The 495767-nt window shown below is 41.6% G+C and overlaps 2 protein-coding genes, 1 non-coding gene and 1 pseudogene across 10 annotated transcripts; 3 read left to right on the plus strand and 1 right to left on the minus strand.

Moving 5' to 3' along the window:
- The first annotated feature begins 102160 nt into the window (after positions 1–102160).
- On the plus strand, positions 102161–102541 carry LOC122490937 (annotated as a pseudogene).
- Positions 102542–106374: 3833 nt separating this feature from the next.
- LOC122490938 (atherin-like) lies at positions 106375–204277 on the minus strand. Its single transcript, XM_043593271.1, has 7 exons — positions 204203–204277; positions 200214–200300; positions 138779–138903; positions 118193–118500; positions 116998–117508; positions 112208–112402; positions 106375–106554 (listed from the first exon to the last, which is right to left on the minus strand). The coding sequence occupies exons 1-7, from the start codon at positions 204275–204277 to the stop codon at positions 106533–106535; spliced, it is 1323 nt and encodes a 440-aa protein (XP_043449206.1). The 3' UTR covers positions 106375–106532.
- Positions 117374–396886, plus strand: LOC122491270 (amyloid beta precursor protein). Of its 8 annotated transcripts, XM_043593800.1 has the most exons (18): positions 117374–117475; positions 180906–181073; positions 204349–204478; positions 236115–236227; positions 238654–238847; positions 274457–274659; positions 289719–289886; positions 292169–292225; positions 305995–306128; positions 313385–313459; positions 314127–314285; positions 331523–331651; positions 332534–332633; positions 367953–368174; positions 376316–376369; positions 383068–383168; positions 386612–386758; positions 395664–396886. In XM_043593800.1, the coding sequence occupies exons 1-18, from the start codon at positions 117419–117421 to the stop codon at positions 395763–395765; spliced, it is 2313 nt and encodes a 770-aa protein (XP_043449735.1). In that variant the 5' UTR covers positions 117374–117418; the 3' UTR covers positions 395766–396886. The 8 variants fall into 8 exon arrangements, with proteins under 8 accessions (XP_043449735.1, XP_043449736.1, XP_043449737.1 ...); XM_043593801.1 differs by lacking the exon at positions 376316–376369; XM_043593802.1 differs by lacking the exon at positions 292169–292225.
- On the plus strand, positions 343419–343521 carry LOC122492488. Its single transcript, XR_006299668.1, has one exon. It is a non-coding gene; the product is annotated as a U6 spliceosomal RNA (small nuclear RNA).
- Positions 396887–495767: the final 98881 nt, after the last annotated feature.

A 495767-nucleotide genomic window follows, 5' to 3' on the forward strand; every position in this document is an offset into this window, starting at 1 on the left:
GACTCATCTTGTTACTTATTTAAAATGCAGTGGTTATTACATTGTAAGAAACAACTTTGGCTTTCATGAACAGTGTAAGTAATTATCTCAAACCAAATATCCTTAACTACTCTTTTGTCCTCTCAAACTTGAGAAGAGAATTTTAATTTGCTAAATAGCTGTACAGAAATGGAGAATGGCCTTTTATTGTTGTGCAAAAGACAAGCTTCTATGAAAACTGCTAAGAAGCATTTTCCTGCAATAGGATATTATGAGGTGCAAACTTAAAAAGGCTTTTCTATCACCAAGATTGAAACCGGGCAGATTCTGCCGCATATACCACATCTGCATTAAGAGGCAGATTTTCCGAACTGGTGACTATTGGGAGCATTTTAGATGATAGCACAAGATACTCATTGATTATTTTGCAAATGAAAATTTTAGTCCCCTTGACAATTTTGGTGGTGTTTTGGAAGATGGCCTTTAAAATGGAAAGTGCAAGGCAAATAGCAAACCAGATTCAAGACCATAAAGGAAATTAGCAGAAGCTGAAGGCTACACATTTTAGAGTAGCCAGTAGCTGGGTCCTATCATGGATGCATCTTCCTCAAGACATGCTGGGATTCCAAATGGTCTGGCAAGATCAGGAAAGATGCCAGAAACTAGCCTACCTGAGTTAGGAGAGACCACTTGGTTGCAGATGCAAGCTAGGGGAGAATAGTTAATGGTAGAGCAAAGTGTGCTTAAATCTCAGGCACACCCAAACTCAAAGACTATGTTAACTATTTGCTAGTTGTATGACTAGTAAATAATCTATTCTGACATCTTAAGACTTAGTTTTCTTATCTGAAAAAGGATTGAAGTACTGTCTACCTTATAGAGTTATGATTGATATTTAGTAAAAACTAAATAAATGGTATTACCATTATTATTGTTTATTATTGCATAAATAGTTGATAAAGTAAGACTCAATTAGTTGTTAGTATTTAATTAGCATGTGAGCATTGTACAATGGTGTGCAAACAGCAAGTTTCTGGAAGGCGGTGCCGTTTGTTACCATGTAAGTGGTAGGTCTGGTCACTCTTCGATGTAAGTGTAAGACCTCAGTCAATCCTTGGTAGTACTGGGGACCTTGGTATTTAATGAGAGATATGCCTTAGAATTTAATAAAAATACACCTTTTCTTTTTCCTTTTTTCTGAAGTAGCTCTCTACTGATTCTGGCGCTTAACCTAAGGTGAGAGCCTCCACCACAAGGAGAGAAATTTGTTAAGAGTTAAGCAGTATATCCAGTCAGCACCATGCAGACTAAGATATAAGGAAGCTGGAACATATATTCAGAAGTCAGTCAATGGAAGACAAAATATGCAGATTTGGCAAACTCAACAGGGATTTGAGAAAATCTCATCTCTACAGACTTGTCAGTCTTAAGAGTCTTAGCCCAGACCCACTGGCTTAGGAAAATTCCTCATGCTGATGGGGCCATGGCCTTTATTCTATTACAGGACTTGTTTAGGATTATCAAGAGGGTCAGCCTCTGCTGGAGACAGGTTGCTATGGGTTGATTTGCACCCCTCCAAATTCATATAATTAAGCCCTGACCCCGCTACCTCATAATATAACTGTATTTAAAGATAGAGCCTTTAAAGATTAATTAAGTTAAGATGAGGTCCTTAGGGTGGCTCCAATTCAATCTGACTGGTGTCCTTATAAGAAGAGGAATTTGGATACAGACATGAGCAGAGGGAAGATGATGTAAAGATACAGGGAGAGGATAGCCATCTACAGGTCAAGGAGAGAGGCATGGAACAGATTCTTCCCTCACGGCCCTCGGAAGAAGCCAAACTTGCAGACGCTGTGAACAAACGTCTGGCCTCCAGAACTGTGAAAAAGTAATTTCTCTATTTAAGCCACCCAGCTTGTGGTATTTTGTTTTGGCAGCCCTAACAAACTAAGCCAGGCCTTCATGGGCTCAGGAGGTTCTCTGACAGGCAGAAAGAATGGAAGTGTTTCTACTCAGTTCACGAGTTCTGGCCAGAAATAAAAAATTGGGACCAAAAGAGACAAATTAGTTCAAAAAGTGGAAATTTAAGGGAAAAAATGGGCAGAACAACAGTTTCAGTTTGCCAAGGGCTGTTGGGCAGGCTTCTTCCCAACCCTCCTGTGAGGTGTCTTTGAGCCCTCACCAAGCACCTGGTATTATTTGGGCACCGTTAACCAGAAAATTTCAGCAATCCCCATACGATTAAGACTAAGCAAAAATTGCTTCTTAACACTTACCTGCCTTCTTAAGTAAGAGACACTAGGACCTAAATAGATAAGCTCTGAACAATGGCAAGGTATTCCTGATGTGTATGTGTGTTTTTTTTCCCCCTTGAGAAAAAAAGATGACTGAGTTTGCCCATGGTTTTCTTGTTGTCATCTTTTCATCTGTCTTCACTTAATCTGATAATGCAAATCACCCACACACATACCTCCTATCCCCATGCTTTAATAAAACCAACGTTTTGCACCAAAGATGCCTCAAGAACTATTTCTGGTCCATCAGCTCCAAACCCCAACACTTCAAACCACGTCAGTAGCTGTCTGAGAAAAACTACCAAGAGAGTGAGCTAGAGAATAATAGTGGGAGAGTAGCTATTTCATAGGATAGTCTGTAAAGACCTCTCTGATGAGATGGCATTTCTTTCAAACTTGACAATTGGACTGTAATCATGGCAAATTCTGTTCCATGGTTAGAAGAGCATTTTTGCTATAAGGTACAGTGTGAAAATGACAAATTTCTTCAACCAAACCAAAGTTACATGCCTCATATCCTTCTAAAAGCACGAAGATCCCCTGGACACTAAAAAGTTCATGTAAAAAGAAGATAAATGATTAGACTCTGGTGCACAGTCTTCTAGCCTTATGAAATTCCAAACTCACTGTAAATAGCTTACAGAAATACTCAGTTCATTGGGTTCAGTGCTTGGCAAGGCAGCACACGGCACTTAATCCCAGCCAAAGCACTACCTGTACATTCCAGTCCACACGAGAAATAAATTTCAGCATTCAATTATCAGCTCTAGTCACAGTGAATAGAAAAAAGGGAAAGATGTACTTTGCCAGCATGAGAATAACCCGAGTCTCAAGCAGGTTAGCTGCTTTAGTAAGTTTTCATAAAGTACTACATGGTTCAGCCAATGGTATAGCCAAATGTATATAATATATACAGTGATTTCTAAGTTTTCAATGACTGTAATTTGCTTGATTTTGGGAATTTTCCTTTATTAAACAAGCGAGAGGTGTTTATCCAGGAAAGATCACAAGATGCAGAAAAGCAACAACAACAACAAAAAAAAAAAGGTAAGAAAAAAAAATGACTGCAGTGGCAGATCAAAGGTAGTAATGGCCCCGGTTTGTCACTCCTTCCTGTATCTACAAACTTAGTCTGTAGCTCTATAGTGCTTTCCCATTCTGTGCTAGGTCATTTGACTTGCTTTAGGCCAATGAGATTATGACAAGTGTGATGCAAGCAAGGGCAAAAAAGGCACTTGCATGATTGAACTCACTTGCTCAGACTCTCTGCCACTATGATACGAAGGACATGCCCATGCTAGCCCTCTTGTGCCAGGAAGAGGAGAGACACAAGGACCAGAGCTGAGTTGCCCCAGTTATCCTAGTCAAAGTCATCCTAGAAGACACTTACACTTGTAAGAGATCCTAGCCAAGATCAGCAGAGCCATCTACCCAACCTACAGCTGACGGTAAACTCAAGATAAGCCCAGTCCAGGCCTGATCAGCTGAACCCTGCTGATTCAGAAGCTGAAAAAGCACCTGCCACTGTATCCCACTGAGACTGTAACAAACTTTATTAGGGAGAATTGTTGTGATAATCAATTTCTGATATGCTGACCACCCTGAAACAGAATAATGTAACATTGCTCTAACTTTACTTTAGTTTTTTGATCAATTTATGGACTTTTTAAAGGTTAAAGATAACTACCTTCATCAGCATAGAGCACTGTGTGTTCTAGTTTCCAGGATTTAATCATCACATTGGGGTAGAAGAGATATTAGCAGAGAAAAATCCAACTGTAGTTCTGACAGTAAAGTTTACTAGGGTAAAATAAGCAATTTCTGATTTGCCATTCAGGCAATCAGCAAAGAAAATCACGGGGAGTTGGGGAGAGTAGACTGTATCATCAAGTCAGGAGAGTAAAATTAGCTAGATGTACAGAGTGAACCTGAAAATAGGGTTGGGTTGGAGGAAGGTAGTCCAAATGGAAGTGACACTTAGGGCTCTTGCCAGGCAAGCAATTAGAGGCAACTGAGGTAAACAAAAGAACTTATTGGAAAGACTCTGGGTAGCTCACAGAATCAAAAAAGAAGACAACACAGCAAGCTTAAATAATATAGGAAAAGGGTACCCTTAGAAAGCTCAGTAATACTAACATGTCTCTTCTGGATGCTTCCTCTAGAACAAGTCAGTTTTAACCACCTTTAGCTTAAGTTGTTATTTTGCTCAGAATCAAAAACCTGGCAAAGATTACCCAAATGGTCTCAGGTTATATATGCCCCTCCCCCACTCAGTGAGCAGGGGAAGGGGAGATAGACACTGTGATTGACAGTGTTAAAAAGGATTAAAAAAAACCACAAAAAACAAAATGGAGTCATTTGCTTCAATGTCCCCCCACCCCATGACAGCAAACCAAGACTTAATTACAGTTTCAATCTACCCCAGGAATGTAACCTTTTAATGGTCAATCTGAATTTTGGTTGAATTTTATTGTTTAACAACAGCTACACCAGATTCATGGAATGAGTAGGAGGAATAGCCATAAACCAAGGGAAAAGTGTTTCAGGACAGGCAAGAGGAATGAATGCCTCCTAGAAACCAGAAGAGCAAGTGCAAATGTTCTAGTTTATATGAGACAATAAGGGGGAATAATCTACCTACTTTGGATTGGTCCCTGGTAGAGAAGGGAAATGGTCTATTTGCATCAAAAGACAGATGTCCCCCAGAAAGGTCTCACCATCTAAGTGAGGGCTGGTCTTCTATTGCCCTAAAGGAGTTTAGCATCTGGGAGATGTCCTTGCCATGAAATTATGATTGCTTCCCAGCATGGCTCCCAATGGCTCAGAGAGTACTGGAAAACAATCCTGTAAAAATAGCTACTCCAACACATATAGATCTGAGACAAAAGGCAGTGGGGGCCATATGACTGACTAGGACAGGTAGAAATGAATCTGACTATAATTCCTAAGCAGAAATTCTGTATACCCCATTTTCTTTTTCTAAACAAGGTAGACTAAAGTATAACATGAAAAAAGGTAAATTTTAGGGCTTCAGTTGGGAAAATTTTTACCTCTCACATGTGCTAAATTGATCCTTGTGTTGTGCAAATTTCTCCTGCCAAATTTATCCTACAGTGATCCAACAGGGATAGGTGATCAGCTAAACCCCCCTTCCACATTTGCAGGGCTCGGGGCAAGAGTATAAATGGGGGCTCATATTCCGTCTGTCTAGAGATATAAAAAGATTTAAACTAAGTGTGAAATAACATAGGTTCTACTCTTCTACCTTGACAAATACTCCTGCAAAACAACCTGGGAAGTCAGGTTCAAATTTAGAATTCTCTGGCCATTTGGGGTGCTGGGCCAGAATACAGTGTATGAAGAACCTGCCCCAAGCCTCTGGCCTGAGGCATGCTCCAATTTTCTTCCTACCACAGCTCCATCCCACACCTCAAAAGCCTTCATGAACACACATGTAGAAATCCCAGCTCACCATCAATGCCCCATATCCGACAATCAGCCTTCCATTGGCCACACTGGGGAGCAGGGGTATATGCGCTAGGGCAGTTGTCTCCTCTTATGATGACAGTCCCAGTAAAGGGTCTGTTAAAGTGAGCCCTGTGTTGTAACACCAAGATTTCCCCTCAGTGAAATACAGGGGGTTGCCTCATTTTACGGGAGTGCAGTGGGCAGATACTTTTTAGTTTATCAGCCCCTTTAGGATTACTTCAACTGCGGAAGGTTGCAACACCAAGGCCATGCTCATTCTAGGCACAATCCACATTCAGTGACTGATTGATGTGCCCTCCCTGGGCCTTTCACACAACTGATCGCTTTCTCCTCTTTCTTTCTATCTCATTCTGCTTTCTTTACTTCGTATCGTATCTCCTAGTTTTTTTCTCTTACCATTCTATACTCTCCATCTCAGTCTTGTTTGACTACCCCTTCTTATCTCCCTATAATCCTAACTTCAGAATGTCCCTGATACTTACCTGTTTGGGGCTGAACTGTATCCCTGTAAAATCTGTATGCTAAAGAAGCCCTAATCCCCAGTACTTTAGAATGTGACTGTTTTGGGAGTTAGGGTCTTTGAAGAGGTGGTTAAGGTAAATGAGGTCATAGGGAAAGAGACTACCAGAGGGGCACACGCAGTGAGAAAAGGCCACCTGAGGACACAGAGAGCAGGTGCCATCTATATGCCAAAGAGAGAGGCCTCAGTAGAAACCACTACTGTGGGCACTCTGATCTCGGACCTCCAGCCTCCATAGCTATGAAAAATAAAATTCTTTTTCAGCCACCCGGTCTGTGGTATTTTGTTATGACAACCCTAGCAGACTAATATTCCATATTTGGATCCCTTCTCTTTTCTATCCACACATATTCCCTTGGAAATCTCATCCAAGAAGTTTCAAAATGTCATCTATATACTAGTAACTCCCTAATTTATACCTCCAGCTCTGGCCTTTCTTAAATCCAAACTCATATCTGCAACCACCTACTTTCCTTGAATTCCCCAAGGGGTGTAATAAATAGGTTTATTTAATATGCAGTTTATTTAATATTGATATTTAGTATGTAGAAAGTTGGGCTCTGAATAGGCCTCCTCAAACCTTCCCTTCTCTCACCCACTTCCCCAAACCACAATTCTTCCAGTTTCTCAGCTCAAACACCTTGGGACTGTCCATGATTCCTAACCTCTCTCACATCCCATGTCCTATCCATCCATCAGCAAATTCTATAAAGTTCAGCTTTGGAATATATTCAGAATCAAACACATCTCACCACCTCGACTGCTAAGACTCAAGTCCAAGCCACAGTCATCTTTCTCCTGGATTCCTGCAATAACCTCCTACCTGGTCTCTGCTTCTACCTTTGTCATCCTAAGAACTATTCTTAGTACAGTGGCCAGAATAATTTTTTATCCATGAGATTCTTCTGCTCGAAACTCTCCAGTAGTTTCCTATCAAACGCAAAGCAAACAGCAAAGACCTTCAAGCTCCTATGTGCTCTAACATCTTGTTAGCTCCCTAACCATTCTCCTCTTCTGTCACCTTGCAGCACCACACTGGTCTTCCCCATACTTCTGCATGCTCCAGACAGGCTCCCACCATGGGGCCCGTGTATTTGCTGTCTTCTCAGATGGAATATTTTTCTTACAAATAGTGACATGGTTCACTCCCTCACCTTCTTCAGATCTTTATTCAAATGAGAACTTCTCAATAAGGTCACCCCTGTCCATACTGTCTGAAATTACAACCCCAGACATCTCGTATCTCCCTTACTTTTTTCTCTTTGGTACTTATGAACTTCAGTATCTTATTTATTGTGTTCATTTTCTGCCTGTTGCACTAGAATGTAGCTCCCTGATGGCCAGAATTTGAGGCTGTGTCCCCATCCCTCACAACAAGGTACCTGGCACCTGGTCAGCACTCAATACATAATGGCCGCGTTAGTTAAGTGAATGTTCTACAGTGGGAGGGGAAGAGCTCAGCACTGCTGGAGAAGAAGAAGATAGTGTCTTCATTTAGGGTTCCCCCAGAGGAGAGCCCAGACTAAGGACTTGGTTACAGTTGGTTTATTAGGAAGCTAATTTTAAGAAACAGGAGTGACGGAGTAAAGAGAGTCCGAACACTGAAGAAGGAAGGCCATACTATGTTGCATTATTAGAATCTCTGCTCTTGGCAGAAAGAGTGGGATTCTGCCAGAAATCCTGAGAAGCACAAATGGAATGCCTCCCAGAATTGATCACCTGAAGGATGGGCGACTGGAACATTTTTTCACTGATTCCCATCTCCTTTCAGTTCAGGGCTCCCCCTGATGCGAATCCCCCACCCCATTCATGTACCTTTGGGCTATCCAACGCCAGCTAGCTAGAAGACTCATGTGTTGGAGAAGGCCCTGGGGCAGACTGCAGACAGCAGCAAGCACTTGTAGCAAGGTTCTGGCAGGGAGAGAAGAGTCTGACCTTTCAAGATCTATCTACCACAGCTGGGGTTGAAATCAGATGAGAATCGAGTAAATGCAACACAGACATCAAGGGCCTCTGTTTCAAATGAGGACAAGCATAAGGAATGTTAATATTTGTGACTATCACTGAATGAAGATTTCTCATTTTGCCATAATGGCTTCACAACAATAATACTCCCAAATATTCTATTCATACAGCACTTTCACACATATTTGTGTCTCCAAGTTTCTCCATGAAACAACTATTATCATTATTTCTCAAGACTAACAAAAGGAAGGGAAGAATGATATTTCCTATAAAGCTACTAATGTAGCAATCAGAGATTAAAAGATAAAGATTTAAATTAAAACAATGAGAGTTTTGCCAAGCAAATTGGCAGAGTTGTTCTTAGCATCATATTCCCCAGCGTCAATGAGAATACAATGAAATGGCACCCTTCTATGTGAAGAAGGGAAAACTCACACATCTCTTCCAGAGAAGAAGTTGAAAAAATGAACCAAACATCATTTAAAAACAGTCATTCATTGCAAATTGGTGAAGCCACTCTGGAGGACAGTATGAAGGTTCCTCAAAAAACGAAATATAGAACTACCCTACAATCCCACAATTGCATTACTAGGTATTTACTCAAAGGATACAAAATTACAGATTCAAAGGGGGACATGCACACCAATGTCTATAGCAGCATTATCAACAATAGCCAAACTGTGGAGAGAACCCAAATGTCCATCGATTGATGAATGGATAGAGAAGATGTAGTAGATAGAGACAGAGACAGAGATAGAGATAGAGATAGAGATAGAGAAATAGAGAGATGTATAGATAATATAGTGGAATTTACTCAGCCATCAAAAAGAATTAAATCTTGCCATTTGCAATGATGTGGATGGAACTAGTGTATTATGCCAAGTGAAATACATCAGTCAGAGAAAGACAAATACCATGTGATTCACTCATATGTGGAATTTAAAAACAAAACAGATGAATATTTGGGAAGGGGATGGGAGAAGAGGAGACAGGGAAACAAACCATAAGAGACTCTTAACAATAGAGAACAAACTGAGGGTTAATGGAGGGAGGTGGGTGGTGGATGGGCTAGAAGGGTGATGGGTACTAAGGAGGGCACTTGTGATGAGCACTGGGTGTTGTATGTAAGTGAGAAATCACTGAATTCTATTCCTGAAACCAATATTGCACTGCAATAAACAAAATATAAAAATAAACAAAAAATAAGATTCACCATCTGTTTTCTAATATATATACACATATATATACATATATATGTGTATATATATGTATATATATGTGTATATATATTAGAAAACAGATGGTGAATCTTATTTTTTGTTTATTTTCTTACATTTGGTCACAATACTTTATTTTATATGTATTTTATATGTACATATGTATACTTCATTTTACTATATATAAATATATATATATTTTACTATATATACTTTATTTTATATTTTTTTATATGTATATATTTATATATGTGTATATATATATACACACATATATATACATAATCATTCATGACCCTTGACCCAGTGATTCCCTCAAAAGTAAGTAGAAAATGTATATATAAAAATATTAGTGTAGTCTAATTTTTAATAATAAATAGTTAGAAACTACTGAAATGCCCAAAAACAGGATAGTAAAAAAAATATATGGTGTATTCATATGTTCTTATCCTTTGGATACTTTAAAATTCATATTTTTTGAAGAATACTCTAATTTAGGTGCCAAAGCATCTTTTAAAACTATTATGCGCCATACTATAAATTTGGTTTAAGTATAACCATATACACATATACACATATGCTATACACAAATATGGTAATCTGTATATTTATATATGTGCTAATATAGCTAATAGAAAAAAGCATGAGAAGAAAGTAAAAAAAAATATTAGTAGTGGGTAATTCTGAGTAGTTAGTTATCTGAGTAGTCAATAATTCAAAGTACCTTTTATTTTGTTTGTGTACTGTTCAGTTTTTAAATTTTCAGACATAAATCGAGAAGTAATTGTTTCAATGTGTAAGAAAATCAGTAACAGCTTTCTTTATTTAAGGAAAGAGGATTGCTAAGTATTCCAAAGATAAATAAAATATCAAATAATCCATATTCCTTTCATTTGTACCCCTTACATTTTTAATAAGCTGTTTATGCTGTATTTGGAAAGATGAATGACTAGCCTTCCTTTGTGCAAACTAGAATTTTAAATAAATCAATATTAAGGAGGTAAAGAGATCTACTGAGTTCTTCTGGGAGAAGAAAAAACTGTAGATTACATCGATTGTGAAAATTCTTCAGAGGAAATGAAAAACAAGGCAGCAAACTTTGTATTTCCTACAGATTCTTGCCTCCAGCTATGATATAGTTATCCAAGCTTCGTAGCTTGGGCAAGATCACAAAGGAGTCTGTCTGCAAAACGCCTCTACCGGTCAGGCAGGGTCACTGAATTACAGGATAGGAGCCAGCCTGAAGCAAAATTTGGAAACCAACAAATTTTGTCTTCTGCACTGTAGGTGCCACACACACGTGCACAAACCTATCCTTGTTTGGAGTCCTTCCTTCCACTCTGTGGCTGTAAAGCCCCCCGTCCGGTATCTGGGCACACTGTCACACTCACCCAGTTGTCAGAATTGGCCCATCATAGTTCATGCTGCCTTCTCAGTAATAGCTCAACCCATGTGACTTCTGCCACTCTTCCCCTTGTCTGTCCCCAGTTTCCAACCAGTCTGGGGAATCACTTTGTCCTTTAAAACAAATTTAAAGAGTTGACTATGAAAATTGGTTATGGGGTTTCCTTCTTCAGGCAGCAGACTCAGATTAACAAGGGCCTTCCAGAGGTCATGAGTAGGTCAGAAGTATGGTGACAGCCATGAGGACAGGGCAACAGGTACTGGTGTTTGACCAGTAGTGGAAATACTCTGGGGCAGGCAAGCCTTTTGAGTCACCCATATCAACAGCCAGCCATTCTGACTTGTAGTGCAAAGCCCTGTTCAACGGAGTAAATGTTAGTTAACTATAAGAATAATTAAGCAGCATTTCGCTGGAATTTTGGGGGGCAGTAAAAAGGGAAGGGGAGGTAAGAAATGGCATGGAAGCCTAGAATCTGAGATGATGGGAATACCCAAAGCACTGCATGGAAACAGAAGGTCAACTCAACAGGCCATCCGCTGACTCTTTCCATTACACCATGTCTACAGTAAAGTTGGAGACTCACACAGTCTCATGTGCCCAATGGTCCTCACTGGGAGCAACTAAGTGAGGAAAAGGATCAGAATCCTCAAAATGACTAAACGAGCCATTTTCTGAACTTCTTCAGCAAAATAAGGGTCTCTGAGACAAAAAAAAGAAAGAAAAAGAAAAACTGACTGCTCCCTGGGAGCCCTACATGCTACTCAGTCTCTTGATCTTCTACCCCCAGTGAGAATGGGCTCTAGTCGGTTTCACAGGATCCTCCAAGGCATAAGACAGGTGAGCTACAGATGCTAAGTTGAAATATGAAACATCAGTGCCATCCCATAATCTCACAACATGGCCAAGATAATGGGTTCCCATCAGATCAGGTATTTCCTACAAAAGCCTACTGAATAAAAGCTATCAGGTCATGGTTTTCTTTCCTCCTCACCATTTCACTTAGGTCTTTCAGGACCAGAAGGTCTACCAGGATGTACCCGAGCAAATGTCGCCCAGAAACAGTGAACCCAGGGCAAGCTGATTAATTCTTTTTGTCAAGGATACTTTAGATCATTTGAAAGTAAGAGGGGTCATTATGTTGCATTTTCTTGTTCACAGTGAAGCTACAGGACACAATCGCTCAACCTGCCTACTTGCTGTCTGGTTCAAACAAACAGCATCACCTAGTAGCACATCAATATTTTTAACTCTTTCCTAGTCGGCTGCCTTTTCCTTCTCTCCCCTCTCCCATCAACTCAAAATTTATCATTTTCTTGAATCTCTCAACCCAAATACCACCCCCTTCAACTCCCCAGTGACTCACTGGCACATAAGTAACAAGTGTTTACGCATGTGTATCTCTACTTCTCCAAAATGCCTTCCTTGTTATATCAAAGACATGACCTTTGAGCTTGGCATTTAGGGAACATTCAGTATTACTTGTTGAATAAAGGAAAGGTCCCCTCCCCCTGTCAGCGGCTTTGCACTTCCCCTGGAATTCTTTTCCCACAGCTTTCTGGATGTCTAGCACTGTCTCATCCCGAGGTCTTTGACTCAACTGTAACTTTTTATTGGTATTTCTTTTCTCTAAAGAAGCCCTCGGCCCCAGTCACTCTCTTAGGCATCGTATTATTGATTTTCTTCATAGCAAAGGTCACAATCTGTATTTATCTTATTTCTTTTTTTTTTTTAATTTTTTTAACGTTTATTTATTTTTGAGACAGAGAGAGACAGAGCATGAGCAGGGGAGGGTCAGAGAGAGAGGGAGACACAGAGTCCGAAGCAGGCTCCAGGCTCTGAGCGGTCAGCACAGAGCCCGACGCGGGGCTCAAACTCACGGACCGTGAGATCACGACCTGAGCCGAAGTTGGACGCTTAACCGACTGAGCCACCCAGGCGCCCCATGTATTTATCTTATTTCTTTCTGTTCTTTTTCAGTAATGTCTGTCTTATGAATTATCTGAGAGCAGGAACCTTGCAAGTGCTATTTACAGCTTCCTCCTTAACACCTAGAACATAGAAGGCATCAGATTTTTGTTGAAAGGATGATTACCAGGTCTGGGTTGACAGCAGTTTTGTATTAGGACTTTCTGCCCAAGACATAAACTGAGAAATACCGACATCCAGCCAGTAGTTTCTCCGTGTGAATGTTTTTGCCTACATGCTAGGTCTGCACTTACTTGTTAGGCCTGTGAGCTGTGACACTTGATACAACAACATAAATCTTACTAGCCTATCTGTGCAAATGGCTCTACACAGGGAACCATGGCAAACCCATCAGCCGAGGTCCAAATTCATGTTGGACGTGTTTACCAGCCAAGTGGTACACAGCTGAAAAGAATGCTGAAGATTTTCCTTTTAGACACATATAATTCCAAGGAGGCTTTGGTTTATTTTGTTCTCATATATCCATCCTTTTTTTTTTTTTTTTTGGCAGGGGTTAGGGGGAGCAGAGAGGATTTGGTTCTTCCATCAAAAATGTCTGTAAGTCTTAAATTTAAATGTATTTAATCTTGTTCTAAACTTCCACAAGAGCAGTAATGTTTTTAGGAATGAAAGTTATATCTATCTACATGTCAGGATTACTTACCACACTAAGTATTTGAATAAATTTGCCTGTAAATCTCTGCATGTACACAGAGGAGCCTTAAGAAATCTAGAAAAGTGCACCAATATTTTTCTTTTTGGAAACTTTATCTTATTCTAAGTGCTTTGATGCTTTCTTTCTTTCTTTTTTTTTTTTTCCAACGTTTATTTATTTTTGGGACAGAGAGAGACAGAGCATGAACGGGGGAGGGGCAGAGAGAGAGGGAGACACAGAATCGGAAACAGGCTCCAGGCTCTGAGCCACCAGCCCAGAGCCCGACGCGGGGCTCGAACTCACGGACCGCGAGATCGTGACCTGGCTGAAGTCGGACACTTAACCGACTGCGCCACCCAGGCGCCCCGCTTTGATGCTTTCTAATAATGGCAAATCTTATTTTAATGACACAACCCTCCAGATAACGTCATCATGAAAACTGACATTTTTAAAATTCTCTTTAGGACAAAGTTATGGCTTTGGAACATATGTTCATTTCCCTTAAGAATATAACATATCCACGGGCACCTGGGTGGCTCAATTGGTTAAGTGTCTGACTTCGGCTCAGGTCATTATCTCACGGTTTGTGAGTTGGAGCCCCACATCAGGCTCACTGCTGACAGTGCGGAGCCTGCTTGGAATTCTTGCCTGCTTGTGAGTCTCTCTCTCTCTCTCTCTCTCTCTCTCTCTCTCTCTCTCTCTCCTTCTATCTCTCTCTGTCTCTGTCTCTCTGTCTCTCTGTCTCAGCCCCTCCCCTGCTCAAGCACACTCTCTCTCTCTCTCTCAAAAATAAACATAAAAAAAGAGAATATAACACTTCTTGATAAAGAGAACATTTTTTTCCCATGAAAGTATCTTCCTACTTCTATTTTGTATATACTTATTGAACAGCCCATTTTAATTTTCTGTCAAAAGCTAATGTGGAAAACATATTTTGTTGTGGCCAAACAATTTTATTTCATTTGTCTTATTTTAATTTTTGTATGCAAATGTCACAAAGCCAGTCAGTCAGGAGAAGTAAATTTGTGAGTGTTTCTATATAAACCATTATCTGCTTAAAAGTAAAAAGCAAAAACAAAAAGTAAAAAGCAAATTATTTGCGGGGAGATGAAAAGCCAAGAAATCTAATATCAAATACGACTTTATGTATAATTGGTCAATAAACCTTCTAAACCAAGTAGGCATTTTTTATCAACCTATTTTGTCAATTAAATCCACTATTCTTTTTTTTTTTAATTTTTTTTTTCAACGTTTATTTATTTTTGGGACAGAGAGAGACAGAGCATGAACGGGGGAGGGGCAGAGAGAGAGGGAGACACAGAATCGGAAACAGGTTCCAGGCTCTGAGCCATCAGCCCAGAGCCCGACGAGGGGCTCGAACTCCCGGACCGCGAGATCGTGACCTGGCTGAAGTCGGACGCTTAACCGACTGCGCCACCCAGGCGCCCCTAAATCCACTATTCTTATCAAAACCAGTTTATACGTCTACTCACCAGTGAGAGACAGACCATCAGTGATAAAGTCTCTCAACCACCCTTATTGCTACATTGCAGCCTTCCCAATAAAGCAAAGGCTCCCTAGCCTGGCATCCAGGGTCCTCAAGATAAAACACGTGGGTCCTTTTCCCCTCACTCTTCCCCGCACTGTATTTTCTAGGCACAATGGACTATTCTCCATCGTCAGATCACTGGCACGAACACTCTGACTTCTGTGCCTTTCTGCATTATGTTTCAGGCTTTATAATTCCCAACTATCCAGCCCAGACAAACAATTAATTCCTCTGTGTCCCCATACAACTTGATATATCTACTTATCAAATTAATTGTTCACAGGTCTGCCTCCCCATCTCCCACCTCCCCAGCTCCTCTGGAATAGCAATCACGTCGTATTAGTTTTTGTATTCCTAGTAACAGATCATCATGCTAGCATATTCTGAACAGTGAAGCACTCAAAAGTTGTCTGAACTTTGTTAAATTAATTGTTTAAATCTGCATTACTGTTTCTGCTTTGGTCTGATTTTGCCAACTATTGCCAAAGAAAGTTACAACTAATAAAAATACTAACTGTTAATTCTCGGAAGACTTAAATAATGGTCAAAGAAAACTATAGAATTTATATTGCTATGTATTTAAAAAAAAATCCTGCGTGCCTGGGTGGCTCAGTCAGTTAAGCGGCTGGCTTCGGCTCAGGCCATGATCTCACAGCTTGTGGGTTCAAGCCCCGCGTCAGGCTCTGTGCTAAGAGCTTGGAGCCTGGAACCTGCTTCAGATTCTGTGTCTCCCTCTCTCTGCACCTCTCACACTCACACTCTATCTCTCTCTCTCAAAAAATAAACAAACACTAAAAAAAAATTTTTAAAGCCTTCCTTATTGACTGACTGTTATGTCATTTTATCCGGGTGAATTGATCAATTGAATATCTTCCACGTTCTCTTTAAAACAGAGGAGACATTATGTGCATTATTCTAAGAACTAGGGGGAAATATCAAAATCCCTTACTCCTTACTAATTCTTACTAATTTAAATAATTCATATTATGTGATTAATTCCCTGAACCAGGAGTACACTAGGAAATTAAGTGAAGATGAGTGTGTTTGCTGAAAGACCTGATGAAAACATTAAAAAGGATAAATTTACACCAAGAAATTATGCATCTATTATTAGCAATCTATGATTCATATCAGAGCAAAATCATAGATCACATTAGCTGTCTCTGTCAATCTTCTAACATAAATTACATTTCTACCTCTGTTCAAAATGAAAATTTTGTCTCCCCAGTACAAACAGAAAATTGCGTAAAATCTAGCTCTTTTTGCTATAGTCAGATCTATTTATATGGAGAGGAGTGATTTTTGTTTATGGCCATACCTTCATGTTCAATTTCACTGGAATATAAAGACACTGTGGAAACACTGGGGCTCAGGGCTTTGCAGTGGCACAGAAAGTGAGGCTCTCTTAGGCCAGGCGACTGTCTTTGCCGCCAGTGTAGTTATAATGACAGATCACTCTCTCTAGGACTACCATTGCTATGTGTCTTCCAGGATTAATACATTTACTGGACAGCCAAAATGTTAAATCTTCTATTTTTTGTACGTATGGCTGTATACTAAGATTTATTTTTCTAAACGTCTATTAAAAGAGTAAGTCGAATGACTCTACCAACCTCTAAAAACTCTCCGACTGTGACACTGTGTACATCCCTAAATTAAAGACAATCTTTAAAATCCCAACAATATAGGAATGAAATAATTTAAGGTATAGTTAGCAGAAGAATGGGTAGGAAGTTAAAACTAAAGTTTGGATGATGGAAAAAATTCTATATCAGAAATCTTACTAAATCATTACTATTTAAGACGAAAACAAAACTTCAAATCATTCTACATGCTGCAGAGGAATTAGCTATATATTTTTTGTCAATATCAAGAAAGGGACAGAGATTCTGTGAAGGATGGAAGAAAAACTCACATCTGTGGGAGTGTTTTCTCCAAAAGATTTATCTATTCAACATTTTGATTCCTCATTAATACATCCCACATCCTGTATTGAAAGAATAAGATTTTCAAATTATTTGAAGAATGGAGCAGCTAATAGATTTCCATTTTTCCACTGCAGAATAAGAAAAGTAAATTTTCTCTAATGGGATACCAGCAGGACTGGTTTTGATTTTCAGAACATTGCTCAGCCATAAAAAAGAATGAAATCTTGCCATTTGCAATGATGTGGATGGCGCTGGAGAGTATTATGCTAAGCAAAATAAGTCAGAGAAAGACAAATACTATATGATTTCACTCATGTGGAATTTAAGAAACAAAACAAAGGAGCAAAGAGAAAAAGGAGAGAGAAAGACACAAGCCAAGAAACAGACTCTTAACTACAGAGAACAAACTGATGGTTACCAGAAGGGAGGTGAGTAGGGGGATGGATAAAATAGGTGATGGGGATTAAGGAGGGCACTTGTTGTGATGAGCACTGGGTGTTATATGAAAGTGTTGAATTACTAGATTTTATACCTGAAACCTATTACACTGTGTGTTAACTAACTAGAATTTAAATTTAAAAATTTTTAATAAAAATTTTAAAAGTAAATAAATAAAAACTTTAAAAACTAAAAAAAATTGCAATAGTCAATCATTTGATTAGCTTAACCTTCTTTTGGACCAGTTTTTATAGGAAACAACATTCGAGAAGAATGGTAAAGAAATAAGGCATGAAAGAATAAAGTAACAATTTTTATTGTTAGCGTATAGTAGTTCTTAAACTCTCAAAAACACGGAAAATAGCATAAGAAAAATCTACTTTAGAGAGAGGTCATAATGATATGCAGAATGTTAGCAAATTGGATCCTGCTCATTTAAGACTATAACCTTGTGGCCTTTCTCAGAAGCAGAATTCAGCACCTGATGGTTGTTTCATATTATCTGTACATACATCAATGTGTAAAGACATCAAAGTGAAATCTGAAAATAAATAGCAAAGCATAATACATCAATGTCTGACAGGATTTTTTCCCCATTATAGAAACTATACAATATCTGTAACCTATTTAGTGAGTTACTTTGGGCAAAAATTACAGAGATGTGCATATACATACACACACTGACACTCACACACACACACACACACACACACACACACACACACCACCCTTCTTTTTAATAATTGTTTTATATTCTAGGGGCGGCTGGATGGCTCAGTTGGTAAGAGCATGCAACTCTTGATCTCAGGGGGTCGTGAGTTGTGTGTAGAGATTACTTAAAAATAAAATCTCTTTAAAAATTTAAAACTTAAAAAAATAAATTTGTTTTCTATTCTAAAGTTTCTCAAGATCATGATACTATACAATGCTACTGCCCTCTCCTCTGGAGACTAGATAATAAGTCAGTTCATAGTGTGGATTTGGAAGTCAAAATACTCAAGTTTAAATCCCAACTCTTCCATTCAATATGTATGAACTTGGGAAATTTACTTAATGTCTCTATTTCTCAGTTTTCTCATATGTAAAATGAGGATTTTATCTATTCCTTATGGTTGTAAAGAAGTAGATTTTGAAATATGAAAACAATAGCCTATAAATATGAATATTGTAATAAAAGTAACCCCTTTAGTTCCTACTCTGAAATACTGTTCGAAATTTAAAAGTAAACAACATTTTCATTAATGATGTGAAAAAGCCGCAATTGGTTTATTTTCTTTTTCCAGATATGACTTATAATTATTATCACAAATGATGAGTTTTCTGTAAGGAAGCTTTGATTTGTTACTTATTTTCAATGTTCAATGTTAGCTAATTCATTCATTTAATTACTTATTTAGAGGGGAAAAAATCCCAGCAAATAACATTTAAATATGTTCAATATTAATAAATCTCTACTATCCACACACCAATCAAATTATTTTAAAACGTAATTTGTTTCTAAAATAGCTACACTGTAATTACTGAACTTCAGGCTAAAATATGTTATCATTCCTTCATAACTTATCAGTCATTCATATGTTGGATAATGTCTTCCTAAGGCATAAGAAGAATTATAGGATCGATCTGGATTACATAGTTAACCAATACTCCAGTTTTGTTTTGTTTGTGAAGTCAATCATTTTAAGATATGGTGATAAGTTGTCTAAATTCCATTTGAAGTAGAAAATAATTGGTTCTAAGTAGACTTTGAAAGGTCAAATATATATATTGCAGTCCCTAGACAACCACTATGTAAACTATATAAATATAATTGAAACTGGAAATCAACAACAGGTAGAAAGCTGGAAATTTTATAAGCATGTGCAAATTAAGCCAACACACTCTTAAAAAACCAATGACAGTGTGCCCAGATACCGGACAGGGCAGCTTTACAGGCACAGAGTGGATAACACATGTCACCAGGATTTGTGGAACACATCTAAGGCTGTGTTAGAAGGTAATTTATAGAAATAAATGCTTACGTAGATAACCCTAGCTTTAAAAAGTCCCAATATACAAAAATTTCCTTTACCATAGTTTAAATAAATAATCTCAGCCCCCAATAACACTGTTCAAATTTTAATTACTACAATATATTTACTATGAGTAATTGCATGACGTGAAAACTCCATAAATCACTACATAAATAACGGATGCACATCATGATAGGTGACCAATCAACTACTTCTTCCAAAGTGTGTCAATGATTGGTCACCGTACATCAGTTATTCAGTTCATGCACTTACAGCAGAAAGTATAATTGTGTTGTCTCCTTGTCTCCCAGTGATAAACCCATCTGGCATTTTTTAAAATGTACAATCAAAATAGAAAACTGGCCAACAAAGATGAATGTGTAACAAAAAATAAAGTAAAATTTGAATCCAACATAAATGGGATTATAGAGGAAATAGCTGGCCATGGAAATGTTGACCATGCTGCCATTCAAAAGGCTCTAAATATGCAGCCACATGAATTCAGTAAAGGTGAGTGTGTTAACAGAAATGAGGACAGTGGTAGTGAAAACAGGAGAAAGATGCCTCAGAAGAGATGACAATGACAAAACTTCACATTAAAGGAACAACTGGAAATACTTTACAATATTTGAGGTACAAAGGATAAACTGTTGGAAACCAATCAAAACTTAGAAAGCAATAAGACAAACTGCCAAAGCACAGATAAGATGCTTGTTCTCACTGTAAATTATACAATGAGAAGCTCACAGTACTTCTATTGCATTTTTATAAACAAAAGACTTCAATTCTCAAAATTCATAATGTCTTAAATTGTGGCCTATTAAATAAGTATTAATTTCACTGTTTTTTTTTATTTGCCAACCATTCATATCCACAGGAAGACATATTCTAATGTATTTACAAAAAAAATGTTAACAGTCACGGAAAAATCAAAAATGTTCCTATTGATTATTAAGATTACTTTGAACAGTTTGACCTTACACGGTCATTTTTATAGTGCAGCACTACCAGGCAAAGAAAGGACCACTTGTATTAGAAAAAAAGGAAAGTCATAACCCAATAATATAAGCTCCCACCTTAAATTACAAAAGGGAAAGCAAACAAAACCAAAGCAAGTATAGGAAAGAAATAATAAAAATGAAGGCAGAAACTAATGAAACGGGAAATAAAAGAAGGAAAAAATGATAAAGTCAAAAGCTCATTTCTTAGATCAATAAAATTGATAAACCTCTAGTAAGTCTCACAAAGAAAAAAAGAAAGAAATTACCAATATAAGAAATGAAGGAGAATATGTCATTACAGACCTTACTGACATGAAAGGAATCCTAAGATTTTTTTTTATTTTTTTAATTATTTTTTTTTTCAACGTTTATTTATTTTTGGGACAGAGAGAGACAGAGCATGAACGGGGGAGGGGCAGAGAGAGAGGGAGACACAGAATCGGAAACAGGCTCCAGGCTCTGAGCCATCAGCCCAGAGCCCGACGCGGGGCTCGAACTCACGGAGTGCGAGATCGTGACCTGGCTGAAGTCGGACGCTTAACCGACTGCGCCACCCAGGCGCCCCAGGAATCCTAAGATTATACTGCAAACAGCTCAGTGCACATAAATGAGACAACTTAGGTGAAATAAAACAATTCCTCAAAAATGTATGCAAAATGAAAAAGACCCTTGAATAGTCCTATACCTCTTCAATTTAATTTCTGGTCAAAACCCTTCTGAGAATGAAATATACAAGTATAGATGACTTCACTAGTGAATTCTATCAAACGTTTCAAGAAGGAATAACATCAGTTTAACACAGTCTCTTCCAGAAAAGAGGAAAGAAGGGGATATACCTCCTGATACATTTTATGAGGGCAGTATTACCCCAGTATCAAAACCAAAGTGGGTAGGAAAAGAAAACGACAGACCACTATCTCTCATGAAGTAGACACAAAAAGATCCCCACCAAAACAACAGCAAAACAAATCCAGGAATATATAAAACTAATACACCCTGACCAATTGGAGTTTGCCCCAGGAAAGCAAGGCTGGTTCAACATTTAAAAATCAATCAATGCAATCTATCATGTTAACTGTTAACACAGCTTAAAGGAAAAACAAAACAAAACAAAAACAAAAAACAAAACAAAACAAAAAAACCACGATCATATTAGCTGATGCAAAAGAATATTTGACAAAATTCGATATTAACTCATGATAAAAAAAAAACCCTCAGGAAACTAGGAATAGAATGAAATATCCACAATATGATAAAGGGCATTGATGGATAACCTACACCCATATAATACTTAATGGTGAAAGACTGAATGCTTTTATCCCAAGAACAGGAACAAAACTAGGCTGTCCACTCTCGTCACTCCTATTTAATAGTATACTGGAAGTCCTAATCAGAACAATAAGGGGTGTGGGGAGTGGGCAGTCAAATAGATCATAAGGAAAAAAATAAAATTGTCTCTACTCACAGAAAACATGATTTTCCATGCAGATAATCTCAAGGAATCTATGAAAAAAAAAAGTCAATGTACAAAATTCAATAATATATTCCCATCTACTAATAAAAAATGATAAGCAATAAAAAATGATTTCTTAATATACACATAATAACTGCAAAAAAATATAAAATCTATGTTCATTGATACATGCAATACAGCAAAAATACTAACTCTGCCCCAGTGAATCTACAGATAAAACACAGTTGCAATCAAATCTCCAGCAGGATTTTTGTTTTATAGATATGGACTAGCTGATTCCAAAATTCACATAGATGAGCAAAGCCAAAGTATTTTGAAAAAGAATAACAAATTGGAAGAATCACAATTGTTAGGCCAACAATAAAAATATACTACAGTGTCAGTGGAAAGATAAACATACACACAGTTCAATGAAACAGAATGGAGTTTAGAAACAGACCTCCACAGGGGCGCCTGGGTGGCTCAGTCGGTTGAGCGACCAGCTTCGGCTCAGGTCATGATCTCGCAGTTCATGAGTTTGAGCCCCACATCATGCTCTGCGCTGACAGCTCAGAGCCTGGAGCCTGCTTTGGATTCTGTGTCTCCCTCTCTCTCTCCCCATCCCCCACTCATGCTCTGTCTCTCTCTGTCTCTCAAAAATGAATAAACGTTAAAAAACATTAAAAAAAAAGAAAGAAATAGACCTCCACATATATGGCCAATTGATTGTCTTTGATTATCTCCTTCCCCCCGCACCAAATCCTCTGTGTTCTACCTATCTATCCCTTCCTCCTCATAACCCCTGGCAACCACCGATATTTTTACTGTCTCCACAGTTTTGCTTTTTTGAAGAATGGCATATAATTGGACTCATACAGTAGGCAGCCTTTTCAGATTGGCTACTTTCATTTAGTAATATGCATTTAAGGTCCATCCATGTCTTTTTGGCTTGATAGATCATTTCTTTTCAGCACTGAGTAACTGTCCATTTTTTAGATGTACCACAGTTTATGTTTCCACTCACCTACTGGACATACTGATTGCTCCCATGTTCCACCAATTATAAATAAAGCTGCTATAAACATCTGTATACATGTATTTATATGGACATAATGTTTTCAAGCCCTGCGGGTAAATACTAAGGAACGTAGCTGTTAGATTGTATGGTAAGAGTATGTTTAGTTTTTATAAGAAACTGTCAAATTCCTTCCAAAGTGTCTGGACCGTTTCACATTCTCACCAGCCATGAATGAGAGTTCTTGTTGCTCGGTTTCTATACCAGTGCTGCTGTCAGTGTTTAGGAATTTGGTGTTTACTGATACCACATTGCGGTTTCAATTTGCAATTCACTAATGACACATGATATTAAGCATCTTTTCATATGCTTATTTGCCATCTGTACATCTTCTTGGGTAAGGTATCTGTTCAAGTCCTCTTTTGTTGTTGTTAAATTCAAGTTAGTTAACATACAGTGTAGTATCGGTTTCATGAGCAGAACCCAGTGAGTGATTGCTTACAATACAACACCCAGTGCTCATCCAAACAAGTGCCCTCCTTAATGCCCATCACCCATTTAGCCCATCCTCCCACCCACCTCCCCCCAGCAACCTTCAGTTTGTTCTCTGTATTTAAGAGTCTCTTATGGTTTGCCTCCCTCTCTGTTTTTATCTTATTTTTCCTTCCCTTCCCCAATGATCATCTGTTGTGCTTCTTAAATTTCAAATATGAGTGAAATCATATGATACTTGTCTTTCTCTGACTTATTTCACCTAGCATAATACACTCTAGTTCCATCCATGTTGTTGCAAATGTCAAGATTTCATTTTTTTGATTGCCAAGTAATATTCCATGGTATATAAATACTACATCTGCTTTATCCATTTGTCAGCTGATGAACATTTAAGCTCTTCCCATAGTTTGGCTATTGTTGATAGTGCTGCTATAAACATTGGGGCCTTGAGCCCCTTCAAATCAACATTTTTGTATCCTTTGGATAAATAGGTATTGCAATTGCTGGGATGTAACATAGTTCTATTTTCAATTTTTTGACAAACCTCCATACTGTTCTCTAGAAGAGCTGCACCAGTTTGCATTCCCACCAACAGTGCAAAAGTGTTCCCCTTTCTCCACATCCTCTCCAACATCTGTTATCTCCTGAATTGTTCATTTTAGCCACTCTGACTGGTGTGAGGTGGTACCTCGTTATGGTTTTGATTTGTATTTCCCTGATGATGAGTGATATTGAGCATCTTTTCATGTGGCTGTTAGCCATCTGGATGTCTTCTTTGGAAAAGTGTCTATTCATGTCTTCTGCCCATTGCTTCACTTCATGCAGTATTTATTTTTGGGGTGCTGAGTTTGATAAGTTCTTTATGGATTTGGGGTACTAACTCCTTATCCGATCTGTGATTTGCAAATATCTTCTCCCATTCCGTTAGTTGCCTTTTAGTTTTCTTGATTTTTCCTTGTTTAGGTCTTATAACGATTTTTTTAAGCTTATTTATTTTTGAGAGAGAGAGAGAGATAGAGCACGAGCAGGGAGGGGCAGAGAGAGAGAGAGGGAGACACTGAATCTGAAGCAGGCCCTAGGCTGTGAGCTCTCAGCACAGAGCCCGACGTGGGGCTCGAACCCACAAACTGTGAGATCATGATCTGAGCCAAAGTCAGATGCCCAACCAACTGAGTCGCCCAGGTGCCCCTCTTTTAACTATTTTTTTGAAATTATTCATTATTTAAATGCTAGTTTTAAGAGTTCTTTGTATAGTTTGTATACCAGTCTTTTATCAGATATATATTTTGCAAACATTTTCTTCTAGGCTAGGGCTTGCTTTCTCATTCCCTTGAGCTAACAGGTTTTTACAAAAGGGCAAAGGTAATTAAATAGGGAAAATATAGTATTTTCCACAAATGGTTAGGACAACTGAACATACATAAGCGAAACAAAACAAAACACAACAAAAAACAAACAATAACCTCATTCAAATATTAACTCAGAATTGATCATGGATGTGCATATAAATATAAAACTAAACCTTTTCAAATAATAGGAGAAAATCTTCATTTCTTCAATAAGGAAAAAATTCTTAGATATTATACCAAAAGCATGATCCCTACAAAAGAAATTATAAATGAGACTTCACCAAAGTTAAAATGTTTCCCTTTTAAAAGACACTGTTAAGACGGGGTGCCTGGGTGGCTCAGTTGGTTGAGCGTCCAACTTTGGCTCAGGTCATGGTCTCACAGTTCGTGGGTTCAAGCCCCACGTTCGGCTCTGTGCTAACAAACAGCTCAGAGCCTGGAGACTGCTTCGGATTCTTTCTGTCTCTCTCTCTCTCTCTCTCTCTCTCTCCCCCTCCCCTACTCATGCTCTGCCTCTCTCTGTGTCTCTCAAAAACAGATAAATGTTAAAAAAAATTTTTTTTAAAGACACTGTTCAGAGAATGAAAACATAAGCTATAGACCAGAAGAAGTTATTTGCAAGTCACATATCTGGCAAGGATTTGAATTTAGAATATATAAAAAAACCCTCTAAACTCACCAGTAAGGAAACAATCCAATTAAAAAATAGACAAAATGTTAAAAAAAAATAGCCAAAACATTTCACCAAAGAGGATATACAGATGGCTAGTAAGCACGTGCAAAGATGCTCAACAATGCTTATTAGCCACTAGGGAGATGCAAATTGAAACCACTAGAAGATATCACCCCAAACCTATTAGAATGGCTAAAATAAACAATACTGACAATACTAAGTGCTAACAAGGACATAGAACATCTGTAATTCTTACATATTGTTGGTGATAATGCAAAATAGTAAAGCCGCTCTAAAAAATAGCTTGGCAGTTTCTAATAAAGTTACATATACTTACCATATCATCATTATGATCCAGCAATCCCATTCTTGAGAATTTACCCCCAGAGAAATAAAAATGTACGTTCATACAAAAATCCTCGCATGAAGATTTATAGCAGTTCTATTGGTAATCAAACAATCCAAATGCCCTTTAATAGGTAATGAAAAACAAACTGTGATACATTCATAAATGCAGTGCCACCCAGCAGTAAAAAGGATTGAGCTATTTATATATCAAACAACTTGGATGAATCTCAAAGGCACTATGCCTAGCGAAAGAAGTCAGTCTCAAGTTTACATACTGTACGATTCTATTTACATGACGTTCTTTAAGAAACAAAACTACAGTGACAGAAAACAGAACAGTATTTGCCAAGGATTGGGAGGAGGGGAGGGAGGGAAGGGTATGACTTTGCTCAAAGGGAAACCAAGAGGAAGTTTTTTTAGAGTGGTGAAATTGTCTCATCCTGATTATGGTGTGATCATACAAATTCATTCATGTGTTAACGGGTATAGAACTGTGCACCTAAAATAGTCAACTTTATGTTAATTTTAAATTTAAAAATTTTTTAAAGTTAATTCTTAGAAAAAGCCATGTTGGGTGAACTCATTTTAAGATGATTTTATCTTGAGATGCTTCTTTGAATAATTATGTTTATATCTTTTATATCCCTATACATTTCTTTTCCAATTTTATCATAAACTATCTCTTCTGCCTCTTTGTTTTTCCTGCTATTAGAACTTGCAGCATCATTCATTCTTGAGATACTGTAGAACTCTTTGTCCTTATATTTTAAAGAAAGCAGATATATGGCACCAGGACAGCATTCTTCAACTTTTATGACCATGGGAATCTGATAAGATGTGTGTCAAAAAAGATTTCTTATCTTCCCCCTCAGAAGTCATTTAGGTGATCTAGATTAGGTCCTTCAAAATCACCACGTGATATGAATGCGGGTGTTCCAGTGACTGCTCTTGCAAAAGCACTGCACTAGAGGCATATAAAATTAAAAAAATAAGAACTCCTTTAGTCTGTTGAGAGTCTCTCCATAAAATGACTCATTGAGCCTGGAAATTGGTAGAAGACAACATCCGTCCGACGAACGTCAGTTCTTATTGTAATCTAGAAGGTACTCATAGATTTGCCTATGAGGGTATAGGCTTCATGGCCAGTATTTGAGTAATGTTCCGGCTACTTGCTGGAGATTGAATTTTTGAGTGCGGTACATTAAGACTGTTACTCTGATAGAAACATCTCCTACAACTTTTACAAACAATGGATCAAGTTTTTTCTCACCAGAAAAATATAATCACAAATTGTACTTTCTCCAAAGATTTAACCACAAGTTAACAGATGTGCATAGCACTATGTGAAAAAACAAAGCAACAACTGTTAGCAGTGTATTTGTTTACATATTTAAATGATACCTTGAGCCTTATAAAATGAATATATTTGTGTGTGCATGTGTGTATCAGTATACATATACATATATATACATGCAATATATATGTATGTACATACATGCATATACATACACTTTTATGTATATATAAGTGTTGTTGATAACAATTCCAGTATTAAGTACATTGAGCTAATTGCTTTGTATTCATTTTCTTGTTTCAACTTGAAAGGAACATATTATACTGTCACTTTACAGATGATAAAATCAAGGGCCAATTTAAAAAAATGATTACTATCCTATTTAATTACGTCAATTTTCTTGTTTTGATATTATACTACTACAGTATAGGAAGCTCGGTGATGGGTTCAAGGGATTATAGAATCCCTTAATTATAAGCAGATTATAGAATCTACTTTTGCAACTTCTGATAAGTCTGCAATGGTTTCAAAATAAAGAGTTAAGGGGCGCCTGGGTGGCTCAGTCGGTTAGGCATCTGACTTTGGCTCAGGTCATGATCTCGTGGTCTGTGAGTTCGAGGCCAGCGTCAGGGTCTGTGCTGATAGCTGAGAGCCTGGAGCCTGTTTCAGATTCTGTGCCTCCCTCTCTCTCTGACCCTCCCCCGTTCATGCTGTCTCTCCCTGCCTCAAAAATAAATAAACGTTAAAAAAAAATTTTTTTTAAATAAAGAGTTAAAATAAACTTGGCTGCATCCAAATATTTGAAGGCTTTCCAAAGCTAAAATAGGAAAATATGAAGAACTTGTCTTATCCTTCCATGATCCTCTCCGTATCTCAAACTAAAACTTAGAGACAGCTTTAGAAGAGAAAAGAAGTCTCATATGAATGTCAGGGGAGGAGAAGGGCAGGGGCAGGGGATAGCAGACTGAATACCAGTAAGAGTCCTTGGCCTTGGTATTATTGAGTCTTTGGATCTCTTTGGATGATTTCATTTGCGAGTAATAGAGGATCCAACACAAACTCACTTAAAAAGTAATGCACTGGCTTATGCAGTCTAGAGGACATTAAAACTTTCTGATATGGTTTGTTAAGGACTCCAGACTATTTCTCTGTAATCCACTGAGCTCTGCCCATCCTGATGCATCAGCTTTATCTTGAGACTGGCTTTCCTCATAAGAGCAAAATATTTGTAGCAGTTCTAGGCCTCATATCAAGACATCACACCATCCAGGCGAGATGACGTTTCCTCTCCCAATTTCTGAATAAATGCCACGGCCTATGTCATGTGACACTCCTGAATTAATTATTGTGACCAGGGAGATGGGATCGCACTACAGGCCAGGTCAATTAGAATACACTTTGGAAGCTGGAGATCATATCAATTACCTAAATAGTTCAAAAAGATAAGGAATTTAAACAGAAATGTGTACTGATTTATTCTTGTTTCACTTAATAAATATGGCTGCAGCAATAGTGCTCATCCTACTTTTGCCTAAAATGTGATCTTTACATCACTCCCATCAAGTTGTAGTGCCCATGTCACCCTTTCTTTGCAGCTTGTTGGATCCAACCTTGTGACTGTCTTATCCAAGAGTATGGCAGAAGTGAGTTAACGTGACTTTCAAGGCTAAGTCACAAATGCCATCCATTTCAGCCTTGATCTCTTGGGGTTTCAGGTCTTGACATCTACCTGCCATGCTGTCAGGAAGCCCAAGCTTCCTTTCCAACCTAAGCAAAGGTATCCCTTCAACACAGAAAACCTGAAGGCCACAATTCCATCAGGATCTCCCTTAGACACTTTCCTAATACTGGCTGCTTTTCTTATGGACCCATTAAAACAATAGTGAGTGATTAATTACTTGAACATTTATTCATTCACACACATCATCTCCCACTAGAATTCAATTCCAGGAGGACATCAATTGAGTCTGTCTCATTCTCGTCACCCTCGCAGCTAAGGCGCCCATATTGTGGGCAGTCAACAAATGGCAACTGAATTCAAAAAGAAAGAAAACTGCCAAGCAACTGGTAATACCTCCCTTCAGGTATCTGACCATAAGGATGAGGTAAAGCTCTTTCTGGTGATTTGGAAGCCTCCAGAAGGACCATGGCTATTGTACTAAAGATTAAATGCTCATAAAGCTTATATCTAAAGAAGCTGGGCACTCAATACTCATTTGCACCCAAAATTAGTTATCTGGCACCACAACCCTCTTTGTTGGCAGGAGGATCTTCCCTCCGAAGCCCTCTCAGAAAGCTCTGGAGTCTTCATCAGGATGTGTCACGTGCTGGTGGAATGGATCAAGTCTTTGGTCCAAGGACATCTCCGTTTTCCTTTCTTTATCAAAACCATGATAGTGCCACACAGATGCTAGTTAGTCATAGGCGGTGGCACTATTGGTATTTTGGACCAAATCATTTTTCATATGGTGGGGAGGGGGGGACTGCCCTAAGTATTGTGATATGTACAGCACCATCCCTGGCCTCCACCCACCAGACAGAGATGGTACTAAAGTTGGAGAAGCAACAATAGCATCCACTGCAGACAAACTCACATTTCAAGAACAGCAGCTGTGCCTGCCTAACAACCATTTGGATAGTATTAACCAGAGAGATCTGTTACTTCATTCAAATAACAGATCCATTCAATGACATATGCAGGGTGAAGGATGCTTTTTGCCCAATTGGCCAGCAAGCCATTTTCTTTTTAATAATTAGAGAATTGAATCATTATTTCATTACATTCACAAGATGCCTTGATAGAATGGGTATCCAAACATTGGTTAAATTTTGAGTGTGATTCAGACTGTGTTTACATAGGTCTGGTGTGTTTCAAGGATTTTACTGTCAATTTAAAGAAATCAATCAATTAAAGCAACCAAATAACTTACTCCTTTTAAGAGGATTCATCAATAACCAAGGGCTAACACAATTACACTTTGTGTGCACAAGGTAAATTCAACCAGTTGAAAAGGTGGGGAGACTTGGAGAGTAGGCAAGTATTTTCTTTCCTCTGCAAGTTAACATATAACTGATTTATTACTCCGTCCTCCTCTGCTCTCAAATTCACTTGTAATTTTATCAGATCAACTGGGTGTCCTGGCACCATAAAGCTTCAATATATATTCAAGCTGTTTGCCCAGTAAATTAACTGCAATATTATAGAAGCATTTTTCATATGCAAATGTGCACTCTGAAGTGTACCCAACTGAACACCACCAGCAGTTTCCTCTAAAACTTGAAAATCAACTCTTAAAATTTATCTTCTTTAACCATCTGGTCATGATGCTAAATGACTTAGTAGAAAAACTGTTTCACATTTTTACTGGCTTGCGAGAGGGTAAATTTTTGTTCTCAATATTTTCTATGAGTCTTGCGTTCAAAGGGACAAGTAGAAAGACACGGACATTAGTATAAATTTCTGTAAAGCTCAGATACCTACTGTGAGTATATTGTACAGTATTTTTGATCTTCTAGAATTGTTCTTTTCCAAAGAATCCCATTTAATGTGTTACTGTTATTCTCTTCTAGCCACACAGTTCTTTTTTAAACAGTGGTTTTATACATACAAAGAGATCTTTTCTTTGTTTTTTTTAATCTTCTGATCCTGATGAATTCATGGTCATCCCCCTCTTTAATTATACTGTGCCATTCTCAACCTGACTTTCTTTTGCCCATTAGGTGCAAATGTTCATGCACATGCACTGAGTGGCTTTTATTTTTAAAACTCAATATACACATTATTTCTCCCAGGATTTCTGGATCAGGATATTTTTAATAATCAGATAATCTTCACAGATTTGCAAAAAGAAATTTTGCTCCTTTGTTTCTCTCAAGATCTGGACATCAGGGAGAGCTTTGAGACTTCCTAGACCAGAAAACAAGAGTGCAAGACATTTTTACTTATAGAAAAGGGAGTATGTCAACTGAGCAAATGTGAGAAGAAATATCCAAACGTAAGATTTTAGAAATTTCAAAACCACATCTTTATCTTTTTCTCTCTGACCTAAATACAGTCCTTTTCTAAATTATAATTTTTAAAAACGCAAAGCTAATTTCCTGAATCAACATAATATTCTGCAGCAGAAAAGATTAGGAACAGGCCTTCAAGAAGGCAATTTTCACCACCACAGCTATTTCCTTTAGCCATTTCCTCTTCTTTCTGCAAATATCCTTGAGAGAACTACAATACAAATTGTCTTGAAATGCAAATATATTGATTTCCAGTTAACGCCTTTTCTTCCTTATGTAACTTAATCTTTAACCAGAAAAGAAACGAGAAAGAAAAAAAGAAAAAAAAGAAGAAGAAAAGTAAAAGGGCACCTGGGTGGCTCAGTTAGTTAAGCGTCTGACTCTTGATTTTGGTTCAGGCCGTGACCTCAATCGTGAGATGGAGCCCGTGCATGGGCTCTGTGCTGGGTGTGAAACCCCTTTGAGATTCATTCTCTCGCTCCCTCTCTCCTCCTCCTCCCTCTGCCCCTCCCCCACTTGCACATGCTCTCTCTCTTCCTCTCAAAGTAAATAAATAATAATAATAAAGGAAACCACTGTTTTGCAATGATAGGTTTGTCTTATATTCTCGGGGAGAGATACAACAAGCAATTTAGTAATTACATGACCAGAGAAGTTTTCATGCTTTTTCTTCCACTGAAATAACTAACTAACCCGAAGACGGCAAACTTCACGGTTCTGCTGCCATGAATTCAGCCCAGGAGAAACTCCTTTGCAGCTGCTGGTCACAAGGCGGAAAGACCTCTCTGGCCATCTGTATTCTGCACACACATCATCCAACCTGAATTGCACTGGAGCGGGCCAGCACCCCACTCCACCCTGCCCGAGCACTACAATGACTTCACACTGACTTGTTTTCAGACCCTAAACTCTGCTCCAGTTTCTATTCATAACCTCTTCTCTTGTTTCCCTCCATTAGTAAGAAGGAGAACATTACCGTGCAAATCTCATGGAGTCGCTATAAAGGTTAAATGAGATTATACATCAAAGATGTATGACACATAAGCTTTACTTGAAAATAAATTCCTGGGGTGCCTGGGTGACTCAGTCGGTTAAGCACCTGACTCTGGCTCAGGTCATGATCTCATGGTTCGGGGGTTTGAGCCCTGTGTTGGGCTCTGTGCTGACAAATCAGAGCCTGGAGCCTGCTTCGGACTCTGTGTCTATCCTCTCTGTCTATCCCTTCCCCACTAGTGCTCTGTCTCTTTCTCTCTCTCTCTCCCTCAAAAATAAACATTAAAAATATATATCTAAAAAAAAGAAAGGAAATTCCCAATCTCACCTTTTTTCATCAAAGATCTAGAAAAAGGTTGTTTTTCCTTGACGCCTTTTCCTGACCCATATGGAGAGAGTTGAGGAAAACCTTCAAATGTCAACTCTTCACATCATTCGAATATATGGACTCATTAATAATCAAACACCATTTGGTTTTCCATACAGCAAAAGGCATACCTCCAGCACCAAAAAATGGCGTGATAGTTTAATAAAGAGAAAGTTGGTTCTCTCTTAAATTTTTCTTCAAAAAAACACAATGGAATATTATAACAGGAAACATCTACAAAGCATTTACTCTCTGCCATGCACGCATATTGGTCATTTATTAATACTAGGGTCTTATTATTAAACCTACTTTAGAGAGGAGAAAATGAAATGACAGAGAACTTCATTTTCCCAGGGGCACCAAGCAAACAAATAGTAGAGCTGTGCTCGAGACCACATAGGATCTATGCTTTTAAATCTCCCCATGTGTGAGGTTTTATAATCACACCATTCTGATGTCATTAATGCTTAGCATTTGGTTCCTACAAGATGTGAACCAGTCCTTTCCTAAGAGGTATCTGTGCATCCCCTCTTGAGATGGCAAGAATCAATTTTCTATCCAGAGGTAAAAGTACATTTACCACACATCTGTACAGCTCTACCCGCTAACAGTTTGGCCTTGAGCAGGACAAAGGACCTTGAAAATAAACAGCTTTGATGACTTAAACCGTTTTCATGTTTATTAACAAAAATCATTCACAATGTGTTCCTTTTCCTCTTACATTCACAATTAAGTATGCGAATTGCTGCAAATCTGCGGAAACTCGAAGCATCTAACACAGAAACTTCTGAAAATGGGGCAAACCTAACATTTCACAGCCATGTAATTAATCATTATTACCTGGTGATGAGAATAGTATGACAGATCATGGGCTTGATTCTGATGGGTTTTAAATCACAATTTATTTCCTCAAAGTAAAACTTCTTCAATCATTTACCTTCGATAACCTAGGTTCTATGGCGATCACGGTATGTGCCTCAGGGATGCAAAAAATCTTCTGCGGTGGATGCTGTGATGTGCCCCCCCTCAGAACTGAAACATTTATGCTGTTCGTGTCTAAAGGGAGTCATTTCACAGAAAGCTCTGCCCCCTCCTCTGGCTCAGCCCATATACAAAGATGACTAATACCAGGACGTAAGGCCCTGGTCCCTTTGTCTCCAGTTGGTCACTCTAGGGCCATCTCAGTTCCACAATACCCCACAGGATCAGTCCATTCTCCCAGAGGTGTTGATGTCAATCCCCAATAAACTTTCTGCCACACACCTGTTTTAGAGTCTCTTCTGGGGTCTCGATCTGCAACAATTGTTTAACAAAAGAAGTCTGCACATCTTCTGGGGCAAATACTTCCTACCTTCTGCAGATGATCCTGGCCGTGTCCTCTGCTTTTACATGATAAACAATATTTGTATTCTGGGATACACTGTTCCTTCTGGCAAGGACATTTTCTCAGGTCAACATAATTACGAAAATGGTGTCAGCCAAGGGCTGTCACGGCAGGACTTTATTGTAAACTTAAGGCACAAGTTAATCCCATAATGTCATCTAAGAAATCCTTAAAATTTAAAGTTCAAACAGTACACTCTACAAAATAGGCAGGAATAACGTTACTCGACCATTGACTCCACCTGTGAACTTCAAATCTCTTAACAGAGACCAACAGTAAAAATGAAAAGTATTATTTCAATGGGCAAAATTTTATAAACCATTCATTTCAGGTAAGATGGGGAGAATATTTTTCTGCAAAATGCTGCTTTTCGCCCAATTTTTCAGGAGTATGCATTTCACCTCTTCGGAGTTCTCCATTTTGTTTGCTCCACATGGAGAAGATTTCATTGTTAACAAATGGAGAAAAACGACATAAAAACAAGGTGTACTCCATCACAGGAAGCTGTTTACAATTACCAACAAATACCAGAGTGTCTTCTTTACATATCAATCTTGTCCAGCTTTTTTCTCAACAAAAATAGAATTTCATAAATGGGGAAGAAAAAGTTCTGTTAGAGTACATCTTTAAAACAGGCAAAATAAAAATAGCATCTCACTAAGAGCAAAACACTGTTTTTACAAAACCACTTTCGATTTACAGCACCCCTTGGCAACTAGAAGATCTTAAATGAACCTAAACAATTTTCGAAAGGATTGAAAACTTGACCATTAGGGGGCGCCAGGGTGGCTCAGTCAGTTGAGCGTCCGATTTTGGCTCAGGTTACGATCTCATGGTGCATGGGTTCGAGCCCCGTGTCCAGCTCTGTGCTCAGAGCCTGGAGCCTGCTTCGGAGTCTGTGTCTCCCTCTCTCTCTCTGCCCCTCCCCCGCTCATGCTCTGTCTCTGTCTCTCAAAAATAAATAAATGTTAAAAAAAATTTTTTTAATCTGACCATAAGACTAAGATTCACAAGTTATTATCGTATTCACCAGCCTAGTTTCTTACAATTTGTAGCTTTTCGTTCAGTGATTATCTTTTATTGATTTAGCATTATTTCTTTATTTAGAGAGATCTTTATACTATCTCTATATTTCTTACAGTTTTATCTCTGGCTCAAAAAGATAAGGGATTTAAACAGAAATGTGTACTGATTTATTCTTGTTTCACTTAATAGCAGACTGCATTTTCCAAATATGGCTGCAGCAATAGTGCTCATCCTACTTTTGCTTAAAATGTGATCTTTACAGGGGCGCCTGGGTGGCTCAGTCGGTTGAGCGGCCGACTTCGGCTCAGGTCATGATCTCACGGTCCTCAAGCCCCGAGTCGGACTCTGTGCTGACAGCTCAGAGCCTGGAGCCTATTTCAGATTCTGTGTCTCCCTCTCTCTGACCCTCCCCCATTCATGCTCTGTCTCTCTCTGTCTCAAAAATAAATAAACATTAAAAAAAATTAAAATGTGATCTTTACATCACTCCCATCAAGTTGTAGTGCCCATGTCACCCTTTCTTTGCAGCTTGTTGGATCCAACCTTGTGACTGTCTTACCCAAGAGTATGGCAGAAGTGAGTTAACGTGACTTTCAAGGCTAAGTCACAAATGCCATCCATTTCAGCCTTGATCTCTTGGGGTTTCAGGTCTTGACATCTACCTGCCATGCTGTCAGGAAGCCCAAGCTTCCTTTCCAACCTAAGCAAAGGTATCCCTTCAACACAGAAAACCTGAAGGCCACAATTCCATCAGGATCTCCCTTAGACACTTTCCTAATACTGGCTGCTTTTCTTATAGACCCATTAAAACAATAGTGAGTGATTAATTACTTGAACATTTATTCATTCACACACATCATCTCCCACTAGAATTCAATTCCAGGAGGACATCAACTGAGTCTGTCTCATTCTCGTCACCCTTGCAGCTAAGGCGCCCATATTATGGGCAGTCAACAAATGGCAACTGAATTCAAGAAGAAATAAAACTGCCAAGCAACTGGTAATATCTCCCTTCAGGTATCTGACCATAAGGATGAGGTAAAGCTCTTTCTGGTGATTTGAAAGCCTCCAGAAGGACCATGGCTATTGTACTAAAGATTAAATGTTCATAAAGCTTATATCTAAAGAAGCTGGGCACTCAGTACTCATTTGCACCCAAAATTACTTATCTGGCACCACAACCCTCTTTGTTGGCAAGAGGATCTTCCCTCTGAAGTCGCCTCAGAAAGCTCTGCGATCCCCATCAGGGTGTGTCCCATGTGCTGGTGGAATGGATCATGTCATTTGCTCAGAGAGACCTCTGTGTCCTGCTTTCTTTACCAAAACCACAATAGTGATACAGTCAGAGATGTGAATTAGTCACAGATGTTAGCACTATTGACATATTGGACCAGATGACACCTTGTTTTGTAGGGGAGGAGGGCACTGTTCTGAGCATGTCGGGACGTATAGCAACATTCCTGGTTCCCACCCATCAGATGACAGTAGTAACGTCTCCCCCATCCCCACCACACACACCCCACTGAATTGTAAGCACTAAAAATGTCTCTGAACATTGCAAGGTACCCTCTGTCAGGAAAAACTGCCAGTATTTGAGAAGCAGGGCCACAGAGAAAACACAGAAAAGTTGCTGCCAGCATAGCAACATACTTCTAGATATATTTCTGCAGGCAAAGGAAACAAAAGCAAAAATAAACGATTTGGGCTGGAGCAAAATAAAAAGCTTTTTGCACGATGAAGAGAATCATCAATAAAACAAAAAGGCAACCTACTGAATGTGAAAAGATACTTGCATGCGATAGGTCCATGAAGGGGTTAACATACAAAATATATAAAGCACTTCTACAATTCAACACTAAAAAAAAAATGAACAATCTAGTTAAAAAATGGGCAGAGGACCTGAAGAGACATTTTTCCAGAGAAGACACACAGATGGTCAACAGACCCATGAAAAGATGATCATCGTGTCATCACTAATCATCAGGGAAATGAAGATAAAACCACAATGAGGGGCGCCTGGGTGGCTCAGTCGGTTAGGCGTCCGACTTCAGCTCAGGTCATGATCTCACAGTTCTTGAGTTTGAGCCCTGCTTTGGGCTCTGTGCTGACAACTCAGAGCCTGGAGCCTGTTTCAGATTCTGTGTCTCCCTCTCTCTCTCTGCCCCTCCCCCACTCACAGTCTGTCTGCCTCCATCTCTCAAAAACAAATAAACGCTAAAAAAAAAAATTAAAAAACACACACACAATGAGATATCACCTATACTTGTGAGAATGGCTAAAATAAAAAATAGAATAAACAACGAGCGTTGGTACCAAGGTGGAGAAAAAGGAACTTTCATGCCCTGTTGGTGGGAATGTAAACTGATGCAGCCACTGTGGAAAACAGTACGGAGGTTCCTCAAAAAATTAAAAATAGAAATACCATATGATCCAGTAATTCCACTACTAGATATTTGCCCCCCAAATGAAAATACTAATTCAAAAAGATATATGCATTCCTATGTTTATTGCAGCATTATTTACAATAGCCAAGTTATGGAAACAACCTAAGTGTCTATTGACAGACAAATGGATAAGGAAGATACGGTGTGTGTGTGTGTGTGTGTGTGTGTGTGTGTGTGTGTGTGTATCACATATACCTTTTTATAATGTATATATTATATATATAGGAATATTACACAACCATAAAAAAGAGGAGATCTTGTAATTTGCAGCAACATGGACGGACCCAGAGGGTATTATGCTAAGCAAAGTAAGTCAGACTGAGAAAGCCAAATACCATATGATTTCACTCACATGTGCAATCAAAAATGAAACAAAACAAATGAATACACAAACAAAAAGGAGAATCAGACCTATAAATACAGAAAACAAACTGAATGCTGCCAGAGGCAAGGGGGATGCGTGGGTCGGCAAAACGCATGAAGAGAAGCGGGAGATACAGGCCTCCAGGTGTGGAATGGATAAATCATGGGCATGAAGGGCACAGTAGAGTCTAAGCCAATGATACTGTAATCCTGCTGGAGGATGACAGATGGTAGCCATATTTGTGGTGAGCATAGTATGACAAATAGAGAAGCCGAATCACTGTGTGTCCGCCTGAGACTAATGTGATGTGTGTCAACTACTCTAAAAAATCTAGGAAAGGCAGGCAGGCAGGCAGGCAAGAAGGAGGAAAGGAAGGAAGAAAGGAAAGAAAAGCTTCCAGGCAGCCTAAAGAAGCCTCAAGTTTCTGCCTAAGGGGCACAGTGCGATCTGTGTTGATCTCAAGGGTGTCATACCCACAGTGTGGCTGGTGGTCGCTCCAGCTTCCCCTCTATAGCCAGTTCCAGGAGGGTCTGGCGTGAGGATACATTGTCTCATTTTGTTCCAGACAAGTGCATGCGCCTACTGAGCCTCAACAGGTGAGCGCTCCTCACCGACCTCTACGGCTACACTTTGCAATAAAAGCCACAAAACAATGCCTTCATACATTCGATACCTTGCAGAGGTCTTAGACAAAGAACTCCTGTATACCTATTCTGTCTTTTATTGTAATCCCTCATCACAGGGTCTGGTAATAACACCACATGCCCATCCAAAGTGCAAGCGATAGACACTGGGACACTCAGGACCCCCACTACCCTCTCAAAGGACTCCTTCAGGACTCAGCACATACCCAAATATATAGGAATCTGCAGACGAGCATGGCCTAGACTCAGACTGCTGCCTTTACCATAACTGTGCATGAAATAAGTAATGCTCATAGCGGGAAAGAGCAATAAGTAATCCTATTTCTATTCCCCAAACTAGCTAGAAAATATTAGCTAAAAACTATTAGCTAACATTTACTTTGTAACAATGATGCTCACTTACAGGGATACCAGGCAAGTAAGTGTCATGAAATGAATAGCTCTCCACATTTCTTAAAGTAGCCAGGCTTTTCCAGTGGTCATATTCCAAATGAGATTCCCTCAAACACAGTTGCACATTTCAATACATTAAAATTGATAGTGTCTCCCAAGTCCCAGACAGTAGAAATGCAATAACTCTTACGGCTTTCTGCTTTCCTGCTGGTCTGTTTATAGAGGAGGCAGGCTGCTTACAAATTATTGAAACAGGAAAGCCAGATAATGATGTGTTTTGAGAACAGCCTCAGAAACATTGCTCACGCTCATTCCCTCTTGTGTTTCAGAGCTGTCTATATTATCCGGCCGCAAGGGCTCTAGTTTAATGGGAGTGATGCACTGTGGCCCAGCACCCACACAGCTCTCTTTACAAAGCAGGGGTCCCTGTACAGAGCATACAGACCCTCCCAGCAAACACGTGCTGGCCACTGTCTGTGATTTTAAACCTTGTGTTTGCAAATATTCTCACCTAGGATTGAAAAAATAGAATGGAGAGATTTTGTCTTCCTTGTCAATAGTATCCAATGGCTTGGAGGTGGATTTAGGGACATTGTTCAAGACTGAATGAATCACCCACCACTTCTTGGTTCATTTGCTATGTGGAATTTTTGAAAATTATTTTACGTTGTTTAGAAGTTCAGAGAAATCTTTACCTATGATGAAGTGATCTAACAGTGGAAGTCTTTTTTTTTTTCTTGTAACTAGAATACTGAGAGTGAGATCTGAGGTCATATTCCCCTACAGTGAAATATGTATATGTGCTGTTTTTATTGCATCCATAAACAAGAAGTTTCTAGAATCTCAAATAGTCTAGGACATGAATATTCAGGTTATTTATGATGAAACAGAACTCATCACTCACATAGATGTCAATGACTCTCACCTACCTGCCCTGTATAATAGGGGACCTGTCAATGAAGCACTTAGGATGCACAGTACATGCTTCAGAGGGTCAGGAAGCTGAGCAGGGCAAAACTCCAAGCAAGAAGAGCATCCCGTACCTTCCCAAAGGGGACACGTGAATAAGGAATCACAGGACACCAGCCAATAGTATTTAACAGTTGCCTGTACTATAAACAGTATCAGGCTCATCAGCTTTGAGTGGTAAAAGAATGTTCCTCCATTTTAGGCAATTATTTCGGTCAGCCTTTTAAAATCTCAATCCAACGAGGGGCACGTGGGTGCACAGTCAGTTAAGTGCTCGACTTCGGCTCAGGTCATGATCTCACGGCTAGTGAGTTCGAGCCTCGCACAAGGCTCTGTGCTGATGGTGTGGAGCCTGCTTGGGATTCTGTCTCTCCTTCTCTCTGCCCCCTCCCCTGTTTGTTCTCTCTCTCTCCCTCTCTCACAATAAATTTAAAAATATTTAAAAAATTTTAAATATCAATCCAATGAGAAAACTATTTCAAGCAGTAGTGTTCTTTGGTTCCCTAAAAAAAGTTAACAGTTTACGAGAGACCGTGACCTTAGCATAATTTGGAAGGGAAGACAATAATAATAAATAATAAACTGCATCAGCAACCTGAAGAGCAGATCCCAAGCCTACTCAACTAGAGGTTTCATTTGGGACAAAGCTTAACAGCTTTTCTGTCTTATTTATTAGACTTTCTACATGCTTGATGCTTGATATTCATTTTTGCTTCAAGACTCTAGGGCAAGAATTGCTACCATTTTCCACTTAGACTCTTCCCTGAGAACCAAAGCAGGTAAGCCTCATTAGGAATATAAGCGAGGGAAAATGTAATGCAGAAGTCATGGTATTTGAAATCACCAACCCATGCTTGGGGTAGCATTTGGGATAGATTTCTGAGCTCTTCTGCTTCTGTTTATGTTGTCAGCTAACTGCAGAAAAGTAAATGTGGTGGAACAAATGAAGTAAAAATGGCAGAGAAAGAAAATTAAATAAGCATATTCTGAAATACTATGAGAAACAACAGGAGCTATGCCAAATAATGAGCATAAACAAAACGTGAAACTAAATGCAGCTAAAACTGTCAAGACTCTCAATATTTACTTAAATGCCCAATTTTACCATTGCTGTGACCACTGTTGGAATGCCTTTGTTGCTACCTTGGAAAGATCTAGTCTGAGAACTGAAAAATGACATTCAGGAGAAGAAAATGTGTTCAAATTCCGGTATTTGGATGTGTCTATTCTAGTTCATTGTATACCTTCCCAACAGGGCGTTGTTGTCTAGACTTCCATTTGGCTATGATGCCATGGTGCTCTGTCCAGATCCTTTTTTGGGGGTGAAGGCACCCATCTCCCAGTTGCTGAGGGCTCACAGCTGCATCTCACACTGGGAATTGCCACTGCCTTGTCTAAGGCTACACTCCCGGGGACGGTGGTCCCACGGCTAGTGACTGGTTGCTATGGCCAAGCACCCTGTCCTCAACTTGAATGACCATCCCAACTCTAGAACCTCTCTTGGGATCAGCTGAAGCCTCTTTTGTAACTCTATTGGAGGTCAGCTGCTCAGTGTTCTCAATCCTATCACCGATTCCTAACCAGTGAATCTACCAAAGCCACTCCCCTAAAACTTTCTTCTTCTGCTTACAACTTCTTATCTCAGAATCTCTTTCCAAGGAACCTAAGCTAAGTGAGTTGATGCCAGGAGTGGTTCCAGAAACAAGACGCTGACGTGGGATTTGGGAACCAGATCGCCTACCAGTGGGCTGGCAATGAGGAAGCCACCAATAATGCAAGTGGGGTATGGAGAACATTTGGCACGCTATGGCAGTGCAACTGTTCAAACGTTCACTAGTGGTACCATGAATGTGATACCCATGGAAGGGGAAGCACTAGCTAAGGCATGAATCTAGTGTTTAAGAGATATGAGGAAGAGAGGAGAGGAAAGAATGTTAGATCCAGGGGGAAAAGAGAGGAATGTGAAATTGGAACAGGGAGAGCTTATTAACATGGGCCATTCTCAGAATACAGATTTAATACTATGGCAAGAACCTTGGAAAATGATGCTTATTCACTATTAGGATGGCTCTTGGAAGCTTAGACAAAGCAGTAGCCTAAACTAAGTGAAGTAGAAATGCCAAAACCAGTATAATAGTGGATGGCATGAGGAATCAAAAGGCTCAGAAAGGTAGGCATGATTAAGTGGCTATACTTCATAAAGTCTACTATCTTCTGCAAGAAGATACACGGAACACTCCCTTTGCTGACGCACTGGTGAGAAGGGCACCAGTACCACTGAGGAGGTTGCTAGTGGCTGTCCTCTGAAGAGCAGGACCAGGCTTGGCAACATAATGTTCAAAGCCCAACGCAAAATGAAAACGTGGAGTCCCTTGTTAAAAAAGAATTGCAGGACTGCAACAGCAGAGCACTAAACAAAGTATGGGACCCTTCTAAGCGTAGGGCTCTGTGCAAATGCACAGGTCGCATGTCCATGAAGCCAGTTATAAATAGGGCTAATGGTAAAACGTATGGTTACAGAACTGGGCTCCCTCATGATTAAGGAAATGCTGGGATCCTGCCAAAATAGAAACCAAGGGCCAGCATATGCTCCCAGAAGCAAGTGAGCACAAGTATCACAATAAGAAGCAAGGTTGGAATAGCTTTCACACAGCTTTGGAGATGCTCAATAGAAGACCGTGTTTCTAGAGGCAAAATACACGGGCAGTAAATGAGAGTAGTCCTTAACTTACATAAACAAGATGATCAGGAAGCTGACAGCGGCCACCTCAATAAAAATTGAGTACCACTTGCCCAATTTTCAGACATAAGCCTGTTCTCAGACCCAGAGCCCAATAACTAAATGAGAGATCAGTTCCTTTGAAGAAAGATTCTGACACATCACAGTAGATATATTCAGTAGTAAGCTCCCAAGTCCTTCAGCAAAGGGGCCCCAATGCCATTTACTTAACTAACCATGTGCTGAGGACAAAGGAATGCCCAGACCTTTCAAGAATTGAAAGAATCTAAATTAGCACTCATACCCAGGTATCCAAAGCATCACCACGGTCCGCCCATGTTGGGGCACAGAGAAACCAGTAATAAATGGAGTCCTAACTTAGGGCCATGCCACAGTTAAGCTATTGGACCCATGAACCTATCCAGTGGTCATTTCTTCCAGACTTCAACTACATCATTGGAATAGACAGACTTGGCAGTTGAAAAAAGTGCTAATTTTGATTCCTTGATATTGGTTCCTTAATATGGTAGCATAAGAGCTTCATAATGAAGAAAGCCAAGTTCTTCCTTGACCAAGACAGTAAATCAAAACAAAAATGCTTGGAGGGAGGGGAAGGCAGGGTCACCTCGACAAAGGAGAGCAGACATAGTGGTTTCCATGATTTCCCAACGTAATCACCAGTCAGATCCCTCAAAAACCAAATGGATCATAGTGGAGGACAATGGACTGCTACCGAGTTAACAAAGCATTAGCCCGATTACAGCTGCTGTGCTAGATAGGGTAGCTTTGCAATGACGGGTTTACACAGCTTCTAGCATAAGGAAGGATAACATTAATCTGGCAATTCTGCATTCTTTTCTATTCCTGTCATAAAGAACATCAGAGGCATTTTTCATGCACATAGAACAGAACATACATCTATGTTTTTAGCCCAGGGCTACATTAACTCTCTTACTCTTGTCATAATATGGTCTGAAGGCACCTGGACCATCTTTTTACAGAATATCACATTGGTCCACTATATTAATGACATTATATCAATCAAATCAGATGAACAGAACATGGCACATACAACTGAGCCCTTATTAAGACATGTGTATACCAGAACATGGGATATAAACACTATAGAGTCTCAGGAGGCCACCACATCAATGACATTTGAAGTCCAACAGTCCAGTAGCCTGGAGTTCACCAGAACATCTCTAAACTTAGGGGCAAATTAGTGCATGGTGAAGCTCCTCAGACAGAAGCACATTGCTTTAACAAGGCTTTTCATATTCTAGAGGCAATACATTTCCCCACTTGGGAATACTATTTTGACCCATTTGGCAGGTGATGAGGAAGGCTGGTGGTTTTGAGAGAAGCCAAGAGCAGATCCAGTCTGTGGTTCACACAGTCCTGTCTCTTAGGCCATACGACTTGGCGGACCCTAAGGACCTAGAGGTATATGTGGTGGGAAGAGACACCATGTGGAATTTAGGGCAAGTCCCAACAGAAGAATCAAAATGTAGGCCTCGAGGGTTTCTACAGAAAGTCTATAGCAAACAACTACATGCTATACATTCAAAAGGCAGCTTCCAGCATGTTATTGGGCCCTTACCCAGCTAATCATGTGGCTGGACCATTAACAGCTGACAGGTATACTATGTTAACAGGCTGGGCAGAGCCAGCAGCAGCAGTCCACTATAAAATGGAAATAGTAAATCCTGGATTAGATGTAAAATTAGCCAGAGAACACAAGTAAGCTGCCTAATCAGATGCCCTAGACTCCCATATAATTCACCTCCCTTCCAACTCATACCTTTGACCACATGGAGGAGTTGTTTAGGACCAGTTGACCAGGGAGGAAAAAGGCCAGGTGGAAATGGAGTCCTAACTTAGGGCCAGGTCACAGTTAAGCTATTGGACCCATGAACCTGTCCAGTGGTCATTTCTTCCAGACTCCAACTACATCATTGGAATAGACACACTTGGCAGTTGAAAAAAGTGCTAATTTTGATTCCTTGATATTGGTTCCTTAATATGGTAGCATAAGAGCTTCATAATGAAGAAAGCCAAGTTCTTCCTTGACCAAGATAGTAAATTTTCTTAGGTAGGTCAACTCAGTAGTAGCTCCAGGCTTTACGCTGTTTGCTATGACCTCACTCAATCCTCAGGGCTACACTGAAAACTTCATAAGGCCAGAAAGTTTGTCTATCTGGTTCACCATTTAATCACCAAGGCCCAGTACAGTGGTTACCTGGTAGGTATTCTATCCATGAATATTTATTGACCCCATAATACATACCACGTCCTGCGTGGGTGCTAGGAACACAGCAGTAAACACAACAGAATTTACCGAACCTTAGTAGATTCAATAAATACTTGTTGAAGAACGAAAGAACCACTCTTTATCATCCAAGGTCCTGCCAGGAATCAGAATCCAATCAAAATGGCTAAAAATTCTTTCTCATGATATGGTCAGAGACCAGAAAGAGTGGGAAGGCTTTACCACCCCTCGGTTTAAAGGCACCAAAGGGGAGGGTGGCATTAGGGAATTTGATTTGAAAATATGAAGCTAGAACCATCCAGAAGCTACAGTTGAGGGACCCACACATTGCATGAAATATGGCCCAGAGCAGAAAGAGAGCCTAGAAGAAATACCTGAGCTCTCTCTCCTCCTTCACCCTCATATCTCCACCAGTGTCTCTCTTTGGCAACAACTGGAAGGCAACTAACTGGAAAGGAAGGCCTGGTGATGTCACCCCCAGGGATCTGCTGCCACAGGCTCAATGAGAGCAGAGAAGATGAAATAACGGATGGGGGGTAGGGGCAAAAGGACAAATGGAGAAAACAGAATACAGACTTTGAGAGAACTATCTTTTCCCAATTTAACAGATGAGAAAACTGAGACTGAGACTGATCCCACAAGTAAAATTATAATAGAGACAGAATTCAAACCCAGGACAAGTAATTCCAAAATCACTCCTTTTAATCAACACCTTATCTTGTCTCTAGGCATTCTGATTTCTGGAGAAGTTGAATGTGCATAGATTTCATAAATTATATTTCTATTCCCACACGCATCTATAAATTAGAGTCTCGGTAAATGGTGCCCAATAAGGTAACAGAATCCTAATGAGAGAGCCTGGAAATTTGACCATAGAAAATCATGTGATAGGCAATTCATTTCAAAGGAGAGTGTGCACCATGTCTAGGGGTTGCTGACCTTTACCAAAGACAGTCCTTGGCATATCGGACCTACTGATATGATGGCATGAAGTAACAATGGAAAGGGTCATACCTTCTGCCCCTCCTCTGTGCATCCGGATTGTGTACTCCTTAGTAGGGGTACCAGAAAACTTCCCTGAAGATATGCAACACGGTGGCTTTAAGTGAATCCATTTCCAGATCCTCGACTTCCATATGTAACCTTCGAAAATAAATTTGCCTGATGACATGCCTGCAGGTTTCTCATTCTTTACCACCTCTCATCTCATAATCACTATTCTCCCACTTTACAAAAGAAAGGCCTACCTCTCACTCATCCGGAGACCTTCCATGGTACCCTGCCCCATAGTTTACTAGCCTCCCCGGCACCAAACACAAGAACATACTGGAGAACCCATTGTCCTTGAGCGCCAGTCCTTTAAGCACAAATTAAGAAATACTCGAGGCAAAGCTCCCTAGTGAAGCTACCTGGCTAACTAGTTTTCTGCATCCAATTAGTTAATCGTCCTAGAATGCGTATTCCAAAATGAGGCTGTCACATATTAACAAATTTATGTGAATGAAAACATTGCACCTGACTCTTTTCTGATGGGAAGTAAGCGATCTGACTGAATGACTTGACAATAAGCATCGGCTTTGTGAACGAGAAGGCTTGGCAACAAGCACCATACACAGGATGAGCCAAGTCCACAACTTCAGTTTTGATAAAAATATATTAAAAACTCACATGCAATATACAATGCGGTGAAAACTACGTTGTTTTGTAACTAATTAAACTTATACCATGTGGACTTAAAAATGTGGGGGCACATACCTTTTTAAAATTCTTTTAGGGAGCACGTGAGCGAAACAGTTGGACGATACTATTCTAGATCCTATAGTAGGATACATTTTAGACCAGGAAGGGATATGGTTATTTGGTGCAACTTTCTTTATAGAGAAGCAAATAAACACAGAAATTAAAGGGCCTGCAACCAGTTGATGACAGAACTGGAGTTAGAACCTGAATCTCCTGGTCCCCGAGGCATGTTTCTACTTGATTCACTTCGCTCCGAGAACCCTGCCCTCTCTCCCACACCCCGCCAGTCCATCAAAAAGCCCTTAATGCAGAAAGTAGACATAAGTTAAATAAATGAACCATTCTCTTTAGAGCAGAAATGCCAAAGGAGGCAGGATCTACATGGCTGCTTATCTTTAATGGACCTTAGCTATGACACCAATGGGACTAAGTGGGGTGAAATCCTTGGAGTCGGAAAGGTTAACGTGAGCCACAAAAATGTCTTGATTGGGTTACTTCACGGTCCCAGACCAGTCATGGAACTGAAAGATCAATTTCACCCCAGCCTCACACAGTGACCACCTCTGTCTTCTGAAATGTGTGTTCCTTGAACACACCCAGCTCCTCTCACTGTACCTCCAGACTCCGGCCTGACCCTTGGTAGCTTCCCAAGATGTCTCCCTTTCAGATTTAATTAGCATGGCGCTCTAGGGGAGCCCCTCACAGAGGTACAGTGGCCCGTGTCTAGAGCACATGTGATCATGATTTTGCCTCACAGGCAAAGAAATTATATCCCCTGCTGATCCAGTCATAACTTCCCTATGACACAGTTCATGTTCTCTGCTTTATTTATCTGCTTTTTCCCCCCTATTCTACAGAATTTCTATTTTTCTATTCAGCTTAACTGAAGATGTTTACCTGCTTTGGGCTCAGAGGAATGAAAGCATATAAATTATGTCTGGGAGCAGGTGAAGGAAGGCATGGGAGTTTGTAAGATTCCACTGGTTTTCATTTGCAATGATTAGTTGTGCTAACTAGACTAAAATCGAACACTATATGTTAATAGCAAAAGAATCATCCATGTTAATTGGGCATACAATTACAGTGGAACATTTAATAAGCAAAAAACTAGGGCCAAGCGGGCTCAGAATAAAAATCATTAAGAGAAGTTCAGTGACTATTGATTTTGAATGGTTGGCATTAATTTATGAGCAATCAATACTCTTTTAATTGGAATTTTGCTGTCTCTGGGTACATACATAGCACAGTCTATTAAGGCAAATGATAAGTCCCCTTTGTTTTAGAGCTTATGACAGGGAATTAGAGATGAGATCTTGGAATGGGGCCTTTATTTCACTCACCAGTATCATTTACCTATGAAATAAAATCAAAGAAGCAGTTCTATTTACACCAGAGACTCCGAATCTAAAGAGGCACTCTCCTCCTCTGTATATATAAATAATGCTGCTGCCCACCCCCGCCCCGCCTCCTTACTATCCACTATTTCAGAGAAAGCAAGGCCATGTACTTTAGAGATGGAATTTTTTTTTTCTGCTTGAGAGATTAGATACTAGAAAAATCTATAGAACAGAGTGAGAGCTCCAGGTTTCGTTCGGATGCCATCACTTATCCCATGCACGACTTTTCTGAGCTTCAGTTGCAGCCTATAAAATAAGGATAATAATATTTACTTCCTCAAAAAAGTGGTAAGGATTGAATGGCAGAAGAATTCTACAATGTAAGTCAGTATGATGACCTTGGCAAGTGAACTCTCCTGGGTGAATATTTCAATTGCCAGTCTTAAATACTCACCCACTCTACGAAACAGAAAAGTCTCAAGATTCTAGGAGACCAGGTAGGTCCACAGACAGTATATCATAATCATTTCCATATTACATTTTCCTGCCTCCCCTACACCTTCAAAACTCACGTCGTTCCACAGGCCATTCCCAGAAAAAGCCAACTACCCTCTGAGCTGAGTTGAATAATATCAAACCATGTTCCAGTTTCAGACAAAGTGAAAACGGGGACTACCGCCCTCAAATCAAGGGAGGGGAGCGAGGGCAGATGCTGGAGGGGCTTGCTGTCTGTCTGGCCTGATTCTAAGCAAATCAGTCCTGAGTGTTTTTCTAAACATCATCTCTCACCTCTCAAGACTAACGTTCAACGGAGAAATATGTGAAGACGAAAGCCCCTTAAAAGGATAAGTTGCAGCAAAATCCTGAAAGCCTTGAAAATGAGGGAGAAAACTGCCAGAAGAGGAAACTAGGAGGGTGTTATGCCCAAATGCATCATCTGTTCTGACAGGCAAATTTCACGAGGAGCCAAACCTTGACAATTCTCCTCCCCTGTTTTTTAAAAATTGCTTCCCTGGCAACCTCTTACCAAGCTACAGCAGTCACACCACATTGCAGGTGCACACTCTCCTTTCATCCCCCTCTCCGTGAGACTGATGCATTCGGGAGAACGGTGCAGATGGAGAGTGAAGGGGTGGGCAGTAGATGGAGGTCTGTGCCCATCTCCACTGTCCCCCAGGACTGTGAGTCCCAGGTTTTGGGGTGAGATAGCACATTTTCCCTTTGTGCACAGCTCTTGTAATTTACAAATTTCCCATGTCTAAAATGCTACGGAAGGGTAGTGAGTTAGATTATTTGCTTGGGGGCGTTTGTTTTATTTCCTTGATAGCAAGTAGGATAGCAAAACAATGCCAATTCACTATAGGGTGTTGACATATTTTATAAACATCATAGAAGAGCCAGCAACATAATGACCAAATCTCGCACAGTGAGAGTTTTGTATATTTAAATTGTAGTAGCGGAAGGGAATAAAAAGGAAGGTTGAAAATAAATGAACAAAAACTACAAGCGTTGCTGAGATGATTGCATGAGATGTGAAGCGTGCGCGCATGCACACACACACACACTCAGGAACGCATACACATATGCACACACGCACACATACACACATACATGCACGCACACACGCAAATCTAAGCTTAGCAAACATTAGACTAGCATTTTAAAGAGGGGACCCTGTCCTTAAAATCTACTATTTTAGCAAATGAAGAGATACAGCTCTGAGATATTTTAATAAATATTTACTTAATATGGCTATCCAAAATCCAGAGGTTAAAGCAATAGGAAGTTTGCCTTTGGCATGGCTGAAATGCTACAGGCAGATGCTAATTCCATTTTCCTGTACATTTGCAGCAATAACAGGAGATATACCTCTCCACTGACCTACGTGTTTCTGCTTTAAGCTTTAAACCATCTCTACCGTCCTGACCCAGCGGTGATTGGGAAGTTGAACCAGAATATCCCACAGAAATATATCAGTCTTTGAGCTTTTTAAGGACTTTGCAATATTTGTCTCAAATGGTAACTCCTTTCTTAAAAGGACAAAAGCTAGATTGATGTGTTTTCCCAATAAATTGAAGTAAGTTTTATCTTCCAGTCCAAATCCCAACTCCTCTCCCCAGTACAGCTCCCTTCGTCAAAAAACATTTATTTACCATTCTAGAACGAGATGGTGACAAGGCAGGCTCCTGAATTCCCCTCCTCCCACACACGCACCAAATGTGCAGCTATACACTGAGCAATTCCCTCCCCTGGAGAGAAATTCAGAAACTGAGTGACTCCCACATATGGGACTACCGGGGAAAGGCTGAGAAACCTCGCCATGAGTAACACCCCCAGCACAATGACACACAGTTGGGAGGGAACCCCCAAATACCAGCTTCTCCCTGAGGAGAAAGGGGTTTGGATCGCCATCTAGCTCCCCAACTTTGAAGACTTCCGCCAGACAGAGGGCCCCAAATCACTTGCCTCTGAGAGGCAGCAGGACTTTCACTCAGGAGTCCCAAGGCGCCGTGGCCAACAAAGCAGCAGCTGTTAACGGACAGAGAGCAGGCGAAGCGCGCATCTCCCAGTCTTTCCCTCCAAGGGTCTGACTGTGTACTTCACGATCGCTGTGGAAGAGTCCAGTTTCTAACCAGCACGCATCTAGGAGATCCTCCCCAGAGCCCGCGGCGAGCAGAGGAGGTGAGCACTCCCCAGCCACCCGGCTCTGGTTCCTTCCTCCAACAAGGAAACTCCGGCGTCTCCCTGGAAGGACCTTGTCCACGTAGCTAGTGCTCCGACTCTGACTGCAGCCACTTGACCTGGCTCCGAGAGCCAACAGACCTTGCACTGAATCCCACAGGACTACAACAAACAAAGAAGCAGCTTTGAAACCCCTGTGGGAGCCCCCCAAGCCCCTGCAACCACACTCCTGGGGCTCAGCACAGAGGCAACAGGCAGCCCGGCCCGGCTCCCAGTTTCTCCCAGGAAGGAGACTGAGTGCAGAGGGTCCCAGCTGCTGCCCCGGGGCCCAGCTTCCAATCAGCCTGAATCATCAGGGAAAAGCAAATCAATACCACAATAAGATACCACCTCACACCTATTAGCACTTTTATGACTGAAAAGGTCAGAGTTAACAAGTGCCAGCCAGGCTGTGAAGGAGAGCCTCTTGGCGCTGTTGGTGGGAATGTAAATTGGGACACCTACCCTGGAAAGCAGTATGGTGGTTCCTTGAGAAACTAAAAATAGTTGGAGCCACTAAAAGCAGAAATGGCAATTTTTTACGCATAAATATGCACACAGTTACGCACAGAGCCACGGCTGGGTAGAGGTGGGTACTGACCCAACGAAGTCACCATTTGCTTTCAGGAAGAAATAGTGGACCCGTCCTTGGGTGGGGCTGGCCAGCGGGTCAAGGAGATCACAGAGAAACAACTGAATAATCCTGGCACTCTCCACCGCCTGGTGGGATCCAATCCCTTGAAAAACATTTTGGTCAAAAGTCTGTTCAAATTTCGCAACATGAGGCGACGACATTTAACTTCTAGGAACAGCCTAAGTTAACGATCCAAATATGGGGAAGCTTCTTATAGGTGTCTATCACTACATTATTAAAATGAGTCAAGTAAGTAGTCTATATCTGGCTGGAATCATGGTTACTTGGATGTAAGCACTTATCTAAACTCATTAAATTATTCACTTAGACTCTGTACATTTCACTGTAACTTTTATCTCAAAAAAACCACAATAAATGTGTATAAATAAAATTTCCTTTTTAAAAATAAAATAACCAAATAGCAATTGACCCAAATGGCCCTACACAGGGAAATACTACCCTTGGAGGATCCATTTGATTGTATCTTACATTATTTAAGTATGGATTTAATCACGAATATTTCTAATAATATAAGAAACACGTAGTAAGATGTTAATTGAAAAGTAAATACAAAACGCTATAGAGAATGCAATCACAAGAATGTTAAAATATGCGTAAGGAGAAGACTAAAAGTGAATGTATCTAAACATTAATAGCAATTGTCATAATGGAATTATGAATGATTCTTTCATTCCTTCTATTTTTCTGTATTTTCTGCAGGTTATACAAGGAGCTTCATTAAAGCCTGAAAAAAAAATTTTTATTTTTTTAAATAGTGAATAAAGTGCTGCTCCCAGTCACTCCCTGCCCACTCTCCACTCAGTTCGTGAGCAAATTTAGCAGGGCTGGATGACACTATCCCTGATCAGGAATAAGAATTAATCAAAAAGGATCTAACGTGAAGTCTGTGCATAAATAAAATCTAACACCCCCTTCAAAAAGGAAATAAGTTGGCAACACTGGAGACAAGGTTTACCAGCTGAGCAGCAAAGTATGGGGTTTCTAGAAGTGATAAAGCAATAGCAAATAGATTGGCAACATATTCCAAAAGAGGAACCCCTCTCAGTAGACAAATAAAACAACCCAAAAGGTGCTCTTTCCCAGAGGAACTCCAGAAGAATGCCACAGTCAGAGGCAGTGGATGCAGGAAGGAGCATGTCACAGTGTTTCAGGTCATCAACTGAAGAGTGGCGCAGATAAGACAGCCACTCCCCATTCCTCTGCCCCCCTACTGCATTTGTCCCCAGATGAGAGTTATGAGACCCCTTCTAACAACTCTGACATAAGAGACTACTAGGGTGGCTACTGAGAAAGAAAGAGTTTCTGTCTGCCAGGAGGTACTGGGAGCCTCGTCCCCAAAAGTCAAGTCTCATTTTTTTTTTTAATTTTTTTTTTTTAACGTTTATTTATTTTTGGGACAGAGAGAGACAGAGCATGAACGGGGGAGGGGCAGAGAGAGAGAGGGAGACACAGAATCGGAAACAGGCTCCAGGCTCCGAGCCATCAGCCCAGAGCCTGACGCGGGGCTCGAACTCACGGACCGCGAGATCGGGACCTGGCTGAAGTCGGACGCTTAACCGACTGCGCCACCCAGGCACCCCGAAGTCTCATTTTTACTTTAGCCACACATTGGTCCTCTTTTCCTACAGACTCACCAAGGTGACTAGTTTGCATCAACTGCCAGACAAATTTGAGAAAATACACTCCAAAAGCAATGAACTGTTCGATCTAGAATCGCAAGCACAAAAGCAAACAAGAAACACTAAGTATTTAAGGAATTTAACACCATAAAAGAGACACTCTGAATTTAATAAATACCTATGATAGGAAAAAAAATTTTTTTTAACTGAAAAAACCTTTAAAATATTAGAAGAGGGGCGCCTGGGTGGCTCAGTCAGTTAAGCGTCCCACTTCAGCTCCAGTCATGATCTCACAGCCTGTGGGTTCGAGCCCCACATCGGGTTCAGTGCTGACAGCTCAGAGCCTGGAGCCTGCTTCAGATTCTGTGTCTCCCTCTCTCTGCCCCTCCCCTGCTCACACTCTGTCTCTCTCACAAATAAATAAACATTAAAAAAATTAATAAAAAAAAAAAGAATTAGAAGAAATAATTGTAAATATTGGAAAGAAAAAGACAAAACTATATTATCTAACAACATGAATGTCCACCTAGGACACACAGTCTACTAATAAACTTTTAGAACAGAGAAATTAGCTAGATGGACACAAGATCAACATATAAGAATTAATGGTTATTTTTTTATACCTGAAATAACTAAATAGCATGTATTTAAGAGCAAAGAAAGTAACATACACATAATTAAGTCTAATAAGAGACGCACACTTGGGGAGTCTGGGTGGCTCAGTAGATTAAGCACCTTACTTTGGCTCAGGCCATGATCTCAGTTTATGAGTTCAAGCCCCACGTCGGGCACTCTGCTGACGGCTCAGAGCCTGGAGCCTACTTCTGATTCTACATCTCTTTCCCTCTCTCTGCCACTCCCCTGCTTGCACTCTGTCTCTATAGTTCTCTCAAAAATAAATAAACATTAATTTTTTTTAAATAAGAGATGCATATTTATGAGGAATTTTGTAAAATTTTACTGAAGAAAGTAAAAGAAGTTGTAAAGTAATAGAAAGGCAAACTATGTTTCTAGATGGAAAGATCCCAGTATTGAAAGGTATCAGATCTCTCTAAATTATATATAAATTTGATATAATTCTTAATCAACATCTTAATGAAATGAAATGAAATACGATAAAATGAAATAAATAGTACAATTTCGCAAAGAATAATGAGGAGGGACTTTCTGGACCATTCTAAATTTTAAAAAGAGTGTTTCACTGTTCCAAGAATCGATAAATAGATCAATATGAAAAGATAAAGCATGTGATATTTCAAATCAGGAGAGAAAAGACCAACAATTCAATAAATGATTTGGAATAACAGGATAGCTATTTATAGACAGATCAAAAACTAAGCTCAATAAAACATTAAAGGTATTAAAAATTACATAAATATTGGGAAAAATACAGGAGGACTTGATGTCTTAAAGTGGAGAATACTTTCATGAGCAAAGACACAAAATCCATAAAGTGAAAACATTTTAAAAATTTAAATACTTTGAATAATGTAAAAATTCACCTAAAGGAGAAAAATCACAATGGCCTCAGATTTCAGCACCAAAAAAACTGGGAGCCAAGAAGTTTAGAAATAGCCCTCCTTGGAGAAAACTGCTTGATAATAAATTCCCATCAAACAAGTGCTGTAATCAAAAGAACTGAGAAAGAAAGAATTAATGGCATAAAAGTATTTGTAATTTGCACTAAACTGATTAGAATATAGAAGGCTAAAAATTATGCAAATGTATAAACACTGAAGTGTATAAGTAAGCATATAGCTAAGAAAAAATGGGCAAGGCAGGGAAATGGGGTCAGGAGAAAAGTACAAATATGTCCATTTCTTAATCTTTCATATCAGGAGTTAAAAGATATTATTTATTCCTGATATTCCACGTTTCCTTCTGATATTCCCCTTCTGTTTGAAGTGGTTCCTTTAGCAATTCTTTAGCAGTAATGTAAGGTTGGTTTAACATTAAGAAAAAAAAAATGTGAGTCACCATATATTAACAGACCAAAAAAGAGTGATGACATAAACATCTCAATACATGCAAGAGAAAAGTATTCTACACACTTCAACGCCCAATCGTGATAGAAACACGGCAAACTGGAAATAAAACAGGATCTCCTCAATCCAAAAAAAAAGGGGGGGCATCTATAGGAAACCTGGAAATGGAAAACTACTGAATATTGCTGAAAGGAATTTACAAAGACTAGAGAAATGGAGAAATGTACTGTGTTCATCAACCCAAAAAATACAACATTGTTAAAATAAGGTATCGATTCTCCTCAAATTGATCTATAGATTTGACACCATTTCAAAATGTGTTTTGTGTAGAAATTACAGGGGCGCCTGGGTGGCACAGTCGGTTAAGCATCCGACTTCAGCCAGGTCACGATCTCGCGGTCCTGGAGTTCCAGCCCCGCATCAGGCTCTGGGCTGATGGCTCAGAGCCTGGAGCCTGTTTCCGATTCTGTGTCTCCCTCTGTCTCTCTGCCCCTCCCCCGTTCATGCTCTGTCTCTCTCTGTCCCCAAAATAAATAAACGTTGAAAAAAAAATTTAAATTAAAAAAAAAACTAAACATTAAAAAAAAAAAGAGATAAAAACATAAACCATAAAAGCAAAATAATAAAGTGGGCTTCAAAAATTAAAAAGCTTGTTCTTCAAAAGATACTGTTAAGAAAATAAAAAGGTAAGTCATAAACTGGGATAAAATATTTTCTAAGCATAGTAGTTGACAAAGTGGAGAATATATAAAGGACTCAGGACACCATAAGACAAACAATCCAATTAAAAAATTGGGGAAATTTTTTTAAAAGACACTTCATCAAACAAAATAGGTAAATATAAGTGAGCATATACGAAGATGCTCAGTATCATTAGTCATTAGGGAAATGCACAGTGTTAAAACCACACTGATAAGCCACAAACACTCACAAGAATTAAAAAAAACAAACAAACAAACTAATTTACGATACAAAATGCTGGTGGCGCAGCTGGCTGACTCACCTGTTGGGGGCAGAAATGTAAAATGGTCCAGCCTTGTGACCAACAGTTTAGCAGCTTCCTTTAAAGTAAAATACACTCTTACCGAGCATCTCAGCAATCCCACTCTAAGTATTTCCCCAAGAGAAATGTTAACATATGCCCAAAGACATGCATTTGAATGTTCATAGCCACTTTTTTCATTAACAGCCAGAAATTTGCAAATATCCATCAACTAGTGAATATAAACAAATTGTTATATATCCATATAATGGAGTACCAAATGGAGAAGGCCAGACACAAAAAGATTGCATAGTGTATGGCTCCATTTATACTAAACTCTAGAAAGGGCAAAATTACAATGACAAAAAGCCATTTAGTGGTTGCCAAGGGCCACGCATAGGAAGAAACAAGAAAAAAGCCAGAAGGGAACTTTCCGGAGGAGCTCTACATCATGATTGCGGTGGTTATTCACAACAGCGATATAAACTAAGTTTTTACGTAATTATACAAAAATACAACTTATAAAGTAGTTTTATGTAACTACACAGAAAACAACTGTATACATTTGTTAAAACTCAGAATTGCCAACTTAAAATTGTCAAATTCTGTTGTTTATATATTTACTTCATTCACAGCAATACTTTTTAAAGCAGGAAGTTAGAAAGAAGGTCATATGGAAGTAAGTCATACAGAGAAAGACAGATAGCATATGTTTTCACTCTTAGGTGGATCCTGAGAAACTTAACAGAAGACCATGGGGGAGGGGAAGAAAAAAAAAAGGTTAGAGAGGGAGGGAGCCAAACCATAAAAGACTCTTAAAAACTGAGAACAATCTGAGGGTTGATGGGGGGTGGGAGGGAGGGGAGGGTGGGTGATGGGTATTGAGGAGGGCACCTTTTGGGATGAGCATTGGGTGTTGTATGGAAACCAATTCGACAATAAATTTCATATTAAAAATAAAGAAAAAGAAAGAAGGTCATATTCTACAATAAAATCCATTCCATAATAAAAGTCTAATCTCATAGATAGGATGCTTTATATTCTTTGTAGATGATTATTGTGAACTTGAAAACCCCCCATAGAAATCCTCCAAAGACTGGCAGAATAGTAAAACAAACAAACAAACAAACAAACAAAAACAAATAAAAACCTGTAACAGGAAAACATCACCTTTAAAAATTCACAAATATACAAATTGATGGCTGGGGGGTGGGGGAGGGTCAGAGGATGGGCATAATGGGTGAAGGGGAGTGGGAGACACAGGCTTTCAGTCATGGAATGAGTAAGTCATGGGGATAAAAGGTATAGCATAGGGAATATCGTGGATGATACTGTAATAACATTGTATGGTAAACGAGGGTAGCTACACTTAAGGTGAGCTCAGCATAACGTATAGACTTGTCCAATCACTATGTTGTACACCTGAAACTATTGTAACATTGTGAGTCAACTATACCTCAATAAAAAAAAATTTAATTCACAAATATATAAAATACATCTTCAACACCTATGAAGAAAGTTTCAAGACACTCCTGAGAAAAAAAGAAAAAAGAAACAACAGGTAACTGTAAAGGCATACTCAGCTCTTGGTTAGTAAAATTTTGTACTGAAAGTCTTTTTTCTCCCCTAAATTGAACTATAAATTAGTTACAATCTGAATCAGTAGAATAGACTCTAGAAATGGTCCCAAATATACATTCTCATTTTGAATATGACTAATAGGTTACTTCAAGTCATTGGGGAAAAGACAAAGTATTTAATAAATGATACTGGAATAATTTTCAAGCTTCTGGAAAATATGTTTACATGTATATCTCATTCCTTTTATGTACAATAAATCCTATTTACCTCAAACATTTAATATACTAAAAATAAAACCATAAAGTTTGGAATAAAATATGAGCTTTTTTTTAATTACCCTACAGTTGTGAAGAATTATCTAAGCCTACATAAAATTCAAAATTCAGAAAGATAAAAACTAATAAATTTGACTACATAAAACTTGTCACTATCTGCAATACAAAAATTTACTGTAATTAAATTCAAATGATAAATTACAAACAGAGTAAAAACAAATTGGCAACACACATGACAAAGGGCTAATTTCCTTAAAATTAAAATTGCTCTTATAAGTTAATAAAGAGACAGCTAACCAAATAGAAAATATGGCAAAGAACATAAAGAAGGAATCAGAGAAAAGAAGTGCAAGTGGCCTATAAAATGAAAAGATGCTCAACCTCACTTATAATTTAAAAAATTAATATCAGATAGGAATGAGGTGGGGCTCCTGGATGGCTCGGTGTGTTGGGCATCGACTTTTGATTTTGGCTCAGGTCATGATCGCATGTTTGGTGAGACCAAGCCTCGCATCCGGCTCTGAGCTGACAGCTTGGAGCCTGCTTCGGATTTTCTCTCTCTCTCTCTCTCTCTCTCTCTCTCTCAATCCCTCTCTATCTCTATTTCTCTCTCAAAAATAAATACTAAACTTCAAAAAAAAAAGAGAAAAAAATAGGAATAAGGTGCCATTTTTCAGATAGACAAGAAGCCAAATTTTGGTTATTATCTGGCCATGGCCACTGTAGCATCCTAATGTGGTAAGAAATAGGACACAGAGCTTTGTAACTGTGGAGCAGCAGAGTTTGCCTTTTAGGAGAATAATTGCTCACTGAGTGCCAGTTTGGCTCCTACCTTATTCAAATGGTAGGAGGTACAGAGAATATGTAACCCTGGACACCTTCAAACTTGAACCAGAGAATTCCAGTTTCAACTCCAAGATCCATAGAAGAGGCACGGGGGTGGGGGTGGGGGGGGAACTGTGTCCTCATTTTGATCAAACTCTACTGTGCCGGTTCTCAAACTTTGGCGAGTATCAGAATCCCCTGGAGGACTTGATAAAACACAGATTTCTGGGCCCTGCCATGAGAATTTATAAATCAGGAAGTCTAGGGTGAGACCTGAGAACTTGCAGTTGTAACAATGTAACACACTTTGAGAACCTCCATTCAGGGACCACCCCACGCCCTGCTTGTTTGCTGTTTCAGCGGCAAACTGAAATTAAAGCAACATTGATTGGAGTCTCATTGCCAATCTTCAATGAGAAGATTGTGGTTTGGCCAAGCTTACCATTTGGTAAAGATGGATAATAAAATCCTTTCCCACAGTGCTAGTGAGAGAACAAACATATGCAGTCCTTCTAAATTTGGCAATATTTCTCAAAATTCACATGCATATATCTTTGGCCCAGGAATTCCATTTGTAGGTATTTATTCTGCATATATGCTCCTCCCAAAATGCACAAAGATTATGTGTACAAAGAAAGATGTTTGGTGTAGCATATTGGTAAAAGCTGAAAACCAGATGCAAATGTCAATTAGGAATTGTTGAAATAAATTAGGATACATCTTAAGGGAATTCTTTGCAGCCATTAGAATGAATGTGGTACATTCATTGTACTGAAATGAAAATATGCCCACAGTGTATAATTACGTGCAAAAGACAAACTGCAAAATAGTACATGAGTGTGATCCATTTTTGTCAAAATTAGAAAGCTACAACATATATAAGATATGACAAATGGTATGAATAATATGATATATATAATGATTGATATATATGCACAGTATACGCATGTGTGTATATAAGCAAGGTTTCTGAAAAGCCCCTTATAAACTTAGCCTAGAGAAAGGGGGCTAGAGTCTCAAAGACAGTGATACTGTCTGGCTAAGGGGAAAACATATATGACATTGAAAGATGTTAACTTTGGGGCACCCGAGTGCCTCAGCCGATTAAGCGTCTGACTTTGGCTCAGGTCATGATCTCACAGTTCATGGGTTCAAGCCCCGTGTCCAGCTCTGTGCTGACAGCTCAGAGCCTGGAGCCTGCTTCAGATTCTGTTTCTCCCTCTCTTTGCCCCTCCCCTGCTCGCACTCTGTCTCTCTCTCTCTCTCTCTCTCAAAAATAAACATTAAAAAAAAAAAGGAAGATATTAACTTTAAAATGTTCCTTCTTGAATTATTTTATAACAAGCACATATACCCTGTTTAATTTATTTAAAACCCATTTTTTTTAAGTCAATGAAAGAGCAAGAACTTAACACCTCCAGTGCCTTGGTGTTAATTTTTATCTATTGGTCACAGATGTCTTGCCAGGACCTCTATTGGGGAACTCTATTAATCACTGTGTATAACTGAAATTAATAAAACAATGCCTCAGGAAAGATGTTAAAATGAGATAGGAAACAAACAAGGTACAAGCCACAAACAGATAGGGAAACAGTAGGCCTGTACTGCTCTCACGCCCTGTCCTTTGCCCTCATTTTAATTTACTCTCCAAATGACTTGAAGAAAATTTAGCATCATTATATGATTGAAAATGTAAACGTTTATATTAAGTATCCAATTTCTGGGGCACCTACGTGGCTCAGTTGGTTAAGCGTCTGACCTCAGCTCTAGTCATGATCTCACGGCTCTTGGGTTCAAGCTCTGCATAGGGCTTTGTGTTCAAAGCTTAGAATTTGGAGCCCGCTTCTTTGTCTCTCTCTCTCTCTCTCTCTCTCTCTCTCTCTCTCTCTCTCTCTGCCCCTCCCCTCCTCAGGCTCTGTCTCTCTTTCTCTTTCAAAAATATATAAACATTAACAACAATTTAAGTATCTGAAGTTTCTCTGTTGACTCAATAGTGCTTTGGTATGACCCCTGCCTACTTCACGTGGCCCCCATTTCTATGAGTTCTGGGAATGTGACAATAATGACAGCATATGATACCAGTACATGATGACAATATATATGCCAGGATGTGCTAAAATACACAGGACCTAAATCCTCCGTGGCAAGGGTGTCCCTGAAATTAGCATTACTTAGGAGAGTAACAGGAAATTACCAACTTGTAAGAGAAATTAATTAATTCTGTTGCGGGCCTGACATTCAAGACTTGCAGGCAGCTAGGTCAAGCTGGCATTTCAATATGCAAACCTACTGCTCTAAGGTATAAGGCCAGCTCTCAGGGGAGAGAGAGCAGGGCCAGAGGTACAATCCAATCTTAAACTTCTCCTTAGAGTCATGAAAGCTTAAGCCATGATATAAATATTTATATGTTCTGGATTTTTTTTTTAAATCTGAAAAGCCATTAGGGAGCAATATCCCACATTATTTCCCAACCTGAAAGAATAAAATAAGACTCAGAATTCCAATGAATCACACATTTTCTCATTTCCCCAAAATCATATGGAGAGGCCCCATTGCAATCTCTTGGTTACTCCATAAAGAGGCACCGGCACTTTCCATAAAGCTGGTATCATTTGGTAGAAAATTGTCTAATAGTGGATCATTGACATCAAGACAGACCCCAAATTTTATGTATCAAATAATACAAACTAAGAAGTTTCTTTCCTCCTGGAACCAGCTGTCCTTTTTCCTTGGCAGGCCAGGAACATCATGTGTTACAGGTCATATGTCAAGTGCCAATGAACATAATGTTTTGGTATGTTCCTGATTGATTTCGGTCACTCATTGATTATCTTTCTCTACTCAAGCCACCTTAATTGTTTTCTTTTTTTTTAAATTTTTTTTTTTTCAACGTTTATTTATTTTTGGGACAGAGAGAGACAGAGCATGAACGGGGGAGGGGCAGAGAGAGAGGGAGACACAGTATCGGAAACAGGCTCCAGGCTCCGAGCCGTCAGCCCAGAGCCCGACGCGGGGCTCGAACTCCCGGACCGCGAGATCGTGACCTGGCTGAAGTCGGACGCTTAACCGACTGCGCCACCCAGGCGCCCCTTAATTGTTTTCTTTATTTGCCTTAAGATCGGCTCAAAATCCTCTAACTTTTCTATTTTTTACATTGATCCAAGGTGTTAATTGGATTATAGCACTGTCATTTGGGATGTGTGATATCATCGCATCCTTGTAATTGTGTAAAGGGAACTAGGGTAGAATTGGGAAAGCCACAGAAAAGCAGTTGAACTACAAAAGAAAAAAAAAAAGCATGGGGAATCAGAGACTTAAGCAATGCAATAAGACTTTGTAACTAATAATACCACTTAAATCTTTGTGTTCCTGGTTTTACTTTATGCAGCTCAAAGCTCTTCACAGCAATTATTACAGGAATCACCCAAACATTCTTGCACATCAGCAGGCAGAAGTTACTATAATAGTCACAAAATGAGTTGGAAAAACTGTACCGCAGAAAAGTTAAGTGATTTACCAAATATGACAAAATGAGTCAGAATGACAACAGAAAATAGGTCTCAATGACACTGATCTGGTCAATGGTCCTAGCTGAATAAGCACCTCTCTGTTTTAACATTCTTCCGTAACAGAGACTAGCAAAGGATTTAATCATCTCCCTGTTGACTGTTGTTTGTTGGTTCTCTTTTGTTTCTCCTGAGTTTTACTCCACAATAATGGAAATGATGCTTGTAATACTTGAACAGCACCATATGCGACAGAGTCTTTTACATTCACGATATCCTCTAATTAAGCAAGCCCACCTCTGCCTTCTGCATTTCTTCCCTCAATCCTTGACTCAAGCTAACTTGGAGTTGTCAAAAGATACCACGTATGAAATACAGAAGGGAGAATGAGATTTCTCTTATCCACTATTTCCATTGAAGATAATCAAGATGTCCCTGTCATCTTGTGTTGCTTTATTTAACAAACATTTGTTAGGCACCGACCTGTGTCAGGCAATGCAAAGTGTGGAGGATATGAAGATAATTAAGATAGTCCTTACATGAAGGAGCTTGTGGTCCAAACATGGGAATAATTCACAAACACAATACGGCAGGTGCCTCCGTTGAGGTATGAATAAAATGTTCATGGAATATCAGTGAGAAAGCAACAAGTTCTGGGGGAATCAGAGGAAGCTACTGTGCGGAATTATCTTAATTTGCATCCTCCTCCCCATATCCTCTCTCCACCTGCTCTGCACCCCAGGGAGCTAACTGTTGCAGACTGTACTACCGTGTTTCCTTGCTTGCCTCCTAGGTTTTGGTGGGTTGGTCAATGGACACTCCCAGCAGGAGAGCCGAGGACACGCAGAAATAGGTTGGGTGCTTATTTTCCCAGATCCTTCCCTACCCTTTTACAGTTTGGCCCTGACTATATTCCTCTATCAAAGGCCAGCAGCCCTATTCTAAAATCGCAAGTCATTCTGGGTCACTGTTGCCTTGTTTGCTTCCTCAGGCCCAGGGGTGGTAAGCTGGCATTCTCACTAGCCTCAGAGACCTCCACTGTCTTTGTATCACCCTAACCCTTTGTAAATAATTTCTCCATTAAGTCTTTTCAGCAGGAGAGTGACCAAATGAGTTTAGAGGAGGGAGTTGTTCAGGAAGAATCTAGAGCAGGGGTCCTAATTCGAAAGCTGCTGGGATCTTGCATTCATGCTTGAGGGCAGTGGTAGCACAGAGTGGAAAGGAGATAACGGACCTGCAACGTAATTTTGGAGGCTGAATTGCCAGGCCAGGCAACTAACTGGACAGTGAGGAAAGTGAGTCAAGGTGAAGACAATTTTCAGACTTTGAGAAAAATACACGTTCCTTAAAAAATTGTTTTAAACTTTGCGGTGCCACATGTGATACATTTTTAATTAAAGATAATTTGGCAATAATGCTGCTGTTTATTAAGCGTCCTGCTCTTGCATTTGGCATGAAATCAATACTCAACTTCAAGAGCGCTTGCACAGCAAACCAGCAACCTGAGCACACGTGTCCATCTTGGGTGCACTCCCCCCACTACTGCACACGCATGTAACCCACAGGGCCTCCCACGGAGGATGTGCAGCCATGCAAAGCCATGTAGGAGAGCAGAGAAGATCACATGCTCTTGGAGCCCGCTCGCTCGTCTCATGTACAGTAAAGTCAGTATCTTTTGACAGTTTGGACACTGAAATTATCCCTCAGTCTAAATATACTGGGATGGGGCCCAGTCAGTTAGGTGTCCGACTCTTGATTTCGGCTCAGGTCATGATCTCATTCACGGTTCGTGAGTTCAAGCCCCACATCGGGCTCTGTGCTGACAGTGCGGAGCCTGCTTGGGTTTCTCTCTCTCCCCCTCTCTCTCTCTGACCCTCTTCAGCTCACGCTCTCTCTCTAAATAAATACGATTTAAACAAACAAACAAACAAACTGGGATGTCGATAAGAGCATGCCACATTCTAGCATTCATCTGAATGGCAGTAAACCTAGTGTTATTATGCCTGAGTGAGGTAAGTCAGACGGTGAAAAAGACAAATATATGATCTCATATGTGGAATCTAAGAAAACAAACTCGAGCAGCTGGGTGGCTCAGTCGGTTGAGTGTCCAACTTCAGCTCAGGTCATGATCTCATGGTTCCGTGAGTTCAAGCCCCACATCAGACTCTCTGCTGTCAGTGTGTAACCTGCTTTGGATCCTCTGTCTCCCCCTCTCTCTGCCCCTTCCCCTCTCACACACGTGCACTCACTCGCTCTCTCAAAAATGAGCATTAAAAAATAAATAAATAAATAAATTTAAGAAAAAAAATAAAAAATAAGTAAAAAAGCAGACTCACAGAAACAAAGGTTAGATTTGTAGGCAGGGGCGTGGATACTGGGTGAAGGGGGTCAAAAAGTACAAACTTTTAGTTATAACATAAATAAGGTCCGGGGACTAACATGATATCTATAATTAACAATAGTGTATCATATATTTGGAAGTTACTAAGATAGCAGATCCTAAAAGTTCTCATCACAGGGAAGAAAATGTAACTATGTGTGTTGATGAATGTTAACTAAAGTTATTGTGATCATTTCACAACACATGCATACATCAAATCATTATGTTGTAGACCTTAAATGACTACGATGTTATTTGTCAAGTGTATCTCAATAAAACAGGGGGAAACACTCGTGTTATTGTTGCTTTCTTTCTAGGGCTCTGCTGTTGTCAGGGGAGGTCATCGAGAGGACGTGACCACTGGGTGACCCACTAGATGAACCCAGGCACTCAGAGGCTCCTCATACCCCCTGCCCTGTCCTTGGAATGTACATTCTGCCCACTGTTCCCACAGTGGGAGCCATTTCAAGGACACAGCCTCGAGAGAGTAATGTGTTATTGAGACCATCTGGACGGTATATAGGTGACTGAACTTCATTAAGGCTGCCATATAAACTCTTAAAGATTCTGGCAGGCGGGTGCAGAGATCTCCTCATCTTGCAGATGTCCAGAACAAGTCACATCAGTAAGTTTCCTTGCTTATTAAACCTGCTACCCACCAACCTCTTTCTTCGGTCTTCGCTTACCCTCTGCATATGGGGGCCAGTTTCAATTTCACATGGAAAGTTCCCAAGGGTGAAGACCAGCAGCTGCCCACCCACACTTCAAATTTCCATTAATTTTAAAAGCACAAAGTGAAAACAAAGACTTCTTTCATTTTATCATCAGACGACTTCCACATGGTTGAAATTCCTAGGGAAATTCTTGTAAAATATATACCTATAAATGAGTATAGACCTGGGTGAAGGTGAAATCCCAGAGGTCGTAAAAAATACATTATTCTTACTGGAATATTAATAATCAGATATTATGACCACACTGTCAATGCATTCTAATTTTCTCAAAGATAGAAACTGAACCTTAACAACTATTCATACTCAAATAAAAACAGAGGCTCAAATGACCTTAATATTTCTTCCACTTATGAAATCAGAAAACTTTGTTAGGTCTTTATAAGAAAATCTTTTTCTTCAAATAAAATCACATCAAGTCCAAGGAAGCAGCAACTTTTCTGGAGGTACTCTGGCACAATGAAACATGTGACATGTGCATGGAAAAAAATGTGCAAAAACGTATGTACAGGGATATTGATGATGGTACTGGTAATGGCTAAAAACCGCATGCAGGAATATTCAAAAATAGAGAATTGGTTTAGTACATCTCCTTGCACAACAAGGGATAACTCTTTTGTACATGTATAACACAGGGTCACTGGGGCAGTCTACTCTCTTCTCAAGGTGAACGTCTTTCTGGAGTTCTTGGTGGTCTTTCTCCTCTGCAGCGCTTGATCATTGCAAAGGTTTCCTTAACACTGAATTTTGAAAAGAAAGATTAGTGTCTCTTCCAGAAGGCACTGGGGCTTCTTATGCAAATTATCTTCCATCACTACTTGCATACAAAGAGGAAGGGCAGAAATGAAAAGTGACACAGCCCTTTCGAAGTGGCTCAAATTGAAAGCATGTGTTTATGTCTTCTGTTCTCCCTCAAAATACTGCTAAAATGATGATTTAAAAAAAATTCACCTGCAAAAATAAGAGGAGGAAAGGAAATAACAGCAGGCAAGCTCAGATGCCAAAAAGCAGACAGCAAAGCTGTAACTGAGAAAGAGAAAAATAGGTTGCAACCACAGGTCAGGAGTCAGAAGGACATCTGCCTTCTTAACAGAAACACTGGACACAAGAAGACAATAAAGTAATGCCTCCAAAACCCTGAGGAAAATGACTTCCAACTGGGAGCTCTATATTAAGCTACACTCTTATTAGAATATGAAAGTAAAATAAAGATTTTCCCAGACATGTAAAATTTCAAAAAATGTTTATTCCCAATATAGCTTTTCCTCAGGAAACAACCAGATAAGTGTTCCCCCAAACAAGAGAATTTACCAAGACAGCAAAATCCAGACACCTTGGGGTCCATTTAGGACAAGCTACAAAATGTACAGGGCCCAGTGAAAAATGAAAAGAGTCTTCACAATGTTTGAAGACTTTCAAGATGGCGACGGCAAAGCACTAACCCAAACGCAGAGCCTTTCGAAGTGTAATTGTGCAGGACGCAGAAGTTACGAAACTGGTCTTGGGTCCGCTCCAGAAGAGGGAAGAGAGAATTCTCAGAATGATGACGAAGAAAGACCCCAGGACAGTAGCTGTGCAAGTCCAGACAATCACCAGTCCACACTGGAGCCAGAATGTGAAGTACATCGAGATGGATATCTTCAGGGGCACCCGGGTGGCTCAGTTGGTTAAGTGGCCGACTTCAGCTCAGGTCATGATCTCATGGTTCGGGAGTTTGAGCCCCACATAAGGCTCTGCACTGTCAGTGCGGAGGCTGCTTGGGATTCTCTCTCTCCCCCTCTCTCTCTCTGCCCCTCCCCCACGTGTGTGTGTGTGTGTGTGTGTGTGTGTGTGTGTATGTGTGTGTGCATGCTCTCTCTCTCTCTCTCAAAATAAATAAATAAACTTAAAGAAAAAAAGATGGATATCTTCAAGGAGAAGAATGAAATACAGAGATTACTCAATGCATTTTAATGGACTGAGAGGGCATTTCCACTTCTTGGGGAAAGTATATGAAAGAATTAGTGGTGGGCACAGTTAAAGCAACATTCCAGACAAATCAATTAGTGGTCAGTGTCAATATTTTATGACAAACTTGCTCTTACAGAGCAAAACCACTGTGCTCTAGAAACTGTGAAGACAGATAAGCAAGAAACTGACCTGCAAGCAGTTACATAGTTTTGGGATGTGCACATGTGAATCAAAGCCAGTCTTGGTACTACAGTAGGACTTTTCTAGGAATTCAAGATGGACAGTGGCGTTGTGGCCCCACATTGAACAAGTACAAAGGCATGACAGAGCACGAACAATTCTGAACAAGCCTAGACAAACAACCCTCTTCATTGAGGATGAGTGCCAGAATGGGGAAATGTTCTAGATTTCTCTCTCACTGTCCCCCGCAAAGTTCCATTCAAAGACAGATGTGCTAGAAATATATGCTAGTAAACAGATTTTATTTGGGATCCTGTTTGGACCTGTAAAACAAGCACATTTTGTTTTGTGTATATTGATTCCAGTGTATCGGTTTTAATTTATTTGCTGTAATTAAACTTGTGTAATTATTGCAAGAAAATTCAATGAAAACAGGCTCAGACATTTCTTTTACAGCAGTGCTCCATGTTGCTCTGGTTTCTTGGGATTCTCTTGTGGCTTGATGTTAGGAATCCACGGTCAAAGTCATATGCTCCCCAAATGCAAGGGGAGAGAGTAAGAGTCAGGTACCCTTACAGAACAGAATTATTTTTCCTTTGAAATTACATTTATTACTGTTCTTATAAAACATGCTGATATTTTGAAAGTTCAAACAGTAAAGAAAATCTCAAGGGAGAAACAAAAAGGTAATCCCAAGCCCTACCCCTTTAGAGGTAAGCACTTTTACCAGTTATCCTGTTGGTCGTCTCCTTATGTATACAAACACAAAGAGAAAAAGGTGAACACTTTCACACAAATGATAAAATGGCATTTTACTCTGTGATCCACTTTGTTCACTCAGGGATAGAGTAGTCCCCCGCCCCGCCACCCCTCACTCCCCCCAACCTTTCTTATGGTTTTGCTTCCCGGGGTATCAGTGACCTGTGGTCAACCAAGGTCAGGAAGCAGATGATCCTCCTGAACTTATGGTCAGGTCAACAGTAGCCTAACACTACATCACAGGGCCTACATCACTCGCCTCACTTCAACGCATCATGTGGGCATTTATCATCTCACATCATCACAAGCAGAAGGGTAGGTACAGTACAATAAGATATTTTGAGAGATCCCATTCATATAACTTTTATTATATTCTAACTGTTCTATTTTATTATTAATTATTATTGTTAATCTCTTACTGTGCCTAATTTATAAATCAAACTTTATCACATGTATGAATGCATGGGGAAAGCATAGTATATATAGGGTTCAGTACTGTCTGTGATTGCAGGCATCCACTGGGGGTCTTGGAACATATACGTGGATAATGGGGGACTACTGTATACCATGGGTAGTCTATGTGTCAAAATATTTCCATATCATCATTTAAAAAAATTTTTTTTACATTTATTTATTTCTTGAGAAACACAGAGAGACAGAGCACAAGTCGGGGAGGGGCAGAGAGAGAAGGAGACAAAGAATCTGAAGCAGGCTCCAGGCTCTGAGCTGTCAGCACAGAGCCTGATGCGGGGCTGGAATTCATAAACCGTGAGATCATGACCTGAGCTGAAGTCGGACACTTAACTGACTGAGCCACCCAGGTGTCCCCATATCATCATTTTTAATAGCTTCATAGCATACCAACTTATGTATACAATAATTTAAAAAAACCTTTCCAATTATTCTTTACTGTGGAAAAATTAAAGCTGCCATCACTTGAGCACATATCATCTCCTACTTCTGTAATTATCTCATTGAGTTAAATTCGTATAAGTGAGTTTGTTGGCTCAAAAGAACAACTTGCCAAACTGTCTTCCAGAGTTTTTTTTTAATCAATTTACACTTCCACTAACAGCCTAAGAATATACAAATGACCAAGAAGCACATGAAAAGATATTCAACATCATTAGCCATCAGGGAAATGCAAATCAAAACCACAATGAGATATCACTTTGCACACACTAGTATGGCTATAATCAAAATGACAGACAATAACAAGTATTGCTGAGGCCATGAAGAAGCTGGACCCCTCAGACACCACTGCTGGCAATGTAAATTGGTGCAGCCACTTTGTAAAGCAGTCTGGCAGTTCTCCAAACAGAGTCCTCAAAGGACCCAGCAATTCCACTCCTAGGTATGTACCCAAAAGAATTGAAATCAGGGACACAACAAATATCTGCATGGTAATGTTCATTGCAGCATTATTCACAAGAGCCAGAAAGTGGAAACAACCCAAGCAGTCATCAACAGGTGAGTCAATAAACAAAATGTGATCTATCCATTCAATGGAATATTCTTAATATTCATAAAAAGGAACAAAGCTCTGATATATGCTGCAACACAGACCATCCTTGAAAACCTTGATAAGTGAAACAAGCCAAACACAAAAGGGCAATTATTGTGGATTCCACTTACATGAAATATCTAGAGTAGGCAAATTCATAGAGACAGAAGGGTGATTAGGGAGGCTCAGGAGAAGGGAGATGGGGTGCTACTGCTTACTGGTTACAGTTTCCATTCGGGGTGATGAAAACACTGGAAATAGTGGTGATGGCTACACAACATTGTTAGTGTAATTAATGCCACTGACTTGTGCATTTAAGAATAGTTAAAATGGCAAATTTCATGTTATATATATTTTACCCAATTAAAAAGGTGCAAAAAAAAGTTCTTAAGTTTAAAAAAAAAAAGATAGGAATGAAGCAGATACATGCTACAATATGGATAAACCTTGAAAACATTTTGCTAAGTAAAATACGCTAGTCACAAAATACAGCATATTGTTTGATTCTATATAAAATGTCCAGAACTGGCAGATGTATAGAGACGGGAAGTAAATTAGTAGTTGCTTAGGTCTGGATGGTGGGGGTCTAGTGGGAGTGAAGGGAGGAGTAAGTACTATAGGATATGGGGTTTTTATGAGGGAGAGTGAAAATGTTCTAAAATTAATCATGGTGATAGTGTACAACTCTGTGAATATACTAAAAAAAGCCACTGAAATATACGCCATAAATATACGAATTATATGGTATGTTGATTATATCTCAAGAAAGCTGTTATTTTTTTTTAAGTAGGCTCCATGCCCAGCATGGAACCCAACAAAAGGCTTGAACTCATGACCTGAACTGAGATCAAGAGTTGGACGTTTAACTGACTGAGCTACCCAGGCACCCCACGTTATTTTTTTAATTGTATATTTTTTTGGTGATGAGTTGGACCATCTTTTCACATTCGTTGCACATTTGTGTTTATTCTGTTGTAAATGACTTGTTCATCTTCTTTGCTCTGTTTTGTTTTTGTTTTTAATAATGCAAAAACTCATTTGGAGTCTACACTGACAAGTATTTTGTAAGTACACTATGTTCTTGAAGTTGGTGCAAAATATTACAGATGGCATGCCTCCAGCCAATGACAACGCCAGTTCTAGAAGCTGACAGGCTAACAGGTTGAATTAATTTTATCTGTAACAGAGTGAACACAGCATGGAAGAGTAACACAAAGAGAAGACTCCTTGATTCTTGGGTGCCATAACAGGTGCTTTGCAAATATGCTCTCATAGAATCCATCACGCCCATTTACAAAGAAGAGAGGCCAACTTCCTCAAGGTCACACAGCCAGCTGTTGCAAGTGGAATTGGAACCTGGTTCTCTCTGCCCCCAAAGTGCTACTCCACCTTAAGTGCCCTCTGAAGAGTGCTGATCGCATATGCATGACCAACAATAATAGGAAGCTATGATGATGCCCTTTGTGCCTTCCGAGCTCCAGACACTTATGACTGGAATGATGCTGAGAAGGCACTGGCATTATGAAGTTGAAGCTGTCCGAATATACATTTTCTTCATTGCTCCCAGGGAGGCCATGAGGAGAAATTTATCAACAGAAACATAAATTCTTCAAGGTTCCTCAAACGTCCCTGTGAGGAATTATGAGCCACTCTGGGTCATAAGAATTGCATTTGGACATCTCTGATCAGCCAAAGTCCTGATTCAGAATGGCACAGTAATAGGTCAGATGTCACAGAGACCCGGAAATGACAAAATCACAAAAAAAATGATAGACAGCCATTGAAGGAGCTCACAAATACCATATTTGGGAAATTTGGAGATTCCGTAGGATTATATTACCCCTCTGTGTAATTACGGATGGTGTCATGCAAGGATCAAGTTTTTAATTTGAAAAAGACCTTAGAGTTTATCTACTCAAACCTTGAACTTTACAGATGCAGTAACTGCGATCCTAAGATTTTAATGAACTACTTAGAAAAATCTCAGCGAGGGAAGACAGAACAATTTCTGCTGACTCCAAACTCCAAACTCCTGGATTTGTTGTCCTTCCTCCTCACTCTGAAAAACCTCCCAAGTCGCTTTTCAATGGTAAAACCTCAGTCTGAGAATTTAATATTTTTCAGCTGTCTATGCCGCATTGGGGGTTGTTCAACTCTAACTCCCGTTAGCCATGAAGACTGGGAGAGAATATAATTCTCAGCACTGCTCATGTTTTCAAGTCACATGTCCTCAGGTTGCTAAAAATTTCTGGTCTGTGAAACATGAAATGAAATGCCAGGATGCTATTTTTGATTGACAACGGAAGCAAGGGAGCAAATTTATAACCATTGGCAAAATCTTACGATGACAGTGAGAAATTGCTAGTGATGAGCTATGTTATCGCATAGCATTGATGAAGGTTCTACCCTTCCTGTTGATTGAGGTTATTTCCCTCTAGCCTCCAATTTCTAATAAACTAGACATTTAATTTTATCTTTAAATTAATTATAAATGTAATGGTTTCATAAGTATGATTTAGTGAGGAAGGGTGAAAAGAACCACACTTGGGAAGAAAATGCATACTATTTTTTTTCCAATTTTTCATTTTACTTATGTTTTCCTTCACTTGGAATTTGTTTTAACATCATTTAATTTTTTTATTTTTTAAAGATTTTTTTAATGTTTATTTTTGAGACAGAGAGAGAGAGAGTGTGTGTGTGTATGTGTGAGTGGAGGAGGGGCAGATAGAGGGGATACAGAGGGTCTGAAGTAGGTTCTGTGCCGACAGCAGAGAGCTCAATGCAGGGCTTGAACTCACAAACTGTGAGATCATGACCTGAGCCTAAGTCTCATGCTTAACCAACTGAGCCACCCAGGTGCCCCAATTTAAGTTTTTTGAAGTATACCCCTGCTTAAAACCTCCAACTAGTTTATTTCTTAAAACGTTTATTTTGAGAGAGAGAGCGCGTGAGTGGGCAACGGGCAGAGAGAGAGAGGGAGAGACAGAATCCCAACTAGGCTCCGTGCTGTAAGCGCAGAGCCCAATGTGGGGCTTGATTCCACAAAGTGTGAGATCACGACCTGAGCTGAAAGCAAGAATTGGATGCCAGACTGAGTCACCCAGGTGCCCCAGTGTAATTTAATTTTTAAAAATACTTCTGTAACTGGGAATGCTCAGAAAAAGCATACAAATGAATGTTTCAAGTAGAGAATATATTACAGAGAACAACACCTAGCTCAGTAACTGTAAATGTCTTTTGATCCTTATGTATATTCTAGGACAATAGAATGAGCTGCTCTAAAGGTAGAAAGCGTTCATTTAGTTAAAAAAAAATACTTCATGTATTTTGGTCATCAGCCAGTCCAGTACCACAGCAGTAGGCAACTTAAGACAAGCACACTTGAAAAATAGGGAAGGTACACAAAATATCAAGTCTGTGGCACATGTACATAGCAATACAGAATTTTACTCCACTCTTTGACTAATGAACATAATGGTCAGACTTAAAAATAAATACTTCATATGCAGTATCTAACAAATTTATGTTTAATATATGTTTATGTAATATATATTATTAAATAATATATGCTTACATTTAATGTATATTAAATAAGTATTTGAGAATGGAATATGATTGGAATCCTTGGGAAAATTCAAAATTTAATTCTGTATGTACACAGATAGGCATACCTATCCTGAATTAAATATATATTATTTAAAATGTAACTATAAATCAATATAAAATGTAACTACACATATATCAAACAAATATACATGTATATTTGACATACGTATATAGTCACACACACCTATGTATATACATATACATATCTATATATACATATTTGTTTGATATATATGTCTGAATTTTTTTTTTCTTCCACTTAATTAACTGGTCATTTGTTTTCACCATCACGTAGTTACAAATACAAACAAGAATCTGCACTTAGCCGGCAAAGAACCTGAAGTTATCATCTTTTAATTTTAACTCCTCTTTTATTGTCCCTCATTTTCTAAGGGATTAGACTCCTTCCGGACGTCAGTGTCTTTATGTTGGTTTTTTCCAAGTTGATTTTGTTTTACTCTTTTAGTTCACGCCATTGTTTGCTGACATAGTAAAATGTGATTTACAGCACAATAACCAGCCGACTGGAGAACATATTAAGTGGAAACTGGGAATGCAAGCAGTAAAGGATGTCAGGATCCACTAAAAATAGAAGGTTCCATACTTTCAGTTTAGTCATCTTTGGTTGGTATAAAAATCTCTGACTTCAGCTCATTGTGAGTTTGTTTTTTGGGTGATTTTGTTTCTTTTTCTCTTTCTTTTCTTTCTTTCTTTCTTTCTTTCTTTCTTTCTTTCTTTCTTTCTTTCAAAGCATAACAGAATGAACAAGTCAATGTGAAAATTCCTTTTTAAAAACTGGGATACTTTTTTAGCCCATCAAATTTCAGTATACATGGTTAATAACCACTTCAAATTGCTATGCCAGGAGAAACTTTTACCTAATTGCCTGCCAAGGCTCATAAAGCACCCCTGTGTCATTGGCAATTCATTGGTCTATTGATGTCATAACTCACACTGATATTTTCTGGCTCTCATTTTTCACTCATACTGATGCTCACTTCCTTTGATAATTTTTACATCCAGTAGTTCCAAAACTCAGGGCTATGCCTTGACTATAAAATTTTCAGAAGGTTGTATTACACTTTCTTTTACGTGGATTTTCTCTTTCCCTACGATACGTGCACACGCACGCACACGCACACACACACGTGCGTGCACGTCAATGCATGCACGCACACACACACTTTAAATGTCTGAATACATTCTCCTCCAAGTGGAATTTTTTTCATTAGACTCAAACATTTTATTTTCATATTGATCTACAGGTCCTTTTAAAGCTGTTCCAAAGTCCCTCTTTATGTGACATAATAGTGATCAAACCACTTTACCTCAGAATGCCAGAATTTCATAAGATCACAGCTAACGAGTTACTTTCCAGCAAGGTGTCATGGGGATCAGTTCCTAGAACTGAATCGCACGTCAGTTCTTTCCACAGGGCACATCTTCTCTGTTGGTGTAGAGTGCCCTGCATGGCCAGCACTGGGCAAAGGGAAAGAGCTCCTATCAGGACATCTCTGTCATTTTCCCCTAGATGACTGTAAGGTGTGAAGAAAGAATGTTCACACCTGCCAATTCTGCCAAACTTCTTGCTTTCATGCCGCACACCAATTAGTTTCACGTTCTCTGGAGGAAGGTGAGAGTGTGAAAAGCTGTCTTTTGGCGCTAACATAACTGCCCTCTACAACCTCAGAAGAGGATAGCAGTCACCTTCACTAGTGGGATGGAGGAAAGTTTGAGGTGCGATGGGAAATCGTTCCTCTAAGGAGAAAAGTTTTCTTGGACGTGTCAATACATTGTCAGCTCAGTGAACATGGCGACCCATGTCCAAGCGAGCCAAACTCCTCATTCCCTCAACTCCACTTCCTGAGCTATTTAAAGACCCAAGCAAAGGGTGGAAATGTGGCCAATGAGGGCTGTGTAACGCCCAGATGGGCAGGTTAAATGCAACAAAGAAATGAGTCATTGTACAAAGATTGGTCCATTTCATAGAGCTGTAGGGGTGCCACACGCCTCACAATTCTGAATGAAAAATGTACATTTGGATCATTTTCCAGAAAGGGGCGAAAGCATTACACAGCAGTTGTATGTACCTTTGACACTAATTAGTTCACATTTTTTTTAAAACCATACAAGCTTACAATGGTAAGCTCCTGAAGTTATTGCCTGTGTCCACCTCACAGATCTTGAGGTAACTTAATAGAGCCATCTGAATGACTAAATAGCAATCAAGGAACCATTTGCAAAATGATTTTCTCCATCAAAGATTGTCTCACTGACCTCCTCAGGTGAACCAGCTACTCCCCAGGTTTGGTACTACTCTGTCACATTTTTTTTTAGTGCTAGGACTTTCCTTTTTCTAGTTCTTGCTTCATTAAAGGCCACACCCTGAAAATCTCAAAAGAAATATGCTGTCAAGTCAGCGCTCGGCATTCCTTAGATGATGTTGTGATGTTGTGATTTATAGGAAGAAATATACATCGAGTCTTTGTCCCACTTCCGGCACAGAGCTCCTAAAACTCTCAGAGTTTCCTAAATGTGTCTCTTGTTATGTCGATGAGATGACTTACAGAAAGCACAAAAGGATGAAGGCTGTTTGTCAAGGGAACCAACCCAGCAATTACAGGGTTGGAACTTTCAGCCCCACCCCTCTAAACTCTGGGGAGGAGAGGAGGCTGAAGATTGACTTATTGCCAACAGTCGATGACTTAATCAGTCAAGTTTATGTAATGAGCCTCCATAAAACCTCAAAAGGATGACACCGGGAAATCTTCTAAGTTGGTGAATGACACATGGAGATTCGGAGAGTGTGGTGGATGTGGAGAAACCATGGATGGGGTTGGGTATGGGATCTCTATGCCCCTACACGGTACTTTGCCCTATCCATCTCTTCCATCTGGTTGTTCCTGCATTATATATTTTTATAAGAAACTGTAACCCGGTAAGTAAAACGATTCTGAGTTCTGTGAGCCACTGCAGCAAAATCAAACCTGTAGCTGATCAGTCAGTTGGACTTTCAACTAGCCTCTTAAGTGAGGAAAGGGAGAGGGTCTTGTAGGACTGAGCCCTCAACCTGTGGAATCAGAAACATCTCCAGGTAGATAATGTCAGAGTTGAGTTGAATTACAGGACACTCAGCTGGTGCAGGAGACTTGCTTGGTGGTTTGGGGGTAACCCAAATACACATACACCTTGGAATTGGGCAGAGTTGGAGATGTGCCTTGAGGGGAGAAGAACCCGAGACCTGAAAGCTGTGAGCTTTCCTGTGTAGGGACGTGAGTAGTGGAGGATGGCTGTAAGGGGAAAAAGAAAACATCGGTGGGCGTAGAAACAATCTGTGATGAAGGGCTAATCGTTCCTCCAATTTGTATTTAAAAATAAAAACAAAAGAAAGGAAGATCTTGCAAGCCCAAAGCACACACAGAATAAGCCCACTGATTCCACACTTGGATATCACGCAATGTCAAGTTGCTATCGAGTTCTCTTGACGTTCACTCTCAATCCCTGACCCAGGACCTGAGAAGCAATTCACAGGTGTCGACCTCACCTCACCAACGAAACCCGCAGCCATTGCACGTGGGCCTGCTGGTGCGTTAGGTCTGGCAGAGTTTTAGGATCTGAGTTGCCAGTGTTTTTCCAGGCTGTGGCCCCAAGAGAGCAACCCCTTTGCTCTGGGTTGCTCTATTTCAGCCCTCCGGAGAGTCCTGGAATGCTGATTCTCAGGCTCCCTCAATCTCTGCCAACCTTCTTCTCATTCATCTAGAGATCTCTATGGTCCTGAGGCCTGGGGTTGTGTTCTCACCTCGGAGCTAGTGCAGTTTCCCAAAACATGTGCTTTCTATGTTAACAGCTGGTTTTACAGCTTGGAGAAGCTTAACTGCTTTCTTTATGCTTTTGGAAATGATGAAATGACCATTTTAGGTGGAATAGGTGGATGGATTCCATGATCTTAATTTCTCTCTCTCCTCTTACGGCTTAGATGTATTCCAGCACTTGTTCCCCAGCCCGCTTTGACCCTCCTGCTCAATGTGGGGGTTCGGTCTGAGAAATGCAACCTATCCACAGCTCATTTGAAGAGCTCAGGAGATTTACATGTGCCAGGCATATCAATGCTTCCTTTACCGGTCCAAATCTAATTTCGCTCCTAACGGCAGGATGCTAACTCTTGCCACCTGCGATCGTGGCACAAAAATTTGACATCAAAAACCCTCCCCACGCATTCAGGAATGCTGTCATATATAAAGACAGGAGAGTTGTTCTCTCACACCCCTTCAGGAAAGCAGATACAAGATTTATGGATGTTCGGTGGCATTTTTCCTGACTCCTGGTGACTGTCTGCACAGAAACAGGGAAGATTTATTTTCTGACTGGCCCTCATATGTGCAAGCTCAGTCATCTGCAACCCAGCTAATTAGAAAGGTCAGTGGTACCTTTTGAGCAAAGCACAGAAAGAGACTGGAGCCAAACTGCAAATGTACATATTACTGATGACGGTGCCACACTGAAGCAGCGGAAGGACTAAGAATAATGCTCACGCCTCCTGGAGAACCTTCGCGAGACATTTTTTTAAGGCAAAGGAGTGAATGCTACTGCTTGGAGAGGTCACTGTCAGCAGGCTTTGTGCAAAATTCATAACAGAATGTGGTCAGTCCCGTGCTTCATTGTTCCTGTGGAAGGCGATGGCTGCATTATGACGAAAGGGCAATTATAAGGATAAGAAAGAAAAGATGAAGTATGAAATAGTCCAAGTTCAATAACAGACTGTAGCCGAGCATACAGAAACTACAAAGTGCCACCTGACTCTTTCCTCTAGTGCAAAAAAGGGCATCGTATTTCCTGGGCATTTGGTATGTTCCAGACATTGGGTTAAGGTGATTTTCTATATTACAGAAGTAATATACTTTTGTCCCCTTTTTATAGTTGAAAAGCAGAGATTCAGAGAAGTTAAATAATATGTTCAAGGTCATACAACCAGCAAGGGGAAAAGCTGGGACCAATGTCTGAATCCAAAGCTTATTCTCGACGTACCAATTATCAGTGCAAAGCAGATGGGTGAAATGTCTTTGATATCAGATCACTGTATACATCATTGCTACTTCAATTCTACTTTGCTATCAAAATTAAATAAGTGTGAATTAATATTACATTAGATTATAATAAAAGCACTAGGACAGTGCATAGCCTGTGTCTGTTAAATAATGCAACTTAGAAATAATATATGAAACTTAAATATATAGTATATAAGTACACAGGCACAAATCCATTAATCCTTCTATATTATCCAAACAGATGTTATCAAAAGAGCTGCACAACATTTTATTCTATTAGATTACATTCCGATGTAAGAACTGTAAGTACACTCAGAACCTCAACACATTTATTTATCTGAAAGAACTTGATGAAAAAAAAAAACGCAACTTCTCTAGAACACCTCAGGACTTAACGTCTCAGGAAATTATGCCACCCGTGGAGGTTGGAATATTTTATGAAGCCCTCTGCTACTGATGTGACTATTATTTTATTTATAATAGGAAGTTCTACCAAAAATATCCTAGTCCATTTGAGCTGCAAGTTCAAAGTACTATCTTCATTCCCAAGTGATGGGTTTGACATGTCTCCAGGGATAAGTATCTGCCTTAGGTATGAACACGACCCTTGTAAGAACCTATGTTTGTGAATATGCAGATTCTTAGACCTTACCCCATAGAACTTTCATTCCAATAGGCCTCAGGTAGGGCGCAGGAATCTGCATTTCAACATACATCAGTTTCTACCACAGGTGGTCTAATGCCTATTGATTGAAGATCACTAGACTAGAAGATCCTTCCCTCTGGTTTGGAATTAGTCCCTTAAATTCTTGCTTATATTCACAGTAGAGCTACCACAGGCTTTCGAAATGAAATTTTCCCAGCTTCTCAAATTGCTGGAGTATTGCTTAAACTGAACCAAGTCTCGATGTGATAAATCCCAAGGACATACCTGCAGGAGATTGGCCTTTACAAGCAGCAGAACTGCTGAAGTCCTGTTCAGATAAGAAGTTGCTTCCTTTTATTTGTTCTCCTTCCTACCTTAGGCTGTTCTAAAAATAAAGCTGTGAACTAGAAGAATTTGGTTCTTATATCTTACTTCCTCTGCCTTCACCACTTCTAACTTCAATATCCAAACCACAAATTGGTAATTAAGCTTCTTGTCTACTCAGGATCTTCAACTGGGGCATCCAACCAAAGCAGTCTGGCCCTCCTTCCCATGCTCTGGATGTCTCTCTATTTCCTCCACCAACACGTATTTCATCCATTTCCCATCTGGTCAGGATCCTAGCATCAGAACAGTGACAAACTTTCATATAACACATTAAAATAAACTAACAGACTAATATTTTATTTAGGAACCAAACTAGCGTGAAAAGAGGAAGATTTTGTGTTGGGTCGAACACATTGCAAAAGGAAGTTGATAAAGTTAGAATAGTGGCATCAGGTGATGTGGAAAGGCAAAGACATTCCTTGCTCCACTTTTCTGCTGGAGAAAATAAATACCTACTTCATCAGTAATCCACAACCTTTGCTGACAATTCAACAAGGTCATGGAAAGACGTAGCCAGCTAATGGGACATGGAATTCAATACGACAAAAACTGGACCCTAAATATGCTTTAATTTTGGGGCGCCTGGGTGGCTCAGTCAGTAGAGCTTCAGACTTCGGCTCAGGTCATGATCTCGTGGCTTGTGAGTTCAAGCCCTGCCTCGGGCTCTGTGCTGACAGCTCAAAGCCTGGAGCCTGTTTCGGATTCTGTGCCCCTCTCTCACTCTGCTCCTCCCCAGCTCATGCTCTGTCTTTCCCTCTCTCAAGAATAAATGAAACATATAAAAAATATATATATGCCTTAATATCTTAAAGGGAAATTCAAGATAATTTATTAGAATACAAAATATAATCAAAATCAAAGAGAAGGGGCACCTGGGTGGCTCAGTTGGTTAAGTGTCCAACTCTTGATTTTAGCTCAGGTCATAATCTCACAGTTCCTGGGATCGAGCCCCTTATCAGGCTCTGTGCTGACAGTGTGGAATCTGCTTAGGATTCTCTCTTTCTCTCCCTCTCTCTCTCTTTGCCCCTGCCCCGCTCATGCTTGCTCCCTCTTTATCTCTCAAAATAAATAAATAAACATTAAAAAAAAAAAAACAAAGATAAGGACGTGTACCAACAACCTGCTTGATTAAACATGAGGTTCCATGGCAATGTACAAAATCACAGTTCCAACCTGAGACCAAGTACTATAGCATTAGGACAGACCCAACAGTCAAGTAAAATTCTCAAGAGACAAAGAAGGAAACCAATGCTCCCATAAAGCTCTAAAAAGGAAGCAGACTCAGTATATTTTAGATCATCTTTGATGACCTCACAGTATCCACCATGATTAACACTTAAACATATCACGAAATATGAAATAGGCAGGGAAGATTCCATAATGTGTTGATTTTTTTGCAGCATTAGAATCATTCAAACTTTGGCTCTGTCCTTGGATCCAGACATATCTAGGAGCCTTTGGCTTCTTAGTAATAAATAATTTAGCCGTAACTTTCAAACTTCATGATTATAATTAACACTTAAGCCTTGATAGATGCTAATGGGTTACTTTTTTTAGGTAGCATGTTATTTTAATAGGGGCTTTTTATACACAAGGCCTTATAAATTCCAAGGAATGACTCTTAGAGATAGAAACTTCAGGCACTATGATAAGATAGGAGGAAAGACTTCAGGGAGGGAGGTAAGTGGGCTTGTAACCTCTAAAATAATTCTACATTGTCACCCATGTTCCCCAAAGTATAGGGGAAAAAAAACAACCTTGCTTTATTACAGGGCTTACCACATGGTACAAAATCACGTGTAGCATAAAATAATGTGCAGTGCATAAATATGGTTCCTATTGAAAAAGACTTCCATCAAGAGATAAAACATAATTCCAGCTCAAATGGGTAGAATTCTTAGTATCAGAAATATGTTCAGGACAATTCATTTTGCTTTGCTGTGAAAGTCTCTCCTCTGGGCTGAACCATAGATTTCTTAAAAAAAAAACAACTTTTTTTAATGTTTATTATTTTATTTTTGAGAGGAGACAGAGTATGAGTGGGGGAGGGGTAGAGAGAGAAGGAGACAGAATCTGAAGCAGGCTCCAGGCCCTGAGCTGTCAGCACAGAGCCCAACGTGGGGCTCAAATGCACAAACTTCAAGATCATGACCTGAGCTGAAGTCTGATGATTAGCCGACTGAGCCACCCAGGTGTCCCTGAACCATAGATTTCTGAAGAGACCTTGGTGGGCTTTGGAGAGTAGGAGAAGAAACACAGGGAGTCCTCTGCAGAACCTCACTTCCAGATGAGGTGAGCTCCCGGGAAGCTAGTATGTCAGGATCGTATATTGTGTACATGTGAGCATACAGTGGGGGCTCAAAACGGACACAATGATAGTAATAACAGTCCTAGGTGCCACTGACTATTTCCTTAGCACAAACCACTGCGCTCAGCTCTGCACTGTGTCCGTGCAGCAGAGCTCGACATTTCTCTCACGCCTGGGCAATGATCATAATGATCCATGTCTCTAAGGCCACAGTGAAGATGAAACGAGATGGCCAGTTGCAACACATGACAACAAGTGTCACACAATTCTTAAGTGAGTGTGATCCGAAGTCAAATGTTTTTCTCTTCTCTGCATACCTCTCAGTAAATGAGTTGGCCCTGCCCATATACAGAGAAGCCTTTAGAATCACAAACAACTAAAATTCTAACACTTGTTAAGGGAGGCCTATTTGCAAGCTGATTGAGTTTCTGACAAATAAAATTGGCAGAATTATTAAACATGTTTTAGAGACTTGTAAGAAATTTTACTGCAGTAGAGTAGGAGGATGATTGAAGAACCAGTGCCCCAGCTATTTATCTGCAGGACAGAGACCAAGGGATTAATTCCCCAACCCATTCCCGGTGTCCCAAACGATACTGACCTGGTGGTGGACATCTTGCCCTCGCTTCACAGGTAGTATTTCAGTTCAAGGTCAGTTTCTCAGAGAAAAGCAAAGCACTGACCTCATTCCAGACTAAGTCAGACTCTTCTGTTACACTCTCTCATAGCATTTTGTATTTCCTTTCTTAGCACCTAGCATAACCGATAAATAACATTTATTTGTGTGATTCTTTGATTAATGTCTGCCCCCTCTCACGTATAAGCTGGTTAGGGTGGAAATCGTGACCGCTGAACTCATCATCGTATCAACTCAGAGCCTAGCGCAAGGTCTGGTACATGGAAGGAGTTAAATAAATATTTGGTGCTTTGATGAGGAGTGAAAACTTGAAGCCAAATCCTCTAACACCAAAGCCAGGGTTCATTTTATTACCAAAGAAATGGCTCCACCTAAGAATTACCTGGGCAGCCCAGAAAGTACAGATTCCCAGGCCTTGTTCTGACCCTGTAGAATCAGAAACTGGAAGAATTTGTATTTTCAAAGTGCACCCCGTTCGTGGACCAGCTGTATGAACCGCTGCACTCCACATACATATGCATCAGCTATAATCCAAAACAATGTGTTTATAAATAGAGAATCTAGAATTTTCACTGCCTACTCTCTGCTCCATGCTGAAAGAGTCCTCCAATCTGTCTCCTATTATTCCAAGAAAATGAACAAGTATCAAAAGCAGCTCCTATGTCTTCACATAGAACATGCACTGTGTAATTCTTTGCATTAAGTAGAATTCCATACATTTTTTAAAAAGATGAAACTTTGCATCATACTGCTCAATGGAAAAAGTCAGTCTGAAAATGCTACATATTATATGGTTCCACCTATATAGTTGCAAAAGGTGAAACTATAGAGACAGAAAAATGACTTCTGGCTTCCAGGAGCAGGTGCAGGCAGTGGTCGTGATAGATGGAGCACAGGCGACTTTTAGGGTGGTAAACTTGTTCTGTTTGAAACTATAACAACAGATACATGACATCCCCCATTTATCAAAACCCAGAGAACTATACACACACACAGTGAACCCTGATAGAAACTGCGGAGTATTGGTAATAATAATGTATCAATATTGGCTCATTAATTATAACAAGGGAGCCACACTAATGCCAGATGTTTAATATAGGAAATAAGAAGGAAATGGGAGAGTGGCAGATACATGGAACTCTATATACTATCTGCTCAATTATTCCGTAAATCTAAAACTGCATTTTTTTAAAGCCTGAAAAATCAAAATGCACCAAAAAAAAAAAAAAAAAGTGACACGGAGTGGAGGATGCCAGCAATCATTACCTTCACATTTATTGCTATTCACTCTGTGGGGAGCACCAAACTAAGCATTTTCAAACACCGTATTTAACCTGACGACACTCCTCTAGGGCAGCTGCTATCAATTTCATCAGATGCACTTAAGGGTTCAGAGAACTGACAGTGAGTGCAGGGAAGCCTTTGCCCAAAGCAAAGTGCCAGCCAGTGTTCCTAGGTTTCAAACTCGGGTCCCAGCCTTGCCCAGAGCCTGCATGTATACCCACTGTCCCAACCCACTGAGATGTATTGCTTTTGCCCACATACAAAATAAGTGGGTTATTGCAAAGTTTAATCAGTAACTATAGGCCAACATGATTAGAATATTGTAATGCGGAACCGGATGAAAAGATTCTCACAATCAGGCAATGCCTATTGATAAACCAGGGATACCCAAGGAGTAAAAAACAAACAGTGCCCTCCAGGAGCACGGGATGGTAAAAAGGCACATGGTACGTTCAGCACAGAATCATGTGTCCAATAAACCAATCCTGGGACACTGATGTATGGACTTAAATGACAATATTTTGCTTTAAAACTGGACTCTTTCTTTTATTTAAAAAACGTTTTTAATGTTCATTTATTTTTGAGAGAGAGAGAGAGAGAGAGAGAGTGTGTGTGTGTGAGCAGAGGAGGGGCAGAGAGAGAGAGGGAGACACAGAATCCAAAACAGGCTCCAGGCTCTGAGCTGTCAGCACACAGCTGGACGGAGGGCTTGAACCCACGGACTGCGAGATCATGACCTGAGCCGAAGTCAGTCACTTAACAGAGTGAGGTGTCCCTAGACTATTTTTTAACAACAACAACAACAACAACAGAAAGTCCATAAGAGGGGTGCACCTAGGTGGCTCAGTCAGTTAAGCATTTTTAAACATTAAAAAAAAATGTTTAAAAGAAAAAAAAAAGAAAGTCCATAAGAAAGAGACGCACCGAGAACTATCACAACTACAAGAAACTTAGGGGCCATATCTGCCTAATGCGATGGGTGAATGTCATATGGATCTTTTTAAATTTTTTATAGTTTTTTTTAATGTTTATTTTGAGAGAGAGGGACAGAAACAGAGACAGCAGGGGCAGGGGGGCAGAGAGAGAGAATCCCAAGCAGGCTCTGCACTGTCAGCACAGAGCCTGATGTGGGGCCTGATCCCACAAACCATGAGACCATGATCTGAGCCAAAACCAAGAGTCAGACGCTTAACCAACTGAGCCACCCAGGCGCCCCATGTCTCATATGGATCTTTATTCAAACACACTGACTATGGCGAATAAACTTTGAACACAGACTGAACATTATATGATACTAAGGAGTTAAGTTTTAGATGTAGCAATTTTATTAAAATTAGGTTTTTTTTTTAATTTTTTTTTTTTTAATTTTTTTTTTCAACGTTTATTTATTTTTGGGACAGAGAGAGACAGAGCATGAACGGGGGAGGGGCAGAGAGAGAGGGAAACACAGAATCAGAAACAGGCTCCAGGCTCCGAGCCATCAGCCCAGAGCCCGACGCGGGGCTCGAACTCACGGACCGCGAGATCGTGACCTGGCTGAAGTCGGATGCTTAACCGACCGCGCCACCCAGGCGCCCCAAATTAGGTTTTTTTTTAAAAGATCAAAACTATTAAAGATAAACCCAATAGAGATTTGCTTCAAAACCATTTGAGGAGGAATGGAGTGTGGGTATAGGTCAAATAAAATAGACTGCGAACTGATAATTGTATAATTGTTGGAGCGGAGTGATGGGAACATGGGGTTCATTGGTACTATTCTCTCTCCTTTTGAATATATTTGAAATTTTCCATCATGATAGGGTTTTTTAAAATTTCTTATCCACCATTAGTTCTATTGCTTATTCAACCGTGTCCATTGTCTTCATTCAATAAATACAGATATGAGTATTCATGATAAAAATAATAATTGAAATTAAAACATAACAGTACCCTATTTAAGTATTTTTACTCAGATTGTAACTCCTGCCCTGTCGCTTCTGTTAACCTTTCTCGGAAACAGCCCACGTCGATCTTCATGGCTTCTGTTGTCCTCTGTCCTCTCATTACTCGTTTCTTTCAAGCACTTATGGCCAGAAAAGGACATCCAGGGCAGAAAGAAAAAGTCCAACGGGCGCTGTTACCTGTTGGTGTTTTCCAGTCAAGTAGGGGCCAGAATAAGCTCGGGGATGTTGGCAGCTGCTCTGAATACAGGCAACAGGTCTCCTTCACCGTGGGCATCACCCACTGCCACAGACACCCATCCTTGGGCCTGGGGGATCCAGCGCATCTGAAAAGAGTCTGTATCACCCCCCCTGAGTTTGGATTAGTTCTTCACTCTTGAGATACCCAAGAAGTATGAATCCAAGGACTCTGAGTGATTCATCGGAGATACATAAAGAAAAATGAGGTTCTATCTCCTTCCCAAACAGAGCAGGAAAAGCTCTTGGCTAGCCACAGACATTGGGGGTCCCCACCCCCCAATGTTGGGCAGGCTGGTGCCAAACAAAAGGAAACAGTGAATATGCCATTTCCCCAGCAACAAAAGTATAAGTCAAAGTCATGAAGCACCTTCCTGAAATTCAACTTCAGAGGCTGGTACGTTATTTTGTTGCAGAAATTTCTTGACAGCAATGTCCTAGGTCTGCCCAGACCTAGATGACCATAGCACTCTGGACCCCACAGGCCTCCTTGGATAAAAAAAAATTGGTTTTGTGTTATATATAATGTGTATTAATAAATATGCAGCACATTCTGTCTCCAGAGGTGGCAAGAGGTGAATGCTCTTACCTGTTACCCTCTTCTCCCTAAGGAGTCCCTTATTTGGAAGAAGAAAAATTCTGCAGACAAGTTAAATGAACATTTCAACTTTAGGTGATTCACTCAGCCAGTTGTTAGGGTGTTCTTTAAAACTCTTGTCATTTTATTTGTGCAGTTTTGACTTCTGGTATTCAAAATATTCTAAGTGCCTGCATTCGTATGCCTTTCTACAAGTTTCCAAAGGTGTCTGGGGAATTTCACTAAGCCCAGTGATTTAAAATTCTAAAGGTCAGGAAGTGTATCACTGAGTACTTAAACAATGACCCTGCAATAGTACAAAAGTGAAATACTGATTATGGAAATTGACAAGTGCATATTATCTACCATGTTGCAAAATATTGAACTGAATTCCAGGAGGGGGTGGGGGTTCTAGTCCTGGCCTGTCCACTCACAAACTCTGTGATATTAGGTAAATTATCACAGTCCCATGAGCCTCTATAAACTAAGGGGCAAATTAGATGGGTGTTGATGGTCATCGAAGATGTCAGATTCAGTGAAATACTTATTACTCTAATGACCCTTCAATTTACAATGATTTGTTTTTTCTCTGGGATGGTAAGAATTTGAAACATGATAATAAGCCTCCAAGAGACTGCCTCAAACCAGAGTTCTGATAACGCTACTGCACCTATTGGTAGCTTTATCTGAAAACTGGCCATTTGCAAACTCCATTCCTGAGGGTAGGTCCATCTGGAACACCAAATTACAGATCAGACATGACTTAATGAATTTAGGATCAGAACGTCCGACATTGTGTTTTTAAAAACCTGCTTCTTTCAAACTGAAATAGCTTGTTAAACTTCAGCCATTACAGAAATACATCAATTTAGATACTCAACATCAATCATGAGAATCACAGTGTTCTCTGCTCTGATGAATTCTAGAGAAAAGCCTTTAATGCTCATTTTCCACTTCATTTGGCCTCATGACCCTACAACTACGACATTACCTCACCTCTATTATAAATAATTCGATAATGACTTTTGTTACACTCTCTGTTTCCTCTTCCTTCCAGCAGGCACTTGGAGAGCCTTGGCTATATCCCTTGACCCATCATATTTCAACACAACTATGAAGGACAATTCCATGCAAGTGACCAGTGTAGGGGAGCAGAATTTACCACCCCAAAATATGTCTCTTTGGCATAAAGATTATTTTAGGGTGGCTATTTTTATTCCAGTTTGTTTGTTTGTTTGTTTAGAGCATGAGCAGGGGAGGGGCAGAGAGAGAGGAAAAGAGAGAATCCCAAGCAGGCTCTGCACTGTCAGCACAAGGCCTAATACAGGCGCAGTCTCACGAATGGTGAGATCATGACCTGAGCCCAAATCAAGAGTCTGATTCTTATAGATCTACCCTATGACCCAGCAATGGCACTGCTAGGAATTTACCCAAGGGATACAGGAGTGCTGGTGCATAGGGGCACTTGTACCCCAATGTTTATAGCAGCCCTTTCAACAATAGCCAAATTATGGAAAGAGCCCAAATGTCCATCAACTGATGAATGGATAAAGAAATTGTGGTTTATATAGATAATGGAATACTACATGGCAATGAGAAAGAATGAAATATGGCCCTTTGCAGCAACGTGGATGGAACTGGAGGGTGTTATGCTAAGTGAAATAAGTCATACAGAGAAAGACAAATACCATATGTTTTCACTCTTATGTGGACAAACTTAACAGAAGACCATGGGGGAGGGGAAGGAAAAATAAAAAGTTAGAGAGGGAGAAAGCCAAACCATAAGAGACTTTTAAAAACTAAGAATAAACTGAGGGTTGATGGGGGGTGGAAGGGAGGGGAGGGTGGGTGATGGGCATTGAGGAGGGCACCTGTTGGGATGAGCACTGGGTGTTGTATGGAAACCAATTTGACAATAAATTTCATATTAAAAAAAAAGAGTCAGATTTTTATGGACTGAGCCATCCCCAGGGTGCCCCAAGGTTAGCTACTTTTAAGAAACTGAAAAGAAGTTCTGAAAACCAAGTAGAAGTTAGCCTTTTGTAAGAGACATTTACATTTATAAATGTGGGGGTGTCTCCTTCATTATACCAGGAAGAGAAGGATGACTCTTCATCTCTAGAAACTGTTATCAATAAAAAAGCATGGAATTTAAATCTTCATTACAGCCTTAACTCTTGTTTATTGTATTCGTTGTGTAATCTACCATAACTGACTTAGAATCAGCTGTTCAATTCATTTTGAATAAATCTTAACACTACCCCTTACATTAACATGCTTAAGACTTACCACTTAGAGATGATTTGGGGTACGAAAGGCATACCATCCTTGAAATTAAACCTGCTTTTACAAGGTAAAGACTTTTTGAATTAACACTTGTGAAACTTTTTGGAATTTACAGTAACTACCTAAACATTAAAAGAGCAAATATATTTGCATTCATTAAGTCCAAAAACAAACTTACATTTGCAAATTTGCATTTTACAAAACCAAAATTCTGTCAACAGTTTTTTTTTTAATTTTTTTTTTAACGTTTATTTTATTTTTGAGACAGAGAGAGACAGAGCATGAACAGGGGAGGGGCCGAGAGAGGAAGACACAGAATCTGAAACGGGCTCCAGGCCCTGAGCTGTCAGCACACAGCCCAACGCGGGGCTCGAACAAAGGGACCATGAGATCATGACCTGAGCCGAAGTCGGTTGTTTAACTGACTGAGCCACCCAGGTGCCCCTGTCAACAGTTCTTAAGGTAATTTTATTTACATTATTAGTTCACTTTCATTTGGATTTTTTCTTAGTGAATTGTTTAAATAAATGATTTTTTTTTACAAAATACTAATAGTGCCCTACATCTGCACAGCACTTTCAAGTATTGAAATGATTTGACTTTATTTATTTTAACTGAGGCTCAAAAAAAACTTTGTGAGATAATGATAAGGCCCTATTTTACAAATGAGGAAACTGAGGCCACACTGCTAGTAAGTAACTGTGTCCATATTCAAATCTAGGTCTCCCCGTTTGACACAAGAAGATATCCAGATGGCTAACAGACACATGAAAAGATACTCAACACCACTCGTTATCAGGGAAATACAAATCAAAACCACAATGAGATATCACCTCACACCTGTCAAAATGGCTAAAACTAACAACAGGAAACAACGGGTGTTGGCAAGGAGGCAGAGAAAAGAAAACCTTACATGGCTGGCAGGAATGCAAACTGGTGCAGCCACTGTGGAAAACAGTACGGGGTTACGCAAAAAGGTGAAAATAGAACTACCCTGGGGTGCTTCAGTGGCTCAGTTGGTTGAGCATCCGACTTTGGCTCAGGTCATGATCTCATGGTTCACGGGTTCGAGCCTCGTGTTGGGCTCTGTGCTGACAGCTCAGAGCCTAGAGCCGGTTTTGTATTCTCCGTCTCCCTCTCTCTTTGCCCCTCCCCCACTCACTCTTTTTCTCTCTCTCTCTCAAAAATAAATAAACATTTAAAAAAAGATAGAACTACCCTAGGATCCAAAAGTTGCACTTCTGGGTACTTATTCAAAGGATACAAAAATACTGATTTGAGACAATATATGCACCCTGATGTTTATAGCAGCATCATCAACAACAGCCAAATTACGGAAAGAGTCCAGATGTCCCTCAACTGATGAATGGATAATGAAGAGGTGATATGTATACACAATGGAATATTGCTCAGGCATTAAAAAAGAATGAAGTCTTGCCATTTGCAATGACATGGATGGAGCTAAAAAGTATTCTGCTAAGTGAAATACATCAGTCAGGCAATGACAAATACCATATGATTTCACTCATATGTGGAATTCAAGAAACTTAAGAGATGAACATGGGGGAAAGAAAGACAGGGAGGCAAACCAGAAAACAGAGTCTTAACTACAGAGAACAAATTGGGGCTTGCTGGAGGGGAGGTTGGTGGGGGGATGGGTTAAGTGGGGGATGAGTATTAAGGAACGCTCGTTGATGAGCACTGGGTATTGTAAGTGATGAATCATGAAATCCTACACCTGAAACTAAAAACAAAAGCAAAAACAAAAACAAAACAAAACAAAAACAAACCTAGGTCTCCCAGCTCCAACTAGAATATTAAGCCATTCCTCCGTTAAGTATTAACATTTCCTTGAAGAATGCCTTAAAAATCACCTCAAGTATTCTGGGTGCCTGAGTGGCTCTGTCGGTTGAGCTTCCAACTTCGGCTCAGGTCATTATCTCACAACTCTGTGAGTTCAAGCCCTGCATGGAGCTCTGCGCTGACGGCTCAGAGCCTGGAGCCTGCTTTGGATTCTGTTGTCTCCCTCTCTCTCTGTCCCTAACCCACTTGCATTGTCTGTCTCTCTCAAAAATAAACATTTAAAAAAATCACCTCAATTATTCCACAGAGTGAAATAGAAGCACTTTTTAGCAGTGGCATTCAATAAAAAGTCAAAAAGTGGTCTCTCCTTCATGGAATGAAAAACAGAAATAAGAAGCCATAGCAGTTCATCAAGAAGAGACATCGGTCACCTCCCAGGTATCCAGAAAGATGGTTTCATTGAGCCTGCAAGGCAACTGCAGCAAGCTGATAAAACACAAGGGCTTTAAGAAACTCCTTTTGATTTGTTAAATCAATGGTCCATCAAGTCAAAAATCTCTCTAAAGTAGAATTTGCCATGATAGACTGTAACAATTGTGTGAGTTCTGTTCAGGCTTATTTCATTCATGGCATTCTGCATGTAGCCAATAGACTAGAGCAAATCTTAAAGGCATGTTGACGCTCACAAAAGAAGTAACTATTGATCAGTGACATGACCTGGTGAGGTGTTAATGCTGGAGTCCTAGGCAAACGCCTCCTGTGGTTCCTTCTGAGAAATTCCACCACCACCAGCTTCCGTGTGATGGTAACTTTGCTATGCTCCCGTCTTACTCGCTGTTTTATTATATTTTGCAATTATATTTTGAGGAAGCCAATGCCCATCTCTCATATGAAATGTGTTTGGTACTCCGTGACTTAGCAAAGTAATAAACGAGTTAAAATGGCTTAATACCAGGAAAATATTAAGAGTGTTAACTCTGATGATATCGAAAGGTCAGTCCCTCACAATCACAAACTCTAGGACCATTCCTAAGCAGCAAAAAAATATATAAAAATAAAAATAAAAATAAAAAAGGAACCATCACAAAAAAAGACTGAAGGAGGGAAAATGGGCCCTAAAACTCCATCTGTTTGAAACTGTATTGGTGACTCACCTCTACCCCCTTGAAACCATTGATCAAGGCTCTTTCTTCCATGGTGGTGCAAGTCATTTGCCAGCAAAGCATATTCTTCATCCCACACTGTTTTCATAAACTAATAGCAAACAAAGAAACAAAAAAAAAACCTCACAAAAACAAACAAAAAAACCCCCTCCTTTTCCAGAAATACACCATCCTTCTCTTCACAATATACTAAATAATAATAATAATAATAATAATAATAATACATTAAATTATTTATTTTAGAAATTTGGCACTTAATAAATCTAACGACTGGTGGTTCCCTTTCCATTTGGTTCTTTCCTGGAGAATTTAATCATGAACCCAATAAATTAGGGCACAGCAAAATAGGCAAACAGGCCAGCAGGGGTGGGGGCATGGGGAGCTGAATGGCTCAGCTCAGGGTACCGCAAACAGAAGGCAGTGAGGACATCTGTCCAGGAAGGCTATCCAGGGTGGGGTGCAAAGCCTAGAAGAGCAAGGACAGCCTGGTGCAGGGCAAAGAGTAGCTGGGGCAATGGAAGTGTGGTTACATACAGGGGTGTGACCAAATAAGCAAATATATTCCGTATAACTGGAGCTGGGTTTCTCACTGTCAGAGAAGAAAGATACAAATATTGAAATGGAAAAAAAAATAGAAAGAACTCAATGGTGATAAGTTGAAATTGAAGGCACTGGTATGAACTTACGGATTTCAATCTATCTGTTAGATAAAGTAAGAAACTGGGGCATCTGAGTGGCTCAGTCAGTTAAGCCTCTAATGGCTCTGGTCATGATCTCACGGCTCATGAGTTCAAGCCCCACACAGGGCTCTGCGTTGGGCTCTCTGCTGTCAGCACAGAGCCTGCTTTGGATCCTCTGTCTCCCTCTCTCTCTGCCCCTCACCCCTCTCCTGCTTGTGCATGCACACACACACTCTCTTTCTCTCTTAAAAAAAAATGGGGGCGCCTGGGTGGCTGAGTCAGTTAAGTGTCCGACTTTGGCTCAGGTCATGATCTCATAGTTCTTGAGTTTGAGCCCCACATCGGGTTCTGTGCTGACAGTTCAGAACCTGGAGCCTACTGTGGATTCTGTGTCTCCCTCTCTCTCTGCCCCTCCCCACTCACACTGTCTCTCTCTCCCTCTCTCTGAAAAATAAACACACACACAAATTTTTTTAATAAAACTAAAAATTAAAAAAAAATTAAAAAGAAACAAATATATCTGTGCACATATGTTTACTTTCATATACTCTTTAGTTTTACCCTCTGAGATAGTCTGGAAGAAGTGATGCCCCAATAGCAATGAGCACATTTACCATCCAAACCTTGGCTTCTAAATATTCTCACTAGAAGGAACAAGATTCCTTAGAAAAATGACGAATACTAGGATGGGACAGGAAAAGTATAAGATGAGACTAGAATGTTTTATTATTCTGGAAAGTAAAGAAATGCTCAAAGAATAATGGAGACACATCAGAAGAATATAGAAACAATCAAAGTGGCTCCCACAACAATTTTAGCATCAAAAGAAATACAGTAGTAGATTTTAGTCCATTAAATATAACAGCAGACCATGAGTCTATAAAAACATAAACAAATAAGTGAATAACTCAAAATCTGAAGAGGAATGAAATGCTTACACTGTTTTAAAGTACCTCCCCATGAAATACTTACTAGCTACAAAGAGTGAGTAACTGTACTGTGAATAAACCTGCAGAAACCACTTTAACCTAGTCATCAAAGTGCACATCAACAGTAATTGGACAGCTCGAAATCCTGCACCTCTGCCGAGATGCGATGAAAAGAAAGCAGCATCACTTTTATAATATTCTTGCCAAAGATGTATTAATTTAATCACAAGGTAAAACTAGACATATCCAAATTGAAGGACATTCCACAAAATAACTGGTCCTTAAGCTTTAAAGATGTTCAATTTATGAGATTTAAGGAGACTGAAGACTTTCTTAAACCTACAGAGTCTAAAGAGACAGCGCAGTTAAATACGTGCATTATTCTAAACTGGATCTTTCTACTAAGATGGGCATTATTGAAATAACTGGGGAAACTTGAATGGGATGGAGGAATGGATGATAGTAATATGGCAATGTTAATTTCCTGATTTTGATGGTTCTCTGGTAAAGTGTCTTTGTTTGTTGGCTATGGAGGTATTCTGGGGTCATGGGGTATGATGTTGACAGCTTGCTTCCAAATGGATTTGGGGGTCCAAAATTCTTTGTACCTGCTAAGAAGATATATTCTTCATTGGGAGTGATAAAAAGCTTGCTAATTTTGGGCTATTTCTGTGTTTGTCTTCTGATATGCACACCTGAGGACCAACCCGAGTAATATGAATCATATTAAAAATTCAAGCTATTTAGAGGATACCAATGAATCAGTAAATAATAGTAGAAATGTATGGACTGAGGAAGCAGTAAATGGAATCTATAAAATGTAACATACTTTTGCTACTTCAAGATTAAATTATTTTGTTTATTAAGGCTTTTCTTAGAAATTATCTACTTTGAAATTAATTTTCTTCGAAATTAACAAATGAGGGGCACCTGGGTGGCTCAGTTAGTTAAACATCTGACTTCGGCTCAGGTCATGATCTCATGGTTTGCAGATTTGAGCTCAGCTTCGGGGTCTCTGCTGTCAGCATGGAGCCCACTTCAGATCCTCTGTCCCCCTCTCTCCCTGCCCCTCCTCTGCTTGTGAGCTCTCTCTCTCTCTCTCTCTCTCTCTCTCAAATAAACGAACATTAAAAAAAAGAAATTAACAAATGAACTATGAATCAGGTTATAACTATTTGAATTCTGAATGTTTCTTAAGGTATGTAATTTATGCCCATTGTTTCATTATGCGAATTATTTGCAGAATATAAGCTTTTAACAATGCGGTAAAATGAATAGAAGGTTGATAAGTAATATAATTATTCCTCATTAGTTAATTTTCTCAGAGATTGAATATTGAAAAAAAAGAATTCTTGGTCACATCAGATAAAATATTGCTTTTCTTTTCAATTAGGTATCCACTCTTCTGTAGAGAATCTACTTGATCCAAATGGATTTTTAAAAATCCAACAGCCCATAGATCTGAGTAGGAGGCATACTCCTGAGCATTAAGTTGACACAGGCACAATCACACTGGTAAGAGTCTAGTGATAATGATAATTTATATAAAGAATTTGTTTATACACTAATATAAGGCGCAGCAGTGTAAGACTTATTCTCAGACGGTGTGGTTTTATAAAAAGAAAGACACTTAATGGAAATTCAAAGTGGTTCCCCAAGTCCAAGTTTCATTTACATACTTCTATTTAAAAATTAAGATAAAAATCCTTATATCATTAAGAGAAAAATAACACTCGTCCATTAACAGATGAAAGAACCATCATAAATAATTTTCTTTAAAGTACTTGAGAAATTTATTCCCATCGATTTATCTCAAAATGTGGTCAAAATATTCACCAAAATGTAACAAGCTATATTAGCACACTGGACCAAACCCCTGTTCTATAGGAGGTTAACTTTCAGCTACTTATTCAGAATTCCAAATGCTGTACTCAGCAAAACTCACACACTATTAAAACATTGAACTTACTAAGATAAAATCCTCAAAGTTGTGACAAATCAGATGTCATGAAAGATATTCACAAATACTAGTTGCTATGATTACTGAACTATAGATGGGTTAAGGACTGAATAGAATAAATAAATCAAGACATCAAAATCTAATGCGTGATACAGGATGGACTGACTAATCTCTTAAACATGGGAGTTCTTGTGTCCAAAGTCTTGAAGAACTTTACAGCATGAATGCTAACCTTTAGCATCAAACTCCCAATGATATAAGTAGCATTTTCATTTTTTCAGGAAAAAACAATTAAGACACATAATATTTAAAGACAAATACTCATACATTAAATCATCATAACTACAGGATTATTTAGGGGAGGGGTAAAGGCAATAGATCCAATTTTCCCTGTGACAATTCTGGAATATAAATTAACAGAGGAGTTTAAGGCAATCGGGAAAGGCTTAGACATTGTTAAATATTTGAAAGCCCTAGGAAACCACAAAAATGTAGACAGAGCCTATAAATTCCAGAAATCATTTGCAAAAAGGATGGAAGTCAGACCAGGAATGATTACAGCAGCACATTTGGCTTGGGAGCTCATTTCTGCCTTTTCATGTCTGTAACCACAGCAACAAGCATGGGACCCCAGAACAGAAGAGGTGCTCCTTAAATATGGGTTGAATAAATAAATGAATGAGCCTCAATCTCAAATCTGTTGTCTTTTTCTTTAGAAAAATCAGGACAGAACTTCTCATCCAGTGTCTGACTCAGCAACTGGCATTTCCCCTTCTGCTCATTCCCAAGTTTTGTGCTTTTCTGGACTTACATAAACTCCTCTGGACAGATGGGAGTCCAGAGACATGACAATATTACAGACAGATGTGAGTTTTATCCCTTGATCATTTAGGGTAAAATATGATTGTTCCAATTTCATTGCCCTTTGAGAACCCAATTTAAAACTTCTGTAATCTTTGTCCTCTCCAAACCAACAGTCAACACTTAATAAAGTGCATTAAAGATTCTGTTTTTACATGATTCATAATGCTAATGAATTCATCAATCCATTATTACACTTCTTTCTGTAAATGTCAAACAGGATGTAGCTGACAGGGTCATGATCATTAAATGTAAGTTCATAGATGTACACACTTGTTCTTGATGGGAGTCATCTATGGACAACTTTTGGCTTTCTGTGCTTCAATTACTTGAATGTCAATCATTGTATATAATATTCACATTACTCTGTCACTATATGTCAAACTTTCCAAACATCTATGCATATTTTTATAAATTTAGATGGATATCCCTTAATACTTTGTAAAGTTCCTTTTTCCAAAAATGGTTTCTATTGCTTTATTTTAATTTTTTTTTTCAACGTTTATTTATTTTTGGGACAGCGAGAGACAGAGCATGAACGGGGGAGGGGCAGAGAGAGAGGGAGACACAGAATCGGAAACAGGCTCCAGGCTCCGAGCCATCAGCCCAGAGCCCGACGCGGGGCTCGAACTCACGGACCGCGAGATCGTGACCTGGCTAAAGTCGGATGCTTAACCGACTGCGCCACCCAGGCGCCCCTTAATTTTTTTTTTTATATTTACCCTCATTTGAAACTAATGAGTGTTTTTACATAGAGTCTCAGATGGGGTTTCTTGAGGTGGGCCCGAGATAAAGATCCTTACACAAGTGATTTATGGAGGGAGTGTTTCAGAACAAACTTGTACAGATGTGAAGGAAGCAGGATAAGGTGGGAATGAAGCAAAGCAAAGATGTAGTTACAGCTGAAGTCTAGGCTCAGCTTGATCCTACCGGGAGTTTGGAAACAAGAGTAACACACAAAAATTTTCCCACCCTGAGGCAAATGGGCAAGTTGGGCAGCTGTAGCCATTAACAGCTCACACAACAGCAGGGCAGAGGGAATGGAGGGAGGCCTCCCAGTGGGTTTCTTTCTGATATTTAATTTCCCAAAAGAAAATAGAACTTCCTATGGATTGATGGTCTACTTTCATTGTCTTAGTAATATACATATAAATCATGTTTTCTATATGTAAAACATTTTCTGTAAAATAATAAAACTGAAGTAACTTGGTAACCCACCACTGGACAACTAAAGACTGATGAGGCAGATGAAAATAAAATGCGTAAGTGGTGCTTGTACTAAAACCTTAAATTCCAAACAGCCTTATCCTAGGCATTCAGTTCTGGAAATCACATTCCATGAACAACAGCCACCATGGAAATTTCAGATTATGCAACTTTAAAATTTTGAGGTCACAAATGGTGGTAATTCTGTGACTCGAAAGTGAATAGCAGCTTTACCAGCAATGATGGAAATTTCACTCTCACCAGGGTAAGGTCTTCCTTTATTAATCACAATGCACCCACGTCAGCAATGGCTCTTCTGAAGAAGTACTGTAAAGGAGAGTGTACTACTAAATGATCCTAGAGCAACTTGAGAACATAGGTATTAGTTACTTAATTAAACCTTTCCTCCAACATCATAGTGTACCTTTAATTTGTTCTTTCTATGCCCTTTACATTTAGTGTCTTGCAGGTTCCATCATGTTCCATGCCATTCAGTATTTGTTCCTCTTTCATGGAGATAACTATTAAAGAAGGAAGACAACCTCTCAGACGGATCAAGTGGATGGAAGAATCAGAAATCTTTCCCTCTTGTGCTTATGTACACTTACGACTGAGCCCATTATTTGGGGACAGTTCTGTTTGGGCATCAAACTACTCCTGGTCTTCCTTATAGCTTTATCAATATGGGGTGATGGATAAAAGCAGAGGCTCTGGAGGTAGGCACATGTCAAACTTAAAGAGCTGCTGTGGCTCTTTCTATTCTCTTTGCTTGTGTATGGAGGTGCTGAGCTAGAGACAGTAAATGAAGATAAAAAAATAAAGCTGTATAGGTTTCGAAAAGGGAGAGGGGAACTAAATGACCACTGCTAGCATACATCTAAGAATAAAATGTGATGCAGTCCTTACAGAGTTTCCTATATGATCTTTTTTTTTAAGTTTACCCATTTATTTATTTAGAGAAACAAATGAGAAAAGGGGATGGGGGAGAGAACCAGCAGGGGAGGGGCAGAGAGCGAGGGGGACAGAGGATCTGAAGCTGGCTCTGTGCTGATAGCAGAGAGCCCAACACGGGACTGGAACTCGAGAACTGTGAGATCATGACCTGAGCTGAAGTTGGACACTTAACCAACTGAGCACCAACAGGTGCCCTCCTCCTATATGATCTTAAAGACATAGAAATATCCAAATTTTACAGGAGAAGGTAGCCACCACTTTATCTATGAAGAAATGAGTACTGAGTACTATGGGACAGCTACATAGCTTACAATCATCTACAATCCACAATCTGCCGAGATGCCTCAAGTGTTCCAAAACAACTATTAGGGGAGGATTTGAAGTCACATAAAAGGTGTGCCCTTTTCATGACTCATGAAGGGTGGAGCTGGAGAAGGATAAGAGCAGACTTGAAATTGGGGTTTGGAAATTTTCTTCTGTAGGCGGTTGGCATCAGTGGGGCACCAAGCCAGGTTCCAAATTCATCTGCTTCCTTGTTTCAGAGTCCTTTACTTCAATCTGTTTAATCTGGAATCCAATCTATGACATATCTCCTCGATTCTATATAGTTTTATCTGTCCAAGCCTTGGCTATATTTGGGACAATATTAGAAAGTTCATTAGGACTTTAATTTTGTTTTAGCCATTCATGGGTCACTTTAGAAAGGAGATATCCATAAAGTGTATTTCCCACTCAACATTTGATAACAAATGAGGCACAGAGAGGTTAATGGCTTGTCTGATACCACACAGCTATTTAGTGGGGAGTTGTAAATCACTGCATAATCTTTGTTCTCTTAACGATTAATTCCTACCGGCAGGCCACACATTAAGCAATTATATTTTCCCTCTGAAGATTCTTTGTTCCAGAAGCACGCTATAATCCAGCAATACCGAATTATTCATACCATATTTCTTTCTTCTGCATCTGCTTATACCAATTTCTCTTCCTGGAAAGTTCCCTAAACTATCTCTATATCCATGTTCTACATCTCTATATTTCAGTAAGCCTTCTGCAGTAACCCCAAGATGGATTATGGACATTTCACCAGTACCATATGGTATTATAACAACCTATTTATGTGTATTTCTCTCCAATAAGAAGTGCATGTCTTAAATATCTTTATATCCATCAGGTCTAGTACAGTGATTGACAGAGGTAGGTGTTTAATAAATTTGTATTGAGTGAATGAATGAGCACAATAATGAATACAAATATGAGTGCATAAATAAGCAGTGAAAGAAGCTTCTATGAGAGGGGCGCCTGTGTGGCTCAGTTGGTTAAGTATCTGACTCTGTTTCAGCTCAGGTCATGATCTCACAATTTGTGAATTCAAGCCCCACACTGGGCTCTATGCTAACAATGAGGAACCTACCTGGGATTCTCTCTCTCCCTTCCTTCCTGCCCAACCCTCCGTCCGTCTGTCCCTCCCTCTCTCTCTCTCTCTCTCTTTCTCAAAATAAAAAAATAAACTTTTTTTTTGAGATGCTATTTTTTATTTTTTATTATTATTTTTTTTTCAATATATGAAATTTATTGTCAAATTGGTTTCCATAAATACCCAGTGCTCATCCCAAAAGCTGCCCTCCTCAATACTCATCACCCACCCTCCCTTCCCTCCGACCCCCCATCAACCCTCAGTTTGTTCTCAGTTTTTAAATAAATAAACTTTTAAAAAAATAAAAGAAGAAGCTTCTATGAGAGGTTATAGAGGTATTTATAATAGGAGCTGAGAAATGATGACAGTTTATTTCTTATTTCTTAAATAACCAAGAAAGATGCAGGTTAAGTGCTATTTTTGCTTTCCTGTATAATGGAGTCTACAACTATGTTTGCTGCAGAAAAAAGTAGTTACCCTACTGTCAGGTTCTGTCTAGATCCTGAAGAGCCTGGAACCCAAAGTGCCCACCAAACCTGCTGAGGAGCAGGAACATTACTTGATAAGCAGAAGTTGCTCACAGGGAAGTATTTTAGGGAGATAAGAGTAGAATCACTAACTCTTTCCCGTCCCAAGGACAGGAGCACAAAGGAAGGCTGCAATCCAGCAATTCCACCCTGAGATACAGATGCAACAGAAATAAAAACATACATCCACACAAAAACTGGTACACAAATGATATTGCAGCATTATTCATAATGACAAAAGGGGAGAAGACAACCCAAATGTCCACCAACTGACAAACGGATAAACAAGATGTAGGAATCTATACAATAGAATTATTTGGCCATAAAAAGGAATGAAGTACTGGAACATTCTACCGCATGGATGAACCTCGAAAACATTATGCTAAGTGAAAGAAGCCAGTTACAAAAGACCACATATTACATGATGCCATTCACATGAGATGTCCAGAACAGGGAAATCTACAAAGATAGAGTGTAGGTTAGCAGCTGCTTGTGGCTGGTGGGGGTGGAAGGTGATAGGTAAAGAATATGAGGGCTTTTTTAAAAAAAATTTTTTTTAACATTTATTTATTTTTGAGAGAGACAGAGACAGAGCGTGAGCAGGGGACGGGCAGAAAGAGAAGGAGACACAGAATCTGAAGCAGGCTCCAGGCTCTGAGCTGTCAGCACAGAGCCTGACACGGGGCTCAAACTCACGAACTGCAAGATCATAACCTGAGCTGAAGTCGGACACCCAACCGATGGAGCCATGCAGGCGCCCCAAGGACATGAGGGCTTTTTAAGGTTATTTATTTATTTAATTTTTTTTTCAACGTTTATTTATTTTTGGGACAGAGAGAGACAGAGCATGAACGGGGGAGGGGCAGAGAGAGAGGGAGACACAGAATCGGAACCAGGCCCCAGGCTCTGAGCTGTTAGCACAGAGCCCGACGCGGGGCTCGAACCCACGGACCGCGAGATCGTGACCTGGCTGAAGTCGGACGCTTAACCGACTGCGCCACCCAGGCGCCCCTATTTATTTATTTTTGAGAGAGAGAGACTGTGAGTGAGGGAGGGGCAGAGAGACAGGGAGACAGAGAGAATTGAGGGTTGTTTTTTTTTTTTTAAGAGATGACGAAAATGTACTAAAATTGGGGCAACGATTGCACGTATCTGTGATATACTAATAACCATTAAAGTGAACACTTTAATTTTTTAATCATTTTTAGAGACAGAGAGAGAGTGTGTATACAAGCAGGAGAGAGGAGTAGAGCGAGAGAGTGAGAGAGAATCTTAAGCAGGCAACACAGAGCCTGATGTGGGACTTGATCCCACAACCCTGGGATCATGACCTGAGCTGAAAGCAAGTCGGACACTCAACAGACTAAGCCACTCAGGTGCCCCTAAAGTGTACACTTTAAGTTGTGAATTGTATTGTGTGTAAATAATGCCTCAATGAAGCTGTTAAAAAGTGACAAAGAAAAAGAGAGAGAGAAGAGAGAGACAGGTTGAAAACATCTCAGACTATAGGCTGTCATCAGAATCCTCCCAGCATGTTAACAAGATTCATTTCAGGTATTTGCTAAAGATGTCCCAGTCTCTTACCCTCATTTCTACCTTGCACATTTCCAAGGCCCCAACCACAGCTCACTAACGCTCAGCCTGTTTTTAGCCAACTATCACATCATGAACTCTTCTTTTGTGTGTGTGTGTGTGTGTGTGTGTGTGTGTGTGTGCGCGCGTGTATGATAACCAGCTGAACCAGATAAAAAGTCCTTGTCTGTGCCACATCCACAGTTTCAATACCAAAGCACCATTTATTGAATGCCCATCGTGTGCCCAGCACTCGGCATCTGTCATCACTAAGCCTCATAACAACCCCAGGAGGTAGGCTGCATTACTTCATTTCACAGAGGAAGATGTGAGACCAAGCCTCGCTAATTGCATGGTACCACTATGTGGGAACTGACAAACCCAGGTTGAAGATGTGTGTGATTCGCAGTATCTGTGCTCTATTTACAATTCGTGTCCTCAAAGTCTAGAATGGAACAGAAATAAAACTAGCCCAAGAGAGGTAATAAAGAAGGAGAGTATGGAACAGCTGATAAAGACAAATAACCTGATTGGTGTTCCAGAGTGGAACAGTGATATGAGGATTCTGGTTTACAATCCTGCCCTAATGGCCTGGACAATGACAAAGAGTTCTCCTGGGTCTGTGCCTACTCAACCTGTCTGCTTGGTGAGAGAGCCTTTAAATCTTGTTCTAGCTGAGCAAGCAATAGCATACTCTCAAGTCAGTTTCTTTTGTAAAAGAGCTATGCTTTTGCTCCTAATTCTAGTCGTCAGTCCTATTCCAGCAGGACTCGGTGCATCTTAAAGGCACATGAACTTTCCTGTGTAAAAACGTCAGACTGCGGGAGTGGAGTGGTCGCCAGAGATGCCCGACGGTCTGTTCTGAGGAGCGGCCAGCAGCACAATGGAGGGCACGAGGGACCACTGACACCTGAGACAGACTACAGATCAGCACGTACCAGAGGTGGAAATCCAAGTCAAACACAGAAGGACAGCCTCACTGAGCAACCGAGAGTGTCAGTGTGCCCAAGGCGATCTCAGCCGCAGCAAGTACCTGTGGTGGAGACAGGCATTCTTCGCTGAGACACCAAGAGGTGGTTACAGCAATCCGGGCAGCCGATGTCCCAGTGACAGACCAGCTGACAATGTGCCAATGTATTTGATTCAGCTAATGTAATAAAAATATTATCCATGAAACATAAGTAAATAAAATATCAGATTGCTTTTATGTCTTACACCATCAACTGCGGTATGTAGACATCAGAGGCACCACTGAAGTTTGACTCGTTAATCTACGTCCTGTTATTTTTACGTGAGGATGTCTGAGGGTGCTGTTTTTCTGCTACTTCTCACGCTCCTTTCTCCTCTTCCTTGGTGCACTTTTATCTAGACATCATCCTCCATCCACCCCCCTTTGGCCATTTTGAAAGCACATTGGCCAGTCTCTTGTCATGTGGTCCTTCATGAAATGCAAACTCCTTCTTGCTTGTAATATTTTAGAATACTAAATTCAGGTCCAATAAATCAAACCCGGCTTTGCTACCATCAAATGGCGGGTGGTTGTTCATTTTCCCGTTTTCCTTTCTCCCCTGAGGTCAGTAACTTCAACTATCAGAAAATAAGAAAAGACTCCCTCCACATAAAGGAGAGTAAGCATGCAGACCAAAAGATTAAAAGGCTGGGGTAAGGACACACAGAAGAGGAAGCAGGGATCTCTGGAAGCTTAAGCTGGCACAGACTTACTGGGAAATGCCTGCCAGACTAACCTTTATTAGATAAGTGTGGCTGGCGTGGCACTTTTGGACTTTAACAGAGCGTATGACTAAGACTCTCGTGACACTTTTATGGACAAGCTATATTGGATTAGATAAGAACCTAATTGGATATAGCCATACCTGGCTGGACAGTCCTAATAAAAATATTATAACTGATGGGTACTTAGTAGCTTTGTCCTCACGAATTTACATAAAGATGTCCAAGGCAAGCATAGCAAATTCAGAGTGACTGCAAAGAATATTGCACGTTAAGTATGACTTTAAAATGATTTCGGTAGAGTGGATAGTAACGCAATGTTATCAAAATAATTTTTAATTGGTTATGTTCCATATGTCAAGTTAACAAAGGATAAGTCACATATATATTTGTATATATATACACACATATATACATAAAAGATTGAATATATTACAGTATTACAGTACGTTTGTATTCTGGAAAAAATGTCCTATAAGAAATCGTGCAACATTTACATCCTCATCATGACCACTTGGACCCATAGTGTCCACTGTGGTGCCCACCAGCTACATGTGGCCAGTGAGCACTTGAAATGTGTGTGCTCTAAATTGAGATGTGCTGTGAGCATAATATCCACAACAAACTTCGAAGACAAAGTGTAAAAAAGGATGTCAAATATCTCATTAATAATTTTTATACGGGGGGGGGGGGGTGCCTGGGGCACTCAGTCAGTTAAGCATCCGACTCTTGATTTCACTCAGGTCATGATCTCGCAGTTCATGGTATTGAGTCCTGTGTCGGGCTCTGTGCTGACAGAATGGAGCCTGCTTGGGATTCTCTCTCTCTCTCTCTCTCTCTCTCTCTCTCTCTCTCTCTCTCTCCCCAGCTCACTTGTACCCACACCAAAAAAAACTTATTTTTTATACTGATTACATGTTGAAATGATAATATTTCACATATATTAAGTAACAGAAAATATGTTACTAAAATTAAGTTCACTTGTTCCTTTTTCTTTTTAATATGGCTACAGAAAAGTTTGTAGTTCTCTATGTAGTTTGCATTATATTTCTACTGCCTGCACAAATTTAGGCCAGCATGGCGAATTTCATTGTGTTCTTTTCCTGGTTTGTATTAGTCACCCAAAAAGCCCTAGATTCCTAGCACATCCCTCACCCTTCATCAGCCTTGAATATCCCCCAATCCAAACACCCTCCACAAATCCTGAATCTCTTTCATTGTGCCTTGTGGAACCAACGGCCCATCGTTAGCCCGTTAGCCAAATTCCCCTAATCCTCGCCTCTTCTTTGCACATTTCCTTCCCCTTCTTACTCTAATTCAGTGGTTCTAAAACACATCTGTGCATTAGAATCATGTTGGGAATTTTAAATGAATCAATGCCCGGGACTCATTTTCAGAATGTTCAATCAGAACCTTTGCCATGGGGATAAAGCTTCTGAATGTTTTAAGAGCTCACCCAAGTGGTTCTAATGCGCAGCTGGGATTGAGAACTACCCATTAAACCAGTGTCAACCTCCCACCTACTCCAACCCCACGTCTGTACTGGTGACCATGGCTGGAGAAAAACACACAGCATGCTGACTAGTCTCCGTAGCCTACCCTAACGTGGATTTAAAGCTGTCCAGCACTCCTACAATGTTTCCTTTGTCCATGCACTATCTTTTATCTGCTAGAGAAATATCCTTTTCCCCCATCCTCACTCTCAGCCCATGACCTTGCTGCCTAGTTAGGCGAAAACATGGAAGAATTACTAACAACCTTCCACAAGATCCCTCCACTGCATCTAGCCTCCGTCCATATATATTCTGCCTTTCCCCATTACTATAGCTCAGGCTGTCCAACAGAACTTTCTGTGATAATAAGAATGTTCTAGGCTGGCGCTGTCCAGTAATGTAATCACTGGCCACTAAGGGGATCTGGCAACCAAAGCCTATAGGCCACAGTTCAGAAAATCAGATATTTAGGTGTGAGAAGAGAAGAGGCACCTAAAGGAATGCTGGAGAAGTGTTTTAAAACTTCTGAAGGGGTGTCCTGTGGATGAAAGTGGAGTCACTCTTTGCATTTAGCTTTACTCTGCGTGGCAGAAATTGGACTAAAAACTGGAAGAGAAGGTAAATTGTAATTAATTAATTTATTATTTATGTATAATTAATATGCGGCCTTCTGGTTTCAGGCGTATAACATAATGATTCAACATTTGTATACATTTCTCAGTGCTCATCACGATAAATGTACTCTTAATCCCCTTTACCTTTTTTCATCCATCCCCCTACCCACCTCCCCTCTGGCAACCATCAATTTGTTGTCTGTATTTAAGAGTCTGGTTTTTTTGTTTGTCTCTTTTCTTTGTTTTGTTTCTTAAATTCCACACAGGAGTGAAATCATAGGGTATTTGACTTTCTCTGATTTATTTCACTTAGCATTATGCCCCCTAAGGCCATCCCTGTTGTCACAAATGGCAAGATCTCATCCTTTTTTATGGCTGAGTCATATTCTATCATATATAGGTATAGACGATATATTTATCCACTCATCTGTGGCTGGACACGTGAGTTGTTTTCATATCTTGGCTTTTGCAAATAAATGCTGCAATAAATAGAAGGGTGCGTCTATCTTTTTGAATTAGCGTTGACATTTTCTTTACGTAAATATACAGTAGTAGAATTACTGGATCATATGGTATTCTATTTTTAGTTTTTTGAAGAATCCCACCAAAGTGCATGAGGCTTCCTTTTTTTCTACCTCCTCCCCAACACTTAATGTGTCTTTTTTATTTTGGCCATTCTGATAGGTGGGAGGTGATATCTCATTGTGGTTTTGATCTGCTCATTTCCTTGATTAGTGATGTTGAGCATCTTTTCATGTGTCTGTTGGTCATTTGTATGTCTTCTTGGAAAAACTGCCTATTCAGGTCCTCTGCCCATTTTTAATTGGATTATTTGTAGTAATCCGATTATTTGGATATTAACGCCTTATTGGATATATCATCTGCAAATATCTTCTCTCGTTCTTCAGGTGGCTTGTCATCTTGTTGGTGGTTTCCTTCACTGTGGAAAGGTTTTTTATTTTGGTGTAATCCCAATAGCTGAGTTGTGCTTTTGTTTCCCTTGCCTGAGGAGACATATCTAGAAAAATGTTTCTACTGCCAATGTCAAAAAAATTATAGCCTGTGTTTTCTTCCAGGATTTATACGATTTCAAGTCTCACATTTAGGTCTTTAATCCATTTTGAGTTTATTTTTGTGTGTGGTGTATAATAAAGTGGTCCAGTTTCATTCTTTTGCATGTAGCTTCCCGTTTTCCCAGCTCCATTTGTTGAAGAGACTGTCTTTTCCCCGTTGTATATTCTTGCCTCTTTTTTCACAGAAAAGGTAACTTTTAACTTGATTTAACAACAAAAACATCCTAGTGAAGTTTTTATGTTTCCTGAAGACAGCTCCTAATAACATAATAAGAAAGCAGAAACCAAATAATTGTCTCAAGAATACTGCAGGTGGGAGACCTCCATTCGTTGGAGGATCAAACAGGTGATTTCCACGTTGGGCTGCAACTCCCAAGTTTTTATTGTTTTTCATTTTTACGTTATTTATTTTTTTTAATGTTTATTTATTTTTGAGAGAGACAGAGACAAAGCATGAGCAGGAGAGGGGCAGAGAGAGAGAGGGAGACACAGAATCCAAAGCAGGCTCCAGGCTTTGAGCTGTCAGCACAGAGCCCAAGGCGGGGCTCAAACTCACTAGCCATGAGATCATGACCTGAACCAAAGTTGGATGCTCAACTGACTGAGCCACCAAGGCGTCCTTATTGTTTTCTATTTTTTAAGTTTATTTATTTATTTTTGAGAGAGAGAGAGAGTCAGGGAGAGAGGGAGAGAGAGAGGATCCCAAACAAGCTCTGCACTGTAGCACAGAGCCTGATGCAGGGCTTGAACTTACAGACCATGAGATCATGACGTGAGCCAACCAAAAGTTGGACGCTTAACCGACTGAGCCACCCAGATGCCCCAGCAACTCCCAAGTTTTTAGAAAGATAAACCAAGCTTAGATGAGGAAAAATACCATGACTTTATAAAGTATGGTTGGCCTCCGTGCCTCGCTGCTTTCATGACTCAGGTCTGGCGAGATGGCCAGACGAGAGGAAATGAGAATGAGAAGTCAGGGGCACCAGGGCCAAGCTTTGCCCCTAAGGAGTCAGAGGACCGGATGCAAGTTACCCCACTTCTCTGGGGTGCCAATAAGCCCTCAACAGAGGAAGGCTCGGCCTGGATGAGCCCTACGTCCACTTCAGCTCTAAACACTATAATTCTGTGTTCTTTTTCAACTTATAGGCACTGAAAAAGGGCTGGAGATGAATGGGTGAAGCGGTCACAGGATAGTACAAGATGAGGGAGGGGGCACCTGGCATGCTCAGAGTAAAGGAAAACCAGGCTAAATCAGATTCTTCCTTCCCAGATAAATGAAAGATAAGGTTCCTCAGGGCCAGCTGGCCAACATCTTCCCTTCAAGTGTGTGGAAGATGAGAGAGCGCCAAGCTTGAAAAATCAGGATGAAATTGCTACTTATATACAGAACTGCTTCTCAATCCCAAGGGATGAATAAAGCCCAAGGTTGTGCTGTTGTGGTTCATGGAGACTAAAGCGTACACTGAGTGATCATCACTGAAGACTGATTTCAAAAAAACGTAAGCCTAGGAGCAAATGCACCTCACTGTGCATGCTGGAGCTCCTTTGTCTCGACTGAAAAAATCTCTCATGGATGTTGTCTAGGTGTTAAATTATGGAGACTAATGAGACAGTATTAAGAACTTGAGTTACTCCAGCTGTTCCTAATATATCGGTCTACATTCTTCTATTTAAAAAAAAAAAAAAGTTTATTTTGAGAGAGAGGAAAAGCAGAGAAGGGGCAGAGACAGAGGAAGACAGAAAACTCCAAGTAGGTCCCGCGCGGTCAGCACAGAGACCGATGCAGTGCTTCATCTCACCAACCTGGAGATCATGACCTGAACCCACATCAAGAGTCAGACGCTAAAACCGACTAAACCACCCAGGCGCCCCTACCTTCTTCTAGATATAACCTGCGTACAGCTTTTGGACTTGTTTAGACATTTGGGTGGAAAAGCACCAAACAATGTTGATAGGATCTGAGTAAAAAAAAGTATTTCCCAGTATCACCCAGATAGCTGATACCAAAACGCTCCAATGGAGTTTAAGCAAACCTATGACTTGCTTCCTTCCTTAGGCCAAAATTAGTACTAAAAACTTGACATTTTCTAAGATTTAGGTCAGGGTTGAGGCCAGGGCTCTAGAATCCTCTGAAAACCAAGACTCGTGTCTTCACCGTTTCCTCTGTTTATTTCCATCTCATTTTATTCTTCCTCTGTGAAAGGAACTGACCTGCCTTGTTCCCCTTTTGATTTAGTCAGTATCTCTTACCAGGCTTCACAGACTCACCAGAACAAGGTGGTTATCTGGACCCTTGGCTCTGTGAAGTTTAGATAACAGAATCAATTTTTACCAGATAGTTGGAAAACAGAAATGACAACATTCCTTTCCAGACTGGGCTCCCTAAACCTTTTCATGATTTTTCTTTTCGGTACAATAATGAGGGCTGACGGGGCCTCTTGACACCATTAGCAGTAAATGAATTTTTCAATAAAGACTAACGGAGAAAAAGTATGGGAATTTGGATTTTTTTTTTTTTTTTGACCCAGAGAGCTATATCTCCTTGTGTCTTTACTTTCCATGTATACTCTATGGGAAATTTCAGCAAAAGCTTCTTAAAATTAATCCAATAGCTGTCTCCTTCAATTCTCTTTCCTGAAAGTCTTCACTCATCTATGGAGAGGTCCTGGCCACTTCTTAAGGGCTCCTATCCAGGAAGATTAAAGGCAGCGCAGTGAACTCAGGTTTCATCCTGAGGCATATCTTTGTAAACTTAGCAATACTTCCTTCTTTTCACATGAGGAAATTTAAAGCGAAGCAGGCTCAAATGTGAATTGGATTCTGTCCTATTTCTCCCCCAAACTGGGAAGACACTGGTCATATACTCGCACATTCGTATTATAAATATTCAAAGGCTCTAATCCGGTCTCCTCCATATAACACACATTTTAACTCCTACTTTAAATTTCCAGAATGCTTTTTTTTTTTTTTTGGCATCTCTTATGCCCTACTTTACAATGTCTGTCAGCCTAGTATTTCTACTTTCTTCTTTTATTAATCTATCTTCAAGGTCATGTGTGGAAACACCTTTCAGTGGAAAGAACCCATCCACTTTGACAAAAACGTACACTATAAACCTTCATTACTGCAAGGATGTTAAAAAAAAAGTCCAAAAAAAAATGCCTTCAAAGCAGAGTTCCCTAAAATTTGCTTGGGGCAACACTGGTCCCAGAAGTTGATGCAGTAAACAAAAACAAAAACAGGGGAGCGAGGGGGATGTTGTACAAAGAGCTACAAAATTCAAAAAGCAATAAAATTCCAATTGCACAGCAGCATTTTGAAGGGTGGTAGACATTCTAAAGTAAAAATATATATTTAATTTTGTGTAATTAAATATTTCTCAAACTTCTTTAATTATGGAACTATTTTCACGTACGTATTTAACACTTAGTAACATACTGCTGTACTAGGGTTCCACGGTACACAGTTTGGAAATTGTGCTAAAAGACGTTACTCTTCTATTTTTCAAGAATTATTATTCTAGCTCATTCATGTATTGGAAAATAACCTTGAGATATAAATATAACTCACTTCTTCTTCTTACTGTATTCACAGGAGTATTTATGGTTCATCTCCCAAATACCAAATCTCCGAGTGACTATTTGGCTGTTACAAGTAAACACAAAACATCTCTGCTTTTTTGTAATATTATGGTAACTTCATCTGAACAGTTCTTGGCTCATGTGCTGGGGACAGGCCATCAGTCATCACAGACAATTGCCACACTCACATGGCCAATATTCATCTCTCATTTGCCACTCTTCAGTCTTCATATACCATATTCAAGTCACTGCCTATCGTATGTACTTCTGATACCTACCTCCAAACAAACTAAAAGTCATTATTTATTATTTCCCTCACTAAAAAAAAAAATGTAATTAATGGTGTCCAGGTGAGACAGAACAGAGTACAAATCCTTCCTCCTCTTTGAGGGAGGGAGGGAGGGAGGAAGGGAGGGAGAGAGAGAGAGAGAGAGAGAGAGAGAGAGCAAGCGAGCAGGCACAAGGGAGGTAGGGACAGAGAGAGAGAGAGAGAGAAAGAGAGAGAGAGAGAGGGAGAGAGAGAATCCCAAGCAGGCTCTGTGCTAAAAGTGCACAGAGCCTGATGTGGGGCTTGAACCCACAAACTGTGAGACCATGACCTGAGCTGAAACCAAGAGCCAGACGTTTAACCAACTGAGCCACCCAGGTGTCTCTGACCCTTTCTGGTTCTGTTAACCTCTGTCACCTCCTCGTCTGTGACATGGGAGGTTAACCCAACACAACTCACAAGTATTCAGTGAGATCCTGCATGTAAATTCCTCAGCCTGGCACACAATAATCCTTTGTTCTTATTAGTAATGAAGTGTCCTACAATGATTTTTCACAAACTTTTTACAGATTTCATCCATGGTCATCCCTGAAACTTCTGGCAATTCTCCCTATTTTTCCCAATCGATTCCAACTTTTTCACCCTCCAAATTTCCCTACACCTTGCCCACTGACAAACCTTTTTCTAGAAATAATGAGAAAATGCCAGACTGATTAGGAACCTGTAGTGAGCAGTATTAGCTCACTGCTGCCCATTCCAGCTGACCTAAATTCCTCGCTCCTCAAACATTAACATGTTCCCCCCACACCTCAGTCCCAATTACCAGCCCCATCATGAACCTTCTAGATGCATTTACATGGTTCTTCCTTAGAATATCCTCCCTCTCACCCCCTTTTCTTTTCTTTTTATTGTTAGTATCAAATCCCCTGCAAAAAAACCCTCTTCCTGATGTCCCTGATTAACCCTTTCCTTTTTTTAAGTTTATTTGTCTGAGAGACAGAGAGCATGAATGGGGGAGGGGCAGAGAGAGAGAGAGGGAGAGAGAGAATCACAAGCAGGCTCCACACTGTCAGCAAGGACCCCGATGTGGGGTTCGAACGCATGAACTGCGAGATCAACCTGGGCCCAAATCAAGAATGGGACTCTTAACCAACTGAACCATCCAGGCGCCCCCGATCAACCCTTTCAAGGGCTATAGATTTATGACTCTAATTTTCTTCTGACACATTCATATATATATACACACACAGACGTTATACCAAGTTGTACTTACTGATGTTAAGTTTCCCACTCTAGTATGCCTGTTATTTTTTTTAAGTTGAGATGTAATCGACATATAACAACGTATTAGTGTTAAGTGTACAACCTGAGGATATATGTATATATTGTGAAACTGATTACCACGGTAAGTTTAGTTAACATCCCTCACTACCATAATTACAACATTTTTTCCCCTTGTGATGAGAACTTTTAACATAGACACTCTTAGCCACTTTCAAGTATACAATACAGTGTTGTTAACTAGAATCACCATTCGCTTTGTCTTTTTCCTCCCAGATAGTTTTCTCACATAAACATAAAGTTTTTTAAGCGGAGTGAATGTATCAGGTTTTCCTCCTTCCCACAATGGAAGCGTAAAAATACTTGATTGATCCATCAATGCTAAACACTTTCATTCTCAGTAGTTATATATACTTTAATGGGAACAAAAATCCCATGGGACATTTGGGGGCTACAGCAAAGTAAGGTGTTTGTTTCAGGACAAAAGCTGTATATGGAGTGCTTGTGAAGTTGTCATTTATTTGTTGGTTGGTTTGAGTGTTCTGTCATTCAGGATGTTGTTTATTGACCAAAGGTGTTCATGAATACTTAAAGCATATCTGCCTGGAATCTTCCCAATCATTTTAGGGTTAGGTAACACTTCTCTGGCAATAGCCTTTGCTAGGATTTTGAAAGTTGAGTTACTTATCAAAGATTCTAGAGCTTCTCTGTCCTTAAGGAGGCGAACGTAAAGGGCAATCTCTAAGTATGATTCGTGTGGAGACAAAGAGGTCTTCAATACCTTGCAGCAGAACATCCCTCAGCTTCAAAGTCTGTCACCTGTAGGGGCTGGCAATGGCCCCAGGCCACCGCGAGCTGTGGTTTCTGGCAGGTACTCTGGGAAGTTATTCCTCTTCCCCTCCATTCTGCAGGAGGCAGCCTGTCCTGTGAAATCCTCTCAGCACCTCTGCCAAGCAGCCTTTCCAAGCCTTTCCATCTGCAAACCAAGATGCATATCTTTCACATACCTGCCATGTGCCCTTGGGAGGGGTCAAAGTTTTGCCTAATTCTTAGCATATCCCGTAGTCCTACAGCTCTGTCCCTTTCTCCCCCACTCAAGAAAGCATATTGGAATACAAACGAATAGGCTGATAAAAGAGTCACCTTGAATCTGCTCTCATTTATGTGTTTTAAAAAAGTAAATCACTCACGAATTTGGGATGTTTATCGGCAGAGCATTACTCAGGGATCCACCTAAGTAGCCCTGGCCTGACAGTTACTGTGCCAACTGACCATCCCTGGCAAGGTCGATGCAAGGTCAAATTAAGACTATCCTTGTCACTAAATGACAGCTAATGTAAATTCCTGTTCTTTCAAGAAAAGAGAACTGCTTTCTATTATAAAGCAGGCACTGTGTTAAGCGCCTTCTGAGTTCGGCACCACACCACCTGACAAGGGGGGATTTTCAGTAATGGAGGCTCTGGTAGCTTCAGTTACTATTTTCAGTAACAATACATAGTAGTCAAGATTTCTCAAAGCCCGAGTCCTTTTCCACCATCACTTATTGCTGCCCAATTAAAATTCTCTGAAGAAATAAATTGGTGTAATTTTCATCCAGTCTCCATTAAGCCTTCCTGCTACTGGATTGATTTTACGCTTCTTACCTCCACCCAAGAGCTAATTTTAAAAGTATTGTATGGGGCGCCTGGGTGGCTCAGTTGGCTAAAGCATCCAACTCTTGATTTGGGCTCCTGTCATGATCTCCCGGTTCATGAGTTTAGGCCCCATGCTGGGCTCTGCACTGACGGTGCGGAGCCTGTTTGGGATTCTCTCTCTCTCTCTCTCTCTCTCTCTCTCTCAAAATAAATACAAAAACTAAAAAAAAAAAAGTATTGTATTGGTTGAAGATATATGAACACTTCATGGATGCCATAGTGAAGTAAAGGCCCATGAATGAATCGTAACTGAAGAAAAACGGCAAGTGAAATGTCTCACCCTCTGTCTTCGTGCAGGCCTATTAGATATGTGGAGTTAAATGTAGGTATGCTAAATGGTAATTATCCACTTAAGATTTTCTTTACATCTATTCGTTAGAAAGAAGAAAAAAAAATCTCACTATGAATGAAAGCTGCACTCATCATTGGGAGAAAACATTTTATGGTGAAAAGTTTCAATGCTATTTACAGTTTAGACTTCTGTAGATATTGAAGACTGCGGTCAAGTCAAGGCAATAATAATGTCCTTTTGTCTTTGGGAAGGTAGAAAAAGATGAGTGAGAATACAATTCAAGACCTCCTTCTGGTTTACAAAAAGGAATCAGCATGAGGTTTCAGAAGGGAAGACAAGTTAACAGGCATGTGAAACTCTCAAATACGTCACAGTGCCATCACAGAAGAAACCAACCCTGCCGACAGCTTGATCATGGCCTATTAGATTCCAGAATCATGAGAGACCAAATTTCTGTTGTTAAGCCACCCACGCTGGGCTACTTTATCATGGCAGCCGTATGAAACGAACACAGCACCCAACTTCCAGCTTCTCTGGAGCTTGCTTTCGGTGATATTTGCAGGGCGCAGATAACACCTTAAACGCACAACGGCAACACTATTCACGAAATACATTTGGGAGGTTTGGTAGTGAACGTGACCAGTGTGAATCCACAAAGTCAAAGGCCACGCTAGCCTGCAGACTGAGGCGGCAGCCGACTACTCCACGCTGCAGTGCTCACCGCACTCCCAGAGCACTAGGAAAAGACGGGGACAACCAGCACATGCTCAGAGGACAATGGCCAGAGGATGGGAGGCACCAGAACCCATGCAGTTTGCACAACTGTTCAAAGAAGCGCTTCGGTTACTCTGTGAAGAGAGGACACTGGAGGCAGAAGCGGCGCGAAAACAGTTGGCAAATACGTGAAGCTCTGTGGTGTGGAAAAGACTAGTTTGGCCCGGATATGGGGGTACAGAAAGGACAGCTAAGTGGAGGTTAAAGGAGATGAATGTGAGAGATGCCTGGCTGGCTCAGTCGGTTAAGCACCTGACGTCAGCTCAGGTTGTGATCTCTCAGTCGGTGAGTTCGAGCCCCGTGTCAGGCTCTGTGCTGACAGCTCAGAGCCCGGAGCCTGCTTCAGATTCTGTGTCTCCCTCTCTCTCTCTCTCTCTCTGCCCCCCCCCCCAACCCCCTCACATTCTGTCTCTGTCTCTCAAAAATGAATAAATGTTAAAAAAAATTTTTTTAAGGAAAGCAATGTGGCCCCTCCCCCACGCCCACTCACACTGTCTATGTCTCTCAAAAATGAATAAATGTTAAAAAAAATGTTAAGGAAAGGAATGTGGGCTTTATCTTTAACTTTTTTTTTTTAAGTTTATTTACTTTGAGAGAGAGAGGAGAGAGAACAAGCTGGGGAGGAGGCAGAGAGAGTGAGACAGAGAGAGAATCTCAAGCAGGCTCCATAATGTCAGCATGGTGCATGGAACTCAATGTGGGGCTCAAACTCACGGAACTGTGAGATCATGACCATAGCCAAGACCTAGAATGGGATGCTTAAACCACTGAGCCACCCAGGTGCCCCCAAGGAATGTGTGCTTCAAATGGGGCAAGAACTTTCTAGTAACTAGAACAGCCCAAAGACAGAATGCATGCCTGAAGAGCAAGTGAACCTCTCCCAAGCCGAGGCATTTAAGCCTCAGAATGGTGTTGCAGACTTTCCTGCCAATGGGTGGTCAGTCCCTTCCACAGCTCTCCCGTGTTCTTGTGGCTAGGGATGTTCTTGTATTTCCTGCTCAGGGGATCCAGAAGGCATGTCGGGGCAGGAAATGACATTAAATGCAGAACAGAGAGAGTTGCTGGAAAGTAAAAGCCATCAGGATCTCTGAGTAGTGATAGAACAGGGGAAAATGTAAAGAAAGTCCATCATTCTGACACAGTCAGGACCTCACCCTCTTTCCCAGGGGAACATCTTGTCCAAGGGATGGGTGAGTGGGGTGAATTTCAACAGGGGAAAGAGCAAATACTAAACCTGAGAACTTTTTATTTTTACAGATTATAACCCCACCTCTGTATTTTTGAATCTGTGCTTAATAACATCCTGTATTCCTAAAAAATTGCTTCCTCCTCTCTAGGACTGGCTTCATGGGCACGTGATCTGCACGACCCGGGGCCTGGTGATTGGTTTAATGTTCTGCTGTCGCCGCCTTAAAATATTTCATTTTGGAACAAAGGGTCCCACCTTTTCGTTTTGCAGTGCACTCTGCACAATTTCTAACTGGCCCTGTTCCCTCTCCATCTCGGAGTGACGCTCCTTTTTGCATTCAGAGGCTTTCAACTGTTCATACCAACCTAGGGAGAACAGGGAATTGGGGTGGTGGGTAAACGCGTGTTATTTGCTCTCAGGATTTGCTTAGGCAGCTCCCGAACTTATCACTGGGAATAACAGCAAGGGCCTCGCTGGCTTTTGTAGGTAGCATAGAATATAGAGCATGTAAACAAATATTGCACTATAACAAGTATTTGCTACTATTTGCTGGAGACCTTCCAAGAACAGGGGGCAAAGGAATCCAGGGGTCAGACTGGAGGCCTGGAAGGGGGAATGGTGGAAGACAACATTCGGGGGAGCGGACAGCTGAATGCTGACTTCTCAGGAAGGAAGCCAGCATCCTCCAGGCTGAGCCTTGATCCCAGGGGCCAGAGTCTGTGGCTTGCTTCCCTCCCACTCAGCACCACAGTGGACCGTGGCTTAGCGACTTCTGCTCCTTCAGGTCAAGAGCAGGGAATACGGCTGGGCAGTTCTAGACCATTCTAGCCCAGCTCAACACTAACCGGGAATTGGACGGCTTGTGTCTAATCTAGGAGACCGTGGCTTCCCAGCAGGTTCATTTCTGTCATCTAGGGCAGACACAATGGAGAACAAGGACAGAGTTTGAGGTCAGGAGTTCTCAGTCATGGGGGTCTAATAGGAATCCTCTCTCCAAATCCTTTCCCGCTGACCTTTCACTTCACCCTGGTCTCAGATGGATGTGACAACCCCCCCCCCCCAAAACAGCAACAAAAAACCCTGCTGGTTGTTCCCTTCCCCAAACAAAAACCAAAAACACCCAACAAATAAGCAAAACTTTTTTCTTAAACCCTTCCTTCAAGGAGAAGTAAATAGGTCGCCCCCTCGTTCACCAGGTCCAGGGCCTTTCTCCTTTGGTTTGTTCTAAAGATAGATATGCCAGGTTGCTCCCGGCTGCTTTTGACGGGAAAATATATATATATATATATATATATATATATATATATATATATATGTATATTAAGCTTTTACTCTCTCAACAAGCAAAGAAATTCCTGTTTCCTTTCAGCTTGTCCGGTTCCTGGTCTCTTCCAGAAACGCCTCCCCCCCTCCCCCCCCCCCCCCCCCCCCCCCCCCCCCCGCAAACCAAGACAAAAAAAAAAAACAAAAAAACCCCAACCAAATGCGGATAAAAACACACCCCAGCAGCAGCCCTTTATACGACATCCCTGAGAGGCCTGCGGGGTCGGATGAGTCAAGCTCACGGGGACGAGCGGCGAGCGCTCCCGACTTTTCTGGAGCCCGAACGTCCTACGACTCACCTTTCCCTGATCCTGCACCGGTCCTCTCCCGGCCCCAGACTCTCGCTCCGGCTCGCGGAGGCCCCGGGGGCCGGCGGCCGGCGGCCGGGGCGGGGCGCGCAGGAGCGGAGGCCGCCGCACCTGTGGGCGCCGGGGGCGCGGGCCCCTCCCGGCCCGAGCGCGCGCAGCTCCCCGGCGGCTCCGCTAGGGGTCCCTCTCGGGTGCCGAACGGGGCGGGCTGGATCAGCTGACTCGCCGGGCTCCGAGCCCAGCCGCCGCGCTCCAGCTCCGTCAGTTTCCTCGGCAGCGGCTGGAGAGAGCAGCCGGAGCGGCGCGGGCGCGGGGGCCATCGGAGACGGCGGCGGCGACGGCACCGGCGGAGCCAGGGCGCGGCGGATCCCACTCGCACAGCAGCGCGCTCGGTGCCCCGCGCAGGGTCGCGATGCTGCCTGCTTTGGCACTGGTCCTACTGGCCGCCTGGACGGCTCGGGCGTTGGAGGTGGGTGCCGCGCCTCGGAATTGGGGGTGGGGGCTGCGGTGGGAATCCCATGCCCCTAAATCTTTAATCCGAAGAAGCCGGGGGCAGTCCAGGGAACCCCTCTTCCCCTCCACGTCCCACGCCCCCGCTTGCGGGTGCCCTGCGCATCCGCGCCTCCGGCCCAGCCCTGGCCCGGGAACGCGCGCTCCGGCCGGCGGAGAGGGAGCTCGCGAGGCGTCGGGCTCCCGGGGTCCGCGGCGGTTGTGGGAGAGGAGGGGTGGAGGCGATCCTGAGCTCTGACCCTGACTCAGTCCCTGCCTCGCGGGCGGGGGCTGGGGGAGAGGCGAGAGACTTCCAGATGGGGGGTGGGGGGGAAGGGGGACGGAGCACGTGGGGAAAACCGAAAACGCAGCGTCCCTGGATCCCGTCCTCGGCTCCTGATCGGTGCCCTTCCTTCTTTCCGGCCCTGGGGAGGAGGAGCCGGGACAGCTCGGGAAGCAGCCCCCCTTTCCCTTTGCCTTTTCTGCCCCGTTTCACCTTCTCTTCTTATCCCCAGCACCTCTTCCCTGCCCGACCTCTCGCTCCTTCCCTTTGGCGGCCGCTCGCCGCGGCCGCCTCAGTGCGACCCCAGGAGGGTCGCGCACCACCTTCCCTAGGCAAACTTTGTACATTCTGCGTCTCCCTTTTGTGTAAGTTGAGAGAGATGGGAGGGGTCGAAGACCCACGGCCACCTCGCACCTTCCCCAAAGCCTGGACGGCCCTGGCGTTCGCTCCGCACCTTCAGCTCCTTCCGGAGAGGGAGAAGGTTCCCGGGAACAAAAGCCGCGACACCCCGCCCTCGCCAGCCCGGGGCGCGGTGGCTGAGCCAGCCGCCTGGGTCTGTGCGCCACCGAGGCTCCCGCCCGACTCCCTTCCCGGAGCTGCGCGTCTGTCCCAGAGGGGGCTGGGGCGCTGCTGGGGCCGCTTTGGCGGAGCCTCGGGGGGCCCTCCACGGCCACTCCTCGTCACCTCCGGGGCTTGCTAATTCTGTGTCGGGCTGGAAAGTCCTTGGGGAGAAATTCGCGGACAGTGGGGTGTGCGTCTGATTAGGGCAGTGGCGGGCGGAGGGGAGGCGCGAGCTCTTCTCCCCTCCAGTGCATCAAAGGAGGCGTTTGTCTGATTAAGGCGCGGTCTCTTCCCTGGCAGCGCTGGGCAGTCTGGTTTAGTCCCCCTGGGGGCGCGGGCTGCCGGGGAGGGTCCTCAGGGTCTTTTTTTTAGGGTGCAGATAAAAGGATTGAATTGAGTGAAGATTAAGACGGAGAAGATGGCGCCTCTGCAGTGCAGCAAAGAAAAGCTGTGTGGAGGCTGCAGCCTGGTGAAATCCACCCACCACTAGGTGTATAACAAGTCTTCCCCATTCATCCAACTCTCGAACATTCAGCTAACGCCTGTGCAAAATGACTATTTTTCTTTTTACCTAAGGATGCTAAGAAGTTGTTTGCGTGACAGGAGGGGCAGACGAGCTTGTATGTCTCATCGTTTGGGTTCCCTTTTGGTATCTTAGCACTTGGCAGTCTCTCCCAATTTTTCCATTTTTTTTTTCCTCCTTTTCCCCTACCTCATGGTAATTTTCCAAAAAAAGCAATTCCCAGACCAGTGTTTTTCTGTAATTACCCTGAGGCTATGCAGATTACCACACCACTATGGTTTTTGAGTTCCAAATTTACAAGGTCATTGAACTTTTCCCCCTTCTTTTACCTGTAAGTGGCTCAGAAATCATCTTAGGGCTGGTTAAGACTGATTTAAGAAGTGAAGAATTTGGTTTTCCGTATTTTTTAAAAACTGCATTTAATTAAGGGGATTCTTGTTTCCTCCAATTACTTGCATTTACTCCTACAAGTGTTGCTGTTATCTTCCCGATTGTCTTTCCACACGCTAAAAAAACAGAAATTAAGTAATTAAAAGCATATCATAACCTGTACATTTGGAGTTTTTGCCCAAATGTGAATATTTAACTTTTTTGAGCACTGTTTTTTTTTGTTTTTTTTTTTTTTCCTGTATAAAAAGAGGCAGCATTTAGGCAAATATGAGTCAGGTTTATTTTATTTTTTTGGCCTGTTTGCATTTCTTTGCTCTTTCTGCCATTCTTTTCGACATTTTTACTTGTTACTGCCACTTCTTTCGAATAGTGGAGGTGAAATTCACAGTCCATTTTGCAAAGCATTGGTGGAAGGGTAGGCAATTCACTCTAATGAGGTTTGAGGAGGGTTAATTCAGCTATATCTATGTCCACTGAAAGATGTAATTATGAGTTGAGTGTTTTTTGTAGGCCTTAGAAAATAGGTCTACTGCAGGTGGCTCTAAAAAAAGAAGTGAATAAGGGCAATGTTAATGGGGCCTCGACTTTTGGGGTTATTACCTGAGTCGATGAATTTGCCTGGTGTATTGACAGAGTATAAAATTAAAAGGCTCTAACATTTATTTGTTTAAATAATAGTGCTTCTTACATTTTAGTTTACCCTGTTGAGGGGTTTAATCTAAATGGGAGGTTAACCTAAAAACAATTACTTGTTTTGATAATGGTGGTAATTCACAGATTATGGATACCTAGTCATACTGACTAGTCCTGCCTTAGGAGTAGAGATCTATACACAGAATCGTGAAGCCCAGATTTGATCGTGATCTTTAAGGAGTCACCGTTTCTTGCTAATCAATGGGAAATCATGATAACTGGCAGGGCACAAAAGCTTCTCTCTTGTCACCTAACCAGAAGAGGTGCCTGATGGCATTTGGGAAGCTATTAGTACTGCGGAGAAGTATTCAGATAGAATAATGATCCCTGGTCCTGATGGGGGAAGTGAAAAGGAACATGCAACTGAACAGATCTCAAGGTTAAGTTAGGAATGACTGATGGAAAAAAAATACAAAAGAAATAATGTGGCCCATTGAATAGTGGTTTAAAGGAAAAGAGATTATGTTTGTGGATGAGGCTTTCTCCTTGTTGCTAGAGGATCCCTATTGTTATGCTACTGTTAATGGCATACTGGAGACTTCTATAGAGATATTTATAAGAAGATGAAGGGTGTCAGTCATTCCAGAAATAAGCATAGCTATTATATGCCTTTCATGTAGCCACTAAACTGTCACCAAAGAAATGCAATAAAATTCAGTAGAAATGTGCATTTTGTTTCTGCAAATTTGATCTAGGTGGGGACATGTATTACCTTAAGAGACTTACAAAGCATCTTTAATATATATTCCTTATTCCCAGCTTCATTATGTTAATTACAAATGCAAAGGTAAACCTTATAAATGTATTTTAGATGTAAAGCCCTGGGTGGAAGGTTTAATTTGACTGTATTTGCCTCATTACCACCCACCCGCATTCCCCTGCTCACCCAAAGTTTGCAGACTAAATAAGACAGGCACAGGATTGTTAAAGGAATTAGAAAGTGTTGAATACCAGGAGGAAAGGACAGATTAAGTGGTTTACTGAATAAAAGCCTTACAGTGTAAACATCTATATTTGAGGAATAAAGAACAATGAGATGAGATAATCCTAGAGAATTTCCTGGTAGGAAAATTCCAGCCAGTATTGTACCCCAGGTCTGGGGAAGGGAGTTTAAGTCTTAGCATTTACAGCATTTGTTTACATGCCTCTCCCAACCTTCTCCCTCCCAGAGACAGAGGGACACACACACACACACACACACACACACTACCCCTGAGGTGAGGGTGGAGCCAATGTAGGGTTTGATTTTCCTAAACACTGCATCTATTCATTTGGGACAGTTGTATTGATTCTCTTCTTGGGCCAAACACAGTCCACAGCTCTGAAAACGTTGTGAGCAATGCAGTCTTTTCCTTCATGAAGCTTCCAGTCTAGTGGGGAGGACAGACCATAAATCACTATAAATAAATGTTCATGAACTGAGACAGATGCCGAGACAAAGCAGGGGGCAGGGTACAATCTGGCGAAGAGTAGGGGCTTCGGAATAAGGGGTTGAGGGGCGTGAGGGAAGGGGCTGCAAGTAAGATCTCAGCGCTCTGCTGCAGTATCTTCAGTGGGACCTTCACTAAGGAAGTGAGTACATGACGAAAAAAGTGATTCGCTGGGCCACTGGGAGGCGGGTGGGAAAATACAATATTAAATGTCTGTTTTGGTTTTTGCTGGTGGTTTCTACTTCTCCGCGTTCTACATCGTTGTGAAATGGTTTCCTTTTCGTAGTGGGGTCCCAGATACAAGTGTACGGGGTGGGGGGTGATGCCACATACGACCTCCTGCAAATCTCTGGAAATACTGTCACCCTGTGTCTCAGAGCCAGTATGCAGATACACCCTCGTAAGGGGCTGGAAGGAGCCGGAGGGGTGGCAGGCAGAGGAAGTTAAGGAATGAGCATCCCCCCTGATTGAGTAGCAAGTTTAATCAAAATGTCTATTTCTTAATTTGTTGTTGTTAATAAAAAAATACGCCCGGGGCACCTGGGTGGCTCAGTCGGTTGAGCGTCCGACTTCGGCTCAGGTCATGACCTCACGGTCTGTGAGTTCGAGCCCCGCGTTGCGCTCTGTGCTGACAGCTCAGAGCCTGGAGCCTGCTTTGGATTCTGTGTCTCCCTCTCTCTCTTCCCCTCCCCTGCTCATGCTCTGTCTCTCTCTGTCTCAAAAATAAATAAAAACATTAAAAAAAAAAATACGGTCAACAGTACCTAAACCCTCAAACTGAATTTGCAGATGAAAACCATGGTGAAGAGGAAAATGTTACATAACCATTTCTTCAGTGTCCTAGGGATAGCTTAAGAAATAACCGTGTCTGTGAGGGCACGAGTGTTTTTTCTTTGAAAACAGTGTTTTGTGAGTTTTCCCTCTTGAGAGTAAATCCTGATTAATAGATAGGCATCCCTCTTTAGAAGTCCCCCAGAAACTGGGTTAGAATGACTGGTCAAGAAATAAAGCACAGTACTAATAGCCTACTCTTGTAGCCTTACCGATAGCATAGTTCGTTAGCACGTAGTTTGTATATGAATTATGTACAAATATATAGTTTGTATATGTATTATGTACGGATTCTTAACAAAAGAGGAAGCTAGAGAAAAGATGTCAGTAGGCAAATCCTAAGGAAGAGAAAGTACATTAATAGGACTGTATTGTATTTAACAGAAAAGGTCTGCGTGTAAGTGGACCCTGGTTCAAACCCTTGTTCAAGAATCAACTAATTCGTTACCAAAAAAAAAAAACAAACTCCAACATGTTCATCAGTTAATAGGTTTATGAAAATGTGATGCTTAATAGATTAGTTTGCCGACTCTTCAAAGTAGGATGGATACAGAGGACTCCCGTTCATATGTATGAAATGTTAGCTGCAGTAAGGAGCTTAGATTTAGTTGGGCCACATTTCTGAAGAAACCTACAATACAGATTTAGCTTGAACTATGTTAGGATTATAGTATTTTATGAAAGAAGGTAGTGCTGCTTGAAATGGGGAAGACGAGAGAGGTATTGAAAAGCCTGCCTCTGTGGTAAGGAGTGGAATTGTCCCCGCATTTGTAATGGTAATTGCGGTACCCATGTGATGTTAGGCAACACCTGATTATTGAGATTGTCACATGTTCAGGGAAGCTAACATCTCACACTGATGCCCAGCCCGGACTAGAGCCGGATTGCCTGGGCTTACATCCTGGCTCTGTCCCTTGTGAGCTATTGACTGTGGGCTAGCTCCGGACCTCATTTTTTCCTTTGTCAAATGGGGACGTATATAGAAAAACATATATGTGTAAAATGCTTGCTTGGAACGGGATATGAGTTAATATATACAGTATGATGTGGCACTTTATAAGAGCTGTGTGTTAGTTACTGCTGTATGTGATGATGATATAAAATGGTATATTTAAATCACACAGAGTTGAAGGGTACAAAGGCAAGACAAAACTCCTATATGATGTTTTACTTATATATTGAGTAATGCACTTAACTGACCAGCTAAGATTATTGCAGGAAATGGGCAGTCCTCTAAAAAACAAATGAATTTTATTTAAAGGATGACATACCACAGATAACATTTGCAGAATACATGTTTTAAAATTTCATTTACTAAATGTGCATATTTTGTATTTCAGTTGGCTTTTTTAGAAAACATTAAAATATATTGTGTTCATTGAAAAATGTTAAACAGTACAGAAATGTGTAAAGCAGCATAAGCAGTTTTTGCACAAATGGACAGACCGATTTTAAATGTATGCATATGGGCGGCCTGCCACATTTGTCTAATATTGAGCGAATTTGTATACTGGCTTGATTATTAACTCGCTATTAGTTGACTATCAGCTGTATGCAAGGAGCTGTGAAAAAGCTTGGTGTAGTTTTTAGCAAAATCTCTTCTAAAAAAAAATGACTAAACAGGTTTTGCCAATCAAGGCCAAAATGGAAGGTTTCAAATGCCAGCAAAAGATTTTTGGTCTTAAAATGAAAGTGTGAAACGAGCTTCACCAGCATGTACAAGGAAACCGAAAAGCAGACTGCTTGAGGGTGCAGCATTTCTATAAGAACTAGGTTTTAAAATAAAACGAATTAGTTATGGGGCGCCTCGGTGGCTCAGTCGGTTGAGCGACCGACTTCGGCTCAGGTCATGATCTTGCAGTTTGTGAGTTCGAGCCCCGCATCGGGCTCTGTGCTGGTGGCTCAGAGCCTGGAGCCTGCTTCGGATTCTGTGTCTCCTTCTCTCTGCCCTGTCTCCGCTCATGATCTGTCTCTCTCTGTCTCTCAAAATTGAATAAACATTGACAAAAAAAATAACGAATTAGTTATCAGTCAGGTGATGAGTATAATGGTCTGCTTAATTAAAAGCAGACTCTTTAAGAATCAGCGTATTTTGTTTATTATATAATACGAGGTTTCAGTCTCAATTTCAAAATTAGGCTAAGGATATTTGAGAGTACACAGAACTGGTGTTATTGAAGTTCAGGAGCGATTAACACATTGGAGAATGAATAAGCAAAGTCCCAAGGAATCTGTGGGTTTTTGTTAACACCACTTTTGTATTTATCCTTGTCCTACTCAATCAAAAAAAAAGTGGGTTCAAGTAAGAGAATGTATCCATGTTTGAAATAAACCTGCTCAGAGTAGATCCAGTGAGTAGCGAATGAGATGGGTCCACAGCCACATGTAAAGGTCAGTGAGGAGGGACAAGGAATACGCAAGACAAGCGTTTCAGAAAAGGGAAAATAACAATCAGAGTATTATGTACATGAATGGATTCTAGAATTCTTTTTTTTTTTTTTTTTTTTTTTAATTTTTTTTTTTTTCAACGTTTATTTATTTTTGGGACAGAGAGAGACAGAGCATGAACGGGGGAGGGGCAGAGAGAGAGGGAGACACAGAATCGGAAACAGGCTCCAGGCTCTGAGCCATCAGCCCAGAGCCTGACGCGGGGCTCGAACTCACGGACCGCGAGATCGTGACCTGGCTGAAGTCGGATGCTTAACCGACTGCGCCACCCAGGCGCCCCTGGATTCTAGAATTCTTAAGGTCTTATCGGTGATGGACCCCAAATGGTGTTTGTATCTTTCAATTTCCAGATGGTCCTTGTCTATTTTTTCTTCCCAAGTGCAGACGATTTTTAGCTGAGAAATTTGATTGAGCGAGAAAAGTCCATGTTGTAACCAAGGAGGGGTTTATTTTGTTGATGTGAAATTGTTTTTGGCCTAATTCTTTCTTTGAGAATCTAACAGTTTGTCCTATGCTCTCAATTTGCTTCCACACAAACCACATCCTGTCTTCATTGAAGGATGTAAGGAAGTCTCCTAGATGATAGAGACTGATAAATTACTCTTCGGCCTTAAAGGATACTTCGTGAGAGTAAGAGATCTGGTATATCAAGAAAAGGCAGTTGTATTAAGTGAAGAAATGGGTGATTACTCTTGTGGCTTGGTTAAACTTCAAACCTTTAATGACTAATATATTTTGGCCATAGATGGAGAAATTTTGCAGGAAGAAACACAGGAGATTTAATCCCACCCTTGAGGTATATATGTGTACCTTAGACCTGACCCCTTACCCCCAGCTACCACAAACTCATTTGTTCAGTTTTCCATGTCTGCATGTGCTTAATTACAATCAAATTAATGAGGCAACATAAATTTAAGTTTTAATCAAAAATAAAATAGTATTGTCTGTCAGGGCTTGATTAGTCCAAAAAGGAACTTAAAAAAAATTTTTTTTAACGTTTATTTATTTTGAGGTGGGGGAGAGAGGGAGAGAATGAGTGGGAGAGGAGAAGACAGAGAGGAAGACACAGAATCCGAAGCAGTTTCCAGGCTCTACCACAGAGCCCGATGCGGGGCTTGAACTCACAAACCGTGAAATCATGACCTGAGCCGAAGTCGGACCCTTAACCGACTGAGCCACCCAGGCGCCCCCAGAAAGGAACTTTTTATATCTGCCCTTACTGTTGGGGGAATTTTCATAAGCGTAATTATTGTTTTTATCAATAACACTACTCAGTTATTTTATAATGGAATTAATAGAGACACGTGATAAAGATAGACATAATGCTGTCTTAACCATATTTATTGGAAGTATCCTCATTTTTTTAAAGCTTATTTATTTTATTTTATTTTGAGAGAGATAGAGACAGTGTGAGTGGGGAAGGGCAGAGAGAAGGAGAGAGAATCCCAAGCAGGCTCTGCGATTTCAGTTTGGAGCCTGATGTGGGGCTTGACCTCGTGAAACTGAGATCATGACCTGAGCTGAAACCAAGAGTTGGACATTCAACCAGCTGAGCCACCCAGGTGCCCCAGAAGTGTCCTCATTTACTTTGAAGGTTGAACCTTTAAAACTGATGCAGATTTTTGAAATCATAGCTTAACTTTCAGACACTCAAATTAGAACCTATCATGCAAATTGATATTGGAAAGCAAATCTTTCCCTTATTGGTGCTCTTACAATTGCTTATTATGGTTTGTTTAAAACAAATGCAGTTTTGTCAATGCAGCATATTAGTTTGAAAATGTAAGTGATGAGTCTTAAGAAACTCCCATAGAAACTTGCAAATATGGGGTGCCTGGGTGGCCCAGTGGGTTGAGTATCCGACTCTTGATTTCAGCTCAGGTCATGATCCCAGGGTCATGGGATCAAGCCCAGCGTGCGGCTGATCGTAGAACCTGGTTGAGATTCTCTCGCTCTCTCTGCCCCTCTTGCCCCCTCACCTGCATATGCATGGGTGCTCGCTCGCTCTCTCTCAAAAATAAATAAATAAATAAATAAATAAATAAATAAATAAATAGAAATTTGCAAACATGCAAACTAATCATCCTAAGAATAATATAGTCACAGACACTTACCTATTAAATCTATTAGCAATTCAAAATTAAAATTAAATTTTTATAAGAAAGTTAATAGCTTTTTTTACATAGAGGAACAGATTTTTTTTTTTTAATTTTTTTTTTCAACATTTATTTATTTTTGGGACTGAGAGAGACAGAGCATGAACGGGGTAGGGGCAGAGAGAGAGGGAGACACAGAATCAGAAACAAGCTCCAGGCTCTGAGCCATCAGCCCAGAGCCTGACGCGGGGCTCGAACTCACGGACCGCGAGATCATGACCTGGCTGAAGTCGGACGCTTAACCGACTGCGCCACCCAGGCGCCCCGAGGAACAGATTTTTAAGGGCACACCATGCAAAAGAAAATTCACTCTTTCATATAACAAATATTTCTGAGTCCCCTGCCCTCAAGGGAGCTTACAATATAGTGAGGGGCAGACAAAATACACAGGATGTAGTAGACTTGGAAAAATTAAGTTGGGTAAGGGATATAAGGGAATGCTATGTGGAAGTCTCGTGTGGATGTAATCTTTTATGGGGTATTATCGGGAAAGGTCTCTGATCTTGTCACTATCCAAATGTAAAGTTAGCTATCTGGAGGAGAGAATTACATACTCACCATAACGTAAGAGAATAACTGGGGACAGGGATCTACTTTCGAGTGGTTAAATAATTAAAAACAATAATGGTGGGGTAGAAAATTAATAGGGTTTGGGATCACAGTTTACCACACCTGTTTCATCACTTACCGCCACCATTGCATTTAGCATTTACTAAATATTTGACAAATATTTTTAATGAGTGCTCTAGAAATTTTATATTGTGACGGTAAAGAATTATGTTTGATTCTTGACAGTCGAATTAACGTACATTTAAAAAATTGTGAATGACCCTTAACTATAAGTGTAGGGAGAATATTCAAGTCTTTTAAAGAAGATTTATTTTTTTAGCCTTTTCTGAAACATTTTATTGTGAAAAGATTTCACATAAATGTTGTCGATAACTTAATGTTCAGTCATTTGCAACTCTTTATTTCAGAAATTCAGTTGACCTAGCAAAAAAGGTCTCATTCTTGAAATGCTTTGTGAATCCTCAGATTGAGTGGGACAGTTTCAATTGAGGGTGCCTAGAAATGATTTTGTTTGAGTCAAATTTGTGTACAGGAATGAAATCGAAATGGAAATTTCATTATCATTGTCTTTTTTTCAGTTTGTTGCTCTTTTTTTTTGCCGTTATACAGCTAATATTTACTTTTTACTTTAGTGTGAGCCAGGACCAAAAGTTTGCCTTTAAAGCAAAAACTGAGGGCTGTTACCTCTATTCTCTAAAAGAATTGTGCTGTTCAAGTTCAAGGGCTTGAAGCCAATGACACTATATGCTATTAACTTGACAGGCATTGAAAATCTAATTGAGGTCATTATGATGAGTCTTGTATCTTGCTAGTGTTTTCTCAGGCTTGTTTTTAATGTTTTATGTCAAGTGTTAAATCCTCTTACAACCCCGAATCCAGAAAATTTAAATCCAGTAAAAGTAAACTAAATTTTAAAATCCTACGGTTGTTTTGTGTGGGCAGCGTTCTTGGCTGATCGGATATTTGAATGTGAGGGCAGCTTGCATATTGCTGTTAGTTTGAGGAATGAGAAGGACCCCACTTTCAAGAGTACAGTTGTGACAAAATTGCAGTTTGGAAGTTACTGCATACTTGTTCAGTGAAGTATGAGAGGAGGGACTGCTCCCAGGGTGGCCGTGTGACTGGGTGGCCCAAGCAGCAGGAGCGAGGTGCTGGACTGAGAGGTCCTTAAAACAGTGTGAGTCCTGGGACCTGGGGACTGAGTAATTTATCAGCATGGCCATTGGAGATACCCAGGACAAAGGTAATGAACATTTGGTGGCAGGGAGGACATACTTCAATGAGCAAGATAGGAAGTACTTTGTTTCCAGACAATTCCTTTCCTTGTCTGTGTTTGCCATTTGAATATTTCACATCACTTTTGCGAGCTGGACTCAGATTAAATTTTTTATCATTGTGAATTTTATTACGGTGAAGTTTTTGTCATGTTGTAAGGGCACGGATGGGAAGTATTCAGTTTGTTGGGAGTATTTCTTAATGTGTGTATGTTTTTAGTTGTATTTATTGATTTTGTAAAGAACCAATAAAGAGATCAGAAAGAAATTTTAGCATAATTCTCCCCCCAGGGGGGAAGAAAACATTGGTTAAAATAGAATTCTAAAGGTTTATTGCCATTGTTAAATTATTTATGCTTTTTAAAAATTCTGACACGTAACCTCATTGCTTGCTTGCTCATTCATCTCAGAAGTAGAACACCGAACACAAACCCAAGCCTATTATTGATCGATTCTTCTAGCAGATGAGGGGAAGCTTTAATGCAGCAGATTTAATTGGCTATTTGAATTCTGCATTCATCTGCTTTTTCTCTATTCCAAATCTTCTCAGAGCATTTGTGATTGACTTCTGTGATATTGACCCTGACTTGGAGTTACGTATTTTTTATTATTACTAATTTATTGTCATTACTATTAGTAATTTATTGTCATGTTGCATTTTTCTCCCCTTTTTCTTGAAATTTTAAAAACATCATTCATTTGATGGACGTGTACTGGATGCCTTCTGTGTTTCAGGGGTGACAGGAGCACTAGTATCTTTGTGGGGCTGCAAGGAAACAAAGAATTCACATTGTGTCTTGAAGGATTTTGCACCCTGATGGGGGAAGAAAAAAGATGTAGAAATAATTAGGCCCGGTATGCCACGGGCTACAGTGGAAGAATATAGAGTCCTGATAGCAAAGGCAGCCAGTATTTAAACTGGGTTTCCAGACTGAGTGGAGGTTAACTCTGGGGCGTGGCAAGGATTTCCAGACCGAAGGAATAGTGAAGGTGTAGACAGGTTCAAAAGAGGAAGCCAGAGGAATGTGGGTGGGGGAGATGATGTTGGGGACAGTAGGAGGTTAACAGTTGGGGATGCCTTGAGGAGTTTGAACTTCATTTTCTCAGCAGTGGGGGTATTTTTAGATGTTCCTAAAATGGAGGTAGCCATTGATAACTATGGTTCACCTACATTTAGTAGCCTTTGCCGAAGTCCTTGTCAATGTCTGCTTAATCCCATTAGCTAGACCTTAGCACGCAATTCCAAGAGAGGCTGGTACCTGTAGCGTATTAGCTGGGAATATTACCACCAGGAATACATTCTAGATTCTTATGGGATACGGAGAGGGGAGGATATTGAATGACAAAGAGCTGGCATTCGCGAATGTGCAGGACATGCGGTACAAAGGGATGTAGAGGAGAGTGGGTAGATTCGGAAACATTCTGATTCAAACCAAAGGAAAGATTCTACGTGAGCAGTTAGAGTAGGTTTTTGTGATTTGCTCCCTTCTTATCTCTTGGCTAGCCACATAGGAAGCACATCTTTAAGAATGGAGGAGGAGGTGGGGAATGCTTTTTTGTTTTTATGGCAGGAACACCCAAGAGCTGAGCCTTCACTCTGGCCATTTGTACCCAATATGGTTTAGACTTGTGTTCCTGGGAACCCCTTCCAATCAGAGTGATGGAAAAAGGGATAATTCCAGTGGCCCTGTGGAAAGTAATGGCAAGGTCAGTTTACTCTCCCTATACTCTCCCTCTCCCGGCTTTCATTTGATCTAGAGCCTTCCCTAAAGCAACCTTGTGCTCATGCTTTGCAAGGACTAGCAGGTAAAACAAGCTTTGACATTTTTAGAAAGTATCACAATACTGAGAACCTCTTTTGAGCTAGAATTGCCTACCATGCTCAACTTGTTTTTCATAGCTACACAGATTTTGAGATATGTTTATGTGCACCTGTGTCATTAAAAGTTTCCTCTATGAAAAAGAGGAAAATAAACCTTAATACATTTACATGAGTAACAATGGGACCACCATTTAAATTCATCCTAATTATTTATCTATTTTTTTTTATTCATTTCAATTATTCTAGAAGTGGCCGAATGAAGATACTTACCAGGAAGTGTGTGATGATATAAAGATGTGGGAACAACTTAGAATCCTGAGCAGACAGGGTATACTTATTAACATAAGGGAGTGTTTGAGGTTTTATAGTACATATTTTATTAGCACCTAAAGATGTATTTAACATATGTCCTAATAGTTTGATATATTGTACATGGTTCCATCGTAAGGAAATGTCTAAAATACCAAGGTTCCTCTTGGTTTTATTTCTTGTGTTACTTCTTTTTGAACCCTTGATTCTCTTTAAGAGGAATCAAAGTGTAATTCGAGACTGATCATCTTAAATCTGGCATTTATTTTCTTTTTGTTTTGATTCTGAAGTATCTATCAAGGAAGTATTTTATCAGTTCTAGAGACTGCGTTCAGAAAAACAGATGATGTGGCGCCTGTGTGACTTAGTTGGTTAAGTGTCCGACTTCCACTCAGGTCATGATCTCACAGTTTGTGAGTTCGAGCCCCATGTCAGGCTCTGTGCTGACAGTGCGGAGCCTGGAGCCTGCTTCAGATTCTGTGTCTCCCTCTCTCTGCCCCTCCCCTGCTCATGCTCTGTCTCTCTCTGCCTCTCAAAAATAAATAAACATTAAAAAATTAAAAAAAAAAACATGATAATTTGTATGTGTCTAGAATAGTTGTTGATTGATTGATAATGAGAATCAGAGAGAACAGCCATTGTGTATTTGAATATATATTTCTCTCATGTTACCCTGGCCATGTTTTGAAATTCTACTTTTTCTCTCCCCCCCTCCCCCCAAAAAAAGAGTAGGTGGTCATTATATAAGTTTGAAAAAAATTTTTACATTATGGTAGATAGAATTTGAAAGTATAAGAAAATCGTGTTCTTTAATTCCAGTATAACTTTATAATGGTCATATAGTGTGTGTATAATTTGAGAAACTAATTTCACCAAAGGGCATGTATTTTATGCTGAATTCTGTTCTATTTTTATATATTTGAAAACACTTGACCTGATAACTCGTTGTGACTAAAGGCCGGTCTGAAATGGGTTTGCCTTTAGTTGGCTCTGGATGGTAGAGTTCAGGACTATTGCTGCTGGCTTTGTTGACTTTAAACAGTTGGTAGTTTATTTTTTGGGCAGTTAGATGTATGCCTTTGTTTAAGATCACCTCATTGGAAAAGTTGGCAGTCCAAGAATATGTTCTGAGAAGAATACTTGAGTATTCATTCTCAATTTACCTGAATCGTATAAATATTTTACTAGGTTTGTTCATAATCTATTGTATTTCTAAGTAAACAAGCTCTCTAGAAATGATTTCTACTTATTTGATCATTCAGAATGCATCAGGGGCGCCTGGGTGCCTCAGTCTGTTGGGCAGTTGGGCGTCTGAGTCTTGATTTCGGCTCAGGGCATGATCTCACAGTCATGTGATCATGAGCCCAGCCCCAGGGGCTCTGCACTGGGTGTAGAGCCTGCTTAAGATGTTCTCTCTCTCCTTCTCCCTCTGCCCCTCCCCCCCCCAAAATAATAAATGAAAATAAAAAAATACATTAAATAAATTGATACAGATCACAAAGATTAGTGGGAAAGTTTCTAGCTAGATACCAGTGAAATGTCTCTCTGTGCAAGTTCATTTTAGTTGTTCCTGCTAAATTCAAGTGTAAGTTTTAAAAAAAGATTGTGGTCTTGTTTATGAAATAAATGATTATTTTGCATATTTAATTCAAAGGGAACTGAAAAACAGGCTATAAGTGCCTATGGAAAGACACATGCATTTATGATTATGCTTAAAGCTTGCAGTTGAAAATTAAGATTTAGCCTCAGAGTCAATGAATTGATACTAATTTTAGGCCAATTATTTGCTGTTTGTTATTTGCCACTGATTCATTGTTGGTGAGCAAAATGGCTTTAAAACAGCCGTCTATACATTTTCTATGGAAACAGTTAAACTCCAAGTCCTAATGGTGAAGAAGCAGGGAATGACTGCTTCCATTCTGATGCTCTCCTGGTGTCATTTCATCTCATAATTCCCCTCGCCTTTACTTAATCCTCAAGGCTAACTCTAAAGCAAAACTCTTCAATGAAAGTATAGGGGCGCCTGGGTGGCGCAGTCGGTTGGGCGTCCGACTTCAGCCAGGTCACGATCTCGCGGTCCGTGAGTTCGAGCCCCGCGTCAGGCTCTGGGCTGATGGCTCAGAGCCTGGAGCCTGTTTCCGATTCTGTGTCTCCCTCTCTCTCTGCCCCTCCCCCGTTCATGCTCTGTCTCTCTCTGTCCCCCCCAAAAAATAAATAAACGTTGAAAAAAAAAATTTATGAAAGTATAATGGGATCACAGATGCAATTCAGACTCTTCTAGAAGCCACATAAAAGAGTGAAACAAAACAGGTATTATTAGTTTTAATATGTTGTACCGAACCCAATAAATCAAATTATTATTGCAACATGTACTCAGTATGAAAACTATCAATCAAACCTATTACATTCTTTTTTTACTTTATATCTTGAGACTTTTATCTGTAGAGCATATTTTAATTTGGACCAGCCACATTTGAAGTACTCAATAGCTACGTGTGGCTAGTGGCTACCATATTGGACAGCGTAGCTGTAGAAAGGCCAACTCAACATACTGGTGTCCAGGAAAGAAATCAGGTTTGGGAGCAGGTAGTATCCGTAGTGCTTTCTAAGTTTCTTCATTTTACAGATGAAAAAACTGGAATCAAGAAAAGTTGGATTGCCCAGTATCAAAGCCCAGACCCTTTCCTCTGACTTCTGGTCTCTTTCATCATCAGCCTGACTCTTCCTTTTCCTGTTCCACATTCTGTGACTACTTCAGTGTGTCCCAAATGTTAGGTGGTTGCCATCAGTTATTTAAGTGAGGAGCCTTAAGATCTTCCCCACTAAAGAACATATGGTCCGATCTGGACAAAACTCTGTTTCGGGGCAGAGTAAATAAAATTGCCAGGTATATCTAGAACCTTTTTTTGGTATGCGCACTGTTGGAGTAGGAAATGGGGAGATCCTTTGGGACCCAGGGTGTGTGACCCAACACTAGTTGGATTGTCAGCTGCCCACTGAAAGGAAAGATCTACAGGGCACTATTACAAACATTTTGTTGTGTATATGCAGCCTGTTTCTGGAAACAATGGGGTTAAGTTTTCCTTTTTCTTCTTTTATTTTCTGGAAGGCTGCGCCTGTGTGTGCCCATAGTTCTTACCCAATTATACATAAAGTGTGATGTTTTTTGACAACTTAAGCCCAGTGCACTCCTGGCATGTTATTTTCAGAATGTAAGCAAATGTGGAAAGCTTTCTGCATGGCATGGTGGGTTGGCAAAGACGGGATCAGCGTGCTCCTGGGATCATTGCTGTAAAGTATTTGTTTTACAATATGAAAATGCATGTTGGGTGAACTTTGAGAGTTGGAGGTTATTTCTCTAAAATATCCATCAGCCTGGATGTTGTAGATTGTGTAAGAGTGCTTTGAAAAGAATTTTAAGTTTACTCATGTGACTTAGGTTCAGTGATTTTAGGTTTCGTGTTAAATTTAACCATTTTTCTATATGAACCTTAGGACTTCTCATCTGGGCTAGCCTTTACCCACAAAAGCACTCCTGATCGTTAATTTAAGCATGCATTATATTTTCTTCATATTCTGTGAATAAAATAATTGTATCCTGCAAATCCTGATGTATGGGATAATAACTGAGAAGATACACGTCTTCCAGGAATGACTTAAAAGTACAGAGATATCTGTATTTCCTTTAGCAATTGTCTATTAAAAAATTATCTTTAAACTTAAAAAATTCACCGTTCTTTTTAGCAATTTTGCCAATATTTTGCATAGTAAATATAACCAAGAGGAATAGAAGTTTAGAGATTTTAATGTTTGAGGGAGTCTTTTTTATTATGATTCTGTTTAAGTTAGAATTTTTTAAATGGAAAAGTATTACAAGTACATTGTAGGTAACTTAGAGAAAATATAAAATCACATATAATCCTATCGCCCACAAATATGTGTTTTATGTCATGTTTTTAAAATTTTGTTTATTTATTTATTTATAAATAATACACACACACATGAATGAATGAGTTGGGGAGGGGCAGAAAGAGAGAGGGAGAGAGAGAGACTTCCAAGCAGGCTCTGCATTTTCAGCACAGAGCCTGATGTGGGACTCAAAGTGTGAGATCATGACCTGAGCTGAAATCAAGAGTCAGGCACTTAACTGACTGAGCTACCCAGGCTCATTTTTTGAAATGTCATTTTTAAAAAGCAAATTTATTTATTTATTTATTTATTTATTTATTTATTTATTTAATAATTTACATCTAAGTTAGTTAGCATATAGTGCAATAATGATTTCAGGAGTAGATTCCAGTGATTCATCCCCTATGTGTAATACCCAGTGCTCATCCCAACAAGTGTCTCCCTTAATGCCCCTTATCCAGTTAGCCCATGCCCCCCTGGGTGGCTCCGTAGGTTGACTCTTTATTTCATCTCAGGTCGTGATCTCACGGTGCATGGGATTGAGCCCCGCATCAGGCTCTGTGTGGAGCCTACTTGGGGTTCTCTCTCTTCCCCCCTGCCTCTCTCTTTCTATCTCTGCCCCTTCCCTGCTTGTGCTCTCTCTCTCTCTCTCTCTCTCAAAATAAATAAACTTAAAACAAATACAGCATTTTTGAGATCATGCTGTAAATTCTATCATATATCCTGCACTTTATTCCTTAACATTAAATCTTAGGCTGTGATAAGCTCTTTGTGAATATAATGTTGAATGGGTCTATGAATCTGTTTGGGGCAACAGGAGCTATATAATTATGGGTGTGTGCTTTTTAATTTGGCATTTCCAACCCAAACTGAGGTTGGAAGTAGTGACGTGAGAAAGGATCGTGTGCCAAATACCTGTTAATATTTTTTAAGTGTTTATTGAGTGACCTATATTGCTGCCCTCAAGTAGTGTTCAACATGGTGGTCCTTCACCTATAATGTAGTACTTAAAGAAAATGAGATGGACAGAAACCATGGGATTAACCACCACAGAGAAAGAAGGAAAACCTGAGGTCCCAATTCAGTCAAGCAATCCTCTTATTTAATAATTCCATGATCACTTGTGTAGGAAGAAGTTTGACCATAAGAAGTTGTTAAACTTGACAGGCAGACATAGCCAGGGCTCGAATGTAGACATCAGTGAAACTGTGATTTCAGCCATCCAGTGGAAGCATTAATTTTGTTGCATGATTACACGGATGTAAATAAAGCTCTGTCCTTTCCATTTCCCTCCTTTTCAAAAGTCTCTCCTGACAGGTCACCTGGGTGGCTCAGTCGGTTAAGCATCAGACTTCTCCTCAGGTCATGATCTCGAGGTTTGTGAGTTCAAGCCCCGCACGCATCGGGCTCTCCACTGTCAGTGCTGAGCCCGCTTCTGATCCTCTGTTTCCCCCTCTCTCTGCCCCTCCCCTGCTCGTTCTGCCTGTCTCTCTCTCTCAAAAATAAATAAACATTTAAAACAACAAAGTCTCTCCTGACTTAATGTGGCTAAAAAATGTCAGAAACATTTAGTCTCAGAAGTTCCCAAAGGTAGGAATATTTAGCCACAAAAAAGAACTAGATTTGTCTTTATTTTTTTTAATTTGTTTTTAACGTTTATTTATTTTTGAGACAGAGCCTGAACAGGGGAGGGGCAGAGAGAGAGGGAAACACAGAATCAGAAGCAGGCTCCAGGCTCTGAGCCATCAGCCCAGAGCCCGACGCGGGGCTCGAACTCACGGACCGCGAGATCGTGACCTGAGCTGAAGTCGGATGCTTAACCAACTGAGCCACCCAGGCGCCCCCTAGATTTGTCTTTAAATTTAACAGTGTGTGATGAGATTCCTCCTCCGTAGAACCTTTTGTAAGGTTGTGGATCTCATTTAGGCAAACCCATGTAATCTGTGATTATTAACTGCTGTTTACCAGTTAACTGCTGTTTGCCGGTAAACCAGTTTTATAGTGTGTTTCACATTCTAGGTTTTTGGAGCAGGGACTATGTTGTTTACTTATTCTTTACTTATTATAAATAAATACAGTGCTGTAAATTTATAGTGAATAAATGCCACCCCAGTAGCCTAAACCTTTTTCTTTTTCTTCTCATGTCTCCACAATCTACTGCTCTTTGTTGAAATGGAATGTAACCTTTCACAACTAACCGTATCTTTGAGCTTCCACTTTTTTGTTTTTTAACTTTCTTTACCCTCTCTTTCCCCCCATCCCATATCCAATAAAATTTATAGGCCTTTTCTCCTGTTGATCTGCCTTTTGTCAGTTTAAGTTGCATGGCCTCAGTATGCTGAACCAAGAGGGTAAAGGAAAACCTTTTCCCCTTTCCTTTAAGTATATGCAAAGGCTGTGAGGTGGGACCATGCTGGGGCATGCTGTCTGAGGAGGTATGTGAGCCATTACAAATGACCCACCAGTCGTGTATATGTAATTTATCAATAACAGTTCATGTTGATGAATCGTTTGTAAAAATCGGCAGTAAGTGTCCTCCATACTGGATTTTACTCAGTCTTGGAGAAGAATGTATATTTCAATCCAAAGGAATTTATGGAAGACCTTCTGTTTTCTAAACACTTAAGATAGCTCTTACAGTACATCATAATTTCTCTTGGCATCTGCATTTAATGATTTTTTTAAGACGGGGAAAAGTACTGTCTTACAGTTATTTTAGTTTGGTGTGTGTGTGTGTGTGTGTGTTTTGTCCCAACTGAAAGAACTTGGCGTTAGAAACTTGGCAGTTAATCATGTCATACTGTTGTGATTTATTAGTTCTGAGATAAACACCTCTATTTTTAGCATATGTAAAAATAGATGCTTCCTTGGCTTTTGCTAGAATAATAAGAATAAGAAGAAACTTACGTACCTCTTTCTATGACCCACGCACTGTGGGAAGTGCTCTTCATGTAATCCTCAACAGCATCCTGTGAGGTAGCTACTGGTATCTCCATTTCTTTTTTGTTTAAGTTTATTTGTTTTTGAGAGAGAGATAGAGAGAGAGAATGGGGGGGGGGTGGCAGAGAGAGAAGGAGAGAGAATCCCAAGCAGGCTCTGCACTGTCAGCACAGAGCCTGATGTAGGGCTCGAACTCACAAACTGTGAGATCATGACCTGAGCTGAAACCAAGAGTCAGATGCTTAACCGACTGAGCCACCCAGGTGCTCCTGTTATCCCCATTTCTTATATCAACTGTCAGCTGGCAGGGGCAGGGGACAGCTTAAAGAGCTGTCTTCTTTTTAATTTTTATTTATTTAGAGAGTGGGGGAGGGGAGGGTGGAGGAGGGGCCAAGAGAGAGAATCCCAAGCAGGTTCCATACTATCAGTGCAGAGTCGGACACAGGGCTCCATCTCATGTGAGATCATGACCTGAGCCGAAATCAAGAGTCTGACGTTCAACTGACTGAGTCACCCAGGTGTCTGTCTGCTTAACTCGCTGTCTGTCTGCTTAACCACTTCCGTCCCCTGCCTCCAGCAAAGTGGAATGATGGGTGGAGTTCAGCCAGTCTTTCCTCTTGGACCAGGCAGCTAGCTCCTTGAGGAAGCAAGCTTTGACAGCCACTGTTTGGTAAGAAGAAGGTCTGACCAGTTCCACCCTCAGTTCTGCTGCTCCCCTCCCTCCGGCCTCACTTGTATGAACTTCTGAGCACCCATGTCTCCACAAGAAGTCTTTCCCTTCCTCTGCAGCCACGCCCATTCCTCCCCTTTCTCTCACCCCAGATAGAATGATCCAGACCGTAGGCGTTGGAGTCATTTAGACTTTGCATCTGAGTTCACAGCTTCTTTAGTTACTACCTAGAGCTATGACCGCAGGAAAATGGCTTCACTTCCCTTAACCTAAATGTCCGTGTCTATGGAGTATCTGTAAATAGGCTGGTCAGCAGAGAAATTTGAACTAAGAATAAGGTAGAAAGTCCAGAGCCTGGCCCGTAGTGGGCTCTGAAAGAACAATGGCTCTGATTTTCCACTTCAAGCCTCTTTGTAACATCTCCTCTTGGACCCTTCAGAACTGTCCTTGGTGTTCAAGTCAGCTACACTTTACCCCGTGAAGATGCCACGGCTGGGGGAGAGGTCCCGTTGCCTATGGCACTGCACCCCTTTTCCAGCTCTATCAAACAGCTGCAAGGCGGTAGCATCTCCACATTTTGTTGGTAACATTTTTGACATCTGAAAATAGGAATGACATTTAAAATTATGCCTAGGGACGCCTGGTGGCTCAGTCACTTGGGCGTCCGACTCTTGATTTCGGCTCAGGTCATGATCTCACAGTTCATGGGTTCGAGCCCCGCATCGGGCTCCATGCTGGTAGCACAGAACCTGCTTGAGATTCTCTGTCTCCCTCTCTCTCTGCCCCTCTCCCTCTTGTTCTCTCCCTCCCCCCCCTTCAAAAAAAAAAATAAGCATTTAAAATAAATACATAAAATGCTACGTAAACTTTGTGGTCGAGTTACTAGAGTTTGAAATGTCTGTGAACCCAGTAGAAAAAAACCACTTGGGAAGGAATCTAAAGAATGTTTGTCCAGGATGCAGCTCTGTTGCCTGTCCCCTTTCCTGCCCCTCCTCCTTCTGCCCCTCCTTGGCATTTTCAGCAGTGACCCTGCACAAGTGACAGCTTTGGCTACTTAAGACCAGCTGGAGACAGCCACCAAATTCATGACTGCTATCTCTCAACGATCTCTGCTAACCCCTTTGAAAACAAAGAGATTGTTTACCGCACGTCACAGGGGACTGACTGGAAAGGAGGTAATTGAGAGATCTTTCTGGAGGGACCTGTGGCTTCTGAGCCCCGGCAGAAGATTCCTGAAATGGTAGTAGGCAGGACTTATGGATCTGTTCACGTGTAGCATTGACTGTGTATTAGAAATGTGCATTTCTTTTTTTTTTTTTTAACGGCAGGGAACTTGTGTTTATTTTTTTAAGTTTATTTATTTATTTTGAGAGAGTGAGCATGAGTGGGGGAGGGGCAGAGAGAGAGAGAATCCCAAGTAGGTTTTGTATCATCAGTGCAGAGCCCGAACCGTGAGACTGTGACCTGAGCTGAGATCAACAGTAGGACGCCCGGGGCGCCTGGTGGCTCAGTCCAAGCGTCCGACTTCAGCTCAGGTCATGATCTCGCCGTTTGTGAGTTCAGGCCCCGTGTCGGGCTCTGTGCTGACAGCTCAGAGCCTGGAGCCTGCTTTGGATTCTGTGTCTCCCCTTCTCTGTGCCCCTCCCATGCTCATGTTCTGTCCCTCTCTGTTTCTTGATAATAAATAAACGTTAAAAAAAAGAAAAAAAGAGTAGGACACTTAACCTATTGAGCCACCCAGGTGCCCCTAGAAATGTGCATTTCCCATCACATTTAATCCCTGTATTTCTGGACTCAGGTCATGAGGACATTAGATTCAGGAGAAAATCACCATGTACCTTTGGTGGTTTCAGGCGACTTTTAAATTTTGTGAATTCACAAAAGGTGATTTCAATGTAGCAGTCTGTGTTTTGGTTTGTGTAGGTTTAATTTTAGGGTGGGGTCTTATTCTGGAGTGGGGGAAGGACTGGAGTTTTCAAGACAAACCCAGGGTACTAGCGGGGTTTTGATGTTTTGATTCTAGAAGGATATACACCACCCCCTCCCCCCACTTCTTCCTTCTGTCCTGGCATGTGTAAGGCCCTATCAGGTGTTAGTCTGTGTGATCCTATTACACCCACATCCTGTAGCTGCATCCAAGTGCTTTGAGGCCGACTTAATATGGATTAATTTAACAGTTGCTCTGTGAAAGCAGTTGCTCTCGGCTTCTGATCTCTAATGAATTAATCAAGCCATATAAAAGGTGTTTTTCCCCTTTAAGAAGTCACATCTTCCTACAAATCTATAGACCGATAAAGTGAAACTAAAATGCTTCCCTCTAAAATTAGTGTATTATATTTAAAACCTTTTGCCTGAGACTGGTTATGACATGCTCCTTTATTAAATTCCTAGTCAGGTGCTTCTTCGTAAAAATAAAGCTTATATAAATGGTAGTCCTCAAAGGTTACACTATTCTGTTTTGGCAGTTTGACCTTTCACAGTAGCCAAATAAATATTTTTTACACTGAGAAGAGAATTATTTAACATTTGTGCTACAGCAGTATGCCAAGTGAATTCAGAGCCTGAACGCAATAGATGAGACTCCAGGTGGAAAATACACTGATGGAAGAGAGAAGACCAGTCTATACTGTGTTAGGGAGGTAGCTGTATAGGGAGGGATGTTTGTAATAGACACTCAGGAAAATTGACACGATTAAGTCATCTCGGAAAACCATTAGGGTAAGAATAGCCAGAAGAGTCTAAAGAAAACCGTAAAACTGTAGAAATCACAACTGCATAGTGAGTGCAAAGACAAATCAGTGGGACAAAATGGAAGCGTAGAATTAAGCTTGTGTGAATATTACATTCATACGTAATTAGTACAGGATATGAAATTAGCGCCGGAGAAGGGTGCCGTTCCACATCAGAAGGGTAAAGGATAGATTATTCAGTAAGTGGTATTGGGATATCTGCCCACAGAGACAAGCTAGGTGATTATAATATTTACAGTCTGTAACAAAGGGCACATTTCTTTATTCCACAAGGTGCTCTTACAGATCAATTAGAAATACTAAATATGAACATCCTGAGGGAAAATGAGTGAGACGTTTTAAAAACTTTTATGAAAAAGATGAAAACATTTATAAAAGAGAGTAGTATGATGAATCCCCCAATACCTGTCACCCAGCCTCCGAAATTATAAACTTCTCACCAACCTTATTATCTCTTATTATCTTTAGCTAAATGCCTCCCTCACTTTTCCTCACTGGGTTCTTTTGAAATAAATTCATTCATGTCATTTTACCCATCATATTTCATTGTGATATCCTATCATAATCAATTCCGAAAGAATTAAAAGGAAATACTCAAGGGAAAAATATTTAATAGAGCGTAGTCAGGAAAAATATACACAGCCAATAAACCTATGAAGTTATGCTCAATCTCGTTAGTAATTTGGGAAATGCAAATTAAAAGTGGCCTAACAGTATTTAGCCATCTGATTGGCAGAGACTGAAAAGTCTTGTCAGAGTTGGCAAGAATGTGAAGAAACACATTTTCTTCTACTGTCAATGGTACAGAAGTCTTTAAGAGCAGTTATTCAAAACTTTACGTGCATACCCCTCGATTTAGCAATTCTAGGAATTAGGAGCAATGTATATTGTATGAGTGCCCACGGAAGAGGACATTATTGGAGCATTGATTGTATCACTTGAACAAATGTATCTTTTCTACTGCACCAAACTTGGAATAGAATCCCATCATACCTCTAAAATAGTGTTGAGTGAAAAAAGGAATTTGCAGAAAGCAAACATAATGAATACTGAGGAAAATTACATATACACACACACACACACACACACACACACACATAATATGTCTATATCATATATGTAATACATAAATAGATATAATAATATATAATATGCATACACACACACACATATATATATAAAACAAAATTTATGTGCATTGCACGTAGCTGGACAAGTGGGAATATTCACCTCTATACTAATGAGGACAGTGGCTGCATAGAATGTCTCTGAAAGAGTCAAGTAAATGTAAGAAAATTTGCCTCTGGATAATGAGACATTGGAGTGGAGGAGAGGGTAGGGCATTTTACTTTTTATGCTGTCACCTTCTATATGTTTTAGTCTTTGTCACTGTAAGCAGACACTTTATTTTTTTAATGTTTATTTTGAGAGAGAGAGCAAGAGAGAGCATGAGCAGGGGAGGGGCAGAGAGAAAGAAGGGACAGGATCTGAAGCAGGCTGTGTCCTGACAGCAGAGAGCCTGATGCGGGAAGACCTGTATTTTGATGTGATACGTAGAATCTTTCCTATATATCACTAGCTATAGATTTCTTTCTTTTTAATTTTTTTTTTAACGTTTATTTATTTTTGAGACAGAGAGAGACAGAGCATGAACGGGGGAGGGGCAGAGAGAGAGGGAGACACAGAATCTGAAACAGGCTCCAGGCTCTGAGCTGGCAGCACAGAGCCCGACGCGGGGCTCGAACTCACAGACTGTGAGATCATGACTTGAGCCGAAGTCGGATGCTTAACCGACCGAGCCACCCAGGCGCCCCTAGATTTCTTATCAATTGAATGGCAATGTTCTCTCTCCCACTGAATGCCATACTGGAATTTGTTATATTTCCTGAATTTTAATCCAGAAAGTTACTGAAAAGAATGGACCATGAGAAAATACTTGTTTTCAATCTTATTGATAGTTTCCTAATAGATGGAAATTATAAGTGCCTTTTTAATTAAAGGTTGAATGTAGATCCTCCTAAGTTAACAAATGTTTTAATGACTCTTTGGGTATGGGAGATTCTAATAAAACATACATTGCTTAAGATGAAAATAATCTGTGCAATATCATGCCTAATTAAAACAGTAAATTGAGATTGTATTAGGCGATAATGTAAACTAAATACGATATATGAAGAACATTCTTTCCTTCATAACAAAGGCAGGGCAAAGACTATCTCAAAATGAAAGATGAACAAAATTAGGTTTAGTGAGTCTGCATAATTTGCCCCCAAATCACAGGAACAACAACAGGGCTGAGGTTGGAACTCGGGCTCCTGATATTTCATGTCAAAGTGACTTGACCACAGCCCCTCTCTGCAGTATAAAGTAAAAAAGGACAAGTAACCCCAAAAGGCTTGATTTTCAAAACTTCATTATTTTTGAAGGCATCTTTGTTACTTACCTTTTAACATGTTTGTTTTTTTTTTTTTTTTTGGCTTAAATGTGAAATACTTAACATTTAAGCTTTTTTTTTTTTTCTGTCTTAAAATTGATTTTCCGTGTTCACTTGATGGATCAAAACTATATCAGAATCGGTTCCCTTTCCACATTGGCTATAAAAGTTGGAGGTTATGGCAAGTGAGTAATATTGGATTTTTCTAAAGCTGTCTTTGACCTTGAATAAATTAAATTTCTGATCAACTTCAGTGATTTTTTTTTTTATATCGACCTCTTTTTGTATAAATACAGTATTGACGCTTCCACCATAAGATTTGCTGATAACTGGGGCGCCTGGGTGGCGCAGTCGGTTAGGCGTCCGACTTCAGCCAGGTCACGATCCCACGGTCCGTGAGTTCGAGCCCCGCGTCGGGCTCTGGGCTGATGGCTCAGAGCCTGGAGCCTGTTTCCGATTCTGTGTCTCCCTCTCTCTGCCTCTCCCCCGTTCATGCTCTGTCTCTCTCTCTGTCCCAAAAATAAATAAACGTTGAAAAAAAAAAAAAATTAAAAAAAAAAAAAAAGATTTGCTGATAACTGAAATACAGGTAGGGTGTATTTTTACTCCTTTTCTTAAGTGACACTGAGTGACAGTGTCTTAATTTTGAGTCCGGGAACCTCTAACAGGATTGAAATGGGTCTGCAGAAAAGTGAGCGTGAAGCTTGGTGAAAATGAGCACATGATACGTCCACTTGTAGAAGTGTTTACTGCAGCAAACCAGCCACAACTTTCTTAGCAAACCCCACAGGGAGCGTTCAGGCTAGAGAATTCTGGTAGCGAAGCGTCTTAAATTTCCCTCGGTCCTTAACACGCCCGCCTTGGTGGCCAAGATAGGTCACCTGTTCACAGTGCATCCTGCCAGCTTTGAAGGAGCCCCCGTTGGTATTGATCAAGCCACTTACACCCCCAAACATGTTACATTGAAATGCCAGCATAGTCGCCTTAATGGTTGCAAACATCCCTTTTGGGTACCCTGGTTTTTTTTGTTGTTTTTTTTTTAATGTTTATTTATTTTTGAGACAGAGAGAGACAGAGCATGAAAGGGGGAGGGTCAGAGAGAGAGGGAGACACAGAATCCGAAACGGGCTCCAGGCTCTGAGCAGTCAGCACAGAGCCCGACACGGGGATCGAACTCACGGACCGTGAGATCGTGACCTGAGCCGAAGTCGGACGCTTAACCGACTGAGCCACCCAGGCGCCCTGGGTACCCTGTTATCTAGACCTGACATCTGTGTACGGCTCTCCTTCCCCGTGCAGTGCTGTCCATGGGTTACATAGTGTGACTGGTAACACACAAGTGCTCCTTCACAGTTGGTTATTTATCTACGAGCTGTTCGCCTTCTGTGCAAGTCAGAGGCCTTCTTCAGGTCCAGCAAAAACAGCTCATTATCTTTCTGAATTCTGGAACGCTTTATTTGTGAAACTCTTTACGTAATAACTGTTTATATTATAGTTTCTTTTTGAAAGCTCATCTTACTCTTACGAAGATTAGAAGAGATAATACAGCCGGGAGGACAATAGTGTCAGCGCAATAAATATTTATTATTACTACTGCCGTCAGCCAGCGTTGGTGATTGGCTCAGAACATGTGCCAGACGGTTTTAGTGGCTCTGTCCCTGTACACACCCATGTTGATGAGTGACAGCATGTAACCCTAGCCCTCTGCGTTGTCCCCAAAGTGAAAGAACTCAGTCATCCACAGCCCTGCCTATACATATTGTCAGTGGAAAATTACAAGCAGTCTGTCATCTTCCCTTTGGTTTTGTTGCTTGCTTTCCTCTTGTAATGTGGCTGTGCCCAAAATGTAGGCAAAATTAGGAAATTGTAAAATACATACTGTCAGGCTATTCATGAAACGTTAAGTAACATTCAGGTTGATTTGTGGTTTTAGCAAACTTCTGAGGCTTATAGGGGACAAATGGCATGTAGTTTTCCGAGAGTTTTAATGAGACTCTTTGTGTTGGTATTTGCAACTTCAGATTTACATGTCCTTGTTGGCATTCCTGTTGTTGCTTCTTAGGCAATTTTCATCACATTCTTACAGTGTTCTCTGAGGTAGGTACAATTTTATCCCCTAATTTACAGATGAGGAGCCCAAATCACGGTCTTTTGTCCGTGGTCACAGTCAGGGGGTCGAATTTAAGCCTGTATGCTGTCTGATTCCAAATTTCTTCTCTTTTCTGCTCTAGAATGTCTACATAAATGAATTGTTTTCCTAGACTTCTAGTGTCAAAGCTAGAAAGGAACTTGAGAACCTTAACCCAGGCACTCACCGCGATGGTTGTAATACGTGTTGCCATTCTTTCAATAGTTAATTGCTTTAATTTGGCAGTTGAAAGTATCTATTGACCCCAGCACCACTCCCACCCCTGCTGCCTTAGCTACTAGTGTTTCTTTATCACCAGATTTTTAAAGGTGTTAATTCAGCCATTTTCTAATAAGTTTCCTATATTGGTTAAACTTAAGTTACTCTCCTTCTGGTTGAGATGCAGTAGACTTTGAATTTGCTGAAATCCAAACTGTCCTCTTGATTCCAGCTGTGTTTTTAGAGGTCTGATTTGGACGAAGCAGTTAGTGAGAATGAACTCACTGGTAAACCTCTGACAGAATTTCAGGCCATCCTTGTTTAGCATTCTGCTCCTCCTGCCCTGTGCTGCCACTATGCTTTGTGTTGAGAAATTTACAAAAGGAAATTGTTTTACTGTATCCGGGCTGTGGTTGTCCCTTGTTGGCTCTACATCACCTCTTAGCTTGGCCCCAGTGCCTGTGATCCACGCCTAAATCGCATGGCCTTGCTGTGCTCAGTGGGAATTGGGTTAGTTCTGATGCCCTGGTGATTCACCCTGCCTGGGACAGAAAGGTCTGACGAGTGCGGGTCAGTTGTGGTCACTGTAGCAACAGTTTGTTGATCTTCGGGAGCATTCCATAGCTGCTGATGTAATTGGAAATGATTGGAGCAAGGACCCACCCCCAGATTCAAATGGACCTATGAGAGGGCCTGGCACCCAGCTTATTAACTGTTTAAGCGAGTTCTGTGAGGGATGCATTTTTTGTTTTAAGTCTGTGTTTGGGTAAGGTGAAACTCTGCTCTCAGACATTAGTATCTTTCTGTAAGTTTTAACATTATAAAAATTTAGAACTATCAGTAGGGATGACGTTTACAAATTATTCAGTACCTATGTAATTTGTGAGTCCCTGAAATACAATTCTCTAACCAGGGTGATAACTCTTTGTAAAACACTCTTGCTCTGCCTGAAAATTCTGTTTCGTGAGATGCTTCTCATAGAGGGTGTATTGGGCTTTTAAAAATTATAGCTCCTTTAAAAAAAAAATCTGGTAATTTGCAGGAATGGATCACGGAATACCCCCTAGTGTGGTCTGGGGGAAGGCCAGTGATTTAAATTTTTTTTTAATGTTTTTACTTATTTTTGAGACAGAACATGAGCAGGGGAGGGGCAGACACAGAATCTGAAGCAGGCTCAAGGCTCTGAGCTGTCAGCACAGAGCCCAACGCAGGACTTGAACTCACAGAGTGTGAGATCATGACCTGAGCGAAAGTCGGAGGCTCAACCGACTGAGCCACCCAAGTGCCCCAAGGCCAGTGATTTAATGATCACTCTAGTGGATGCTGATGGAAGCTAACATCACTAAAGTATATTTACCTGTAGAGTTACAAAACGTTGACTAGACTATGAGCTTTTGGAAGCAACCCTTTGGACCCTTCACAAGGGAAAAGGATAGTTTTATACACAATTATTTGATAATGAGTTACCTTTGATTTTAAAGTTTTTCCTCATGATAAAATGCATTCTTCTCAAGGGCAAAGAGGATGCACTGTTAGCTCTTCGGTGTATTAACATACCTTCTTCCCTTTCTTTACTTATTTCAGATCTTTTACTTACATTGCCTCGTGGTGTTTCTTGTAGCCCCTGCAGTTCAAGATATTGATCAACGTTTTCTACCATATTAAAACGTACAGACTCGATCTGAAATCATGGTTCAGAGTAATATGACATCTTACAAAAGTACAGTTGACTTAAAAAATTTTTTTTTTAATTTAAATCCCATGTTAGTGAACATAGTATAATAATGGTTTCAGGAGTAGAATTCTGTGATTCATCACTTACATATAACACCCAGTGCTCATCCCAACAAGTGCCCCCCTACCGTTGACTTTTGAACAAAGCAGGGGTAGGGTCACTGACCAGCCAGCCCCCCGCTTGGGTCGTTGAAAATCCACATATATTTTTGACTCCCCCAAAACTCAACTACCAATAGTCTACTGTTGACTGGAAGTCTTATCAATAACATAAACCTATTAACACATATTTTAAATATCATAATATATACCGTATTATAAGGTAAGCTAGCTAGAGAAACTATTACTAAGAAAATCATAAAGAAGAGAAAATACATTTACAGTTTTGTAATGTATTGATCAAAAAAATTTGGTATGAATGGACCCACGCAATTCAGACCTGTGTTGTTCACTGGTCACCTGTATGCGAGTGTCATGATGTTTCCCCACAGTCTGCATATGTTTGCAAACACCTCATTGCTTGCCAAGAAGGTAAGCAATAGTGTTGAAGGAAGTCTTCCTTTACCTTTCCTTAGATCAAATAGTAAGTAACCAAACCACAGTTTGCTTTTTGAGTCAGTTAGATTTCCATTTTGTGTTTGCAGTTGATAAATATTGAGTAAGAGTTACCATGATGTTATATCCATTGGAAACTATCTACTGACAAATTATTTATGAAATTGGGAGAATGATGTTTTATAAATTCTTTTAATCCTTTGGTTTAATCCTGCATTTTAATCTTATAACATGCATACCGTTTGTGTGTAGTTTACATAATCTGACAAATTTCCAAAGGGATTCAAAACATTTTTGTAATGTTTATTTTTGACAGAGAGAGAGAGAGAGAGAGAGAGAGAGAGAGAGAGAGAGAGAGTGTCAGAGCACAAGTAGGGGAAGGGCAGAGAGAGAGGGAGACACAGAGTCCAAAGCAGGCTTCAGGCTTCAGGCTTCAAGCTGTCAGCACAGAGCCCCTCGTGGGGCCTCGAACTCACAAGCTATGAGATCAGGACCGGAGCTTAACCGACTGAGCTACCCAAGCACCCCAAAACATTTTTATTATGAAATCATTTTATTATGAAATTTCAAGCATACGTCTCATTCACCTTCAACAATGGACTACATTTTGCTGTTCTTGTTTAAGTGCACACACACACACATATATTTTTGTTAGTTGTTTGTAGTATTTTAAAGTAAGCTCTAGGCATCATATCATTTTACCTGTAAATACTTTTGGTCGTAGGTTTCTAAACGGATCTGATGCAAGATTTTACATGTAGAGCGGTATCGACTAGAAAAAAAGCCACCAGATATTAGTACATGTTTTGTTATTAACTTAGAGAATCTTGGTGCATCTGGGCGGCTCAGTCCTCTGCCCCTCCCCCACTCATGCTCTGTTGTCTCTCTCTCTCTCTCTCTCTCTCAAAAATAAACATTAAAAAAAATTTGGAGAATCTTTATAAAATATATTAAAGTGCTTATAAATTTTCTAAATATTCGTTAGAGCCACAAAAAATACCAACAATTCCCGTTTAAGAGGCAAATGAGTTCCCTAGGAAGCTCTTTGTTTACAGAACAAATACGTATTTTGTTTCATCAGTAAAATCCTAGGGACGGCCATGACTCATATCCACTAAATGAAGGAACAGAAATAAGATCTCTCCTGTCTTTTTATTTATCCCTGGGATGGAAGACCAGAATATTTTTATATTATTGCTAAGTGACTTTTGAAGAACTCTGACATATTATTTAAATTTTAGGGTTATATATATACACACACACATATTTAACTGAATTCTACATATACATTTTTGTCTAGTGTTTCCAAATGAGAGATTATAGCTCCTAAAATCTGTCTGGTTTTGGCGTCTTGTTTTCTTCTCTCACGCTCTACAGGGAAGGGGTCTTGTTGGGAGTGTTTCCTTGTTAGGATGACAAAGCCTCCTCCCCCCAGCCCACCTCCCACCTACTTGTTTTGTGACAGGTGAAAATTATAGCAACTTGAAACCTTTTGGAGTGTGATCACTATTACAAATTTGAGATACTGTAATTGGCATATAACATTAGTCTCAGGTGTACAACATGATGCAATATTTGTATGTATTGCAAAGTGATCCCCAGAGTAAGTCTAGTTAACATCCATCATCCTACACAGTTTCAAAATTCTGCTTCTAATTATAATGTTCTAGAGTGTGTAGGGCATGGGTTTTCACTGGGGTTAAAGAGTAAGGCAGCATAACCAATTTTCCTTTTCAAACATTTTGTTTGATTAGGTAGGACCTCAGTCTATAAAATTGGTTGTGGAAACCCGTTTGCTTTCCTTGAAGCCTTAACAACCCGTGCCCTTACTTAGCGTCCTCTCAACTACCGAAGCACCGCTAAGGAACCCCAGGGTTCCAGAGAGGACAGTTTGAAAACCAGTGACCTAAGAGGGCTGGTTTCTGGTTTATCAGGGGGAAGGTCATTGTAGCCTCTTCACAGATCTAGCAGCAGGAGACAGATGTGCCTTGTAGTCAAGGCCAAGACTTCATTCTGCGTTAGAAACAAGCTTTAGTTTTTCAGAAAATAATCAACCTGTGTCCTGGGTTTAGCGTCCACCTTCTAGGTTGCTCATAGCTTAGATACAAGGAAGTAATCACAAATTTTTACAATAGCATTTCTGAAAATGGAATAGGTACACTGAGGTAAATTACCTGCTCATTAAAAATCCATATTCTGACGGGTGCCTGGGTGGCTCAGGTCATGATCCCTTGGTTTTTGAGTCTGAGCCCCGCATCAGGCTCACCGATGTCAGCACAGAGCCCTCTTTGGATCCTCTGTCTCCCCCCTCTCTGCCCCTCCTCTGCTTGCGCTCTCTTTTTCTCAAAAAGAAACATTTAAAAAAATCCACATTTTGAAATTATTTATGACTCAAATTGCTATAGAAGCCAAAGACGAATTCTAGAGTTCAGACTTCTGTCTTATAAAATTCAAATGTCAGTGTTTCTTAGGGGGGGGCAAACATTGTAGAAACCTTACTGAGAGGCTGAACGATTTTGTGCACGTTAAAAAATAACATTCCTTACAGCCTGATGGCACTGAGATGGAGTAGAATCATCAGATTATCTATTTTTATAAAGCTTTATTGTGATGGGTGATTGCATATCACATGTGTGTGTTGTGTGTGGGGTGGTGGGTGTGAATGGTGGGAGTGGGGGGGTTTGTGTGGGGTGTGGAAGTGGTAAGTTTGGTGCATACGAGTGTGTTGGTTGGGTAAGTCGGGGTGTGTGTGTGTGTGTGTGTGTGTGTGTGCGTGCATGAGTCTATTCTCACTCAGAGAGGCAGTGGGGTACAGGATGAGAGGAGCACATATGTGCACGTGACAGAACTACTTCTGAAAGACAATTCCGAATACTCCTGCCTCTTGTTTTCTCTGTTGCTTCCTCAGTGTATACAAAACACTCCTGGTTTAGTGAACTTGAGAAGATGGAAGTCTAGGACAAGAAAGAGGGAAAGTCAGGTAGGGCTCTTAGACTTCCAGAATCTTCAGGAAAGCCTTGCATTTAACATTTGGCAAAGGCAGATATTTCGGAATGAGTTTGAGAAAATAGTAAGTATGTCGACTTCCCTAAGTAGCCTGCATTTTTCCTGAGATAGGACATGGAAATCGAAAATGAAAATTTGGGGTGGTAAACATGAACAAAGGTCTGTATGAAGTGATTGGATTGAATTTACATTGAATTAAGAAGAAAACTTCTGGATTTGGAATGTGTTTTTCGTGGTTCTGTGGTTACAAGTTAGCAAGTGGTAGAAAATTAAATAATTTCCATTGATATGTACTTGAATGTCCTTCAGTTACAGAAGTCTTTGCATCTCAGGGGGCTGCTTTCAGTCCCTCTAAGCTTTCTGACAGATTGGAGAGGTCTTGAATCCGGGGTGAGAAAGTCTGGTGCTGCTGCTATAGAGGTAGTAATATGCACCTGCTTTATCTTCTTGATAAGCTAAGAATTTAAGAAGGTAATTCTAATCCTGGCTTTATCTTCGGCTTGCTGTCTGATTATGCTCAGAGCATAATTATAAGGGATAGTGTCTCTTGCTTCCTATTCACTAGAAACAGAGTAAGTGCATGGCTGTCTTCAAATACTAGGGAGGGCTTTTGGGTGGCTCAGTCGGTTAAGCGTCTGACTCTTGATATTGGCTCAGGTTATGATCTCCTGGTTAGTAGATCGAGCCCTGAGCTGGGCTCCGAACTGAGTGGAGCCTGCTTGGGATTCTCTCTCTTCCTCTCTCTCTCTCTTTCTCTCTCTCCCCCGCTCCTCCACTCACGTGTGTGTGTGTGTGTGTGTGTGTGTGTGCACATGCTCTCTATCTCAGAATAAATAAACTTAAAAAAATACTAGAGGATGGGCACTGTTGTATATGCAGAGGGATGTGATGAAATGTTAACAATGCTGAATGATTTTGACTGAGAATCTTGTTGCAAGTGGAATGATGAACAATTTTATTTTTAGATACTTGGAAATATTTGGGTTATAAGAATTACTAAGTAGGGGTGCCTGGGTGGCTCAGTCGGTTGGGCATCCAACTCCAGCTCAGGTCATGGTCTCACAGCTCATGAGTTCAAGCCCCCCGTCAGGCTCTGTGCTCACAGCTCAGAGCCTGGAGCCTGCTTCAGATTCTATGTCTCCCTCTCTCTCTGCCCCTCCCCCACTCACACTCGGTCTCTCTCTCTCTCTCTCTCTCTTTCAAAAATAAACAAACATTAAAAAATAAATTAAAAAAAAAAAGAATTACCAAGTATCTTCACTTCAAGAAAATGTTCAGTTGTGGTCTTTTGGGAAATCATTCTAAATCATGTATTAAAAACATACAGTCTCATTCTGAATTTTGACATATTCACAATAGATTCTACAAAGTAATTATGGAAGATTATTATTATCACTGTTCTGGGGCAGAGGGGTGGGAACTGAAGAGAACAAATGGGGGGTTCTGCATTTTCTCCTAGAATCACACTTAGAAAATTGCTGTGCTGTGAGAAGCAAATTGTTTTAAAAGAAAAACATTCACACTTTGTGTTAACTAACAAAGGGTAAATATTCCTACTGGAAGGATTTCAAGAGTGGATATATATTTTTTTAAATTCTGCTTCACAAAATGGCCTTGATTTTGTTCTCCATTGATTACCTTTTTGAGTTAATTCTCCGCTCTGTTAAGCTGACTTTTAATTGATTTGTAGCCGAGGTTGTCTTATTTGCACTATTAATAATACTAATGATTTCATATTTATTATTGTTGGTACTATTATTATTATTATTATTATTATTATTATTATTTGAGAGAGAGAGAGAGAGAGAGAGAGTGCACGAGCGGGAGAAGGGCAGAGGGAGAGAGAGATTGAGAATCTCAAGCAGGCTCCACACCCAGCACTCCATCCCACGACCCCGGGATCTTGACCCAGGCCGAAATCAAGTCAACTGACTGAGCCACCCAGGCACCTGTGTCGGTACTTTTGAAAAGAGTGTATTTTAGGGTATTGCTTCTTAGATATGCAAAATATGGGCTGGGAATGGAAACAAGTATGTAGATAATCATAGACCAGCAAACATTGCTTTTCCTTTAAATGGTGTATTTTAACACCTTGGGAATTCCTGGAAAGGAGTAAGTCAGTATAAAAGGTTGAATGTCATTTTGTAGTTGTCTGAGCGCAAGGTCATTAACCAATTTAAGTTCTAGGTTAGAGCCAGGCAGAGAGATTTATATCTAGACAGCTGTAACATCTCCATTTTGATGCAGGAAATTTTTCTTGTATTGGTTCTGATTGGTTTTATATTGAAAAGGGAACACTTTCCTTTATTCTAATTGTTAATCAACTAATAGCCAAAAAGATATGGAACAAGATTGTACACCTAATCCATGGTCTAATGATTCATCTCCTCAGTAATTGTAATGAGTAATTAAGACATTCAGACTTAATCTGGATCTAGTATCATACAAACATTAGCTGAGTCCTAAAGTCAAAATGTTGTGGCAAGTGTGTTAATAAAAATTACATATCAGTATTAATAGTTTCCTTCTGATTACTCAGGAGCTATCAGATTTTTTTTTTAATCTTTTTGACATTGAGCTTCAGCAATGAAGTATTTGTAATAAACTTCTAGTGTAGAATACATGAATCAGAAATCACACATTCCTTTACTTTCTTGTATCAAATAAAGCCAGTTTTTTTTTTTAATTTTTAGTGTTTATTTATTTTTGAGGGGCAAAGAACGAGGGAGACACAGAATGTCAAGCAGTCTCCAGGCTCTGAGCTGTCAGCACAGAGCCCGATGTGGGGCTTGAACCCAGGAACTGTGAGATCATGACCTGAGCCGAAGTCAGATGCTTAACCGACGGAGCCACCCAGGTGCCCCCAAATAAGGCCAGTTCTTAATGCATTTTTACTTTTGGCATCTTTGCACTTAGATTTTAATAGAGGCCCTCAAGAAGGGTTCTTTGTGGAGTCAACACAGATTATTTCCCTTAGAAAATAATCTGGCTGGCGGCTGGCTTAGCCAGAAAAGCATATGACTCTTGATCTCAGGGTCGTGAGTTCGAGCCCCACTTTGGGTGTAGAGATTACTTATAAATAAACTTAAAAAAAAAAAAGGAATGGCTTTAAAACTCATACTACTGTATTTGGTAACATAATTTCCTGGGTTTTTAAAACTAAGTTGAAGTAACCAAATATTTTGTTCTTTGGGCAAGCACTATGCCAGTGGATTCAGGACTTACGGAGATAAATATATGCTGTGGATGCTAAACCGATATCCAGGTAATAAGGCAGATATCATATGCTGCGTAATGGAAAATTTAAAGTCCCGTCGTAGGTAAGGAGTAAGAAAGATTTTTATTTTAATGTGGGGGACAGCTAAAATTAATTACTCAAAGAGGCGTGACTTTTATATCCTCGAGTCTAGAAGTCTTAATTCAGTGCGCTGGGACCTTGTTCTTTTTGTAGATTTTAGTTTAATGAGTTTTAGTTTGCTGAAACATGTAATGGGCGCAAGGTGCAGATTTAATTACAAGGCTGAGCTGAAATCAGAATTAAGGCATATGGCATTTATAATATTCATTTAAAACTTTTCCCCACCGGACTGAGTCCTATCTGGTGAGCTTCAGATGGCATATATGAGGCGTAACTTCTTACTATGGCCAAGCAACTTTTTCTTGAATTTGTTTGTCTTAACTGTCCCTGTTTACAAGATTAATCCTTTATCTAGTGGCAGAGCTCAACTGATCAGTTGTCATTGAGGGCCTAGATGGGCAGTTGGTTTATTTGTAGCTGTTAAATATGGTGAGGAGTTTGTTTTAGAAAACAAGGTCTGGGTGAAAAAACCTAATTAATTCACACTAACCTGTGTAATGTAGAGACTCCTCTGTGATAAATTGAGTGCCAAATTCAAGTTTCACGGTTAATTATTCTGAAGGTTTGACATGCCAGACTATGCTGTCTTTTAACCATATCATGTTATATATAACATTTATATTATATCAAGTTTCTCACTGATGAAATCAGTTAGGTTGATCTCTTAGATAGACTGAATTAGGTATTCAAGTTAACTGTCAATAAATTAGGCCTTGCAATTTAGAGGAGCTTGTTATATGATTGGGTGTTTTTCTCATTTGTTACCGAGTAGCTTGTTTCGGCTATAAAAATTCTCCATCAATACTTAAATTTTACTTAGTACAGTAGACATTTTCTTATTTCCTTAAAAAAATTTTGTAATGTTTATTTATTTTTGAGAGAGAGAGAGACACAGAATGTGAGCAGGGGAGGGTCAGAGAGAGAGGGAAACACAGAATCCGAAACAGGCTCCAGGCTCTGAGCCGTCAGCACAGAGCCCGACGCAGGGCTCGAACTCATGGACTGCGAGATCATGACCTGAGCCGAAGTCGGACGCCCAACTGACTGAGCCACCCAGGCGCCCCTAGACTCGATGTCTTTAAGGGAAAAAAAAAAAAAAGTTTATAGAACCACCGTGAACTATAAAATGGTTAACATTTTGCTAGAAAACTGTGGTGCTCCTTGGGTAAATAATGAAGTGTTTTACTTTATGGGCCTTTTCAGTACTTTATTGATAACATAAATTTATATTACCCAGGAATAGGCATGCTCAAAGGAAAAGAATAGAATTTATTCTTAGTAGTGAACTCCCATCTAAAAGATGGTTTGGGCTGTTTTAAGTAGATTTTTTTTTTTCCCCCTGCTTTTCTGTGGCGGTGAGGGATAGAAAGAAGGGAAGGCTTACCTACTAAAAATATGGATTGTTAGGTAGAAAGTAGAGTCTTTTTGTTTGGGCGTTTAAAGCTCACATATTTGTGCTGTCCAGACCTGACACATTTAGAAACAGGAATTTTGCCTGTAGCATAATCTTAACATAAAACTGTTTAGTCATTCCCTGAGATTTTAGTGTTATAGAATATCCTGTGGAATGTTCTGAATACCTAAAACCGCTTTCCTTGAAGATTTGGAGTGTTGTAAAATATGGAGACATAGGGGGATTCGCAGAGCGGGTACCGAAAATTCAATGACTGTTGGTAGCTGGTGTGCTTTTCAGCTCTAAGCCACTTTTTTCATGGGCAAGCATGTCTCCTTATGAAGAAAGTCTTTGTTCTTTTCTGCAGAAGCGTCGTCTTTCCTTGAAAAATCCGTGCAGTGCTACTGCGTCCAGAGAAACCACTGTCAGTCTTCAAACAGAAACTCAGAGCAAGAGACTTTTCCTTCATAGATGTTTTAAACTTTACCGTTGAATCTATGCTGTGAACAACCAGAGGACCTAATTTATGGCAATTAAAACACACACACACACACACACACACACACACACACACACACACAGATTCTGCTGTGTCTTAAACATAACAGAATAATGCTCTGTGTCTAGTTTGGATTCTGAATGTAGCCTTCATAGAAGTTACAGTCTGCTCATTTCTCACGGGAAGTATGACCAGTCTGGCTTTCACGTGACATTGAACCCTTTATAGCTTCTTCATAGTGAAAATTAACCCACCAGTTCAATATAATATTTAATTAAAGGAAAACATTATTTAAGAAATAGTGAAGTTCTGGGTGTTAGGTTAAATTATCTTTTACTTATCTGGTGTTTTTTACTTATCACCATCGTTGAGCTCCCCAATGTCACAAGACAGGTATAAAGATCTGTAAAGTTTCTTCTAAAGGACTTTCCTTTGTAGAAAGGGAAGTTTAAGAGTTGGGCTGATTTCACTCTCGCTTGTGTGAAAATGGGAAAATCAGAAGTAATTTGTATTCTCTATTGTGAAATCAGTAATAGCTCATGCTCATGCAGAAAGAAAAGCATTAATTGTTTCTACGCTTAGCTATGTGCTTTTAGTTCAGAGTTAACTGTATCAAGGTCTTCTGCCTTTTCTTAGTTCTTATCCATTTGTTATTTTTACTAGTATCACATTATTGAATTGTACAACCGTGATATTGGAATCCAGGGATGTGATTTAGGTGTTTGCACCTGTCATCAACCATCCCACATTTATTTCACTAAATGAAACTCTAACTTTACTTTTGTAATAAACCGCATTGATTCAGTTTACCTGTATAGTTTAAGAGACAAAAGACGTTGAATTTTGCGCTGTATTGAAACCTTATGAAGTTCTCGATTTTTACTTTTTTTGCGTGTTTCTAAATGCCCATGATTTATTTTTGAAATATTCTGGTGGTGGACACATATTTATTCTTATCCTCTGTTTTTTTGCTCTGCATGCTACATGTCATAAAATTACTTCGTCTAGAGCCAGATCTGACGCCTTATTATCATACATTCTGTGGGCACTTGGTGACATTGACTGCTCTTGTTCCCTTAAAGACTTCTTTTGGTTTTATTTATTCTGATATACTCAAAAAGGTCTGATTAAATTTTGCTTGGTCATTCATTTCAAATATGTTAGCATGTTTTTCGAATTCTGTTCCAAATATGTTAAATGTGCTATATTAGAAGACTCCCGTGGCCAAATACGTTTGGGAAACTTAGTGTAAAAATAGTTAAGCTGGCTTCATTATTATAGGATTTTCACAAAGCCTCCATCTTGAAGGGTCCATTTCCCGTACGTGTTTGACAAGAGTAGCACCCCATCCTCCTTGCCTCAGGAATAACTGTTAACATCTCTTGGAAACTGTTTTTGAGAACACCGATTTAGGAATTACATGAGGGATTTATTAATAATTTGAAAAATCTCTCTTACACTTCACTTAGTCCCTTTTGAATAGATGTTTCTTAGTGATTAATAACTTGCTAGTATGAGCTTGCCCCAAAAAGTTTCTTCTGTAAGAGAAGCACTCTGTAAAGAAATGCATTGAATACGTTGTGGCTAAACAAACCAAAAATTCTTACCATCTTGAAATTTGTTACAGCCTCTTGACCCAGGTTAGAGTCCTTGCCACTCACGGATAGTAAACCGTATCGGAGTGGACTTCATGAACCTTACCATAGACATTTTAAACCTGCACGAATTAAAATATCTCCAGTGCTTCAAAAATACTATGTCAACGTGGTGAGTCAGATCTGCCACGCTGAGCATGCAGGTTGTGGCTGGAAATGATGGCACTGTGTCGTTACTAGTTTGTTTCTCTTAGAAACAACTTGGCAGGCAGACATCTTGCAGATAAATGAGGAAAGATGGTCTATTTCAAGTGGCATAAGACATTCTTTAAACCAGTGTGTCATATCTGGTTATATAGTCAGCATTTTCTTCAGAGCAGAAAATCCTCTCTCGGGATTCCTAAATAAGGAGCAGACATCTTTGTGGGGATAGCACTCAGGAGAGTTCAAGTGCTGCATTTCCTTTTGTTCAGTCTCTCCGGGTGTCCCAGAAAGGTCTCATATGGGAATAATTTCTTTGTTCCTGGCCAAATCCAAGTAGAGTCAATATGATTAGCTCTTTTAAAAACAAATGACCTGCTATCCATCGTGAGGTAGGGTGTTGTTACATCCGTTTTAGAGATGAAAAGAATCAAGAGGTAAAGAGTTTCCCTCCAGGGGCACCTGGGTTCCTCAGTCAGTTAAGCCACTTTGGCTCAGGTCAGGTCTCACGGTTCATGAGTTCAGGCTCCACATCGGGCTCCACTTCTGATCCTCTGTCCCCCTCTCTCTCCGCCTCTTCCCTGCTTGCACTATCTCTCTCTGTCTCTCTCAAAAGTAAACATTAAAAAAAAAAAGATTTCCCCCCCAAATTTCCCTCCAAACAGGTGGTAAATACCAGACAGAATTTGACCAGTTTTCTCTTTTGATTCCAAGATTCATACTGGTACCTTCAGGTGTGGGTTCCCTCCACCAGTTCCTCCTACCAGGATCCTGAACCATCTGTAAGCTCCCTGAGGTCTCTTGAAGTAGAGACGGTGTTGGATTAGACCAAGTTTATAGGTGTGCAGTTACAGGGCATGAAGAAGTTTCTGGAAACAGTATTTTTTAGTCATGTCTGTTTATAGGGCTTTTGATTTATGTAACCTGTTAGCATACACATGTAATTCTAGTAGAGTTAATAAGTCCTGCAGAGGGATTCCAATGGTTTAGCCCTCTCTCGCTTTGTCTGAGTCCTTCATTATGAAAAGAGTGGCTAGAATGAGGCCAGAATTACCCGTGGACAGAAGGGCTGGTTGGATCCTTTGGTCTTGGAGTCCTTGTAATGAGTGCATGGTCCTGTTTTGTCAGCTTTGCTTAGAAGCAGTTACCTTGCCTTTTGTGTATGTTTGTAGATTGGACAGTTAGCCCTCAAGGCTTTTTTTTTTTTTTTTTAATTTTTATTTTCAACGTTTATTTATTTTTTGGGGGGACAGAGAGAGACAAAGCATGAACAGGGGAGGGGCAGAGAGAGAGGGAGACACAGAATCGGAAACAGGCTCCAGGCTCTGAGCCATCAGCCCAGAGCCTGATGCGGGGCTCGAACTCACGGACCGCGAGATTGTGACCTGGCTGAAGTCGGACGCTTAACCGACTGCGCCACCCAGACGCCCCTCAAGGCTTCTTAATTGTTGTTAGAGTATTGCTATAGATTGACCCCACAAGGGAGTTAATACAGTAAAGTTATTTTTTTTGTTATTGTCTACAAAATAATCCCGGGCCAATCTTGACTGGGATGCTTTATCATGCTTCATGTTAATAACTTTTGATAGTCCAGGTACCTTTTAAAAATTAGCATGTGTATCTGTTTTTGTATCTGTAGGAGGCAAAGTATATTTTGTAGAACTTATATAATTGTACTTTTTACATTACTTCAGTTGGATTAGTTATTTCAGTATGTTCTGGGAGAAATTCTATTCGGTTCAACCAGTATTTGGGTGCCAATATTGTGCTAAGTATTATTCTAGAAATATAGAGACGAGTAAGACGTGACTCTTTCACGCTGCGGAAAAGGCTAGATCAGGGTTTTCTTCAACCTAGGAGCACCACTGACGTTTTGAGCCAGGTGATTCTTAGTTGGAGAAGGCTGGCGGAGGCTGCTTGGCGAGGGTTTAGTAACAAAGGCCACACCCAAGTCGTGACAGTTAACTTTCCCTAGAACCTCGAGCCTCTACCCAGAAACAGTTCAGGGAGCTCAAAAAGCAAGATGGCTCATGACCCGTGTGGGCTGAAAAGCCCTCCCTGCTAGAGCCGCACCGCACAGCTGAACAGCATGGGAAGGCGAGTGCCAAGTTAAAGCAGCTATTTACGAAGGTTGGCTTTGCGTGTGGATATTTGAGAGTTTTGCCTTCCTCAGGCCAGAGTAGCTTCGTGTGAGGTACACACTCCCATCAGTCGTTCCCTCTTTAGGAAAAAAGCCAGGCCTGTGAAACACCTTCTAGCAAATCTGAAAAAGGTACCTCCATTTCAATTACTTAAAATTCTTATTACTTAGAATGATACACCGTGAGCAACTACGGTAATGTGCGAAGCCTGAATCTATATGCCGTCGAGTGTGTGTGTGTGTGTGTGTGTGTGTGTGTGGTCACAGTTGTGTACTTCTCTCGCTTTCTTTGGACAAATTTGTTTTCTTGAAAAAAATTTTTTTTAATGTTTGTTTTTATTTTTGAGAGAGAGCACGAGCAGGAGAGGGGCAGAGAGAGAGAGAGAGAGAGAGAGAGAGAGAGAGAGACAGACAGAATCCGAAGCAGGCTGCAGGCCCTGAGCTGTCAGCACAGAGCCCGATGCAGGGCTCGAACCCACGAGCTGTGAGATCGCGACCTGAGCTGAAGTCGGAAGCTTAACTGACTGAGCCACCCAGACGCCCCTGGACAAATTTGTTTTAAAAGTTTAGCTTACATAAACACTCCATGGTTCGATTTCTTGGTAGAACTTAAATCTTTGCAACACCGTATAAAGGGGCAGGGGCAGGGTGTAGCCTTTGTGGCACGTTCTTTCTCTGTTTGAGGGCTGTTCGTCTGTGCACATGCGGGCAAGACTTCCTGTGGCTCAGGAATGGATTAGTGATGCAAGACTGCGGACCATCCTTTCCCCAGATTACATAGACACAGCTCCATGAAGCATGTGCTAGTTTTGAAACTTAAAATAACTTCCCATCACTCAAGGCAACGACATGCAGATGGGTTGATCAACCATACTGAGTACGAGAACTGCTGGGATGTGGGGCACACGGAGGTGGTGGCCCAATAGGCTGTTTGCTGATGAACCAGGGAAGCGGTGACTAGAGCGTTTCTTTACTTCCTCCGTTCCATTGGGACGAACTCAAGTTCTCCAGCATGATGTATTCTGACACCCGTTGCGGTTGGCTGGGAAGGTACTACAAACTCACTCCCCACCACCAGCACCCCATGTGTTGCCATCCTTGACATTCACAAGCCTCAGAGTTCTGTCCACCCCTGCTTCCGTTTTCTGCCTTCGCTGCCTGTTTTCCTCATGCGTGCTGTGCTTCTTGGCTTCTCCCCTGTCCCTCACCCCGGGCCCGGGTTCTCCACTATTGATTGCATGGTAGGCACGGTGCTTTGGGCCCATGAAAATATTTCAGTTTTTTTTTAGATGTTTATTTATTTTTTGAGAGGGAGAGACAGAGTGTGAGCGGGGGAGAGGCAAGAGAGAGAGGGAGACACAGAATCTGAAGCAGGCTCCAGGCTCTGAGCTGTCAGCACAGAGCCCGACACGGGGCTCGAACTCACCAGCCATGAGATCATGATCTGAGCATAACTCAGATGCTTAACTGACTGAGCCACCCAGGCGCCCTGAAAATATTTCAATTTTAATTTCTTTTAAAATGAGAAGGGAAAGGGGGCACCTGGGTGACTCCATCTGTTAAGCATCTGCCTTGACTTTGGCTCAGGTCATGATCTCACAGTTCGTGAGTTTGAGCTCTGCATCTGGCTCTGAGCTGACAGCATGGAACCTGCTTGAGACTCTCTCTCTGTCTCTCTCTCCTCCCTCACTTTGTGCTCTCTCTCTCTCTCTCTGTCTCTCTTGCTCTCTTTCTCAGAATAAACTTTAAAATCAGAAGGAAAAAAATGACTATAGTCAGGAATATATGGTAATGAATCTAGCCTGAATTACAATCACCTTTATGCAAACACAGCCTTAAAACATAAGTTTAAATTTTTTTTAGACACAGATGGGCTGTTGCTCTCTGTGAAATGTGGCTATTGTTCTCCTTTGCTTTGGATATTATTTCAAATTCAAGGTCATGTATACCTAGCCCTGTCTTACCTTTCACACGTGCTCTCCCTATATTCCTCCCATGTCCATTTTCCACTCCGGTCTTTGGTCTGCCTACTCCTTGCCAACTCTGTCCATCTCTTCCTTCTCCAAGTCAACCTAGTCACTGCTGTGTCACTTTAGCACCTTTTTCACTAGTGCGCAGGGCCTCCTCGTTTTTGTCTTCTTCGTTCACTTTGTCCACTGAAGTCAGGGATGTTTGGCTCCCCCCACCGCCCCCAGGCTTGCGTGTGATCAGTACCTGGGAAATGTTTATCTTCATATAAGGCATCAAGCCAGAACTTTCCTGAAACTTAACCCAGGAATCAAATTCTGAAACCTTCTCTGTTAGAAGTGAGAAGGACAAGTATTTGATAGCAATCAGCAAGTGCTGTTGAGCTTAGCTGTCCAACAAATAGTTTCTGTCTCCTCCTTGTAATATTTTCAGGTGTATTTTTTTACACTAGCCTTCACTTTAGGTGTCAGGTTACGTCGCAATCTCTGAGAATCCGTTTCATGCCGCTGAGGGCCTTCCGCTGCAGGAATGTTTTAAATAGTTGATTGGATGCTTTATGAAAGGAGTCTGGCCGCCCACACCGTTTGTGCAAATCTTGGAGTCTAGTGCGATAATCTGATTTTTTTTTTTTTTTTTAAATGCTGCCTGAATTGTAGAATGATACTCCTCTCAGGAATGGGTTACCGAAGAGTCAGGAAATTAACATTGAAGGTTACTGAGCCATAAGGATCACAAGCCACCCTGCCTTTTGCACCCTGTTGTTTTTTTTCTTAGAGGAACCGGAGATCCTCAAACAAGTCAGGCTGTGGCTGGTACCTGGGAGTTGGTAAAGACAGGCGTGTGGGTGCTGTATTTTCTTTTTTCCGCGTTAGGAAATGACTCTCCTGGTGCCACAGTAAAAAGAATCTCATGGGTATCTAAGTTGGAATGTATTTTGTATTGTTCTATGCCTTTGTCAATGATGATGGATTCTACACGCTGGTTATTACTGTTAGTGTTTTTCATGCCAGGCATTCCCTAATGCTTTCCATACTTGTTTATTCAGTGCTTGTATGTGGGGAGAGAGAGAGGCAAGGGGGTCTCAGGTGGACAGTGAGGTACCGATGATGCAACGTAAGACTTTGTAGTTTCAGGATAATGTGAAACAAAAGCAATACGCTTTCAGTATAAACTGTACTTTTGAATTTGGATCTTTTCCCGGGTTGGCAGTCTGTGGTACAATCCTCTCTCGTGATCCTGGGTGGCAGCAGCCAGCCACAGCTCCCAGGGTAAACGGGGCAATCGCGAGAGTAAACAGCCGATACAGTGACAACCATTCTGGTTTTCGCTTTCGGTACCGTGTTTAAGAAATCGCATATGAGGTAGTCAACACTTTAGTATGAAATAGGCCTGTGTTAGGCACTTTTGCCCAACTGTGGGCCAGTGTAAGTGTCAGCATGTTTAAGGGAGAATAGACTAAGTTATGATGTTCGGTAGGTTAGGTGTATTAAATGCACTTTCAACATGAGATATTTTGAATTTACAATGGGTTTATGGGGATGTAACCCCACTGTAAGTCAGGGAAGATCTGTAACTCATCTTGTTTGCATTTACATTGAAAAAAAAAAAAAAGACTTGGGAATCCTTGTGCACATGCTTGAAGCATGTACACATTCTCTTCTGCTCTGACAGATAAAACTTAGGTGAATACCTACAGGGGGTACCATCAACTGCATCCTCGTAGTAATAGCACCATTTAGATGTTTTGGCACTGAAATTGACATTGGAAGTAAATGGAAAAGGCTCCAAATGCATACATATATATCTATATATCTATATATCTATGTATCTATATATCTATATATCTATATATATCTATATATCTATATATGTAGATAGATATATATATACGTATATCTACACACACACACACACACACACACACACACACACACACACACATACACACACATATTCTTTTGGTCCTGGCCTTCTATTGTTTCTGCAACATGTTTTTTAACATAGCCAAGAAAATAGAAACAGAGTCTTCACTTGACCTCCCTTCAGAATGATTTTCTCCTGGTATTGTAGTTCATAATGTTCTTTATTCTGATAGGAAAGGCAATTTGAACAATTCTTATTGTGAGTCTTGAGCTCCAGAAAGGGAAAGCTTCTTTGAGAATTGCCTTGGTGCCTTATTTAAGAAGGATAATCTGCCTCTGCTTATCAAGCAAATAGCCTGAAACTTAAACCTTGAGTACTCTTCAGTGTTACAACCCTGGAGGAAAAGAAACAATCTTGGCTTACACTAAAAGTGGTAAGTTAACAGACTACAGTTTGAACAATGAGTAGGAATGCTGTTTGAATGTTATCGTAGCGTCTTCACATCAACTTAATACTCTCTCCGACTTTCTATTACATCTTGCAAAGCGGTTTTCTCCTATACCGAAAGTCCTAGTAATAAAAACACAATAAATAGCATGAGGCTTTTAAGCGGACCGGGAAGGTAGACGGTAAGTAAATATTATGCAACTTTGGAAGGAAATAAACCAAAGGGCGTAATGTAAATATCTTCTCTGCATGTTAAAAATAAGGTACTTCATGTTCTCATTCTGAAACAGTTCGATAAATATTCTAAAAATAGCATTAAGTTTAAAGATCATGAATTCCCTGATGCCACTTGACATACAGATATTCAAATTCTTACCCCATATAACATGCTTATTTATACTCTTTCTTGGTCCAGCAGACTGTAGGTGGCTTCTTATCTATGGGTAAACATGAAAGTATGTGTGACTGTGTATATGTATGAAGAGGTATGAACAGAAGTAAATGATAAATATCTGAATTCCTTGGTCTCAGCTTTCACAGAGCAAATTCTTTTATTCCCTCTTCTTTCTCTTCCTGTGTGCCTGATCTCCTCTGAACACGACTTGCTTTAAAGCTGTTTCAAAACACTTTGCATGTAATTTGTTATTTATCATTCTCCCACCTAAGAGCTTCCTTGTTAATTGAAAGCAGTCTACTAATGGTGTTGGCCAGTAGGTACCGTTTTCTAGGACACGAGCTCATGGACCCCTGCTAACACATACAAGTCCCTTAAATTTGGCACTTATATGACAGCAGGCCAACGGACTCGAGCGTGTTCTGAACACTCCACCTCAGGCTAGTAGGAAATCAGGTGGAAATGACTTCCTGGAGAGGTTAGCGAGGCTCTGGGGTTGATGTGTGCACCCCTTATCCCCCTGAGAGGTGTTCTGAGAGTGTAATGTAATTTGAAGGACAGTATTACATCTTAACTTACCTACGAAGTGAGCATTTTTGTAAGGAGGAGCTGCAACCTTGTAAGTAGTTTTGTACCATTTTAGTACTAGAAATTATAGAGCTATTAAAGGAGGTGGGTAGTCTGGAATGTACCAGGACAAGATGTGTGTATACTGGCTCCTTCCCTAAGAACAGCCCAAGACCAAAGATCCCATTCACCACCTCTACCTGTTTTAGCTCCGTTTGTCTCTCTGCCTACATGGGGTTCACAGTCGCCTGAAGCCTGACACGTGATAGAGACTGTGAAGGAAAATAGGGATGTATTTCTGGGCTGACAAAGGGTAAAGGCATATGCCCATTCCCTCCCCACCCCCCCGCCGCGGTCGGTCGAATGGATAACTCTAAGATGCAGCCCTGTGGGCATGGCCCTCCTGTACATGTTCTAATTAATTGATAAACTGGCTCCGTTTATAAATCCACAACCTGTTCTGGAAGCTCGTTTTCCATTTTTTCCCGCCAGCTACAGTTTGTTCAGAAACTTCCTGTTCTTTTCTCCCCATCTAATGATCCCTTGGGACTGTTTCTTCTATGCCAAACACGGCCGACGAGTGGGTCAATAATGCAGCGGGAAAAGGGAAAAGAGAAAAGAAGTAAACGGTTTTTACACTTGCACTCACTTGTACCTTAAGCAAGTTAGCCTGAGCCCTGTGCCTCGGAATATCCATTGCAGCGCTACAGATAAAGTGCTATCAATAAAGTCCACTTTAGAGCTGTATCATTAGACAGTGATGAATAGGGTATTGGATAAAAGATACAGATAAGTGCTTCTGCCGGATGATGAGCGAGGTATCACAAATACCACGTCCACATCCAGAGTCCCGTATCAAAGAGAGAAATGACCCCCAGGAATAGTCCTGACTATTTAGTTTGCAGATTATGTGGGGATAGTATATTCCCAGGTAACGTGATAAATTATATCTAGAACTCATAAGTATTCTACTTTACTTGTCTGTGTGCACTAAACCCAGGCGATACGGAGGCTTTAACTTCAGGACTTGTTTGGTGCCATGTGGGAGAAATCTGGTGTGATCTCAGTGTGAGGTATCGAGCGACGTAAGTGCTTGTTTCCATGTTCCCAAACTCCACGCGTCCTCGTTTTTCTTACACACCTCTACCTTCTTGAGGGGGCTGCTCCAGGCTCTGCGTGGCAAGTGTCCACAACTGCTTGTGTTCATACTGCTTGGTGGGGTGTGATCTTCGTGTTTAGTGATGAAATTTGCATGTTCTTTGCCTGGAGAAGTGTAATTAGAACGCGATTTTGCATTCACACAGCCACACGTGAAATGTGAGCCAGCAGCCTTGTCTATTCAATAGCCTTAGGCTGTTTTCATTAAAATACTTCCCTTTAAAAACCTATTGAGTGAAAACCAAATACATTTAATTAAAAAAAAAAAAATCTGTCCTTAAACAAAGTGTCATTTACAGAGATACAAAGAAAAAGAAAGAAAAGATTTAGAAGCCCACAAAATCAGATTTAAAGATAGCAGCAATCGATTGCTATCTTCTTAAAAGCTTCGCTGCATGTGTGTAGAGCATCTTATTTACGCCTTAGTTTTTAGCTCTAGGAGATAAAGCAAAGAGAATATGGCTCGTATGCCACAGCTAAGCCATTGTTTTATCTCATCCCTATCTCATATCAAATATTCATCAGGTTCCTGGATATAAATGTGCTGGTCTGGGCCAACGGAACTAATTGAAGTCCTCGCTTTCCAAGACTTGATAAAAAAGACTGAGAGGAAGTGATAGGAGTGCAGTAAGATTAATTAAAGAAAATGGGTAACATGTTGACATGAATATTTCATTACAGTTTTGTTTTTTTTTTTCAATTCTGCATTGGCTTGTGCCTGACATGGTTAGGGTGGCACCGTCCAATAGAAATGTAACTGTGGGGCGCCTGGGTGGCTCAGTTGGTTAAGCGTCGGACTCTTGATTTCGGCTCAGGTCGTGATTTCATGATTGTGAGATCTAGCTCTGTATTGGCCTCTGTGCTGGGCACGGAGCCTGCTTGGGATGCTCTCTGTCCCTTTCTCTCCGCCCCTCCACTGCTTGCACTCTCTTTTTCAAAAATATGAGATCTAGCTCTGTATTGGCCTCTGTGCTGGGCACGGAGCCTGCTTGGGATGCTCTCTGTCCCTTTCTCTCCGCCCCTCCACTGCTTGCACTCTCTTTTTCAAAAATATAACGTGATCACATATGTAATTAATTCTAGGAGCCACATTTTAAGAAAGTAAAGAAACTATTGGAATTAATTAAAAAAAATTTTTTTAATGTTTATTTTTTTATTTAAAAAAAAAATTTTTTTTTTTCAACGTTTATTTATTTTTGGGACAGAGAGAGACAGAGCATGAACGGGGGAGGGGCAGAGAGAGAGGGAGACACAGAATCAGAAACAGGCTCCAGGCTCTGAGCCATCAGCCCAGAGCCCGACGCGGGGCTCGAACTCACGGACCGCGAGATCGTGACCTGGCTGAAGTCGGACGCTTAACTGACTGCGCCACCCAGGCGCCCCTATTTTTTTTTTTTTTGAGAGAGAGAGAGAGAGAGAGAGAGAGAGAGAGCGCGCGCCAGTGTGAGCAGGGCAGGGGCAGAGAGAGGGAGTCACAGAATCTGAAGCAGACTCCAGGCCCTGAGCTGTCAGCACAGAGCCCGATGCGGGGCTCGAACCCACAAACTGTGAGATCATGACCTGAGCTGAAGTCGGACGCTCAACCGACTGAGCCACCCAGGCGCCCTGGAATTAATTTTAATAATATTCTTTTATTTGACCCAGTGATTATCATCTGGCATGTAAAAATTATTAATGAAGCAGTTTACAACATAATCTTTCATACTAAGTCACCACAATCTCAACTGGAACACTAAATTTACCTCGAAAAGTTTTGAGAAGAGTTGATAAAATTTACACTCAAAAAGTGGATTTGCTTATTCAAGTTGTAAACATCCTTAGAAGTTTCTCAATAATAGGACTCATTGGGTTTGAAAAATTTTTAATTTACATTAATTACAGTGAAATCAAATGAAAAATCGAGTATCTTCCATTCAAACAGCTGGTGTTCACCCTTAACCGGTTCAGGATACTCAACAGTATAGTCATTTTCTTGAGACCTGTGTTAAGTATGTGGTGCCAGAAGGGAGCAAAGGTGTTCGAGGGTACAGGGTAGTAAGGCCCATAGGCTAACAACAGGAAAGACAGCAGAAAAGCAAATCTGGGGAGAGACCAGTGTTCCACAAGCTGTGTGAAGCTGAAATCCAGATTTAGAGGGGGAGGTGCCCAGCTACGAGGGGTTCACACAGAATTTTGTTTGAGCACAAGATCCTACTGCTTTAACCTTCTGAAAACTTCTGACCTCTTCCACCTTCCCACCCCATGGAGCAGCCTCCTCTGAAACTCTGACAGATGGTTTTCCGTCCACCTGAGTGGCTCCGTGATGAGGTGCTCGCCGTCTGCTTGATGTCCCTTCTCAGCCACTCTCCATCACTGTTGTCATATTGATAGACTTGTCCTTGTGATGTTCCTTCAGATGTTGGCTTCCAGGTTTATCTTTTCTTATTTTCTCTAAAGTTGCCTGATTGGGGGGCGCCTGGATGGCTCGGTCGGTTGAGCAGCCAGCTTCGTCTCAGGTCATGATCTCACAGGTCATGAGTTCGAGCCCCGTGTCGGGCTCTGTGTTGACAGCTCAGAGCTTAGAGTCTGCTTCAGATTCTGTCTCTGTCTCTCTCTCTGCCCCTTCCCTGCTCACGTGTTCTCTCTCCCTCTCCCCTCTCTCTCAAATATAAATACACATTAAAAAAAATAAATTAAAAAAAAAGTTGTCCGATTGGGGCACCTGGGTGGCTCAGTGGGTTAAGCATCTGACTCTTGGTTTCGGCTCAGGTCATGATCTCGTGGTTTGTGAGTTCAAGCTCCTGTAAGGTTCTGCACTGACAGCTCAGAGACTGGGATTATCTCTCCCTTGCTCTCTGCTCCTCTCCTGTGCGCTCTCTCTCTCTCTCTCTCTCTCTCTCTCTCTCTCTCTCTCAGAAAAATATTTTAAAAATTATAAAAGAAAATAAAGTTCCCGAATAAAATTTTGTTTCCCTTGTCAACCTTAAAACTAAACCAGCAAAATGGGTTCATTTGGGAATAGCAGAGGAATTGCATCTTGGGACACACAAGCTGTGGCAAACCAAAGGAGATCAAAGGACGGGAACTGTTACTTCATATAGAGAAAAGGGGGAAGTTGGGAGGGGCTGCTTTGAGTAAAAGTCCTTCGAAGGAAAGCAAGAGTTCGGAGTGGTGGTTTCTCAGTGGCTGAGCTGGGGAATTTTCTTATTGGCTGCGCTTGTTGCTAGGCGAGGAGAAATTCCTCCTCCTGCTGGGGTAGCAAAGTAAGCTTTTTCCTGTTGGGCATGCGAGGTTCCTCTCTTCCTGTCCGTCTGCAATTGAAGACTATCCATAGTGTGTTGGTTAGACCTCTCCTTTCTGGCCTTCCGACTCAGTTTTAAATGAGGTGTCCTTTATTCAATTGCACACCCTTTGGAGGAATCTTTTTAAAAAAGTTTTTTTAATGTTTGTCTAAAAATGTGAATATGTCCTTGTAGATGTGAATTGGCACAGCAAGATTTGCCATGATCATCCGGAGCCTTGTATTTGTAAAACATAAAAAAAAGTGAGTTAGCTTGTTCCCCCGCCCCCCCCCCCTTTCATTTTCATGTCTTAAAACCTTTGGAAGTTTTTCTTGCAGAACTGCTCCCCAGCTGTGCCTTTCCTGTCCTGCACTTACTTCAAAGAATTATTTCAAGCAAAAATACAGGATATTGTATATACTTAAAAAATTCAGTTTGAAAAAGTTTCTACCTTCTGAAATAATTTTGAGCCCTGATTCTATTACTTAGAATGTACTATCAAATACATGCCTGTATAAGTTTCTGTTGCAACAATAATGGTGCAAAGCCACAACCCACCCCAAAATTCAGTGGCTTAAAATAATAACCGTTTTAATGTAGCTCGGGCCTATGGGTCCACTGATCTTGGCTGAGTTTGGACAGATTTGGTAGAAAATAGTAAAACTTAGGAAATTGAACATGTATAGAATTGTTCTTGTGTCAAAAATGGAGAGGCGTACTCTCTCTCTCTCTCTCTCTCTCTCAAAAAGAAATGAACATTAAAAAAATTAAAAAACAAAACAAAACCGGGGCACCCAGGTGGCTCAGTCAGTTAAGCATCTGACATTTTGAGGTTCATGAGTTCAAGCCCCGAGTCAAGATCTGTGCTGACAGTTCAGAGCCTGGAGCCTGCTTCTGATTCTGTGTCTCCTCTCTCTCTGCCCCTCCCCCACTCTCTCTCTGTCTCAAAAATAAGTAAAACATTAAAAAAAAATTTTTTTTAATACAATGAAGAGGAGTAATAGAATTTAAATGTTCTGTGTTGCATCATGTACTGAACGCTCATGTGCCCTAGCTGTCAGAACTAGTAGAAATTATACTGGAAAACTGTCCATTTGTTATCATCAAATTTCTTCACAATGAATGTCATTCAAACCAGCATCTATGAGAAGCCCAGTTTCAAGGTCTTCCAGCTGGTTAGCAATAGGACTTAAATGCATTAAGTCTAGAATGAGAATTTAACGAAGCACTGTCATGTGAAATTTCCTTTAATTGATCTCCATCAGTAAACCACGTGTGTGTGCATGCGTATTTACTGCTATCCCTAGCTAGCCGGATAGTATGTTTATATACAGGGATATGCATATATCCCTGAAAATATGGATGAAGTAAGGTAAGGATGGATGCGCATACGTTAACAGTTGGAATGTTGGGGATTCTGGGCCCCTGCTTTGTAGATTCAGTTGGCTGCTTCCGACTTAAGGAAAGAACAAATTTAGGAGGAAGTTTTCATTTGCATTTCAAGGGAGATTCCAAACATTACGCTAGGTTCTAGTAATTTAAATTTAAGAAATGCAGATTAAACACTTACACTGTGGATTTGCTCCCCCCTTTTACTTCCTCGAAGAATAATATTGTAAAAAGCCGGTAACAAAGAACCACAAAATATTACTGCCATCGTGGGAAAAAGTTGTTTGAAAATAATATTCAAGATTTAAAAATAAAAAAGGCTTTGAGAACCAGTAGAAGGGATGCCAGCTGGCTTAGTATGAAGAAAAGCAAGCATAGGCTGTAGAGTAACAGACTTGATTAGACTCCGAGGCAGGTTTTGAGCTTTTCTGATTATTTAAGCAGATGTGAAAGGGACTATCTCGGTTTTTCTCAGTCAAATGAGATCATGAAAGGAAAGGCCTAAGTAGATGCTTTGATTTTTGCCCCTTCCCCTTTTCCTATCTCCCGGTTCACAAGGTCAAGGCTGATAAGACAGCAATGCTGAGTGAAAATAGTATAAAGATGTGATAACTGTGTGTTTTTTGTTGGGCGACTATATAAAAAATACCAGTGAAACTTACAAGGAAAGACTGAATTAAAGGGATAAACGATTTCTACATCAAAATGACCTTAAAAAGAATTTTTGAGGGGCACCTGGGTGGCTCAGTCAGTTAAGCGTCCGACTTCAGCTCAGGTCATGATGTCACAGTCTGTGGGTTTAAGCCCCGCGTTGGGCTCTGTGCTGACAGCTCAGAGCCTGGAGCCTGCTTCAGATTCTGTGTCTCCCTCTCTCCCTGCCCCTCCCCTGCTCATGCTCTGTCTCTCTGTGTCTCAAAAATAAATAAAAACATTTTTAAAAAATTTAAAAAAATTTTTTTGACTATTACCAATGTAAGTACATTAGACAAATATAGGGCATAGTATATATGATCTATATGGTATATGTAAGCATGCAGTCTAAATATACTACATATCAAATATAAAACATTTACTGGGGCGCCTGGGTGGTGCAGTCGGTTAAGCGTCCAACTTCAGCCAGGTCACGATCTCGCGGTCCTTGAGTTCGAGCCCCGCGTCAGGCTCTGGGCTGATGGCTCAGAGCCTGGAGCCTGTTTCCGATTCTGTGTCTCCCTCTCTCTCTGCCCCTCCCCCGTTCATGCTCTGTTTCTCTCTGTCCCAAAAATAAATAAAAAACATTGAAAAAAAAATTAAAAGAAAAAACATTTACTGTTTAGGACTAAATGGGCATTAATTAGATAGTTATGTTTTAGGCATATAGTTTGATTGCCATCTATGAAGCGCTACTTTTTTTTAAATTCCAGTATTATAGCTGTTCTAGACAATGGACATCACTCTTTCTTGGGCCTGCCTAAAATTCATGCTTTAAATGTTGATAATTTAATTTCATGGGTACTGAATAACAAAGGTTTCTGTTGAGAGAGCTCCTAATACTGGCCACAAGCAGCAAGAATTATTTACTGGACTTGCTATGAAATGGAAGGGGCTTGGGGCCTGGTTTAGAATATCCGTCTTTTGGGCAGAGAGAAAAGCTTGATATTGTCGAATGACAAAACTAAAACATTTTAGGTTATGAGTTTGATGTCCTTCAAAAGAAAAGAGCCCATGAATTGGGGGAGCACTGTGTTCCCAGGGATTTGGGGAAAGAAAGAGTTTTAAAGAGCTTTAGAAGAGGCAATCCGGAAACAGGCATAATTGGCCGAAGTGGGAAATTTCCTTATAAAGCTAGCAGGTCCTCTTTTCGAAGGTGAAGTAAACTAGCTAAAGCTTAGTTGGCACATTGTGAATGGTGTACGTTAAAATTCCCGGACAGGTGTTTTCCCTTAAGTGCCGGCTGATTTAGGTTTAGATTTGTGCTGTGGGCCCCAGCCACTGGGGTGGTCTCCATTGTGTGGGTCCCTATATGAGAACTAACTTTATCCATATCAACAGAGACGATGTACTCATCAAAGAGGGATAACTTGTCATTTGAAGCCAGGTCAACAGTGTTCCAAAAAGAATGTCAGATTTTGGGGTGCCTGGGTGGCTCCGTCTTTTAAGCGTCTGACTCTTGATCTCGGCTCAGGTCTTACATCAGGGTCATGAGTTTAAGCCCTGTGTTGGACTCTGAGCTGGGCATGAAGCCTACTTAAAAAAAAAAAAAAAAGTCAAATTTCAAGGAGTGAAATCTGCAGATTAGTTCTCAGAAAGAATCTTTTCTGTCTTGAGGCAAATCATTGTTAGCCTGAAACTGGAGATCTGAAATAATTGTGCAGCAGACGGTGGGTGTAATGAATTCGTCTGCTCTCCACACAGGTAGATCAAAACTGTGTACAGTTTCTATAATCACATTTCGTTTTTCTGTATGCGTTGACTGGCCTCTCCGTTCTTTCCTTCGGCAAATACATGCACCCACACACAGGGGGCAAAAGCTAGGAAAATTTCAATTTTCAGTTTTAATTTGAGAATCATCCTAGTCATGTAAACAAAACCTTGATGGAGTAGGCCCAACCCCCACCCTTTGGTCTTCGTGACACTGTGGCCTCAGATGAATCCTTATCAGAGCCTTTTCCTTCTCTTTAGAATTGGAATGGGTGGGGGCGCCTGGGTGGCGCAGTCGGTTAAGCGTCCGACTTCAGCCAGGTCACGATCTCGCGGTCCGTGAGTTCGAGCCCCGCGTCAGGCTCTGGGCTGATGGCTCAGAGCCTGGAGCCTGTTTCCGATTCTGTGTCTCCCTCTCTCTCTGCCCCTCCCCCGTTCATGCTCTGTCTCTCTCTGTCCCAAAAATAAATAAAAAACGTTGAAAAAAAAGTTTTAAAAAAAGAATTGGAATGGGTGATTTTACAGATTCTTCAGTTCTAGGAATCTTAATTTCAATGTCCTGTTGCCCTCTTTCAGACACAAAATGGGCAATTGCGGATGTTATGGTTCTGCTTATGATTTTGGGGGGGGGCATTTCAAGGGACTAGTCTTTTCCTTTGGAGAATGCGAATTTGTTTATGTTAAGTGTAAACGCACTGCATTTCCCTTGAAAGGGGTTCACTCTCACATCCCCTCCATTGTGATTCCAGGGAACAGTTATAATTACATTGAACATGGAAAAATCTGAATGTTTTAAAGGTAAACTTAAAGTAATTTTGTGGGGTGTAATTGAGTTATGCCCAGGTTAAGGGAAAACTGTGTTTACGTGAGGAAACCTTGCATGTGAGAGAAATGGTGTCGCTGTGTGCTTTTAAAAAGATACCGTACAAGAATCCGGGGCCCCCGGGGGAAATCGTGAACTGATTAAATAGGACGGTATGAGGCTGGCCATTCAGACCAGTGAGAAGTCCGTTTCAATGCAGAAACCAGATGGTTTTCATTAGCCACAACCCCTAAAATTACATAAATCCACGGATGCAACTAAGCTATGGATCCCTGCCCTCTCCTTGCCAAGCAGGACTTTTCAGCCAGCAAAACAGAGCGTTCCTTGTTCCCTTCCCCTTTCAGTCAGGACTGCGTGGGAGCATGTCTGCCAAGCCAGCTCTATAAGGAATTTTGATCTCCTTGATGATAATAAAGAGAGAGACTTTTTTGGGAAAGGGAACACCCGGTGTGAAAGACTGCAGGGGACCTTGTTGGAGAAGCTGGCTTTGCCCTTGCAATGTCCATCAGTTCTTGGTGTAGGTTTCCAGGTTCACCTCCACCGATGGGCTAAACTAGGTAAATATGTTTCTCTCTGTTTAATTTCCCTGTAAGCCCTTTTAAACCCCTTTTCTAGCTAACTTGCTTTGAAAGTCCATTTTCACTTCAGGATCCTATATATTAAGGCCCTACAGTATTTTTCTGGTAGCCAAGGATTGTTTTTAAAAGATTTACAGCATTTTTAGGTCGTTAGGTCTCTGTCGTTCAGACATTCTGTGACAGGCTGTTGCTTTTGAGGCAGCGTGTGGATGCACCTTTGTTTTAGCCAGTTATTTTGTTCATTGTCACCGAACACTGTTTTCCCATGGGAAAGCGTCTCTGGTCTTATGATGTCAGTGGAAAGTCATTCCATTTACAAGAATTATCTTCATTTTCAGTCTCTCAGAAATGCGTGCACCACGAATGGCCAATTATGCCAGGGTTCCAGTCTTGTAGGTGTTACCTTGGATTTCCACAAAGTAACCTTAAGTTACCTTAGTGTTCAAATGAAAACAAAATTAAAATATAATCATTATTTAAGTGGCTGTATTTCCTATCTACTAGAATTTTGTATTTCTTTTCTGTTTAAAGGAGTAAAGTTTTTTTTTAAATTAATTAATTGTTTATTTACTTTGAGAGAAGAGTGTGTGCACATGCAGGGGAGGGGCAGAGAGAGAGGGGGGAGGAGAGAGAGAGAACCCCAAGCAGGCTCTGCACATCAGTGCAGAGCCCGACATGTGGCTTGCACCCACAGACCTTGAGATCATGACTTGAGCCAAAACCAAGCGTTGGACACTTCACCGACTAAACCACCCAGGCACCCCAAAAGGAGGAATATTTATTTTAGGATGACTTTGACAGAATATGCATTTTCACTGGCAGCAAATGACTTCCTCTAGGACCAGATGATTTCAGTGTTAAGACTGCCCATGTTAACAGGTCCTGAATTGGGCGTTGTGTATAATTTAATAAGCCACTTTTTAAGGCTTCATTCAGAAAAAGGGATTTGAGTAAAACTGTCAGGCCCTTAGATGATGGCTCAGTATTCTCTCCTGTGTGACCATCTTGGCTGGCGATGGTTTCCCTCTGGCTGGATACCAGAGAGGGGACTGCTTTTGGCAGCCGGGCTTTGTTTCTTAAATCCGTTATTTAATGCAGGTGAGGATCCTTATGGGTCATTCTTCTTTTAATTAACAGAGCCAGGAAAATGTTACTTAAAACATGGAATTCTTTGCAGGTGGGCTTCGATAAGAAGAGAAAAGCTTCTTGTTCTGTTTGCATTTCCCAGCTAATTGCTGTGATCCCGTACACAGCTGGTATTGCTTTGGGAGAGAATTTTTGCCCGAGAAACGTGTTTCTGTGAATTGAGTATTAATTTGTGAAGGGCCTCTTGTAATGTCAAATGTAACAGATGTATACATACCGCCAATTTTGTAATTTCTAGTATAATAATTTGCCCTAATTATTGAGGAATCAGTTTGAACTATTAAACAATGTCCACCGTCAGCAAATGGAGCATGTTAATGGTCATGACTCACCATAGTTATTTTTTAAAGTTAAGATTAGATCTCATCTGGGGGCATGTGGGTGGCTCAGTTAAGCATCCGACTTTGGCTCAGGTCACGATCTCGTGGTTTGTGAGTTCAAGCCCCACATTGGGCTCTCTGCTGTCAGTATAGAACCTTCTTCAGATCCTCTGTCTCCCTCTCTCTGCCCCTCCCCTGCTTGCTCTTTCTCTCTCTCAAAATAAATAAATGCATATTAAAAAAAAAAAGATTAGATCTCATCTAATGGAAAATCCAAAAGGAACTGAAACACGTATCTTCTGGCCTTAACTGCCGTTGTTCAATGAAAGAGATCATAAGGCAATTAAAAATGTTTTCCAGTAATATGATAGAGCCATAATCCATTCATTTGAGATGTGAGAAAGATTACCACCATTTGGTAGTGGGCTTGTGCAAACACACGCCGATGGCCTCAAAACAACTATAAAGTCAGAAAGAGGGAAGGATGACGAAGTGCAGAATGGAAGAAATAAAAAAGAAGAAGTCAAGGTAGGAACAAAGGAAACACATCTACTCAATGTGTTTGTCCCGTAGGATGACGTTGTCTCAGCCTGCCAGGGACTTTCCCAGTTTCAGCACTTAAAAGTCTTGCATCCTGGAAACCCCACAGTCCCAGGCCAACTGGGGTGGGTGGACACCCTGTTGTCAAGGCAAGGACTTGGCCTGATTTACCGCTTTGTTCCCAGAACTAGTTCAGTGCCCGGCCCGTGTTGGGTCCTCATAAAGAAATGTTAATTGCTGTCCTTTACAACTGTTGTGGTTGCATTAGAGTCGCCTCTCTGCAGCGAGGGGTTCAAAGAGATCATGAAGACTTTTGTAAGGAAGGTAGAAGAGAAGCGACGCCCCCCTGTCTTTAGGAATGTCTTCTGCTATGGAATTGCAGGCTTGTGAGTTAGTAATGGGATAATCAAAGGGGTAAGGAGACCTCGGATCATTCCAACAGAGTCCGAGGGAAAAGACTCACAAGGAAGAATTCGTCAATGGCAAAGAAGTTGAAAAGCAACAGGTACTGAAGAAAAATCCTATCTGGTTTCTGCAGAGGTCCTACGCAACCTTTGAGAAGGCAATCTGAGTTGATGGGTGGAATGTAAAGCAGACAGCAGGGGGTCTACGGGGCAGGCGAGGAGGTGGTGTCGGTGAGTGTTGAAATCACCAGCTCATACAATTTGTTGGAAGAAATGGGAGGAAGATAGTTCTTCTAGAGAAGGGACAGGGGAATGACGGCCCGTTGGCCGAATCTGGCGGACTGCCTGCTTTGTAAATGCAGTTTTGTTGTGAAACAGCCACACCCATTTGCGTGTTGTCCGAGGGTTGAGTCGTCACAGCACAGACTGGCTCACAAAACGTAAGATATTTACTATCTGGCCCCCAGCAGAAGAAATTTTATTCACCCTCTGCTCTGGAGGATAAGAGAATGGAGGAAGTTTTGTGGGGGTTTTTTTGTTGGTTTTTTTTTTTTTTTTTTTTTGTCGTTTGCTTTTTTCAGTAGAGGAGATCAAAGGCTATTTGTGGATGCCTCGTGGGGCTGGAAAAGAAAGAGCTTGTTAGGTATCTGCTGCTGTGTAGCAGGTTACCCCAAACTTAATGATTTAAAAAAAAAACAAACAAAACAAACATTCAGTCTCTCAGTTTCTGTGGGTCAGGAATTTGGGAGTGTCTTCTGGGTGGTTCTGGCTCCAGGTTTCAGTCATGCCAGCCAGGACTGCAATCATGAAGGCTTGATGTGGCTGTAGGCTGTTGACACGGAGGCCTTGGTTCCACATCTCATTACGTGGGCCCCTCCGTAGAGCTGCCTGAATGTCAGCACAACATGGCAGCTGACCTTCTCCCAACGCGAGGGATCCCAGAGAGCAAGAAAGACACCGGGGTGCCTTTTTTGACCTTTCCTTGAAAGTCACATATTACTTTTTGCCATATTCTATTTGTTGCACAGACAGACTTCTACGCATTAGGGGATAGCACTGACAAGAGCTTGAACACCAGGAGGCAGGGATCCTTGGGGGCCTTGTTGGAGGCCGGCTGCCACAGGGAGAGAAAGTGGCCCTGAAGTGTTCTTGAGGAGAAGGTACAGAATGAAGGGCACTTTTACTGGCGAGGATGTAGAAGCCTGTAGTGAACAGATTGTGGAGAGTCTGAGGTACAGAGAAATTTTGAGCCAGCAAGGGGGAAATTCATTCAATAAAATAATTACCAACTGTGCTGGGGGATCAATAGTCTCTCTCTTCAGTTAGAGATAAGTTACCAAGATTCTGCTCAGACTGGAGATCTTGGGGACAAGGAATGAGTTGGAGCAGAGTAAAGTATCATGGGGAATCCAGTGGTGATTTCATTACTAGATTGTACATGCCCTGAAGGCGAGGCTTATATTTTACGTACGAATAAGTAAATTTTATATATTAAAAATATCTTTATAACCTTCATAGTCTCTAATACAGGGCCTTACCTATAGGTGCCTGATTATTGTTTGCCTTTCTTGCAGTGTCATTATCTTCCTCCTTACTTCAAAAAAATTGGCAAAATTTGTATTCTGATTTTTAGAATCAAGGTTTTGAACTTCCTCCTATGCCGTCAGGAAAGCTGTGAAACTTAACTTTGTGGAGCATTCTCCTTAGACTGCTTTTTGCATCTGTTGGAGAATGAGCCTCCCAGGTTCCGGCTTAGAAATTGTGGGAGGTGTGCAAGGGGCCCAGCTCTTCTTGTTGATGACCCGATGCCGTGGCCTCAGCTGCTGTTTTGTTCCATCTGGCAATGTCGAGGCCAAATTCTGTTTGGTATGCCTTACAGAGTACAATTAGACATGGAGAAAATGTTACCTGAAATATGATTCTAGAGATTCTGCCAGGAGCTCTTGCACTCAGGTCTGTGATGGGTCTCAGCTGGGTTCAGTGCAAGATTGTTTTTTTCTTTTTTAAACAACAGATCTTCTGCTGTGGTTGGACAAAATATATATGAAGATGACTAGAACGGACAGATGTTTGGTCTATTTTTACATTTCTGTGGGAAGAAATGTCAAGAAGCTATTTCTTAACTGAAATCTCTCAGTGCAATTTTAGTATTTTGTTTTTTATTCCCTCCTGTGAACAATTTTTAGAAATGATACGCTTTATTATAGAATCCTCCAGTCCTTGGCTGCATGAATGGCTTCTGGTGGCAGTTAACTCTTCTCGACACGGGTCTCACACGCTTCCTCAGCAGCTGGCTTTAACAAAGGAGGAATTACTTTGCTTAATGTGTCTTTTGATTCCCTGGTTTCAAATAACGCTTTTACTCCTGTGGATTTATTTATTTTTTTATCCCTCGCTGTTATCTCTCTTCTTGGAGTTTCAGAACGTCCATTTTCCCTTTTTAAAATATTTATATGAAAAAAAAATTTTTTAATGTTTATGTGAAGGTAATACCTGTGCACAGAAGGCTTTGGAAATACAGAAGGGCAACCTTTTCCTTTATTTTGGGCAAATGGTATATTGCCTCCAGTGGTAATGGCCAAGACCTACTAAGAGCTTACTACACAGCAGATACTCTGGCAAGACTCGGAGAGTTTGCATCCTTCCATAGCAAATTTGGGGAGATGAGACTCGAGCACCCTTAATCTATTCTTAAGACCTGAGAGAGTGATAACCAGAGAATCTTCTGGGGAAAACCATTGGAATGGCTGACATATTCAGTCACATTTGTGCATGGCAAATTCTACAGTAGTTTTTATGTTCAAACGATCGTAATGTCCACTTGCTAGCTAATAAGCACACTAACACCATGGCGTCTGCTCCAGGAGGCACTGTACAACCTTATTCTTAGACCTGGTCATCAGGCAGGGACTTGGCATTGTTCTTTGTGTGAGTCCGTTGGAGATAATTAGGAAAATATGGTTTCCTTCAGGGTGATTATATTTATTTCAGAAAAACACCTTATTTTATTTTCAGAACCTTTTCAAGAGGCACGGCAAAATCTGCTGTGGGGAATCGCATACACTTTTCAGTGAATACATTCTTCTCCGTCTTGTTAATTCCTGTGTTTCAGTGTGAAAAAAGCACTATATTGTAGGTGGCTGGAGATGAAGGTAACACACATTCTACTTCACTCAAAGGAACGTTGAAGGCAAGGCTAATCCCTGCTTGGAGGAATCTCCGAAAGCGAGAATAAACTATTTTTGGTACCGCTCTGTGCCATGTACCACCCTTCCCCAACCCCATCCGCGGAGCTGTGGATTTGGATAACTAACCTAAACTTCTTTTTTTAGGTGCCCACTGACGGCAATGCTGGCTTGCTTGCGGAACCCCAGGTTGCCATGTTCTGTGGCAAGCTGAACATGCACATGAACGTGCAGAATGGGAAGTGGGAGTCCGATCCATCGGGGACCAAAACGTGCATCGGCACCAAGGAAGACATCTTGCAGTATTGCCAAGAAGTAAGTCCCTTCTGAGAGCCAGCGATTCTTGTGGGGTCACACGCGTTCGGTGTTTTTTTTTTTTTACTTTAACTTCTTAAATATTTATGTTTTGTCTCTTGTAGTAACGATCTTGGTTCCTAATGATCCACTATACTATTTTTTTTTTAAGTTTATTTATTTTGAGAGAAAGAGACTGAGAGAGCGAGTGGGGGAGGAGCAGAGAGAGAGAGGGAGACAGAGGATCCCAAGCAGGCTCCGTGTTGTCAGCGCAAAGCCCAATGCGGGGCTCCAACACATGAACCCTGGGATCATGTCCTGAGCTAAAAACAAGAGTTGGGCGCTTAACCAATTGAGCCACCCAGGCGCCCCTCACTATGCTAATATATTTACTTGCTTTGCCATATATAATATGTATAAATTTTTTAAAAAATTAGGATGTCAGGGGCGCCTGGGTGGCTCAGTCAGTTGGGTGTCCGACTTCGGCTCAGGTCATGATCTCCTGGTTTTTGAGTTCGAGCCCCACATCGGGCTCTGTGCTGACAGCGCCGAGCCTTGAGCCTGCTTCTGATTCTGTGTCTCCCTCTCTCTCTGCCCCTCCCCCACTCGCTCCCTCTCTCTCTCTCAAAAATAAATAAACATTAAAAAAAATTTTTTTAATTATGCTATCATATTACAACCATCAATAAACCAACTGAGTAAAGTTTAAGGTATCTTGGCACTCCATTTATCTTTAGAATGTATCTCATTATGACTTTACAGATTTACAGATAATGTTGTGGGTTTTTTTTAAGTTTATTTATTTATTTTTGAGAATGAAAGAGAGCTTGACGGAATGGCAGAGAGAGAGAGAGAGACAGAGAATCCCAAGCAGACTCCACACTGTCACCACAGAGCCCAATGTGGGGCTCCAACTCATGAACCATGAGATCATGACCTGAGCTGAAATCAAGAGCTGGTCACTTAACCAGCTGAGCCACCCAGGCGCCCCAAGATAATGTATTTAAAAGTTGGTAGAATTAATTTTCCCTATTTATGTTACCCGTTTGGTATATTTTACTTCTGTTTATCTTCAATTTTAGTTTTTCCCTCCTTATTAATTTTATGTCTTGAAAACATGAAACATTCACATTGCTAAAACTTAGAAACTCTTAAAAAGTTGCCCTTGTCCTCTGTTGATAAACATTTTCATTGTTCCTGATTTATCCTTATAACAAAGAAGGATATATGGTTTTCCTTCTTTTTCTTATAAAAACGGTGCTTTCAGGAAGCATTCATAAAGATTTTCATCCTTTTTGTAATTTTTCTAGTTTACTTTCTATAATTGTATAGGGTATTCTTTCCTTGTTAATTCAGTTTAAAATAACTGGAGTTTGGGGGTGCCTGGGTGGCTCAGTCAGTTAAACGTCCGACTTAAGCTCAGGTCATGATCCTGCAGTTCATGGGTTTGAGCCCTGCATCGGGTTCTGTGCTGACAGCCTAGAGCCTGGAGCCTGCTTCCGATTCTGTGTCTCCCTCTCTCTCTGCCCCTCCCCCGCTCACAATCTGTCTCTCTCTCTCTCTCTCTCTCTCTCTCTGTCTCTCAAAAATAAATAAACATAAAAAAAAATTTAAAAACTGGAGTCCAAGACATTTTATCCCACGCTTCCAGACAATTACCTATTCTAGGTTATGTGGCTGTTTGTGTTTTAAGAACATTTAAAGGAATTAGTCTTATGCCTCTTGGCAACACTTCCTTATCCTTCATAGAAACAGCAGATAACCTGGCAACATTTTCTTTGTTGTATTCTTTTATGTACTAGAAAATTTCCTTTAGTCTTTTTGGATCCAAAATGAGTATTTAATGAAGTATGTGTACGTGTGTGTGTGTATTGTTAATAATATTTGTATTAAAATATGTAATTTTTGGGGCGCCTGGGTGGCGCAGTCGGTTAAGCGTCCGACTTCAGCCAGGTCACGATCTCGCAGTCCGTGAGTTCGAGCCCCGCGTCAGGCTCTGGGCTGATGGCTCAGAGCCTGGAGCCTGTTTCCGATTCTGTGTCTCCCTGTCTCTCTGCCCCTCCCCCGTTCACGCTCTGTCTCTCTGTCCCAAAAATAAATAAACGTTGAAAAAAAAAATTTAAAAAAAAATATGTAATTTTTTACATACATACACAATTTTTTTGGTAGCACTCCAAGGAAGGACAGTCTCTAAATATTAACTCTTCTGTTTTGAGAAGCAAAACTGCATCCATATCATCACAATATATTACATATCAAGTCATTTGTATCTTGAAGAAGTATGAACCATGCTGTAAAAGGATAATTCTTCTAATTTAAGTAAAAGTCACTAATATTTAAGTCTATTATATTTCTTATTAGAAGCATTTATTAAGGGACACCTGGGTGGCTCAGTCGGCTCAGGTCTTGATTTCACGGTTCATGAGTTCAAGCCTGGCGTTGGGCTCTGTGCTGACAGCTCAGATTCTGGAGCTTGCTTCAGATTCTGTGTCTCCCTCTCTCTCTGCCCCTCCTCTGCTCTCTCTCTCTCTCTCTCTCTCTCTCCTTCTCTCAAAAATAAATAAATGTTAAAAAACTTTTTTTTAATTAAAAAAAAAAGCATTTATTAGGGATTGATAAGAAATTAACTTTTGCCCGGATATGGCATTTCTAAAATATACATTTTGGAAAAATAATATTCATATTCTATGAAAGAGTTCCTCTTTGCATTTTAAAAAGTCATCCTCTTGCTTTATCACTCTGGCCCTACATCTAGATTCTGGGTTCCCTGCTGGAGCCTCTGTGCTGTTAAGTAAGTATGCTCTAGTTCAGTTTTGTAATGAGTTATGAGTTGGATAAGTTGGAACTCTGTGCATGCTTATAGGTTTTTCATATCATTTCACTTCTCTTGATACACATAGAGATTATGCATTCGGAATGTTAGATTAATTTTTTTTTTTTTTAAGGCTAGAATTCAGACTCTGTTAATGATGTTGACCACATCATCTTTTTCGGTTGAATGGCTAATTGATGACGCGTCATAGTTTGCGTCTAAAGTTTTCCTCCGTTACTGCCACTTCTGAGTAATCACATGCTTTTGCATTTGTATGATGACCCTGTAAAAATTACTTTTCACGACCCTGAGAACAACCCTTATTCGCTCCCACACCACTTAACGATCCCACTAATGTCTAGCTTCACTTCTTGTCTTAGTCTGTTTTTTGTTCCAGGGCTAAGCCACAGGGTAGTTCTTCTGGGTCCCAGACCTCTGGGTCCCAGATTGTTGTGGCTATGGGACTGGAGAGTAAGTAAGCTTCTTGGTTGTTTCTCGTTTGTCTCACAATTCTGGTATGATTTGCCTGTCTCACCTCACTACCCACAGAGGTCTTCTAAAATGATGTGCGCAGGCCAGAGACTTAAGGTGGTTTAAACAAACATTAGTCCATAGAAGTACGAAAGGGCCAGAACCTTTGACTTGTGAGCCTCTTAATGAATTGGTTTTTCTCCATAACTGCAGGAAGTCATTGGAAGTATTTATTTATTTTTAAAGAAGGGGAAGGATTGTAGATTTGCATTTCAAAAAGTCATGCTTTGTCACTCTGACCCTATATCTAGATTCTCAGTTCCCCACTAGATGCTGTTCAGTAAGGTAACCACTAGCCACATGTGGCCGTTGAGCATTGCCAGTGTGGCTAGTCCAAACTAATGTGTTCTGGAAGTGTAAGATAAATACTGTATTTTAAAGATTTACATGAAAAAAGAATATAAAATGCCACATTAATTTCATACCATTTCATGTTGAAATATTTTGTATATACTGACTTAAACACCATGTGTATGTTTTTAAATTGTAAATGCTATGTTATTAAAATGAATTTCACCTGTTTGTTTTACTTTTTAATGTGGCTGCCAGGGAATTTAAAATTACATAGAAGTATATTTCCATTATATTTCCATTGAACTGTGTGGCCCTCCCCGCTGCCTCATGCCACTAGTGAGTCTGGGCTTAAAGGGTCTCAAATCCCATCATCTGCAAGTGGGAGAGGGAAGCAGAGGTAAGGAGTCCCCCCCAGACCTTCCACCAGAACCTTACTGGTGATTGGGAATCAGGGAGGAAGGCTTGTTTGGGGGGCATTTTTAATACATCTTTCATTAGAAATATTTTATCGCAAGGGGATTATATGAATACCTTTTGAGGGTCCAATGGTCTCTCGCTCCCTCAAACATGTATCTCTGGGCGCTTAAGGAGGTTGTGATACGTGGCACACATGACTTGTTCTTAAAGGGGGATCTAGAGTGGGGCGCCTGGGTGGCTCAGTCGGTTAAGCATCCGACTTTGGCTCAGGTCAGGATCTCACCTTTTGTGAGCTCAAGCCCCATGTCAGGCTTTGTGCTGACAGCTTGGAGCCTACAGCCTGCAGCCTGCTTCGGATTCTGTGTCTTCCTCTCTCTCTGCCCCTTTCCACTTGCGCGCGCTCTCTCTCTCTCTCTCTCTCTCTCAAAAATAAACATTTAAATATTCTTTTAAAAGGGGGATCTAGGGAGAGAGGAGGGCTTGTGGAATACTTTTAGCAACTTAAAAACCGACAATGTTGATGATGCTAATACCAGCTAACTTTTACTGAGCATTAACAAGGTGCTAAGCTACCTTGCTAAGTGCTTGCTCTCATTTTACCCTTATGATGCCTCTGGGGAAGAATCTGGAGAAGAAGCTTGCTAAATTGCACCATTTAAGGAGAACAAGTGAAAGAACGCCATCCATCCGTGGAGGAGGAGCAGTGGCCAGAGACCTAGGAACAGAACTGGGAGCTGTCATGTGCAGGAAGTCAGGCCAGGTTAATTTCTACATGAAGGAAATGATAAGTGCAAGTGTGATGTAGACCAAAAGGCTGAAGTATAAGTTTTGACAGTGCAGAAGCTTGGCTCTTGCAAAATGAACACACATCAAACATTTTATTCAGTTCATTAATGAATGAGGTGACCTGGAAGATGCTAAAACTGGTTCAGATTGACCAGAAGAGATTTAAGTTCCTTTCCGCACAGAGCTCATGTGCAGGTCTACGAAGGGGACCCATCTGACTGGCATTGCATGGGACAGGAAACATTTGCACTGCTGTCCGATGTCTACATCATCTGCCCTTACAGAGCTGTAAAGTAGCCCAGTCAGTTGCAGCCGCAAGTTACTCAGAAGATACACCCTGTAGAATCAGATCTTTTCCCCTCCCGCCCCTGGCTCTCAAAAACCACACCTGCATGTCACTGCTGAGACACCCAGTAATCTCTCTTGCCCATTTCTTTTTAGTTTTTTTTTTTTTTTTTAACGTTTATTTATTTTTGAGAGACAGAGACAGAGAGTGAGTGGGGGGCGGGGGTGGCAGAGAGAGAGGGAGACACAAAATCCGAAGCAGGCTCCAGGCTCTGAGCTGTCAACCCACGAAACCGTGAGATCATGACCTGAACCGAAGTAGGACACTTAACCAACTGAGCCACCCAGGCACCCCTTCTCATGCCCATTTCCAAGTCACAGGTATTGTTTCGTAATAGAACAGTCTTGTAATTGGCATACAGGTCATTGTTGATCTTTATGATAACAATTTCAGTGGAAGAGCCTGGGACAGGTCAATTTGCAAGAAGTTACAGGAAGAATAACATGAATGGATGGTGAGGACATCTGTGAACTCTTTGAGGAAAGACCTAGAGGCAGAGAGCTTGAGGGCAATTCAAGGAAAAGAGAAAAGGCTTTGCTTTTTGTTGTGTCTTTGGTGTTTTCTTAAAGGGAATTAACTTAAAAGCCAAGAGAAGCCTAAGCTAAACTTAGGGGGGAGGGTAGATGTCCACTAAAAGAAAACTAGGCTCAGGTATCTATAGGAATCAAGTAGGGATGAGATCCAGGGGATAAGGTGGAGTCTTAGAAGGAAGAAAAGATGGGAAAATTGTAAGGGTGGGTTAATTAGGCAGTTTCTGTTGCCAGGTGACAGAAACCCACTAAACATTTTACACATGGAGAATATTTTCTGTCACAGATGGGAAGGATTTTGGGGTGTGGTTAGCTTACAGAATTTTTTTGAAAAGGCATCTAAAAAGTGGGTCCTTTGATATGGGCACTGAGATTCAGTGCTGCCTGCAATTTCTCTGTTGGGGGTCTCTCTTGTTTTCTGCTTATCCTTTCTTTGGTGTGTTCACTTTATTTTCTCCTACTAAGATGGGCTTCCTGTAGGAGGCCAGGGAAGATGGCAGCCAGTAGCCCAGGGAGTGTGTTGTCTTAGCTTGGTTTCCCAGCTTGGTTCTGCCATTATGCATTATAATTCCAAGGAGGATTTCTGGTTGGACCAAAAAAGCAGGACCTACCTGTGTGTCAGTTACCGTATCTGCAAGGACTCAGTGCTTGTAGACTGGGACTGGTCCACCTTGGCCTTGAAGGCATGTGGCCTGTTTGACATCCCAACCAGATGGAACGGGGAGAGGGGCTTTTGCCAGGAAAAGGGTGAAGAGTGAGTGGCATGGGGATGAAATAGAAGAATGGCCATAGTCCCAACATAACGGACTTAGAAAGATGCAGTGCATTAGACAAGTTATAGGCTTGGAGAGTAGGCAGCTGAGAGAATTCATAGTGTATCACGACTGTAACTGGCTTTTGAGAAACCGTGGGAGGTTAGAGAGATGGTCACTCAGAACTTTTAAACAGCGTTTGGCGTTTTCTTATTGAGTGGTGCATCCTGAACTATCCGGAATATTCCTCATTGATGTTTTAAGGTCTTCCTGCCACTTCTCGCTTTGTAGGTGTTCTGATAGTTTGCTTTTATAATTTGAAGTAAAGAATAGTTCTCTTTTGTAGGATTGAATTTTTTCCGTATTGTTGGAAAATAGTTCTTTTCCTTTATTCCTTTTTTTGACTCCCATGTTTTTGTTTTAGGCAGTATTGAATGTTTTTTTTTTTTTTTCTTGCTAGGAACGCCAAGAGAAATATTCACAATTTTCTATCTCCTCAATTTTTCTGTCTCCTCACAGGGTTTATAAGTTACAGTAATTTATTATTTTCGAAGTTGTAATACTACAGTCTGTTTCATTGCCATAATAATCACAGTGGCAGGTTCTTTTTTTTTGTTTTTTTAATTTTTTTTAACGTTTACTTATTTTTGAGACAGAGAGAGACAGAGCATGAACAGGGGAGGGGCAGACAGAGGGAGACACAGAATCTGAAACAGGCTCCAGGCTCTTAGCTGTCAGCACAGAGCCCGACGCGGGGCTCGAACTCACAAACCTCGAGATCATGACCTGAGCCGAAGTCGGCCGCTTAACCAACTGAGCCACCCAGGCGCCCCAGCAGGTTCTGACTTTAACTGGGTTCATTGTTGATAACGAATCCTTCCACCAAAGTATCTCTATTCCTATATTATTATTTTTGTTGGATGACCATTATCTTGGTTATTTCTAACTGCTTATTGAACAATGGCTTAGTTTAGAGTTAGAAATGGCATTATTTGTTCAGCATCACGAAGATATTTATCCACTGTATTCTGACATCTATCATTGTCCAAATGCCTTTTTTTAAAACATAAGCAGAAACCAATACTATTAGTTACCGTTTACAGTGCTACTCATTTCCTGATTATTTTTCTCCTGATAGCGATGAGTAATTTTTTTCTTTATGTTCTCAGTCCCTCTTGTGACCAAAACACAGATGTTTTAGAGACAGCTGGCTGATTCGGAGAGGCAGCTGTTAGCAGTCTGTGGTCCGATGACAAGACGAAACCGACTGAACTCATGACCATGACCTCATTTTGACCTTTTGCTAACCAATTTAACTCACTTGTTAAATTTATTCTTCTAATGGGTTGCGTGTATAGCTGCACAGTGTATGTGTTGATGCTTCGTTTAATGTCACATGTCAAATAGTATTATTTCTTTTTTATTAAAAAAAAAATTTTTTTTTAATGTTTATTTATTTTTGAGAGAGAGAGAGAGAGACCGAGCACGAGCGGGGGAGGGTCAGAGAGAGAGGGAGACACAGAATCCGAAACAGGCTCCAGGCTCTGAGCTGTCGACACAGAGCCCGATGCGGGGCTTGAACTCAAAAACCACGAGATCATGACCTGAGCCGAAGCCGGACACTCAACCGACTGAGCCACCCAGGCACCCCCAAATAGTATTATTTCGATGGGGAATTATCTAGTCCATGTCCTTCGTATTCTCGTGTTCCTCTCAATTTGTGTTCCCTGCTCTTGGTTGTTTTGTTATCAATATTGTCATTTTTGCCTCCTGATTTCTTCAGCAATATCCTTGTTCAAGAGCAAGATTAGGCACATAAAGTAAAAGTTGAGTCTTTTATTTTTGTACCTGGTTAAAACCCCTTATGCAGTTTGATTGGGAAGATAGTTTGAAACTTGGGGTTTAAGCTGAGTATTTGTTTCATCTGTATTTTATCCCAAATCATCCATTCTTGGTACCCATAAATGCCCTGTTTTCTCTAATCATAATAGTTACCCTTCAAATCTTTGCATTTCTTTACTTCCTTTTTGTTTGTTTGTTTTATTAACATGGTCAGTACTATTTGAGGATTTTCTTTCATTTCTTCATCAAATATGTATTGAAGACTGCAATGCACTGAATGTTTGTATCTGTCCCCCCCCCCCCCCCCCCCAATTTCATATGTTGAAGCCCTAACATCCAAGGTGATGGTAGTTGGAGGTAGGGCCTTTGGAAGCTAATTAGGGCTAGATGAGGTCGTGAGGGTGGGGCCTCATGATGGGATCAGCGTCCGTAGACGCAGAGACAACAGAGAGTGGTACCATTTACTGCTGTGCACGCAAGGCCTGGTTCATCATTGCGGCCTTCTTTGCAGTAGTCTGGCCGGCAGCACCCTGTGGAGAATTGCCCAGTTAACCCACAGAATAGTGAGAAATTCTAAATGATTACGTGGTAGCTACCTAGCCTCCCGGCTGCCTTCCAGCGGAACTTGCACTCACTGCTGTGCCTAGTCTTTTCCTATACTCTGCGGGGCTGACACCCACAACCAGGAGGACATCAGAGAAATGATGGCGTGTGACTTTTGAGGGTAGGTCGTGAAGCCCCGTGACTTCCACCTTGCATACTTGCTACAGTAAAGCCCGCTGCCGTATCGTGGGGATGTGACTTGGGCGTGAGTGGTTATCTAGTCGTAAGCGTGGGACGGGGTGAGCTTAGGGTCCCCCGACTCTGCCGCCTTCCCGGCACCCCCCAGGCAGCACCGTGGAGATGTACGTGTGGTGAGGAACTCAAGCCTGCTGCCCACAGCCGGCACTGGCTTGTCAGGCACGAAAATGGACCTGCTGGAGGTGCTTCCCGTAGCCAAGTGGGGCCTTCGTGTGACCATGGCCAACATCTTAACAGCGCCCTCATAAACGTCCATATCACTCCCCGATTCCAGACCCACAGAAACGGTGTGAGCTAAGAAATGCTTATTGTTTGAAGCTACCGTGTTTTGGGCTGGTTCGTCCGCAAGGGTTGCTGACCACAACAGATACTCGCTCAATTATTACTTTCCTCTGTGGTCCTGTGGTGGAAAGCAGGACCTTTCCTCTGTTCTCTGCTAGACACAGAAAGTGCTGCCATCACGGAAACAACTTGAAACTAACTGTATGAATTATTCATCATTTAACAGCCTAAAGTGGCCACTTGCCTTAATGAACTGTTACATTACCCCAACCGTTAGATTCTTCTAAGGAACTAGGAGTCTTATAAATAGAGCAGACATAGGATAATACTCCCCTCGAAATATACAGCGAAGCCTACAACAACTATTGCAATTTTTAGATTTTATTGTCCTGTTTTTCTTTTGAATGAAGTAAGATTAAAACAACAACAACAACAACATTGTTTTACTTAAACCGAAGGCTTCGGGATGGGAGAATAAAAAATTGGAAGTGTAGGGGCACCTGGGTGGCTCAGTCGGTTAAGCATCTCCGACTTCAGCTCAGTTCATGATCTCACGGATTGTGGGTTCAAGCCCCGCGTCAGGCTCTGTGCTGACAGCTCGGAGCCTGGAGCCTGCTTCGGATTCCGTGTCTCCTTCTCTCTCTGCCCCTCCCCCACTTGTGCTCTGTCTCTCTGTCTCTCAAAAATAAATGTATAAATTTTTTTTTAATTGCAAGTGTAATAAAGAATCTCATTCCTTCCCAAAGTTAATTCAGGCAAATTCAGCCAATATTTACGGAGTGCTGTTCAGGGTCGGATTTTGTGTCATGTGTGGCTGAGAGGCAAGACACCATGCTTGGTTCCTTAAGTCGCTTATAAATATACAACTGGATAAATTGAGAATTCAGAAAATTGGAAAGTAGAAGGTTTTGATTTGAAATCTGGGGATTTCAGGTCTAATTCTGGAAATAAGTGCTGTGGGGTTGTTTTTCAGCATGAGTGTTCTTCGGTCAAGATGCTTTTAGAAAATTTGGCCATGGGGCGCCTGGGTGGCTTAGTCAGTTAAGCGTCCGACTTCGACTCAGGTCACGATCTCGAGGTCCATGAGTTCGAGCCCCTCGTCAGGCTCTGGGCTGACAGCTCGGAGCCTGGAGCCTGCTTCCGATTCTGTGTCTCCCTCTCTCTCTCTGCCTCTCCCCCGTTCATGCTCTGTCTCAAAAATAAACATTAAAAAAAAAAAAAAAAAGAAAGAAAACTTGGCCTGTATCTGAGGGTAGGTTGGATTAGGAAGAGAAGGAGATTCAGATGTTCCAGAGGTCAGCGTGAAAAGGTAAAGTAAAGGATCATCCTGGTGTGGAGAAGATCATACAATAAGGGAGCCCTAGGGGTCAAGTGCCAGGAAAGGGGAACATGGGCTTCACCGGACAGACCTTTCAAATCCAGCCTTTTCTCTCTCGACACCTGAAGGGTCCAGGAAAAGCTGCCTAACCAGTCTTAGAGCGTGTCCTCGCTGTGTGATAGGAACCTACAGGTGTGGACTGTTCAAGTTAAATACCATCCGTTAAATGAGAGATTATACAAGCCCCACCATTATTACTCCTTTTTTAAGGAGAGAAGTGAAAACATAGGCCCTGCTGTCCTCTGGATCCCTACCAGTCAGAGCACCTTTTGTAAGGTAGGCCTGAGAGCAGGGGGTTGACTCACCTGGGAGCAGGTCTCTGGAGGGGGGGTCTGGAACAGGTTCAGCCTCAAGCAGGGGCAGAGATTCCCCGATGGGAAAGTCAGGTGAATATGGCTGTGCTTGTAATCTCTTCAGTTCAATTATGGGTTATCCTCTCTTTTTCCTAAGTGTTAACCACAGCTAACAACATGTGTTCCCTGTTTTGTTTTGTTTTTTTTTTTAGTTTTCTTTCTCTAAACGAACAGCTGTTTTGTCTGCAAATTAACAGGATCACCAAACAAAACAAAATCTGCCTGTTTGATAAGTTGAACAAAACCATTTCCCTTGCCGGGCTTCCTTCTATAAAACGTGTCACCAAACGTGGGTTTCCCAGGCAAGAATTATTCTTCACCCTTGATTCTGCAATAGCGTGGAATTAAAATTAAGTTAAACACACAAGCATCACGTGTGATTCTTTTAATCTGACCAGGTTTGAGGACGTGCTGCATACACAGTGAAGTGGTAAAGCTGTGGCAGGTTCTTGGCCGTTATTATTATTTTGCTTTGTGCTCCATCCACCCCTGTAGACTTAAAATGGATCCACAAATTACAGGCGCAGATGCTTTGTGGTTTCAGTATTTGAAAGATCCAAAAATTCATGTGAGGTCAGACAGTTTTCTAATAGAGGCATCCGGGCCGCCTGTCTATGAGAACGGATATGTTTTATGCATTAATGGCTTGTATACTTGTAAGGATTATTTGCACAAACCATAGGGTTTAGAGCTAAATAAAAGAGATGCTACCAAGTTAGGATTTTTTTTTTTAATTTTTTTTTTTCAACATTTATTTATTTTTGGGACAGAGAGAGACAGAGCACGAACGGGGGAGGGGCAGAGAGAGAGGGAGACACAGAATCGGAAACAGGCTCCAGGCTCTGAGCCATCAGCCCAGAGCCTGATGCGGGGCTCGAACGCACGGACCGCGAGATCGTGACCTGGCTGAAGTCGGACGCTTAACCAACTGAGCCACCCAGGCGCCCCAGGATTTTTTTTTTTTTAACGCATTTGTCATTTAATCAAATTAACGTTTGATTTAACTTTTGTCCTTGTTCTCACGTAGCACTTTCTTAAATGGGTAATTATTACACATTTGCAGGCATACTATGTAATTTTGTAGTATAATACTATATTCTGTAAGGTATGTCCAGTGTCGAAAGCAGACTTGGGCCAGATTATTGGGAAATAGGCTGGTGCCCTGCATTTTACGTCCCTGGCTTTTGCATAAGATCGTCGTTGTGAAAACCCAGTGCCACTCACACCTCCATTGTTGCACTCATGTTTCATCAGCTGTATGCTGCCCCTTAGCACCTTGTTACACCATAAGCAGAGACCGTTTTCGGTTTCCAGTTCTTTCTCAATTAAATTAGATCTTGTGTTCCCAATATCCCTAGCATTATTAAAAGAATTAGAGTGGAGAGCAGTTTCATAGGCTTTTTCTTTGTATTTCGGAAGACTTTAAAAGGAGAAATCAGTACATTTAATCCAGAGACAGAAATGTATTGTCTGGGACATACTTTGTTTTGGCTTACATACTGAAGCGTAAAACTTATTTTAAACTTAGAATTAATGCACTCTGAGTGCTCAGAAATGGCACTGACTTCGGTAGTGGATGACTGGCTCCATCAGTTTGATCTGTGAAACGGAGCAGTTGCTGAGGACGGCAGGCTCTCGGCTGCACGTAAAACCTTTGCAATGACTCTGGCACATCTGAAATCATTACTGTGTTTTTCTTAGTCTCCTCTTGGATATGTTCTTTGAAAAGGAACTTGGTGTGCGAAAGCTTTCACATGGAAGTGTCTCCCGTTTACCTCCCTACCACTTTGCCATGGAGTTTCCGATTCTTTGTTTCTTTTTTTTTTAATAGAGTTTATTGTCAAACTGGTTTCCGTACAACACTCAGCGTTCACCCCAACAAACGCCCTCCTCCATGCCCATCACCCACTTTCCTCCATCACCCACCCACCCCCCCTCAACCCTCAGTTTGTTCCCAGTCCTTAAGAGTCTCTTATGGTGTGCCTCCCTCTCTGTAACTTTTTTCCCCCTCCCTCCCCCATGGTCTCCTGTTAAGTTTCTCAAGATCCACGTGTGAGTGAAAACATATGGTATCTGTCTTTCTCTGCCTGACTTATTTCACTTAGCATAATACCCTCCAGTTCCATCCACGTTGCTGCAAATGGCCAGATTTCAATCTTTCTCATTGCCAAGTAGTATTCCATTGTACATATAAACCACATCTTCTTTATCCATTTGTCAGTTGATGGACATTTAGGCTCTTTCCATAACTTGGCTACTGTTGAAAGTGCTGCTACAAACATTGGGGTGCATGTGCCTGTATGCATCAGCAGTCCTGAGAGACTGTCTCCAAGTCTTTGTTTCATGGGTATACATGCCCACTGCATTCGTGCATATGCCGTTTGGATCTTTGTGTTTTCACTTGTAGATTTAGAAATTGGACTCTGTTTCCACTGGACTAGTTTTGTTGTTGTTGTTGTTGTTGTTGTTGTTGTTGTTTTACCTTTAATTCAAAATTTCAAGTGCATATAAAAGCAGAAAGAATGGTATACTGGATGCCCCAGGTACCTGTCACTCAACTGCAGTAATGATAGAATCTAGTCACTCTGGTTTCTGGGGGAGTCTGGAATGCACGTGCTGTATCCTGCCTCCTTCAAGGTCTGCATTATGTTTGGCCAGCCCCTCGTGCAGATATGTGGCTTGTCCCCTCGGCAGAGCTGTAAATCGATTTAAGACAAACCGAAGCATCCTGTTATTTGTTGACTTCATACTTAATATATTTAAAACATAATTTTATTAAGTAATGTTACATACTTTCTAGCATTTTTTTTTCCAAAAAGAAATATCTTTGGGAATTTGGTTATAAATTTATGTCCAAATTTAATAGGCTAGAAGAACAGTAGGCCATTTATGTTCAGAATTTGTAGCAGTTCTTTTTATTATGACCGTTAATTCTGTTTTCAGCTTTTCCCTAGCTGCATTTGATTTTGTGGTCTTGAATATCCTTGATCACTTGGAATTTAGCTGTCTTGTCAACAGGACTTTTGGCATTAATCATTTGTCCTGGGGGTCTGTTTGCAGAAGGGACTTGGAGAGTTCCCCTCTTTGCTTTAAATGTTGGAAATAGAAGAAAGTTCTGCAGGGCTCTGGTAACATATGTCAGATATATAAATATAAAATATATACATAAGATATATATGTAAATGATATATAATAATTTATATTACATATTATAATAAATAATATAAAGATACATGAAGTATTTTTATATATTGTATATGTAACAGCATGTTCTTGGCCTTCTTAAATACCATCAATGTCGGGGCATTCACTTTCCAATGTCCCCTCTCTATAAAGAGAGCTTTCCTCTATTCTTACTTTCTAATCTTATACTTTAATAAACTTTAGGGGCGCCTGGGTGGCACAGTCGGTTAAGCGTCCGACTTCAGCCAGGTCACGATCTCGCGGTCCGTGAGTTCGAGCCCCGCGTCAGGCTCTGGGCTGATGGCTCAGAGCCTGGAGCCTGTTTCCGATTCTGTGTCTCCCTCTCTCTCTGCCCCTCCCCCGTTCATGCTCTGTCTCTCTCTGTTCCAAAAATAAATAAACGTTGAAAAAAAATATATTGTCAGTGTCTTTTCTAGCTTTATGTACTTGACTACTGAAAAGTTATCTTTAGGGGCGCCTGGGTGGCTCAGTCGGTTGAGCATCTGACTTCGGCTCAGGTCGTGATCTCGCTGTCCGAGAGTTCGAGTTCCGCGTTGGCCTCTGTGCAGACAGCTCAGAGCCTGGAGCCTGTTTCAGATTCTGTGTCTCCCTCTCTCTCTGCCCCTCCCCCGCTCATTCTCATTCTCTCTCTCTCTCTCTCTCTCTCTGTCAAAAATAAATAAACATTAAAAAAATTTCTTTAACATATCTTTGGATTAATATATTAATCATATCAATATTAATATTATTAATATGTTTCCAGTTTTGATAGAGAAAGAGAGACTTTAGGTTTTTTAAAATGTAGAATGAGAATGTTCTGATGGTGACCAGGTCTTAAGGTATTTTTCGATAATGAGGAAAAACACTTAGGCTACCATATCACGTTCTAACGTGGATCTAAGATTGTTTCTACTCTTCTCTTCTGGCTGTTGATTTTTTGAATTGCTTCAACTCTTTTTTTTATTTTTTTATTAAATTTTTTTTAACGTTTATTTATTTTTGAGAGAGACAGCACGAGTGGGGGAGGGGCAGAGAGAGAGGGAGACACAGAATCTGAAGCAGGTTCCAGGCTCTGAGCCGTCAGCACAGAACCCGATGTGGAGCTGGAACCCACAAACCGCAAGATCATGACCTGAGCCGAAGTCAGACGCTTAACCAACTGAGCCACGCAGGTGCCCCCTCAAGTCTCTTTAAAAAAGTAATAATAATAATTTATGTACTGATAACATATGCTTTCAAAGATAAAACCTATTTCTATGGCCTGGAGAGTAGGCCACTTTTCAGGTTCCTGGAACCAAAGTGTCTAAGTAAGAGCCTGACTTCTAATTCTTGCTGTGCATCTTCTCTCTCACTTTGTATTTATTAACATTAATGTACTGCCTCTTTTTTTTTAAGTTTATTTATTTTTTTTAATAATATTTTTTTTTTGTTTATTTATTTTTGAGACAGAGAGAGACAGAGCATGAACGCGGGAGGGTCAGAGAGAGAGGGAGACACAGAATCTGAAACAGGCTCCAGGCTCTGAGCTGTCAGCACAGAGCCCGACGCGGGGCTCGAACTCACGGACTGCGAGATCATGACCTGAGCCGAAGTCGGACGCTTAACCGACTGAGCCACCCAGGCGCCCCAAGTTTATTTATTTTTGACAGAAACAGAGTGCAAGCATGAGCTGGAGAGGGGCAGAGAGAGAGGGAGACACAGAATCTGAAACAGGCTCCAGGCTCCAAGCTGTCAGCACAGAGCCCGACACAGGGCTGGAACTCAAGAACTGTGAGATCATGACCTGGGCTGAAGTCGGACGCTTAACCGACTGAGCCACCCAGGCGCCCCACATACTGCCTCTTATCTGAGGCTATTCTTTATATAAGTTGTCACATCACACGTGGCAGAACAATATTGGAGGGCACTGAGATGCTTATTTTTCTCAAATGCTCATTGTCCAACTGTAATAGTATACTGTTGAGATTAAGAGACACATTGCTAATACCTGATGGGAGTTTAAAACATCCTGAATTTCCCTACAATTCATGGATTTTGAACTTAAGCAGGGTTAATTATATATAATAGGTATAAGTAAATATCCATTAAGTACCTGTCAGGCACTTTCTGTGCTGTCCCAGTGTTGGCCACAGTGAAGGGAACACAAAGATGAATCCTGTTGTCCCTGCCTTCGAGGAATGTGTATTCTCATAGGGCAGAAAGACCCATAAGTGTCACAGAAGGTAGAAAGTGGTAAGCGATCGGATGAAAATGGTCAGATAAAATGCTCTGGATTCAGAGATTGAAGGGATCAGGGAGGGTTTTGTGGGGTTTTTGTTTCTTTGTTTCTTGTTTTCTGTTTTTGGTGAATGAGCATTTGAGCTGGGCCTTTTCCTTGGGTGTGTTCAATTGGAAGGAAAATAAAGCCAGCAGAGGAGCTTATGTTTAAAAATGGGGGCTTGGGGGCGCCTGGGTGGCGCAGTCGGTTAAGCGTCCGACTTCAGCCAGGTCACGATCTCGCGGTCCGGGAGTTCGAGCCCTGCGTCGGGCTCTGGGCTGATGGCTCGGAGCCTGGAGCCTGTTTCCCATTCTGTGTCTCCCTCTCTCTCTGCCCCTCCCCCGTTCATGCTCTGTCTCTCTCTGTCCCAAAAATAAATAAACGTTGAAAAAAAAAATTAAAAAAAGAAAATAAAAATAAAAATGGGGGCTTGTAGGAGGGGCCCCTGGAGTTAGAGGTATGCCGTGCGTTCTTGGAGTTGTGGGTAACTGGCAGCCCCTGTCTGCCCCTCTGTCTTGTCCGTCTGTCTCCGCCTCGTGTGCCTGCCTCGCTCAGCTCTCTCCCTGCGCGCACATCTTCCTGCTTCATCCCCCAGCCCGCTGCTGCTTCCAGATGCCTTATTCTCCTTCACTCGCAGGTCTTGAGATGTGCGCCATCTCTGAGGATGATTCATCTGACCTGCCTGCCAGCCAGGGGTGGTCCCCTATGTAGCCAGACCTCATAGCTGTTCATTCAGAGCTCTGGAGGAAGAGAATACGATTTAGTTTGCCTTCCTGGGATTCTCATTAGCTACAGGGACAGAGCCACAGAGTTACAACACGGCCACTAATGAGGACTCCTTCAGCAGGCTGTGGGCTGGAGCACCGCAGAGAGCGGGAGGGGGTGGGCAGCCTCCCCAGAGCCTTAAACCAAAGGTAATGAACATGGAGAACCGGAGGGAGGCTACGGGGCACCATATTGTGTTTCTTGCCTTTCAGGAAAGTGCTTTTGCCCTGGGAATGCGGTATCCATATGTATTTAACACAAAGGAGAGGCACACTGTGATAAATACCATAAAGCATTCCTGAAGTGGGAGAGAGGGATTAACATTGCATTACACTGCGAGTGGGGGAAGTTTGTCGACGACGTGGGGGAACCCTAACAGACTTGGGCATCTGCAGTATGTTGAAAGGGTCTTATGTAGGAGTGTGTTTAGAGCATACTGTGCATATTTGTACAGCGATTGTTCTGGGCAGCTGTCATTTAGGAAGATTTGGAGGCACGGAGGACAGTTTCCTTCACCAGTAACTGACACAGGTCTAGATTTGCTTCTGCTTTAAAAATTGATTAATGTAGCTCTGGTCACCTAAATGTTTTTATTAATCAAGAAAATTGTTGCTCCTATTTGGGAGCAACAGGAAGCATTTTAGAAAAGAAGGGGGCCAGGGCACCTGCTTAGTCGATTGAGCGTCCGACTCTTGATTTCGATTCAGCTCATGATACCCAGGTCATGGGTCATCGAGCCCCACATCGAGCTCCACACTGACCAGGGAGCCTGCTTAAGATTCTCTCTCCCTCTCTCTCCCTCTCTGTCTCTCTCTCCCCACTCCCTCGCTCACACACACGCACACACTCTCTCTAAAATAAGAAAAAAAAATTTTTTTAAAGAAATGAAGGGAGCTACATAAAAAGTTTATTTGCTAATCCTGCAGAAGCACATTAGTAATGCTTGTTGTGTTAGCACATGCATTGCATGTGTTGGAAACTTGCAGAGGAACTCAGATACCTTTCTTTTATGTTAAGGTTTGAGATGCCACAAAGAAAATATAGAACATTGAACCGATGCTTATAATTAATTATGGTGAAAAGTCAGGGACTTAACTAGCCACGAATACATTTGTGTGTCTAATTACTTTAATTTTTATTCTTGCCTAACCCTGTGAGCTATGCTGGTTTTTTTTTTTTTTTTTTTTTTTTTTCAGTATAAAATGGTTATCTCTGGGCACCTGCTGGAGCTGCTTAATAAAAAACTAGGTGTCTAGTACTTGAATTTTTGGTCAGAAACTGGTTTTTTTTTTTTTTTCATTGCATTGTTTTTTGTTTTCTGAATGGGGGCTTGTGTGGCATGTGGTAATTGCTTGGACTTCCTGGGGCTTTCTGTGTGCTTCCAAAGAAATTTTGTTACCTGTCTTGTTGATGTTTCTCCCTCTTTTAAAATAAACCTCCTGATTTTGGGGTGCGGGGGTGGGGTGGCTCTGACTCTTGATATCGGCTCAGGTTGTGATCTTGTGGTTTGTGAGTTCAAGCCCTGCATTGGGCTCTGCAATGAGCATGGAGCCTGCTTGGGATTCTCTCTCTCTCTCTCTCTCTCTCTCTCTCTCTCTGTCTGTCTCTACCCCTCTGTCAATCGTGCTGTCTCTCTCTCTCAAAATGAATAAATAAACATTTACAAACAAAACAATAACAAATAAATAAAAAAGTAAAATAAAACAAAATAAAATAAGATAAAACAAAATAAAATAAAACCTTGATTTCAGAACAGCAAATTTTTATTATCTGGCAGATCCAAATTCGTAACTCTTTGTCTCTGAAAAATAGGTGATTCAGGTTGAACTTACTTCTGCAGACTGTGTGTGGAATTCATGCAGTTCAAGGTTTCTCATCTCGTCATCCACTTGCTTATTAACACGTTCATTGTCGGCATCCTGGAGAGAGAAGTTGAAGCACAGGAAGTAACACATATGTCCTATGTTGCGTGGTCGGAACTGGAAGTAAATTCTGTGTTTATCACTTTCTGAAGCTCTAGTAGTGATCTTGGGGAGAAGCCTTGTCTTCGCTGATTTTATTTTGTCAGTATGCAACTCTGTCTGCTGGACAATTACCAACTGAGTAAGTTACTGCTCTGTTGCCCAGAGATTACTATTGTAAACTGAAGATGGTGTGCAGCATGATGAGAGAGTCTTCCTTTCCTCCTTATCAATTTGCACCCTGCAAATGTTTTGTCGTTGGTGGTGGTGGTGGTGGTGGTGGTGGTGGTTTGGAATTAAAAAGAAAACAATGTGACTTATCTGTGCCTGCCACAGACAGAAAGCTCGGGAGAAAATTCTCAGCAGGGTAGTATTTCTGTGAAGTGGCCAGAAGCCCTTAAGAAAAATGTAGTAACTCACACGTTAAGGCGCATAAAATCATGTCCCTCAGGGCAAACTCTCTAGTGTCATAGAGTTTATGACTCATGAGTGCTGTACTTTTGTGACCTAATAAACAAGGAAGAGTGGTGGGAGAATTACATTCCTGTACAAAGAGCCACTTTACCGTTCATTGTATGGAAGAAAGCCATGGGGATATTAAATTTTTAGTGGCATTTTCAGGTTGAGCATTATCTGTGACTGAAATGCATGCATCGAGGTGTTAAGGTACTTAAGAACAAAATAAAATACAGGGAAGGTGGCTGTTTCCATTTGGAGCTGAATTACTGGCAGTGTTTTTGAAAAGTAACTTCCTCGGTACCCACCCCAGGATTCTGATTTAGATCCCCTTTTTTGTGCGTGTTCTCATAGCACATACCTCTATCAGTGTGCCCCACACTACAACAGATCAGTGCCTTATTGGGTTTTATTTTTTTTTTTAATGTTTATTTATTTTTGAGAGAGAAACATGAGTGTGAGTGGGAGAGGGGCAGAGAGAGAGGGAGACAATCCGAAGCAGGCTCCAGGCTCCGAGCTGTCAGAGCAGAGCCCGACCTGGGGCTTGAACCCACGAACTGTGAGATCATGACCTGAGCTGAAGTCGGACGCTTAACCGACGGAGCCACCCAGGCGCCCCTTTTTAATTGTTTAAAAAATACACTTTATATTTTAGAGTAGTTTCAGGTTCACGGCAAAATTGAGAAGGTGGCCCAGGGATTTCTTATGTGTCCCCTGTCCCCCCTCTTCATCATCCCATCATCCACACCCCCCCACCAGTGGTACATTTCTTCCAGTTGATGAAGTTACCCTGACATCGTAATCACCCAGAGCCCAGGGTTCACGTTAGGGTTAGCTCTTGGTCTTGTACATTCTGTAGATTTGGACAAATGTATTATGACACATACTCACTATTATAGTATCATATAGAATAATTTCACAGCCCTAAAAATCTCTGTGTTTCTCTTCTTCAGCCTTCCCTTTCCCTGACTCCTGGTTACCACTAATCTTTTTTACTGAAATGGCTTTGCCTTTTCCAGAATGTCTATAGTTGGGATCCTACAGTATGGAGCATTTTCAGATTGACTTCTTTCCCTTCGTAATATGCACTAAGGCTCCTCCAGGTCTTTTCGTGGCTTGGTAGTTTGTTTCTCTTTGACGCTGGATAACGCGTTGTCTGGATGTACCATGGTTTTTTTAATCTGTTCTTGTTCCTTCACTTATTTATTTTTTGACTGATTTATCTCGGGGCTGGGACTAGAGTGCGGTGAGTGAGGCACTCAGGAACCAGATAATATTTTAACGCACTATTTTAAAAATCAAAATTAATCCCAAAAGCCCACCGTGAACAAAATAACAAGTTCAAACGAAGGTAGGATCATGGCAGGTTCTTTCTGAACGTCACTGGCAATCAAAAGCGAAATTCCCCATACCCATAGCCCACGCTGCGGGTGTTATCTTCTTGCTTGGAAACCTGGTTCTCCCCCCCAAGCACTGCTCCCCCTGGTAGAAGTTCTTCCCCCACAGCCCTCCTAGCGCTGTGCCTACAGGGGGGGATGGCCTCCTTCCTCTCCTTCCTCCTCGTTTTCACTTCTGAACCATGTTTCCCCTCTTCCCCGTGAACGCCCCCCTGCCCCACACATAAGGCGCATGCGTGCGACCTAGATTACCTTTCTGTTCTGTCTGTTGGAGTCCTCTGGATGCCTCAGTGGCATTCTCCCCCCAATCTTCGAAGGGTGTAGTTGTTGGCTTTCTGTCACCCAAACCACGTCAACCTCGACGGCCCTTCCGCGCTTCCAGTGTCCCCAGTTCCTTGATCTTTCATTCCGCCAGTGATCTTGCCGTCAGCCATTCCCTCCCATGGCCGGATTGTACTCTTTGAAATTACTCATAACGGCACTCCTCCAAAGTCGTAATTTCAACGCTCTGATGCTGCAAGTACCAATTCCAACCACCGCACTTGCTTTGGTACCTTTACGCCAAAATTCTGTAGCCCGCACCGGGACTCACTGATACTGCAGCCTTTGGAGCAGGTATCGTAGCAGAATTCTCGCACAGAGAGTCGTGACCCGGACAGAGAGTCGTGACCCGGAGGCTTGTCTTTCCAGGAAGCAACTTTATTCCTATCGGCATGGTTTAGTTGGGGTCGTACCCAAAGAACGGAGCCCCCCAAACACCACGTGGTGTAGTTTCTTCTATATTTTTCTACTTCTTCGTCTCCCATATATGGTAACACACAAACATGTGGTCTGATTAAGTGGTTACGCGTTACAAGGTCATGAGGGATGTTGTCACTAAGCCTATAGCCAGGTTGCCTTGAGGTTGTTGTTTTTTTTTTTTTTTTTTTTTTTTTTTTTTCTTTTTTTCTTTCCTTAGGGAAGGAATCCTACCACAGTATCCCACCTTCATATTCCCAGTTTAGATTTCACGACCCATCATTATAACCATTCGTTTGCTGATCACCTCAGTTGTCTTAGGCTTTTCTCTCTTTATTGTCTTTAGGACATTAGCAACCCTGGAGAAGTGCAAGATTCATGCAAGGGAAAGCCTATTTGGGAAATACATTTTTATGGGTTTTTTTTTTCTTTCAAGTCTCTGCTTTTCAAGTCTCTACTCTATTCTAGTCTATTCTAGTCTTTTCAAGTCTCTACTCTATTATTAATAGAAGTGATCTGGTATTTCACACATACAGTTGACCAAGTTTTCACATTTTATTCCAAGTGCTCAGGAAACACCGTGATTACAGAGATCAATGATCAAACCGAAGGGCTGTAGTTAGTTCTCAAGGGAAGAGATTCCTGAATGCGATTCTTTATCTAAATGACACCCATGATAACTGTTTGATAAATTATTTTTATATAAAATTACATTGAATAAAGAGAAGGGTTTTTATATGGAAAGCTTGCTATGTGTCAAATCCTGTATGTAAAATGTTTGCTTAATTAACAAAATAGGGGTGGGTTGAATTTAAGTAATGGTAATATTCCCAGAGGTATCTACTGTAACTTTTTTTTTTTAATGTTTATTTTTGAGAGAGAGTGAGCAAGCCCAGAGGAGGGGCAGAGAGAGAAGGGGACAGAGGATTTGAAGCGGGCTGTGCACTGATAGCAGAGAGCCCAATGTGGGACTTGAACTCCAGAATGTGAGGTCATGACCTGAGCCGAAGTCGGCCGCTCAACAGACTGAGCCACCCAGGCGCCCCTGTACTGTAACATTTATTTAGGGCATTACAGAATATCATTCTCATACCAGTGTATTTTGCATTAAAATAACCCTGTACTTATTAGAGGGTCCCCTTCTGTTTCTGTTTTATCTCCCCTGGGGGGAAGAAAAAAGTATCTTAAGCCCGAATGGGTGCAGGAAGATTTTATAAAAGTCACCTCATTTGATATTTTGAATGGAACGATTAGGTTCTTGTCACTTACATCTTTTTCTCTACCCTGAATGTTCAAGGCTTGCGCGAACGCCGGGAGATCGCGGTGCCTTCGAACAGCAACCATGGATCGGGTGTGTGCACACAGTTTCACGGTTTGTCTGCCTCACAGTTTGTCCTTCTTGTGTGCTCCCCCAGGTCTACCCTGAACTGCAGATCACCAACGTGGTGGAAGCCAACCAACCAGTGACCATCCAGAACTGGTGCAAGAGGGGCCACAAGCAATGCAAGACCCACGCCCGCATTGTGATTCCCTACCGCTGCTTAGGTGAGCTGGCCAGCCGCGTAACTGAGGCGGATTGTTTTGGACTTTGGGGGTGAGAAAGAAGGATGTTGTTTGTTTGTTTAATGTCTATTTTAGAGAGAGAGAGAGAGTGCATACGCACGCACGCGCTCAATTTGGGGAGGGGCAGGGACAGAGAGGGAGGCATAGACTCCAAAGCGGGCTCTGGGTTCTCAGCTGTCAGCACAGAGCTCAATGTGGGTCTCGAACCCACAAACCAGGAGATCATGACCTGAGCCGAAGCCGGACACTTAACCAACCGAGCCACCCAGGCGCCCAAGAAGGATGTTTTAATTAAATCTAATACGCAGTTTCTTTCTGCTACTCTATATTGGACTGTATTTTAGACTATTAAGGTGTCAACACAGGAGCAATATTTCCGAACTCCCTGCCTCAGAATGAATTTACCTAATATGTTTATTCAAATGACAGATTCTTGGACCGATTCCATAACTGCTGAATGAAAAGACCTGGGGGTGGGGCCCAGGAATTTTCATTTTACCAAATCCCATAGGTGATTCTCATGCACGCTAACTGTCTAGACTTGGAGAATTGGGGCCGTGTGTGTTTTGTCTCCTGACTCCATAGAAGAGAAAATGATACGCGAAGCTCCTCCATTCTGCTCATTTCTTAAAAACCTCTTTTCCTGAGACAACTTGATTATTCCTCCTGGCTGTAGTTGGGACAGTAGAGTTGGCGAACTCTTCTATCAAACTGGAGGACCCAGTGAGATCACTAAGGTTTAACTGGGTGCGTCTCGCACAAACCTCAAATTTTACTTCCCCCTTCTATTTGAAAAACTGAGCTGTTTAATGTGATGTCTGACTTTTTTCCTCTGGAAACACTGTCACACTCCATATTTAATCTGACTTGGTTATTAGTCTCTTCCTAGTTGATATTTTTGTATAACCAGGCAATGTGGAAATCCGCAGTCTTTGGTCTGGTGGTTAACATGGTGGTTTATGCATGGTTATAAACAAGGACATAGAGGTCTATACAGGGAGACCTTGGACAAATACTGATATACATCTAGCGACTTCTTGTAAAGACTAAAAGGGCTCTTTTTTTCACAAAGTCCCAACAGCAAACTTAGGATAAGTGCCGAAGATTCTGGAGATCTGTTTAATACTTCATCAAACATGAATGTCATGAGAGCATACGTGCAGATTACTGTTCACGCTTGTGCATAATTTGAGACATTCATAGAAAACACTGGCCATTGGAATGAAGTTTTCGTTTGGTGGATTTACTGCTCACGGTAGAATTGATGGACAGAGCGTGGAGAACCAGATTCTTAAACATTTGGTGATTCAAGACTTACCCTGTTCCTCCTTATTCCTTATTCTTAAATACTTCACAAGGGCTCTAACCCTTTTCTGTCTGACTGGTTAAGAACTGAAAATTTAATAAGATGAAAATAAGTAATGTTTAAATATAGAGGTCAGCTGTCTCCGGGAACTGTGTGTTTCAAACCAATTTAGTTATTATGTCAAGAGACCGTTTAATTCAGTGTAAGTTAAGAAGTAGATCATGAACCAGTTACTTAGGGGGGCCAGATCTTGTTAATGATTTGTTTTCTTTTGGTTCTCACCCATTCTGTGAAATGTTTCAGATATATTTCGATGAGAATATAAGCTCACCAGGAACCAGGTCTCAGGTCTTTGGATGAGCATCATTGCTGATGACACCTGCTAGGTCACTTGCAACTGCACCTGTTTCCAAAGTGAACATGTATCATTTTGCTTGCGATCTCCCCACTTCTTAACTATTCAGAAGTGTGAGAATTGACTAAACGGTGGAATTGACCGTAAGATTATAGTTCGCCACCATGGTGCCGCTTAGCTGTGGCAAATTTCCTTTGACCCCAAACTTCCTGTGGCCCCAGACTGATTGTCTTCCCTCTCCTTACCCCCACTCTGTGCCCCTCCCCTTGGCAAGAGGGAATTGAAACTCCCAAGGGAACAAAATACTGTCAAAAGGAAGAAACGATGTATGAAATGTCTTCAGATCTAAATGTGAAGTCAAAAGATTTTATGATAATGCTGTGACGAACTGTCAGGCTGTTTTTATTGTGAGAAAACATGTTATCCCCCATGTAGGAAGGCTCATCCTAAGTGGTCTCACTTCTCAGGCACAAATATTGAGAGTCACGAGGGGGGGATGTCTCGCTGTACCTCACACAGGTGTTTGTGGCAGAATTAGGACCAAAGCCCACGACCTTTCAGTTCACACTCCAGTGTTCCTTACAGTATTAACAGAAAATTGTGCTGGAGCTAATAACCACCTGATTTACAAAATCAGATCATTGAGGAAAAGTTGTGAATTGCAGGCAATAAATAACTTTTTTTTAAAGTCACAACACACGTTGTGTTCATAAAAGAAACGATCCTGACTCTGGTACAGAGTAAATCTTTCCTTGATAACGTTTTCCACTTTGTGGTAGGAATAGGCAACATTGTTGTAAACTACTTGCTGCTTGAACAAGTAATTAGTGTTTAGCATTAATATAAGTACTCTGCAAACCCTATGGCTATATGCAAACATCCTTTAGACAAGAAATGATTTTACTGAAGGTAATTCTCAGAAAGGCGCTACCTAGAAAGCAAAGTACAACGGGCTCAAACATTAAGCATATTGAAACCCAAAACAAAGCTTGAGAGAGAAATGCCAGTTACATCTAGCATGCACCCTTCCTGACCCTTCTATCTGATGCAGGATCGGTGTCATACTGGGTTGTTTTTCCTCAAATCCTGTATTTGTCTTGGGCGTACTTGCTCGGCACTCTCTTGCACTCTTTGTCTAGTTGGAGAGAGTAGATCAGGTTGTGGTTGACACTTTCCTTCCTTGGAGCGAGTGGGTGATGTCCCTTGAGGGTGAGCTGGCTTTCTCATCTTACCCTTTGCTTTTGATTGTGTTTCTAGAATCAGAATGTAAGGTTGCTCTTAATCATATGAACATTTTTATTGAACTTTCTGTCAATATTTATTTTAGAGAGAGAGAGAGAGAGTGTGTGTGTGTGAACGGGGGAGGGGCAGAGCGAAAGGGAGGCACAGAATCTGAAGCAGGCTCCAGGCTCTGAGCTCTCAGCACAGAGCCCAAAGTGGGGTTCAAACTCACAAACCATGAGATCATGGCCTGAGCTGAAGTCGGATGCTTAACCACTGGGCCACCCAGGCCCCCCTCATATGAACATTTTAATCATGATCTCAGGCGGAATTAAGCACATCATTACCATTACTCAAGGAGAGTATTTTCTTTGCAAAGCCTTCAACCCCTTTCTACTTGAACGACTGCTCTTCATGGTGTAATAGATCTACCGCTGAAACCGGAGCTCCTCTGGACTTGGTTCTGTCCAGTACAGGCAAAGCGGGTTGCGTAAGACAAGTTACTGATCTCTGAGGGCAAAGTCCGGTTAATAGCTTAACCTAAAGGAATTTAGAAATTAAAGAATTGCTACCTTAAGTGTCATTCTATTTAATGTTATATTCAAGACTCTCCAAACATACAAGTAGTAATGACCAGGAAACCATTCAGATAGGGTCAGATGAGAAACTGAAGATATTTGCTTCATTGATTTTGAATTTTCTGCTTTAATAAAGTTTGTTTTTTTTGTGTGTCTTTTTTTAAAAAACACTTATTTATTTTTGAGAGAGATAGAGACAGAGTGTGAGCATGGGAGGGGCAGAGAGAGAGGGAGACACAGAATCAGAAGCAGGCTCCAGGCTCCGAGCTGTCAGCACAGAGCCCGACGCGGGGCTCGAACTCACAAACCGTGAGATCATGACCTGAGCTGAAGTCGGATGCTCAACTGACTGAGCCACCCAGGTGCCCCAGTAAAGTTTTAAGACAGTCGTACCTTGTCTTTTGGTGGCTACTTTTGTGTGAATTGTCTACAACTATCTTCATCCTCTGTAGTGTGAAAAGTTTGTTGTTGGATATTCTGACAGATACTGCACCAGAGTAGTTTTTTGGGTTTGACGCTGAACAACAGCTACTCTTGAGTCCCATCATATAGCAGAACAATATCCAGGAAGGTTGCACGAGACTTCACCTAATTTTAAGAATGGGGCTGGGCACGGAAGAACGTTTTTATTGTAGATTCTAGGCTCTCGCAGATGCCCAGATGCCCTAGCGCAGTAATCCGGTGTGATTCTGAACCGGCGGTTCTTGCAGCGTTCGCTGACCTCTGCGGTCAGTACAACCGCTTAGGAAGTCCGGGGACATTGTGTGTGGGGTTATATACGTACACACCGTGGGAGTGGTGCTTGATGAGCCCGGCTTTTACACACAAGAGGGATAGAAATTCTTGAATATCCTATGGGGTTTTTTTTTTTAATTTATTTTATTTATTTATATATTTTTAAGTTTATTGATGAGTTTTGAGAGAGAGACAGAGACAGAGACAGAGACAGAGAGACAGAGAATAAGCTGGGGAGGGCCAGAGGGAAGGAGAGAAAGAATCCCAAGCAGGCACTGCACTGTCAGTACAGCGCCCCATGCCTGGCTCGGACTCAAAAAAAACGTAAGATCATGACCTGAGCCTAGATCAAGAGTCGGACGCTTAACCAACTACACCACCCAGGTGGCCCGAATATCCTGCGTTTTTAAGAATTGTCTGCATCATGCTATCACAAAGAATGGCCAGAATCCCTGGACTTCTCTTCATCAGGGAAGGCTGATCACTCACTGCTCCTTGAGGGTTCAGTCTGATATCACTGAGCTATCAGGCTTCTTTCTTATGTGGTCTTTCATGTGAGACCTTTGAATATTCCAAGTTAGTCATACTTCAGGACCACTATGCCCAGGCTGATTCGCAACTATGTAAAAGAAAACATGAGTGGAAAAGAAATCTTAGCAGTGTTTATCTACAACCAATGGGATTATGGGTGATTTTGATTTTTTTTTTTTAATTTTTTTAAATCTTTATTTTTGAGAGACAGAGAGACAGAGCACGAGCAGGGGAGGGGCAGAGAGAGAGGGAGACACAGAATCCGAAGCAGGCTCCAGGCTCCGAGCTGTCAGCACAGAGCCTGACGCGAGGCTCGAACTCACGGACCGCGAGATCATGACCTGAGCTGACGTCGGACGCTCAACCGACTGAGCCACCCAGGCGCCCCGGTGATTTTGATTTTATTGAAGTTTTTTTTCTCCTGTTAATTTCTATAATAAGTGAATTTTATCAGAAAAACATATGAAATCAGACATAAAATGTCATATCCATCAACGGGCAGTGAGAGTTGAAAAAGAACTCAAGGGGCACTTGGGTGCCTCACTCCGTTAAGGGTCCAGCTTTGGCTCAGGTCATGACCTGACCTCTTAGAGTTCATGAGTTCGAGCCCTACGTCAGGCTCTGTGCTGACAGCCCAGAGCCTGGAGCCTGCTTCCGATTCTGTGTCTCCCTCTCTCTCTGCCCCTCCCCTGCTCATGCTCTGTCTGTCTCTCTCAAAAATAAATAAACATTAAAAAAAATTTTTTTTTAAAGGAAAAGAAGTCAAAAAGCTTGAAAGAGCACACAGAATAATCATTATATCTGCTGGTTCTTGTGCTTTTCAAGCTTTATACAGTAGTAATAACTTCTTATGGGAAAAGATTTTAGTTTTAAACACAGCATACTGCCAAAGTACAAGAAAATGTCTCCATTCTTTAGCTACGTACAAGCAGCATTCATCATTACTAATTCTTCAGAAATGTCCTTGATCTTGTTTTGTGCTTGTTTTCTCCCCAAATTTGTATATGGGAGCTACATTTGTTCCAGGGAGGATTGTTGAATGGGAAGAAGCTACATTTTCCCTATAGATTCCTTCGTGTTGGAAAGGACATTTCATTAAGTAAGAGAAGTGATGCAAATGATTTCCTTCTGGGTAGGTTATCTCCCTCTGCCGGCTCCCCATTCGCCATAATTATATTGGCCCCAGATGGATTTGCTTTCTAAAGTAGAAAAGATTGATACTTTAAAAATAAATCCAATTTTGGGGCACCTGGGTGGCTCAGTCGGTTAAGCGTCCGACTTCGGCTCAGGTCGGGATCTTGCACTCCATGAGCTCGAGCCCCGCATCAGGCTCTGTGCTGACAGCTCAGAGCCTGGAGCCTGTTTCAGATTCTGTGTCTCCCTCTCTCTCTGACCCTCCCCCGTTCATGCTCTGTCTGTCTCTGTCTCAAAATAAATAAACGTTAAAAAAAAAATTTTTAAATAAATCCAATTTTGAAAAAAAAAATTAGTCTTCTTTGGCTCCAATTCTAATTTAGTTTCATCTTCTTGTTTTAATTATTGTATCTGCTATTATGGCTTCTTTCTGGGACTTTTAACAACTTGTGTTTTGTCTGGGATGAGAGCTAGGATAGCATGAATGATTTGCTTAGTTAAATCCTTAATTTTGCCTTTTTTTTTTTAACTGAAGATAATATTCAGAAGTCATTAACATTAATTACATAAAGAAAAACAACAATCTTTGAAAGTCTCCTGTTATGGCTTGTGGGGGTGCTCTGTTGTGAGTGCTTTATTAAAACACAGAATTTATCGATGCAGGTCCCTAATGACAGGCATAGAAAAGAAACCTCCGTTTATTTATTTAAAATAGCACTGTTCCGGGGCGCCTGGGTGGCGCAGTCGGTTAAGCGTCCGACTTCAGCCAGGTCACGATCTCGCGGTCCGTGAGTTCGAGCCCCGCGTCGGGCTCTGGGCTGATGGCTCAGAGCCTGGAGCCTGTTTCCGATTCTGTGTCTCCCTCTCTCTCTGCCCCTCCCCCGTTCATGCTCTGTCTCTCTCTGTCCCAAAAATAAATAAAAAATGTTGAAAAAAAAAAAAAATTTAAAATAGCACTGTTCCCATGCTTCTCAGTAATGCATTGAAAAGTACATGGCGTGAGGTTAATGGGCATTGTCCTTCACAGTACGTGCTAGAATTATAAGCGTGTACTCAAACTTCTCTGATTACAAAAGTAATACCTGGTCATCATACCAAGTTTAAAAAATGCAGCCACTACCAAGGAATAACAGCTTCCTTTCACTCTGTATTTTCTGCTTATATTTTGCTTTCAGTATTTTTAGCAGTTATGGGTATTTTTTTAACTTTATTTACTTATTTTGACAGAGAGAGAGAGAGAGAAAGTGTGCGTGCACACGGGGGAAGGGCAGAGAGAGAGGGAGAGAAAGAATCCCAAGCAGGCTCTGCTCAGTGCAGACCCCGATGCGGGGCCCAGTCTCACAACTGTGAGATCACGACCTGAGCCACCATCAAGAGTCAGGTGCTTAACCGACCGAGCCAGCCACCCAGGCATCTCTAACAGTTACGTGATTCTTGTTTCCTATTTTGTGACCTTTGTTTCACCTAGCATTTTTAGAATACTTCATGCATGAAATGAAATTATCTTGGAAAGCACAGCTTTTAAACTAACATTATGCTGGACACTACAATGTGTTTTATTCCTTACTTTGGGTCATTTAATTGTTTACTTTGTAGTGGTGGCTATTATAAAGGGTGCATTGATAAACATCATGGTAAATACTTTGCATTCATTTGTGGGTTTTCTGGGAACCGATTCTTGGCCGAATGTCTTGCAAATCTTGTAGTTGCTTTAATAAAATATATGCTATTTAATCATACGAAAATATGAAGGAAATTTTTATAAATTTTGTTAACGTGTATTTATTTTTAAGAGATAGAGACAGAGCATGAGCAGGGGGTGAGCAGAGAGAGAGAGAGAGAGAGGGAGACACAGAAACTGAGGCAGGCTCCAGGCTCTGAGCTGTCAGCACAGAGCCCAAGTCGGGGCTCAGACTCACATATTGTGAGATCAGAGCCGAAATCGGACGTTCAACGGACTGAGCTACCCAGGTGCCCCTAAAGGAAATTTTTAATACCGATTTTTGATTCTGAGTTGAAAGATCCTCCTATTTTTTAATTGACAGTAAGTGTAAAATCTGCAATTTTATTATTTGTTAGTAATAAAGGGACTATTTAGCAGGCTCCTTGCTGTCAGTGCAGAGCCGGACGTGGGACCCAGACCCACGAACTGTGAGATCGTGGCCTGAGCCATAACGAAGAGTGGGATGCTTAACCAACTGAGCCACCCAGGCACCTCTAAAATGTTTCAGTTTTAATACTGTGCATTGGGCCTATAGCTTATTTTTGCAGTATCTCTAAACAGTACCCATGAAAGTGTAACTATTTATTGTAAAGGAAAGATTTAATTATATCAAGAATACTGAAGTAAAATTAAGGAAAATGACTTCTCTCCAGTATTTCCATACATTTTTTAAAAATGTAATTTGGTGTTTGTACGTAATGAAAGAGTTGGCCAAAAAGCATTGAAGAAAAAAGTATGCTCTTTTTTAATAGTTACACACAAAAAGCAGCACGAATGTACGAAATGACATAAAGATGACAGTGAATCTAAAGCTTGAGTTAAGATGTATTTCAATTTCAGTATCAAAGGATTGTGTGAAAGATTTCAGTTTTAGCACTTGATGCAGAAAACTCTCAATATTTGTTTTACTGTAGAACCTAGCGATAAATTCTCTTCAAAAAGAATTTTTTTTTAACTTTTGAGAGAGAGAGAGAGAGAGAGCGTGAGTGAGGGAGGGGCGGAAAGAGGAGGAGACATGGAATCAAGCAGGTTCCAGGCTCTGAGCGGTCAGTGCAGAGCCCGATGGGGGGCTCGAACTCACAAACTGTGAGATCTTGACCTGAGCCGAAGTCGGACGCTTAAGCGACTGAGCCACCCAGGTGCCCCTGGGGATAAATTCTCTTAACCTGGATGTCTTCATTAAACTGTCCCTCTTTTCCACATCCCTCGGTGAATTTTAGTTCATACTGGTGATATACATCCCTGGAGTCTTTTTGCTTTCGTTCCTCCCCACCCTGCCTCTCTTTTTTCCTGTCTGTGAGTCTCAGGCTTTAGCTTGAAACCTGATGGCGAAGGGAAGTCCCATGGCAACATCTGTGCGGCAGTTGGAGAGCAGTCAGTCCAGACTGGAGGGGACCAGGAGGGTCCCTAGGGGGAGGTCTCCAGGAAAAAAACAAAAATGGCACAGATGTGCTACCTGCTGGACGTGCCTGTGCTTAGAGTGGTTTTAGAGTTCTTTTGGAGAATTTGGAAGACATCCAGTCCGGAAGGATGCACAGAAAATAAAGCAAATTTTAAAATGGGGCATGTATTAACTTGAGAAGAAGAAAACCCAAAAGGTGAAGAATAACAAAGTTGTAACATGAAAAGAAAGGATACGTCGTTGCCCAGGTCTAAGAAGTATTGGCACAGCGATAATGCAGATTCCAGGTGAACTATACCAGGAGGCTGGTGGGCAGAGAAAGGGTGGGCTCAGGCGTGCAATTTCACCCTCACAGTGAGAAGACCTACCGTGAAAAAATCAAGAAAAACAGCTATGTAAGCACAGAATTCAGAAATGGAGGAGGGGGGCATGTAGCAGAAGTGACCACTCAATGAGATGACAGTCAATGATTTTTATTACCTCTTTGTGCTACGGAGAAATTTATCACATAGGTCTGGCAGGAAGAAGGGGAGTTTAAGGCTTCCAGGCAGTTTTTCTAGTTTAGAAAATACCTTCTAATATTACAAGTCGCAAGTCAAATTACTTTTAAAGGGGTCTCCTTATTTAGCTAACTTCTCTTTTTAAATTTTTTAAATGTTTATTTATTTTTGAGGGAGACAGAGCACAAGCAGGGGAGGCGCAGAGAGAGAGGGAGACACAGAATGGAAGCAGGCTCCAGGCTCTGAGCTGTCAGCACAGAGCCCGACACGGGGCTCGAACCCACGAACTGTGAGATCATGACCCAAACTGAAGTCGGACGCTAACTGACTGAGCCACCCAGGCGCCCCTAGCTGTCTAACTTTTAAGTGGAAAAAACTAACCTCTGATTTGATAGCTGAGCTTGTTGTGGGGTGTATATCGACCTCATAAGATGTGTGCTTCTCCTTGGCTCTAATTTATGACTGTACGTAGATAAAATTACCTTTATACCAATTTTATAGAATTTAGGGCATTAACGACGTGAGATGTTACAGAGGTTTGTATTTGTGATAGTCTTTACTCTGGAAACACACCGATCCTCTCTAGTTTAGCAACAGGGGTTTGTTCAGGGACCAGACTCAAAGATGATCAAAGCCAGCCTCTTCTTCCCTGGAAGTTCCCCCCCCCCCCCCCCAAAAAATTTCCAGTCCTAGTAAGCATCCACTTCATGACTGGATTAATGTGAACTTTTTTTTGGTTAAGTATTAGGATGAAGGATTGGTTTAAGAATAGGAGTTAGGGAGACGGTGATGGTGATAGAGTGCCCTGGAGCAAAGGATAGAAGCTTCTTGAGAGTAAAGGGTAAAGGATCATTTTAGCAGAAAATCACTTTTGAATACCATTTATAATGGTAATGGAGTTTAGAAACTTCTTTTGGATTTTCATGTTGTACCTTAAGAGTTAGGGTCATAGGGGTGCCTGGGTGGCTCAGTCGGTTGGACATCCAACTCTTGATTTCAGCTTGGGTCATGATCTCATGGTTTGTGAGTTTGAGCCCCACGTTGGGCTCTCTGCTGACAGTGTGGAGCCTGCTGAAGATTCTCTCTCTCTCCCTCTCTCTCTGCCCCTCCCCTGCTCGTGCTGTCTTTCTCTCTCTCTCTCTCCCTCAAAATAAATAAAATTTTATTTTATTTAAAATTCCAAGAAAAGAGAGTAATATTTATGAATGCTGACGATTAATTCCTATTGTATTTAAATGCTTATATTAAATGATGGAATGTATGTGGTGTTTAGTAGGTGCTTGATGTGTAGATGTAAACCTCTCGAGGGGGAGTACTTATATTTTTTTATGACATTAAAATTTGGGGCCATCCTGTTGGTTTGTTGATTAGGTTCATGCATTTTCAAGAATGTGTCACCCAGCTCAAATTTCCCCTAAACCTTACCCTTCGATATGAACTACTTTGCTAAGAATGTGGCATGTGACCTTGTTTGTGTTTATAACCTAACGGTGTGGCCGTCACTGAAGAAGGCCCCCTTCTTTATTGTGGGGTGTCTTTATCAGTTCAGGATTGCTAGATTCTAATGATTGGGTCATGTGGTTCTCTGTTTTTGCTTTATTGAGAACGTAGAATTATCATATCAGGGGCTATGATATTCTGTATTCTCTAAAGCATATTTAATACATGAGGCTCATGTTCAATGTGCCAAGAAGTTACTGTCTTTAGAATTTGAGCTTTTTTCTCTTCTTCCACTTTTGTTCTCAATTTAAGTTCTTAGAATTCCCGATTGAGTCTAAATTCATGGGAACCAATGCACATAGTTTCTTCAGTAAATTTTAACTGTGTTGTCTATGATCTTTGACTTGAAGTACCTTTGGTCAGTAGACCCTTCACTGCACTTCATATGTCAGTAACTTTTAACCTCCTGGTATTTCCCTATTCCCCAGAGACCCCTGGGCCCTCACATTAGTCACTTGACCCCACGTCTTTAACCTCCACCAATCAGTGAGCGTTCACTGAGCTCTGCTCACTCACAGCTGTGCTTCTTGACTTGACGTGGTGGTCAGCCATTCCTGTTTGATCTTCCTAACCTCCGGCTCCCTCCGCAGGCAGCTGTTCCAGGCATCCTTCCCTTCAGCTCCCTGGAATGAGCTCTCTGCTGCCTTTCCCATCAGGTCCTTCAGACGCCTCTCTGTCCTCTTTAACCTCCCAGTGGTCTCTAACTCTGTGGCCCAGTGCCTTCTCCCCGCACCATTATTATGCTGCTGCTTCTGTTTATCTCTCTGCTGACTCTCCTTCTCCTTCTCTGGCTCATTTTTCTGTAGCCCCCTTCGAAAATCCTCAATATCGGTGTTTCATAGGAGTCCTCCCGGGTGGTTCATTTTCTCGCAATACACATAACTTCCTAGGAAGCCCCAGTCAGTGCAGTGGCTTCCAAAGGGCTGGCTTGATGATTCTTGAGCTATTAATCCATGGTTATGTGAGTTTCCATAACTATAATCAACAAATGGTAAATGTGGCCTTCTCGGATTAAACAAAGAACACAGGAGCATGGGCTATGCCTATTCCATTTTTCTCTGTTGGTTTATTGTACCATTTGGGATACAAAATCTGTTTGAGGCAAAGGGTTGGATTGTTTTCAGCTTCTATTAAAAGTCTCCTGGACCCTTGATTTCACGCAGAAGAATTAATTGGATTTGAATGAGGTTAATGTAGAAACTCTAATATCGATGCAGAAATACACCTCACACTGGGCAATCTGTCATGTTTTGAGTTTTCTGCCCGTCAATGACAACTAGTAGCAAGAATAAAATGAATCAAGTTTAAATCCCTAGGGAGTACTTATATATTCACTTTTCACATATATTTTTAAAGAGATGAGGATACAATTATAGAAATAAAGAAATGGATGACAGGCTGAACCTCAAAAAAAAAAAGAAATGAAGCTAAACATGGTAAGCAAAATTCTTTCTTATATTTCAAAAAGCATTTTTAGATACTTTAACTTAAATAAGATTTCTTGCTTTATATATATATATATACATATATAGATGTGATCTCAGTGTTGGAATTAGCATCTTCCACTGTGAGGAAATGTTACATTTGTACTAAAAGTGTAACTTGGAAAGAAGAGAATTAATTTCTTCTGAAGGCAAAACGTTTTTGGAAAACTGCCCTAATGTAAGAATGGCAATTCAGCAGCTGCCCAGATGAGTAAAGTTACCTAAGGATCTATTGTTGCAGTTAACGAATGTTCGCTTGTACATGAGAACTGTTATCAGGGATGTCTTTTGTACTCAGTGGGATTGTTGGCTTCTCATGCCATTACCTCTGTTTTTCAAAAAGGGAGCCTCCTATATATGGTCTTAAAATACACCTCTTGTATGGATTTAGGTAAATAGCCAGCTATCCAGACGGTTTGAACATCAACCAAAAAATGAAACATCTAGAATTATCATGTCATGGGTAGCATGAGTGGGAAGGGTGTCAGGCCAAGAGAGGGGACTGACCTTTTGTTTCTTTTGACTGGGAGAGAGACAGTCATGAATAAATACTGCATTAAACCATAAAATGTGTTGCTTTTAAATTTTTTTTTTCAACATTTATTTATTTTTGGGACAGAGAGAGACAGAGGATGAACGGGGGAGGGGCAGAGAGAGAGGGAGACACAGAATCGGAAGCAGGCTCCAGGCTCTGAGCCATCAGCCCAGAGCCCGACGCGGGGCTCGAACTCACGGACCGCGAGATCGTGACCTGAGCTGAAGTCGGACGTTTAACCGACTGCGCCACCCAGGCGCCCCAAAATGTGTTGCTTTTAACTTAGGTAATGGAGATCCTGTGTCCTGTTAGCCTTATGCATTATTAGAAAGTCTACTTCTAGGGGCGCCTGAGTGGCTCAGTCGGTTAAACGTCCGACTTCAGCTCAGGTCATGATCTCGCGGTCCGTGAGTTCGAGCCCCGCGTCGGGCTCTGGGCTGATGGCTCAGAGCCTGGAGCCTGCTTCCGATTCTGTGTCTCCCTCTCTCTCTGCCCCTCCCCCGTTCATGCTCTGTCTCTCTCTGTCTCAAAAATAAATAAACGTTAAAAAAAAGTTAAAAAAAAAAAAAAAAAAGAAAGTCTACTTCTGGGGCACCTGGGTGGCTCAGTCAGTTAAGCGTCCGACTCTTGATTTCAGTTCAGGCCATGATCTCGTGGTTTGTGAGATCAAGCCCCACATGTTACCACAGACCCCACTTGGGATTCTCTCTCTCCCCTCTCTTCTCTGCCTTTCTCCTGCTGTCTCTCTCAAAATAAATAAACTTAAAAAAAAGAAAATGTGCTTTTGCCCATGAAATGGCAAATCAACTTAACTTTTCTTAGAAGGTTCGGATAACCAGTGTTCTTACCCCAAGTCAAAGGTCTGTCCTCAGCTTTTTTCTAAAACCACAACATTTCCGGGTTAAAACAACTGAGACTCTAAGTATAACTTTCGTCTAATCTACATTTCAGTCATGTTTATAATTTTAAGTGAAAGACAGAAACTGTAATATTTGGAATGAGAGGTACCCTAAAATTAATCACCCCGTGTCATTATCAGCCCTAATCATACTCAGATTCCTCATTTATAAATGTGAAGGCTAAATGAGAGCTTTGCCTTCTTCAAACACCTTCTGTGTGCTCCAGGGCCTTCCTTTGAAAAACTACTTAAAGATCTAGTTTGATTTAAAGGCTGAGCTCCCGCATGCCTGAAATGCTTCCTCTTCAAAATATTTGCTCCCTGGAGAGGTCAGCTGAAGATGAAGTTTTCATGTGACTTTAGATTGTTGACCTGGAAGACCATTTGGGTCATGGAAATGGCTTTGGCACAGTTTCACGGCTTTCTGGTTGACAAGGGGCCAGGACGGGAGGGCGGGGCCGGCTGTGCAGAGCCGGGAGGAACTAGGCTGAGAACTAGGCTGAGAACGTTTGAAGCCTGAATGCACCTACCTCTGGTGCCTTTGCTTTTGCTTGAGAGAATTTTAAACTACGGCATGTGTAAATGTGCCGTAGCTTGTATGGGCGCACCTTTAAATGATCCTGCAGCTACAAAATGCATTTGCTCTTTGCCCGGCGTGTAAAATTTGAATGATGCTCGTGCTCTGTTGGAAGGGCACAGACGTTTTCATTATAAAATTCATTCAAGCAGAAAAGGAGCAGAGTGAGCAGAAATTTTCATTTACATCCGTGATTGAAGTTGCGACGATAAAAGAAAATTACTAGGTTTAAGAATAGCCATGTTCTCATTCTCTCACACGACCCAAGGAGTTGCGTCAATATGGAAAATAATACGTTATTGGGGAAGGCTCTGATCAGTAGTCTCAAGTTTTGCATATCCTTTAACTGACCTCAGATTTTTCTAGGGTTTTTGAGTTATCTTGAAATAGATTACAGTACTCCCTTTTTAAAAATCAGGTCCATTATTTGTTACAATGTGGGCTTTATGTTTCATTACCACAGAGATTCACAGCAGTTTATTAGCTTTTATTGTATTAGCAGGTGTAGACAGATAACTCAGTTAGGCCAGTCTTAGAAGCCATGAGATACTGGATTAGAGACGTGGAATCAGAATTTTCCAGGGAGAATTTTCTGCTAAACAGTTTGTGATATACATCTTGGAAGCCTTAAGGTGGTAATTTCATGCCCCAAACCCTCTTCGTTAGAAGTCCAGAAATTCAGTTCTCTCGGGAATGGCAAGCCTTGGCAGATTGATTTATAATAATGAAACTAAGCCGTGTGTACGAGTCTGAGTGGCAATTTCTAAGTCCACAGTGGAGTGGTAAGACAGGGAGAGATTCTTTTTTTATTTTTAAATATTTATGTATTTATTTTGAGAGAGAGAGCATGCGCATTTGAGTGGCAGAGGGACAGAGAGAGAGAGAGAGAGAGAGAGAGAGGAACAGAGAGAATCCCAAGCAGGCTCCATGCTGTCAGCTAAGAGCCTGATGCAAGGGCTCAGGCTCATGAACCATGAGATCACGAGCTGAGCGGAAATCAAGAGCCAGACGCTTAACTGATTGAGCCACCTGGGCACCCCAAGACAAGGCAAGGTTCTGATTTAGCTGAGATCCATCCCCATTGAAAAAAAATCACATGATTTTTGAAACACAACTCAGTGGAACTGGGTAATTTCTAAAACATATTTTTATTGAAGAGCTTGATGAATCGTGTGTCCTTATTATATTTATTCTATTAGATAGAATAAATCCTTCTTCCCTAGATGATGTTGCAGGTACAGTGACAGAACTCTAATTCTTTTTTCAGTGTTTTTAACAAAGCCTTGAGGACTTAGCAGTGTTCTGATACCAGCAGAAGGTTGTGCTGATTCCAAATACTGTACCCTAATTATTTCCTAGCTAGCTCTTTTGTTAAATACTGTCATGTCTTTTCTTTTTCATTTTTTATTCCCTCTTTACCTCCTTTTGCCCTAAATAGCTATGTATCTGCTATGTATATATAGTTTTTGAGAGAGAGCATGAGCAGGGGAGAGGGGTAGAGGGGCTAAAAGAGAGAGAGAGAGAGAATCTTAAGAACCTGACACAGGGCTCAATCCCACAACCCTGGGATCATGACCTGAGCCAAAATCAAGAGTTGGACGCTCAACTCCCTGAATCACCCAGGCACCCCTATATTTTGTTTTTCCTAGAAGTTTTGAGTTGGAGACCCCCTGAAATATAAAGCAATATTTATTCCTCTGGTCACTAGGAGACGCCTCCATTGTCTCCTAACGCTGGACATTTCAAGTCGGGGCTGGACACAAGAGGATCCAGAAGGGACACTTACTAAGCGCTCAAGGGGCACAGTGTGGCAGCTGGGTCTCAGGGGTCTCACGCTTACGAGCGAGACAAGCTGGAACAATAGGTGTGAGCATGATGAGTGCATGGGGAGGTCGTTAGCTGATGGTCAGCACTGGTGATTCATGGATTCGTGTCCCAGGCCAGACTGGCAGGGACTTGGGAAACCTTCTCTGCCAACCTTAGTGAGTGATGAAGAGTTGGGGACGCAGGGGCATAATGAGTAGCTGTAGTGGATGAAGAGGAGTAGGGAGAGCTCAGAGGTAAGTTTCTGCTCACAAAGCGGTTCACTGGATGGAGTTCAACATTTCAGAACATTTCCACGTGTGCCACGATAGGTGGTCCAGCTTCTGGAATATGGACAGTCTGAGTGTTGCAGAGGTACAGTCCATGAGGATTGGCACATGAATTGTGACACATATTAATTGAGAAGGCAGAAGCGTTATTAAGTGAGCAGGGGGACCTGGGTGTTATAACCACGTAGAATTTGTTCAGCAGGCCCTGCCATGTTTGGCTCCCCTAAAATGTTGGATGTTGGCGCTATTCCCTTCTCTTGCCTCCACATAAGGTAGATTTTTGACCTGAGGCGCCTGGGTGGCTCAGTCGGTTAAGCATCCAACTCTTGATTTCGGCTCAAGTCATGATCTCATGGTTCATGAGTTCGAGCCCTACGTCGAACTCTGTGCTGTCAGCTCTCTGTCTGCTTGGGATTCTCCCTGTCTCTCTCTCTTTCTGTCTTTCTACCCCTCCCCCATTTGCACTCTCTCTCACTCTCCGTATCTCTCAAAATAAAGAAATAATCATTAAAAAAAATAAAAAAGATAGATTCTGACCCAGTGAAGAAGTGCTTATTATTCTTTGGGTACAGTTCTAAAATTTGGCGGTCAGGTGTCCTTTTGCTAACGTCAGTACCCTCTCAAGTAGGTGTCCAGCTGGTGACTGGAAGGTCAACTGAAAAGTCAACATTGAAAGACTAGAGGAAGTTGTTGAACCCCTAGGCATGGATGACAATACAGTTGACTCTTGAGCAACATGGGGTTTAGGGGTGTTGAGCCCCGACGAAGTCAAAAAATCACATATAACTTCTGACTCCCCAAAACTCAACTACTAGTGGTCTACTCTTGACCTTTCTGATAACATAAAGTCACTTAACACATACTTCATATATTGTACATATTATATACTGTATTCTTACAATAAAGTAAGGCAGAGAAAAGAAAATGTTACTAAGAAAATCCTAAGGGAAAGAGTACTGTACTGTGTTTGTTGAGAACATTTTGTGTGTGAGTGGACCCGCACAGTTCAAACCCGTGTTGTTCAGGGGCCGATTATATCTGAATGAGAAAGTAGGAGCAGAAAGTAGAGGGCGGTTGTCTTGTTTTAAAATCAGAATTACTATTTTTTTAAACGAAACACATTTATTTATATTCTGCAACCTAGATGATAAAACAATATAGGAGGCCTGAAGTGAATATAAAATGGCAAAGCTAATAGCATTATCTTATATTCAGCCTCTGATCCAATTATTACTCCTTAGATAAAAATTTATCTACATTAAAAACTGACTTGAGATGATAAAATCAGAATTATTAAAAGATGAATCCGTGAGGGATGCCTGGATGACTCAGTCAGTTGAGCATCCGACTTCGGCTCAGGTCGTGATCTCAAGGTTGGTGAGTTCGAGCCCCACATTGGGCTCTCTGCACAGAGCCTGCTTCAGATCCTCTGTCCCGCCTCTTTCTCTGTCCCTCCCCTGCTTGTGTGCATGCGCTCTCTCTCTCTCTCTCTCTCAAAAACAAATAAACATTAAAAAAATAAAAGATGACCCAGTAAAAGGGGAAGAACAAGTAGCTCAGGACAGCGAATGAAATACAAGTGCTGTCCCCAGAATCGGGAAGCTAGAGAAGAAGAAAAGAGCCAACTACTGTGGTGAAGAAAATGGACAGCAAACTTGAGAGCAGATTAATATGCTTGTTGCTCTAAACCTTAAGAGAAGACTTGAGGGGCGCCTGGCTGGCTCAGTCTGTTAAGCATCCGACTTCGGCTCAGATCATGATCTCACGGTTGGTGAGTCCGAGCCCCGCATTGGGCTCTCTGCTGACAGCTCGGAGCCCGGAGTCTGCTTTGGATCCCGTGTCTCCCTCTCTCTCTCTGCCCCTCCCCTGCTCTTGCTCTGTCTCTCTCTATCTCTAAAAAATAAATAAATGTTAAAAAAAATTTTTTTTTAAAAAAGAGAGAGAGAGAGAGCGAAGACTTGAGGAAGATTGTTCCAGCAAGGCCAGATGGTAATGGGCTGGAAAAAGGCAGTCAGGGGTTTGGAAGTGATAGTCCCCAACTCTGTTGAGAGGTTTATCCGTGAAAATGCCTCTTCCTGTCTTGATGACGGCCTACCTCACACGTGGGTTTCTGAGTATGGTATGGGGAAAAAACGGGCTGTGTATTTTTACCTCTCTGTATAATTTAAGGTTTTGGTAATAAGTGGTGGTTCTCTGGCCTCACGGCACCTCACGCTGATTGGTATTTTGTTAGCAATTATGTGGCTTTTTAAAAGGCCCATATATAACCCTCATTAATTGCAGCTTTAAAATCTATCAGGCTATGAATATTTTAATAAGGCAGAAAGAAAGTGTTAGGAGAAAGCAGCCGGTGAGGATACTTGTGTTTCTGAGAGACAGAATAAAGAATTTAGGACACTATCCCTCTACTTTCTGCTTTTCCCCCTCTCCTCTCGATATTCAACACTGGGCTAGGCTAAAGATGAGGCTTAGGTATAAAGGAAGCCTGATTTAAATTTCCACATGCGAATTGATCACATACTCTATAAATAAAAATTAAAATATGAGAACTCCAAAAGGAGAAGTGAGAGAAAAGGGCTGTTTGCTGGTAAATAGGGTTAATGGTGGTAACAAACTGAATTGTAGTGATCTTCCTCTCGGTGATTAAAATGTACGATATTCCAGGGATGCCCGGGTGGCTCAGGCGGTTAAGCGTCCGACTCTTGCTTTCTGCTCAGGTCATGATCTCCCGGTTTATGGGTTCGAGCCCCACATCGGGCTCTGTGCTGACGGCTCGGAGCCCGGATGGGATTCTTTCTCTCTGCCCCTCCCTGCTGTGCTCTTTGTCTCTCTCAAAATAAATAAATAAACTCAAAACAAAATGTCTGGCATTCTGATAGCATATAGAACTATGAATACAGCCTTTTCAGTGTATTCACACTTGGGATTTATTTCTCCGTGTAGGCCTTTATCTTTGGATTCAGATTTTACCCCATAACCTCAACCTGCCCACATCCAACGGCTCACTCGTTGAAAGATATTCCTGATCTCTGAAATTTGACCCTAAGCTAGTACTGCCCTATGGTGGCCACGAGCCCCGTGTGGCTGTTGAGCATTTGAATTGTGGCCAGTCCAGACTGACACGTGCCATAATGTAAAATACACGGCAAATATCAAAGAGTTAGTCTGGAAAATGGCGGGGGGAGAGTGTAGACCGTTTTAGGGATAATTTTTTACATGGATTGCGTGTTGAAATGACAAGGTTTAGGATCTGCTGGGTGAAATAAAGACTATTACCAAAACTAAGTTGACCTTTTTTAATGTGACTCCTAGAAACTTAAAACTGCTTCCGTGGCCTGTGTTCCAGTGGACAGCCCTCCTCTGTGCTCTTTCATGAAGGACTCTGTGTCTCCTCCATGGAGCTGGGCCCACAGTGGGATTCAGCAATACTGTGTGGGAGCAGAGATGATCTCTTAAAATTAAACCCAGTTGTCTCAGGTGTTAATTTTTTATCCTTGTCCCGCATCTTGTCTGAGCTCCTGTGGCCAGAAGGTATCACTCTCCTCCCCTTTTCGTGCATGGAAATCACTAAATCCTCCTGAGTCACTCTGTCACTTTCTCCCTTCCGGCTTCAAATGCAGAATTCTTTCTACCCTATTCCTAAAATTGTGCCAGAATGAGAAATCTATGGGACAAGACCCAGGCTTATGGGAAGAAGGCATGAATAACTTGATTATATATATATATTTAACGTTTATTTATTTTTGAGAGACAGAGACAGGGCGCAAGCATGGGAGGGGCAGAGAGAGGGGGGAGACAGAATCTGAGGCAGGCTCCAGGCTCTGAACCGTCAGCACAGAGCCTGACGCGGGGCTCGAACTCACGGACCGCGAGATCATGACCCGAGCCGAAGTCGGCCACTTAACCGACTGAGCCCCCCAGGCGCCCCGTTATGCTGTGCGTATTTTAAGGTAATTAAAAGAAAAGGCAAAAGACAGGCCATTGTAACAAGTGTTTCATAATAATCTGTAACCTGAAAAAAACAAAGCAGCCCAAAACGTTAATAAGATTAGTTATAATGGATTACCTTCAGTCGATTCTCGCTGCCTGAAGGAACAGCTGAATCAAATCACTTGGGAACTTGTTACACAGGCAGACTGGGTCCCACCTTCAACCTGTCCAGTCAGAGACTGTGCTTTAACAAGATCCCCAGGCGATGCGTGTGCGCCTCGAAGCCCGAGAAGCCCCCTGCTGTTCGCACAGTTTCTCAGTGTAGTCGGTGAACCACCTGAATCAGAATCCCTCTGGGGAGGTCTGTTTTTCAGGCACATCCCACATGCCCAGATGCAGGTGCTGGGATCAGAGGGAGGAAGGATGGGTCTATATGCTGAGGCCGCACGCCAGGGGTTTCCGAAGCATTTTAGAGTTTGTACACCCCTGATCTGGAAAGACTTAGCCATTATTTTCATAATTCTGTCTTTTAACTGATGTTGGAATTACTACAGATGTAAGTAACAAAGAAGGCCCATTGTTGATAAAACAATGAATATGAGTAATACAACAAAAGAGAGGCAACAGATTTAACTAATCTGGGGTCGGTTAGCCAGGAAGCCGTGACGCAGAATTTGTGGAATGTGGTAACACTTTACTCGGGTGTAGTGAGCATTACAGTTGAGCCAGACCTGGAGCCCAGCCTGGTTCTGTTATTAGCTGTGCAGAAATTACTCTTCAAGCGTGAGATTCCTCACTTGTGAAGGGTAATTGAATTCTATGATGTTGCGTGTACATTTCTAAGTCAAGGTTAAACTTAGAAACCAAAGCATCTCCTTTCCTATTGATATGTGTGAGGACTCTGAATTTCTTCAGGTTTTTAAAAGAATTTAAATGCTGCACATCACACAAATGATTCGGTGAGAGATTTGCTTAGAAGACTGTAAACCAAGCTCTGTCTAGTTATTATAAATGCCATAGAAGAGAAGCCCATCTTAGCAAGATCTTTTTAACCCCAGTTTCTTTGCAGCTATAGTACTTTCACGGACACCGTTTTGAAGGCCAGAATGGTGATGCAAAGGCAAATTGGTATGAAATTTTATATGGAGACTTCCAAAAAAGTTTTTAAGTAAACTTGAAGTTTTAGACTTAGAGAAAAATTGAGATGATGGCCCAGAGGATGCCCATATACCCCCTCAACCAAGTTTCCCTTATTATTAACATCTTCCATTGGTCTGGTACATTCCTTACAATCAATGAACCAGTTTTGAAACCTTATTATTGATAAAGTTCATACTTTGTTCAGATTTTTTTTAATTTTCAGGGTCCCCTTTAGGAAACCCATCACATTTGGTTGTCAGATCTCCTTAGCCTCCTCTCGGCTGTAGCAGCTTCTCAGACTTGCCATGTTTTAAATGACCACGGCAGTTTTCAGGGGTACCGTCAGGTATTTTAGGTCATGCTCCTGTGTTGGAATTGTCTCATGGTTGGACTGGTGTCATGAGTGTTTTGGAAGACCACAGAAGTAAGGTGCTCTTCTCATCGTATGTCATTTGCACATGTTATCAATTTGGTATGTCACCGTTGATACTGACCGCAATCGCCTGGCTGGGGTGGGGTTGGTCAGCTTTCTCCAATGTAGTTACTCCCTTTTCTTTTTTTTTTTTTTTAATTTTTTTTTTTTTAACGTGTATTTATTTTTGAGACAGAGAGAGACAGAGCATGAACAGGGGAGGGGCAGAGAGAGAGGGAGACACAGAATCGGAAACAGGCTCCAGGCTCTGAGCTGTCAGCACAGAGCCCGACGCGGGGCTCGAACTCACGGACCGTGAGATCATGACCTGAGCTGAAGTCGGACGCTTAACCGACCAAGCCACTCAGGCCCCCCAAGTTATTCCCTTTTCTACCATTGCCTGCTGTGTTCAGGAAGGAAGTCACCATGGGTAGCCTACAAGGAAAGGAGTAGAGATTTATGCTTCACCTCGTTGAGTGAGGGTAGAGTATCTATGTAGATTATTTGGAACTCTCCTGCACATATTTGTCCCTTTCCACCTATTTATTTATTTATTCAGTCATTTGTACTTAGGAATACTTTGAGTTATAATCCAAGACTACTTGATATATTTTATGGCTCAAATTATTTCCGCGCTGGCCACTGGGAGCTTTTTCAGTGGACTTTTGTGCTTATTTGAAGTATCTTCTTCTTCTTTTTTCTTTCTTTCTTCTTCTTCTTCTTCTTCTTCTTCTTCTTCTTCTTCTTTTTTTCTGAACAAGATGCTCCAGGCTCCTGTTGTATATTTTCTGCACCACCCCCTAGAATCAGCCATTTCTTCAAAAAGCCTGTGTTCCTTTTATTGGAGAATGGTATTAAAAACTGAGATGTGGATGCTAAGTGTGGTCATTGCCTCCAGAATTCCTTACCTACTGGGTCCTCTCAGCTGAAAGAGGGAGCAACATATTTCTGTACACTCACCCTTGTATTCTACATATCTGTGTATACTCTTAAAGCCACGCATCTGTATCTGTATTAAGCCAGATACGAGTTCATCTTGATGTCTCCAACTCTCCTGTATTCCTACCACATGGATCATTTCACCTGCTCTACTTATCGGTAAATTCTCATTCCAACAGTGAAAAGCCTGGCTTCCAGCAGCCATCATCCATTTAGTTAATTATTCAATTTCAGCACACTTGCATAACCCAATCAGACTTGTTAACTCATTCCTACGCGAGGTTTTTTAAAAGCTGCAGAACTGCCAGCAAATCTTCATTTTGTTCCTGTCTTTTTTTTTTTTTTTTAATTTTTTTTTTCAACGTTTATTTATTTTTGGGACAGAGAGAGACAGAGCATGAACGGGGGAGGGGCAGAGAGAGAGGGAGACACAGAATCGGAAACAGGCTCCAGGCTCTGAGCCATCAGCCCAGAGCCTGATGCGGGGCTCGAACTCATGGACCGCGAGATCGTGACCTGGCTGAAGTCGGACGCTTAACCGACTGCGCCACCCAGGCGCCCCTGTTCCTGTCTTTTAAAAATATATCCATTGCACTGTTTTCATTGGTTAAGACCAGTGTTATTCAGAGTCTTGGTCAAACGCTATTTCTGTCTTTTACCCAACCTGGCATTTATGCGTGTGTATAAGGCTGTGCTCCCCTCACTTGAATAAAACAGAGAGACAATTTAAGTGAAACTTCTGGTTTTCACTTTATTTTTGCCTTTACCTTAACATGATCCATTTAGTGTCTGCCCTCTGGCAGAGACTTCTGAGGCCAAGAATGCTCAGTTCTGTTATCTAGTAATAGCTACAATGAAATGTTGGCGGTAACAACAGTCCCTTCTTAAAGCAGTTTGTAATTCACCCTTTTGTCCCCTTGGAGAACCCAGTAACTCCCTCTATGAAGCAAAACTTAACCACAGTTTTATCACAGGAGGAGGTTTGTTGAGAAATATTTTGGCTACTCCGTAAGTATTCTTCCCATCTCTTGAGTACAAGTGCCTCCCAGAAAAATTTCTGTTTGTTAACATATGGAAGTTACAGAATACTGATGCGTAATGAACAAATTCAAGAAAAAAATGTCCATGGAGGGAGAATCTAAAATGGTAAAGTAAAAATTTGCCTGAGTCAGTATCTGTCTGCGGTCCTCATCATGCTATGCATTATGTAGTTGTGTGGGTTAATAAGCATGTAAATCTAGGACATTCTACTTGTCCGCATGGCCACGAGGGACAGATGGAAGGTTCTTGTCCAGCCTGTTTTTGGTCATTGTCAGTATAAAGTATCCTCTAGCTCCTGGAATAGGAACAAGTGAGATCCTTGACTCTGTCCTACACCCTTAGTTGATCCTTCAGATTCTTCCTTCAAACTTTATCCAGAATCTTACCATTGCTCACCATTCTCTACCATCATCTTGGTGCAAGACATTGTCATCTCCCACCTGGATTACTGTAACGGTTCCCTACCGGCTCTTTGTACTTCCAATCTGGACCTGTAGGACAGTAAGAATTCATTTAGAAAAACACTCCAGAGTCTTCTTGTGTTACTTAGGGTTCTGGCCAGAGTGTGGGCAATGTTTAGGACCCCGCACAGTCCACTGTCACTCACTCACCCATTGACCTCCTCCCCCTGTCATTCCTTTGTGACAACACTGGCCTCCTCCCTATTCTGTGAACTCAGCAGGCATGCTCCTGCCTCAGGACCTTTGCACTTGTTCCTTCCTCTGCCCTGAATATTCTTTCCTCTGTTATCTTTCTGATTTGTTCCCTCACTTCCTTAGGCCTTCACTCAAATGCCATATTTTCAGGGAGGCTTTCCCTGACTACTCTATTTAAAATTCCACCTCCTCTGCATGACCCCCTCCCACCAATCCCTCTCCCTTTATCTGCTTTATCTCCATAGTGTTTATTACTGTTTGACCTTCTGGTTTGGGTGTTTTTTTTCATCATTTCCCACTAGAATTTCATTTGGTTTCATCTCTTTTGTCCACTGTTGTATTCTCAGCATTAATTAAAAGTAGAAAGTATGCGGTTAAGAGTTGGCACAGGAAGCACTGACTGCCAGAGGGAATCCAGGAAACCCCGCCCCTCACAGCCACGCCCTCTGTAGAAAGTGAAAAGATTGGTCACGTGGATTCTGCACTCATAGGGACTCCATCCCGCTGTGTTGACCATGATTATTTATCCATTACATCATAAGCAATGCGCCAGCATAGAACCGTGGGACTATAACTGAACAGTGATGATGTACTGAGAATAAAACCTCACTGCCTTCAGTAGGCACATAGTAGGTGATCAGTAAACAATGAAGAGTAGTTGTTTCTACTCTTATTAACTATAATTGACATTAATACGAGAAGCAGTAGTGGTTGATGAATGGATGCTGGGGGGGGGGGGGAGTAATAACACCAGCAATAATAATTGTTGCAGGCACGGGGCTGAGTGCTATATGAATATTGACTCATTTCGTTTTCCCAGCTCTCCCATTTACTGTGTGTGACCTGGGCTGATTATATAATTTCTCAGGCTCACCTTCTCCCCTTACACAGTGAGACCATTGTAGTTGCCTCTGAGTGTGGTGTGAAGTGATGTACACAGAGCATTTATGGCCACGCCAGGCACAGAGTCCAGAATCACTGAAACTGTCCACATCTTACCTGGAGGGCCAGGTCTGGGCCATGTCTTCATCTCTCATGGTCAAGTATAGCACAAAGAAGCAAACAGGCTTTGCCACTTTTCAGTGATTATGTTGCCGGAACATTCTTACCCCGACCCCCTTTCTCATCTCCCCTTTCCTGAATCGTTTTTAACTCTTGAGAGACCAGGAAGGGAGGACGCCCTTTGACCAAATCCATAGACCTCTGACATTTTTAGCCCTTTTATTCCCACGATTCTGGCCGACACCACTTTAGTCTTTGCAAGTTCATAGAAATATTTTTTAATCCTGAAATCTCTGTACCTTGAAGTTCTTAATTATGGTTCTGGAATCTGTAATCAATCTATTCAATCCCACTGTGACTCTGAAAAATCTCAGCCGCGTGCGATGTTGCTCTTTTCCTCTGACAGCCCCCACCCCGTTTCTCCCCGTGCCGTGAATTCAAGGTCCAGGTGGTTTTCATTGTAGCACCTCATACTCAATTCTGGCTTCTTCCTGGAATCATCTGTCTTTTGAAAAGGCAGCATAAGAAAATTGAAAAATACATTCCTATACTTGAATTCCATGATCCGGGAGACTCCACTACTTGCCTGTTTAATATTTATTCCCACTTCTTCCTTTCTAAAAGAACCCCAGATTTTTTTTGTTCACGATGACAATGTGCTCTGCTGAAAATAGTCTCACAGATTCCCTTGCAGCTGACTGCGGCCAGATAACATAGTGCTGGCATGTAGGATGTAGATAATGGGGAGGAGGGTGTCCATCCCGTGTAAAACAGCCAAGCTGCATTAGGGCAGGAAAACAGACAGGAAGCCATCATCCCTTGGCCTGTTCCTCCTGTTTCCTGCATGCAACTTGGACTTGAAATGAAGACTTCGGTTACTGTGGCCATTTTGACCACGGAACATGAAGACAAAAACCACCGTGCTAAGGATGGCAATACAGAAAGATGGGAATAGGGGCGCCTGGGTGGCGCAGTCGGTTAAGCATCCGACTTCAGCCAGGTCACGATCTCGCAGTCCGGGAGTTCGAGCCCCGCGTCGGGCTCTGGGCTGATGGCTCAGAGCCTGGAGCCTGTTTCCGATTCTGTGTCTCCCTCTCTCTCTGCCCCTCCCCCGTTCATGCTCTGTCTCTCTCTGTCCCAAAAATAAATAAACGTTGAAAAAAAAATTAAAAAAAAAAAAAAAGAAAGATGGGAATAGCCTGGACCATGAGTGCATCATTGAAAATGTCTAGCAGCCCTAACCTCAGTACCAGACTTCTTGTGTGAGAGAAAGAACCCCGTCGTGTCTTTAAGCCACTGCTCATCGTGTGTCCTGTTGTATGCCGTGCAGTGCATCCCCAGCTGTTTTATGTGGCTTGCCAGGTAATTTAAGTCTAGTTTTATCGTCAAATAGACTGCATCGTCGGTTATAACATTTCAGCCCTTTCTAGTCTAGAAGTGAATCTGCTTTTATAAAAGCCGAAGAGAATTTACCAAATAACCCATTTCAACCAGAGTTTAAACAATGAGTTGAGTTACCACTCCTGGATGAAAAGCTTAGAGACTCAGATTTTTAGGCCAATTCCACCGCCAACTGGCTCTGTGGGCAAGCCACTTGACCTCCCATCTGCAGAATGAGGTAATTTGAGCTAGACAATCCTCTCCAAGACCACCAAGGAGCCAGTGGATTTAAGGCCTGCAGAGTCCCGGTTGAACTGGGCATCATTGTGCATGTTGCCAAGACTTTTTGGCCAAACCCAGATCTTGTTCATTAGCTTAGAAAATCCCCTTTCAGTTGGAGTGTGTGTGGTGTGTGTGTGTGTGTGTGTGTGTGTGTGTGTGTGTGTGATATAAATTGTGAATTTTTTTCAACAAGAAACCAGATTGTATGCTTATTCATAAATGTGCACAGTATGTATTGAGGAATTTATCCCTAGGATTAAATGGTGCCAAATGCCCCAGAGGTCAACATTAACGGGAATCTGATTTCTCATTATGGTACTTAATTTATTTTGATCGCTTTCACTTGAATTCTTTTAAAAATTGTGTGTATTTTTGGTTTTGGTTTTGGTTACCTGAAAGATCAAACCAAAGAAAACCAGAAGGTTTATTTAAAAAATATGTTTCATACAGAAACTCGAGGTAAATACTGTCAGGGTTTTTTTTGTTTTGTTTTGTTTTAATTCAAAGACTATTTTTTAAAGCAATTTTAGATTCACAGCAGCACTGAACGCAAAGTACAGAGTTCCCATGTGTCTCCAGTTGTATCATAGACATTTAAGAATAATTCTTTTAGACATTTAAGAATAATTCTTTTAGACATTTAAGAATAATTCTTTTAGAATTAAAAGGGGAAAGAATATAGGCCATATTAAGCTAAACTAGCTTGTGAGAATGGATTTGTTATATTTTTACCACTCCTTTTTAATTCTTTATTAAAAATTGTTAACAGATTTTTGTGGTTTAATTGCTTAAAATTTCTGATGTGGAACATTCTAGTATGTTTCATCAATTTTGAAAGTAATAATTTAAGCAGGGCTGTAAAACCATCAAGTCATTGCCAAATTTTATTTTAATGTTAGAGTACAATGAGTTTCCTATTTTGCCATTAGTCCTGAGGGCTTATTAAATAACCAGTATTTATCCTTGGGGAAAAAAAAGCAATTTCATTTGAGGAGGCATATATTTCTTGGCTATATACATTGTTAGAAACCCAAGAGCATCTTTACAATGCTAAATGGAGGCTCCTTTTGCAAATTAAAAAAATTCTAATATCTTTTTACAAATTAATGCAATACGTGTCCTTTTGATGAACATGACATTTACCAAAGCAAGTATCTTTCAACCACTTTGGCTTTTTGCATTAAAATCTAGTCTTCTGCAGACTGGCCTAAAGGCAAGTAAAACAAGACCTTCTGTTTGGGAGCTGTTAGCCAGTTTATGCTGCAAGAACTCTTTCAGGTCAAGGTTGAGAGTATCCAATATTTGCTCCTTAGTGTCTCATGAACTGATTTAATATCCTTGGGCCAGGCATTTGTCTTTCCAATAATTACTTGTAAAATTAAAAAAAAAAAAAAAAGAGCACTTAGTGGTTGGACATTTGTGAATATGGCGGTATGGCTTGACTGACCAGAGCCAATAAATGAAGGAGTTATCTTCAAGCCTTTGATCACCTCTGGCCTCCTATGGCCTTGAAAATTGGGATGCTGAGATATCAAGTATTCTTGCTAACAGCTACAGTTGACTGCCTTTCCTGAGAAACCATCAAGCGTCCACCTGGGGAAGGTGTATTGGCTTTGGATGAGATTACTTTTATTTTCCATTCTCCATCTCCTCTGGATTTTAGTTTGGTTATTTTTGTTTTGTTTGGTCGTATTCTATGTAAAAGAAAAGGGAAAACGTGATGTCACTTGCATTATTGTTATTTCCTTCCCTATACTGTACATCTGAACGTTCATCTCCGGGACTAGGTTATCATCTCCTGAGAGTAGGTGGCCTTCAGCACGTGTCTTGGCGGTCTTTTCTCCCGCGGGAAGTGAGATTGATACTATAAAAGGTCTGCGCACGGCTGTTGTGACGCTGAGGTGCAGTGACGTATGTGACTAGGTGTGTGGGTCCTAGGTGCCCAGGACTCCTGGGTTCCTTTGCCACGCCCCCTACTTGCAGCCTTTGGCGGCTCATATTTCTTGCATTCTCTGTGACTCACAATACGTTGCTCGGAGCATCATAGACTGTCTTAAAGGAATGACAAGATGAAAGGCTCTTTATCCTCTATGATTTGGTTAGGTTTTCATATAAATATTATTAATTAGACTAAGTGCTTAAGTATCAGGAAACATCTTGCATGTTTGAGCCACAAACCGACTAAAGTTTAAGCGCCTTTATAGAAAGTTTTAAAGAACCCTTTTCTATAACGGGAATAAACAAGTTTTTTTTCTGCCCCCCTCTGAGGGCCTTTATTGCTCTTCAGGGTGCATTTAAGAATATTTTATGTTAACACACTGTGAAAGAAGAAAATGTGTTCTTGCTGGAGTGTGGACAACTTTTATATCTTATTTGGAGTCATTGGTTTAAATATGTTCTTGCATGTCTTGCCCAAAGCATGGCAGCACCCTACTCCGTGGTCTCCCTGCTTTCCTGGTCTACCTACGCTCGCTTGATAAAAGAGTTTCTCAGAAAAACAAACTTGAGCATGTCATTCCTGTTTAAAGTATCTTTTGGCTTATGTTGCCTCCAAAATGGTATCCAGAACCTTAAATTCTCCAGGTGGGAGTCCAACATTTTTCTCCCGCCTCATTTACTTCTGGACTCCCTTATCCACTCACCTTGTATTCCAGCCATATTGTGCTTTTGTCTCCTCTACAAATACCCTTGCCCTTTTTTTCTCTTTTTTACACAAGAAATTCCCTCCTTCTGAAGGGCCTTTTGCCATTCATCCATCCATCTCTCCAGGATGGTCATGTCTGCCAGAACTGGGCCAGGGATTGGGAGCTGAATGTTAAACAAGACAGGTAACTGTCCTTACATCATGGAGCTTCCATTCATTTCTGCACGGCATCCTCCCACGTATCCATTTGGACTCATCTCTGATGTTGTTTCTACTTTGAGTTTTTCCCCAGTGCCTCCAAGCGGATGTGTTCACTCTTTGGGCCCAGTCTACATCTGTTACATCTCTTCTTTATCTCTGTTACAGCATTTCGTGTCTTCATCAAGATACCGGCTGCCTGTTGTGTACAGAATCTATGCTAAAAGCTGGGGATACTTGGGGGGATACTAAGTGTGGCTCAGTCGGTTGAGTGTCCAACTTCGGCTCAAATCATGATCTCGCGGTTTGTGAGTTCGAGCCCCGTGTCGGGCTGTGTGCTGACAGCTCAAAGCCTGGAGCCTGCTTCGGATTCTGTGTCTCCCTCTCTCTCTGCCCCTCCCCTGCTTGCTCTCTCTCTCTCTCTCTCTCTGTCAAAAATAAATAAACATTAAATTTTTTTTTTAATCTGGGGATACTCTAGTGAACAAAACAAATAAAAAACTAAGCTTGTAGCTTACATATTGGAATTATCCAACTTGTACCCTCATAAGAATGTAAGCATTCTTGTAGGACTTTATGTAATATCTTTATTATATCTGTGGTACCTGGAATGCTAGAAATAATTTGCATGATCCACATTTTCTTTAAAAATACAGCAAAAGTCTAAGGCACAGTCTTCATAATTTAATTGAATTAATCTCTGTGTGTGTCACATATATAAACATATGTATGTCTATAATTTTAGGAAGTAGAAAAATGCTAAATTTTGTAATAGTTTACAAACAGATTAAATGTCCAAGAAGGGGAGGGAAGGATGAATAATTATTTATATTGATTCCACTCAAATGATTGCCCAGACAGTGTCAATCTGCATTTTTTTCCTCCTCGTTGTAATTCACTAGAAGCCTTTTGCATGATTAACTTTGCAGTCAGAGATATATGTTAATTACGTAAAGATTTCGCTTAAAACATGTAGGAAATAATTTCTTTTAATTTTTTTTATGTTTATTTATTTTTGAGAGAGAGAGCAGGGGAGGGGCAGAGAAAGAGAGGGAGATACAGAATGTGACACAGGCTCCAGGCTCGAAGCTGTCAGCACAGAGCCTGACATGGGGCTCGAACTCAAGAACTGCGAGATCATGATGTGAGCTGAAGTCAGAAGCTTAATCGACTGAGTCACCGAGGTGCCCCATGTAGGAAGTATTTTAACCATCAAGGTTGATATAGCAAGAAACTGGGCTCAGGACACAGGACTCTACATTGTAACAGTACTTGTCTTTCAGTACTGGATTGATTACTTGGTCATTCAAAAAGCTGTATAACTTCTGAAGTACTTTCAGCCCTTCTTTGCTTGATATCAGCCCAGTGATAAGACATCTGTGATGCAGATGGAATGACACGAAGTGTTTTCCTTTCTTGCAGTTGGCGAGTTTGTAAGTGATGCCCTCCTTGTTCCCGACAAATGCAAATTCTTACACCAGGAGAGGATGGATGTTTGTGAAACCCACCTTCACTGGCACACCGTCGCCAAAGAGGTACCAGCCATACATTTGTTCTTTTAAAGTGAAGATTTCCTAAGGAGACGTGTCACGACATGTTAGAAGATATTTTCAGGCAATAGCTATGGTGATAAAGAAGTTATATTTTTTAAATTTTATTTATTTTAAGGATTTATTTATTATTATTATTTTAATGTTTATTCTTGAGAGACAGAGAGAGAGAGAGAGAGAGAGAGAGCGAGCGAGAGAGAGAGAGCATGTGCGCATGAGCCAATGGAGGAGGGGCAGAGGGAGACACAGAATCCGAAGCAGGTTCCAGGCTCTGAGCTATCAGCACAGAGCCCGACGCAGGGCTCGAACCCATGGACTGCAAGATCATGACCTGAGCCGAAGTCGGACGCTTAACCGACTGAGCCACCCAGGCATCCCTATATTTATTTATTTTTTTTTAAGAACTGTCGAGGAGTAAACTTTTAGGAGTCCAAAACAGATTTAGTTAGCTAGACCTATTATGTGTCTATGCCATGTTGTATAAATCAGAAACTAGAATCTTACACTGCATAAACCTTAAAATATACCTTTTTTCCCGATGATTTTTTGCCAAATTATTTTTTTTAACCAATTGCTTTCTTTTGTCATATACAAAGCTTTTGTAATTTGACCTTTTCCCCTGTCGTCTCTTGGGGAATACAGTGGTGGAAGAGGAAGTAGCTTGTCCAGTACCAGTGGTCTCTTCAGTTACGCCATCCAATTTTGTGTTCGCCACACCATACCGCCACCTTCATTTTTCCACAGTGGTTGAATCACTGGATTCACCAGTGCAGACCTTTGTCAACCCCTGCTTTTGGCAAAGTGGACAAGACCTAAGACAATTAGCATAAAATGTCCCTTTTTATTATCATCTTCAAAAGTGCTTTGTGCCTTTGATATATTATGAAAGTGTTCTCATAAGTGTATATAGTTTTTGAGGAAGACCAGTCTCCTAGAATTGGGCTCCCTTGTCTAGTCTAGTTCATTGGTTCTCAAATGCAGTCAATTCTATTTCCTCCTCCTTCCCCAGGTACATATGCCAACGTCTGGAGACATTTTTGATTGTCACAGTTGGAAGGGGTGGTGTTACTGGCATTTGGGGGCTAGAGGTCAGAGATTCTACTAAACATTCTTCAGTGAACAAGACAGCCTCTCCTCCCTCTGTCCCCTGTCCCCAAGAATTATCTGATCCAAAATGTCAATAGTACTGAGGCTGAGAAACGCTGATCTGGCTCATATAGCTTTGAAGTTGTTAGGCAGAAAACACCCCTTAAGAGTTAGCATTAATTTTGCCTTTTATTAAAAAAAAGAATGGGGCGCCTGGGTGGCGCAGTCGGTTAGGCGTCCGACTTCAGCCAGGTCACGATCTCGCGGTCCGTGAGTTCGAGCCCCGCGTCGGGCTCTGGGCGGATGGCTCGGAGCCTGGAGCCTGTTTCCGATTCTGTGTCTCCCTCTGTCTCTGCCCCTCCCCCGTTCATGCTGTGTCTCTCTCTGTCCCAAAAATAAATAAACGTTGAAAAAAAAAAAAAAAAAAAAAAAAAAAAAAAAAAAAAAAAAGAAATTTAATTTACTGTAAAACAAAATTTTCTTTATAAAAAAGAAGAGCTTTTTCAATCTTAAAAAAACAGACCAGATACTTTGAAGCTTAGCTACCCATCTAATAACCTCATTTTCTTTTCTTCTTGAGTTAAAAAAAAAAAAATTGTTACTAAGAAAGAAAAATGGCTTTAATTCCTATGAGGTCAAAATACAGTCTGTAATATTTTCATTGTTTATCCATATGTGTTGAATTATTAATCTTTCCTCTGTCACCAGTGGATGCCTTCAAAGCTTTATGTTAATCTCGAGTTGTGCAAACCTTGCAAATCCCAGGAAAGCAAAAAAGATGTTGAAAGAGAAATCTCTAATTTAGACTGTAAATTTTGATTCATAGCAGAGGATAATTTCTTTTCTTCCCAGGATTGTTATTCTGGAAGTGAGCCAAGAGAGTTCGAATTTCTAGAGTAAGATACATCCAAGTGAGAGAAACTTCCATCTGTAACGGAGATGGAAGTAAGCTGGGGATGTACATCGAGCCGTCACGTCTTCCTGATACGCTAATGACGCAAGAAAGCACTGGTTCTCTGATATCTATTCACAATACAGTTCTCTTCTAGATCCTTTTTCCCAATTAGTTTCCATTCCGGTTGTTTTTATTAATTTCCGTAATATCACAACATAGCCTTCTTAAATAAGTAATACGTAGTTTTAAAAATAAGGGTGCCAAAGTGGTCTGTGCTGAAGACACTTGTAAATCCACTCAAAAACGCAGATGGTCCTTTGCACTGTCCAACTGGCCCTTGGTACGTTGGGTCTCTGTCAGTTACGAGATTGGGGCTTTTCTTACAATGAAACCAACGCACTCTCACTGTTTCCTCCTTACCTTGCTGTAGACCTGCAGTGAGAAGAGTACCAGCTTGCATGACTATGGCATGTTGCTGCCCTGTGGAATTGACAAGTTCCGAGGAGTGGAATTTGTCTGTTGCCCGCTGGCCGAGGAGAGTGACAATATTGATTCGGCAGATGCAGAGGAGGATGACTCGGACGTCTGGTGGGGCGGAGCAGATGCAGACTATGCCGACGGGAGGTAAGGTGGCTTTTGTGTTTGCTCTCTCGTGGACGCCAGAACGTCCAGATTACAGTCTTGTTTCTTCTACAGATGTATCTTCCCGTTTCTCATTAAAGGGATCTCTGCCCACTCCTGTCCAAGTTTGCTTGTAGGAGGGAAATAAAATCTAAACCACGAAGTCCTATTATGGTAATGGCCACCTGTGTAACCTAATTGATCAACCACCGCTGAGTTACTTTTAGCTGTTTTATGTCGGTGTCCAAAGTTGGGATCAAAATACCACTGATACTATAATAGGTAGTTCTGTAGAGAATTGAAATCTGAGTGAGTGACTGGCATTCTGTTTTGGTCTAGAATTTAGAAATATTTTTTAAACAAGATTTTGGAATTGCTTCATCAGTCAGTAGCTAAGTCTGAATTTTTTGTTAGAAAGGTTGGTTTTGTCTTTTGGTTCATTTTTGTCAGTTTTTTTGGCATTTAATCATCTCTTTGTGAACGACGTCAGAGGCATTCATAAATGTTTGCTTAAAGTTCTTTATCTTTGATTTCACGATAGTTAAAAGAATTGTATTTTCACCTCTTTGGGATCTTAAACCCATAACTTCTAGATTCTTACGTTTTATTAAAAGCAAACCTCTATATTCACATCATCAAGTTATAAAACTAGAAGTTGGGCGTTAGAAAGGTTACCTGCTTCAGTCATCAGTTTCACGCTCCATCATCCCCCAGTGGTGATGATTATCTCACTTCTCCTTTTCCTTCAGGACCCCCTCAAATGTTCCCTGGTGTCACAGGTTTTCCAATAGAACATTAAGTATGAATTTGTTAAGACTGATGGTTATTAATGTAAAGTTTTCTGACTTACAGAGTCAGGTACAGATCTTTTATAATGTATTTTGTAGAATTTTTAAAAAATAATTTTACAAAAATACAACTAGATTTTTCAAACATATAAGGCATCCTAATTGTCATTTCTTACCAGTTTAATGATATCAGGTTTCCCTTTAGTGGCTATTTTCCAGTTTTACCGTAACTTTTTTTGTTAAGCTCTTTTGTGTTCCCTCTTTGCTAGATTGAGAAAAATTGTGTTCAGTGTAGCAGGATATGGAGCTAAACAGACAAATCGGGGAATTACAAAAGAGAGAAAGAAATAAGGGAAAAGCCAACTGTATGCTTCACAATATTTCTCTCTGTAAAAGTTGGAAGTTCATTAGAATAAACTCCTTCTCTGAGGCCATTAAACCCCAGGAGAGCAGGACTTGCCAATGCGAAAGCGTCTGAGCTCTTTTTCCACAGGATGGATGGATTGTGTTCCGGGCCGTGGCTGGGCCCCCACCAGTATTCCATGAGCCAGGTGTAGAGAAACGTCTGTTGGTTTGGGGTTAATGGCTGCTTTGTCTAAAAGTTGGAATTGCCTGGTTCTTTTTGCTTTTATGATAGTTTTTTTCGTATTTTTCTTCAGTCATATCTAGATTTGAAAGTTTCAGAGTGAGTTCTTGAAAGAATTCTTGTCATCGGGGCTCTTACTACATTATGCCAGTGCAACCAGTATTGAAAAGGGAATTTGAAGCTGGACAGCCATTTTCTTTGTTCATAGCCTGTTAGATACTTGATCATTCCACATCACTAAATTGACTCCGTACTTCATCAACAACCCAAATAATGGCGAGTAAACCAAGAGAGCTCCATGATTGCTGTTAAAATTAGGCAGCTAGCTGTGCACTTGTAACCCTGTATCAAGGTTGGTGACCAACCATTCATGACCATTCATATAGAAGGGACTTCTGTAATTAAGAGTGGGTATTTTGGGGCACCTGGGTGGCTCAGTCGGTTAAGTGTTTGACTCTTGATATCAGCTCAGATCATGATCTCACAGTTCATGAGATCAAGACCCATATCAGCCTCTGCACGGACAGTGCGGAGCCTGCATGGGATTCTCTTTCTCTTTCTCTCTGCCCCTTTCCTGCTCATGTGCATGCGCACCTGTTCTTTCTCTTGCTCTCAAAATAAATAAATAAAAAGAATGGATATTCTTGTTGTATCCTGAGAGTGACAGGCTTTTGCCAGGGTCTCTTTTTTCCCTCAGTTAACACTTTTTTTTTATGTCTTGTAAAACCTACTTTCTATTGGGAATAGATTTGGATGTGTCCTTTTTTTTCCTTCTGCAATCCCTTCAACTTACTGACCTAATTGAAAGCATTACTAACATGATATCTTATGAAACCTTCTCAATGGCCCTGTCTTTTCCTACACCCCTTCTCACCAGTGTTGGAAAGAGATCCATAGGGCTTCCTCATTTATTTATTACTGTTATTCAGTAATTAGATTCTTTGATATCCAATCTCTCTGGTTAATACCACTGTCTTCTGTGGCAGTCACCAAACTATAGGATGCCAGTGTATTATTCTTTAATATTGTTTGCTGTTTTTTTTAATTTGCTGTATTACCTACAACTAGGGCAACTATGCAATATATTATTCAAACCAGATTTGACCCTAGGACCACAGTGTGTACGCACAAACTGAGCTATATGGTCATATTAGCTATCTCTATCTTTAGCCATATCACCATCCAGGTTGGCAGCTAGCTGAAATGCTAGCTGGCTCCTTCCTAGTCCCCTTTATTTAAATTCCATCTCTGCTGGCTGCAACACAGATATCCCTTGGACTCTGTCATCACTTAGAAATACTGTACCCATAGGGTTCGTCAGCTTTGACATTCCTCTCTGACCGGGATCTTCTCATCTTACACCCAAAACACTCATTGAGTCTTCTGGAATTTCACCCTGCTTTCATAATCTCCTCCCCAATTCAGGCTCTTAATCCATTATCCTCTTTTTCTTTTCTTTTCTTTCTTTCTTTCTTTCTTTCTTTCTTTCTTTCTTTCTTTCTTTCTTTCTTTCTTTCTTTGTTTTTTTCTGTTTTGGTTGGGAGGGAGGGCCCTTCCTAATGTGGATGGACCCAATGGGTAACTATTTCTACATATTCATTTGAATATCAATCCTGGAGTTGTCGATACCTGTCCCATTTTCTTACCAATTTTTGTCAATCTTTTGTATTTGGGAAAAAGTAGTTTCTCCCTTTTAATGCTTCCAAGTTTTGTAAGGGTGATGTATCATGTCATGTAACCCTACCAGCTAATTCTATTTCTTATTCATGCTGTAACACCAGCTGGGATCTTAGTGTTAGTAGATGTGTCTAATTGTCATTATTTGATGACCTATCACCTTCCACATAGCAGCTGACCCAAGCCACCTTCATTCTCCTTGGTTCCTGGCATCACTCTCCTTCATGCTCCACACATGACCCCTAAATAGTCCCTTATCATGAGTTTCTGCATCATGGTACCTGGGAGTTTATAGGTGCTTGTACATGTTTGTTGAGTAAATTCATGAATTTTCTTGATATCAGCTTGAGGTATCTTGAGAGGTACCTCAGCATCTTTCTCTTTCTACCTTCTTCCATTTCTTTGTTTCCCATTTTCCCTGTTATGATTATGTTCTAGCTGAACACGACTTGATTACCTCCACTCCTTTTCTTGGATTTTTTTAACAAAATGTGTTCAAGACTTTTTTAATGTAGTTTTAGGGTGACTCAAGTCAGTTGAGCGTCCAACTTCGGCTTTGGTCGTGATCTCACAGTTCGTGAGTTCAAGCTCCACATCAGGCTCTGCGCTGACAGCTCAGAGCCTAGAGCCTGTTTCAGATTCTATGTCTCCCTCTCTCTCTCCCCGCCCCCCCCCCCCCATTGCTTGATCTCTCTCTCTCTCAAAAAATTAATGTTTAAAAAATTTTTAAATAATAAAGTAGTTCTAGGTGAGCAGAATGTACACAGAGGTCCCAGATATCCCCGCCCCCCTCATACATGCATAGCCTCCGCATCATCAACAGCTCCCACCAGAGCAATACATTCGTTACAATTGACACATTATCATCCCACTTCCCTACTTTCCAGTCAGGGCCCAGCTCACCCTTGGGGTGCATACTGTGGGTTAGGACAGATGCGTAATGACATGTACCCATCCTCACGGTGTCGTACAGAGTATTTTCACTAAAATCCCTTTGTGTTTCCACCTGTTCATCCCTCCCACCCTTCAGCCCCTGGCAACCACTGATCTTCCTCTTGTCTTCGTAGTTTCACCTTATCCAGAATGTCACATCATTGGAATCATACAGCATGTAGCCTTTTTCACATGAGGTGCTTTCGCTTAGTTAGTAATATGCATTTAAGATTCCTTCATGTCTTTTCATGGCTGTCTTTCTAGCTTGTTTCTTTTTAGTGCTGAATAATACTTCATTGTCTGGATGAACACAGTTTATTTGTCCATTCATCTACTCCAAGACAGCTGGATTGCTTCCAGGTTTGGGCAGTGTGAATAAAGCTGCTGTAAGCATCCATGTGCAGGTTTTTGTGTGAACCTAAGTTTTTTGTTCCTTTGGGTAAATACCCAGGATCCCGATTGCTGGATCATATGGTAAGAGTATGTTTAGTTACAGGAAAGCGGCAAACTGTCTTCCAAAGTGGGTGTCCTATTTTGCATTCCCACCAGCAGTGAGTGACAGTTTCTGATGGTCCACTTCCCCACCAGCTAGTGGTGTCATCAGCATTCTAGATTTTGGCCATTCAAATGGGGGTGTAGTGGTATCTCCTTGCTTTAATTTGCATTTCCCTGATGACATACGACGTGGAGCATCTCTTCATATGCTTTATGCCATTCACATATCCATTTTTTTTTTTTTAATTTTCAGTCTTCCTTATCATTTATTTGCTCCTTCACCTCTACCCACAGAGTGCTGTTTGTGTTCCGAACTGACACTGCCTGATTTCAGATCGTCATTTACTGGCTACTAGGCTAACTCTTGTGACTGTCCCTTACTACCTCAGCGGCTCACTTGCCCCTGTTAACCTTGGTGCTTTTTTTCTTAAAGGACCCACCATACCTTGACTTCTTATTACTTGGCATTCATTCTACCTGACCCACACACCTCTGTTTATTCTCTTCCCAGATCATTCTCCATGCCTGAGTCATGTTCCCATTTTGCGTTTCTGATCCTGTTCACACTTGGTAGAAAATACTGGATGATCCCTGCAGCCTATAGGAAAGTTCAGATTCCCTTGCAGGCCATCCAGAAGTCATTACCTGGCCCTAGCCTGCATTTCACCATTCTACGTGTGCCTCACCTTACATACTGCACCTGCACACCTCGACCTTTTCTTTGCCTAGGCTATCGATCCCACCTTTCTAACCCCTTCTGCAATCAAATGCTCTACCCCTGAGCTATACCCCCTCTAGCCCCTTCTGAAAATGTGTTTCCTTTTTCAGAAGATGGTGTTAATACGCCACAAAGACATTTGTCAATTCTAAAGTGCTAGACCTGTAAAATCCTATGTATTTTTTAACATTCACCCCAAAAGACCCCTCTTTTACAAGTCTGCTCTGATTATCCCTTGAAATACTTTGCTTCACTGTCCTACCCTTGCTTTGTATTATTTTATTTATATTGAGTTTTCTTCCAGTTGATTGTAGTCATTTCTTTCTTTATCTGACACAATCTAACCTGTAGTTTATGTACCAAAAATGTCTTGCACATTGGTCTTCAAGAAATATTAGCCAAATTCAATTATTTATTTAAAAACATTTTTCATAGCTTTTGGTAAGGACTTCATGGCCCATAAATAGATGTTATAGACACACTTGTGTTTCAGCTCACTTGTGTCCCTTAGAAATATAAGGTGAGCCACACAATGCACATTATACTTTCTAATAGCCACTTTTTTTTTAAGATTTTTTTTTTCAATATTTATTTTTGGGACAGAGAGAGACAGAGCATGAACGGGGGAGGGGCAGAGAGAGAGGGAGACACAGAATCGGAAACAGGCTCCAGGCTCCAAGCCATCAGCCCAGAGCCCGACGCGGGGCTCGAACTCACGGACCGCGAGATCGTGACCTGGCTGAAGTCGGACGCTTAACCGACTGCGCCACCCAGGTGCCCCTCTAATAGCCACTTTTGAAAGTAGCTAGAAAAAGCTGGTGAATCCATTTTGATAAGATTTAATCCAGTATATTCAAATATTATCATTTCAACATGTAAATAATCTGAAAAAGTTGTTAGTAGTGAGATATTTTGTGGGGTTTTCTTGTTTGTCTCTTTCATACAAGGTCTTTAAAATCTAGCACATGTTTTACGCCCATAGCCCATCTCATTAGGACTTGCCACATCCCAAGCGTTCTGTGGTCACACATGGCTGGTGGCTCCCGTACTGGACGTCATAGCCCTTGATACTTCAGATTTCGAATCACTCTTTATTTTCCGTTAAGACAATGGGTTATATAGCCAGTAATACATTCTAAGGGGGAATTCTTACTTTTTTATTACTTTTGCAACTGTCCGTGTTTTTGAAATTTAAAAGAATTGTTTTGAACTTGCTATAGTTAGGGTATCCGGTTCCTTGTATCACTTCATTTTTTCAGTGTTTGTCTGTTAGCCCTGCAGGCGTGTATTCCTTTATCCGCATCTGGCAAAGCAAGTGGGAAAAGGAAGAGCTTTTGCATCACTGACCCGCCCACAAGCTGGGCTCCTGCCAGCTGGCAGCTTCCCAGTTCCAGGAGCTAGCCCTCCTTGTGACACTTGAAATGCAGAATCAGTACAGGAATTTGACACATCTTTCTTAAAACTTCCTCTGGGGACACCATATGACAGTTTTTGAAGAGGAGAAACTGTAGCGTTACTCTGATCCTCCCAGAAACAAAATTTGACCCACAGTTGAATACACTTTGTTGGTTGGTGGGTAATGAGATTTGTTTTGGTAGGAGGTGAGGGCTTTCCTATGGCTAATGCGGCATTTAGAAGAACATTCTTGGTGGGATGAGCTCTGTGTTAATGACCTTATTGAAAAAGAGGTAAGTCTTTCGAAAGAATGAATGTGGACAAATCAGTTATTTGTAAAGTTCTTTGGTAAATAACTCAGTATTTATCTCTCCAGTGTTAACAGTGATTAAGTTCTCAGACCCCCTCAAAATACCTTTTTATGCGATCAGTAACGTAGCTTGCTTATGTTAATAGGATGCAGATTCCAACTGCATCTGTGGGTAAGAATTTTCTATTGGAAAATTCACTAGAAAACTAACATACGCAGTCTGGCCTTGCGAGTGCAGATCTGGGGTGCAAATTTGCTCCCACCTGGATCCATAGAATACAACCGAAAATCCGTATCATCCACGGGGCTTGTTGAGTTTGTACAGCAAATAACATAAGGGAAGACCCTATAACAGCACTTTCCCTCATGGGAGTGGGTCCTTCCTCTTCAAAGTAGGTCCCCACATTGTTTCCCCCCAAACAAAATCTCAAATGATATAGCTTCTTGTTTTCAGGGTTGCAAACATAGATGAGTATGTTTTGAGAGGTAACCTAGTGTATCTTCTTAGATAATGAGAGGATATTTCTTTCTTTTTAATTAAAAAAAAAAAACCCACTTAAAATAGATCCAGATGACTGATCGCTTTTGACTGCATCTTACTGTGCCCTTCTTTGAACTGTATTTTGTAGCTCAGGAGAGTTTTCTTTCATTGATTAAGGTTTGCTCAACAGTGTGTGTGTATGTGTGTGTGTACACGCATGTGTGGGCACCTGGGAACACACAATATCTTAACAGCACTCACTGAGCCCAGGCAACTGAAACACTTCTGTCGGCCTTGCCCTGCTTTGTACCATAAAAGCCAGCCCAGCACCACTGACTTATCAAGGTACCGAGGACCCTTTATATTATTATGATTTCTTATACTTGAAATTATCTTACAAAAGTAAGAATAAAGAGATAGTAAAAATAACTTTGTTTAGAAATTTTAATAAGAATTAATATAGTAAAGGGCCACCTTTATAGTAAAGGGGCGCCTTATAGTAAAGGGTGGCTCAGTTGATTAAGGGGCCAACTTCGGCTCAGGTCATGATCTCACAGTTCGTGAGTTCGAGCCCTGCATCAGGCTCTCGTGCCTGGAGCCTGTTTCAGATTCTGTGTCTCCCTCTCTCTCTGCCCCTCCCCTGCTTGAGCTCTGTCTCTGTCTCTCAAAAAAATAAACGTTAAAAAAAATTTTTTTAAAGAATTAATATAGTAAACATTTTAATTTGAATTAAAATTTGAGTACGGTAAACCCAGATTTTTGTTACATCTTTTCTTGATTTTGAAGGTAGAGATTTCCGAAGTGGGCAGCATTTTGTTTTTAATGGAACTAGCTGCTAAACAGTCACCTGCTGTGCATGAACCTGGGCTATATTCATCTTAAAAATACCGACTGCAGATTTAAAATACATCTCTATTGGGTTACATCCTGTTGTACTTCTTGGTTTTTTTCTTGAGTTTTCACTTGATAATTGTAAAAAGAATCAATACTTTAAAACTTAGAGAGCTCACAATTTTGTTGAAGAGACGAGCCACTTTCTGTCCATTATTACAAAATATTTCTAAGTTTGGATATATAAATCCCCATGAGATTCATCAATCCATTTTTTTTCTTTTCAACTTTACATTGGTTCTTTACTTCTAATCACCTTTGTACACCCTCCTGCCTTTGGTAGTTGTCTGTTTACAAACCACGTACAAAAAATTTTGTTGCCTAAACATGATAAAATTTATTATGCAAGCATCCTAAAGGAGGAGAAAATGCTGTCACACATCTTTTTAGCAAAAATAGTGAACGGTGTCCTCCTTCCTGTGGAATGACTCCTTGGATGAGAATCCTGTACTTCCTTCTTTGCTTAGAATTCTAACACTGCTCCCTCTTCAGTTCTCCAGCCTGAGAAAATCCATCTAGGATATCGTCATCTGAAGATATCTGATATCTGATATCGTCTGTGGTCTTGCCTATGTGATCAGTTTCATTCATAGCGAAATTTGTCTAATATTTGTGAAGTACCTCCTGTCGCTTTTCTTCTGTTTGCTAATGTGGAAAGTGAGCATTTTTGATTTTCAGTTCTGTTCAATTAAAGTCTCCTGATGTAGTTTATAACTTCTGGAAAGGGGATGCAGTATTTTGGAAATGCAGGGATAAAACTGTGATAATCTCCCTGTTGCCTCATCCTTGTAGGCAATTCCTTCAGCCCTTCATTCTTTTTTTAAATTTTTTTAAATGTTTTTATTTATTTTGGAGACAGAGAGAGGCAGAGCATGAACGGGGGCGGGGGGGGGGGGTGGGCAGAGAGAGAGGGAGACACAGAATAGGAAGCAGGCTCCAGGCTCCGAGCTGTCAGCACAGAGCCCGATGCAGGGCTTGAACTCAAGACTGTGAGATCATGACCTGACCTGAGCCGAAGTCAGACACTTAACCGACTGAGCCACCCAGGTGCCCCAGCTGCTTTTTTTTTTTTTTTTAAGTAGGTTCCACCCCCAGTATGGGGCTCGAACTCAAAACCCTGAGATCAAGAGTCACACGCACCACTGACTGAGCCAACCAGGCGCCCCTATTCTTTCATTTTCATATTATTTGGTCTTTTTCAGCATAGTTGGAAATAGTCAATGAGAAATGATGAAATAATTCTTGGAATGCTAAAAAATAGGAAAATGTTGCAAAAAATTTTAGTTACGTAAAAAGTTGCGGTGAACTGGTAACAGTAATTACAAGATAAATCAAGCTTTTATTCAATTTAAAAAAAAATAAAATCTCTCTAAAAAGGGTAAAAGTCAGACATATCAACCCTTATAAGAACTTTTCAAAATGAAACTCAAAAGGTAAAATTATGTCTAGTGGATCCTCTTGGTATTCTGAGGGTTAATAGCTGATTGTACTTCTCAGGGGTTTATATTTGTTAGGAGATCTCTGTGACTTGACACATTAAAATATTCGGCCTGGGGGCGCCTGGGTGGCTCAGTCAGTTAAGCATCCAACTCTTGATTTCAACTCAGGTCACGATCTCCAGGTTTGTGGGTTCAAGCCGCACGGTGCGGAGCCTGCTTGGGATTCTCTCTCTCCCTCTCTCTCTGCCCCCCCCCCCCCCATAAAAAACTTAAAAAATATATATGGCCTAATTTTCTGCAAACTAGGGGCCCAACACATACTAATGGAACTTTAAACAAAAACTACTAAGAAATAACATTCCAGATAGACAATAGTTAAGTGAAATTTCATCAGAAGTCTCTAAATATTCTTAAGCTGGAAATACTGGAAAAAAAAAAAAAGCTAGGACCTCTGGAATATTTTTAACAACTGCTTAGCACCATTACTGTAGTTACTACTTGAATATCTTTTGATGGCTTCGAAAAATGAAATAAAATAGAATGACATTGGAATTCTGAATGAAGGTAAGATTCATCTCTATCTGAGCTTTGGAAGAAAAAGTCCATTCTTAGAGTAGCTTTCCTATTTGAACCAAGTAACTATCTTTTGTTCTTCGGTGTCAAATTGGACGTCTTGACTACAAATAAAGAACAGCAGGACATACAAGTTACAGTCATGAGACTTGCTCAGCCCGTTAGCTGTTGGCAAGCACTGTGTGATTGTAAGAAACAAATAAATAAACATCACTTTAGAGCCGTGGTTCTCAACTGGGAGTGATTTTGCTGCCCGAGGGACCATTGGAATTGCCTGCAGACATTTTTAGTTGCCACAGCTAAGGAGGGTGGGTGCTCCTGGCATTTGGTGGGTCGGGGCTGGAAATACTGCTTAGCACCCCTAACACACAGGGCAGCCCACAGCAAAGAAATGTCAATAGAGCCGAGGTTGAGAAACTGGTGCAGAGGTCTCGTCAGTACTGGGAAGCTTGGGAAATGATTCTTTAAAAAAACCCCCAAAGCAAAAACAAACCTCCATTCCAAGATTGTGTCTTACCCTGATCTCCTGTGGGCAGAAACGCAAACACCGCAGGAATATAGGTCTCTTAAGGGCAGCTCTTGTACAGATGGAAATGCTTGAGATGAAAACAAACTTTGCAAACATCTGCCTCCATAGCTTCAAAGACCATCCTCAAGATGCACTCAAACACAAAAAAGATGATTAAGGCTTCCGATTTGGACCCAGTTACTTCATTAATTCTAATCATTATGTCATTTTTTTTCCCTTTTATTAGTATCACTGCTCTCCATTTTGACTACAGTAAATACTAACATTTTCCTGGGGCAAAATGATCCCATTTGGAAGTATTTGATATATTTAGAAATATATATGTATTTCCTATCTTTACCTAAAATGTGTTTTTCATTGCATGTAACTAGAAAAATTCTTAGAAGGTTTTGAGTTAGGGAAAATCACCGGTAATTTGACCTTGTTGTAAATTTTGTGTTCCTATTTGTTTTTGTTCATATGGATATGTTTTCATTTAGTTGTGGCTAAAATATCAAATCTTTGTTTTTAAATAATATTTTAAAATTTAAAAATACACTTAGAGTCTTCATATCTATTCCTTTAATTATGTCTATTCCTTAAAAGTTTGTGCATCTATGTGACTATATTGTCAGACATTTTTTTTGCTTTTTCTTTTTTTAATATACTTTTTTAACATTTATTATTTTTAAATGTTTTTATTTATTTTTAGACAGAGAGAGACAGAGCATGAGCAGGGGAGGGGCAGAGAGAGAGGGAGACACAGAATCAGAAGCATTCTCCAGGCTCTGAGCTGTCAGCACAGAGCCCGACGTGGGGCTCGAACTCATGGAGTGTGAGATCATGACCTGAGCTGAAGTCAGATGCTTAACCGACTGAGCCACCCAGGTGCCCCAAACATTTATTTATTTTTGAGAGAAAGAGAGAGGCAGAGTATGAGTAGGGGAGGGGCAGAGAGGGAGACAGAATCTGAAGCAGGCTCCAGGCTCTAAGTTGTTGAGAACGTGGGGCTCGAACTCATGAACCATGAGATCATGACCTGAAGTTGGAAGTTTAATTGACTGAGCCACGCAGGCACCCCTGCTTTTTCTCTTTTAATGTTACAGGGCCATGCTTTTGAATTCCTTAATGACCCTAGATTTTCTTCCCATATTATATAATTGCTTGAAGGTATATTTCCAAAATTAGGATTACTGAGTTAAAAGATAAGAATAGTTTTGACAATACCTGAAATGCATCTCAATAATGCTTATGCATCATTGCATACTCCCCGGTACTGGATTTTAGTTGTTGTTATTAATAACATGCCTCTGCCTCATAACCTCCGAGCTTGTAGGCTCTTCTAGGCTGAATTTCATGAGCGTATGGACTAGGTTTTAGTGCCTTCTTATACCTTTGTCTGCATATGACTAGGAACAATCATCGTAGATGTTATAGAGTCTTGCTGTGTGCAAACCGCTGTTCTGAACACCTTGCAAATGTTAACCCGTTTTACGTTCACAGCTTTTTTAAGGTCTGTAGTTATTTGTTGAATGATTTACTGAGTTTTGTATAGGCTTTTCCAAAGTTAGGAATAAATTTGTGCTGATGTATCTGTAGTTGAAGATTTCATTTGTTTATTTTTGTTGTTTTTTTTTTGTCTTGTGCCAAGCAAATAGTATAGGTATATCAAATATAAACTTCAGCAGAACTCACTTGCAGATTCTCATTCCCTAAGTTCTACATCAATGAAGTCTAATTAATAATCTGCACTTTTCTCATTCAGCTACATTGCTTCTCCTCCACCTAAGGGCACATACAAGTCAGAACTTTAATGACTAACTTTTTAAAATTTTATGTGTTTTTGAGAGAGAGCGAGAGTGAGCAGGATAGGAGCAGAGAGAGACAATCCCAAACAGGCTCTGCACTGTGAGCATAGAGCCCGATGTGGGGCTCGATCTCATACACCGTGAGATCATGACCTGAGCTGAAACCAAGAGTCGAATGCTTAACCGACTGAGCCACCCAGGCACCCCATAAGTCATAACTTTAAAAAGTGATTAATTTGTTTGGCTTTAATTATTACAAAGTTTCAGATCATAAAATTTCAAACCACTAATCAATTTTGACTGAACGATTCATATATATTTCAGGGAAGTTAAAAGTCCTTGATTTTGACGCATTACATATACAGTATATGTTGATTCCATAAACAAACAGTTTAATCTGCCCTAGTTAGAAGCTTTAGATTTGTTTAACACAGATGGGAAAGAAACAGGAAGGAAAATGTAGGTTGTGACACATGCCTAGAAAAGACCAGAAACTGCAGAAGGCTTGCTTACTCCACTTGAAAAACATCAGTTGGACCTAAACTGAGCAAGCTATTCCTTTCCAAGTTCCTGCCTTTTATTTATTTGTGTGAGAGTGGGGAGATAGAAGGTATATAGATCCTGCTTCTATATCAGTAGAGGTCTGTCTAGTGTAATTCTCTTCCAAAGAAGAGAAAGCCATCTTACTCACATTTCTGTGCAGAATTCCCACAAAGATGTCTTTTTTTATAGAGACTGGGTTTATGAACATAGAGAAAGACACATAAAAATTGCATCGTCATTTGATCAGCAACTAGGCCATCTAAATGCTGCTGCTATTTTGGGCTAAGGTGGTCCTTCTTTGAGTCAAGTAGGATAGAGAGGGAACTAGTTATGTAGCTTGTAAGCCCATCGTGTTAAAACTGTTTGTGGAGGGGGGAAAAATGAAACTATTTATGGAGGGGAGATGATAATCCAGGAGCCCCAACCCAAGATAACATGTCACAGTATAAAAGATGGGAATGCTAAACTTATCTTATTCTTTTTTTAATTTTTTTATGTTTTCATTTTTATTTTTGAGAGAGAGAGAGAGAGAGAGAGTGCGAGGGGAGAGGGGCAGAGAGAGACACACACACACAGAATCCAAAGCAGGCTCTAGGCTCTGAGCTGTCAGCACAGAGCCCGACACGGGGCTCGAGCCCACAGACCGTGAGATCATGACCTGAGCCGAAGTTGGAAGCTTAATGGACCGAGCCACCCAGGTGCCTCTAAGCTTATCTTACTCTGAATTGAGGACAGCCAGGTCCATGGCTTCATTTGAAGCTGTTGGTGACCTTACAGCATAGAGGACAGGAACATGACTTCGCAGTGTCTTCATCTACCTTTCCTCCAAGAACTTGGGGGCACAATAAATACATCAACATAGCCCATACAGTTGGGAGCATTTCTCGTACCCTACACACGAGCACAAGTTAGGAGATACTTTAAATCCATTTATCAAGCCCCCCCGGGACGTGGACTTGGGCATTCCCTCTTCCAGAGAGAATGAAAGGTGGTCACAATGCTGGGTGCTGCCCCACATGCACTCGTCTCCCAGAAACTCGAGCAGAGGCCCACACCAGCAGATACTGAGCATAAGGGGGGAGATCGTAGTAGTGATCGTTACCGCGGTTCGCATAGAAAGTGTTCGTTAAGGCTCCATTTGTGGTAGCGCAGTGCTGGGTGTAGATGAAACCTGACTGAACTCTGGTCTGCGTGTTCCAAGGGCTCTTCTCAGAAAATAATCACCGGATGGTAGTATGGAGGGAGTGCCTGTCACAAATACAGTATTGGTGGTTTATGAAAACTTATCGTTGAGTCATGTGGTATGTTGTATACATGTTGGCTTCCAGTTAGCTTGGGATGTGGAAACATTCATGGCCTCAGCTAATCTCAGGCTGTCTTGAAAATACAGGGCTGTTGGCGGGTCCGTATTTTTCTCTGTCTTTAAGATTGGATTTTTTTTTTTTTTTACTTTTTCAACGTTTATTTATTTTTGGGACAGAGAGAGACAGAGCATGAACGGGGGAGGGGCAGAGAGAGAGGGAGACACAGAATCGGAAACAGGCTCCAGGCTCTGAGCCATCAGCCCAGAGCCTGACGCGGGGCTCGAACTCACGGACCGCAAGATCGTGACCTGGCTGAAGTCGGACGCTTAACCGACTGCGCCACCCAGGCGCCCCTAAGATTGGTTTTGACAAAGAATGGGAGAGGCTTTATCTGACTAAATCTTACTTGGAGCTCTGGAGTTAAAATCCTTTGAATATACAATCTTTCAGCTGCCTTTGTGCCTTGCATTTTGAGAAAATGGTATTAAATGCTCAAAGGGGGAAGAAACTAACCACTTCGGAGGCGAATCACAAAGTGAATCATCGAAATGATAAATTACAGGCTTAAATCTTTGCCAGTGGATGAGTCAAGTGGAATGGATTTGATGAAACAGTTTGTGGCTTTGAGACATAACTGCCACCTTGCTGGCTGGCAGCTTCCAGCACTGTTTGAGGCTGCGACTGTATCACTGTGTCTTGTACTGAAATAAGGGAACTAATTTGAAAATGATGAATAGGAGAAAAGCAGAAGCTTGCATTTTCTCTTGAGGCAACTGGCCGCCAGCTCTGAGGTCTTACTAAAAATGCTGAATTTCTGTATTTAATAAGCTTGGACCTCGTGTACAGCAAGAAGAAAAACAAATTATTTTAATAGTCTTAACCAGAGTACATTTGCATGGCCAAACCAGTAGGGTTTGGTCTGATTTCCAAGTTTTGCCAACCGTTCATTTTGTAATAGTTACTCAGAGGGCTGGATCTTTCACTGCCAAGGAGTTTACACCGTTGAGGAAAGGAAGACCTCTTTGTCTTCCTGATGTCTTTGAATTAAACTGTTCAGGTTTCCTGGATTACAAAATAGTAAGAAAAGACGAAGAAAATCGAGAGCCTCGTGATTTAAACAGTCCTGGCAGTGGTGTCCTCACACATGAATTCCATGTTGAAACCAACATGGAATCTGGATATGGTTATTCTCACTGTAAAACCCCTAATTTAGATGGGATTCACCATTATTCTACGTAAAGGTGGCCCTTAGAAATATGTATTATTCATTTCTTTGTTGTCTTTCCCCCTTTGGCCTGAAGATCTACGTCAACATGTTAATGCCCAAAGAAGTTTCCTTTACTTGAGCCGTGTCGCTCATCAAATCTTTGGTAATAATAAATCGCATGCTGGAACATTATTTCGTAGTTAATAATAATAAATTAGCTTCCAGAAACCCTAAAATAGGAAATCAAGCTATATTGTACATGATGTCTGTGTCTCCCCATCTAAGTCTAAACTAGTACCAAGAACTTATTCCAAAAAAACGAAGCAAAATTTTAAGAAGCCTGTGTATAGTTTGGAAGGAAGCCATTCATAAGGAAAAGAATTTGGGGATACTCAAAACTCGTTTCTTTTGATGAGAGGTAGAAAAGAAACAAAATCTTTCCCAAGTAAGGACTAACTATAGCTTCCTTTTTCACCCTCCATATTTACAAAGTCACACTTTTCAGCGTCCCCGTGTACAGTTTCAGAGGGTGGAATTAATTATTCTACTTCACTGACGCTGGTGGTCACGTGGACTGTCTGCCTATGTTCCCCATCTGCATGATCTCTTGAAGCTTTATTTGTTTTGAAATGGTCCTGAAGGAATAGTGTTCTTTCCTCCCTTCCGAAATAGGCCCCCTTATCTGCAAATGAAATTGTTTCCTCACTTAACCTGTAGTAAATTTCCTGTAAGGAGTGAGACATGAGAACACTAATCTTAATTAGTTCAAATTCTAGAATGCACACCATTTTTAAAGAAATGTGTTCATTACTATCAGATAAATACAGCCGCTCAAAGTAATGATTTTGTATTCCAGTTATTATCCATAGTATTTTTGTCTACCATTTGTATATTTATTTTGTGTATATATATATTTTTATAGATGCATTTATTAAAAAAACATTTATTTATTTGTAACTGAGCAAAACAATATGGTGTTGGTAACAGTATTTACTTAACTTCCCCCTCCCACCCCCACCCCGACACATCATATAAATATAAGCGCATTTTTGTCTTTTGTAAAACTATATCACTGATCATATTTGAGCAGCTTCAAATGAGGGTGATTTTACTTGCATGAGATGTTATGGTTATCTTTAATCAATGAGGTTTCTGTAGGAAATAATAACATTATACATGTAATGTTTTATTCACCGAGGCCTCGTTCCCTGATGTCTTAACTGTATACATAAACTAGTATCATACTGTTTAATAGCAAGCGTCTCCATCAACTTTTTGAAGGCAGCTGAAGTGCAAAGTATGAATGTTTGTGTATTTTTAAATAATCCAAGTAATAGTGGTTCCTTCAGCTCCACATCTTATAATGTCCATTCATGCCTTGTTAATTTCAAAACTAAGTGAAGGACACACTGAGCATCTTTCTGGTCGTGTTGACGCAGTTGAAGACACAGCAGATGGGTGTTCATTCTTGTCATTTATGTCCTGTTTTCTACCAAACACGTTTTGCCCTTATTCTAAATTGTTATAAAGAGAACTGAATATTGAGCATCTGATAGGCTATGAATGTTTGTGTACTGACTAAGTTGTTTTAGTAAAGTATAACGTGTCATTCTGGGAGGATTTACCCAAAGGTATCCGAAAGTCCAGTATGGTGTTGGAAGTTACTTGAAAATACATTTGTAGGATAGCAACGTTTTATTGAGAACAACGGTAAGTCAGCCTATATAAATGATTTGTTATTGTATGGTCCTTGAGGCATATAATTGAAATCTTCTTTTGCATTTGAGACCATCGTTTGAATTTGGTCCTAAGTTTTCTGCTTAGCGACCTCTTGCCAATCTGATGTGAGGCTATAACTGTATCGTTGAAGGACACAGTAGATATCTGCTCCCCTTCTGTCAGCTGCTCCAATACCGGTAGTTAGGAGATTAATGTTGTCGGGTTCTAAAACCATTAACATAACACTGGCTACCAGACTGCAAAAGAGATTATCATTATGATGGAAAGGACAGTATTACATTTAGAACCATTTAATATGTTTGTAAATCAGATCTGCATAAAAAGGCACAGTGAAGAAACAGAACTCCAGTGTAATAGATGCACCCAGAGAGTTTAGAAAAGACTTGTTAGTAAATACGATGATTCTGGCTTCAGAAATGTCTTCAAAGGTTTTAAAGGATGCTTTGAGCCTAATAAAGTTTTCTGGAACCTATTCCTTTACATCGAACGTGGAGAAAATTGCTGTCACCTGTTATCGTTGTACTTGCTTTCAGAACGGAGTTAAAGATATGGTAGCGTGTTTAACTAAAATGTGCAACAGGCTCGTTCATGGTGCCTTGAGTGGAATTGTAAGGGAGGGCAGGCCAGGGTGGGACTGCTGGTTCCTTAGTCGGTCTACCCTCCCACCTCTTAGCTCACATAGTCAAATAGAAAAGCTCTCCTTAGGGCATAATGACTGATCTCCCACCTCTGGTTTGATAATCATGGCTGTTATAACATGTTCCTTTTTAATTAGGTCTTTACAAAGTATTGTGGGCCTTGTAATAATTACAACCAATAGTAATAGATAATGACTTCAGCACTTTCCGTCCTAGATGAACATTAGAACATTATTAAAATAGGCTTTAGTAGGAAACAAGTAATGCTATTCCTATTTTATGAATTTAAATACATATGTAGGCAGTCCTTTTTATTTTAGGGAAGCAACACATTAGAAAATGTGATTTTTTTTTTTTAGGACTGGAAAATAGCCATAAAAATTAATATGGAATCAGTTTGGGCTCTTTGGGACATTTGAAATAGAAATTCAGTAGATATTCAAATAGCAGTAAAGTCATTCTACCCTCGACTTCTGTGTATTTGCAGATCTTCAATTTTATATTTAAGTTATATTTCAGGAATAGTTCTGAGGCGCCTGGGTGGCTCAGTTGGTTAAGTGTTGGACTTCAGCTCAGGTCATGATCTCACGGTTCATGAGTTCGAGCCCCACATCAGGCTCTGTGCTGACAACTCAGAGCCTGGAGCCTGCTTCAGATGCTGTGTCTCCCTCTCTCTGTCTCTGCCCCTTCCCTGCTTGTGCTCGCTCTCGCTCTTTCTCTCTCTCAAAAATAAATAAACATTAAAAATTCTTTTTAATAAAAAAGAGAAATAGTTCTAAAAGAGTGATGACATCTTTAACTTTACTAATAAGTAGGGGCAGCCCCATCACAGTTTTTTAATCTTTTATTTCCTGGAATATGCTGTTCATTTGTTCCCCTTTAAGTGTTTCATACATCCTTTGAGTGGTAATCGGTTAGCCTCAAGTGGTTCTCAGGAGAATTTTATAGTTACTGTTATTGGAAAATTGGAACCAAAGAGTTGTATACCTGTCGACACAGTAATGAAGCACTTAGGTTTTACAAAACTGTTTACAGGGTAGTCACAGGACAACAACACTGCATTTAAGGTAATTGATGATGGTGGCACCAATCACAGAGGAACAAGATGCCGAGACCACACTTTAGAGCATCTCTGTACCTGGTCCGGCTTCATATAAAACTCCCTGTTGGTGCTGAAACACCCATAGCAGCACTGACGTGCACAGAACATTTCATAATGAGGTAGCTTTGTCACCTCTTCCTATTTGGGGAGTGTTCTTTTCCAACATGCACATTGGTAAATTGACTCTGTATGTCACATCTTGTCTTGAATACTATATATAGAACATCTGTGATCTTTGGCCATGAACCCTCAATAGGACTGAATATGCTCTTGCTCTATCTTTGCTATTAGTTGACAGACAAATGAGGTAGTACTTTTCCTCATAACCTCTTTATCTGCCTACTCAAAGTACCAGTGCAGACAGACCCAGATGCATCTGGAATTTCCATAGAAAGCACCTTAAGGTTAATAATCCCTTAGAACCGATTCTTTTTGCTTTTTCTCGGAAGCCTTTTTTCCTATATAACTTGTTTGTCTTCATTTCCAGTCTGTCTTTCCTAGACATTCTTTGCACAAGGCTTTGGAGGTTTTCTGTTTGCTTCTTTTTAGCTCTCCTGACATCACTGTGTTTTGTTTCGCTTTGTTTTTAAATTTCTGACTCGAGTTATCTCCTTTGGATTATTATAGTATTTCCTTTACTGGACCGTTCATCTTGGTTGCTGTAATCAACACCCTTGACTTTATATACCAGTTGTATTTATTAGCCCTGGCTAGCTGGGGTGAGTCCCCCAAGTGGGAAGCTCAAATGTCTATGTGGTCAGATTGAAGAACTAAAGCCAGATGGATGGTTTCCTAATGCGTCCGGAAGAGTTCTTAGTTTCTATACCCCACACCCATCTTGGTTCTCTTGAAGCTGTTCTGTCGTGGTAATGGCCCCACCCCATCTCTTAGGAGTTACAGCTAAGTACCTGGGACTCATGTTATCCTTTCCACAAATCCTGCCTGTTCTGGATTCATGCATGCACTTGTCTCCCATCTTCTCTAGTACAATCCTAGTACCATTATTTCTTGCTGGAGTTACTGTAGTATCCTACTGATTTCTGCTCCCATTGTGTCTCTGCTGTATACCCGCTGGTTTCCACACACAAGTCTTAAGCCACTCTATACACCACAGCCTGGACATGGAGTGTGTTTATGTGTGTGTGTGTGTATATTTATATTTGCATTTGTATTTATATTTGTATTTATGTTTATATATAAATAAAGCTGATCTTGGAACTCCCAAGGCGAAGGTGGGCTAGTGGCTTTCCAGCACACCTAACAACCAAATACACAGAGAAAAAGCAGTGAGCCCTTTTGTTGGGATGCCAAGGATGATGTTGACCAAACAGTTACTCAACATGTATTTTGCATTCTTAACCAGGTATGAATGTATTTGATCCAGCTTCTCTGGGCCTTCCTGGCATCATCACCCTGTTCCTCTCTCTCCTCACTGCTGTCTCTGAATCAGGCAAAACATGGCAGGCCTTCCCCACCCCACAGTCGACGAATCTCCCTGTAAAATTTCCCCAGTTCTCTAGGTTTCTTTTTATCCTTAGCCTCAGCCTCACTGTCCCGTTCTCAAAATACATTCCCCTGATCACTTTGCAAAACACTCTCCTCCCAATATTCCCAGTCTTCGCAGCCTATTTATTTCATCCTGACATGAATTATGCCTTTTAGTATTGTATCTGCTGATCGTTTTTCTCCCCGCTAATAGAATGTAGGCTCCCTGAAGGCAGAGATCTTATCCTTTTCTCTTTCAGAGCCTCAGATCTGGCAGACCGCCTGGTGCATAGTTGATATCCACTAACATTTGTCGAGTGAATGACTTTTCTTCTGCTATTATAGTAGGATGTAGTAGGATGTTCCTGATTAGGCTCTTTAATCAATACAGAAAACATCTCCTTGGGGAATTTTTCACATGGATCACTGAATCGGGAGGCAGCTTGAATTCTGCTTGTGGGGAAAGAGGAGAAGCGGAGAAGAAAAGCATAATTAGACTTCAGAAGGCTAGATTTTGTTTCTAGTTAGATAGGATATCATAACAGGACATACCAACAGGGCAGAAAAAGCATGGCTGTTCTGGTCTGTTATCCGCAGCCTTTCAAACATGGTAGCTCTGGAGTTTTTAGAAAACAACAACAAAAACGTGCATTGCTGTGGACCTGATGGAAATAGAAACACAATGGCTCCCAGATCCATATTATATTCTGGGCCCGGATTTCTAGTGCTTTGTTTCTGGCTAGCGGCTGGAGGCCCCCGATACCGTCTTACAGCATCCGAAATCTATCCTGGTCCAAGCCGACCCTTCTTCCCTCTGTTACCCTCAATAACCTTTCTCCAGTCAGTCGCTCCATCTCAACACATCAGCTTCATGCTGTCACCAGCCCCCTTCATCCAGTCACCAGTGCTGCTGGGTTCTTTTTCCAAGCTCTCACCTCCCTCATCCTCCTTGGCCAGGCTTCTGGAAGAGCCTTCTCCCACGCCCACCTGTCACTCCTCCACCTGTCTGTCCTTCATACTTCCGCCAGCTCATACTTCTTGAAATACAACTAACTTTGCCACTCTTCTGCTTAAAGTTTCTCTCCTAGCCTCTGAATCACGAGTAGAATGAAGACAAACTCCTTAGCCTTTCCAACAAGGCCCTTGGTAACGTGTCTGCATTCCACTCCCTTCCCGGTGCCCATCCTGTCTCCCCAGCCCCGCTCAGCTACCTGCACTTCCTGCCAGACGCTTCCTGTCTTTACAGGTGCCGGGTCCGGTCTCTGCCATGCCCCTCGGCCATCGTCCTCTCTGTAGATCTCTGTTCACTCATCAGTTCCCCGCTCACCTCTAAGCCGTCTCAGTCCGTCCCTCCCAAGTCCTATTAACAGACCTTTTTAAAAATCCGTTACAGTTAATGTTCGTATCTCTTACATCACTGTTCTGTGCTTGTTTATATATCCATCTCTGCAGGACTCTGAGCCTGTGGTCAGCAATTGGGACTTTACTAGGCACTGTACCTGGGGCGCCTGGGTGGCTCAGTCAGTTAGCGTCGACTTTGGCTCAGGTCATGATTTTGCAGTCCATGAGTTCAAGCCCCGCATTGGGCTCTGTGCTGACAGCTCAGAGCCTGGAACCTGTTTTGGATTCTGTGTCTCCTTCTCTCCCCCCCCACCCTCTCTCTCTCTCTCTCTCTCTCTCTGCCCCTTCCCTGCTTATGCTCTTGTCTCTGTCTCTCAAAAATAAACAAACATTTAAAAAAATTTTTAAATAAGAATAGGTCTTTATAGATTTTTTTCTGAAATAATAAACCCCAAGGAAAGTACTATATATGAAGAACCAATGATAACTTTTTATTTGCATCATTTTCAAAACCTAATAACATTAAGAAGGAAAAAAACATATCTATCATACATAAATTTAAGCCCTAGTCTCATAACAGCAAATAGGTATGGTATTTAGTGCTATGCTTTTTCTAAGTGCTTGTCATACGTTAACTGCTCACAGCATCTCAAGAGGTGGGTAGTGTTTTCATCCCATTTTAAAGATGGAGAAACTGAGTCAGGGCAGGATAAGTCATATGTCCATGGTCACACCATAGCTGGTAGGTGGCTTCCAAGAATGTGCCTTTAATTACCATAGTGTTTTCCTTCTGTATGTCCCAGAGAATGAAGACACTGAATTAACTGGAGTGAACTGCAATGTAATTTTCCCTTCAGAAGGAATTTTCAAAAATGGCTGTTATCAATGATTTAACCTAAAAAGTAATGGCTCAGTCGGTCAGGCTTTGGCTCAGGTCGTGATCTCACAGTTTGTAAGTTTGAGCCCCGCGTCATGCTCTGTGCTGACAGCTCAGAACCTGGAGCCCGGATTCTGTGTGTCCCTCTCTTTCTGCCCCTCCCCCCCACCGCCCTCTCTCTCTTTTTCTCAAAAATAAACATTAAAAAAAATTTTTTTAATATAAAAAAAAGTAATGCACTTCCACATTCATTTTACCCCACATTTGTTGCATCGTTCGTGCAGGATCAACATGTGATATTTTGACTTTACAGCTCTCTCAAATGGCAGCTACAAATACTTTTTAAAAGCAACTTAGGAACAAGGAAGCAGGCTTGCTGGAAGAAGAAGCTGACTCACCTGTGGAAATGAACTAGAAGTTTTACTTCTCCAGTTCATGCTTTTCCCATAAATCTGCCTGATCCAAGACTTGCATCATCAAGCAGACTATGCTTGTCATTAGTCCTTGTCTCCATCTTTTCCACACAATTCGGAATACTTGTTTCAGAGCCACCTGGGTGGCTCAGCGTCCGGTTCTTGATTTCAGCTCAGGTCATGATCCCCGGGGCCGTGGGATCGAGCCCCACATTGGTCTCTGTGCTGGGCCTGGAGGCTGCTTAGGACTCTGCCTCCTTCTCCCTCTGCCCCTCCCTCGCTCTCTCTCTCTCTCTCTCTCTCTCTCTCCAAATAAAATAAAATACTTGTTTCAAGCTGTAAAAACAAAGGGGCAAAGGCGTCCTTGGGCTTGTTTTAAGGATAAATGGCACTTTGCACCACCTGAGGATGGGGGCAGGTGTACCCATGGGCCCCACTGCAGACTCTGGGGGAGGACAAGGGATAAACTGTTGCAATGTGTGTGGTAGCAGGAGCAGCGGGGTTGTTTTCTCTTGTCACAGGAGAGAAGAGGAAAGCCCACAGAAGCGGCAGGGTGCTTCCCTTCTCTCTAAGGACAAGGTACTTCACAAGGTGTCTTTGAAAGAAAGCTGCCTTGTGGCTTTTCTAGAAGGCTTTGTAGCCGTTGTATACACAGACCATCTGTAGCTTTATAGTAGTCCCTGTGTGTATAGACACGGTGGAAGACAATGCGAAGCACATAGTATTTGCTGAAAGGACACCTGTTCAGGGCATTGTTCTCTTAATATTCTCTTGATTTATTTTTGTTTTTTTTTTTTAATGTTTATTTATTTTTGGAAGAGAGAGAGAGTGAGTTGGGGAGGGGCAGAGAGACAGGGAGACACAGAATCTGAAGCAGGCTCCAGGCTCCAAGCTGTCCGCACAGAGCCCGACACGGGGCTCGAACCCACAAACCGCAAGATCATGACCTGAGCTGAAGTCAGACTCTTAACCTACTGCGCCAGCCAGGCGCCCCGCTCACTAGTCTCTTGAAGTGTTAATTACATCAAACCTCCCTACAGCCCCCTCCCGCACACCTCATCTGGTTTTCCTGCTTTCGGACTTGCCCATAGCACTTGTCACTCGTAACGTGCAGTGTAACCATCTTCGCTTTGGCTTCTTACACTGTCACCTGTCCCCCGAGTAGACCGGAAGGGCCACGAGGGCAGGGAATTTTAGTCTCTTTCGTTCCCAGCAGTAACTTCCGTGCATGGAATGGGCCCTTCAGAGCCTAGTTCACCCTCAGATATGTTAAATGACTGAAGAGCATGTGTTTCCAATTCTTCGCCCAAAACGTATGCAGACCACCTGCACTTAGCAACACCCAGCTTCTCTAGGTCTGAGGAAGGTGCTCACAGTTTTCTGGCAAAGCGTCTGATTAACCAAGGTTGGGTCTCACTTATCAAGATTTTTAAAAGACTCTGAAAGTTTTTATCACCTTAGGTGCTTCTCCTTAGTCCTAGTCGGTTCACAAAGCTGTCAGGAAAAGAATGTGCTTTTCATTATATATGGCTTTTCATGCCTCCGAGATGGTCTTTAAGAAAGCAATTTAGCTTTTTACTATAATTACATGCTAAACTTTACATTCCTTAAGTCTTGCCAGAATATCATTTTCCCCCTTTCCAGCATACCTTTTTTTATGATTTAAAGTAAAGTCCTAGCGGCAAATATTATTAACAACTACGTCTACATCTTTAAAAATCTAATCACATTTTTCTGCAGAGCTCCAAGGATACCATCTCACCCACAAAATTAACGGTCATTTCTTAAAAAATATCAGCAGGGGCGCCTGGGTGGCTCAGTCGGTTAAACGTCCGACTTCAGCTCAGGTCACGATCTCGCGGTCCGTGAGTTCGAGCCCCGCGTCGGGCTCTGGGCTGATGGCTCAGGGCCTGGAGCCTGCTTCCGATTCTGTGTCTCCCTCTCTCTCTGCCCCTCGCCCGTTCATGCTCTGTCTCTCTCTGTCCCAAAAATAAATAAACGTTGAAAACAAAAATTTTTTTTTTAAATATCAGCAGATACTGAGTCCATAGTCGGATTTTCCCTGAGCCCCAGACATGGCCTTCGTGGCTCATTTTTCTACACCACATTCCTTCCATCCAGCACCAACCCCGGCATCCTACATCCTTCACGCTCAGCACTGGGAACAACCCTTTTTGTACCTTTACACCGACAGGCTGAAGAAGCTTCGGCAGTATTCTGTGAAGCCTTCTCCGGCTTTTGATTTGTCTCATGTCTTAGGGGCATCACTTAAATTGGTTTCCTCTGTTGCTGCAATGCTTCTTACTCTGCGTATGTAGGGAGAGAGTGGAGAAAAGGGACATTGTTCCTCCCGTGTCCTAGCCTTGCTAGTTTACATCCAGGCTTGGATTCTTCTCTTCTCTCTGCCTATTTCGGCCTCATACTTTACAAGTTCACCAAATCAAATAGGCCAGAGTTTATAGGCCAGCCTGAAGAGCAGTTGATTTTATACTGAACCACCCTTTCCGTAACGTTCCTTCAATTTTCTTTCATGCGTGGCCCTTTTTAGCGAAGGCAGTTAGTTTTATTCCCAGTGTTGGCAAAAACCTTCGTAGCCAGTACACTACATGAATTTAATACTGGGTCGTGTGGTGGTGTCCTATTAATGTCATTGTGCCATGTGGTGCTAGAATTCTGAAAGTATCGTCTGTAACAGGATTTCTTGTTTTCCTTTAAAGATTAACTGATTTGGGGGGCGCCTGGGTGGCTCAGTCGGTTAAGCGTCCGACTCCGGCTCAGGTCATGATCTCACGGTCCGCGAGTTTGAGCCCCCCATCGGGCTCCGTGCAGACAGCTCAGAGCCCACAACCTGCTTCCGCTTCCGTGTCTCCCTCTCTCTCTGCCCCTCCCCTACTCGCGCTCTCTCTGTCTCTCTTATAAATAAACATTAAAAAAATTAAAGATTACGTAACTGTGTATTCTCTTAAAATCTTTTCAAGAGAACGACCTAATATCTGACCCTTTTATGTTTTCTAATAGAGAGGGAAATGAAACTGTGTGTAATTGTCAGAGAATACACCCGTTCTGAGTGTTCTGGAGGAATGTCTCAGCGGTATTTAGTCCTAACATCCATTCATTCAACACATTTTTTTTTTTTTTTTTTTTTTGAGCTATTTTCAGTAGCTACTGTTTGAGCTATTGTCTGTCAGGTACTGTGTGTGTGGCCTTTGCTTTACCGCTTACATGCTACTCATGGTGAGTCCGGTGCTGTTCTAAGTGCATCCCAAGTATTAACCCGATTTCTCGTCGTGCCCCTGTGAGCGGAAGCACCTCCTGTAAGTTTGCCATTTTACAGATGAAGACATGGGAGGCACAGAGAGGTTAACTAACTTGCTCAAGGCCACAGAGCCAGGATTCAAATCCAGGCGGGCTGGCCCCAGGGTTCACAGCTCCACCATGCGGCAAGATACCCCGTCTCATTGCGCCCTGTGTTCTGCTGGCTCCGAAGGAGGCAAGAAGCAGGGATCGCTGTTGTTTCTGCTCTAGAATTTTACAACTTGGACATCCTAGATGCTTTTTGCTTTGTTTCGTTCTATCTCATTTCAAATCAGGACGAAGCACCGTTGTTTGGTCTTTCCATGCCCACCTCACCCCATAGTTCACCTTCTATGCAAGGAGTCCACACACTTTCTGTAAAGGGCCAGATAATAAACATTTTAAGCTCTGCAGGCTGCATGCCATCTCTGTTATATATCTTTTTTTTTCTTTTCATAATTCTTTAAAAATGTAAAAACCGCTCTTAACTTATAGGATGTGTAAAAATAAGCTAGGAGCCATATGCTCCATGCCATTGATCATTTGTCCTTCTTTGATTACTCTCTGTGTTTCCAGCCAACTCTGTTTCAGACTCTCCGGGTTTCCTCCTACCACTGGACCTTTGCATATGCTCTGCCTGCCCTGGTGCAGAGTGGTCTTTATCCTCCAGACCGCGTTCACCTTGGTTCTTCTATAGGTCACATTTCAGTCATCCCTTCCTCATGTCTCCCTTGCTGTGCACCCCAGGTCTGGTCAGATCTTATTCTTTTGGGTCTCGTAGTCATTCATAATTGTTATCACCGCAGTAATGTCACATTTAATATGGATGGTGATGTCATTGTGCTTTTGACTTTAGCCCCATGAGCTACCCTTGCTCCCCAGTGTGTTTCTCCCAATGTCCCAGCTGCCATTCTTGTCTTCCTAGGGCCCACTCTCCACCCTAAGTAGCCAGAGCCATCCTTAAAACTTATATCTCATTGAGTCATTTCCGTTGCACATGAGTATACTTGCCGTTTCTTAACATGACCAACATGGCCTCCCAGCCTTCCCGTCTGGCTCCAACCTTAATTTCTCCCTAGAACCTCATCCTCTGTCCCCTGTGCTAGCTGGCTTTCTCTGCATCATGCTAAGCTTGCCCTCACCCCAGGGCCTTTGCATTTGTTCTTCCTTCTGCCCCAACCATCCCCCCCATGCTGACTCTTCCAGGCTTCTCTGTCTCAGTGGCCTTCCCCGACCATCCTATTTGAAATGCTGCTCCCATCCCTCCCTCCACAAACACATCTATTGTAGTCACTGATTAGCACATTAGCCCCTTTCCTTTCTTTGTATACTTATGGATTTTTTTTTCTTATTTATTTGCTCCTCTTGTGCCTTACCCACTAAAATGTATGTTCCAGGAAAGCAGAAGCTTTGTCATACTCACGAGTCCACTGCCGGTGTCTCGAATAGCACCTGGCACTTGGCAAAAGCACCGTAGACATTGTTGAACAGATGGCCAGCGTGCAGTATAGACAGGGCTCAGTGGATAGGTGAATTAATGCCTTGCCCTTGTTTTTGCTCATTAAAGTTGATGCCCATTTCTTTCTTTTTTTTTTTTAATTTTTTTTTTTTAACGTTTATTTATTTTTGAGACAGAGCATGAACAGGGGAGGGGCAGAGAGAGAGGGAGACACAGAATCTGAAACAGGCTCCAGGCTCTGAGCTGTCAGCACAGAGCCCGACGCGGGGCTCGAACCCACGGACCGTGAGAACATGACCTGAGCCGAAGTCGGATGCTTAACCGACCGAGCCACCCAGGCGCCCCAATGCCCATTTCTTTCAACTCAAATACTTAACTATACATTGACTAAAGGAAAAATGTCTGGATCCTTGGTCTCTGCAATTTAGCGTTCCTCACTGTTAAAATTCAGTGCCACATTGAATTATTTTATTGTCAACCTTATGTATTTGTTGTTCCTGATTGTGCATTCTGTGGCTATCCCTACCTCATCCTTACACCCACTTTCCATGTCCTTACCAGCTCACACACTTCTAGCTCACAAGAATCACTTCCCCCTTTGAATTTCTAAAGCATTTAATAGGCAGTGTGTCTGTTACTCATATGGTAATTAGTGTGATTCTCTTGCCCAGAAGAGATAGTCGTTAAATCTGTAACGATGATACATTCTCATTTCAGATGAAGGTTTGTCTATATATCTCACCCTTAATGCCTGAGTCATGAATTTTTGGCGTCTCGGTTTCGTTCTTATCTTCCTTAAGCAGGAGTCCGTAACCTAGTGTCTGGGGGAAGCATTTAAACCATCTGCAAGGAATGCTTTTAGCTGCGAATAACTGAAAACCCAGATCTTGGTGGTAGGGAGCCCGGCACTGGTGCAGCAAGGCAGAGATGTGACCTTTCTGGATCTTTCCATCCCAGCACCTTTATCACCTTCTGCATCTGAATGTTTATCAACTAACCCTTGACAGATGGCTGTTGCCCTTCCAGGGAGAAAGTAGAAACATAGAAGGGCAAAGGAACAAAAACACTCCGACTACTCAGTATGATGAGTGTTCTCATCTGGAAAGTAAAACCTTCCTAGACACCCCACCTGGAGGTCCAAGCAGATGCCCTCTGGCATCTTATTATCCTGAGACGTGGCAGTCGCATGACCTTCTCTACCTGCAAGGGAGACGGGGTATGGAGTGTTCGGTGTCTTACTATCTCTGATCGATGAAGGGATGGCAGAAAGGAGTTAGGTATGGCTTTGGGGTAGCTTACATTTTCTGCTACGGCACAGTTTTGGGGAGAGAAGGCTAACCAAATTCTCTGAGGTCCTTTAAGCGAAAAATGAACAATACCTAGTACCTGAGGAATGTCATCAGAACGACTCTACTGAAACTCAGTAGACTAAAGAGAAATCTGTGGAGATCTGTTTTCACATGATATTACCTATAGGTGGGAGAGATTCTAATAGTACAACATTAAAGGAGGGTAACTTGTTTTTCTTTAGTAATCATCAACATATGTGGATTGAATTCTATACTATCCTCAAATTCATTTACAAAATGTATTAATGAATTAATTACTTTGGAGAATTAATTACTTAACCAATATAGTCTAGTTAGTGAGGCCATGGCTGAAGGAGCCATATATATATATATATATATATATATATGCATGTGTGTATACATGTACATATGTATATGTTTATATATATGTGCTTATACGTATGTAAATGTGTATGCATAAATATGTATAAACATATACATTATTACTTGCATTTCCTTCAGATCATGATTTTCACTAGTGAAAAAATTCGTACATATATTATGTGTAATTATTACATATAATATATCATATACCATTATTATTATTGTTAATATTATCATGCTTCTACCTTCATAACTTGTGCCCTAACTGGATTGAAGGTTTGGAGTGGAGAGGTATTTTTTTCAGATTTGGAGACCTTGAAAATACAATTATTATATCAATTAAAGAGCTCTTATTCTAGCCCAATTGTGAGAATATTTAAGAAGAGTGGGACAGTGTAGTAACAGCATCCTCTCCTTTTTTTTTTTTTTTTTTGTTAAAATTTTTTGGGGGCACCTGGGTGACTCAGTTGGTTAAGCCTCCGACTTCGGCTCAGGTCATGATCTCATGGTTCATGGGTTCAAGCTCCGCATCGGGCTCTGTGCTGGCAGCTCAGAGCCTGGAACCTGCTTTGGATTCTGTGTCTCCCTCTCTCTCTGCCCCTCCCCCACGCATGCTCAATCTCTGTCTCTCAAAACTAAGTAAACATTAAAAAAAATTTTTTTTTTTAATTTATTTTGAGAGAGAGAAAGGGACCGCATGAGGGAGCTTGGGGGAAGGACCAAGAGAGGGAGAGAGAAAGCAGGCTCGATGCTGTCAGCACAGAGCCCGACACAGGGTTCGAACCCGCAAGACCTGTGAGATGATGACCTGAGCTGAAATCGGGAGTCCAACACTCAACCACCTGAGCACCCAGCCTCCTCTCCCTTTTATCCCTCTTTCCTGAACTGTAACTTACATAAAGAGAAATGGCACATAACATGGGTACACACGGCTCGTGAATTTCAAAATTGAGCATACGGGATAGCAGACACCCAGATCCCAGCACCGCCTGGCCAGCCCCCGCAGAGGCCTCTCTCCTGTTCCCTGCCAGTCACAAATCTCCCCCTCGCCAAAGTGCAGTGCCTCTGAGCTCTGGCAGCAGCGTGGAGGGTGCCTGTTTTCACACTGTATGTAAGTGGAATCAGGCCCTGCATCCAATTGTACATTTGGCTTCCAACAGTCCCTTTAGATGGGACAGATACTGGCTTTTTCTTACTTAGCTCTGCCCCCTCTTGAACCATTTACTGGGAACCATGAAAAATAAGCTTCCATTCTTTTCTATTTTCTCACGTTTTCTGACAACTACTAATTTTCCTAATTTCGCAGCAGCAGTTTTCTTTTTTTTAGTGTTTATTATTTAAAGAAAGACAGAGCGTGAGTGAGGGACGGACAGGAAGAGAGGGAGACACAAAATCCAAAGCAGGCTCCAGGCCCTGAGCTGTCAGCACAGAGCCCGATGCAGGGCTCGAACCCACACACCGTGAGATCGTGACCTGAGCTGAAGTCGGATGCTTAACTGACTGAGCCATCCAGGTGCCCTGCAGCAGTAATTATTATAGATACTGCTTTCTGGAACAAACTGACTCTTCAGCCCTTGTACCCTCCAGGTTAAACTCTGAGAGCACAAAGAACTGGGGCAGAGAAAAAAATTTGCTTTATTTTCCTTTCCTATATCCTGACTCTGGGTGACGCTTTCTTCCCCTTTCTAGTTCAATAAACATACATGTGTCTGGGCATCTTCCTGTTGAGGCTTGCCCCCGCCCTGGCGCGGGGTTGATCTTACATCTGGAGAATTGACAGCTGTAATGTTTCATATCCCCCACCCTCCCCCCCCTACTTCCCCCACCTCTGCCATCACTGGGTGTTCAGGTCTCATGATTGTCCAGTTCACATAAAGCATGGGAATCACAGCTTTTTTTCATGCTGTTTCCTCTCCTTTGTCCTACAAAGGGGCGGAAGAAAGTCGAGTCTTAGGAGACACTATGAAAGAGTAAACACAGCTCTTTTAGAGAATGCAAATGGTGACTTGTTCTGCATGACTCAAACAAAAAGGAATTAAAACTGGTATGTGAATCAAAATCTTTCACTGTCTGAAGGGAACATCACAGAGGAAACCACAAGTGGAAGGTATTAAGGTCAGCCTTTATTTAGAAATTGAAGGAGAGTCACCTTCGTGATGGAGTGTATCCTTCACTAAAGAAAACTCTTGCATGCTGACACGTAAAATTTCATTCTCGGTGATTTAATTCCTCATAGAAATGTCCCTCTGACCCTTTAACCTTCTTATTAAAGTCAGGTACTCCTGAGATGATCAGCATTTTCAGATAGTTCCCTCGTTCTTTAGAAGCGTTTCTCATTATTGGAATTTAAAAGCTATACAAGCTGTCTACTATACATTGACAGACACAAAGATGTGTGAATGTGATACGAATATTCCACTGTGTTACCAAGGGACTGTTTCCCTGTCAGTCCTTTGATTATTTGTAAGGAAATTGCTTCATGATGCCCAGCCTCACACTTCCCCAACTGGCCCCTCCTTGGCCCTTTCTTGCGCGGTGCTCAGCTCGCCTCAGTCACATCCAGGAGCAGAGCCGTCCAGCAATTAAGAGTCGGTGGAAGATTAATTTTTCTCCCCTTTCTGGGTTTCCTGCTATTGGTGAAAAGTGCGGCAGGCAGTGGAATGCTGGCGTTTGGCATTCTTTGGGAAGATGCACCATTGTGAAAACATAAGCGCGCGCTGCTGTTTTAATAGTGTCCAAATAGATCATTGAATTTATGGACATCTAAATTTAATTCCAGAAATCAAAGCTATGGTAATAAGAGCTGGACCTGTGTTCTCTTAGGCCAAGTAATTTAATTCCTCAGCGAGTTGAACTATTATGTATTTCTGTTCCTTATTATGCCAGTAAATTGCTCAGGCAGATGCAGTGATGGATGATGGGCATGTATTTCACTTCTTTTTTTTATGGCTAGACACATTCTAGAATGCAGATCACTTTAAACGCAGCTGTTTTCATAACCGTGTTTTCTGTTTGGAGCCCAAGTCAAGTCCTAACAGGGGAGGTTGGGGGAGGTTCTTGGGGGTACCCATAGTCATACTTTTATTGTCCTGCCTACAGGCACAACGCTGTCTTAACCCTGGGTCACATCCTTGGACGCTGTCATTCCATTCGTGCCTCAACACAGCATTTATACTTCGTGCTTTAAGGAGAATATTGGCTTGGTCTGGTTTGTCTCCTGGGCTCTACCTCACTTTTCTACTTAATTTGGAGACTTAATTTGACTGGACACAGAAGGGAATAAATCAGCTGGGGGCCCACGTCGGATCATTCTTCTGTGCACACGACTACAACAGTGAGATCCTATAGAAAAGTGAGGAAGCAGGATACTGTGTAAAATTCAGGGCATCTGAGCACCTGTTAAGAATTCTTGGGAACTGTTGCCTGAACTAGACTTTTGTGCGGGAATGCAGGCAGTCGAGAAATAATGATTGCACCCTGTTTATCTTTAAGTGGACGAAGGCTCCTATCACCTGATTATCAATGCCAACATTTTCCCTTCTTACTTTTTCTTCATGGCCTCATGGAAGTGTTAAAATTCCTGGTCAGGGTCTTCTCTGTTCCATTTGTTTTATTACCACACTAATAAGTTACCATTGATATTATTCTGCTTAGTAAGTTTCTCCTTTTTCTCTAGGCACATGCTTCAATTTCTTTGGATGTGTTCATTCATGATCCTTGCATCATTGATCAGCATCAGAAAGGTGGTCCACTTGGCAGGCCATACACATTTTTATAGAACTTCCATAAAAGTTCCTTACGTTATGAGTTAATTGATAAAAGGAATTCCTTCTAGTGCTATATCCATCTCTTTACATACCTTTTTTTTGTTGTTTATTTTTGGGAGAGAGAGACAGAGTGCAAGTGGGGGAGGGGCAGAGAGAAAGGGAGAGGAGGACACAGGAGCTGAAGCACAGACCCGTCAGCACAGAGCCTGACGTGGGGCTCGAACCCACAAACCAGGAGACCATGACCCGAGCTGAAGTCGGATGCTCAACCAGCTGAGCTACCCAGGCGCCCCTAGCTTTTTCTTTTTCATTCTCGGCGAAATGACTTGGAGCTGTCTTTCAGACTTCATTTGCAGGTGCCTTTTGCCATCTCCCTTCCTGTCCCCCCACACCACAGAATCCTACTGTTCTAGTTCCGTAACATGTTCGAAATCTGATTCCCTATGCAATGCCCAGCTCACTTGGAGCTTTCCCAGGCTCCAGGTGTGGCTCACACAAAGTCTTTAGGTTCCTGTCGCTTCTCCCAACCACAAGCTTCTTATAGGCAAGAATCAGCTGTGGGGCCACAATACCCCGGTCTCTTTTTTTTCCATGGACAGAAATTGTCAGCATGGCAACGCTCAATCCTATTCTTGTGGTCTGGTCACATAAGACCTGTGGCAGTTGCTCTGGTAGCTTGAAACGCCCAGCACATGTAGATCTTCCTCCTGTACTGTTTTTGTGATCTGAGCTAGGATGAAATGTGTGTTTCTGCTATCTAGCCAGATGGTATGTGATATATACTTTTACTTGTTTAACGCTTAGGTTCCTGTCTTCGTTTATCACCTTTCAAATGCTCTTGACCATGCCTGCACTTCAGGTACTTGATTTCTACAAGGATGTCTGGCTCGGGCTTTCTGATTTTGTTCGAGACTACCCTTCTGCCCTCCAAATGTGCTGATTTATTATTCAACACTGTGCATCAGGATATGCATACTTAATGCCTTATGTATTATTTCTGCTCCCCTTCCCAATTATACTGTGATTTACTGGCTATCTGTTAACCATTATTCTCAGCATTGCATATTTCAGTGGTTCTCAGAATACCGTACCCTGAATATACCAGCATCAGTATCGCCCAGGAAGTTGTTAGAAATACAGATTCTCAGGCCCCGTCCTAAACCCACCAAGAAACCTTGGTGGGTGGTTTCTGGTGGTCTGTGTTTCAAGAAGCCTTCCAAGTAATTCTGATAGTCGCTGACATTTGACAACCCCTGAAATACTTGATATTCTACAGCATGCCACAGGGAGCAAGAGTAGGGAAGACAACTGTATAGTTTCAGTAGGTCTCGCTGACCGCTGGGTATCACAGATTTATTTACACCAGTTTCTTCTTCCTCATCTATATCCAGTTGAATAGCAGTATTTCAACTGATTTCCGCCTTTACTGAGTGTCTGCCATGCAGATGCTGTGTGGTATGTTCGCATACATTATGAGAAATCATCCTACACAGCAGATTCAGCTTGGATATTCCCCTTCCTCTCTCCTGTTTAAACACGCTTTGTTTTTTTTTTTAGAGCACTTTTAGGTTTACAGAAAATTTGAGCAGCGAGTAGAAAGACCGCCCCCCTCCCCTCTCTCCCCCAACCCCCACACTTCCTCTGTTGTTAACGTCTTTATTAGTATAGTACCTCTGACCCAATATTGATACATTAGTGATAAAGTACATAGTTTATGTTAGAGTTCGCTTCTTGTGTCGTACAGTTGTGTTGGTTTTGACAAATGCATGTGTCCTGTGTTCACTGCAACAGTGTCTTACAGAGCCTGCTCTAAAAAATCCCCTGTGCTCTGCCTGCTCATCCCTCCCTTCTTCACCCCGACCGCCACCCCCACCAGGAACCACTCCGTAATTTTGCCTTTTCCAGAAAAGCATTTAGTCGGACTCATGGTATAGCATTCTTGCAACCGTGTAAACTAAGAAGAGCTGTGCCCAAGGGGCAGGACGCTGTGGACCTAGTGAGCTAGGATTCCCACATACACCTGCTGGCTTCCAGCCTTGTGTGTGTTGTTTGCCTCGAGGGCCTCATTCCCTCCAAAATCACTACCGTCCTTTGTTGTCGCTTCCCCCCTCCCCTTTCTGAAATTTGTTTAAATGACTGTCACCGTTGTTTCCATTTCCTGCTGCAGTGAGGACAAAGTAGTAGAAGTAGCAGAGGAAGAAGAGGGGGCTGACGTCGAGGACGAAGAGGCCGAGGATGACGAGGATGACGAAGATGGTGATGAGGTGGAGGAAGAGGCGGAAGAACCCTATGAAGAGGCCACCGAGCGAACCACCAGCATCGCCACGACCACCACCACCACCACGGAGTCTGTGGAAGAGGTGGTGCGAGGTAATGCGCTGTTTGTTGGGATTTCCTCCGTCAGGGAAAAGGAAAGCCTCGTGCCCGCTACCCAGCCTAGCACCACCACCGTCCCCCACCAAAAATAAGATGCACGATAACGGGTCTTAACGCTTGTGAAGCTCTCTTTGGCTTAGCCAGCAGTCCAACAATTCATTTCAAATGATGTGAAGTCCCGATGATACGCACTGTTCCGCTTGGCACATGCCAGCTTGTTCTGCAAAACTCCAGCCGACCGGGTGCGATCTCACTCGGCTGAGGCTGAGTTAGGTGACCTGGTTGGTACGTCCCTGGCAGTGGGTATTTAGTACAGTCTTATTACCTATTGTCTCTTTCACCACTTGAACTCTGAGCATCTCGAGGGCAAGGACTGGCTTTTACTTATCATGCAGGGTGCCTGCTTTGTAGAAACTTCTAGATAAATCTTAGGCGAGGGAGTAGTTGGAAGTAAATGCCATTGAACGACAACATTTGGTGGGTTATCGCATTACTTGTGGCTGTGAAATGTAACGGGGATGATTTTTGTGTTGTCTTTACACTGTTTTACTGGGGGAGGTGGCACAGGGCCTTCTTTGAGAGATAGATGTGTTAATATCTTAAGACTTTCTTTTTTGGTACTTAATTAATGCTCCTATTAAGAATGTTGGGACGCGAATGAACTAACAGACTTCCTTTTTTGTCTCCCTGAAACGAAAGCAAGGGTTGAGTTTACCCTGAACAACCAAATGTCATGATAGCAACTAGTGAATTGTAGGGTTGTGTTTCTTAAAGGGGATGCCTTTGTTTTGCAAATAGTGAAAGATGGTCCTAGAATGGGATCCAGTGACTATGGATGGATGGAGTTTTAATGTATTCAAATACTTTTAAAGTCCGCCACAAATGCTACAATATTGTAAGTTTTCCTCTCACTTTTTATTAAGGTATAATGAGTTCAGCGCCGTTGTTAAATTGGAGCTTAAAATGGGTTAGTTTCTCTGCCTTAAGTAGATTCCTAATGACCACTGTAATGTCTTCTTTCCTTCACTGCAAATTATCTTTAATTTACATATAATTTACATATAAAATTCACTCATTTTAAGTATATAAGTGTATAAGTCAGTGGCTTTAATAAATTTACCAAATTAAGCAACCACCCTCATAATCCAGTCTTAGAACATTGTCATCATCCCGATAAGATCCCTCACACCCATTCAGTTCATCCTTGCTGTCACCGCCAGCCCCCAGCAACAACCAATGTACTTTACGTCTCTACAGATATGCTTTTTCTAGACATTTAGTGTAAGTGGGATCATACATGCTCTTTTGTGTCTGGCTTCTTTCACTTAAAATAGTGTTTTTGAGGCTCTGGGTTTCTTTACCTTGTAGCTTTTAAGAAAGACCAACATTATTCTGGGGTGCCTGGGCGGCTTAGTCAGTTAAGCGCTGACTTCAGCTCAGTTTATGATCTCAGGGTTCATGAGTTGAAGCCCCGCGTCGGGCTCTGTTCTGACAGCTCAGAGCCTGGAGCCTGCTTCGGGATTCTGTATCTCCCTCTCTGTCTGCCTCTTCCCTCACACTCTGTCTCTCTCAAAAATAAGTAAACATTAAAAAAAATTTATTTAAATAAAACACTCAGACTTAACTGAACATTCATTGAAAGAGTCACATATTCTTTAAAAAATGTAGCAGAAAATAGATTGCTTAACTTTATCATTCTCTGCTTAATGATAACTTATTGCATTTAGCACATAAGGGCTTCTGTGAGTAGATCTATATTTAAGTAAATGCAGGTTTTATTTGAGCCGCTGCTTTCTCAAAACTCCAGACATCCTTTCCTGGAATGTTCTTCGTGTACCTCTTAGGATCACCTGTGGCAGATCTGACTAAATGAACTCGTTAGCTTCTTTTTTCCTAGAAAGGAAAAGAGGGATTTTTTCGGAGCTTCTTTCTTGAAACCTAAGAAGACTACAAATTACTGCAGTTAGTATTCTGCAGTGACTCTGACTTTTTCGGGGTCTCCACCAGGGTAGCTATTTACATAATAATGTCCGTCTACTCAACATTGGTTTTTGGGGGGTGCCTTTTGGGTACAAGCCATTCTGCTGGGCTTGGTGAATCATAGGATGAGAACACACGGGATAGCCGGCCGTCATGGATGTTAAAATCTCGTAGGAAATTTACATCAAAGAAACACAGAGAGTCATCTGTGTTAAAAAGCAGGAGCCCAGAACCTACTTCAAAGAGTAAGAGATTGATCAGAGAAGGATCTATGGAAGGAGATGGAAGTGGAAAGGCTCATGGCAGCGCTACCAACGGATTTTATTTTAGTGTACCTTAGAGTCCGTGGGGATAGCAAAACAGATTTGCCCCGGGAGGGTACATGGCAAGTCTGGGAGACCAGGGTAGTCTGATTTAAACTAGAGCAGATGTCTTAGATAAGAGAGTTACGGGGAATTCGGTTGGGGCTAAAATGTGGAGACCTTCAGTGCCAGGCCGGCAAGCATGAGCATGGGCTGACGAGGATCACTTCTGCCACGTGCGGAGAAATTTTCTGGTAGAAACAGTGAAGGGATTTTGTTGTGATGTTGCTGCCATGAGGAGATAGGGGAACAGAGAGTAACACAATGAATGCAGTGTAATGAGAAAATACCACGTAAACTTTTGCCGATATTCCAAACCAACAGAATTCCCTTGAGATAATACGGTCTTATTATGTTCTGAATAAGAGAGAGAAGTCTCTTGAGATAATGGGGTCTTGTTATGTTCTGAACAAGTCCAGATCTTTTGCCTGAGTTTTTCTCTCGATGTAGCGTTCTTAGCTAAGATCAAACCAGAGGGGGACGTATGTTGCAATATTTTCTGTAGGAAGACAAAGGCGATTAAATGATTGGTTTTAAATCTCCAAGCAAGAGACTTTTTTTGGTGTATTGGGTCCATGTCAGAGAGTTTGCTGAATTCCCAGCTAACTCCAACAAAGAAGTAGAAGGTTAAACGGTTAATGTTAAAGGGGCCAGCTGCAGAAAGCTCATTCCCTCCTGGTCACTGGTGTAGGTGAGTTATGGTTCTTCCCTGAGGAAGAACAACGGTAATGCCATACGTGATGGCTGACTTTGTACAACTCTGCTTACAAGTAGCCCAGCTCCTGTGCTGAAAATAAAAACCACAAGTGACTTGCAAGGAAGAGATATTGAAAAGAGGCTCACAATATAGTTGTCCCTGGTAATGTTGCAGTGCCTGAGAGAAAATGTGATTCACACCTATACCTAATAAGAAAACTGTTTCTTCATTACCAACATACGGCTACTAATACGATTCCTTAACGTGCTTCGTAACAAAAACTCAATCCCTCTGTAACCTGTTTAAATTTGAAAGAAAGAAGTAGGGGGAAGGAAAGTCTAAGACGCTTCGACATGGTCATCAAATTTTCAGCTATTTTGTATTAGAATCAATGGCGCTGAAGTGGAAGATGTCAGTTCTAACTCTGTTAGCAATTCCAGAGGAAAAAGTGAACACACCACCATATCCGTCCTGGCTTTAGGATTTATTGGTTTAAGTACCTAAGGAAAACTTGGATATTGATCCAGTGGAATAAGCCAATACCAATTTGAGTGAAACCACAGTATATTTAGACTCTTGCTCCTAATTTTCTTTGATTTGAGAAGGAATAACACTTCATGAACCCAAGACGTCAGGGCGATTTCTGACTCACTCATGGATTCTAAACTGGTTGGACATTGGTATTATAGGGGCACCTGCGTGGCTCAGTTGGTTAAGTGTCTGACTGTAGATTTCAGCTCAGGTCATGATCCCACGAGCCCCACGTCAGGCTCTGCCCTGACAGAGCGTGGAGCCTGCTTGGGATTCTCTCTCTCTCTCTTTCTCTCTCTCTCTCTCTCCTTCTCTCCCTCCCTCTCTCCCTCCCTCCCTCCTCTCTCTGCAGCTTCCCTCAACACACTCACTCTCTCTCTCTCAAAATAAATAAATAAACTTTAAAAAAGCAATTGTTTCAGGGCACCTGGGTGGCTCAGTCAGTTAAGCGTCCGACTTTGGCTCAGGTCATGATCTCACAGTTCGTGAGTTCAAGCCCCGCATCGGGCTCTGTGCTGACAGCTTGGAGCCTGGAGCCTGCTTCAGATTCTGTGTCTCCCTCTCTCTTTGGCCCTTCCCCTCTCTCTCTCTGTCTCTCTCAAAAATAAATAAACATTAAAAAAAAAAATTTTTTTAAGCAATTGTTTCTATCTTTTAATCCTTGTGACAGTGCTGTGTGGTAGAAATCTCATTTCTCCATTTACAACTAAGACAACTAAGGCCTAGAAAAAAAAATTTTTTTAATTGCCCATGGTCACAAAGGTGAGAGGCATGAAGGCAACACTTAGATCCAAGTGGACCAGGGTATTTCTACTACATTAATGTCAAAATTTTCTTTTTCCTTTTCCTCTTGTTTACAAATACTATTTCAGTTTAACCTGTACTCCCTGGTAGATGTGGATCCCTTTTCTGTAGTCCTATATTCATCCTATAATATTTCACATGGAACGCTTCCTAAATTTTAGAATTATTATTTAAATACTAATAATAATAATCGGGGCACCCGGGTGGCTCAGTTGGTTAGGCATTGAACTCCTGATCTGGGCTCAGGTCGTGAGCTCGGTGAGATCAGGTCCTGAGTCAGGTTCTGTGCTGACAGTTCCCAGCCTGCTTGTGATTCTCTGTCTCTCTCTGCCCCTCCCCCACTTGTTCTCTCTTTCTCTCTCTCTAAATAAATAAACATAAAAATATTTTAAAAATAACAAAAAACACTGTGATGAGTAATAATAATAATAATAATCAGGGGTCAGCAAACTATGACCATGGGGCCATATGGCCAGTTACCTATTTCCTAATACAAAGGTTTTCTTAGGGCACAGCCAATCCCCTTTGTTTATATACTGTCTGTAGCTGCTTTCGTGCTATGGAGGCAGAGGTGAGTATTTGCAAGAAAACGCCATATCGCCTTCTAAACTGGAAGTGTTTACTATCTGGGTCCTTACAGAAAACCGAAGAAACTGGTCATTAGAAAAGTATGAGGGAGTTTTTTTTTATTTCAAATACTACTTTCATTAAGGTAGTTTGATTAAGTTTAGTGGCAGACTGCTCTGTTTAATAGAGAATTTTTAATGATTTCATGGCCTTGGGCTGGTTGAGTAACATGTGAGTCTATTTTCATGGGTATGGTATAGACACTGATAGGACGTTCCATGTGTGTTGAACAAATTACTTTGGACAACCCATGTTGAGCATTTACTATAATGCCTGGCACATTGTAAGTATTCGGTTTCTTTTAGAAACACAGGCTGCCTTCGGGCACCTGGGCGGGGGGGGCTCAGTTGGTTATGCATCTCTTGGTTTCAGCTCAGGTCACGATCTCACGGTTCATGAGTTCAAGCCCTGTGTCGGTCTCCACGCTGACAGTGGGGAACCTGTTTGGGATTCTCTCTCTCTCCCTCTTTCTCTGCCCCTCACCTGTTCACGCTTGCGTGCACGCACTCTCTCTGTCTCCTTCTCTCTCTCTGTCTCAAAATAAATAAAACTTATTAAAAAAAATTAAAACAGCACAGGCTGCCCAGAATCAAATCCCAGTTCTGCCACCTAACCATGTAGATTTGTATCAGTCAGGGAATCTGTAAGTCACGCTGCTTCTGTATGTCATTTTAATTGTTTTGGGAAGATTCAATGAAATACAATCTATGAGCAACATTTAGCACAGTTCTGGTAGACAGTAAGGGTTCAATTAACCCAAAGTGCTATAGCTGTCTTGATTATAAGCATTATTCTGATTTTTCAGAGAACTAATGTTTACTACTAATTAGGAATGACCAAGGTAAACCAACAGACTGGTTTTTTAATAATAAAAAACATAAATGTGATACATCCACATCTGTCGGTATAATGGAGGTAGTATTCATAGACATATGTTAAGAATAACGAGCAACTTAAACTCAGTTTCTTGGTTAAAATTTTAAGATTTTTTTTGTTTTGTTTATTTATTTCGAGAGAGTGAGAGAGAGAGCAAGCGTGGAGGAGGGGCAAAGAGAGAGAGAGGGAGAGAGAGGAAAGAGGATCCCAAGCAGCCTCCGTGCTGTCAGCACTGAGCCTAATGTGGGGCTTGAACCCACAAACCATGAGATCATGACCTGAGCCGAGATCGAGTATTGGCCGCTTAACTGACTGAGCCACCCAGGTTCCCTTGTTTAAAATAGTTTTTAGGAATATACATTGTATATTAAAATACCTGCAGTTAAAGTTTATGTCTAGGTGATGATTAAACCCAGATACTATTAAATGCTACTGCATTTCAAGATAGTGTTTCGCTTCTTGCGGGCATTTTGAACCTCTTGGAAGTTCATCTATTAAATGGACCGAGACACAGATACAGGTAGCTCTTTAAGCATCGCAGACTGATGAGGTTAAAAAGTTTGATCTCGTGTTGCTTGCCTTGGGCTAGGTGACCGAACGCCACAGAATTATACAATTTTTCTTCTCCCTCTCGTAGCCGTTAACCTGGGAGTAGCGCTATGTGATTTACTGCTGTATGTTGTACCAGCATCAACCCCTCGTAGGTACGGGGCATTGCGCTGGTTCCTGAGGGCACGGGGACATGAATATAATAGCTCGCTCAGGTTGCTTTCCAGCCACGCCTGCTCACGCCCTCCTGGGGAGGGACACGAGTGTGTCCCACCTGGCTGGTTAGGGAACTTCGGCAGCACAGGGGAAGGGAAGTGCTCAGCGCGGACAGCAGTTATGGCCAAGGTGTTGATGAGAAGTTGGCATTGGAGTGACTTTGAAAGAAGAATAGAGATTTGCCAGCTTGTGGAGCACCAAGTAGAAGGAATTCAAGAACTATCATAAATCAGAGTGGCTTGCACTCATCTCATGGAGAGAGGAAACAAGCCTCAGCCTAATTCTCACATCTCCATCGTTACCTGCCCGTAATGGGTGTCACAGTCCTGTAGGTCACGAAAGGATTCCTGCTTATCGCTCACATTTAACTTTTCACAGAATTTGGGGGAAAACTGAACCGAACTGGCACACATGAAAATGTGCTCACATACTCTTGTCAGAAGCCTCGTGGCAGCGTGCTGCCCAAAACTGAAAATAAAGCTCCAGTTTGTATTTGGGAACAAGGCAAAGGGATAACGGCTCCTCCCTTTCCTGGAAGCCTTTACTTCAGTGTTAATGACTAAGGGCAAGCAAGATCCACCCCTGTTTCCGGACCAGAACGTAGCATCCTTCCTAACGATGTCAAGAGAACCCGTGTTGGCCCTGGGCCATAGATGTGACAGGTGGCAGCCTGTTATTTTGTGCCCATGGCATGGCAGCCATTGATTTTGAGGTATTTGATATATCCTTTGATAGAGGCAGAGGGAAGCATGGCTTTGACACCTTCTTTCCAGATTGCTTGATAGTCCTGATTCAGAGAGCCCAGTCAGGTAGTTTGGTTAAAATGTGACAGTGAGGAACACAGTCATATAAAAAATTGTGTGTGTGTACAGACATAACTTTCTATTTTTTAATAACAAATTGATTGAGATATGATTTGCATAATCGTAAAGTACAGAATTCAGTGGTCTTAGTATATTCACATAGGAAATGTTTTTGAACTTCATTTTGCTTGGTATTTCACATGACTAGTAATGCTCATGGCCAGTACTTTCCATCTCCCATTTCTACCCTGTGTGTATAAAGACGCCATGTCAGAGGGGCGCCTGGGCGGCTCGGTCAGTTAAGCATCTGACTCTTGATTTCAGCTCAGGTCATAATCTCACGATTTGTGAGTTCAAGCCCTGCGTCAGACTCTGTACTTATCAGCATGGAGTCTGCCTGAGATTCTCTCTCTACCGCTCCCCTGCTCATGCGTGCCCTCCCTCCCTCCATCTCTTTCTCTCTCTCTCCCTCTCTTTCTCTCTCTCAAAAGTAAACAAATGAACTTTAAAAAAAAAAGATTCAATGTTAGAATAATGGACATAATAAGCCAAAGGTATTTTAATGCAATTATGTTTAACTCTATTAAAAATAAATATTTTCATTCTAGTTCAGTTAAAGTCCAGAAACCTGATCTTTCTCATGTTTTTCCCCAAATCAGTTACTGTTCAAAACATACACAAATGCCTCAGATACAACAATTGCATATATCTCCACAACGTGAAGTTTGCAATTAAAAAAATCAAGGGGCACCTGGGTGGCTCAGTCGGTTAAGCGTCCGATTCTTTGGCTCAGGTCATGATCTCACAGTTGGTGAGTTTGAGTCCCATGTCAGCCTCCACACTGAGCAGGAGAGCCTGCTTGGGATTCATTCTGTCCCTCTCCTTCAGTCCCTGCTCGCTCGCTCGCTCTCAAAATAAACACTTTTTAAAAAATCAACCCTAATAAAAGAAATCCAGCAAATGAGAGGAAACTTCATTTAAACACCATGTCGTTTCCAGAGGCACTGCCTTTTAGCGGTCCATACACCTCCCTGAGGAGGGTCTCAGATTCCACCGGCAGATCCCAGAATTGGGGGTTTTCATGGAAATCTGTAGTTCCCTTGTAGACAGATGCTTTCTGGACTTTGTAAGCAGGGTAGGTTACACCTCTTTCAACCATGAACCATTTTGCCCTTCTGACACTTCATTGCTGGTTTCCAGCCACCCTTCCAACGTCTGACCTGTTAGGATTTTGTTAAAAGTGTGAGAAATCAAGGTGAGGTGAGGCTGATATTCAGGAAAACCCTTCAGCCTTCCAGACGGCAAAAAAAAAAGCCCAAATTTTAAAAAGTAAGACACTCCCGGGGCACCTGGCTGGCTTGCTCTGAAAAGCATGTGACTCTTGATCTCGGATGGTGATTTCGAGCCCCACATTGGGCGTAAAGATGACTAAAAAAAAAAAAGTCAGTAAATGTTAAAAAAAATAAATAAAAATATGAGAATTAAGAGACTCTTGAAGTGGAAAAAGGAGTTTTGAACAGAAGACTGGTAAAGCTGCACTGTGTTTAGTTTATAATGGTAAGACTGTTCAGGTATTTAACTGTGAGGACAGGGTTATCTCTCTTTTTCTTGAATTTATTTATGTTCTTGTTGGATATAATTTCTGAGACAGAATATGAAAGTATCACAGACTAGGGACAGAAATTTTGTGTTCTTGCATGCAAGCTCAAATTCCTAATGTTTCATGCTAGAAGCATAGAAAGCCCTTGCTGGGCAGTCTCATGACTAAATCCGTTCTGGAATTTTTTTTTTTTAAGTTTTTGGGGTTTTTAAAAATATTTATTTATTTTTGAGAGAGACACAGAGCGTGAACAGGGAAGGGGCAGAGAGAGAGGGAGACACAGACCCGAAGCAGGCTCCAGGCTCCAAGCTGTCAGCACAGGGACCAACGCAGGGCCCGAACCCACAAACCGCAAGATCATGACCTGAGCCGAAGTCCGACGCTTAACCAACCGAGCCACCCAGGTGCCCCGGAATTGTATTTTAAATTTATTTATTTATTTTGAGAGAGAGAGCGTGCGCACAAGCAGGGAAGGGGCAGAGAGAGAGGGAGAGACAGAATCCCAAGCAGGTTCCACACTGTCAGTGCAGAGCCCCACATGGGGCTCGAACTCATGAACCTCGAGATCATGACCTGAGCCGATGTCAAGAGTCAGATGCTTACCCGACTGAGCCACCCAGGTGCCCCTGTCCTGAAATTCAATGCCAGTTGTTAGGCCAGATTTGTGAGGTGTCAGTGACTGTTGCTTATTATCCCCCCCCCCCCCCGTCTCAGGATTGGGCACAATTACTAAAATGCCGTGTGAAACCTTCTGGTAGTTGGTTGGACTGAGGCAGGGCTTCTCAGCCGCAGCATTAACAGTGTTTGGGGCCCGAAGGTTCTTTGTTGGTACTCTTCTACTCATTTTATGATGTTCAGTAGCACCATCCCTCCCACCTGGTACCAGTAACACCCCCCAGCTGTGACAGCTCCAACTGTCTCTAGGCATTGCTGGATGTGTCGTGGGAGGGGATGGTTGGGGACAGATCCTCTCTGATTGCAGACCACTGGGCTGTGCTACTGAGATCTACAGTGATGCCCAGCGTTAAATCTATCTGAGCAGAGAAAAACTCCCCTGCAATGTCGTGTCTCATCTTAATGCCAGCCGTAACCCTTCGCTCGGCACTTTGCACATCCGTAGGTAGCCGGTGAAGAATAAGCAAACAAAACCTATGCTAAAACAAAGAGGGTAAATATTCATTTATAAGGTGAAAAACAGATATTTGAGATGTAATGTAGTTCCATAGCTTAGAGACAAGTCACAAAATATTTTTTAAATACTACGTATGCACGTTTGCCATATAGGCAGTGAGAGATGGAGAAAAACTGCCTTCCTCACTTTGTTTTATTTCTTCCAAAAGCAGTTTGCTCTCCCCTGGTGCACTGTTTTAAAATCGCAAATGGGTGGGTAGCAATCAGAGACACGTGTTCTCAGCTGGAGGCTGCCCAGCCTTCCTGCTGGGCTCTGTGACAAGAGACCAGCTAAAATGGCAAGGTGGACACGCTCAGTCTCCTCCAGAAAAGAGCCTGAAACAGCAGGACCATCCTCCAACTTCTGCCTCGCTTTTCCTGGAGCATCCTTCTTGTAGGAAGAACAACCCCTGCATAATAACCCTTTCTTTAAGGAGAGGTGCTACAAAGAAAGTAAATTTCAAGTCTCCTTCGTTGTGTCTTTATTTGTCTAAATAAAAATAATAGCTGTGATATTTCTGGTGTTCTGGCATGTTCCAAGAACATCACTTGAATTCAGATTTCGGGGAAGTGTAAGTTCTCATAGACTTAAATGTAAGTATAGTAGTTATTATCTCAGTATTGGATTTAAGGCACACGTATTGAAACTCTGTCAAAGAAATATGTATCTCTAACATATTTAAGTTTTTGAGATACAGCATATTTGAGTTTTACAGCTCTACTAAAATATGTCCTATTCCTCTTCTCCCAAATATATGTGGACTTCTTTTTGTAAGCCAAAACCTACGCTGCCTTTTACTGATCCTTCGCCTCTTGGTCATTTTGGAAAGTGATTGGGTCTTACATATCTGGCTTTGACATTTCAACGGCTCATAAGAGGTGTAGGGTTGATCACGCTGCTTTCTCAAACATTAACGCCCATTTGGGTCACGTGGATTCGGAGACAGCGTTCTGGAGTGGATCCCGAGTCCCAGGTATGCTGGCCCAGCGGATCATGGACGGCACTTCAAGGGATAGTTTCTAGTAGCAATTCATGCCCCCCATCCTTTGCAGTTGTAGGAGATTGAGACAGGGAATAAGAAACGGAAAGGGAAAACCATCCTTACCTTTCTCTTTCATACAAAGTGTGAAAGAACCCTGATGTGTCTTCCCGCTGAGCAGCTTTGTAAAAATTCAGCTTTCAAAGACCAAGCAAATTAGAAGAGTCTTACTATCTTCCTATGTGTACCTGTGACTAGTATCACTTGTGCCCTTCTTTCGTCTCATTGGTGTGGTGTGGACAACTGCTAGCCTATAAAAGATAATTCAAGGGTACATGAATCTGGTGAGCCACAGCCACTGGTAGCTTGAAATACCCATGGCGGGACTGTTTACACCGTGGACATCATTGAACATTATAAATCGCACTCCCCCACCCCCCACTGGAGATAACCAGTTTCCCAGCATACCCTGCCATTCCTGTCAGTGAGAATAATCGCTTTGCCTTGTTTCCAGCAGAGGACACGGCATCTTATCTTATTCAGAGTTTGGAGCTTCTTGTAATACTGTGTTGCACTTCTACACAGCTTAGTGAAAAACAGGTTTATTCCCATAACAAAGTGGAAACAAAGGACTCAGGAAAAGTCCCAGTGGTGCCCTCTTGTGAATGCTTGCCAGCATGTCACCACGAGAAGACTGATGGGTCTAAATACTTACAAATGGACCGCCTTGAGGTGGCATTTTATAAAAATACTCTCTCCTCGTGGAGAGATGTGAGAACTGGGTCAGGTGTAAATGGAGTGACAGATGTATTGGGTAGCCTCAGAGAATCGACACAATTTGGTAAAGGGCCAGTCAACCACAGATACCTTGTAGAGACTTCCGTGACACCCGTCATTTCATACTGAGTCCGTGAGTTCATTACCGAGCACAGCTGTTCCCATCATTTGCTTATCTGGTCCAACCCGTATCTGGGGCTTAAGTGAGATTTCTAATAAGACGTTCGTTCAGCCTTGCTTATCAGTATCTATATGTCTCTATTTAATAAAATATGATTACTATATAATAAATACCCGGCCATTTATTGCCCTGATCAGAATTATTTTCTGTTGGGCAGGTTTTCTGATAACTACTTGCTAATTGCAGGCACATTATAAAATCTCCTTTTAATTAAAAGTACATATACCGGGGCGCCTGGGTGGCCCAGTCAGTTAAGCATCCGACTTTAGCTCAAGTCATGATCTCACAGTTTGTGAATTTGAGCCCCACGATGGGCTCTATGCTAACAGCACAGAGCCTGGATCCTGCTTTGGATTGTGTGTTCCCCTCTCCCTCTGCCCCTCCCCTGCTTGCACTCTGTCTCTGTCTCTCTCTCAAAAATAAGCATTAAAAAGAAAAAAAAAGAAAGTACGTGTATCTATTGTTGCAAAAAACACACTCTTAAAAAATAATTGTTTTTCTAGTACGTTGACTTTCTAAAATTTTTCTTAGAAGAGTTCAACACAGATGTGGCCACTTTATTCTTCAACAGAATATGAGATGTGTTCTAACAACTTAGGCTCACAAAGTTGCACCCTAGAGCGATGTTTAGAATTGCAACGACAAATGAAGCTGAAGAGTAGCTATTATAAACTTATCATTTGCATTTAGAACATAGGAGATTCCGTAAAAACAGGTCTCCTGCCCCTGCATAGCTGTGATGTGGCGGGGGGGGGGGGGGGGTGATGTCTGTGGCAGACAAGTACAAGAAGACACATTTTGGTACTCTTAAGAGGTCTAAAAGGGGAGGACTGCTATGAGTTACAGAGCCGTGATGAGTTTTGTTGCCTTTGCTCCTGGGGTCATGCCATGGGGGAGAGGCATTCGAGTGCCAGCTTCAACCACAGCGGAGGCTCAGAGGACACCGTTGTCTGGGAGTCTTGTTGGAATTAGTACAGCCTGAGGAAGAGGTTAATGATGAATACTGTCATGTCTTAGAAACAAGAAAGAAAGAGCATGTCACATGAACATGTACAGATTGGTGAGGGGAATGCAGAAGAGAGAGCCTGTAGGTATTTCTTACGACTGACAGGGAGAGAAACTAAGGTCCGTGAGTGGAGACAGCTTAATGGCTGTGGTTTGCCAGGGACCCCACTTCTGGGGCATGTGGCTTTTAGCTCTGTAGCCCAGAAGCTGCTTTGTCAGTAGCTCAGAGGTGATCAGACTCTCCCCTCCCAAAACTGTTTGACCCTTTAGAAGTATGAATACCAGTTCTTTAATTTGTGGGGGATAAATCAGACTGCCAAGGGGGTGGGAAACTTGTGTGAATGGATTGGCAGATTTTCATCAGACAGGAGAGCTCTGTGCAGAAGTCAAATTGAAAACACATCATGGCTTGACAAGGATGGACTTTTAAAGCAGCAGTTGAATGGGAAGACCTTAGTGACGGTGCCATGGAGCTTGATGCTCCCAGAGCCAGATATTTCCATCCGAAAACCACCTAAAGAGAGCCAGAAGCACCTTAGAAATCTGTTACACTGGCGTTTCTCCTGCACAGTGTTTGACCTCCACCTTCTGAGCTCAGTGCTGACCGTCCTTCCCTACTCTGTTGACGTCATCATGATGGTGGTCACTTCTGGTTTTGCTCTCACCTCTTTGTCTCAATAGGAAAGAGCTTTAAGTGGTGTGTATAAGCAAGTTAAATAGTAGTTCTCTTTTACATAGACATTGTCGATCTTTATCTTTGAGTGAATGATTAGTCAGTCTGTTAAATATTCCTACTTTGGAAGCTCTGAACTCTGCATGACTTTTATCTTTGAGAAGGATGCTTTTCCTTGGTATGACAGTAAAATTAATAAGACATCTGTGTGTGCTAAGGCATCAGCAGGCTCTCTAGAAGCCTAGCTAGGGCAAGACATAAACTCAGAGGGAGAATTGTTTTCCCTTTAAAAAAATGGAATCTACGTGGGAGGTAAAGTTCCTATTCTACTCACGATAACTTTACAAATGGAATCAGATAAGTTACTGCACTTGGATCAATCAAGGATCATGAAATTGATCTTGGGGAGGGTGGCCAAGCATGCTGACAGGTAAGATATATTTTCATGTAAGAGCATACGTGGTGTGTGTTAACAAATCAGAATTGATTGACTTTGTTTTGTTGTTTGGGGCATTATTGTCCAAGGGACGGATTAATGAAAAATCAAAAATTATATTTCACTAGAGTTAATATAACTGGCTGTCAGTCCCATTTACAGATGTTGACATATGTTTTCAAATATGGTCAGTGGACAGGCTGGTTCTCTGGAAACTGGATCACATTCGAAGTATATTTATTTTATACTTTATAATTTTTTAATGAAATTTAATATTTATTTTATACTTCATAATTATTTTACACTTTGAGTCAAGGCTGTTCTTTGTGAAGGAAAACAGATGTTCGTGAGAAGATAACGTTCTTTGCATCGTAAACAGACACAACCCTTTTACCTTTAAAGCTGACTGGAGGTTCCTTGAGAAATTTGTTTCTTACCGGGAAGAAATGCTTCCGCGTGCAGACCCTTTGGGGCATTTGCTATCAATCTAAAAGCAGCTACAAGATGTGCTCACGTTCTAGCAGGAATCCTTTCATTCCTACTGAGCCACTCATTAAACCAGATGAGAATGCACTGCTTTGTTTCAGAGGGAATTCTAACCTCCTGGCTGGCGATTAAAGTCCTCGGTAAATGTTTGGCAGAGTCCGCCCAATAATCCCAGCCCCGGTGACCCCCCCTGGGGGGTGGGGGGGGAGGAGTAAGGTGTAAGAAAAGTAAACATGCACGCGAACAGCGAGCAGGTGCCTTTTCATGCTAAATGTGGTTCCCCACGTCTCCTCTGATTAGAGGTGTGCTCTGAACAAGCCGAGACGGGGCCATGCCGCGCAATGATCTCCCGCTGGTACTTTGATGTGACCGAAGGCAAGTGCGCCCCGTTCTTTTACGGCGGATGTGGCGGGAACCGAAACAACTTTGACACAGAGGAGTACTGCATGGCCGTGTGCGGCAGCGTCAGTAAGTGGACCTTCCCCGAGCCTGGCCACCTCTCGTCTTTTCTCGCCACTGACTCTGCTCTTCGTAACAGATTGGTTTTCCTGGTTCTTGGGAGTGGGTCTGTCGCTGCCACTAACCACGTTTCTGTCCACTTCTCTAATTGCCCGGCGTCTCCTCCCGTATGTTCGATCCCGAGCACCCATCTCCGTCTTTCTCTAATAAAGCATGGCCGCGGGTGTGTTCCCTTCCCAGCTGTGGTGCATCCGTCTTGCGGTCTCTAGGGACTTCTCTCGAGTGCCCCTCTTGAAGCCACGCCGGAGTCGCTGTGTTGTCTTCTCGACTGTCTGTGCAAACGAATACTTGTGTGTTTGTCTGTGCACATGCGTGTTCAGGTCTATGCATGTGCAGTACATGTGCAAGTAAGGTTTCCCGCCGGAAGCCTGGCGGGTGCGGCTTTGTTTGCACTGGCAAAAGGCGCACTGCTGTGATGAGCACCTTTAAGCTGTTTTGTAACGTGTGACTTTTATTGCGGCCGCAGAGAATGTGCTTGAACGGAGCATACGCACGTCGAATGCCAGAAGACAGAAAGGGCCCCAGGGGCCTCTGAGCTCACACACGGACGCTTGCAGTATCAATGTTTCATGCCTTCTCTTGGAAATAGAAGAAAACTCTTCACTTAACATTAGAAACCTGGAAGGACAAAAGACTCAGGGAATATAATTTTCAAAGCCTTTTCTCTTGAACTTTCAGTTTTTCATAACGCTGGGGGAGAGAGACGCGGAGTGATAATGACTTAACTACGAGATGAAACTCTGTCCACAGAGGTGATACTCAAGGGGGAGTGAGCCAGATGTACGGGACTTCTGTTCCTGTGAACAGCCTCCCAAGTTAAAGTCCCCATTTTATTTATTTACTATTGTTCGTGAGTAGGACATTTGTAGTACTCAAGGGAGATTTGCTCAACTTGATAAATTAAAGATTAAATTCATTAATTGTGCATTTCTTTAAGAGACTCCTGCCTTTTCTCCCTTGTGCTTAGGCAGGTGGTAGCTCCAACTTCCTGCCTGGAATTCCTAGGGATAGTATACATTGGTCTCCACTGCGATCCTAGGCTTAAGCTAAACAACAAAAGGACCTGCGCCATTAAGACCTTCTATTGTGAAGCCGAGCATCTAAGTGGAATCTAATGGAAAAGTTCCCACTGGTCTCCTATTTGAGGGATGACTCCATTTCTGTCATGTGTGAGAACAGGTGTAGGAATTGGTAACCCCAAGGGCCTCTTTCCTGGCCACCATTGGATGATTGTGGCTTCTTGCGGCAAGGACTCCTTTCTTCAGTTTCAAACAAAGAAGTTAATTAGGTCAGGTAACCGGGAACACAATGGGGGATTCTGTTGCCTGCAGCCTCTTGAACAAAGGACTTTTGTTACAGAGATTCTAACTGGCTTAGCTGCTGAGGGAGATTTCCTGGCACATTTCCAAACTGTTTTCCTCTATTTCCCTGAGGTGGATTTATTTTTTGGAATATAAAATTGTGTGTGTGTGTGCGTGCATGTAATAAGAAAGGGTTTTTGAAAATTATCGGCAGTGAGGAATTTGCCTCGAGTTGGAAATGATCCCCCCACCAAAACACGACAGCGGCCTATACGCTCGCAGTCTCCATTTGATCAGTCTGATTTGACTCAGGCTGGGAGCGAACAGTGGGCAACACAGGTCATTTGGAGCCTCTGGAGGTGCCCTGGATGGTACACCTTTTGCGGAAAGATTTGCAAAAGGCAGAGATTCCCAACGCAGGTGTAATATGGATAAGCCAAGCCGTCCGTATTTAGTTCCAGGGTAAGGAGGCTATAGAATAGTTTATCAAGAGAACAAATGTGAGAGGCTTAAGGTCAGTCAGAAGGGTGGACAGATCTAAGGGGACAGTGAAGCCTCAACACGTGGCCCGAGATGAGAGCTGGAGGCTGCCCTACGAATGGGTGAAAGACGTGGATCCTTGGGACCTTGGTGATGGTTGACACTAAGGAGGGACAATGGGAGCAGGAAATCCTCAGGATGTTACTTACAAGTGGTATTGGAGACAAAATACCCAGCACGCTGAGATATTATTGGGCAAATATATTTACGTTTACTTTGGTCCTGAGCTGGGGCCAAGCCTGAAGGTGTTTGTGCAGTTTCGTTTTAGTTTTTAATCCAATGTTTTTGTTTTTGTTTTTCCCTTTGGTCAGTGGAATCATGTAAGTTTCAGCCACCATTCCCATGTTTCTATTTTTTGTTTTTAGTTATGTTCTCTTATTTTCTCCATAGTGTCCCAAAGCTTACTCAAGACTACCCAGGAACCTCTTCCCCAAGATGCTGTTAAACGTATGTTGTCGTTCACTGGAGGGGGTTGGGGGGAAGGAGGAGATAGTACAGTGCATGGCTGTATAACTCCAGCATCATCACTTTCTTTGCATGGTTCTTTCTGTGTTTCTTGAACACCTGTCTTTCCATAAAATGTGTATTTCCATTGCTTTGCTTGTAACTGTGTCCAGTTTTGTCAGACAACTTCAGATGCCAGGCTACGAGGATTGACTCAATTTCTATTTCTGATGAAAAATTTTTTTTCAGCTTCATGTCATTCTGCTACATACCGTACGTATAACGTTACTGTGTTTTATTTGGCATCACTATTCTATTTCCTAAAGCTGTCAAGATGCCATAGCTTTGCAAGAGGCCATGAATATAAGTGACTCGTTTCCCAGAAAAATACATCATATACATGCGTGGTGCTGACTCCACGGACCAGTGCATATGCACGGGCTTCACTTATGTGTTGCAAGGCAGATGTTAAGCCTTAGGAAGTGAAAGACTACCTTTAGATTCCCTAACCACCTCTTCTTCTTCTCCCTGAATGTACCTTACTAGGGCAAAAGTGCCCGACCTCAGGTTTTATCATTAGGTTGTGGAAAGATTCTTCAAAGAAATCATCATCCAACCTTAGAATGTCTGTGTTTTGTGATTGATTTCACTTGGTGTATCTGACTACCTTGGTTTTAAAATGTTAACACACAGGTATTTATTATTATTTTTTTAATGTTTATTTTTGAGAGAGAGACAGAGCGTGAGGAGGGGAGGGACAGAGAGAGGGAGACACAGAATCTGAAGCAGGCTGCAGGTTCCGAGCTATCAGCACAGAGCCTGACATGGGGCTCGATCTCATGAGCCGTGAGATCATGACCTAAGCTGAAGTCATGCTAAACTGACTGAGCCACCCAGGAGCCCCCACAAGTACTTATGTTAAAATGTGGATTATATCAATAAATAAATTTATCCTTCTTTAGGTTAAGGATGATACATGTGCACACACACACACATTATTGATGCCTATAGTTGCTAGAAAAAGAGACACGATTTCAGCTCGTGTTCATATATAATGAAAATGAGCATATATTTATATTATCCTTAAAAAACCTGGTCTCCAAATTGATGAAACCAATTACCTTTAAAAAAAGGGATAAATAACAGTTGGAGAATTATGTAACTTACAATTTCATCATAGACCATTAAGGTTTTTTTTAATGGCCACCATGAGATTCACATTCATTCACTTTATATATAACTTTTGAAAGATGTGGGAGTTTCACTAGTATAGTCCACGTATTTCTGTGATTGTGACAAAGCATTTTTTCTAACAACATTGAAAGTATTACAAGTGAGTAGACACACAGGACTGGAGAAAACTGGATATTACACTGTAGGATTGATAATATATTGATCTTTGTGGCAGGTTGCCATTTACCCGGTGTTTTCATGGATCATTTATTTTTCTCAGGAACACTTTGTGGGCATTTTCCTCATTTCCTTTATACATACGAGAAAATGAAGCTGTGAGAGCCATCAAACGTGGCAGGACCAGCTTTGAAACCTAAATGATATTGTGGCTCTGCACTTATACTCCATACGGTCAAGTATTGGGCTCTGTTTTTTACGTTGGAAAAATTAGTATTTGGAGTTCAAAATGCATTTTAAGAATACAGAAAATAACAGAAAGAAGAAGAATATTAAAAACATTTTTTCTAAATGCAGTAAATAAAGCATGCATCAACAAATGAAATATCTTCCCCCCTTTTATAAAAAATATTTCATTTCATAGCATGTTAGCATACAATTGTATTTTTCCATTTTTAGTAATTAACAGAAATGAACATGACTTGATAAATTTATTTTCATGAAGTACCTGCGTCCTCAGATTTTCCAAACAGACGTTGAAGATCTCTCGCAATCTTCTCTTTCCCAGTAATTTTCTCCGACTACTTGCAGTGTATTTGGGATCATGACACCTTTCCTTTCTAGGAGGGGAAGTGATTTTGGCGGCTATATTTTCTCGTCTACCTGCAGAGACTATTCATCACAGCGAGTGAAGTGATCTGCAGTGCTGGTACAAACAGACTAGAGAAAGCATATAATTTCCAGTTATTCATAGCCTGCGCAGCTATGCTTCCTTATTTATAGCAAAGTTACACATCTGATTTAAAGGATTCACGGTCATCTGGAGGTCAAATGCAGATGGCAGGATGTAGTCGGAGGAAAAGAGCCCAAAAAGAAGGTGAGCAAGCCCATAGGATTTAGCAAGACGGGCTTGCACTTGGCTTCTCCACCAGTCTGGGCTTTACTGGAGGATCTCTCTTTTCCCCAGAGTGGTTTGTTTGATGGGTTTCTCAGTTTGAGTTGCTTCTAGCCAAATAAGAAATATGAAAGGAGATAGGAAAAGCTTCTCCGTTAAACTGATGTAACATTGCACACAAGGAGAAGGTGTGTGATGGCCTACATTACACGTACAATAATTTTCCTCTTCAAAGCGGATTATGATCAGGTTAAATCTTTGTCATAAAAACCACTTCTGAGCATTGCAATTTTAAGGAATACTGATTTTTTTTTATTATTATTATTTTGTTCATAGAAGATAAGACTCTAAACCACAGGTAGAGAGAGAGATGAGGCTAAGAGCTTTCATTTTTTTTCATAAACTTGTGGATTTGAGTCCTTTAAAGAAAAAATCCTTTCCTGTTTGAAAAAACTTCTGGTGAGACCTGAGTTGTTTCTGACATTATTTTGTGTCTGCCCATTTGGGTTTAGAACAACACAGAAGGTTCACATTCATTCTGCCCAGTGCAATGTTTGCTAACGACAGTGAAAGTACTATATAAATATCTATTGATTAGTTTCTGTTTCAAATGAGAGAATAATTTTTTTTCTAGTGTTCTTCCCATCAGATTGCATCTCAAAAGGCAAACAGAATGACTCCTTAATGGCATTTGATGTCACACAGAGCATCGTGCCCGTATTTAGTCAGCTGATTGCACAAAAGGGTCTGGCCAAAGAGAATGACAAATGACCCATCTTTTCCTCTTTTCTTGCAGTGAGTTGTGGCACAGACAATAAATAAACCCAAGTCTCTCAACCTTGACACTGTTGACATTTGGGGCTAGATAATTCATTCTTGCGGATGCTCTCCTGTGCATGGAGGGCGTTTAGCAGTATCCCCACCCTCTACCTGCTGGCTGCCAGTAACGGCACCCCAACTGTGTGAACTGAAACTGTCTCCAGACTTTGCCAGATTGCACCCTGAAGCAGGGACGGGCAAAGTCAGCCCCAGTTGAGAGCCCCTGATCTAGACTAACGGTGAGCCCACAGCTGACGAAAAGATACAACCAGACTGGTGCAAACAGTCACACTTTGCACGAACTCTGAGGGCATGTTGCTGCGTTGCCGGTCAGAAGCCTCCAATTCTCTGTTGACGTTTGTGAAAATTGAATCCGTTAGACCCGCATCCCTGCTCTCCGTATGTACAAGTTGGGGTAGAAGTCGCTGTTGCTGCCCTGACTGTAGTCTTAGTTAGAGGTCTCAGTTTTTCTACTCTGACGCCAGTGCTGCTGGGGAGGCAGAGAACAGGCCAGCGAACCCCTGCCCCACCCCCTCCTCCTCTGTGTGTTTCATCTTCGTTTCACAGAATCCCAGCATATGCTAGAGAACAGCCATCTGTCGTGATGCCGCACAGCCTTGCCACACAGATGACTTGGCATCTAGGATGCTCTTCGGGATCGTGGTTATGGCCTTAGGGTCTGTGCAAAGGCTGGATCTGGCCTCATGCAGGATCCAGAAAGGAAAAACATTATTTTTGTCCTCACATCAAAATGGCCAAGATACCATAGAATAGACTAATACACTGCCAGAGTGTATAAAAATAACAAGGACAAGGGTGCCTTGGTGGCTCCCTCTGCTGAGCATCTGACTCTTGGTTTTAGCTCAGGTCATGATCTCACAGTTCATGAGTTTGAGCCCCGCAGTGTATTGAGCCTCTGACAGTGCAGAGCCCGTTTGGGATTCTGTCTCCCTCTTTCTCTGCCCCTTCCCTGCTCACACACGCATGTTCTCCCTAAATAAATAAATGGGATTCTCTCTCCCTCTCTCTCTCTGCCCCTTCCCTGCTCACACACGCATGTTCTCTCTAAACAAACAAACTAACTTCAAAAAAAAAATAATGAGGACCTCAAATCAGGCCAGATCACCACCCCAAGTTCTAAAGCTGCCGCAGTGGCTCACAATTTGCAAACCACAGATAACTCATCGTGCACCCTTTGAATGGAATGTGCCTCCTTTGCCACCGATTTGTCATATCCTGTCCTAACACCCAGGCATTCGGTGTTTGTCCAGACTTGAACCATTGTTCTTAGTCACGCTGTACGTGTTCTTCTGATGGCAACAAGCAAATATTAGTCCTCATTAGCACATTCTCGAATACTAATGGAACTGTGATATTTTTCTAAAACTGCCAAGCACTATTAACGACAATTAAAACCATTAAAACATCAGTGGCAGTAAAATCTATTAGATTGACACATGAGAAGCCACATCTTTGGTATTGAGAAATAACCAGAATAAAAAATAGCTTTTTCCTCCAAGCTATCAGAGGGAGAGATCCTGAGATTGACAGGAATTGATTTGCTCAGCAAACTGGCATTTAAAAAAAAAAAAAAAAAAAAAAGCTCATCTACTCAGAACAGTAAAAAATGCCCACCATATATATATATATATATATATATATATATATATATATATATGCTCTATTCTCCAGCTATTTCCAAAGAAGAGTAAGTAGATAGTTTAATAAAAGTTTTGGCAAAAATTTTTCCACAAAGACTAGAGAGTCAATATTTGAGGTTTTGCAGGCCATATGGTCTCTGTTATACATACTCAACTTGGCAGTTACAGCTGTGAAAACAGCCACAGACAATAGGTAAACAAATAGATAACAACTGTGTTCCAGTAACACGTTATTTGCAAAAAAAAAAAAAAAAAAAAGACCAGCATGCCAACCTTTGATTTAATAAAGCCGTTAACTTCTGAGCTCAGGATGTGCTGGTGCTAAGCTGGGTATTTTGAGGGACACCGACAAAGTAAACCAAGTTCCCTGCTTCCAATAACTTGACAGTTTTATTGATGAGATGAGACCTCGGTGTGTGATAGGATTACATAACAATATAACGTTAAAACATACAAGTGTAGAGAAAGACTGGTGTGGACGGCCTGAGGAAAATGAAATTGGTTTTATCCTTAAGACCTCCGTAGAGGTTAACAGCTTCATCTGGCTTTTACTGCTACAGTTCCTTTGAAAGTAGATAATATTGCAGATTTTGACTCTTTGAACTCATCTGTGGAGTGTTGAGCGACTGTGACAGGTAATCTTATGATCCACCATTAATGAAGTTGAGAATGGCTTCGGACACATGGACAGAAAACAATAACCGGAGGTTAAGGCAGCCTAGATGCCAGTTATTACGGCTGTGGCTGCACATGTGGCTTTCAGATGCAGACTCGAGGTTGCTCTCCAATTTTGTGGTGCACTGTGATATTAATAAAAATAACGCCAGCCTTCATGCCTCCACGCTCCTTTCACAGATCGACGAAATTCCCACATCAGTACGTGTCCATAAGACATAAAAAAGAAATGTAGCTTGACTAGAGTAAACACAGCGTAGATTACATTTTTATTACCTTCTGTCGGCACGATGCAGGGTCGGCCAGCTATGATCGCACTGCCTATAAAACAAGCGTGGAGCCGGGGCGTGCCGGGGAAAGGGCCTTTGTTCCTTTCTTCTTTTTCATTTTTAGAAGAGTCTGAAAGGATATTTCAGGGTCGCACAAGCTGTTTTCGCATCACAAGCGGCCCCTCTCACCTGGACCTCGCGGGTGTGATAAATATTTGAGTTTAGGATGTGTTTGGGATTTAAGTAAGTCATTTTGGAACGAGAGAAATGGACTTTTCCTTCTTTTTCTTTTCATTAAAGTCAGGGTGGCAATCTGCATGCTCTGCCTTGTTTCGGGGTTAAATTTCCAGGTTCATGTTTCACCTGTATGTGAAGGACCCTTACTGCCACCTCTCATAGGAAGCACCGCCATTTCTAGTCCCACCGTTGCCAGCACTGGATCAAAGAGTATTTTCAGCGATAAAGCAGTGACTGGAATAGGTCTTTATTGACTTTCATCTTCTGTTGTCAGTGCTGTGGAGATAAGTTGCCTTTCTCCTGATGAAAGGAGACTAGCCAGACTTTCTTGTTAGAATCTAACACTGGTATATTGACCAAATGCCATTCACGGGCCTCTGTTTGGGGAAACGTTCTGCCTTCTGGCTTGTAGGTCGTCAGAGTTGTTACTGTTTGAAGGTGGGGTCATTCCTCCTTCTACATCCTGAGCCCTTCTTGACTGTAGAACTATGTATCCCCTACGGGGCACCTGGCTGGCTCAGTCGGTTGAGCATCCACCTTCAGCTCAGGTCATGATCTCACGGTTCGTGAGTTCGAGCCCCGCGTTGGGCTCTGTGCTGACAGCTCGGAGCCTGGAGCCGACTTCAGATTCTGTGTCTCCCTCTCTCTCTGCCCCCTCCTGCTCGCACTCGATCTCTCTCCCAAAAATAAATAAACATTAAAAAAATTTTTTTTTATATTATGTGTCTCCTAGAGATTGAGGAAACAAGTGAATGTCAAAATGATGGAGGCAGTTTTTCATGATGTCTGCAGTGTTTTGACTCTACATTCTTGCCGTCTTGGGTATGAAATGGAGTACATCGTAGTGATTATATAGTCAGAACGAAAATGAACTAAAAATTTAGCATCAACTTGGATTGGTTAGCTGAATTTGATCATGTCCCTGAGACAGAGCTTCTTCCTAATGGGCAAGGGGAGGGACTTTTACCACATCCTAAAAATAATACCAGTTTTCCCCTCGTTTGGAAGTGAGTTTCCTAAAAATTGTAACATTTTCTCAGGGGAAATGCTGCAATGGAAACGTTTCATTGGCATCGTGTCCCCAGTGATGGTGATGTATTTTGTTACAGGAACATAGGGTGCAGCACCAGGCGTCATTAATAAACTGAAAGCAGATGTGTGCCAAACTCCATCCACCAAAAAAAAAAAAAAAAGGCTCCGACAGGTACCAAGAGAGTTTACAATCAACGTGAAGTGAGAATATTGTGACACCCATTGGTATAAAATTATTAAAACTGAAATGAACCCTCACACACACACATACACACACACACACACACACACATATGAAAAGAATTTCTCCCTTAGTATCTGGTTACCTGTGGTTTAGGTGATGAGAAAGAAGCAAATCTGTGATTCGTCTTCTGTCTGGGAGGAGGGGTGGAGAGCCTTCCAAGAGAACGCCTCACTGTCTCCTGCTGCTTTTCCAACCCACCCTCATTTTTATCTTTTACCCTTGAGAGACCTCCTTCCTCTGCTTTGCCCCTTGGCAGAGACAGAGTGACCTTTTTTTTTTTCTCTTTTTTAATGTTTATTTATTTTTGAGAGAGAGGGAGACATAGAATCCATAGCAGGCTCCGGGCTCTGAGCTGTCAGCACAGAACCCGACGCAGGGCTCGAACCCACAAACCGCGAGATCATGACCTGACTGAAGTCAGCCGCTTAACCGACTGAGCCACCCGGGCACCCTTAGAGTGGCCCTTTTAAAGCATCGTATCACATATTTCCCTTTCTCAAAACAACTCCCATTGGCTCCTCGCCATCCTTACGGAGGGTAGCAGGCCTCGCCTGATGTGACCAGCGTTTCCTCTCTGCCTCTTCGCTACTTACTGTCTCCCTTGCTTCTTCAGCTCTGGCCACACTGACCTAGCTTGTCCAGGAATTTTCCAGGCACTCTCACCTCTTAGGGCCTTTGTGCTCGTTTCTGCATCTGCCTGCTACGTTCTTGCAGCTGCTAACAGGGAGGTGGGGCTTCAATTCTTTGTCTAAACATCACCTCAATTAGACCCGGCCTGGCCACCTCCTTCCTGCTGTGGTCTCTCACCCACCCCCAGCTCCCTTCCCCTGCACCCCCTTATTCTTACCAGCCCTGCTATAGTTTTCTTTTTTCTCCATGATAGAAATTGCATTCTAACAACGTGTCTTAATTTTGTCTTTTTTTTTTTTTCTCCTGAAGCGGTGGTTTCTCTCTCTAGAATATGATTCCCCAAGAACAGCGGTCTCTGTTGTCTTCATTGGTTTGTCCCGTGCGTCTCACATTAGTGTGGGGTGTAGTTTTTGTGAAACAGAGGGATAAAGGAATGAACGGGCACACACGAGGCGGCACAGTCTACATCCGAGCCGCTGTCTTGGCTTTTCAGATACCTCTGACCTCCCAGAGTAGCAAACAAGCCAGGATGAGGTTCATATTGAAAGCATCAGTCATCCAGAATGCGCTGGATTTGGGGAAGCAGAATGTTCACCTTGAGGCGGTAAAGTGCTGTGAAGTAGAACTGCTTTCCTGTAGCGTTTTTTTTTTTTTTTAATTTGGTATTCCATTCAGACACCCAGTCTTAGTATGAAAAGGTGTATGTCCTACCATGGTTTATAAGGCTGTTTTGAGACACGAAGAAAATCAAGATGAAGGTCATTTGACAGTTTAGAAGCCCACGCGTAGGACCGTGCCATGTGCTGCTAATGATTCGGCGGCTAGAGGTCAAAACCCAGAGCTAAAGGCGTTTAACCCTGAATTTTAAGTCCAGTTTTCCGCGAAAGGGGAATATACCCAGCGAGCTTGCTTGCAGAAGGCATGAACGAGCACGACAGAGCAGGGGCCGAAGGCTAAAAGATCATCCAGCTTCACACGCCTGGCCCCAGTCTCATAACCCTGCTTCTGCTGAACGTTGGTTGGAGGTCATTTGCCAGATAACATTCAGGGCAGGAACGGCTGTTTGCTAGAAAACGGGTCTGCAGATCACTTAGCAAAGCGTATTTTTCGCCAATTGTCGTTCAATAACAAAAGCAAATACTTTCCAGTGCCCTGGACGTATCAATGGGATTAACCCTCTTCTGCTCTAACGGTTCACTTTATAAGCCTTTTCATGGTTTACCTAATCTTAAATTCAGACCTGTTTGTGGGTCGGGGATATGAGGAGCTGTGTTAAACGCACAATAAATGCAATGGGGTAATTTTTGATTCTCCCCACGTGTTAAATGGGGACACCTGGAAAGCACCTAGCACAGTAGAAGCAAATGAACCTGGGCTATTATTATTTGGCCAACTTGGAAATCTGAGCCTGTGTCTCAATTTTTAAGGAGCCTCAGAGGTCTCTGGACAGGACAGACTGCTGTATGTTAGCTTATAAAACCACAACAAAAGTAAATGTCCTAAGTCCAGTTTGCTTCCACTTTCTTCGTTGTTGAAATGACCTATGTTTTGGCGTGCCTGGGTGGCTCAGTCGGTTAAGCATCCAACTCTTGGTTTCATCTCAGGTCGTGATTTTGCAGTTTCATGAAATCAAGCCCCACATCGGGCTCTGTGCTGACAGCATGGAACCTGCTTGGGATTCTCTCTCTCCCTGTCTCTCTCTGCCCCTTCTCATGCTATTTCTGTCTCTCTCTCAAAAAATAAATAAATAGATGCGCCTGGGTGGCTCAGTCGGTTGAACGTCCAACTTCGGCACAGGTCATCATCTCACAGTTTGTGAGTTCAAGCCCCACGTCCGGCTCTGTGCTGACAGTTCAGAGCCTGGAGCCTGCTTCCAATTCCTGTGTCTCCCTCCCTCTCTGCCCCTCCCCTGCTCACACTCTGCGTCTCTCTCTCTTTCCCTCTCTCTCTCTCTCTCTCTCTCTCTCTCTCAAGAATAAACATTAAAAAAAGTTTTAACAATACATAAACTTAAAAAATATTTTTTAATGACCTATGTTTTAAGTGACCCGTGATATACAGCTTCCCGTTCCTCTGTGGCCTGTAACATACCCTGTCGTTCCTCGAACCACTCTTTTCCCAAAGGAAGCACGTTTTTGAAAGGGCACAGGGTTCCTGCCCCTGCCCACTGTCCTTGTTATCCCGTGTCTGGCCTCCCGTGGACTTTATCACAAACCATTAGCTGTTCCTCGTGTGACCATGTCTTTAGGACATGGGAATATTAGAGAAATAGAAGCCGAGCTCTCTGTACAAACCCCTGCTTAAAAACATTCTTCCCTTCCTCCCTACCAGCTGCAGGGTAGTGATAATGAAATAGTAAATTCATTTTCACATATCAAGATGTACCATCATTCTTCTGTCCTTGCCTGTACAGTGATCTGGTTTGCTCATTGGTATGAATACAGGAATGTTTCACTCACACTAATTGAAATGGAAGGTTAGTGTGAATGGCTACAATGTTTGATTTAAAGATTAAAAGAGAGACTGCTTCCTTTAAAGTCCTTAACTAAAGGAAATAACAAGAGCCGCTTACAAGGATTTACTCGAAGGGAAATACTGGGTTCAATGGAATAAATCAGTAATACAGTATTTGTATTTATTTCCATGTGCCTGAAAAGAAGGTTTAACACTTGAAATATTCTTAATCCTATTAAATATACCTTGCATGCTCATTTCTTTATGATTCTTTTATTCTTAATATCGCAAAGCTACATTTTAACATAGGCTATAATGCGATTATACTGACTCGGATTTTCGTGTTGATCTCCTTTTCCATAAAACAGTAGACAATATTTGCAAATCATAAGACTTGGAGAAAACCATAAAATTTGCCAACCATAAAAATTGGATGGAGAACTTCCCCTACTTATGTAGTAACTTTTATAATTCCTGTTTTCGAAGAGGATGCTGTTATGGTTCTTTTTTTTTTTTTTAATGTTTATTTATTTTTGACAGAGAGAGAGAGAGAGAGAGACAGAGCATGAGTGGGGGAGGGTCACAGAGAGAGGGAGACATAGAATCCGAAACCTGCTCCGGGCTCTGAGCTGTCAGCACAGAGCCCGACGCGGGGCTCGAACCCACAAACCGTAAGATGGTGAGCTGAGCCGGAGTCGGACTTTCAACCGACTGAGCCACCCTGGCGCCCCAGTTATGGTTCTGACACTTAACGGATGGCTATCTCGATCAGTGAAAATAGCCTCAAACATTTATACATTTTCATGTGTTCAAAATGAAAAGTACTGTTTGCCTAATTTTGTCATTCTGCCAGATCGCACTGTGCTGAAAAGAACTTTAACTCGTTCTCGCTTGAGCCATACCAGTTTAAAGATGAAAAAATGATTAACACCATGGGAAGCAAATTTAACATGCTAAACATCACTTCCATTTCAAGTGGGGAAAATGATGAAGTAAAATATACTTGCATATTGATTTGCTTGAATTTATGCAGAAAAATACTTGCCTTTGATTTCCTTTTAAAAAAAAGATTTTAAATTGAAAATGATTTTCAGTGGTAAAAATTAAGGACTCATTTTCAATAATCTGTGGGCCTTTTATGTGGGTTATACCGAAGATCTTTTTTATTTTTTTTATTTTTTTTAACGTTTATTTATTTTTGAGACAGAGAGAGACAGAACATGAACGGGGGAGGGTCAGAGAGAGAGGGAGACACAGAATCCGAAGCAGGCTCCAGGCCCTGAGCCATCAGCCCAGAGCCGGACGCGGGGCTCGAACTCACGGACTGCGAGATCGTGACCTGAGTCAAAGTCAGACACTTAACCGACTGAGCCACCCAGGCGCCCCCCCGAAGATCTTCTAGAAAAATGCCTACTGCTTTTCCCGTGGGTGGTGGTCCTGTGTGTGAAATAAAAGCTCATTTCTTTCTATGGTTTGTTTACGCTCCAAGATTTGGATTACATGTGATGCCAGGGAAGAGACCGAGGGCACTGACGTGAAGGACCCTGGGTGCCACCCTGGGTGCAGGCTGTGTAACACACATGGGGTGGCATCTCATTTTCCCAGTGCACCTAGCATGCTGGCTGACAGATAAAGAAACGGGTACCTAGATGACTCACGTTACCTGCCCTGGGTCACAGCCAGTCTAAGAAACACGAGCATCAAGGTGTGCCTAATTCCAACGCTTTCCCCGTTCGCTGCTGAAACACGTTCTCACTCATCTCCCACACAGAAGATGGGACCAGATGCTTTTTAATATGTACGTCCTGTGCCAGTCCCAGACCTATTGACTCAGAATCCCCTGGTGGCAGCCGAAGAGGGAACACAAAGTGTTTTGAAAAATAATTCCAGGAATATGCCCCACTTCCTTCCTTCCACTTGAAAGCAGCCATCTATAGAGACACCTAAACTGCTCTTTTTTGTTGTTGTTGTTAATAATAATAATTCTTAAACCTTGATTAAAGAAAAAGGGGAAGCAATCTGAACAGATATTTTCTTTTTAAAATTAAAGATATTGTTTGATTATGTAATGAAAAAAGCCTTCTGGTTTTGGTTCAAATCTTGAAGCCTTTGGGTTGTGGAGATTCCAGGCGTTTTTTTCTCAAAGCATGTATAAAAGACATTTATCTCAGAATTTAGTTTCCAAATGATTTAGCCATAAATACTTCTCATTTAACTCTTTGGGATATTATATCTCAAATGTAGAAGTCAACAACTAGATAAAATCAGTGAAGAGTAGTACCTAGAACATGGGTGATATTTTAATAATCTTTTGAATAAAACACTTGAGTTGATTTGACCCAAAAACATAGTGAAAACACCTAATTTCACTGTTGTGGTTGAACATACTCTATTCTTTAAATCAAAGTCTTTTTTTTTTTTCCTTTGTTTCTTTTTTAAATTATTTTTTAACGTTTATTTTTGAGAGAGACGGAGCACAAGCAGGGCAGGGGCAGAGAGAGAGGGAGACAGAATCCGAAGTAGGTTCTAGGCTCTGAGCTGTCAGCACAGAGCTCGACGCAGGGCTCGAACCCACGGACTGCGAGATCATGACCTGAGCCAAGTCGGACACCCAACCGACTGAGCCACCCAGGCTCCCCTCTTTTTTTTTTTTTTAAAAAAAAAAGCATTTTATGCTCATAAATGCTCTGAATTCCCACTAATCATTGCTAATCTTTTGGAAAATTGCTTGTTTAGGCATTACAATTCACTCGGCTCATGAGTTAAAATAGTTTTGTTTTATCATACTCTTCAATTTTATGGGTATTTATGTTTCCACATAATTTAGCAGTATATGTTGCAACTCAGTAATATTGCTTGGCAGTTTTAGTTGAATTCAAAGTAGAAATCACTTTCTTTGTGACAACTAATGAATTGGTCGGCTCTTGTCAAATTTTGCGAAGGCAGAAAGGTCCCTTTGTGATTTTGAAAATGCATTTATTGACGTTTACGGGGTTTGGGGTAGTGTTTCAAACACTCTCACCAAAAGATGGCTTTGAAATCAAGCTATCTGAAGATGCCGTAGAATTTACGTTTTTACTCTATGGTGCCATTATTCTGCAATAGACTTGGAGATTCGTTCAGTTTCTGTAGGAATCCTAAGCTGTGATATTGATAACATATCTTACTGTCAGACTACAAAAGTTAATTTTGCAAGGCATCGGGATTTGGGACAAAATGCGTTAAACACCAACTGGTTTCACTCTACGCACGCTTGTTTTGCAAAGAAATGTAAATATAACGCTACACTTGCAAAATGGACTGTTTTATAGATTTTCCTTCACCCTGTCCTTGAAAGGTGTCCTGTGCTGGGAAGTGTCTCATGGTGTTCTCTTAAACAGCATTAACTTCTTGTCTGTGCTTCTCTACTAAAGTCTTTGTTTTGGAGTAAACGGGAAAAAAATGGCTTTCTTTGAAATGATTGGATACCGTTTCCCTTCTCAAACCTCCTTCTTTCTGCCTTCTAGTTCCTACAACAGCAGCCAGCACACCTGATGCCGTCGACAAATATCTTGAGACACCCGGAGATGAGAATGAACATGCCCATTTCCAGAAAGCCAAAGAGAGGCTGGAGGCCAAGCACCGCGAGAGAATGTCCCAGGTAATGTGACTTTTCCGTCCTGGAGTCTACAATAAAGGGGAAGTCTGGACTTGCCCCTGCCTCAGAGTCTCCCCAGGGACCCTATGGCTGATGAATGCCTAGGAATGGGAGGGGTCTTTAATTTTATCCAGCTCTTTAAAGGCGTAAAGTCTTAGTTTTAAATGTTTGCTCTGAGGGTACCCGTTTGGGGTTTTTAGAATCTTCTTTGAGCATGCCACCTAGGAGAGATCCATTGACACTAAGGATAGCAGGATTTTGTAAGCACAAATTCGGTTACGTCTACAACATTCCCTCTGGTTTTATTACCCGGGTGTATGCGGACCCATAACTATGGTGTTGTCCATTAAACTCCCTTAGAATGATCTGTAGTAAAGATGAGTATTTTTTTATTAGTTGCCAAATTATTATAACTTTGAACCTAACATGTCTTACAAAGCGAATTCATAGAACCACAGGAATGTAAAAGCAAAGTGAACCATAATGATCATACCATCTTGTTTCATCAATGATAGATAATGCAGTGTGGTTCAAGAGTGTGACTTCGCACTCTAGAAGAACGCAATGTAAGTAACGCGAGAGACAGGCATTTGTAACTGGAGCCTTTCTTGCTCCTGATACAGTGCTCTTTTCGGTACACTGTACGGCAAACACTGGTTTTGTTTGTTTGTTTGTTCGGGTTTTTTTTTTTTTTTTGGCAGATTCTTTATGAAACAAATTAAAAAATAATTTGTTCAAAAACTGATTTACATATAATAATATCAATTTATGATGCCTATACCAGGTGCTAGATGTTGTATATATTAGAGATAGATAATATTAATTTTAGCCCTTTCTCAGATTCTTCGTTCATTCATTCATTCATTTATTCAACAAATATGTATCAGCACTTACTTGCCAATCACTGGCCAACTTGCGTCCACAATTTAGAGTGTGAAAAAAACATACGAAGAGTCAGATTTAAGGAACCATAAGTGAGTAAATGAGGAAAGCTCTCAGGTTAAAGATAACCATTCCCTTATTTGGTGTTAACATTCTGTGGTAAATATAGGAAGGTATTACTAATTCTTGTACTGTTTAGCAGAAATACTTGTAAGTTTTCTTAATAGACATTAAATAGGATTCATGAATTAGTCTGCTGTATGTTTTCTAAGACCACAGTAAGTCTTTAGTAACAGCATTAATCATGCTGTTTTGACATGTGGGGCCTTACTAACTGTAGGGAGACCTCCCCCTCCAAGAGTTAGCCAGTTCTAGAGGTAGCAAATGACTAGCCTTTGGGCACACCTTCCATTGTCAAACCAACCACTTCAAAGCCCATATCCCCCAACTACCTTCTTCAGGCTCTTACACTCTGACCCACTATTTACCTCCTCACCCCAAGTCTAGGTACCAGACATCTAGGGAGAGCCCCTGTACCTCAGAACCTACCAAAACTGTTCAAACTAGCCGAATCTAAGCCTGCTTACCCTGACTCACCCATTCCTTCTCAAGGAACCCAGACTCCTGGGTACATTTTCCCTCATGCCCTCTACCTCCTGACCCACCCTGGTGCTTCCCCGTCCTCCTCCCCTCAATGACATGGCATGTCGCCTCCTCTTGGGAAGTGTGTGTGAGTAACAGTCTTTTTTCAATGGCATTTTTCTCCTGATCTGTTGACCTCACCATACTTGAATATTTAAAAAAAAAAAAAAAACCTATATTTTTTATTTTATTTTATTTTTTTATGAAATTTATTGTCAAATTGGTTTCCATACAACACCCAGTGCTCATCCCAACCAAAAAAAAACCCTACATTTTAAAACAGAACTGCTAATGGATCTAGAAGACACAACACAATTAGTTGGGGTTTTTTGTTTGTTTTGTTTTGTTTTGTTTTTAAGAGGAATGACCATAACACTTGGATCCATTTTGGAATAATAACAACTGGGGGGAGAGTTAAAATTCTTTGAATCTGGAATGTGACGTGCAATTGTAGTTGTTGGCCATGATGAAAACATAAAAGCAAGTTGAACTAGAAAGCTAGGTAGAATGGAATACTGAGGTTTCACCCGAAGGCAGTCCCTCTGAAAAACAGGACTTTTCATTAGGAAAAAACGCAGGCTGGTATATAATCACTGTTAAGCAAGCATAGGATGACTTGGAGTTGTATTTATTACCTCTGAAATAACACCTTTTAAGCTTAAATCCTGTCTCACTTTTTGCTTCTGAAGCTTTCAGAGCCTTCTCGCTGGTCTCAAAATCACTTCAGGCACAATGAAGTCCAAAAAAGAATAATAACAGAAATAAACACTGAAAGCTTGGCTTGGCTTGGCTTTTCCAGTACTGAGTGATTTATTAGTGATTTTTTTGATACATATGTCAGTTTCAGATACTCCAGATCTCTCCTAGAATAGCAACTTAATTTTATTTTAGCAAATCTATTTAACCCATGACTTAGTCCATATAAGTCTTTACAGAGTTTCCTCATCTCTTAGTTATTAGTTATATCTGAGATATGAGATGTTATATAAGATATAAGATAGATAGATATATATAGATTTATATATATAAGATGTTATATAAGATATAAGAGATGTTATGCTAGAGCAGAGAGTGCATTGGTCTGCTAATTCCAGTGGTCGTAGGAAAGCGAGATGCCTGAGATTAACATATATCTTCATAATCTGTGGTCCTGAATTCTGGGGACTGTTTGACTTTGAACTTGCCTGCCTCTTAAATCTCTATCTATGTACTAGTTGTCATTTTTTCTACATAAAATAACTAAGTCTTTGAAGATCCATAAATCCAATGATAACTGATAACTTTTGTTCATGCAGTGGAAAATTGCTTCATAAGACTATATGGAGGAACCTGAGACTTCTAATTGAATTTTTTTTTTAAATTTTTTTTTTTCCAACGTTTTTTATTTATTTTTGGGACAGAGAGAGACAGAGCATGAACGGGGGAGGGGCAGAGAGAGAGGGAGACACAGAATTGGAAACAGGCTCCAGGCTCCGAGCCATCAGCCCAGAGCCCGACGCGGGGCTCGAACTCACGGACCGCGAGATTGTGACCTGGCTGAAGTCGGACGCTCAACCGACTGCGCCACCCAGGCGCCCCTCTAATTGAATTTTTTGTAATTTTTGTTACTATTTGTTTTCTTATGAAAACAGACATTTTGGAGGGTTTTTTTTTTTTTTGGTATTTGGTTGCTGGGGCTCATGATAACTAAACTTATAGATTGCTGTTGAATAGGGTCTAGCAAATCTAAGATTCTGAATAGTCTATAAATGCTTTTTATTCTATATATATATCATGTAATAATTATATATGTTACTTATTTAGTAGTTTTACTATATCATTAAAATGAAATTTTTCAAAATGAAAGTTGACATTTCTCTAAATTTATTATTTTTAAGATAAGCATCAACATCTTAGGAACAATCCTTTTCCTGTCACCAAATAAAAAGAAACTTAGCTCACCTATTGAATTTGCCTTTGTTTTATGTTATTATATAAATATTATATATTTTATATATATTTATGTATATTTATAAATATACATGTATAACATTTATATATTATTTATGTGGATATATAAACACATAATTTATATAAGTTATATATATATACATATATATAAAATGTATATGTAATTTTTGTTGTTGTTTTTTTTTTTTTTCAACATTTATTTATTTTTGGGACAGAGAGAGACAGAGCATGAATGGGGGAGGGGCAGAGAGAGAGGGAGACACAGAATCGGAAACAGGCTCCAGGCTCCGAGCCATCAGCCCAGAGCCCGACGCGGGGCTCGAACTCACGGACCGCGAGATTGTGACCTGGCTGAAGTCGGACGCTCAACCGACTGCGCCACCCAGGCGCCCCTCTAATTGAATTTTTTGTAATTTTTGTTACTATTTGTTTTCTTATGAAAACAGACATTTTGGAGGGTTTTTTTTTTTTTTGGTATTTGGTTGCTGGGGCTCATGATAACTAAACTTATAGATTGCTGTTGAATAGGGTCTAGCAAATCTAAGATTCTGAATAGTCTATAAATGCTTTTTATTCTATATATATATCATGTAATAATTATATATGTTACTTATTTAGTAGTTTTACTATATCATTAAAATGAAATTTTTCAAAATGAAAGTTGACATTTCTCTAAATTTATTATTTTTAAGATAAGCATCAACATCTTAGGAACAATCCTTTTCCTGTCACCAAATAAAAAGAAACTTAGCTCACCTATTGAATTTGCCTTTGTTTTATGTTATTATATAAATATTATATATTTTATATATATTTATGTATATTTATAAATATACATGTATAACATTTATATATTATTTATGTGGATATATAAACACATAATTTATATAAGTTATATATATATACATATATATAAAATGTATATGTAATTTTTGTTGTTGTTTTTTTTTTTTTTTCAACATTTATTTATTTTTGGGACAGAGAGAGACAGAGCATGAATGGGGGAGGGGCAGAGAGAGAGGGAGACACAGAATCGGAAACAGGCTCCAGGCTCTGAGCCATCTGCCCAGAGCCCGACACGGGGCTCGAACTCACGGACCGCGAGATCGTGACCTGGCTGAAGTCGGACGCTTAACCGACTGCGCCACCCAGGCGCCCCAGTAATTTTTGTATTTTTTAATGGCACATTGGGCCATGGAAGATAAAAGCATGGTCTTTAGAGCTACAATGATCTTGGTGTATATCCTTCCTTCTCCATTTTTTTTTTCCTCCGTGACCTCGAGCAGGTAGCTTAACCTGATCCATAAAATGGAGATCGCCATGACTCATCTCATGGACTGCTTAAGTCATCAGTTAAGCAAGATAGACTTTATGAAGCTCTTAATACAAGATCTGCCATGTAGCAAATGTACAGTAATGTTTGTCATTGGAGCACTGCAGTGGAAGCTGCTGTTCCAGGAGAGAGATTGAGCCTGTGGTGTGTGTTTATCTTGCATTAAATAGGCCTAGGGTGATGGTTTGAGTGAATTGTTTTCTTTGGGAGGGTACAGGATATGGTTAAATTGCTCTGAAAGTCAAAATTCAATTTCATTTTGTAGTAGTGTTTATTTTCAATGCATCAGCCAAATCAGTCTCTTTAATTATTCCATGTATTTCCCAAGCTTAAAGTTTACAGACCAGGTTCGGAATGTACTAGGTGAGATGGCAGAAATGTAAAGGTAATACAGGAAATCAGTCTTCGCATTCCAATAAGCCACTTGGTTTCTCTCTCAGACGAATTTTGAGATTCCTTGCCGTAAGAGTTCATGGTAGAGCACCGCCACCGTGAACATTCTCAAACCAGGAAATTGAAATATTTTTTACTGCAAGCCATATCTCATCCATAAAGCAGAGGTGGTCTTCGTAGCCCCCTCCCTACAAGTGCCCTTTATTAACTCTTAGAGACATCAAAGCATCTGGGACCACGTGTTCTTTTGTGTTCTGTTCATATTCATAACAGTAGGACATTGGTTCCAATTTTGTTGTGACCTGTTTAGGTTATTTTTTACATGTTCTTCAAGTATAATAGAAAATTCACTCCGTTCTGTTTTCTCCATAATTTCATAAAAACAACACAAGGAAGCTAGTCTTGTATCCTATATAACAAATTAATGCTAGTAGCTAATAAAATATCTAAATAAAAACCTACATGGTGATTTGATATGGTATTATCTCATAGAAGTTCTCTGTCAATAGTTTTTATTCTAAGTCTCTCTCTCTCTCTCTCTCTCTCTCTTTTTCTGATCTTGAAGGATGTCAGAAAAAAAATCAGTTCTTTAGGGACAAATACCTATAAATAACAGGCTTTGATAGTACAGATATTAGGTTCTTTTGTGCTTTGTATATCTACAAAGTATGTAAGTACATATCTGTCAACAGACCATTATTTTGCTTACTTGATCTTTCTATTCTTTATTCTACCTAGTTCCGGTATGAGTTGCACTTAAAAAAGCTCTGCCTGACAGAGTATAGTACACTGGGAAAGGAAAGGCAGCCATAGGTGGTAAGAATCTAGTTTCATTCCATTTCAACAACATGCACGCAGCTGCAGGCTTCTTGGCATTCAGGCCAATGAATGAACCTCTCTCAGCGTAACCCTGGGTGGACTTCGAGGATGAGAAGAACAAGTGTTCTTTTCCTACAGAGCAGATTAGCCTGGTTACTAAATTAGCAGTACTTGCTAAGAATACGTTTTGCTACATTCGGAACATTATAATGTGTACTCTCTTGGAATTTCTGGGGGTATATAGGGTCCTCTTTGCTGTTCATGATGGGGTTTGGTGAGCAAAGGCCCCCCTTACCTACCATCAGTGGGGCGGACCTGACGATTTCTGACAATAGAAGTCTTCTTTTTCTTCCTCCATTATGTACTTCTTTTGGGGAGTGTGTTCATGGCATGTATACACATCTGTTAAATATTCATGCCTTGGGGCGCCTGGGTGGCTCAGTCGGTTAAGCGGCCGACTTCGGCTCAGGTCATGATCTCGCGGTCCGTGAGTTCAAGCCCCGCGTCGGGCTCTGGGCTGATGGCTCAGAGCCTGGAGCCTGTTTCAGATTCTGTGTCTCCCTCTCTCTGACCCTCCCCTATTCATGCTCTGTCTCTCTCTGTCTCAAAAATAAATAAACTTTAAAAAAAAATTAAAAAAATAAAATAAATATTCATGCCTTCCCCACCCCCCACCCCATTTACTGTTCAAAAATACACAGTTGGAAATTTTGTAACTCACTTTCACAAAAAACTAAAACTAAAGTATTCAATTTAATGTTGGAAATCCTTGTTCAAGAAATATATATAGAGGCGTCTGGGTGGCTCAGTCGTTTAAGCATCTTAACTCTTAATCTTGGCTCAGGTCATGATTTCACAGTTCAAGAGATAGAGTCCCACGTCAGGCTCTGTGCTGACAGTGCAGAGCCTACAAGAAAAAAAAAAAAATACATATCTATATGCCCTTTATGGATCGTTGACATTTGTGCACATCAAACAAAATGACTTGCAGCCACTTCTCAGGAAAAGAAAAAAAGACTACCTTTGTTTCAAAGGGCCATATTCCTTCGAAGAACATGAACATTGCTGTGTAATATACTGCTATGAGAGATGATACACTTCTTAGTGTGGGGTCAAACAGTTTGGAGATAGGACTGGAATGCGATAATTTTCTTAATGTATACAGTGTCAAATACAGAAAGAATAGATCTTTGAGAAAAGAACTGATGGTTTTAAATTGAAATGTTTTCTCATCTTGTAGGTCATGCGAGAATGGGAAGAGGCAGAAAGGCAAGCAAAGAACTTGCCTAAAGCGGACAAGAAGGCAGTCATCCAGGTAAAACCCAGGCGGGTTCTCCACCGGGCAGCATGGGCTAGCACCTCTAGAACCCCCAGGGGGATTGTTCACATTCCCACTAATTTGGACTATTGTTCATCATTGTCCAGGAATTCAGTTTCTTCAGCTCTTCCTTGCATTTGCTCTTAATTAGCTCAAGTTTTAATTCATTGCCATAAAACCCCTATTGTTCCTTGCATTCTGCTTTTGGTTGCCAAATTCTTCCTTTACCTCTTCCCCTGGCACAAATCACACACCATGATTAGACTTTTGCGACAGGAACTCCTCTCACAGCTGCCTTAAGCAAATTGTAAGATCCTCGTGGTCACTTTCCTATTAAAATACGTTGAGGGAGAGCGGAGTTGTTTTGGTTGGTTTCTCTTTGTTTGCAATGTAATTTCGAGTTTTAAAAGTAACAGAAATTTAGCCTGTGCTACGGCTCGTCCAGTCAGTCTTCGGGGGCCATAGAGAAGAATGATTTACAGTGAGAAATCAGGATTGAGGATGGGGTGCAGGAAAGGGAGGCAACCCATAGAGCATGCCGAATTCGTCAAAATGTTGGAAGGACTGTAAATCTTGGAGTCAAATGGAGTAGGATACCCCCTTGGGAAGCCCCATGCTGCACGTCCGGTCCCGTGTTGATGTGTGCGCGTGTTTGCAACGGCAGCATTTCCAGGAGAAAGTGGAGTCCCTGGAGCAGGAAGCAGCCAACGAGAGGCAGCAGCTGGTGGAGACGCACATGGCCCGAGTAGAAGCCATGCTCAATGACCGCCGTCGCCTGGCTCTGGAGAATTACATCACTGCCCTGCAGGCTGTGCCCCCTCGGGTAGGTCTGGCGAGGCCTCCTTTCACAACTCGCTTCGGGGCCCAACACAAACAGGAGGCGTGGGGGCACGGGGGGTGCTGAAGGCCACCGGAAGGAAATCTGGGAACTGTTACGAGCACCATTATGTACAGGTTTGGCCTCGGTTCCCTTGTCTTGAAGGTTATGGGGTCACAGGGGAGCCGCCTGCACAGGGTCGTCTCAGCGCAATAGACACTCATGCCTTTCCACAGAGTCGTCAGGCAGGCTTCCTGGGGACTCGACGCGCAAGACCTGACCCCAGTTAATGTGCCTGGGACAGTGACACGTCAGGAAACGTGTCAGTGACAGCTGAAGTCAGGAAACCGCAAAAGTTGACAGGACTTTCTATGTAACCATCTAATGACAAATAACTGAGGGTTAAGAAGAGTTGGGGCGTGGTTGGGCTGTTAGGATTTCTGTCAGGATTTTGAGGAACTAGAACTCAAGTTTCCTGCTGAGGGAAGCAGTCATATTCTCTGGTGGGAAACCCTCATCAGTCATGGTGTCCACAGAGAAGAGGCCTTGTTTGAGGTTTTCAGCAATAAATGCCCAGAAAGGCTTCCTGAGCAATGCAAGCAGATCTCCTCAGTGAGGCTTCATGGGAGAGTTTACTTTGGACATAAGGAACGTTCTGAGCCGGAGTGTGTGTGTACTATGTCCGTTAGTTTATCCGTTACTGAGTGAGCGACATTAAAATCTCTGCTATTTTCTCATGTGATGCTATCAGCCTCTGCTTTTTGTATTTTTGAGGCTTTGTTTTTAGGCGCAGAAACATCCAGAGCTCTTACGTCCTCCGCGCCCCCGCCCCCCATTATCATTATGACATGACCTCTTTATCCCTGGTACTATGTTTTGCTGTGAAGTTACTGTGTCTGATATTAAAGGTATTTCAGCTTTCTTCTGATCAATGTTATCATAGCATATCATTTTTCCATCCTCGTGGAACCTGTCTTTACAGTTGAAGTGCATTTCTTATAGGCAGCATACAGTTGAATCTTGCCTTTTAAAATTGCGAACACCATGTAATGAAGTTATTGATACAGTTATGCCTAAATCTGTCCTCTTGCTGCATCTCCTATTTGTTTCATCTATTCTTTGCTCCCTTTCTTTTCTTTTTTCTGCCAACTTTCGGACTAATAAGATATTTTTTTATGGTTTTCTTATATGCCCGTTGTAGGGTTTTTAGAACTGTAACTCTTTCTTTCGTTATTTTAGCGTTTGCCTCAGAGTTTTAGAAAATGTTTCTAACACTTCCCAATATTATACCAGCACAAGTGATACTATGCCACTTCATGTACATTACAGGAACCTCATCAGATTCTTCCATTTCCCCTTTCCCAATCTTTGGTCTGTTGTTGCCATACTTTTTCCATACTACATTATTGTTAGTTTTCTTTTAAACAATGAATTATCTTTTAAAGAGTTACATAATAAGAAAAATAGTTATCTAGATAGTTACCATTTCTGGTGCTCCTTAATCCTTGCATAGATCCATCTGGAATTATCTTCGTTCTACTCAGAGGACTTCCTTGAAAGTTTCTTTGAATGCATGTAGATTGGTGAAGAATTCTTTTGCTTGGGTATATCTGGAAAGATCTCTATTTCACTTTTGTTTTTGAAAGACATTTTTGCTGGGTATAGAATTATAGGTAGAAGTTTTCTGCAGCTACTTTAATGATGATGTTCCATTGTCTTATTTGCATGGTTTCCAACAAGAATGCTAATACCCTTTTCTTTATCTCTGTAAATAATATATCTTTTTTTTTTTTAATCTGGCCACTCTGAGGATTTTCTCTTTATCACCAGTTTTGAGCAATTTGATTATGATGTGCCATGTGTATTTCAGTCAGCTATTTATCCCATATGGCTGTTTTTTGTCTCCTACATTGTAGCTTTCACATCTAGAAGTTTAGTCTGGCTTTTGTTTGTTATTTTCATATCTCTCATTTCTTCACCTAAGTTTTTAAACTTTTGGAATGCATTTATAGTTACTTTTAATATCTTTGGTTGCTACCTCTAATATCAGCTTTGGGTCAATTTTGATTGATTTTGTTGATTGTTTTCATTATATGTAGTATTTTCCTTCATCGTTTCATACGTAGTAGTTTTTTATTGGCTGTCAGACATCGTGAACTTGACTTTGTTGAGTGCTGGGTACTTTTGTACACCTCTATTTTTTTATATATATTTTTTAATGTTTATTCATTTTTGGAGAAAGAGACAGAGACAGAGTGCAAGCCGGGGAGTGGTAGAGAGAGGGGGAGACACAGGATCTGAAGCAGGCCCCGGGCTCTGAGCTGTCAAGCACAGAGCCCGACATGGTGCTCAAACTCACAAACCACGAGATCGTGACCTGAGCTGAAGTCAGACACTTAACCGACTAAGCCACCCAGGTGCCCCTATATACCTCTGTTCTTGAGCTTTGTCCTGTAATGTTAAAGTACTCAGAAACCGTTTGATCCTTTTGGGTTTTGCTTTTAAGACTTGTTAGGTGGGTTCAGGGCAAGTTATCAGCTTATGGCTCATTCAGCAATACAGAGGTAGGATTCTTCTGAGTAATCTACTGTGAACACTGAGTTTTCCCATCTGGATGGTGGGAACAGGTGCTATCCCTGACCCTGTGTGAACACCAGGCGCTGTTGCCGCTAATCTTTTTGGGCGTTTTTTTCCCCCATGGTCTCAGCTGGATTCTTTCACTTGCGTGCTTTGATCATGAGTCAGCTACTTTTTGCATAGGGACATTAGATGCAAATCTGGGTTCTCTGAGCAACTCAGTCCTCCCCAGCACTCCTGCAGCTCCAGAGCTCACCTCCTTCATGTCCCCTTTCTCAGTGTTCACCGTCCTTCACCTGATGTCAGATGTCTTTTAGAAGCATAGTTCTGTATATTTTGTCCATATTTTGGTTGTTACAGGCGGTCGGGTAAATCTGGTCCTCATTACTCCATCTTGGCTGAAAGCAGCAGTTGGCATGTATGATGTGACTAAACCAAAAAGTCTCCCACTTACAGTGATTCTCCTCATTTTGATTTTTCCTTTGATGCTAAAGTTACAGCCCAGAAAGCTCTGAGGAACCATAGAAGAGCTTCCGGTACTCTTGTATAGATAGTGAGATTGAATTGACCTTGTTCTACCAGTGACATCACTGAGATCGAGTGTCTGGTCCGGGGTGACACCACCACACTGGTTCATGGACAGGGTGGAGCTGTCACAGCCGACCACTGGAGTGCCTTCTTACTAGACCACACTTCCTCTCTGAACAAAAGGCTTTTGAAAAAGAATATCACATTAGCATTTGCACGTTCTATTCAGAAAAACAGTCTCTGTCCTAGCACTGTTCGGTAAAGTCCTGTTTACATGCGTTTGGAGAAGAAGTTCCTTGGTTACTCTCTTTTTCTAGAGTACTCGATTTTGGAGTCAGGGCCGTTAGGATCGTTCGCCAGAGCAGGGCTGGGTGTGGGTGTTGAGACCAGAATCTCAATCACTGACAGTTTACTGGAATGTTCCAGCTGAAAGTCTGGTCTCTGAAGTAGGGTCTTTGCAGTGTGGTCATTGATGGAGCTAAAAATAAGATGGGGACTGAATGGAGTCCTGAACCAAAGCACATTTCAGAATTTTCAGTTCTGTCCCATCTGCCATCACAGGAAAGATGGCGATGAGAAGGGTATTTGCCAAAGCTTCCTGTATTACCAAAGGGGATACTTTCAGACTGGTCACAATCGTATTCATTCTGGGCCTGTTGATCTCTTCATGCAGAATTAAACATCGTGTTAATTTGAAATAAAAATTAAAGACTGGATTAGGGGCTATTTTACTGTCAAAAAAAATCAGATGGTTGTTGATTGATCCAAGAAGTCTATTGAATTCTTCCCTAGAAATGCATAAAACTCTCCCATGGAATAAAAACTGGGGCTGGATAATCATGGGGCTGCAATCTTGCTATCACCTGCCATTTAAAAAACAAAATTCTTTTTTAGGGGCGCCTGGGTGGCTCAGTTGGTTGGTGTCTAACTTCAACTCAGGTCATGATCTCATGGCTCGTGAGTTTGAGCCCCACATCAGGCTCTGTGCTGACAGCTCAGAGCCTGGAGCCTGCTTCGGATTCTGTGTCTCCCTCTCTCTCTCTGTCCCTCCCACCTTCTTTCTCTCTCTCTCTCTCTCTCTCTCTCTCTCTCTCTCTCTCTCTCTGTCTTCTCTATCAGTAATAAATAAACACTAAAAAAAATTTTAATGAAAAGTTAAATTTAAATTAAAAATTAAATTTTAAATTAAAAATAAAAATAAACAATCTTTTAACATTTATTTATTTTTGAGAGACAGCATGAGTCGGGGAGGGGCAGAGAGAGAGGGAGACACATAATACAAAGCAAGCACCGGGCTCTGAGCTGTCAGCACAGATCCCAATGCAGGGCTCAAACCTACTAACTGTGAGATCATGACCTGAGCCAAAGTCAGACCCTGAACAGACTGAGCCACCCAGGCACCCCCATCACCTGCCATGTTTAAGTTAATGAGCATCTTATTTAAATTTTATTTCACGTGTTTATTTTAACATATAGCTGGACCTGGCTCTGCACTTTGGAAAAAATGCCAGAAAATTCTAAGTCCCCTTTTAAGGACTTTTCTGTATTCCTATTAAAAGACAAATCAGGAGCATGCCGGTTACTGTCCAAGGAAGGTGGCATCTTATATTGGAGCCATAAATACATTTTTCTGAGATCTCCCTCATGCTTAACACAGTGCCTGGAAAAGATGAAGTATTCAGTAAATGTTAGTTGAATATAGGAAATGAATTAGTCAGTGTTTTTTCTGTGGATTCTATAGTTGATAGCACCTTCAAAATAATTATCCCCTTAACCCTGACCATACTGTGCCCGTCCCGGCCTTGGCACGTGGGAATCTGAAACAACATGGATTGTTTTCATCTTTGAGGCTCATATTTAATCTGTATTTTTATCTATAATTTTGAACCCAAGCTTGGAAGTGTTATGTGATGATGTTTTGATGATGTTTTCATGCAGCTAGAATTCCTTGCCGTACTATGAATTTCATTTGTGAGTCCCCATGGCTGTGTGTGCTTTATGTTCTAAAATTTCCTTTTTAATTAATTATGTGCCTGCTGGCCAATACCATAAATGGCTAATCTAAAAGTGCATTGGAATTATACTTAGAATTTTGCCATGTCCAAATACTTCCAACATCACAGGAGATAAAACAGTTGTATTTCCTCAGGAATAGTTTGGTCTTTGCACTCAGGATAAACTCTTAATCTGTAGAGGGCGAGTGACTCTTCTAAGGACCAGCCCCTTTCATTTTAACTCTTTTCTTAAAGTTTCCTTGGAAAATCAAGGAGTTGCACCCTTTCTCTTTCCCCTAGAATTGTTAAATTCCTCTGCAGAGTTGCATCACACATGGTCAGACTTCCGCCACTCTTCGATCACTACCAAATTTAAGTACAACTTAAAACTAAATTATCATTTGACCACCAGATCTCTCTACCTATGCTTCTCACTTCTTACTTTATCAGAGCTCATATTCAGTCACCTTACGGCCTCATGAATGATGAGCTGAATGTGATCTGAGCCTTCTTTTTGTAACTGTCAGGATTCCACTTCACAGACGGAGAGAAGACGAAGCTGTTGCCTTACTGTCCATCATTCTCTTCAATATGCAGACCAGTTAGCCTTTAGCAGGCTCCCGTACAGTTAAACTAAAGGCTAGATCAGAATTTCTGTTTAAAATAAACATGGTGGGCTGAGGTCTGAAAAAACTTAGGAGTTCCTAATTAGTAAGAATTGAAATGTGTTAAAACATGGGAGCCAAATGACAAAAGCTTTCTTTATAATTCAGAGATTCTCAGTGTCTTTACAGATACTTATTCCAGATCTTCCATTAGACAGCGTTCTAATTATCATCTTGACCGCAGAGGACTTTGAAGCATTTTCTACATGGGAGTGAGAATGAGGAAATGTTTTCGTGTAGATCTGTCTTGTCTGTGTGCCCCTGGTGTTGTGTGTTTGTGGTGGTGGTGGTGGTGTTTTCCAGTGTCTCACAATTACAGTCATCTTCTGAGCGCCAAAATTAATTTCATGCTTATATCGGATGCCTCACATTCACATTCAGACTTCCAACATTCAGCTGAGGGGTAAGAAGTTCCTTTAGCACCAACACTCTTTCCTTTCTCATTTCTGATTAGTTCAGCCAAGTGTTAAATTTCCTGAGATTCCGGAAAACTGCCTCATAGAATTCCTTGGTAGGGCATTAATGTAACGACTTGTGAGATTTATCATCAAGGAACATGGTTTTGTCCCTAGGTGGAGATTTTGCTCAGTGCTGTTTAGTGAATTCTAACAGCAGGGAAATAAATATCCAATAAGAAGCAGCAAAATCATTGGAGAAAATCAAGGACAGAAATTCATGAGTGCGAAACAGAGGCGTTTAACTTGGCCGTTTTAAAAAGTTTTCCTGTAACCTTGCAAACTGCCCTTCTCCCTACAACTCTTCATGTTCTGCTAATCGCTTCGGGTCCAAAAAGAGATATGAGCATTTATAGAATATATGCAGACAGCATGCATCCACATGCCAGGGTAAATCTGGTACATCTGCACCTCAATATAAGGGACAGGAAATAATTTAAAAACCATTTGCCTAGTTCTTCATATGTGAAGGACCTGAGACAGAAGAGTCCCAAGATGTTTGAGGCATTCTATCCTCAAGCTTTCAGTATAATACAGACTTTGTAAAGCTGATATGAATGCACTTAAAAGTTAAAAGACTGCTAGGTTGAAAATCACCTTTGAGATATATAATTATCTTAAACCTTACATATTTACTATTCATCCATTCATCATTCATTTAGTTTTAGTTGCAATTTGTAAAATTGGTGGGCACAAGGAGACTCATTAACTTGAGAGCTTTTTAAAAAAAATTTTTTTTTAATTTTATTTATTTATCCTGAGAGAGACAGAGATAGTACAAGTGGAGGAGGGGCAGAGAGAGAGGGAGAGAGAGAGAATCCCAAGCAGGCTCCACACTGCCAGCACAGAGCCCGAGGTGGGGCTCAGACTCACGAAAGCATGAGATCATGTCCTGAGTCGAAACCAAGAGTCAGATGCTTAACCGACTGAGCCACCCAGGCGCGCCTAACTTAAGAGCTTTTAAGGACAGACCCAGTAACAAACAGATGGAAAGGAAAACAGGAGAATTAGCATTCATTGGACAAAATCCTACAGACTCTGCTGACTGATTTGCACACTATTTCCGTAAAACCTCTTAATATGACCGCCTTACCTTGCTTTGAATCTGTACCAATCTTGATAGACGGATCTAAAGACCAGCAGGTGATATGGAACCAGAGACGCTAGTGCTTTCTGTTTTTAATTGAACTAAGTTAAACAGAAAATTACGAAATATGTAGTAGAGGCGTTAGCTGGAAAGCTGTCCTGTGCCCCTGAATCCACATTCATCACCCGGATTCCCTCCACCGCAGAGCCCTGCTTCGGGACTGCCTTCAAAGTCGGAAGGGCTCTTCATCGGATACTGTCAAACCCTACAGCACTGGGATGTCCTGTTTCTTTCCGGGATAGGTTGCATGTACACATTTAAATGATGATATCTGTTTTCATTTCATCCTTGAAAATCAGAACCCATCACGAAAACGTAAATGTTTTTCAGACAAATGCATAATAGCGCATTATTTAACGACGTAGGGGTTACTTACCTTTCTGGCCTCACAGACGTCTACCCTGTGGGGGCAGATAGTAGCCCGGGTCTTCCCCTTAGAAACATGCGCGCACATGATGTTCACCCACTGATCAATTTAATTGCATTTGGGTTTTTATAAGCATTGTTTTGGGTTTCCTCGCATTAATGTTTCCAGTAGGTCAAGGCGCTGTGGTTAGCTGGAGTATGAGGAGAGGGGGAAATTAAAAGAGATATGAAGGTATGTGTCTTTGAGCGTGGTGCAGCCAGTTGGAGGATGTGGGAAGCAAAAATGCCAAAATGCAAGTATGGAGATGCAAAATGGAAACATACTATTTTACCTCTCTTCTAAAAAGTCAAGATTATGTCACAGTTGGCATTTGTGGGGTGATCAGACCACTTGGCAAATCTTTGCACAAAGTTCTGTGGTATCCTTTCAAACGTGCTTCGTTTATGGTTTCTTCCATTAACTCCATAGGCTTTGCCTTTGGGGTTGTATTAATAATCCAACTCGTCATGAAGAGCTTCAGCGTGTTTCACTGCTTGCCTAAATAAGAATTGAGTACCTGCAACTCCAGAGAATTTCTGGCCCTTCTTGGCTCTCAGCTTGGTTGATCTAAGCTCCGCATCCAGTGGATGCTACAGTTGATCCAAAAGCATTGATCCTGGGTTTGGATCAGGTGCTGAATTTCAGTTCTGTACGCTGTCTTCGCTGATTTAATTTTTTTTTTTAACGTTTATTTATTTTTGGGACAGAGAGAGACAGAGCATGAACGGGGGAGGGGCAGAGAGAGAGGGAGACACAGAATCGGAAACAGGCTCCAGGCTCTGAGCCATCAGCCCAGAGCCCGACGCGGGGCTCGAACTCACAGACCGTGAGATCGTGACCTGGCTGAAGTCGGACGCTTAACCGACTGCGCCACCCAGGCGCCCCTGTCTTCGCTGATTTATAGCTGTGGTGTGTGTGACTCAACTCTCCATATTCTGACACCAAATGTGAGGATTTTTTTTCCCCCTCACATTTGATAATTATGACACTCCCCATCATTAGCATAAGCCCTACAGATTGAGGGCTCCGTCCTACCAGACTGCCCCCCCATTTCAGCCACCCATCCCAAGTCTCAGATTTTCACTCACATTTTTTCCTTCTGACCAACCAGCCATGCATCAGAGGTTCCCACAACCCCCTTCTTGGGTTTGATAATTTACTAGAACAATGCACGGAATTCAGATCAGTGCTTTACTTACTGTTAGCAACATATTCTAAGGGATATAACCCAGGAATAGCCAGATGGCAGTGACACATGGGGCAAGGCGTAGGGGAAGGGATGGGGCACTGGGATGTCTGCTCTGTCTGTGCTCTCCTGGCACCCCACTGTGTTCCCCAACCGGGAACCTGTCTGAACCCCACTGTGAGCATTTTTTTTATGGGGAGGTTCCATTAGGTAGGCACAACGGATTAAATCCCCGGCCTCTGGTGACTGAACTCAATCTCCAGTCCCTCTCCCCTCTCAGGAGGGTGGAACTAAAAATTCCAAACCTCTAATCACTGGGTTTGAACCATCCTCCAAGAGTCACTGGGAGAGTGTACCAAAGATAACACTTTATCGCTTCAGGGGTCCTAGAAGCTCCTGTGGCAGGAACCAGAAGCTCAGACTGAATATTCTGCAAAAAGATGCTCCTGTCACCCCTGTCACTCAGGAAATTACTAGAGTTTTAGGAGCTCTGTGTCAAAGACTAGGGAAAGAGACCAAATAATAGATTTCCTTATGATGTCACTGTACCCAGAATAAATTATTTCTGACAACTAGATTAAAACCACTCTTATTTTCTAAATTTTATAGTAGATGTCAACACCTGTCTTTAATTCCCAGGTTCACCACCCATAAAACCTGTAACTTGGAACAGACGACTTAATTGAAAGGATTCTTCCTCCTTCATTTGCAAAATGGGGTTAATTGGGGGCGCCTGGGTGGCGCAGTCGGTTAAGCGTCCGACCTCAGCCAGGTCACGATCTCGCGGTCCGTGAGTTCGAGCCCCGCGTCGGGCTCTGGGCTGAGGGCTCAGAGCCTGGAGCCTGTTTCCGATTCTGTCTCCCTCTCTCTCTGCCCCTCCCCCGTTCATGCTCTGTCTCTCTCTGTCCCAAAAATAAATGTTGAAAAAAAAAAAATTAAAAAAAAAAAGGGGGGGGTTAATTGTTCTCTTTTACAATTAGCCTTGTTCTAGCTTTCTTAGCCATATTAGAAAAACAAAAGGATTAATCAGAGGTTGGGCTGAGATTGTGAAGTAGGGAGATACCTTCCTCCCTGAGAAGAGAAAGGCTAGAATATACTGTAAAAACACCAGGAACGGAGGCTTCGTTGCCAAGTCCCTGTTAGGAAGTCCACTTCCCTGTGGAGGAGGGAAGGGGGAGAAGATGACTTTCTGTTCTCCTGGGGGCCACCGTGTTCTGTTAACAGCACAAGGCCAAGAGCCGAAGCAGTTACCTGGATAGGCCGGGAGGGGAGGATATCTAATGCCTCCCTGTTCTCCAACCTTGAGAAATACTGAATGGAGGCAGGCCCAAGAATCTGGTGCCATTTCCCCGGCCGCTTCCTCAAGACTTCCTTCAGTGTTCAGCTTGGCGTAGAATTGTCATTTGCCTTCGTAAACTCATTTTAAACTACACAAATCGTGTGTGTGCTCTTCTGAAGAAAGGAATGTGGATGAATTTTGCAGTGAACTTTAAAAATTTAGTTCAACTCCTAGCTTTAAAGACAAACACAGCTGTGATCCAAAGGTGCCCGTGGACGCTTCTCTGACTGTCTCTTTTATCCCCCAGATTTTTCTTGCAACAGTGAAGGTACTTGTGAAATGCTGAAATTCTGAGGGCCAAAGTATCGAAAAGAACTTAACTGAGACCATCTCAAGCAGAGAAAGGTTTAACTCTAAGGGTGTTTTTTAAAACCTGCACAGAAATTGTATACATTTTACACTTAGATGCTTAAGACTTCTTGAAATCCAAGATGAAAATAATGGCCTTAGCCTGTTTGTGAAAACAGGAGAGACTTGTGTTTTCTTGATAGGCAATTAAGTTTCCTGGTTACATGGTTAGAAACCAGTGGGATGCAATTTAATGCTCCAGGAGGCGGCTTTCTGAATAAGTCCCTAGCCACCTGGAAAGTTTCGGGTGCTCCTCATAAAGTGACCCATTTATTTCCTCCTCCCTGGTGAGATTACACCCAGTGCCTTTAAAGACTCTTGACATATCATTCCCTCTCCTCGGGAAAATGGCTTAAGACACAAGTGTATTGTGATAAGATGCCCGATTTCCAAATCAAGCATAAAGCATGGAGTAAAATAGGATCAGTTGGCCATGTTTTAATATGCCTCCCACATGAACTACACATCCAGACACGATTGCATGGAATCAGTTAGACGTGTGTGATTGACCCCAAGTCCAGCAACACGAAATGTATGAAATTGCATAAAAACCCAGTGAAAAGGCAATACAGTTGAGAAGAGGGGAAATCATTTTTTTTTAATGTTACATTTTATAGAGGAGGGCCATGAACTTTCTTTCAAAATTATTTACATCAACCTGGCATCAAAACCCAAACCATAAGACGAGCTATGTCATCTTTTGAAATTAATGAGATGAATTCTTGTTGATGTTAGTTTGAACGTGCCATGGAATGCATGAAATATTTTCTGGGAAGTGTTCCTCGTTAAAACAACGTTCTAAAGGACTCCAGCATACTGGATAGATAGGTCAAGTGGGGTTGAAAAATCAGTATGTCTCATGAAAATCGGGAGTGCGTCTTAGTGGAGAGATGCTTATTAACTCAGATACCATGAAGGATAGATTTTGTTACTGGAACCACGCGTGAAATTACAATTAGGTCTAGGTTATTCAATAATTTAATTAACAAACATTTTTGGCAACCAAATTGTGCCAGGATCTGTGCCGGCAGCCAGAGTTATGCTCTTGTTCCAAGAAAAGAAAATGGTTAACGTTCCAAAAGATAAATCTTCTATTTTAGGTTAAATCTAATCCATTTTAGTAATGCCCAGTCTCAATCCGTTAAGAAATTCTTTTTGAAACGATTTTTGAAAATGCATTGTGATAGTGAAGTGAATTTAGTGCAGACTGAAAAGTGTCACATCAGATGCAAATAGACACTTTGTTGTTATGGGCTAAACACCCAGAAACAATAGTGATGATAAAAACGGATTGGATGTAATTAGTCCCCCCGGGGCAGATCTTTTCCTTTTATTTTCTCTGCCCTTTGCTATAAATTTTAATAATAAGATCAGCCATCCTATGCCAATGTAATCAGATTGTAGTATTTATATGTACAATATGTAAATTGTGAAATAAGGGAAATTTGTCAGGAAAAAAAAACATGATTTACTAGTTACGGAAGATTTAAAGACTTGAGAATGATTGGAAGTAAATGCATAGAGGTTAAACACAGGTTCCTTACACTCTTTCCTGTGAATATGTTTGAACCACTGAATTCTTACGCTCGTATTTCTAATCAGCCGAACAATCTTGTCATAAATGTAACTATTGTGACAATAGTAGAATCATTTACTTTAAGAGAATACATTTCTTGTAGAGATGTTTTTTTTTCTCTTATTTTTGTATATTACTGTGTTTTTAATTACAATTTTAAGAAACTTATCTTTGTCTTAGCATAATGAAATAAACCCCCAAGAGATTCCCTTTTATCCTGAAATGCATGGATGAAATGCATGGATGGTACATCTCTAGAAATAACTAGTTTTAATCCTTGGCAATTTTACCGCTAAAAGTGGTAAAAGCAATTACTTATTTGATTAAAATATGCAATGAATCATATACCAAAGGCAACGCCCTTTTTGGCTTTTTTTTTTAACTTAAAGCAAATGAAAGATATAAAAGCATAGAGAAATGTTAATGTTTTTCTTTGTTACCTAAGAATGATATTTGTTTCTCAGCTGCAGACATAACCACCATTTTATTTGGTGTGATATATCTGCCTGTTCCAACATAAGAGCTAATCTGATTTTTTTTTTTTTTCATTTCTAAGCACGATTCTTAGAAATGTGTTTGCATGGATGCATCAACCGAGCAGAACCATGTAATTCATTTATTGAGGGGCATGGTAATGTCTTCCTGAATTATCTCATGTCCCGAGGCGTAGGCATTAGGAAGAAAAAGGCTTATGTTTATACTAGACACACACACACAATGTGTGTCTGAGCTCATGTAAACAATGATGAGGTCATAGCTTACAATGGGCTCTTAGGCCTCATTATTCTTGCCGGAGCTTTGTTTCCTGGTAAAGTGAGGGCAAGCCTTGCTGAGGCCTTGGGGAATCATGAGATCCTGGTGTGCTTCTGGTTCATTGTCAAGCTCTAGGGATTTGTTGGGGGAAGTTAGAAATATATTTCTGAAATGGAGAAATGTTGGTGTTAAATAAGATAAGCAATTTTAAACATGTGAACACAATGACCATTTAATTTTCCATCTTAATAGGCGATAAGTAAGGAAGGATGGATGGAGAACTAGAATCTGTGCGTGTCATAAAAGCCTAACTTTTAACTAATACCTTTAATCGTTTTCTAGTAATCCTAAACAAATTGACAAAGGACATTCCTGTCTTGCCATTTCACCTCCCTACATCTGACACAGTAGCTGAAAATGGAGTGCCAGAAAGCAGGAACAGCAGTTGAGAGACTGAATAAGCTAAATCTGGATGGTCTTCTGCACAATGATAAGAGTGGGTGTGATCATGTCCCCAAAGAATATCATCTGAGCTTATAAGCATTAGAGATTTAGGCGAGGACTCCTAGAACAGACTCATTTCTAACCACTCAATTATTTCTCTCTGTATTCAACTATGCAAGTTGCTTTTGGAATTATTTTTAGCTTGACCCATGTTAGAGTTTCCTTGAAAGGCATGATCACATAGCAGATCGGGAGAACAGGGTTAAGAGCCAGAGCCAGACTCTCTGTTCTCACTATACCACGGGCTAGCTCTGTAACTAGCTGTGTAACCAGCCATATAACCCTGTACCTTCTTTGTGCTGTGTTTTATCTATGATAAAACCCCAGCCATAGGGTTGATAGGAAGATTTGGTGAGTTACTATGCATAAAGCACATGGTCTCACTCATTCATATAAATAGCCAATAAGTGTTGAGCTGTTACTGCTTAGAGGAAAGAAAAGGGGCTGGGCATTGGAGGCAAGGACTGAGTGGAAGAAATAGATGTGTACTGTGCACCTGCTGTGAACTAAGCATTACCCTCGACAGCTAACACAGAACGTGGTTAATACTCAGTGTACTCTGTATGAAAGATACTCTTATCTGAATTGCACAGAAGAAAAATTTGAGGCCTGGATAATATGGGGGACTCTCAAATTCATTTTAAAATTCATGTTAACAGTAATAATTTGCAAGTGGGAATGTGTGCTGTTTTGGGCGATAGTGGAAGAAAAAGGGGAGACCCAAATGTTAGTTGTCAGAAGTTACCCCTCCATTGTCCAATTTGAGATTCGGCTTTAATGCAGTAATGACAAGGCCAGTGTGGCGCCTTTATATTTCTGGTGCACACACTCTTTGGTGGCCGGCGTTTCAAGACAAAATGCCTTATAGAAACATTCATAGGTGACTGGCTGCAAAATAAATAAGAAGGAAAGAAGGTTATAAGAAAGCAATCCTTATGTTTAATTGAAGTATTTTTTCTTATATGTACTCTTTAAAAGAAAAAAAATTTCCATTTTCCTCAAAACAATGAAGCCTTTTCAAGAGAAAATAATGAAATAGAGCTATGAAAGCACATGCAGTCAGTCAGCTTGCACACATCAGGGGCAGGGACATTGTGAATAGATGCAATTAGATCCTTTCTGTCTCCAGCCTTGGAGGGATCATCATGACAGAAATAGAGGGAATTATTTATTTTTTTATATTAAATATAATTTACTGTCAAATTGGTTTCCATACAACACCCAGTGCTCATCCCAACAGGAGCCCTCCTGAATGCCCATCACCCACTTTCCCCTCTCCCCCACCCCCCATCAACCCTCAGTTTGTTCTTAGTGTTTAAGAGTCTCTTATGGGGGCGCCTGGGGGGCGCAGTTGGTTAAGCGTCTGACTTCAGCCAGGTCACGATCTCACGGTCCGGGAGTTCGAGCCCCGCGTTGGGCTCTGGGCTGATGGCTCAGAGCCTGGAGCCTGTTTCCGATTCTGTGTCTCCCTCTCTCTCTGCCCCTCCCCCGTTCATGCTCTGTCTCTCTCTGTCCCAAAAAATAAATAAACGTTGAAAAAAAAAGTTAAAAAAAAAAAAAAGAGTCTCTTATGGTTTGCCTCCCTCCTAGAGGGAGTTTTTTAAAGGCCTTGGTGTTAAATAACAAGCAAGGGGATCAAGGGTTTGTAATATCCTGACTGCACAATCCTGCATATAAAGTATCCATTACATTCAATAATATCCTGCCGTTAAACGAATCGTATTTTAAATATATACATACACACACACACACACACGCGCATACATATATATAATCAATGTAGCTGGTCAGTTGTTATCTCTTTTATTACTTTTCTGCTCTGGGGTTTAAAAGATCACTCTCTGATTTGTAGATTCAACTAGACTTCAGAGTACAAATGAGAATTATAATGATGCGTTGCCAAAAGCTATGTTGCTAGCTGTGATGTCTGCCTTTTTTTGGAATTATGGAGAAATACGTTTCTGGTAGGGTGAAAGAAATAAGGCAGATGAGCACAGGCTTATTTTCTTTTTATTGTATTTGTTTCCTTTCTTAAGTGTAGGAAGGTGGCCTGCAGACAGCTAAAGCAAGCAAGTACAGGGTACCCTCTCTGCATCAAGCACTGGGTACTGTGTGATCCCTGATAAAGAAAGACCAAATCTGGCCCTTAAAGATGTCACAGTTCAAGAAAGCAGTCAGAAACATAAGTAATTGGGGGCGCCCGGGTGGCTCAGTCAGTTAAGCATCCGGTTTTTGATCTTGGCTCAGGTCATGATCTCATGGTTTGTGGGATCCAGCCCCACATCAGGCCCTGTGCTGAGAGCAGAGTGCGGAACCTTCTTGGGTTTCTCTCTCTTTTCCTCTCTCTCTCTCTGTCTCTCTGTCTCTCTGTCTCTCAAAATAAGTAAACTTTAAAAAGAAAATACAAGAGAAATAATTTAATAGACTGTGATAAGTGCAATAATGGAGATATATGTAGCATTTCATGGGGTATAAAAAAAGGATACCACTTCTCCCCGGGCTATCGGGGAGGTGACCCCTAACTCAGCCAAAGGAGAAGGGCAGGAACTTCCCATAAAATGCTACAGCCTTCACCCTACTCCCAATATACCATCTCTGGAAGTAAATTCTGTACTGTCCAGCTAGTTTTCAAGGTGCCCATGACCTGGTTAGTAATAACTGGGTTTGCCCAAATGGCGAAAATTCTATTCCTGACATGAACTTTCATAGGGTTCGTTTGCTTGTTTGTTTGTTTTAATGAAGCAGAAATGTGTATCTTTGGAAGTCACTTCACAAAATCACATAGTAGGATGCTATAGTAGAATACACATAGCAATGGAATCATTGAAGGCAAAGGAGCCTTTGTCCTTTGTTTATTAGGATGAATGTTTTCAAGTAACTCTAGAGTAAAAATGAAATATAACCAATCAGGGGAAAAAAAGCACCCAAGAAACTTAATTGTTGCTGAAAGAATTAGAATCTGATGGCATAGAAAGAATTTAATTACATTTCAAAGTAAAATAACTACAGTTTCACATTGGCCTTTCTCCTGGGAAACTAACGTGCCTGAAAGCTTGTGAGTTATTCCTTGGCCTACAAATTAGTAGTGGTTAAGTTGTCTATTATTTTTCTCATCTTGATTATTGTATTTTATATGCTACTGGTGATGGGGTTATTTGTGCAGTGTTACTATGGAGATAACCACTAAGACTACACATGTAGAAATGTAGTCTTACATATGCCCCTATATATTTGGTTGGGGAGAGGGGAGGGACCTAACGTAAATATTACAGCTCCAAAACCATCTCTTTGGGGCACCTGGCTGGCTCAGTTGGTTGAGCATCCGACTCTTGATTTTGGCTCAGGTCATGATCCCAGGGTTGTGGATCGAGCCCCGCATCAGGCTCTGCGCTGAGTGTATAGCCTGCTTAAGATTCTCTTTCTCTCTCCCTCTGCCCCTCTCCCCCCCTTGCACATACTCTCTCTCTCTCTTAAAAATAAAAATCATCTCTTTCTGTAGCAATATACTGCCATTTAAAAAGAAAATATTGATTATGGACAGTCATCCTGTATGCCGAATGCTAAATGCTCTTGTCAAAATGAAAAATGGCGAATCAACTAAGTAATTACCCATTAAGAAAGTAGTGGGAAAATTGCAAAAAGATGACTCCTAATCCTTTCACATGATGGGATGAGTTCGTGGGACCTCTGACCCAGAGCCCCTGGAAGAAGCAGTATTTTGCACAGACCTGAAAGGTGTGGGTTTGTTTTTTTTTTCCACAACAGCCTCGTCATGTGTTCAACATGCTAAAGAAGTATGTCCGCGCTGAACAGAAGGACAGGCAACACACCCTGAAGCATTTTGAACACGTACGCATGGTGGACCCAAAGAAAGCTGCTCAGATCCGGTCCCAGGTGAGCACTGAGTGTGGTCATCATGTGCAACCTTGATAGCACAGTGGCCTTGCAAGGTATTCCCTGAGTACTTGTGGGCGCTTGACCTCTGTAGCAAGAGTTCTTTAATACCTGGTAAATTCTACAGGCTTGTCTTACACCAACGTGGGCTTTGACGTTTCCTGATTTATGAAAATAATAAGGAATATAAAAATCCTGAGTGTCCATGCTGCCGATTCTTAGGGATCCATTTAAAACTCTGATGACTAAAGTGAAGAAAACCAAAGTTGTATTAACCGAAACCTCTAAAATTGGTTCAATTAGATTGTGACGGGCAATCATAAATTCCACTGCTACCACAGTGCTTGGATATAAATGGGAGCCTAGGTGAAGCCCTTGTAATAATGTGTTTTATTCACATTCCCAATGGTTGACAGATGAAATCTACCTCTGGCAATCTGAAATTTTACATTTCCTGAAATAGAAGAATTTTAAACAGGTAGGTGGGTAGGTCGATCAATCGATCGATCGATAGAAAAAGAGGGAGGAAGGAAGGGGGGAAGAGAAAGATCCAGTCAAATTGAAATGTGTTCCTATCTTTTGGAAAATTTGTGCAGAAATATAATTAGAGCATTAGGGATTATTTAGGGAGTCTAAATATTAGGAATGAGTGTTGGGCAGAAATGCTCTTTTCAGTTGGCCTTGTAATTTATGGCTCCAAGCATACAATACAATAGGAACTTGAAAACAGCTCTGAAGTTAGAGAATAAAAAAAAATGGAAGAACAAGAAAAATAAGAATGCCCTTTTAGGTCACAAGTTCCAGCATTTTGTCAGTTTTATTTTGGAAATTTGTATCTATCTGTGGTGCTCGGTGAGGAAAAAACTTTTCCCTTTATCGCAGGTTATGACACATCTGCGTGTGATTTACGAGCGCATGAACCAGTCTCTGTCCCTGCTCTACAATGTGCCTGCCGTGGCCGAGGAGATTCAGGATGAAGTTGGTAAGTCAGCTGCTCTTTTCATGCCGAACCTTTAAACATAGTTCTCTCCTGTAGGAGAAAATCAGGTAACTGAGTTCGTCTGCAGCAGGCATCCCCAGTGCTCTGATCTATGGAAGGAATAAGAGCAGACTTCGCTTTCACGGTGAAAGATCTCGCGGGGCAGGGCGGGGGGTAGGGGGGAAAGAACTAATCATAACCTTACACGTGGGCATGATATTTCCATTTTATGGGTGAAAGAGCTCAAACCTAGAATTTAAGAAACTTACTTGCCTGTGTCACGTGTCCTCCGTAGTAGAGCAAGAGCACAAAACCGTGTCTTCTGACATGGAAGTTCAGTATCCGTTCTTTCTGATGCCCCGCCCCCAATGGCCATGTGTGTTCTCTGAACCGTGTTGTTGTTTAAACTTCAGTAAATATGTGCCTATCATCTTTAATTAAGCCTTTATTTTGACATAATCACACACTCATGGAACACTAATACAGAGAGGTCCAGTATACACATCACCCCCCTTCCTCAACAGTAACATCTTACAGAACTATGATATGTCATCAAAACCAGGAAATTGGCGTTGTGTGTCCACTGCCTTTTATGTCCCTGGTTTTCCTAACGTCATATTTAATATTTCAAATCAGTGCGTTTTCACATTTTTGTTTTTCTTAGAAAGGGAGTGAAGTATCGCGTAATATCATTCTCCACAACCCGCCCCCCGCCCCCACCGAATGCCCATATTTGTTTGGCTTTACCACGCAAAAGCCCATAGATGGCAGTTATGTTAATGAATCTTTCAATCTAAAGGAAATGTATGTGTCCTGGAGATTGGTCCATCAACTGTCAGGAAATAAGCAATATATCCCTGTCCGTAACAAACCTGCCCTTTGTTAATTGGGTTGGAAATAGAGGTAGGTTGTCTGAAATCAGAACACCCAGGATGTTGTAGATGGGTACACCCATTACAGGAATTCCTCCTGTAAAAGTGCCTGAAACACCACTTGGCTTGCTTTGTTACATGTCATGCCAATGCTATTGTACTCTTTCTTTTCTAGCTCAGTCCTGCCTTGTAAATATTGTGTGTATTGCTCTCAAGTATTCGGCATGTATCAGGTGATGGCGGTCTGCTCATACTGTGTGTTAACAGATGGATTCAAGTATCCTTCAGGCTACATGGTTAAAAAAGAGATTTCATGATAGTGTTCTCTAAACTTCTACTCAAGTCAGTGTTGACCAAGATCTTAAGAGGACAGTCCGGAGAGTTTTTAATGTAGACCATGGATTGAAGACAGGCTTTCCAATTAATCTTTCATGCTATTATATTTCTAAAAGAAATGAGTATTCTTGTTCGATGTATTTGGGGATAGAAAATTGGAAGGAGGGGCGCCTGGGTGGCTCAGTCGGTTAAGCGTCTGACTTTGGCTCAGGTCATGATCTCGCGATTCATGAGTTCGAGCCCCGCATCGGGCTCTGTGCTGACAGCTCAGAGCCTGGAGTCCGTTTCAGATTCTGTGTCTGCCTCTCTCTCTGCCCCTCCCCTGCTCGTGCTCTGTCTCTCTCTGTCTCAAAAATAAATAAAAACATTAAAAAAAAAATTAAAAAAAAAAAAAGAAAATTGGAAGGAACCTTTAAATACTGTGTGTTGAGGAAGTATAAGAAAGTCCTCCAGGGTCGCGTGGTTGGCTCAGTTGGTTAAGCGTCTGACTTCAGCTCAGGTCATGATCTCTCAGTTCGTGGGTTCAGGCCCTACATCAGGCTCTGTACTGACAGCTCAGAGCCTAGAGCCCGCTTTGGATTCTGTGTTTCCCTCTCTCTCTGTCCCTTTCCCACTCGTGCTCTGTCTCTTTCTCTCAAAATTAAACACATTTAGAAAGAAAGAAAGAAAGAAAGGAAGAAAGAAAGAAAGAAAGAAAGAGAAAGAGACAGAGAGAAAGAAAGAAAGAAAAAGAAAAGAAAGAGAGAGAAAGAAAGAAAGAAAGAAAGAAAGAAAAAAGAAAAGAAAAAAGAAAGAAAAGAGAAAAGAGAAAAGAAAGTCGGAAAGAAAGAAAGAAAAGAAAAGAAAAGAAAAGAAAAGAAAAGAAAAGAAAAGAAAAGAAAAGAAAAGAAAAAAGAAAGAAAGAAAAGAGAAAAGAAAGTCCTCCAGGGATGCCTGGGTGGCTCAGTTGGTTAAGCGTCTGACTTGATCTCATGGTTCATGGGTTTGAGCACCTCATCAGGCTCTGTGCTGACAGCTTGGAGCCTGGAGCCTGCTTTGGTTTCTGTGTCTCCCTCTTTCTGCCCCTCCCCAGCTCACTAACTCCCTCCCTCCCTCTCTCTCTCTCTCTCTCTCAAAAATAAACATTAAAAAAATAAACAAGGGACAAAATCAAAGAAATCATCACTCTTAATGAAGTGGAGTTCAGATCTTCTGGATGAATGCATTTTTGCCTTATACCTGTCTTAATAAGCTTATTTTCTTATGTGTCTTCAACTGAGATGCTGTTAGTAATACCAAACTATAGGGGAGTAGGCTATTGCAAAGGATTAGAAAGTTAATGACCTCACCCAGTAATTATGGTGGACTCTTTCTCACTAAATTATCAGAGCTTTTTATTCAGCAAAATGCTACTGAAAACAGTGGCCACTCATGAGTTCCACTTCCACAGAACAGATGGTGATTCAGCTATCTTGAGTGTTGCAAAATGCCCAAGAATAGGACAATACAGTGAACTTCAGATCTCAGTTGACAGGGAGGATATTCACATAATTTAGAATCGTGGGATTTTTTTTTCTTACAAAAAAACAAGCCTCAACTCTGAAGTTGGATTATGAGCCTGTTGTTTAAAAAAAAAAAAAAAAAAAAAAAAAAAAAAAAAAAGTTGTCCTTCTAAATGTACTAGATATCAAATCCTAAAATAATCTTTTAAAAAAAAAATCCTTCTTGCTTCCATTTTTAAATGGCTGTTTTCTGTAGAGCAAGGCTTTTGCCTTAATGAATGTCCATGAAGTAGACCTATTTACCTCCGATTAGAGCTCCCAGTATCAAAGCTATGGAAGAGAGCACCCTGGGGAGAATGCCTTTTCTGGATTGAGCTTAGTTATCTTCTTCATTTGAAGGAAGGTTTAAAAATAACTCACTTTTAGGGGCGCCTGGGTGGCTCAGTTGGTTGGGCAACCGACTTCAGCTCAGGTCATGATCTCACAGTTCGTGGGTTCAAGCCCCACGTTAGGCTCTGTACTGACCGCTCAGAGCCTGGAGCCTGCTTTGGATTCTGTGTCTCCCCCTCTCTCTGCCCCTCCCCTGCTCACTCTCCGTGCCTCTCTGTCTCTCAATAATAAATAAACGTTAGGGGCGCCTGGGTGGCGCAGTCGGTTAAGCGTCCGACTTCAGCTAGGTCACGATCTCGCGGTCTGTGAGTTCGAGCCCCGCGTCGGGCTCTGGGCTGATGGCTCAGAGCCTGGAGCCTGTTTCCGATTCTGTGTCTCCCTCTCTCTGCCCCTCCCCCGTTCATGCTCTGTCTCTCTCTGTCCCAAAAATAAGTAAACGTTGAAAAAAAAAAAAAATAAAAATAAATAAATAAATAAATAAACGTTAAAAATTTTTAAAAAATAACTCACTTTTAAACGACGAATCTAGATGAAAGGTCGGCAACAGTGCTAATCTGTTTAAGCAGAGTGGGAGCCCTTCGTAGTATTCTCTTTCCTTTTGTAAAAGTTTTAAATTTTCCACGGTAGAAGTTGTTGGGGTTGGTTTTTGTTTGGTTTTTAGCCTACTTTCTAAATAGGATCTTCATAGATTTCTTCCAGTTTACTTCTTGTACTCTTTCTAATAATTTCGGATAGTCTTTGTCATTAGTCTGACTTGCATTTTTAATATAATCAAACTTTAAATGTTTATTTATTTTTTGAGAGAGAGAGAGCAAGCAGGGGAGGGGCAGAGAGAGAGAGGATTCCGAGCAAGCTCCACACTGTCAGCACAGAGCCTGACTCAGGGTTCAGGCCTATGAACCATGAGATTGTGACCTGAGCCAAATCCAAGAGTTGGATGCTTAACTGACCAAGCCACCCGGGAGCCCCTATATAGTCAGATTTTAGATGTAGAGCCAGTTCTGTGCAAGTAAGAAGGATACTAAAATTTAGATCCACTGGCAAAGCAAGATTGGAAGTACCTGTGAATGCATGCCTGCTGTATAAAAGTTTGTGCTTATGAATGTGGGCAATAAGGACATGTTTAATGCAGTAAAATATCTAGAGAAAAAATACAGTAGTTTTATTAAATAAGGAAAACAGGTGTTCTTGAAGGGTTTTTGCCAGTCTCGGGAACTGCTGGAAGCTTTAGTGACACAGCTGTATCTGTTTCACTAAATTTATGTTCCCATTAGAGTAGAATTCTCTGATAGGAACAAAAATGAAGAAGAAACTAGCCATAGTAGAAAGAAGGAAAGGGCATGGATTGGCATGAAATTTATACGAACGGTAAAGTGACTGGACCATAGCATTCATCATGCCAGTGAATCCGGCTCTGGCCTTGTTCGCCATTTTGCTTTCCTGAGGAATCCGCTCTGTCTGTGCTATTTCACTGTTAACCCCAGGAAATTCCAAATCCCTTGGTCTAGCAACAGCCTGTCCACTAAATCCCAGTAACATATCCCAGACTATCAGAATATCCCATACATTGCTCACACTTCAGCCAGTGTGTATAAGGAAGAAATCACTGTATTTCTCTTGAAATTGATTCATACTACAGTCTCCATTATGGGTTCTCCCAGGTGACCTATATTTATCCATGACACCTTCCTCTCCTGCAGCCATGATTTCTTACCATTCTCAAGACCTGTAAATGGTTCTTCCTTGTTTCAAAAATGGCATCCTTCAATACTCAACTGAAATGTCCATGCTCCTATAAAACCTTGACTAGTGTATAGGGAGCAAGAGAGAAGGGCTGGTAGTTGAGTGACAGCCATGTAGCAAACTAATGTGTATGTGTTAGGATGATGTTGACAGTCCAAGTTGTTTGTGAACATTCACCCTTGAGGTCCAGGGCCACCACATACAGATGCGGCAGGTGGTTTAAGTGAAGAGTACAGCTGACATTCTGCATCCCACTCACAGAGCCAAGCCCTCTGATGTTGGGCCATGTCCACTTGAAGAAGCAGAGCTTTCTTGTAATTCACCCAAATGCAGCATGGGAGCTAGCGACAACACTGATGAATTCAATGAGAGCATCCGCCGTCTGCAGTTGCAAAAACCAACCGAACCTTAGAGAGAGGTTGCTAACTTGTCCTTACAGATTGTAGTGGTGATGGTGACGTTGGACCCAAGGTCTACCCAAGTCCAACATTCATGCTTTCTCTGCTACCCGTTCTCCTCTCTCACGTAGAATTTTCTTCTGCTTAACCACAGCGTCTAAAGCACCATGTATCCACCTCTAACACTCCACTTGGTATTTAATTCTTTGTTTACATGTCTGCCCACCCCACATCCTCTTCCCGGACACGTCTTGGTCTTCTTTGTATCCTTAGGATCTAGCAGAGGACCTGGTGTTTATAGGTATTAGTAATTGTAGACAAGGTTAAAGCAAATCCCCAGGCTGCAAGATAGATGCTCCTTCACTTAGGTTGATCAGATGGACTCCTTCATAACCCCAAAGACCCACCCTGAGCTCCTTCCTTAGCGTCTAACAATGTTGCACCAAACAAATCTCTTTCCTTGGCTACAGCATCCTCTGTGGCTGTAAATGATCAAGCCAACAAACTGGGTGCAGTTGGCAAAGGTATCAAAGCAATTTGATATAATTTCCATGACCCTCTGCTCTTTGGTTATCTGTCCAATTCACATACTTTGACACTCGACTTACTAAGTATGTTGTCTGCTTTGACTCTCCTGTCGATCAGAGTCTGAGGCTATTTATTTGATTTGCTTCCCCAGTAAGTAGGATTATCAAAATGGCCCTCTTAGTTTTATAAAAACTTCTTTTCTTATTATTTCATAACAATTTTTCAGTTCGGTTTGAATTATTATGTGCAAGTTCCCAGGCACAGCCATATATTACTTAATGTTTTCCCTTTAAAAAAAAGTCATTTGCATGCAAATTATGAAGTTTTATTGCAAAAAAAAGGGCTTAAGACATTGTAGACGGGAAAAAATCCCCTCATTCATTTAAAATAGCTGTTTAGGACTTTGCTTTTCATTCAGCAAATGATAGAATCCATATTTTAATGAAAATATGCACCCTCTTGAGTGTCCACATTCTGTTTTAATTGTCTTTTAACCCTTCCAAAAGGCAGAGTCCCTTCACCTCTGCTGTTCAGCTCAACCTTCACGTTGGCAAATTGCTATCTCAGAATGGTTGGGTTTTTTTGCCCTTTGTAATCTTCCTTAAGTCTGTGCTAAAAGATTCTTTTCTACCTTTTCTATCAGCTCTGAGGTTATTTATCAAACGTGCTTCCTTTTGCAGCTACCTCAAGGCTAAAACTATTGACGCCCACAACTGAGAGATGACTGTATCGCAGAACGCGGTGATAACCAATTTATGAGAAAGGCAGTAGGAAGGAAAGGGGAAGGGAAGGCATAATTGTTTCATACCCTGGGATTGTTTTTTTCCTTTTGGCATTCAAAATTAATAAAAACACGTATTATTATAAAACAGATGTTGGAAGGATCTCTGGCTGAATAAATCCACAGTGAATGGGGTAGGATTGAAATATGTGGCGGGAGACCAAGAAACTAGTGCTAATGAAAGAATGCTTCTAATTTATTATTACAATTTTACTGTGGCCTCTTGATAAAATGTTCCCCTCTTTGGGAAAAATTCAGCATGTTTATTTCAAAGACAGTGTTTCCATTCTCTGCCCCTAACAAACCTATTGATTTTGGGATTTAATGAATCCAAAGTAGTCTAAGTTTAAAATAGAATATTTATAGCACTTGCCAAACCAACAGAATGGGACATTCATTTGTACCGAGAATTTTAACTATCCTTATATGTATAAGTGTTAGTCAAGGAAGGGAATCAAGGAGAAAATAAATCCTAAGAGAAAGAGAGAGAGAGAGAGAGAGAGCTATCAACTTATTCGACTCATACTCTTCATTTTTCATAACGAATGACTTCTCAATTAGGTAGATTTTATATTTATTTTATTTTATTTTATTTTATTTTATTTTATTTTATTTATTTTAGAGAGAGTGTACACGAGGAGGGGGAGGGGCAGGGAGAATCCCAAGCAGGCTGTATGCTCAGCGTGGAGCCCAACTCAGGACTCCACAACCCTGGAATCATGACCTGAGTCGAAACCGAAAGTCAAATGCTCAACCGACTGAGCCACACAGGCACCCCTGGGTTTGTTTCTTGACTCTCAATTCCATTCCTTTGCTCTGTATGTCTGTCTTCTTACAATATGACACGGTTTTGATTACAATATGTAGTAAGTTTTGAAATTGAGAGGTATGAGTCTGCCACCTTTGTTCTTTTTTTAAGATTGTTTTGACCGTGTGGGGCCCCTTGCTCTTCATATGAATTTTAGGGTCCTTTTTTTCCCCCATCTCTGCAAAAAAGAGAGTGGCAATTTTATTTATTTTTTTTTTAATTTTTTTTTTTTTAATGTTTTATTTATTTTTGAGACAGGGAGAGACAGAGCATGAACAGGGGAGGGTCAGAGAGAGGGAGACACAGAATCCGAAACAGGCTCCAGGCTCTGAGCTGTCAGCACAGAGCCCGACGCGGGGCTCGAACTCACGGACCGTGAGATCATGACCTGAGCCGAAGTCGGCTGCTTAACCGACTGAGCCACCCAGGCGCCCTGAGAGTGGCAATTTTAAAAGGGATTGCATTGGATCTGTATTTCAATTTGGGTGGTACAGCTATTGTTTTTAAAGCACCATCGCTCCTTGAAGAGGTATGCATTATGAGATGATTCCACTCTGACCCCATTTATGAGGGTAACTAACTGTCTAGAAGTAGGAGGAAAATTAATTTAGCAAAACTGTCACCTTTTACTCGGAATTTTGCTTTTTCTTTAATTACGACGAGCACAACACATCAGTAGTTTTTGTCTGTTGTCGTGCCGTATCTCGTGTGTGTGTGTGTGTGTGTGTGTGTGCACCCTGACCACGTGGGTGAAGCTGAGGCAGTGCCTTCCACACTAAGCTCTACCAATTCCTCTGATGGTCCAGCGCAGCTCTGGAGTTTTCTATTAACTCATCAGCTCTTACGTATGGCCCTATAATTTGAATCAAATTCCAAAAAGAAATCCTTAGCAACTAAAAATGATTGAGGAGTAAAGTTTGACCACAGTGGTGGCTGCTAGGCTACTTCTTGGCATAGAACCTTACAGCAGATGTGTCCTGAATTTTTTTTTTTTTTTTTTTTTTTTTGGTCGAGTCTTGGGAACAACCAGTGATTTTAGACTGGAAGAAAGCTGGTGATTTTGTTTTTTGCAAGCAGCTGCCGTCAAGGTCCGTATTTTTAAAAAAGGAGAAAAAAATGGCAGTATTTCTGCCACCCTGGATATAGAGATGCATTGAAATTGAGATTAATTTTGAAATATATTTCCACAAAGACTCACCAGGAATGAGATGAATGTGTTTGCATGTGAGGCAAGGTATGGAAGGAATGTTAATTTGCCTCTTGCTGTTTAACTCAGAAACACATTTGACAGTGTATTCCCCTAGTTAGCCCCATTACTTTTGGTTAACTGTTCTCCTGTCATATATACTGTGGGCTGCTTGAGAAAGTCAGTCATGGACGGCGGGGAACCATTTCTGATCGAGAATAAGAGATCAACCCATTAACCTGTTTCAAATTATGAGGCACTTGTGCAAAGGAATGTTGACTGGGTACGAATCAAAATACTATTCAGAAAGAATCTTTTGGACTGAGAGTCAGAAACCAAGTGGTCAGAGGCCCAGGACAGGGGTACTACTTAATTTCAACTATTATGCACAGATTTATTGACCTAAAACAGTGGGTTTAAAATAGCCTATTTAATATGTTTAATTTTTTATAAATATTATTTATTTACCTATGCTCGTGGAAACATGAGTTAAGGGCACCTGGTTGGCTCAGTTGGTTAAGTGTCCAACTCTTGATTTCGGCTCAGGTCATGATCCCAGGGTCATGGGATTGAGCCCCGGGTCAGGCTCTGTACTGTGCATGGAGCCCGCTTGGGATTCTCTCTCCCTGTGCTCCTCCCCCACTCATTCTCTCTCTCTCTCTCTCTCTCTCTCTCAAAAAATAAAAACATGAGTTATATCTTACTGCATCTTGGACACAGTAAATGGTAATGGTGACTCCCTATATCGTGTATGGCTCTGTCTTTGCTTTTGGTTTAGGTGGCACTTAGAGGAGTCTGCCCATCTCCTCAGAGCAGATGGAAGAACCATGTGTTCAGCTTCCTCTTTAACAATGAACTTGGTAAAGCTGGTCCAAAGACCCATAGAGACCAGAGATATTATCATCTCCAGGAAGGAAGAAGGGGCAGCTATCAGATTCATGCCTCTCGGAAGCAATAGCCTGAGCCAGTCTGGCCTTGGCAAACTAGTCGTGTCTTCTCTTCCAGAGGCTGTAACAGCGAGGGGTGGCCGCGAGGCCATAGCCAGCTGCTTCTGAAGCTTTGCCAAGTTATGGAGGAACTTCCTGGGACATGAGCAGTGGAGGGCTGAGAGTGAAAGAGGGAGCATCTCATGTTAATATGGCTGTACTTACTAGCACTTTGTACTGTTTTCATTTAGGAAACTCTAGAAGCAAACCAAATTTCACATTCTGGGTTTAGGGCGGGGAGTTTTGGGGGAGGTTGAAAGATTGCTGTTCACAATTTTAAATTAGTCACTCTTTTGTGAAAAAACGTACCTTCATTTTGTTGAGTACTAAGACTCAAAAGAATTAAAATGGGTTTTCTCTCAAATGGTAGTCGGTTTGTGTGATGAAAAGGAAAGGTGCCAATATGCTCTTTTTGATATGACATACACCATAAGAAAAGTAGTGTGGGGGCGCCTGGGTGGCGCAGTCGGTTAAGTGTCCGACTTCAGCCAGGTCACGATCTCGCGGTCCGTGAGTTCGAGCCCCGCGTCGGGCTCTGGGCTGATGGCTCAGAGCCTGGAGCCTGTTTCCGATTCTGTGTCTCCCTCTCTCTCTGCCCCTCCCCCGTTCGTGCTCTGTCTCTCTCTGTCCCAAAAATAAATAAACGTTGGAAAAAAAAAAAAAAAAGAAAGAAAAGTAGTGTGTATGTAGCTGGATATGAAGGCATTAGTCATTCATTAATCATTCATAATGTGACCTTTCTTTATTACATTAAAACTGTTTTCTTTACCCAGGCACCTGGTGGCTCAGTCGGTTAAATGTCTGGCTCTTGATTTTGGCTCAGGTCGTGATCTCACAGTTCGTGAGTTCAAGCCCCACATTGGGCTCTGTGCTGAAAGGCGCAGAGCCTGCTTGGGATTCTCTCTCTGCCCCTCCCTGCTCTCAGTCTCTCTCTCTCTCTCTCTCTCTCTCTCTCAAAAATAAACATTAAAAAAGGAAAACTTTCCTTTACTTAATGACTATGACCAAACCACATACACTTCTTGCTGTTTGTAAGTCTCCAATGATACCAGTAAGTCATTTTCTAAAATTTTCACTTATGAAACTTTGTTCGTAGTTACAGCTAATAGTTACAGTTTTTAAATTGTTACAGTTTTCTATTATCAAACAGATTTTATTAAATAAAAAGAAAGCTAACGTTACCTTTGCCACTGGCCTATCACTAACAGACGCTGTAGTTCTCAGTAACCACTCACAGAATTTGTAAGCAGTACTAGAAGGTTTCAGAAGTATCTCCGTGGGGCTTCAGTAGCACACCTGCTAAAATTGGAACAATGAGGAGAAGATTAACACGGCTCCAACGCGAGTACGAGATGCAAATTTCTGGAGTGTCCCATATTTTTTTTTTATCTCACTTATATCTAGAGTATAACTAGAGGTATCTGGCGTAATAAATTCAGAGACTGGAAGTTGAATAGTAATTGTCAGGTCCTGGGGGAAGGAGGAAATGGAGAGTTAGGGTTTAATGGTGCAGAGTTTCAGTTTAGGAAGCTAAAAAAGTTCTGGAGAAAGATGGTGGCGATGATTTCACGACACTGGCTATATTTAATGCCAATGAACTCTGCACGTGCAAATGGTTAAAATAGTAAGGTTTGTGTTATGTACGTTTTGCCATAATAAAAGTACATACACATTTATTTATATCATTTGCTGTGGTAAACAGCAAGGGAATCCAAGAATCAAGGATGTTGGGTCTTCCATAAGTATTTATTAAATGCCTACCATATTCCAGATTCCATGCTCATTGGTAGATAGATTGCATGTGTAGAGCACAATCTTTCCTACTTAGAATCTGCCTGGGGAGACTTTGGGTAAAGATAGTCGGGAAGGAGACTTTGCTCATTAAGCTGAGGGATGTCAATTGCCATGTCTCTTGGTATTAGGTAGTAACATCTGACAGCCATTCCTTCCTTACGCACTGAAGATTATTAGAGGAGGGAACCTTAGTTTTCAGCTGGCTCAACTACATCGTTTCATAAGCTCAGAGAAACGGTGATGTGCCCAGCATCGTACAACTGCTTAGTAAGACCTGAAGACCCACTCCGTTCTGATATCTTTGTATCCCCTGGTATTTGTTCTACCTCACTGCTGACACCTAGCTAAACAAAACTGGGTTTGGAGAGCTACTTAATTAACCTCAACAACTTTTCTTTGAAAGTGTCCCCTCTTTCAGCAGATATGACTCAGGAGAGATGGCTTCCAAAGTTCAAAGACTCAACACCCTTGAATACGTAAGTCAATGCTAAGGTGTTTAGGAAGGACATAAAAATCGGCTACGTTGTACCTTTTGCAGGATTTTTTGTCACATTTGTATTCTGTATTTGCTTAAAAGTCATTTATCAACACACGGAAATTGACAGCTACCGTGCCTTCTCGTACATAATTGCCACTAGGTTTTTCTATGCAGGACAAGCACAGATTTCTCTGAAAGCGTAAGGTAATAATCGCTAGCCAGGGCTTAATTGCTTGTAAGGGATCCGACATAAAGGTTTTAGCTCTGTGAATGTCAGTGGCTGAAGACCTTCAAATCATACACAGCATTAGGCAGTCTCCCAAGCCAGGACAGGGAACCATTTTCACGACTGTGTGGGCGCAGTTCATTTGGTGCCACTCAAATGTATTTAGAAAAAGGAATAGAGGAAGAAAGAAAAAGAATTTAATGGAAGATTTTATGGATATTTTTTGTAAGTTTATCTTACATACTTGGTTACCTTCTTTTTGATGACTGATTTTCTTTTTTGCTTTCTTTTCATAAAGACTCACTTGGTCCTCAAAATAACCATGGACAGGCAGGGCGGATACTTATTCCTTTTGTTCTGCGTGAACCTGACTTTCCAGGAGAGCTGATAATATCCCTACAGTCCTGGCCTGGATACATCTATTGATGTTCTCTTTGTCTGCAGCACCCATGCCCAATCAGCTTTCAAAACCCCACCTCTCATGTTATCTCCCTTTTTAAACCTTTGATTAACACAAAACATCTGTTCTCTGATCATATATTTTGTATATTACATGTGTCCACTATTGTTTTGATGTGTGCATAGTCAACTAATTGCCGCATCCTAAGTAAAAGCTCTTGGAGGGTATGACTCAAATCTCATGCATTTGTCTCTCCTGAAGCAGATTTTCAATATAAGTAAGTACAGATGCCTGTCTCCAAGGAATTCTTCAGTTAGAACCGTTCTAGGACTGGCACTATCAGCATCCCCTGCAAACTTGTTAGAAATGCACATTCCCCGGGGGGCCTGGCTGGCTCAATCAGTAGAGTAAGCAACTCTTGATCTCGGGGTCGTGAGTTCAAGCCCCATGTTGGGTGGAAAGATTACTTAAATAAACTTTAAAAAAAAAAAATGCACATTCTCTGGTCCCAGCCCTGACCTTCTGAACCAGCAACACCGGGGTGAGGATCAGCGATCTTTTAGCAAGCTGTCCAGCTGACCCTGATGCATGCTAAACTTTGTGAACGACTGATTTAGAATGTATTTAACTTGCGAAAAGTGAATAAACAGTAAGGATCTGTCCTAGCACCCCAGGGAGCCCATTTTATCACGTAAATCCACATGACAAAAACTGCATGCCACAACAAAAATGTTTAAGAAGAAAACCTGAGTGAATTATTGTATCTGCTTAATTCATAGACTACAGCAGCTCTAGTTCACAGGAAAAGATAAATAATTACTGAGCAGTCATAGACGATGCACAACTCTCATGATTAAATAGTACAAATCAAAACATAATTTTTTCAAATTAGTCATTTTAAAAATCTTGTCCTACTGCTGTCACGACAAGGGTAAGTGGAAAGTCACTTACCTAAGCTACGGCCCAGTATAAGCGTGTAACCTGCAGGACCATTTGACTCTCCCTAACAAATATAAAACGTGCCGTCTTTTCTAATTTCGCACCAGATGCCCGCGGATACACTGGGACCCTTGTGGAGACGCTGCTGCTTATAATTTTCATGCCCCTCAGTACTGCTTATACTTTTTTGATAAGCATTACGACCTTTAAAGTAACTATTAGAAAAGGATGAATGATATACAAGACTCAGTTTCCCCCTCTCTGACACCTCTTTAGTTTATCGTTCTCTCGTTTTGGGGTTCAGTGCCTCTAAAATTATAGGGGAACTGCAGTATGTGATGTTGGCTTGAAATGCAACGTTCCAAGAAACGAAATAGTCTAAGCCACCAATTTAAATAACCAGTGAAAGCATTAGAGCATCTCTGTTTTCTTCTCCCAGGATTTTATTTAAATTCCATGGTCACCCACAGAGCTCTCAGTTTTTCTGTAATTCTGGTGAAAAGGAATGGAATACTTCCTACTACACGATTGCTATCCTTTCTATTTATTAGGGTAGTTGATGTCAGTCAAAGTGAGTTCTAGAAGTTCTTAGCAATTTTCTTTTGTCTTTTTTTAAATATTTTTTTAAGTTTATTTAGAGAGAGAGCATGAGCCAGGGAGGGGCAGAGAGAGAGGAGAGCGAGAATCCCAAGCAGTCTCCATGCTGTCATCACAGAGCCCAGTGCAGGGCTCGAATTCACGAAACCGTGAGATCACGACCTGAGCCTGAACCGAGAGTCAGATGCTTAGCCGACTGAGCCGCCCAAGCGCCCCAGCAACTTTTTTTTTTCAATACTAAGAGCAAACAGTTGGAGCAAACTAACCAAATTAAAGTGTTTTGAGGATAGTAACAGCAATAGGAACAGCCGCTCGATTTTGGGCTAAGAATCAAATTGAATAGTTGCCAAACTGCTGTTAGCAAATGCCCATTATCATGAGGAAGAGAAAAAAGAAACTGCTTCAAGAAAAGGAGGGATAGATGAGAATATTGGGAGGCATCTCTGTAATCCAGCATTTAGGCCGTGCCGCAACGTGTTTAGAATTTATAGGATGAGTCCCTCCATCAGTTGTCTTGCCTCCTTTTCCTCTTTAAGGAGGAAGTCTTCCTGTACCTGAAGTATTTCCTTTAGGTATGAGAGAACTTAAGGTGACACTATCTATGAGTTTACTAAAACACAGTTAGCAAAAAAGGGGGGGGTCCTAGAGAGCCTGTCGATTATCATGCAGTCGATGTAAGTCAGATGTAGTGTGAAAATATGAAAGAGACCTTGCTTTCTAGAACTCCTTGATGTAAAATGAAGAGGTAGGTCCCTTCCTACATTCAGTATGGACCTGTATTCACTCTGCCGCCTGTACCTCTTCGAAGGAGCAGAAAAGTGGAATCAGACCTTTCGTTGTTCGGATTAAGGATTCTGGCTGATTTAGAGGCTTGATCAAAATCAGAGACCTGTGAATGTGCTATAAAAACAGCCAAAGGCCAAGGGGTTCCATATGTCTTGCCATAGCCCTTCAGAAATCAAAGCAGGTCTCCACGTACTTGGGTGTGGACAAATGCGATGTGTTTTCGAAAAAATAGTCACATTGGAACAGAATGTTCGCCTGTGTGGGCGATTGGGTCTGAGTGTTCTGGTTTTACGTACAGCCTTGTTCATCTGGGCTTCAAGCCCTTGGAGCAAGCCACTGATCGAGCAGGCTAGTATAATGAGCTGATTGATCCATAGCACATAACTTGAGCTTTCCTCACTGTTTTGTGTGGTTGCTACCCCTTTGTGCCATCAGCCGGTGGACACAGAGTATCTGGCATTCACTGATGTCTTCAGTCTGGTTGCTCTAAGCCCTTGGACCTGAAAGGCATCTCGGAGTTCATCCAACACACCCCCTGTGGATATTGTTATTCTGGTAGCCATTGTTTCTTAATGTGTTCTTGGGGCCAGTCGAAGCACAATAACCTGGAGGAATCCTTGTTAAAAATACACGTTCCTAGGGCCCCTGGGTGGCTCAGTCGGTTAAGTGTCTGACTTCAGCTCAGGTCATGATCTCACAGTCTGTGAGTTAAAGCCCCGTGTCGGGCTCTGTACTGACAGCTCAGAGCCTGGAGCCTGCTTCGGATTCTGTGTCTCCCTCTCTCTCTCTCTGCCCCTCCCCTGCTCATGCTCTGTCTCTGTCTGTCTCAAAAAAAAAATAAATAAAAACATTAAAAAACAAAAAACAAAAAACAAAAAAACACATTCCTGGGCCCCACCTCTGAGCTACAGAAAACTGCATTTCTCTTACCCCCTCAGTTGATTCTTAAATACTCAGAAGTCTTGGGGCACCTGAGTGGCTTACTCAGTTAAGCGTCTGACTTTGGCTCAGGTCATGATCTCATGATTCATGAGTGAGTTTGAGCCCCACATCTGGCTCCCTGCTGTCAGCACAGAGCCCACTTCAGTTCCTCTGTCCCCATCTCTCTGCCCCTCTCCCACTCACTCACGTGAGCTCTCTCTCTCTCTCTCTCTCAAAAATAAACATTTTTAAAAAATATTCAGAAGTCTTATATGAAATAGCAAAAAGTTAAGAATTCTTACAGCCTTAGATTACAGTTAGATTAGTCTTGAAATAGAATAGCCATTGTTGTCATTGAGAATTAATATATCCTGGTAATTAGGCCATGTGGATTTCTAGTGGTCGCTTGTTTCCAATGCTGTGACTTGTATGAAATATGAAAGTGAAGCATTATTAACCTTGAGGTTCAGATTCGTTGGGAATTGGTTTCAGGTGCGACAGAGTTGATGGTTTTATTTATCCAAGTTAAGACTTCTTATTAACTATGAAAAAGGATTAGCATAAAGTGCTTATCAGTGTTGATTAACTGTATCTAAAAGGACTAAATAGTACAAGCAGAGAGCAGTCTTTAGTCGGAAAATGCCATCTTTCATAATGTTTTCCCCATTTGCTTTTTCATGTGCTCTTCCAGAAACTGTGAATCTACTACTCTGTCTTTTCTTCCCTCTTTAGATTCTTCATTTTTTATTATAGACAACTGACATTTTACTTGAAGAAATTACCCATTTCGGCTCTCTTCAAATTCAGAGTGATCTTATTTTAATAAGAAGTGAGAGGGGAAATTGACAAAATACACTTGGAGTTGTCAGCGTTGTACATGGCAAACAGTAAAAGCTTATTCTTAGAGGATTGTCAGAGAGCTTAGTGCTACCTCAGGTTGTCAGAGAATTTAACGTGTGTTCTCAGGGAATTGACAAAAAAATTACCAAGAAAAGGCGTGCTCTGAACCACCTCCAGGTGCCCAACCTGAGAAACAACTCACTCTGTTAAGCAACGGCATACGTATTTTGCAGGTTATACGGGAAAGCAAATGATATTCCTTTGCTTCTTAAACTATCTTGTGTGGTGACTTGGTATGGAAAACACGTACCATCTCCTCGTTTCCCCCAAAGCAAATAGACAACATAACTAGAAATGTCCCAGACACGTAGGGAAGTTGTCATTTGGACTTTTCCCTGCCACCTGTAGTGAAGGAAGAAGGTAGCAGAGGGGAGCACTTGAGAACTTCTTGGCGAATGGCCATGAAAAATAAAGAAAACTGAAAAGCCCCAAAGGTCAGGTGCACTTCCAAACCCCGAACTGAATCACACCGGAAATAAATCACTTCCTTGTCATTTCCATGAAAGGTGCAGTACAAGACATTCCCTGGTGACCTCTTGATCACTTATACTACTTTTCTCATCTTTAACTGTTGTCTTTCTTCAAACACACATACACACAGAAGAAAGAAACAAAATGCCGCAGAGAAAGCTGTTCTGACCTTCTTCTTTGACCTGGGTATGACAAAGTGAGTGTCTTAGTGACTTCAAGCTGCCATAACAAAGCTCCACACACCAGGTGGCTGAAGCATCAGAAATGGGCCCCCTCCCAAAATTATGGAAGCTGGAAATCTAAGATCAAGGTCTCAACTAGTTTGGTTGACTCCTGAAGTCTCTCTCCGTGGCTTGTGGGTGGCTGCCTTCGTGCTTTGTGCTTTCGTGCTTTGACACAGCCTTTTCTCTCACGGAGTGACAGAGATGCTTGCTGTCTCTTCCTTTTATGAAGGACACCAATCCTATCGGAAGAGGGCCCCTCCCTGATGACCTCATTTAACCTGAATTACCTCCTTAAAGGCCCTGTCTCCAAATATAGTCACATTGAAGGTTAAGGCTTCAACATACCATTTTGGGGGGAAAACATGGTTGAGTCTGTAACATTTGACTAAACGTGCATTTGTGTATATCCAGTGTACCGTACCCCTCTCTCTTCAGCATTCCTTAACTTTCACCTTTGTAGTGCACTCGGGTTCATGTTAAGAAAGTCAGGGGAGGGCGCCTGGGTGGCTCAGTCAGTTAAGCATCCGACTCTTGATTTCTGCTCAGGTCATGATCTCACGGTTCGTGAGTTCAGGCCCTGTGTCAGGCTCTCCAATGACAGTGCAGAGCCTGCTTGGGATTCCCTCTCTCTCTCTCTTTCTCTTTCTCTTTCTCTTTCTCTTTCTCTTTCTCTTTCTCTTTCTCTTTCTCTTTCTCTCTCTCCCCCTCCCCGACTCATGCGATTGCCTGCTCTCTCTCAAATAAGTATACTTGAAAAAAACAAGAAAGTGGTGACCATGAAAGATATTCTCCCTAAATCATTGGAACTAGGTTTCCCTTTGGCAGCCTACACTCTGCCTTTATGAACTTAATATATGACCTTGTTGATAAAAAAAAGGTCTTATATATATAAGCATACATTTGACGTGGAGAGAGATTTGGTGGGTTTTTATAATTTGTTTCTCACTAATTTATCCACACAGTCTTATGGGGTTTTTTTGTTTGTTTGTTTGTTTTTTAAATGTTTATTTATTTTTGAGAGAGACAGACAGAATATGAGTGGGTTAGGGGCAGAGAGAGAGGGAGACACAGAATCCGAAGCGGGCTCCAGGCTCTGAGCTGTTAGCACAGAGCCCGATGCGGGGCTGGAACTCACGAGCTGTGAGATCATGACCTGAGCCGAAGCCAGACGCCCAACTGACTGAGCCACCCAGGTGCCCCTTGTTTGTTTGTTTTTTAGGTTTTTTTGAGTAACTAAAGCCAAGCATTCCCAGTAGGAATGTGGAAGGACAGACCAGACAGTGTAACGAAATATGTAACACGATATGGCCTGTAACCTGGCATTGGTAGCCATATTTTCCTCCTCTCTTGAGCCAAAGGGTCACAAATAACCCAGAAGTTGCTATTAAACACTCTACTTTATAAAAGTATTCTATTCCAATCATCTGTGTGCCATACAAGAATAAAGAAAAACTTGGGGCACCTGGGTGGCTCAGTCAGTCAAGCATCTGACTTCGGCTCAGGTCATGATCTTACGGCTCATGGGTTCAAGCCCCACGTCGGGCTCTCTGCTGACAGCTCAGAGCCTGGAGCCTGCTTCAGATTCTGTGTCTCCCTCTCCCTCTCTCCCTCCACTCACACTCACTCTCTCTCTCTCTCTCTCTCTCTCTCTCTCTCTCTCTCAAATATAACTATTTCAAAAAAAATTTTTTTAAAGAAAGAATAAAGAAAAACTTGTAGGCTACAGAGTATTTTTTTTTTCAAGATCTGACTTGTCGAATGTGAATTTTAAATTGCCCCTGATGAGCTCAATGCTATAGATTGACTCCAAGCTGTTCCAACTTCCCTCAGTGTAGTTGCTGAATGCAGGTATGGTAGCAGACTCAGTTCTGGCATTAGTGATGGTGGTGTTTTCATCACCCTGGAGTTAGTAAACCCTGAAACCTGCCAGGCATTTGCTACACAGTATGCTACCAGGGAGGGCTCAGCTTCTGGCTTCTTAGAGAGGATATGGCATGACCTTTGTGCTTACAAGGTATTTGAAACCAAAGCCTTTTCACTTCCTTGCTGAGCTTAAGAGTTGACCCTGGTGTCCCAAATTCCTTTGGCCTTATCAGGATAAGGCATGCAGTCATTGATGGCCAAGAAAGGGAAGTGGATGGTATTCTCTCTAGATGGGAGAGAGTCGCTGAAATGAAGGGACTATTTAGTCTCCCCAAAACACTTGCTGGTGTTCAGGGGAAAACATTTCTGCACTAATGGCAGAGCTCTTTAATCTTCTCCCCAGTCTACCTATTCCAACCTGGAGTAAAGGGCTCAGGAAGAAACCACATTCTATTCCCAGGTGATTATTATAGCCAGAAATGGTTGTCTTATTTGCAGATGGTTCATATTCACCTGTATGGGTGGTATTTTAGTTTCTTAGGGTTGCTAGAACTAACTACAACAAATTGGGTGGCCTGAAACAACAGAAATCCCTTCTCATCATTCTGGAGACCAGGAGTCCAAAATCAAGATGTCCACAGGGTCATGCTCTCTCTGAAGGCTCTAGGGGGAGAATCTCTTCCATTTCTTTCTCTTGTTTCTGCTGCTGGTGACAATCCTGGACATACTTTGACTCGTAGATACTCCAGTCTCTGCCTTCACATAGTGTTCTCCCCTCTTCTCTAGAATGATCAAGAGCCCACCTTAACTCCAGTGGGGTCTCCCCTACTCCATATTGGATGAGGGCCTGTCTTATTCCAGTATGATCTCATCTTCACCTGATTACATCTACAAAGACCCTCTTTCCATATAAGGTCATTTTCATAGGTAGTGGGCATGAGGACTTGAATATATCTTTTAGGGAGACATAACTTGACCCATATCACGCAGCTATATTTTTTCCTTTCCCTTGACTTTCATGAATCTGAAAAATTGTCCACGTTTCTTTCTAAAACACTGCCAAATTTAAGTCAAAGGGCTGCATGTCTTGAATTTATGACCTCTTCTTTTAAAGAAAAATAAGTTCCATGTAAAATTGGTTCAAATTATGAAAGGCTTTAAATGCTTTGCATTTGCTTGAGGCTGATTAATGGGTAAATTTGTAAACCATGGTTGTTTTAATTAGCCGGGGTTAATTAATGTTTACTGCGCTTGGAAGATGAAAAGACATGTATAAATGCACCATAATGTGAATCATTTTTTAATTTGTTGTTGAAGCTTAAAATATATTCAAATAAAGATTTGCTTACATCACATCAAAAATTTTAAAAAGCTGTTGGAGCACTATGAGAATTAGTATAGAGGACTCTGAATTATAAAGCGAATTAATTATGGGGGCAGCTGGGTAGCTCAGTAGGTTAAGCATCCAACTTCAGGTCAGGTCTTAATCTCACAGTTCGTGAGTTCAAGGTGCTCATCAGGTTCTGCTCTGACAGCTCGGAGCCTGGAGCCTGCTTTGGATTCTGTGTCTCCCTGTCTCTCTGCCCGTGTCCCATGCACACTCTGTCTCTCTCTCAAATGTAAATAAATGTTAAAAATAATTGTAAAGTAAACTATGTATTATCGAAGATGATCATGTTTTAGTATTATGTATTCAGAGAATGGTAGTTACATTTTTAAGGCTGATTACGTAAAAAGGAAAGAGTAGAAATCTCAGACCCAACTGATAACTTTTCATAAAATGTGTCATAATTTGAGGTGAAGTCTGTTTTTTGTTTTTGTTTTTTTTTTTATTTCTAAGTCGAGACTTTTTCAGAGCAGGGTAGAGGACAGACCAGATTGAACTGTGCTGAGATGAGAATAACACAAGCAATTTTTTTGAAGAAACGACTAGAATCCCATGTAAATTTTCAACAGGAAAAGCATCGGGGACTTGGCTGAGGTCTAGTGCAGAGACCCGGAAATGTGGAGATTAGAAGCCCTTTAAAAAGGAAATAGCGGGGCAAGGTCTCCCACATGGGGCTGGAAGCTGTACATCATGGAAGGCTGTTGTCTCTGGCAGTGAAAAGGGCTATCCGTTCTCAGTAAGAAAGTGGCCTCCGAGGGTAATTTCCCAACATGCTCAGTGGAATATACCGTCTGGCACCAGGATTCATGGTTCACTTGGTAACTTGAAAGCACAGCCAGACTCAGTGATAACCAGTCCCCTTTGACTTGATCATTGCCTAAGAGGAGAGCGTCTCCAAAGTTAAATTAGCAGAAAGGTTGGGGCTACTGTATTTTTTCACCTCCCACACATTTTTCTCTTTGTGCTTTGCAGGGTAAAAAAAATAAGGTGGTTTTCTTTTTAACATCTCATGGATATTGACAATGAGGTGATTGGAGAAGAAAAAACAAGACACCCATAACCCTCTATTGGGATAAGAAATAGCTTGCTCCTTGTAGTTCTTACCCATAACTACTAATTTGACATTATTGGCAAGCACTGCAGGTTGACACTTGGAAGAGTCTTCAGCTGGAACGAGACACTTCATTCTGGGTGGCGCCGTGTCGTATTATCTAACAGAATTCAGTTCATGATAAACCCCTCTTCGGGAACCGAGTATGGGCTTCTCCCCCCAGAACACTTGCAGGATTGTGCTAAAATCTGGGAAACTTTCCATTTTCGCATCTGTGCTTCCCCTTGGGCTGTTTCAACATGGCCATGAGCTCTCCGGGCCCGTATTTCCAGGGGCTGCAGGACATCGCCATCCCGATGTGCTGGAGTATCACAAACATGTCTGAGGAGAAGTTGTCTTTCTCCCCCATCTTTGCTCTTCCGATAGACACAACTCCAGTCAAGACTGGAAAATATTAACGGCTCCCCTGTCCCGGTCACAACTCCCCCCCCACCACCACCACCACCATCAAATAGCACCGTTCTTCCTCCTATCACTTCCTTAAATGTGTTTCTGGTTTGATCAGTGTAGTATACACCTTGCCCACTCCCTTCCCCGGTTTTTTAATGTTGACATGTCTCTCAATGATCCTATAATTCCCCTGCCTTTCTGTACAGTTGGCCTATTCATGAGCTGCAGGTACCAACAGAACCCATAGAATTTGTGAATGGCATACACCTAGTGTAGGTCAGCGTGTTCCTCTCCCCTCTGGGTTCCACACACTAGAGCTCCTGGCTTCTGAGCTGCTTCCTTTTTACTTGCCTCGTGCCAGAAAAGTCCCAGCCTTTGGGCAGCCCACTCTCTATACCTTGGCAGTCTCTCTTCCGTAATAGCATCACCCACTGTCTCCAGCTGGAAAATCCAAGCTCGTTTCTTCCTCGCTCGGTCCATACCCCTTCCCATAGCACTTGCATGGGATTACTTCTATGCTCATCTGTCCTCTGGGCCGTGAGCACTGAGTAAAAAGAAATTACCTTAGTTAGTTCCTGCACTGGCCTGCAAGATGATAGGATTGCTGAACAGGTAGATAAATGAACAAATAAATGAATGAGCTCATTTATTGATGATAAGATGTTTTTATTTTTCTTGGCTTCAGATTATTTTCCTTACAGCGAGTTCTTTCAGTCTCTCCACTCCCCTGCACTGTTACTGCTTAAGACAGACACTTCCCTTCTGTCTCCACGCATTTTCCATCTCCAGGCTAGGTGTCCCTATGCGTTGTTGAGGGATCGTATGAGTCAGCTGATTAGAAGAGGAAGGGCCATTGCTGGTCCAGAAATGTTTAGAACAGAGTGAGTTTTGTGTTAAACACAGCTATGTTCATGGTCAGAAGACCATACAGAATTGATATGGGCTTTTTTGATCTGCATAAACATACATTTCAAATGAGCTATCGTGTATATAAATATGATGTGCTGTCCACAGGAACAGATCTCTTCCTCCCCTGTGATGAGATATATGTCTATCTATATCTGCATAGATAAATACATATAGATGGATGAATGGATAGATAGATAGATACATAGATACATAGATTTGTGCTGATCTTATCCATACTTGCCTGTTACCCTTATAATTATCAGCATAAATCCTTAGTCTCTTTGAGTGAAATTAACTATTTATGAATGTTGAAATCTTACTTTCTCCCATGACCTGACCTGCCTTGCTTAACCAGTACTTTCCATCATTCTAAATATAGAATTCCACCAATGAAGCACTTATCAGATAGGAGTCCATTAGAATGCACTTTTTTTCAGAGAATAGCAGAGAACGATTGCTCACTGTTGAGGGGGGACACTGTGTGCCATTCCTTTGGCCCACCTTCCAGGTATTTCTTACTCCCGTAAGAAGGGGTAATCTCACAAGTCTGGGAAAGGGTGCTGATCGGGCCGGATCACCACTTACCTTGTGCAGGTTGGACAGAACACAGGGGTGTCGCTCAGCCTCCCTCTTCTGTCATGTGCAGCCGAGGGTACAGGTTGGAGCTGAAATTTGTCTACACTGCACATGGCTTGACAAGCCATGTGCCCTACATGTGACTCACTCCGCAAAGAAAGCATTGTGTGGGTTAGTAAGGGCCTGGCTTTTATCACAGGTAAAGTTGATGTTTTCATCTCTACCTGTTCCCTCTTAATTCGCTCAGAGCTCAGGGGGCAAGGCGGGGATATTACGGATGGATGCCCAGAGCACCCCAACACGAGCAGTGAAGGCTCCAGGGGAATATGAGCGCAGATTGTATGCAGTTGCCAGAATGACTTGGCCTTTATAAAACCACAAGAGCAGTAAAATTGTCTTTTCAGTATTTTGTGTTTAAATAACCTTTCCCGTTGTACTTACTTGGACTCACTAAAGGCATTAGCAGTTTTTAAAAAATGAAATGTGATACTGACCCCGATAGAGCAAGCCTCAGGTTTACTTTAGTTTTCCAATTTGCTTCGTATCTGATAACTTAGTTGGAAGTAAAAACAAACAAACAAAACTGCACCAACTATGCAGAACAGCCTACCAGAAAAATCGAGAAATGCATACTGAAGAATGAAACTGGAGGAAAATTCCCTTCATGATTTCATGTCTGTGTCCTCAAACCTGATTGTTCTGATTCCAAGGGCCTCCCCGCCTGCTTCAGGAACCTCATAGAATCCATTCTCATTGACCGCAGTAATAAAAATTAGATAATAAAATGATTGAAGCTAATAAATGATATTTAAAAAATATCTTGGTTATCTTGCTGGTGGGATTGCAAGTGAATTATTGTTATTTTTTTGTTCTGTTTTCTGTGTTTTTTGCACCAAATTTATGTTATCCTTATAATTACTACCAATGCCACATTTTTTTTTAATTTTTTTTTTTTAACGTTTATTTATTTTTGAGACAGGGACAGAGCATGAACAGTCATGAGGGTCTGAGGGACCCTCCCATGAGGGAGGGTCAGAGAGAGGGAGACACAGAATCTGAAACAGGCTCCAGGCTCTGAGCTGTCAGCACAGAGCCCGACGCAGGGCTCGAACTCACAGAGCGTGAGATCATGACCTGAGCCGAAGTCGGACGCTTAACCGACTGAGCCACCCAGGCGCCCCCTGCCACATTTTTTTTAATGTTTATTTATTTTTGAGAGACAGAGTGTGAGCAGGGGAGGGGCAGAGATAGAGGGAGACACAGGATCTGAAGCAGGCTCCAGGCTCTGAGCCGTCAGCACAGAGCCCGATGCAGGGCTCAAACTCACAAACCATGATATTATGACCTGAGCCAAAGTCAGACACTTAACAGACTGAGCTACCCAAGGCACCCCTCAAATGCCACGTTTTTATATAAAAGCGGAATCACAGTGAAGTCCTAGCTTGTGCTGCTGGGGTTAGGCTCTTTTTAAAGATAGATTTGAAGAGAAAATTCCTCAATCATAATTACTTGGAAACCCCTTCAGTGAAACAGTAAAAGTACACATCTCTCAACTAGCCCAAGACTTGACAGCTTTTCCTCCAGCACGTGAAGAAACCAGTGTTTCCTGGCTTGAAAATCACATGAAATAATTGACTTATGTTTAAGGGGGATGACTCATCAAAATGTCCATCCATTTTTATTTTACGTTGCAGAGGACATGTCATTTGTATCTGTTTATGCCAATGGTCATGTATGCGTTTCCCCTATATATTGACCGGAGGAAAACATCCGGATAGATACAGGTTAAAGCCGGTACTACAGTTCAGTGCCACGGTCCTGAACTTTTCATTTTAATATAATTCCAGACTTAGAGAATTCCAAGCAGGCTCCACACTGCCAGTGCAGAGCCCAACGTGGGACTCCAACTCACGAACCGTGAGATCATGACCTGAGCTGAAAAACCGAGTCAGAGGCTTAAGCGACTGAGCCACCCAAGCGTCCCATAAAATTTCTTGAGAGGGACTTGAAGACATAGTCGCTCTTTACCCCTAAGTTCTTCACCGTGTGTTTCCTCAAAACAAAGACACTTATTTGTATATGCAAATTATAACCTCAGTACAGCCTGCTTTCAAAGAGTCTCTATAATCTGTAAACTTGGTTTGTTGTCTAAACTTGAGAAGGTTTTTCCTCTCCGGATTGCTTAGACTTGCAACCACGCAGGCAGGACCAAGATTCCTAAGGTAGTTGGAAATAGGATCACAACTTTGGCACAGATTCTACAAAGAAGCACGGAGAGGAAACTCTAATCTGTTTTTTGATGCCAGGGAGATGGACTGACTTTTCTCTTGATTTCTGACTGATGCCATTGGTTAGATCTAAGTTGTTTGATCTCTGTTGTTTGAAAGTCAAAAACGGAAATCTCTCTTAAATAGAAAGGGACTTCTTTCATACCCTCAGCCTTAAGCTGGACAAGTGATACTTTTAAGCAATGTCACTTGGCAGTAGGAAATATTCTAACAAGTAACGTGTAGCTGTGTTTGTGTCCCCTCCGGGGACAGATTGTTGCCACAAGTGGAGGAAGCATGCTTCGTTTAAAATCTATGTCCAAGAAAGTACTAAAACAAAATAAACCCAGATTCAGAGGTGAAATCTGAATTTTGAGACTGTAAGAGATTCTCGATTGCTAGTGTGGCTAAAAATAAGAGGACTGACCCAATTTTATGGAGGTCGAAATACAAACTAGATTTGTGGAACAGCATTACGTTGTGATAATATGTCTATAATCTTTTGCCCAAGGTGGAAATGCAGCATCCTACAGAGCTGTTTCGCTCTTTTTAAGTTCTTTTTTAATGTTTATTTATTTTTGAGACAGAGAGAGACAGAGCATGAACGGGGGAGGGGCAGAGAGAGAAGGAGACACAGAGTCCGAAGCAGGCTCCAGGCTCTGAGCTGTCAGCACAGAGCCCGACGCGGGGCTCAAACTCACGAACCGTGAGATCATGACCTGAGCCGAAGTCGGACTTAACTGACTGAGCCACCCAGGTGCTCCCTAGGCTGTTTGGCTCTTGACCACTGAAGTGTTCAAGTCCCTGCACCATTGATGAGAAGGGATATTTGGGATAAGTATGCAGAGTTCAACCATTTACTTGGCTCAAAACCCAAAGGTGTCTACATTATCTTAAATTTGACTCCGAATTGATGATACCTGATAACAGTTCACATAGCTACCCTACTATGCCAGTCTTCCAGAGAAAGGGAAATATAAAGAAGTAGGAGATACGTGTCCACAGGGGATGGGCTGTCAAAATGGCTCCCTTAATTAGAGGACGGAACAGTGGATGGCTGTGCAGCTGGGAACCACCTGGCTTTTCAGCTCTGCTCCTTCATCATGGAAAAGCTCTATGACCTTGGCCCATGGCAAAAATCTCTTATCTTGGTTCCTTCGTGTGAAAAAAAAAAAAAAAAAGATATCACTGAATTCTTCACTTTCCAAATCTGTCAAAAATTATGAGAGGGGCATCCGGGTGGCTCAGTCATTTAAGTGTCCGACTTCAGCTCAGGTCATGATCTCGAGGTTTTTGAGTTCAAGCCCCGCGTCGGTCTCTGTGCTGACAGTGCAGAGCCTGCTTAGGATTCTGTCTTTCTGTCTCTCTGCATCTGTCCCACTCACTGTCTCTGTCTCTCAAAATAAATAAACCAACTTTAAAAAAGATTACAAGAAACAGGATGCATGTGATGATAGATGTGTATGTGTTTCTATAATATTAGTCAGTAATCAAATAGCCTTGTCAACCGTAAAATAGAATGTTTCATGGAATAGTGAAAACATTTGGACTTGGAATCAGGATACTTGGGTTCGGATCTCAATTCTGCCACCTGATAACTGTGCTTTCTCAAGAGGGATGTCACAGTTTGGTCAGCCATCGGTGGGGATAGCATCCCACAATGCAGACTGTTGTGGATATGAAAGGAGCTAATGGATATGAAAAGGCAACTGAAGTGGAAGGTGTCTCTGTAGGGTTGATCTCCTGCTTTCGAGATGCCCTAGCATAACACAGTCCCGCCACAGTATGGCTGTCCCACAAGACACACGCGGATCAGGACGTCCCGACCATGTACAGTAATCACTTGAAGACCACATAGGTTCTCCCCCAGATTACCATTTTATTTATTTTTCTTAATGTTTATTTATTGGGCGGGGTGGGGGTGGGCTAATTGAGAGAAAGGGACAGAGGATCCAAAGCAGGCTCAGTGCTGTCAGCACAGAGCCCGACATGGGGCTCAAACCCACGAACCGTGGGAGATCATGACCTGAGCCAAAGTCAGACGCTTAACTGACTGAGCCACCCAGGCATCCCACCAATTAGCATTTTAAACAGCTTCTGCTCCATTGAACTATGCTTAGAAGTAAAAGAGTCACCAGCTAGGGCTGGTCTTCAGTAGAGGGAAGCAGAGCAATGAAGTGTGTCCTCTAGTACTCTTAATACTTACGTATTAAGTTCATATTCTTTTTCTCAGAGTCTGAACAATGCTGACCTGTCTCCCGAGCACTTCCCTGCTCTGGCTCCTGTGTAATTTCCTGCCTGACAAGTGTTCTGGCAAAAAAAGGAAATTCCTAACTAGCCTTTCCTTTTCCCGTGGCTTTCTGACTCAGAAACGTTGTCGTGAATGATAGTTTCAAGGCAACAGAGTGGGTTGGGTTCTGAGAACATGACCTCGAGGTGTTCAGACGTAAGGCTTCTTCTGGCAGTATTCTTTGTTGACCGTGCTCGTCTTTCATACCTTGTTTCCAAGACTTGTTTTGTCTTTTATGAAGTGATAACTGAGATAGTTGTGTAGTGATGCCTCTTTACAGCTTGTGGCAGTGGTTGGACTGTAATGTGACTAAGAATCATGTGGGTGGGGGGAGCCTGGGTGGCTCAGTTAAGTGTCCGACTTCAGCTCAGGTCACGATCTCACGGTTTGTGGGTTCGAGCCCCACGTCAGGCTCTGTGCCGACAGCTCAAAGCCTGGAGCCTGCTTCGGATTCTGTGTCTCCCTCTCTCTCTCTCTGTCCCTTCTCCCCTCTCAAAAATAAATAAAACATTAAAAAAAAAAAAAGAATCACCTGGGGACCACAGTGGGGTGCAGATTCCGGTTCCCTAGCTCTGGCAGGGGCAGGGGCACACCTACCTAGCAAGAGTATAGGTAATAGAATTCAGAGTGAAGGAACTGCTAAGACCATCCATCCAACCTCCTCTAATTTGATGGGTGAGGAATTGCAAGCCTTAGGGGGTTTCATGCACAGAACTGTGATTGGAAAATTAAATCTGATCTCCTAGTCCTGGTGTGGGCAAAATGCCTAGAATGGATGACAGCAGATTTATAGTAGAGCTTCTTGATAGGAGAAAAATGACATCCCTTTCATAAATACTTCCCATGCAGCTGTGGTGGCACGGGGGAGGGGGGTGCATTGTTCAGAGGTGGAATCCTCAATCCTTTGAGATGTGTAAGTATTTATGAAACAGGTAAGAATTGTGAAAACATAAATGGACGGATCACCGCAGAGAAACACATAAATTATGCTTTCTTATTTATTTAAAAAAAAAGAGGTAAGCATTGGTCATATAAGAGTCCCCTGTTAGAGTTGAAGGGAAATTTCCATTTTGGAGAGAGGCTAGGGATAAATACATATTTTCCACGAGGAACCAGAAGAATCAGAAAATAGAAAAAAAATAATAATAATGAAAGCAATGCCGTTTCAATCCTATAAGTAGAAAAACCAGCAAGCCTAGGGGACCTCCGTTGGTGCCAGTGTCCAAATCAGACCTTTAATAGGTGTGTATTACAGAGGAAAAGGCTGAGGCTGAACTTCCTTTACATGAAGGAGATTGTCCTCCCCCCCACCCCGTCCAAGCGTGTTTAAAAGGTAGAAGAGATAGTTCATCGATTATAACTGAAGCTTGTGAAAGAGAACTGCTTCAATGTTTATAAACTGTATTTCCTTGAAACCGAAAATATGGCAGTTAAATCTTTAGGAGGTTGGCGAGGAGATTAACCATTTGAAGAGGCATGTGAAACAAATGATCTAGAATTCCCCTGTTTTCCCATTCAGCAATCCTTTCATGAGGCCATGTCTCTCAAACTATGGTGGAAGTCTATTCCACACCACAAAAACAAAGTATTTTAGTCATTTGAAGATGGCATCACTGTTGGGTGACTCTGTTGATGTTGCTTTCTTCAGAATATTTTTTTAAGTTTTTATTTAAATTCCAGTTCCTTAACAGTATAATATTAGCTTCAGGAGCCCAGTATAGTGATTTCCATGCTTTCGTACAGCACCTGGTACTCATCACAAGTGCCCCCCCTTAATCCCCATCACCTCAAAATATTTTAAATATTTCCTCCGATAACTACGTGCTGAGGCGGTTTTTGTTTCCTTTTCTCTTTACTATTAAGTATGCCTAGTGTAGGTTCTCAGCACACTTTTCAAAAGGGCAAGGTTTGCCATATGTTTCATATTTGAAATTGAGTATCTCTGTTTGGTTTAAGCTGTAGGTTAAAATTACCATCACTGAACCCAGTTGAGTATTCCCGCTTCTAACTACAGCGCTCGTGTGTGCTGAGTATTCTAGAAGAGACTAAATCTGACTCCGGAGATAATTGCCGCAACTCTGGGCAATAACAAATAGCTTTTAGAAAGGGGAGGGGAAAGGAAGAGGAGAGTCTTGGGGGAGAAATGATCCTAGCGTCTTAGTTTAATATAGCAGCTGGCAAATGTAGACGTTTAAAAGCTTTGGAAATCGCCAATATATGGCATCGGGCGCATTGTAACAAAATATTAAATTAAGTCCGATAAACAGGTAATCCATCAGGGCCAGCAACATACCAGATGTGTGGTTTCTGTGTGATGAGTCTTACCACAGAATTCAAAGATGAAGCCCCACTTAGAAGGAGCAGTGAAATAATTATATACGTGGCTCTGTGTTGTTGTTTTTTTTTTTTTAATCACAGGCAGAATAGCCTGGTGCCGATTATCTTAGCCATTGGTAAAATCCTGAGCCCTTAATAATACCAAGAGGTAGCTGGCTGCCTTCGACATTTTATGATCACAAAATGGAATAATCCTTCACCAACTAACGATAATCCATCATTTCCACCTGCTTTTGGTTCCTTAAAAACCACACAGACAGACCTCATTGTTCCAAATGAGATAACCAGAGGTGGTTGTTTCTAAATCTCCCGTGTTAAACTGAGGTGAGAGCACTTACTTCTGCTCTTTTGTACTCCCCCAAAAAAGCCTAAGTGCTTTTCACTCTGCCAGAAATGTAACATTTCTTGAATGTGTCATTCTCTAATTTTCTGCACATGAATAAACCAGGCAAATTAACCACCATGGGGCTCAACATTTTAGTGGCCATTTGGAGGAAATTTTCTGCCAACAATAAAAGAAATAAAAGAGAAAAAGAGGCACCGCAATTTGCTGCAAGCCAAAGTGTCCTGGATATTTTATGAAGCACAGATGTAAGGTTTTCCTCTGTGACTGTTCCCTGCTTCACCCTTTTTACTGCTGTGGGCCGAGATGGGGACAGGACTTCCTTCAGCTCCTGGGCCTGGAAACTGCCTATTTGAAGGCGCAAAAGCAATATAGCCATTCCATGGGGCTGGTGGTATTTGAGTCCGGTTGCAGCCCTGTAAATGTGCAGAACATTCTGGAACAGTCAGACGTACAATCACTCTGCAAATGAGCAGCGCAGTACTGAGACCAGGAGTGAGCCCTCCTTTGGTACCGTGGAGGCTAGATGGGTGGGGGTCGCAGGGAGGAAGGCTGGTTTTCTGCAGCCCAGATCTTGCACTTCAGCCCAGACGCTTACTGACCATGGGATCTTAAAGAGATTCAGCCACCCCTCCTCGCCTCAGTTTCCTGGCCCATAAAAGTCATGATGCTTGTAACCCTCATAAAGTTGTTGAGAGGAGAGTTAGAGAGGAGAGGGCGGTTGAGCTGGGCTTTCAAGAGTTCATATACTTTAGGGGCGCTTGGGTGGCTCAGTTGGTTAAGCGTCCAACCTCAGCTTAGGTCATGATCTCACAGTTTGTGAGTTCGAGCCCCGCGTCGGGCTCTGTGGTGACAGCTCACAGTCTGGAGCCTGCTTTGGATTCTGTGTCCCCCTGTCTCTCTGCCCCTCCTCCGCTTGCACTCAGTCTCTTCTCTCTCATAAATAAACGTTTAAAAAAACTATTAAAAAAAAGAGTTCATATAATTTAGATAAGCAGAAATGGTCTCCCTGTGTAGCAGGAACAGAGAGCAAAGGTGCCCTGATGGGAATGCATGGTCCCATCTGGGGATAATCCAAGCTACTCAGCTCGAGAGAGCTGTGGGTCCAATTCCAATGTGTGGGTTTTTCCCCACACCACCAAGCAGTTTTCCTAGATCAACTGGAGAATTCAGTCATTCAACCCAATTCTGCCACCATCTCCCAGGAGGTAGTGCAGATCCCACAAGAGTTATGGGCTCAGTCCTCGGACTCCCCTCCCCCACCCCCAACAGCCAGTCGAAAGTTCAGATTGTCACCTGTGCTGCTGATGACCAATTGTACATCAGAAGTTCCTTCTCCTTGGGTTCTATTAATTTGCTAGAATGGCTCATAGAACAGAGGGAAACATTTCACTCACTAGATTACTAGTTTAGTATAAACAGATACAACCCAGGAAAAGTTAAAGGTAGGGTAAGGTATGTGGAAAAGGGCTCACAGCTTCCAGCACGTTTGCCCCCCACCCACCCACACCTGCACGTGTTCATCAACTCGAGCTCCCAGAACCCTGTCCTTTCAGGTTTTTACAGAAGCTTCATTACATAGACTTGACTGATTTATTTATTGGCCATTGGTGATTGAGCTCAATCTCCAGCCCCTCTCCCTTCGCAGAGTGTGGGACTGAAACTTCTAACCCCCTGATCACATGGTCACTTCCTCTGGGCACCAGCCCCCCCCTCCTTAGGTGACCTACAGGCTTTTCAAAAGTCACTTCATGACATAACGAAAAATACCTTTATTCCTCCCATCACCTATGAAATTCCAAGGGTTTTAGGAGCTCTTTGCCTACAGAGACCAAATACATGTTTCTTACTATAAATCACAGTAGCATAGGTATATACAGCAGAAAGTTTAAAAGCCTCATCGTTAGAAAGATGAGGTGAGCCCAGATCACAGAGGGCCTTTACCATCTGGCAAAGTAGTCTGGGATTCATTCAGTAGGAAATGAGTTACCGAGACGAGGCAGAGCCTTTCGGAGAGGGATGAAAAGTAGAGCAGAGACCATCACAGTGATCAAGGCAGAAAGTAACGATGGTTCAAGGGAGGTAGGCAGTAGAAAGGGAGAGTGAGAAATGAATAAGAGAGAATCCGGAAATGGAATTTTAAGGGAGGTGTCAGTAATAGAAGTATGGGACACAAAGAAATACAGAGAGCCACAGACAGTTATGAAGGTTTCAGCCCGTAGCTCTGAAAGTTCATGAGAGATATAAGCTAACAGACCCAGTGGACTTAGAAATGCAAAGAGCCTGGGTAGGAGGTGTGAGAGGGACAAGGGCAAGCTAGGAATGTACATTTCAGATTCATCCGTAGAGTTTCAGGAGTGGAAGGGATTTCCAGATGAAAACTTGCAGAAAGAGATGGATGGAGATCTGAAAAGATAATAGATGGACAAAGAGATTTTTAAAAAAGGAACAAGAGGAGTTATTCAGAGAAGTCACAGGGAACCAGCTTGGTACTGGGTATGCAAGACAAAGACAAAACGTTTCCAGATGGAAGGGGAGGTGGTTAAGTGACTGTAAATGCCACAAAGGTACCAACATGGCCCCAGGTGGGGCCGAGAGTGGATCATGCTGGTGAAGGTTATTCCCTTCCAAGATGAACTTGTGAGCGCCAATAATTATTCCAAAAGATCATCTCTTCAGTATTGTAAGTGCTTAACAGTCACAAGCATGAGATTTATATAAAAGAAATGCCCATTAAATTCATTAAAGCAGACATTGGCTAAGTTATTAGCCATTACCTATGAGTCTGTAAGACATGAAAAAGTTGAAGTAGATCTAATGGGGTCCTTTCATCTGCATGGGAAAGTCATTACAAGCATCAAATATTGAATTTAGAATGGTGCTGCAGAAAATAGCTATATATTATAACTCAAACTAGACTTCAGGAGGACTGATTGGCTTGAGATTTCATCATTTAAAATAATATCTTGCAATAAACCTGACTCCATAGGAGGATATTAATCTCATGCTTTAATGCTATCCTATCAAATTGTTTTAATAGATCTATTTGAACAGAATTTTAATTTTTCAAGTAAAAAAAAATCCATTTAAAAGAGAATGTGAGGGATGACAGGAAAATGTTACAAATCAAATTTAAATCCTGATTTTATTTTCTTCATTTTTTGCAGCAGTAATACTAACCAATACTTGGTTTGAAAGATCTAGTACAGTAAATTCTTGACAGAGGTATGATTGGGAAATGAGATACTCTGTGAATATCATTTCTAATGGCGAATATCATTTCTAATGGCGCCCATGCTATTCATGGGTGTCTCATTTTTAAAAATACGTCACACAGAAAAATCTGGTGAACTGTGGCCGCATAATAGGGGATTCACTAATCTTGTGATAACCCTGTATTTAAAGCAACGATTACAGTTGGTGCCGGGTTATATTCCCAGCTCTCTTTTCTAGTAAAAATGCACTGCCATCATGAAACGTATAATTTAGGAATTTTCACCAGCCCACAAGGACTTCAGATAAGTCAGTTCTGGTCCTCAAAGTTGATGTAGTTTAGTTCCATGTTTAGAAAAGGGGGTAAGCGGGGCGCCTGGGTGGCGCAGTCGGTTAAGCGTCCGACTTCAGCCAGGTCACGATGTCGCGGTCCGCGAGTTCGAGCCCCGCGTCGGGCTCTGGGCTGATGGCTCGGAGCCTGGAGCCTGTTTCCGATTCTGTGTCTCCCTCTCTCTCTCTGCCCCTCCCCCGTTCATGCTCTGTCTCTCTCTGTCCCAAAAATAAATAAACATTGAAAAAAAAAATTTTTTTTAAATAAATAAATAAAAAAAATAAAAAAAGAAAAGGGGGTAAGCATCTTTTGAAAAGAGATAGCATCTTTTGAAAAGAGAGGCAGCACAGGAAATCTGGTCTGAGGTGGCGTGAGATGTGCTGAGTGTCAGGGAGGTTTCGCCCAAGGAAGAGGCTGGAGCAGAACTTTGTGCCCATAAGGCCACGGCCGGGAAGGCAAGGCGACTGCTTCCCTGTTGCCTCAGAACACAGATCATGTGGCCCCGAGGGGGCCATTGAGGAAGGCAGATCTATTCAAACCAAAACAACGAGAACTGTTCGAGAATAGAGGAGGCTGCCGTCATTTAGGCTCCCGCATGTTCAAGGGAAAACTAGGGAGGGATTCACTAGATTATGTAACTGTACCTCGTATGATGCCACCGCTTCCCGGCAGACACCTCACCACAGCACACTATTGATTCCTTTGCAATCACAGGATCCTAGGATCCGTGTCAGAGGAGGAAGTGGAGGTACAGCTCTCGAGGTCATTCATCCCTGGGAGGAACGGTGGGGTCATTCGGAGCATCAGCTTGGGTGTTAGCCATTCTCCCTGGGCTCCAGTCCTGCCTTGAGCCCTTGCTATGATTTTGCCCACGTGGCTCAACTCCCACGGGCCTCAGTTTTCACATCTGTAAGATGGAAACGATGCCGGTGCCCACCTCACGGCTCCACGTGAGCTCACAGGTGTAGAACAGTTACAGTCGTGTCTGGCAGACAGAAAATGGGAGCCACTGCTGCATTGTCACTGGGACCCACCAAAGGCATGGCTTTCTTTTGTTTAGATGAGCTGCTTCAGAAAGAGCAAAACTACTCCGATGACGTCTTGGCCAACATGATCAGCGAACCAAGAATCAGTTACGGAAACGATGCCCTCATGCCGTCTTTGACCGAGACAAAAACCACCGTGGAGCTTCTTCCCGTGAACGGGGAGTTCAGCCTGGACGATCTGCAGCCCTGGCATCCTTTCGGGGTCGACTCGGTGCCGGCCAATACAGAAAACGAAGGTAAGAGGCCCCGGAGAGAACAAGAACATTCTAGTATGGGTGTATATCTTTCTGATATTCTTGAGTGGTGACTTCTTATATGAATTTGAAAAATGTACTTTCTCACTGAGAGGTATTCTGTTGCCTCTGGGGAAAAAAATTTAAAAAAGAACAATATTCAGTGTATGTTTATGAGGCAGTGGCCATTCAGAGCAAACAGAGGATGAAATGATGTGAATCACAGTTCACCCCGTGACGAAGCGTTTTCGCGGGCCCTGCATAAATGGAGGCTTGAAAAGCGCCCAGGTAGTTTTTGTTGATTATTTATTCTAATGCATCAAATTTCAGATTGCATTGAATGTTAAAGACAAAGGTAAAAAATCACCTGCAAGTAAAATGTAATTTTACTCGAGACTTAAATAACTTTGTGTTTAGAAAGTTAAATTTAAGACCGCTGTCAAAATTAGGATGCGTATTAATTAGTACAGGTTTTTTCCTGTGACAGCTCAGAGATTTTCTCTGTCAACAAATTTGCACATTGGATGATGTACTTTCTGATGTACTTTCTTTCACAGGGATTTCTTAGCAGAAACTTCTAAATATCTCTTCAGGAGAGGGTATCTTTTAGTTCTCTTCCGTGATCATTTTTACAGGTTTGGAAGTATAAAATTTCAAACGCAGAAACACCTTGATTTCTAAATACTAATAGCATGTTTTTTAAGAACACAAGATTTTACCTGTGAGTTTCTTTGTTAAAGTAGCAAATTTGGATAGTGGTAATATTTGTAATACGAATATTTAGAGTATGGATATCTCAAAACGCAATCCGGTATACACATCAGACTAAATATGAATTCAGTAGGAGACCTTCAGTGTACTATAAAAGTTTGGTTTTTTTTAAGAACCATTACAGAAAATATTGGACCATCTCCATATGAGAAATCACTCCAAATTTGTTTTAATTTGAAGAAGGACACCTTATACTCATAATATCAGATCCAAACAGCGATGTTCTATATAGCATAAAAGTAAGACTTTACCAGTTATAAAAATAATTTTTACATAGAGGAAAAAAATTAAGACTTCTGCAAAAATTTAAGAACTTTAGTTATGAGGCTAACTTCCTTATTAAATTAAAATAGAGTGCTTGTTATACCATTTTTTTTTAATAGGTGGATGCATTTTGGCCATTTAAAATCCTCATCATTCAGTCACTAATGAGAATTCTTTGTAGAAAATGTCCAGTCTCATTTGTAAATTGAATGCATACTAGGTTTCCTCTTTTCCTTTAGAACATTGAGTTGTTTAATTCAGGGAGAAATAGGTACCACATCTGAAGTCTGATGAACTTCCTTGAGTAGAAAATTACAATCTTAATTCCCTTTATACCAAATAATGTTAAATGTTTGTCATTTATGTTCGCCTCCTAGCTTTTTATGAAAAAATTTAAATCTATAAATTAGACTTTTTTTTCTTAAAAAATTTCCTCTGCTTTGGAGAATTTATTCATCTGCAGTGATTCTAAAATTATAATTTGTAAAGAATTTCGAATTGGTTTCTCATAATCTAAGACCGTTTCACATCTTTCAAATATATAGTTTCTATAAATAAAATGTTCCCATTTAATACTTTCCATTACTTACTGATTTTGGAAAAGTAGGATAAAGCCTATTTCAGAGCCTACCCGAATTTTTATGGCCACACACACACACACAAATAATAGAAACTAGAAATTATAATTTATTTACGGTAAACTTTATAGAAAGAGGTTTAGAAAGCCAAAGGAAGCTATATCAGAGTAAAAATTAATTTACAGAAATTACTGTGTACGTTTGATGTAATACTTGGTATTTCTCTTAAATGTCGTAAATCCTTTACAAATGTAGACTGTACAAAGTTTAACAGCAGAGAAAAAGACACTCAAGCCCTGTTTATGTTAACCGTCAAGTTTAGTGAATACAGTGAAATGCAATGATCTTGGTCCCACATAGCACAATCTAGAAGAGCCAAATAGTGTATATTTTTCTCGAAGGTGTTGCATTTCCTGAATTTCAGATTTTTCTCTTTACTTGATCAGATACTGAGAGCTTAACTGCTTACTATGAATATCATATTTTCTCGGTATCTTTAATGAGGTAAATTTAACTTTACATTTATCATATTAGTAGTATAAATAATACCAACAGGTAAATAAATCTGCCTTTATATGCTCTAAACATTTCATCTTGACTTTGTATGTATTCATGTGCATATATGTGGTCTCCATTAAAAATTACATGCATTCTGTTAAACACTCTGCTTACATTAAAGTTTTTAAACAGTAGCCAAACTGACCCATTCTGTTTAGGGGGAAAAATGCAAGGATATCGGTTGTTCTTTTTGCGTAGAAATAGAGAGAGGAACTATTTTACCGAAGCAACCTCCTACAATCCAAACCTCGATGCCATTGTCAGCATATCCACTGTTTGCCTGGTCTTCTGCCCCTTGACAATCCTCCCGAATCAAATAAGAAAGAAGCCTTGGTCCAAGCTAGAAAGCAAGTAGTGATTCTCCCTGCAACTCTGGCTAAATAATCCAAAGAAAGAAGATGAGATTCACTACTGGGTTTCCCCAAAGTGATCAGTTTTCGGAAGACTAGGAACAACAGATTTTGGGTTTAAACACATCTGCTCAGAAGCAGACTCTGAGAGTGGCCTGTGGCCGTTGGTGCTAGGAGACAGTCTCTGCTTTTGCACATATACACACACCGTGGTCCCTTGGGTGTTGCCAAGATGCCCCCTTGGGCTCAGTCCTTGAATCCTCTGGATCCTTGACAGGCAGGACACAGCTGTTACATTGCCCAAGCCTCATCAGAAGAGCTGATACTCTTGTTAAATAAAGATCTGTTACTGATAAATAGTGAAATCTTACATGAAAGTGTTACAAGGCAATAATATTTAGGATCTCAGAGCTTGAGTTCTGGTTCTGACTGTTATCAGACCTAACACTGCTTTTGTCGCATTTTGAAAAGCCTTCTTAACAATGAATCTTAAAACGAGCTGACCAAATAAATAAATAAATAATTTTTAAAAAACGATCTGACAATGTTTGGGGGGAGAGGAGAAATCAATATAATGGGTGTAATTTATAAGTATTTCAACATGTAAGTATTGAGGCTTGACTACTAACGGAAATAATGGCATGATCAGGTGTTTGTCCTGAATGGATGTGACAAATACAAATGCAGACTGATACAAGGGCTGATGCCATGATTCAGGCTTTGTGAGCAACAGTGGATGATTTTCCAGCACCGTAAATAACTCCTGAGAAGGCTCTAAATAAAGCAATCTTTCCTCGTCTTACCCAATGGTGAGCTCTTAAGGGTATCCAGATTACAGTAAGAACTGTGCAAAAAATGCTTTGTGTTTCAACTGAGTTAGGTTCTGGACTCACATAATCACAGATAAATGAATGTCCAGCAGGAATTTAGGAGATCGTATAGGATGCTATTTTGTGTGTGTGTGGGATTGCCCTGTGCACGGCGTCTAGCATCCTTGGTCCCCGTCTGCTAGAAGCCAGTAGTGTCCTCCCTTCCCCTGTGGCCGTGGTGACCACCAAAACCAGCTCCACATCCCCACCATCCCACAGAATAGTAGCTACCCCACATTCCTGAATGGTGTGGATCAGAGTTTAAATTCCAGTGCTGCTGTGTGTTGTGGGCGAGTTAGAGAGCCTCTCTGGCTAGTTCCTGGTCTGTCAAACAAAGGTGACAATAATTCCTAATTCAGAGATAGGGTATGAGCATTAAAAGAGATGGCAGAGAAAGCTCTTAGCTAAGATTCTGCAACACAGTAAATGTTTAGTGTAGCTTGCTCTTTCTTGCTTGCTTGCTTGCTTTCTTCCTTTCCTTTCTTTCTGTCTCTTCCCTCCTTTCCTTCCTTCCTCCCTTCCTTCCTCCCTTCCTTCCTTCCTTCCTTCCCTCCCTTCTTCTCCCCTCCCTCCCTCCCTCTCTTCTTTTCCCCTCCCTCCCTCCCTCCCTCCTTCCTTCCTCCCTTCCTCCCTTCCTTTCCTTCCTTCCTTCCTTCCTTCCTTCCTTCCCTCCCTCCCTTCTTCTCCCCTTCCTCCCTTCTTTTCCCCTTCTTTCCTTCCTTCCTTCCTTCCTTTCTTCCTTCCTTCCCTTCCTCCCTTCTTCTCCCCTCCCTCCCTCCCTTCCTTCCTTCTTTCCTTCCTTCCTTCCTCCCTTCCTCCCTTCCTTCTTTCCTTCCTTCTTTCCTTCCTTCTTTCCTTCCTTCCTTCCTTCCTTCCTTCCTTCCTTCCTTCCCTCCCTCCCTTCTTTTCCCCTTCCTTCCTTCCTTCCTTCCTTCCTTCCTTCCTTCCTTCCCTCCCTCCTATAGAACCAGGATCTTATCAGAGAGGTTTTACCAGCTGGTCTTAGGGAGAATCACCCTATGGCTCAAACAGTATATCCTTAAAAATGCATGACTGTAACAAGCCATATCATGACACAGTCCTAAAATCTTGCCCTTTCTCTCTCCCCATCTCCCTTTACTCTCTCTCCCCAGGGCCTTATTCCTTGTAACCATCTCAGAGAGGTGCTTACACACAGAGCCATGGCAAACATCGAAAATTCTCAAAGGATTTCCTTTCGTTGTTCATGCAGTCCTTACCATCACAGCTTCAAATGCCTACAGTTTATTGCTTTTTCTTAAGAACAGTCCAGAGAGAGGGTCAGGCAGCCAGGCATTCTTTTAATTTATATTGAAAAACTAAGCATATCACAGTTTCCCAATATTTGAGGCTCTTTGACCAGCTGTAGTTTTCGTTGAGGGGTTTTCTGTGGTTTTTTTCAGATCCACAAACCCTAACTGGATACACTGAAGTGAGGCTGTTGTTGATCAAACCTTCGGTCTTACGGACCGTGAAGTCATCTGGCTAAAGGCATTTGTGTTTCTCCTGTTTTTCCACAACTGCCTGAGCAGGCCCGCCAAGAAGTGGCCACCGGTCAGCCTCTTCGTATAGAATGCATGCACGAAATCCTATAATATTCCCAGAGAGGCACAGCAGGTTTTGGTAAGACCATATGCATGTAATAGAGAGGCAATGACCAAATCACTTTAAATGGTGAATTTGAAATTAAGTAATGTCCTTTTCACACCTGTGTTCTGTACGTGTAACACTATTTTCCTGCTGATTCCTCCATTACCTTTGGCCTGGTGACATGTTCAAGCAGCATCCAACTCAGGATTGGTCTGTTACAAGAGGTACGAGAAGAAACTCAGAAGCCCCAGAATTTTGATCAGTTTCTCCCCTGCCCTAGGGAAAGTTTTGACTCAGAGCTACTGAAGGCAGGGGAATAACGCATTTCCGCTTAAGGTTTATCTAAACTCTCTAAGATGATCTCTTTCTTATTTTTAATTTATGAAACAGCTAGTGTAAAATGTCGTGAACACTGTACCGAAATTACTTTCAGGTTCAACCTGTAATAGTTCATTTGGCAAATTAGAAAGTGTTTATGTTGGGCTGGGAAATAACGCACCACTTTGTCCTGTTGATATGTATTCATTTGGGGCAACAGTGTCATAACTGTCTTCTAAAAAAATTGATGTCTGCTCACTGAACACAAGAGTTACTTATTTTTTGAATATTAATTCATACTGAATCAGTCTCAAGCCGTGAAAGCAGACGAGGGCTTAAGTCTGTAAAACTACTCATTGTTTTATCTTCCAAAAAATAGACAAGGTTTTATTACTGTTTTCAAATAATACACACACATTGGGAAGAAAAGACAGAGAAGTTTGTAAAAAAAAAAAAGTCTTTTCACCCAGAAATAACTAATGGTAGCTTTTGGTGGTAATAATATCTTTCAGACCTTTTTCTCTACATACATTTGATGCTTTTTCTTTAAGCATCAAAGCATCAAAGCAATTTCTTTAAGTAATTGGGGAATGGGGCTTTATCATTTGTAAGGTTCTTACGCGTATGTGTGCACATTTGAGCCCTGGAGATACCCTATTTACTTAGAACAGAACTGAGAATAGGAGAGAATGTAGCTTCCCAAGATCACAGAGTAGACAAGTGGTGCCATGAAACTGGACCCTGGGACCAACCACCAGCTCTTCAGCCTGCGTTTAAACCACAGATGAATTGCTGCTTCTCTCATGAGTCAAATACAGTCTCCGATGATTTAGCCATTGATGAATGGGATCACCACTTAAAGATACTTTTTCGCTCTGTGAGTGTGCTTTGGCACACTGTTACCTTCACCTGAAGAACCGTCGGAGCTCTTGTTAGAGCTTCTTGAGGAAATTCTCAAAAAAGAAATAATCCCTCTGTTAACTCTATTTTACAAGGAATAATAAAGTCCCTTGCTGAATACTGTTGCAGATGGGGGAAAAAGTGAAATACAGAGCAACTCTATCATTCAAATGGATAAGGATCATTCAAATGCAGAAGGAAGCATGTTTTTTAATCTATCATACCAGTAAAGTACTAGAAGTTAGTCATCCTTCTCCATAATAAACAGGACATTCAGTAAATGCAGTCGTGTAATATTTGAGCATTTCTGAACCGGCTTTTTCATTTTTGAGGTATTTCACTACAGTTAGAAGATGCTAGCTTACATATGAAGAAACGGCCTCAGAAGGGGTCATTCGCCCACAGTTGCTTCCATCGTGAACGTTGGGTTTAGACACCTCCATCTCCCCCTTCACCATGTTGCCGGTCTGCATGATGAAGGACCAGCCCACGCTGCTCTTTTTGTTTCGTCCAAATGTCTCCGAATTCTCAGCAACCTGATTTTTTCATATTTTGAAGGCTTGACTTGCTGCCACTTTCTTCTCCCTCGCTGTTCTGCCAACATGTGGCGTTCCGAATCAATTTGGGTTTGTAATCCCACCTTGGAATGCCTGGGCTGTGTGCACCCGTAAGCTGTGTGGTCTTATTGAAATTGCTGATCCCAAAGCCCTCCTGTGGAGCACACGTTATCTTCCCGTGGACGTTGCCCACCTTTCTTTCCCTTCTTACCCTGTATTTCCCAGGTTTTACCCAACGGGCTTTTCCCCTCCCTCGGCTTCATTTGCCCCTTGTTCAATTATTAATCCTTAAACCTTGGTTTCTCTCCTTTGCCGGTTTCTTCAAAGACCAGTCTAAGTTCAAGTTAATATTTTCTGAGGATCAAGGGGCACCTGGGTGGCTCCATCAGTTAAGCAGCCGACTTCGGCTCAGGTCACGATCTCACTGTGCCTGAGTTCGAGCCCTGCGTCAGGCTCTGTGCTGACAGCTAGGAGCCTGGAGGCTGCTTCGGATTCCGTGTCTCCCTCTCTCTCTGCTCCTCCCCCACTCACGCTCTCTGTCTCTCAAAAATAAATAAACATTTTTAAAAAAAATTTTTTTTTATTTTTTTCTGAGAATCAGAAGCACTTTGGAAATACCAGCTAATTATAAGCAGTGGTGGGGCACCGTTGTCCCACCTGCACTGTTTTTTTGGGTCTGGCCCAGAATACTCACAAAGGAAACACAGTGAAAGTTGAGAAATACAAAAGGAAATACTCACATCGCACACATTTCAGCTGTATGTCATCTATGAAAAGAGAAACCAGCCTTTAAAATTAGAGAGAGACTGACTTTCCGGATTACTTCTTTTACCCCCAAACTGGGAGCAAATTTGATTCACTAAAATGGCAGATCACGTGGTGAAACTTTTCTCTCCCGATAAATTCTCGTTGGCATTTCCCCTGGGGAATTCAATGGAGCCCTTTTGTAGTTAATTAACCGTAAAATAAGGTAAGATTGGACAGTTGTAGAAGGAGGTATCTGTAAGATTTTCCGCCAGGCTGGGTATAATGTATTTTATTTCTAATCAAAAGCCAAGAAACCATCTCTAAACCTGATGAGAGGTAAATCCACGCTCCCCAGCCCCTCCTCTTTGATGTGTCCTGGTGGGTGCTTTTATGAGAAAACTAAGTAGTAGGGTTGGCCCATCAATAGCAAGAAGCCTTTTGAGGTGGTACCCCTCCCCTGTTCCTTGATACTCAGGATTAACTCACTGTGGTTCTTTTCCAGCTGCTCCTTTTTTTATAACTTGTGTATTTCACATGCTTTGCCCTGCCCTGTGTTCAGGAGCCACCACTTACCATCTTGATTTGTCTTGTTTGCTTTCCGTGTTTCTTGCTTCCTGTGCCCAGTTGAGCCTGTCGACGCCCGCCCTGCTGCCGACCGAGGACTGACCACCCGACCAGGTATAACCCGGTTACTTCTATGTCTCCGCATCGTGCGCTTGAGCAGACCCTGTCCCCTTCCTTCATCAATGGCCTCTCTAACCTGCAAATACTGAGAGAGAGGATGTGAAATGACCTTGGAAGCCAGACTTGCTTTCCCTTACACTTTACCTTCCGAGTTCCTATTTAAATAATCTGTTTTTTTCTTTCTGAGCTTCCCTTTTCAAACAGTAAAACAGCCCTTCCAACTTAGGGTTTGTTTTTTTATTGTTGTTGTTTTTTTTTTTCTCCTTCTTAAGTAGAGAAGATGAAATAGACCTCTCTGTCCTCAAAAATGGAAACCTACAGAGATGCAGGTTCTGTCTGGTGGTGACTTGGTGTCTGCTATGAATATCTCCTCCTTCCTTTCTTGTCTGGTATGCAGATGGGTCCTTTTCTGCCTGAATTGGGCTCAGACTTTAGTCGGTTTCTCAAGTCGATGTGACTTCCTAAAAATACCAGGATGGGACTACCTCTAGAGCCCTGAAATACTTGCATTTTCTCTTCTGTGGGTTGTATGGACTTATTCCCCATGAGTAACTAAAATGACAGAAAGGATGTGTGTGCACAGTTTTATGTAGAAGTCTTTTATTTTTCGTACCACTTAACATTGCCATTAATACTAAAATAGACACTTTTTTCTATTTTTTTAAATTTTTTTATAGTTTCCCAAGCGTTAAGAAATGCACCTTCACCCTTTTTTCTGTATTTAGGCTCTGTCTCAGACTGTTTTAAAAATAATGTCGCACCACAACAGAAGCACACACGAGCCTGGTTTTTGACTTTGTACACAACTCTGCCCAACTCACAGGAGCCATCGTTTTCAGTGGATCAAAGACAGTAGTTACTAAATTGACCAATCTGTATACTCTAGAAAGATTTAACTCCACAAACGGTGCATACCTTCTTGTATTTATTTCCTTCCTCATCCTCATCATGTCCCCGTGGGATCATGAAGGAACAGGGAATTCACCTTGTTCGGAGATGCTAACCCTTGGAGGTCCCTGTTTCCGGTACAGTTGGTCACAGGCCAAGAACAGAACCTGCCTGTCTCATGGCAGGTGCAGGCTCGGGCCACCACTGTCCCCAACCGCAGTCATTGATGAGAACTCCAAATCTGCCCTGTGGCATTGTCATGCCCTCTGTGTGGTTGTTAACAGGGCAGCGGGGACAGTGGAGTGACACATCTTGACGGCTGATCTCATTGATTTTATGAATCTCTGCCTTCAGGGCTTTTCAGAAGAACTTAAATTATAGTAAGTCAGACACCGTTTTGGCTCTCCTAATGTCTCCCTTATTGCCATTGTCACACCGGTGAATTTTAAGGAGCCAGCAGTCGACATCCAGTTGACACCCCCATTCTGCTCAGCCCGTGGTGGAGCTCAGGGCTGAGGGCCGGCTCCATTGTAACTGTGACCAAGACCAGCTGAGGACTGTCATTTGCCTTGGGCCTTTTCTTATGGCACTTTCTATTTTGTTTTTAAGAAAGAGATGCTTTTCATCTACAAGAATAAAAAGTGTATTACAAGCACTCTTGCAACCAATTTTATAAAGTTCCTGCATTGGGCCTTCTAGGCTAATACGTTCTTATTGAAATTTGGGTGGAGGTGGGGAGAATGACACCAAAACAAATGACCCAAGTTGATTTTTTTTCCCCCATCTTTTAAAAAAATCTAACATGAAAATAACTTTTCCGTACATTCCCCAAAACAATCTGCTGTAAGGAGAGAGCTAGAAAATAGAGGTGTTCTATAGAGGGAAGAAGCCATCTGAAGTCTTTATTATAACAATATTTCAGTAACAGCAGTGTCTCATTTTGATACCTCACAAAGATCAGTGCATTAAATGCTATGGTGGGTGGAAAGAAATGAAATGAGAAGGTGCCTGTTCTCAGGGGCTTGATGTATAATAGAAGGAACACACTTTGCGTATTTAAAAGAGGAGATGGAATTAGAAAGGTAGAGGAATCCAAAGCACCTTAAAGTATAAACCAGGGTGTCTGTGATGTAAGCAGATGGGGCACTCGCCAAGGGATGTGTTAACCTGGGCACATGCTGGAAGACGACTTGGAGAAAGGTTTTGAAAGATTTGAGTCTCATCCATTGGCAAAGAAGGGGGAAAGGAGTCAAAGATGAGAGAATGGCCTCAGTTCTGCTCTCTTCTACTGTGTAAGGCTAGGGTTTCCCAAAGAAAAGAAGGCCATAGGCAAGAAAGACCGATCAGATACAAAGTGAGGAAGATTCTGGTTTATGAATAGGTCTATTTGCTGGATCTGTATTAAGACATATATACATATGCTCTCTATTTCTGTGCTTACAGTGAGTCTCCCAAGCATCTGGACCAATTCCCCGCTACGTTCGTAGCATTAGTTCTGGTTCTTCCAACATCACACTTCAGGAGACCGCATGCTTGAGTCTAATGTGCTAAAGTATATCTTTAGACTTTCCAGACTTAGAGACTCTTCCCAGGATTGTCCTATCGTGTCATTCCGTTGATGGCATCGCTGTTGAATGATTGCTGTTGTTGCTCTGAAACGAGTAAAGAAAGGGTTTTTGTATAATCGTGACCAAGGAACATGACTTCTCTTTGTCTTTCGTACCTGAAAAACCAGGGCACTGGAACTTTCAGAAAGTAGGATCATGTCAAATAGGGGAAACAGTGGTAGCAGTGGAGATTTCTGGGCAGAGTGGCCATTCCAGCTACTCCCCTGGCTTATTTCCAGGGAACAATGGACTCTGAAGGTCAAGTTACACCTTTTGACCAGAATAAAGAGGAAAAATACTTAGCAGGCTCTCCACAGGGGGAGGAAAGCTACGCTTTCCACTATAATTTATTACCACCCTTCTCCAGTCCCCATGAAAGAGACCAAGTCCTTGACCCCAAGCCATGTGACAGGTTTCGTGAGGGACATGCCTCCTTCCCCCTTCAAGTGAACTACAGATTCTGCTCACTTACTATGATGTAGGCAACTGGAGCCACACCAGGGCTTAGAATGGAATCCACACAACTGAGAAAACACTGTCTGACGAGCCTGTAAGCCAAGGTCCTTGTGGTGTATTTAAACCTACGCTTAATATTTAATCACGTATGTAGTATGAGCTTGTTACCCATGATGTTTGCCTGTACGCAAACGTGTTAATTTTTCTTACCTTGTGGTGAGATTTGCTTAGTGTATAGACAGTCTTTCCACTAAGTGATTGTACATGCAATGCAAAAAATGACCTAGAAAGATCTCTTTCTGCCAAGAATCTCACAAACTGTTGAACTATATTATCTGTTCTGACTTGTTACACGAATTTCAAATTTTGGGGGGCTCTCAAAAGTATTTTCAGTATTCTTTTAGAAATAATGTGGGCTTTTACAATTTTGGGTGGAGAGCTCATATTTTTTTAAGTAACTGTTTGGTCCGCTAAATTTTTAAAAAGACTATTCCAAGATACTTTTTTTTAAATCTCAGAAATATAGGGGACGTCTGAGTGGCTCAGTCGGTTAAGTGCCCGACTCTTGATTTCAGCTCCGGTCATGATCTCACAGCTGTGAGATCAAGCCCCGGCTCGGGCTCCATGCTGAGTGTGGAGCCTGCTTGGGATTCTGTCTCTCTCCTCTCTCTCTGTCCCTTCCCCACTTGCATGCCCACACTCTTTCTCGAAAATAAATACATAAACACTAAAGAAATCCCAGAAATACAATTTTAACTGTTGGCGTTGCTAGATCCTGATGACAGAAAAAGGGTAGGCTATAAAGAAATCACTGTGGTTACACCAGCATCTCAGATTTAAAAGGGGCTATAGAAAGATAAAAATATACAGCTGTTATATTACATAGGCAAAAATATTCTCTGTTAGGAGAAACAACAGAGCATTAGCATCACAGCCCGATAAAAATAGTGTCGGGAAGATTATAGGTCAGAATGAGTTGAAAATCATGAGAAAATGGAAATAATTTTAAAGCAATTTAAATAGAGAACAGAGAGCCCTGCAGCTCTCAGGACAGGGCCAGGCGTTAAGGGATGGTTGAGAAGACGCCAGCAAAAGATGAGAGAGAAAGGGAAACTGTCCTACTTTGTGCTTCTGCCTTTATGTCTATAGCAAAGATAGTAGGAAATTAAAGCCCAAGGTAGATCAAGACGAAAAAAGGAAGCACTTGTTCCTTGTAGTAGTTATCTGCTAATGTAACAAATAAATAATTCCATAACTTAGCAACTTAAAACAACAAGCATTTCGTTTCTTACAGTTACTGTAATGCTCAGGATTTCAGGCATGGGTTAGCTGGGTGCCTCTGGCTCAGAGTTTCTCATGAGGTTGCAATCAGAACATGGTCCAAAGCTGCAACCATCCGAAGACTTGAATCTTGACCCTGGTGGGTCTGTTTCCAGGATGGTGCACTCACATGGCTGTTGGCAAGAGACCGCCACACCTCGTTATGGGAACCTTTTTATAGAGCTGCTTGAGTGTCCTCCTGACATGGCTGCTGGCTTTCCCAGACCAAGTGATCCAAGAAAGAGAACAAGAAGGAGGCTGCATTGCCCTTTTTTTTTTTTTTTTTTTTTGACCTAGACTCAGAACTCATCCAGGATCACTTTCTCTATTTTCTATTCATTAGAAGCAAGGAACTCCATCTAGTCCACACTGAGGGGAAAGGAATTAAGTCCCACCTCGGGAAAGGGGGAGTATTAACAGATCTGTGGGTCTGTTTTAAATGTTTTTATTTATTTTTGAGAGAGACAGAGACAGAGCACAAGTGGGAGAGGGGCAGAGGGGGACACAGAATCCAAAGCAGGCTCCAGGCTCGGAGCTGTCAGCACAGCCTGATGCGGAGCTTGAACTCCAGACCCGTGAGATCATGACCTGAGCTGAAGTTGGACGCTTAACCTACTGAGCCACCCAAGCGCCCCCTGTGGGTCTATTTTGAATCTACAACACCTCTGTACCCACATCCAAGTCCTTGTGACCCAGACAAATTGTAGGCTAGGAGAACTTAGGGGTGAAATCCTGGAACTGCTCTCCATAATCGTTGTGGATGTCTGGGAAGATAGAAGAAACTAATTCTGATCAAGAGGAGAGAAGATAGGGTGACAGCCTACAGGCCAGGGGTAGATTGACATTGGTCTTGGATCTGTTTTCGGATGAGTTATTAAATGGAAGCTTTGTGAACAGTTTGACAAGGAATCAGGGATCTCTCACAACCAGCATGGGTGCCCATGGTCTTGTCCAGTTATCCCCCCTTTCTTTTTATATGAGCCGTGCCGTTAGACTGGCACACGGTATTTTGTGGACATTGTGCATTTCATTTCCAACAAGGTGTGTGACAAGTCTCACAGCCCCTGGTGGACAAGACTGTAAGAGTGACTAGACAAAAAGCAAGAAATTAGGTCCCATGGGAGCTGAAGGACCTGGTAACATGTAGCCTGAGCAAGAACCATCGGGAACATGATGCCTCTCCTGGAGTGTCTGATCTGTTCAAGGCCGTAACACAGGGGGCAGGTTTTGGCTTGCTCTGCTGCACAGGCTCAAAGAGTCGCTGCTGTAGGGGACCTGATTTAGGCTTAATGGAAGAAAGGACATCGTTCTTGTAGGCAGGGCTGTCTGAAATGGAGGTAAATGTATAGATTTTTTTTTCCACTCAGGAGTGGGGGGTTTGCCGCCCACCCCCACCCCTGCCCCCCACCCCCGTAGGAAAACTGTAGAGGATGTGATTTTGTTAAGTCTTTCTCATCCTAAAGTTCTGACACTTGATCTTTAAATGCTATAGTATGGGAACTGATGTTTATATTTTGTGCTTTCAGGTTTTGTGTTAAAACTGGCTTCATATTTTGTTTTTTAGCCTCAAATTATTATTTGAAAAATGAAATTTATTATAACCATTAGTGTAAGGAATCATGTAGCAGTTTGTAGAGAAGGAGTTAGTAAGTTTCAAATTCTGTTAGCCCCACAGAAGCATTTTCAAAAATTATGTACTGCAGCTCTTTATTCAGCAGATGAACCGATTACATTCTGTATCTATAACTGAGTCACTTAATTAAATAAATGATAGGATTTTTCCACTGCTTCGCTGCATAGGTACACGAACATAATTTATATGTAGTTGGAACAAAGCCCTAAAGTAGCAGATTGATTCTACCACGTAATTAATGCTCATTTTTTAAAGACTTTTATTATTTTTTCTGGAGGAATGAGAACACATGAGAAAAGACACAGAATAGACTAAACTATGAATAAGCCCCCAAAACAAGCCAGTATATTCTGGGAACACATCCTTGCTAACCTCCCAGCTGGCATTTAACTTCTGGTTTCCCCATGAAAAATATATATGTGTGTGTGTGTGTGTGTGTGTGTGTGTGTGTGTGTGTATGTGTGTATGTATATGTATATATATTTAAAGGCAATTGATATAATATATACATATATATATATTAAAGGTGTGTGTTTAAAGGCAGTAGAAGTTTTAACTTTGGATTTCTTTAATCTTTAATTTCTTTTTGTTTAAAATAGGTAAGAGTTAAGGGTTTAAATACAGGGTGTCAGTTTCCTTGAAGAAAGTCATTAATCTATTTCCTCTCACTCCAGGCCTAGAAAGAAGGTTTTGGTAGCCTTTGTGTTACAGTCTTATTGTTTACAGATAAAATGAATTGACCACCCTGTGTAATTTAATTACGGTGCGATGCTTATGGATTAATGCAGGTTCGGGCTTGACGAACATCAAGACGGAGGAGATCTCTGAGGTAAAGATGGATGCCGAGTTCCGACATGAGTCAGGATACGAAGTTCATCATCAAAAACTGGTACGTCAACTAATTTACCTCTTCCTGCCAAATGACCTGTTAACGCTTGTTCGTTCTGGGCCAGAAATCCACAAAAATACAGCGCTTGCCTATATAGGATCATCATGGAAACGTAAAGGAGGGTCTTTATATAGTAGTTTTTTACATCTAGAAGGTTAGCTGAGCCCAGGGAGGGCTTAAAGTGGAATTAATTTATATAATCATATCCTCTCTAGGGCGCGCCTGGGTGGCTCAGTCAGTTAACTGTCCGACATCAGCTCAGGTCATGATCTCATGCTCCGTGAGTTCAAGCCCCACATCGGGCTCTGTGCCGACAGCTCGGAACCTACAGCCTGCTTCGGATTCTGTGTCTCCCTCTCGCTCTCTCTGCCCCTCCCCATCTCATGTTTTCTCTCACTCTCTCTCTCTCTAAAATAAATAAAAACATTAAAAAATAATAAAAATATCCACTCTAATTAATTTCCACTCTGTTTTCTAGGAAGACAGGTGATAAGAGGTGGATTTGACATAACAAAATCTCAAATGAACACGTGTGCGAACATTACTTGGTTTCCCAGAACACGTTTTATGGCTCTTCTCTTCAGTTGGCGTGTATAATTGTCTTGCTTGTGCCACTTCATCTCTCCTTCTTGTCCCTCCCTGTCCCTTCCCCAACGCCCACATTTTAGGTTCTGCAGGGCCAGGATCTTTGGGTTTCTACCGAGGTGGGTGGAGGCAGGAGGTAAGCAGGACATGACTTTCCCAACAGGGTCGCTCATTGAAAGGTTGGAGCAAAGATGGCAGCTTCCTTTTCAGACAAAATCTCCTCCCTCTCCTCTTTTTCCCCCGAATATTAGAATCATGGTAAATCAAAGAGCACCTGTCCCTTTGGAGGCAGCTCCAGTAGATACATAAAATCTTTTACCAAAAGCTTCAGATAAATGAATCCTGCTTTATGTTATGGTTTCTTTCATCATTTTTTATAATTTTTTTTTAACATTTACTTATTTTTGAGGGAGAGAGAGACAGAACACAAGCAAAGGGGTGGGCAGAGAGAGAGGGAGACACAGAATCCGAAGCAGGCTCCAGGCTCCGAGCTGTCAGCACAGAGCCCGACGCGGGGCTCGAACTCACGGACCGCGAGATCATGACCTGAGCCTAAGTCTGACACTCAACTGACTGAGCCCCCCAGGAGCCCCAAGGGTTTCCTTCATCTTATCAGTAAGCATGGTAAGGAGGTTAAATAAACAAAGAAGACGATTGTATTGCACAGTCAGTACTCAGCAAAAAATGGTAACAAGGTTCTCCTAGCAATAATAATGCTTGAGAAGAAATCGCTCTCAGGCACGTAAGTGTACGCGTGTGTGTTTGGGCACGTGCGTGCTCTTTCAGGGGGGAATATCTTTCCAATATTCACCAATAAAATGTATAAATCTCAGTAGTCAATTCCAAAAGAAATGCATGTGAAGTATTGTGTAGGCCTCTTGTCACTTAACAATCGGCGCAAATCCCAAACTGACTTGTGGTTCAGATTTGCATCGTGACTCCCATAAGCGTTTTTGTACAAGAACATTTCGCTTTTTTTGAAGCACGATTTTCATTGGCGGGTTAATCCAGTCTCGGTTATTATAGAATCAGGGGCACTCTTGATCTGGCTACTGCTGAAGAGGTTAAAAAACCCTGTGGGGGGGTTCCCTGGGTGGCTCCGTCGGTTAAGCATCCGACTTCGGCTCAGGTCATCATCTCACAGTTCCTGAGTTCAAGCCCCGGGTCGGACTCTGTGCTGACAGCTCGGAGCCTGGAGCCTGCTTCCGATTCTGTGTCTCCTTCTCTCTGTGCCCCTCCCCCACTCACTGTCACTCTCTTTCTCACTCTTTCAAAAATAAATAAACGCTAAAAAAAAAAACAATACAAAACAAAACCCTGGGGGAACTACTGAAGAGTTGGGGGCTTGTGGGGCACAGAGCCGAAGATTAATGTGCAGACTTGCGTTTTCTGGAGCCTGTGTCATAAAAACCCATCTCCACGGTTACACTAACTCCTGGAATGTGACAGTGACTAATGGCAGGGCAGCAATTAGGAGAATCCGCTCCCTCAACTGAGCTACTTGATAAGATAATGTACTATAATTAGTGCGATGAATATTACAAAATTACAGTATTTTCTTAAAGGCATAGGAAGATGTCCAGGCTTACACTTATTCCTGATTACCTCACTCTTGTATCATTAGCTAATTAACGATTTGCTTTTTTATAAGTCTGTTGAACTAGCATATTTGTTGAGAAAGTGGAATAATTATGAACAGTTTCTCATTTTGTTGCAGCTACACCCTGAGTAAGACTCCTTTAGAAATTGGCTTCATTGGCTGTATTTTATGTTGCCTTTTCAGATTGCCAGGATGTTCGTTTTCCCTGTGAAAATCAGTCATTTTACTATGCTGCGGTCGTACTGAAAGAAATCATTTAGGGAGCTGTTTTTATTAATTTAGGTGCTAAATATGGTGCGTAAGTTTAGTAGTCGTGAGGCCCGGTGATCTGGCATATGGTCATCTCCTTACATAACAGGATTCTGGAAGGTGCCGTGTGGTCTTCTAATTCCCTTTAGCTTAGATGAGGTTGAAGATAGTGACTTGCTTTGTAAACAGTAGGAAGGAATGCTGCGCAGCAAAGTGAATGCATATCTTCGGCCGTGTTTTCCAAATTTTTTGTATGTTAAATCCAAATGGACAGCAAGAATAAAACGACAGCTTTACTTGGGTTTCTCGAGAAAACAGCCAGCAGGAGTTCTGCGTCGCTATTAAAATTCTCACCTCGTCGCCTCCTACCTCTTCCCTTTGAAAGAAAACTGTCTTTGAAGCATCACGCTTCTCAAGGTTAAGTATCGTCCTCTTGAATTATTGAAGTATTGGCTAAAAGGAGGTGACAAGATGTCCTTTTTCTTCTGACGAACTCCTTTGTTTCAGATGCTTGATTCCTACGTATTAATGTCCATCTGAGGAAGTTGGGACATCTGGGGGGTTTGAAAAGGACCTAAGGTGTCGTGGTCACGCATCAGGTCTCCCAGCTGATCTGCTTTCAAAATCACGCTCCGTGCCTCTACGGCCGCTGATAGGTCCCCGCCCCACCTCTCACCCGTGTTCCACCTGTCGAGGGTTTCAGGGTTCCTCTTGGCTTCTGTTTTGCCTTTCTAGAGACATGCAGGGGATGGCAGGGGAGGGAGTAGACTTCCCAGAACTGGGGAAGCCACATGCTGTACTTTGTTGTGTAGACCACAGATGTCATTCTTGGTAAGTAGAATGTGTGGGTTTTTTGGGGTTTTTTTGTTTGTTTGTTTGTTTGTTTTCCCCCAAGTACACAGCAGGTAACAAAGTAGCCACCAACTCACACTTCCATACTGAAAATTTTCACATACCTTCTCCGGTTGTCGCCTGCGATTACAGTCCTTTTTCTTGATTTGTTTTCAAGGTGTTCTTTGCAGAAGATGTGGGTTCAAACAAAGGTGCCATCATTGGACTCATGGTGGGCGGCGTTGTCATAGCAACGGTGATTGTCATCACCTTGGTGATGCTGAAGAAGAAACAGTACACGTCCATCCATCATGGTGTCGTGGAGGTAGGTGACCTTGGCCGCATGCTTGCAGGTGGGAGTTGAAGGCTACGAGGGAGATTGTCCGTGGCTTTAAGCTCAGAATCCTCCAGGTGTCTCTTCTTTGAAAAGGAAAGTCCACGTTCCCGCATGGTGCTCACTCAGGGTGGCAGCTGTGTTCTTATTCTGTCTTCATGCACTCCGACTTAGAAATACTGTGATCAAGGCCTTGGGTTGGAGGCTGCTCCCTCAGCTTCTTATAATACGTATGGACATGTCAAAATACTACTGAGTATAATGCCTGACTTCAAGAGATTGCGATCACCCTCCAGCATGTAAAAGAAAAGAAAAAAAGACAACAGAAGTCAGAAGTGAAAAGGAATGAGGAAGTCTGCTTCAAAAAAAACCTAAACCCTAGGTTTATTCCCTAACCTTTTTAAAAGTTTAGTTATTTATTTTTGAGAGAGAGAGACAGAGAGCAGGGGAGAGGCAGAGAGAGGGGGAGAGAGGGAATCCCGAACAGGCTCCCCACTGTCAGCCCAGAGCCTGACGCGGGGCTTGAACTCACGAACCATGAGATCATGACCTGAGCCAAAATCAAGAGTCAGACGCTTAACTGAGCGAGCCACCCAGGCGCCCCTGTTCCCTTATATATTTTTTTTGTCTTAAAGACTGACTTGTAACTAAAACCAGGGAATAGTAACTAATGCTAATTTTCAGGTGAGTTTCACAGGAAATGACATTATACCAAGTAGCCAAGCAGAGCCTACAAGGTCATTCCAGATGTTCAGCCTGTTACCCTGCACATCTGGCTGAAATACCTTACTTTTTCAGAGTTTAGTGCAGTCACACTGGGGGTAGAGAGAAGGTTCACCAAGTGACAGTCACGATTACTGCACAGTTATGCTTCAAGCTTTTGTCCCCATGGGCCAATATGTGACTGACATGTGTATAGCACAGAAGTCACGAGTTGCACCAAGAAAAGACAGTAGCTGCAAGGTTCATATATGACTTTTGGGGTCACCTGCGTGGCTCATGCCATTAAGCTGTCCAACTGGATTTTTGGCTCAGGTCATGATCTCATGATTTGTGAGTCTGAGCCCCGCATCGGGCTCTGTGCTAACAGCACAAAGCCTGCTTGGGATTCTCCTTCTCTCCCTCTCTCTCTGCCCCTCCCCAACTTGCATGCTTTCTCATGCACTCTCTCTCTCTCTCTCTCTCTCTCAAAATAAACTGTTAAAAAAAAAAAAACAAATAAGACTTCTTAATCCCACAATACAAAATATTGAAAAATAAAGTTTACAAGTAAGTTCTTCTTATGCATTTTTTTTTAAGATTTTATTGTTGGGGCACCTGGGTGGCTCAGTCCGTTAAGCGTCTTGATTTTGGCTCAGGTCATGATCTCACGGTTCGTGAATTCAAGCCCTGTGTCAGGGTCGGCACTGGCAGTGAGGAGCCTACTTGGGATTCTCTCTCTGACCCACCCCTACTTGTGTGCATGCTCACTCTCTCTCTCTCTCTCTGTCAAAATAAATAAAATAAAACATTTTTTTAAAAAAGATTTTACCGGTAAGTCATCTCTACCCCCAGCGTGGGCTTGAACTCACAACCCCAAGATCAAGTGTTAGTTGTACGCTCCACCAACTGAACCAGCCAGGTGCCCCCTATGCATTTAAAATGCGGTTCTGGGGGCGCCTGGGTGGCGCAGTCGGTTAAGCGTCCGACTTCAGCCAGGTCACGATCTCGCGGTCCGTGAGTTCGAGCCCCGCGTCAGGCTCTGGGCTGATGGCTCAGAGCCTGGAGCCTGTTTCCGATTCTGTGTCTCCCTCTCTCTCTGCCCCTCCCCCGTTCATGCTCTGTCTCTCTCTGTCCCAAAAATAAATAAAAACGTTGAAAAAAAAAATTTAAAAAAAAATAAAAAAAAATAAATAAATAAATAAAATGCGGTTCTGGGGTTGTGGCAGAGAGATCCTCATAGTATATGCAATTTTTTAGGAAACTGTTGGAGAAAGTGGATGAATACATCTTGAGAAGTATTCGAATTTTTCGAACTAAGGAGATCTCAGTGACCAATCAAATTTATCTTTTCATTTCGTAGATGAGAAAACAACCACACAAAAGTGCTCACCCAGCGTCAATTATAGGGCCAAGGTCCAAATACAGATTGTCTCATGTCCTAGTCATTGTTTCTTCTATCAGAGAAAACTCCAGATGCTTCCAGTGAGTCAAACTTCTCATCAGCCCCACATGGGCTCCAAATCATTCTTGATCAGAGAAGGGCAGGAAAAGTTTAAAGAAGTTAAATGTATGGCAAAGCCAAAAACCTCGTTTTGTTCAGCACTTACATTCTCGAGGCTACTTGCTTATGGGATCTGCTGGTGGAAATTGGGTTTGAGTCTTCTTTTCCCTCTCTGTGCTGGTGTGGACATGCTAGAGATCTGACCCAGGGAAGCACTAACAGGTTTTCAGTGTTGTTGGCCTGTGTGTTTGAGAAGCCTTAATGAGAAGTCATTAAGATAAAACCTAGCATCAAAAATCGGAAGGCAAGTAGCTTGTGCAGAAGGAATAGAAAACATTGGCTCGTTTGGCTAAAGCATAATTAGGGCAGGATGCATAGGCTAGATTTTCTGCTTTTCGAAAGTTGGAATTGTAATAAAAGTTTTTTGATATGCGAGTTCAGTTTTCAGTAGCAAACGTGTGTATACAGGCTCTTATTAAAATTGAGACTTGTTGGGGCACCTGGGCGGCTCAGTTGGTTGAGCGTCTGACTTCGGCTCAGGTCATGATCTCCCCGTCCATGAGTTCGAGTCCCACATCGGGCTCTGTGCTGACAGCTCAGAGCCTGGAGCCTGCTTCCGATTCTGTGTCTCCCTCTCTCTCTGCCCCTCCCCTCTCATACTGTGTCTCTCTCTGTCTCAAAAATAAACATTAAAAAAAATTTTTTTTTAATTGAGACTTGTTTGGGAAAAAAAGAGAGATGGGGCACCTGGGTGCTCAGGGCTCAGTCGGTTAAGTGTCCCAACCCTAGATTTCGGCTCAGGTCATGATCTCCTAGTGCGTGAGTTCGAGCCCTGCATCAGGCTCTGTGCTGACAGCAGGGAGCCTGCTTGGGATTTTCTCTCTCTCCTCTTTGCTCTCTGCCCTTCTCTCTCTCTCTCTCTCTCTCTCTCTCTCTCTCTCTCTCTCTCTGTCTCTCTCAAAATAAAGAAACATTTTTTTAAAAAGAGAAAAAGCTGTGAAAGAACAGAATGATTGACAGATTAGACGGTAAGCACATCAAATAAGCGATGACGTCACCATGGACTCTGGGGTGTTGCTCTTATAATGGTATTTCAGAGCTTGTGTCTTTTGAAACCGTGTGAGATGTATCATTGTAAGCATCAGCTGACTTCCTTTCTACTTAACGTTTATTTATTTTTGGGACAGAGAGAGACAGAGCATGAACGGGGGAGGGGCAGAGAGAGAGGGAGACACAGAATCGGAAACAGGCTCCAGGCTCTGAGCCATCAGCCCAGAGCCCGACGCGGGGCTCGAACTCACGGACCGCGAGATTGTGACCTGGCTGAAGTCGGACGCTTAACCGACTGCGCCACCCAGGCGCCCCTTCCTTTCTACTTAAAACATGACTCTTTTCATTTCAGGTTTGGGCCCAAAAAAAAAGTGTTTTCATACTTGGGTAATTAAACCACCCCTTTTTAATTCTTTATTGTGCTGTATGGGAATTTCGTTGTTTTTAATTGAAGATGAAGACACACCGTGTTTTGGTCATTGCAGGTGTACAACCAAGTGACCTGCCAATTCTGTGCCTTACACGGTGCTCAGCACAGTAAGTGCAGCTGCTGTCTGTCACCTGTAATTGTATGTTTTGACACATACAATTAGCCTGACGGATCTCCCCCAGAGGCCTCTTCCTTTTGATCAGTTCCAAGTGCCCGTTCCAAACAGCCGATATTGGTAAACAACAAAAATTTATCTCCTCACAATTCTGGAAGCTAGAAGTCTCAGTTATCTTTTCCTGTTTGTTTGTTTAATGGTTTTTATTTATTTCTGAGAGAGACGGAGAGCGAGCAGGAGAGGGGCAGAGAGAAAGGGAGACACAGACTCCGAAGCAGGCTCCAGGCTCCGAGCTGTCGGCACAGAGCCCGACGCGGGGCTCGAACTCCCGAACCGTGAGATCATGACCTGAGCCGAAGTCAGTCGCTCAACCAACTGAGCCACCCAGACACCCTGCTTTGTTATCTTTTTATAGAGTTATGGCACATGACATTTCCTGATGAATGTGCCATCATACTGATGTGATTAAAAAATATATGTCTAGGGAGCGCCTGGGTAGCTCAGTCTGTTAAGCATCTGACTTCAGCTCGGGTCATGGGTTTGAGCCCCATGTCAGGCTCTCTGCTGTCAACGCAAAGCCTACTTCAGATCTTGTCTCCCTCTCTGTCTCTGCCTCTCCCCCCACTCATGCTCTGTCTCTCTCAAAAATAAGTAAACATTTTTTTAAGTTACTTACTTTGAAAAAATATATATATATATGCGTGTGTGTGTGTGTGTGTATATATATATATATATATATATATCTCCTTAAGGGTCCTTTCTTCCTGGCAAGAAGTTGGCCCACCAGGATGGAGGTAGCAACCACTAACGTGGGTGTTGCAGAACAGCTGGACAGAATGGTCAGGTTAAATGGCAAGAAGAGGCGCAGAAAAGTGTGGCTGGACCCAAAATCCCTTGTGGCTGGAAGCAGACAGCCAGGAGAGGTATTGGGAGGTCAAAAGAAAGCATCAGTGATCAATGACGATGAAGGCCTAGCAAAGAGTCCATCGCCTGCCTGAAAGATCCCTTAAACGTGGGCAGTAAAACCTAAGCAAACCAATTCTAGAAAGATGGAATTACAGTTAAGAAAATGAACCTGGGGGCGCCTGGGTGGCTCGGTCGGCTAAGCGCCTGACCCGGGCTCAGGTCATGATCTTGCAGTTCATGGGTTCGAGCCCCGCGTTGGGCTCTATGGAGCCCGCTTTGGATTCTGTGTCTCCTTCTTCCTCTCTTCTTCCCCCACTCATGCTCTGTCTCTCGCTCCTTCAAAAATAAACATTTTAAAAAATTAAAAAAAAAAAAAACATGGACACAACCGAACAGAAAACCAACAGTGCGGAATTAGAGGAGGAAGAATGACCAACTTGAAAACGAGGTTGTTGTTTGCTCTGTTTTCCTTCCCGTAGTATGAGCTCCTTTGATCGGCTTGCCCTCTATGCGGTTGTGGATTAAGTCGCTGTGATTTATCTTATTCTCCTTTAGAATAACAACTTCGTTGTTGTGTCATTCCATCCAGAACAGGCAGCTCTGTCTCCAATTTCCCCCAACTGCTCTAGGGGAAATAATAGTGAGGTGTTCGTGCTGAGGCCCTGCCTGCCCGGGGCCGCAGTGGGCTGGCCCGTATCTGGTGGCCCCCACCAGTGCCGTAACTTAGCCATCAGGGACCCGTCGCCGAGCCCCACTGGGGAGGAAGGCTCCCCGTTACCTGCCGTTCTTCCTCTAGCTGTAGGTTTATCCCTGAATGTGAGTACCCAGTGTTTCACTTCAAGCTCTCATGGGGCCGGGGACAAAGAGACACAACCCAGGCTCCTTGGGTGCCATTTTGTAAAAATTATCCCCCTGCTCTAGCTCCTGAGCCAGCCGTCTGAGGGTCTGAGGGCTAAGCCTCCCCACCACTTGAGCTGCCCTCCCAGCAACAAAAGATAATAATGAGGATTAGCAGGGAGAAAGGAGGCCAAGAAGACAGGAAAGTTAGATGCGTGGGTTGAGCCCCGGCCTCAGCCTCGAATTTCTGACAGGGCTGTTTTAAGCGTTTGGCTTTGGCCTTTGAAGAAGAGAGAAACTATTAAGTTGCCGGGTGTTCCCCTGACCTTGATGAATGCAGATGACAGGTGACAGCCAGTGTGAGGGTTGATGTGCTTCCTGGAGGACATAGAGCTCTGATATTCTAACAGTCGAGCAGCGTTTTTTTCTACACTCAGAAATACAGCAGCTTTGTGCTGGCTCTTTCCCTCAGCGAGACGTTTTGTTGTTGCGTTTTCGTTTTGTTTTCTTTTTAACTCCTGACGCTCTTTGAAATATCAGTTAAAAGGTGGCACAGAAACCAGAAGATGGCCCAAGTTCGAATGGCCTCGTGCTACATACAGGCCGTTCCCTGGCAAGCAGACCTGGAGAGTGGTCGGAATCTCTTACTATCGGTGCTAATCTTTGATGATGACATTTTAGCTTACGAGTCCGGGGCTCATTACCCAATTGCCAATTAACACACGGTGACCTCATTTGTTGACAACATAGCGGGTCAAAGGAAGAGGAAGGGATGGGAAAAACATCCATAATTATTCCCATAAGGACGGGGGTGCTGAACATCGACTTGCGCGGTGTCGTCGGGGTACCGACTTGGCGAGAGCTTGTTTGGTGGCTTTGTTCTAAGGGGAAGTGCCCAGACTTGTCACTAGAACAGGAGAACTTGCCCAGAATGCAGCAGCTCTGACGAGGCCGCGTTAGGGGAATGTTCTGTGGATGGGGACTCGAGAAGCATGCACGTGACGGGCAGTCTGAGGGACCTGCCCTGGGATTCGCTAAAGCAGTCATTCTAGTTCATTCTGGTGAGGTGGAGTCCTATGCAGGGTCCCTGGCAGAGCCAGAGTGTTCCAGTCGTATTGAAACGGAACCGACATACAACGCCGTATTAGCGTTAAGCGCACAACATGATGATTCGATATGTGTGTGTATTGAGCTAACACCCATCACCAGACAGTTACAGTTTGTTTCCTTGTGATGAGAACTTTTAAGATCTACTCTTTTAGCAACTTTGAAATCTACAACACAGTGTTACCAACTTACAGCCGCCATGCTATACACGTGGCTCCAGAACTTACTTATCTTATAATTGGAAGTTTGTATCTTTGGGCCACTGTCACCCGTTTTTCCCACCCCTGGCAACCGCTAATTCTCTGTATCTTTGAGTTTGTTTTTTTTTCAGATTCCACACACAGTATTTGTCTTTCTTTGTCTGGCCTGTCTCACTTAGCAGAATGCCCTCACGGCCCATCCACGTCAACAAATGACCGTGGTTCCCTCTTCGTGGCTGTGTAATATTCCACTGAATAATAATCCATTCTTCTGTTGGTGGACACTAAGGTTGTTTCCATGGTGTGACTGTTGTAAATAATGCTGCATTGAACATGAGGAAGCAGATATCCTTTTGAGGTAGGGATTTCATTTCCTTCAGATAAATGCCCAGGAGTGGAATTGCTGGATTGTTTTAGTGTATTCAGAAACTCCACGCTGCTTTCCATAGTGATCGTACGAAAATTTCAGTCTAAATTTTATTAGCCAGTGTGGTTTAGTCCTATCAGGCTGCGTCCCTAGACCTGGTGTCTTAGCCTCCAGCACTCCTGCTCTCTGGTATTTTTACTTCTTTGGGTTCAGGGATGGTGCTTCAAGAAGACAGGTGTGTGGGTTCAGAACCATGCCACCAGACGGGCTGTCGGTAGGGAAAGATGTATAAAGAGCTGAATGTCACCTTGCAACAACACTCAGCTGTGGGGAATGGGCAGGCCGTATTCTCCTAAAATGATGGGGACCCCAGTTCCATCACGGGCAGAACAGACTGCATCCTTTTGAAGGAAAGACCGTCTTCTGCACAGCACATTCTAACTTTTCGGTGGAAAACATGCTTCTCCATTCTGGTTAAATTTGTGTCCATTCTCTTTATCTTCCAATGGTCATACAGAAAAGGAATTTTTAAAATAACAAAACTGAGCTTTCACTCACTCAGCAAAGAGTTGAGTACTTTGGCCCATCTGTTCGGTGTGAGTGGTACAGCAGATAAGAACAGCCACTCCCCACCTTACGGGACTAAGTCCACCTTGCCTTGCCGGGTGTGAAGAGAGTCAATACCCCTGCACAGCTCTGTCCTAACCGTGATGCAGGGGTGGGCGTGGGGGCAGGTTTACAGCCGGCCCGATCTTAGAGGGAAAGCACCACATCAACACAGAGGATCTGTTTGCAGATCTTTAACTGGACATACTTCCATAGTCTTAGTGCTCAGTTTTTTAAAAAATGCATGGATAGGGGCGCCTGAGTGGCTCGGTCGGTTGAGCATTGAACTTCAGTTCAGGTCATGATCCCGCGGTCTGTGAGTTCGAGCCCCGCGTTGGGCTCTGTGCTGACCGCTCAGAGCCTGGAGCCTGCTTCGGATTCTGTGTCTCCCTCCCTCTCTGCCCCTCCCCCACTTGTGCTCTGTCTCTCTCTGTCAAAAATAAACATTAAAAAAAATTTTTTTAAATACATATATACATGTACAATCTGCAACAGCATATTCTTTCAATGTTTCCTTTTCTCCTGCGCCAAGTAGCGCCTTTGATATATGTAGATCATTTTAATTAAAAGATTCTCAGACCTCTCGTCATCATGTTAAATTTAGTGAAAACAGGGACAAATTAAAATGAGCATGGCAAGATAATCAGTCTACATTTATTTGCCTCCCGGTCTACTTTGCTGAGGCTCCGTGATGCTCTTGGATTTTTTTTTTCCAGCTTACCACCACACTTTCAAGTAAAACAGTTTTTGCACTGTGACCTTTTTATCCCTTGTTGGGCCAACAGGGAAGAAAAAAAAAGATTTATTGTGCCGCATACATCCAGTTACTGTTAAGTTGGGGAAGCAACCGCCGCCAAGCACTTTGCAAGCCGAGCCAGCTGGGCAAGGTTTGAAGCGCCACCTGGTGGCCGGACGGAGCATCTGTGTAACTGGTGGGCGCAGGCGTTGTGCTCTGAGATGGGAGAGGAGGGAGAAAAGAACACCCCGCTCTTTCTCCTTTACTGTTCAACGTGAGCGCTCCTGAAAGATTGATTTTCTTTTTTTTTACTCATTTTTCCTCGCCCTTGCTTTTCAGGTCGACGCTGCTGTGACCCCAGAGGAGCGCCACCTCTCCAAGATGCAGCAGAACGGATACGAAAATCCAACTTACAAGTTCTTTGAGCAGATGCAGAACTAGACCACCGCCACAGCAGCCTCTCGAGTTGGACAGCAGAAACCATTGCTTCACGACCCATCGGTGTTCATTTATAGAATAATGTGGAAAAGAAACAAACCCTCCCGTTTTCTTCTTTACTCATTATCGCCTTTTGACAGCCGTGCTGTAACACAAGTAGATGCCTGAACTTGAATTAATCCACAAATCAGTAATGTATTCTCTCTCTTTACATTTTGGTCTCTACATTATTAATGGGTTTCGTGTACTGTAAAGAATGTAGCTGTATCAAACCTAGTGCATGAATAGATTTCTCTCCTGATTATTTATCACGTAGCCGCTTAGCCAGTTGAATATTATTCTTGTGGTTTGTGACCCAATTAAGTCCTACTTGAAATATGCTTTAAGAATCGATGGGGGATGCTTCATGTGAACGTGGGACTATAGCTGCTTCTCTTGCCTAAGTATTCTTTTCCTGATCACTATGCATTTTAAAGTTCGGCATTTTTAAGTATTCCAAATGATTTCGAGAATTTTTTTTCCATGATTGCATTTTACTGTACAGATTGCTGCTTCTGCTATATTTGTGATATAGGAATTACGAGGATACACATTTATTTCTTTGTGCCTGTTTTATGTGCACACATTAGGCATTGAGAATTGAAACTTTTTTGTCCATGTATCTTTGGATCTTTGATAAAGAAAAGAATCCCTGTTCATTGTAAGCACTTTTATGGGGGGGGAGGGGGGCGGGAGTGTTCTGCTGGCCTCAAATTACCAAGAATCCTCCCAAAAAATTTTCCGCAGGACGATTGTACAGCATCATTGCTTATGACCATGATAGCTTTCTACACTGTATTACATAAATAAATTAAATAAAATCACCCTGGGCAAGAGTTTTCTTTGAAGGATAACTATGGATGTTAAATATTCACAGTAATTGGGGGAGGGGGGAGCGGAAAGAGGCAGATTCAGTTTCTTTTAACCAGCCTAAAACATTTTATTTATGATAGCAAAAGAAAGTGAGAGGGGAAGGGGCAAAATCAGGGAATGGGGAAGTCCTGCCTGGACAAACCCTTTTAAGATTTGTCTTCAATTTGTATAAACTGGTGTTTTCATGTAAATAAATACATTCTTGGAGGAGCGCCATTGTGCTGGTGTGAATGATTCCATGGTAACCACCGTTTGACCATGTAGTCCTTAAAGCCTGGTGAGAAACCTTCTGACGTAATCTGCTCTTGGACATCCAATAGATTTGTATCTTAAGTGCAAGGTATCTGAGTAGGAAACATGCATCTTCCAGTGCTAGTAAAATACCTCATTGATCTAATTCAGTTTTTAGCTTGGTCCAAAGTATGTTTGCTGCTGTATCTTGGTCCTCAAGTTGGTCTCTGTCGTAGTCTGTTCGGACCGCCATAATAAAATACCGCAGACTAAACAACAGAAATTTACTTTTCGCAGTTCTGCAGATTGGAAGTCCCGGGGCAAGGTGCCAGCACGGCCGTGTGAGGACCCTCCGGGTTGCAGATTTCTCATTGTACAAGGTCACTGGTCCCATTTTAAGGATCCTCATGACCTTAGTCCCCTCCCAAAGGCCCCACCTCCTGGTAGGAGCACACTGGGCATTATAATTTCAACACAAGAATTGGGGAAGAGGGGACAGCCATTCAGACAGACCATAACAGTCCCAAATAAGAGCTGAAGAGAGAAGCTCCAGGGAGTAAAAACTAAGACAAGCTGATGGCTAGCTCTAAAGCAGATCTTCTGAATGCTGACACAACTGACATTTTGGAAGGAATCCTTCCTTGCTGGGAGTCTGTCCTGAGCACTGATAGATTTCCGGTCTGTACTCACGAGACGCCAGGAGCACTCCCCACGTGATAATCAAAAATGTCTCCAGACATTGCCATGTGTTCCTTGGGGGGAACTAAATCACCCCCATTTATGAACCACAGCTCTGTAGCTTTTTTTTTTTTTTTTTTGAGATAGCATTAGTAGGTGAGAGGCAGAGAGAGAGAGAGAGAGAGTCCCCAAGCAAACTCTACACTCAGCCCGGAGCCTGACACAGGGCTCAATCCCACCACCTGAGTCAAAATCGAGATTTGAGTGCTCAACCGAGCCACCCAGGCACCCCTGTAGCTATTTTAAAACAATGTCCTGGGCACATGATTTTTAGTTGGAGAGCCTGTCCCATCTGCTATCCCAAAGGTCTAAGAACACATTGATTGACCTGGTGTTTTTGCTGTGTTGTGCTTGGAACCAGGTGAGCACATGCATCAACCTTCCCATTTGAGCTCTGGATTTAACCTTTTAAACCAAAACACGAAACACAGAATTTTAAATTCGTTTCCTCACGTCGCTGTGCTCTAAGAACAGACTCCATTAAAACTCGCCCGAGTGAGGGCGCCTGGGTGGTTCAGTGAGATAGATGAGCGTCCAACTCTTGATTTCAGCTCAGGTCGTGATCTCACGGTTCTTGAGTTCGAGCCCTGCGTCAGGATCTGTGCTGACAGCACGGAGCCTGCTTGGGATTGTCTCTACTTCTCTCTCTCTCTCTCTCTCTCTCTCTCAGAATAAGTAAATAAACATTAAAAAAAAAAAAAAAAACTCGTCTGTGTCCTGTTCTCTTGTGAACAAAACAACTCTCCCCCTTATCCTGTTAAGGTCAAGTAGACGTGAAGGCTATATGAAGGTGTGTTAAGGTATGACCATTTGGGTATAAGCTGCGATTCCATTTTGCCTGGCTAGAAGGTGGCCAGGGGGGGGAAAGTTAGTCCTAGTATGACGGTACATTTCTCATGACACTAATGAATTAAAACCGAACTTTCATAGGTATGGAATGTTATTCCCAGGCAGGCTTCAGTCCCAATAACTGCAAGCTTTAGTTTTGATCATTTCAGAGCTAATGAGGAAATTTTTAAAGCATAGAGAGAGAGCTTAGAGAGCTATATAGATAGAATTTATGAAAAGAAATGATACTGCCTTATAATCTTGGTTCTCAGATTGAGATATAATGAAAGGATTCTCCAGATGGTCTGGGGATTAATCAATAGGTAATTTATCCAGCCCAAAGATCAATGAGATCTTGGGGGGTGGCGGGGAGGGTTGCATGACCGACCTGATGGGTGAGGGATGGCCTCTCAACACGCTTTTCATTTGCATTTAGTTTATGATGAATAAAACTTGATATGCTCAAGGGCCATTTTGTATTTCTGAATTTTCTCTTTACATCTTTTTGTTTGGGGCTTGAAATCTATTTTGCCATCAGGATTGCAGTCCCTGCTGTCTTACTGTTTCCATTTGCCTGATAAATTTTTGTCCACCCTCTTTATTTTTAGCCTTGTCAGTTGCTGCATTTTCAGGGCATGCCATGTACACAGCACAGAGCTGGGTTTTTGCTATACGCGCCAATTTGGAAGTCTTTTTGGTTTAATAGGCAAGTTAGACCCATTCGGTTTTATGATATGACTATGTTTGCTCTGAGTTCTGTCAATTGTTGTAGTTACTAAGTATTATATTTAATGTGTCTCTATGGAAGGAGGATTCTTACCCGAGTGTGTGTATGGGTGTGTGTGTGTGTGTGTGTGTGTGTGTGTGTGTGGTTTATAGGAAGCGTATTTTTATTCTAGTGGTTACTTTTTTACAAATGATTTTTGCAGTGCTCGTAAATCCCTTTTTTCCTTAACCTTTACTAGCTGTCTTTTCCAAATGATGTTCTTTGATCCCTTCCCACTGTCAACACAACAGTGAATGGTCTTACCCTACCCTCTCCCTTTTCTTTCCCTTCTCCCATTTTGTCAGTTGTTATTTGTTCTATTTATTCAGACATAAATGTTTATCTATTTTTCTTCAACCCTGATCCCACCCGATTTTAGTCTCTACAGTGCATATGTGATATGCTCTCCACCAGTCTTTTGTCCCCAGACATCTTTTGGTTGGATGAAGCTCACCCTTCCAGTTAGAAACTGTTAGAATTCCTCAGCAAGAGTGGCTAAAATGAACAAATCAGGAGACTACAGATGCTGGCGAGGATGTGGAGAAACGGGAACCCTCTCGCACTGTTGGTGGGAATGCAAACTGGTGCAGCCGCTCTGAAAAACAGTGCAAAGTTTCCTCAAAAAATTAAAAATAGATCTGCCGTGTGACCCAGCAATAGCACTGCTAGGAATTTACCCAAGGGATGCAGGAGTACTGATGCATAGGGGCACTTGTACCCCAATAGTTATAGCAGCCCTTTCAACAATAGCCAAATGATGGAAAGAGCCTAAATGTCCATCAACTGATGAATGGATAAAGAAGATGTGGTTTATATATACAATGGAATACTACTTGGCAATGAGAAAGATTGAAATCTGGCCATTTGCAGCAACGTGGATGCCACTGGAGGGTATTATACTACGTGAAATAAGTCAGGCAGAGAAAGACAGATACCCTATGTTTTCACTCATACGTGGATCCTGAGAAACTTAACAGAAGACCAGAGTGGGGGGGGAAAGGGGGGGGGGGAAAAGTTACAGAGAGGGAGGGAGGCAAACCATAAGAGACTCTTAAATACTGAGAACAAACTGAGGGTTGATGGGGGGTGGGATGATCACTGGGTGTTGTATGGAAGCCAATTTGACAATAAATTATATTTAATAATAAAAAAAAAAAAGAATTCCTCAGCAAGAGCATGTGTGAGGGGCACCTGGCTGGCTCAGCCAGTAGAGCATGTGACTCTTGATCTCAGGGTTATGAGTTCAAGCCCCTCTACACGTTGGGTGTAGAGGTTACTAAGAAATTAATTAATTAATTAGTTAATTAAAATAAAAACACATGGACCGTACCTCTAGAGTCCTAACACATTCAAAATTGATCTTTACGACCTTGAAACTTGAAAGGCAGCTTCTTTATCCTTCGGTGTCTAGAAAAATGCTGCTCTACTGTTTCTTTGCTTCGTATGTTATTTTTGAGAAATCCGAGGCCGTCTACTTCCCTTTCCTTTGTTAAGTGTTTTCATTTTTTGCCTAGAGGCTCTGACAGTTTTGTTCCTTTAAAGTCTAATAATTCAAAGTTGATTATACGGGGTCAGTTTTCCAGGTAACCCCCGGGACTCTTACACTGTGTGGATTCAGTTCCTTGTTTCTGGGAACTTTTTCTTGGATTACAGTCTTAAATATTCTGTTCCATAATTTTATTTTCTTTTTCAGATATATCATTAGCACACACTGGGGCTCCTTTGCCTCATTTCCATTTCAACCTCTTTCTGATCCTTTTTATGTATTTGTTGTCTCGTGTTCATTTCTCTCGGTGGTTTCCCTTCTTTTATTCGGTTCCCTCCATTAAGTTTCTATTTGAACCCGTTCTCCCGCGGGCACCTCGTGACCTGTTCTTTATCACTGACACAGTTCTGTGATTTTCCTCCTCTGTCTTTCCTAAATTCGATCAGCTCTTGTTTCATTTCTTCCTGATTTTTTCTTGATCTCTCTACTTAGTTTTTCTATTTCTGATCCGGGGCATTTTCCATCTTCCCAGATGCATGGTGCAGACTGTTTAATTGAATCTTGTGTTGCATGTTTTCTGTTCATATTCGTGTCTGGGCAGGTGCCTGGTTTAGAGCACATTCTTCTGTCTGTCCTTTCATGGATGGCGTTGGGAGGGCAGGACGCGATGTGTCTCGTTCCTGCTTTCTGTAGGATCCTCCATTTCGCTCATTTCCTTCTTTCCCTTCCTTGCCTGTCTCCCAGGAGCACCCCCTCTTCTCCATATTTCATTCTCCTGCAGATCCATGGCTTCTGCAAGTCACCCGCTCTGGTCCTGCACACTTTGAGACCCCTCTCTATAGCCAGGGAGATAACGCTACCAATCCCCCTCTCTGTTCGTTATTTTTGTATATGTTCTTTCACTTTCTCTTTTGAGGGTGGTTTTTGTCTTTTTTCCCCCTCAAACTCCCTTGCTTCCCTCCAGTCTTTCCCCAGGATTTCCAGACCTCTCTCTGCCCCTGTTTGCACCCACCCATTGGTTCGGGGTGGCTGCAGCAAGCCAGCAGAGGACATGCTGTTGGCATTGATTTTGATTTGTCTGTTTCCTCTGCTTACACACAGTTGGAAGGTTCCAGTTTCTCTTCCTCTCAATAATGCTGAAGAGGGAGAGTCAACCAGCATTATGGGGAAATCTCCACAATAGTAGGTTTTAAAAGCTCCCCCAGGTGGGGGCACCTGGGTGGCTCTGTCTTAATCATCTTGGTTTCCGCTCAGGTCATGACTGGCCCGTAGCCCGTGTGGGATTTTTGCTCCTTCTCTCTCTGCTCCTCCCCCGCTCATGCTGTCTCTGTCTTTCTCAAAAATAAATATACTTTAAAAAAAGTTTAAAAAAAATTTTCCCCCAAGTGATTCCACTATGCAGTAGGGTGGAGAACCACTTATTATATCACAATTATATCACAAACCACATAATATATCACAATTATATCACAATGTGCTTTTAATTTGTTTTACACGTATTGCTTCAAAAATCCTTCGGCTTCCTGGCCGTGACTGTCTGGCTTTCTTTCTACCTGCACCCTCCATGGAGCGCTGGTCTTCAGATCTGTGTTTCTCAAAGGCTCTTTCATTCTCTCATATCAGAATTACCCGGAGGCCTTGCCAAAAGAATACAATTTCCTGGATCTCATCTTGGATCTACTTAGATAATCTCTGGACCCAGGACTCCTCCTTTTGTATGATTTTTTTCATGTTTATTTATTTTTGAGAGTCAGAGAGAGAGAGAGAGAGAGCAGGAGAGGGGCAGAGACAGAGGGAGAGAGAGAATCCCAAGCAAGCACCGGGCTGACAGCACAGAGCGATGCGGGGCTCCAACTCACAAGCCGTGAGATCGTGACCTGAGCCAAAGTCTGATGCTTAACCGCCTGAGCCACCCCGGTGCCCAAGGACTCCTGATTTTGAATAAGCAATTCTCCCCATGATTATCCAAGTCATGGAAGGTCATAAGAATTGCAGCTTTAGATGTTGGGGGACCCCAAGGCTCTGGCCTCAGTTTTCCCTTCTATACACTGTCTCTAAGTTACCACGGCCACACGGAAAGTATTAGTTATAACTCATATACAGAGCTTAAACCTCGATCTTTTCCCTGGGTTTCAGGCCCAGATGCCTATTTCTGCTTTAACAATATATGTCGTGATTATAAATGCTGTTTGCACTAATTGTACATAAGACAAAATGTAGGAAGAAAAAGGATGCACCCATAATCCCACCATCCAGACAGAGTACCGTTAATACTTTTGCATATACACTATCAGTATTTTTAAATCACATGCATTTATCTCACTTTCCATTCTCTCATATCTCATAGCCTACAAGCTGTTTTTCCATTTGCTTTAATATATGCATATTCTCATATCACCTAAAAACTTCTTAACTATTTTTTAAAATTTTTTAGTATATTTATTTATTTTGAGAGAGAGAGAGAGAGAGAGAGAACAAGATGGGAAGGGACAGAAAGGGAGCGGACAGAGGATCCAAAACAGGCTCTGTGCTGACAGCAGAGAGCCTGATGTGGGGCTCAAACTCACAAACCGTAAGATCATGACCTGAGCCGAAGCCCAATGCTTCTCCGGCTGAGCCACCCAGGTGCCCCTCTTCACTATTTTTAATGACCACAAAAGGCTATCTAATCCACCTTCTTTGGGAAATGCTTCTGCTATGATTTTAAGCCAGTCTCATCGACCACAAATCAATGTGCTCTTTAGTTTTTGCTTTTTAATAAAAGGTAGTTTAACATCTGCTTCAAGACTGCACACCTGAGTCAGGCTCTGCCTCAGTCTCCCGCTTTGTAAAAATAAAATAATAATAGCTCTTCATTCGGTGGTCACGAGGATTAAATTTGTTAAAATATATGAAGTTTTCAGAAGTAAATGGTAGGGAAGCGTTACTCAGGAGAGTGTCAGAGAAGAAGAAGGGCGTTTTCACTTCTTATCCCTTTTTCAGAAAAGGAAGTCCCACCCTCATCAGTATTATAGGTGAGTGCCCTCTCAAAGTACCACAGGACTCAGGGGGACTTGGGTAATGTCACATATTGCCAAGTTGAAATGGAAAAAGAGAGACTAATTTTGGCTTCACTGCACACACCATTTTCCTATGAGGCTGGTCATCTGGGAATAATCCTCTTGTAGAAGATTCCTGAAAGGTCCCTGTGGCCATTCTCTTCTATTCCTTCTTTCCTATATGCAGATCTAAGGGCCCTACAGTAGTGTGATTTTCTATATATAGGAAAAATCAGAGCACAAATCACCATGTAATTCCCTTGCTTTGATTATATTTACATTTGCAGATCACATCAGAATATCCATTGGGGGGGGGCGCCTGGGTGGTGCAGTCAGTTAAGCGTCCGACTTCAGCCAGGTCACGATCTCGCGGTCTGTGAGTTCGAGCCCCGCGTCGGGCTCTGGGCTGATGGCTCGGAGCCTGGAGCCTGTTTCCGATTCTGTGTCTCCCTCTCTCTCTGCCCCTCCCCTGTTCATGCTCTGTCTCTCTCTGTCCCCAAAAAAATAAATAAACGTTGAAAAAAAAAATTAAAAAAAAAAAAAAAGAATATCCATTGGGGCTATTAAAGCAACAAAAGCTACGCCTCTTCAAGCAACAGGCTCTGAGGCTACCCAACAGGCAATGTCGCTCTCTCGCTCTCTCTCTTTTAATGTCTTATTTTTGAGAGGTGGGGGCCAGAGAGAGGAAGACAGAGGATCCGAAGCAGGCTGTGCACTGACAGCAGCGAGCCCAACGCGGGGCTCGAACTCACGAACGGTGAGATTATGACCTGAGCCCAAGTCAGACACTTAACCAACCGAGCTACCCAGGCACCCTGGCAATGTCTCATTTCTGACCTCGCGGTCTTTGAAAAGGTTTTAGAGTGATTTCCAGGGTTGATCATTTTAATTGTAAGTTGTCTGGATAACAAAGTATTCTTGGATAACCTGCTTGACACACCTCAGAGCATACTATAATTTTTAACCACCCTAAATTTAGTTTTTTCTTTTTTTTTTTAAGTTTATTAATTTTGAGAGAGAGAGAGAAAGAGAGAGCGGGGGTGGGGGGAGGGGTCAGAGAGAGGGAGAGAAAGAATCCCAAGTGCGCAAGGAGCTTGATCCCACAACCACACGTTCATGACCTGAGCCCATATCAAGAGTGAGCCGCTTCACGGACTGAGCCACCCAGGTGCCCCTAAACTTAGTTTTTCTTAGGCTGAACTCTGTTTCTCCAAACTAGGACTCTTTCTCAAACAATCCTCCTCCAGTATGTAAGGTGGCCACAGCGGCTTCATCTCGAGTCATTCGTTCACGTAACACTCTTATTGAATGTCTACTGTATACACTCAGACAATGCCAGTGATGGGGGGATACAGTGGTTAAAAAAAACAAGCATGTGGTTCCACTCTCAAGACCTTACAAATCTCCAAGTAACCATGACTAAACAGTGCTTATACACTAACAATTTTTATTTTGCCACAAATCTGCAATTTGAACAGGGCTTGATGGAGAAGGGTCGTGTCCCCATAGTATCAACTGGGGCAGCCCAACTGAAGCCTAGAGGATCTGTTTCCAAGATGGCACATTCACACGGCTGGCCGGTTGGTACAAGCCATCAGCCTGGGAGTTTGGCTAGAAACCTCAATGCCTCTAAACGTGTGCCTCTTCACGCGGCCGGGGCATTCTGATAGCGTGGTGGCAGAGTTCCAACGGTGAATGTCCCAAAAAGAGGGCAGAAGCTATATTGCCTTTTATGTCCTGGTCTCGGAATTTCCATGACATCACTTCTGTCATACCCAATTCATGGAGGTAGTCATGAGGACGTTCCCCAGGTGAAGGAGAGGGCACAGAGACCCTTATGTCTTGATGAAAACCATGTCAGAAAATAAAACCACAACATTAAGAAAAATATATATATTCCATTCAGATAAGTAGAGGTGACAGCCATTCCTCTTTCTTGATCTGCCTAGCATAATTGACTGGTGATGAAAGACAGTTTGGGGCACACAATGATGAACGATGTAGCTCAATTCCCTTGGGTAGGACAATTTCTTTTCACATTTCCCTTTTTGGACCTGTCCCCTGGACTTCAGATTCCCTGTTGCCTGCCGATATCTGCTTCTTTTTTTTCTTTTTTCTTTTCTTTTCTTTTTTTTTATTCTCAAGTTAGTTAACATACAGTGCAGTCTTGGCTTCAGGAGTAGAACCCAGTGGTTCATCACTTACATATGACACCCGTGCTCATCCCAACAAGTGTCCTCCTTGATGCCCATCACCCATTTAACCCATCTCCCCCATCCCCCTCCCCTCCAGCAACCCTCAGTTTGTGCTCCGGCTCTAATGGTTTGCCTCCCTCTCTGTTTTTATCTTATTTTTCCTTCCCTTCTCCTACGTTTATCTGTTTTGTTTCTCAAATCCCACATATGAGTGGAATCATGTGATATCTGTCTCTCTCTAACTTATTTTGCTTAGCATAATACATTCTAGTTCTATCCACGTTGTTGCAAATGGCAAGATTTCATCCTTTTTCATTGCCGAGTAGTATTCCACTGTATAGACATACCACATCTTCTTTATCCATTCTTCAGTCAATGGACATTTGGGTTTTCCATAATTTGGCTATTGTTGATAGTGCTGCTATAAACATTGGGGTGCCTGTGCCCCTTCGAAACTGATATCCTCATCTGAATATTTCACAGACATCTCGTCCTTAACATGGTCAGCATCCAGCTCCAGATGTCTTCCTCCCCCTTTTGCCTTTCCATTCTTTTTCAAAATTTTTTTTAATGTTTCTTTATTTTTGACAGAGAGAGAGAGAGAGAGAGAGACAGAGCCAGAGCACGGGTGGGGGAGGGGCAGAGAGAGAGGGAGACACAGAATCTGAAGCAGGCTCCAGGCTCCAAGCTGTCAGCACAGAGCCCGACGCAGGGCTGGAACTCACGAACCGCGAGATCATGACCTGAGCCGAAGTCGGACGCTCAACCAACTGAGCCACCCAGGCACCTCTGCCTTTCCCTTCTTCTTAAACAACTCTGCTCTCCCAGTTGCTGGGACCAAAAATCACAACCCACTGGTTATGCATTCACCTTATTCCTTTATCTTCTGTAGGTCTTTGACCCAATGTCATCATTTGGATGCTATTGTTCCTGACCATACTGGTTAAAACCAAACCCCCTCCCTGCCCCCAACCACTTCCTACACCCCTGCCCCCCATCGTTTGTCTCCTTGGCCCCATTTTACTTCCATTTGCTCACGGTTCTCCTTTCATTACAATACAAACTCCACAAAGGCAAGACTTTGTTTCTATTTTGTTCACTAATGAATCCTTAGTGCCTAGAACAGCGGCTCACCCATGATTGCTCAAAGAGTATTTGTTTGAATAAATGCATCAAATTGAGTTGTCACACTTGGACAATGAGCACAGAGAAAAGACTGAGAAGGGGGAAAACTGGGAGGAAAGGGAATGACTTACTCAAATATGTTAGAAAAACTGGAGAGAACCAACACAGCTCCATATCTTGTTTTGCGTTCTCAAGACCTGGTCACGGACTGAAGAGTCTTAAATACTCTTCGCGTGTGTAGGCTTTGCTAGTTTCAGTTTCCTATGGTAGTTTCCTCCGCGTGGACGTGGAGCAATGGTCTGGCAGGGGAAATAGACTTCTGCTACGTTTCCGTGGCAAAGAAAAACCAGCTCTCAATTGCCCCCATCGTTTCTATTCATCCTTCCAAACCAGAGGGTTTTTTATCTATGGCCAGCAGCCCTTTTACATCAAGGGACAGAGTTCCAACCATAAGAAAAGGAAAGCGGTCGTTTAATGAAAATTACGCCTATTATTGAAGAATTGTACTTCAGCCTAAAAACTACGATCCAAGCTTTGGGGAAGTGCACCATGAAATACAGATAGTTAATAGAACAGAGAAAAATGGCGAACTCAGAGAAATAAGCACCTCAGGAGTAGTCAACCAAAGGCAAGCGCAGTGTAGACTCTTTAATAAGCTTTAGGAATTGAAGAAGCAAAATTGAGAGGAAATGAGCCTAAGAGAGATGAGCTTCTGGAAGTTTCGATTTCAGTGCATATTTATAATCACATGTCTGCTCTCTCCTGGCTCATTTTAAACTCAGGTATCCCTAAAAGCTCTTCATATATGGAAGAAGATTCATTTCAAACCTAAAGGTGATCCCTAAAACTCTGGAGTACCAGCAGACAGCTCAGCACTGTCCTCTCGAGCGTTCCCTGACAGAGGCCCACGTGCCTGCAGGGCCCGGCCCCTGGACTCTTCTGAGACTCTCTAAAGATATTTCTGGCTCAAGATTTTGTGTCTTTATCTCCAAGAGAATAGAAAAGCATTACATCTGACTTTATGACTGCTTCTAAAAAATAAAGAAAGAAGCAGGTCCCCATGCTACCCCTCTCATTCCAGTCACCCAAATTTTGTCCAAATGCTTAAGATCAGAGAAATACCAAAGGTGAGGGGGCATTAGAGATTATTTGGATAGGTCCCTTATTTTACTGAGCAGGAAACTAAGGCCCAGTGATGTGAGGTGACTTACCCGCAGCTCTGGAAGATATAAGCAAGAATCTGGTCCATTCTTTTTATCTCCAGCTCTCCCTGAAGACTCCATACTACAGCCTGTAATACGCTCCCTTAAAACGAAGTCCTGGCTCCCCCAGATCTCTACCTTGTCTCCCCAACAGCCTTGTCAGCTGCAGCTTCCCCACTGTCATCCAGTGGTAGAGTGCAAAGTGCCCCTCAGCGAATTCAAGGAATTTACCTGACGACAGCATTTAGGGTAATCTCACCAGAAGAAATAACCCATATGGGGGAGGATGCCAAAAAGGATCATTTGGTCTTTCTCCCAGGTACACCATATGGAATCAGGTATGTGCCACTTTTCACAATGGTAAATGTTGGACTGCCAAGACCAAATTCATCTTAAATGTCACAGCCAAATTGTATAAATACATTATGTTTGGTTTCCAAACTATGTCAGGAAAAGATGAACCGCCAGGTGCTAAGAAGGTAAAATAGAAAGTCATGTCACTAATAGGCCACACAAATAAGGGATGTGATAATTACCCCACAATATCTTCATACTCTGAAAGTCCCCCACCCTGTCATCAATAGCGTTAACCACGTAAATATGATTTTGTTGCATCAGGAGAATGAGTTATGTCTCCAGTTTTCACTGTGGTGAATAACTGCACCTAAGATTGTTGAAAGGGGCCAAGGAGGACAGATTAGGACTGAAAATTGACTAGAAAAAAATTAAGAAGTCCTTTGGTTCTAATGATTTTATTCTCTGATGGGCAAAAACTCAGGGGCAAAGAGATAAGAAGAAAAATGCATGCCATGGTGGTATTCTCCCCCGCTTCTTTCCAGAAGAAGGTTAAAGGAAGCATCTCCATGTCTTGGTTACAAAGGGGCTGCAGGTGCACCGTGGGTTTCAGCTGCTGTCTGCTGAGAAGTGCTTACACTCTTCCTTTTGCCTTTCGAATGTCAAGACCAGCAGAGAGAGTGCTACCGGCAGTTACCTAGAAGGATGGAAGCAAAACCACAGCACAAGCTGCCCATCACTTCTGCCCATCATCTTGGAGGCAGGAACCGCTTCTGCAAAGGAGAAACAATTAGAATTTTCTCAAAGGACAGCTGGAGGGAAATGTTTCTTTTTCCTGTCCTAGCCGGTAGGCAGAATTTCTAACATCAGAAAACTTTGAGGAAAAGAGAAAACACACACACACACACACACACACACGCAAAAACCCTAACGGAACACAGATGTTTTATTTAGAAAAAGGAAAGGCACAAGAGCCATATATAAAGGAAGCTAGAATTAATGTCCAAAAACGGTTTAGCCTATTATGATGTAAATCGCTCTGACACCAGCATTTTCTTTGTATCTGCATTTTACTAAACTAATTGCAAAGCCAGCCCTGTGTTGTCTGACCATTGGTCTTTTTATTGTTTATGCTAGTGGGTTTTGTGGATCGTGGATTAGTTGCATTTTAATGCCCAGAGGCAAAAAGATGAAAATATTCCAATGACAGTAATGGATGAAAAAGCACCCTACTGTTTGCAGTTTCAGGCACAGAACTACGTGATTTTTTGTTTTCATGTTATGTTGCCTGTGCCCGATTAACCATTTTGACAAGAGCCACAGAGACTTTTCGCAAACAATCCAAGGTCTCCTGCATATGATTTTTCTCTAGACCATCCTCTGCTCCTTAAAATTTCCTAAAATTATAGATGAGTCTGGCAAATGTATATGGCTCACTGTACATGAATCTAATTCTCACATGTATAAGTGGATTCATGTAAGGGAAGGAAAATTACATGACTCTAACACACACACACACACACACACACACACACATATATATGACGTATATGACGTATATATAAGTTAAAGTTGGCAAAATTTTGAGAGGAATGGAGAGAAGGTTTGGGGCTTATAGACCAGCCAAGGCTTGGAGAATATTTATTTACCCTGCTGAGCGGGTGAGTCTATCTTAGCATGATAAAATACTGGATCTTACCCACAACCAGTATAATGTTTCCTGTCCTGAAGCTTGGCAGACACAAATGGCCTTGTTAGATCTTGTCTTTTCTTTCGGAAAGCAAGTGCCACAAACATTCCACAACTTAATGCAGTAATTATCTGTTCTCAACTACCAGTGTGGAGCCTTCTTAGATTAAATTCAGATGGGCCAGAAGCACATGCTCATTTCATTGGCAGTGAGGCTCCAGTGGGTATTTATTTATTTATTTATTTTTCCAACGTTTATTTATTTTTTGGGGGACAGAGAGAGAGCATGAACGGGGGAGGGGCAGAGAGAGAGGGAGACACAGAATCGGAAACAGGCTCCAGGCTCCGAGCCATCAGCCCAGAGCCCAACGCGGGGCTCGAACTCACAGACCGCGAGATCGTGATCTGGCTGAAGTCGGACGCTTAACCGACTGCGCCATCCAGGCGCCCCTCCAGTGGGTATTTAAACAACCCAGACAACAGACTGCCGAGGGTTCCTCTCCCTTTTCTTTGGAGTGAGGAGGGAGTAGTACGGGGAAGTAGAGAGAGCTTAGAGATGCTGCAAATGACTCTTGCAAATAAATCTTTCCCAATCTGAATAGCAAATTGATCCTTGAACTTTTCGTGTATGGCTCCTTTGTTCATCTCGTCAATCAAGCCCATATAAAAATCGTTGAATCACTATGTTCTACACCTGAAACTACTATAACCTATGTCACGTACATTTTTAAAAAAAGAAAAAGAGCACAAAACCAAGATGTTAACAATAGGGGAGACTGGGGGAAGGGTATACGGAGTGCTCTGTACTATTTTTGAGCCTTTCTGTAAGTCTAAAAGTATTTCAAGGTAAAAGATTAAAAATAGTATTATATGGTCCAAGACTATTAAAAGAGAGATATAATAAAAGTCCAGAGTCTATGTGACTGCCTCTCTTTTGGATGATTATCAAGTTAATCCTTGTGGCCACTGCCATTATGTATGAAAAGTTAAATACTTTCATGGGGACTCAATAGCTATGGACAATGAAAATCTCAAGGTGCCCCAATTTGAATCAGAATTTGGATTGAAATGACAACGAAATATACGCTAAGGAAGAACCAGTTAATCAAGAGCCATGAAATTTCCAGATAACCCAGAAGTCTTTATTAGCGGTCTTGTAAGGGGAAATAAATTTGGTCCCAATGGGAGGAAAGAATACATTTGGGTCCCTATACTTTTTACATGGTCTGCTGCCTGGTTCACTTATTTCTAACAATCCCTCCAATTTCCACTTCAATACACTGATTTTGAACTTTCTGCACAAAATGGCAATACTGGTAAGCAATTCGCATGGAGTACTTTCAATTTACTTTAAAATTTTCTGTACTATTACTCTTTTATCATCTATACTATTATATCTTTTACCCTTTTATTTTTTAAATAAAAAATCAAGAATTGCATGTAAGAAAACAAATACATTTTATTATTTTTGAGACAGAGAGAGAGAGAGAGAGGGTAAGCATGAGTGGGGGAGGGGCAGAGAGAGGGAGACACAGGATCCAAAGCAGGCTCCAGGCTCTGAGCTGTCAGCACAGAGCCCAATGCAGGGCTCGAACCCACAAACCATGAAACCATGACCTGAACCCAAGTCGAATGCTCAACTGACTGAACCACCCGGGTTCCCCAAAAAACAAATACATTTTATTTTAAAATATTCTTGTATACACATGCCATGTCCCTTGGCATCCTCAATCTTCTAATTATTAAAAGTACATGTTCTGTGGCCCGAAATTGTGGCACTGAAAGTCACCTGGGGACAGGAAAAGAGGTGAGGGCACAAGTTAGAGAAAAAAAAAATGTCCTTGAACCCTTGAACAGCAAAGGGATCAATACACTCCTGTGGAAACATGGGTAGGCAATTAGTATGTGGTTAAATGAATATTTCAAATAGTTTGCCCCAAGGAAGCACTCCAAAGGCATGGGAAAGAGGAAGGGCTGACTATAAGACTTCCTCTTGCCCGGACTTGGAAACAATTGAAACAAATGTGTAATTTACAAGATAAAGGAAAAACCACAGATCTTCTTGGACAACGTGAACCAATGGATGAAATTAAAAGTGGAGAGACTGCCAGTCAGCCAAATATTTGAAAAATTAAGGTTTTTAGCTGCCTGAATATTCTGTTTAATTAACCTTAAACAGATTTGGATTGCCAATTAAAAAAAAAAAAAGGAAATCAACATTTGACTTTTATTGAATAATATTTGGTCTTTGTTTAGCTTTTTTTTTTTTAATGTTTATTTACTTTTGAGAAAGAGAGAGAGACAGAGTGTGAGTTGGGGAAGGGCAGAGACAGAAGGAGACACCGAATCGGAAGCAGGCTCCAGGCTCTGAGCTGTCAGCCCAGAGCCCGACGCGGGGCTCGAACTCATGGACCGCGAGATCGTGACCCGAGCCAACGTCACATGCTCAACCGACTGAGCCACCTAGGGGCCCTGTTCAGCTATTTAATAGAACCGCTGAGAACTTGCAATGCTTTTGTGTGATTCATTTCTTCATTTAACAAATATTTATAAAGTATTCCCGGTGTTCCAGGTGCTGGGGATAGAGCAGTTAACAAAATAGACAAAATGAGTGCCCTTGTGGACTTTACATTCTAGTGTTAGTCTGGAAAATGTCAGTTATCACAGACGTTCAGAGAGGTGGTAATTTCTGTTAGCTCATGGACCACTGAGAATGTGTTGAAAGCTGTGAGTCTTCTGTCTGTGATTAATTCATTGATAGAAAAATTTATGAACATATTCATATAATTTGGTATAAATATCAGCTGTGACTATTGTTGCCACATCATCTGAGATTTCAGACCTTCTACTCTGGTTTTTGAGCCCTGAACCTGTAATGCATAGATTTATTCAAACAGAAAGCAGATATAAATTGGTCTACGTTGGCTAATTTCAGATTATTTTAAAGAACCACTAAGCTGTCTTCTGGAATGAGAAAGTTTACATATGATATATAATGACAGAAGGCCCCTGGCCTTTGTTTTCTTTGAGTCATATCATTGGATCATTGGGTATATCCTTGGGTTAAATTATTAAATTATTAAACTGGATTAAATTCTATTCTAATACACAGAGTCACTCTTTTTAACAGAAAGCAATTATGAATTGCATGAAGAAACACTGACTTCAGCCAAAAGGAGAAAATGCATCATCAAGTTATTTAACTTTTACAGGAACCATGTTTAGAAGGCATATCTTTAGGTTACTAAATATATTCTTTTTTAGCATAAAAAATTAGAGCAGGCAGCATTCAGATGAAAGGATAATTAAGAAACACCCTTGGTTGCTGAGTTGTTTTGTCATGAAACGGAGGCACTCAAATTTTCATAACCCAGGAAAAAGAAATTTATTTGCCACTAAATCAAATTTATTCACCACTAAAAATTCATTTGCATTTTAAAGTGATATAAAAAAAAAACAAAACAAAAAAACAAGAAACAACCTGGTAATCTTTCCATAGACTATGTAACTTAATCCTGAGTCGGGATCCCCAGAACAGACTGTAAGTCAATCCTAGGTGCCAAGGGGAGAGGTATAGTAAAAAGGTGGAGTGGGCGAAGCTCACTAAAGACTGAGTTATTGAATTTTAAACCAGTCTCCAAATCCCCTTTCACTGCAAGCAAATATTTTGTCAGGCTGAACACAAAATGGCACCGCAAAATAATCAAGCACCTCAGTCTCTTTCTCTGTGGGGTCAGTAATACGGAAGCCGCTGCTGCTGGGGTCAGGTTTGAACGGAGTAGGCTAGGCAATGTTGATTGCTCTTAGATGTCTTTGACACCAAGTACTGTCTGAACTGTGGGGGTCACAAAAAAGAAAGAAAAGGAGAAAAATGAGAAGAAAAGAAGGTAAATAAGGAGGAAAGGAAGGAGGGAGGATGCTTCCTGATCTCTATACTAGATTATAACTTCTTCCCTCCTGAATAAGGAAAGCAAGTGACGGGCCCAACTAAGCTGGGAATTCTATTACTTTTATAAAGATTGTCACTTTAATTGATGATCCCTACAACCAAAACCACGTCCTTTCATATCATTTTTTAGAAACTTCCTGGCAGTTGATCCATTACATTCCTCATTAGACATCCTGGCTCTTAGTTTTGTAGCCCAGTTTCTTGGACTTGAATCGATCTTTCGACCCTTAGGAGATTCCTAATAGATGCAACGCCAAGCCCTTTTGTTTGATCAAATTGTGATAAGTTAATGACTTCACCAAAGTGTATTCTTCATCCAAGCTTCCTCGAGCACACAGACTTTTTAAAGGAACAGTATTTTCATACTTGGAGAAAAATACAACAGAGCTTTAAAAATATTCAATTTCCTTTCTTGGCGTCCTGGCCGAAAGCTGTCTTAATCCTCCATAGAGGTTTTAAAGGAAATAAGCAAGTATAAATCACCTGCTTGACTAAAGTTAACCTTCACACACTTAGGTGAACTACAGGTGATGGTCTTTTCTGATTTATATTATACAACTCCCCCAAAGGGACTAGTGAATAATGAGCCAGTTCAGGAGAGGCAGAAAGCCCGGGGTACAAGCCCTGCTGAGCGACCTTGATTAAGCCTTGCCTTTTGGTTCCAGATTCTATGTCTCTGAAATAGGCTCCCAGGACTTTTCTGAGAAAGAGGCAGAGAGGAGAATGGGCAGAAGCACGAATATCTGCTGAGGTCATTAGAGGCAGGAAATTGAAGATCCAAAGGGGTTGCCTGTCAGCAAGCTGCAGTCAGGCAGAACTGCTTAGGCTCCGAACACTAGCTCTTTTCCAGCATCGGATGTGATAAGTGAAAGGCTGTTGCAACGATAAACTCCTATAGTCAAGGTAAATGTAGTTTCCAGTTACAACTTATCATTGTTAGTGTGAAATGTCATTTATGAACTCGGCAAGTAGAACATTGTCTTTCAAAATAAAGTTATCCATCTTGATTAAAAATAGGAAAAAAAAAAAACCCCGGAGTCATTATGGCTGTATTGGTTAAAAGCAGGGTGGGTGGGTGTCCGGGTGGCTCAGTCGGTTGAGCTTCAGACTTCGGCTCAGGTCATGATCTCTCGGTTCATGGGTTCGAGCCCTGTGTCAGGCTCTGTGCTGACAGCTCAGAGCCTGGAGCCTGCTTCGGATTCTGTCTGTCTCTCTCTCTTTCTCTCTCTGCCCTTCCCCAGCTCATGCTCTGTCTCTGTCTCTCTCTCAAAAATAGGTAAGCATTTAAAAAACAATAATAGTAATTAAAATTTTAAAAAAGTAGGGTTTCTCAAACAGCACTAGTGATGTTTTGGGCCAGGTAAGTCTCTGTTGGGGGTAGAGTACTTGGCCCGCAGAGCACAGGGCGCCATTGCAGCATATTTAAGCAGCATCCCTGGCCTCTCCCCGAGTGTTAACGGAACCACCCCCAACCCAGTCGTGACAATAAAACATGTCTCCATACATTGGAAAATGTCCCCCGGAAGGCAAGATCACCCCTGGCTGAAACCACTGATTTTGATTTTGGTGGAAAGATAGGGAGCCACTTATGATATTTTAAAAGCACGTTTCATTTTTGCGCGAAACCCTCAGGTCCAAATTTTTGAAGCTTTGGCTGAGTTCATGAAGGACACCCACAGCTTCTCATTTGAGAGCTCTCTCACTTTAAGAGACTGGGACTATGGTGATTATCTGAGGCTTGAATGTTTGCAGAGGCAAACAAGGCTGCTCCCTGGGGACAGAAATCGTGGCTTTCCCACCTAGGCTACACACCAGCTCCTGGCTTAGTGCCAACACATAGTACGCCCTCAGTAAGTACTAGATGGGTGAACGGATGGATAGATGGAAAAGTCCAGTAAGAATGAAATCAAGCTAGGGAGATTTGGATTTATTTTCTTTGCTTGTCTCTAGGTGTAGATCAGGTCTCCTTTACCTACACGAGTGTACTGAAAAGAACGTCTCAGTGATGAAAGGAGAGTCAATGCGTCTGACTCTAAGAGAGATCCCACTGAGTTTCTGAAGGGAAGGACCAGACGCCCCCTGTGATACTTTGGGCCTTTCATCCGTTCTGCAATAAATCATGCGGGTAAGTTGCGAATTACATCAGCCATGGTCCTGGTCTGGGGAAGCAAATAGGCACATAAATACACCAAGGTGTAAGACCTTCTTCTATGACCTGCATTACTCTGCTCGTTCCTTCTACCCTTTTGGAGAAAAAGAGCTGGAAGTAGGTCACCGGTCAGTATAGAAGATGCAAGCTTCTCAGGGAAAGCTCTCAGCGCCAACGACACTTGATGTTCCAGGCCGCCTGAGGTCTATGAATGCAAATTCCTTTTCCACAGCAGTAATTTAATATGCCATCCTCTATTGCGGTTGGCCAAGCTTGCTAAATTACTTACCCCTTCTGTGACGCCGAAACTTGACCTGGTACATTTGTTTTTGGAAAATTCTTTTTGTAGTCTGAAATCAGTTGGTTTCCAGTTTGAAGATACCGCCTTTATGTTAGATAAATAAACAAACTTTTAACAAAACAACCCCAGGCTCAGTGGGCTCTGACTTTTCTAAAAGAACAAAGTTGGGGCCTGTGGGAGGCTGGGGATGGACAGTTCCTGAGGTTTCCGTTTTGTGGAAGGTGTTTTTATTGCTACAGAAGTAAGTGGAATATTCCCCACTGGTCCCAATTACCATGGCCCCTTCATTAATGGATCCTGCCAGGACCCCGTCTCTTCAGTGGGGAAAATGGCTTGTTCACAAAGCCATTCACAGCAGGACTATTTGGTTCCCACCCACAAATGTACCATAGGGATTTTCTGCTTCCTGGAAATTATTCTCTTTCTAACTCAGGGAAGAGACTGCTCTTGACTGTTTTAAATGGCACCCTGTGCTCAGCAGGCTAAACAAGGAAGAGAAGCTAATCAACCCTTTTAAGGATTAAAATTGAGCACCGAGGCAGAGATGGCAAAAGACGAAGAAGAAAAGAAGAAGAAGGAGAAGAAGAAGAAAGCTTCAGACATTGGAAATACAAAGAAAAAGAATTTAAGTATTTAATAGTGTTGCCTTCCACCTCTGTGTGGAAGCCCAGTGCTTTGTGACCCACTGTGCCTCCAATCTCTCTGTGCACAGGGCCCCAAAGCTCAAAGACAAGTAAGACCAGAAGGAGACCAGTCCCTGATCCTCAAAGATTGAAAACCCAGATGTGTAGTTGGGTGAGAAATAATAAATACTCACAAATAACAACAAAAGACAGAATATGATGGCATGAATGTCCAAATGGCTCTAAGGTCTGGTAGAATGACAGAACATCCTGGGGGATGGAGGGGTGAACAATGACTTCACGGCTTGTGAAATGGATCTTGAAGAACAGATTGAATTTGTATGGAAAGACGTGAGTGTGTGCAGGAGAGGGAAGGCTATATTTCACGTGACACCAAGAACGAGCCAAGAACAACTGTGGGAAAGCGCTCAGGAGTGGGAAGGAGAACAGGAAGAAGTCCATTTTGTACTTAGAGGTCACATCATTCAGGGTCTACACAGGAGCAAGAAATCACATCAGCTACGAGAAGTTAATATAAAGAATAGTTAACTAATATAAAATTCTGAACTACGTAAATGAAAAGGCAGTGCTGTGCTGAGCCATATTGAAGCCTGAGGCAAAAGGAAAAGTTGTGCATGACCGTATCGTATTGTGTGTATTCTTTAAATACCAAATTCTTCCAGAACATTAAAGTAGTTGAAAATATAATGAAAAATCAAAAAGTAGGTGTATTAAAATTCACAGTGTTATTTTAAATTTAAATATTTAATTTATGCCAAAACCTAATTTTTATCATTTTACATTAGCTTAAGCTAATTCAGAATCATTCAAGATCATCCCTTGGACAGGAGAAATGATCAAACATGGTAATTCTCGCAACTGAAAATGAAGTAAGCAAAGAAGTAAATTTTGAAAATACTATTGATGAGCTTGTTTCTATTAAAGCCAGTGGAGCACATTTTTCTTTTTGCCTCAGGCTATAATGTACCTCACCTTGGCACTGGTCTGCAAAATGTTGATATTTTGTTCATCATGGTTTTTTGCATTTCATTTTGATTTTTTGTTTTAGTGTATTTATTTATTTTTTTTGAGAGAGAGAGACAGAGAGAGAACACAAATGTGGGGGGTGGGGGACACCTGGGTGGCTCAGTCAGTTAAGCGTCCAACTTTGGCTCAAGTCACAATCTTGCAGTCCGTGAGTTCGAGCCCCGCATCAGGCTCTGTGCTGACAGCTCAGAGCCTGGAACCTGCCTCCGATTCTGTGTCTCCCTCTCTCTCTGCCCCTTCCCCACTCACGCTCTGTCTCTCTCTGTCTCTCAATAATAAATAAATAAACGCTAAAAAAAAAAAATAAATAAACAAAAAAGTGAGGAGAGGCAGAGAGGAGAGAGAGAATTCCAAGCAGACTCCACACTGATCTCACGTCTTGTGAGATCATGACCTGAGCCTAAATCTAGAGTCAGACACTAACCGACTGAGCCACCTGGTGTCCCTAATTTTTACTTTAAAAATATTGCATTAGGACGTAATATATCGGAGTTCCTGAGTATTCTGGCGAGCCCTTCAATTTTGTGTCTGGGGAAAACGCCTCACGGACCTCACGCCAGTCCCTGCCCTGTGAAAAGGTAAAATGAGAATCCACAGCCAAAGCGAAGAGGTGTTGCCAGCTCATAGGAGCAGACAGCCAGAGGGAAGGACCCAGAAAACAGAGAAGGATCAGACCCTTCTTCCTCCTCCAGCACTGCAGTCTCCCTCTATCACCCCCTATAGATAAAGTCTAACAAGGAGCCTGCCACCAAAGTAGAAATGCAGGCTGTTGAGTCCTGGCCCCAACATCACAAAACCAACCACAGAGGGGTGAGTTTGGAGCCAAGAGGCAACAGACTAATAACTGGCAAATAGGTGATTTCTCCTGAGTTAGATACTGAAGGTCAAGCAGGGTAATATTTTTTCAGGCATCACACTAAGCTCTTTACAATGCCACACAGTTAATACGTGAAAGTGTCCTGAAATCCACACCTAGTTCAATCTCACTCCAGAGCACATGCTCTCAATCACTATGCTGTAATGAAGGGAGAGGACGTTCCAGGAAAACAATACGGTAAGATGAAGAGTTGAAAATTAACATGGCAGGGGCGCCTGGGTGGCGCAGTCGGTTAAGCGTCCGACATCAGCCAGGTCACGATCTCGCGGTCCGGGAGTTCGAGCCCCGCGTCAGGCTCTGGGCTGATGGCTCAGAGCCTGGAGGCTGTTTCCGATTCTGTGTCTCCCTCTCTCTCTGCCCCTCCCCCGTTCATGCTCTGTGTCTCTCTGTCCGAAAAATAAATAAACGTTGAAAAAAAAATTTTTTTAAAAGAAAATTAACATGGCATCTGATGGAAACAAGTAGTGTGGTGTTACTCTAACGTTATAGACCATCTATTATGTGTCAGATGCTTTACTGAGTGGTTTATAATAATTATTTGATTTTTTATTTTAGGTGCTTTTTAAAAATTCTTTAATGTTTATTTACTTTTGAGAGAGAGAGAGAGCACAAGCAGGGGAGGAGCAGAGAGAGAGGGAGACACAGAATCTGAAGCAGGCTCCAGGTTCCGAGCGGTCAACACAAAGCCCGATGCGGGGTTCGAACCCACATATCGCAAGATCATGACCTCGGCTGAAGTCAGACGCTCAACCGACTGAGCCACTCAGGTGCCCCTAGGTGCTTTTTAAAAATTTTTTATTCCTACTTTACATATGGGGAAACTGAGTTATAGAAGAGGAATTAAACTTGCCCAGGGTCTCTCAGCTCACAGATGAAGCAAACAGAATACAAATACAGACAGACTCCAGAGCACTTGCTCTTAGTCACTTAGCCATCCTGCTGCCCCCAGAATGGAAGATAAACGTGAGCCCAGAGATATGTAAGAACCAGGTCATGAAAGCCACCCTAAGGTGCATGGGCTTTATTTTCTGAAGGAAGAGGGACTGCTAAAGCATTTTATTTTTTTAAATGTTTAATGTTTATTTATTTTTGAGAGAGAGAGCGAGCACGAGTGGGGGAAGGGCAGAGAGAGAAGGGGGACAGAGGATGTGAAGCAGGCTCGGTGCTGACAATGCGATGCGGGACTCAAACTCGTGAGATCACACCTGAGCCAAAGTCAGATGCGTAACTGACTGAGCCACCCAGGTGTCCCTGCTAAAGCAGTTTAAATAGCAGCAGTTTTATATTTGGAATGGATCACGCTGGTCTGAGCCCAGTTTGGAGGATGGATTTAAAATACAGACCTAGGAATTAGACACAGTAATTAAGAAGCTCTTGCAATGATTCTTTGGGCAAAGCATGGAGTTCTGATAGTAAAAGTTGAGATTAGGGGACATGAGAAGCTAGAGACATTTATGACACTAACGATTCGATATGGATGATGAAGAACAGGGAAGAATATTGGACAAGCAGGCTTTTTTTGGATGGCTAATACATGAGCATGCCATCCACTGATCAAAATACTAGAAAAGGAACAATCTAAGTGCAGTAGATTAGTAACTTTCAACATTTGAGTTCTCTGGAGCTTTGAGCATATGTGGAAGCGTAAGTTAAGCCAAATCCATATTTTCTTGGCGATTCAATGCCAGCTAAGGAATTTTAACTCAATTTTATTGGAAACGAGGACCTCAAAAAATTATTTCTTAATAAAATGCTATGACCGCACTGAAAGAACCCCAGATTTGCTCCTCCCTTGGTAGAAACACATGCGGTAACTCAGGTCTCTAGAACATACCCAATTTTAAATATGTTTCAACACATATATCTACTGAGCTAGTGAGTATCAAGCTACTAAGAACCTGATCAGTACTGTAAAGTATCTGATACTTTACCTGACTTTCCAGCCAACACATTATCTTACCACAATTTCAGAGGTGCCGCAGAAGACAAGAGACTCCTGGTCAGAGACAAAGGACTCTATTACCTGTAGCGATAGCTATAGGCAGAGAATCAGCATTTGTACCAGTTTCCTGAGACTCAATTCCCACAGGACAAGGTGCAGAGAGAGAGAGAGAGAGAGAGAGAGAGAATACCTATATAAACAATGGAATGTGTTACAGGAGAAGCCCAAACAAAAGAAACCCTTATCTTTTGCAATGAGCATTGCACTACTTTGCTCCAGAGGGAGATACTCATTTTATCTTCCCAGGCTGAGCAAACTTTCCTTTGGTTCTAGAGAGAGACACCATCTCTAGCTTCCACGACACAATTCTTGAGAAGATAGCCCGGAAAAAAGGCAGCTCTGATCATAAGACATGTATAAATGTGGGATCTATGAAGATTAAGCTTTCAACAGTTAAATATTTTTACAATTTTCAAGTAACTATATAGAACACTTGGCTTGGCTTGGCGCGTGTATGCCACCAAAGTTTTAAAAGCATAAAACATAAGGAGAAAGAATTAAGGTGGCTCAACAAATCGAATGTGTAGTAACAGCTAACACAAATAAATTAGCTAGATCAAACTCACTGGGAAATGGAGAGGCATCCACAGATACCGATTCCAGCAATGCTTTGGGAAGTGAGGAACAGGGGGCCAAGAACAGACTACAAAACAGATGTTACTTATCTCCAGAAGAAAGAACAAAAGAACTGGGGGGTGGTTCCCTTGCTTGCTGGGGCTGACATCTACAGTTGTCCCTGCAGCAGAAGAATATACCAGAAATTGGAGACCAGTGATTCATATCCTGGCTGCAAAGATACTACCGTAAGGAGTCAGGGATTAGAATGGGTTTTAATGAGAAGTAATAATCCCATTTTGTACTCACACTTGACTGTCTGAAACAGTTTTTACAGATGTCGCCTTATATGCTTTCAATCAGCCAGAGATCAACATAATAAGAAAATACAAGAGGCTCACAGGAAGCTGGGAGTGAAAGGAAAGGAAGTGTTTCCCACCCCCCCACCCCCCCACCCCCGCCCCACTTTTTAAGAAAGCCACAAACTTGTACTGGGAATGATGTTGCTAGGCAACCACCAACTTCTATAGGCTTTGGGACTAGATGTTCCTGCTCACTGGTAGAAAGAAATATCAGATTGAAGGCACGGGGCAGAGAAGAATGATTTGCTTGTTGATGGCGGTGAACTTGCCTATACCATGAGGGGCATTGCTCCCTGGGTTAACTCCAAGGGAAGTCATGGATCCAAGGCAGGCCTCACGCAAATTGAATTTTGGAGATTTTTTGAAAGCTTCTCTAGACAGCTATAAAATTTATTTTGCCTTTCAGAGATTATCAACCAATCAAACATAATTACACACAGCCTCTGGAGAAGCTCGTGTGGCAGTCTTGAAGTGCTACAGGACGAAAGAGTTCAGCTCCCTTTCATGCTGCCCAAGTTTTTTTTATTTACAGAAGAGAAGAACAGGGAGACGGAGAAAATGAGAAGGCCAAGGCTCTCTGGGCCATGCATTATTTAAGAAAATAAGAAGAATGAATATTAAAACCACTCAAAACTCCACCCACAAATAGGCCCAGTTACATGATTTTTTTCCCCAGTAATATTCATCGGCATCTATGCAGTCAAGGAAAAAAGGGATGGTGTTCTAGGGCTGTTGATTTACTAAATTAGCTATACTGGAGGGAGAGAGGGATAAGTCACTTGGTGTAGATTCAAAGAAAGGATATAATGATGAATTCAAACATCTAAATTGGGTAAAGAGGAAAGTGAAACCACAAAGTATTAAAGAGAGAAGACAGTGAGTTGAAGATCCTTACAGAATATAGAATATAGCAAAATTGGGCTCAACACTTTTCTTCTATCAATGGATGGAACTTATTTTCTCACTCCTTAGGTTTGAGCTAGTGTTATGTCTTGCTTTGATCCATAGAGTATGGCAGAAGTGATATGCAAATGAGCCCCAAGCCTTGACTTTAAAAGCCCTAAACACTTCTTTTGTTGCTCTTAGAATTCTTCAAATTACACATGAATAAGCCCAAGCTGGCCTGTTGCTGGAGGAGAGACCACATGGAGGGAGACTTCAGCCATCCCAGTAGTCCCAGCCATCCCAGTTGAGGCCATCATCACCCAGCCAGCTCTAGCAACCCCAACTGCTGACCACAGATGCATGAGAAAGCATAGCCAAGAGATCAGCTGAGCCTGGCCAAGAATTGAAGAACTTCTCAGCTGAGTACCTCCCAGGTCGTCAATATAGAGAATCGTGAGCTGAAAAAAATGGGTTCTTGTTCTAATCCACTAAGTTTTGGGGTAGTTGATTATGTAGCAAAAGCTAACTTTTACATACCAATGAGAGAAAAGAATAATTTTTATGAGGTATTTTACGCAAGTGAGCTACAAAGATAAGGGGTCGTTGTTGGCGAATACGATGTTCAAACTCGTAATGTTCACAGTAATGTTTCTGTTGAAGACAAGGCCCAGATGGTGGCCATTCTTAACCATGTGGCTAAGAAAGAGTAGATGAAAACATCTTTGGGAGTGGGGAGGTAGAAAAACTTAGAAGTTAGAGTAATTGATGGCACATGGACACTACCAATGATGGTAACAGGAGTAGGACTAGAAAAGAAGTTACGATGTCAAGGGCAAAAAATAATGAACAACCCAAGTGAGGGCAAAGTGAAGTTGGGTGATGGGAAAGCCAGATGCCACAGGCTGTCAAGGGACTGGTGTCCTAGAAGTAGGCAGAGGAGTAGTGGTCTGAGACGGGCATCGGAGAACGAGAAGACGCTGACATGGCACTCCCGCCTTCGGTATCGGTGGGAATATGTGAAGATCTTGTCCTTGAGAGCAGTGTGGACAGAGTACCATCCTCAGAAGGCACAGTCTACGCTGGGGAGAGGAAATGAAGGGTATGGAGTAGATGAGAATGAGGTGCAAGAGATGAGAAGGAAAAAGAGATAGAGGTGGGAAGACTTTGAGAGTATGCAGAGGGTGGCACCCGCTGAGATGGCATTCCCCAAAACCTCATAAACAGGTCGAGGGAGTTGTATCTAGTGGTGAGGGGGTGGCATGAACAAAGCAGAATAAGGTGGGATTGGGGGAGATCATGGACAGTTAGCCAGGCAGAGTATAACAAGGATGTGGGATTTGGTGGAGTTAGTCCCTGGAGTCTCAAGCAGAGTGGTGAGAACTTGGTCATGGTGGTGAGGTCCTAAAGGTGCAAGGCAATGACTCGGTGCTGAAGGAGTTAAGCTGGTGTATCGTGGGGGGATGCGGGAGCTATTCTGGCAGGCGTCAGCTTGCAGGTGGCCTGTGTGGCATACTTTTGGTAAACTTCCATGTTTGAGAAGCAGATACTTACCGGTCCTGCTCAGCTGCAGGGGAAACTAGCCCCACAGGAGGGGGTGGCAGGGGCTCTCCTGCTATTTTTTTTTAACGTTTATTTATTTTTGGGACAGAGAGAGACAGAGCATGAACGGGGGAGGGGCAGAGAGAGAGGGAGACACAGAATCGGAAACAGGCTCCAGGCTCTGAGCCATCAGCCCAGAGCCCGACGCGGGGCTCGAACTCCCGGACCACGAGATTGTGACCTGGCTGATGTCGGACGCTTAACCGACTGCGCCACCCAGGCGCCCCTCTCCTGCTATTTGAGGAGGTGACAAGTAGATGTCCAGGCAGGGCTATGTCACATGGCCTCATGGCTGGACCGGGGATCCCAGAGCAGTGTGGGTATGGTCTATGGCAAAGCCATGGACACCACACTTCACGGTGAAGATGTGAGGTCTGGGGCGCCTGGGTGGCTCGGTCAGTTGAGCATCCAGCTCTTGATTTCAGCTCAGCTCGTGATCTCACAGTGCGGAGCCCTGCCATCGGGCTCTGTGGTGACAGCATGGAGCCTGCTTGGGATTCTCTGTCTCCCTTTCCCCCCTCTCCCCCACCTGCCTCTCTCTCTTTCTCTCAAGATAAATAACGAAGCCTTTAAAAACAAAAAAAATGTGAGGCCTATAGCCCAGTAGAATATAGATGGGGCCAGAGGATCAAGAGGTCAGTCTCTTGCATTTCAGAGATAGGACCCGAGCCAACTGAAAACAGAATACAGAAGCTGACTTCAAGACCAGGACGGGCTACTCCTATAGAAGCTTCATGTGAAAAATACAGGTCTTGTTTGGCACACAGATGAGGTTCTTATCCGGAGAGAGACTGAGAAGTGGACCCTGAAGCCTCTCCCCGAGATCTCAATCTACACTCGAACACATAATTGGGAAAACGGGAACTTTGGCAGACAGGAGCAGAGATAAAGGTAAGGGCCCTTATTAGCATCCATCTTAGAGGACACTCCATGTGAGGGGCAAAGAACGCTCTGAGGAGCCGCGGTGGGTGTGCTGAGGGATGAGACAAGGTGGAAAAACTGCCTTCTAAGTGTTAACCTGACTGTGTGCTTAGCAACGTGGATCACACAAGTCTGGAGAAATAACGAAGAAACTGAGCATAGCCCCCTATATCCCCACTCCTCTTCTTTCTCCGAACGGCACTTGGCCTCTTCTTCTTACCCACGTGGGAAATTTTTGAAAGCATTTTTGCTCGGAAGGATGCCAGATTTACTAGTCTGCCTCAGTAGCCACTTCTCCATCTGGCTTTGACTTGTGGTAACTTGTTTTCCTAACCAAATGGCATTTTGAAGTCCCTTAAGGACTACACCAAACTCTCTGTAGTTTACCTCTTTCCAGGCCCGATCTGGTCTGAAACAGAGCTCATCAGGGCGCTGCATTCATAGAAGATTTAAAACGTCTCTTTGAGGAAACGCACATAACATCACAGAGGCAGAGGCTGCTGCTAACTTTTTACGTTATGTCCGCCTCGCCCAAGAACAGATTCTGACAGTGAACAATCCATTGTTTTCTAACACTGAGTAGCTCAGGGAGCAAGTAGCTAATCCCTGGTCCCTTTACATAGGGGTATTCAGCTGGTTGATCTACACGACAGTGCTGTCATGACGAATCGTATCCGAGGGATGCTAGGCTACACTGAAGAAAGGAGATATAAATACTGCCCTGAAAAAGAATTCTCTGGAACGGAGACTGATAAATCAATTAGTTTAAGGCAGGTTTCACTGCCTGTTATCCTCTAAGTTTAAATAAAGATGTTTATGCTCCAGAGCAAGAATTTTGAGATGAGGGTATTACGAACACACGTCTTAATAGCATATGATAACCAGGTTACACAAATAGATAAATGCAAACAAAGACCTGCCAAGAATACCAAGTTGACCACGACCATTCCCAGCCACGGAGAACCAAGAGTTCCGGCTGCCTGTCTATAGCATCTATGCGGCAGGTGACAAAACCAATGTTGAGAAATGAAACAGATGGGGCGATTCAACTGTAATGTACCCTCTAGGACGGGCATTTGTATCTATACACATAGATCTGTAAATCTTCTATTGGTGGTGTTTTTTTCCCCCCCATCGTTCACTTACTATAACTCAGTGCTATATGCACTAGATTCTGGGGATGAAGAAATAAAAGATGGTCCTTGCCCTTAAGGTAGACAGAGAACAACGGAGGAGAGAGTTATGTAAACAAACAATTGCAGTGTGAAAGGTTCATTGCTATGATAGAGGTATTAGGTGCAGGGGAGACCCAAAGGAACTAAGGCAGTTCCCCAGAGAAGTAGACACCAGACAATGGTTTAGATGGATGTGCTGAAACTATAAAACCCGAACGAAGACAAAATCTCCAAGCAAGTCCTCTGTGAAGACGTGAAGTGGGGTCCTCAAATTACAATTCTTTTTTTTTTTCACTTTGTCTGCTAATCCCTGCTAGTTAACACAAAATGTAATATTAATTTCCGTTGTGCAATTTAGTGATTCAATCCATACCTCCAATAGCTGCTGTTCATCACAACAAGTGCCCTTCTTAATCCCCATCACCTATTTAACCCATCCCCTCTGCCCTCCAATTGCAATTCTTGATAAATGTGATGTATGTGCCATAGCCATAGACTGCAGAAAAAAATTATCATCTCTGCCCTCAGAGGATTGAGACGGAGTGATTCGTTGAGCCAAACCAGACGTTGATATCAGGAAAAGCCAGCAAAATTAAAACCTGACCATCATCTCGGAGATTTACTTCTGTTTAGCCCACCATCCAATGAATACATCTGTTTGTGACCCGTTCCCTCTGTCAGAATGCAAGGTCTTTGAGGGCAGAGATCACTGTGGTGTCCCCTCAAAGTGCCTGGCATTTAAGAAGAGTTCAATAAATATTTGTTGAAGGAGTGAGTATACATATGAATGAATAAGATGTTATGTGAGTTTTTGAGTCTCTTTATCTGTAAGATATCTCAGAAACAAGTTTCATGAAGACATTGAGGTGGCTTACATAAAACCGGTTCTGTCTAACACTGTGACAACCACATAAAAATCACTCAATATTAGCTATCATTTTTCTGAGTACTGTCTTCATCAATACTGTCATTTGCAACAAGGCAGTCACTGAGTTAAATACGTTAAAGACATTATAGCTCGTTCTCTCCCCAGTCCTTTCAAGAACCCAAGAAAAGTAGATAGGTAGGCTTATTTTCACTTTGTAGATCAGAAAGTGAGATTTAGAGAGGCTTACTAATTTGCCCAAGGTCACAGAGAGAGTTGAGTAACCAGGATTGTGATCTTATCTCCAATGCCCACTGTCTCCTTCACCATGATCCAGCGAGAGCTAGTTGTGTGTTAAGCACATAACGTTTGCCCCACTCAGCTGTGAGCTCCCCAAGGGAAGGGGCTGGGTCTGTCCATCTTTGTAGCAACTTGCAGAAGCGGGTTTCCAGCTAAATTCTGCAAGCCCAAGAGGTTGTCTTGGTGTTCCTTGGGGACTCCCACAAGGCAAAAGAGCAGCGGAATGCTCTGAGTCTTGTTTCCCACCTCAGTTATTTGCTTTTCCAAATAGGTTTCGATACCGTTTCCATCGAAGAGGAGATTCTGGGTAGGGAAAAAAAAGTCAAGCTCTAGAATTCATCAGTGCCTTAGCAGTTAATGCTGTTAAAGCCTAGGTAGAAGCAGAGGACAGACTCTAGGTGTGAGGAGTATGGAAGGAATTAGTGTTCTTCACACTTCAGTCATTTCTGTGTTACTTATGTGAATAAATCTCAACCTTGAGTGGTATCGTCCCACATCACAAGCAGCTTAATACATATAATATGGATGCCAGAGAGAAATTCAATCTTCTACCTCAACCGCTTCTGGTATGAGGCCACCTGTTCCACTGGACAGCAAAAAGGGAACATGAAACTAATTTTTTTTTTTAAGGCCCAAAAAGGCATACTTAAACTTGCTTATATAACTGAGAGACAACAGACTTGAAAGGGGGTGTAAATTTAGTGTCATTCTCAGAGTTGAGCCTAGGAACATGCCCACATATAACAGAGCCAGGAGAAGACACGCTTTCTCCATAGCAACGACCTGGAAATACAGCGCCACTCTCGTTACCAGAGAACATTTGACAGAGAAGTCTTGAGAGGCAGTTTCCCGCGCCACCAACCCCCCCCCACCCCCCCTGCCCCAAGAGATGTATCGGGCTGCAGAAAGGGACATGTGGAGGAGAAATTGAAAAAGAACGAATGCCAGGAGACGGAGTTACCAAGGTGTGGGAGGTGCTAAGTGGGGGAGAAGCAGAGAGGAATCCACAGAAATTATTTCACAAATTCAAAAACATTGATGCCACATAGGATTAACCGAGTGCTGAGCCACTCCTCCACAAACCCTAACCCTTCTGCACCAAAGCAGGGAGGCCGAAGAGCAAATTACTCACTCTTGACAAGGAGGCCATGCCTGTCCCTCAAAAAGTGGCCGTGATGTCAGACTAATTTGTCCCCTCGATAGGCCAACTACGGACTCTACAGACGGGCCCTTGCCAAGGAGGGTCCGACCCACGAAGCTACCTGAGGAGGCACTGTGCTGAGACGCGTCAACATTCCGAAAGCTTCTCCAGCACGTGAAAGGACACCAGAATGCCCAGGTGGCCACTTTCTGTGCCAGTCTGAGAAACTCCATCAAATCTGGGGTTAAAATTCATTCATTCAATCCATTTTGGAAGCATTTATGGAGCAGTTAGACACTGAGGTACAAGTTATAGATGCGAAGATGAATTACATGGTCTAGGTGCTCAAGGGCCCCATTTAGAAAGGCATTTGGTTGGTACCGTACTGGAGGGTTGAGGACAGGGTGGTCTTTGGGTCCCTGCAGTCAGAAAGACCTGGGTTTGAGTTCTAGGTTGGCAGTTTCCCAACTGTACACATTGCTTTAATCCCCCCTTGCCCCAGTGTGGAAAGGAATCATTCCTCCCTTGCAGGACTGTTTTCAGGACTTTTGTGCTGGCGTAGAGAAGGTTCCCAGCACTGATGTGAAAGCGTTATAATTGCTAAAAATATTAAACTAAATAAATAAATAAAAAGAAGGAGAGATTTTATTCCTTACTATTTACTGTTACGTATTGTGCATCGAGAACACAGAAAATGGCCGTGTGACTTGTTTCTCTCTCGACTCTTGAAGATTCTGTTCTTAGCCTATAGTTGGCAGCTGCCAAGACACCGATACCAAAAAGGTATTAAACTACCCTTCTGGATCGAAACAGCAAACACACACACTAGCGACAGTGCCACGGCGTGAAACAACATGGCACCCAGGGTCACACCGCAATAATTGGCCAACACTCACCACGTGCATCCTTCCTAACAAGTCTCCCACGTGTGTCAGCGCGCACGTTGCCACAGCGTCCAAGGGCATCCATCCTAACTCCGGGGCTTAAGGAGCCTCCACCTGAATACCGCCCAGATTAAGGCTGTTCACTTCCTTTGTCACCTCAGAGCGTGAAGGACACTTCCCAGAGGGAAAGTTTCAAAAATACCCTCGTTGCAAATCACTCCAGCGGAAAGCAAGAGAGGGTCTCAATAAGCACCTGTAATGAACAGCGGCCTCTGAACGTACTGTCAAAAATGTCATCTTGCCACGATACGCGCCCCTGCTCAGAGTCCGTTCGTTATTTCTCAGCCCCCAAGGGTGACAGAATCGAATTTCAAGGGATCTGGGAACGAGGAATGTGGGCAGGGAATAGGTAATGAGATCCCAAGGCACTGGCTCTCTCAGGAGGTGCTAACCCTTCTCGAGAGGGGGTGAAGAAGCCTCTGGCCTGAGTCAGAACAGCAGGCCTTGTTTGAGGCCGCCATGCTGTGTGCCTCGGGCAAGTCCCCACTGTGCTTTCTGCCTTGCTTGTGCCACTTACAAAATGGAACCCCTTCCACTGCCTTCTCTCCTCCTCACGAGGGGATATGGTGTCCGCTGCTTGCTTCGTTCCGGCAAGCCAACTTGAACGACCGTGAGCAAGTTGTTGGTAACATTCACGCATAGAAGAGCTGGGCTTCACAAAATAAAATGCAGACCTGGAAAGTGAGGAGCTCAGATGGTTTTCCTCCGTCTCTGCCTTGCTTACCCTGCCTCCCTCTGAAGACCCGCTTTCGTTGCTCCAGCATGCATAGGCCCAGGTAGACTTGTCATCAAGTTCATGAAGCGTAAGCCTCAGGATCTCTCCCTTGCAGAGTCTCTTCCAAATATGTATTCTATGTCACACTCTATTTTGTCCATGTGTGTGTGTGTGTGTGTGTGTGTAGGACCCTTACATTGTACATGCTTCCACAATCTGAATCAGTCCTTGCCCGTGAAGCATATGTTACCAGAGCTTACACATTTCATGCTTCACATACCTACCATCTAATGTTACTTAGCCCCGAATTTAAGTGGCCTCCATACCTGGAGTTTTAAAGAAGTTGGCTAGGGGGCGCTTGGGTGGCGCAGTCGGTTAAGCGTCCGACTTCAGCCAGGTCACGATCTCGCGGTCCATGAGTTCGAGCCCCGCGTCGGGCTCTGGGCTGATGGCTCAGAGCCTGGAGCCTGTTTCCGATTCTGTGTCTCCCTCTCTCTCTGCCCCTCCCCCGTTCATGCTCTGTCTCTCTCTGTCCCCAAAATAAATAAACGTTGAAAAAAAAAAAATTAAAAAAAAAAAAAAAGAAGTTGGCTAGATGATTTTTTTTTTTTTTTTAATGAATGGATTTTATTTTCTTAGAACAGTTTTAGGTTTACAGAGATACTGAGCAGTCAGGACAGTATGCTTCCCACACCCAGCTTCCCCTATTATTAACATTTTACATTGGTGTGGTACGTTTGTTACAATTGATGAACCAATATTAATATGTTCTTATTAACTAATGTCCATAGTTTACATGGGGTTCACTCTTTGTGGTGGACAGAGTTTTTGAGTCTCAATTCCAAAGTCCTAGATGAGAAAATCTAATGGGCTTCATTAAACAGGTATTCACCACAGCCAGGGGATGAAACTACAAGGTCTGTTGCCCACTCAGCGGGGCTAAGAACAGGTCCGGTGAGGTGGGAGGGTGGCCGTGGCTGTGCCAGTGATAAATGGGGTGTGTGTTGGGCAAGCATCTCTACAGACGAAAAGAGGTATTACGTATATAAAGGAGTATTATGTATACAGAGGATGTGATTCCTGCTATGTATGTGAAAAAACTTTTCTTCCCTTGTCCATTTCTGTCTGAATGGGTCCAAACTGGTTCTAAGAATGAGTCAGATTTTTGCTTGATGCCCTCCTCAAAATCATTGGATTTGCTATTTACAATCAAACGTTGGCGCACCTGGGTGACCCAGTCGGTTGAGTGACAGACTCTTGATTTCTGCTCAGGTCATAGTCCCAGGGTCGTGGAATCAAGCCCTGCTTCAGGCTCTGTGCTCAGCTTGGAGCTTGCTTGAGATTCTTTCTCTCTCTCTCCTCCTCTGTCCCTCTCCCCTGCTCACTCACTCTCTCTTAAAAAAAAAAATAAAGTCAAATAAAATCAAACATTGACAGTTAAAGGAAGAGGGTACTACAGTTCCACGATCTGATTTGGGCAGTGTGGATGGTGGAGACAATAAAGCAAAAACTGGTTGTAGTTTGAGACTTGAGATTTCAGTTATCTGTCACCACCCAGTACCAGAATGGCTAAATATATTTATATTTTTATGAAACATATTTACCAAGAAGAACAGTTCTGGAAAGCCTCCCACCATTTTTAGCCAAAGAGGACATATAACTAACCCTTGGTGTCTATTTACCCCCTGCTCTGAGCTGAAGAATGGGCCCCCGAAAATGTCCATGTCTTAATCCCCAGAACCCGTGGATATGTCAGGGTAGGTGGCAAGGGAAATTAAGTTGCAAGTCAGCTGGATTAAAACAAAATTATCCTGGGTTTCCTGGGTGGGCCCAAAGTAATCACAAGAACCATTAAAAGTGGAAGAAAGAGACAGAAGTCAGTGTCAGGAATGAGACATGAGTGAGACGTGACCAGCGATTACAGGCTTTGTAGATGGAGGGGAGTGGGGTGGGGGGCATATGAGCAGGAATGCAGGCAGAAGCTAGAAAAAGCACGAAAACAGACCCTCCTCTGGAGCCTCCAGAAGGAATCGGCCATGCCAACGCTCTGATGTAATCCCAGAGAGACCCACACCAGACTTCTCACCTCCCGAACCGTAACATGATACACGCGTGGTGTTCTAATTCACCAGATTTGCGGTACTTTGTTACAGAAACAAAAGGAAACTAACACACTCAACATTTTGCCGTTCCTGCAATTGGTTCATTCTTGGGGAATTGAGGCAATAAGATGGCTGAGGGCAGAGATACTTCCGAGCCTAGATTCTCTGTGAGTTCCAGTCTTTAATGCATTGCTCTGCACACAGCAAGCCTTCGGGAAATAGAGACTGAGTTCATGCTTCCATCTCAATGCAGATCAACACGAAACAGGAATGTGGAAAGGACTGTCCAAGTCCATTATTTACCAGTTCTATCTGCTTCTCAAAACGTTTTAATTAGAATTTCTGAACACTGATATAAGGGAGGAAAGATTGATACCGAAAATTCTCCTTTCAAGGGACTGCTCACCCATTCTGCCAATGTATTGGAATTTAGCAGACCGAATTATTTGTGACAGCTGGTGTAATGAAAATTATTAGCCCTAGCCAGCTCCAAAACACGCGGGTCCCTAGTGACGGAAAGTCAGTTCAGGAAGAGTTCTGTCTGCTATGACATCTTTGAGCCCAAGGAAAGTAACAGCACAGATACACAATAATATAAGAATTTAAAAAATTACAAAACAAAATGAAGCCAAAGGAAACCGAGAGCAAAATCATTCTAATTGTAAGGAAATAAATACTTGGTTTATTTTGAAAGACCTTAATACTCAGAGTACAATTCATCATGGAAGTCACTCAAATACAAAGGCCAAGTCAGCCAAATGCCCTAAAATAAGCTATACCAATTTTGATAAGTTCCAGGTACCCTGGGGGATCATCAGGAGAATGCCTTTCTAGCCTCAATGCACATAAAAGTCTGAGAGTTGAATGTCCTGATTAAGGAGACGGTACTCTCCCAAGGTACAGCATATCGAAAACGACTACAACTTTGACTAATTTTTTTTTTAATTTTTTTTTAACGTTTTATTTATTTTTGAGACAGAGAGAGACAGAGCATGAACGGGGGAGGGTCTGAGAGAGAGGGAGACACAGAATCGGAAACAGGCTCCAGGCTCTGAGCTGTCAGCACAGAGCCCGATGCGGGGCTTGAACTCACGGACCATGAGATCATGACCTGAGCTGAAGTCGGAGGCTTAACCGACTGAGCCACCCAGGTGCCCCCAACTTTGACTAATTTTAAGTGGTTTGTGGAATTTTAAGAGCGTATGCACTCGGTTTTGCAGTTTCCACGTCAGACTCACTCAATTTGAAAGGAGCGAATGTTCTCTTGAGGCTAGACTCGGGGGGTTAATCTGTTTTCCACTACCGAAAATTCCATGATATAAAAAATCTGCGGGATTTTTCATTTTCCCAGAGAGATCTCAGCTTTGACCAAAGCTTGAATACAAAAGTCATCATTTGTTACTCAGCACACCATGCTCATTCCCTGCATGCTAAGTATCGACTCTTCTGTTGGGCTTATCTACCTACCTACTTCTCAGTAGCCTTGTGTTGTTGGTTGAACTGAGTCCCCGCAAAAGATATGTTGAAGTCCTAACCTTTGGTACAAGTGGATGAAAATCTACTTGGAAAATGGATTTTTGCAGGTGTAATCAAGTTAAGAGGAGGCCACACCAGATGAGGGGGAGCCCCACTTCCAATGACTTATAAGAAGGTCATATGAAGACACAGGGACACACAGACCCACAGGGAGAACACCATGAGGTGATGCAAGCAGAGAGAGAGGAGGGATCCAGTTGCAAACCAAGGAATGCCAACGATGGCTGGGAACCATCAGAAACCGGGAGAGAGGCACGGAACGGACTCTCCTTGAGAGCCTTCTGAAGAACCAGTCTTGCTGACACCTTGATTTTGGACCGTCGGGCCTCCGCAATGGTAAGAGAAGACATTTCTGTTGTTTTAAGCCACCCAGTTCTCCGTGATTTGTTACGGCAGCCCTGGGTGACGAATTCATCTACCAAGGCTCGTTTCAAAATCCAATCCGGTTTTTGCTTTACACTTGGTTTTCATTCCCAGCAAGGTCCTCAGAAGGAATTATTATTGTTAGTAGTTTCAGGAAAAGTAGAACTCTCTTACGTAATTGCTGACGAACGAGTAAGATCACGGATCATATTCTGTGCTCTTATGCCAACACACACAGGGTGCGGTTGCTGGAGCCTGAAGAAAAAAGTGGGGGGCCAACCACTCAGGCTGATTTTTCCCACACTCGCAAGCCCACCGGCCTCAAATCGCCAGTGCACAACGCACAGTACAGAGACATTTCTCATGGCCGTGGATTTGTGCAATTATTATACACTCATGGTGTACTGTGTATCAATGTGTATCATCGATATTCACAAAAAATGGTTAAGATGGTTACCAAGGCTCAAATTGGATAAGACTGTTCAATATTTAAAAACCAAACTGGGGCGGGATCCCTGGGTGGCTCAGTCGGTTAAGTGTCTGACTTCAGTTAAGGTGATGATCTCACAATCTGTGAGACAGAGCCTCATGTTGGGCTCTGTGCTGACAGCTCAGAGCCCGGAGCCTGCTTTGGATTCTGTGTCTCCCTATCTCTCTGCCCCTCCCGCCTCATGCTCCGTCTCTCTCTGCCTCTGAAAAATGAATAAACCTTAAAAAAAAAAATTAAAAACAAAAAACAAAACCGGGGCACCTGGGTGGCTCAGTCAGTTGAGCATCCGACTTTGGCTCACGTCATGATCACACAGTTTGTCGGTTCGAGCCCCACATCAGGCTCTGTGCCGACAGCTCAGAGCCTGGAGCCAGCTTCAGATTGTGTCTCCTTCTCTCTCTGCCCCTCCCAGCTCACACTCTGTCTCTCTTTCAAAACTAAATAAGCATTAAAAAAAATTCTTTTTTTAAACAAAACAAAGTTCACTGCTTTAAATTTTGTTTACCTCCACTCTGGTAATTATTAGAACTTGATTTGTATAGTTATGCTGGGGGACTCTAGATTTTGTATCAATCTGTCTGTGTCATAGTATGTGAATGTGTGGTCTGAAGCTTGTAGGGAAGACATTTAAAAAAAAAAAAGGCAATATATGAGTCTTTGCAAGTTGGTTAGGTACCAGACGTGAGGAACCGGAGAGGGGTCAAGTTCCAGTAGGTGACAAGAAGACCTGCTTTAGGAGAACACATATTTCAAAAGCACACTTCCTCAAAAGGCTTTCCTCTCAACACTGGTGCCAAAGCCTCAGCAAAGATGCCTCTGTGGACCCAGACCTGCTCAATATAGAGTTTAGAAATGGTCCCAACGTACAGAGCGGAGACCTACTGAGTGCTACCTTCAGAGACGGTCACTCATCTCCAGTGCTGTGTGGCATGTCCAAATATCTCTCATCTTAAAAACAAAAACCAAAAATCAAAAACCAATTTCCTTTTGGCCCAATGTCTACTGAGGAGATCTCCCTCCTCGGTTCACAAAAATTCTTCTTAAGAGAAACCAGGGCGCCTGTGTGGCTCAGTCTGTCGAGCGCCCGACTTCGGCTCAGGTCATGATCTCACAGTTCTAGAGTTCGAGCCTCGTGTCAGGCTCTGTGCTGACAGCTTGGAGCCTGGAGCCTGCTTCGAATTCTGTGTCTCCCTCTCTCCCTGCTCCTCCCCTGTCCACACTCTGTTTCTCTCAAAAATAAACAAACATTAAAAATTAAAAAATATATATATTTTCTCTTTCTCTCCCTCTGCCCCTCTCCCCTGCTTGCATTCTGTCTCTCTTTGAAAAAATGTATATATATATGTACATATATATGTACATATATATTTTTATCTATGTATATTGTGTATATATATAATATATACACAAATATATATATAATATATAGTATATATATTAATATATACTATATACTCAATATAATAATTGATAATATAATGATAATATATACAATATGCTCAATATAATGATTGTATAATATATATTGTATATATAATATACATACAAAACAATATATATGCATATATATTTATATATATATTTATATATACACAAATATATTTATATATAAACACACAAATATATATATATATATCATGTATATATATATGAAACCTATATTCCCCCAGCTCTTGTTTACTCCTCAAACCATGGCAATCTGGCTTTCCAAAAACTCTTATTCAGTCATTTCAAAAAAGCTCTCACTAGCACTGACAAAACCTCTTTAGATAGGAAACCAAAAGGTTTGTGGGAATCTCTCTTGACCTTGCTGAGGCATTTCATCATTTCCCTGGACAGTATCTCCTCCCTTACCTCTTCCCTCTGTTCTGATGTTCATTGGTAACTTCCTTGCAAAGCCTGTCCTAGATCTCTCTTTGATATTTGTGTTCTGTGCAGTTCCTTCTGGGACCCTCCTCTCCTTCTACTGGTCATCAAAGCCATGGCTTGAATCAAGTCTGATTCAACGAACTACACCTCTCCCTTTAGCTCCAGACTCCTATGTCTCCAGCTGTCAGCTGGGCGTGTCCACAGGAATATCCAAACAGGCAGTTCCAAAATCATCAGACTCAAAATTGGTACCATTTCCCTCTCCTTCCCACCTGACCCTTTCCCTACGATTCCAATCTCAGGAGCTGTTCCAGGTAACGGGAATAAGGCAACACACAAAATAGCCAAAACTCCCTCTCCTGTGGAGTTTTATTCTAGTTGGAAGAGACGAATAATAAATAAACTACTAAGCATGTAAAACATCAGGTGGGAGGAAGTGCTGGGGAAAAGAATGGAGCGGGGCCAGTGTTTAGAGAGGGAGACTGAGATGAGCTTTGTGTGGGTGCTGAGGGAAATCTCACTGATGAGACGGTATCTGAGTGGAAAGCAAAGGTGCTGAAGCATGGAGCCAGCTGAGTACTTAGGAGAAGGCAATTCCAGGCAGAGGAAGAAGCCAGTGCAGGCTTCCTGAGGGCAGAGCATGTCTGGTAGGTTGGGCTTGGAGAACTAAGGCGTTCTGGGCGGCTGGGACAGAGTGAGCTAGAGGTGGCTGCTCGGAAGGCCAGAGAAGTAGCACACAGCACATGATGCAGGACCTTGTCGGCTAGAGCAGGAACTTTGGATCGTATTTTTATTGGCACCAGAAGCCACTGTAGATAAGCCCTGACATGTTTTAAAACTATTCTCCTGCCTGCCACGTGGAGAAGAGACGGCAGGGAGGTTATACATCAAGGTCCAGGCAGGAAATAGAAATCACCCCAGGTATTTCAGGATGATCCTGAGCAGAGCAAAAAAGGAAAAAGAGAGCCTTTTCTGCTTCCTCCTACTTTCCAGTATCTTTCTACTGCCCTCCTTCATGGGGACTAGCAGGAAGCCAAGGGGCAAAGGAGACGGGGAATTTGTGCAAAGCAGAATCCAGACAGCAGTTTGTATCACTGGGGATGAAAAAACATGCAAGTCAGAAAGAAATTCACTAACAGTGGCTTAAATAAATAAGGAAATATTTAATAGAAAGAAATGTGAACGTACGTGGCTACAAGTTCAGTTATTTAAGGCGTCAGACACGCATCTTGGAAATTCTCTGGGTGGCTACAGTTCCAGGCATCACACTCAGAGCGCCTAGAATGAGGAAGGGTAGCTTCAGCTCGCAGAGGCCCTTGATCACAATTCTTCTGACCTTTCATTGACCAGAACACTGTCCAATGACCTCTCCCCACTGCAAAGAAGCCTTGAAGTGAGTGCTGGGTTTCTAGCTTCGCTAGTGGATATTGGCAAGGGAGAAGGGCATCCGTGTTGAGAGAGACAATAGTGACGACCACTGCCCTTGATCCAAGGGGTCAAGCTTTTGAATCCATTTGAGCAAGAGTAGAGAATACTATGAATGACTCAATGAACAAGGTGACTAACGAATGTTCCTCAAGGAAAAGAAATTCCTACCTGGCTCTGTCCGAGGCAATAGACTCGAACAGCCACATGTGGCTGTAACTGAAATGTAGCTAGTCTGAATTCAGGTGCCCCGTATGTGTGAAGATCCCAAATTTGTAATGCAAAAAAAAAAAAAAAAAAAAAGTATTTAAACTATCTCATCAGTAGTATGTTATATTGATTACATGCTACAGTGATATATTGGATATATATCGAAAATTGACCTTACCTGTTTCTTTTTACTCTGTTTGATGTGGCTGCCAGATAATTTTTAATTACATATGTGTTCGTATAATATTTCTATCTGATAACGTTGCTCTTGATTATTGAATGACCCTTTCTTTCTCGAAGGCAAGTCCCTAGTTTCTAGCCTCTAAGCCAACATTTCCCTCTCTGGAGGATGCTGGTTGTCATGGTTTTCTAAATCTGGGAAGATCTTACCAGAAATGCATGCTCCATGATCTTTATTGGTCTGACAGCTTAAAAAGGTATTTTCTGGTGACGGGTTAAACAACAATAACAACAACAAATTCTTTTCATAAGGAACAAACTGTGACCGTTGTGGATAGTTCAAGCTGAACTAGATAAGATATATTATAAAGATGATTAATTCAAGGAAAAGATTCAGGGGAGGAATCAAATTAGTCACCATCAGTAACACTCCCAGGCTATCAAATGAGCTGATTTGAAAAACTGCTGGGAGCATGATCGCAGTTTTACTTAGTGCTTTACTTAATCTTTAACTTTTTTTCATCAGATGCAAGGAATCATGAAATTCTAATCTGCTACATGCTACAAGCTTTTCCATCACTTCCCATTAAAAAATTTCTTCAGGGGCACCTGGGTGGCTCAGTTGGTTGAGCATCTGACTCCGGCTCATGTCATGACCTCATGATTAGTGAGTGTGAGCCCCATGTCCCAGGCTCTGTGCTGACAGCTCAGAGCCTGGAGCCTGCTTCAGATTCTGTGTCTCCCTCTCTCTCTGCCCCGCCCCCACTGGTGCTCTCTCTCTCTCTCTCTCTCTCAAAAATAAATAAACATTAAAAAAATTTTAAAAGACATTAAAAAATTTTCTTCAGTGACTCTGGTGAGAAAATGGATGTTGGAACATGCAGGTTGGTTACAACCTGCAACAGGCAGAGTTATGTCCCCCAAAGATGTCCATGGAATTGACATCTTTCTCCATTGGAATCAGAGGGAGATGTGACTACAAAAAAAAAAAAAAAAGGCAGGGGGGTACCAAATCATGCAACATTGATTGCTCTGGAGAGTTGGGAAAGGAGGACTGAGCCAAAAAATGTGTGTGGCATCTTGAATCTGGAAAAACACAAGGAAATAGATTCTCCCTGACAACCTCTAGAAAGGAACACAGCCCTGCTCACATCTTAGCCCAGTGTGATCCATGTCACCTTCTAACCTCTAGATGCTAGAATAATATGTTTGTGTCATGGGGTGCCTGGGTGGCTCAGGTGGCTAAGTGTCTGACTTCTGATTTTGGCCCAGGTCACTATATCACACTTCGTGAGATCGAACCCCATGTTGGGTTCTGCACTGACAGTGTGGAGCCTGCTTGGGATTCTCTCTCCGCCCCTCCCCTGCTCTCCTGTGCGAGTTCTTTCTCTCTCTCTCAAAATAAATAAACGTTTTTTTAATTGAAAAAAATAAATTTGTGTCATTTTAAGATACTGTTTGTCTTAGTAATTTGTTCCGGCAGCAATGAGAAACTAGGAGGCAACTCAGAAAAACAAACATTAAAGTAAAAAAGAAAACAATGATTTTTTAAAAATATTGCTATCCGCAAAAATTTTACCCTCGTAAAATTCTCACCAGCTTCCATGCCAGCTATCAGAAGCTAGAAGTCATAGAACAACTGGCTTATGAGAAGTTATTCTGCTGTGATGTTCCTGATTTCTAGTTCCATTGTTCCTCCCCCCCCCCCCCCCCCCCCCCCCGCACCCCTCACCCCCCTCACCCCTGCCCCTGAACTCAACAACACACATAAGAAAAACCTCATTACCATTTCTTAGAGGATTAAAAACAAACTTCCGTCTCTTGCCTTTCACTGTTTTTAAATAATAGAAAATACCACTAAGTTTGGAGGAAGAAGGATTTTTCTTTGTTCATGTTTATACCTTATCTTAACTAGCTTACAGGTTGGTTTCTTTTACCTTACAATTTTTCTTAGTTTCTTTCTTACAAGACAGCAGTCATTCTAATCCATTCTCCTCAACTACATTGTACTTAAACTACCATGACTTGCTCACTATCTTCTGTCTGTGTAAGGAAATATGTTCATGCAAGAGAATTTTGCTGTCAACAATAGGGGGGATGAAAACCTCTATCCATTTTGTATTTAGACTAGTTGAAGTTGAACACAGTCATAAATGATGAAACACTATCTGCTTCCTAAGCAAGAGTTTATTTGAAAATTCAGCATCGGGGTGCCAGTTAAGCGTCCGACTTTAGCTCAGGTCTTGATCTCACGGTCTGTGAGTTTGAGCCCCGCATCAGCCTCTGTGCTAACAACCCAGAGCCTGGAGCCTGCTTTGGATTCTGTCTCCCTCTCTCTCTCTCTGCCCCTCCCCTGCTCACGCTCTGTCTCTCTCTCTCAAAAATAAGTAAACATTAAAAAAAAAGAAAGAAAGAAAGAAAGAATATTCAACACCAGGCTGACAATAAGAATGACAGAAAACTAGGAAAACATAATAATGAAAAAAAGAAATGGTGAGGAGATAGCCATATGTTTTCCAAGTCAAGGTTCCTCTTTCAGATCTGCAGGGAGACTTGAGAATGGTTAGTGAACCTCTTACTATGTAACTGAAAGTTCCTAGGTCTTCCAGTTATGAAATAGGTTTAGGTGGGATAACTCAAAGCCTGTGCATTTAAGTCTAGGGATTCTGGCACACTTACCCATGATTCTGAGGAGTCTCAGACCAAAGTCCTGCTCCTAAGTATTCTCCCATCATGTCTGACAGTTTAAATCTGCCTCCTGATACTGCTTTAGGTCTCTCTGGTCTGCCTGCCTTGCTCCTGAGCCCCAAAACATGATTCATTAACAAAGTCTATGTAGTGTATGAAGATTTGGATTGCTGAAAACAAGACAGCAGGCCCCAAATGGAGTCATTTATGTAAAGCCCCACAACATCAAATCAAGACTTGACTTAATTTCAGTTTCAGCTCTCTCAGAAATGGAATCTTAAACCAGCCAACCAGGAATCTGCCTGGTAGATTCCTTTCATCCTCTAAAGGAAAGTAACCTTGAAATAACCAATATGTTTTTGTGCTTAGTATAACTTCCTTTTTCCTCCTCCCTTCTGCCCATGAAAGCCTCTCATTTTGTACATCTTCTTGGAGCTCTTTTCTATCTGCTAGATTGGGTGCTATCCAATTTGAATCGTTTCTGCTAAAAAAAAAAAAAACCTCAATTCTTAAAATGTTTAATATGCCTCAGCATATCTTTTATCAATTTAAAAGAGAATAATTTGCAACAGGCAGAATCAGACAGCACTGCTTCTAAAGTTGATCCACCATTCCCTGTCCCAGGGCATCTTTTGCTCACTCTCCCCTCTAACCATCTCCATGATGTCACTTCAGCCCCTTCCCCGCTGTCTTCTCCAAGTTCTAGAGATCTGAAACCAACTCTTTCTGGAGCATGGTCAATGGAAACCCACATAGCAGTTGCCATGTTAGATCATTCTCTCCACCCCCAGAGAGGACATCATTTTAGCTGGCCATGAAGAGCAGTTGAACACCCCTTGCTACTTCCTCTCTGATCCAGACTGGTTTTATGACCAAAGGGCCCACTAAGCAGTTTTTTCTAAACAAAAGCATAACATTTTCCATGAATCTGCTATCCCTACAGAATAAAAATGTGGCTAGTCAATTGAGGGTTTTTTTAATAATAATATTTTCCTTCCCACTGCAATATAAGATATATTTTTTCATCTGTTTTTGTTGTGTAAGCCCACAAATAGTTGCATTAACATGGGATGTTGGTTTTAACAAAATGCTATCACAGCACATTGGAAAGTGTCCCTGCCTATCCAGTGAGGGGTATGAAAACGCTTTTAAGAGGAAGAAAGCATTGGGTTAGATACTAATTGTATCTTATGCCCTGAAATAATGCCCAAAAGGACACCTCAAAGTGAAATTTTCCTCTACTCTAGCATCATATAAGTTGAAATGGCAACTTCTGAGTGTATCCAGAATTTCTCCTAATTTCCTGTTATAGTTTAGGTCTTTTTTCTCAACATGTATATAGTCTAGAGACCACTGGATTGGAATAACCTGTGCTTGTTAAAAGTATAGATTCCTTACAGACAACAAACTGAAGGTGGACAGGGGAGAAGGGAGGGAAAATGGGTGATGGGCAGGCATTGAGGAGGGCACTTGTTGGGATGAGCACCAGGTGTTGTATGTAAGCCAATTTGATAATAAATTATATTTTTTAAAAAAAGTATAGATTCCTGCCAGGGCCTTTTTTTTTAGAGAGAGAGAGAGGGGAGAGAGACAGGTGAGAGAGAGAGAGAAATACAGAGAGAATCTTAAGCAGGTTCCATGCTCAGCATGGAGCCCAACACAGGGCTTGATCCCACAACACTGAGATCATGACCTGAGGTGAAATTATGGCTGGCCAGCCTTCTTATCCATGGGAAAGTAGATTCAATACATAGGTTAAACAATTAAGCATTCCAAAAAGCATATGGTATCCCTTGCATTCATATCTCCCCAGAATAAAAAATGCAAATCAAAATAAAGAGCAACTTTACAGTGGAGAAACCTGACAAATACTTCCTCAGCCAAGTGATTGATGTTGACATCAACGGTGATAAATTATATTGATGTTATGCACCTGGATATGATATGATATGATAAAAATGGCACTTCACCCCTGGGTCTTTACCTCTGAACCCATAATTCCAATCTAACCATGACAAATGCAGCAGACAGATCTCAACTGAGAAACATTGTACAAAATCCAGGCCAGAATTTCTCAAATCTGTCAAGGTCGTCGAAAAGCAGGAAAGTTTGAGAACTGTCAAAGTCAAGAGAAGCGTTGGGAGACATGATGACTGACTGTGATTCCCTGGATGGGATCTTGGGACAGAAAAGACATTAGGGAGAAACTAAAGAAATCTAAAGAAAGTATGGGCTTTAGTTAATAATAATATATTGGCATTGGTTCACTAATTGGGACAAGTAAACAGTGGAAGATGGATGTGGGTTATATGGAAACTTTCTGTACCTACCTTCACAACTTTTCTGTAAATCTAAACCTGTTCTAAAGTTAAAAGTTCATTTAGAACATTTTTCTTTTAATGGGAGTAAGACAAAGAAAACTTAAATTGATCTATGCTCATTTACTTCACATTCCCTCTAAAAACCAACTACACAGTACATTGGTCAAACCTTCATCTCACACAGGTTAACATCATCAAGATGAGAAAATTGATCAGATGAGTGACATCAAGGTATATTTAACTAATAGGCTTAATTCTTCTCTAGTGTTTACTCACAGGGCTCCCGTGTTATACAATTCTATGGTGTTCTATTCCCACAAAGTGTGAGTGAGGAAAATCATGGCTACAGAACTATAGGAGAGGAAAGACTTGCCTTCTACACTCTTAAATCTAATAGTTGGGTTTGAAATAAACTGAAACAGGTCAACAGGAAATAAGGTTTACAAATCTATTAACTGTTAGGATTAAGTATATGAAGGCACCACAGGGGGAAAAAAGTGAACGCTCAAAAGAAAGGTGATATTTAAGAGCGTATGAGTGCACTGTCTTACTAGGAGGGGGGTAGGCCACATAAAGGAAAGAAAGTGAGTTTTAGGAAAGATGAAGTGGCCCTTAGAAGAATAAATGGGAGATAGAACAGCTTGTGACAAAGTTTGCCTGAGTGTGGTGTCCACTTCTAGTCTCTTCCTGTGATGAAAGCCAATCTTCCCCAGTTAATGAAACTCCTGGAGAGAAGACTCATGACAATTGAGTTCCTTCTGGAGGACCTGTCTTTAGGTAGATAAAGGGTGTTCGGAGAAAGCCTCCCCCTGCATTTGCTGTTTTTCAAGTACTCCCAGCTCAAAAATAATCAATATACCAAAACAGTATATTTTGGGGTGGCACGTCCTGAACTGCAGAACACAATATATCTCTAGGATTATTAACTGCTAGCTTCCTTACACATTCCAAGTAGAAATTATCAATTCAATTAATTTTGAATTAAATTTGAATTATTCAATTCAATTTTACCTGTAGATGGTAAAAAAAAAATGGGGAAAGGGGTGATAGATGCATTTAAATAGATATGATACATTTAAATAAATTGGTGTGCCATATTTATTTCTCAAGTGACTCTACCAAGAATAAACTAAAAGCCATCTCTATATCTGCTCCCCACACCGCTAATCTTCACTTAATGAATACTCTATTCATCGTCTCCACTGACAAGACACTGCTTCTCTCCATCAGCAGTTACCTGCCGTTCTCTTTCCTTCTCACTGCTTTTTAGATAACTCAGCCTCCTCCAACTGAGATCCCACTTCTTTCCACTCAGATCAAAATGAGAAGAGAAGAGAGTAAAGGGAAACATGGCCTTGAAGTTCTTTTTCTCCCCAACCCCTACTCCATCTGGGGTTCATTAGAGCAAGTGTTTAATGACTTGCTTGCAAGAATCTGTTGTTAAATTTACAGGAATCTTGTAAATTGGTTGTTAAACCAATTCCATCGCGGTTTAAGTATTTATATAATTCAGGACTGCTTTTCCCCAGCACTCCCCACCACATCTTTTTTTTTTTTTTTTCATAAATGCATCTACAGACCTCAGAGCTCTGCTCTTCTCCTCAGTTCCTGTAAAGGCTTGTGGGGTTTTCCTCTGAAAAGCAGAAGATAGGTCTCTTTGATCCTTAAAGACCTAGCTTCATTATCTTGGTCAAATCGTTTTTGTTCTCAAGAAACTGAGCTCCTGTCATGATAGCTGGAAAAAAAAAAAAAAAAAAGATTTGGGATAAGAACGGAAAAGACACAGAAGAATCTCAGACAAACAAGGCAGAAAGGACACAGTCTGATGTTAAGGTACACTGGAAACCCAACAGATTTCCACCAGTGAGAATGACCCGATTGGCTGGTCTATGATACACTCAGCCGCAGGCTGGGGAATCTCTTGATAAGTTTGTCAGCGCCTTCCCTTCGGGGGCCAAAGTTCACACAGGCTAACCCAGTGAAACATGGCCAGTATATCTTCCTATAAGATTCACTGCTTGTTGTCTTTCCTTACAGGGTCCGGGTGAAAATAGATGCCCTATTTTTATTTAACTGTTTGCAATGAAATTGACAATATGCGCCAAAAAATCTGAGTTGTTACACCAGTGACAGAAGAAGTAGGAGAGAAACTATCAAATTATACAATTCTCCTTGCAAACCGATCAGGAATGGTTAGAAACTGGAGGGATTTCATGTCAACAAATATAAACCCCTAATATGTGAAGGACAATGTGGTTAGACAGTCCTGGTAAGGGCTTTATCAAGGATCAATCTTTTAGGAACTCATTGCTTAATAAGAAGCTCATGATCTAACTTAAAATAAGTGTAATGACAGCAGAGTTTGTAGCATGCTATAGAGTAAGCCTGGGAGCCTCAAAAAAGCCGATTAATTTCAGAGGTTTTCCTGCAGATGGTTCTTGCTTTGAAGGCTCTTTGTTTCCACCTAATGTCTCAATCTCATTCTTTGGTCCAGAGGAAGCCACTTCCTGCTTAGGAGGAGAAGGGAAGCATCATTACTTTCAAAGACAGCAAGTGGAGGGTGGAAAGAAGTGTGGTCCCTAATTTCACTTTTTTAAAAATGTTTATTCATTTTTCGAGAGAGAGGGAGACAGACAGACAGAGCATTAGTGGGGGAGGGGCAGAGAGAGAAGGAGACACAGAATCCAAAGCAAGCTCTAGGCTCTGAGCTGTCAGCACAGAGCCCGACGTGGGGCTTGAACTCACAAACCATGAGATCATGATCTGAGCCCAAGTCGGATGCTCAACTGACTGAGCCACCCAGGCGCCCCCTGAATTTCACTTTTAAGAAAGATGCATTTCTGGCTCCTTAAATGGAGAGTCTGTAAATATCTTTGCTGAAGAGCATTACAAATGGTGGCTGGATTTTTTAGTACCATTCATATTGAATTATCCTTCATCAGTAGTGAGACTAATAGGATTCCTTGGGCTGATTGTAGAACCTACTGCCTAATATTGCTACTCTAGGAAAAATACACTTCAGGTAACACCACCAGATTGTATGTGCTTAGCTTTTGGAACCTACTGTATGCTTCCCAGCCAGCAGAACTAGGACTGTTGATCAGGGCACAGGCTCCACTCTACCAGCCTCCCCTTTCTCACCTTGCAAGTATGCTTGCAAATTAGGAGAAACAGAAAGGGAACACTGAGAGCGGAATCATGAGTTATTGTGGCAAATTAATTGAATTCTTGACTGGAGACTTCCCAGATGCGGAGGGCTTCCTATTCACATATAGATATATTTCTGGAATTATTTTTATTCTTCAGTTGTAAGAGTAAAGGAGATTTTGAAGTGCATGACTGGGAAAAGTATGGATTCACAGTCTCTCTTTTCAAGTCTAACACTCCAAAAATAATGTTCTAAGCACTTTTCATAGATGAAAACAGCTAATGTGGAAATAAACTTCCATCGTCTGAACTGTGGTTGTTACAAGACATCACTGTCTCCCTCTAGGACGTGCTGAGCTCTTTTTGTGTTTGGGTTATGAACATAAGCAGCCAGCTGCTCCTAATTCCTAAATTACAGAGTCTAGGGAAAACAAGAAATAAACAAGGCAAGAAGGCAAGATGAGAGCCTTGCCAGTCACCCCATGTATTCATTCAATTGCTATTAAGTCACTCCCAAACATTTATTGAGCACCAATATTTGCCAGTCACTGTAGTTTGGCACTGGGGATATACTGGTGCACAAAAAAGATATGTTCCCTGGGATGCCTGAGGGCTCAGTTGGTTAAGCGGTTAGCTCTTGATTTCAGCTCAGGGCGTGATCTCACGGTTTGTGAGATCGAGCCCCAAGCCAGGCTCTGTGCTGACAGCACAGAGCCTGCTTGGTATTCTTTCTCTCCCTCTCTTTCTGCCCCTCCCTTGCTTGTACTCTCTCTCTCTCTCTCAAAATAAATAAACTTTTTTTTTTAAAAAGATATGTTTCCTGTTAAGAGCCCTAATGAAGAAGTCCTAGCTAACATTTATACAGTGTTTACCAGTTTCAGGCTTGTTCTCAAAATTTTCTTATATTAAATTTATCTAATTAAATCTATCAAGTAGGTACTGTTACTATCTCTATTTTAAAGATGACAAAACTTAAACAGAGTTTAAAATGGTAATCACATAATCTCGTGAGTATATATAATTTCAAACTAATCTAAGGTCCCTGAAGAAAGGTCCCTGAAGTTTGCTTCAATAACAGAAAGAGAAATCAAGGAATCAATCCCATTTACAATTGCACCAAAAACAATAAAATACCTAGGAATAAATCTAACCAAAGAGGTGAAAAGTGTATACACTGAAAACTATAGGAAGCTTATGAAAGAAATGGAAGAAGGCACAAAAAAATGGAAAAAGATTCCACGCTCCTGGATAGGAAGAACAAATATTGTTAAAATGTCGATACTACCCAAAGCAATCTACATATTCAATGCAATCCCTATCAAAATGACACCAGCATTCTTCACAGAGCTAGAAAAAAATAATCCTAAAAATTTTATGGAACCAGAAAAGACTCCGAATAGCCAAAGAAATCTTGAAAAAGAAAACCAAAGCAGGAGGCATCGCAATCCCGGACTTCAAGCTATACTACAAAGCTGTAATCATCAAGGCAGTATGGTACTGGCACAAGAACAGGCAATCAGATCAGTGGAACAGAATAGAGAACCCAGAAATGGACCCACAAACGTCTGGCCAACTAATCTTTGACAAAGCAGGAAAGAATATCCAATGGAATAAAGACAGTCTCTTCAGCAAGTGGTGATGGGAAAACTGGACAGCGACATGCAGAAGAATGAACCTGGACCACTTTCTTACACCATACACAAAAAGAAACTCAAAATGGATGAAAGACCTCAATGTAAGACAGGAAGCCATCAAAAAAAATCCTCGAGGAGAAAGCAGGCAAAAACCTCTTTGATCTTGGCCGCAGCAACTTCTTACTCAACACGTCTCCGATGGCAAGGGAAACAAAAGCAAAAATGAACTATTGGGACCTCATCAAAATAAAAAGCTTCTGCACAGTGAAGGAAATAATCAGCAAAACTCAAAGGCAACCTACGGAATGGGAGAAGACATTTGCAAATGACATATCAGATAAAGGGTTAGTATCCAAAATCTATAAAAAACTTATCAAACTCAACACCCAAAAAACAAATAATCCAGTGAAAAAATGGGCAAAAGACATGAATACATGAATAGACACTTCTCCAGAGAAGACATCCAGATGGCCAACTGACACATGAAAAAATGCTCAACGTCACTCTTCATCAGGGAAATACAAATCAAAACCACAATGAGATACCACCTGACACCTGTCAGAATGGCTAACATTAACAACTCAGGCAACAACAGATGTTGGTGAGGATGCAGAGAAAGGACCTCTTTTGCATTGGAATGCAAGCTGATGCAGCCACTCTGGAAAACAGTATGGAGGTTCCTCAAAAAATTAAAAATAGAACTACCCTATGACCCAGCAACTGCACCACTAGGAATTAATCCAAAGGACACAGGCGTGCTGATTCATAGGGGCACATGTACCCCAATGTTTATAGCAGCACTATCAGCAATAGCCAAATTATGGAAAGAGCCCAAATGTCCACTGATGGGTGAATAGATAAAGAAGTTGTGATATATATATGTGTATATACACACACACACACACACACACACACATACATATAATGGAGTATTACTCAGCAATCAAAAAGAATGAAATCTTACCATTTGCAACTACGTGGATGGAACTGGAGGGTATTATGCTAAGTGAAATTAGTCGGTCAGAAAGAGACAAATATCATACGGCTTCACTCATATGAGGACTTTAAGAGACAAAACAGATGAACATAAGGGAAGGGAAACAAAAATCATATAAAAACAGGGAGGGGGACAAAACATAAGAGACTCTTAAATATGGAGAACAAACAGAGGGTTACTGGATGGGTTGTGGGGGCGGGGGGGATGACCTAAATGGGTAAGGGGCCTTAAGGAGTCTACTCCTGAAATCATTGTTATACTATATGCTAACTAATTTGGATGTAAATTTAAAAAAAAATTTAAATAAATAAAAAAAAAAAGATTTGCTTCAAGCAGTGGGCCCTGGAATTGTAAAGGATTCTTTGAACATCTGTGTGAAAGGGCAGATCCGAAAGATGTGTTATTATGCACGTGGCTTTAATCTTCAAAAAAGAGCAGTCAGTTAACAATAGGGGAACTGTCTCCCATTCTATATCTCTTTCTACCATCATCCTTCGATGGAATGTTGTCATAAGTCTTGGTCTTCCTGTTTTAGGGCAAAACATCTCCTACAAGACTGATGTCTGAATGAAGTTTGAACCATTTTCAGATATTACTGTAAAAAAATGTCCTATTGGCATGCCAACCAATGCATTTGAATTTTGTGCTGTAGCAACGATGGATGGGTACGCCTCCCCCTGGTGACCCAGTGACGTGCATTGGTAACATGTGAAGTGAATCAAGAGTTCTAATCTTGCCAGGGGGACAGTTTCCTCCTCCTCAGAGGTAACTGACACCTTTGTCTCATCAGCTCTGTGCTCTTATCAACCAAGCTTACTAGACCCGCTCAAGCGCTAATTGCAATGGCAGAATCTACCTCTCCAAAGAAATGTGCAACGTTAGGTTACAACTAACATCATTTTGCTGTGTTTTTGCAATTTCAAAAGATGCAAGCAAAGGAAATGTTCAGAATAGGGAAATGGCTAATTAAATTAGGACACAATCATTTGAAATTCACGCATGCATTGAAAAGAATAATAGAAGACTACATAGAAACAGTACCGTGAAAATGATAATACAAAGGCTATAGAGAAACATAATTTGTGATTTGAATTGATGGGGGGGAAATAGGATTTAAAACTACATGAACTATATTTATAGCTAAATGATATACGGGAGCACCAAAGACTAGAAAGTCACAGAAATGAAAAAGAAGTCAAGATTGCATCAGAGTGAAGAAATTATGACACTTCCTGTATCTTTCTAGCTTTTTGTAATGGGTTTTGCCTTTTTAAATTGAAAAGAAAAATGTAATGTTTACTTGCCATTTTAAAATGTCAAAGGCCTTGGTTTAGTGCTAACTGCTCTTGTCAAGGTTCAGAAATGAGAGCCATATCTCAACTAGAGCTTATGAATCCACAGAGTTAGCATGGCCTCCATCATCAAAATAGAAATCCTAAAAAAGAAAAAAAATAATCCGCATATCTCCAGCGCACAGAAAATCACGTAGTAATTTTGCTTAATAAGACATACACAGTCTTTTTTTTTTTTTTTTTAGCCAGGTTCTAGAATACTGCATATTTGTCTCCAGTCTTAAAGTCACGTGATGCTCTGGGCTCAAAGAAATTAAGGCTTTGTCAGGGTGTCTCTGTTCACCCAGGCAGCTTCCAGTGGTCAAGGCTGGCCATTCATGCCTGGGAAGGAACCAGTAAATTCTGAGACTTTGTCACACGGACATTTATACATTTGATAGAGTTAATGCTATTCCGGTGATTCCCAAATTGTGGTTCCTTGAATAGTAGCCGCAACACTTAGAATCTCATCAGAAATGCACATTTTTTTCAGCTTCCCCCACCACCCCCAACCCCCTGCCCCTCCGATCTACCTAATCAGAACCTCTGGGTGAAAGCTTAAACAAGACCTCTGGGTGATTCTGATGCACACTATTCTATGCACACTATAGAACCGTGCTGTTCTATAAAACGAATCATAATACGTTTCTATTCAGATACAAACACAGCAGCAAGAGTATATACCACTTTTTATTTTTTTCTTTCTTTTTAAAAATTTTTTTATGTTTATTTATTTTTGAGACAGAGAGACAGAGCATGGTGGGGGAGGGGCAGAAAGAGAGGGAGACACAGAATCTGAAGCAGGCTCCAGGTTCCCAGCTGCCAGCACAGGGCCCCCCACTGGGGGCTCCAACCCACACACAAACCCTGAGATCATGACCTGAGCCAAAGTCCAACGCTTAACGGACTGAGCCACCCAGGAGCCCCTAATGCTTTTAATATCTAATTTGTTATTGTAGCCACAGATTTTAACATTTCATTTTTGAAACAATTATAGAATTATAGAAGAATTGCAAACAATGGTACAGAGACTGTCCATATACCCTCCACCTTGCTCCCCTAATGTTTTTTTTTTAATATTTATTTATTTTTGGGAGAGAGAGAGAGAGAGAGAGAGAGTCAGTGGGGGAGGGGCAGAGAGCGAGAGGGAGACAGAGAATCCCAAGCCGGCTCTGAGCGTCCAGTGCAGAGCCCAACAGGGGTCTCCATCTCAAGTGAGATCACTTCCTGAGCCTCCGCTCACATAATAATGGTGTTAAGTAGAAACTAGACTCGAGCAGTGGAAGGAAAGCCCGAGGCAGAGTCCCAAGTCCTTGAAGGACGATGATACAGGCACGAGCTGGTGGCTAGGACAGTGATGAATAGGTTGCATATTGGAAGCCTGGGGCATGATGTCCTGACCCGTGCTTCGAAGACCTTGGGCTTGACAGATCAAGAGCCACAGGTGCAGAGCTGGTACTCTCCTCTTCCTTGGGCTTGACAGATCAAGAGCCACAGGTGCAGAGCTGGTACTCTCCTCTTCCGCCTCAGCTCCAGGATAACCCCTAGACCCATTAAATGCATTTGCCTTGTGGTGATAGCCCTCCGCCCCTTGGAGAACGGCAGCCTTGACTTTTCCGGTTCAACCCTTATAAGGTCAAAAACTCCCCCTCCCAACCTGTGGGAGGAGTTTCCCAAAGGATTGGAAGCAGCCTCCTTTAGAGACCACCCCACTGGCTCCTCCCAGCCCAGAGAGACTGCAAATACCCAAACCCAAAACTACCTGGGGCTAGTTCCACTTAGGATCCCGCCCTCTCTCCCACCTTGGGTGTGTACTTTTGCTTTAATACACTGCTTTGTGCTTGCTACTTTGCTTCTGGCAGTTTTTATTTGAGCACAGATCCTCACTAACACTTTTCCTGGGAAATCCAAGGTGAGAGACCTCCATTCTCACAGCGCAGACTCTCCCGCGCCAGTAACAACGGGACGTGAGTCAAAACCAGGAAATTAATTCTGGCACAAGACTATTAATTGAACTACAGTCCCCATTTGGATTTCGCCAATCTTTCCACCAATGTTCCTTCACTGTCGCAGGATCCATTCCTGGAGTCCACTTTGCATTTAATCCTCACGTCTCCTTGGTCTCCAATCTGTGACAATTCCTTGGTCTTCCCTTGCTTTTCATGATCCTGACATTTTTGAAGAGTACTAGTCAGTTGCTTGTAGAATATCACTCCATTTGAGTTGCTTTGATATTTTCTCATGATGAAATTGAGGTCATGTATTTTGGGGAAACACCACAGTTGATGACACACCTTTCTCATTGCATCATGTTAGGTGACACGGTATACTGATGCATCTTACTGCTGGTGATGTTACCTTGATCACTTAGTTGAGATGGTATCTGCCAAGTCTCTTTACTATAAAGTTACTATTTTTCTCATTATAATTAATAAATAAATATTTGGAGGAAGACACTTTAGGACTATGCAAACACCCAGTTTCTCTTTAAACTTCCATTCCACTGGGGCGCCTGGGTGGCTCAGTTGGCTGAGCGTCCGACTCTTGATTTCAGCTCAGGTCATGAACTCAGGGTTTCTGAGATCCCACCCTGGTAGGGCTCTGCCCCAACAGTGCACACGCAGCCTTCTTGGGATTCTCTCTCTACCCCTCCCTGCCCCCTCTTTCAAACTAAATAAAGTAAAATACACATTTAGACTTTTGTCCACTAACTTTAGTGCTCTTTGGATAATCACATCTTTTTTAAGACACTTCCCTAAATCCACATCACCAGAGTTTAGTGGCTCTGGCTGAGACACACTGAGTGGTATACACAGGTCTTGTCTGTGACAATGACATTTGGGGCATTTGCTCAGATAAGAAACAGAAGACCCGGGGAAGCAGGACAAGAGGATCACAGTTCTCCACACCAGTGCCAGGAATACCCGGGACCCCTGTAGAATACAACCGAAGGGAATGATTTCCAGCAGAGATTTGAAGAGATGTGTGTCATAAGCTGTACTGCAGTGAAGCTCAGGTGACAAAATGGAGCCCTGAGCTGGGCAGAGAGGTGTACTCGTTTTCGCATGGAACACAGAGAAAGTGCAGTAACTGCAAAGAAAACACAAGAAACTTTCTAGCAGAAAGTCATGTCTTCCTCAGGGCGTGAGTGAGGTAAATTCCATCTAGGGACTGGGCAGCCACCTTCAGTGAGGATGTCAGAACGAAAAACAAGAAAAAAGAGTGGTCCTGGGGCGCCTGGGTGGCTCAGTCACTTAAGCGGCTGACTCTTGATTTCGGCTCAGGTCATGATCTCACGGTTGGTGAGTTCGGACCCTGCGTCAGGCTCTGTGCTCACACCTCGGAGCCTGCTTCAGATCCTCGTCTGCCTCTTTCTGCCCCTTCCCCATCTGCACTCTCTCTTTCTCTCAAAAATAAATAAACATTAAAAAAAAAAAGTTCTGTTTCAGAGCTGGGGGAAATTCTATGAGGAGGTAGCGAGAAGGGTAGAGGTAGGAATGTGAGGCAGTGAGTTGCCAGGTGAGTGAATAAGCCAGGAAACAAGAATGATTAGTATCGTGTCACTGCATCTGCACCCGAAGACTGTGGCGGAGGCAGAGAGGAAGCGTCTGGGCAGATGACAATGCTGTCGTACATTCAATTCATCAAATTTGTCACATGACCTGATCAATGCTATTTTGGCTGTATTATTGTGGGTCTGCCTTATCATCTCACTTGGAGGAGATTACTGAAACACAATCTTCGGGTTTGTGTGGATTCCATCTTTATTATTGGCCTTCGGATGTAGCATGGGCTCTGTGCCCATCCCCACCGCATCACAATGGAGTTCTCAAACTAGCTTTTCTTGGTTTTTACCCCCTTTCCTAATCGCTGGCAACCATTACGTTGGTCCCACTTTCCAGTCCCTCACCTTAGACCAGTTCTGGAGGATCCTCTAAAGTTTGTTGCTTCTGAATATTTTCGAACTCTGGTCACTACAAACACACTAGAATGATCTTAGATGTTGAGACCGCATGAGCCCACAAGGGCCTGGGGGAATACCTAGTATCCAGTTAGATGTCGTTTCGGTATCTAGTAAGAGTTGTGAGCTTACAAGATAAGGAAATATGAAGAGGTTGCTGAATGCTCTCAATTCAAAGTGTTTAGACCTATCCGTGGAAATATTGAAATATATGAAGCACGTGCACACACACACCCACCCCTTCCCCCCCCCCCCCCCCCATCAAGTGAACTAGTATCCTAAGTTTTAGGTTGCAATTTTGTATTAGCAGAGGAAAGAAAGAGGTCATGGTATCAGGCCAACTCAGTTTTGATGATTGACTTTATGCATCAACTCAACTGAAGTAGCGGTGCCCGGATATTTGGTTAAGCATCATTTCTGGGTGTATCTGTGAGGTTTTTCCAGATGAGATTCGCACTTGAATCTGTGGACTCAGGAAAGCAGATGGCATTCTCCAGCGTGGGTGGGCATCATGCAATCCACTGAGGGCCCGAATAGACAAAAAGCAGAAGAGAGTGATGGGGTTTTGGAGTGGTTGGGGTCCAGAGCTGATGGCCAAAAAAGAATTCTTGACATGTCTTTGGTGCAAAAAGATGATTTTATGAAAGCACAGGGATGGGACCTGTGGGCAGAAAGAGCTGCATTATAAGTGTGAGAGGTGACTGATTATATACTTAAGAGTTGGGGGAGGTAAGGAAAAGGGAGAGTTCCAAAAGGACTTTCATATGCTATAGAAGACTCATGAGACACTGGAGGCCTAGCTATTGTCAAGCTAAGGTTGTTTTTTCTCTAGTAAGGCACTAACATTAAGACAGTAGGGAGTTCTTGGGGCGCCCGGGTGGCTCAGTTGGTTGGGCGACCGACTTCAGCTTGGGTCATGATCTCGCAGTTGGTGAGCTCGAGCCCCGCGTCATGCTCTGTGCGGACAGCTCAGAGCCTGGAGCCTACTTTGGATTCTGTGTCTCCCCCTCTCTCTACCCCTCCCCTGCTCACGCTCTGTGTCTCTCTGTCTCTCAATAATAAATAAACGTTAAAAAATAAAAATTAAAAAAAAAAAAAGACAGTAGGGAGTTCCTTGGAGGAATGTTCTACTAGGCTTGTCTCAAGTGTTTATCAGTGGGCTGCAGGTTGTAAGGAAATTTAATTTCACCTGCTATTTCCTTCTTGCTTGTTCCCCACATCACTATGGAGGGGAGGATGATGTTAGGGCTCCAGGAAACTGGGTCTTTGGGTTTCTGGAGGTTAGGTTATTGATAAGATTGCCTTTTTCCTGGAATTTACTAAGACGTTTGTAACCTGAGGAGACTCCTGTCTTGCATGACTGTGATCTCTATCAGTTAACCATTTCTCCCTTTCTCAGCTTTAGGGCAGCCAGGAATGCCTGAGGAATGTCACACATATCCCACCTGAGGTGGAGGGTTTTGTGGGGTCTCAGCTTGCCTTATGCTCCCTCATCAGGAGAATTCACCCTTTTTTTGTCTTACTGTTTGAGCTGAGACATGGATCTTCTCTGCTTTTGGGCCGAGACTTACACCAGCAGTTCCCCTAGCATTCAGGCCTTCAGACTCAAACAGAACTATAGCATTGACTTTCCTCAGTCTCTAGCTTGCAGATGGCTAATCAGGAGACTTCTCAGCCTCCATAAACATGTGAGCCAATTCCACACTATGTATACATATACCTACATACATACACACACATACATATACATACACATATATCTGTACATATATATACATACATATATACTCTGAAGAACCTTGACTAATACTCAAGGAAAATGACAACCACCTTCTCTAAATGCGGAAATCATGATACAGGGACTGAAAGTCTTGGCTTATCCATTGGGGATTGAAAAAAACCAATCCAGTCAGTATCCTGGCCAAAATTTCTGTTTGTCATGCCACCTCAACCAATCGTGTTCTGGGAATTTTTAGAATTGTCCAGAAATGTTTAGGAGAATCAAGCCCATGGTATAAATATTTTTTTTGGTATCGTGCTGAAGAAAAATACCCATAGTATTTGGTACTTACATCAAACTTGTCACACTTAAAAGAATATGGCTTAGAAACATTTCAGTCTTGTGATTCCAACTTAAAACATGTAAATGTTAATTGACCTGAACTTATTATTTTAGTGGAAAATAATGAGAAAAATTCTTACTGAGCTGATGACATTGAAGTTACAAGAAGATTTAGGATTAATACAGATATACTATATTAATACATTTTATTTATTAGAGTTAAGCAAATTTAGGTTCCCTGGAAGGTTTATTTGTCAGATAACTGAAGTTTTAAAAGGTTTTAATTATTTTTTTAAGTTTATTTATTTATTTTGAGAGGGGGCAGCAGAGAGAGGGAGAGAGAGAGAGCCCAAAGCAGGCTCCTTGCTGTCAGGGCAGAGCCCAGCATGGGGCTCAATCCCATAAACTGTGAGATCATGACTCGAGCCAAAATCCAGAGTCGGATGCTTAACCGACTGAGGCACCCAGGTACCCCAAAGGCAATTAATTATTTAAACTAAAGTTTTCATTGTTTAAAGAAGCTTGTTTATAAGTGAAACCAAGGATCAATCCTCCCCCACTCATACCGATGTCTATAGCTGCTGTAAAAATTGCCACCAACTAGGTGGCTTAAAATAACAGAAATGTACTGTCTCCTAGTTCTGGAGGCCGGGAGCCCGAGATAAAGGTGTCAACAGGGCCATGTTCCCTCTGAAGTTTCTAGGAGAGAATCCTTCTTGTGTCTTCTTGCTTCTGGGGGCTCCCGGCTTTCTTTGGCTCATGGCTACATAACTATAACCTCTGTCCCCATCTTCACAGGACCTTCTCTGTGTATCCTTTTTGTCCCTAGATGGACACCCTCACTGTATTTAAGGCCCTCCTAAATCCAGTGTGATCTCATCTCTATCATCACCTAAATCTCATCTGCAAAGATCTTATTTCCAAATAAGGTCACATTCTGAGGTTCCCGGTAGATATGAATCTGGGGAGAACACAGTTCTACCCACTACGTCCCCTTAAGCGTGGTCATTATAGGTTGCTAGATTTATAAGTAGAAAAATAAGAGTTTTCATTTTTAAGACTACTAAGAACAAAGCCTTTGGAAGTGTTTCTTTAACCAACTGATTATTAATTTGAAAACCAAGGTAACCTCTGAGTAATCTAATTCTGCACCCAACTCACTCTCAAGGTCACCAAACAATGCATATTAACACCAAAGAATTCTTTGATTAAAAAACTCTGGCAAGATAGCTTTTCTCATTCTTATTCTGCTCTAACATTTCTCTCTGAAGAGACCAGAGTCTCTGCCTGAGATTCACCTAAACTAAGAAGTCCTGGGAAAAATGAATCCCCGTCAGGATAAAGCAGCTTAAGGATCGGATTCCCTATCGAAGGCCAAAAGAATACTGAAAAAATGGATATGAAACAGCACTAAAGAACACAGCTACGAAGATTTAGTCTCATGTTGAGCCAAAACACTCTTTAGCCAATTAAAGGAAAGTAGACCACAACAAAATCATAATTCATTAGTTTTTGCTATTTTGAAAGCCTTCAGAAGGCAGAATTCTAAGACAGAAATGATTTTCAGATAAAAACATCTTGGGTAACTCCAGTCTATCTTCCAAAAGTCAAATGATCCTGAGTAGAGAGGAACTCCTTCCGGAATTCTTGGATAATGGATTTGACTCCACTGAGGTCAAGGCCGGGTTCAAGGCAGGGGGGCTGCAGGGGCTGAGTTCTGCCTATGAGAACATTCTAGATCTTCATTACATCCTAGAGACACCCTACAGCAAGATTCTGAAGGAAACGGTGTGCAACATGGCCGTCCCCAGGCTCCGGTGTGCAACAGGGCCAGAGAAGTAATAAGGAAGCTTCTGTTTGAAAGAGAGAGATTAGAACCCGCACAAGATGCGCCACTCAACTCAGCGTTACAAAGATCAAGAGAAGCAAAGTCACCGATGGCAACAATTCCTGGAGGCTGATTTACCTGAAGGAAGCCTACATAAAACTGTATGCAATTGTAAGAAATAGGTTTTGTTTTTAACAGCCACTATATGTAGCTTTTCAAAAAATAGACTTCAGATTGGGGATGGGGTGGGTGCGGGGGAGAGAAGAAATACAGAACATAGAAACTCTAACTGACATAATCGTTGGGAAGGGGGCGCCTGGGTGGCTCAGTCCCTTGAGTGTCTGACTTTAGCTCATGTCACGATCTGGAGGTCTGTGAGTTCGAGCCCTGCCCCGTGGGACTCTGTGCTGACAGCTGGGAGCCTGGAGCCTGCTTCCGATTCTGTGTCTCCCTCTCTCTCTGCCCCACCCCCGCTCATGCTCTGTCTCTCTCTCTCTCTCTCTGTCAAAAATAAATAAACATCAAAAAAAAATTTTTTTTAAATCATTGGGAAGACTTTTCTAGATGTAAAAGAAAAATGTATATAAGATGCTACAAACAAATTAAATACAAATAATAGGCTAAAAAGACATTTTCAAATAATAAAACTATAATGGAAACAGTTAACAGCCTTAGTTTATAAAGAGCTCTCCTATCAATGAGAAAATAATAATAGGCCATTACAATCTGGCAAAGGACTGGAACAAACATTTCCCAAAAGAAAAATAAATGACCCAAAACATGGATATTTCACATTATTAATCAACAAAGACATTTACCACAGAAGCCATTTTCAGCTAATGACAGGCTCAGATTTAATGCGTATGTAGCACTTACTGAACACTGTTATATAGCACTATTCTAAGTATTTTACATCTGCCAGCCACTTAATCCTTGCAACAACTCAACATTAGTAGGTCCCATTATAATCCCCATTTTGCAGACAAGGAAACTGGAACCCAGCAATGTGAGTAATTTAACGAAGTTCATGTAGCTTTAAACCCAACAGTCTGGCTCCCTACCCGTGCTCTTAATCACTATGCTTCACTTCCTTCCCGAGCGCTTGCAATGGACTGAATGTTTGTGTCCACTGCAAATTCGTATGTTGAAATCTTTGCCCCCAGTGTGATGGTATTAGAAGCTGGAGCTTTTGAGAGGTAAGCAGACCATGACCGAGTTCTCACAAAGCGGATTAGTATCCTTATAAAGGGGACCCACAGAGAGCTCTCTCATTCAGTGAGAAGTCAGTAGGCTGAAACCTGGGAGAGGGCTCTCACAAGAGCAGGGCTATGCTGCTCTTGAACTTCCTGCCTCTAGAACTGTGAGAAATAAATGTCTAATCTTGAACTTTCAGCCTCTGGAATGGGGAAAATAAATTTCTGTTGTTTATTAAGCCACCATCTCTATGGTTATTCTTTTTTTTAAACATTTATTTATTTATTTTCATACATATATATGTATACATATATATGTATATGTACATATGTATATGTGTATATATATATTTTTTAATGTTTTATTTATTTTTGACAGAGAAAGAGAGAGTGCCTGAGTTGGGGAGGGGCAGAGAGAGAGGAAGATAGAGGGTCTGAAGCTGGCTCTGTGCTAAGAGCAGAGAGTCCAACGTGGGGCTTGAACTCACAAACTGTGAGATCATGTCCTGAGCCAAAGTCCATGCTTAATTGACTGAGCCACACAGGTGCCCCAATTTTTGTTTTTGAGAGAGAAAGAGGGAGTGAGTGAGCAAGGGGGAGAGAGAGAGAGAGAATCAGGGCCCACCTGAAGTGGGGCTCCTGTTTTTACCCAAAGTGGAGCTTGAGCTCATGAACCATGAGATGTTTAACTGACTGAGCCACCAGGTGTCCCAATGTCTACAGCCTGAACTAATACGGGAGTGTTGGGTGCAGTGAAACTCCCTTTCACATACTGTTGAGGGGACAGGCCAACTGGTACAGTTGTATGGGTACAAATGGCAAGGGGAGCAGGGGTTTGTGTGAAAGTTCTGAAATACCTTTGGATGCGATAAGATGTGTGGAATGGACCCCCCTGGAAGCTTCGGCACCAGCTGTGAACACAGAGAAAGGGTCTCACCTCAGGGCTGGGTTGTGGGCAAAGCTGCAGCCAGAGAAACACAAAGAAGTAAAGGGTTAAACACGTGTGACTGAGGAAGTCGCATTCGATGGCCTCATCTTTCCAATAACTTTCGAGGCCCGGTCACTGGCAGAAAGCTAAGTCATGGAAAGAGAGACAGAGAGAGGATGTCAGGAGTAATCACCCATGGATCATGGTGGGGAATCAGAAGAGATGAATTCCACGTTTTTCTGAGATGCAGAAAGAGGACATTTGAGCCAGGCAAGGGGAATTTTCGACCGACTTGGATTTGGTGGTGAGCTGTGTTAGTCTAGACTCAGGGGTTCAAGACAGGGGCAGGGATCCAAGGATGGGGGCTGACAGGAAGTCAAGGGAAAAAGACATTAGGATCATGTTGGACCATTACAACAGGATTCCGGGTAAATGTCAGTCAACAGTGCCCAGGAATACCAGGCACAAACCCCGTAGTTTCGCATTTGTGAATCAAGTCAGCGGGAGTTCTTAGTATCACCTAACTGAAAATGTCAGAGGACAAATCAACATTCTTACAGAAAACCAAGCATCTAGAAGAAAAAGGATGAAAATTTCATACTGTCGCTCACGGCCTTTATCAGAACCTTGGAAATCGGCTTTCAATGAGTGAAAGAGTGTTGCTTTCTTCCTCCAGTACTGATCGCAGAAATGGCCCCCGACACAATGAAGATATAGAACATTTCGGTCACCCTAACCAGCTTCCTCATACCCCTCTGCACTCAATTTCCTGCCCCTCCTCTTCTAGCCTGATCTGCTGCCACCATTAGATTTGTTTTGCCTGGTCTAGAAATTCATATCAATGGTTCATAATACGTACTCTTTGGTTCTGTCTTGTTTCACTTGGCATTAAACATTCATCCTCACTGAGTATCAATAGTTTGCTCCTTTATATTGCTAAAAAGTATTCCAATGTATGAATATCACAATTCATTGATCCATTTACTTCTGGACGGATACCCAGGCCTTTTCCACTTCCGGGCTATTAATTAAGCTGCTGTGAACATTCATGTACATATCATTTTGAGGACATATTTTCATTTTTTTATGGGTATAACTGTAGCAGTGGAATCTCTGGGTCTAAGGTAAAGCATGTTTAACTTCATAGGAAAGTGCCAAATTGTTTTCCAAAGTGGTTATGCCATACTGTTTTTTCATTTTTGTCTTTATTTTCAATTGTGGTAAAATACACCTACCACATACCATATTAATAACCGTTTTTGAAAATGTTTATTTATTTATTTTGAGAGGGGTGGGGTAGAGAGAGCGAGAGGGAGAGAGAGAATCCCAAGTAGGCTCCACACTGTCAGCACAGAGCCTGACCCTGGGCTCAATCTCACCCCTGTGAGATCATGACCTGAGCCTAAATCAAGAGCCGGATGCTCAACCCACTGAGCCACCCAGATGCCCCTACTATTTGAGTGTTTGGCTCAGTAATGTTAGTACATTCACATTGTTGTACAACTGATCTTCAGAACTCTTTTCACTTTGCAAAACTGACACTCTTCACCCATTAAACAACTCCCCATGCCCCTCCTCCCTTCCCACCTGCCCCTGATAGCCACCATTCAATTTCTGTCTCTATGAATGTGACTACTCTAGGTACCTCATATAAATGGAATTATATAGTATTTGTCTTTTTGTGACTGGCTTATTTCACTTAGCATAAAGTCCTCAAATTTCATCCATGTGTTCTTTGTTTTTAAGGCTGAATAATACTCTATCATACATATATGCCATATTTCGTTTATCTATTGATCTGTTGATGAACACTTGGGTCGCTTCTCCTTTTTGGCCATTATAAATAATACGTGGATTATTTATTTTACATGGAACATGGATATACAAATATGTCTTCACCATCTCGTTAGCAATTCTCTTGGCTATATGCCCAGGAATGGAATTGCTTGATCATATGGTAAAAAAATATTTTTAATTGTTTATTTCTGAGAGAGGGGGGAGGGGCAGAGAGAGAGAGGGAAACAGAGGATCTAAAGTGGGGCTCTGCTCTGGACCTGGTACGGGGCTCAGAACCATGAACTGTGAGATCATGACCTGAGCCGAAGTGAATGTTTAACTGACTGAGCCACCCAGGAGATCCAGTAAAAATATTTTTAATGTTTTGAGGAAACTCCATACTGGTTTCCATAATGGCTACACCATCGTAGATTCCCACCTACAGTGCACAGGAGTCCCAGTTTCTCCACATCTTCATCAACACTTATATTGGGTTTTTTTTGTTTGTTTTGTTTAATATTTATTTATTTTTGAGAGAGAGAGAGACAGGTGGGGAAGAGGCAGAGAGAGAGGGAGATATAGAATTCAAAGCAGGTTCCAGGCTCTGAGCTGTCAGCACAGAGCCTGACATGGGACTCAAACTCACAAACTGTGAGATCATGGCGTGAGCCGAAGTTGGACACTTAACCGGCTGAGCCACCCAGGCGCCCCAACACTTGTTCTATTGTTTTTTTTTTTTTTTGATGGCCATTCTACTGGGTAAAGATCTCGTTGTAGTTTTGGTGTGCATTTTTCCTAATGATTAATGATGTTGAGTATCTTTCTATGTGCCTTTTGGCCATTTGTATATCTTCTTTGGACAAATGTCTACTCAAGACTCCTTTGCCCATTTTTTAATTAGGTTATTTTTGTTGTTGCTGAGTTGAAGGAGTTCTTTATATTCTGGATATTAACCTCTTATCAGACATATGATTTGTAAATATTTTCTTCCATTCTGGAGGTTGCTTTTCCACTCATTTTAATGAGACCTCCCGATGATTTATATGCAAATTTCGGTTTGAGAAGTGGTAGCCCAGATCTTGTTTCTAGGTTGATTGGAACTCACAGCCAATCTTTTATTATAACTGGCAACAAATTCAGATACCACATAGGTAGATATATTAGAATGCATCTGTAAAAGACAAGAACTCTTTAAAACACATATCCGCACTACTTTATCACATTTAAAACAACTGACAATAACTCCATAATACCATGAAATATAGAACAGTCTTGTTGATGGTTGAAGTTGCCAGTTATTGTGACAGGAATTGATGTAAATATCAAGGTTGACAGTCAGGAACCGATATACACTCCCTCGCTCCCATGAGCGGAAGTGACAGGGTTGTCACCAGATGATGAAGATAAAGAGAGGGGAAGTTTTCAAGTCCCGTAGCTTAAACCCCAAGGGTGTGGGTGAAATCCCAACACCCCTCACCCCCATCTCCAAGAAAGGTGGAGACGTGGTTTGGAAATGGCAATGAGAAACAAAGAGGGAAACTTTGAGCTGGGTGCAAGGTGTGTAACAGCAAAAATGGCCACCACTTGAGAGATTTGAAGGAAGAGAGTAGTCACAGGGAAAGCCGGGTTTCAGGTGAATTCAGGAGGTGAAAGAGACTGAATGTATGAAGGGTCACTTGATTGCAGACCTGGAGGGCACAGTGAAAAATATGGATATGGGTGAGAATGAGGCAGGTAGAGAATTATGTCAGATTTATGGGGGAGATGTTCTGGACAGTGTGGGTCATGATTAGGATGACAATACATCCCCAGTTTTCCCAAGACCATCCTAGTTTATATCTGTCATCCTGACATGCAATTTAGCATATGTCTGGGTTCAGACAATAAATTATGTGATCTCCCCAGACATAAAGTCTGATTGAAAAAGTTCGTTCTCCAGGCAGTGGCTGGGTGAAGAAGGATGTGCAGTGTGGTAGGTGGGTCCTGAGAGCCAACCTGTTCTAGTCGCTTGGAGCGACTAACCCACTTCCGTGCTGGGAGCCAGGGTCTAGGATGGTCTTTTCTCCATCCGTAAGCCCATTTGGGGTGAATAATGTTACACTTATGATGCAGAAATTCTGCAGCTGAGAGTCTCTCCCTAAGAAGGCAATCAATACTGCAAAGATTATTTATGAAAAGATGCTGTTCCAGTATTATTTATAACAAGCTGGATTTCCCAAGATAAATTAGAGAATAATTAACTATCTTTACAAGAAATAGCTTTACTTCTCTCCTGGGGAAGAAATTACGCAGAATTATCCATGCTTGACATATCTGAGTCTCTTGTTTGACCTACAATCACAGTGCCCGCCATTGTGGCCTTTGATTTTTGAGACTCATATTGGACACCATTTAAATAGCTATCTGTGGAGATTTTGATAATATCAGTGAATTTAAAACACTTATTATTTGTTGAGTTTTCTGTTTTTCGAGCTAACTTTAATGCGTGTTTCCTAGATACTTAAATATGTTGCGTAATTTTTCAAAACGGATTGGTATAAAGTTGTTCAGAGTGGTCACTCATGATTTCTTAATTCCTTATATTTTTATTTGTTCTCTGTCTTGTAATTCGATCCAGTTCTGGTTTTCTTGACTTTATTATTTCTTGTTTGATATCTCATTCATTGCTAGTCCTGCCTTTCTGTCCTTATACTTACCTTATTTATTGATCAAGCTCTTGAGGTAACTTCTTAATTCATTTCTTTTCATATTTCTTGCTTTCAAACGAAAAAGAAGGCATTCAAGGTTGTAACTTTACTTCTAAATATGGATATTTGAATTCCACAAGTTTTGATCCACCATAATTTAGTTTTCAGTATTTTATAATTCTCTTCCATGAATTCTTTTAGAGTAATTTTTTAGGATTTAAGCCATATGGTATTTTTTAAAGTAATTTTAGTCTTGATTTCTCATTTAATTGGATTATGGTGAGACCACATGGTCTGTATCATGTTGACTCTTTAACAACTGCTGAAATATCTTAGTGATCCAGAGTGTGGTTCATTTTCGAAATGGCCTGTGTACTTTTTGTGAATGTGCTCTAACAACGTATAGTATCTATTTGTTACAGGCAGAGTTCTAGATATCTATTAGATAAAGCTAGTTTATCTTGTAAATCTTCTGATCCTTACTAATTTGGGGTCTAATTTATTGGATTCTGATAGAGACATACTAAAGTATGCCACTATTTTGTGGTTTTGTTCATCTCTTGTGGTAATCCTATCACTTTCTTTCATAAAATTCTGGGCTTTGTTTATTATAGATACAGTCAAGCTCATAAATATTACATTTTCTCCGTGAGTTTTCCCTTCAATTATTAGGGATTGATCCTTTTTATCACTTTTTTTGGTATCATATTTGATTTTGTATGGTAATAATATTACTACACCCCTTTCTTTTTTTTTTTTTAAAGTAATCTCTATGCCCAATGTGGGATTCGGACTTATGACCCTAAGATCAAGAATCACACATTCTACCAACTGAGTCAGCCAGCGACCCCTTACCCCTTTCTTTTGGTTATTTGAATGCCATATCTTTTCCCCATCCCTCTTTTTAAATATAATTCTTTATTTTGAAATAATTATATACTCCAGAAATTTGCAGTGCAAAAAAATGTAACAAGGAGATTCGTGCACACTGCAGCTTTCCTCAGTGTTCACGTCTTGCAGATCTACACTTCTCTTCATTTTAAATGTTTATTTATTTTTGAGAGAGAGAGAGAGTACAAGCGAGGAAGGGCAGAGAGAGAGGGGGAGACAGAATCTGAAGCAGGCTCCAGGCTCTGAGCTGTCAGCACAGAGCATGACTCAGGGCTCGAACTCACGAACTGTGCAATCGTGATCTGAGCCAGTCAGATAGCTAGATGATAGATAGATAGATAGATAGATAGATAGATAGATAGATAATAGATACCCATACTCACACACCACATCTTCTTTATCCATTCATCTATCATTGAACACTTGGGCTGATTTCATAATTTGGCTATTGTAAATAATACTGCAATGAACATAGGGGGGCTTATATCCTTTCAAATTAGTGTTTTCATATTCTTTGGGTAAATACCAGTAGGGTGATTACTGCAGTTCTATTTTTAATTTTTTGAGGAAACTCCATACTGTTTTCCAGCAGCTACACCAGTCTGCATTCCCACCAGCAGTGCACAAGGGTTCCTTTTCCTCCACATCCCTGACAACAGTTGTCATTTCTTGTGTTTTTTATTTTAGCCATTCTGGCAGGTGTGAGGTGATTTCTTATTGTGGTTTTGATTTGCATTTCCTTGATGAGTGATGTTGAGCATCTTTTCATGTGTGTGTGGCTATCTGTATGTCTTTTTTTTGGAGACATGTCTTCTGCCCATTTTTTTTTTTATTTTTTTTTCAACGTTTTTATTTATTTTTGGGACAGAGAGAGACAGAGCATGAACGGGGGAGGGGCAGAGAGAGAGGGAGACACAGAATCGGAAGCAGGCTCCAGGCTCCGAGCCATCATCCCAGAGCCTGACGCGGGGCTCGAACTCACGGACTGCGAGATCGTGACCTGGCTGAAGTCGGACGCTTAACCGACTGCGCCACCCAGGCGCCCCTGCCCATTTTTAATTGGATTGTTTGTTTGTTTGTTTGGTGTTGACCCGTATCAGTTCTTTTAAAAACTAACCTTTTATCGGATATGTCATTTGCAAACATCTTCTCCCATTTTATAGGTTGCCTTTTAGTTTTGTTGATTGCTTCCTTCACTGTGCAGAAGCTTTTTATTTTGATGTAGTCCCAATAGTTTATTTTTGGTTTTGTTTCCCTTGCCTCTAGAGACATTTCCAATAAGAAGATGCTATGGCCAATATCCAAGAGGTTACTGCCTGTGCTCTTTTCTAGAATTTTTATGGTTTCAGGTCTCACATTTAGGTCTTTAAGCCGTTTTGAGCTTTATTGTTGTGTATGTTGCAAGAAAGTGGTCCCCTTTTATTCTTTTGCATGCAGCTGTCCAGTTTGCCCAACACCATTCGTTGAAGGGACTGTCTTTTTTCCATTGCTTATTCTTGTCTCCTTTGTCAAAGATTAATTGACCGTATAATTCATGGGTTTATTTGTGGGCTTTCTGTTCTGTTCCATTGATCTAAGTGTCTATTTTTTGTGCCAGTACCATACTGTTTTGACTACTACAGCTTTGTAGTATAACAATTTCCAGTATAAAATCTGGAATTGAGACACCCCCAATTTTGTTTTTCTTTTTTAAGATTGCTTTGGCTGTTTGGGGTCTTCTGTGGTTCCATACAAAATTTGAGATTATTTGTTCTATTTCTGTGGAAAATGCTGGTGCTATTTTGACAGGGATTTCATTAAATGTGTAGATTGCTTTGAGTCGTATGGGCATTTTAATAATGTTTCTTCTTCCAGTCCACGAGCATGAAATATCTTTCAATTTATTTGTGTCTTCTTCAATATCTTTCATCAATATTTTATAGTTCTCAGAATACAGATCTTTCATCTGCTTGGTTAAGTTTATTCCTAGACATTTTATTATTTTTGGTGTAATTATAATTTCAGTCATTTAAAAATTTTATTTTTTATTTTGTTTATCTTATTTTTTTAAAGATGTTTTTAGTATTTATTTGTTTTTGAGAGAATAAGAACACAGAGGAGCAGGAGGAAGGGCTGAGCGAGGGAGACAGAAGATCCAAAGCAGGCTCCGCTCCGACAGCAGAGAGACCCATGTGGGGCACAGCTCTTGACCTGAGCCAAAGTCAGATGCTTAACCTACTGACCCACCCAGGTGCCCCCAATTTCAGTCATTTTAAAAGGTGACTTTAATCTGTTGCCGTTAGAGTTGTTACTGATATCGCTGGGATAGTTTCTACTTTCTTTTTCTTTTTAAGTTTATTTATTTATTTTGGGGGGGTGGGGGCAGAGAGAGAAGAAGAGAGAGAATGCCAAGCAGGCTCCATACAGTCAGCACAGAGCCCAGTGCGGGGCTCAAACTCACGAACCGTGAGATCATGACCTGAGCCAAAACTAAGAGTCCACTGCTTAACTGCCGAGCCACCTAGGCACCCCACCTCCCCTTTTTTTTTTTTTCAATTGTCAAGATGTGTGTAGTAAATTCTGGTCTTAGTATATCTGTCATTCTCTGAGTATAAAAGTCTAGGTGGATAATTATTTGCCTTTAGGACATTTGAGATATATCTCTATGCATCTATCTCTGCTGATGATACTTCTACAGTCATTAAAATGGGGAAATCTGTCTTTCTGCTTGATAACTTTTCTTAGAGAGTTTTATTATAATATATCTTGTTTAGATTTATTTTTATTCGTCTTCCTTGGTACTTTGAATAACTACCCTTTTCATTTAAAAACTCTTGTTTGGGGGCACCTGGGTGGCTCATTCGATTGAGTGTCAAACTCTTGATTTTGGCTCAGGTCATGATCTCAGGGTTCTCAGGATTGAGCCCCTCCTCAGGCTCTGTGCTGACAGGTGGAGCCTGCTTAGAATTCTCTCTCTTTCCCTCTCTCTCTCTCTCTCTCTCTGCCCACCCCCCCCCCATGCATGTTCATGTGCTCTCTCTCTCGCAAAATAAATAAACTTAATACATACATACATACATACATACATACTTATGTTTGGATTCAATTCTGGAAAAGCCTTTACTAATCTCTTTAAATATAATTTTTCCAGCCTCCTCTCATTTTCTTTCTCTGTACCTTCCAACATTGCTTTTCAATGTAATCACTATTTCTGGGTGAATATTTCCATTAACTAATTTTTCCCCTTCCATTAGGTGCAATAGTTTATTCCCTTTCTTAAGGTATATTCATGCCTACGTTTTTTCATTTCTAATATTTATAACTCATTATAGTTCATATCCACCCATTCTTGGTTCATCTATGCCAATTTTGTTCCATAATATTTTCTTTCCCATTTACTTTTCTTTTTGAGGAAGATGTTTCCATTTATTTTCTCTTTAAGCATCTTAAAATATTTATGTTACAACCTTTTCAGAAATTCCTATCATTTTTAATTCATCTGAACTGCGTTTACTTCATGATTTTGCCAGTTGTCTTTCTTGACATTATAATTCTATCTGCATTATGAATATTCGCTTTGCAGGCTCTTTGGATGCTGTTTCCGTTTTTGTTTTCACCCTCCCAGTGTGCACCCCACATCGTCACGTGGTTGTAACTGTGCCCACTCACTGGAGGTGCCCCTGGAGCTGTTGCAGTTCAGTCACTGAGCCGCTAGGCGGCCTATTTCGTGCATCTCTCGCCCTCTTAACACCGCATTTGTCCCAGAGACCCTAGTGGCAAGAAGCGTGCACAGCAGGAATTCTGAATTCGATTTCAGATGCAGAGGATCCACACCAGCCTTTGGTTCAGTAGTGAGCTGGCTCTGGCTTCTGTCTTTTGTGGAGCGATTGACCCTCCAGAGCCCAGTGCCCGTTTCTCTCTGCCCGGTCCCAGAAGCACAGTTTTGGTCTTCCTTCAACCCACTCACTTCTCGCTGGTTGCTGGTCTACGTTGATCTTTATTTTGTTTTTGAATATAATCATGTCTTTGTATTTTTCCGTTTTATGCTCTACCACTGCTGGGTGTTTGGAAGGGAAGGAATGTCCCAAAGAGTGAAGTTAATGCCCACTAGAGTATAGATTCTGTATTAATTCAGACTCAAAGGACTTAAAAGGAAAAATTGTCTCTTCAGCAAATGGTGCTGGGAAAACTGGACAGCGACATGCAGAAAAATGAACCTGGACCACTTTCTTACACCATACACAAAAAGAAACTCAAAATGGATGAAAGACCTAAGCTTAAGACAGAAAACCATCAAAATCCTCAACGAGAAAGCAGGTAAAAACTTCTTTGACCTTGGACACAGCAACTTCTTACTCAACACACCTCCAGAGGCAATGGAAACAAAAGCAAAAATGAACTACTGGGACCTCATCAAAATAAATAGCTTCTGCACAGCAAAGGAAACAATCAGCAAAACTAAAAGGCAACCAACAGAATGGGAGAAGATATTTGCAAATGACATATCAGATAAAGGGCTAGTATCCAAAATCTATAAAGAACTTATCAAACTCCACACCCAAAGAAACAAATAATCCAGTGAAAAAAATGGGCAAAACACATGAATAGACACTTCTCCAAAGAGGACATCCAGATGGCCAACTGACGTATGAAAAAAATGCTCAACATCACTCATCATCAGGGAAATACAAATCAAAACCACAATGAGATACCACCTCACACGTGTCACAATATTAATAACTCAGGCAACAACAGATGTTGGTGAGGATGCGGAGAAAGGATCTCTTTTGCATTGTTGGTGGGAATGCAAGCTGGTGCAGCCACTTTGGAAAACAGTATGGAGGTTCTTCAAAAAATTAAAAATAGAACTATCCTACGACCCTGGCAATTGCACTACTAGGTATTTATCCAAGGGATACAGGTGTGCTGTTTCAAAGGGACACATGCACCCCCATGTTTATAGCGGCACTATCAACAATAGCCAAAGTATGGAAAGAGCCCAAATGTCCACTGATGGATGAATGGATAAAGAAGATGTGGTGTATATATATATAAAATGGAGTATTACTCGGCAATCAAAAAGACTGAAATCTTGCCATTTGCAACTATGTGGATGGAACTGGAGGGTATTATGCTAAGTGAAATTAGTCAGTCAGAGAAAGACAAAAATCATATGACTTCACTCTTATGGGGACTTTAAGAGACAAAACAGATGAATATAAGGGAAGGGAAGCAAAAATCATATAAAAACAAGGAGAGGGACAAAACATAAGAGACTCTTAAATATAGAGAACAAACTGAGGGTCACTGAAGGGGTTGTGGAAGGGGGGATGGGCTACATGGGTAAGTGGCATTAAGGAATCTACTCCTGAAATCATTGTTGCACTAGATGCTAACTAATTTGGATGTAAATTAAAAATAAATAAATAATTTCAAAAAAGAAAAAGAAAATAAAAAGACTTGGATTATTAAAAAAAGGAAAAATATGGTTTTAACGGTTGGAATATTGTATTGTAGTTTCTCAAAAGTGTTGCAAGGCATAGTAACTATGTGCTCTGATAAATAAGGGCTGGTAACAACCCTGTGTTCAGTGGCTAAGAGGTGGGATCTGTAGAGCCTTTATATATATAGCAACTGCCCACTAAGCATTTCATTGTGTCTTGTGATTTCTTTCCTCTTTGAAAACTGGGACTTTTCCCAAATGTATGTCCAGACTCCTAGTCTTTTCGTGAGAATTGCAACAATCAATAAGGAAAATTAAAACCTCAGAGGACAAAATGCTGCCAAACTAGTAATGGCAGGTACTGAAAGCAGCAGAAAAATAGAATATCGGAACACAAAGAGTGACTTTATCGTTCCTAGTTCTGTTCCCTGATGGAAAGATGATCTTATTCCTCAGGGGTTGCTAGGAGAACGGAAGAGAACCTAATTTCTGAATAGCAATTGGTTATGGGGGAGGAAAAAAAAGCTATGCCTTGGAGAATAATTTTTTTCCTAAAAACATATTTTTAGTTTTAGCTTCATGCTGTTTTAATTCTCTCCGGGTATGATGCCCCTGACATTTTCTTCAACAAAATTCATGCCAAAATGGAAGCTCTTCTTGAAATATGCATTTCTTACATTCAATTTAATGGAATGTTGAGTCTAAATTTAAAAAAAAAATGTTTTTTAGTGTTTATTTATTTTTGAGACAATGCGAGAGACAGAGTGCAAGCAGTGGAGGGGCAGAGAGAGGGAGACACGGAATCTGAAGCAATCTCCAGGTTCTGAGCTGTCAGCCCAGAGTCCGACACGGGACTCGAACTCACGAACCACGAGATCATGACCTGAGCCGAAGTCAGTCACTTAACCGACTGAGCCACTCAGGCACCCCTGAGTCTAAATTTTAAAGCGTGAATATAATAGAAATGGCTTGTGCATAGCTTAAAGCCTTATATTTGAAGACTATTCAAATATTCAGAGTTCATCATATTGATTGCTAGCTTATTAGCATATCGGTGATGATGTGTGTTTAGTCTAACCATATTGATGAACAAGTTACTATACAAATAACAACACGGAATGGTGAATATTGCATGGTTATTGGTCCCAATTATCAAAAGGCATCATCTCTTTTATTTTCCCATAGTGGGTTTAAGAGGTTTTTTTTTAAATTAAAAAAAAATTTTTTTTTAATGTTTATTTATTTTTGAGACAGAGAGAGAGCATGAATAGGGGAGGGGCAGAGAGAGAGGGAGACACAGAATCTGAAATGGGTTCCAGGCTCTGAGCTGTCAGCACAGAGCCTGACGCAGGGCTCGAACTCACAGACCGTGATCTCATGACCTGAGCCACCCAGGCGCCCCTAAGAGTTTTTATTTCTGGGTCACCTGTGCCTCCATTTCTCAGTTGGTTAAGTGTCCAACTCTTGATTTTGGCTCAGGTCATGATCTCATGGTTTGTGGGATCGAGCCCCACATCTGGCTCTGTGCGGACAGCATGGAGCCTGCTTGGGATTCTCTCTCTCAACATAAATAAATAAACAAATAATTGTTTAAGAGTTTTTATTTCCTTTATAAGCAATAAGCTCTATGTTTCTATATGTTGCCCACTAGAAAGAATTTTGGTACTTTTTTCAAAAAGAGTTTTGTGGATGCCATGCACGTGAATGTGAGTCTAAATATACACACAGACATTTACATACACAACACGTATATTGGCTGAAAGAGACCTATCAATGAACATCCTAACTCCATTCTCTTAGGACAAGTTTTATAGATTTAACATCCTAGTTTTAGGCATAGAATTGCTAATTGTGTAAAGAAGGCTGTGAAGTTGCTTGCTCAACAGTAAGAGGAACGGTCAGATCCATAAGCCTCTCATACCAAAAGCCAAACTATAGCAGCACTTTGGGAAGGAGGACATTGCAAGAAAGAGAGCACTGACGGTGGAGCCAGGTGGAACTGGACTGGACCCTCCAGTGCCACCAATTCACTGTGTAACCTTGGGGACTTGGGAGCCTCTTTCTACGCATCTCCCTACCTGTACAGAGAAGATGACCTCTGCCTTGAACACTCCTGTGACGTCAACGACTGTTGTCACGGCGTGATGTCAAGAAGACGTCATCCTCTTTGACCGATGATGCATCCAGAAACTAGGACAGGGACGCTCTTGGAAGAAGAAAATAGGAGGATTACGAACATAAAAGTATGTTTCAAAGCAAGTGGCATGCAATGTAAACTAGATATCTAAAGACGCATGGGCGGCTATTGGCTGAGAAAAGCAGTCTTATCTGAGGTAGCCTAGCTTTATATGGTACATACTGGTCACGGAGAGTCTGTGTCCTGAACTCTTTCATTGTTTCTCACTCCTTAAGACTCCCTAGCTATAACCTATTAAAACTCGTACAGACCACTAGGTGTCTATTCAAATGTTTTCTGACGGCATCAGGGATGGGTCACGTATCCCAACATTTGTTAGAAGATTAAGAAACAGAGCAGGTCAACAAATTTTAGAGTGTCAGGAGCCATTTCATAACTACAACAAGGCACCCTTGTAGGAGCTTTAAAAATGAACTTCACGTTGGGGGCGCCTGGGTGGCGCAGTCGGTTAAGCGTCCGACTTCAGCCAGGTCACGATCTCGCGGTCCGGGAGTTCGAGCCCCGCGTCGGGCTCTGGGCTGATGGCTCAGAGCCTGGAGCCTGTTTCCGATTCTGTGTCTCCCCCTCTCTCTGCCCCTGCCCCGTTCATGCTCTGTCTCTCTCTGTCCCAAAAATAAATAAACGTTGAAAAAAAAAATTAAAAAAAAAAAATAATAAAAATTAAAAAAAAACAAAACCAAAAATGAACTTCACGTTGAAAGTGGCACCTGGAGGGGTGCCTGGGTAGCTCGGTCAGTCAAGCCTCCCTGCCCCTTGATTTCGGCTCAGGTGGAAACTTGATCTCACGGTTCGTGAGTTTGAGACCCACATCGGGCTCTGCACTGAGAGCATGGAGTCTGCTTGAGATTCTCTCTCACCCCCTCTCTCTCTCTGCCCCTCCCCACTCACACTCTCTCTTTCTCTCTTTCAAAAATAAATAAATAGACATTTAAAAAAGGTGGGGGGTGCACGTGGAGAGGATCTCCTACTGCAGTCACTGCTAAACTGTGTTGGACATCTCTGCAAACACTAACAACGATAAAAACTCACAGGGCACTGAAAACCAAACTGACATACAACGGCTGCCTGAATGCCAGAGATGTACCCCCCAATTATAAGAAAGATGAAGACGAAATAGGAAAATTAGTCATGGTCTGCCCTCTGCCCTAACCCAGGAAGCACTTGTGGCGCCTTCCAGAATCACCTCCCAAACGCAACTGTCTTGTTCTCACCCCTTAGTATCCCAGGACACAACACAGGGGTACAAACACAGCACCCCTCCACGCCCGCCCGATGAAACCTACATTTGTCCCTCATATTTATGCCCAACACATTCCTCACTCAAAGTCTGAGTAGTAGTTAAAATGGTGAGGATAATAATCACCACCACAGCCCATCATGAGCCAGATACTGTTGGCATCAATTTTATAGATGAGGAAACCAAGCCCTGGTTCATCTGCCTCCAAATCTGATATGAAAATAAAATGCACTTTTTATTGTTTAAGCCTCTGTGAATTGGAGTGTTCCAGTTCCTAGAAACCCAAACTAGGAGATACAGCAATATAATACCCCATCTTTGTTTGTTTGTTTGTTTGTTTTTTAATGTTTTTTATCTTTGAGAGAAAGAGAGAGAGAGAGTGCAAATGGGAGAGGGGCAGAGAGAGAAGGAGACACAGAATCTGAAGCAGGCTCCAGGCTCTGAGCTGTCAGCCCAGAGCCCGACGCGGGGCTGGAACTCACAAACCTTGGGATCGTGACATGAGCCGAAGTCAGATGCCCAACTTACTCAGCCACCCAGGTGCCCCAATACTCCATCTTTTCTAAAGCTGATTTTGTGTGATCCATGATCCATTCTCCTTTCTTTCAAAACGACTTAAAAAAAAAAAAAAGGGAAAGGAGAAAAGCAAGCTCTTGTTAACCTAAGCAGTTTTTGCAAGTCTCCGGTCATGCTGAACTTTCACTTTTTAAATGCTATTTCCAGAGATAACCTTTCTGTCTTTTCTCTATGTCCTTGCTTTTCTATCCCTTTTACACATGATCTTTTAAAAGCCATAAACTTATTTATATCCTGCCCCATTAGGAAATGGATGGCAGGTTAGTGCTTAGAGATCTTAGATCATTTCATATTCAAGGAACCCAAAATATGACTTGCCCGAGCCTTGGCTCTGTCTGACCTGAGCCACCCCAAATATATGGGTATTATTGTTATTCTCACAGTTTTTTTAAATAGGTGTGTCTGCCAACTTGCTTCGTAATGAGGTCACCTTCTCAAGCCAGGTAATTAATTTTTAAAAAAATAAATTTTATTTGATGTATTTTTTTAATGTTTATTTTCGAGAGAGGCAGAGACAGAATGCGAGTGGGTTAGGGGCAGAGAGAGAGGGAGACAGATTCCGACGCAGGCTCCAGGCTCCGAGCTGTCAGCACAGAGCCCGACGTGGGGCTCAAACTCACGGACCGTGAGATCATGACCTGAGCCGAAGTTGGACGCTCAACCGACTGAGCCACCCAGGCACCCCAATAAATGTTATTTTTATAATCACTTTGGATTTACAAAGAAACAGAAAAAAATAATATAGGGAATTCCGAGAGGTACACACGCTCTGTGCCCAGAGTCCCCTTATTAACATTAGTCTCAGGTAGTTTGTCACAGCTCTTGAACCAGCAGTGACACAACATTACTTTACTAAGGTCCAGCTTGTCATTCATTCCATTTGAATGGTTTCATTCATTTTCCGTACTGATTTCCTGTTTTCAATTTCAATGATTACTGCTCTGTTTATTTTATTGTTTCCTGCTTACTTTCGTCTTAAATTGCCCTTCTTTCTCTAGTTTCCTACAGTGGGAGCTTACATTATTGACGTTAGACCTTTCTTATCTTGTAACACGTGCACTTAATGCTATGGATTTCCCTTGAAGCTCTGCTTTCACTGCATCCCAAGAATTTTGATAAATTGTGTTTTCATTTTCATTTAGTGCAAAACATTTATCATATCTCTTAAGACTTCATCTTTGACCCATGGGTTGTTTAGGAAAGTGTTGCTTAATTTCCAAACATTAGCGTTTTTCTAACTACCTTTCTGTTGTCTATTCCTAGTTTAATTCCATCATGATCTGAGAACATTCTTCGTCTGATTTCTTTTTAAAAAAAAAATTTTTTTTATTCAGGTGTGTTCCGTGGTCTCGTGATATATTTTTCATGTAAGCTTGAGAAGAATGTGTGTTTTGCTGTTTTGGATGAAGAATTCTATAACTGTCTATTAGATCCAGTTGATTAATGATACTGTTCAAATAAACTCTGTCCTTACTGATTTTCTGCCTGCTTGAACTATCCATTACTCAAAAAGAGGAGCGTTGAAGTCTCCAACTATAATATCGGATTTATCTATTTCTCCTTGAAGTTCCATCCATTTTTGTATCTTGACACTGTGGCAAGGTGCATAAATGTTAAAGATTATTTTATCTTCTTGGAAAATTAACCCCATTATTTTTATGTAATGCCCTGAAATATTTCCTTACTCTGAAGAGTTTATTTTGTCTGAAATTTATATAGCTATTCCATCTTTTTAAAAATTAATGCTAGCATGATATACCTTTCTCTATCCCTTTACTTTTAATGAGTCTCTATATTTAGAGTGGGTTTCTTGTAGACAACATATAATTGAGTTTTGATTTTTAATCCATTTTGACAATCTTTGTCTTTTAATTCATATATGTAGACCATTCTCCTTTAATGCAACTCTTGATATATTTGACTTAATACCTACTATGTACCTATTTTTTATTTGTTGTCTTTATTCTTTATTTTCCTCTTTTTCTGCCTCCTTTGCTTTTAATTGGGTATTTAATATGGTTCCATTTTACCTCCTTTCTTTGCATATCAACTATGCTTCTAATTTTTAGTGGTTGCTCTAGAGTTTGCATTACACATTTTTTTTGCAATATACATTTTTGACTAATCTAAGCCAACCTTCAGATAACATAATGCCACACATCATGCAGACACTCTATAACAGAGTATCCCGATTCCTCCTTTTCATAAAAGATTGTATTCTATTTTCACGTATCCCTTTTCCAGCATCTTCTTTCTTCACGTAGATCTGAATTTCTACATCCGTGTCAGCTTTCTTTTCCTTGAAGAACATCTTTAGGGGCGCCTGGGTGGCTTGGTCGGTGAAGCGTCTGACTTCAGCTCAGGTCATGATCTCACAGTCTGTGAGTTCGAGCCCCGCGTCAGGCTCTGTGCTGACAGCTCAGAGCCTGGAGCCTGTTTCAGATTCTGTGTCTCCCTCTTTCTCTGCCCCTCCCCTGTTCATGCTCTGTCTCTCTCTGTCTCAAAAATAAATAAACGTTAAAAAAAATTAAATTAAATTAAAAAAAGAACATCTTTAAACATTTCTTGTAGGACGTGTCTGTTGGCAGTGGACCCCCTCAATTTTTGCTTGCCTGAAAAAAGTCTTTATTTCCCTTTCATTTTTGAAGGATAATTTTGTGGGATTTCGAATTCTAGGTTGGTGGGGTTTTGCCTCTCTACGCTCTAAATGTTTCACTTCACTCTTCTTACTTGTGGGTTTTTTGATGAGATGTCGGCCGTAATTCTTATCCTTGTTCTTCGAGATGTAAGGATTTTTTTTTTCATTCAAACTTAAGATTTCTCTTTGTCTTTGGCTTTCTGCAGTTTGAATGTGAATGTGATATGCCTATGTACAGACTTTTTTTTGGTATTTATCTAGCTGGTGTTCTCTGAGCTTCCTAGACCTGTTGTTTTATGTCTTATTAATTTTGGAAAATTCTCGGCTACAAGTTCTTCAAACATTTCTCCTCCTTCAGTCTCTTTATTCTTTTTCTGGTATTCTAGTTAGGGACAAGTTACACTTTCTGAAATTAATCCACATGCGTTGGATGATCTGTTCCATTTTATTCATTCTTTTTTTGAATTTTTTGAATTTCAGTTTGGGAAGTTTTCTATTGACAAATCAAACTCACCGATTCTTTTCTCTGTTATTTTCCTTTAATGCCTTTTTTTTTTTAATTTATTTTTGAAAGAGAGTGAGCGAGTGGAGGAGAGGCAGAGACACGGAATCTGAAGCACGCTCCAGGCTCTAAGCTGTCAGCACAGAGCCTGATGTGGGGCTCGAACCCACAGACCGCGAGATCATGACCCGAGCTGAAGTCAGACGCTCAACCGACTGAGCCACCCAGGCGCCCCTCTTTTCTCTGTTATATCCAGTCTGCTAATAAACACACCATGAGCATTCTGCATTTCTGTTTCAGGACTTTGAATTCTAGCAGTTAATTTTGATTCTTAGAGCTCCCATCTTTCTGCTCACATTTTCCATCTGCTATTGCATGTTACCTACTTTTTCCATTCCAGCTCAGGCCACAGCAATCATACTTATTTTAAATTCCCTGCCTGATCCAAACCTTGTGTCATATCTGAGCCTTGTCCTGATGCTCATACTGTCTCTGGGTTTTGCTTTTTTTTTTTTTTTTTTTTTTTTTTTTGCCTTTCAGCATGTCTGGAAATTTTTCTGTTGAAGGCCGGACGTTATGTATCAGGTAATAAGACCTAAGTTATAAGGCTTTACAATGCGTTTTTTTAAATGTTAATTTAAGAAATTGGGCTGCGTTTACTGTAACTGTAGGTGCTAATGGCTTCAGACTCCTCTAGTGTCCGTGTTTTTGTCTCCCCTGTTGATTTTGTGACCCCTTAAGAACTACTCCGTAGCCTGCAGCCTGCAGTTTTTTATTTTCTAAGAAAAGAATCAAAAGGAAATGCAAGGAATCAAAGACATTGTAACAGCAGTCCACTATTATGATAACCGGAGCAGTGTCGGTGTGGTGATAAGGTGTGGGGGGCAGAGACGCATTCTTTAATCTCTGGATTAAATCCCAGCATTTCTGTCGGTCTCTGGGCTGTGACCTTCACAAACGTTTCTTATCTTCCCTCCTTAAGTGAGAAGTCTGGTGGTGGGTAGAGTGGCCGAGATGCCCTTCCCCAGTGGAGACAATGCTCTGGGGAAGTCTATTCCACAGAGTTCTCCTTTGTCATGGAGAATGCTCTGGGCCGTTTACAAAGGCTATTCTTTCTCTCCACTAGAGTAAGAGGGGATCTTTCCTGGCTCTTCATCATGAGAAGGTGATGGGACTCCTGAGGTAAAACCTAGGGAGGTTTTAGGGGGCACCTGGGTGGCTCAGTGGGTTAAGCATCCAACTTTGGCTCAGGTCATGATCTCTCAGTCCGTGAGTTCAAGCCCCACTTTGGGTTCTGTGCTGACAGCTCAGAGCCTGGAGCCTGCTTCCAATTCTGTGTCTCCCTCTCTCTCTCTCTGCCCCTCCCCTGCTTGCATTCTGTCTCTCTTTCTCTCTCTCAAAAATAAATAAACATTATTATTATTATTTTTAATGTAGGAAAGTCTTCGGTAAAATGTAGGAAAGGCCCCTTTTGGACTGGGCCTCAGGGGTTTCCAACCCTCAAGCTAATTCATCTGCAGCCTTCAGCAGTTGATCAAACTTGCGAGTAAAGTCTTCCTACTAGTTTATAGCTCCACCAAGTTTTGTTCGTTTTTTTTTTAAATTTTTTTTTCAACGTTTATTTATTTTTGGGACAGAGAGAGACAGAGCATGAACGGGGGAGGGGCAGAGAGAGGGGGAGACACAGAATCGGAAACAGGCTCCAGGCTCCGAGCCATCAGCCCAGAGCCCGACGCGGGGCTCGAACTCACGGACCGCGAGATCGTGACCTGGCTGAAGTCGGACGCTTAACCGACTGTGCCACCCAGGTGCCCCAAGTTTTGTTCGTTTTAAGCAGGTATTGGCGATGACTCTGAATACAACTTGCCTCTCCACACTCTGCGTGGCCCTTCATCCACCCTGTAACTTCAACTCTCTGATGGATCCAAGAAAAGCTGTGGCTTTTCAGTTTGTTCAGCCTTTTCTAATTGTGAACCCAGGAATGTCAACTTTCAAGCTCTTTGCATGTTGGAACCGAAACCAGAAGGTCTCCAGATACTTAATTTTCATTTTTCCATGCTAAATTCAAGAAGAAGATGCTGTGAATGTGACATAATATTCCCACAGTCGAGATTTATTCCCAAGTACAGGTAGAGATATTTTCAATTCGCTCTGGTGCCGTATCCAAAAAGAAACATAAATATATCGTATCATATCAGAATGCACCGTTTTAGGCCAAGAATTTCATGCTCCCAGTGATTTGTTGATGTGAGCGTCACATTTAGACTGCCACCACCATGCCAAAGGCTGTAGTGTTTTCTTTCCTCTCTTCTTTCCTCTCTGTGTTGAGTATCATTTGCTGAGGAAGTTTTTATGCGTATGCTGACAGCTCTTAGCGTCATGAAATACTTTTGTGTGTTTTGTTAAGCTTTTTCCTACCGTGATGTAAAACCTTATTGTTACATCTCTTGTTTCATTTTCCGTGAACTTGGAAACTTAAAACTCCTTGTCTCATTGCAAAACAGACCCCGGAATTTTAAGACTTGAAAGAATTGGAACTGGTAATAAGGTACAACATTTACAGAGGCACCAACGACATCCGGTGATTGAAGTAAACAATATTTTGATGCAATGTTTTTTTAATGAATGCAAAAAAATCCACGATGAACAAAATATAAAAAGCTTTAAATCACATCAAGACATCCGTGTCTTGTCTAACGATGGCAAATCCTTCGCACATGGGGCAAGTGCAGAACCAGCTCTTTGTTTTCTCCTTGCACAGTTGAGACAGGTTGCAGTCTTTAGAAAGACTTTACTCAAGGTTCAGGGTTATAGAAAGTCATTTCAATGCAATGGACAACAGTTTTCTTTTAGCTTGCAATGGATACTGTGGCTGCCAGAGCCCCTCGGACAAGAGTCACCCTTGTTGGATGCCTTGACCCAACATGCATGGAGACAGGGAGTCTCATTCTCTGCTAGAGTACCCTTGAGCTGGTCTCCTGACGTTAGCATCCCATCCTACCAGCAGAAAACCCACACAACGGAGCCAGACTCCATCCACTTCCCCGCTGAGTCTTCCTCTAGATGGGTTCACATCCCAAGCCAATCCGACCCTGAATTATCAGTTTCCATTCCCTCCTGTAGAATGCACTTCTTCCTGGGATAATTAACGTGAGAATATCCCTTGCCTACAGGGCTTTAGATTTGTCATAGGGCCTCTGTAGGGAATTAACGTCAGAACACATGAGTACAACATCAGAACGTGTCTCCAAATATGGATGATTCTGTTTTAACAGCTCTGCAAACAGCAGTTCAGCAGCATAGTCTGGGCTGAATGCCATCTGGGCTGTTACTTCCCTCTTTGTGCGAGATGAAGACGGGGCTTCCCAGGGTTTTCACCAACATCACGTCTCAGCTCCTGATCACTGGCGAACAATTTCTCAAATGACAGAAGCAACAACACACACACACGTCCATAAAAACGAGTAGCAAATCATAGGCGTGTGCAGTTAAATTGAAGCAGAGAAATGTGACACACTGTCTACAAGTGCCCCCCTGCCTTAATTCCTCCCCCCACCACCCCCTCTCTTTCAATTATATTACACAGACCCTTCTACATCTTTAGGCGTTCCTTTTTGGTTTACGGTATCTGCTTAATCTACCCCTAGCCAAATAATCCCTTCTGGCGGTTTCCCCAGAATGGAGGCCTTGGTATATATTTAGATCTTCACTTCCTGCAATGTGTCTGCCAGTGTGATTAAGGTTTTGAAATACCACATTTTAGTTAGAGCACCACGTTACAATTACTTTGTTCTCAGGGAGCCTGGGTGTCTCAGCTGGTTGAGCGTCCAACTCTTGATTTTGGTCAGGTCAAGATCCCAGGGTCATGGGATTGAGCCCCGCATCAAGCCCCATGTTGTGAGCATGGAGCCTGCTTAAGATTCTCTCTCTCTCTCTCTCTCTCTCTCTCTCTCTCTCTCTCTTTCTCTCTCTCCTTTCTCTCTCTCCCTCTCTAAAAAAACCCAAAAAACAAAAACCAAAAATAAACCCACAATTACTTTGTTCTCTCTTCTGGCAGATCAGCATCAGTCACTAATAAAGATGTCAAGATTTTGCTGGTCCTAAAAACAAGGACATATCTATAAATGTTTGTTTTTAAAGTTGATTGTATTTAAAGAATACTCCTTTATTCCTTGATTATTCTTTGAAAAAAAATTTTTAATGTTTATTTTTAAAAGAGAGAGAAAGAGAGACAGAGCATGGCGGGGGGCAGGGTGGGGGGAGGTAGAGAGAAGGGGAGACACAGAATCCAAAGCAGGCTCCAGGCTCTGAGCTGTCAGCATGGAGCCCAGTGTGGGGCTTGAACTCACAGACCATGAGATCATGACCTGAGCTGAAGTTGGACGCTTAACTGACTGAGCCACACAGGGGCCCCTATTCCTTGATTGTTCTTTAATAATGAATCTTTTATTAATTAAGAAATTATTTAACACTTAATCATTTATTACTGATTTATTATTTATTCTTTTTTCCCGCTAATAAATTATTTCCTTTATTAAATTACGATAATAGTGAAGGGGAGCAGAATATACCATCCCAAAATACGCCACTTTGGCGTGATGGTTATTACAAATTAAAGTTACTTGAGAAATTGTCAGTGCAAGGACACTCTGACAATCCTTTGTCCCCCTGAGAGCAGGAAGTAGATCTCCCGTCTGAAAGGTACCCACCCGCCCTCCCTGTACCAGGAGGGTAGAATTCATTCTTATCAGCAGAGGTAGACTTTAGGACTGAGAAGTCTGTGTAAGCAAACCTTGTTACTTCCTCACTAATTTACTACTCCAAGCCCAAATCCCTTTGTGTTGTCAATTCTTCATGCATTTATTGGGGTTTTGTGTGTGTGTGTGTATCTAAAAGAATATCAACTTCCTGCTGTGGTCACTTTTTTAGTCCCATATTTTTCTGGGGCTCTCACATGTATGAAAATTACATCTGGCTTTTTTCCTGTTAAGCTGTCTTACTTCAATTTAATGATTAGGCCATCCAAAGAACCTCGAAAGGAAGAAAGGAAAAATTTTCCTTCCCTACAATATCATGTGTTGGTATTTTTAAACTCCTGACTTGGCCAAATAAAATGTCTGAAGCCAAGTGTCATCCACCTGGGATTACTGGTTTGTGGGTTTGTTCACCTTGTTTGCTGTGGCTTGGCTATGTCTCCCCACCCATTCATATACTGACCACTAGTCCTTCAAAATAAGGAGGATAGAATTTAGTCCTTCAAAATTTTACTCTTTCAAAATAATACCTTTAAGGAGGTAGTTAAGTTAAACCGACGTTATTAAAATGAAACCTGACCCAATATGACTGGTGTCCTTATGAGAGATTAGGACACAGACATGCAGACATATAAAGGGAAGACTGTGCGAAGACATAGTCAAGATGGCCATCCATCCGCCAAGAAGAGAGAGTCCTCAGAAGAATCCAACTGCTGACACACTGATCTTGGACTTCCAGCCTCCAGAACTGTAAATTAAAATTTTATGATAGGAGAAGATAGGACTCATTAGGCAGAGAAGGAAGGGTTAGGACCTGAGGTCCCTGGGTGGGAAAAAACACACACTTGGGAACTAGGCTGGGAGGGTCTGACCACAGCAAACCCCCTCCCGTGTAAGGTTCCTCTGAAGAATGTAACAGACTCCACCTACTCCCCTCAGGTTTTCCTCAGGAATTGACAAAAGACCTAAGCATGGCCATACTTTTCATACCATGAAAACAAGCCAGTCAGGAATGGACAACCCAGTACCTAAGCTATCAAGCCAACAAGGGTAGAACCTGAGAAGCAACAAGGGGGAAGGGAAGGGAAGGCTGACAAGAACCTTCTAAAACAAGGACCCTCCCCTATAGTCCTCAGGCGTTCACTTTCCAACATCCCGTCTCTGTAAGGAGAACTTTCCTACTATTCTTCCTTTCTAATTTTATATTCTAATAAGCTTTTGCCTGCTGCTCATTTTGTGTCCACCTCTTCATTCTTTGAAGCGGTGAGACAACGAATCCCTGGTATTGTGGTAAAAAAAAATCCTGCAACATTTCTGTTGTTGATACCACCCAATCTGTGGTACTTTATTAACACAGCCCTAGCAAAATGAGATATTATTGTTTGTATTGTTTTTGTAATTTTATCCTACCATGAAATCTCAATCCTAGAGTCATTTCAATTTATTATGGGGCAGTTTGGTAGGGGTATCACAAATGCTTCTTTTATACTGCTAGCACAAACAGACATTTAATCAAAATATGTTGAAACCTAGAGATACAGAGGAAATTCCCAGAAAGATCACTGGGAAATTCTGGATTAAGAAAATAGTTCACCTGACTTCGGCTCAGGTCATGATCTCACAGCTCGTGGGTTCGAGCCCGCGTGAGGCTCTGTGCTGACAGCTCAGAGCCAAGAGCCTGCTTTGGATTTTGTGTCTCCCTCTCTCTCTGCCCCTCCCCTGCTCACGATCCGTGTGTCTCTGTCTCTTAAAAATAAATCAACATTAAAAAAAAAAATACTTAAACACAGTTCCAACAGACAAATTGGCAACTGTCTGGCTACGAATACTAAACCCAAACTTGAAAAACGAGATTCATTTGGACCAAATTTGCTTTACAAGGACGATTTTCTTTCTAGATTTTATTCTGTGAACAGGAATCATCATTTCCTCTCATCTCTTTCCCATTCTCCACTTCACCTTTGTCATTATGACTGTCCCTCTTCCTTGGATTTTTCTCTCCTCCTCCATGTGATTAAGTTACTTCAGAGATCTTTTCTAGGAACAAACTGTGTGTTCCTAGTATAATAGGAAAAGATAGGATTCAGTAGGCACAGAGGGAAAGATTTGGACCCGAGTTCCCTGGGTGGGAAAAAGCACACATTTGGGAACAATGCTGGGAGGGCCTGACAACAGCAAACCCCCTCTGGTGTAAGTTGCCTCTTAAGAATGTAACAGACCCCACAAACTCCCCCTCAGGTTTCCCTCAGGAATGTGACAAAAGACCTAACTAAAAATAAGTAGTTGACCGTAAAACATGTGACCCACAAGGAACAATATGGCCACCCTTCGTGCAATGAAAATGAGCCAGTCAGGAATGGACAACTCAGCACTTAGAGTTATCCATTCGATAAGGGTAAAACCTGAGAAGGAACAAGAGGGAAGGGAAGGTGGGGGGAGGGGGCAACCAGAACCTTATAAAACAAAGGCCCTTGCCTATAGTCCATGGGCATTCACTTTTGAATGTCCCCGCTCAGCAACGAGAGCTTTCATACTATTTTACTTTCTAATCTTACTCAATGACACTTTTTCCTGCTGCTTGTTTTACTTTGTGTCCAGCTCTTTATTCTCTGAAACAGCAAGACAACAAATCCCGGGTATTGAGGTAAAAAAATCTGACAATACTAGGAATCCCATTCAAGGTCCACATGTTAGAGTAGGCAGTTTAGGTTCTACGAGGATCCCTGGAGGCCAGCAAAGGGGAAGTCACAGCCAGCTATGGGGAAAGTCACAGGCCTGTCCTGGTGGCACTCCACAGGAAGCCAATCACACCAGAGGGGCCTAAGATAGCCCTGCCATGACAGGAAATCCCTGACCAAATAAGGAAGAACAGGCAGGAAACTCCGTTTCCAAGAAATCTCCACCTTGTGTAATGAATATTTCACCTCCTAGCTAACTGTTACAAGATAGAAACCCAAACCCCAGGGCGCACAGCTCGAGGGCTCTCTCAAGCTCACCCACTCTCTTATCTCTCTTATCTCCAGAGTGTACTTTTGCTTTCTTAAGCTTTCCTGTTTGTGTTGCTTATTTGCTGTGCTGTCTGTCCTGAATTCTTTCCCTTTTTAAAAAAAAATTTTTTTAATGTTTATTTATTTTTGAGAGAGAGACACACACAGAGTGCAAGCGGGGGAGACCCAGAGAGAGAGAGGGAGACACAGAATCCGAAGCAGGCTCCAGGCTCTGAGCTGCCAGCACAGAGCCTGACGCGGGGCTCAAACTCATGAACTGTGACATCATGACCTGAGCCAAAGTACGTTAAACCAACTGAGCCATCCAGGCGCACCTGGAATTCTTTCTTTTGACAGATTCAAAAGAATTCTTTCTTTTGACACCAAGAACCTTCCACAACATTTTTTGGGCTGAGCAGAGTCAAGGCCCTGGGGCCTAGAGTCTCCCTAGTTCACCAGCAATACGCTTGTAATCAAGTCCTAGTCAAGGGCGTGAAAACCCTAGTCACCTCTGTGGCTTTCAACCCATGTCATTGTTTCAGTGCCTGTTTTGTTTTTTGTTTTTTTAAGTATTTATTATTTATTTATTTATTTTTCATTTTTATTTATTTTATTTTTATTTAATGATTTATTTTTATTATTTAATCTTACCCACGGACCGCTAGATCATGAGCTGAAGTCAGATGCTTAACCAACTAAGCCACCCAGGCGCCCCTCAGTGCCTGTTTTTAGAATACCTATGAGGGATTTAAGACACTGATTTTCTCCCATCTCTGCATCTGAGGACGGAGTGCCTTCCACATAAATCTCTGCCCCAGGCCTTCCCCTGAGGGCTATGACTTTACCAACAGAGGACTTCAGCAGGCAAAGCTGTGGATGACAAGGAAGGGCCACACCATCCCGACTTTCTCCAGCAGAATTCCACATACATGCTGCGCTCCCCGATCGTCATTGTTACTGATTCATAAGATTTAAAGCAGGAAAAGCAATTCTTAGTTGATGTGTTCAGTTCTGGCTTTAGTACCAATGACATCTCACAGTCTTACCTTGAATTTCCTTCAGCTTTGCAAAAACCATTGTCTTCACTGGGGTGGAGTGAATTGAATCTTTTTTTGTTTTTCTTTTCCAAATTGAATCTTAAGCAGGTTCAGTTTCCTACTTTTGGACAGAAAGAAAACAATAACCCCAAACTTTTGAAAACCACACACACACCCAAGAATAGCTATTCTTGTAAACAAGGCAAGATGCAACTTATTGTTGTCTTAATTGGAAAAACCACCTTTCACATCAAGCATGACAACAGGAAATGGTCTAAAATGAGAATCTCCTTGAAAATCAAGGTCCCGTAAAGGCAGGTTTCGTCACGGAAAACATTCGTGTGACCTCAGCTCCCGCACTTTCCACTTGCGAATATCACAATATGCTCTGTGGGGAGTGTTAATGGATACATCTGTTTGCCTCCCTGCACAGCTGAATCGTGTCTGAAAACAGACATGTTTTTCCCATTTCAGAAAAATACCCAGTGAATGCTCGCTGATGAACGGTGGTGAGTTATGTAAGTTCCTTTACCTTGCCACTTAACACTGACACTGAGAGATGCAGGTGCCCCCAAACAGCTGCTGAAACTTTAGGACCTATTACTTACTTTGGAGCCATGAAGGGCCCAGGCAGTCATTTTTATCCCGAACTTCTGTTGATTTTCAGACACTCGGAATCATTACCACTCCTTTTAATAAACAAGGCTGTGCTGGCTTCCGACTTCCTTGGTTATCTGTCCTGTGGTCCTGTGGGGGACGGAGACACTATCCCAGACCATTGCCAGAAATACAGCCTTAAGGGGTCCATTTCCTTCTTTCTAAAGAGCATAGAAGCCGCAGTAAAGGGTGTAACCTGCTACCTCAATGCTTCTCTGCTTCGGTGGCAAAGATTTACCTGCTCGGTCATCACAAAGAGAAGCCGGTTCAGCAGCTTCCGAACTCATTACAGCTTTGTTCCTTATTTGCTGACTCAGGTAAGATCAGACCAATGCGTCCCAAGAACTGAATTCTGATGTTTTGCCCCTCTCCCCATCCTCATTTTAGCAAATTTACCAAAATATACGCCTCCTCTTGGTTCAGTCACATTATTAGGTTTGTATTCTCTCCTCTCTACTGCTTTTACGCCAGATGTTTCAGATACCTTTGCCACAGTGACATCAACTGGAAATAGTTGGAACTGGACCCTCTCAGCATCACAGAAACCCCCAAATTCGTATTTTTTCCTATCTTACTTAGAAATACTACTCACAAAAAAGTACTTCTCAAATAATCTCCGTATAAGTACCACAAAAAGAATCTCCGCTGTTTTTCAAAAAAGGACTTTTCAAATTCCAATGTAAATAATACAAATTATTTTTTATTACTATAAAAACGACCACGAGAACTAACTAGTCCATATTTTTGGCTCGCACCTTGAAAAAACATACTAGCAATAATGAGTGATTTTATTTTATTTTTTAAATGCTTATTTTTTTTAATTTTGAGACAGAGAGAGCACAAGCAGGGGAGGGGTAGAGAGAAAGGAAGAGAGAATCCCAAGCAGGTTCTGGGTTGTCAGCGCAGAGCCTGAATTCACAAAACTGGGAGATCATGACCTGAGCAGAGATCAAGAGTTGGACGCTTAACTGACTGACTCACCCAAGATGACTGATTTTTTTTTTAAATATAATTTGTTGTCAAATTGGCTTCCATACAACACCCAGTGCTCATCCCAACAGGTGCCCTCCTCAGTGCCCCCAAGATGAGTGATTCTTAAGCTGACCCTCATATTTTAAAAAAGTAGAATTATACAAATTAGATGGCAATTAATACTTTTGGATAACTTTATGTAATAGTCATTTATTATTAGGCAAACGTAAGTTTGAAATCAGATTATAATAAAGTATCAACAATGCAAGAGAGCTACAAATACGCATACATCTTGGGTCTTCTTGGTCTCCCAGGAATCTGCAACACAACTAGATAAAATCATTTACAGTGCAACTGGATAAAACCCACAAAATATAGGCTCTGTTAAGTGCCATAAAAGAATGCTAAAGTAATTTCTTTTTTTTTAGTGCTTGTTCATTTTTGAGAGTGAGAGCCTGAGTGGGAGAGGGGCAGAGAACGGGGAACAAAGCGGGCTCTGAGCTGACAGCAGTGAACTGATGTGGGGCTGGAACTCACCAACCCTGAGATCATGACCTGAGCCAGAGTCAGACCCTCAACCGACTAAGTCAACCAGGAGCCCCAGAATGCTAAAAATAATTTAAAAGAAGAAAATCAATGGGAATGCAAACTGGTGCAGCCACTGTGGAAAACAGTATGGAGGTTCCTCAAAAAATTAAAAATAGAACTACCCTACGACCCAGCAATTGCACTAGTAGGTATTTATCCAAGGGATACAGGTATGCTGTTTCAAAGGGGTACATGCACCCCCATGTTTATAGCAGCGCTATCAACAGCAGCCAAAGTATGGAAAGAGCCCAAATGTCCTTTGATGGACGAATGGATAAGGAAGATGTGGTATATATGTACAATGGAGTATTACTCAGCAATCAAAAAGAATGAAATCTTGCCATTTGCAACTATGTGGATGGAACTAGAAGGTACTTTGCTAAGCAAAATTAGTCAGTCAGGAAAAGACAAATATCATGTGACTGGGACAAAACAGAAGAGACTCTTAAATATGGAGAACTAACAGAGGGTTACTGGAGGGGTTGTGGGAGGGGGGATGGGGCTAAATGGGTAAGGGGCTTTAAGGAATCTACTCCTGAAATCATTGTTGCACTATATGCTAGGTAACTTAGATGTAAATTTTAAAAAAGTAAATTAAATAAAAATTTAAAAAATAATAAAAGAAGAAAATCAATTAGCATTTTTACTTGGAATTTGAGGGCTAAGGTTTTTGTTTTTTTGTTTTTGTTTTTGTTTTTAATAATGTAATGAAGCAATGCTTTATGATGTTTAATTCCTGCTGGTATCTTTTTAATTTTTTTTAATGTTTATTTATTTGAGACAGAGAGCCCAGGCGGGGAAGGGGCTGAAAGAGAGGAGGACGGAGGATCTGAAAGCAGGCTACATGCCCATACCGGCCAGCCCGGTGCAGGGCTCGAACTCACAACCGCGAGATCATGACCTGAGCTGAAGTCTGACGCTCAACCGACTGAGCCACCTGGCTGCCCCCTTACTGGTAATCTTGAACTTCATCCTGGAACGAGGCTTGCTTTTTAAGCTTTGTTATCTGGGACCAGGGCAAACCTAAGTAGCTAGCCTGAGAACTCCACTCCGTGCCTCCTGGATGAATTGAATTCCACCTCTATCTGGTGGAAGCACGTATGGCTGTATGTGAGCTCCTGTCGGGGGGCTCTCTCCTGGCCGTGGGGAGTCCCACATATAGGAGCCCTGCCATTGTGCTCTGCACACTCCAGCTGCCTCGGCTTCCTGCTCTTCTCTCTCTGGGCTCCATGTCCCCCCACTGCGAGCTGCACGCTGGACTCAGTCCGTGCAGTAAACCGGGCCATCCTAGGGCTCATCTCATTTGAGCCCTCATTTCATTTCCTTCCCTGAGGATCCTGGTTCTGTGCTGCCTGGTTTTCAATGTCTGAAAAAGGTTTTACATTCCCCCACCCCCTGGTTTTGCATATGTTTATGGAGGGAAGATGGATCCAGTCCCGTGTCTGAGTCCATTCGGGCCGCCATTCGGGCCGCCATAACAAAGTACCACAGACTGGGTGGCTTCTAAACAACAAAAATTCATTCCTGAAGTTCTGGAGGCTGTAATTCCAAGATCAGGTGCCATCAGGGCAGGGGGAGGGCCCTCTTCCAGGCTGTCTTCACGTGCTGGAGGGTCCAGCGAGCTCTCTCTCAGGCCCCAGGTAGGTTATTAATCTCATTCATGGGGGGGCTCCTCCCTCATGACCTTCACCTCCTCATCTCATCACCTTGGGTCCTAGGATTTCAACACGTGAATTTCGGGAGGACGCAGACATTCAGACCATAGTACCTCTTACTCCATTTTGACCATGACTGAAAGTGTGAGTACAGTAATATAGTTTTAATGTAGAAAATTTGGAATATAAAAATTTTTTAAAAGTCATAATTCTCTCACCTAGAGATAACAAATGTTTGTATTTTAGTGAATTACTGAAACGTCATACACAGATATACTCAAATGTAGACACACACAAACACAATGTGAGCTGGGAGGCTTTCCGCTCTTGAAGATTCAGTTATGTTTCTTGGCGGATTTGGTGCCTCCAAATGTACTTATTCAGTCCATTTGCACTGGAGACAGAATTGTGCAGGTGCAATCAGGGGATAGTGAAGGGTATACAGCAAGGCCGACATCTTAGAATTCCACATTTGGAATCCATCTTGCTAAGAGATTCTGCAACTCAACCTTCACAGACACCACACTCAGCTTTCCTCTTCTCCCTTATTTTCTGGGTCAACAGGAAAAAATTTTTATCTTTTTTTCTTTTCTTTTTTTTTTTTTTCATTTTTTTTTAGAGAGAGAGAGCTCAAGTGAGGGAAAGGAGCAGAGGGAGAAAGAGAGAGAATCTTAAGCAGGCTCACGCTCAGCACAGAGCCCGAAGAGCGTCTCGATCTTACAACCCTGAGATCATGACTTGAGCCGAAATTAAGAGTCGGAGGCTCAACCGACTGAGCCACCTAGGCTCCCCCCCAGATTTTATCCTCTTATGTGGAACAGTTCAGCTCTCCTCAAACCCTACTTGTAGGCTCAGTTCTAGGCTTTCTTTCATATGCCCAAAGTCATGAAGATTCTGAAGAGAGTAAAAAGGTCTGGTGAGGAACAATATCCACATTTCTTAAAAGTTAGCTGTAGTGTAAATATCACATATACGTAAATGTACATGATTTACATATATAGCTGACCCTTGAATAATGTGGGTTTGGGGCGCCTGGGTGGCTCAGTCAGTTAAGCATCCAACTTCAGCTCAGGTCATGATCTCACAGTTTGTGAGTTCGAGCCCCACGTTGGGCTCTGTGCTGACAGCTCAGAGCCTAGAGCCTGCTTCGGATTCTGTGTCTCCCTCTCTCTCTGCCCCTCCCCTGCTTGTATGCTCTCTTTCTCTCTCTCTCAGAAATAATAAATGAACAAAGTTTATAAAAAAAAAACAACAATGTGGGTTCGAACTGCATGGGTCCACTTATGCATGGGTTTTTTTCAGTAAATACAGTACAGTATTTTAAATGTAATTTCTCTTCCTTATGACTTTCTTAGTAACATCTTTAGTTTAGCTTCCTTTGTTGTGAGAATACAGTATATGATACATATACAAATTATGTATTAATTGACTGCTTATGTTATCAGTAAGACTCTTGGTCAACAGCAGGCTGTAGTAAATATTTGAGGACTCAAAAGTTACACCAAGCCCTGCCTTTTTCAAGGGCCAACTGTGCAGATGTACATATACCTCAAAGTGAAATATTTGAGTAGTAGGTCCTAACCTGTTTTCCCCCTTAATAAAATGTGCTTCATTTGTCCTATAATACGTAACGTCAGGTGTTTGTTTGTTTGTTTGTTTTGTTTTGTCTTGTTTTTGAGAGAGAGAGGGAAGAAGAGGGGCAGAGGAAGAGGGAGAGAGAATCTTAAGCAGGCGGGCTCCATGCTTAAGCCCAGGACCCCGGGATCATAACCCTGGGATGGTCCTGGTCACTCAGGACCCCGGGATCATAACCAGAGCCAAAGTCAAGAGTTGGGCCCTCAACTTGACTGACCTACCCAGGTGCCCCTATGCAGTATCATTAAGTTTTTTTTAATTTTTAAATTATTATTTATTTATTTATTTGAGAGAGAGAGCACGCACCAGCAGGGGAGAGGCAGAGAAAGAGGGAGAGAGAGAATCCCAAGCAGACTCCGGGCTGTCAGCACAGAGCCCAATCCGGGGCTCGAACTGACAAACCTGTGAAATCATGATCTGAGCCAAAAGAAATCAAGAGTAGAACACTCAGCCTACTGAGCCACCCAGACGCCCCTATATAGCATCATTGTAAAAAAATTTTAATGGAGTGTATGTAACATTATGTTAATTTCAGGTGTAGAACGTGATTCAATATTTGTACGTATTGCAAAGTGATCACCACAATAAGTCTCATTAACATTTGTCACCACACACAGTTACAAATTTTTTTCTCTCTTGTGATGAGAACTTTTGTGATATATTTTGTTAACAAATAAGATGTGCAGCACAATATTAACTATAGTGGCCATGCATTGCTTCACAATGACTTACTTGTTTTGTAACTCAAAACTTGTATCTTTTGACCCTCATCACCAGTTTGACCACCCTCACCCCCTGCCTCTGGCAACCACTAATCTGTATCTATGAGCTTGTTTCTTAGGGTTTTTGCTTTTGTTTTGTTTTTACATTTTTTAATTTTTAATTTTTTTTTTCAGATTCCACACGTACATGAGATCATACGGTATTTGTCTTCATCATTTTTCGCAGATTGAATTTTTATGGGTTTCCATAATAAATGTAAACAATACCCTTCTGAGAAATGTGGGTTGTTTATAAATTTTTATAATTATAAAAAGACTGTAATAAATATTCGAAATTAAACAACATATTTTAAAACTGCCAAGGGTGCAAAGAGGAAATGATAAGAGAAGTTAGAATATATTTGAACTGAATTATAATGAAACTATAATGTTCTAAAATTTGTGTGATGCAGATAAAGCTGTGTTTAGGAGAAATGTTCAGCTTTATTTTTATTTTTTATTTTTTAGAGAGAGAGAGCATGAGCAGAGGGGTTGCTAAGAGATTCTGCAACTCAGAGGAAGAGAGAGAGAGAGAAAGAGTGAGAGAGAGAGAGAGAGAGAGAGAGAGAGAGAGAGAATCTTAAGAGGGTTCCATGCTCAGTGCATAGAGCCCAACTTGGGGCTCGATCCCACAACCCTGGGATCATGACCTGAGCCAAAACCAAGAGTTGGATGCTCAAATGACTGAGCCACACAGGCACCCCAAGCTTTAAATATTTATGGTAAAAAAGTAATTAGTGTGTAAAATCAATAGACATAAGTTTCCATTCTAATAAACCAAAAGAGTATGATTATATTCAATCCAGACAAGAAGGAAAGCAATAAAGGTAAGAGTAATACATCAGTAAAGTAGAAAATAAATAGTAGAGAAAACTAATCAAGCCACAAAAATGATTCTTTCACAAGATTAATAATATTGACAAACCTCTAGTAACACCAGCCAAGAGAAAAGAGACAAACCCAGATTACCAATAACAAGAATGCAAGCAAGGTTATCACTATAGATTCTATAGACATTCAAAGAAAAATAGTATCTTTATGCCAACAATTTGACAACGTAGATGAAATTGACAAATTTCCTGAAGAAAAGATCAGCTTATCCTAAGTGACTCAAGATGAAATAAAAAATCTTAATTTTGCTAAGTGAAATAAGTCAGTCAGAGAAAGACAAATATTGTATGATTCCACTCATATGTGGAAATTAAGAAACAAAACAAATGAACAAAGGAAAAAGAGAGAGAGAGAGAGAGAGAGAGAGAGAGAGAGAGACCAAGAAACCAACTCTTAACTGTAGAGAGAAAACTGATGGTTACCAGCAGAGGGGAAGTGGGAGGGGGGGTTGGGTGGGATAGGTGTTGGGGATTAAGAGTACACTTACCATGATGGACACTGAAGAAAGATGTATAGTATTATTGAATCACTACATGGTACATCTCATGTTAACTGTATGCTAACTGTACTGGAATTAAAATCATAAACTTAATGTCTTCTCACAAAGAAAACTCCAGGGCTAGATGATTTCAGTGGTGAATTCTATCAAATATTTAAGGAAGAAGTAATATCAATATTATCCAGAATTTAGAGAAGAAGGAAACCCTTTCAACTTATTTTATGGGGTCAGGAAAAAATGGATAACCCAAGTCTGAAAAGAAAATAATATTACAGGTGCATATCGTTATAATTATAGAACCCCCCCTGCAAAAAAAAAAAAAAAAAAAAAAACCTCAACAAAATACTAGTAAATTCAATACAGCAATGTATCAAAATGATGATATATCAGGACCAAGTGGGATTAATTCCAGGAAAGCCAGATTGGTTTAACATTAAAAAATTACTCAATGTAACTTACCATAT

This window comes from Prionailurus bengalensis, chromosome C2 (assembly GCF_016509475.1).
Source record: "Prionailurus bengalensis isolate Pbe53 chromosome C2, Fcat_Pben_1.1_paternal_pri, whole genome shotgun sequence".
Taxonomy (NCBI): Eukaryota; Metazoa; Chordata; class Mammalia; order Carnivora; family Felidae; genus Prionailurus; species Prionailurus bengalensis.

Excerpts from the sequence above, each read along its gene's own strand:
- LOC122490938 (XM_043593271.1), bottom strand. The coding sequence starts at position 204,277 with ATGGTTGCTGTTCGAAGGCACCGCGATCTCCCGGCGTTCGCGCAAGCC. Across the intron at positions 138,904-200,213 it reads TCCACACACAGTCTGCAGAA|ATGTCAAAAATGTTACCAAC; the intron begins GTAAGTTCAACC and ends TCCTATTTTCAG. Across the intron at positions 118,501-138,778 it reads AGCCGTGGCATCTTCACGGG|GACTTTCCAGCCCGACACAG; the intron begins GTAAAGTGTAGC and ends TTTCTCCCCAAG.
- LOC122491270 (XM_043593800.1), top strand. The coding sequence starts at position 117,419 with ATGCTGCCTGCTTTGGCACTGGTCCTACTGGCCGCCTGGACGGCTCGG. Across the intron at positions 376,370-383,067 it reads AGGACTGACCACCCGACCAG|GTTCGGGCTTGACGAACATC; the intron begins GTATAACCCGGT and ends GGATTAATGCAG. Across the intron at positions 383,169-386,611 it reads AAGTTCATCATCAAAAACTG|GTGTTCTTTGCAGAAGATGT; the intron begins GTACGTCAACTA and ends TTTGTTTTCAAG.